Source organism: Alligator mississippiensis, chromosome 4 (assembly GCF_030867095.1).
Source record: "Alligator mississippiensis isolate rAllMis1 chromosome 4, rAllMis1, whole genome shotgun sequence".
NCBI classification, from domain to species: domain Eukaryota; kingdom Metazoa; phylum Chordata; order Crocodylia; family Alligatoridae; genus Alligator; species Alligator mississippiensis.
In genome coordinates, this window is record NC_081827.1 from 130,304,971 (window position 1) to 130,852,554 (window position 547,584).

General features: G+C 45.3%; 4 protein-coding genes and 1 long non-coding RNA gene across 14 annotated transcripts; 1 reads left to right on the forward strand and 4 right to left on the reverse strand.

Annotated features, from left to right (window-relative positions):
- Window positions 1-11,334: 11,334 nt before the first annotated feature.
- On the reverse strand, window positions 11,335-30,011 carry LOC109281713 (uncharacterized). Of its 2 annotated transcripts, XR_009461842.1 has the most exons (3): window positions 24,651-30,011; window positions 12,997-13,072; window positions 11,335-12,100 (listed from the first exon to the last, which is right to left on the reverse strand). XR_009461842.1 is itself a non-coding variant. In XM_059726631.1 (2 exons), exons 1-2 carry the CDS (start codon window positions 13,484-13,486, stop codon window positions 11,958-11,960), a joined length of 633 nt encoding a protein of 210 aa, XP_059582614.1. In that variant the 5' UTR covers window positions 13,487-13,747; the 3' UTR covers window positions 11,335-11,957. The 2 variants fall into 2 exon arrangements, 1 of the variants encoding a protein (XP_059582614.1); XM_059726631.1 differs by lacking the exon at window positions 24,651-30,011 and having other exon boundaries at window positions 12,997-13,747.
- On the forward strand, window positions 29,937-49,811 carry TSPO (translocator protein). 2 transcript variants are annotated; one of them, XM_014610290.2, is made up of 4 exons: window positions 29,937-30,211; window positions 41,313-41,513; window positions 47,101-47,239; window positions 49,559-49,811. In XM_014610290.2, the coding sequence occupies exons 1-4, from the start codon at window positions 29,952-29,954 to the stop codon at window positions 49,730-49,732; spliced, it is 774 nt and encodes a 257-aa protein (XP_014465776.2). In that variant the 5' UTR covers window positions 29,937-29,951; the 3' UTR covers window positions 49,733-49,811. The 2 variants fall into 2 exon arrangements, with proteins under 2 accessions (XP_014465776.2, XP_014465777.1); XM_014610291.3 differs by having other exon boundaries at window positions 30,126-30,211; window positions 41,293-41,513.
- On the reverse strand, window positions 30,459-35,944 carry LOC109281712 (uncharacterized). The gene is made up of 2 exons (XR_002088481.2): window positions 30,776-35,944; window positions 30,459-30,603 (listed from the first exon to the last, which is right to left on the reverse strand). It is a non-coding gene; the product is annotated as an uncharacterized LOC109281712 (long non-coding RNA).
- A 2,853-nt stretch (window positions 49,812-52,664) lies between the features above and the next one.
- TTLL12 (tubulin tyrosine ligase like 12) lies at window positions 52,665-84,209 on the reverse strand. Of its 2 annotated transcripts, none has more exons than XM_014610301.3 (14): window positions 84,123-84,209; window positions 73,486-73,661; window positions 70,255-70,453; window positions 69,205-69,364; window positions 68,426-68,559; window positions 65,976-66,052; window positions 63,244-63,360; window positions 62,954-63,148; window positions 61,346-61,457; window positions 59,241-59,392; window positions 59,066-59,147; window positions 58,477-58,545; window positions 56,967-57,105; window positions 52,665-53,858 (listed from the first exon to the last, which is right to left on the reverse strand). In XM_014610301.3, exons 2-14 carry the CDS (start codon window positions 73,629-73,631, stop codon window positions 53,707-53,709), a joined length of 1,734 nt encoding a protein of 577 aa, XP_014465787.1. In that variant the 5' UTR covers window positions 73,632-73,661; window positions 84,123-84,209; the 3' UTR covers window positions 52,665-53,706. The 2 variants fall into 2 exon arrangements, with proteins under 2 accessions (XP_014465787.1, XP_014465786.1); XM_014610300.3 differs by lacking the exon at window positions 84,123-84,209 and adding an exon at window positions 83,929-84,085.
- A 19,303-nt stretch (window positions 84,210-103,512) lies between these two features.
- SCUBE1 (signal peptide, CUB domain and EGF like domain containing 1) lies at window positions 103,513-487,173 on the reverse strand. Of its 7 annotated transcripts, none has more exons than XM_019481705.2 (23): window positions 486,993-487,172; window positions 483,935-484,057; window positions 433,794-433,922; window positions 386,824-386,958; window positions 302,416-302,541; window positions 292,500-292,616; window positions 289,690-289,779; window positions 265,764-265,880; window positions 222,688-222,810; window positions 170,458-170,574; window positions 165,381-165,503; window positions 156,308-156,427; window positions 154,772-154,864; window positions 153,862-153,978; window positions 152,011-152,148; window positions 151,126-151,329; window positions 150,077-150,238; window positions 141,358-141,525; window positions 138,181-138,342; window positions 133,617-133,814; window positions 130,100-130,252; window positions 116,385-116,464; window positions 103,513-109,910 (listed from the first exon to the last, which is right to left on the reverse strand). In XM_019481705.2, exons 1-23 carry the CDS (start codon window positions 487,087-487,089, stop codon window positions 109,758-109,760), a joined length of 3,045 nt encoding a protein of 1,014 aa, XP_019337250.1. In that variant the 5' UTR covers window positions 487,090-487,172; the 3' UTR covers window positions 103,513-109,757. The 7 variants fall into 7 exon arrangements, with proteins under 7 accessions (XP_019337250.1, XP_019337249.1, XP_019337253.1 ...); XM_019481704.2 differs by having other exon boundaries at window positions 152,011-152,169; XM_019481708.1 differs by lacking the exon at window positions 386,824-386,958 and having other exon boundaries at window positions 152,011-152,169; window positions 486,993-487,173.
- Window positions 487,174-547,584: the final 60,411 nt, after the last annotated feature.

Sequence of the window (547,584 nt, forward strand, 5' to 3'; positions counted from 1 at the left end):
TACGAGGCCCGGGGCGGTTCCTCCAATTCGCCCCCTCCTAAAGGATGGCTCTGCCTAGAAGAAACTGGATTTGGAGGACATAGTGTGCTAGCTCAGGGTCCAGATAATCCCTAGAAGAACAGCTGAGAGATGCAAGGTGCTGGAGGAAATCCTTTCCCAGAATCAACCATTTGGGGAATTCTCTGACACTATGAGGGAGGGGCAAAACCTCTCTCTTTATCACACTCTAGACCTGGGGTAAAAGGGTGAGAAAAGGGTGGTCTTGGTCTCTAATTGAAAAGAGCAAGAGGTGCTGAAGGCATTAAGGCAACCCTGGCCCAAAATGGGCAGGGAAATTCACTAATAGGGAGATAAAGGAGGGAGAAGATTCTAGCCTGCCAGTCTGTACTGCCTTGTAGAAGGGAGGGCAAAAGATGGGTGTGGAGAAGACAGGAGGTTATGATCCAGTGTGTGGGCAAGCTGCATGACACCTGCGTGACAATCTGCGGCTAGAGAACAACAATGAAGGAAATGCTGAAACCTGCCTCTCGGCAAGGGAGGCAGTGACCCAGAACTCAGTGGGCCTGTTTGGATGTGCCATTGTTGGAGTGGCCACTGCAGGGAGTGTGCTGCCTGGATGCTGCTGTCCTTTGCCCAAGGGGCAAAGAAAAAGAATCAGAGAGCGCGAGGACAGAGGGAAGGCACGCACAATGCCTCTGTATCTGTGACTACTACAGATTGCAACTGTGTCTCGGAGGAAGGAAAGACTTCCATAAATGAGGGGGCCGGGGGGAGGGTCTTCTGTAAGCAGCATCCAGGGATTCCAGTGGTTATTCACAAGTCTGAGTTTCCCCCGCACTGAAACAGTTTGGCCTGTGGGTGGTGGAGAAGAGCTTGTGAAGCAGGGAGCAGGCCTGACATCAAGAACCTGGGACAAGCATTTACACAAGGGTGGGGCATAAAAAGAGGCAGGATTTGGACAAGAACATGTTAAGCAGAACTGTTCAGACCTGCTGGATGGCTGTGAAGTGCGCAAGGGCTGGGACTCTTGTTCCCCTGGCAGCACTGAGGAAAGAGAAGAATCAGAAGAGCTTTTGTTTGAGTTCCTTTACACAGCACTCCTGGCTCTACATGCCCAAGGGAGGTGCCCAGAATGAGTACTTGCTCTTTCCGAAAGGGTGTTTGTAATGGAGAAATACAGCCAAGCGCACCATGAACACACAGTTCAAATACTTCACTGAACGCTTGAGTGACACATCAATGCAGAGGATCACCAGCAGCACTTCTTTTCTCCAGCACCTCCTTGTAGGCTAAACACTGGGTGTTCATGGGTGACTACAGCCCAGTTTAATCAAGGGAGATACCTTGATGGATTAGGATGTATTAATTCATAAATATTACTTGTAACTCATTATGCTGTGGAAAAACATATGAAGGATGTATTTTTGTCATGTGACCAAGGAATGCCAGAAGGACATGAGTTTGGGGAATACAGAAAGAACCTGAACAATTTTTGGAATCTGGGATTTATTTCCAATCAAATGGGCTTGCATTGGGAATGACAAGAGATTCATTGGGCCTGATTCAAAAACAGAAGAGGATCTTTTTGGTTGTGTTACAATCAGTACGTAACACCCTCTGTCTCAAGCAACATGTCTGTCTATATGCATGGCTATCTGTGTGTCTGTCTGTTTATGTATTAACTAGATATTTGTTTGTCTTTCTTCTCTCTATTTATGTCTCTCCAAATCTACATATGCCCATATACATTCAAATACACACATGTACTTTTGGAGTGATTTCCCCTCACATTACAAAAAAGTGGAAAAAGGAGGCATTCACTGTTCAGGGATCAAATTCAAGAAGAAAGTAGCCCCTGCCTATATTTGAGGGTTCCATGAGGGGCTGAAATCCAACTTTTCAAAGGATTTTAAAGTTGCGTTTGGTCAGTGCAGTGCGCCGGGCACGGCAGAATGTCATTGGTATCTTGATAGAACTCAGCTTGAAACAAACTTTTCTATCATTTTAACACTAATAATACCCACACAATTTTTTTGATTCTGTCAGGGAAAATAAAGAACCCTATGACAACTCTCCAGTCACGTGAATGGCAAGGTGGGAGGCGAATTCAAAAATAGAGGTTAGGAAATACCCTGGCTGAGTCACTGCTCACTAACCAGAAAGGAGACCATTTCCAGTCTAAGAAAAGTCAACGAGTTTTTGAGGCAGCTAATTGATGCAGTATATGCAAAACCCAAGTCACTGTCAGAGAGCCTTAACTGATGTTTGGGTTTGGTTTGGTTTTGTATTGTTTTGTTTTTGAAAATTTTTCGTGTTCCAAGTCAAACTAGCTAGATCAGTTCTGAATCCTTTTGATTGACCAAAACTCAATTATTCAAACACTGGCAAATATCCTCCACCCCAGACTTTTCAGCCTGGGGCTTCAGATACTTCCAAATCCATGAGCAGGCATCCTACATGCAGGCCCAAGCACAGAGGCTTGGGGTTCAGATGCCCCCCAGTCTTGCTTGCCCTCAGACAACAGCTGCAGGAGCAATCTAGGGAGGAGTCCCCCATTTCCATAAAGTTGGCATGTAGCTAAATTCCATAGTGACCCTTTTGAGTCTCAATTTTCTCACTGACTTTTATATTAATATTTTCTGTTTTTATGATTTCTATCATGCCTGTATAAGAAATTCTGTCCAAACGCTTGAAACCAGATTTTAGCCCAGATGAAAATCTTTTCACATTTGATTACGGACATAGTGTCCTCTGATATATTATACTTCAAGGTGTTGAAAATTAAAAAAAAAAAAAGAATACTTCTGCCTGAACTATGGCAGCTGGTCTTGCATTCACATGTAGGCCTCGTTTGCAACAGCATAATAAAAGGGGGCCTTTTATTGAATTGAGGCCCAGCTTTAGTTATTCATTTATTTGATTTCTACGCTGCTATGCCGAAAAAGACTCAGGGTAGCTTACAGGAAGAACAAGATGTGTCATTAAAACAGACAACATATTGAAGCAGAACAGTAAATGAGAAAAGAGTTCCCCAAACAGTATTCTCAAAATTAACCCTGCCTGCTAAACACTTGCCGAAATAAGAAGATTTTTGCACACACAGTGGGCATGGGGAAGCAGAAGCAACCTGAGGGGAGCTTTGGCAGAGACAATGCCTTGTTGGCAGGGCTGAGTTGCGGCCCAACACGTGACTGGCTGGTGGCAGGAGGATGGGAGGCCAGTGAGGCCCCCCACCCACAGTCTGTTACTCCTACCGCTGCTGGCAGCATGGCTAGTGTTGGGGCTCTGGCAGCAGTAAGGGCAGCAAAAAGTCTCACTACCTTGTTCTGTGGTAAAAATATAGCATAATCTATATTTTCCTGCTTTTATAATTGCTTCTGCATATTTTCACAATTGCTTTTGCTAAGGCATATATGCTAATGATAGATTTATGAGTAGCACAAAAGCTTCTGCAGACAGAGCCAGGAACAGATGCAATAAATAACCCCTTACGAGAGATAAGAGAAGAGAGGCAGGGAAGATGCTGAGGTGGAGAGACCAGACCCTGACCGAAGGATGACCGCGAGGGGCTTAAGAACTGCCCCTGGGAGGGGATTTAAGATGTAAATGAGACATGTATGTAAACCGTCATAGAACATGTAACTGCTAGACATACGATGCAAGACATAATGCTAAGTCTGCCAATAATTGCACGATACGTTGAAATCTATTGTTTACCTTGGCTATAAAAAGAAGTTTCAGACCCAGTTTGTCGTCAACCCTGATCTGAGTGGCTCAACTCCTGGGTCGGTCTGTTTGCAAACAATAAATCTGAAATTGGACCTAGCCTGTGTGTGACTCTCTCCTGGGGTGGATTGGACAAGCCTCCAGGGGCACGAAACTAGCTGTTTGTGCAACAATTTGGCGAGCCAGCCAGGAGAGGCCCTTGGCCTACCCTGGGGTCAACAACGGAAGCAGGAAAGGTGTCTGTGAAGTGTGCACCAGACTGATTTTGGAGTCTGTCACGGTCACTGGGAACGTGAGTCGGGACGCCCAGGAGGTTAAAAGGCTCTCCACTGAATGAGTCACCCAGGCTGAGCAGGGTCTGAAGAGACGGCGCCAGGGTGTTGGCAGGAGTGAGTATTCGCTTTCCTTGTGTCATTTGAATAGTCTCTCAGGGATTTTGGAATTTTGGAACGTTCAGTATATAAGTCTGAACATTAGCCCCGGGGACTTTGTTTAGAGTGATTTTGTTTTAGTGTTCAGCAAATAGGTCTGAATTTTGATTGACACAATGGGTTCGGGTAGCTCCTGGGAAGAAAACTCTGCAACCCCATTAGGATGCATGCTAAGGAACTTTAGTAAGTTCAAAGGAAATTACGGAGTAGAGATGTCAAAGGACAGATTGATTACTTTCTGTCAATTGGAATGGCCGTCGTTTGAAGTGGGGTGGCCAGATGTTGGTTCTTTTGATGTGAAGTTGGCTAATGCAGTGTTAGGTGTGATAACAAGGGACGGTCATTGGGATTAGTATCCGCATATAGATTGCTGGGTGAGTGCTGTGATGAATCCCATTCCCCCATGGATTCAGAAGTGTAAAGGAAAAATGTGTAAGATGTTATTGGCAAAAGACGCTGGGAGAAAGCCCTGAGTCCTCTCTGATTCTGATAGTGAGGGAGATCTGACTCAAGGGTTAAGGCGCAGGGATGAGGCTAAAACACCACCGGACACAGACCAAACGGATCGGGAAGAGATAGCTGACACAAGCCGTTCTAAAAACACCTCCCCACATGAGGAAAAAGCTGCAAAAGACTGAGGGGGGGACTAGGAAAACCGCTTTCAGAACTTATAGAGATTGCATATAAAGTTTATGGAAATCGTGATCAGGTGGCAGAGAGGAGAGAGGAAAAGCGTGGACAAAAACAGATGGCAATGCTAGCAGCTGCTTTGGACAAAAGCGCAGACATTGGCAGGCGATGGAAGGAGAAACCTGAGGGGGGACAGAAGAAGAAAAAAAAAAAAAGGCCGACTTAAGCCTGACGAATGTGCATATCGCCGAGAGAAGGTCAATGGAAGAGGAATTGCCCGAAACTGAAAGACAAACAGAGGAAAGCTCAGCAGGGGGGCCGCCAGAAGCGGGTGGACTCCTCGGGGAAGATTTAAGCTGAAGGGGACCGAAAAGCCCCCTTTAGCTAAAGAAAGCGGAAAGCATGTGACTGTAGAAGGTATAGAGGGAAAATGAATGAGATTGCCTATATGCAAGCCCCTCCTCACAAAAATTGGAAATAATATGTTAGAACATGCTTTTACAGTTTCCCCCGCCTGTCCCGTAGCTCTCTTGGGGCGAGATCTACTAACAAAACTCCAAGCTGAAATCTTCTTCCGTGAGGATCAAATTGTGATGCAGCTACCCGTGAAGCAGGGTTCAAATTACCAAATGGCCCTCAGGGCAGCTGAGACTGTGTCAGAAGCCAAAGGAACTGAGATTTTAGAGAATGTTGATTCATGTGTGTGGGCAGATGGAACTCCTGCCTGGGCAAAATACGTAAATCCAGTCAAGATTCCTCTAAAGGAGGGAGAGGGTCCTGTGTGTGTGAGACAGTATTCTCTGAAGAAATCCACCCACGCAGGTTTGAAGCCGCTGATTGAAAAATTCAAGCAGTATGGGTGGTTAATAGAGGGATCATCCCCCTTTAACACCCCGATCCTGGGTATGTCCAAAGCAGATGGTGCCTCCTTCAGGTTAGTGCAAGACTTGAGAGCTGTAAACAAAAAGGTTTTAGTGAATTATCCTATGGTCCCAAATATACACACCATTCTAACCCAAGTTCCAGCAGATGCCAAGGTGTTTTCTGTGTTAGATTTAAAAGATGCTTTCTTCTCTATCCCGCTACATAAAGATAGTCAGAAATTGTTTGCCTTTGAATGGGAAGACCCGGACACATATCATAAGACTCAATTGTTATGGACTGTGTTGCCCCAGGGATTTGTCTCATCTCCCCATATCTTCGGAACAGCATTGCAAAAAGACTTGGAGCACTGGAAAGAGAGACACCCTGAGGTGGCGCTTCTGCAGTATGTTGATGATTTATTGATAGCAAGCCCTGATGTGCAGACGGGAAAAAGAGCAACAGAATCCTTGCTGAATACCCTGGGAAAGAAAGGGTATAAAGTGTCACGGGAAAAGGCTCAAATTTGTCAGCCAAAAGTCACCTTTTTGTGTTATGAGATTGAGGAGGGGGCTCGGACTTTGAGTAGGGATCGAATTCAAGCAATACAGGATATGCCTGCCCCCAAAAATCCCAAAGAGCTGCGAGCTTTCCTGGGCCTAACCAGGTTTTGTAGACTGTGGATTCCTGATTATGGGGGAAAAGCCAAACCCCTATATGAGTCCCTCACAAAAGAGGGTCTCACAAATTGGAAATGGACTAAGGAAAACCAACATGCATTTGAGTTATTGAAAGCTGCCCTTTTGCAACCCCCAGCGCTGATGATTCCAAATGGGCACAAGCCCTATAGACTGTATGTGCATGAGAATAAAGGGGTGGCCTCAGGGGTCTTAACTCAACCAGTAGGCCCAACTTGGAAGCCCATGGGCTACTACTCCAAGGTCCTAGACCCAGTAGCAAAGGGATGGCCTGCATGTTTGAGGGCTGTCGCTGCCACAGCTACTCTTGTGGAAGAGGCCCAAAAGATTGTTATGGGAGCGGATATGGAAATACATACACCCTATGGGGTTCCCCAGATCCTCGGAGGAGAGGAAGGGAAATTTTTAAACCCCTCCAGACAATCCAGATATGAAATCTTTCTCCTATCTAATCCAGGCCTCACCTTCACGCACACCACTGCTTTGAACCCAGCCACCCTGATGCCAGAACCAGGACCTCCGTGCCATGATTGCTTAGAGGTATTGACTCAGACAGTACTAATTCATCCTGACTTGACAGACGACCCACTCGAGGACCCAGAGGAGGAATTCTTCGTAGATGGTTCAAGTAGTGTAATACATGGCGTGCGGCATATGGGGTGTGCTGTGGTAACCTTAACTGAGACTGTATGGAAAGAAAAACTCCCTGCAAACTGGTCAGCACAGGCAGCGGAGCTCACTGCCCTGACACGTGCATTGGTATTAGGAAAAGACAAAAGAGTGAACATTTTTACAGATTCGCGCTATGCCTTTGCCACTGTACATGCCCATGGGTTGTTGTGGAAAGAACGTGGGTTCATCACGGCCTCTGGACAAAAGATTGCAAATGGGCCACAGATTGTAATGCCATTGGAAGCCCTCCGGCTACCGAAAGAGGTGGCCGTGGTGCATGTTAAAGCCCATGGCAAGGCTGCAGACGAGCTCCAGAGAAGGGGAAATGCGAAGGCTGATGTAGCAGCCAAAGAGGCAGCACAGATGGGAGGAGAGGCAGTGTTTCAGGGCTCGGCCCATGAGGTGCCTTTTTACTTAGAAGATTGTAAAGCAAAGTATGGCCCAGGATCAGATAAGCTAGCCGCAGAGCTCAAGGCTATTAAGAACCCTCAGGGATGGTGGATTGTACCCGGAGGGAAAGTATTAATACCTCGATGCTTATTGGGAGAGATACTCCACTGGTTACATTATACCACTCACATGGGAGGCAATGCGATGGGAGACTTGTTAACTCGTCAAATGGTGGCTCCAGGACTTTATTTGGAAGCCCAGAGAGTGGTCTCTCAGTGCCAGACCTGTCAAAAGGTAAACCCAAAATCTACAAGACCACCAGCCCCTATGGGAGGAAGACCGTGGGCCCATTATCCCGGACAAGCTTGGCAGATTGACTTCGCTGAACTTCCAAAGTCTGGTCGTTACCGTTATCTGCTAGTATTGGTTGATCAACTAACTGGATGGGTGGAAGCGTACCCCACAAGAACGGCTACCACATCCACAGTGACACGAGTACTACTCCACAAGATAATACCCCGATTTCTGTTGCCTGAATCCATTGAGTCAGATCAAGGAAGTCATTTTGTGGGGAAAATAGTACAGGAAGTGTCCAAAGCTTTAGATATCACATGGAAACTCCATGCTCCATGGAGACCCCAGAGTTCAGGTCAGGTGGAGCGCATGAATAGAACACTGAAGGCTATGCTAATGAAAATCTGTATTGAGACTCATTTGAAATGGCCGCAGGCACTCCCACTGGCTTTAACTCGTATTCGTAGCACACCACGTAGAGGGATTAAATTGTCACCTTTTAAATTAATGTTTGGTATGCCTCCCAGAGTCTTGCCAGCGGGGTGGAGGGAACAGGTTACTGTGGATTTGGGGAAATCCGAAATTTGGGAACATGTTATCGCCTTGCAGTCTGTTTTGTCTTCCCTACACAGGTTTGCTGCACCCTTCCAGAGCCTCCTGCTTGATGCACCGATCTACAACTTTAAACCGGGTGACCAGGTCCTGGTACAGAAGTGGAGAAAGAATCCTCTTGCGGAAAGGTGGGAGAGACCCTACCAGGTGCTGCTGACTACACACACAGCCATTCACTTATCAAACAGCGATAAGTGGACCCATTGCTCGAGGGTGAAGCCTTTTCATCAGGAGGACACCAACTCCCAGGGTGTGGTCACTCCGGAAGCTGATAACACCCGGGAACAAGAAGCCAACAAATGGAAAAGTGAACCTGCTGGAGATTTAAAGTTACACTTGCAAAGATGTGGGCCCTAGTCTATTTGTTGAAGCTCTTGTCCCTTTTAGGTATATCAAACCCAGCTATTATGCCCACCTGTTGTAAGTGTCCCCAAAACGGGGGTGGAACCCTCACTGAGGCTAACTACAAACTTTCAAAGACTACAATACTTAGTGCCCTCCTGCACCCCATTTCCCGGTGCTGCCCGCGTCGAGAAATTATAATTCAATCCGGCGATACAAAGCCTCTGTGTGTAAAGCCAGACCCAGAAATCTGGTCTGCAATTCTCAAAGATTGGCCTTCAAGCCTTCAACCTATCAATAATATATGGGAACCTAAAGGCACACCTACAAATACATGGGTGGGAAATTCATGGGTGGCCCTTCTTAAAGACTCAGCTCGGGCTCTAACTAACCAAAGTTGTCTTTTGTGTGCGCTTACTCCTGTTTCTAGTGATGAGGGAGTCCCTTTCTTGCCTATCCCCCTCAATAGAACTGGTATAGTCTCAGATTGGGGTTTTAACCGGAATTTCTCTTTGCGATATAATGGTTCTGGGAGAATTATGGTGGCAAAAGTTACTGGATCTATTTGCATTTCCCAACACGGAAGTGGATTTAAAGTGGGACAGTCAAGGTGCAAGGAAACATGGATTTCTAAGGAAATCGCCCCTTGGGAGGGTGCATGGACATGCGCAAATGTTTCACATAACAATTTTGACAATTGTAGCTGCCTGTTGAGTAAGGAGTGGATTTCAGTTTGGGGCATTAATTGTACCCACTATCGAAATGGTATCAAGGTGAATGGGAGTTCAACAAAAAGAAGCTCACTAACTCTAACTTTAATGAGCTCTCGTTCCACCATCACAAATGAAGCCTGTGGGCTATGGTGGATTTGTGGGCGATGGGCATATAGGCAGCTTCCCACCAATTGGGCTGGGACTTGTTATTTGGGGGCTTTAATTCCGGGTGTTTGGATAACACTACCCAAAACTCATCGAGCCAAACAAAATACTGATGTTTCTTTTGAGGGCATTGCAGCAGGGAAAGGTGGAAAAATGATGAGTGGCCAGCAGAGAGAATCATTCAGGACTATGGTCCAGCAACTTGGGACCCAAACGTGGTTGGAAGAGAGCCCACATATTTGACAAATCGAATTATTAGACTCCAGGCCGTAGTAGAAATTGTTACCAATAAAACTGCCGCAGCCCTACGTCTGATTGGCAACCAGCTCACTCAACTACGTACTACAGTACTGCAAAACCGCTTAGCTCTTGACTTACTTGCAAGTGAGGGAGGGGTGTGCAGGAAGTTGAATTTATCAAATTGTTGTTTTGAAATTGATGATAATGGTGAATTGATAAAGGCCTTAGCGGATGAAATGGAGGAGATAGCACATGTCCCAGTCCAAACATGGAACGGGTGGAATTTTGATTGGTTTACATCCTGGCTCCCTAATTTTGGATGGTTAAGGGGAGCGTTCTTAATCTTTTGTCTGCTAATGTTGATACTTTGTTTGATCCCCTGTATTATACCCTGCATCATGGCTCTCGTGAGACGAACAGTACAGTCGGTCGTCAACCGAGAGATGTTTGTGCATTATCAGAAGTTAGCCATAGCTGAAAATTATTAAAATTAGAGTTAGAGAGCATCTTAAGGGGGGATAATTGTGGTAAAAATATAGCATAATCTATATTTTCCTGCTTTTATAATTGCTTCTGCATATTTTCACAATTGCTTTTGCTAAGGCATATATGCTAATGATAGATTTACGAGTAGCACAAAAGCTTCTGCAGACAGAGCCAGGAACAGATGCAATAAATAACTCCTTACGAGAGATAAGAGAAGAGAGGCAGGGAAGATGCTGAGGTGGAGAGACCAGACCCTGACCGAAGGATGACCGCGAGGGGCTTAAGAACTGCCCCTGGGAGGGGATTTAAGATGTAAATGAGACATGTATGTAAACCGTCATAGAACATGTAACTGCTAGACATACGATGCAAGACGTAATGCTAAGTCTGCCAATAATTGCACGATACATTGAAATCTATTGTTTACCTTGGCTATAAAAAGAAGTTTCAGACCCAGTTTGTCGTCAACCCTGATCTGAGTGGCTCAACTCCTGGGTCGGTCTGTTTGCAAACAATAAATCTGAAATTGGACCTAGCCTGTGTGTGACTCTCTCCTGGGGTGGATTGGACAAGCCTCCAGGGGCACAAAACTAGCCGTTTGTGCAACAGTTCCACCCTCCTGTGCCAGGTCTGCTGGGCCATGGAGGCCCCCGTGGGGAGGACAGCAGGGCAGGAAGCTCCGAGCACTGCAGTGGGCAGCCTGTACACTCTCCCCACCCCACCTCCTCACTGGCTCCTCTCTGCTCTGCTGCGCCACTGCAGGTGGGTGGAACGTGTGCCCCCCACACTCCACTTCACCTGTAACAGCTGCTGACTGCTGTGCATGGCAGCCGGGCTCCAGCAGGGCTGTGGGAGCAGGGAGTTGCAGGTCAGGAATGTGGGGCATCAGCATGGCTAGATGGGGTTGGGGAATATGGCCTGAAAGTGAGGGGCAATGGCACGGGCAGCGCCAGAGCAGTGGCTGCTCAGCACCACAAAGCAGTGGGGATTACATTCTCAGCTGGACCCACGTTCTGGTGTGGTTGTCGAGGGCAACAGGAACTCTGATTTTCTATGGTTAAAAAAACACATATATAGATATTTGGCATTTATTTTGTTATAATGATTGAGGTCTGGTAGGCTTCCAGTTTGTTTAAAATTATACATAAATCAATTAAATATTGTGTTTAACTGATACCTATATGTGTGTGTGTGTATATATAAAATATCAAACTATATATATATCAAGTCAAGTGCAGTGTTTGGGGTTTGTTCACTTAGTAAGGTTTGAAACAAAATTACTTAGCTATATATATTTACTATACAAACTATACATACTTAGCTGTCTATGGATAGCTAAGTACAATTACTTATATAATATGTAAATAGTACAAAGTTCAATTACTTAGCTATATACTAGTAATAGTGGGATTTGGACAAAGGCATGATAAGCAGAGCTGTTCAGACCAGCTGGATGGCTGCAAGGGGCGCAGGGGCTAGGATTCCTGCTCCCCTGGCACCAGGGAGGGAAGGGAAGAATCAGAAGAGCTTTTATTCAAGTTCTTTCACACTGCCCTACAATCCCAGGGAAGGTGCCCAGAACCAGTCCCTGCTCTTTCCCAATGGGTTTTTGTGTCGGAGAAGCACGGCCAAGCGGACTGTGAGCACATGGTTCAAATACTTTGCTGAATGCTTGAGTGACACGTCAATGCACAGGATCACCAAAAGCACTTCTTTTCTTTAACATCTCCTTGTAGGCTAAACATTGGGTCTTCATGGGTGACTACATCCCAGTTCAATTGAGGGAGATACTCTGATGGATTAGGACGTACATTTTCATAAACATTCCTTCTTACTTGTGCTGTGGTAAAAAATACAGAGGATCTATTTTTGTCATGTGACCATGGAAAGCCCAGGAGGACATGAGTTTGGGGAATACAGAAAGAACTTGAACAACTTTTGGAATCTGGGATTTGTTTCCCATCAAGTTGGCTTGCGCTGGGAGTGAAAAGAGTTCAGGTCTGGGAGCAGTGAGAGATGCACAGGTGTAAGCCCGTCACACCCCTGCACTCCTAAGACCCCCAGCAATCCCCAGCAGCCACAGCGAACACCACCTGACCCCCAGCAGAGCTGGAAGTGAGCGGGGCCCATGGTGGGAGGGACTAGCCAGCTGTGGGGAGGCAACTGAGAGGAGCCAAGGAGGGGGTAGCCCCACCCTGGCTCCTACTTTGTCCAGTCTCCCAGGGAGCTACGCGACCAGAGCTGCATGAACAGGATGCACACACAGGTGCGCTTGTCTGCCTGGCTCACGAGTTAGCATCGGAGTTTGTGCAGGAGGGCGAGCAGGAGGGCACAAGGTTCCAGGCACTGAGCCATAGCCAAGGGTCTGTACAGTAGTAGCCAGGGACCATGGTAGGTGGGACACATTGCACCACAAGGCTCCTCACTGCACCTGGACTCCCCTGCTCTGACACCACTGGGGTCTGCACCCAAATGGAACCTATAGTTCTGACCTATCAGTCCCTGTCCCTACCCGGGTGGGACCCTCGGCCCTGGCCTCCACTCAGATGAAGCCCCTGGCTCCATGTGGAGGCTGCCTAACAAGACTGCAGGCAGCTGGGTTTGGGGGCACTGATACCTCCCCTTGTGGGGTGTGCTCAATGGTGGAGGCTCTGGAGTGCCAGATTAGGGAACTCTATGCAATGGTTCAGCGGCTGCACTCCATTAGAGATGGAGAGCAGGAGCTGGGACTCTTACCTTCAGGCTCTCCACCTGATGGCTGATGATGGTGTGGTGGAACCAAGGAACCACCATAAAGTCCAGCCTGGGTTGCCTGTGTGGAATCAGAAAAAAATAAATGCCTTAAACTTTGATCATACGAGTTATAAGATGACATAACCTCTTTGTGGGGAATTGCTGGCTCTGTATAGTAGAACAGATAAGGGAAAGTGTTTGTTCTTTGTAACTCCTCTGCAATTGCTTCACTCACCGCGGCCTTGAAGATAGTAAAAAAAAAGTATGTACAACTCTGATTTCCAGGTGCAAGAAGGGGGTGTTCTCGCTTTGTCTCCTGCATAATTCCCATCCTGATAACAGCAAAGAAGTAATGAGGTAGTGTTTGTAGCTGCTTTTTTCTAGCAAACTCGACTATATGATCACGTGAGTTGTAAGCGACTGTTAAAAAGTATATAAGCCTCCTGATTTTGCTCTTGGGAGGGAACCCCTTCCAAGTGCTTGGGAAATCCATGTCACTTTGGAGTCCCCCCTACAGCTGTAGTTTCATTTGAATAAAAGCTTCTGCTGACCTGACCCAAAAGTATGCTGTGTGTGTTTCCATGACACCTGGATGATGGTTGTCTCCGACCCAAAGAGGTGCAGCATGCACCAGGGTTACCACTCCCCTGGAGCTGCACAACAGTTTTGCACCTCTCATATCAACTGAGCCAGCCATACCACCGGCTCCAGCATGTGAGGACGGAGGGCCACCAGGACCTGCGCCCAGAAGAAGGGGCAGAGTTATCGTGACTCCCTCCTTAGGGGGACAGAGGGAGCAATCTGTTGCCCTGACCCCTTAGCCCACGAGGTCTGCTGCCTGCCTGGAGCTCATGTCTGGGATATGACAGAGAGGATCCCCAAACTTGTCCTGCCCTCTGACCACCATCAGATATAGTTTCATAGTTTCGTAGTTGGTAGGGTCGGAAGGGACCTGTGCAGATCATCAAGTCCGACCCCCTGCCATGGCAGGAAAAAGTACTGGAGTCAAATGACCCCAGCAAGGTGTTCGTTTAGCCTCCTCTTAAAGACCCCCAGGGTAGAAGCCAGCACCACTTCTCTTGAAAGTTGGTTCCAGATCCTAGCCGCCCTGACAGTGAAGTAGCGCCTCCTGATGTCTAGTCTGAATCTACCCTCTGCCAGCTTGTGACCATATGATACAGTATGGAGCGGTCTGGGCAAATGATACAGTACAGAGCAAATGATACGGTATGGAGCAGTCTAGGCTGGGTCATGCATGACTACAGGGCTCTGAGCTCAGGGATTTGGGGCACAGATAGTTTTTTCATCGATCCTCCCAGTCACAGGACATGGGCTCTGGAGGGAAAAGTGCATTGGTGAGGTGAATAGAAGACTTCGACAATGGTGCCATCACAAGGGGTTTGGCTTCTTTGACCCCAGTCCACACTTCAGAGAGAGTGGACTGTTGGGAAGGGATGGCCTCCACCTCACCTGGAAGGGGAAGAAGCTCTTCTCAGCCTGAATGGCTGACCTTCTTGACAGGGCTTTAAACTAAGACCAATGGGGGATGGGCAGTCTATTAACAGTTCTAGCCCAGGTCATGTTAGCAGTGTTACCAGTAACTTGGGCAGCCCAAGGGAACCTGCTCTGATGACAGCCCAAGGAAAGGTCCCACCTCGCCCAATAGGGAAGCATGGGGCATCTCATAGCAGACTCAACTGCCTATACATAAATGCCAGAAGCTTGGGAAACAAGCAAGAGGAACTGGCCCTTCTCTTATATGAAAATGACTATGACCGTGTAGGGATAAAGGAGACCTGGTGGGACTCTACCTATGATTGGTCTGTTGCTTTGGAGGGTTATACCTTGTACAGAAGAGACCATCTTGGGAAGAGGAGTGGGGGCATTGCTCTCCACATCAAGGATCAGTTCACTTCCCTGCAAATTGAGTTTTCTAACCAGGAAGGGTGTCTCGAGGCCCCTTGGGTCAAAATACGGGGAGAACATGGGGAGAGTAACATACTTGTAGGAGTCTACTATAGACCTCCTCACCAAGAGGCAGAACTTGATCAGGAATTCAGTAGGGAACTGGTTGAGGCTGCATACTCTCAATGCATGATCGTCATGAGGGACTTCAAATTCCCTGACACCTCTTGGGATGATCACACAGCCAAATCAGACAGGTCACTCAGCTTTCTTGTTTGCACTGATGACCTCTACCTAACACAAGAAGTCTATGGGCCAACTAGGGGAGAGGCATTGAATGATCTGGTCCTGGCCAAAGGGGAGGACCTAGTGAGCAATCTGAGGATCAAGGAGAAACTTGGTGATAGTAACCATGATTTGGTCACCTCAGTTCACTGAAGACCAGGCAAATCCCTCAGTAAAACAAAAATCATTAACTTTCGGAAGGTTGACTTTCGCATACTCAGAGATTTGGTAGGTCAGGCAATTAGGGGCCATACCTCCCTAGCTAAGGGAGTACATGAGGAATGGTCATCTCTCAAGAACATAATCCTTGAGGCACAGGGGAAAGCCATTCCGTCTCACAAGAAATGTAATCAATGGGCAAGGAAGCCCCCTTGGCTGAACAAGGAACTGTTGGACCACATTAAACTCAAAAGAGAAGCCTACTCCAGTTGGAAAATGGGAAGCATCACCAAAGAGGACTCAGCACTCATCTGCACATGTAGGGAGCGGTCCAGAAAAATCAAGGCACAAGCCAAACTCAGGCTAGCTTCGGGGATCAAGGACAACTAAACGTCCATCTTCCTTCTATGTGGGAAGTTGAAAAAAGACCAAAGATAGCATTGGGCCCCTGTGGGATCAAACGGGGCAGCTGACCTCCAACACCCAAGAAAAGGCCAATCTCCTAAATGACTTTTTCGCACCGGTTTTTCACCCTCCCAAGGGGATCACACTGTCAGAAAGGACATAAACCATCCTGGGAGCAGCTGGCAGGCCCAAAACTGATGTGGATCAGGTGAAGGAACACCTTGAGAACCTGGATATTCACAAGTCCGCGGGCCCAGATGGAATGCACCTAAGAGTCTTAAAGGAGCTGGCAGACATCATTGCACCCCCCCTTAGCAAAGATATTTGAAAATTTGTGGTGCTTGGACGAGGTCCCGGAAGACTGGAAAAGGGCCAACATGGTCCCTAGCTTCAAGAAAGGGAGGAGGGATGACCCCAGGAATTACAGACCAGTCAGTCTGATATCCATCCCTGGAAAAATCCTAGAGAAAATTGTCAAGGGATCCATCAACACCAGACTAACAAAAGGCAAGCTCTTGAAGGCCAGCCAACACAGCTTTGTGACTGGCAGGTCTTGCCTGACCAACCTCATCTCCTTCTATGACCAGGTGACATGAGCCCTGGACAAGGGAGATGATGTGGATGTCATATATCTGGATTTCAAGAAAGCCTTTGACCTAGTTCCCCACAATGTCCTCATGGCTAAGCTGGGGAACTGTGGCCTTGATCATCTTAGGTTCCAATGGTTACGTAACTGGCTACGGGGTTGGACCCAAAGAGCACTATTTGATGGGAGCAAATCAATGTGGTGCAGGGTGACCAATGGAGTCCCTTAGGGCTCAGTACTTGGGCTGGTACTCTTTAACATCTTCATTAACGAGCTGGAGTCGGGAGTCAGATACAAACTGGCAAAGTTTGCAGATGACACCAAATTATGGGGGAGGGTGGTCACACCACAGGACAGGCTGAGGATACAGGCCGACATGGACATGCTCTCAAGGTGGGCTGACCAAAACCAGATGGCCTTCAACGTTGAGAAGTGTAAGGTGCTGCACCTCGGTAGGAAGAACCCTCAATGCACCTACAAGCTTGGCGGGGCTACGCTCACTAGCACTATGACTGAAAGAGACTTGAGGGTCCTGATTGACCACAAGATGAATATGAGTCACCAATGCGATACTGTGGAGTTATAGAGTTTGGTTTGCTTTGAGACAGAGGGTGTTACGTATAACTGATGTGAACCAAACCAAACCGATGCAAAGCAAGCCAAACTCTGGCATACATCTACCGATGCATCTCAAGCAAAACCAGGGATGTCATCCTCCCGCTTTACTCAGCCTTGGTAAGGCCGCAGCTGGAGTACTGCATCCAGTTTTGGGCCCCCCACTTCAGGAGGGATGTGAAAAAGCTTGAGAGAGTCCAGAGGAAAGCCACTTGTATGATTCAAGACCTGGAGGACAGGCCATACAAAGAGAGGCTGAGGGATTTGGGACTCATCAGTCTGGAAAAGAGAAGGCTCAGGGGGGACTTGGTAGCAGCTTACAAATAAATAAGAGGGGTACAACAGGACCTGGGAGAACAGCCGTTTACTAGAGCTCCCCAAGGGATAACAAGGTCTAACAGCCATAAACTCCAGGAAGACCGATTAGGCTAGACATAAGAAAAAAGTACTTTACGGTGCAAGTGTCCAGGGTCTGGAATAGACTCCCCCACAAAGGTGTTGCAAGCACCTACTCTGGACTCTTTCAAAAGACATCTGGATATATTTCTTGCTGGGATCACTTGATCCCAGCTGACTTTCTGCCTACGGTGGGGGGCTGGACGCGATGATTTCAAAAGGTCTCTTACAGCCCCTAATGTCTATGAATCTATGAATCATTGGGCCTGATTCAAAAACAAAAAAGGATCTTTTTGATTGTGTTACAATCAGTATGTAACACCCTCTGTCTCAAGCAACATGTCTGTCCACAGAGAGCTATGTATGTATAGCTCTCTGTGTGTCTGTCTCTTTATGTATTATCTAAGTATTTGTTTGTCTGTCTTCTCTCTATGTCTCCCCATATCTATAGGCCGAGACTATTCAGATTGACAAGGGGCACGGAAACCAGAGTTACACCCACATATTGGGACAGTTACCTCACCATGGACATCTCCCTTGTTTTCCTCGTAGAAAGAATCACAATGCTCATCCTGATTTCCTTATCATTGTATTCTAATAGGAAACTAAATAATTATCCTGAGTCTGCAACAAAGTGTGTACTTTTGGAGTGATTTCCCCTCACACTACAACAAGGTGGAAACCGGAGGGAGGCAGTCACTGTTCAGGGATCAAATTGAAGAAGAAAGTGGTCCCTGCTTATATTTGAGGTTTCTACGAGAAGCTGGAATCCAACTTTTCAAAGGATTTTAAAGTTGTGTTTGGCCAGTGCAGTGCACTGGGCATGGCAGAATGTCATTGGTATGCTGATAGAACTCAGCTTGAAACAAACTTTTCTATCATTTTAACACTAATAATACCCACACAATTTTTTTGATCCTGTCAGGGAAAATAAAGGATCCTATGACAACTCTCCAATTATGTGACTGGTAAGGTGGGTGGCCATTCAAAGACAGAGGTTAGGAAATACCCTGGTTGAGTCACTGCTTACAGGAAGAACAAGATGCATCATAAAAACAGACAACATACTGAAGAAAAACAGTAAAAGAGAAAAGAGTTCTCCAAACAGTATCCTCAAACTTAACCCTGCCTGTTAAACACTTGCCTAAATAAGAAGGCCTTACAATGCCCAACAATAGTGAAAGATGTCCATGCTTGGGCAGCGATAAGCTTCAGTGGGGAGGAAGTAATGCCCTCTGCCAGGGCTGTTAAACAGACAGCCCAGAAACCAGATCTGGCACATGGAATTGAGTCATCCAGCCCACAGGCCTTCTGCTGAATAGACCACCCACCTATATAGGCAGGATTCAGTCCCTGGGGCTCAGTACCATGGATACCAGACCCCTGCAGTCCATTCCTCCATTACACTCCACTGATATTGGGGTTTTCAGTCACCCCATGAGACTCAAACTGGTAAGAGGGGAAAACAGAAAGCAAGAAGCAGTGGCATTAACTCCCTAGGTTCCAGGGACGTGCTGAAACAGTAATCAGAAGTTAAAAACCAGCATGGCCCTTCACGGGTCTTCCAGCCCATGGGAAGCCCTGCAATCCAAATCTGGCCCATGGAAAGCTGTGTTGTTTGGGTTGAGCCTGCGGGGCCCAATGATTTTGACACCCCCTGTCAGCAATATTTTCTCAATATCAACCAAGTCCTTGATTTTAACACTTTCCATTTCCTTTGCCAAACTGATTTATTCGTAAAAGGCAAAAGCTACTTCTGCCCAAAGCCCCATACAATTCCAGTGAACCTTAGGTGAACATAGAATATACTGCTGTAGATATTTGTTCTGTCCAGCAAGAAAGAACAAGAAGCGGAAAAAACATTTGTTTAATTCCATGCTACAGGTGGGAGATGGTGAATGAAAGACAGTTATGGCGTCCACTGCAAGAGACAGACTTGGAAATCTTGGAGCAGATGTTCTACATGCTAGAGGTGTGGTGGTTCTTGTGTTTAGGAATGCAGCATCACCAGCTGCTTTTGTGCTCCTTGGGGATCATTGTAAGCTTAGGGGCAGGGGCAAGGGGGTCTCTGTCTGCTATGTCCACAGGAATATAGGGTTGATGGCTTCTTTTAGACCTCCAATATACGCAGGGGCAGGGAGGCAGAAAGAGGGCTCCTCTGTTGTGTGGCTACTGATCATGCACTGCCTGCCAAATTCCATTGCCACTCTCCACACGCAGAGTAACTGGATTTGGGGGACGTACTGTGCTCACTGAGGGCCCAGGGAATCCTAAGGAAAAATGAGAGGTGCAAGGAGTTGGAGGAAATCCTTTCCCAGAATCAACCTTTTGGGGAGTTCTCTGACACTATGAAGGAGGGGCAAATCCTCTCACTTTACTGCACTCCAGACCTGGGGTAAAAAAAAAGGTTGAAAAAGGGGTGGTACCAGTCTCCAAATGAAAAGAGCAAGCATTGCTGAAGGTGTTTAAGTAGCCCTGGCCCAAAATGGGAGGGAAATTCACTCACGGGAAGCAGGAGGGGAAAGGTTCTAGCCTGCCAGTCTGTACTGCTTTGCACAAGGGAGGGCAAAAGGCGGGTGGTTATGACAAGAGGTTATGAGCCAGCGTCCAGGCAAGCTGTGTAACTTTTGCGTGACACAAGCTGCTGCCATCTGAAGGCAAGATGCTGCTGCCTAGCGGAGAACAACACCAGAAGAAATGGTGAAACCCAAGTCTGGGCAAGTGATGAAGTGACCCAGAGCTTAGTGGGCCTGTTTGGAGGGACAGGGGTGTGACTCTGGTGGAGTGGGCACTGCAGGGAGCGTGGTGCCTAGATACTGCTACAGGAGGGGCAAGGAAAAATGCCGAGAGACAGCAGGGACTGTGGAAACAGAAAACATCTGCCAGGATCAAGTAGGAAAGCATGCGTGTGCCTGCATAACTGTGAGTGACTGCCACAGATTGCAACTGTGCCTCATATCAAAGACCTCTCACATCCTCCCCCCACACCTGCGGGCAGCACATCAGAACAGAGAAGAGCCTGTGAGAATGTGAGGGTAGGGGGAGCTGCCCACTGCAGGCCTGGGGGTTCCCTGCCCTGCTGCCCTCCCCACAGGGGCCTCTGCGGCCCAGCTAGTGTGGGAGGGTGGAGCAAGGCAGTGAGACTTTTTGCTGCCCTTACTGCTGCCGGAGCTGCCACACCAGCCACGCTGCCAGCAGTGGTAGGAGTAACAGACTGTGGGTGAGGGGCCTCACATCCTCCTGCCACCAGCCAGTCACATGTTGGGCAACGACTCAGCCCTGCAGACATGGCCTTGCCTCTGTCAAATCTTCCCTCAGGTTGCCTCTGCTTCCTCCCCCCACATCCCATTCGGGGTAGAGCCATGGCCTGGCATGTGAGCAGATGGTGGCAGAAGGATATCAAGGCAGCATGTGTCCTGCTCTGCCCAGTCCATTACTGTGCTCATTGATGGCAGCATGGCTGGTAAGGGGGTTTCAGCAGCAGCAGCAGCAGCAGCAGCAGCAGCAAAGATTTCGCCACCCTGATCTGCCCTCCCACACTAGGTGCTGACCGCTGGGCTGCAGAGGCAGCTGCTGCCCGTGGTGGTCTGGCCTGGCAGCAGCCCTGTACCCAGTGTGAGTGCAATAACCTGGGTGGACACATGCTTCCATAGACATACCTGTGGCAAGCTGTGGGAGCTACTCTCCACCATGTTGCCTGGCTGCCACATGCATGTATGCACATGTACATGCTGCCCTCTGTCTGTGGAACACTGCCAGCCTGCAAGGGGAAACCCACTGTTCTTCTCCTTTAAAGGAGAAAAAATCCACATTTTTCCATGGCAAATGGAAAACCCAGATTCCTAGCTAGAGATGACAAGGTGTGTCCATTTCCTCAACCCACAGGAGAACTTGAACAACAATATCCTGGGGAAATGGCAAGGAGAGTCATTTTTCTTGCCTGTATGCTGGCTCATAACCGCCTGTGCTCTCCATACATTTTTCCCCCTTCCTTTCTGTGAGAGTGGGCTCCAGCAGAACAGAGCCTGAGTACCCATCTTGGCTGGCTTGGAGCGTGGAGCTCTCCAGGTATGTAGCCGACTGGGCAAGACCCGCTCTCTTGGTCCCTCCCTAAACTAAGGAGAGGAGGAAGCGCTGCAGTCACCTATGCTGTTAAGGCCAACGCAGAGGCAGAAGGAAAAGTCAAGGGAAGATGGCTCCATCCAGCAAAGCAGGGCATGTACACTGCTGCGTAGGGGGCCAGGGCTAATTACACTGATCAGGAAAGGGTCCAGTCCTTGCCCTTCCCCCTAATCCAAATAATTTATGGAGGTCCTCCGTGCTCCTTCCTCTACTCCATCCATAGCAGTTGTTGACTTCTGTGCGTGGCTTGGGCTACTTTGGTTTCGAAACTCACTGACGTTCAAAATAAAGTTGAACTTTTCACCGTGTTCACTCAGTGAGCTTTGAACCAAAATAATTTAGCTATTATTACTACTAAGATTACTGCCTAGGGGAACCATTTCCCAAGCTGATTGGCTGGAGGGGACCAGAGTGGGCAGGGCTTCTAGGTCACCAGGGGGAAGAGAGGAAAATAAAAGGACTGGTTTGGTCAATCTCCTTTGCAGAAGACCCCAGGAGCTGGATGACCAATTAAAATGCTCATAAGTGGCACCTGGTCCTTACAACCCAGATTTTGTGGTGGAAAAGTGGCTATGCGGCTTAGCCCACAAGGAAGATGTGGTTCACTTGCACTTACAACATCATGTTTGACCAACCGCTTAAACATCAACTTATGAGAACAGCATTGCAATCTCTGTTTTGAGTCACAATATGGTACGCTAAGGGTGCATATTCACAGATGACTGGGACCCAGCTCAATTGTGGAGAAACCCTGGCCGATGTTATGAAAAAAATTTAAACATATATTGTAATATACCAGTGTGCTATGGTGAAAAATATTCAGGATGTCTTTTTGCCCTATTATTACTAAGCCAATACCAGCACCAAATGAGTTCTGGGCATTTATGAACCGTCTGAATCACATTTGAAAACATACACTTTTTTCTGATTATCTGAATTACCTTTGAAAACACACACTTGTTTCTGATTATCTGGATCACCTTTGAAAACATATACTTGTTTCTGATGGTCTCTGACTTGTGCAGTGATTCCTGCTGTTTGCTTTTCAATTGATACTAAAAAAGAGCATTTTTGCTTTACTGCAATCAGTGCACAACTTTCTTAACAATATCTATCTTTATTCCTATATTTAGAATATTAGAACCGTACATACAAAAGCACAGAAGTTCTGTGTTTCTGCACACAGCAGGAAACGGGGTTGTGAGGCTCCTGCCATTTGGGTTTGAGAAACCCGTGTCTGCCTCGGAGTGGGGATGGTTAGACTTAAAAAGGCGGCAGGGGATTTCCATGGTGGCAGGGTGTTGATGCGGGAAGTAGCAGCAAAGGGAAGGGAGAAAAACATCAATGGGGCCCTGGGAGGCAGGAGAAGGCGCTCTATATGGAGAAGCAGACAAGGAGTTTGAAGAGGGGGAAGGCCAGTTTAGGGGCTCACTTATTCGGGTTAGGGGGAAGGGCAAGGACTGGACTCTCTCCTGACCACTGTAATTAGCTGTAGCCTCCTTGGCACATGCCCTGCTTTGCTGGATCTAGACATCTTCCCTTGCTTTTCCTTCTGCCTCCAGGTTGACCTTGCTTTTCCTTCTGCCTCCAGGTTGACCTTCAGGGGATATGTGACTGCAGCACCGATCAAGGTCTTCCATGACCTTGGCTCCGATGTCATATGGGCAGAAGCTGAGATCCCCAGTTCCTGCAAGGAGCAGGGAGATGGGGGTTCTGGAGAAACATCCAGGTGAGATTCTCTTTAACAAATAAGCCCAGAAAATGGCTTGAGTGGGTCAGTTTGGCTTTATTCCAGTCTCCAGGGATACCAGAGGGCTGGGGATTTGGAGCCTTTATGAATGTGGCAAGTTTGGATTTCTTATTTGTATGGAGGGCTTAACAGTAAGTATGGGAGCCCAGAGGCAGGAAAGAGGAGCTTGGTCTGGGCAACCAGACAAGCAGGTGGCTTGAGGGAAAATTGTGTTTTGGAGCTTCCTCCTCCCTTTAGTTTAGAGGAAGGGACTGAGAGAGGGAGCCTTGCCCAGTCTACTGGGTGCCTGGGAAGCTCCATGCTCCAAGCCCGCCAAGATGGGTACTCGGGCTCTGTTCTTTGGACAATGGAGCCCACTCTTATGGAAAGGGTGTGGGAAAGATGAGTAGAGAGGTTATGAGACAGCCTGCAAGGCAAGAAAATTACTCCTTTTGCCATTTCCCCAGCCTATAATCACAACTGGAGTTAAGGTTCAAACTCTCTTGTGGATTGAGGAAAGGGCCACACCATTGTCATTGCTTGCTAGGAATAGATCACCTGGGATCTGGTTTTTCCATTTGCCATGGAAAAACATGGATTTTCTTCTTTTAAAGGAGAAGAATGCAGAAAACTGGGATTTGCCTTGCAGGCTGGCAACGTTCTAGACTGAGTTCCAGACACCGTTCACATGATGAAAGTGTGAAGTTATTCATTTGGAATTACTTCACACATTCATAGTGAAAAGACTTGACTGTTGCTTATCAAAAAATCCTCATAAGGCCTATATTTCTGTCTGAGAAGCCTGTTGCAGATTTAATATGAAAAAATAAGGAAAAATATAGTGTAATTCTTAACATGGTTTTAATCGGAATGAAGAAGTCAAATAATGCAATTCATTCAAGTAGGTTCCATGCTTATAGTGATATGTATTAAAAAAAATCATATTTCTATATATGTAGAGCCCTGATTAGGTTCTGCATGTTTAACTAAGTTTATGTTCCATAGTGAAAACTTTGTATATCCCTTATGTGCATACCCTCATTAGTATGCAGAGGGTATGAAGATCTGAAGGGCTGCTTGAGCAAAAGGGATTTCAGGGTGTGCCTCCCTACCCAGAACTTACTACTCAACTGGTGCAGGTAATAGAGCCCCTAGATGCCAGTCCTGGGTGAGACTACCTTCCCATGTGACTGGACTAGGTAGTAGTTCTCTGTGCAGGCCGGGCCCCGAGCCCGCCCTCGTCGCCATGCGCGGCGGTGATTCCGATCCCACTCTGGCCACCATGGGCAAGCTGGGGGTGAACCGGGGTCGTACCAGACCCGTCTCTGGTGCACGCGGGCTGTGGCCTGCAGCCCGGACACGCGGGGTGGGAGAGAGCCGCGAAGTGGTTTTGCGCACGTGAGTTAGAATTAGTCATGGAGGCGTAATGGTTGATTGAAAAGATTGTTTACTTACACCCAAAGATGGTATCGGTGTAGGCTGGTCAAGTTTTCAGGCACAGCTCCCGCTTGAACCCTTGTTGGAGAATTCTGACAAAACGATTGCTCCCACGGAGTTTGCTAGGCTCCACGGGTCCGGTTAAGTTGGGTTCGAAAATCTCCCCGGAGTTATTCAGGCTCCGTGAGTCCGATAAGTTTTCCCCGGAGTTTGCTAGGCTCCGCGGGGTCTGAAATTACAGGAAAGGGATACGTCCAGGGATTGCGCTCGGTGACGGGGAGAGGCGAGAAGCGAAAGCTCCGTAGGCTCGGTTCTATTGCTTCTCTTGCCTGCTTAGGGGAGGCGCATCGGGTCTGCGAGGGTCCACAGCGCTTGGAGATCTTCACACAGAATCTCTCTCTCTTCCTCCCTCCTCCGGCTTGGGCGGAAACTACCCAAGCCTTTTGTACGGCTAGCAAGCCAATCACTAGCCGCCACGTGTGCCTAAATTAGGAATCAGCCAATAACATGGCGCGGACCCTAATACAAATGGTGGGAACTTCTTTGCAACGTGTATCACTACAGTGCAAGAAAGAGATGCACACTGCAAAGAAGCTGCAATCCGGCGGGAAATCCCCCGCTGCACCAGAGTTCTCTAGCAACAGAGAACTCCACCATGCAAAGAAAGCGACAAATTTGGCGGGAAATAATTTAGCTGTGCCGAAGCACACACACAAACAAAAAATCACAACTTTGGGTTGTGACATTCTCCAGATTGGTTTGGCACTGACTATGACTCTGATCAATTCTGAGATACAGTTAAAAGTTAATAGTTAAGGTTTTGCCTGGATGCCTCCTTGCTCCCTTTTTTCCCTTGTAACAAACCTGTATTTGGGGTGATCCAAAGTGGGTTTTGCCCTGTAATCTCAGCATAAAACAGCTCTTTGTTCATAACAATGTAAGTAGCACACAGGTCCGGAGGCTGGCAGTTGACAGGTTGGCACATAAAAAGCAAGCTTTGGGTCAGGAAATGCGGTGTCCAGGCTTTTCCACAAAGTTTGCCAGAGGTGATGACATGTTTTGGAGTGACTCAGAAAGGATTTTGCCTGATAATCCGATCCAAGACACAGCTCCTTATTCAGGGCAATGCATTGATTACACAGGCCTGGGTGCTTTCAGTTGTCAGGTTGGCATGCAGAAACTGAGTTTTGGGTTGGAGAGGACTCTGCCCAGTCTTTTTAGGGAGAGTTCCCCAATGGCAGAGGTGTGTGGCTTGCGATGACCCAAAGAAGGTTTTGCCCCATAACTCTAACCCAAAATAAATTCCTTATATAAGGCAATGTACCTAGCATGCAGGTATTGATGGGTGAGTGGCAGGCTGGCACTCACGAAACAAACATCAGGTCAAGCAGGGACCTGCCCGGGCTTCTTCCAGAGAGTCTCTGGGTAGTGGAGAGGAATGTTTTGGGGTGCTCCAAAAAGGATTTTGCCCCATAATCCCAGCCCGAAATCAGCTCCTTATTCACAGGAACGTACATATCACAGAAATGCGAGGGCTGTCAGTTGGCAGGCTGGTATGCAAAAACCAAGATTTGGATTAGGTGGTGTCCTGCCTAGACTTCTTCAGGAAAGTCCCCCTGGTGATAGAGACATGTGGTTTGGGGTGCTCTGAAAAGAATTTCCACCCTATAACAAGAGGGCTGTCCCAGGGCTTGTCTAGACATTGGCCCACCGACTTGTCTAGGGCAATCTGCCCACCTGCCTCAACTGCTATGCCTTTGATATATCAGTCTGTTGTTTTCAGGTGGGAGGCTGCCTGTTTAATTGTCCTTATGCCAAGGGCGCATACACAGCTCTGAACCTCCCCTTAACCATGCCCCATGCCTCGCAGCTGGCATCCATGTGCAAAAACTCCCCCAGCCCCTTAACTGGGTCTCACTCAGCCTCACCCGGCCTAAACTTGGCCTCGCCCAGCCTAAACTTGGCCTCAGGCATCCTCAGACTCACCTGGGCCTCAATTCACATGCCCCCACACTGGGGCCTCAACTCCCACCAACTCTGGGCTCCTAGCCCTGCACTCAATCTCAGGCTCTCTGCCCCGCTCTGGACTCTCTTGACTCCCCCACGCCAGGGCCTCAATCCCACACCTCTGGAACCTCCACACCTGGCTCCTTCGTGAGCCTCAGGCCCCACTCAGTGGACTTGGGACCTGTGTTTTTTTCTCGGTATGTGCTCCCCTAGCCTTTCTCCTTCACGGGGGTTGAGGTTTTTTGGCGCCCCATACCTTCACTAGGGAAGCACCTGCACCTTCACTAGGGAGGCACAGGTATGGCATTTCTTGGAAGCTGCCCTGCCACAAGCAGGTCCACCATACCATCCTCCCCAGCAGGGTGTAGTTTTAGGTCATGCCCCAGGACCAGGAACCTCTTCCATCCCCAGAGTTCCTGCCCTTTACCTCCAAACTGTTCTCAGAGCACTAGCCAGCTAGGTAATGTTGCTCTTTTGGCCCCCTGTAGCAACTGCCCACTCTGCTCTGGGGTCTAACCTTATACCAGGCTCCCAGCCTCTCCACCTCCTGCCTAACATGTGACCATTTGATTGGGCCTGCTCCCACCTGCAGACTGCTTACTGTCTGCTCAGACCCCTTTGAGTGACAGGCACAACCTGTGCTTTGTGACACATCCATGACCCCAGCCCCAAATCATCTAATTCGGTGCTATGTGAATGGTACACAGCTCTGGGGGGCCATCGGTTGAGAGGCTGGCACACAAAAACTGAGCTTCGGCTTAGGCAGAGACCTTTCAGAATTCTTCAAGAGAGTCTCTAGGTGGTAGAGATGTGTGTTCTGGGGTGATTTGGAGAGGATTTTACTTGCTAATCCCAGCCCAATTTCAGTTCCATATTCAGGGCTAGGTACAGAGTACATAGGCCTGGGGCTTGTCAGTTGTCAGGATGGCACTCACAAACCAAGCATTGGGTTGGGCAGGACTCTGCCCAGACTTTATCAGGAGAGTGCCCTGATGCCAGTGACGTGTGGTCTGGCATGACCCAAAAAAGTTTTTCACTTGTAATCTGAGCCCAAATTCAACCTGTTATTCAGGCCTGGGGTCCTGGGAGTTGGCAGCCTGATACTCACAAACCAAGCTTGGGTCAGGCAGAACTCTGCCCAGGCTTCTTGGGAGAGTCCCCTGGTGCCAGAGACATGTTTTGGGGAGATCTGGAAAGGATTTCCATCTGTAATTTCAGCTCAAACCCAGCTCCTTGTCAGATATGGGGGCTTGTGAGCTGGCAGCCTGGCACTTACAAACTGAGCTTCAGGTTGGGCAGGACTCTTCAGAAGATTCTTTTGCTTTGGGGTGACCTGAAAAGAATTTTCACCTGTAATCCCAGTCTAAACACCATTCCTTATTCAGTGCTATATACATTGCACACAGGCCTGAGGGGCCATCAATGGGCAGACTGGCACACAAAACTGAGCTTTGTATCAGGCAGCGCCCAGCTCAGTCTTATTCAGAAGTGTCCCCTGGTGGTGTAGACATGTGTTTTGGGATGACCCAAAGGAGATTTTGCCCCATAATCCCAGCCTAATCGCAGGTCTTCTTTCAGGGCTATGTCCTTGATACAAGACATTATTTTACATTTTTATTAGTAAACTAGCCAACTGCCTGTCAAGAATGATGGGGGGGGCGAGGGGTGTGGAGAGGCGGAGGGGGCTAGGATGGAGTGCCGCCACCTAGCACCCTATGCTGCCGCTGTTCTGGGGCCAGCAGCTCCCTCACCCTCTGTCCCTGTGTCCCCACCATCATGGCAGTGGTTCACTGCTGCCAGCTCTTGTTGGAATGTTTGTTTACACTCTGATTGACTGTTTGTCAGCCAGTCAGAGTGTGAATAAAGCATTACAGATGGACAGACAGACAGACTTAGGCTTTTATATTAGAATATACATTTTTGATGAAATACTCTTCAGCCTGTGTAGTTCGCTACTAACAACATTTAATTGTGTGAGGATTATCTTTGAAAAAAAACCCAGGAACTAACTTCAGCCTCATGCCTAAGGGGTGTCCATGCTCTGTGCTCCTCAGAAGGGCCGCTGCATTGTTCATAGGGTAGCCCAATAGCCTTGCTACTTGGAGTCTTTATTAGTACTCACAGGGCGTATCTACATGTGCCACTATGGCGCCATTGTTACCGTGCCATCATTTAGTATTTCCTTTGGAAGAGCTGAAAAGGAAGTATTAAATGATGGTGCAATAACAGCTTGTACTGCTCTGTGCCAGTGGCACATGGTTATTTTTAGTCCCTACATTGCTGTAGCAATGCAGTATAATGAGGGAGTGTGTCTCTGTAGCATGGTTTTTTGCCTGTGGACACTATGTCATTGTAGCATGTTACTATGGCAGTGTAGCGTCACATGTAGATGTTCCCAGTGTCTGGCTTCAGGCTGAGACAGAGCACAGAGAGTAAGGGGGGACACCCTTTCTTTTGTGGACAGAAAGCAAAGCTGGAGTGAAGGCCAGAACTGACCCTTGTCTAGCTTCACTTCTTTCTTGGAGGGTGACAGAAAAGTCACTGGTCAATGGGGTTCCTAACTTGGCTTTAAAAGAATTGTGTAGGCAAGTGCTGTGCATGGGCTTTGCATCAAGGCCTTCACAGATTTAAGCACCACACATCTTCTGTACCCAAGAGTTTCTAGCACATAGAACAGCTAAAGGGCAAAGAGATTAGCCAGGCTATATTATTTCCATCATGCAATTACATCTAGTAGGTTTGATCCATTTTCTTCTTGGAAAGAAATGTCAGGAATTATAATAAACTTGCTGATAACCCTGACTGAAAATAATATCTGGAAGCAGCTGTTCTTTTGATTTTCCTTTCATTAGCTGACTATGTTTTCCTTCTATGTCACAATTTTCTTTTTAATATGAGAGTCTCTTTTTAATATGAGAGTCATCACTCTCTTTTCCCCTTAGTTAATAGGGAGGCCCAGGGAAACAACTGGGTGTGATGAATCAATACCAGTGCTAGTGTTGACTGGAGTTTTATTAGTCTTAAGGCTCCGATGAAGACAGATTACAAAATCTACCCAGGAGAGCACACTATTCACCAGCAGACTTTCTCTATGCCTGAAGAAGGGTGTTTGTGCCTGAAAACTTGCAAAGAACAATATTTCCAATTACTTAGTTGGTCTAATAAAAGATATGGCATCTACCCAAAGAACCTTGTCTGGTTACAAAATCAAGAATTTGGGCAGCTGGCAGAGGAGTGAGAGACTTAGTGCTCCTTATATACCTAACAGGTGGAAGAGGCAGCAGCCCACCAAGCTCCAACCCACCTCCAGTGATGATCAGGGCACCTTATCTCTCCAGCCCCCTGCAGACCCAGCAGCCACTGAGCATACAGTACAGGCTCCCCGCTTCCCTCCCTCCCTTCCCCTCCTCCTGGGGAGAACCTGTGCCTGTGGCTGTGTGTGTAGGAGTGGCTTTGGCAGCACCCTCCTGCCTTCCTGCTGTTTCCCGGTGTCGTAGTCGGCGGCGGCGGCGGCAGCAGCCTGGTGTGGCTGTGCGGGCAGTGGAAGCTTCACAGTGCCCCCAGCGGGAGAGGTGGGTTCCCGGGGTGATCAGGGCAGCGGAGTGTATGGGGGGAAGGGACGGTCTCCATGCACCCACCCGGGACAATGGGTCCATGCAGGGTTTTTGAATGACACTCTATCTTTGTATTGGGTTGCCAACTCTCTTTGTATCTATTCCGGGTGGTTTACATAATAGCTTACAGTACGTTGACTTTACATCAGGAAGGCAAATGCTTATTACTATTACATTTTAAAAACCCACTGAACTGCTGTATAGATCAGATTAAACTTTTAATACTTATTTTAATGAATGCCGTATCATTGATCCAGGTGACTCTCAGAAGTCTCTTGCAGATTTATGTCTAATTCCTGGAGACTCCAGGGCAATCCTGGAGGGTTGGCAACCCTAGTCTTGTGGGGGGTCTGCAAAAAAAATTAAACGGTTCATTGATTAACAAGTCCACCTAAGTGAAGGAGCAATCTGGTTGGCGACCCCCCGCCCCGTTATGATTTTCACATTTTACAGGGGGGCTCGTCTCGGGGGTGGGGGGAGCTTAGTCCCCCCCTGAACTTCCCCTTAATTTGTCCATGTCACCAGTGTTAGGCGCTTGTCCCCTTCCTGCTCCTGTTCGCCTCTAGTATCAGTGGTGGGAATCCTGCTGTATGAAGGCACTGTGTAGGTTAGGAGGCTTGTCACGATGGGGAGCCAGCAGCTGGAACGCGAGGGAACGATGGACCTGCTGAATCAGTAGTCCACAGGGCTTGGGTGGGGTCTGTCCTCACCGGTTTAAGCCTTCAAACAGCCAGAAATGTAGTTTCATTTTCTCTTTCCAGTATTGCCAGGAACATGCCTGCAGGCTGCCCAAGAGAATGCTGGCTATCCTAGAGAAGGGCTGGGAGGGAGTGCACCCCCCCTGCCTGACCAGGGGGTAAAAATCCTTCTCGACCCTAAATATAGTGCAGTTTGAGCTGTCACTTGGGAAGCTGTAGTTAGTGACCCTCCCTTGTCTGAGATGGGTCTGGAACTTGGACCCTAGTCAGGAGGGTGGAAAACCTGCCGCAAGAAAATGTATAGCAATTCAAGTGCTTGTTTCCATATCAAATGGAGTCAAGCAGTGACTGAGGAACGAGGGAGTGCTACCACAGGAAGCTCAATGCGCTTGGAGAATTTTGCAATACATTCCTGTCTGCAAACCAAGCACAGAGTTCTTCTACTAATGAGCTGACTTCTTGCAAGCCAAATGGAGTCCCTTTTTGTTGCACAGAGCTCTGTGCATGAGCAGAGGAGATAAGAATTTGCAAGAAGCACACCCAAGAAAGATACACTGATTAAGTTTCTGGGGATGGCACATGAACTCAATTAGAATTGTTCTATTAGGGAGGAATACCTGGAGGTGCGTCTCCCCCCATCTGTGGAGCCCTATTAACTCAATGGTGCCATTTATTTGCTTTGCCCCACTTCCTCTTTCATTCGACCTTGTGGTGACCTTAAATGTCTCCACTGTACATCTCAAATCTCTTATTGTAGATATTTGCTGTATGCAGGATTTAAAAAATTGAACTGTGATATTTCTTTGTTAATGGATCAATCTTACTTTTTAAAAATGGTATTTCTTCAGATTTTTTATGACCATTACTTATGGAGGATGCTCTTTTTTGCAACTGGATTTCCAAGCTAGCAGATTTCTTAACTGATTGGAGGCAATTAAATGGAATACATTTTTAAAAGGCTGGGGTGAAATACATTTCATTAAATCCAGCACAAAATGGAGAGATTACATTTGCAAGCTGCATTTGCACTTGTGTAATCAGTTTGCATTACTTCAGTCTAATGAAACAACGACCTAACAGTGAGTCATAGTTCACAAATAAGTTGAAAAGATTTAGGTTCCTTAACACAGTGGAATAACAATGAATCAGAAAGGCAAGTAATGATACTGGACCTGTTAGACCAATCAGAGAAGGTTATTTTTGTATAAATGTAATTCTCCCTCCAGAACCCTCTGTTGTGAAATCCTACAAGACTTTGTCTTCTCTGCATTTTATCCATGTAGTTTACATATGTATGTAAAGTAACTGGGAGAGGTAGCAAGATAATATGGATGAAATCAACAGCAGTATGGCATCCTGCTCCTAGTACTTTTCTCCATAAAATAGCATTATTTTTCCTAATGCTGAGTTAAGACAGGACAGTGGGTAAAGAGCACGTGCCAGACTGAGGTGAAAAAGGAAAACACACTGAATTATTTGCTTCTTTGAGAATATCTCTTACTATCAAGAGCATTTTTCTTCCCATTAAGCCACTTCACAGCTATGGACTCTTCCCTGCTATTGGACACCAAATAGTTGGCTTTTGCTAGCATAGCTATTTCTGTTTGGGGCCTGGCAGGAGATTGCACTTGAGTTTACCAGATAGAGGTCTTGCTATAGTGATTCATGCATTTATGACCTCCAGGTCTGGTTTAGTACAACTCTTATCTACGAAGGAAGACTGCTCTGAAAAGGTCTAGCTAGTACAAAATGTCATTGCATAAACATAAATATTGCACACTACTATAAATGCATTTCCCCAGAGTCAGAATCTTGCTAGTTCTCTACTGAATACAGAGAGCAGTTTAGTCTCTTTACTCTAATGTTTAATGAGATAAGGCTAACATCATGTTCAGAACTAAATTCAGAACTAATTTTAGCCTTCCACCCAAGCAGTAAGTACATCTCTAATGCATACCACCCTTTCAGTTAAATTACTTATCTTTGTTCAGTGGGTGAAGAGAGAAATATTACTCTTAGGTTGGGTTTTATATTACTATTATTAGCAGCGCCAATATAAACATTCTATCAAGTAGTGAGGGATGGGATTACCAGCCACTTGTTCCAGGTCCAGTAAGACTCAGTCACTTCAGATTTCTATTACAATCAAGTATAAAATTGATGATATGTATTAACATACCCCTTTTCAGGCACTCTTTGCTAATGAAGAGGCCCACAGCTGGTTGTTCATTAGGTCACTGATGCATATCTCCCACGTTTAGAAAGGCATGAGGCTGAGGACAAAGTCCTTTCAACCTGTTAGGAGAGTTGTGACAGTAACATACTAACCATGCATATCCTAGAGTGGTTTATTGCTAATGAAGCATGGCATTTGAGTGACCAGAAATGAGGATGTTATTATGGAAGTTAGGTTGACGCAGAAAAGAGCAGTATGAACTTAATGTGTTTTAATATATTCAATATATTATATACTATTATAATACTCTACTGTACTCCTTTTGTCCTTAAGAAATACGATCACGTCTTCTGAAAAATTTCCTTACTATTCCCAGGATTACTGTATGTGAAAGATCAGTGAAACAATTTTTTAATTGTTTGTTTTGAAAACTGTTTGCATACAGTCAGTGTCACCATTCCTCCTGAATTATGAACTGCAGTAGTCACCCCATATTGACTTCTCTGTACAAACCCTATTTTCAAACTTCTGCTCCTCTAAGACCATCAAAAAGAAGTCACCACCATTCTCCCTCAAATTTTGTATTATGCATCTGATTTCAGGTGGAACTTATTTGGGATGTTACTACTTTACTACATTATTGTGGGGGCCTGGGGAGTAGTAAACAGAAAAAAAGATTTGTTTAGAAATTTACCCTGGTATTGATGTTTGGAATTATATATAATTCTGGGTTGGATATATATTCCTAGAAAAGAGCAGTATGAATTTAGTGTCTTGGTGAGCCAATATGAAAATCCCAATAATGGTACAGCATCTCTGTTAACTCTATAAGGGCGTGTCTACACATCACACTACGGAATGTAGTGATGTGCTATGGCACTGTAGTGATCACGTGCATCTACACGACAGACAGCTACTTTGCCATACTGATGCACTCCCCCATTATAGTGTGCCGCTATGGCAAAGTAGTGGCTAAAAATAACCATGTGCTACAAATACAGCACAGTATGGGGTGGTTTCATAGATTTAATAAATTTCATAGACATTAGGGCTGGAAGGGACCTTGGAAGATCATCGAGTCCAGCCCTTTGCCCCAGGGGCAGGAAGTCAGCTAGGGTCAAAGGATCCCAGCAAGATAGCTGTCCAAATATTTTTAAAAGAGTCGAGAGTAGGTGCTTGCACCACCTCTAGAGGCAGTCTATTCCAGGAGGCACATGCCCCCCCTGACTCAAGAGGCACCAGTCACCCATGCCCATGGCTCTTAGCCTCTCATCTTAAGGCCTATTCTCTTGCCCTCTGATCATGCACGTGGCTCTCCTCTGGACTCTCTCAAGCTTTTCCTCATCCTTTTTAAATTGTGGAGTCCAGAATTGGATGCAGTACTCCAGCTGTGGCCTCACCAAGGCCGAGTACAGCAGGAGGATGACATCTTGAGATTTGCTTGAGAAGCATCTATGGATGCAAGCCAGAGTTTTGTTTGCTTTACCAGCTATGACATCGCATTGGTGGCTCATGTTCATTTTGGGGTCAATCATGACTCCCAAGTCCCTTTCTGCTGTGGAGCATGATGTGGGTTTTTTCTCCTGAGGTGGAGTACCTTGCATTTTTCTGTACTGAATGTAATCAGCTTTTATCCACCTATTTTCTAAGCCTGTCAAGGTTGGCTTGGATCACCAACCTATCCTATGGATACTTCACCCCAAAGTTTGGTGTCATCAGAGAACTTGGTCAATCCGCTTCTGACACCAAGGTCCACATTGTTAATAAAGATGTTAAAGAGTACAGGCCCAAGGATGGAGCTTTGAGGGACACTACTGGTCACAGAACACCATGATGATTCACTTCTGTTGATTACCACTTTCTGAGTCTGACCTCGGAGCCAATTCCCCAGCCATCAGACTGTGATGTAGCCAAGGTTGCAGTGTGCCAAATTTCCCATGAGGAGATCATGGGACACCAGATCAAAGGCTTTTTTAAAGTCCAGATATATGATGTCAATCTCTTCTCCTTTGTCCAGGTGATATGTCACCTGGTCATAGAAGGAGATGGGATTGATCAGGCAAGACCCACCTGCAACAAATCCATGCTGGCTGTCCCTCAGGATGCAACCAGTCACTGGTTACTGCACTGTGCTTTAGTACTTCCAAAAGTACTACTTCCAAAAGGCAGTGCTAAAGCACAGTATAATAACAACGTCGCCATAGGGCAATATGTAGAGGAGAATCAGACATGGACAGCACATGAAATAAGAGACATCTGAGACCACCTCAGACTCAGCAATTAACATTAGTCATTCAGTTACATTTTGGAATTGACTTTATGTTATAAATGTGCGCAAGAGTGTATGTGGGTTTGAGTGTGTACATCTACACTTGCATGCACACATACACACACATAGTATGGGGAGGGGAAGAGAAACAACTGAGTGGGCAGCCATAAAAAAACGCCCAAATTATTGTTTTGATATAAGACTTCTCATTATTCCTAAAATATCTGGGCCTACAAACACCAATATTGCTTGTTTCAATGGTTCAGCTGAAAAGTTTCATAGATTCATAGATGTTAGGGTCGGAAGGGACCTCAATAGATCATCGAGTCCGACCCCCTGCATAAGCAGGAAAGAGTGCTGGGTCTAGATGACCCCAGCTAGATACTCATCTAACCTCCTCTTGAAGATCCCCAGGGTAGGGGAGAGCACCACCTCCCTTGGGAGCCCGTTCCAGACCTTGGCCACTCGAACTGTGAAGAAGTTCTTCCTAATGTCCAGTCTAAATCTGCTCTCTGCTAGCTTGTGGCCATTGTTTCTTGTAACCCCCGGGGACGCCTTGGTGAAAAAATACTCACCAATTCCCTTCTGTGCCCCCGTGATGAACTTAAAGGCAGCCACAAGGTCGCCTCTCAACCTTCTCTTGCGGAGGCTGAAAAGGTCCAGTTTCTCTAGTCTCTCCTCGTAGGGCTTGGTCTGCAGGCCCTTGACCATACGAGCTGCCCTTCTCTGGACCCTCTCCAGGTTATCCGCATCCTTCTTGAAGTGTGGCGCCCAGAATTGCACGCAGTACTCCAACTGCGGTCTGACCAGCGCCCTATAGAGGGGAAGTATCACCTCCCTGGACCTATTCGTCATGCATCTGCTGATGCACGATAAAGTGCCATTGGCTTTTCTGATGGCTTCGTCACACTGTCGGCTCATGTTCATCTTGGAGTCCACTAGGACTCCAAGATCCCTTTCCACCTCTGTGCCACCCAGCAGGTCATTCCCTAGGCTGTAGGTGTGCTGGACATTTTTCCTCCCTAGGTGCAGCACTTTGCATTTCTCCTTGTTGAACTGCATCCTGTTGTTTTCTGCCCACTTGTCCAACCTATCCAGGTCTGCCTGCAGCTGTTCCCTGCCCTCCGGCGTGTCCACTTCTCCCCATAGCTTTGTGTCATATGCAAACTTGGACAGAGTACATTTGACTCCCTCGTCCAAGTCGCTGATGAAGACATTAAAAAGTATCGGTCCAAGGACCGAGCTCTGCGGGACCCCACTGCCCACACCCTTCCAGGTCGAGACCGACCCATCTACCACGACTCTTTGGGTGCGACCCTCTAGCCAATTCGCCACCCACCGGACTGTGCAGTCATCCACATCACAGCCTCTTAGCTTGTTCACCAGTATGGGGTGGGATACCGTATCGAAGGCCTTCCTGAAGTCTAAGTATACGACATCCACCCCTCCTCCTGTGTCCAGGCGTTTCGTAACCTGGTCATAGAAAAAGACTAGATTGGTCAGGCACGATCTGCCCGCCACAAACCCGTACTGGTTTCCTCTCAGCATAATTTGCCCTGCCGGGCTCTCACAAATGTGAGCCTTGATAATTTTTTCCAAGACTTTACCAAAGATGGAGGTGAGACTGACTGGCCTATAGTTGCCCGGGTCCTCCTTCCTCCCCTTTTTGAAAATGGGGACCACGTTAGCCCTTTTCCAGTCCTCCGGGACTTGGCCTGTGCGCCACGAGCGTTCGAATAATCCAGTGGCTCTGCAATTATGTCGGCCAGTGCCTTCAGCACCCTCGGATGGAGCCCATCCGGGCCTGCCAATTTAAAGGCATCCAGTTCTTCCAAATGACTCTGCACCACCTCAGGATCTACGTATGGAAGTCTGGCGCCTTGCTGCTGCCTCTCTACAACCCCAGTGAGAGACTTGTCATGCCCCTCACTTAGGAACACTGAGGCAAAGAACTCGTTGAGGAGTTCAGCCTTGTCCCCCCTATCTGTCACCAATTGTTTCTGCCCATTTAGCAGTGGTCCTATTCCTCCCTGGGCCTTCCTTTTACTCCCAATATATCTAAAAAACAATTTCTTGTTGTCTTTTACTTGGGTTGCCATCCTCAGCTCCATGGTAGCTTTGGCCCGCCTAACTGCCTCCCTACAAGCACGAGCAGAGGAGGTATATTCATCTTTGGTGATGTCACCCTGTTTCCACTTTTTAAGTGCTCCCCTTTTGGCCCTTAGGCTGCCCTGGATTTCTCTGGTCAGCCATGGAAGCCTCCTGGCCCCTTTCCCTTTTTTGCCTCGCTCGGGGATCGTCTTGCTTTGTGCCCGAAGGATCGTTTCCTTTAGGCACAGCCACCCTTCTTGGGCTCCCATCCCTTCAAAACTCCTACTCTGCAGTGCTTCCTTGACTAATCGCCTGAGTGCATTGAGATCAGCTTTCCTAAAGTCTAGCACTTTCATCCTACTAGTTACCTTACCCACTCGCCGTCTTATGTTGAATTCTATTATTAGGTGATCATTGTCTCCCAAATGGCTACCGATCTGGAGGTCCCCTATCATGTCATCTCCTGTTGCCAATACCAGATCCAGTATGGCATTCCCCCTAGTGGGACCATGCACCTCCTGTGTCAGGTGGAGGTCCTGTATACAGGTTAGAAACCTGCGTGAGCGATGGGACCTTGCTGTCTGCGTCTCCCAGCAGATGTCCGGGTAGTTTAGGTCCCCCATGACTACCGCCTCTTTAGCTTTTATGGTCTCTGAGAGTTGCCTCAGGAGCCCCACATCTATTTCTTCCCCTTGGTGTGGGGGTCTGTAGCAGACCCCTACCACCAAATCCCTTTCTCCTTGCCCCCCATGTAGCCTAACCCACAATCCTTGTACTTACTATAGTGTTTTTAAATCTGGAAGACTGGAGAGTTAGTGACACGATAGGAAAAATAAATAATCTAAATATTTTGGGACAGCAGTACAAACCCAATGAAGGAATACAAGATAAGGGTCAGCTAGTGCTTCCATTTGGGCAGAGATATAAAGACTAGGTATAGTAAGAAACAGTTCTCTCTTGACCTCCTTAAGCAAGGAAAGAGAACAGTCAAGAAACACTCCTGTTTGGCAGGAAAAGGAAGCTGACTGCTGTCCTTTAGCAGAGGCTGATAGCCTTCCTTTAGCTGCCTTCCTTTAGCAGAGGCTTTGCATTTTACAAGAGACTTTGAAGGAAATGTTGGTTACCATACATAGTTGTTACCATACTTTTGTTTTAAGAAAGAAGAGGACTAGAAGGAGGAAGAAAACTCTAGTTCTGGATTTCCATGCATTAGACCAAGATTGAGAAATACCCTGCAAAGACATATTGTTTTGTTTGCCTCATTTCTTTTGGTCCCTCTAGCTCCAGCTGGGAGTACACTATTAAACATTTATCCCCTGGGAGTATCCAAAACAAGTTTAAAGACACATTCAAATAATTTAATTTTAAACCAAATTGCAAATTGGCCTCAAGGCTGCGCTGCTTCAATTGCCAGAGATGAAGGGGCTGGTAATGAATGGGCAGGAAACTGTGGAGCAAGTACAGGAGGAGGAGGGAAATGGGTTGGACATACAGGCACATATGAAAAGAAGCATACTCTCAGAAGAGAGGTGCTTGGGAAGACCAAAGAGAATGGTAGGATATGGAAGAGAGGGGGAAATGGATATGAAAAGGAAGGTATAGAGTATCATGAGGCATTTTCCTCCAGTGTCTTCTGCCAAATCATCTAATATCTTTCATATACTTTAAGACTTCCTATAATCTAATTAAGGGGAGCCCCAACTCTGATGGCCTTTTGAGGATCTGTAAAACAGGTTTCTCTTTCTGTAAAACATTCCAAACTAAACTTTTGGCACTCTTTAAAAAATCTCAAAAAACTCTGGGCAAAACCCTGAATCAAAACAATCATTAAAGGACAATTGTTAAGATTCAAAACATGTCTGTGAAGCTCAGCACACACTGACAAACCACTAGACAGTTGCGAAGTCCTACAACTTCTGTATAATCCCGAAATAGTAAATCTAGAAAGTAAACAGTTAATGGACCCAGCTCTGCCACATAATCTTTCATTCCTTGCTATCGCCTTAGTTACAACCACTGCTGATCCTTAACTTTGTGCTGGAATATTTGCAAAAATAAATGTGAAGATCAAACTATCAAATTCAACAACAATAACACTAAAAAAAGATGACCTGACTCGGTTGCTATGTTAAACAGCAATTTTCAGGACACCAAATATCAGTCATTCAAATTATATTCAATAAAATATTTTAGTACTGTGACAAATCAGAGCTAACATTGTTTTATATGCTTTGCAACTTTGTTACTTTGGAAATATTTACTGGGTGTCCAATGAAAAGTACATAAAAAAACTATTATACATCTAAATACATACTTGTTTTTGATTTTACCCTATTTGAACAGACAATAGGGCAAAATCAAAATTAGGTGTCATAGAGAAGTAGGGCTGGAATGGAGCTCCAGGCTAGGAACAGAAGTTACACATAAACCGGCTTAAGTGATCAGAAACTGGTTTAAACCTATAACAGAACAGAAGCTGAGTGTGCATAAACCAGTTTCAAAATGGCTGAAACTGGTTTAAGATAAACCTAGTTGAATGTAGTATCAGACTTAACTGATTTGGGTCAAACCGGTTTATGAAACTTCTGTCCCCTCCTGGTTCAGGTTAAATCACAGTCCCCCAGTATCCCAGCATGCTTTTCAGCCCTGGGATGGACTGGGCTGTCTGCCCCAGAGAGCAGGGCTGGCCCTGTCCCTTTGTTCCCTAGCTGGAGCACTGAGGGCTGTCTGACAAGGGTGGGGTAAGCCCAGCTGGGAATGCAGCCCAATCTGCAGGGGAGGGACTGTCCCCCAAGGCAAACCCCAGCTGGGGTCTGGGGCCAGGGAGGGGGGTTCAACTCCCCTCCCCTTGCTCAAACTTACCGCTGGCTGCAACAGTGGACTACAAATCCCAGAAGCACCTGGAAGCAGGAAGGTGAAATGATAAGCCAGCTGTAGAGTCTTGATGCTGTGATTCTGGAAGTGCCAGAGATCTTGGGGTCAGCAGGAAGAGGAAGTGAACACACAGCCCATGCTGGCTACATGCCAGAGAGCTGTGCTCTAGTACCCGCCGGTTCTGGCATGAGGCTGCATTTTCTGAATCAAAGGTAAATGTCTGTTCACTTCTGTTTCAATTTAATCGCTGTTTAGACTAACCTGCAAAAAGACTGAATCAATGCAGCCTCAGACTTTTAGACTGTCTGTACTTAGCCCCAGAGGTCATCAACCTCCTCTCTGAGGCAGGATCATTCCTTTCCAGACCATCCCATGGTATGAGAGAGCAGGTGATAAAAAGTTCTATGGCAGTGAAGAACTGGATGGGTCCATTTACAGTTTACTTCCAGACTTCTATCTATTCTACTTTGCAAGAAATTGTGCAGTGGGAAAACTTAGGACTGGCCCTGAACTATTCCTGAGTAAGGTTTTTTCCTAGAATTTGGTCCTTTTTTGATCTTTCTCTTCTCTTTCTTTCCCTCCCCACTTTCCATGCCCATGTATGAAACTTAAGCATTACCATTATTTCAATTTGCATTTCTCATCTCCTTTACTTGATGTTATTATTTTTTTTTACCATTTCATTTTCTGCTGTATTCTCTCTCACATTTTTCTTTATCTGCAGAGAGATTTTTTTGGGGGAAATCTGAAACGCTTCCTTCTACTGATTTTTCTGAAGGCCCACAGGTCAACCATAGTGGGCTGGACATAGTTACCTCCTAACTAGGATTTTGGTCATGCCTATTAGAATTATAATTAAAATGTCAGTTTAAATGGAGTGTTTTTCTAGTTTTACCTGAAATAATTTTTTTTTTTTCAAATTGACATTCAGGTGTTTGGGGTTCATTTCAGATTCACAGTCACAATGGACACTGTATCAGCATGGGCTCCAGGTGTTGGTTTCACACTCCTGCCTCATGTAGGAGGGATGTTAGGAGGCTTGATAACAGATAGAGAAATCCATGGATGGTATGAGTACCTAGAGAAGCCATCCTGGTGTCCACCTAATTGGATGTTCGCTCCAGTCTGGGGAACTCTCTACACATCGATGGGGTACGTCTTTCATATTGGATATAAACACTTAACTACTCTGGTAGTTACTTAGTGTACATTAGGAATGCTAGTTTGGTATGTAGAATTATGTTGCATAAGTTAGAAAGCTGTGTTATTGTATACCTAAGGCACATTAAATTGTAAAAAGCAATTAATGTAGATAGATCTATTATTCCTACTGTGTTCAGCAGGTAGTTATTTGCTTTGGAAGGACTATAAGAAGTTTTTGATATGCATTTTTGTGCAACAACAGTTGCATGAAAAACAGGAATTTTAAAAGCTGCCATTAATATGCTTCCCCCACCCCACTCTATATGAGGTAGAACTGTGAAGTCACATGATGACTGAAGAGGGTAGGTTTTGGTTTGTTTTTTGGTGCTATATGCTATACAGTGTTCCTTTAGCTGCCTTCCTTTAGCAGAGGCTTTGCATTTTACAAGAGACTTTGAAGGAAATGTTGGTTACCATACATAGTTGCTCCCATACTTTTGTTTTAAGAAAGAAGAGGACCAGAAGGAGGAAGAAAACTCTAGTTCTGGATTTCCATGCATTAGACCAAGATTGAGAAATACCCTGCACAGACATATTGTTCTGTTTGCCTCACTTCTCTTGGTCCCTTGATCTCTTAGAACTTTTTAGTATTTTTTTAGTAAATCAGCGAAGCCTGGATTTGTTATTCCAGTACAGTTGTTGGTTTTTTTTTCTCTAACTGATCTAACTGGATTCTATAAACTCTGTCTTTCAAGACATCATGAAAACAACTTTTAAATTGTGTCAATATTGTATAAAATTGTGTCAGTATAACCTGCAAGCTCTTAACCACATGAGGCTAAAATACTTTTTGCAAGCATGGGCAATTACTGTCAAAGAGACGGGGAAGTCAAATGGGGGACACAATTTTAGACCATACATCAGATCCATAGGTATTTTAAAAGGGGATTTGAAGAGTAACACAAAAATATATTCTGGTTCCATCCAATTAAAAATAGCAGCTAAAATATTTATAAAGGTAGACTTTTCTAGAGATTGTTTTTCATATTTGAGAGTTTTGATCTTGCTCACATTAACTCTTCCAGCAGCAGCAGCTTATTTCTTTCAGCCTTTTTAAGAGATCACACAGATGAGGTTGAATCCTGTGTCTGATTTTTGCCTTACCATTTGCTTCCTGCTTTCATTCTTTCCTTTCATTTTCTGTACCTTTTGTAAAAACTGTAGTAATCTTTAAAATTCCATCAAAGCATTCTCTCCTCTTTCTTCTCTTGTGCAAATACAGTTTTAAATATTTTGTTCCATACCATTAGTGATATTAGCTAGTTAGCACTGAAACCAAAGCACAATCAGAAAACACTCTTTGATGAAAAGTAGAACAACAGAAAAAAAGACTGGATTGCCTTTCTGTGGAAAAGCTGTCATATGGCTTTCTTCAAATCAACTGTATAAGCAGCAAGGTGGTTCAGCTAACATTTTTAAAAGTACAAGGATTTTTTTTAGGGTGGTATCTTTCGTTGGAAAAGCAATAAAAATAATTATTGGTCCAATCAGAGATATCACCCAAAAAGCCCTTGCCTCTTGTATATTTCCTAGACTGTCATGGTAACAACATCATTCCAACCATACCATTTTAAAGATAAAGGTTTGAAAGTGGTTCATATTCTGGAAAACCTCACCAGAATAGGTGTGATTTGTGGCAGTTGGACTTGGTTAATGCCTCTTCTTGAGGATGGGTCATCTCCATGCACCAGAGGTAGCTCTGGACATTTCCTCTCCATGGACAAATCCTACTCAGAGTGTATCTACACGCCATTGTACAGCACTGTTGTTACTGTGCTGTTTTTAGTACTTCCTTTTGGAAGTACTAAAACACGGCACAGTAACTGCCCATACTGCATCATATGGATGGCGCATGCTTAGATTTCCCTGCTATGTTGCCATAGTGGTGCACTATAAGCAGGAAGTATGCAGCTACAGTAAGGTAGCTAGTGATCATATGTAGACCCATGTGATCACTATGTCACCCTAGGGCAACATGTAGATGCACCTATAAAGTTCTATTCTGCATGCTCAAGAAGCATGGCAGTTCCTCTCACAGCCCGGTAAACCCTGTTCCTTTACTGGCCTTTAACATGTACGCAAGATTCTTGGGAGTGTGCCATCCTACACACTTTTTAAAATATTATCTAGCAAAACACTAGCACTCTAGGAATTTCATATCTGAGGAGCTAGCTGTGAAGTATATTTTACAAGTTTGCTGAAAAACCTAATGTTACTTCTGTGTGGTGCACATATGATCTCTGTTCATCAGCTGTAGAACCAGAGCAGCATAACCAGATTTGCAGAGCCAGTGAACTCAGAAACAGTAAGGCACTAGCCATAAAAAGCAAGGAGCTAGAAGGCAAAGACCTGTAAACAGTTTCAAACACTTGCCCTAGTTTTTAAAACACTGAGGAGCAACAGTGCATTTAAGCACCTCCTAGTGAGAAAATGGTGAGGCTCTTTTTTAGTTACAACCAAAAATCATTCATATTTGACAGGGACCTGGGTTGAAGGAGGATTGAATTTTGTGAAGCAAGAAGAGACATAGTCAATATAGAAGATTAATTCACTTATGAATTAAAAAAACCCTCTCTCATAACCCATGTGAATAAAGTCACATCTGAGAGATATGCCTGCTGCTAAACAATTAAATTCAGAATGTTGGAAAACATGGTGAATTTGAAAGACATCAGTAACCAGATTAGTACTCATGCAGTCATCCTGAAATGCAGCTTTACTGACATCTACTGTCCAACTTGGTATACAGCTAGATTCACATTCTTACCTAGAACATGGATTTTTATATTGCTACAATGCCATGCTGAGACAGCCAGCTTTTTACTAACAGAGGGGAATGAATGCCCTTTTGGAAAACAGTCTTTTGACCCTGATGTCAAGCATCTGCTAACACTGAAAGAAGAACTAAAAAGGGGAAGTTCTAAAGCAGTTAAATGAATAGATTTATATGTTGAATGTGCTCAAATAGGGGGTCTTCCAGTACAAAGATAAACTATGAGTTCTTATCTCCCTACCAAATCCTTGAAAATTTGGTTCTGACTTTCTACTTTGAAGATTTCCCAGAATATATATGTTCTGGAAGATATTATTTTGACCTCTCTTTACTGCCTTCTCCCTTCTGAAATCAAAACATTAGGATGAAAATCACTGCCATCTATACAAATGCAATCTCAATCTATATTCACCACTGTTTTGGCATGCCCCTCACTTTTTTGCTCATCTCAGCCTCAGTTCCTGGTTATTCCATACCTTCCTTTAACTAATTAACGCCCCCCCCCCGATAACTCAAGAAACAGAAATTAATTAAACAACACTTCACCATCATCTACCAAAATCAAGTAGGTCCCTCTCTCGTTTGGCCCCACTAATTAAATTCAACCTTCAAATTAACACCCAGCTCAGGGTAGACAAGGCACTGTGACTCTTGGTTGCTTTTGTGGGGCCTGGTATCCCTAGCTCTCATTCTTATGTCTCTGGGCCCGAGAGCAGCAGCAGGAAGGGAAAAGGAGGAGGAGGCAGCAACCCCAGACTGACTTTATCACCTTATTTCCAGGTTTGATGCATGTAGGATGGAAGTGGGTGGGTGGTTGGGCCTAAGAGCAATACTCCTAAGACTGGCAGAGGTAGCTTAGATCAGTAGGGACCAAGCCTTTTGGCAGGAATGCCCCACATTAGCTCTACACCTTCTCTTAGTGCCACTCCAGTCCCCTTTGCCTGCTCGATCTGCTGCTTTGCTTTATGCTTCCTGCCCAATCTGCTGTTTTGCGTTCTGCTCTCTGCCCTACCCACCAGTGCATTGCCTGTCCCATCACTGATCTTCCAGGTGCCACACCGAGGCAGCCTGTGCCAGTTGGGACATGCATGCCACAGGATGGCCCCCATGATCTAGACCAGGGGTGGGCAAAATACGGCCTGTGGGCTGGATCTGGCCCGTGAGGCCATTCTATCCGGGCTGCGGGGTGCTTAAAATTTTTTTGAAAATTAAAATTGATCTGTCCTTGGTTCCTGTCAAAAACGACAGGAACCAGGGGCAGTAGGACCCAGGGGAAGCCTGGCGAGCTGTTGCAACAGCAGGGCCTGCCTGGTCCTGCTCCCCCAGCTGGGAGCCCCAGCAGGGGCTTCTGGCCTGGAACCATGTGGCTGCCCCAGCACGTGAAGCTCAGGTAAGGGGGATGGGGGGGAAGGGCAGGGAAGGAGCTGGTGCAGTGTGGGGAAAAGCGGCTCCTTGCCCGCCCCGTGGCTGGCGCTCTGTGCAGCAGCTGCTCGCAGCCCACACGGGGCTGTCCTGAGCAGGCACAGGCAGCCCCAGGAGGGCTGCGAGCGGCTGCAGTGTGGGGCGCTGGCCATGGGGTGGGCAAGGGGCCGCTTTTCCCTGCACTCCGTATCAGCTTGTAAGCTGGCCCCGCTGCCAGCCTGGGCCCTGAGCCAGCTCTGGGCTGCGCCATGGTGGCAGCAGCTACAGCCCCACCACTTGCCACACTGGGCAGCGTTTGCTGCTGCTGCCCGCCTGGAGCTTATGGCAGGCTGTGGTGAGGCTGCCACCGCCACCTCTGGGCTGCCCAGCATGGGAGCCCCGGGCGGGCAGCAGCAGCAAACACTGTCGGGCGCAGCAAGCGGGGGGCCGCAGCTGCTGTTGCCACGGCGCAGCCCCAACAGGTGAGCTCAGAGCTGGCATGGGGTGCAGGTTAGCAGCGGGGCCGAATTACAAGCTGGTGCTGAGAAAAACGGCCTCTTGCCTGCCCCGTGGCTGGTGCTCAGTGCTGCAGCTGCTTGCAGCCCATGTGGGGCTGCCTGTGCATGCTCAGGACAGCCCTGTGTGGGCTGTGAACGGCTGTAACGCAGGGGGCTGGCCATGGGGTGGGCTAGGGGTCGCTTTTCCCTGCACTCCGCACCAGCTCCTTCACTGCCATGGAGCAGGGGGTCAGGGCTGTGCACTGCCTCTGCCAGTACCGTGGGGCTGGGGGGGCAGTGGGAGTGAGTGGGTGCAGGAGCACAGGGCCTGCACCATGTGTTGGGGCCAGTGCTGGTGGGGCCCAGAGCAGGGCAGCAGGGGTACAGGGTCCTGGCCAACAGGGGCTCTATGGAGCTGGGCCAGTTCCCCATTCTCCCTGCTGATGCAGCCCAGCTCAGCTCCATAGGCCCCTGCTAACCTGCACCCCTCTCTGGGCCCCACCAGTTCTGGCCCTGGGTCACCATCTTGGGACCAATGTCCAAGGGGCAGGGCTACCTATGCTGCCCTTGACAGCTTGCCAAAACTGGGTAAGCAGCCCTCTGCCTGAAATAATTGCCCGCCCCTGATCTCGACTAACCCTATATGACTTCAGTTCCTTTATCCTATTTTCAAAAGTCCCTTAGCAGCCTCCTGAAAGTCTCCTTAAAGTGTCTATTTTTGAAAATAGAATTTATGCTTCTCACTCACTTGGATACTAGGAAATGTATCTGCCTTACTTATGTCACCTATTTTGTCAACACGTTTGTTTACGGCTATCTACTTGTATAGCTGTCAGAAACACATTCTCACATTCATTTTATTCAGGTATGGTTCTTATCTGGTGTGGAAAGAGTTGGGAGGATTCAACAAAAAGTCAATGGTTCCACTTGGACTATATGCAGGGCAGCTGGCATTAAACTGGTCATGGACTCCTATCTTTTTTGGAGCTCACAAAACAGGATGGGTAGGTACAATATAACATTGACATTAAACCCTTTTGTCACAGACTCCTCCTGTCACCTGCAAAATGTCAATAATAAAAGTTTGTAGTTTATTTATATCTTTTTATTCTGAAAGTATACTTAGTTTTGTATTCTCTATAAACAAATTGGCTCATATAAAATGAATTGTATAACATTCCCTTGTCATTTATGTTCAGTCTGCAGAGAATGATACACAATTTATCTCAGGTCATCCCACTTTTGGATTCCAATTTCTCCCACTGCTTGATAAGACTATTATTCACGTGATTAAAAAGTAAACAGCTATGCCGCTGTAAAATTCTACCTATTCTTTAAACTAACACTAATGTTACAGGATTTATCATGAGATTACTCGGGTAATAAGAGTTTCCATTTTAGATAGCTCTAATAATTCTCTGCAGTCTGGGGGATTAGAGGACGGGGTGAGAAGAGGGTTTGGTTTTGACATTAGTCCTATGCACTATTTAGCTGGTTATTTACCTAAACAAATTATGATAACCTGAGGAAGTATGCACTGCATTCAGAAGTTTATCTAAATCTAATCTCAACTATGCACTTGGGTCAGTAAAAGATAACACCCACAAAAAATCCTTACTTTACATACTTATGTGATCCTATTACCATAATGGAAATCCCAGAAATCCATAATGTGTTTAATCCATATATTAACCCTTTCAGGAAAGGAACCATTTAAAAAATAGGGATTAGAACAGGAATAGGCAATCCTCGGCACGTAGCACATAAAGGCATTTTTCTTGGTACGCACGCTTGGGGTGGATGGCAGGGAAGGGGCTGGGGCTGCGCTGCCACAGCAAGGATCAGGCCCTTTGTGGCATCCCCACCTTCTGCCCCTGGCATGCCAACATCTTACAAGTCAAGGTTGTGGGTGTTTTTGGCACTATCCAAAAAATGTTGCAAACCCCTGGAGAAGATTGGGAAGAAGGAAGCTAAAGCAGTTAAAATGATTTGCACAAGGTCACACTAAGGCCATAGCAGAGGGGGGACTGGAACCAGTTATACTCTATACAACTACAAGTTGCATCCTATACCAGTGGTTCTCAAACTTTTTGGACTTAAGGCATACCTCATTAGGCTCAACACACTAGTCAGAAAATGCCAACTCTTAGTTTTTCCTGACTCTGACTATGGAAAAACAGTAGAAGAGTTTCTTCATTTCAATGAGCTCTGAAAAACCATGATGGTTCAGAATGTTTTTAATGCTGTGAATTCCTATTTGAAATCTCTGGGTTTAACCTTGTGAATGAATCATGTTTGCACACCTAAGAGTGCTAACTCGGGGGGCACCTTTAAAAAGATCTAAAAGGCACCCTGGTTGAAAAACACTTCTTTATACTTTGCCAGTTATATTCTAGATTAATAAATGATTCCATGGAAAAATGATAATCAGTTAAGAAAATCCCAAATTATCTTTGCTCCTATGCAACCTTAAAAGTTGGTAAGTATTAAGAAATTCCAACCAAGTATTGAATTTATGCTTGCTTTTCTGCATTTGCTCTGTAATTGTATTAAAATGTTTCCGGTCTGCATCAGCACAATCTTGTTAAGAGCTAACAAGGTGTTTTCCAAATTGAGTGCGAGGACAGGAAGCCTCAGCCTCCACTCAGTACAAATCTTCAACTCTTCAATGAAATATGAACTTTCATTTCTACCCAGGAGAACTTTTACAATCTTTTCTCCCATGCCTGAAGGCACCGGCTTGTGCCTGAAAATTTTCTTCCCCCACCCCCGAAAAAAAGTCTAGTTGGTCTAATAAAAGATATTACCTCTACCATGAGTTTTGATTCCTGTGGACGAGTAGCTTTACAAGGCTTCATCTATACAAGGTTGCTTCTGTCACCAAAAATTCTAGGAGACAGCAGCTGCGCCAGACAAGCCATCACAGTACCAGTTAGATCTGCATGTCTCCCCTTCAGCACAGCTGCTGTCATGGAATACATTGGGAAAGCCGAGCCACTAAAGGGACCTCAGCAGAGGCGGGCATATCCATACATGCTTTCTGCCTGGCAGCAGCAGAAGCCTTTATGGTCACAGAGGTACCATTTTTCTGCTAACAAAAAGGAGGGAGTATGATGCTACTGGAGAGCTGTGAGTGTAGACAAAGACATAGTTGTGCTCTACCAGCAAGCCTAAGTAATGTAGACCAGGCCCACAGTTCTAGAATATACTTATCATTTGTGAGACATCTTCACAAAAATTCCCACTGTAAATTAAAGATTTCAGCCAGTCTCAAAGAAAAATGCAGTGAGTAAGCGAAGACTAACTAACTTCTTTTGTTCCAGGGTTTGGTGGCTCTGCTACTCACTACAGGTGCTGCAACAGCCACAACCAGCTCCTGGTACCATGTGAACAAAACATCAGCCTACTTAATGTTCCCTTACCTAGCTTGGTTAACTTTGGCATCTGTACTCAATTATCGCATCTGGAAAGACAATCCAAACAAGAAGAAACCTTAATACAAAACCTTTTGACAAAGTATGAGAACAAAGGAAGTTTTAAGCCTTTCTTAAATAAAATTTAATTTGTTTTACTGTTCATTGGAGTACTTACTGTGTTAGACAAAGTCACTTCTAAGTAGAAATGGGCAGAGGAAATGGACATTGTTTAAAAAAATGTTGACTTCTGAGAAAACTGCAAAGGAAGGTGTTTGAGTGAATCCTATAGCAAACAAAATGCAGTTTTAATCTGCACTGCCTTTTTGTTCCCCAATTCTTCCTGCTGCTGATTTCATATTAAAACATGGAACAGACAGCATTTTTATTAGTTGTTGGCAATAAATTAGAATTGGGAGTAGATTATAAAAGAAAATCCACCTATATTGCCATTGTAACTTTCTGAAGATTCTGCCTGACATATTTACTCACTGTGGATGTGTCCCCACATGCAGGGGTGTGCATTTGCTTTTGCACAAATAGCAGTGGCATACATGTGCCACTACTTTGTGCCCTGGGCACACTCCTGCATGTAAGCTCCAACATGTCAAATTGTCCCAGGTGGGGTAGGGGAAGGGGCCAGCACCTGCAGTCTTACCTGGGGTTTGGGGGCCTCTTGGGCTGATCTGGCCACACGGAGCCTGGCTGGCAGCCAGAGCATGGCTCTAGCTGGCCAGGCTCCATTTCTGACAGCATACTCTGTTGCTGCGTGTACCATGCTGCAGCAGTGTGCTGCACCGCTATTTGCAGTGGGTTTTTGTTTTTTTTGATACTGGGACATCCCAGTATCAAATTTTGGCACTGTGCTACACAATTTGCTGCAATTTACCCTAATTAAAAAGCCCCCACCCCTGGGGCATGTGTAAAGATGTCCTAGGTGGTCTAACTACTAATAGTATTCCCAGCTATTAGCAGAGATGACTGCCTACCTAGAAGGATGGCTAGTTCCAGGTACATTAGTTATGTTCAAATAAAGACTTACCTATTATCTATTCATCCACTCCTCCTTCAGCTTAGCTTCATGCAGACAGCAAAAATAAATGTTTCTGCTATTTTAGGGTTAGAGTACAGCACAAATCAGGGACATTTCTTAAAATATAAGGTTCTGTGTTGTAAAAAGGATGAGCAATAGACACTTTTTATCTAACGTTAAAGGGACAAGCAAATGCTACCTTTATAACCACAGTCTTGTTTGCATGTGTTGTTCGTCCTTTGCAAGTGAAGGTGACTGCATCCAGCAGGGGAGGGGAAGGAGAAGAGAGAAAGGAAGCAGGAAAGAAAGGGAAAAAAGAGAAAGGGAGAAAGAAGAGAGAGAAGGGGAGTGGAGGCTAGGTTGCATGGATATGCAGGTGACTTTGCGTATCCGCAAAACCCTGAAAAAATCTTTGTCCCGAACAATCTGCTGCAGCAGGGGCAGGACAGCGAGGGCTGGACATGAGAGGTTCTCATTTTCCTGCCCGCGCGCTTCCTCACTGCCTCTGCTGTGCACTGCTGCTCTAAGGGCAGTGCTCTGCTCTGGACCGATGACCTCCAGGATGGACAGTCACGAGCGATTTGCTCCTGTGACTCCGGGTCAATGCTGAAACTCTTTAGGGACACCTTTAGGGTGTCCTTGTACTGCTTCTTTGGTGTGCCATGAAAGCATGCTCCATTTAACAGTTTACCATAGACTTTCTTCGGCAGGCAAGTGTCAGGCATTCTTGAAAGGTGGCTGGCCTGTCTTAGCTGCGTCAGTTTCAGTAGGATGCGGATACTGGAGATATTGTTTGCATGTATTGTTGCTTTTATGGGTATTTTTCTAGTTTGTCAATTCAAATCTCATTCTCCCTTTTAACTATTACATTTTCTACTTGCTGTACAATAATTTTCATGTTACTCACTTTTAGGTAAGCATTTTATAGCCAGATACCCCTAAAGTGCTTCCTCTATCCTCATTGTTGCATCCTCTAGGTATATTAGGTAACTTTAAATTAAGTTTCTCAGAAATATTAACTTGTATGTGGTGCTGCTCAGTTTTGATACTGGACATATAGAACATCTTTAATCAACTTCTCTATGATAGGTGAGCTTTTCCTGCATCAAATGTAAAAATAACTGGTTGTATTTTATCAATATCAATGCAAGGCCAGAAGATATATATTTTCACTACCCTAGAGTTCAGATCGCATAAGACTTGCATTTTATTATTGTAGTCCAGTTTATCAAAAATAATTTCCACTAATGTCTTTTGAATATGCTAATGCCTCAAGAAATAATACACTTTAAGAAAATAGATTCTTAAAGAGGTTAACGCTAAAGGACCTTTTAGATTAATTTTGTAGTCTGACTTCCTGCAGCGCACAGTACAACAAATTTCATCCAGTTACCCCTGTAGTGGAGCTCAATAATTTGTCTGGCTGAAGTACAATATTAATACAAGCTTATGGTTAATCATAAGAGAATATATACTAAAGTTTTATGGCTCTTTGTTGACAGCCACAAAAATCAACTTCAACTCCACTAATGTGTTACATTTCTGTCATGCAGTTTCCTTTTAGCAAAAAAAGAGCAGATGGGTTAAAATTGCATATTAATAAACAATACAGCAATCAAGAGGTAGCTTTTCTCAGTGAAATTCAGAAATGAGGTGACATTGTACTGTTGATTTGTTACTGCCATAAAAAAATGAGACACTTTATACATAGAGACCATTGTATAAAAGCACATAAGAACTCTTGTTTTCCTATTATGTTGTCATCTTCATGTCTGGACTTTAGCCGAAGTCATGAGAATATGCCAAAGAGATGGTAGGAGAAGACATGGAGGGAAGGACCTGGAGAGCAGACTAATGGATTTTATCTTATCAAATGCTCTGGTCCTCTGCTCCATTTATCTCAGAACAGCTGAGGTTTGGAGCCATAACCTGTTTCCGAGGCAGAGCTGTGCCTTTTGAAAGGATGACGCAAAAGACATAAGGGAAGGTGAAACTTTATTAAGTTTATTCTGACTTTTTTCATACACCAGTTTACATACCATCCCTTAGTATTTAATTTGGCTAATGCTGTTATGCAATGGGGGACTTTTGGAGCCCTCAATTCTGAAGAAGCCAAAGGATTGAAATGCTTTTTTTCTAGTTGAAACAGAAACACAGTTCTTCAGAGGCATCTTCTCTTACTTTTTTTTTAATCAGTGGCACATTTTCCTGTCTGTTTCTGCTGTTTTTAGTAAGAAATAAACTAACATTTTAATGTTTTTACTTAAAGAAGTATAACTGAAAGAAAAAGAATCAGCTGCACGGTAGGTAGAAAAGATAGCTCTTCTGTTATGTAAGTTAGTATTCGCATGCATGCCAGAAGCCGAGAACCATCAGACCGTGAGAGACAGATGTTCATAGATCACCACTGATTTTACAGCTGAATTTCAGTAGCTGTGACTAGTTTTTGAGAAAGTACAATGACCTTTAATGGAAAAAACTTACTTTCTTGTGATCAAGCTTCCTAAATTAGTTTACTTGCTGAAATTGCCAGGTGCTGCCTTAAATGATCTTGCTTTCTGCAATGCTTTGTGATACAAAACATTAATGGCCTTGGAAAACATAGTATTATGCAGATGACAAAAGGATGCATGATGTTAAACAGAACTATTCAGTAAATAACGGTTTCAGCACCAATACAGCAAAACCATAAAACACTTTCCACTAAGCAATTAAGACATATTAGGCTACCTGAGAAATGGCAAGTTGATTGTTCCAGTTATTGTTGTATTTCTGTAGTTGTCACTAGTTTTTATTAAAAAAAAAAAAATAATTGGTCAACACAAGGTGGTAGTATATAAAACTATGCACAACAAAGAAAATGCAGGCAACTGATTACAAATGCAGTTTATAACATTTGTCTGATGCAACACATTTCTTGGTTACCAATATAGGAAAATATTTGTATAAGGTCACAGAACTCAAATATAAATATTGCTGTTAAGCATATCTGTAAAAGAAACAAAAAAATAAAAGCTGTATGGGGCTAGACAATGCATGTCACATGACAATTATCTGTTTCATCCAGAAACAGCGTGCTGAAGACATCATTAAAAAATGTTGGGTGGTATTTGCAGGCTCTGTCACAATCAGGGTTAAAGTTCACCTCCAGGATTTGAGGTAGCATAATACTTTTCCCTAAAAGAAAACAAACATGTGTCTCTCATTTTTAAAAGACAATAAGAACCTAGGCACTGCCTGGCTCTGTTGTAGCAGATTGTGGAAAATGGCCAATTCTCACTGCCTACTTGGTTTTTCTGAGGCTTCTGTTACATTAGATGGCTAGTATCTAAGGCATCTTCTATAACAAACTCCTACCTTCCTCTCTCCTAACACAAAGACATACTGAGGCACTGAATCTTCACCTTGTGTTCTCTATTGCTTCTTACCTTTTTCCAGTTCTGTCAAGTTCAGCATGTATACAGCACAGAAAAATTACTGGGCTCCTTCACTGCAGCAAGGATCTCCCACCTTCTGCTGAGCTGTCTATTTCCTTCCACCTAGAAGGGGAGCTTAACCTCCTGGCCTCCTCCTAAGGCCCCCAACACATGTAATCAGTTAAACACATCTTAAAAAGTAACTGGCTGCATGGGCAACTCAATTTAAAGCATAGTAATACAGTAAGTAATTCCATTTTGTGGCTTTTTGGTATCACGCCTTAAATTGAAGGTGTGGCTGAGACCTGTCAAAACCATGCATACTGCTCAGTTAGGCGGCACACAGGGTACATGCAGCTCCTAGTACACGGAGAGCCTGGCACCAGGTTGTCACCGCCCAATGCTGGACCCCCTGTGTGCCAAGCTGATTGTCAGTTGGGGCTAGGGACCAATTGGGATCCTGGACCCCAAATGACAACCGATTGGTTTCATCTTGCTGGTGCAGGGGGTGCGCATCAGCAAGAAAGTCCCAATTTGGATACAATCCCCAATCACAATATTGTGCATCCTGCCATGCACATGTGGCATGGTAGAACCTACGATTGTTAGGATTGAGGATTAAATCCTATCATGTCTTAAAAGCAAATCTCATGTCAGAAGCCTGAATTGCAACAACCAAGTTTTAAAAGGGACAAAATGTTGACTTCATTTTCTGCCTGATACTGAGTTCAGAGTTGAAAGCCCTAATCCTCCAGGGAACCAAGCTGGTCATTCCGCTCACTCTTGTGATACTTGTTCCTACGTGGTTTTCTGCCCCATGGAATCCTCAGGCCTGAGTTTGGTATCCAGGTTGCCCATACAGTGCACAGAGTGTGCCAGGTGACTAAGGGAGGGATCTTTAGAAGCTGGCTGAGTGAGAAGCTGCATAAAGCTAAACAGGAATGAAATGCACAGGAAAGGAACTTGGATTAGGCACCAAACAGAAACTGGTGCCTATTCCACTACAAGTCATCTCAAGGAGTTGGGCACCCAAAGCCAGGTCAGCTACTTGGGCAAACCCAAGCCTGGTTTTCCTTTTCCATTGGATTGGAAGCCCAGAATAGCCTATAGTCTTGCTTAGATCACTCCCCTAGGGATGTGGAAAACCCAGGTTCAAATCCCTGTTGCACATGATCTGATGCAGACTTGAACCCATCCTTTCTGGCTCCCAAGGGAGTACCCTGACCAGGAAGCTACTGGCCATTTTAGACAGGACCCCTCTAACTCTGAATTAATAAAGAAAAATGTATTAGGCCAGGGCTCTCTAAGACTTGAGTTGCTGTCCTTCCTTCAATGATACAACACTGAGGACTCTACCTAGGTGAGTATCCTAGTTATTACGATGTTGCATGCTGAGAATTTCCCAACCCAATTGTCTTAGCTGCCTTTTATGAATGTACAGGACTGCTCCACCTACTAGTGGCCTGCATGTGGCTAAGGTGCATACAAAGCAAGCTTGCTGAACTGACCACTGTAGGCAAGATAGGCAGGGAATAGCTAGTCAGAGACCCCTGTGGCTCTGGCTTGCACTGGGGCCCCATACAGCTTGTTGCCTATGTGGCAGAAACTTAAGAAAATAAATGCCATACTTGGTCAGACCAAGGGCCCATCAGTCCAGTATCCTGTCTCTGACAATGGCAGACATGGATGGGCCAGATCCACCCTGCAGGGCTCCCCATAGCTCTGGAAATCTGACATTGGGGGAGTGGTGCTACTGCTCCCCTGCTGCCAAATCTCCAGACCCATCAAGAACCCTGGACTTTGTGCACTGGATCAGCAACCCATCCCAGCACGCAGGGCTGGACAGAGGCACTGCCAGACACCAGGTCCCAATCTTTGTGTGGGGGACAGAGAGGGTGGTGCTAGTCCCCAGGACTCAATCCTGGCAGGCGGAAAAAGGGACACCAGTCCCCCAGACCCAATCCCAGTGCAGGGGGCAGAAGCAAGCAGTGCCATGCCCTAAGGTCTGATCTAGCCTGCAGAGGGGCCTAGCACCACTCATCTGGCCCACAGGACCAAAAAGTTGAGCACTCCTGCTAGAGGAAGACCATTGAACCAGATCTCTCTAGACTGATCTATCTTCTATTCAACACCTTCCCTGGTATCCACCATCTATTGGTTTAGAGATGCCAGAAGAAACATCTTCAACCAATAGCCACAGGCCTATCATCCATTAATTTATCCAGCCTCTTTTTGAATGTGGCTAGCCTATCTACCTTCATCTCCTGTGGCAATGAATTCCTCAAGTTAACAGTGCACTGTGCAAAAAAGTACTTCCTCTTGTTAGTTTTAAACCCATCACCTACTAATTTCAGTGGGTGCCCCCTCGTTCTAGTACACAGGGGATTAAGCCTTACATAGTGGATTAGACCACAGAAGTGTGGTGGATTTGAGAATTTCAGTGGTACCTTGATGGTGGAGCAGGTGCCTAACAAGGCAGACAGGTTCATCTTTGAGCATCTGGGCTAAAGTAACCCAACACTAAAGCTACTTTTAGTAACAGCTGCTTTTGTTGTCCAGAAGGACCACCACTGCAATAGGCAAGACGGCTTCTTCTAGAAGAGATAGCTGTGACGCTTCATACACATCTTTCTCTAACTGTTTACATTAAAAAGGAATCAACAATGGCTGAATAGAGATTAGACAGATGCAGGACCAGAACCTAACCTCAACTATTTGCAGCTCCAAAGACATTTATACTTTACTAAAACTACACTGACATCATGGTGCCCCCTCCACTTAAAACAGAAAAATCTTAAAGAGGCAAGAAAGCAAATTCTAGGAATAGATCTGGAAACAGAATCAATTCAAAACAGGGGAAACATCTTACCATCTCTGGTGGTATCCCACTTAAGCATCAAATCAATGGCATATACTGCTCGTGATGATGTATAGTCACAAATGCCAAATGGTGCAGGTTTAGCTGAAGCAGCTTGGAATAGTTCAGCAAACACCTTAAAGATATCCACCTAGTAACAGGAAAAGTAGTTAGTTGCTCAAAATGCAAATGCATGAAAGAACACTTTGAGAAACAAGAAGCATTGTTGCAACACCAACAGGCTCCATCTCCACTCCAGGGTGGGGCATGAAACATGGCCCCAGCCCAGCCAAATAGTAGCAGTGGCAACTCTGGCTGGGCCCCCACTCCAGCTCTTTTGGCCACAATGCTCCTGCCAGTGGCATGGTGGCCAGTGCTGCCCTGTGCACCACCACTGCCGTAGACATGGAACTGTTCTGTTGAACCTCTGTGGGTCCCTGCAACAAGTTCTACAGCAGCAGGGGGACACATGCAACAGGGTCCTGTTTCTAATGCCCATAAGCAGCAATTCTGTTTCAAAGTTCAATAAACCATGCAAACAATTAACTTTAAACCCTAAAATAATAGTAACACCGGTCGCTTGGCCTTTCCCATTAGTAGTTGCTAACATACTGGACTAACACTGACAAGTGCAAGGTGCCACACCTGGAAAGGAAGAACCTGAAGCATACCTACAGGCTGGGGAACTCCCTTCTTGTCAGTGCAGAAGCAGAAAAGGATCTTGGAATCATTATTGATGCCAAAATGAACATGGGCCGGCAGTGTGGGGACGCGGTTAGGAAGGCCAACCACACCTTGTCATGCATCCACAGATGCATCTCGAGCAGGTCTAAGGAGGTGATCCTCCCCCTCTACGCGGCACTGGTCAGGCCGCAGTTGGAGTACTGCATCCAGTTCTGGGTGCCACACTTCAGGAGTGATGTGGATAACTTGGAGTGGGTCCAGAGGAGGGCCACTCACATGATCAAGGGCCAGCAGGGCAGGCCCTACGAGGAGAGGCTAAGGGACCTGAACCTGTTCAGCCTCCACAAGAGAAGGCTGAGGGGGGGATCTAGTGGCCTGTTACAAACTAGTCAGAGGGGACTAACAGGCACTGGGGGAGTCCCTGTTCCCATGAGCACTACCAGGAGTGACTAGAAATAACAGCCACGAGCTGGCAGAGGGTAGATTCAGACTAGACATCAGGAGGTGCTAGTTCACAGTCACGGCGGCTAGGATCTGGAACCAACTTCCAAGCGAAGTGGTGCTGGCTCCTACCCTGGGGGGTCTTTAAGAGGAGGCTAAACGAACACCTTGCTGTGGTCGTTTGACCCCAGTACTTTTTTCTGCCATGGCAGGGGGTTGGACTTGATGATCTGCTCAGGTCCCTTCTGACCCTACCAACTATGAAGCTATGAGTGGGCTTTTGATATACTGCATGATGTGCATCACCAGAAGGTTTAGTATGGAAGGAAAAACCATAATTTTGGCAAAACACCTTTGCTGGGGGGAGCGGGGGAATAAGATGAACTTCTTGGCTTACTTGTACAGTTGTCCAGGGATATTCAGGATACTGATTCTCAAAGAGAAGAATAAATTCATCACAGTGTACCTAAAATAATTTAAATGATAATAAATAATTAAATGTTGGGAATCATTTTTCTCTGATTCCCAACAAAAACTGATGATTATTTTTTTTATGTAGAAAAAGGTTGGGTATGAGCTATGGGATTCTAAACATATTTGGCTTAAATTCTAAATAAATATAGAAACAGCAACTAGCAACTGCTCACTTCAGTCCTTCTTTGCATCTACTCAAGAGCAGAGAGGTGATAAAACTGCTGTATACCATAAATATGGCACTAGTAATGTTGTTTTAATACTTTTAACCATTTTTTCCCTACATGGTCATTTTTAATAAAGTTCCAAGATCTGTGCCATCTTCTATCACTAAGTTTCTTGATCTGCTTTCCAGGTAATAGCTGCATCAGGGCACTTACCACCTGTAGAATTAATGCATTGATGGAGGAAAAGGGGAGAAGTTGCATCTGGTAAGTCTAGAAAAAGGACCTGTTAGCACTCCATGTGATTGAAAAATGTACTTCCCTGTGTCCCTCAAATTGTTCACTTACCTGTTTTAGTGTTACATCAGGAGCATAGTTCATGACTGTAAAATGCTTCTCGTAGTCATCCAATTCATCAAGAGAAAATGCTCTAACCAACAGAAGGGAGAGATTCTGTTAATTACACATGGTCACAGAAAACCAAGACATCTTAAGTCCTTCAGTCCTAGGAAACAATTATTACCGATTTGAGAAGCGCAGCCAAAATACATCATAAACATACAGCTTGAGTGGGTTTACAGATCGCAGCAAAACAACATAACGAATGTCAAATTTAACCATCCCCACATCTTCCCGCTGAAACAAGACTGGATTTTCAATATACTTAGACACTACCTGAAAGAAGAAAGGAAGAGTAAATGCAACTAAACCTTAAGGAATGAAGAAAATGTTCAGCAGGCAAAGTCAGAAATGCTTATCAGTAGGTTTTGATGATCCAAGATTTTCTATTAATATGTTCTAGAGTCAGTTTTCTTTTCAACAAGTGAAATAGATAGCTGGTACCAATTCCTTTATTAATAAATAAATCGTTTGAGTGTGCTCCCTCCTATACTAAAGTCTGTCTGCAGAACTAAAATACTTCCTCGCTCAACACAGCACAAACAGTTGTCATCACACTTCTATTTTATTCATTATGGATACTACTAAAACTACTTTATATGGTCAAGTCCAACGTTTTGTTCTTCCTCAGTTGATCCTGGCATATATCTTCCCAGTACTCCTAGGAAGTTTTTACCACAAAAATAATTAAGACCCTCACTTAAAATGACACCAAGCTCAATGAAGCAGTAGATATGCTGGAGGGCAGGGGTAGGATTCAGAAAGATCTAGACAAATCGGAGGATTGGCCCAAAAGAAATCTCACAAGGTTCAACAAGGACAAGTGCAAGTCCAGCACTTACGACAGAAGAATCCCATTTACCAGTACAGGCCAGGGACCAACTGGCTAAGTAACAGCTGTGCAGAAAAGGACCTGGGGGTTACAGTGGACAGGAGGCTGAATAGGAGCATAATGGGCTGCATTAGTAGGAGTGTTGTCACCAGATCAAGGGAAGTAATTCTTCCCCTCTACTCTGCACTGGTGAGGCCACATCTGGAGTACTATATCCAGTTTTCAGCCCCCTGCTACAGAAAGGATGTGGACAAACTGGAGAGTCCAGCAGAGGACAACAAAAATGGTGAGGGGGTTGGAGCACATGACTTCATGAGGAGAGGCTGAGGGAACTGGGCTTATTTAGTTTGGAGGAGAGAAGACTGAGAGGGGATTTAATAGCAGCCTTCAGCTACCTGAAGGATGTTTCTAGAGGATGGAGCTAGACTGTTCTCAGTGGTAGCAGGTGACAGAAGAAGGAGCAATAGTCTCAAGTTGCAGCAAGGGAAGTCTAGGTTAGCTACTAGCAAAAATTCTTTCACTAGGTTAGTAAAATACTGGAACAGGTTACCCAGACAGGTTGTGGACTCTCCATCCTTGGAGGTTTCATAGACCCAGCTAGACAAAGCCTTGGCTGGGATGATTTAGGTGGGGACGGTCCTGCTTTGAGCAGCAGATTGGACTAGATGACCTCCTAAGGTCCCTTCCAACCCTAATGCTCTGTGATTACTGACACAGCTCTAAGATTGCTTTTGAAGTAAAGGCTAGGTCACAGGAAAGCCAGTTTTGAATTTTTTTCTTATAAGTTCTTAATAATATGTAAAGTATAGTTGGTTTTAATCAGCTTTATCCTGACCTAAAATGATGTTACAACTTTTAACATGTTTTTACACTGAGATTTGTATTCCAAAAAAATAACAAGGCAATAATGTGCTTATGTGACATTCTGATATAAGCACACACACAACTGGCTCCCATAAAAAAGCTGTTATACACCCATCCTTGCTGCAACAGGTGCTTTGTATGGTAAGGGAATGAACTAATGATAATAATGAGCCTGAGTGAAGCAGCATTAACCTTCATCAATTTACAGCTACCACCAGCTGTGTGTGATATAAGGCTTTCACTCTCCATTCTGAGATTTCTTGAGTTACATTAAAGCAGCCACACATTTGTCAGGGCATGTTTTATGCCTCAAAGAAACAAAAGGCGTGGCCTACCCTAAGCAAACTGGAAAATGCTCTAACTCTGCCACAGAGAGCTAAGAGATTTCTATTTTAATTCATCACATTCATCCTCTTAATGTACACAGGTGCTCAGTAATCTCCTTTTTCCTTCTATGGGTTTTTTTGTGTTCTTTGCGAGAATAAAGTTTTCAGATCTCTTTCACTCCCTATACAATGCTTGCGTTTGCCAACCTTTGGGCTGCTTTCTCTGTGCCTTATGATATTGTTGAGGTTGTTGGTAATATGGGTGTCTAAACTTCTGGCTAAGTTCCAGGGCTTGCATATCCAGTGATTGTCTTCTCCCCTGTAATAAAAAGGACAAAACAAAAACAAAATGTAATCAAGGGCACATAATCTCTGGAGAGAAATGCTACTAGCCATGTTTCAATCTTCAGGGGTCAGATCCTGCGTGCCTCCAGACTTCTGGAACACATTGGACACAGATTCAGGGATTCATACTTACCTTTTCAGTCACACTTCTACTGTTAAATCCCATGTTCTTACATACACACCACGACTACATCATACGTTTTTGATGCTGTAGGGACAGGGCTCTAAACTATTCTGACCTGGCTGGAAGTTGACTTGAGAAAATTGTAGGTGGGTGTTTAAAAAAAAAATTATAAAAATTAAACACCCACCTACAACTTTATCAAGTCCGCTGCTCAGAGCTTGTCAAGTTACAGGACAACACAGAGTTCATCTACTGTTCATGGATTCAGAGACCTATCTTTCTAATTCAGAAGAGCTCAGCTTTACCCTCTACTACATAGGGATTTGAAGAGGGGAGCACTCCTTGAAAAGCTCTGGCAAGATAAATGATACCGATCTGTGAAGGCATCCAAAAAAAGATGCTCTGAATAATCACAGGCAGTTGACAGCAGTTAACCATGTAATAATAGTTACAGCAGTAGTCCTAGTTAATGATCTGTTTTAGTTTACATGGGGATAGTTTATTTTGGAAGCTCTCTCTTCCACTCTTGCCACACTGGTTTCACGATCATCTTTTGCAAAATACATAGCATTAGAGGGGTGTGTTCCTAGCCTGTCCTACTTTATTTTTCCTCATAGCTAGGTCTTTCAGGAACAATATCTTTTGTGTGCTGCAGGGAAGCAGGTGAACAAGACAACTTTTAATAGATGGTAATTTAACTAATCAGGAGGCTGATTCTCAGGTGTGGGTACTTCATACCAGGCAGAGGTTATTTATTTTGGTGACAATATGAGATGTCTATTTTTTTCCCTTTGGTAAGAATCAAGAAGTTAGTTATTATCAAGCTCCCCAGACCTCAAAGAGGCTGCAGTAGTGGGAAGAGTTTACAAGTAAGGCAACACAGAATGCATAATGAAAGTCTGATTCAGATTCATTTTGGGATCCCTACAAGGGCTTAAGGTTAGTTCAAACTCTGATCTCTGTTTTCACCTCCATAGGGAAATGCAGCGTCTTAAGGATGAAAACTGAGGCACAACCACTGCTCTAGTTTTAACTGCTAAAATGAGTCATTGGCATACAGAGAAAAACCTAGCTCTGCTGAATAAAACAGAATATTGCTATTGATTTCAATGGGGACCAAGATTTTACCTCATGCATTTCAAGGTGAACCACTTACATATTTTACCATTTGATATATTAAAAATAAAACCCAGGCTTTCCAGATAAAATTTACCCAGAACATAACTTGAGGGCAGCAATACAATTTAATGGCAGCAGATTAGCTGCTTGCTTTTAATTGAAAAAAAGGCACTGACTGGTACCCAAAGAAAGCCGGTAGGAAAACCTAAGAAACAGGTCTGACCTACCTTCTTTCACGCTGCTGAAAGTAGCTGATAAACTGGGGAAATTCTGTATGAAGATTAAAAGTACGAGGAAGCCATCTTGGCCCATCTGGCCTTCCAACTCTTCTGGATATGGATGCTAGGCAATCCTTGACTGTCAAGAGGTTCTCACATGGAAACTGATTCAACATCACATGGGGCCTTTCTTCACTTAGGCTCCTACAAGAGATACAGTTCATTCAGAGGAAGTGCACCATGGAACAGGGCTTTTGTATGGCAATAAAAAATTGTACTTGCAGAATAACAGTTATAACCTGTAATCTTTGAAGTGGGAAAAATTGTAGAGGATGTCAGCATCTCTCTCGTCGTCAGTGAACACAAAACGGGGGTGTTTCAAATTGTTGAGGACTTGCTGAATGTCTGTATAAACCCTGGGAGAAAGCAAAAGAAATTTATATGAATGAAGCTTTCTATCTGAGAAGCATTTCCCCACTGGGATTCTATTATCTGAATAGTAAGCACCTATATTGCTACTAACAAGACTTTTAATTTGACTTGGTAATTTGGGAGGATGAGTTTTGCATTTGGCCAGTCACAGGCCTTTATACATTTTTCCCCCTACAAAATACAAAGAATCCTGAACACTGTCTGCATTTCCCCAGCTGTTGCTATGTGCATTTACGTAGACTCACTCTGCAGGGCACTGAGCATCCTTTATTTTCATAAACAGATCTTTATTTTCTCCCTTCAGAATCTGAGGCCATGTATAGATGTTCAGTTTCTACCATGAAAATTACTGTTCTCCCAGTAGAAACCAAAAATGAACAGATTTTTCAAACTTTTTTTTCTCTTGGAGCAAAAATCACTGTTCCAAGAGGAGAAAAAAATATCTCACAACAACCAGATAGAAATTACTTCTCAGAGGGTTTTTCCTGGGAGACTAAACATCTGTACACTTTCCCCCAGCTTAACGTTTCTTGGGAACCAGGAGTAGAGCTGGGGAAAAAGGCTTCTGTGCCTTCCAGAGACGGGTATCACCATAGTCTGGAGAAGGAATGGGTGGCAGCTGCTCCCACCCATCTTGTAGACCAGGAGTGGAGGGGATGAATAGTTACCACCAGCTCCTCATACTGGAGTTCCTTTGCCACACTGTTCCCTCTCCTCAGTTGCCAGGCACTGGGGACTGAGCGCAGGGAGTGATGCTGTTCCTCGTCTGCTTAGCTAAGTGGTAAGGGCAGTGATTTGAAAGCTGGAGGCCAGGAGCCAGGCTTGGAGAGTTTTTCCCTGAGCCTGGCTCCAATTTCACTGACTTCACCTGCCTGCCCCCTCACTGCTGCTCAGCTAAGTGACCAAATGTCAGAGGCAGTGATTTAATAGTTGGCAGAACTGGGAGCCAAGCTTGGGAAGCTCTCTACAGGGTTGCAAAGCCCCTGCCCACTCCTCACTCTGGAGTCCCAGGTTCCTGGAATGGGCAGGGGCTTTACTCTGTTCACTCCATACCTGGGTAACTGGGAGCTGAGCAAAGGGAGCAGTGCTGCAAGACCCCTGTCTGCGTCTCACACCAGAGTCATCAGGAATGGGAGGACTGGAGTAGCTCATGCCTTCTTCAGACTGGGATCACTCTGGTGTGGGGAAGGCACATGGAACAGGAGAGAGGGGGCAGTTGCAGACTGAACATCTGTACTACTCCTTCTCTTGAATTGTTTCTAGCACTGGAAAATTTCCACTGCTAGAAATAAATGTTTGTACATAGCTTCAACATTCAAAAAAATGTATATGCTGGAGTTTGATATATATGCCAAGTGAGAAAGAAGTGAATTTGACCTCACCAATTTAGAAGCAGAACTGCAATGTAGGATTGAGTAGGTTGTTGGAGAACAAACCCCTACTGAAAATGTTCACTTTTTGATCTAATTTAAAAAGTGTAACAAAATGAGACATGTCACGAGTTCCCCAGTACAAAACTCCCTTTGAAGTGTATTTGTTACTTCACACCAACTAACTTTGCAGTTTGTCAAGCTCAAATTACTGAGGAAGAAAAACAACATTAAAGACAAAGTGATTAAAAAAGGCAAGCAAACCATCAAGACAGAATCAGCCATAACTAATACTTCCTCAAGAAGGGCCACATCCCTACTCCTCTCCAACCCTGTACTGGTTGGTTATGCAGAGCCAGGCTATATACTTGATTTTGTGCCATCTCTTCTACCATCAGTCAAATCAGATGACACACCATCTTAAAGGGAGATGTAACAGAGCATCCTTTAGGATAATAGGGTCTCTTATACAGATCATTAATGCAAAGGCAAAAATACAGCCTCTGGCAATATAAAGGCATCAATCTTGGAGCAGGATCAGCCGTGCTGGGGTTTGTTGTAGCACAGCTGATCCATTTTACTGGGTGATGCAAACATTGCAGTGCAATATGCGTATCCAGGCAATCCCTCCTGGGGGATTCTTAGGGAGTGCGTCTGCCAGCAGAGAAACCTGGACAGGCACTCCAGGGGCTTCATATGCATTCCTGCAGAACTCCCAGGGTGTGCAGGATCAGCTCCAGGAAGACCTGGGAGCACCTGTCCCAGGCAGCTACAGAGTGCAGGTAGCTCAAGGCTGCCCATGCTTTCCTGCCATAAAGCAGACACTTGCTGCCAAAAAAGCAGAACAAGTGTTTGCCACCTATTGTCATGGCTCCAATTTTGGGTATTTGTGGCATGACAAAAGGCATAGGCATCTGTCTGCTTGAGCTTTGTGCCATCATAAATATTTTTATGGCACGAAGGAGAGCAGCTGGCCTCAGCCACAGCTCATACCTCAGAACAGTCTTCATTATATGTCACTCCCTAAATGTCATTTTATCAGGCTGGTGTTCCTTTGCTCAGCTCCCAGTTACCCAGGTACAGAGTGGACAGAGTAAAGCCCCCGCCCATTCCATGCATCTGGGACTCAAATCACACAGACAGGGGACAGCACCACTCCCTGCGCTCAGTCCTGGTGTCTGGCAACTGAGCACGAAGAATTTTAAGGCATTTCATTCGTAGATACTTACTTGAAAATTTTATTCTTGTCATAAACTGGTGGACTTATTGCCACAGGCAGTTTCTCCTTGTTTTCATTTAAAATAGCCTAAAAAAAGAAATAATATTATTAGGTAAAATAAATCAGTTTCAGACTTTATAGTCTTAGAAGGGAAATGAACAGTAATTTAATTGCCAAACTGAATAATATTTTTAAGTATATGAAGAAAGTATTGACAGAAATGAAGAGGAAACCATTAAAAGACAATTAAAAAAAAAAAAAAAGCAAAAAAAAGGTACTTCTAGCAAGCGAGAGGGAAAAAAAAGAGTTAAAACGACAATTATCCTTTAAATATTCATAAGAATGCTTTATTAATATTGGCATATGAAAGTTGACCTGGGGAATAAACATTCCTTTTTTCCTTCCTACCCAAAGATTAAAATAAAAGATTTGCATCAAGTTAAAAACAAGAGTTCCCCTCCATATTAGGTGAATCACATTGTTTAGAAGATCAATGTAGATTTCCCCAAGTGTGTTAATAATATAAATGTTATAACAGAAGTGTCTTTTGTGGAAAACAAAGGCATGATCTAGTTTAACAGCATCATGTATGCTTTGAAGTACACCAAACTGACTCAGCAGCTAAAGAATCAATAGCTTTGTTAGCTTAACTCTACTCCTATAGGAGGCACTTTTATTACGGACTTAGTTAAATTATGGGAGAATTAGGCCAAAACCAAGTGCTTTTGAAAATCCCATTCTCTCTGTCTTTGGTATTTTTAAATTGGAAAAAAAATTGTCACTTTTTGCTAGAGTAGCATAATCCAGCACAGACACAGATTCCTAATCCTTAAAATTGCTGTGGCTGGAGATTTAGTTATACATAACTGAAATGGGGGAATTTAAGGCAGACCCTTGCCACCTTTCTCCACAAGACACTGGACCACAGAAATACAGACTGATCCTTCTTTTCACTACAGAAAGAGAACATAGCCGTTACTTTTAAAAGCAGAGTATTATGTTTTAAAAATTATTCAGGCACTGTTACAGAAATCAAATAAATTATTTTTAATATATCCTATTTTAACTTGTAATTTTCAGAGACTTTTTCTAGGGAGAAGCTAAAATAGCAGAACATAAGTAGTGGTAGTTGCCTGGTGTTTCTGCGATAAGCAAGTTTGTGGTTCTGAAAAAATGTCAACGTTTTGACTAGAAGATCAAATTTAAAAAGGGAAGCTAGTCAAAGAAAGTATATTTCAGGAAAAAATATTTTTGCTGGTTTTTACATGCATCCAAAAATTGGAGGGAAGCATTGGTAAAAGAAGATGAAATATAAATTTCACTAACCACCCTCTCTTTCTGCTTTTCCTGTTATCCTTTTCTGTCTTTTGTATTTAAGGCAAAGGCAGGGTAGAGATGCATCCTAGAGACTAAATCACAGATGCATAGGCGTATGTGAGCCTGAGCTCACTTCGTCAGATGTATTTTGTATTTAAATCACTATTTTTATTTGAGAGCCTCTCTCTGCATGATCTTGCACAGTCTCTGATGAAGTGAGCTGTGGTTTATGAGAGTTTAGGCATCTCTGATTCAGTTAGTTTGTAAGGTGTACCTCTATCTTGCTTTCTACAAATGCTTATTAGTTGTATACAAATTATTTTATTTATTAACTTATAGAAAGTGTAGATTCAATGACTTATAAAACAACGTTAGAAAAAAAATACTGGGTCAAATGTTGTCTCTGCTCCACCAATTCCTTAAAGTTGTAAGATGAAATGAATAATTAAGTTGTAAATAAGATCTTGTTCCTTACAGAAAGATTAATCATTTTGTGTATTTCAGTCTTAACTAGAATGTTTGTAACAATCAACACACATGGAATGATCTGGCCTGATGCTGCCTCTAGCATCTAACTTGAAACCCAGCTATTAATATACCGAATTCCATACAAACTGGGTATGGAATTCAGACAAAACTCGGTTGAAAAGTAAAATATAGCTGAAAGGCTTCTCCAGAACACTCATTGCTTCTGTTGTAATAGAAAAAGGCATCCATCTTACATATTGGGTCTGTAATGGCGTAGCATGAAACCAGCATGTTCATTTCTTGACCACATCTCTGCTATTGAAAAATGTAATTATTACGTTAAAAAAAAAAATCATTAAACCCCATGTGACAGTCAAAAACTGAAAAGTAGAGATCTCTTACAGGGTTTTCCAGACATTCCCCCAGCAGGAGAGAGAGATCATCTAAACCAAAGCAGCACAGATATTTTGACAATATCTTTATTTGGATCAACTGCATAGTTGGGAAAAATGTGACAAGTGTATGGGCACAAGCTGTGCCCAAAAGCTTGTCTAACTTTTCTCAGTTGGTCCAATAAAAGATATCACAAAAAATATCCTTTCCTCCCATAAACTTCCTGGACCATCAAGCTACATCATCACTCGAATCCTACTAAAAGACTCATTAAGATTATACCTGGTAGTGATCTTCAGATGGCTCTGGGGTAGAATAGTTGACATCCAATACTTCAGCAGGTGCCCATGGCAACAACATGCATTTCCTGATCAAGCAATCTGTTTCCCCATAGGCATAGTCCCGTGTCACTTCATCTGCAACAGAATATAAAAGTGATTCTCGTCAGACATTTTCTATCAATAATCCTCTTTGCACCACACAAAACCTATGACCAAAATTATGTTATTTACATGACAAGTGCAATGATTTTAAGTTTATATACCCCCACCAACACTGCTCCCTGCATGTGTAGGCATTAAGATGGTCTTTAGTTAAAAGTTTTCCTCTCCAGAGGATCCATCCCCAACTCTTTCAATACATGGGCTGTACTGAAGATTTAAACACTCATGCAACCCTAGTGTAGCAATGATTTTACAGCATCAACACTTTCATTTTCCAACTCATTTCTCATTAGATGACAGGCTAAAATCAAAGAGAGCTTCTTAATCCTTGATTTCTACAATTGCAGTGAATTTATTTGGCTATATGAGGACCTTCATCTTACCTTCTCATATTTAGGAAGGCTCAGGACGCCACAAAAATAAATGATATTTGCATCTTATGCCATTTAAAAATATATCCAAATAACATTTTTAAACTACCTGAAATGTTCTGAAGTTTTCTTTTTAAGGAGAAAAACTCCACTTAATTTAACTGTGACAAAGGCTTATAAAAGTTTGGCTTCAGTTGATTTTTTCTATAAAAACAAGTGACTGACACACACGCATACACACACTCACCTCCAGTTTCAAGGTCTCTTAAAGGCCAGAGAACAGTGTAAGCAATTTGTTGAGACATATAAAATAAAGGTGCTGTTGCAAAGGTGGGCTCATCTGAATGCTGAATTCGAGATCCAAATTCATCCATAATATACCAGACAGGAACCTTCTCCTCTGCAGTCTACAAATTTAAAAAAATTATCACAAAATAACACTCAAAATATGCACATGACACTACAACAAGAATCCTGTAAGACAGGTGGCACTAACCATGCACACTAAAGCCATTCTCCTGTGCTCCAATTCAAATAAGAGTTAAAGTTTCTCGCTATGAAAGTTAGGATAAGTTTTACTGAGTAGAAAGGCTTATATACCACTTCAGTAGATTGTCAAGTGCTTTGCAAAGTACCCATTATTCCCATTTTACAGATGGGGAAACTGAAGCATGGAGGTAAAATGTCTCAACTGAACTTATGTGGGCAGATCAGGGCCAGAGTTGGTAAGCGAACTCAAGTCCCCATCTGAAGCATTACCCTGTAGACCACAGTAACTCCCAGAAGAGTAGCTTTAAAAATATGCTTGAAGAGAAGAGTTCTTCAATAATCCCTTCTACAGCTTTAGCTCCCAGCAGTTTCAGGATACACTTAATACAGTTAAGGAACAAAACATAAGTTACTGATAAAAAGTTCACTTAATGCATGGTTGTTTGCACAGCTGCCCTACCTTCTTCCTTTGTTAAGAGAGTGCTTATTCTCTTGTGTATTTAAAGCTATGGGAAAAAGTGTAAGAAAGGGAAACAAGATTCCTCACCCTCCTCATTCCTCTCCCTTGTAGCATGTTCTTTGGGTTAAGAGGGAAACTTTGTGGGCAACCCTGTTAAAAGACTCAGCTTGTCACTGCTCTTTTGCATTTCAAGGTACTCCCTCCTATGAAGAGCAGTGCATTTTAAATGCCTCTAAACGGAGTGTTTCCCACAAGAGAGACATGGAAAACTAATACCAGCTTATTGGAACCAGGACCCTGAAGTGCACCATAATATTCTTGATTAAAAGAGTCATTTTAAAGCCTTACCCCCTGAGATAGCTGGTAGGTTTGGTTGTATTTCCACATCTCCTGCAACACTTGCTCGATACTTCCTTCATCCGGGACTTCTCCATGAAAATCTACTCCCATAAGGTTTGCCATTCGGTGAAGCAGACCAGGAACTTGCAGCAGCTGCTGGTGTGCATGTTCCACATGGTAGGTCCAGGCATGGTCGATAAGAAAAATGCTGAGAGAGAGAAATTTCAGTAACATTACAACAATATGCCTCTTGCATGCATGTGTACAAAGTACAATGCTCCTGTAGAGAAAAGACTGCTTTTTTGTAGAAGGTATAACAGCCAAACCATTCTTTTCATTCAAAATGAGTTCTGTGATGATGGTACAGAAAGCCCAAGTAGGAAGTCCTGCTTTTAGCAAGTGGACTGCACAGTAGCTGCTATTTCTACAAAAGACATGGTGAATAGTTGAGATGCTGAAAGAATCATTTCCACTTGGCCATCCTGATTCTCCTTCGTGGCCTTGGACACACTGATGTGGTCCCCATCAATAAATAAGGTTAGCAGTGCTCACTTTCCACTAAACATGTGAAGAGGTGGTCATGTTTCAGGTACTGAGACTTGGTATCTTAAAAAAAAAAAAAAAGCTTATTACAATGCAACGGATAAAGCAGTATGACCATCCCCACTAGTTTCACAGATGACCTTAGAAACTAGAGAGGGAGAGGCAGCATCAATACAAGTCTCTCTCTTTTAATATACAGATTTAGACTGAGATTTTCTAAACTGCTCAGTTGTCATGCCCAAGTACCATTAGATTTAAAGCGAATAAGGCGCCTAAATCTCCCAGGCAGTTTCAGAAGTTCTGCTCTGATTTTATCTAAAAAATTCCAAAACTGGAAGCCCCCTTTCCTGACCAGTAATGTCCTATTTTCAGCTATAGGAAACTCATAGGAAAGTGAGAACAACTGGATTTAATCAGAAAATATTTCCCCCCCGCAAGATGGTTATAATCCTCTTACAGATGAGGTCTGATTTCTTTCACTGCCCTAACTTGCCTTTTCTTCCAAAAAAGAAAGAACACACCACTGAGCTTATCATATATTCACATTCCTGATTATTGCAACATCTCACTTGCCCAGAACAACAAATAACAGCCCTTTAGCTTCTTCTAAAGACAAACAGCATTTCACCTTCATGATATAATTAGGCTTTGAACCAGCTTTACAATTATATGGGTGTTCTAGCTCAACTATGTTCATGCACACTTGAACAAACTGGTAATTTAAACTTCAAATCACTCACATGATTTGGAAGTGAGAATTTAGCTTTATGGGGAGAAATAAGACTGATTTACAGTGCCTGCTTGAGAAATAGCTCCAAGTCCCTCTTGGCAATAAATAAGAACTTTAGCTACAAGACTGCTTTACTAAAAAGGGTGATTTTTTTTTAAAACAACTTTTCTCTGCTGAAGACTGAAGATTTGAGAACTGAACAGTCTCAGTTTTGAAATCATTTCTGGTGAGGGAAGGAACTCAATAATATTGCTGTGTTCCCTTTCATAACCTATAAAGGCCCTGTAAGGCAGCTCATTTATTAGAAGTCTAAACAGACAACTTTTATATAAACTGTAACTGTTTTAAAACATTTTCTGAAGTGGTTAGTAGGGAGCAATGTTTGAAAGTAAATCAATTATTCGTCAGATAAATTTCTTGCGTATGATAAGCCAGCTTCTTTTGAAGGACACTAGTAAAAGATTTTTGTTTAGGTTTATTTTCTTTTTTCGTTTCTTAAGACAGTCAAATCATATGAACAGACAGCCCTATTCACGAATTATTACTATATTTTCTTGCAGGTAACAGCTCCAGATATACTATGAACCTTGTTTTTGAAAAACATTAAGGAAAAAAAAATCTTTGTAGAGAAACTGAGTAGCAGCAGCTAGGAAGACAAGCCTGCTCCCAGCCCTGCATGCCAGGTCTGTCCTGGGGGCCAGGTCGGGGCCATGCTCCACGTCTCGGCCCATGCACCAGTTCCAAAGATACATGCCCCCCCATGTCCAGAAATATGTGAGCGGGGGAAAAAGAGCAACATTAATTACCATCACTCCCATAGTGCCAAATTTCTAGACCCATGGGGATTTCTGTATTTCTTGCATGTAATGTACATCCCCATTTCCACAAGCTGGTTTTGGAGGAAAGGGTGCATGTTATATGCAATAAAATACAAGTAGCATTCAAACAATATATCTGGACTGTCAACAAGCATCTTTCAATCGGTCAATTATCTCCATGCACCAAATGGCGTAAGTTTGTGGACTGCTGAAGAAGTGATTATCTGCAATCAAAGCAATCTAAGTTTCTGACAATAACAATAATGGGTAACATCTCTCTCCTTCCTCCCCTGACCCTTCCATCTGGAACACACTATTGAACCAATCTGCCTCAAAACAAGCACTATGAGAGTGTAGTTCAAATCTCCAAATCTAGGCATTCCTTGGGTTCTCTGGAAAGACTACTGAGTGATAAGGCTGCTGTACTTCTACTACTAGGGAACTAAACTGAACCAAGGACACCAACTAGCTATCCAACAACATGGCAGGATTTGAGCTAGCGTTCTAAAACTAATATTTCCATTTCCTATTCTTAAATCATTCGTTCTACCTTTTCCTTCAAGCCTCAGTTTGTCAGCACTGATTTCTTCATTTTGAAAAGATGGCACAGATAGTGTACAACCTCATTACAACAAACACTCATGGGACCTGGAGAAAAGTTTATTAGAAGAGGGTGTGTGCTATAACTGGCAGTCCATCTACTGAATCATAATGATGAAGAAAAAAAAAAAAAATCAGGTCCTGCTGCTGGGATTATTAAAACCAGGGGGCTGTTATAAACTGAGTTTGTTGTAAGGATTTCATAGACATTAGGGCTGGAAGGGACCTTGCAAGATCATACGGTTTAGCCCTCTGCCCAAGGGGCAGGAAGTCGGCAGGGGTCAAATGATCCCAGCAAGATAGGCATCCGACTATTTTTGAAAGTATCTAGAGTGGGTGCACCTCTGGGGGAGTCTATTCCAGGAGGTTGTGCCTTACTTGGAAACCAAACACCATCTGTAAAATGAGCCCAGTAACATATGGGCTTCATCTTTCTGAAATAGACAATTAATTTCCTTTCAGTAAAGTAGTTGAGGTTACTGAAGAGGAGTTAAGTACACAAGTTTCAGAACAAGTGAAATACAGGTAAACTCTGAAACCAGAACCTACCTATTGGGATCTGATGCTTGAAGCCCATTCTCATGTGTCACAATAACTTTGAAACAAGGTTCATTTCCAGGATTTGGTTTCTTTTTCAATTCTTCTTCCACTTCTTCATCACCCTCTTCTTCTTCTTCCACCTCTTCTACTTGCATAATCCCAAAAAACTCACCAGCATCAAACACCTAAGATTGGAAGCACCATATAATTAAGAGTGTCTGGTTGACATGGTAGCCAAAGGTTACCTGAAACACACAGCCCATTGTTTAAAGGTGCTGGCTAGTTAAGTCTGACCTGTGATCTGACAGGCTTCTGGCATTTGGCAAGGAACAGATGGATGGATTATAATACTGATTCTTACTTTTTTGTTGTTGCTGATTTATTTGGTTGAGAAATTTCACCTGTTAATGCAGGCAGAAAACTACTTATAGTCCTTCAATTTACCATCTCTCACACGCTTTTAAAACTGAAAAGCAGGGGGCCTTTATAGAACTGTACTTAAAAATCAATGCAATTTGTTTCCCAGTCTCTGGATTACAATGAAGCACTCTGGAGTTCAACCAAGAGAGTTCAGACATATAAAAAAAGCCTTCTGCAGGGTTTCTCTTTCCAAGAAAAATAATTTTGCATCACAGATTTACCCAATGAAAGACATATTCACTCATCCCTGGATGTTCAGAAAGATTTCATACACTGCAGAAAGTGAAAACCATCACTATCTACCACCATACTGAAAGATTTAAAGGGCTTGTTTTTAACCTTCCTAATCATAATTTATAGTTTAGATCAGAGGTGTCAAACTCTATACACTTCTCTCCCATCTACACCCCCTCTGCCAGATCTGGACCATGGAGTACATCCCTTGCTGCCAGCAAACATTCCCCATGGGGCTCCATTCCTGGGAATTTGGTGGCAAGCTCCACCCTTATTCATGCCACCCCAGAATTTTTGGCCCCTTCTGGGAAGCTAACAGGCAAGGAGAAATAGATCCACAGGCCAGAACTGGCCCACAAGCTGTGGTTGACACCCCTGGCCTAGATAAATTAAGTATGTTACTAGATCAACTGGAGCTGGATACTGTTAGATCTGAACCTCTAAAGCTATGGAACAGTCTAAATAAAGCAGCTTTTACAGTTTCAAGGCCAATGTATGTTAAAAAAAATAAAAAGAAAAAGCTCCCTCAGATTTCTGCTAATTTTCATAGTTTATTTCCTCAGCTCTGTAGCTAAGTACCTGTGAAGTAACACTAGCTAGCAATCACTATTCCATTTGGAATACTAGGTGATGTTAGAAAAATGGAAAGCTAAAATGGAGGCGGGGGGCGGGGAGGGAAGCCAAGGGCTGGAACTGTCTATTTTAGGTTTAGCTGCAACTCATCACCATAGTATCTGAACATCTTCCATGTAAAAATCAAGAGAAACTACCAAGACGTTGGACTCTAGTGAGTTGTGAACATGTCCATTCCTGGGGACAAAAGTCTGCTTGGGGTACAGATTTTTTTGTTTGGGCGTAGAAAGTTGTCAGTGATGGGTTCACTAAAAAGACATGAGAGTTGGGGCAAGAAGGACTCTATTGTTAGAAGCAGTATTACAGAAAAATATTCACTTTATTGGGAATCGATTTGCTATTATACAATTCAGTGAACATGGGCAGAGCATGCTTTTTTGATACAGAAAAAGCACCAATATCACTTTTTGTACACGTGTGGCCAACGTTAAAGTGTCCTTTATTGCATTATCTAGTAACGGAGACAGGGTTATATTTCACAAAAGCTTTCCTCCATCTGCTGTACTTTTGATTAGACCAAAAATGTCACCCATCAAGCTTATGAGGGAAAACCTCCTCAATAAAACTAAAATATTATCAAGCATTTTCCCTGACAATTTCTACAGTGTATTTATGTTGCTAAACTTAGCTTACCAAAAGCAAGAAGTGCAGCGCCACTCTTAAATAAAAGCAAACAAACAAATCCCCAAACTATGAATAATAGTGTCTGTACAGGTTTTTTTTCCCTTGCTTCATTAGAAGCCCCACTTACTAGCTGACATGCAACACATTTGTCTGCTGGAACTCAGGGCCACAAAAATCTATGGATCTTTCTGAAGACCTGAGGGTTCATCTTCCAACTGAACACACGGGGGGCTGCCCCATTGCATACTGGGAAGTGTTAGGTCTCAGCTCTGTGTTCTCAGGCAACCCTGGCACAGGATGCAGTCTGTCTGACTCACAAAGAATTCCCCCTCCCTCCCCTCCTCTACCTAAATGAAACTGATTAAGATGCAGTGAGAGACACACCTAAGACCCTCCAGATAAGGGTGACAAGAGTGAAACAACTGCCCTAGGTCTCATTTGCATCCGAGATGGAACCAGATGACCATTCATTTACATGAGAGATGGAGAACAGAAAGCCTGAAGCAGAGACTGTAGTGAATTCTGGGACCAGAGAAGCAGGGGAGCACTGCATGATGGGGAATCTGTGCTCCAAATGCCATGTTCACACACACCCAGCTCAGCATTTATCAGACGAGTTCTAATCTGGATTTACAAAGGACTCCCCCCCACCCCCCCCCAGACACACACACACACACCTCTAAGTTTAAGGCATCTCGGGCCGTACATTCCCCGGTCCCACTATGGGAGGCCTATTTAAACTTGATCGACTAAAACTCGGTTGCTGGGTTAGGGAATGCTGAGGCAAGAGACCGAGTCAGAGGGGGCATGGGCAACATTTGAACAATGGTTAAGGTTTCATCACAGCATCCAGCCCATTGGAGCCCTAACCACAGGTGTTGTCATGCTTTTCCCAGGACAACTGGTGGAAGTCCTCCTGCCCAAAGCTTATGAACACCCCAATAATTGCTTTACGTCTGGTAAAAGACTATAGTAAGATCTGGAAAAGTCATGCTAAGCTAAGGCTTGTTCACAACAAGTAAAAATCCAAAAACCTGATGCTGCAAGCTGTCTATTGTTTCTGAAGAAACCATGAGATATCCCATCAGTATATCTGCTATCCATAGGAATTTCAAGCTGGTTCCCAAGTATCTGGTTACCCCCTAACCTTATGTGTTTCCTGATTATCAATCAGTTTGTTGAGATGTTCCAAACCAGATAACCCCGTCAAGAAAAAAGACAACGATTTGCGCTATTGAGAATGCTTCAAAGCAGCTGAATTGAGGGTATAAAAATCTGTAAAAAAGCAGCAGTGTGGGTGCTTCAAGAAGCAAAATCATGTGCTGACACCATCCCATTGTTCTTGGGATGCTGGAAGAACAGATAGTCTCCCTTCAAGGATTATTCTAGGAACTTTACCTGTCAGCTTTGAGACTCAAGTACCTTGGACTGGTGAGATCTGAGCACTCACTCTCTCTTTTCTCTCTAGGCATAAATTTCTGAACCTGAACTGTACTAGTTAAGCTTGAGCTAAGTTTCCCCAAATAATTAATGAAACCAGGGTAGTATTGTAATTGCTTGTGTTTGTTTTTCATTTGCATGTTTATTACTATTAGTACCATTATATATTTCATATGCTTAGCAATAAATAACTTTTAAAGTCAAACTGGTAGTAACTGGGTATATTTTTCCTTTTCTGCTTCTCTTTTCTCCCGTGCTCTGCAGCAATGCTTCTTTTACCTAAGCTAAAGATCCCTGTGAAGCCCAAAAATACTGTGGGGTCTGCTCATCAAGAGGCCAAAGATTGGGATGTACTGAGTTTGAAACACATAAGGGGATCAGCTTGTACAGGCTGATTGCCCCAGTTTGACTCAGATGTGCCCTTACGAACTGAATGCTGGCCCATGAGGGTGTCAGCTGGACACCCCGCCAGATTCAGAGGGATTCTGTTTGCCTGTGTGCTTGTGTCTGACAGCAGTTTATTGTTGCTCTGATGAACTGATTCTTGGCATATAAGGGTGTCAGCCTGTCCATGTTGATCAACCTGGCCAGATTAGGCGTGTCACGTTAATATGTGTGTGTGTGTGTGTGTGTGTGTGTCTGATTTGGTGACTGGAAGAACCCAGCCCCCTTGAAACTGAGTCCTGCAAGATAGCTCCACTGGGGGTGAGGACTTGCAGAAGGGAGATATACAGCTCCGTACAGAAACACAAGTAACACAAGCAGCACACTGACAGAATTACCAAGACCCTAGAAACATATCCCTTAAATGAGCACACCCCAAAGTAATGGGCAAATCTGGTAACAGAAGATGGAAGGGAAAAATGACTATGAACAACCAAATCAATCCACTGGGTTTCACAGGTTCAAGTTACAAATTCACCACTTGTATTTTTTAACTTCTTCTTTCATATGTCATTTTAGGATTACAACATAGATTAAGTATCTAAATCTGATAACCATTCATAGATTTCATAGACATTAGGGCTGGAAGGGACCTCGGAAGATCATCGAGTCCAGCCCCCCGCCCAAAGGGCAGGACGTCAGCTGGGGTCACAGGATCCCAGCAAGATAAGCATCCAGTTTCATCTTGAAGGTGTTCAATGAAGGCGCTTGGACAACCTCCGGCGGCAGGCTGTTCCAGACCTTGGGGGCTCGGACAGTAAAGAAATTCTTCCTTATGTCCAGCCTGAAACAATCTTGTAGTAGTTTGTGACCATTCGTTCTCGTCATCCCTTGGGGCGCTCTGGTGAACAAACGTTCCCCTAGATACTGGTGGTCACCCCTGATAAACTTGTAGGTGGCCATCAGATCACCCCTGAGCCTGCGCTTTTCCAGGCTAAAGAGCCCCAGGGCTCTCAGCCTGTCATCGTAGGGTCTGCTTCCCTGACCCCTGATCATGCGCGTGGCTCTTCTCTGGACTCTCTCAAGCTTCTCCACATCCTTTTTGAATTGTGGAGCCCAAAACTGGACGCAGTACTCCAGCTGCGGCCTCACTAAGGCCGAGTACAGGGGGAGAATGACGTCCCGGGATTTGCTTGAGAAGCATCTATGGATGCAAGCCAGCGTTTTGGTCGCTTTACTAGCCGCAGCATCGCATTGCAGGCTCATGTTCATCTTGTGGTCAATGATGACCCCCAAGTCTCTTTCTTCCATAGTGCTAACCAACATAGCACTGCCGAGCCTATAAGGATGCTGCGGGTTTTTCTTCCCAAGGTGGAGAACCTTGCATTTATCAGAGTTGAACACCATCAGATTCTCATCCGCCCACTTGCTGAGCCTGTCCAGGTCAGCCTGGATCACCCGCCTGTCTTCTGGCGTGGATGCTTTGCCCCAAAGTTTGGTGTCATCGGCGAACTTGGCCAGTCCGCTTCTGACTCCAGTGTCCACATCGTTAATGAAGATGTTGAACAGTATGGGTCCAAGGACAGAGCCCTGGGGGACCCCACTGGTCACAGGACACCACGATGAGTGACTTCCATCAATTACTACCCTCTGGGTCCGACCCCGGAGCCAATTTTCCAGCCAGTGGATCGTGGGGGACCCAAGGCGATAATTGGCCAGTTTCTCCAAGAGACGATCATGGGACACCAGATCGAAGGCTTTTTTGAAGTCAAGATATATGACATCAATCTCATCTCCCTTGTCCAGGTGATAGGTCACCTGGTCGTAGAAGGAAATGAGATTGGTCAAGCAAGACCTACCCGCAACAAACCCGTGCTGGCTATCCCTTAAGATGTTGGCGTCGGCCAGTCCATTAAGGATGGCCTCCTTAATAAACTTTTCTAAGATCTTCCCCGGGATAGAAGTCAGGCTGATGGGCCTATAGTTAGCCGGATCCACTTTCCTCCCTTTCTTGAAGATAGGCACCACGTTGGCCTTCTTCCAGTCTTCGGGCACTACACCAGAGCGCCAAGAGTTTTCAAAGATCCGCGCTAGAGGCTGGGCTATGATGCTCGCCAGCTCCTTGAGTACCCTGGGGTGAAGATTGTCAGGGCCGGCTGACTTGAAGGTATCCAGCTTCTCAAGATGTTCCTTCACAAAGTCAGCATTAATGGAGGGCAGGGGATCACCCTCACCCGGACTTCCTGGCCCTGTAGCAGGCACGGGCGTCCCATGGGGCTGATGAAAGACCGACGCAAAGTACCTATTTAATAGGTTGGCTTTTTCCTGGGCGTCAGTTGTCAGTTGCCCCACCTGGTTCAGCAGGGGTCCAACGTTGCCCCTGCTTTTCCTCCGGCTCCCCACATATCTGAAAAAGGACTTTTTATTGTCCTTGATGCTCAAAGCTAGCTGGAGTTCAGTTGCAGCCTTGGCTTTCCTGGTCTGCTCCCTACAGGACCGGACCAGTGCAGAATAATCCTCCTTGGAGGTGACTCCCATCCTCCATCCTTTGTAGGCCTTTCTTTTTAGCCTCAGGAGGTCTGCTAGGTCCCTGGAGAGCCAGGGGGGCTGCTGTGCCCTCTTGCTGCCTTTCCTCCGAGATGGAATAGACTTAGTTTGTGCATTGAGGATCGCTCCCTTGAGGAGCAACCACTCTTCTTGAACTCCCCTCTCCCTGTGGTCACAGTCCCTTAGGGCCTCACTGACAAGCCTCCTGAGCTTGTCAAAGTCAGCTTTCCTGAAGTCAAGGACTCAAGAATTCAACTACTTCAGGGATAGCTGCATGGATTGATTTTAGATCACCATTACATTTTTTAACTTTTCTGTAGTAAAAAAAAAGATGCCATAAAATACAGTAAACTGAGAATTCATAAATCCCCAATTCCAATTTGTTATATGGGCACGCGCTTGTGTTTTCTTGAATACCATGTTCTCCACCTCCCACTCCTCCATAAGACATATACCTTGCTTGCCAAGTTGGCAATGGTTGCAACAGGATTAAGCCTCTAGATTTTGGTTTACCAGCACACTCTGCCCTTCCTCTATGCAGCTGGGAAGAAGCCAGGACCAGGCAGCCATCCCAGCACACGCAGGTCCTCCGTTTCAGTAAGGCAGTCAACTTCCGCTCTTAAAACATGCCCCCCTGCCCCCCATTTTAGACGGCTATTGGGGGGGGGAGGGGAGAGGGAAAAGGGGGAGGTGCACCTAATATGCCAGTAAAGATAGTATTTTGCAGATTTCAGAAAGCAGCATTAACAGCAAGTGACGATGGATTACAAAGCAGCACAGAACCACCAGAATCCTAGAAAGGTTCATTTCTCAAAGACAGGCAAACCACCAAAATGAGCTGGATGACAGGTGACAGCTTAGGTTGAGGGGGTGGGGGGTGTCAATGTAGCTCTACCAATCTATTTTAAGTAGTTTGCTTTATGTGGGAAGGTTTCCTTCTTTGAAATGAAGGAATCAGTAGTTTAAGTCAAAATGACATAAGAGTCCCAGGAAAGGAAGCCTCAAGATAATCTTGAGGCTCATATCTGAACAGAGCTACACTTCTTCAGTGGACATGTTAACATCTGCAGGAAAGAGCACATTGGGGGAAAAAAAGTTATACGTTAGAGCTGTGCACAGACATTCGGGGTGATTAAGGGGAGGTTAGATCACGTTAAAAATGGCCACCTGATATAACTTAGTTTGCCCAGGTGTTGACCTTACAGTAGTTAGGTAGATTCACGAGCAAACTGTACAGAAGCTATATCAATCTAAAAATGGCAGACCCAATCCAAGTTAAGTGTGCCTCTGAGGTAGTCTTAAGTTAGCTCAGGTCTGGCAAGACTGATCTAAATGAAAAGCTATACAGGACTGGGAAAGCCCAGCTGCTGGCCCCAGCCCCAGGGCTGCACTTATCCTACCTCCTCCCTGGCACCAGGTTATTTTTAGCTCCCCAGCCCCTCCTCCCCACTCCCAGATGGACAAGCCTTCCCACACACCAGCCAGCCCCCCCAGCCCACAAGCTCTGGGGTCTGTCACAGAAGATGAGGGAGGGGGGGGGGAAAACATATGGGGGGAGATTCTCCAAGAAAGACACTTTGTCGGGCGGTGGTAGGTAAACGGCCAAAAATAGCTCCTGTTCGGGGGGGGGGGGGGGGGGGAGAGAGACACCCCCCCTCCACCACAGACCCTGTAAGCGACAGGAGACCTCAGATGAGAGGCAGCTCTGTCCTGTACCCATCCAGCCCAGCTGCGCAGTATCTCTCCCTGCCCCAGCCCCACTTCCTCCCTCCCCACACCCCTTCCCTCACAACAGACTTACTAGCTGACGGCAGCTGCATCAGAAATTGGATTGGTATCAGCCAATATGCCTCTTTAAAAATCTGCTATGATATCCACCCCCAAAATCTACTGATGCACCCCTATCCTTATGCAATGAGTGGTTCCCCCCAGGCAACTGGTTTGAAGTCCCAATCCCCCTGTTCAACCAGTCAAAACCTGTTCCTGCTTAACCCACAACTCCCAAGCAGTTTCTTTCTTCCCCAGATCCTTATTGACATCTATTCCTCTCTCCCCTCTGGTTCAACCTTTGATCCCCCTGAATTCAAATGAAATGGCCTTCTCCATGCTGCTTTCATGGCAATAGAGAGGTCGTTGAAGCAGAGTAGACACAGACTCCCTCCTTCCTCTCAATGCTGGTGCCCAGAACCTTCTTGGCCTAGACACATCCTGCGGGGAAGACCTTTTCTCAGATCTTTTCAGCTTTGGTCTGGAATGTGCTCAATTATTCCAGATAGCTTTTCCTATTGGCAGAGGATAACTGCTTTTCTTCCAAGGGGTGGTACCTGGGTGGAGGTAATGCATAGTTAGTCTCTCACTTCCACTTCCAGTGGGAAGATCTTGTCTTTACACCCACTTTATGGAAGTTAGAGATTCCTTCTTAGCTTGCTCCCGCAGCCATACAGCTGAGGGCAAGCGAAACTTGGGGGCATCAGAACCCCAAGCTTCCAGGCTTGGGCCTGCACAGAGGATGCCTGCCCAAAGGATTAGAAGCATCTGAAGCCCCAGGCGGGAGTGGAGGAGGTTTGCTGGTAGTAGAGCCACATATGGTTCTTGAACGACTTGCAGATTTGGAATTGATTTGATTTGGAACACAATTTTTTTTAAATTTTTTTAAGGAAAAATTGTCTGGTCAGCATCAGGAGCTAAGAGAGGCTGAAGCATGCTTGGAAAGGCCAGAATCTTCTGAAGCTGGAACTTATTAAACCAGAAAGTCTGCTGCACACATGCAAAACAATGAATTTCAAAAGACACAGAACTTGGCCAAGTGAAAGCAGACAGCAAGAGGCATATTCCTTGCTACAACCCCCCTCCTCCCCCAAATACAGTAGATCAGAAATGGAAAAGTATAATTTCCCAGCACTTATTTTCTTGCAAACCCCCCCCCAAAATAAATCATGCTTTGCTTTAGAAAGGGAGAACAACAAACAGAGCAGGGTCTACAGAGTCTACTCAGCGTCACTTGCCGCCTCTTTGGTGCTCCAGATTTAAATGGGTCACAATCGCTGCCAAATTGGTTGACAAGCCAAAGTTGCTACTAATTCAGCAGCAGCAGCAGCCATGACAGGGTTGAGCCTCTAGTTCTGGGCTGCTATCCTGAACCCCTTACAAAAGTTTACATGCATGATTGCAAAGGGTTTCAAAAGAAAGGATGCTAGAGTTATTTAATGTAGGGAAAAAGCATGATATATTTTCCTAGTGTTTTCAAAACAGCAGAACAGTTTTGGTTGAACTGAAGCAAACAAGCAAGCAAAAATATAGACCAACAACCATCCTTGAATTAGATAACTAGAATGGGAAGTTTAACCCTAAGAAGTTAACATTTAGCAACCAAAACGGGCTGAACACAGCAGAGAAAAATGTTACACAAACTAGGATGCATTTTCAGCCATGCAATGCCAGCCTTTATGTACCACAAATACTTAATGCTCCTTTTGTCTCAAAGTACTGAAGGCTACATGACGCACCCGTGGCTTAGAGCTCTTTAAAATCCAAGATACTGTAACACCACTTGTCATCAGGTTTCATACAGCCCCCACAGCTTTGCAGGAAGGGCAACCTAACAGCAATCCTGATCCATTTGTAGAATTGTTTCTCCCATGCTGACAGCCTTTATTTTGGAGTCGGCAGCACCATACAAAAAAACCTGCTCTCAATTGTATGGCCTAATCCATGCCACCCAGTCATTTCTAAGGAGGGAAAGACACCCTGGCCATAAAAACTCATCCCCAGGTGTGGCATTAAGATGCCACGTGGGGGGCAGCACCTTCATTTTCATACTGCCAGGGCCTCTCTGCAACAAGAACTCAGGCACCACACAGTAGGACCCGTACACGACGGATGCCTTGATTTCCTCCCCAAACAGGCTCCTTGCCACCGGGCACACCTCCCCCTGCTCATGGCACCGAAGCCCAGGCAGCCCTGCCAGAGGCCCCACAAACTTGCTGCCCCCTCTCTGAATCCAAGACCAGCTTGCTGGGACGCAAAGGGACTGAGAGGCAGAGCCTGCAGGAGGGAAGTGTCACCCCAGCCAAGACACCACCCGGTTTGCACAAAGCAGACAGCCTCGTAGCTCTGCAAACCCCTAGGGAAGCTGCAGCGGGAGGCCGGGCCGCTGCCCGCGGGACGCACCTCGCCCTCCAACTTGCGGCGCAGGCTGTCCCAGTACCGCACGGGCACCCCAGAGGCGCGCAGCGCTGGGCCGTGCAGGGCAGCGAAGGCGCCGAGCTCCGCCGCGCGCTCCCCCGCCATCGCGGCACCGCGCGGCCAGCCCCAGCACAGCGAGGCATGCTGGGTGGGGACGAGCCTTAAAGGGAAAGGCTTACCTGCTTGCTGGCTCTGCCCCGAGCAGGGAGCTCTGCCCTTCAGGTTTCCTGCCAAATTGGCTCTCCTCCCCTCAGTGCGGGAGGCCGCGCCTTTCTGAACATGGAGCCTCCCCGGACGCGGGGCGCAGCCCTTCTCCTGAGGGTTGGTTCCTCGTTCCCACCTCCTTCTTCAAAGCGAGAGTCCCCCTCTGCCTGAAGGACGCTTGTTTCCGAAAGCTTGCAAAGAACTTTTTTCTAACTACTCAGTTGGTCTAAGAAGATAGATCACATCTGCCCCAAGAGATCACATCTGCCCCATACCCCAAGAGATAGCATCTGCCCAAAGAACCTTGCTTGCTTCTTCAAGAGTTAGAAGATGGGGTGACCCGAGAGGATTGTGCCCCATAATCCCAGCCTGATCTCAGCTCTGGAGTCAGGGCTATGTACTTGCTACATGCTATGTTTTTTACACTGGTATTAGTAAATCTACATCTTTGGATGAAATCCTAACTCTAGCATGTCTTTAAGAATGAATTAGACAAGCCAAAGAGTTAGAAGGTGGGGTGATCTGAAAAGGATTCTGCCCCATAATCCCAACCTAATCTCAGGTCCAGATTCAGGGCTAATAAGTACTTGCTACATGATGCTTTTTTTTTTCCCATTGGTATTAGTAAATATACATTTTTGGATGAGATCCAACTCTTTGGCATGTCAAATGCATTTATAACAACCTTTCGTTGTGTAAAGATTCACTTTGAAAAAGGAACCAGGAACCAATTTCAGTCTCATTGCTGGAAGTAGTTGGCCATCACTCCAGCTGCTTAGTTGACCCCCCAAGATGTCTCCCTCCTTGGCACAGGACTCAGAGCCAGAGCTCTCTGCCCGTGGGGGAAAAGAAAAAAAAAGCTGGGAGGCATCTGTGGAAAAGGCAGGGCTGGGTTCCCAGGACTCAAGAATGTTTGGCCATCTCAGAGCTGGGTTTGAGACAGGAGGCATGGGTGGCTCCAGGATTTGGAGAAGCGGGGATGCGCCTGCTGAGGTGCAGCATCACGCCTAACCCAACCTAACTCTCCACATAAAAAGGAAACTAGATACTTTATGGATAGATGAGAAGCACAGTCCAATAGTTTTAGTTCATAAAATCATAGCAAAGGAGGGACCTCAGGAGGTCATCTTGTTCAAACCCCTGCTCAAAGCAGGACCAGCCCCAACTAGATCATCCCAGCCAAGGCTTTGTCTATCAGGGTCTAAAAACCTCTAAGAATGGAGATTCTACTCCTGGATAGCAGAATCTCTACCCTTAGAGGTTTTTAAGACCTGGGTAACTGTACAGGGGGATGCTTAGTAAATATCTGTATTATGTCATCCAAGACTGAAGCAAAATCCAAATAGGATGTCATTGGAATGAGTTAAGAAACAGTCTGCAGGGCTGTGAAATTAGAAGCTTCAGGACCAGAAGCAGCTACCAGGCCCCAGTGTTACACAGCAAGGGGTAGCTGGATTGGTGGAATGTCAGGACCATTCAAAAGGAGAGGGAATGGTTACCACCTCTGGGATGAAGAATTTAGAAGGGATCAAATAGATTATGAGCTGTGAAGTCAATTGATTCCCTCAGCACTGCCTGATGAGAAATGCTGCTGCCACTGCCAGGTAGTTGGTTTTAAACTTTAGGTAAAGCAGGAATCAAAGTCAGGGTGTAGCAGAAAGCTGCCTTTTCCTCTTGGCTACAGTTGCTCTCCCCTCCTTGGATATGTTTTTCTTCTTCTACCTTTTCTTCCTTCCTCTTTCTTTCACTTTAAGATAAGGAATTGTGTTTTAAAATTCGTATGTGTGCATTTTGTATCTCCCCTTGTATTTTGGTATTTTTATCTATCTGTGTGCCATGGCATTACTTTTGTAGCTTATATTTTATACTACTTACCTTTCAACTTTCAATTGTAAATATGTTTAGTAACAATGTTAACAAGGGCAGGAGTCAAACTGCCACTTCCCTGTATCAGGCTGGCCCCTGAAAGAACAAGTGAATCAGTGATTGAATGTGTAACACAGTAGCAAATAGCATTTAACACCTAAGGAAACTGCAGATCAACCAAGGGAAGAAATCAATAGAAGACAATGTAGCAACTGGGACATCTCTAAACATTACTGATCAAGGGCTAGAAGCCCTGGTCTGAGTTAATCAGCACTGGGGACCGACTTTTGGGCTGAATATCTCCAGATTGACCGCTCCCAGAGCCCTATTCAAAATTAATCAACGGACTCCCAAACCTGCACGTACATGTGGACGACTCCTGGGGCTGACAGATGCCATCCAGTAGCCACTGAGGGGGGAAGTCCCATGAGGGTCAATGACCCCTGGATTGGGCAAACCTGAAAACTGGGGAGTCACAAAAGTCTGCCAAGGACAGATAAAAAGCAGTGAAAAGTGACCCTCAGTGGCATCTTCTTGATCTCCAAATTGACCAGCACCTGACCTGTCCAGTCAGAAGGACCAGCCGGCGACCCCCTTCTGGAGGATAACACCACACTGAAAGAAGCCTCAATTGGCTATCGACGGCAGACTCCAGCGCTTGTAGGATAGGTATACCCGACTCTTGTAGCTTGCTACTGTGTGTGTGCATGTGTGTGCATGTGTGAGTGGGGGGGGGGACGACGAGCCCCAAGGTTTATGATTTAACTTCATTACAGTGTTTTAATCCACCTAATAAACCAGAATTTTAAGGATCCCGAGTTGGACATTTGTAGCCAACAAGGGCAGGGGGAGGGGAAGAGGGTGCAAGTGCCCCACTGCACCCCTGGCCCCCTCCCTTGAATCCAGCCCTGTTTTATTAATCCTGTAGTCATAATAGTTAAATATGTGTTTCATTCAGATTTATAAAACAAAATCTAACCTTCCTGAGCAGCTTAACAGTGCCTCCAATACTTCACTGTCAGTCATTCCTGCGCTTGACAGGAATTAGTATATTACCTAGCTGAGATACAGGACCTCCACCTAACTCCAGAGGTACACAGTCCCACCAGGGGAAATGGCCTGCTGGACTTGATCCTTGCCACAGGCAATGGAGGGAATTGTGGGTTCTCGGCCACCTGGGCTATAGCGATCATCTCCTGCTGGAATTCACTATCCAGCACAGGGTGTCAAGGACTAACAGTAAGGCGGAAGTCCTTGACTTCAGGAGGGCCAACTTCAATGAGTTAAGAAGTCTAATATGAGAGGTTTTGGGATCCCGAAGTTTTGGGGAGATGGGAGTCCAGGATGGGTGGTTGTTCCTCAAGGAGATGATCCTTCAAGCTCAAAGGGAGTCAGTCCCAATGCATACCAAGTGAGGTAAGAGTGCTAAAAAGCCCCCATGGCTCAGCAAGAGCATTCAGGAATGCCTGAGGGCTAAAAAGGAGGCGTACATCTGATGAAAGCAAGGGGCTATTACCAAGAAGGGTCACACCTCTGTTGCTTGAGGCTATAGGGTGGCTGTTAGGAAGGCCAAGGCTGAGATGGAACTGGGGCTGGTGACCAGGATTCAGGATAACAAAAAGTCCTTTTTCAAATACATAGGGAGCAAGAAGAAGGCACTGGGTAACGTAGGGCCCCTGCAGGATGCACTTGGAAATCTGGTGATTGCTGCAAATGAAAAAGCAGACCTCTTTAACAAATTCTTTGCTTCCATTTTTCTGAGCAGGGACTGGGACATCTCCCCCACCGAGAGTATGGAAGGACTCAGGGGAGGCACCACCAGGCCCAAGGTTAGGGATGACGTAATTAGGGAACTTCTGGAGGGGCTGGATGTGTTCAAATCAGCAGGCCCGGATGCTCTTCATCCAAGGGTGCTGAGGGAATTGGCAGGGGTCATTGCAGGGCCCCTGGCATGGCTATACAAGCGCTCACGGAGCTCTGGTCAGGTGCTGGATGACTGGGAAAAAGCCAATGTGGTCCCCATTTACAAGAAAGGGAGAAAGGAGGACCCAGGTAACTATAGGGCCAACAGTCTTAACTTGGTCCTGGGGTACTGCATCTAGGGAGAAGGAACCAGCAGCATACCTATAGTCTGGGTGTAAAAAAGACTTACCGGACGAGGCATGCACCGGAAGATGAACATGACGAAAGTGAAACCACAGCAGGTGGAGCTGCTGCAGGTAAAGATCAAAGGAAAAAAACCCCGCCAAGCTTAAAGGAGCTGGGAACAGCTCCTGCGTCAGCATGGGCATGCTTTGTAAGAGTGTGCTGGGACCGATTGGTCAGCCAGATGCCCAGGGCCGGGATAAAAGACCTGGTGGAAAACAAGCCTGGGGGACCAGAAGTGGAATCCCCAACCAGCCTGGAGGGGCCAGAGCTCATGAGTGGTCCCAGCGAGGGGACCTGGTGAGTACCTCAGAAAGGGGTCCCTACAAGAATGCAGGGCCAGAGAAGGCCTGAGGATTTACTTACAGGATCAATCTGGGCAGAGGAGGTCTGCAGTGAAGACTGGAGCCTGGCAGGACCCAGCAGTACTAGGATCCAGATGCGGCTGATGGACGGCAGGTACCAAACCCAGGGAAGAGGCGGCACACCGGGGGATGGAACGGTGCCGAAACCAGATGCCATATAGATGGAGAGAAGAGGAGCTGTAGGAGATGCTCAGGATAGAAACACCACAACTAGCCTGCGGCCACACGATCCTGAGAGCCCAAGTGCCGAAGAGGTTCAGGACATCAACCTTGATGACACAGGTGACAACATCGCAGTTGGCATAAGGCGGAGTGTAGGGAAGGCGGAACCCCACAAAGAAGGAACAGCGGGAACGACCAAGGGAAGGTGCCAGGGGAGGTGGGACCAAACATTGTCCTCCCGATCAGAACATAATCATCATCAAAGACGTGTCAGGCGAGACCCCTGGGGAACCAACCCAAAGTCACCCCAATAACCAAACTGTTCATCCCAGAGAAACACGGCGAGGTTCAAGAGGAACCCACATACGCAACACCCAGAGGAGAGAAACGGAAGATTACAACTTGGTGCATTGATCAGGAACATGGAAGCAAGGGTGACCCTAGATGCTCATGCCACAATAGAAGTCAACCTAAACCCCCAGATTGACTTGTTAGGTGAAACATTACACGCTGTGACAAAGGTGCTATAACACGGGTGGGCAATTATTTTGGGCAGAGGGCCGCTTACTGAGTTTTGCCAAGCCATCATGGGCTGTATGACAGGCAGCCCAAGGCAGATAAGTATTAATTTTCTAATTTTTTTAAGGGCCCCATGAGCTGGTTAGAATGGCCTGGCAGGCTGCACCTGGCCCCTGGGCCACATTTTGCCCACCCCTGTGCTAGAAGTCCAACAACAGCAGGCAATGTAGCAACAGGAGTGGATGCGTCGGAATTGGACAACATTTTGGATGCATCATATGACACACGAGGATGATGCGGAGGTGTATATCAAATTGCTCGAGAAGATGGCGATTCAGATGGGGCTAGATAGGCTACAGTGGGCCAGCCAGCTTGAATCACTATTGGTGGGCCGGGCGCAAGCTGCATACTGGGCTCTACCAAGGGAAGACACCTACAACTACGACAAGGTGAAGGCAGCCATATTGCAGCACCTAGAGCTCACCCCCAATGTCACAGGCTGGCTAGGTGCAGTGAGTGTATCAGCTGTGAGGCTGCTGGGTTCAGAATCGAGGAGGTAAGTCGGGAGTGAAGTAATAGCAATTTTACTTCTAGCTTAGCATACAACAGTTAACAGAAAGGTTAATGCAACAAATGGATAGTACAGTAATAAGGAGCTAATAGTGAATGATAACAACAGATAGACAGAATGACAAAGAGTTCCCACATGGGGTTGGCAACTTATCAGCAGTCCCTCTATGCCAGGTGCGTGCCAAGTTGTTCCAGCGAAGTCAGGCATCCTTGATCAACGCTGTCTGAGGAGTCACCGGGAAGAGCCCTTGGTCAGGATCTGGTCCTCACTCACACTGGGAGTCCAGGGTCCAGGCTTGGTACAGTGATGGTCCTTCTGTCCCGTCCGTCTAACTGGTCACTTGACATGCACGTTCCTTTATGCCTTATTTTATGCTAATCTGTTGGCTTTAGAGCCACTCACAATCTTGCCCTATAGCTGTTACCGTATGGGATCAAAAGGTGTTAGAAATTATCATGAAAGGTTACCACCCAATAAGCAAAGTACACCACATTACTTTGAAGTTTGAAATTAGCATTACTCTGCCCAAGCTTAACTCCTGTTTTTTTTATTTCTTGGATTCCTAGGACTGTGCTAATTATATTAGGTGGTCAGATCTTGTTGTGGCTTGACCTTTAAAAAACCTGTTAGATCAGCTAATCTTATAATTCTGCTTGTTTTTGGGGCCCATGATCAGTGCAAACAGTTAGATTCAACACTTTGGTTAAATCGTGACAGACAAATTCCACTTGCAGGTTGCAAACTTACAAGCTTTGCATTAGCTAATCTTAACTGCTTAGACAATTGCCTGAATGTCTCCAACAGCATATATTTATTGCTCATAATAGTAACCCCTCTTGTTCTGGCCACCACACCCCAAGCACTACTGTAAGTTATTCTTGGCCCAAAAAGGCAAGAGGACTGTAAGCCCAGGACTCTGATGCAACTTTTAAAAGATCTCCTAGACAAATGGGTATCTCCAGGGAAGATAGACCTGGTGGCCCTGGCCGACCAGATCTTACTTGAACAATTTGTAAAAGATTTGGAAGACGGCACCCAACTATGGGTGCGACAGCACCTCCCTCAGATGGCCACGGAAGCATTAAGAATTGTGGAGGCTTTTGCAGCTTTGGAAGGAGAGCAGCTCAGAGAGAAAAATTATAGAAATGCAGGGAATACCGCTAAGAAAGAGGATGAGCCTCAACGGGGACCTTTGCGGTATACCAGACGAAGGATCATGTGTTATCAGTGCGGTAAGGCTGGCCATGTCTCCAGAGAACCTCCGGGTTTGAAGAATGACACGAAACCAATGAGCAGGTTGAGGAAATGGATTGTAGTTTTGGGCATAGTGAGGAAATAGAGGTATGGGATTGGCCCATGGTGACATCGTGGGTGGCGGGTAAGCTATTTCAGGCCACATTAGACACAGGCTGCTCCCAGACTCTAATATGGGCCGGGATAGTCCCCAGGAACGCTATTGACTGGTGTCACCCGTTTAAAATGCGATGCATACATGGGGAAGTGGAGCAGTACTAAAGGGGCTTCATGGAGGTAAGAATCGCTAATTGTAAGGGCAAGTTACATGTGGGATTTGCCCCACAATTAGGCAGGCAGATGATTGTGGGGCAGAATTGGCCACCCCTGTATGAAGTCTTAGAAGAAGTGTGAAGAGACAAGTTGAGACGCAAAGGGTGGCCTCGTGGTGAAGGATGGATTGCAGAAGAAGAGTCAGCTTCATCGGGAGAGATTGATTGGATAAGCCTCAGGATGGGCACCTAGGGATCACAATTCCGAACCGCACAAGAAGAGGTCGATGAGCTACAGAGGATTCGGGAGACGGAGGTCACCTGCATTGAGGAGGAAGTCATACGGCCTGATTCTTATTTTTGGATACACAAGGGTTTACTATACCGGGTTAGGAAATGTCCCATCTGAGGGGAACGGACCCAACAGTTAGCGGTACCCGAAAGTCTCCATAGTTGAGTATGGAGGTTAGCACATGCTAGCCCTATGGGAGGTCATCTCAGGGTGGACAAGACGCTGACCAGAATTGGGCAGTGGTTCTTTTGGCCAGGTATGAGGGATGAAGTCACACGGCGGTGTGAGGCCTGTCCAGAGTGTCAGAGGGTCCAAGAAAGGCGGCCACCACGGGCACCATTACAAGCAATGCCGCTCATTGAGGTACCATTTGACTGAATAGCCCTAGACAGTAGGACTCTTGGCAAAGAGCAGCGCCAGGCACCAATATATATTAGTTATAATCGACTATGCTATGTGTTACCCGGACAAAATACCCCTGAGATTGGCGACTGCTCCACGAATCACGGAGGAGTTATTAAAGTGGATGTCTTGGGTGGGAGTCCCAAGGGGAATAATCACAGACCAGGGGACAAATTTCATGTTTGGGGTTTGTGATAGCCAGAACCAAAAGGCTTAATAAGCAGTTATAACAAAAGAAAATGCTTTTTGAAGATATCTGAAATAGAACTTATGAAACTGTTTTTTGTCTGTCTGGAGTATAACCCACAAGTATTATATATAACTTTTATACTAATCTTGAAAAAGCATGACTATTAAAAAGCAGAACTAAAGGATATAACTGCAGACTTTGCTAATTTTATAATATTTTTCTGCTTAGAGACAGTAAAATAAACTTAGGCGGGGACATGTTAATCTCAGACCCCAAAGTAATGTGGTGTGATTTGTTTTTTGGGTAAACCCAAGCTTGGGCAGTAACTTATTGTAACGATTTCTAACACCTTTTAACCCCATAGGATAACAGCTATACAGTAACATTATGAATGGCTATATAACTAAAAAATTAGCATAAACAGGATATAAAAGAACACGCACACTAAGTAACCCTCAGGAAGGACGGAACAGAAGGGGCATTGCTGTTCCATTCCCCTGGATCTCTCTTATTCCCTGTGTGAACGAAGACCAGATCCTGACTGAGGGATCTCCTCCAGTTCTCCTTCTGACAGTGTAAATCAGGGACGCCTGACTTCACTGAATCAACTTGATGTGTTTCTAACTGAGGGACTATCGATAAGTTACTAACCAAGTGGGAACTCTTGGTTAATTTTTCTATCTGTTTTATTATTACTGTCAATTTTAATTTGTATTGTTATGTTGTCTGTTTATTAGCTTAACCTTTTACTAACTGTCATATGTGCAAGCTATATCTTTTGTTGTTATAAGTAAAATTTATTCTTTTTCATAAGTGAAACTTGTCATTGCTTTCCTTCCCAACATCACCCCCTCGATCCCGAACCAAAAAGCCCAGTGGCTAACAAAGTTTCAGTACGCAGTCAGCCTGCAACTAAATTGATATACTCATAGTGCCCAGCTGGCCTGTGACAGTGGTTATCCGGGCCATGTGTCAAGTATTAAAAATACAGCAACTGCGTACCTCAGTGTACCATCCACAGACCAATTGGCAGAGTGCCTGAACAGTACGATTAAACGCCTGTTGATCTGATTTTAATACCTCTCCTATTTGTGCTGAAGGATACCCCACAGACATCGATGAAACTGTCCCCTTTCAAGTTGATATATGGCCACAAGCCACGAGGTCTGTTACAGGAGATGAGAGAAGAGTGGGAGAGCTTGGGACAGTTGGAAGTTGGCATCCAGCTTCACAAATTAGGAGAAGGCCCAGAAAGACCAAATTAGTATGTGGATGGATGACAACCACACAGAGGAACCAATCAGCGATAGCCATGTTTAAAGAGTCATCAGGAGGGAAGGAGAATACAAAAGCAGAGTCTTGAGAGTAACAAAGGGTCTCTCCCCATTCAGTCCTTCCCATCCCTCCCTCATCCCCATCCCTCCTCATCCTTCCTCCCCATCCCTTCTCCTCCCCAAGAAGGATCCTCATTCCTGTCCCCTGGGACGTGTCCCCCCGGCCACCATGGACAAAGGACACACCACCAGCCCATCTCATCCACCCCAGTGGAGGGAGGGTGTGGGCCCTGACATCCCACCTCCAGGATGCTGACATGCTGACATCTTACACCTAAGAAAGAGCCTCAGAATGAAGACTGCATCCTGGCGAGATGTACTTTGACTCTGATGACAGCCCTAGGATTTGGTAGATATATAGATTTCCTTGATTGTTTGTATTGTTTCTTTTCTGTTATCACTGTGTAGCAATAAATTTGCCTATTATCGAATGGAAAGGTCGTGGTTGGGCTGAGGTTCTCAATCTTTTTTTGTACCAGTGTTGGCTCTGGATTTAGGATCTAGAGACCTTGTTCCAGGGGTCCCCCTGGAACAAGGTCTCTAGATCCTAAATCCAGAGCCAACACTGGTACAAAAAAAGATTGAGAACCACTGCTGTAGAATGATGCTGTGTGTTATTTGACTGCCCATTAATACAGTGGATTCTATATTATTATGCATGTTAAGAATTGCTGTTAAGTCTGGTATATTCCATGTTATATTTCAGTCTACAGGTACGTGTCTCCTCAGTCCCAAAATTGCTTAGCATGTTGCTAGGTCTGGAACTCAAGACGTAAGTCCTGTGGTTGTGTTAAAGCCCTAGTGAGTCAATCAATGATCTTCGAAAACTGGGTCATAGAAGAGTTGACTGGAAGTGTGGGGATAAATAGCGCATTATCTGTCTAAAATGTGCAGAATGTTGGTTCATTATATTCTGTTTATTATGGTCTGGTTAATCACAGAAACTTTTGCAGGAAAAAAGGTTGCATTTGTCTAGAGCACAAGCATGCCATATTGTTGTTTTTATTATTTTTGTTTTAATTTGCACTTGGAACTTTCAATATGTTTTAGAAGCAACCAGGGAATAAAAGCAGAAGGCTTCTGTAGATGAGATAATACAAACTTTGATTGTTTTTAGTTCTATTTCAGAACTACTCATGAGGGAAGATGAGTGAAATATTTTTTAGTTTTATTTCAGAACTACTCATGAGGGAAGATGAGTGAAATAATGTTTTTCTCCCTTTCCTTTTGCATTAAGAAATATTTATTTCAAAGCTTAGAAATACTGCTGCCATTGCAAGCTAGAACAGCTGGATACTCAGACGGTAAGGCTGGGAAGGCTTGTTCTAATATTGCTCACACCTCTAAATGTTTACAGATTCAATGAACATATAAGACATGGGCAGAGCTCTGTCATTATCTGTCTTTGCAAGGCAGTTCTGGGCAGTCTGAATATTTTGGATTGAATGCTGCTTCCATTCAGGTCAATAGGAGTTTTTGTTAGAGCCTAAGTGTGCTTTCACAGGTTACAACAGGCTCTTTTAAGGAGTGAGTGTATAAATCTGTTCAATTGCGGCTCTGCAAATACGTAGAAGATGATGAGACTTCCCTATATGTGGGCTCCCAGGGTTGGTGAGCCACAAACAAGGCACCAGACCAAACCAGGTAAGCACTAAGGGGAACACTAACCATTAAGGCAAAGGAGCACCAGGAGCACCCATCAGGGGGTTAAAGTGTCTTTCCACAAATGCCAGGAGTATGGGGAATAAGCAGGAGGAGCTCACACTCTTACTTGCTAGCACACAGTATGACCTAGTCAGCTTAACTGAAACATGGTGGGATCCTATGCATGACTGGGTGGTAGACGTTGAGGAGGACAGGTTGTATAGGTGAGACAGAGTGGAGAAAAAAGGTGGGTGTGTAGCTCTCTATGTTAGGGAGCAGTACATGTCTTCCATCATCAAGGTGGGGGTAGAGGAGGGGAATACCGAGGCATTGTGGGTCAGGATCTGGGGAGGGGGCAGGGAAAAAGGACTTGGTATTGGGGGTCTACTACAGACCTTCTGATCAGGATGAAGAGCTAGACAAAGTATTCTCCAGGAAGCTCTCAGAGGCCATTCAGGCAAGGGAGGCGGTGGTCATGGGGCATCTAAATTACCCGGACATCTGCTGGGAGGAGCAGATGGCCAAAATAAACAGCTCACGCAGGTTCTTATACTGAGTGCAGGACCTCCACCTAACCCAGGTGGTGTACAGTCCCACCAGGGGTAACGTCTTACTAGACCTGGCCTTAGCAACAGGGGATGATTTTGTGGGGAACCTGTGATACATGGTAACCTGGGAAATAGTGACCATCACTTGGTAGAGTTCACTTCCAGCGAAGGGTGGGAACACTATCCAGTGAGGCTAAAATGTTAGACTTTAGAAGGGCCAACTTTAGTAAACTTAGAAGGCCAGTTAGTGAGGTGGCAGAACTCAAGAGCATCGAGCAAATGGGGGTCCAGGTGGGTTGGAGGTTTCTCAGGGGAGTGATCTTTTGGGCACAAAAGGAGTCTATCCCCTTATGCAGGAAAGGGGGTAAGGGGACAGAAAAGCCCCCTTGGCTGAACAAGGAACTCCAGAAGAGACTGAGGGGCAAAGGAAGAGATTTATAGGCAGTGGAAGCAGGGGGCAGCTACCAAGGAGGAATACACCTCCCTGGCACGCTATTGCAGGGGATCAGTAAGGCAGGACTGGAGCTTAGGCTGGCTACAACAATCAAGGACAATAAAAAGTCCTTCTACAGATCCATAGTGAGCAAAAGGAAGAAGCAGAGTAACATAGGGCCCCTGCAGGACAAATCAGGACAGTTGGTGGTTGACTCAAGGAAAAAGGCGGAGCTCTTCAATGAGTTCTTCACTTCAGTATTCCTAAGTACTGACCAAGACAATTCCCCCACCTTGAACAGATAGATGTCCAAAAGGCACCAGACCACCAAAGGTTAGTACTGACTTAGTTAAGGAGCACTTGGAAGGGCTGGATGAGTACAAGTCAGCCGGCCCGGATGACTTCCATCCATGGGTGCTGAAGGAATTGGCCTGTGTCATAGCTGAGCTGCTGTCACGGCTGTTTGAGCGTGCATGGTGCTCCGACCAGGTCCCTGAGGATTGGAAAAGGGCCAATGTGGTGCCCATTTTTAAGAAGGGGAGAAGAGATGAGCCAGGTAACTTTAGGTCAATCAGTCTTACCTCTATCCTTGGGAAAATACTGGAAAAAATCATCAAAGAATGCATTTGTGAAGGCCCAGCAGGGGAAATGATGCTGGAAGGAAACCAGCATGGGTTTGTCTCAAGTAAATCCTGCCTGACAAACCTTATAGCCTTTTATGACCAGGTCACACACTGCCTTGACACAGGAGCTGAGGCTGATGTCATCTACCTGGACTTTAAAAAGGCCTTCGACACAGTTTTGCATCCTATTCTCATAGGGAAGCTAGCAGGCTGTGGAGTGGACACTTACACAATTAGGTGGGTGGCCAACTGGCTTAGGGACCGCACCCAGAGAGTGGTGATGGACGGGTAGTTCTCAGCCTGGAAGGAGGTGAGCAATGGGATCCTGCAGGGTTTGGTCCTTGGACTGGTGTTATTTTATATCTTCATCAGCGATTTGGACAAGGGTGCGGAGAGCACCCTATCCAAGTTCACAAATGGCCCCAAGTTATGGGGCAAAGTTAACACACCAGAGGGCAGGGAGCAGATACAGGCTGATCTGGACAGGTTGGATCAATGGGCAGAATGAAATAGGATGCAATTCAACAAAGATAAATGCAAGGTACTCAACCTAGGGAGGAGGAATCCCCAGCACACCTACAGGTTGGGGGATGACCTCCTCAGCAGTTCAGTGGCTGAGAGGGATCTTGGAGTCATAGCTGACTCCAAGATGAACATGAGCTGGCAGTGTAACGAAGCCATCAACAAGACATCGCACTTTGTCTTGCATTAGCAGAATGCATGACCAACAGATTGAAGGAGGTGATGCTCCCCTGCTATGTGGCATTGTTTAGGCCGCAGTTGTAGCACCACCTCTCTTGGTAGCCCATTCCAGATTCTGGCCACCCTTACTGTAAAAAATTTCTTCCTAATGTCTAACTTGAATCTACTCTCCACTAGTTTGCACCCATTATTCCTAGTTACTCCTAGGGGTGCTCTGGTAAATAGTGCATCTCCAATTCCCTGTTGTCCTCCCTTGATAAACTTATAGGCGGCTACAAGGTCTCCCCTCAGATGGTGGGGAACACAAGGGGCTTGGCTACACCTCTGGGAGCCCTGAGTCAGGAGCACAACTGGAGTGCCAAGCCACATTCTCGCCTGAGCCTCCAGGCCAGCTGAGGGGAGAGGAAGCCTCACAGTGGGGGCCAGGAGCTGGGAGAAGGGCTGGAGTCCCCCAGCCATGTCCCCTCCTCCGCCTCCAGGCTGGCTGAGTTGAGGGAGTGAAGCCCGCACCAGGGCTTGGCTCTGCCCTGCACAGAGCTGGGAGCCAGGAGGAGGGCTGGTGTGCCCCAGCTACAACCCTGCTCAATCTCTGGGCCAGGGGCGTGGCTGGAGGGACTCCAGATCCACTCTGGGCTCCCAGCTTTGGGGGTGGAGCCAAGAAGTGGTGAAGCCTTTCCCCACCGCCCCAGGGGGCCAAAGACTGAGGAGGTAGTGTGGCTGGGGGAATCCAGCCCTGCTCCCAGCTCTTGGTGGGCAGAGTAAAGCCCCCAGTTTGGGCTTCCCTCCCCCTGGTTTTGGGCTGCTCCCAGGTGGGGCTCTGGTGCAGGGCTGGAGGGTTGGGTTCCCCCCAACTCCTTCCTCAGCAGCCCTGAGGCTGAGGTGGGGATGTGGCTAGGGGAATCCCTTGCTCCAGGCTCTCTGCAGTGGCCAGCAGGCTGGGTGCTCTAGTGCCCACCACCCCTCCCCCCCTGCTACTGGTATGGCCACTGCAGTGATCTAGCTGCTTTTACTGTTTGACAAGTGAATGTCAGTTAACTTGCTTATCGTTTTAGTTTATGCAGTTTAGAGAAACCTGCAAAGATTGAATTGATTCAGCCTTGGATTTTTTGACTGTCTGTATTTAGCTTGAATGATTCAATCGACTTTAGTGGAACTGAAGTGTAAATCTATGTAGCATCTGGTCTTAGGTATCTGCTATGTCTTTTAGGTGTGCTGTTCATCAGGCGACTGTTTTAATCCTCAGGAATAATTTAAAGAATGCCACCTCTTTGAAAAATCAGTAGGTAATTTTGACATCCTATTAAGTATCTGTTTTTGGCTAAGTGTTCAAATCCCAGGTCTAGTAACAGTTGCTGTTCATATGCAGTTAGTGTTGTACTGGTATTTAACTTACTGGTTCATAAAGCCCTTTATAAAGGGCTGGTTTTGAGTTAAATTATACTGGTTTTTAGTTAAATTCCCCTTGGACTTTGACATGAAATTAAATCTGTGAAAGTACAGGTATCAAGATATTAGGGACATGAATGCCTGGAAAATAGCCCTGAGGAAAATCAGCATCTGCACAGAGGAACTATGCCAGGTTTATGCACTGCATAACTCTCTTTTCAAATCTTGTTTGGAGCTTCTAAGTAGTGAAGTGAGAGTCAGTCTGTGGATGGAGGTTGCACTGCGTGGCCTTCAGAATATTTTTCATTTTTCTCATTTTTTGTGAAAGTCCCAAACCTAATTCTAGTTGATACTGTCATCCTAGACTACCTGTCTAGGGGCTAGGATCAAATGTTCATGCCTACTGTAACAATTATACCTAAGAACACTTAGTCAGATTGCTAGGCAACTGACTATGGTCTAATAATAAAAATAGAAATAGATCCAATTTGAATCTTGATCCAAACATCCTTGAGCCTTATTAAAGTTCGGATACTGATCCAGTTCCAAATGACGAGTATCAGGTCCATCTAATTATGATGATTTGCCACCAGGAGACTAAGTAAAAATGTACAGATGCTTAAATATCTTTGCAGATCTAGTAAAAGGACAGCAGAACCAAGAACTAAATACAGATCTTTTGAGTATCACGACCTCAAGATCAATTTTCTGAGGGTTGATCTTCAGTTGACAGTGAGGTTGATGCTTATTTACCTCATATGAAATACCTCGTGAAATTTAACTCATGTGAAAGCAATAAATTGGTATAGACTGGCTTGGCTTCATTTTAGCTTGAGTTACCCAACTCAAGTGAAGGATGCATCCCTTTTTATAGCAAAGACCAGGAGTAAGGTACCAAAGCCCTATTCTCACAGAGTAAAGGACTTAACAGAAGGTGTGACATCTATTTTGAGGCCTGTGTACACCATTAAAATGGTATAATGGGCCCTTGGGGCAAATAAGAGGCAGGCCCATCATCAATAAGTAGACATTAAAAATCGGAACTCTTGTAAATCTTCCATTAAGAAAAAATGTTTTTTCAAAGATTAATTTTTTGGAGGACAAGTTCTGCTAACAAATGAAGTAACTTGCAACATGATTAAGCTAATTGCTCCTAAAAAATGAATTTATGTTGTCTAAGAAACAGAATAATTGAGCTACCATAGCCAATCAGAATATTGCTTATCTATAATGGTTCACTTTCATCTGTCATGCTTATAGTATTTATAACATTTACAATTTGGCACAATATATTTAAAGTCAATGGCACAGAATATTATCTATCACATGATAAATGTTTCGTGTTCTCAAGATAAACTGCTAGGATTGATCTACCAGCAGAAGACTATTCGCTGTTATTGTGTCTCAGCTTTCATGAATCTCTTGTATAAGAGGTGACTATTAAAATGACCCCCTCCCCAACCAAAGACTTTATTAGTCTCTCAGCAAGCACCTGCCCAGTGACAAAAATGATGCCTCAATAATAATCTTTAAATTGACTTAATAGCACCATTTTTTTCAGTGTAGACTAGCATATTATGTATATCTGATACAATTTGGCCCTTTGACAGCGTATTTAAATGAGCTATTGAGGTTCTGTTTTCCTATTTCTGTTCAGCATCTACTCACCATCTGGGCTGTCCACTAATGGGTAAGTCAAGTTCATTTACTAGACTGAAGGTGCATAGTGATTAATACATGTGACATATTAAAATCAACTATAAGAACATAAGAATATTGCATAAAAATTACACAAATAACAATTTCTCCTCTGAAATAAAGATGGAAGAGGCAGAGAAATTCTGTGCCTCAGTTTATAACATTTCCTTCAGATCATCATGTATGGTATAGGGACAAGCAGCAAAGGCTTGATACTTTCTGCAGAAAGTTACATCTCTTATCAGATCTTTCCAGTCTCTCCTGCAGTATGGGTCCTTCATGCTACCTCCTAGTCTCCTATTCCTAGTGGGGCTTTCTTCTATTCAGTTATGATCAACTCCTTCCATAGATTCCATAAATATTAGGGCTGGAAGGGACCTCGCAAGGTCATTGGGTCCAGCCCCCTACCCACAGGGCAGGCAGTCAGCAGGGGTCAAATGATCCCAGCAAGATAGGCATCCAAGTGTTTCTTAAAGGAACCCAGAGTAGGTGCCTGCACCACCTCTGCGGGGAGTCCTTACCTAAGGGGAAGGTCAAAATATGACTCAGGAATCCTCAAAAGAGAAATCTGACAACATCAGATTTACTCTATGCAAAGAAATTTCAGGGGAGGTGTGTGTGTGGACAAGGGTGGATCTGGGAAGGAGGTGCATTAGTGTACTTGCACCCTTCTTTGATTCCTGGTCCAACCAAAGTTTAAATCTGCCTGCCTGATAGTAGCAGCAGCATTTCTAGTTGGGCAGTGCTGGAGTCAGTTGATTTCATGGCACATTGTAATCTGTGATCCCTTCTAAACTCTTAATTCCACAGGTGTTAATGCCCCTCTCTTCTTTGGAATGGTTTTGACATTCCACTAATCAAATTGTCCTTTGTTCTGCAATACTACTGTCTGTTATCTGTTCCTGGTAATGAAATTCCTATTTCACAGCTGTGCAGTTTGATTTTAACTCATTCTAATTATGTTATATTTGTTTTTGCTTCAATTTGAAACTGAGTAACACAGCCCTAAGCTCCTAGCCTATTAGTAAAGCTTCTAGTTTATTTTTAGCTGGAGAAAAATATGTCTTGTTTCAGACATGGTGATACACCACACCATATGCACCCCACTTTCAAAATTCTAGATGTCCTTGTGTATGGGTGTTGCTCTTCCCTGGCCAGGACTGTTACCTATATCAACCAACACTGTGTATCTACATTCAAATAATCTGGAGGAATTGTTCTCCTGGTAAAAAACTTACCCAGACCCACATGTACAGACATTTGTATGTTGAGGCTGTGAAGAGTGGAAAGCTTGCAGTGCTGACACTATGCAGCCAGAGGCACACCTGTGCACACATCTCAGCCTGTGGCCTTAGTCTGCCTGGCAGCAGAGTCCAGAGAGCAACAAAATCCCAGGGGAAATGGTGTGCGTGCTTGGGGAGGGGGTGGCAGGGAAATTCTGGAGGACCATGTTCTTTTCTGAGAGAAGCAGCATAAGCAGATATTTGTTCTCATAGGAGAAACTCTCCCAAGAGTGATTTAATCCTGGTTGTTCCTAGGTTATTTTTCTCCTAGAGAGGCCTGTGGGGTGTTCACTGTAATCCCATATAATATATAAACCTCAGTTGCCTAGATTAGGTACCAAATAGCCTGATTATTCCCTGCTTCCTTCTTTCAGTGGTGACCCCGAGTCCCACCTGCTATGTCTTGTTGTTAAGAAAAATACTTTGTTCAGGAGGATGTAAACTAAACACCACCAAACAGTGAAATATTGATCTACACTATTGAGGTTTTGACCTTTTCTCATAGAAAGGATATATTTATTTAATTTTTAAATGTATTTTCCTTTAAACAAAACAAATGAAAACTCACAGGGTCTTCTAAAATTCCTTTATTAGGTATCTATCCAATTTTTACATCTTGATCATTTCTAGGTTGCAGCATCTACTGGGCTGGGTGGACTGACAGAAGCCTGTTTCCCAAGCATCAGCTTGATGTCTTCTATAGTAGAGGTCAGTATTGTGTCTCTTATACTTTTTAACTATCAAACATTAACACAAACCATATAAACACAATTAAAGTTTTGTCTTTTATTCTAAAATATTAGTGTCCCCACAAAAAAATAGGTTGACTTCACCTTTAAGTACTTTAAATTGGAGCCAGGCTTGTTGCATCTTTCACGTTTTTTTCTCTTTTACAAGGGAATTTTTGCCCGACCTAATTATTTTGTAAATCAAGGATTCAAGAAAAGTTTACTTGTTAGTATATGTCTTTGCTGCTTCTCTCCATCTGATCCTCGGCTCCTCAGTGTTGAACCGACTCTATTAGACCTTCCTTTTTTTTTTCCTTTTTTTCATTCTTCCTCTTCCAGATAGGCACTGTCTCTTGTCCTTTACAAAGAGCTCACAGCTGACTCCTCCCTGCAGCTGACAGCAGACTCCTCTCTGCTCCCTGTCATCCTATCCATCCCTTCCTTCTCTGCCATGACCCCCACTCCTCTTGTCATCTGGGTATCTCTTTCCTTCTCCCCACTTCTGATGATGTTCCAGTTGTATCGAGGAGCTGCTCTGGAAATGCGGCTTTCTCTTTTCCCCACCCAGCTCCTGCCGGCTTTCCAATTGCTCCACCACCAGCTCTCTATCATCATGGCATGGCCACTTTTAGTGGGGGAGAAACAGCCTAAACAGCCTAAACATCTGCACAGTTCTCTCCCAAGAGAAACTGAATGTTTCAACATGTCCCAAGATAACCAGAGATCAAATATTAAGAGAATAAATATAATGGGAATTGTTTGTATTCCTTTATGAGGAAAATATGGGGGACAGGAGGATAAGCTATCTTTCCTCTAGTAAATCATTAATTGCAGCCCACCTAGAAGGAATAATACTAGCTTGCCCAGCACTTTAAAGCATGACTGTTTTTTGGTAGTAAGATGCCATTGCCACTGCTTCTGTGCCTGTATATTTTGTCTGTGCACAAGAATGAAAGGCACTAGGAAGAATTAAATTTAATTTTATGTTTATTATGAAAGTGATTTTAACAAAAGTTTTATGACATGCTTCATTTTGAGTTTTGACATAGAAAACAAAGCTACTGCTATACAGAGGCAAAGGGAGATGTAGTTTATATAAGGTATATTCACAACAACATTTTCTACTACTGAATCCGGCAGTGTTGTTAAAAAGTGGGTACAGCTCCAACCACTGTTTTATGTTCTAAGTATCAAACTTTGTACAGTTATTTACTATCTTTGTTCTAACCTAAAATGGTACATTTCATATGGAAATAGTTGTTTGTACATAATTTACATAGGTAATAAAGCTTAGAAGCACCAGCAGCATCTACAAGGGTTTAGTTCAAATTTTTACTCATGCCCAGATATCTATAAGCAGCTAAACATACATAAATGAGTATTATACATCCACTTTTTTTTCTCTTCCCCAGATCTAGCCAACAGAAATTCCTGCTTAATGAAATAATTGACATGATTATAACAGATATTACTCAGGTGAAGCTCTCACTGATCTCAATGGCAGCTTTGCCTGGACAAGGATTTTGAAACAAGGCCCAATGGCTATATCCATGGCAACCGAATTACACAAATATACTGTAGTACCACTCCTGATCCTTATTTAAGTGAAAAAAGGGATAAAATACTGATTGGGCATGATATTAAGAATCCTTTTTTATTTCTGATCTTTGCTTTTTGCCCTTACTGTAATAGGGAAATAATTCTAGTCCTAATTTTAAAATACAGTTTCTTTATATGTTACAAAAATGGGAAACATTTAGAATGACAACTGATTGCTAGCCAGTTAGGTTCCCAGAAAACCTTTGATATGATCTGACTGGAACTGCACAAATAACAGGACAGGTTGTCTGTGAGACTGACTATATATAGTTGGTACCTTAAAGCAACTTTGTCATTTTCACATTTAAGTAACCATTACAAAGTAGGAATATTTCCAAAGAATTAAATGTAGAAAACAATATTTACAAAATAATTTTAATAAAAAATGAAGAAAGAAAAACAAACCCTAAAGATCATAAGACATTTTCACAATAACTAAAATAGAAGTTTAATTAAGCAATGCTGTTTGTTGTTCCCCTAAATATGGAAGATTATTTTGTGATCAGAAATTCAGTTGTGTTATTTGCAAGAACATATGTCAGGGTATACCCCCTAAAGTATACAAGTACAGTCACTGAATGAAAACAATACATGAGTTACATTAAAGTTACTACTTTTCTACAGTCGTGCCACTTGAAATACCAGGCATTGAATGGAGCTAAAATTCCACAGAATGATACTGCTGGTTATTGTCTTTAAAAGGAGAGTCAGTGTTATGCACAGGTAGAAATTCAGCTGAAACCAAAATGGCAATAGTTTGTATATATTTAAATGTGTTATCTTAGCTTTCTGAATATGAATGGTTTAAATTGTTACATCTAAAGGTATCTCTGTACATTTTTATTGTTGTATATTACACATTAATTTTATAGCTAAACACCTAATTGAAAACACCCCAGATTAAATAAATGAAGTATCTAACTGGAAATGTATATATTCAGATACTTAGATAACAACTCTGCTGTAAACAGTGAATTTTCCTGTACATTTCTATTCAAATGGAAAATGTGATGATAAAAAATGAGACATCTTTAGAATCCAAGTCTGACATTGAGGAATAGTCATATTACCTTACAATAATTTTATTTTTTTCAAAACCAACTCTGATGTGAGACAAAAGCTTTTATTTTGTTTCAAGTGCTTGCAAGGGCGCTCACCCTAGAAAATGATCTAAATAAATCTCAAAACTCTCAGTCTACTGAGATCCCATAAAACTTCCCTAATTACTAATATTTCCATCAAATGGTAAATAGTGAAAGAAGATGCAGTTAGAAAAACATATCACACTAATAGGAGTAACTCTACCCTTTGCTCAGGCACATAACATGCAAGAATGAAATCTTGATTCCACTGAAATAAATTGGTCCTTTGCTACTGACATCAAGGCTTTCACTACATACCTGTTTTTAAAGAGCACTAAAGGTAGAGAGAACCCATTCAAGAGTAAAATCCAAGACCAGTTTATTTAGTGGTTCTAAATCTACTCTGAGTCACTTTGCTGCTTTCACTCTTACGAATCATTTTAAAGGTTATTTTCCACAATACTTAATTCTAGTTTCTTTAAAAAGATGATTGAATATGATAAATTCTTATCATATAAATGTCACTGCTGGGCACAGTGACAAGGGAGATGTTCTACTTTTAAGTTTAATTTAGGATAACTCCTGTTTACATGGCAATCAAATATTTGCTTTTTAGTTCTGGTTTATATGGCTGGGGACTGAAAACATTAATTGTGCTCTTTAGAAATTATCTAAAAAAAAAAAATCACTCAAGCTTAAAAAACTCTGTATCCAATGATCTTCTCACTTATGTGAGTAAAAACCAGGAATAAATCCAATAACATCCATGAAGCTGCACAGATTTAAAACTTGTGAAAAAGAAGAATCAATGTAGAGGCTAAATGTAGCATTGCATTAAGCTGTATCATCTTTTCTTTTGTATTAATCTGTATAATAAATCTAAGACATATAATACCTTTGTGTACTTTTTAGCTCATATAAATAGTTTATATCTTGTATAAATTTCAAATTTTAGAATCCTCCACAAATATAATTGTTTTCTAATTAGCTTGTCCCATTCATGAGAGAGGATTATCATTCATTGCAAAAATTGGTATAAACAAACTAAATTACTGAATAATTAAAAATGTGTGGCATAACTCTCCCTATTTTGGAGATTCTGTAGAAGAACAGAATATTTACACACAAACTTCAGCAATTCTTCCTACTAACCCACTTCAGTAGTTAGGGACTCAGGAAAGGATGCATCATAGCCTTTTGGCTGTCCAATACACATTCTGTTTCCTTTTGGAGAACTGCTTGTCTGTCATGATTTTGCTTACTTGGAGGTGGTTTGACAGAAAACTAATAAATACAAAGCACATTATCTTCTGACGGTGTTAATACTCCCAGGAAACATAATTACTGGAGAGAGGTGCCACGCATGAAGTCCAGGTCTGAATTTATACTTCCTAGTGTTTGGAAGATTGAAAGATAGGTCTTAGGTTCAGATCTGTAGAGTTTGGGATGAGCTGTAATTACAGAACCAGGTTCAGATTTTAAAGTTCCACAGGCTTTGTGGAAGATGTACGGTTTGCTTCATTTTCAATATAATAATTGCCACAGAATGCTTCTACTTCACTACATGGAAAAATAAAAGGAAGAGACGTGATTTTAGAAGCGCAGATCTTGTATGTGTACTAACAACTCGTGTATAACAAAGGGAAGATAAAATAAAATAAGGGAAGAGTTCAAAAGCTTAAAATTTAGTTTTATTGAGCTAGATCCTTAGGTGATATAAACTGTTGTAATTCCATTGATGACAATATTGAACCTGAGGATCTAGACTAATGAACATAATGCCCTGCTACTGGATGTGCTCAAATACACATTCCTACCCCAAAAGATTAATAAACAGAGATGATCTGGGGCATTATTATCCACCAACTTCTAATTGTTGCAGTCTATTAGACCACAACAGGTAGTCAATTTGTCATTTTGTAGAACAACAACATTTAGGGATGATTCACTGCCATCTTTCTAAACCAAATAAATACAGAACATAAAGTAGGAGGACAAAATTAAAAAAAAAGGTGCTACAGCTGCAGCTTTTAACATATAAACATTTGCAAGTTGAAAAATAAAAAAGCTCGTTTATGGATCTAGGATTAGGCCACCACACACAAAGATCTCTTCATTTAACCTGTACTAACATTAGAAGCCATAAATGATCCTGGGAGAGAAAACTGGTTTAACCTCCACAAGAAATTTGCACTGATGTAGCCATAATGTTGCCTGGCTAATAATGGCTGTAGCCAGCTCAGATGCCTAACACAGACAAAAATTGATTCTGGATTCATGCCAGTGTAACTGAGAACTATAGCGGTATGTCTGTGCCAGCAAGTAGCTGCCAGTTTCTCACACTAAAGTTGTTGCGTTGCTTCAGGCTTGGGAGGTAGCATGCAGGACGTCAGTCACTCCAGTGCTCCCTGAGACAGTACTGAGGTAGTGTGGACATACTCTCAGAATGCTACTGCATGGCTAGGGCATTCCTAACCTGCAAGGAAAATTACCTTTTGCTCTGTTGCAAATGAGATAATTTTTCCTGTAGTGTTTTCCATTGATACTGGGCACAATTTTGTAAGTTACTGGGTGCATCTACACGTCTCTACGGTGCCGGTGTTACTGCACCATCATTAGCCATCAATGATGGTGCAGTAAGAGTTGTTACTGTGCCGTGCAGCAGCATACCGTTATTTTTAGCTACTATGTTGCTGTAATGACTTATTTTTAGCTACTATGTTGCTGTAGTGACGTCTTAGCATTTGCCTCTGCACAGAACACTGCAGTGATGCTTACTTTTATCAGGTAATAAAGAGGAGGGATTAAAGGGAAGATGGTGAAATAAGTAGGTAAATTACAAAGTCACCAGGCCCAAGTGACATGTTTCCAAGGAATCCTGAAGGACTTAAAGAATGAAATGGCTGTGGTGCTAACAAAAATAAATATGCAGTCTCTCACAGAAATCGACTACTATGGCACAAAACTAAATTACAAGGCCCTTCACCTTCTGCCTAAGCACTAGGTAACTGTCATTCTGTGAGACAGGATGAACCAGTGATCTAATCTTGTATGGCATTTCTTACGCTCCTACAAGACAAATGGGTATTGTAGGTGTAAAGCTGTCATGTCATTAACAGGAAGTTTTTGGTCTCCAAGCAATACAGGATCTGTCTCCTAGTGGATATTTAATTAATGAATTTGAAAATATTTCAAATGAATTTCAGAAAAATTTGCTCTATTTTTTTCTTTTAGAGAGTTGGCAGATATGATACAAACTTATTTAAAGATGGCAGATCTGATGTAAAAAATTAATCCTTCCTGGAGTTGTATCAGTGCCATTCTTTATGAGTAAATCCCACTGACTTTGATATAAAGACTGCCAGCAAAAGGAGCAATAGCAGGATCCCTTGCTGAATGAGATACAGGAAGTAGGAAGCAAAATAAGGAACTCCATGTTAACTAAAATATCTGAACCTTCCACTGAATAATTTAGACTTAAAAGATTGTCTAGGTGAAAATGATGCATCAGAAAATTCCAACATGCTTTAGTTTGGGATTCAGAGAATTTACAAGCAAGTGGAGAAGTCATCTAATCATCTAAGCGAAGATACAAATAGATACAAGTAAATACCGTGCATGGGAGTAAAGACTTAAGCATGAGTGATATTTACAGTAACTAACGATAATATTACTAAAGCATCCACAAATAGAAGTATATATTTATATATTGTACTTAATTAGATGCTCTATCAAGGGAAAGAAAAAGTGGACTACTAGTTTTGTTGTTCTTTGTTTCTCATCCATCCTATTGTAAAAGTCTTCAAAGAGACCAAATGGCATGTAAAGTTCCAAAACTGTATCTGCAGCAGCAGGTTCTGAACAGTGGTAGACCTTTAAAGAGGGTTAAAATAGGGCAGATAAAATAATAAGACATGGGATTCAATCTTGTGTAATCCATAGAACAAAATTATACATCCATTTCCTTTTTTTTTTCCTTTTTCTTTTTTGGTTTATACTAGAACATCATTTCCACAAAAACACAAATGGGAAATAACAAAATGTAGATTGTTTTGCTTTCTTCTAAAATTTCAAATATAAAGTTCAAGTGCAATTCAAAATCCAAACATAATTTATACTACATACTCCTTTCTATAACAATAATTATTTGCAGGTAGTTTCTTTGACCAGGTTGAATAGGTTTCTTTTTTGCTTAGAAGAAATCTATTTTGCTAGAAAATAAAAGCCTTAGAAAAAATATTTTCTAAAACAGATATTTTCACATGAAAGATGAAAACACACTAGTGCAGACACAAATTTAGATCTTCAATTGGATGCACTCAAGGATCCACAAGTATTCTTCTTTGAAGTAAAAATCCCATTCAGAATACTGGTTTTTAACAATTATAAACCATTATAGTCATTCTTCAACATACAACTGACAATAAAGACTGCAAAAAAGAGCCTTCAAATTAGCAAATGTTTCTACTGTGGAAGAAAATACAATATTTGACAGGAATGCAAAATAATCCAAAACTGAAAATCACTAGAAAACTATTTGTATGGTCGTAGAAATCTGGAAACTTTTGATCGCAGTAGCTTTATAAATGATCTTGGGAACATCTCCTTTGACTCTTGTGCTGTGTACTTGAAATAATTTTGAGGATGTGCCAATACATCAAAGAGGGCTTTGATCAATTTCTTGTCCTGTGGTAGACAAAATATATATTAGACATATTTGGTTGTATTAGTTTTTGCATAACATTTACAATTAATTTTTACTCATATTGATTCTTTTGCAAAAAGCAGCTGAGGATAAAGCAGTTCAAGCATGCTCAAATCCACCAAGGCTGTTTCATATTATACAAATAGCAGTTCACTTTGCTTTCTATATTAAACATATGGAATCAATGTTTGTGGAAGGTGTCATGATGGCATGTTAGAGTACCTGCTGACCTCAAAACATACAAAAATATGGGCAGCAGCACTGAAAACTGTCACACATTGCCACTCCTGTTTATCTCACCCCCATCTCACACTGTCCCAGCCCCAGTGAGGGAAAGGGTAGCTTGGTATTCATAACTTTTGCAAATTCTGAGCTCTCTCACGACTTGCTCCTGTAAGGTGCAAATGGCTTCATTCAGTAGTTACCTAAGCACAGTCAGGATCTGTGTGACCTCATAATTCCATTGAGCAGATCCTTCCAGAACTGAGCCAGTTGGAACTGGTTGATATTTGTAATGTCTTCTGTAGGACAAGGCACACCAACAGATCATTTCTACCAGGTGTCAAATAATGCCAAGTACTTCTCACTGCAGCTCAACATGATTTCTAGCAGTCCCCTGAACTGTTCACTTTGTTTTGCAGCAGCAAATTTCCCATGGGCCTCAACAGAGCCAGAATTCCACTCAGCGTTCTTCTCATCTTTTTCAATTTCCTTATTACGTACATTTGGCAGCCCCCACTTTACCTTGAATAGCCCATTGATCCATGTCCTCTGTTGCTTTTCTGGGTCTTCCATGCAACAGGGGAGTGAAAAAAACCACAGAATCCAAATTCAAAATCAAATCCAAAAATCCACAGAAATAGTCACCCTTAGAATTTCAAAGCTTAAGTGTGATGAGATTTTGAGAAGTGGTTAAGAGGCTTAGGTACCCATTTCCCATTGACAGGTTACTGCTCTTATTCCCTAGGTACCTTTGAAAAAATCTCACCCTGAACTATTAGTTTTGCATAGGTCCAGTATGCAAAGCCTTCACTAGACACTAGGCAATGTCTCAGCTTTTGCCAAGGTTTCTATAATATTTATTGCTTAAAGTAATTGTAACCATGCTGTAATATGAAAAGTACCTTTAAGAGAGACAGACTTGACAAGCAAAACACTTAAAATACTTGGAAACATAGAATTAGAGATTTTGGCAATTTGCTTCTGGCAATTTTTCTAATCCTGGAGAACACATGACTTAGTTCTGTTAACAGCATAACAAGGTTTTTTCATTTCAGCAGTCAACACTAGTGTTGGTTTAGCTCTCACATTCACTTGCCTTCCTTTGGCATAATAATACCTGTCACTCCAGACTGTACATTAACTCCAAGATGCAGAAACACTTGCTGTTGCCTTTTGTGGTGCTTTGTGCACTGTGGCTGGCTGCCCAGCTGTACTTTCTTCCAAACTTCCTGCTTCTACTCACTCTATTTTTGAAAAGCCAAGTTTGTTTTCCTGGCAGCATGCAACTGTGTAGCAGTTATGCCTTGTTGAGACAAGACAATTTTTGGATAGATACATTTATTTTCACGCATATAACTAGCTTGTAGGGCTGTGTGAAATGGCACTGTTCTGTTTTGCCTTGAGTTTCAATGGTTCGAGGGAACAGCGTTTCATCTTGAATTTAATTTCAAGTCAAAACAGCTGTTCCATACCATTCTGTTGAAACAGAAAGGCTGTTTTGATGCTGTTTCGAGTTACGCTGGGGATGGGAAGTCAGTCCAGCTGGGCTGACTTCCCATCCCCAGCACTACATCACTCCTGAACCAGCTAGGCTGCTTCCCGGCCCCAGTGCAATCTAGCACGGGGCACCGGGAAGCAGCCTTGCTGGGCTGCCTCCCACCCCCGCATGATCTAGTCTGGGGTACTGAGAAGCAGCCCAGCTGGGCTGCCTCCCGCCCCCTGCATGATCCAGTGCGGTGCACTGGAAAGCAGCCCAGGCAGGCTGCTTTCTGACCCCAGTGCGATCTAGTGGGGGGCACTGGGGAACAGCCCAGCTGGGCTGCCTCCCGCCCCCTGCTGGGTCTTGGACTGGGGATGGGAAGTTAGCCCAGCTGGACTGACTTCCCATCCCCAGCCTATGGTCAAAACGTTTCGATTTTCAAAATGTTTTGACCAGCCTCGTTTTGTTTTAAGGCTATTTTGACTGCCTTTCTTTTTTCCAATTTTGCTGTTTTGACCTCAAAATTGGTCAAAACAGCGTTGGAACAAAACAGCTGGCAAAATTTTGCACAGCCCTACTAACTTGGTGACTCTTTTTTAAAAGTGCCAATTTAAAATGAAGAATGTTGTTTAAACAATGAGTGTTTTTCTTAATTAAGTAACTTTTCTAACATAAAACCATGTAACTTAGCACCTCATTTAGGTCCTTATTCAACACAACATTTAAGCATATGCCAGAGTACGCAAATCGTCCCTTAAATTTAGGCCTTATATTACAAAGCAAGGACTCTGTTCTACTGAGTCTGCTCAGAATATTCTGGAAATACCTATTTGACACTCAACCTATTTGAAGTTTTAAGGAAAATCACCTTACTGATGAGACAGGGTCACTTTATAGCTACTGTTGTACTGGGATCTTGATACAACCGCCATTTCTAAACTTTCTGAAACTCTTACCATGTCATTTAAATGGACCATAGCAAATCCTGGGATCCAGATACCCCAACATTTTTTGGGTGCATATGTGCCCTCTTCTATAATGTACTTCTGAACAAAAACCTCAGAAATTAGTATTTATAATGTTTGGCTTTTTAACACATGAGTTGGATTTATACAAGTTAGTCCCATCACACTGCTCATTTATTATGTTCTTGAGCTAGGGACAGAAGTTATAAGCAAACTAGTTTAAGTGATCAGAAACCAGTTTAAACCTGTAACAGAACAGAAGTTCAGTGCACTTAAACCACTTTCAAAGTCGCTGAAACCACTTTAAAATAAACCTGGTTGGATGTAGTTTCTGACTGAACTGATTTAGGTCAAACTGGTTTATGCAACTTCAGTCCCAGACCTCTTCCCAGTTCAAATTAAATCACACTCCTTCAGCATCACAGGATGCTTTGCAGCCCTGGGCTGAGGCTGTCTGCTCGAGTGGAGGAGGGTTGGTCCCACCTCTCTGCTCCCTCACTGGAGCACTATCACTGCTCTAGATGGCTGAGAAGGGGATAGTGGGTGGGAAACCTGGCTCTGAACTCCAGCTGGGGTCTGCCTGGAAGGGGCAGAGCAGCCCCTCATAGTATTTTCCCTTCCTCCCCCCTTGAGCAGAGGGGTGGAGGGTGAGGCCAGATGCCAGCCAGTCCAACAGGTTGAGGCAGAGGGGAAGGTGAGGGGTTTAACCCCCCCGCCACTACAAGAGGGGAGGGTGGAGGGTTTTAAATCCCCTCACCTCCAAGGGATCCTTTCTGGGGTCTGTCTGGCAGGGGTGAAGCAGCCCCTGCCTGGCTTTTCCTTTGCTCCCCACTTGAGCAGAGGGGTGGGGGGCATAATCAATTGCCAGCCAGGTTGCCATGCTGAGGCAGAGGAGAGGGCGGGGATTTAAACTCTTCTCCCACTCCACCTGAGTAGGAGAGCCCTGGGCTGGGGTGTGGCCATGCCCCTCCCTCCACTAGAACAAGTAGCATGGGGGGGTGGTAAAAGCCTGACAGGGGCTGCCCCCCCACCAGGCAAACCCTGAATGGGGTCTGTGGCCAGAGCAGGGGCTTAAAACCTCCCTGCTGTAGCCTGCGTGCCCTGGGCTGGGATGTGGCCATACCCTGCCCTCATTCCCACTCTATGTTTGAACAGGGCATGGGGGCCTGGCAGGGACTGCCTCTCCCCCGGGGTAAACCCAGGTTGCAGTCCCATGCAGCCAGGGAGGGGGTTTAAACCCCTTCCCTACCTACCTCAGGCTGCGAGCCCCTAGCTGAGGTGTGGCCACACCCCCCACTCTCCATTTGACAGGGGTGCAAAACCCTGGCAGAGACTCTCTCCCCCATCCCCCATATGATTGATGTCATATATCTTGACTTCAAAAAAGCCTTCGATCTGGTGTCCCATGATCGTCTCTTGGAGAAACTGGCCAATTGTTGCCTTGGGTCCCCCACGATCCACTGGCTGGAAAATTGGCTCCGGGGTCGGACCCAGAGGGTAGTAATTGATGGAAGTCACTCATCGTGGTGTCCTGTGACCAGTGGGGTCCCCCAGGGCTCTGTCCTTGGACCCATACTGTTCAACATCTTCATTAACAATGTGGACACTGGAGTCAGAAGCGGACTGGCCAAGTTCGCCGATGACACCAAACTTTGGGGCAAAGCATCCACGCCAGAAGACAGGCGGGTGATCCAGGCTGACCTGGACAGGCTCAGCAAGTGGGCGGATGAGAATCTGATGGTGTTCAACTCTGATAAATGCAAGGTTCTCCACCTTGGGAAGAAAAACCCGCAGCATCCTTATAGGCTCGGCAGTGCTATGTTGGTTAGCACTATGGAAGAAAGAGACTTGGGGGTCATCATTGACCACAAGATGAACATGAGCCTGCAATGCGATGCTGCGGCTAGTAAAGCGACCAAAACGCTGGCTTGCATCCATAGATGCTTCTCAAGCAAATCCCGGGACGTCATTCTCCCCCTGTACTCGGCCTTAGTGAGGCCGCAGCTGGAGTACTGCGTCCAGTTTTGGGCTCCACAATTCAAAAAGGATGTGGAGAAGCTTGAGAGAGTCCAGAGAAGAGCCACGCGCATGATCAGGGGTCAGGGAAGCAGACCCTACGATGACAGGCTGAGAGCCCTGGGACTCTTTAGCCTGGAAAAGCGCAGGCTCAGGGGTGATCTGATGGCCACCTACAAGTTTATCAGGGGTGATCACCAGTATCTAGGGGAACGTTTGTTCACCAGAGCGCCCCAAGGGATGACGAGGACGAATGGTCACAAACTACTACAAGATTGTTTCAGGCTGGACATAAGGAAGAATTTCTTTACTGTCCGAGCCCCCAAGGTCTGGAACAGCCTGCCACCGGAGGTTGTTCAAGCGCCTTCATTGAACACCTTCAAGATGAAACTGGATGCTTATCTTGCTGGGATCCTATGACCCCAGCTGACGTCCTGCCCTTTGGGCGGGGGGCTGGACTCGATGATCTTCCGAGGTCCCTTCCAGCCCTAATGTCTATGAAATCTATGAAATCTCAAGTGGGGAGTGGCGGATAGAAGCCTGGCAGGGGCTGTCCCCACAGTCAGACCAGGCCTGGGGTCCCATGTGGGCCTAGGAGGGGGTCCTCTGTGGGCCCCTCTGCCCTGCCTGAGTGCCAGCCCCAGGCCAGGGCCTAGCCATGCACCCCCCTCTCTGCTCAAGCTGGAGGGCAAAAGCCTGCCAGGGGCTACCCTCCCATCAGACCCCAGCTGGGGTTCTGTGTGGGACTGGGAGGGGGTTTCCCGCTCCCCATCCCAGTGTGCAAACCCCAGGCTCGAGGTGTGGAGGGGAAAAGCCTGGCAGGGACTGCCCCACCTCCCACACCAGGCAGACCTTGGCTGGGGTCCCCTGCGGGCTAGTAATGGGGTTTATACCCCACCTCCCCCCTGTCAGGATGGTGGCCTGGGCCGGAAACAGGGGATAAGCCTGGCAGGGGCAGCTTCCCCCGAGACTGACGCAGGCTGGGGTCCCATGTGGGCCAGGGAAAAGGGTTTAAAGCCCTCCTTCCCCTGGCATCAGCAATCTGGCCCAGTCTGGGGCCTGGCCATCCACCTTCCATTTCAGCAGGGAGGGGGAGAAAGCCTTGAAGGGCTTCTCGCCTCCCTTCCCTTCAGCAGTGGCTGGGAGGCTTGCTCTAGCACCCCCCCACAGCTTCTGGCCTGAGCCACTGCAGGCATGTGGCTGGATTTCCAGAATTAGAAGTGAATGTCTGTTCACTTGCTTCTTGGTTCAATCTACACAGTTTAGACTAACCTGCAAAGACTGAATCGATTCAACCTCTGGCTTTTTGACTGTCCATACTTAGCTCTGGGATACAAGTAGTGACAGAAAGTGGCAGTGCAGACTGGCTAGTGTTACATCCACAATATGCATGTGGGGTAATGCTCCAGGGACTAGTAAATTATTTTCTTCTTAATGTTTTCATACTTTGTGTTAAAGAATTACCCAGAAATTCAAACAGGTGTTTATAAATGGTTCCTTATTGACCAGTCAGATCATTGTTGTGGACCTGTATTTTTCACACACATGCATGTAAGTGGAAAAAAAATACTGGAGCCAAGATTCATTGTACAGATCTCTAAGAAGAATGTTGTTCTTAAATGATCATGGATGGAATACCACAATGACATTATGATACTAATAGCTCTAGCTTCTCAAAATAATGACCAATTCTGATGTCAGGAATACTAGCTAGACTGGGATCTCTTACACAGGACTCTTGACCTTGCTCAGCTAAAGGAAGGTTGACATACTTTTAAAATTTCTTGATGATTTTCTGATGCATATAATCGTCCATCTCGAACAATGTCTTCTATCAGCTGTTGGTAATCCTCTGAAAAATAAAGGAAAAAGGGGCTGGTAAGTCATAATTTGTATCATTACAGTGGTTAATACATAAACAACTACCACTGGAATCTAAAAGAAATCCCTTAATACTGAGAATTCTGCAGTGTTCTACAGTTAAAGTTCCGAGTTTTCTTTACCAAGACTTGGGCTCGCAAAACTATTGTAAAGCAAATAGCCATTGTTATTTACATTTCAGAGATGAAGAAAGGCATAGAAACCTTAATTGACTTAGTGAACTTATATTCCCCTTGATCCTGATGTGTTCCTCCCTGTAACAATCTCAATTCCAGGTCAACTAACTATTCAGAAAATTACAGTAATCTTTAGCAGTGAAGTGAGCTAACAAAGACATTTCTTCAAATTTATGAAATGAAATTGCTTCACATATATTAAAGGAAATCTTTCAAACAGAGTCTACATAGGCATCTTTGGCATATTTCTGGGTAAAGACTTTTGTGTCTTTTTTTAGTTTTATCTATAGTGATGGGGATCTTTCTTTGGCATGTGGAGATGGCACTCGGGAACCAGCAGCGGGAAGGAGAGGAGTCAGCACACGTGTGTCCTGCACGCACGTGTGCCCCTTTTACCAACTGAATGACCGGAGGCGGTGGCGGCAGCAGCAGCAGAGGAATCGGCAGCGGGGGCAGCAGCAGCTGATCCCCCAAAGGTAAGTGGCGCGGAGGGACCCGGCGCAGCTGAGCCGGATCCGGAGGGGAAGCCCCCCGGGTCCCATATAGCTGAGCCGGTAGGGAGCCGCGCTCCCGAGCCGCGCAGCGCGAACAGAGCGCGCAAACAGGGAGGGCTAGGGAAGGGACTGTCCCCCCAGGCCAGGGAGAACCCCCGGGGCTAACCCTTGGGGGAGCAGGCTCCGGCGGCAGCGGATTCCCCCAGCGGGGGAGTGTAGGGGAGGAACTACCAGCAGGCACTTCCGGGTAGACCGGGGCGCCTGATTGGCCGTTGGAGCGGGGCGGGTAATTCAAACCACGGGCTTTAAAGCCGCGGGGTGACGTAGTGTAAGAGCACGCTGGCGTTTGCGCAGGCGTTCGCGCCGGCGGGCGGGCCGGGAGGGCCAGGAGTGGGACTCCTGTAGGGGTAGGGCGTAGACACCGCACAGGTCTACAAACAGCAGCTTATAGAATGATGTCTATGAGGAGTGCTGCTAGGGCCTCTGCCCAGGGGGACAAGGCTATCCGGGGCAGGTCTGAGGCCTCCACCCAGACCGAGCCCATGGGGGAGCTGATGTCCCCCTACCTCCTGGCCTGTGGGGGATCCCCAGCAGGGCCGGGGGGGCAGAGATTGGGGGCCCCCACACCTGTCCGGCAGGTGCCCGTCTTAGGGCTCTGTAGGCGCAGGTGAGGGAGCTCCGGGAGGAGGTTAGCAGGCTGAGGGGGATCAGGGAGGCGGAGGATGAATTTGACAGTTATTTCCTTTCCCTGCAGGCCCAGGCACCCAAGGAAGAAGCAGCCCGGGCAGTGCCCTCCGCAGCAGAGTGGCAGACGGTCACAGCCAGGACCGGAGCAGCTCGCAGCGAACCGGTACCAGCTTCTCCAGTCTGACTGGTAAACAGGTACGGGGCCCTGGCGACCCTGCAGGAGATGGAAGGGGAGGAGGAAACCCTTGGGCAAGAAGAAACACCACATTCTTCACACTCCGAACAGATCAAGAGATCCACGAGGACCCAGAGGAGGAGGCGACGAGTGCTTGTCATAGGCGACTCCATCCTGAGAGGTACGGAAGGACCCATCTGTCGCCAGGACCCCTCGGCATGAGAGGTATGCTGCCTCCCTGGAGCAAAGATTCGGGATGTGACGGAGGTAATCCAGGCCAGGATCAAGCCCACTGATTACTACCCCATGGTCCTAGTCCATGTGGGTACTAATGATGCGGCCAGGAGAACCCCCGATCACCTGATGGCGGACTACAGTGCTCTGGGTGGTGTGCTGAAGGAGTTTGGTGCACAGGTGGTTTTCTCTTCCATCCTACCAGTGACCAGACGAGGAAGACGGCAGGAGAACTGCATCCGAGAAACCAACTGGCGGCTTCGGCAGTGGTGTCTCGAGGCAGGCTTCGGCTTCCTGGACAATGGCCCGCACATCACGACGAGGGACGTGCTCAGCTGGGATGGGCTTCACCTGTCCCCCAAAGGTAAGCGTGTGTTTTCTACTAGGTTGGCAGATCTCCTCCGGCGGGCTTTAAACTAGGCTCGTCGGGGGGAAGGGAGTACGAGGGCAGGGGAAGCTGTGGACCACCAAACCATGTGGCACCCACAAGGACAGCCCAGCCTGGAGAAGGAGAACATTGGAAACCTGAAAGCCATGGGGAGACCAGCACTACAGAACAGGTAAGAAACAAGAAGGTAAGAAACAATGGGCCCCTTGGGACTCGGAGCGGGGGGGCAGCAAAGGCACCAGTCGCAGGGCTCAAGTGCCTATATACTAATGCTAGGAGCATGGGGAACAAGCAGGATGAACTAGCGCTCCTGCTTGCACTAAACACCTATGACTTAGTGGGGCTAACAGAGACCTGGTGGGATTCATCCCATGACTGGGCTGTACATACTGAGGGCTATAGATTGTACAGAAAGGACAGGTCGGGGAAGAAAGGTGGGGGGGGGTTGCACTTTATGTCAGCGAGCAATATACATCAACCCTCATCAAGACAGAATCCAAGGTTGAGGAAGTAGAAGGATTGTGGGTTAGGCTACATGGGGGGTAAGGAGAAAGGGATTTGGTGGTAGGGGTCTGCTACAGACCCCCACACCAAGGGGAAGAAATAGATGCGGGGCTCCTGAGGCAACTCTCGGAGACCATAAAAGCTAAAGAGGCAGTAGTCATGGGGGACCTAAACTACCCGGACATCTGCTGGGAGACGCAGACAGCAAGGTCCCATCGCTCATGCAGGTTTCTAACCTGTGTACAGGACCTCCACCTGACACAGGAGGTGCATGGTCCCACTAGGGGGAATGCCATACTGGATCTGGTATTGGCAACAGGGGATGACATGATAGGGGACCTCCAGATCGGTAGCCATTTGGGAGACAGTGATCACCTAATAACAGAATTCAACATAAGACGGCGAGTGGGTAAGGTAACTAGTAGGGTGAAAGTGCTAGACTTTAGGAAAGCTGATCTCAATGCACTCAGGCGATTAGTCAAGGACGCACTGCAGAGTAGGAGTTTTGAAGGGATGGGAGCCCAAGAAGGGTGGCTGTGCCTTAAGGAAACGATCCTTGCTTGCTTCGAAAGCAAGACGATCCCCGAGCGAGGCAAAAAAGGGAAAGGGGCCAGGAGGCTTCCATGGCTGACCAGAGAAATCCAGGGCAGCCTAAGGGCCAAAAGGGGAGCACTTAAAAAGTGGAAACAGGGTGAGATCACCAAAGATGAATATACCTCCTCTGCTCGTGCTTGTAGGGAGGCAGTTAGGCGGGCCAAAGCTACCATGGAGCTGAGGATGGCAACCCAAGTAAAAGACAACAAGAAACTGTTTTTTAGATATATTGGGAGTAAAAGGAAGGCCCAGGGAGGAATAGGACCACTGCTAAATGGGCAGAAACAATTGGTGACAGACAGGGGGGACAAGGCTGAACTCCTCAATGAGTTCTTTGCCTCAGTGTTCCTAAGTGAGGGGCACGACAAGTCTCTCACTGGGGTTGTAGAGAGGCAGCAGCAAGGTGCCAGACTTCCATACGTAGATCCTGAGGTGGTGCAGAGTCACTTGGAGGAACTGGATGCCTTTAAGTCGGCAGGCCCGGATGAGCTCTATCCGAGGGTGCTGAAGGCACTGGCCGACATCATTGCAGAGCCACTGGCGGGAATATTCAAACGCTCGTGGCACACGGGCCAAGTCCCAGAGGACTGGAAAAGGGCTAACGTGGTCCCCATTTTCAAAAAGGGGAGGAAGGAGGACCCGGGCAACTATAGGCCAGTCAGTCTCACCTCCATCCTTGGTAAAGTCTTTGAAAAAATTATCAAGGCTCACATTTGTGAGAGCCCGGCAGGGCAAATTATGCTGAGGGGAAACCAGCATGGGTTTGTGGCGGGCAGATCGTGCCTGACCAATCTAGTCTCTTTCTATGACCAGGTTACGAAATGCCTGGACACAGGAGGAGGGGTGGATGTCATATACTTAGACTTCAGGAAGGCCTTCGATACGGTATCCCACCCCATACTGGTGAACAAGTTAAGAGGCTGTGATGTGGATGACTGCACAGTCCGGTGGGTGGCGAATTGGCTAGAGGGTCGCACCCAAAGAGTCGTGGTGGATGGGTTGGTCTCGACCTGGAAGGGTGTGGGCAGTGGGGTCCCGCAGGGCTCGGTCCTTGGACCGACACTCTTTAATGTCTTCATCAGCGACTTGGACGAGGGAGTCAAATGTACTCTGTCCAAGTTTGCAGATGACACAAAGCTATGGGGAGAAGTGGACACGCCGGAGGGCAGGGAACAGCTGCAGGCAGACCTGGATAGGTTGGACAAGTGGGCAGAAAACAGCAGGATGCAGTTCAACAAGGAGAAATGCAAAGTGCTGCACCTAGGGAGGAAAAATGTTCAGCACACCTACAGCCTAGGGAATGACCTGCTAGGTGGCACAGAGGTGGAAAGGGATCTTGGAGTCCTAGTGGACTCCAAGATGAACATGAGCCGACAGTGTGACGAAGCCATCAGAAAAGCCAATGGCACTTTATCGTGCATCAGCAGATGCATGACAAATAGGTCCAGGGAGGTAATACTTCCCCTCTATAGGGCGCTGGTCAGACCGCAGTTGGAGTACTGCGTGAAATTCTGGGCGCCACACTTCAAGAAGGATGCGGATAACCTGGAGAGGGTCCGGAGAAGGGCCACTCATATGGTTAAGGGCCTGCAGACCAAGCCCTACGAGGAGAGACTAGAGAAACTGGATCTTTTCAGCCTCCGCAAGAGAAGGTTGAGAGGCGACCTTGTGGCTGCCTATAAGTTCATCACGGGGGCACAGAAGGGAATTGGTGAGTATTTATTCACCAAGGCGCCCCTGGGGGTTACAAGAAATAATGGCCACAAGCTATCAGAGAGCAGATTTAGATTGGACATTAGGAGGAACTTCTTCACAGTTTGAGTGGCCAAGGTCTGGAACGGGCTCCCAAGGGAGGTGGTGCTCTCCCCTACCCTGGGGGTCTTCAAGAGGAGGTTAGATGAGTATCTAGCTGGGGTCATCTAGACCCAGCACTCTTTCCTGCTTATGCAGGGGGTCGGACTCGATGATCTATTGAGGTCCCTTCCGACCCTAACATCTATGATTCTATGGCTGGTGAGAACAGATTGGTTATAAATTACTATTCTCATAGAAATTATTTGTCTTTTCTGTCTTCATTTTTTTTAATTGCTGTATTTTATTCATTTGTTGGGTACCATCTGACCTCCATGAATGGGTGTAACAGGCAATGCAAATTCTGTTACCTGCATGCAACAGAGGGAGAGGAGAAGGAAGCAGACCCCTTCTGGGAGGAGAATTTTTGGGACTTGCAGGGGAAACAGGATGCAGCAGGAAACTCCAAAAAGACTCAAGCCTGGGGGTTGGGAAAGGTTAAGGAGCTGCAAAAGGCTGCAAACAGGGGAAGCCAGGCAGCCCATTAAGCTAAGTAGGACAGCTTCCTCTCCAGACAGCTTCCTTTCCCTTGGGGTAGAGGCCAGGCACCAAATGAAGGCAGGGTTTAGGGATATAAGCCCAGGCCTATAAAATGGGTGAGGAGAAAGGTTCTAGTCTGTAGGTGGTGGGTGTGGGAGAGAAACCCTGAGAGGCTGGGGAAGGGAGCCGTGGCAGCTCCAGACAGTGGTTGACAGTGGTCAACCCTTACTGTAACCCTGGAGGGTTGGAAGCAGTTTGCAACAAGGTGATTAATCCATTTGTTCTGATTCTTTGTTTTGGAATTAAGTAAAAAGACTGGAAGACTGGGAGTGATTGTATATGTAGAGGCCCTGAGTGGGGTACCTGGAAGGCATCCTCCACTGCAGGGCTGAGACCCAGAGAACCAGGCCTTGAAACAGTGTACCTGAACTGAGCGGTCTTAGCTAGAGGAAAAGGGGCTGAAGCTGAAAAGGGTGAAGCTCAAACAAGGGTTGGGGCCTCCAGGGCCCAGTGCTGATTTTGCCCAGAGAGAGAGAGTGAGAGGAAGATGGGCAGATGGAGAATCATCTGTGAGGTGTGGGCATGGCTATGGGGGTGACAAGGAGGCCATTATAATAGCCTTAAGGCACACAGGAAAGGACCATCTTAGTCTCAAGGGTATAGAATTATAGAATAATAGAAAATTAGGGTTGGCAGGGACCCAAAGCAGGACCACCCCAACTAGATCATCCCAGCCAAGGCTTTGTCTAGCTGGATATGGAAAAACTCCAAGGATGGAGATTCCACAACCTTTCTGGGTAACCCATTCCAGTGCTTTACTACCTTCCTAGTGATCAAGTTTTTCCTAATATTTAACCTAAACTTCCCTTGCTGCAACTTGAGACCATTGCTCCTTGTTCTGTTATCTGCCATCATTGAGAACAGTCTAGCTCCATCCTCTTTGGAACCACCCTTCAGGTAGTTGAAGGCTGCTATTAAATCCCCCCATAGTCTTCTCTTTAGCCTTTCCAGACTAAATAAGCCCAGTTCCCTCAGCTTCTCTTCATCAGTCATGTGCCCCAGCACCCTAACCATTTTTGTTGACCTCTGCTGGACTGTCCAATTTGTCCACATCCTTTCTCTAGCTGGGGGCCAAAACTGGACACAGTACTCCAGATATGGCCTCACTCATGCAGAATAGAAGGAAAGAATTACTTCTCTTGATCTACTGGCAACACTCCTACTAATGCAGCCCAGTATGTTGTTAGCCTTCTTGGCAACAAGGGCGCAGTACTGGTTCATTCAGCTTAGTGTCCACTTTAACCCCCAGGTCCTTTTCTGCAGAGCTGCTGCTTAGCCAGTCAGTCCCCAACCTGTAGTGGCGCATGGAATTGTTCCATCCTAAATACAGGACTTTACACTTCTCCTTATTGAACCCAGGTCTCTCTGAATCCTAGCCCTATCCTCCAGCATATCTATTACCCCGCCAGCTTAGTGTCATCTGCAAATGTTTTGAGGGTACACTCTATTCCATCTTCCAGGTCATTGATGAAAATATTGAGCCAAACCAACCCCAAGATCAATCCTTTGGGTACTCCACTTGATACTGACTGCCAACTAGACATCAAACCATTGATTACTACGCTTTGAGCCCAATAATCTAGCCAGTTTTCTATCCACTTTACAGTCCATTCATCTGAATTGTACTTCCTTAGTATGTTTGTGAGAATGTTGTGGGAGACCATACCAAAAGCTTTGCTAAAGTCAAGGTATATCACATTCACTACTCTCCCTGCATCCACAGAGCCAGTCATCTCATTGTAGAAGGCAATCAGGTTGGTCAGGCATGATTTGCCCTTGGTGAATCCATGCTGACTGGTTCTAATCACCTTCTTCTCCTCAAAATGCTTAGAAAAGTGCTCCCAGTCAGGGGGCATGGCCATTGGAGGGAGGAGTGTATCAAGGAGGTCAACTGAAGGCTCAGAAGATGGTGTCACTGTGTGGGTTTTGGATACCTCAACATTGGTGTGCAGTTTAGCTACAGTAGCCTCCACGCAAGGGACAGCATTCATCTCATGGGCAGAGGGAAGAAGTTCTTCACCGACTTGTTGAGAACTTTAAACTAGGCATGTCTGGGGGCCAGGGAGAAGGTTCCACTGTGGAAGCAAAATCCACTAGCCACAATGATGCACAGGAGGGCATTCAAACCATGGATGTCCAGATGGGTTCTAGCATCTGGAGGCAGAGACATCATGATAGAAAAACTGAGGTGACTACGGGGAAGCTCAGATGCTTTATGGGAATGCCAGAAGCATGGGAAATAAACAGGAGGAACTGGCATGTCTTCTGGCCGATGAGAAATTCAACTTGATTGGGTTGATGGAGACCTGGTGGGACGATACACATGACTGGGCAGTTAATATTGAGGGTTACAGGCTTCATAGGAAGGATTGGATTGGGAAGAAGGGAGGAGGTGTGGCCCTCTATGTGAAAGCACAGTACCCATCCCTGCAGGTCACCTTTGACAGCAGGGAAGGCTACCTTGAGACCCTCTGGGTCAGGCTACAGGGGGGACCAGAAGAGGGAGACCTAATGGTGGGAGTCTATTACAGGCCTTCCTCCCAAGATGAGGGGAGCGATTAAGCATTTTCAGGAGAATTGACAGAGGCAGCTAGCACTAGACCTGTGATCATCATTGGTGACTTCAACTACCCAGGCATCTGTTGGGAAGACCATTTGGCTGCCTCCAGCAGGTCAGCTAACTTTCTGGGGACAATAGATGATCTGTTCTGACACAGGTTGTGGAAGGGCCTAGGGCAAGGTCACTCTGGCCCTAGTGCTGGCCAGAGGGGAGGACATCATAGGCGACATGAGGATTGGTGGTACTCTGGGCGACAGTGACCATGACCTGATAAGGTTTACCATCCACCATAAGACTGGGAAGTTAGTTACCAGAACAGAAGGCCTGAATTTCAAGAAGGCAAATCTTGGCAAACTCAAGAGGCTTGTTGGAGAGGCCCTCTGCAACTGGCATTTGGATGATCTGGGTGTGCAGGAATGATGGTGCTTCTTTACGGAGACAATTCTCATGGCTCAAAAACATGCCATCTCCACACAGGCAAAAAGTGGGAAGAGAGTCAGGAGACCTGCTTGGCTCACCAGTGATATTAGCAAGCTATTGAAAAAGAAAAAATAAGTGTATATGCAATGGAGGAACAGCTCAGCAACCAGGGAGGAAGACACTCGTATTGCCAGGGCCTGCAGATACGAGACATGGAAAGCTAAGTTAGGCCTGAAGATCAAACTGGCAACCGGTATAAAGGACAACAAAAAGTCCTTCTATAGATACATAGGGAGGAAGAAAAAAAATTGGGCTCCACTGTGGGACCTCTACTGAATACCCAGGGGCAGTCCACAGTTGACGCACGCAAAAAGGCAGAACTCCTGAAAGCATATTTTGTATTGGTATTCCTGAAATCCAAGGGGGGCTGCTCATCTGACCAGAGGCCCAGGGAACAAGGGGAAGGTAACAGCCTACATGAAGTCAGCCCAGAACAGGTGAAGGATCTTTTACAATGCTTGGACATCTTCAAGTCTGCTAGACCAGATGACCTGCACCCAAGAGTCCTGAAAAACCCGGCTGAACTCATAGCAGCACCATTGGCCAAGCTATTTGAAGAGTCGTGGAACTTGGGAGAGCTCCCCAGATGACTGGAAGAGGGACAATGCAGTTCCCATCTTTAAGAAGGGAGAGGGATGACCCCGCAAAACTACAGGCCAGTCAGTCTGACCTCAGTCCCAGGTAAAATCTTTGAAAAGTTGGTTAAGGAGGCTATCAACTACAAGCTGGTAATGGATGGGGTGTTAAACAGCAACCAGCACAGCTTTGTCAAGGGAAGATCATGCCTCATGAGCCCTGTGTCCTTCTACAACCAGGTCACTAACCATCTGGATGAGGGACAAAAGAGCAAAAATCCAGGAGAACTTTGACAGACTGGACTCAAGGGCGGAACAAAATCAGATGAAGTTTAACAGGGAGAAGTGCAAGGTCCTTCACCTGGGTAGAAAGAACCCTCATCACAACTATACAATGGGTGGTGGCCTACTGATTGGCACAACATCTGAATGAGACTTGGGGTCACAATCAACTGGAAGATGAATATGACACAACAGTGTGATGAGGCTGCCAAAAGGGCCAATAAAACTCTGGCATGCATCAGCCGCTGTGTGGCCAATAGATCCAGAGAGGTACTCCTCCCTCCCTATTCAGCATTGGTGAGGCCTCAGCTGGAGTACTATGCCCAGTTCTGAGCACCACACTTCAAGAAGGATATAGATAAAGCTCGAGAGGGTACAAAGTAGGGCCACCTGTTTGATTAAGGGCATGAAGTGCAGGCCCTATGAGGAGAGACTCTGGGAACTGGGCCTGTTCAGAAGAAGAGAAGGCTGAGAGGTGACTTGGTAGCTGCCTACAAGTACCTCATGGAGGAGCATCAAGAACTAGGCAAGCAACTCTTCAGGAAGGCACCTCAAGGGAGGACGAAGACCAATGGGCATAAATTAATAGAGGGAAAATTCAGGTTGGATATAAGGAAAAAAATCTTCTCTGTAAGGGTCACCAGAATCTGGAACACGTTCCCAGCAGAGGTGGTGCAGTCGCCCTCCTTGGATGTGTTCAAGACGAGGCTGGACAGGCACCTTGCTGAGCTCATCTGAGCCCAATACTTTCTGCCGATAGCAGGGGGCCAGACTTGATGATCATACAGGTCCCTTCCGGTTCTATGATTCTATTCTAAAAGGATTCTTTGAGGACCTGCTTCATGATTTTTCCAGGGACTGAGGTGTGGTTGACCAGTCTGTAGTTCTCTAGATCCTCCCTCTTACCTTTCTTAAAGATGGGCACTATATTTATCTTTTTCCAATTGTCCGGGACCTCTCCTGATCACCAGGAGTTTTAAAAAATGATGGCCAGCAGCTCTGCAATCACATCAGCCTACTCCCTTAGCACCACTGGGTGCATCCTGTCCAGCCCCATGTACTTGTATGCATCCAGTTGTTCTAAATAGTCCCTAACCTGTCCTTTTGCCACTGTTGGCTGCTCACGTCCTCTCCAAAATGTGCCGCCAGGTGCAGTAGTCTGGGAGCTGACCTTGCCTGTGAAGACTGAGGTGAAAAAGGCATTGAGTACTTCAGCCTTTCCTGCATCCTCTGTCACTAGGTTGCCTCCACCATTTGGTAAAGGACCCAAGCTATCCCTGATCCTCCTCCTGTTGCTGACATACTTGTAGAAACCCTTCTTGTTACCCTTCATGTTCCTTGCTAGTTGCAACTCGAATTGGTCTCTGGCCTCCATGCCTGAGCAATACTGTTTTACTCCTCCATAGTTGTTTGTCCAAGTTTCCACTTCTTATAAGCTTCCTTTTTGTGTTTTAGCTTACTAAAGAGTTCCCTGCTAAACCAAGCTGGTCTTCTGCCATGCTTGCTAGTCTTGTTGCACATCAAGAGGGTTTGTCTTGTGCCCCCAGTAAGGTTTCTTCGAAGTACAGTCTACTATCCTGGACTCCTCTCCCCCTTAGACTGGCCTCCCAGGAGATCCTGCCCATCAGTTCCCTAAGTGAGTCAAAGTCTGCTTTTCTGAAGCCCAGGGTCTGTACTCTGCTTCTCTCCTTCCTTTCCTCAGGATCCAGAACTCAATCATCTCATGGTAGCTGCTGTCCAAGCTGCCATCCACTAGTATGCGCCCCACCAATTCTTCCCTATTTGTGAGCAGGAGGTCAAGAAGAACATGGCCCCTAGGTGACTTCTGTAGGTCTTGAACCAGGAAGTTGTCCACAAAAAACTTCCTGGATTACCTCTGCACTGCTGTATTGCTCACCCAGCAGATGTCAGTGTCACATTGCAGAGGTTCCCAGGGATGGCTGTGATGACCCTTGGGGTCTGTGACCATGCCTGCTTCGCCCTGCAGGTGCCTTCTAATCTTTCCTGCCATGTCTTGTTGGTTGAAATAAAAGTTGGGAGGCTGCCCATGAGTTTGTGTGGTTACAGTCCTCTTGAACCCCACTAGATCCTGCTGATCTTGGATCCCTTGCCAGGTCTCACTCAAAGTCAGTGCCTCTCAAGACACCCTAAGCATTATGAGGCTAGATGTGCGGCTCCAAAACCACGCCTTTACTATGCTCCATGCCTCACAAATGGTATTCACACGTTGTCCCTCTGAGTCCTTGATTTAGCTTGGCCTCTTGTTGTCATTGGGCTGTTGGCCCCTGTCCCTGTACCCTCACTGGTGCTGGGCTCTCCGCCGCCCTGTCACTGCGCCCTCACTGGTACTGGGTTCTCCACACTGTAGTGTGCCCCAATGAGGTCTCCTCCTCCCCAACAGCCTCAGGCCGGTCCACTGGTATAAATAACAACAGAAAACACAAGTCCCTGGGCTACAACGCAACAGTAACCTGAGGTACACTATCCCTTTTAAGAAGGCAAGCTTCTCTCTCAGTATAATGTGCCTACCCACAAGCACTTATGAGCTCCTATAGCCCCTTAATCCTACCAGCAGCAGAACAGGCAGTCAAGCATTTCCAAGTAGCTTTCTCTACAAGAGCTTCTTTCCCCTTGGGTGCTGCCAGAGAACTAAGTTTCTAATCCCAGCCCTGGGGCTTATATGTGCCCAGGGCTCTGCCTTCTTCCAGTCAGCTGACCGGGTGCAGGTGCAGGCTAATTCCCTCATTTGCTTGCTGCCACAGCAACCTGCACCTGTGGGGGCTCTGCCTGGCTCCTAGGGCCTTCTCTCTAGGCAGTTTCTGCCTTTAAAGGAGCAGGCACACCTTAGTGTCCTGTGACAGTCAGGGTGACTGAAGTCCCCCATGAGAACCAGGCCCGATGATAAGGAAACTTTAGCTAGCTGTTGGAAGAAAGCCTAATCTACCACATCCTCCTGGTTTGGTGGTCTACAGCAGACCCCCTACCACCCTTGTTGCTCTCCCCTCTAACCCTCACCAAGAGACTTTCAACAGGCCTATCTCCAGTTTCTTACTGGAGCTCTGACTACTCATATGGTTCACTGACATAAAGTGCAACTCCTCCTCCTCTTCTCCCTGGCCTGTCTTTCCTGAACAATTTATACCCATCCATGACAACATTCCAGTCATGCAAGCTATCCCACCAAGTTTCTTATTCCAGTCATGTCATAGTACCATGACTGTGCAAGGTCTTCCAGTTCTTTCTGCCTGTTTCCCAGGCTCCATGCATTCCATGTACAGACACCTGAGGTAACTAGTTGATTGCCCTACTTTCTCAGGAAGAATGAGAATGCTTCTCTTTTTGCCCCCTCCCTCAGCCTCCTTCTGAATACATACCTATTACCATCAAGTCATGGCAGATGAGAAGCAGGAGGTGGAGCAGGCTGGGGAATACAGATAGGAAGAGGTGGGGACTGAAGCCCAGACCTGTCTATAAATATAGAACTACTAGTAATAGGAGCATTCTTATTGTGGTTAGGATTAGGAACAATTAACAAAGGATAGAGGCGTGTGGATATGTTATTACGGGCAACAAAAGGCATGGATTCTTTGTGCATCATTCTCCTGTGACTACACGTGTGTGTGCTCTTATCTCACAGTAGATGTACACTAACCTGTGGTAACTTAGTTGCTTCTGACTAAGGGACAACCTATCATGGTCTAGTTTGTATTTACCATGGTGTAAAGGACCATGTAAATAGGCAATTATGACAGAGCATCATTTGCATGGTAAAACCTGCCTTTGTTTTGCAGTAGCCTATCATTGTGCTCAAAGATCTCACTACCTTTTGGTAGCTGTATCAGGCCCAAAGGTCTTTGTGTAACCCATTGGAATAAGAAATAAAACGTTAATAAATCATCAGGAAAATCATGGGAATAATAGAATAATTAATTGAAAAAACAAAAATGAGTCGCATCAAGTTGTTGATTTCACACTTCTTTTCTCTCTAGTCAGAACATGACAGTGAATCACAACTTTCCAAATTCAAATAAGGTACATAGATGATACAAAATGGTTCCAGCCTTACCATCATAAGTCACATAGGGGACTTGAAATCCCTTGCCACTGTTTCCTTCATTAGATTTGAACTGAATCCAGAGTTTTCGTGATCTGGAGGTAAATGCTATTGGTCTCTCATATGTCTGACAGGTTTCATATGTAGTAATTGAAGAAGAAGAGGCTACAAAATTAAATACAGACAGGAGAAATATTTAGAATATAATTTTGTTCTTTCTTTGCTCTGGAAGAACAGAGATGTCAAACTTATAGTACATGCATTCATTTATATCTTTCCCTTAAAGAACTAGATATTCTCATAAGAGAGGCTAGGATTTTCTACAGATACAGGAGACATTTCTCCCCAGAAGACTATGGTCATTTCTCTCTTCCCCAAGGTAGTGTGGGAATGTAGCATCAAATTATTATTAATAGTACTTGTATTATTGTAGCTCCCTGGGGCACTGTTTTCACATATTAGAATGGGACAGTCTGCCCTAGAAAGCTTGTGCTATATGAGCACTTGTAAAAATTCCAAATGGATGAATTAGTTCAATAGCACAAGATTGACCGTCAGATTGCAATGTACTAGGACCTGAAAGGCACTCTCATGCTGCAAGATCAAAATACAGTTGACAGTCTGGGAGCCCTAGAAGGATCCCACAGACACCCCAGAAGCACTAACAGTGAGGTGATGAAGAATAATCTTCAATCCAGGAATAATGTGACAAGATGGAAACCTTAAAGTGGAGACAGGTTTAAAAAGATTTAAATGCTTTTTTTTTTTTAACCTAATTCAAAGACTACCTTTTGATAATTTAGGTAAACATCTTTCTGTGTTGAATTAAACAAATGTTAGATATTATGGAGCTGATCCAATTTTCAGTGAAGTTTTTGAAAAGCACCTTAGTGACATGAATACATTTTGGATCAGATCCTGTATGACCTTCAGGCAACATTTCAGAATTGCCCAATTTTTTCCCCCTGGTTTTCTTTTGAAACAAAATTTGCAGAAAAAAAAAATCAACCTTATTTAACTAAGGCTGCTTGTAGACAACTCCCCCCCCCCCCCCAAAAAAAAAAAAAAAATCAACCCCAAAACCCACCTGCCCTTTATCAGAAGCAGCAGCATGTTACTTTGACCTGTCTTCACAGTGTCTGTATAGATGGGGTGTTTCAGCTGGGTTTTTTGGTGCTTTTAGCTAAAGCTAATTCAATCAGCTATTAGATAAAAGTGCAAAAATGTTCCAGTAAAGTGCTTGATCTATGGAGATACTGGGTGGGCTGGGTCCAACTAACGCACTACCTCTTCTGGGCATGTGCTGGACTCAGTGTGGAAATGTGCCGAGTTTAAAATAAAATGTAGTTTTTTGGGGGGTTTTTTTGTTTTGTTTAACGCCTGCAAGCAGCCTAAGTGTTTTAAACTGAAACAGAGCTATATAATCTGATGGAATACCATTCTATAAAAATTATTCTGACCAGTTCCATTACAAACTTAAAAGACTCAAAATGAAACTGAAACGTATGAGAAACTTAAAGATCTTCCCAGAGCCACCCATCCTAGCTTTCAAACAAGCACCGAACCTCGCTAACCTCATCACCAGAAGCAAACTTCCTCAAGCCCAGAACACACCAAAAGGATCCAGATCGTGCCATGACAAGAAATGCAAAACATGCCAACACATCTCCACCACCCCCACTATTACTACACCCCACAACAGAGCCATCAGCATCCCAGGATCTTACAGCTGCACCTCCAGAAATGTAATATACCTCATCCAATGCACCAAATGCCCTGATGGAAAATATGTAGGAGAGACCAAGCAACAACTGCGCACCAGAATGAACACACACTGGAAATTCATCAAAGACAGAAATACCCAATTACCGGTGGGGGCACGTTTCTCACAGGAGGGCCACTCTCTCTCCAATCTCTCAGTCCTGATCCTCAAGGGAAATTTACACAACACTTCCCAGAGATGAGCCTACGAGCTCCATTTCATCAACCTCCTGGATACTAGATATCATGGACTAAACATAGACATTGGATTTTTGATACATTATAATCCGCCTGGCAACTGACTCCCCAGCCCAGCCCAGCCCAGCCCAGCCCAGCCCAGCCCAGCCCAGCCCCTGGCTTCTTTACTTTTCATTCCATCCAGGAAGAGCACACACCAACTGCTGAAGCTTCCTTGGCCTGACGAAGGGTTTTTGAACCCGAAAGCTTGCTTAATAAATATTCTCCAACTATTTGGCTTGGTCTAATAAAAGATATCAAATTCACCCAAGGAACCTTGTCTGCCTGAGAAACTCAAAACACACATTACAGGTATAGATATACATAGTTAAAACTCCCAAACAGATTTAACTCTGTCCTGCAATGCTGCCACTGTGTAACCACACATGATTATAATTAGTGCTTAATATGTCTATGGCCTCAGTTTGGGTTAAATTTTATTTTTAAATATATTAAGTTTGCTTGTTTTCCTTTCCTAATGGAGTCATTACTGGCATAGTCAGGGTTGCATTCAGAGACAAAGACTGCTTACAGATGTGAAAGCTCCCCCACCAGAACAGCCCTTGACTTTCAGCTCAGCCTGCACCCACACTGAGCACAGTGCATCCCCAGAAGAAGTATCATGTTAGTTGGACCTTGCTTGCCCAGTGTCTGTATAGATCAGGAGCTTCAGCAGTGCTTTTTGGCACTTTTATCTAATAGCTGATTGAACCAGCCATTAGACAAAACCCCCCAAAAGCACTGCTAAAGTGCCCAACCTATACAGATGCTGGAGAGCCAGGTCAGACTAACACAATGCCTCTTTTGGTAAAGCACTGTTTCGTTTTGTCTTTTTTTTTCCACGTCTGTCAGCACCCTAAGTGTTGTAAAGAATGCTGTGGGCCTCCATTCTTCATATGTAATAAAATGGCTGAATCTCTGCTTGCCATGCAAACTTGTATTTAACCTTAAATGTGGAACCATAGTCAGGGCCTCTGTAATAAGAACAGAAACTGAAGTTACATGAGCTAAGATAAACTTAGGTGACTGGTCATATTCTCAGTTGGTGGAAAGCAGCATAGCTCCAGTGACTTCCATGAAGATAGGCTTGTTTGCATCATTCAAGATGTGGTCAGACAAGAATACATTAGGGACTAGATCCTATTCCACCTGGTTTGAGTTCCTGGAAAATTGTTTAAGTAAAAGGTTATGAAACTTCCTATTCCTGGGTGTTGCTTTTTGTAGCTTAGTCTTGAGGTTAAGATGAGGGTGCATTACAGAAATAGAACAGGGTGGAATAAGGTGACAAAGTCCACTTAGGTACCTAAAAGGTGGAATAGGATCTGGCCCTGTGAGTTCCTCCAGGACATTTTACATATGATAATTACCACACTAACATAACTTTTTAACACTAGTTACAATTTTCTCTGTTAATTCATTCCCAAGCACTTGTCCAATTTGATTGAACTGATGGACCCTGTCCATTCCATATGGATATTCTGCTCAGACCCTTTGATGTAAACATTTGAATCACTCAAGACAGGCAACTTACCACTTTTTCTCATTACTAAAACATCACCACACTCATCTTCTATTGGAAGGAATATCTCTGGAACTACAATGAGTATTCGCCTTTTGGGAGGTGGGTTTATATTCCAAGTGCATTCAACATTAGCTGGGTAATCTCCAGGGTAGTTTGGAGATTCAATATAGCCTGTATAATCTCCAAGTTCCCCTCCACAGTGCTGGTCTGTGAAGAAACATAAATTAGCGTTTCTGCTTTGAAGTACCTTCAGTTCTTTAGGACTTGTCATGGACAGGTCAACCCTTCCCTGTAGCTTTAGATCTGTGTACATTCTGTAGCTGTCCCTTTCCTTACATGGAAGGGCTTTAAAAAAAGTACTTAATCTTGAGAGCCAGCTGCTAACTGATTTGCAAACCTAAAGCTCAGGTTTACCAGTGTGGAACTAACTTTTTTGATGTTGCCTCATGTAGTTAAATAGGTGCAATCTCCTTGTTAAGATGCACTCAGAATGGTTTAACTGCACCTGATATCAACTGAGAATGTTTGCATACAGAAATTGCTCTGGTTGAATTGAAACTGGATTAATTGAACTAGACTGAAATGTTAACCTAACTTAAATGAACTAGTACAAGCTACGTAGGCACACTTAGCTTAAACCTTTTCCCAGTCAATGTAGAGTAAAGTGATAGAACACATTTTTGTTTTAAGAGGGTGCACAGCCTCTTGACCATGATTTTTTTCACATAATTCTTTAGTTAAAAAGGTACAACTTTGAAGCAAAGAGGGGGTAGGGAGAGAAGGGGGCTACACCAATTCGGCCACATCATTTTCCAAATCTGTGTGTGTGTTCATCTGGCCCAGCTCTTTATGAGAACTCCTTATTAACGATAAACCAGCTTGCCCTACTCACTGAACAAAACACTGTCCAATACATTTAGATTTCCAGTGAGCATCCTATCATAGGCAGAAGTTGTTAGCACAAATTCTTAGGCTTTTATTAATCTGGCTACTCTGTAATCATGACAGTAAGAAGAATGCCATTTATTCAGCAGTGCAGTGATAATATTTTGGGGCAGTCCTGAGTAAGTTAAATACTGTAACTGAAACTCTCAGTTAAATTAGGGTTATTCACATGGCAGGGTTGTAGTGACTCAGTACACATAGTAACATTTTACCTCTTCAAAGTACAATGCAGACATTGTCTAAGCCTCACACAACTCCTAGAAAACAGGGGAATGCTTGGTGAAGCTGATAAAGAGAAGTGAAGTGATTCTCTCAAAATCACAGTTCTGTTAAGTAGCCAGCTGGGGTTAGACTTAAGACTGCCTGGCTCTCTCTCTTGTGCTTAACAGCTTTTTACAGTAGCTGAAGGCTTTTAATCTTCCTGTGGCAGTTACTTGACATAGCACATTCAGGACTTGAGGAACCTCAAGATCTAAAAGTTTCACTCACTAATCAAAAAATGTAAATACTTAATGGAAACTGATAGAACACTTGTGGATATGTAAAATTGGCTGTAAATCTGCATACAATTGCTCTGCACAACTGCCTCTTGTGCCAGGAGATTTAATATGTTAATATATCTCTGCTCTGTTCTGCCACTCACCCAGGATACTTCTCTCAGTCCCTAAAACAGTTTTATGGGCATTTCAGACTCAGCAGCAGGAACCCTAATTGCTCATCCCAGGCCTGCCAATGACTTCTCTCTATGGGGTTGATCAAATCCGTAAACTCTTTGTTTACCCTTATTTGTAAAGCTTGGAGTAATATGCTTGCTTTCTGGGCCTGACTAAAATGTCTGGAAGTTCTTAAACTATTTTCCACATGGAAAGGGCTATGTGTGCACTATTAATGCGAGGGCCAAGCTGTACCCTTGGCTGTATGTATAGGGTTGTATTGCAAGCAGCCAGAAATGTTCTATCAGTAATGGTCATTTTATCAGTAGCTGGGTTGCAAGTGGTGGTCTGTTGTTGTTAAAAGGTTACTGACTTCTGTTCTATATTTATTTAAAAAACCCAAGTAATGAAAAAAATGGGACGGTATCAATGACATGGTCTGAAAAATGGTGACTATCAAAGTTATACTGAGAAACACTCAGGGTTTAGCTACCCACACTTGCCCCTTTGCAGGAAAGGGGAGGAAAAAAATAAAGGAAGAAAATGTATTCTAAAAAATAATAGAATCAATCTGCTGCATATTAGTCAAAACACCAAAACTAAACATCAAAAGCATTGTACTATCTGACTTTTCTGTTCACTTTATAAAATCAGCCACATATTAACATCCAAATCTTTATGAATACGATCCTTTTCAGCTGGCTATTAGAATCTAGTCCACTTCTGTTCACACTATCGCTCTGTGTCTTTGTTCACTACATAGGTAGATTGTAAGCTTATTGTAAGCTACTGTAATAACTGAGTAAAACACAATGAAGTACCACATGTGTTCCTGAATGGGATATCATGAAAGCTTTTTACTTTGTTTCCTTCACTTGGCTGCTGCTTATTAAAATTGTTGGTTATTAGAATCAAAAGTGATCTGCCTAGCAGATGCTGCAACAGCTTGATCCTGAAAGTTCCCACTGAAGTCATGCCATCCAGCTCTGGTTCAGAAAGTTACTGGACACATATCACATTCACACTGGTGTAACTTTCCCTTAAGCACACAAAAAAATGAAAGAAAGAAGGAAACATGGCATCTAGGCCTGAATTAGTGTAACTTACTGGAATCCAATGCAGAATTATGTAGGTAAGTTATACCAGTGTAGGTGTTGGATGTTCACTTCTATCCTGGTGTCTGCAAACCAGCAGTAGCCTAACATTGCCTTTGGGAGTTAGGGGGCAAAAATAGTTACTGCTACAGCTGGCAGCTGGCTACTCCATGATTCCAGCAGCCAGCGCTGCCCTATACATTGCTGCTACCCAGGGTATGAAGCTGCCCTGTTATGACTCTGCAAATCAGCTCCTTCAACATATGACATATGATAATAGTGCCTACTACAGTGGCTACCCTAGCTAGGTACAGGTGGTTATCTGCCTACTCTGGATACTGTGGGCATTTTTACATGCTGTGGGATGAGGCGCTGGGCTCTTTATTTAGCGAGCTGCGCTAACTAAAAGCACATGCATATTATGTGTCAGTGTCCCAGAGCTGAAAAAATGGCAGCGGGATGCCTTGAACTAAAGCTCATCAGATGTGTTTTATTTCAAAGAGCTCCTGCTGCCATCTTTTCAGCGTGGAGATGCACGGGGATGCTGATACACATCATGCAGAAGGCTGCTGGAGCGCATCAATTTCTCCAGAAGACTTGATTAATGTGCTGCTCCGTGCATGTGTATAGGAGCTTTGTAACTTAAACTGGGGAACCAAACAGTGTGAATGCATTATTTGTCCAAGCAGTTATTCAGGTGCCTAGGGGGATTACTCAAAATGGTTAAAGTTAGATATATGTTTAAGCATTTTTCTTAATCGCTGCCTCAGTGAGTACACAAGGATAATAGAATTTGGCTGGGGGAAAGACATCAATACAGAGAGCAAAATTAATGGGATCACTTGATTTTACAGGACAATTACACTAGTCTTAGTTATCTGACAAATATCTCATTAATTCTCATTACAATTGAAGTGACCAGGGACTTCAGTGCTTAAATATCATATAATCAGATTGAAAATTTAGGATAGATCTTAAACAAATCTTTTTAGTTTTGAAGATCTAATTCAATATTTATAGTGAAACTGTCTTAAATTAATACGAAAGAGACCAGCAAAACCTCATTGCCTAGAGAAAGATTGGCATCTATTTAACAGTCAAATAAAATTGCAGTGTAATCCTTGGGGGATATTTTTAATGGTAATTTAAGATAGGGGGAGGATTACTACAGGAGACTCTTAATGCAGATTTCATTGTAATTAAATATTACCTGGTACTTGTATCATGTTTGACTATATCTCACAGTATTTTATAACTAGCTCTCATGCTAATTCCACTGGAAGTATTTTTATTTCTAGTGGGTGCATCTACATGTTCATTAATAAGCTGTAGTTACTGCACATTAACTTTAGTACTTGGCTAACCAAGGACTAAATCAATGTGCAGTAACTCGCGCTACTGCACAGTAGCACCAGTGCACAGGTTTGTAGTGACACTTAATGTTCAGTAGCCCAATACTACTACGCAGTAGTGTATTAGCACTTTTTTGCCTGGCACACTACTGTGCAGTGTTAGTAGGCTACTGTGCAGTTAGCGTCTGGTGTAGATGCGCCCACTGAGACTCACAGGAAAATTAATCTCCATGAAACTTGCATGGTCTGGAAAGTTTATAAAAGCTCTGTGGTATTTAATTATTTTGTGCATGATGCCAAATTAAACTAATGCCAAAATATTTTATATGTATCCAGTGCTTCTTTTCCAGGTTTTGATGTTGTTCACTAACATTATAATTTTTCACAGTTCTAGCAGTGAGTAGAATTATTTGTTTCTGCTAAACTGCAAAAAATTAGCTTCATCTTGAAATTCTGAATATCCCAAAGGTTGGATTATTTTGGGTCTAGAGTTTTGGTTCGGTCTCATAACTAACTTAATGTAACTTACTTTTACAGTGTGTAACATTAGTAGAGCCATCAAAATCTGTACTTGTATTCCCAGGGCAGGTTATGCAGTAGTTCTGACCAAAGTCAGGTTGGTAGGTTCCAACAGGACATCTGATACATCTGTGCGTCGTGGAGTTGTAATAATGGCCAGGAGAACAATGCACTGTACAGTATGAAGATATGTTATTTGTAGAAAGTAACCATCTTCGCTGCAGTGGCATCTTCCCCTTCCCTTTATGTGCTCAGTCATTTCCCCACTCCAAAGAGTTTTAATGCATTATTTACTTGCATTGAACCCTTAACTGGAGTCACATTCTAAAGACTAGTGCAAAAAATAAACTTATCAAGGAAAGTAATGTTGTATTTATCACTCTTAAACAGGGTGAATGCTTTGCTCCTGCAAATAGGAGCAGATGACTCTTTGCAACAATACAAATGCCTTCTGAAATGCCAGAAGAGAAGTTTTAATTACCAGGCACTTGACAATGCAATTTGTACCCATTCAAGCAAGCACATATGTATAGGGTTAAATAAGTTATTTCCTAACCATTTATGCTGCAGTGTGAAAACAGGCAGGGTGCATCCACACATGCAAGCACATGCACTTGCAGCAGCTCAAATAGAAGCGGTGCAAATTTGAGCTGGGATTTTGTGCCTCAATGCATGTGCCTGGACATGCACTTTGTTGTGGAGCAAATTGTTCCACTTGGAGCAAAATAACCCTGCCTGGCTTCTCCCAGATCTGCAGCCAGGGGGAGCTAGAGCCAGCAGTATAAAAACCTGCTTTGTGCTGGCTCCAGTAGTATAAAAACCTTCCCTGGCCAGCAGTTCAGGGCTACTTGCCCTCAGGAGCTTCTGGGGCCTGGGCAATTAGTATCTGGGGACACTAGCCCCTCGTGTCAGCTAGACTGCTGAAGCAGCATCCCAAATTCACTTTTTAAAATACCCCAAAACCGACATTCTTCCAAAATTAGAACAAAAGAGAGAAAGAGGGATTGATCAGATGGGCAATGTTTTATTGCTATATTTACAATGTTAAAGCAATTTGGAAGCCGACCAGTGTCTCTAGTATCATAATAAAATACATCCTAAATATTTATATGTTTCAATGTTTGTTTTTGTTTTCCTTATCACCTGGTGGGTGTGTGGGTATGGAGGGATGTGGGGGGATGCAGGTCAGTGTGTGGGTAGGTGTGGGGGCTTCTTAGGAGGGGTGAGTCCCCTGCCCCCACATGGCAGACCCCCCCCCCACATCACATAGACTACCCTGCCTGCAGGGTCCTAGCCCCCCATCCCCCCCGCCAAGGGGCTACAACTCTCTGCTGGTCTCCAGCCCCCTGCTTATTCTTCTACTCGTCTCCAGCCTCTGGAAGCTGGAAATGATTAGGAGAATAAGCAGGAGGCTGGAGACAGCAGGGGAAGTCTCCTGCTCATCTCCAGGGGTTTGTCTCCAGCCTCCTGCTTGTTCTCCTGCTCATCTCCATCCCCCTGCTCATTCCCAGCCTTGGGAGGCTAGAGATGAACAGGAGAATGAGCAGGAGGCTGGAGATGAGCCCCTGGAGATGAGCTGCAGACATTCCCCTACTGTCTCCAGCTTCCTACTCATTCCCCTGCTCATCTCTAGGGTCTCATCTCCAGGGGAACGTCTCCAGCTTGTCTCTAGGGTCTCGTCTGCAGCCCCTTGCTCATTCTTTTGCTCTATCTCCAGTCCTCTGGAGGCTGGAGACAAGCAGGAGAATAAGCAGGAGGCTGGAGATGAGCAGGGGAGCAATCAGGAGGCTGGAAATAATTCAGGGATTCCCCAGTGGACTCCAGGCTCCTGATGGCTCCCCTGCCTGGCTCCAGCCTCCTGCACTGCTCACAGCTTACCAGTAGCAGCAACAGTGGGGGCCACTCAGGGCCTTATGGCACAGTCCCCTCACGTGGTGTGGGGCAGCGGGCTCGACCCTGGCTGCCTGGCACCCACACTGCCACTGCTGTATTGTGAGGGTGCGGCTCAGCTTGGCAGTGCACTGCGTGCTGTCTGGAAGCTCAGGGGTGCAACAGCTGTCACCCAGGGCTCAGCGCTGCTCAGCCCAAGTGGCTGGAGCTCTGAGTCAGCACAAAGTGACCTGCTGAGCCAGGCCGCACCCATGCGATATGGCACTAGGGGTGCCAGGCAGCTGGGGCCAAGCCCCGCTGTCCCCCATGCAGAGGGCTGTGCCATGAAACCCCAAGCAGCCCTGAACACTGTTGCTACTGCCAGTGAGTGTGTGTGTGTGTGTGTGTGTGTGTGTGGGGAGGGGGGTGGGGGGGCATGCTGGGAGAGCTGGAGGAATGAATGGGGAGCGGGGGAGAACGAATGGGGCAGGGGGAATGAATAGGGGTGGGGGCTGGGCGGGTCCTCCACCATGGTCCCCTCCCCCCTCCTCCAGGCCCCCAAACCTCTACTTACCTGGCAAGCCAGTTTCAGGTCCCTGCAGCTTGCATGGGTAGGTAGCGTGCTTCAGCACCGGGGCTAGGTCCAGCTATAGGGACGCTCTGGCTGGCTACCAGAGCATCTCTGTAGAGGACTGAGTCTCTGGTTGCCTCAGGGCACAGTCCTGGACCATGCCCTGCCCCACTTTTTTCCCCTGGGGTATTTTTGACCCCTGGAGGGTCTAATTTTGCCCCGAGCTTCAACTTTGCAGTGCGGAGAACATTTTTTTTGTTCCCGCATGTGCCTCTTGCAGTGTCTCAAAGGGGTTTGAGATGCTGCAAGAGGCATGTGTGTGCTTGTCTGAATGCGCCTGCAGAGTATAACATGTTGCACATCTGCTCTTTCCCATGATCCTTTTTATGCTTGAAGTGCAATTTCATTTCAATTGTATAATGCTGTTCTTGTAATTCCTTAGTTCAGAGTGTCAAAGATACAGCCTGTGGACTAGATCTGGCCAGTGGAGCCCTATCATCTGTCCTGTAGTGCTGCCTGTGGGTTTTGGATTGGTCCTGTGCACTGCATGCAGCATGCCCCCTGAAGAAGACTCTACAATCTCAGCAGATCATTTCTAGTTTACAGATTTCTTGACTATTTACAGATCTGTGTTTTTCTGAAGATCTTTAAATCCTTCTGCAATTACAACTTCTCAGTGAAAGGGCAAATTGTGGATAAATTTCTATGCAACATATTTTACAAAGTGCAGACATTTTTTAAATTCACCTTTTGTTTCACAGTCCTGAAATGAAACACCACCTTCGTACTTTGTTGCTAGCCCACCACCACAGGGAAAACAGAGGGTCCTTCCTGATTCAGGCTGATATGTACCAAGAGGGCATACCCTGCACGGCTTAAAGCCATCTGAAGAGTAGTATCCAGGAGAACACTGTCCTAGAAATTGAAAATAATTATTAAACCTAGCTTCCAAGCAAAATATAAAACCACACTTTGATAGCCATGCTTCCTAAAACTTTAAACATCACAGCAGTAAACACCTATGTCAGTTATAGGACAAATCTTAGCTAACTGTATTATAATTCACGTAAATAATTGCTGAACAGAAATATTTTCTACATGGATTCTTTCTTACACCTGTTTGTTTGTTTAATCTCTGATTCCATTAAGGTCTCATTAAATAAGAGCAGTCTTCACTTTTATGCACCTTTCATATGAGAATGTCAAAGTGCTTTGTAAACCTTCATTAATTCTCACAGTACCTCCATGAGATTGAGCAATGTCTTTATCTCCATGTTACATATACGGAAAATAGAGGAACATAGGAACTGACAGATTACATCACATTTGGAAAAAATTTGGAGAGCTTCAGAGATTTGGGCAGTCCCCACTCGCTGCTGCAGGGAGCTGGACCTGGACTCCATGCTGGTAAGTAGGGGGCCGAGGAAGGGAGGCTGGAGGAGGGGGGAGGAGACCATGGGGGGGAGCCCTGCCAGGCCCCATCCCCTGCCTGCTTCCCTAGTCCCTCCCATGGCTGCCCTGCCTGGCCGCAGCTCCTGGCTCTAAAAATAAAAGAAGCCCCCACTCACCAGCTGCTGTCACAGCCCTGGGACTTCTGGGGCTTGTGGCAGAGCCCCCCCCCCCCCCCCCCACACACACAGCGCGGGGCAGTGGGAGGCAGCAGGGATTGCACCCCCCTCACCGCCTGGCAAGAACTGGTGAATTTGAGGCTTTTTTCTTTTTTTAAAGAGCTGGGGCTGGACAGGGAGAGTGGGCAGGGGATGGGGCCTGTCCAATTCGGCAATTTGACCAATTCGGCAGCGGCTGAACCTCTGAATCAGATTCAGTTGAATCGATTTGGCACAGTGATTCACATCACCTAATCAAATCACTGTCCCCTGAATTGGCTGAATCGGAATCCAAAGCAAATACTAGTCGCATTGCAGGGCAACACTAGATGCTTCAGAGGCAGATGTTAGAGCTGTAGCTCATTAGAAATCTTCTAACAGAAAATATCCATTTGGCAAAATACAAAGTGTTATTGGGCAATACACTGAATTCAACCAATTTTTCTGATAGAACACTGGGCATGTTTCTAATAGAAACCTAATTGGTTTTCTACTTAAGCACCTGGCTACTTGCCAGCATACCTGTAGGTCTGCCCAAGGGTCATGCCCCTCCAGACATCCAGAGGCCATGGATCCATGGTCCTAACATAGGGACAACTCTGAGGCTGAAGCCTCCGCACTGTTGTACCATTTCCAGATGCCTGGGCCATTTGTTTCCTTGGGCTACCCAATTCCTACAACCTGGAGAGACAGCATCCATGAAAGTCTGGTAGCCTTGATAGACCCTGGATTGAACCTGAGCTCTTAGGCTCCTTGCCACATGCCAGGAAATCTTAGGAGTTTGTATGGGCTGGGATTTCCAGCTCCCGTCCTCAGTTACGGGATCAGGACTCCTAAGCTTCCTCCCATGGCACAAGGTGCTCTGGATTTTCACAGCTTCCAGGCTATTTGTTGGGAAGCTGGGACCCTGGATGTTCTGACTCATGCCAGAACTCTTAAGGCTTGCTGTGGAGCTGGAAACCTGGGTCCAAAGGTCTTTAGTGCTGAAGCAACAATGTTATGCAATAGGGCTGTGTGAAGCTTTGGGTGCTGATTCGATTCAGAGGAGATTCAGCCCAGTTCCGTAGCCAAATCACTGAATCCGAATCAGGAGACCAATAAAAAGGTCTGAATTGATTAGCTCTCCGAATTGATTTGGAAAAGATTCGGAGAGCTTTGGTGATTTGGGCAGTCCCTGCTCTGCAGCAGGGAGCTGGACCTGCACTCCATGCTGGTAAGTAGGAGGTGGGGAAGCAGGGGCTGGAGGAGGAGGGAGGGGACCATAGGGAGGATCCCTGCCAGGCCTCATCCCCTGCCTGCTCCCTTAGTCCCCCCTGAGTGCCCCCCAACCTCTGCCCACTCTCTGAATCGAATCACTTTCCCCTGAATCGGCTGAATCTGAAGTGAATACTAGCCATTTGGCACACGCCTACTATGCAATCTACTTCAGAGTTAAAGCACTCAGTTATTCCAGTGTCCTGTGGCTTCCAGATCTGCCCCACCATAAAGGCTGCTTCAAAACTGAGGACTTCATGAGTTCCACTTCTTGATCCAATTGTCTCCTTAGACTACGTGACTCCTACAACCTGGGGAGACAGCTTCCAAGAAATTTTGACAGCTTGGGGAGAGAGCTGTCCTAGGATCCTGGAAACATACAGGTTCCTGACTTTTGGGACATTCAGATAATAGAGCTCTAAACCCTGGAAGCCCCGAGGCTTCTCACATCAAGACAATCAGCCACAGAACCAAGGAATACCTGTCAGTAGCTGACTAAGATTGAAATTTTTTTTTTCATAGTTACACTATTGTTCATCACTGAATTACAAGCAACTAAACTGATCACTTGAGGTTTGGGCTTTCTAATCCAATTCAGGAGAAAAAGATTTCCAATTTAGAAAATATTAAAAATGGGAAATGCTGTTTCTTAACTGGACAAAAGGCAGATCTGGGATATTTCCCCCCCTGCATTACGTCTCATCCTAATGTCTAAGAGTAAAGGTCAATCTTAAGCCTGGAAGGAGAAAGTGTATCTCTGCCATAAAGTTTGTCATAATTGATTATGAGAATTCTGGATATTTGTGATATCCATATACATATACATGTTCAGTTTAATCGTGACATGTGAAAAAAACCTTTGCTTCTATTGATTTTGACTTTCTTACCTTTGAATTTTTCAGATTGCCCTTCAATCAGTGGGCGGGGGCAGTAAGGCAGGAAGAACAGTAATTCTCAATCCAGCTTCCTGTATCATTCATTCTTTTATGTACTTTTTTATGTTCCCACACTTTAGTTGCTCTTCTCTGAACTTCATCTGCTTCACTAGTATCCTTTTTTTGTAAAGGGTTGACCAACACTTCACATGGCATTGTGGCTGATAGTGCAACAGTTGGCTTATGTGCAAGGCACTACAATATCTCAGCATTATTCACCAACCCATTCCTTTCGCAGTTTAACCTCCTGCTTGCTTTTTTGACTATGATGAAACAGACGGTCTTCAGTGAGCTGCCTTGTAGAGTGACCAATTCACTTTCTTAAGCTAATATGGTTAATTAGAACCCTGAAACATTCATGACTAGTTTACATTTTCTATCTGATGTACGCTGCTTGGCATTTGTCCATACTGAGTTTCATTTGCCATCATGTTGTCCATTAACCTACCTCGAGCTGGTCTCTTCTGTAGTTCCTTACAGTCCTTTCTGATTCATATTCTTCTAAATACTCCGTTTCACCCACAGACATTTCCACTTTACTAATCACCCCTTTCCCAGATCATTGATATATTATATAGCATGGGACCTAGAGTGGAACCTTGAGGCATCCCAGGGTTACTTCCATGATGAAAAATGCCCATATACTCCTGCTCTGTCTTTTCTGCCTCCTGTCCAGTTTTTGATCATGACAACACTTGGTCTCTAACCTCATGAAACCTGAGCTGTTTTAGTAGTCTTATGGACAATCTTGTTGAAGGCTTTTGAGAAGTTTAAATAAATTACATCATCTGCTTCTCCTTTAGTCACTTTTTTACTGAAACATTCAAAAAATTCTAAGATTATTATTTTCTCTTGCAAAACTCATCCTGGTTAGACCCAGAACATTGTCTTCCTGTAACGGTTGTCATTTGTAATGATCATTTCAATGAATTTGCTAGGTACAGCTATAAGTTTAACTGGGGTACAATTACTTGAGACACTCCTAAAGCATTTTTTTAAATGGATGTACAGTATTTGTTGTTTTCCAGTCCTCTAGGATCCATGGCCAACCTAAATGAGAAACTGCCTATTTAGCAGCTCAGCTGCTTGGTGCTTATTCCTTACAACTTTTGAATACATACAATCTGGCTGTGGTGACTTTTGATTACATTACGACTTTGTTCCAAAACCTCTTCATTTGACACTAGGTACACACTAAATTAGTGAAAAGACAATACTTGCTTATTTCATGTTGAAAGCAATATATATATATATATATATATATATATATATATATATATATATATATATAAATGAAGTATGTGTCTGTCTGTATGTATATTCTCTTATAACTCAAGAATGACTGGTCCTATCTACCCTCAACCTTCCAAGATCACTGAATACCATCAGAAGAAAATTAAACATAGGTTATTTTTCATTTGACCATTTTTGGGGCTTCCAGTGATTATTTAAGGGAACCATGCTTTTCTCATGGACAGTTATATGTGGCTTGCTCCAAAGTTAGCAGTCAAAGAGGGTTGTATATACTGGCGCCAACAGGAAACACCACAAACGTTGTTTACAAAAACGTTCTACAATAAAGATCATTCATTTGGATGTCATTTGAAATGTCGCTCCATGTTAAATATGAAATGTTAAATATGTTGTACTGTGCTCTTTAAAAATTATATAGTATGTATGTACACACACACACACACTAGCAGAAAGGACCCATTCCTCATCCAGTTGTTATTTTTGTAATTGAAGTGTTTGTTTATTTTCAAAGAACTTAGTACAACATATTTAGATAAAAAATATTGCTTTTCTCTCTCTATATATATCTGTTGAAATCTGCTTAATCAGAATCAGGCTTTCAAGGAAACACCAGTGTTTATGATGAAAAATGTCTCCTTGAAGGCCTTATTCTGATTAAGCAGATTTTTCAAGAAAGAATCAATTAATAAAAGGCAGTATATTGCAGCTGAAGTGGTCCCCATTTGTTTTCTTTCCATCCTGCTAACTCAGTTAAAGAATTAAAAATCTCTGGGTGAAATCCCAGCCCCACTGAAGTCAATGGCAAAACTCCCATTGGCTTCAGGATTTTAATCTTGGTTTCCCTCCTTGGCTGAAATGCAAGAGACTTACTGCACAAGAAGCACAAAATGATTAGCGTGCCACTGATTTCTGAGAAGTTCTGTGGTACTGCTAGCTTTTGTTTTTTTATGATTTTGGGTGCTGGTACTAATTGGTATAGGTCCACTGCAATTAATAAGCAAAGGATCTGGGTATAGGGTACACATCTTCTCATTACAATGCAAGATTTGCCTATGCTAGAAACAGACGTTGCCAAATGAAGTGGATCAGTTATGTCAGGACACGTACCAGCTCAATTGATCTGCTTCACTGGGCAAAGCAGACATTGCCCGTTGTCCCAAAGAGTCAGGCCCCTGCCACTCTCAGGAGCGGCAGGGGCCCAAGTGTGCAGGACAATTCTCAGGGCACATCTCTGCAAGTGGGGGAACCCCAGGTTTCCTCACTTGCAGAGATGTGTCCTGAGTTGGGTTCCCTGGGTGCACCTCTGCAAACAGGGAGCAGCTGTGCACCCAGGCATTATGACTCAGGCTCTGCCTCTGCAAATGGGGAAATGTGGACAACTGCTCCTAGGACTTCAGGGGCCCAATTCTGTATGCCTTGGGAGCACCTGCTTGGGGTGGCTGGAAAGCATGGGCCGCTCCAGGCTGTCCATGATCTCCCTCCTTAAAACAAACAGATGTCCACTGAAAAACAGTGGCACAAAGTTATACTACCTTTCATCATGGCCACAAATCTGTGCATTTGTGATGTAACAAAGGGTATGGATGTCTGTTTGCTTTTGCTTTGTTTTAAGGCAGCACACAGGCAATGTCTGTTTGCAGCCGTAGAGATACCCAAGCTAGCTCTGGATACATCAGCCTGAGAACTGGAAGCAGTACCCCAATTAGTTGACTGATTAGTTTTGCTGAGAACTGAAAGAAGAGTGAAGAGTTATTCTGTTTCCTTGCTATCAGCTTCTCTGCTGAAATTGCCAACAAATAGCCATTTAATGAAATCTATCACAAAAAATGGCCACCAGCACACTTTCAAATCAAATGGAATTACTGTACTAGTTAGACAACAAACAGTGCTTTTAAAATGGGGCTGAAATAAGTCCCCTGGGAAATGTTTCAAGTAATTGGTTTTCCTGATTAGAGGTAGTTACCTGTTTTAGTCATCTGACAAAGACGGCTGTTCCTTACAAAAGCTTAAACCTTTTTGAGTGAGTTAGTCTAAGGTGCCATCCTTTCCTACTATCTGACTTTCCTCATTAAATAGAGCAGACTGCATTCATTAAATAGATTATACTGTGATCTAAGTACTGGAGTCACTTGCTTTCTTGCAACTTGAATATTGCTTATGTTCTTCACAGTATTCGCTCAAAATTGCTGGCATACCTTTTGTATGTCTACTGGGAGCTGAGGGTTTTAGCACATGATTAATTACATGTGTGATGTTGCTTTGTGAGATAGGAAGTGCTATCTATAACATGGTTTTGTCCACACAGGCTATTTCAAAGCTGGAACATTTTACAGAGACATGCTGATTTCATCATTTTCAACAGGAAGGTTTATGAAATCCATGGTAACTTCTAGAATAGTGGTTCTCAAATCTTTTTAGACTCAAGGCACCCCCATCCATAACTTGTCTGAATTTAGTGGCACCCTGTTTCAGAAACAAATTTCACTTGTTTTTTGATTGCCAAAATATAACAGAGCAATTCTTCTGTTGAAAGAACTCATGAGGACCACAGCCACTCAGAACATTTTTAACACTATGGATTCCTATTAGAAATCTTTGGGTTTAGCTTGTGAACAGTGTCAGTATTTGCATACCTACCCATGCTGATATTGCATAGCACCCTGCAACAACAACCTGAAAAAGATCTTATGGCACCCCAGGATACTGTAGGACCCTGACTGAGAATCACTCCTCTAGAGAGAGAGAGGAGACCTGAACAGAAAAACTTAGTCGAGAACTTATATCTGAAAATGGCTATTGCAACACAATTCCATTTAGCAAAGATGGTAGCATAACTGAGGCGGGGCGGGGGGGGAGGAGGAGGCAACTGGTGCAGTAGTCCCAGGCTCTGCCTTTGTTGTGAGGGAGTATGCAAAAATATATCCGTGACTCTAGTGACAGCTGATTCCACAACTGTGACTGGCACCGCAGCAGCTACCACTGCCCTAGGCATGAAGCTTCCCAATTATGCCTCTGAGCAAAGACATTTGAAAAGATTCATTTTCATTCCAGTGCAAAATGAAAACTAATTTTGAATTATTTTAAGTAGTTGGGAAATGGAATTTCATCTTCCACACAGCTGTACTGTTTTTTTCAGCACAGGATATCAAAACACATGTGAATTTAAACTTTATTTGATCCATAAGTGATCTGCATTGCATTTTGGCTGAAATAAAAGTCAAAAGTGTTGAAAATGTATAAGTATTTCACTGTTTTCCAACTGTACAATTAAATTATTTGTTGATCACTGGAAAAAGTAAAAACTTACTCATAACAACCACCCTGAGACACCATCCCATTTCTTTATCCAATGATAGCAAAAAACAGCAATGTCTTGAAGCAAATTATATTAACGCAAATTGCATTAATGAGTATTCAAAGCTGGGCTTTCAAAAGTCCAACAAATTACACAGAGGTATGTATGTGTGTGTGTGTGTGTGTGTGTGTGTGTGTGTATGTATTTATTAGACTTTGGAAATCCCAGATTTTGACACTAATTAATGTAATTTACTTGAATATATTTTGCATCAAATTAAATGTTTTACAATTAAATCTCTTGCCTATCAAAACATCTACATTTTGCACATCTGTAACTAAACCAGGTATGGAAAACTGTTTACATTTGTATCTCTGCCCTGTTTAAAGTGTTTTAGGAACATTAACAAATTTAACGCCACAACACTTTTCTGAAATAGGTGAACATTATTATTGCTTATTTTAGAGACAGGTGATCCGCTTCAGAGATTTTTAAATAACTTGTGAGGGAAGATCAAATAGGATGAGATCTTAGTACATTTTGGCTCTGACGCCACACACCAATGCGGCATCCTTTCTTCTGAGGTTTGATTGTTGCTAACACAGATGAGCTAAGTCACAGTTTGATAGTGTAGTCCCCCAAAGATTTCCTTGGCAGTATTATCAAGCAGGTTAATTCATAGAGTCACAGAAGTTTAGGGCTGGAAGGGACCTTGTGAGATCATTGGGTCTAGTCTCCTGCTCTGGGCAGGAAAGACTGCTGGGGTCCAATAATCCCAGCAAGGTGTGCACCCAATTATATCATCCTATTTAAAATTTTCATTTGATTCAGACTGCAGTAGGTCCTAACAAGTCAAGAAATAACCAGAATTCCACATCACCTGGGGCAAAGGTTGCTCAGTTGTATACCAATGCCCAAAATGGTATTTTAATTCACATTTACTTGACCAACAAATGGTTAGAGCAAATTGAAACGTTTTTTGGTATTGTTTGTAAGTGCACAGAGCTCTTTTCTGTTAGTGTTACAAGACAGAATTGTGGAAGGCTTTCCCCACTTTTAGCCTCCATACCTTGCTTGTTATTTGGGTTCACCTACTCCTTTTAGAATCAAATTAGACTTGCCTCCACATTCTGATACATTCCGTGCGCCTGTTATGCCCTGTCCATCGTTACTTGGGCAAGGTTCACAGGTAAGTTGACCTTCTGTGTCTTGGTATGTTCCTGGTGAGCAAGGAATGCACTGATTATGCTCTCCGCTATAATAGGCGCCCGTGTTGCAGGTAACTGAGAAAAGAAAAGTGGAATCTACATAAGGACTTTCATTTTGGTAATATAGTTTGCCTTCATATAAAAACCTTACAGAAGATGGATCTCTTTGACCTGGTCTACTTTTAACAACAAAAAAAAAATCTCCAAAGTGTCATTGGTTTTTGGTAGATAAATATAAGTTGTGGTTTTATGGGAGATATAATACAAGATGTATGTGCTGATAGCATAGTAAGCTGACATATCAATTATAAAGATGTATTTGCAGGCAATACATCCCATCTCAATTGGTATTTTTCTTGACAGTGAAATAGTTTAATTGGAAAAACATTCTAAGCGTATAAATTAATCCCCCTGCTCTTCATCTTGCAAGAGGACACTTTATACTTTTGGCTTTAAGGGGTAAACCTTAAGGGTTTCTAAACACAATAGTTACAATGCTCAGTTCAACCTCTCAATTACAGAACTGTGCAGGTGCAAAGGATGTGCGTGGTAATCCTGGATAACCAGAGCTGCACATGCAAATTCAATGCTTTTTGCATAGAAATGGCCACTGATGTGTTAAAGTGCCTTAAAATAGTGTAGAAGCTGACTGAAAATTTGACTCCAAGTCAGTACAGTGTTATGGGCATCAGGAGAAAGTAAACTGCATTCTTGATAGATTAGAAACCTTGTGCTGAAAATTGCAGTTGAAGAGTTATCACAAGCACCTGATCCCAAACAATGCAGTTCAGTCAGTCTATCCTTGTTGTTCTACATAAAGCAAGACCCAGGATTCCCCACATTGTTTAGGTATCAGCTAGCTTTACTGTATGACTTACTATTGACTAGTTAACATTCAAGATCTATATTTTGAATAGGGTGCAGTTGATTCAAATATAACTTCAAGTTTTGCTGAGACTTACCACATTTTTCATCCTGCAGCACTTGACCTGTATTGCATGCTTCATGTCCTTCAGTAGCCTTAGCTGGCTTCTGAGCCACTTCATATTCTGTCCCAGAAAACTGAACGTAAAATTGCTGTTTGTTAATAGATTTCCTCAATGTTTTGATTGCAGTTTGCAGGTTCTGCTCCATTCGTTTCCGCACACAGTCAATGTTACAGGTGTCTAGATGGGAAAGGATCAGAAAGCAATTGAGATTCATGTTTGAAGTAGAGATGCTTAGTATACCATTCCTAAACAGTATGCCATGCTAACTATTGGAACACTTTTATCCCTCTGGCACTTCATTTGCTTCTCTTTATGTGCCAAGTGGAAAAAATATGTTTTTCCTAGTACCAGAACTGACTGATTAGTGGCAGTTTTGATTTTAGGCCATTTGAAATGGACAGACAATCAAACTATAGTGAATCAAAATTCCCAATCTGTAACTGCACACAGAGCACTGATCTTGTCTTAGCTTCAGCATAAGGAGCTCATTGCCTTGTTCTGTTCCAGGTACAGAATCAGAGATACAGCAGACATGGCACACTCTCCAGAGGTACTGAGCTGGGATCTATCAAACAAACATGCTGTATTGTCTCACAGGCTATAGAAGTGGCAGCTGCTCTGCATGTTGCCACCTATGTATTATGACATTTTCTCTTTCATATATTTCTATGAGTTCTAACCATTCCTAGACATTTTCAGAGCCAACTTTCCAATTACATCAACTTTGAGCTTGGAAAGCTTGTTGAATTTTGTAATGCATGTTGCATACAAGCCTGATGAAATGCAAGTTGACTGGCTGATCACACCATAGCACTGTAACATGACCTTCCCATAGACCAGACAAGATCTTTCACAAACCTGAGACTTCCTCTGATTTCATCTCCACTTCAAACTCAGCAGTGATATGAGACACTTCTTTGGAGGGTGACTTGCGGCCTCTGCGTTTTTTCTTGGAGGAATCACACTTCAGATTCACAAAGGTCACCTGACAGTTGTCTGTACAAGGGAATTGACCTCCTTTGCATAACAGAAGTGACATGGAAGAGAAATCAAGTAGCAAGGTAGCAAGTGACAGGCTTGCGTGTGATATTAGAGTTGGGTTAACATTAATGCTTTGGTAATGTTACATAACATTGCACATGCACTGTTAGATGAACTATTTCTGGTTAGATGAACCTCCCCCCTCCTCCAGTGCCCCCACCCGCTAGTTACTTGTCAGGAACCTGGGTCCAGGTCCCTCCAGCTTGCACCACTGCTTGCCCCACATGGGCAGGCAGTGTGCTTCAGCACTAGGGCTAGTGCCAGCTGTAGAGACACTCTGGCTGGCCACCAGAGCGTCTCTGTGGAGGACAGAGCCTCTGGTTGTCTCAGGGCATGGTCTGGGACCATGCCCTGCCCCGCTTTTTCCTCCTGGGGTATTTTTTGATACCGGGATGTCTGGCTATCAAAAAAATGTGTTCACAGTGTGCTTCTTGCAGCATCTCAAAGGAGTTTGAGACACTGCAAGAGGCACGTTCGCACTCATCTGGCTGTGCCCAATGAGGGTAAAAAAAGAAAATAAAAATTCAGGAGTGTTTTTACATAATATTTTGCCTCAGGTTGATAAGGGAAATAAAGAATCAAAATCAGAAATTTGCATGTGATGCTGTTAAATTACTGGGTGACCCAGCTGCAGTTCCATTTCTGAGTAATACTTTTGTTGTACAAGACAAATTTTAACTGTACTTGACTTCTCAAAGTTATACTATGTGAATCCTAAAGAAATGTGAAATGTGTCATTTAAAGCCTATATTCTGTTTACCTCTAAAAGTGACATTTGAGATGAAAAACACATTTAAAAATGACTTTGCATGTTAATAATACTCATCTAGACAGTTAAAACTAGTCTCCATTCTGATAATCTACTTTACATGTCCCTATTTCTACTGCTTGTTTATTTACTGTCCTTCCCTCTGTGTGGGGGATTAATCTGGACAGATCAATTTAGGTTACAACCTGACTGTGCTCAGATTGCAGAGGCTGCATGGAAATATCGAAAAGAAAAAGTGTTTAACTGAAAAGACAAAAAGTAATAAAAAATATGTATTCATAGCAAGTTTTGCCACTTTCAAATGCTAGACCAGCCTGACAAAGGATTTCCATTTCTGATTTTGCTAAAATTTGATATATCTGTTTTGTTTTCATCCTTTGTTTGCAATATCATATAACTAAATCATATAACTAAATATTCCAGTATAACTGAAGCCATCCATAACTACAGATTTAACTTTTCTGGGAAGAGGCTGCTTCTGCCTGCACCATAGGATGCCAATAGGAACATAATACAAATTAAAATAACATATCTTATTTTTATCTATCTAATTTTAATGAACAAAATTCAAACCTAGCCCACTTCCTTCCAAATTCTCTTTGGCCAGTAACTTTTGATCTCAGGGGAACTGTACCATTGCCAGAAGCCTTGCAGAATCAGCTAAATTCTGAATTTTTGAAGACTTCATAAGATCAACTGGTGGCACCTTATGATGAGCACTGCTAATCCAAACCCTAGTCCAACTTTAGCTTGAATCTGAATTGTGGACTAAGCCTAGGTTAAGGCCAAATCTGAAAGTCATAACTAAATTTCTTAGCAACTTGTGAGGAGAACAAGTTACCAAAACAAACTGAAACAACATTTAGGACTCTCTGATGATGTTATGAGAAACCACATACCAATATGAGTTTGCTTCCCAGAACCTTTATTTTTTTCTTTGCTGCGAGGCTGTAAATGGCACTTTGCATCTTTAATTTTGAAGCGAGCTTTTTGCTTGATTGGTGGGGCTAAGGAATCTGTTGAAATAAAATTAAACTTTATCATTCCTTGTACAGCCTAAATGAATGCAAGCACTTATTTGATTTGAATTAGTAATTTTCTTGCAACCTCTAAAGCAGGCTTGTCCAACATGCATCCCTCCAAGCTGTTTTCTGAGGCCCGAGGTGCTGCAACAGGAAACGAAAGTAAACACTGTACTTTCGTTTGGGGGTGGGGAGGGGTGTTGATGCTGCTTTCTGTGAGGTCTTTGAATATGGCTCGCTAGCCCACTGGGTGATAAAAAGTTCATGATCCGGCCCCACGTTCAGAAAGGTTGGATATACTTAAACCAACCAGGATCCTCTGAATCTGTAACCCTTTATTTCAGTGTACCTTTATGCATTATACAAAGTGTGTCATTCTTGCAAAGGGGCATAGGTTGTAGCCATGTTGGTCTAAGGACATAGGCAGACAAGGTTCTTTGGGTAAATCCAATATGTTTTATTAGACCAACTCAAATAGCTGGAAACATTCTTCTTTGCAAGCTTTTGGGTACAATTACCCTTTGTCAGGCAAAGGAAGCATCTGCAGATCATCTTTGTTGGCAGTGGGGGGTGGGTGGGAGCATGGTGAGTGTGCGCAGGGAGAGAGCGTGGGTTTGAATATTCACACTGCAAATATTTGAAACCACGAATGGCGAATCCACGAATGGCAAGGGTTTCCTGTAATAAAGAATCCAGAAACTAGTGTAGGCACAAAAGCACTCTCTCTCTCTCTCTCTCTCACACACACACACACACACACACACACACACACACGTGTAGTACCTACCTGCACAAGTAGGCAGTGTTGCATTGCGCTTTTGCTGGGCCTTGCCTTGTTGTACTGGAACTCCACAACTCAGTGTATAACTATTCTCTGAATCTGAACACAAAGGAGAAAGTGTGCATACTGAGATATACACACACACACACACACACACACACACACACACACACACACACACACACACACACAGAGAGAAAAATCATTCTGGTAGTATTATCCTCACTCTTCACTTATTAGCATTGTCACAACTTTTGAAAAATCTTACCTTAAAATGACAAACCATATTAACCAATCACATGATGTTTTAAGTGGCTGAAGTGGGCAAAGACTTAGGTTTGCCAGAGCCTATTGCTTCATATTCTTGATTATAAACTGAATCTTTTTTTCCAGGCTGTGAACTGTTAAATAAACCATATGATGGTAATGGGCAGAAAATGTTTTACTCTGTTTTTACATCACAAAATTTACCAGTGTGGAAAACAGCAGTTAATTCAAAACTAAACTCTCTTTCCTGAGTAACTTTAATTTAAACTACTTTGACAGAATTTTTGATAGAAAAAAATAACATGTAGGATGCATCCAGATGAGCGCGCACGTGCAATCTGCAGTGCCTCAAAGTTATTTGAGGCACCACAAACTGTGCGCGGCTCGTGTGTACCCATTCACCATGCTGCTAATTTTCAGTATACAAAGTGTGGCAAGTTTTTTTGACACTGGGAGATCCTTGTGTAAAAAAAAAACCGCTGCTAAAAAAAGCAGTGTGGTGCCCATGGTAGCAATGTGCACTGTCAGAAATAGACCCTGGTCGGCCAGAGCAAGCCATACTCTGGCTGCTGGCCAGGCTCCGAGAGGCCAGCTCAGTGCTGCTTCTGCCCCGGGAGATCCTCAGGACCCCAGGTAAGGTTGTTGGGGTCAGCACAGGTGCTGGCCCTAGTTTCCCTTCCCCACGCAGGTTATCCTGCCATACTGCTACAGGTGAGCTATCAATAAGTGTTTAGCATGGGGACTCTTGCACTTCCAACTTGCTCAGTTTTATCTAACCACCTACATATGTTGACTTTCAGGACAATGTAAAATCTGTATTTCTTAGCAGATGTGGAGTGTGCTAAGGGAGCTTTATTGCTATAGGAATATGGTACCAAGAGGTATTGCTGAAACTGACCTTTTCTTTTTTCCAATCTCTGGAATTTGTTGAATTAATAATTTATTATGCTCAAACTTCTCTTTAACATGGTATTCTTAATCATCCATTTATCTGGCACATCCCTTGTTTTATTCATTTTTCAACTGTCATCTCTAGTTAACTACTTTGGTCCAGTCTTCCCATAAGAGTTGATGGTCCTTAGGAGTTCACAGCATCAAGCCCTGCTGATGGGGTGTAACTGTGTTCAATTAGCATTTGCATACATGTTTTAATCTATAATTAATTTTTTCCTTATAACTGCTTGTAATAATCCATAATAATACATCTACAATGTGTTCAAAGAAGAAAATTAAGTCACCTTGTATCTAGAATCATTAATGCTGGATTGTACCAACCTGGAACAAAGAGTGTGTTGGATGGGCATGACAAGAAGCAGCTTTCTATTCCCCCTGATTTACTGCAGGCTAGCTGAGCCTGGGGAGCTGGCTTGGCATTTGTGAGGCATTTCACCATCTCTGAAGAAAAAATAATGAAAAATTAAGGACTATGCAGCCAGAAAACCTTACCCTCCCACTCAGAGGACAGTGTGAAAAGGGGTTATTAGTGAAAATGTTTATGAAGCTAATGCAATGGTAACAGACAGAAAACCCTTCATAAATATTTGCTAAAACAGCCCATGTCCAAACATCTGTGAACTTAAGGTGTTCATTAAGTTCACAGCAAGTGGGAGACTATCTGGGATCTGTACTAGGAACAGTACAGTGGAACTAAAATTGTGCATCTTTTTAGAGTTCTCAACTTTAACTATCAGAGCAAATACAGTGCAAAATCCAGTCACTGAAATGGGCAGGTAACAGTATGCACAGGAAATTGTTTGCCTTTCTTTTTGGTAATATTCTCTCAGGTACAGTGGGCCCCCCTGCCATGACACACACTGGAGTTACTCTCACTAAGATTGGTTTATTTAAATTCTTGAGAGTACAATATTTTCCACTACCCATTCCAACTCTCACTGACTTCGCCCAATATTTCTGTTTAATCCCAGCTCCACCCTCTAATTTTCCACCCCTGAATAGGAAACCTCAGAGGAAGACCATAGAACTGTCGGTGAGTCAGTGGGTGGTAATGTTCCCATAGAGACAACTCTCAGCCAAGGCCTGAGTACAATGTTAGGAAGAGTAATATTGTAGGATAAGATGAGGTTTGGCAGGTTGGATCAAAATAGAGGTTCTGACACTTCTTTTCATTGGTACATACAAGGGAGCAAGAACTCTTCCTTGCTAAACCCCCAAAAAGTTTAATTACAAAGGAAGGCAGTCTTCTCTAGCCCTTAAAACCCCGCCACTAATTTGGATAAAGTATCCACTTTCTACCTTGAGCTGATGTTATGTAAGATTACTGTAAGCTGTACAGTTTGAGCTTCACCCCAGAAATAACTGAAGTTTAAATTGAAATCCTCTGGGAAGCAAGTGCTATTTAATCATGTATACCATTAGGTACAGAGCTGCTAAGGCATCTGGTTCCAGAGCCATGAGTTCAAATCTGGACCTGTATCAAAGGCCATCTCCAAGTCAACTCAGCTGTAAACATCCACACTGTGCACTCAAAGGTGGTTGGAGATGATGACAGCCACATTGCTTCCCCATCTGCTGTTGGCTATAGAGAATTGTGTGCCTTAATCATGGTAGCCCAGTTCTCAACCATGGTGCTGCACAACGTTAGCACTGTTAGGTGTACACACATGATTCACAAGATATACCCAGAAATTTCAAATAAGAATCCATTTTCCAAGGGATGCCTTCAGTCTACTGAGGGAAGCCTTGAGTGTAAAAAAGGTTGAGAACTATAATCCAGTTAAGCAGGCTGCTAGACTCAGGAGGATCTTTGATAATTTCTACTAAGTGCATGTCTCAGCTATAACCACTAGGTGTCACCATGTTCAAGCAAAGGCTATGTTACTTCTCCTTTGCACGGCTTTATAATCTTGAATTTCAGTTTTTGTGTTTTGCCTGGATTAAGCAGGTGAAGAGTTATTAAACTCTTTTTACAGTAGCAGCTCCAAGTTAAATCAGACTTTAGAAGCTAAATTAAGTTTCTGTTGACTTCAGTTTTTTAAATCCTGTAGAAGGCAGGGAAGGGCAGGGCATTATCTTATTTAGAGACCAACTGGTTCCTAGTGGCATGAGCTTTCATAGGTAACAATTTATTTCATCAGGTGCTAGTAATGGACTCTCTGAACCAGTTGGTCTCTAAATAAGCTCTCTAAGGGCCTTGTTGCACATTACACTTAGGACACATTAACTACACTTTAAATGCTAGCATCTGAGTTTTCAACAGTAAAACACCAGTAAGTACCATTGTAGTGTAGCAAAGGTAGGACTTTCCCTGCAAGGAGTGTGTCCAGATCGTATTACCTAACATGTGTAGAGCTAATGCCTGACTGCTCCATGGAAGTAATACAGTCAGGAGGCTGATGCGGTGGGGAGGCTGGGAGTGGCAAATAGCTTCTTGATTACAAACTCTTTTTCTTCTAGTTGCTGTAAAATAAACCATGCAATGGTAATGGACAGAAAATGTTTTACTTTGTTTTTACATCACCAAATCTATGGGTGTGGAGATTACAAACTTCACAGACAGCTGTTTGTTGGTTCCAACCCCTTCCCTCCCTTCCCCTCCCCCCAGTTGCACTAGAGTCTTCACGCTCCAGCACTTATGTAGTGTTTTTTTTTAGACTGTGGTAAGCATTACTATGCAACTACTCAGAAAACTTTCTAATTCATAGTAATATTTACGTGATCTAAATAAAACATGTCCTAAGTGTAATGTGTGACAAAGCCCTAAGATGGCACCCTGCCCTGCCTTCTGCTTCCCTTTGGACAAGCATGGTTAACTGTCTCTTAAACCCTATTGAAAATCACTTTCGATGTGAGGACATTATCCCTCACAGTATCTCCTCTACCACATTAGATCAGGGGTGGGCAAGATATGGCCCACAGGCCAGATCTGGCCTGCGAGGCCATTCTATCCAGCCCATGGGGCCCCCCCAATTTAGAAAATTAATATTTCTCTGTCCTTGGTTCCTGTAAAAAATGACAGACTCCCCCCCTATCAAAAATGACAGGAAGCAAGGGCAGTAGGACCCAGGGGAAGCCCCAGCAGGCTCCCACAACAGCAGGGCCTGCCCGGTCCTGCCCCCCCAGCCGGAAGCCCCAGCCAGGGCTTCTGGCCTGGAACCATGCGGCTGCCCTGTGCTGGAACCTCAGGTAAGGGGGAGGGGGGCAGGGAAGGACAGGGGAGGACCCTGGGCAGGGAAGGAGCCTGGGGAAAAGTGGCCCAGGGAAAAGCTGAGCATGGCAGGGTGGGAAAGCAGCCCCTTGCCCGCACTGTGGCCGGCACCCAACACTGCAGCCACTCGCAGCCCTCATGGGGCTGCCTGCATCTGCTCTGGACAGCCCTGCATTGGCTGCGAGCGGCTGCAGCAGGGAGCGCTGGCCACGGGGGGGGGGGGGGGGGAAGGGCTACTCCCCTCCCTGGGCTCAGCTTTTCCCTGGGCTCCTTCCCTGCTCCTTCCCAGTGTGGAGGAAAGCAGCTCTTCCTCACCCTGTGGCTGGTGCACCCTGCTGCAGCTGTTCGCAGCCCATGCGGGGCTGTCCAGAGCAGGCACAGGCAGCCCCAGGTGAGCTGCGAGTGACTACACCATGGGGCGCCGGCCACGGGGCAGGTGAGGGGCCGCTTCCCCCCACCCCTTGCACTCAGCACCACCTTTTAACCCAGCCCCACTACCAGCCTGGGCCCCATGCAGCTCCATGCTAGCCTGTTGGGGCTGTGCATGGTGATAGCAGCTGCGGCCCCCCCACTTGCTGCCCCGGGCAGTGTTTGCCACTGCCACTTCTGGCCTGCCTAGCATGCAAACTCCAGGCAGGCAGCAGCAGCCAACACTGCCTGATGCAGCATGCAGGGAGGCTGCAGCTGCTGCCGCTGCATGCAGCCCTGATGGGTGAGCCCGGAGCCGGCACAGAGCCAAGGCTGGCAGCAGGGCCAGGTTACAAGCTGGTGCTAAGTGCAGGGAAAAGCGGCCCCTCATTTGCCCCGTGGCTGGCACCCCATGCTGCAGCCACTTGCAGCCCATGTGGGGCTGCCTGTGCCTGCTCAAGACAGCCTTGCGTGGGCTGTGAGTGCCTGCAGCAGGGAGCACTGGCCCCGGGGCGGGTGAAGGGCCACTTTTCCCTGTGCTCAGCACCAGCTTCTTTCCTGCCGAAGAGCAGTGGGTCGAGGCTGTGCACTGCCCCCAGCCTGTACCGCAGGGCTGGGGGGGCACTGGAAGTGAGTGGGCGGGGAGCCAGCAGGAGCATGAGGCCTGCACTGGTGTCCCAGGGCCAGTGCTGGTGGGGCCCAGAGCAGGGTGGCAGGAGCGCGGGGTCCCAGCCAGCAGGGGCTTTATGGAGCTGGGTCAGCTCCCCCCTCTCCCTGCTGGTGCAGCCCAGCCCGGCTCCACAGACCCCTGCCAGCCTGTGCCCCACTTTGGGCCCCACTGGTGCTGGCCCTGGAACATAGAACAAATGTCCCAATGTCTTGGGTCCCAAGACATTGGGACATTGATCCCAAGATGGTGACCAGGGGCAGGGCACCTGTCAAGGGGCAGGGCTACCCATGCGGCCCTCAACAGCCTGCCAAAACTGGGTAAGCGGCCTTCCACCTGAAATAATTGCCGGCCCCTGTATTAGACTATTTTTGGCTTAAGATCTTAAGACCAATTGGCTGACTTAGCTTCCTTCCTTGCTTGATTCCACCTTGCAGATGTCAGGGTGCCATAAACCAAGACATTCTTTGGATAACAGCAGCAATTGGGCACTTAAAGAAGCAGTATTAGAATCCAATGAAAAGCAGCCAGACAAGTTTGGGGTCAACCAGAAAAAAAAGTCTACAAGGATCAAATTTTGGAGGCATCTAAGCAGGGCCTGGATAAAACAGGCCAACCAAAATAGCTAGTTGGAATAAGTTTTGCTTGGGTTGGACCAATTCAATAGGGAAGTTAAGTTACAGAAATGGTTCTGTCAGTATGGATGCCTATATTATATGCCTGGCTTTACTAATTTATGTGCAAGTCTCTGTACTTCCTTTAATTCCCCATAGTCTATATGGGAATAATCATACTTACTTCCCTCAGAGGCCTGTTTTGATGCTTAATTAAATAGTGTCTGTAAAAAGCCTGACATGCCCAAACTGAGGAGACTAGGGAAGTACAAAATGAGAAAAAGAGCATTGTGTACCTTGAATGTTCATGAGTTATTTAGCATTCACAATCACTGTTATGGTCATTCTTCTTCTCTTTATGCTTTTCTAAACAGATTACAACAGTTTCCTCCAACTATGTTGATAAAAGATCAAGGATATCAGCAAAATGATCAGGTTCATTTTAAGACTCATCAAAATATCTATCCACTGAATAAAATGGAGAATATCAGTAGAAATTGATGCTTTATTTTCTGTCTTCCAACATAGTATTACAAAAAATAAAGAAAGTTTATGACTAGAAAATATTTTTAATAATACTTTTCATTTTGAGAACAACATTCTGACTAGATTGAAGGGGAATACAATACATCACATGGGTGATCTAACTATGTGCCAGATTCAAAACACTATAGTTTTTGTTGGTGATTTATGTCCCTGTCTCTGAGGACTTAGTCATATGCTAGTTGGGAAAAGAGCAGATGATCTTGTAACAGTTTTGTCACTCTAGTTCCTTCAGTACTTAGCTCTAATCATAGTATCATAGTACTTAGGGTTGGAAGGGACCTAAACAGATCATCAGGTCCAACCCCCTGCCTTGGGTAGGAATGGGTGCCAGGGTCATATCACCCCAGCCAAATATCTGTCCAGCCTCCTCTTGAAGACCCCCCAGGTAGGAGAGAGCACCACCTCACTTGGGAGCCCGTTCCAGAGCCTGGCAGCCCTAACTGTAAAGTAATGTCTCCTGATGTCCAGCCTGAACGTTCTCTCTAACAATTTGTGGCCATTATTCCTAGTAACCCCGGGTGGTGCCCAGGGGAACAGAGCCTCCCCCAATTCCCACTGGTGAGTTTGTAAAAGGCCACCAGATCCCATGTCATTTAATGCAGCATTATTCTTCACAGAACAGAAAGAAATTGGATAAAATTAAGTGACAATCAGATTACTGCCTCAGTGTCATGCCCAAACATATGCTTAGGTTACATGACTTCTAACGTGTTACATCTTCACCTTTCTTTACAATATGACACGTGAAGTTGACTGAAAGCCACAGATGATGTCCCTTTTGTGTGAGATACTGTGAAATATCAGCATGACTTCACTTGGTTGTTCTTCAATATTTTTATTAGCTATCAATTCCTGTGACTTCTCCTTAGGCATTTCCTGTGAATGTCTTACAAGGCATTTGGCTCACTGTAGATAAGACTATGATGGCATTTCAAAAGAGCCAGAAATGGTACAAACTTTTTGAGATCAGTGAATCCTTGGAAGTGGAAGGCCTACCTCTTAGGAAGGATGCTTAATATATTAAACCAGTGGTCCCCAACCTGCTGGCTAGGGACAGACATTCAAAAAGCCTGAGCCTGAATTAATTCAATCTTTGCAGGTTAGTCTAACCTGGCTAGGGTAAATCAGTTTTGTAACCAGACAGACATCCCAGAAATGTAGGCACATGCCTGCAGTGGCTCAGGCTAGAAGCTGGGGAGGTGCTAGAGCAGCCCTTTCTTCCCTTATTCAAAGAGCTGAGGGGGGCATTTATCAGTTCTGTTATCAGCATTTAGCACCCCATCAGAAAAGAAAGCCTGGCTTATTACAAGCTCTTCTTAAACAGCTTTTTGCAAAGGAAGGAATGCAGGGACATTATCATGTGAGCTGTTGATTACAGGTTTCCCTCACTTTATGCTTTACGTGCGTTCCTGGAAAACGGCGCTTAACTCAAATTTGCATAAAGGGAACCCACTTTACAATGTAACAAATAGGGATATGTTCCAAGACTTTGACTATACTGACCCCCTTAACTGTACTGATGTGCTGTTCCACTGCTCCTGGGGCAGCTGCAGCTCCAGAAGCACGGGTACCAGCTGCAGCAAAGCACAGGCATTGTTGCCGGAAGGCTCCATGGCTCACAGCTCCTGGAGTGCTGCACTGATGGGGCCGGACCAGGCCAGGCTGCAGGGGCTGATGCTGCAGCCTGGCCCAGCTACCACCACCCGGCTCAGTCCCCCCAAATAATTTTTTCTTTCTCTGCCTATGGCATCACTCCCACAATGCACCGCACAAAGCAGCTGACTGTGGGCTTCCACCACACTGATTGCACAAGAGTGAATTTACCTCGTGTATAACAAATTTTTGGTATAAAATGGGTCATCGCATAACAGTGAATTCACACATACAGAAACCGCATAAAGCGAGGGAAACCTGTACCTCCAAAAGGCCCTATATGCCTTACACAGCATTAGCTAGCAGACCACATGCTGCCTACAGTCTGTGCTGTGGGAGAAATGAGGAAGGGATCTATGCTTAAGCAGCGAGTTGGGGGAAGGGGGGGGGGCATGGGGAAGAGCAGAGGGGAGGGGCCAGCTCTGCTGTGGGGCAGAGAGCCCTGGCCAGCCCAGAGAGCATGCCAAGATGCTGGTGGAGTCTGATTTATCTTAAAACCAGCAAGGAGTTTGGGACAGACATTGCATAAACGAGTTTGACCCAAATCAGTTAAGTCTGATACATTCAACCAGGTTTATCTCAAGCCGGTTTCAGTCATTTTCAAGCAGGTTTATGTACACTGAACATCTGTTCTTGTTATAGTTTAAACCAGTTTATATGTAATGTCTTTCCCTAGCCTTTTAGTCTGTGGGTTGGATAAGCAGTGCCAATTCAATCTGCAGGCCTGATCCAGCATGCAGTGAGGCCTAATGCAGCTGTGCAGGGCTGGGGCCCAATCCTTCTTCATGGGGCCAGCCCAGGCAGGGCCAATCTACCCATGTGGGTCTTGGAAATTTGACAGTGAGGAATGGTGGCAATTAACACTGTCACCATTCCCCACCGACAAATTTCCTTGGACCCATGGGGAGCCTTGTGGGCCAGATGACATGGATCTGTGGGCTGATGATTTTTAATCATCAAAACAAAACTTCCCCAAAAGACTAAGCCAGCATCTTGTAGTTAGTGCTCCCAGACATTTGTGCTCAGCCCTTTTTCGGGAGACTTCCTGCAGGGACTCTTGTTTCTTTCCATTCCATCACTGATATTTGCCAATTAATACATTCTTTATTTTCATGATGTGATCACTTGTCTTCTAGATGCTGACATACACCACCAAGGCTGACTGACTGCTTTTAACCCAGCGGGTGTCAACATTTTTAGACTCAAGCACCCCTCATTCAGTTTGAGGCACTGCTTGGAACACGCCAGGTTTTACTTTTCACTTGTTTTTTCACTACAGAAAAATAATAGAGTAATTCTTCTGGTGCAAGGAACTCAGAAAGACCACCAAAGCTTAGAATGTTTTCAATGGTATGAATTCCTATTTGAAGTCTCTGGGTTTGTCTTGTGAATCATGTTTGCATGCCCATCAGTACTAATGTTGCGTGGCACTTTGCAGCAAGTTTGAAAGGATCTCAAGGAAGGCCAGAGTGCTGCAACACCTTGGGTAAGTATCACTGTTTTAAACAAAGACTGCCTCTATGATCAGCATATGCTGTTTTAAATATGAGTGTGATACCAGAGTTTTCAGTCAGAATCCTAATTGGACTAAGTGGTGTTTCAACTGCAAAAGGAGTGCAGGATCAGATGCTAAATGTGTCAGCCAGAAGTTATTTAGATAAAAAGGATTTTACCAGTTTCACGAACAATTAAACACCCCCTGCTCAGAAAAATATGTTAAATTAAAATACTTACAGCAGGTAGTTGTCACTCTTAGTGTGACTCTTTTTGTGTGTCAAAGTTTTCAATCTTTTTGTGACTACAGAAAAATAATAGCGCAGTTTTCCTGTCGCAAAGAACTCAGATGGACTTCTATTTGAAATCTCTTGGTTCATCTTGTGAATCACATTTGTAAACCTAACAGTGACAACATTATGTGGCACCTAATGGCACCATTGGAACGATCTCAAGGCACCCCAGAGTGCCATGGCACCCCAGATTGCCACAGCACCCTAGTTGAGAATCACTGACCTAGAGAGACAGTGGACATGGTCAAAACAGGAATGACTGAATTACCAAATTACCTTCCATAACACTGAAAAACTTTAGGAAAAAAGTGTGAATATGGCTAAACTGAAGATTTTCTTCAGTGGAGCCAGGATTTTACCCTACTATCTGAGGCTAGAAAATGTCCAAAATTGGGCACACTCCAATTTATTACACAACTAAATACAAACATTTTGGACATTTCTCAAGCATCCCTTTCCATATTACTATGCCCAAATGATACAACCCAAAAGGAAGATACTCACTTACCAACACAGTCCTTTTTATTCCAGTGTAGTTTCTTTCCAAGTGGACAGATGCACTCATAGCTTCCCATTGTGTTAATGCACCCATAGTCACAGCTACCATTGCTGATGCTGCATTCATCAACATCTGAAAGTATGTATTGAAACAAGTCAGGATATGTATCTATTGTATGTCATGTATAATGTTCACATTTTAATTATATATACAATGCAGACATATACACTCACAAAACAGTTTTAGTGCACAGAGTGTATAGATACACACACAGCTCCTAATTTTGCAAAGACTCAAGTGCATGATTACATTTTTGCACTACGAGCAGCCACATTGAAATCTGTAAAATCAACTCACATATATAAAGCGAGTGCGACTGTCAGTAGGATCAAGGCCATAATGTATACTAAACAATACCAACAACTTCAAAGGGGCAAATATACAAGAGATTTATCCATTCTTGCATATTAGAAACATAAGTTATTCATAATATCACCCAGAATATATATTTTTAGAAATGGATAATGGTTAACAGACAAAATACATACTTGATAGGAACGGAGTAGAGAGAACATACTTTGTTTAGTCTACCAGTCAGAGGAATACTAATGAGAAGGAATCTTGTTAGAGGCAAGCAAGGCAATTACCAAAAATAAGTTGCTGATACATCAGTTAAAGGCTTTAAACTTTGGTTGTATTAGATAGATATTTGGTCACAATTAAGCATAATTTGTTTAGTCTACTCGATCAGCATTTATATAAGACTTCATTAATATGCTGGCTGATATACCACTTAATTTATGAAGTGTTAAAAGAAGGATAACCAATTGACAGGGGGTTGTATAAAGTAGGCATTGTCAAACTAACTCAATATCATTTTTTTTTTATTAATTATTTGTATTTATGTTGCATCTAGGAGCCAGTCATAAACCTTTGTGCTAGGCACTATACAAAGGCAGAACAAGAAGACAACACTTGTCCTTTTGATGCAATGATCACTTTGATTGATAAAGGTAATAGGGTTGATGCAATATATTTAGACTTCTGCAGTAGTGCAACTAGGGTTGACAAATTGGACATTAGCCCCAGGAGCTCAATTAACAGGGGCAACAGGATGGAACTCTCCCCCGGATGTCTGTGCTGTGGTGGTAGCAGCAGCAGTATAGGCACGCTGTTGTGTTCCCTATTGCAGCTACTGCACATTGTTGCTGACAATGGCAATCAGTGGTAAGGGTAAGTTTCGACCAGTGGTTTGATGGAAGAGCGTTTCGTTTAGAATTTTGTTTCAATTTGAAACAGCTGTTCTGTTTTGTTCCGTTGAAACAGGGTTGAAATGGCAAAACTGTTTTGACGTTTTGCCCATAGGATATAATGGGGAAGGACAAAACAGCCTATAACTTTGTTATTTCTGGCTTGATTTGGATGAAACTTGTAGGAATGGTAGCCCCTTCTGAGGGCATGAAGTCTGCTAAGTTTCGAGGAGTTAGGTGCAGGGGTTTTGGGGAATCTACACCCCAAATTCTTGAAAGCAAAACTCATGTCACGTGTATGTGTTAAGCCACAGCAGGGTCAAAACTGCAGGCGTGCTAGCCCCTGTGGACATGAGTTCTGCTTTCAAGTATTTGGGGTGCAGTTTCCCCAACCCCCCTGATTTGAATCTGAATTGAATACAGCCCATTTTGCACACCCCTAGAGTCTATCCATTGATGCACACCACGCCTCTAAATGTTTCTTGATGTTACTTAGCTAATTGTGCATAAAAAATTGATATCTGCTTTATGCAGGTATCAAATTTAGTCTCAAATAGCCTAAAATCATCATTTTTAAGGTGCGTTAAGAGTACACATGTGTAGACATGCACCCTTAATGTGCCTTAAATTGGGCTAATGTGCATTAAATAAATAATGTCGTGTAGACATGCCTAATGTAAGTGTAAAAGAGAAATCATCATGTGGGTGTATCTCTAGGATTCTTTGGCCTTGAATTACTCAACATTTATATCAGTGATGCGAGGGACAAAACTAAAATCAATGCTAACACATGCCAATGGCAAATAAAAGAAAACGGCAGGTCATTAGCAGCTTGGGCCACTTAGTTAAACTGGGCACAAGAAAATAATGTGTGTTTCAATATAACCAAACACAAGGTCATACAAGGGAAGAACAAAGAATACTGGCCTTAGAAGCAATGACTGAGAAAGGACTTAGGGGTCATTGTGGATAATCAACTGAGCATGACCTCCCAGTTCGATGCTGTATCCAAAAGGGTGAATGTAATGCCCAGATGTATAGACAGGAGAACATCAAGTAGGACCATAGAGGTTATATTCACTCTGCACTATAGTGTGACCACTGCTAAAATGCCACATCCAGTTTTGGATCTTGTACTTCAAGTGGAAGAGGGTTCAGAGAAGAGCCATGATTTTGATAGGGCCCGAGTCATGATCTTTAAGTGTTTGGGACTGGTCATACTGTAATACTGCTTGGAATACAGCTTCACAAGAGACCTTTTGTGAAATGTTACATATTATGTAATAGAATTTAGCTGTGAGATCATAACCGTCCTCTGTCTCATATTAAAGCATGGCACTAAGAGTCAAACTTTATCTGGATCTTCTGAAGATTCTGAAATATCCTATTTTCCTTCAACTCTGATTTATCCTCTCTGCTACATGGGCAATACCCATTGCTCTCATAACATCCATCTCCTGATATAGATTATAACTAATGCTAGGCCTGGGATGAAAAAGCTCAGGATCTGAAGAAGTTAGATTCAGATCTGAGATTTGGTTCTACTCATTACAGAAGTAAGGGCCAAATGAGTTTTTAGGATCTGGATTCAGCCTTGCCCAAAAAACATGGAATTATTTGAATCTAGGATGTGATATCTGTCTCATTGTTTAAATTAAAGATCTGTTTAATGCAAAACTCTGGAGCCTCCAAAAATTAAAGGGTCAACCCCTCCCCACACACAAACTGGCTTAGATCCTTAATGCTCCCAAGCTCTGATTATGCTTCCATCATTGCCCCTTAAATGTAGACTTTTTCTTCAGGATCCTTTCTGGATGAACTCCTTGTAGGTCTCTTCTCAGCTGCAGGGAAAGCTCTGTTATCTATTTAATTCACAGCATGCATAAACCCCACTCCACACAAAGGATCCTGTCTCCATCCACCCCAGCTTCTCTTCTTAAAAGAAGGTAGGCACGGATGTCAAAAGTTAACTCCACAAAGCCAGGGGAACTCAGAGCTCAGATAGAAACAATTAACTAAACCCTGTTCTTGATTACATCTGGGCAAATACTTCAGAATCAGTTGCATGGTGTGTAACTAGAACCAGGACAGAACTAACTATGCTTGGCTGCCCTGTTTATTCTTTAGCACTAAGAGACCTCCCTGTTAACACATGAGAAACAAATCTTACATTCACTATTTACCATGATAAATGAGCACAAATAGGGCCAGAACTATTAGGGCCAGATTCTGTTCCCAGTAACTTCACTGAGCGAAAAAGATTTACTTTAGACTGACACGTATTAACATATAGTAGCAACATATAAAGTTTACTTTTGTTGGTTTAAAATTAGATACTTCATGTTATCAGCCTATTCTTCTGTTTACAGTTTTTCTTAGATTATGCTTTGCATAATTTTAAAGTACTATGGACAAAACCCAAATTCTATGCTTATCAAACAAAACCTATTTGTTTTATAGTTAAAAAAAGGAAAGATTCCTTTTGGACTTCAGTGTTTTCTAACAATAATTTACATGAAAAGCCTTAAGGTGGAAAAATGGACTACTTCCTATTACCTGATTTGTTTGCACAATATTTGTATAATGCTGATCTGATTGGCTAAAAACATAATTCAGACTAAAGACTCCTCATGTATCCCAACAAGCAAACCTTTGTTTTCCTTTGAACAATATTTGGGACATAATCAAAAGACTGTCTGCTTATTAAATGTTCTGACAGGAGACCACACTGCGTTAGCCAGCTGAGTGGCAAATGGACATGGAGTGTGAGCTACTACAGATGCAGAGTAGACTTACATTCAGGAATGAACATGAAAGTTTCCCTTCCTGTAGAGGCTGATAGAAAGCTGATCCTGTAGATGTTGTGGGGCAAACAAATAGTTTAGGATGCCCTTGGAACACACATTGTCAATCAGATGGCTAAAAGCCACTATGCTCTTACTTGATCCAAATTAAAAGGAGCTGTGTAGATCAGGGGTGAGGGATACGGGTAGCTTATTGACACTGGAATTGGAAATCAGCTACACCAGAGGCCTAATGGTGGCTGAATATAAGTAAATATTTATGGTTTAAATTAATTTAAATGAACAGTTGGTCTAATAAAATATATCACAGACAAAGATCTTCGCCTCTTGAATTTTTGGATCATCATAGCTACAACATCACTCCAACACTACCTTAAATTAATTAATTTATTAAGTAAGCAAGCAAATCATGGCAAATCCCATAAACTATGTGCCACTTCCTATTTAAAAAATAGGGATAAGCACTACTTATTTTTCCTAATTTAGAGAGTTGGCTACATATGTCTACAAAATACTTTGAAAGCAGACACTGCTATGTGAACATCTTAGACCCTGATCCTATAAACTCATATGTGAACAACTTTACTCAGCTGTGTTACATGTTTGTAAGATCATGGCCATTGGTCTTAAGCTCTTTGGGAAGAGACCACACTGTCCATTATATAGAAAGGAGTCTCAATCAGGGGCCCAAGGCCTGTCTTGTGAAGATGAAGAAGTCTGTGCAAAGCCTCCTTGACTTGAGTGGGGCTTCATGGAGACATGGCAACTGGCTTGCACAGATCAAAATTCAGGATCATGGTCCATCTTGGCACCTTTACATAATGCAGCAAGGATTATTCTTTTTCAGATACTCTTCTCCCAAGAATATCTAAGGCAGTTTTGAGATTCTGCAATTTTTTCATACCTGGCCATGTTTATTTAATCTTAATCTGGCATTTTCAGTGCTGGAGTCTCAGCAAAGGTAAACATCCATCACTTAGTACATGATTGTACAAAACAAAGAAATATAGAGGTAAAACTCAGTCTCCAAACCTCCACAATGTGTCATTCCATACAACGTGTAGCCTTTGTGACAGAGACATTCAAAACTTCCTGGGTAGTTGATGCAGGTATGATCACAGGTCCTTTCAAATGAGCACTCATCTATATCTGAATTCAGAGAAAAAGTTTGAAGAAGTCAGAACTCATTCAAACCTGATGAATGAAATCTAACTCTCTCATTCATTGCATTGACATTATTGATATACCTAAGCAACATTCCTAAGTAAGAGCAGAAGGAAAACAGTAGCTGCATTTCCTTATCGCCTGAGGAAGAGAGGGCTCAGGGGTCAGGGAGGAAAAAAAGGTAAGTGTGCTTTAGGAATGTGTTAGGGTTGCAATACATATTTTGACCACTAGGTGACATAAATTTAGTTTCAGATGGCGTCATACCACTAGGGCTGTGCAAAAAATTGATTTTGTTAGTGTGGCTACAAAACGGACAGAAAATCTGAAAAAATTAATTTTTTGATTTTTTTTCTGAAAAAATAACCTGAAAAATTCAGTTTCTTTCAACGTGAAATGGTTTGCATTGGTCACCTGCAAGAAAAGCGAAGGAAAACAACAATTATATGTAGAAACCTGCTGGTGTTCTCCCCCCAACCCGTCCACTGGCTTCATGGTTACAACATTAATTTGGAAGGTGGGTTCCTTCTCAAGGGAACTGGACCAACATTTCCTGTCCCTCCAGAGAATATCTTGATTTCCATGATATTGGGTATTCTGAGGTGGGAGGGCCCACAAACTTCTGTCTATGCTATTCCACTTTACTGGAACAAAGACTGAAATTTAGGCATCACATCCCAACTCCAAGCTGAGTGCTTAAACAATGTCCTTTTCATTCTCTCTCTCTCTCTCTCTCTCTAATACATATATGATATAAATCTAACAGATAAATTTTGCCTCAGAATACCTTAGAGCCTGCTGGTCAGAACACTCACCAGGCACATGGGTGCCCTTGTTTCAAGTCCACTCTCCCCATGATTCAAGGCAGGGATTTCAGCGCTAAAAAACTCCCTACCCATCTCTAATTGCCAGCATTCACAAATATGCTATGCATATTCAGATGGTAATTTTCATAATGAGTATAATTAACAGCATGACATTTCTGCTCCTTCCCAGGGCGTGCAACAATCATTAAACAGCACCAGGCCTGATTTTCAAACAACTGCTGAAACATAGGAGAATGGAGAATTTCAGCAGGGGGTTCTTGTGTAAAATGTCCTTTAAACAATCCTTCAAGAATGCTTTTTAATTTAAAAGGTCAGATTATTAAGAAAATGTAGCCATCTGACAGTTTTAATTTAAATGAAAAACAGCAGATAGTATCCCTTGAAATAACTTGGGAGCTTTCTAGTGGTGCTCACTTTATTCTTTATTTAAAAAAACAGAACAGCCATATAAGCCATTTCATCTAGTGATGGATACATGTGCGTCTGTGTAGTATGTAAAACAGCATGTAGAACAGTAGTTTTTATATATGGAACAGTAGATGCCTACATATATTAGTGGGCCCACAAACTGTTTAACAAGATACTACCGACTTCTTATTTACTATTTTTGAATTGTAAGGAACAATTCTTGGCCTAGCTACCACTCATGCAAGTGCTTAACTCTGGGCCATTGGTTCTCAAGCTTTCAGACTCCAAGCACCCCTCATTGGACTGCAGGCACCCCTCCATAATTTTTGTGAATTGAGTGGCATCGAATTAAAAAAATTAAAAAATATATTCCAGTGTTTACCACCTTACAGAGGGGCTAGGCATTGGGGTGGTGGATCAGTCAGGCAGGGACAAGCCTGAGTCTGTCTGCTTATTTCCTCACACTTGATAGTACCTTCAAAGGATCTGATGGCATCTCAGGGTGCTGCAGCACTCTGGTTGAGAACCACGGCTCCAGGTATATGAATAAGCCCACTGGAGTAAAGTTCCTGTACAAGTGTTTGGATGGTTGGGATCTCTGTGGTTTTTAGAAAATTTCTACAGTTATGACACAAACATATTTAATATTTATAAATACAAACGTGAAGATAATGCACAAAAATGAAAATAAATAATTAACAGGTAATCATCAAACATCTGATACAAAGTGAAATCCACATGAGAAATAAGAAAACCTGAAATCTCCAATGTATGTGCAAGTTACCTTTCCCCTGGAAAACAAAACAAAAACCAGGGATCTAAAGTTTTCCTTTTTTCACACCTGCTTCATTTTTATGAAATATTTCCTAATTTTCTTTTGACCCCCCAAATTAATTTCTTTTTAGAGTTATTTTTATAGCCTTAGATATATTTAATGATTGCAATAAAAAAATTTAAAATGGCAAACTTTGGGAAGGACAATGTGTGTGTGTGTGTGTGTGTGTAAGTAAAACTTGGGAACCAGCTCTACAGTTAAAGTTTAAAAAAATTTAAATTCAGAAACAGCCAAATAACGCATTGTAATTTAATTAATGTCACTGTAATTTAATTAATGTAAGACCTTATTCTGGCTTTTGACTTAATCTGAAAGTCTTTGTTTAAAACTTCATATGCCTCAAAAAAAGGCCTCAGCATAACACCATTTAAGTCAACTGGAATCATGCCATTGACTTCAGTGACTACAGGGTTAGGCCCTTTGCTTTCTGACAGTAACAAGGATTTATACCACTTTGTGGCTTCTTAAGTAAGAGTTTGTCTATTAACATGTTCTTATAGAATGGATATATGCAATGCTGTTGAATCTATTGTATAATATAAATTGTATAATTTATATTAGTTCAGGCTGACTAATGGAGATGTTACAACAAATATTTTTCTTATAATACAAATAGGGTTTAAAAGGCATTTTAGCCATTTAAATCCAGTACCCCACCTCTTGCTGCTATCATGAGAAATTCAGCCTTTGATTTTGATCTTGTTATAGCTGTATGAGATTGGACACCCTCTGCACACTTGAACAATAAGCCCTTTCGTTTGTGTTCCTTATTTCCTGACAAGATAGGACATCTCCATGATAGTCTATGCTCAAGGCAATAAGTTTCCTGCACCCCCAACAATGGCAAAATCACCAGTCTCCTGTGGAATTCAGCACTGGCCATAGAAAAGGGAAAAATATTCACCATTTACTCTGCGCTAAAGGAAGCTGGCTGCATGTTTAAGCTAGAATGCTAGAATTGTTTCTGGCCTCTCTGTCCGATATCAGTGTTCTGATTAGTGGCGGCTGCTGACTCCCAAAAGCTCTATGATTTTTCCTTTGGATCATGCTATTGCTGCATGAAGTCACGTCCATGTCATCTCTAGAAGGGTATTTTTAACTTAGTTCCATATTCCCAAAAAGAACTAAACATCTGGGCAGTGACTGAACAGTTGTTCATTACACCTGCCTTTCACCTCCAGAGAACTGGGTTTCAAATCCTGCTTAGTTTGCAGTTGAGAATGAATTTGAGTGTCCAGACTTCACCCTTTGTTTAGAAAGAAAATTATATAGTTTAACATTGTGTACTTAAGACAACTCCCAAGATTATAATGGCAGAGGTGCTGCAGGTCAGGAGTTGATCAATCGGAATAACTGATTTTTTTGGTGTGATCATGGGTGTCTGGTGTCTCTTGAGTCAGGGAGACCACATGCCCCCCCCCTTCACACCAGCCAGTGACTGGGGGGCAGGGTCCCCTGGGGGCCAATCCTGCTGGCCAGGGGGAGGTGAGGGGGGGTCCCCCGGCAGCCAATCACACGGCCGATTTCACTCACCGTAAAAGCGGCCGCACCGCTTTGGGAACTCCCACGGCCACCAGAAGCAGCACGGCCGCTTTTGCTGGTGACCCTGCTTCCCAGCTGCCATTCACTGGGGGGCACTGCTGCTCCTGACTGCCCCCCTACCCACCGGCTAAACAGGGAGCGCAGCCGGACAGGGGGTGCACCGGCACTCTTAGGGTGTGCACGTGCACCCCCTACACGTTGCCCCTGGGTATGATGGACAGAAAAAAAAGTTGAGTCAATCTGATAGTAATATTGTTTCAGCATAAAAATTAAATGCTGAAAAAATGTTTAGATCCCAAAATGAAATGTTATATTTTAGATGATTTTTACCCTTTTCTTAAAAAAAAAAGTTAAATATATTTTCAAACATTAATTTGAGATGAAAAATCAAAATGCTTGGTTTTGAAAATGACAGAGGGATAAATGACAGAGGAACATTTCAAATTTACAGAAAAAAATGTCCCCCTTGTTTCAGGTGAAACAATTTGTTAAATTTGGCACCAATACATTCAGATGACCCCAAACTACCACTTTCAGTAAATAAACTATTCATCTAAAATATTTCCTTGAATGCTAGTCAGGAGTAAATTATATTAGTATTTGATCATAGCTCTTGCCAGGCAGCATTAATAGTCTTTTATTTTTATGGCTAGAGACAGAAGTTACACATAAACTGGCTTCAGTGATTGGAAACTGGTTTAACTGTAACAGAATAAAAGTTCAGTGCAAATAAACCTCTTTCAAAATGGCCCAAACTACTTTAAGATAAACCTGGTTGGATGTAGTATCAGACTTAACTGATTTAGATTAAACTGGTTTAAGGAACTTCTGTCTTAGATACCCTCCTGACTCAAATTAATTATCAGTCCCCCAATTCCCAGAATGCTTTACAGCCCTGGGCTGTGCTGTCTCCTCCAGCGCAACAGGGCTGGCACTGCCCCCAGCTGTCACAGCTGAGTCACCAAAGCCTCTGCTCCCTAGCCTGCTTCCTGCCTGGGCCTGTCAGCCCAGCAGGATGGAGGGCAGGGGAACAGACCCATAGAACCCCCTAGTCCCAGGCTATACAGGAAGAAGAGGAAAAGCCCCTGTGGCAGAGGCTTTTTGCTCCCCTCATTGTAGTCAAGCCAGCCAGTCTGGGATCGGCTCAGCCCTACCCTCTCCCCAGCCTCCACCTCCTAGGTTGCCTGATACTTGCTCCTCCAGCCAGAGTCTACAAGGGGAGAAGCCCCCATCAGGAAGCTTTTGGGCCCCCCCACAGCAGTTTGGAGCCAGGCTGGGATTGGCTCAGCCCCACCTCCTCCTTAGCTGTCCACCTCTGAGAGGCGGGGTGGGAAGGGAGGGAAATGCATTCGCTCAACTGAGGTTTTTCTAGCATGGGAGGGGGGGGGTAAGTACCCACTGGGGGGCTTTTCACACTCCCTGGAGCTCAAGCTGGGCTGGGATCACCCCAGCTCTGCTCCTTCCCCAGCCATCTGCCTTTGAGCATGTAGCTGAGATGGTGGGGCTGGGGCAAGCCCAGCCTGGCTCCAAGCTGTGGGAAGCTGGAAAGCCCACTGGTGGGTGCTTTCCCCCTATGCCAGGTAGATCCCAGCTGTTGGGGACAGTGGAAGGCCCATGGTGGAGGTTGTGTTCCCCCCTCTCACCCTTCTCAGAGGCAGATGGCTGGGGAAGGAGTAGGGCTAGGGTGATCCCAACCTAGCTCAAGCTATAAGAGGGCAAACCCAGTAGGTACTTTCCCTGACCCCACACCAGACAGACCCTACCTAGGGGGCCTGTGCTGGGCGGCCTGGACCAGGCGGGGTGGGATGTGCATTCCCACCACTATGCCTTCCCCGGTCATCCATCTCCAAGAGACATGGGAAGGGACAGGGCTAGGGTCATCCCAGCCTGGCTTCAAGCTGGGTCAGGGCATGAAAAGACCCCCAGTGGGGGCTTGCCCCTGCACCCTGCAGAACCCAGCTGCCAATCAGGCCTGGGTTGTCCCTGAACTGGGTTCAGCAGTGTTAGGCAGCATAGCCATGAGGGGTGGTGCATGCAAGTACCCACAGGCTCCTGGCCTGAGCCAATACAGGCTTCTGCCTGTCTTGATCACCCAAACACTGAACATTGCTTTAGTTGGTAATCAATTTAACTGAGGCAGCTTAGAAAAAACTGAGAAGACTGAATCAATTTTGCCTTGGTTTTTTTTGAACCTCTGTACTTATCCTATGAACCTTAAATTTGCCCATATGAAGCAATGTATTCTGCTTAATATTTAGGGTGTTGCATTCATATAGGGAAGTAAGGATAGAATGGTCATTGTAGGGGATAATACGCTATAGTTGTCAAAGTCTGTTGATTTTGTTCTTTATATTGCCTCCTATTTCGTTTTCTAAACATAACAGAAGCATTCCATATTATACATAAACTAATCTTCTTTTTCAATAACTTCCTGTTTACTGACCTAGAGAGGCATTTTGATTGTGCCTTGGGCAGCTTTGCTACCCCCACATACTTAAATGGAACACCTTCCCATTGTCCATGCCTCTCATTGTCTGGGCACGAGTAAAAATCACCTTGTTTTTAGCACATGAGACATTTTCAGGACTGATTGGGAGGATGAGATCAAATTAACCCTGACTGTCACAAGGATGAGTTCCAACTGAAGGGAAGGGTTCAAATTATGGGGGAGCTCAGGGGGGGCTGAGCCCCCCTCCCCATAAGTGATGACAGCCCCTGTGTAAGATTTGAAAATCATAACCAGGGGGGTCTCTGATTTTATTAGGGCATTGTGATGGGCAGCCCAATTTTTTTTTGCAGGTCCTCCCAAGAGTCAAAGTGTAATTTCAACCCTGCTGAAGGGTAATAAAAATGGCTGTTTTCCTACCATCACACCACACAAAGGATAAATGCTAAATTAATTTGCAATCAGGGTTTCATGGAGCTCCACTGATAGAAGAAACCCAGATAACGTGCTGACTCAGTATACCCGATGGCCACGCTAGCTTTGGCTGAAACAACTACCTTTTGGGGCACTGACAGCTTGCATTCAGTCAAGAGGGAAGACAAGCAGTGCTGGGGCCTTCCATTACTCCATTACCCCCTCATGACAGAATTTCCATTGTCAGGTGCCTATACTGTGGTTGGCACGATCTCAGGTAATATCTTCCAGGATCTCTAGCATTTTACATGACAGCCCTGAAGGGGAAAGGAGAGTATCTGAACATAGAAACAGGCTCACCTACCTTTCCTTCTTCCAGAAGGGTTGTTTAGTGGGCTTATATAAAAACAGGATTTTCATGTGTTTTTGTGATAGCTAAGTGTTGCCAATAATGTGTTATTTCTTCTCTGGATTGGGACTATGCTCCTATTATTTCAGTTGAGGGTTGGGCTCTTTGGTTGTTGCTGCTATGTTTTTCATTATCCTAATTTTTTTACTCTTAAACACAGTCTTTTAAAGGACTTGATTTTCATTTTGGAAAATGAAGTGCTCTATTTATCTTCAGAAGAGGAGAGATTGCAGAAACAGAAATAATTTCTTGTAAGCTTCCTTGCACAGCTCAGCCTCAGTGCCAGTCTAGAGGAACCACTACCAAAAGGGACAAAGTAATTCATTTTTCTGTACTCATCCAGTCCCTGGGCTTCATGCAAAGGATTTCCAAGTGTAACCCAGGTACATCCAGGGATGTGCCCTATTTTCAATAGGATGGGATGGGTAGGCAGGAAGGGGTGCTGTGAGAGGGATGCCAGAATTTCGAGCAGATCCCTCTTTCCTCTATAGAGTTAGCCCAAGCCCAAAGTTCTTAACTGTATACAATTTATTGAGTTATAATATATGTAAACATAAAACTAAATATCATATACATATATTTACACAGTGAACATTAACCAATAACCGAGGTCAAACCCTAAATAACACTATTTACAACATCACAATACAACATTTCAATTGCAAAATATAAGGCGCAAACATGAACAATCTTAATAATATCTATTTCCTTAATATAGTTCCTTATCCATTGCAAGAGATAGTCCTCCTTCCAATGGGGTCCCCTGTGGAGGGTGTCCAGGAAGCACCAGGGGCCCCTCCCCTTAGGGCCTTGACTAGGCTGGGGGTGGGGGGACTGCTCACCCAGCCCCTTCTCTGGGTTTGCCCGCCCCAAATGTTTCTCTTGTGGGACCCAAGGGCCCAATGACTCATGCTCCCTCCGGTGGCGGTGGTCAGGGCACAGCTCAATGGGGTCTCCTCTGCTGGAGCACCTATGCAGGCCTCTGCTGCACCACTGGGCTCTGCTCCACTCTGTTCCCCGCTCTGGGCACCGAGGGCTCAGTTTCTCTCAGCTGCTGCCCTACTGCTGCAGGCTCCTGGGTGCTGAGCCTCACGCTGCAGCACTATCATTTCCCCGTGCCCTGGCTCGGCACTGAGGCCTCTCTCAGCACAGGCCGGGCCCTTCAGGCTCCAGCCAGCCATCCTAATGCCAGGTGGCTAACCCAAGCAGCCTCCGCTGCTCCCTGGCTCCCAAGGCTCGGGCCTGTGCGCCACCCTGAACACCATGGGACCTGGCTGCTTGCTGGGAGATGAGGTCCGAGCCACCTCACTGCGGGCCCCAAGGCCCTGCTGGGGTTGTAGGCTCAAGCCGCCCGCTTGCGGCTCCCAAAACTTGGGCTCTGTGCACCAAACTGTGCACCGTGATGAGCCCGAGCAGTCTCACATTGCTCCCAGGGCCGGGTCTCCGTGCACTGTCCCTGTGCGCCGTCAACAGCCGGAGCAATCTTGCACTGCTCCCAAGGCTGGTCCTCCAGTGGCAGCTTCAGGAGCCTTGGGCCTGTTGCCTGCTGAGGGAGAGCTCCCCAGCTTTTCTTGGCTCCACTCTTGAGTCCCTCACTGCATCTACCCCTTGTGCTAGGCACGCAGCTTTTTATACACTCCAGGGCTTCGCCCCTGAAGTCTTCCGGACCTGACAGTTTACAGTCTTCAATCAGGTCCGAGTGAGCTCTTCTCCCCCTCCCCTCAGGAAAGGGGCGTGACTTTATTTTTCCTGCTGCCTCCTGATTGGTGGATGGGCTCCACCAATCAAAACAGCAGGATCTCAAGCCTGGGACTCAACCCAAGCTCTGAAAGGTGAGCCTGCTACACAAGTAAAGAAGAACCAATTATGCCAGTGCTTTCTACGATGGTCATCTGTGAACTAAAAGCACAGGGCACTGAGAAGAGCCACCAGACAGATTTTTGGGCAGTCTGAAACTGAGTTGGATTCCTCAAGGTGAAAGACTCTTTTCTGTATTCCACCACCCTTCCCCGAGTGCAGTGCTCTGCATTTTGGAACATTATTGGCTTTCTTCTCTAAAACCATCTCCAAAGTAATTAATCAAAACAGATTCGGTTAAATACAAAAAGAAATAATTGTTTATAGAATTGGGATTGTAAGACAAACTGTTCAAACCTAAAGGTTCAAAAGTGAAGCTAACAAATGACATTGGATTTTGACATGGTTTTGTCATGCAAACTGGTGAGGAAACATCTATAGCAGCTTCTTAACAAAATTTACAAAATGAAAAAATGCCTTGGGACAGAGACATGGGATTTTGCCAAGTACAGCTGTGACTGCTGTAGAATGGAACTATGAGTTACTATACAAAATAGCCAAAATATGGATATGTAGTTAAAATATAGATATATAGCTAAAACCACAGCTGCCCAAAATAAAGGTCAGCTTCAGGACTGAGGTAGGAGGTCAGTTGTGCTGTCTGAGATGTTTTCTGTGTGATGCAATGAAGAGCCACGAGAGGATAGAGCTGTGTGAGAACAGTAGCACACAGAGATGGAAGCAAAGCAAAAGAGATCTAAAGCTAGCCAGAGGAGTACTTGTAGCACACCCCTGGAAAAAGCTGGGAGAGCACTTATGAGCAGAATGCTTGGAAATGTGAAGACAGAAAATGAATTTTGCTGCTTCCTTCCTGCTGTATTCAGGGTAACAGGACATCAAGAAATTACTTTGGGAATATCTGGTTTGCATATAAGAGATTCCATCATTAACTCCTTCCCTAATGGAAACAACTATTTGCATCAGAAAAATTTAACTATATTATAATAGCATTTTGAAACCCTAACTATAACCACACCCTCAGCATGCAAGGTGATGTACAAAGACAATTAATTGTTATTTTTGTATGTCACAACACAAGTATATATTTGTTGTCCAAGAAGCTATGAAGAACATGAGACAAAGAGCAATCAACTGGTTTCTGATTCATGGGTTAGTGGAGTTTGAATCCCGTATCCAGAGAGATGTCATTAACATCATAACTATCACAGTTTTGCACACACTGTTGGTTCATCCCTAGCTAATGGAGTCATACCCCAATACTGTGCTATGGCATGGCATCACAATGAGTTATCCATCCAATATAAGTCTATTATAATGGATTTATTTCCACTCTCTCAAACGCACCTAGTTTGTTTTTTTTTCCCCTAGAATTACCCACATAAGCACAGTACAGAGGCTGTCCTCCAGTTGTCCATGCGCTACAAAATGCATACATCAGATCAGCTACAGACAACATTTCTGTTTGAATCCTTCAGCTCCCATATCACTGCATCTTTGGAAGTACACCTTTTTCTTTCTCTCCCTGCACAAATACCCTCCGTAGCACGCATGCACACACACGCACACAATGAATTCCTTGAAAATGGTCCTGTCAGCACTTTTAAAGTGTAATCTGATACTTTCCTATATATGTTTGGCTTCATAATACTTATTTTCTGTTTTCCTTCTCTATGCCTTATTGTAACAGGTGCACGATCTGGGCCGACCTAAACGCAGCCCACACACCTGTTCTTGGGCCAACTGCCCGCCTTCTCGCCCGCCACGCCTTGATGTTAATTGATTCTCTAATTGATGTCACTCAAGCGGGAGGCTGCCCATTTTTGTGCCCTGATGCCAGGGGGCACTCTCTGCGGCTCTGTTTCCTCCCCTACACCGCAGTCCACACCTCACCGATGGAATCACCGTTGTCTCAATTCTATCACTATTTGGCCCCTTCTTGTTCTCCCTGGGCCTTCCTTCTCTGTGCCCACACTTGGGCTTCCTAATAAAGCTGCCCCCTATCTGGGGCTCACAGTGCCCACACTGGGGCTTCCCAAATGCCCCTCTCTGGGCTGGGGTCTATGTACCCTGTATGCTGCACCCCTATTGGCACTGGGGTCCCCACACTGCCGTGGGTCCCCTATGAGGCCTCCTCCAACCCCTAATAGCCTCACCCAAACCACCTGTCTGACAAACAACAAAACACAAGCCCCTGGGCTGTAACATAAATATAAGCCACCTGGCTATAACAACATTGCTCAAGCCTCAAGAGCTGCCATAAGCTGTACTTGCAGTCAGGCTTCTTCCCATATCCTAGCTTAGGGAGCTCCTGCCTCTCTGGCTGCTGGCAGGGAACTACCTCTAGCCTCCAGTCTGTGCTTTATATAGGAGTCAGGCCCTGCCCCTTTCCGTCAGCTGACCTCCGGGTTGCCCTGGCAACCCACAGCTGGGCTCCTTATTCCCTGCTAAGGCTCTTTCCCTGGCAGTTTCCCCACTCTAGGAGCAGGGCACCTCAGTGCTCTGTGACACTTATCTTCCACCTTTAGCTGATGAAATCCTCTTGCATTCAGAGAGTGCCTGAAATGACTGCCTGTAATACATGACAGACATTACACAGCCTCCAGGTCTCACTCAGAGTGGCTGCTGAACTAAAGGGAAGCCTTGGTTTAGGGTAAACTCTTCTTCAAAGGCTGCTTTGGATTCATTGGCCATGTCTATATGAGATCTTTACTGTTCAGTAGCTCATTACTACTGCACAGCAGCATTGCATGGCACGAACTGTGATGCAATGCTACTGAGCAATAGTAACAAGCTACTGTGCAGTCAGCATCACTAGGAAGCCATGCAGGGATGCTACTGTGCAATAATGCTGGTTATTGTGCAGTCATTTAGTATTTGGGTATGCAAGTACTAAATAACTGTACAGTAACAACTGTGCAGTCAGCATGCCATGTAGACATGCCTAGTGGGAGGAAATGTGTGACCTTGCAGCAGCAGATATACCTGAAATTTTCTGACCCAACTTCGTCTCTCCTCACCTTGCTCTGTCACTTGTGTGGGGCAAATATGGCCACCTCTGTTAGATAGCTTTTCAATACATGCATAACACAAATCAAGAGTAATAGCTTTTAATTAACTTCTTACATTTCAAAGTCTGCAATAGCAAAAAAAAAAAAAAAATAAAAATCTATCTATCTAGCTCAATGAAGGATTTGGAGAAGAAGAGGTCACACATGGTCCTGTCTGATATTAAAAAAATCTCATTTTTTTGCTTTCCTACTGAGTGCTTTTAGTAGGCAAAAAATGGAGCAGACTGCCAACCCTTCTCCCAAACCTTTATGAATCATTGAGTAATCACACATCTTTGGGCTTCCTATTGAATAACTGAAGTCCAGTCAAGTCCACCCACTTGCTGCTGAGACTTAGTTGCTAATAATGTACTAACAGTGTGCAGGAAAAAAAAATAGCTGCCATTATTTACTATATCTTTAACTTGAACTAAAATGTGTAAGAAGCATGGCTCCATTGGAACTTCAAACACTAAAGGGCGTCATTGTGACTAACTTTTGACTCAGGGTAATTATTTATTTGAAGTGAATTTATTAATTGCTCATTGTTAGCTGTGTGATTAGTGAAGACCAGATGCAACACAAGAATCCAAGAATGAAAGGCTTTTGAAGGATATTCATTCTGTGTGCAGAGAAATATTCTTTTACAAATAATTAACTCTATCACAGGGTGTCAAGCATAAGGCTCATAGGCCAAATCTAGCCTGCAGAGCCACTTATCTGGCTTATCTGAGAGACCACAAGAAGTTGCAGGTGGGGCATGGCCTGCCACAGAATTTGGGGCCCTCTGCCCCTTCTGGTAATAGCTTCTGGTGATGAGCTTGGGTCACTGCTGTCCCAGGACACTTTCCAAAACCCACTGCCTCCACTGGACCCCCGCCCCCAGATCCCTTGCTGCCTCTGGACCCATCACTGCTGCTGTGGTGGACATGGTGGCTCCCCTCATGCCCTGGACTGGACCTGGCCCAAGAGGAACCCTACAGTCCAGATCCAGCCTGGGGCCCCAAGTGAATTTGACATCCCTGCCCCATAAAAATTCAAAACCAGATGTAAAACAAATAATCCATATAGACTGCAGAACAAACCTGCAAGCTCTGCTGCATGGAAGCACAATATATAACTGGAAACTTAGAACTAGTTATACAAATGCCAGAAATTGACACGGTTATGAAGAAGGGAACATTTCCTCTGCAGTTTCTGTGACATGGCCAACAGGATACAATTACTATTTTTCAGCTTCAAGAAAAGAAAGATGGTGGTGGTTAGAGCTGAGTTACAGAAAGTACTTGGTTTCCATTAACTCTAGTAGTTTTAGATCTACTGCATTCAAATGGGTAGCTATGCAGTGAGAAAACTCTCACTAGAAAGTTCAGGCTAACTTCTTCATTGCCTTGATTCTGCAAGAATTAGGCCCACATTTGAATCCATCCTAGATTTGGACCTCCAGGCCAAGATGTGTAACTATGGGTGAGCAATTGGGGCATTAGCCCTGGGTGCTAAAGGAGATCCCACAATGGAACCATAGGCCAGGAGTCCTGCTTGGGGTGGGGGTGCGGTACTGGTGTACCAGTACCTGCTTGGGGTACTGGTGCGGTACCAGTAGCTAGGAAGTTAGCTTTCTCACCTGTCCCTATATCTGCTTTTTTACTGTCAAATTAAGCCTTCTGCATCATTGATCAGCATGTGAATCAGTGGCAGCTACCATGTTAACTTTGTAGATGCTGGAGATGCTGACAGACACCTTCCCTCAACCGCAGTCGCTAGTCCCTCCTGGCCCAGGGCACAGACACTGTCAGCTATGCCTCTGTTGAGGTGCAGTCCCATGGGAACTCATCAGAGCTCTGCACAGGCATATGGGTTTGCTGATGTAGCTCTGATTGCAGGATCACTTCTGTATTTCAATCCCTGCTGTGACAGGATGAAAAAAACAGCAGAAAGTGTCTTGGGAACATGAAGATTACCTTTAGCTTTGTACGTCTTTTGGGCTCTCTATTAAGAAATTCGAAATTTTGTAGGAAAAAAAAACAACCCCCAAAAAACACGCCAAAGACTGATGTTGAGGTAATTGCCTGCCATTTTATAGCAGGCTACCTGTTCTCTTTGCTAGTATTTCTAATTTTTTTCCCAGCTGAGAGTTCACAAGGCTCTTAGCACAAAATTCCAAAAAATGCAGTGCCCAAGAACATGTGCTAGGTCTCGACTTTGAGCTGTTTAGAGAATGATAGCACCAAGAAACGCTCTTCTTGCTATCCGTCTCATTATGCCCTACTGTATCCCACACTTTTATGGCTATTTTACTTACTCATCCAGCTCCTGCTGAAAACTTCACTTTTGTACCCCCGCTCCCCAACTAATTACCAGTGAGTAACTGAAATGCTGGAGTTAGCAGTGGGATCAGGAGTAACTAAGTAGACATGGGTGTTGTTTTTATGCAGTGGATATATCAATTTTGAGGACATCTTTGAGGAATTTAAACATTAAAATTTCTGGGGTTGTTGCTTCCAGGGTGTTTAAACCCACAATCACATCAATAATGGAACACTTAGGTTGCTTCCCAGGCTTGACACTCTGCTCACAACAGCATGTCTTTTCTCAGTACTTGTAGCATTAACTCCATACACCACCAAGCACATATTTAGCTCTCTACAACCTTGTAGGAGTCCAGTATTTGATTGGGGGTAACAGTGGTTCATTCAGCAAGACAAATGATTCTTTTACTGTTTATAAAATTGGAATGTGAGATGCTAATTGTACCTAATGAAAACAAGCAAATGGATAGTAGAGATTTCTTTCAGAGGAATCTGAAAGTTACTGGCCTGAACATAGCTTCTGTCCTTTCCTGTCCTGTCCTGTCTAATGAGTGCCCATGGCTGACAGATGTCAAGCAACTCCTAAGAGTGGCTGATACGGACATTTTCATAGAATGCACAGATTTTAAGGCCAGAGGAACCATTATGTGTCTTTGATCTGAATTCCTGCATCATGCAGAGCATAAAACTTCATTCAGTGATTTAGGCCTGACTTCAGGAAAACATCCCTAGTCAGTGGAGCACTTGAGAATACAGGTGTAAGGAGCTTTCCTGACATGGCACTTTAGCTTTTAGTTTTCTGACTCAGTTTATTGTTTTGAAGATGTACTTGGTTTAATCTCAATCCATATCAAAAGTTAAACTGTTAAATGTGGTCAAGGTTGCTATGTTGGACAATTCCACTCAGAAGCAAGTGTTGCAGCCCCTATCCATTAAAGAGCTGAGAGGTGTCACTTGATACATTTTGCATAATAATTTCGTTTGATCTGAGATTCTTTTCGAAGAGATACAAGGCGGCCTACAAGGAAACAGTTCCTGTTATCTGATATGTCTGCCTGTACTAACTCATATTCCCCATGTATTTAAGCTGAGAAGATGGTACACACAGGGGCTAAATATAAGGAAGAACTTCTTTACAGTCCAAGCCCCCAAGGTTTGGAATAGGCTGCTGCCGGAGGTGGTTCAAGCACCTACTTTGAACACCTTCAAGAGAAATTTGGATGTTTATCTTGCTGGGATCCTATGACCCCTGCTGACTTCCTGCTGCTGGGGCAGGGGGCTGGACTCAATGATCTTCCAAGGTCCCTTCCAGCCCTAATGTCTATGAAATATATAAATGAGACATTTATTTGATCTCTTTTTGATTTTACAGCTGAAGTCGACATGTCTTGTCCTTAGCAAACTTAAATAGGTTTTCTACTGTTTACCTAGGTCAGTGATTTTCAATCAGGGTGTTGGTGAACCCTGGAGTGCCACCAGATTCTTTGAAGGGTGATGAAGTGTGAGATGACACACAAGATATGAGGAGATACGCAGATAAACTAAGCAAATGATCATGGGCTCAGTCTTGCCCCTGCTTGGGCAATTCCCCATCCCCACTACTCAGCCTTTCTGCAAGGATGTAAGCACTGTAATATACAAATTAGTTTTTTAAATTGGATGCCACTCAACTCACAAAAGTTATGGAGGGTGCCTCTAGTCCACAAAGGGTAAAAACCACTGACCCAAGTGTTTCCCCAAGTGTTTCAGAAAAGAGAACAACAATGGGATGTAGAGGAAGTTTCCCTTTGAAGTGTCCTTGAAAGTCAAATGGCAGCTATTTTTTTTAATGTCTGTTATTAATCCTTATAAAAAGCAGTGTCTGCACTTTCCTGTGAGTGGTTGGGACCACTTCAACTTGAAAATCAAAGGGGAAACAGGTTAAAATCCAAGAATTTGGCAATAAAAACGTAGGCCCAAATTGCTTGTTCTTTTTTTCCACTATGTACAAGCCTTTCTTTGGAATCGATTTTAAGTGAGGCCTGTATAATCTCATCTAGTACTGAAAAATTTCCCTTTTCTTCAGCTTTTTAAAAAAATTGTCCACTTCACTTGTTCCACAGGGATCCCACAAGCTTTTCATCTCCCACACACTTCCCTGAGTATTTAATGCTCGCTGTAAAACATCAGCTTTGCTCTGTAAATATCTGCTCTCCGATGTATCTTCCTAAACACACTATTCTGTGTGTACTGACCAACACAGATTTCTCTTTCTGTCAGCTAGGAGTGTTTTGTTCTGCCACATGCATCCTCCATACCACTACCCACTCACTTCTGATTCAGAGAAAGGTTAGAGAGTCTGTGTTTCGGGGAGGGATTTATTGCTTTGGTTGGAAACTGGAATTCAGCAGTTTCAGTCAGGTAAAAGTTGGCAGCTGATTTTGGGGTCTTTGAGGGATATCAACGGGAGCTTTGCTTAAGTAAGACCTGTTGGATTTGAATCATCATTTAAAAAGCCTGCTGTAAATGAAAAAGATCATGCATTATGATGCTAATGATGACAATACTGTTATTTGGCAGAAAAAAGGTTTTAAATATTTTTCCTGCAGCATTACAAAGAACAATTCATTTAGTATAATATTTGAAATGTACAGTGAATCAAAGCCATGTGCTAACTCCCCTCTCATGCACCTAGCCTCCTAGCCTGGTAATGTCCCTTTTGAAGAGTGGGACATGGATGAGAAACCGTGATGGAACTTTGCAGAGAACCCTCTGAGAAGCTCCTGGTCAGAAAGGACAGACTGGGAAACAGCAGTGACAGGTGCTGGCAATACCTGAAGCAATGCCCCTGCTCCCTACAGAGACCTTTGTGTCTATTTTCGTAGCAGTCCTGAGGTTGTCACCACTTCTGGATTGCAGCCAAGGGGACACCTCACTCTTCTGCCCCCTCTCCTCTCCCCCACACCTTTCATTTTCCCTGCAAGCTGCTCTGGCTCCTGCTCCAGTAAGAAGGAAGACAGTACAGAAGTGATGGTGTTCATGGTGCCTGGGTGGCAGCGGTGCATACTGCAGGGGCAAAAGTTGCTAGAAATGGGGTGCTGTGGAGGGAAGTGTCTCTCACCCATTTTTTGTTATCAAAAATTGGTGTTTAAGTAGTTATTCAACACCTGTGTCAGTGGCAAAAGAAAGTGGTGACATGTTCCTCTTGCAGCAGCAAACCTCTAGCTCAGGGGTAGGCAACATTTTTTGGCTGGAGTGCCGAAAAACCCCACAACGCCTACTTTGGAAGGTGCTGGAATGCCAGAAAAACAAAACAAGGGCAGGGGGTACATGGCAGGATGCCCTACTAGGATGCCCTACTTGCCTTGCCGCCCACCCAAAGCCCCTGCCCCCCAGCCCTGCTCATGCCCCTTTCCCCATACCAAAAGCCCCTGCCCCCCAGCCCTGCTGCCCCATGCCCCCCACCCAAAGCCGCTGCCCCCCAGCCCAGACTCTGTGGCTATCGAGAGCTACCCAGAATCTGGGCCAGCTGCAAACAGCTGCTGCCTCCCAGCCCCAGCCCCAGCCCTGGGCCCGGGCTCTGGGAAGGCAGCAGATACTGGCGATGCTCCCCACTGTGCTGCCCTCACTGCTGCTTCTGCAGAGCAGCGTTGGAACCTGGCGCGGCAGGGCACAGCAGGGGGTGCAGAAAACTGCCTGCCACTTGGAGCTACCTGCTGCCCTGGCCACACTTCCCCTGCAGGCGGGGGCAGCAGTGAGGGGCACAACCCTACGTGCTGCCCACGCTCCTCCAGTGCAGACAGGGGAAGTGTGACCTGGCAGCACAGAGCCTGCAGCAGCAGGCAGCTTCCCAGTGTGGCCCCTCTTGCCGCTTTGGGTCGCACGCACTGTGCTCCCGGCTCTGTTGCCTCCCTGGAGCCCAGGGCTGGGTCTGGGTGGCAGCAGCTGTTTGCAGCTGTTCCAGGTTCTGAGTAGCTGCTGATAGCCATGGAGCTTGCAGCAGGAAATCCTCCCAGCCGCCTGCTGGAAGTAGCCCATGCTCCCAGCTGGCAGCAGCTACCCAGAACTGGGGCCGGCTGCAGCTGGGAGGCTGCCAACAGCTGCTGCCCTCCCACCCCGGCTCTAGCCCTGGTCCTGGGCTCCAGGAAGGTAGCAGGTGCTGGCACTGTGTCCATTGGGGCCGGGGCGGGGAGGCAGCAGATGTTTGTAGCCTGTCGGCTGCAGCTGGCCACGGCTCTGGGGTAGCTGCTGCCAGCCATGGTGCCTGGGCTGCTCCCAGCAGGGCTTGCCACTTCCCAGCCACCTGCTGGGAGCAGCCCAGGCTCCTGGCTGGCAGCAGCTATACAGAGCTGGGGCAGGCTGCAGTTGGGAGGCTGCCAACAGCTACTGCCTCCCCGCCCTGCCCCGGCCCCAATGCATGCCAAGGAAAATGGCGTTGTGTGCCATGTTCGGCACATGTGTCGGGGGTTGCCTACTCTTGCTTTAGCTACTGCTCCTACACTGTGCGCAGAACTGGCCAGTTATGCCTCTGCACTGTGGGGTGGCAAAGAGATAGCAATGGAAGCGACCAGCATAGGGTATGAAGTAACAGAGAAGCTTGGTGACAACTTTACAGCCCCCTACTATACTTCATCAGAGGGCTTTCTCCACTCTTGTAGCAGACATTTTCAGTGACATCACTACTCCCCCCCCCCCCCCAAACACACACCCCTCCTACTTCTAGACAGCAGCAGAGACAGTGGAAGAGCTATCAGGCCCATGGGGCTTACCAGGAAGTTTCCACAAAGAGCTAGGGCTGATCATCTGAGGGGATTCTAGAAATGGTTTCAGTTTATTTAAAGGAGAACATTCATATCGTAGGGCCCTAGAAGCTGCTGGGAATGGAAACAGAATCAATAGCTAGATAAAATAATGAAAGAGAGTAAGTGAATGCAGGGGAGATTATTTGACTAGGGATTTTTAACATGATGGTTCTAAATCTGGACCATCCAGCTCTGCAGTCTTATCACAGTTATCTGTATCCTATTTCTTCCCTTTCCTGCTTGTTATGCCTCTGAACTTAATTCCATTGTAAGTTTTTTACTTTTTTAAAGGGCAGGGATGACATTTTCCTGGTCTGGTACTTATCACAGCAGGATCCCGATACTGATTGAAATCTACTGGCACTTCTCTCATCTAGATGTAATAACAAATTACAGTGCACTGCTACCTCAGATCATGCCACTTCTTGTTATAGCCAAGTATAACTATCTGATGTTAGCAGGAGCTGATTTGAACTAAACACATGGAAGGACCCAAGTCTTTTGGTATGAACTTCATGATGAACTCCAGATGACAGAAGCCTCGTCTTGCGATTGTGCACTAGGAAGGCACTGAGCTCTAATAAAGAAAGTATGAATAACTTTGTAACTTCTCCATAATGGATAATCAGAGAAGAGCTGACATGGCTGAGAAACAGGTCCAGCTGAAAACACTACCTTCAAACAGACTGTTATTGCAGTACAGAATGAACTGCATGTGCTAGCATATCCAGGGGAGCTAGCCTGGGCAACAAATAGCAGTGGCCCAGGCCGGTGGCATGTACCAGCCACTACAGTACAAGGTCTCTAAGAACCCTGGGTATAAACTCTGGTTTCTAACCATGCTAAAGCCTGTGCCATTATCATTATTGTCATTGCTATTGTTCTTTGTGCTAGCTAGATAAATCTAACCCAGGTATGCTAGCAGATGCTGGATTCATGCATTCATTTTGCTGTGCAGACATAGCCACAGCCATTCCTTTGCTGGTGTTTTACTCTCATGCCTGAAATTCCCTTTATTTGTTTTATGGCCTCACATCATTATGCTTAGATTGTCTTTGACATGCACTTTTGAAATAAACATTATTTATGATACCAAAATAAAGATCAGCTTGAGCCAGTTGGCTTGCGCATGGTTATTTTTAAGTGTGATTGTTGGACACAGTAAGTTAGAGGCAACACAAAAGGCTCCACAGTATAAGAAGTTCCTGGAAGGGTAGGATCTGCAGGAATAGTAAGTAAAAGTGAGACAAAGAAAGAGAAAGAGACAAAGAGAGAGAGACAATTTCTGTAGGAAAGAATGCACAGAAATTGCACACTGGGTTTCTGTCAATGTTTAATGGGTGTCTTTACACATGCTCAGGGAGAGGGGCACTTTAATTAGAGTGACTTCCGAGAGCCACTCTTGGAAGCCACTCTACTTAAAGTGCCCAAAGTGTCTCTTGTATTCAGTGTCCTGCACTTCAAAATAGCAGTAGGGTGCTTTAACTACAGCTTGCTATTTTGAAGAGTGGGGATGTTGAATACATGTGATGATGAGGCAGCTGGAGCATGCTAATTAGCACACTCCAGCAGACTCGATCAATCAAGTCTGCTCCAACATGTTCTAAGTAGAACATGTTAGAGCAGACATCGGGCATGTGTATAGTGCACTGTCACATTGGGCACCTATTTCAGCACACTGTTTCTGCACTTGGGCTTTCCTACTCTCTGTTGCTCTAAGCTAACTCTGTCTCTCTCTCTCTTCTTAGCATCCATTAGATGAGGGCTGTGTTATGACCAGATTCCTCTATTTATTAATATGCAACACCCAGTAGGAGGCAGTTAGTTTTGACTGCCATTATGTCCATTTTCTTACCATTGTTTTGCTAGCACAATCTAACATGCAATTAGAGTCAAATACTTTCCCAATGTTCTTAAGAAAACAAAGTACTTCCATCAAAAACATCGCCAAGATTTTATGAGCAAACATGTATCCTTTCCCAAAAATCAATCATTTTCCAAAGTGAAGGCAAGTTGAATTATCATCTACTGCCTTTATGGCAATAAACTGCTACTACTTCAAGCGCTTAGACAGCAGCAGCTATACATCAAGAATGGAAGTGCATTAAAAGAAACTTAAGGCAGGTTTATTTGTTTCCCCATAAACATATGTGGTATAGCAGCCTGTGCTCTTCTCAAGCCAGTATTTACACAGCAATTCTGTAAGAGCAACTTAACAGCCTAATGATGCAAACATAAAAAGGCCTTTACCCTCTGGGTATTGAGCAAGGAATATTCCTTGTGTCCTGGGATACACTTGCTCTGAACAGATTTTGTAAAAGGAGGAAGGGATTATTTATTTATTTCCAAAAAAATCCCCAACTCCTCCACCCAAAAACCCTACATGAAAATCCACACTGCAATTATTAGGAGAAAGGGGGGGAGGGGGAAATTTGTATTTTGAGGCCAGCCTCCTGACAAAACAGCTTGCTGGCACAACTGGGTCTGACAGGGTTTGAAGTAGCTGGAATTGCTGCAACAGAGTGTAATTTGCGAAATGAAATCTAAAACATAAATCTTCCTTTTGTTTGCTATGTGCTGAATCCTTCATCCCTTGTTCATCCAAACTCAAGTTTTGTAGAGTGATGAGATAGAGTGAGGCTGTCCAGCTGGTGGCCTGTGCGCTGCATGTGGCCTGTAAGGGTTTAATCCATGACCTCTGGGCTCTTACCCAGGTGCTGCTCACTCTATTGCTCTGCCTGCAGCAGCTGCCAAGATCTCTGGGGTTTCCTTTTGGCTTTTGATTCCTGTGCCTATCTGAGGGAGTGGCGCAGGAGCCTGTTGCTGGCATACTGGAGCAGGGGGAAGGGAAGTTGCCTGTGTACATGTACAGTGGAATGGCTGCTCAGATGCATGCTGGAGCAGTGGGGGGCACTATCCCCTTGGGTACACAGTGTAAGGGGCACAGCTGCCTGCCCACCAATGCGTGCAGTGGTACGATGGATCAAGGGCTGCCTGCATGCACACTAAAGCAGGAAAGGGATGTCAATGGCTAGGGACAGAAGTTACAAATAAACCAATTTAAGTTATCAGAAACTGGTTTAAAGCTGTAACAGAACAGAAGTTTAGTGCACATAAACCAGTTTCAAAATGGCTAAACTGGTATGAGATAAGTCTGATATTACATTCAACCATGTTTAACTGATGTGGGTCAAGCTGGTTTATGGAACTTCTGTCCCAGACCACTTCTTGGTTTAAATTAAATCAGAGTCCCTCACATCCCAGCATACTTTTCAGCCCTGGGCTGGGCTATTTGCTCCACAGAGCAGGGCTGGCCCTGCCACTCTCCTCCCCAGCCAGAGTTCCAGCTGGCTGAGAAGGAGGTGGGGGGCTGCAGAGTCCCCCTGACCACCACCCCTCCCTTGCTGCTCAAGCAGGGATCCCCCCCTCCCATGGCAGGGGCCCCAGGGGCCTCTATTTATTAATATACAACACCCAGTTGACTGCCATTATGTCCATTTTCTTACCATTGTTTTGGTAAGTGTGTGGCACAGACCTCAGCCAGCATCTGGCCATACCCCTCGCCTCCCCAGATTAGCTAATGCTGAGAGAGGGGAGGGTGTGTATGTGTGTGTGCGCGCACGAGCGCGCACACATGTGTGTGTGTGTGTGTGTGTGTCCAATTGCAATGTAAACAAAGGCAGACAAAACAGTGTCTGCTTAGGGCTAGAAATTAGTGTTTTGCAAACAAATGCACCCTGCAGATAAGAAGAGCTTGAAACCAATGAGAGAGATGCATTTGTTTTCTTTTGTAGGGCTTGATGGGTTGATAAGCTTTGTATTCTGATAAGCTCCCTGCTGGCTGCAATCTGTCAGTGTTCAAGAGGGGACAGAGAGAGGTGTAAGAAATGACCTGGTCTGCAATGAATGCAGTGCCTGTCAGTATGAAAAAGCAGGGACAGGGAAATTGAAAAGCTCAGTATCATCAACAGATGCATGCAATCCACACAAACAATCCTCCCTCCCCCTCCTGTCCTTGCCTCAGAGTGCTAGCTGGGGGCTGGCAACACTCCCTGCCCCTTGAGTGGCAAGTGGAGGGGAAAAAGCCTGGTGAGGACTGCTTCCTCCTCCCCCTCCAGGCATACCCCAGTTGTGGACTATGCAGGCCAGGGTCGGGGTTTAAACCCCTCCATAATCATAGCAGCCTGCTGGCGCCTGGCCACCCCTCCCCCCACCCTCAGGTCAGCACTGTTGAAGGGAAGAGAGGGCTTGCTTTAGCACCCCGCCCCCCAAGCTTCTAGCCTGAGCCACTGCAGGCATGTGCCCACATTTCCAGATTCAAAAGTGAATGTCTATCCATTTTCAAATCAGTTCAATCTCTGCAGGTTAGACTAATCTGTAAAGACTGAATCAATTCAGGCTTGGGCTATTTGAATGTCTGTCTCTAGCCAATGTGTACAGCAGAGGGTAGTGGGGGTGTTGTCAGCATGCAAGTGGAATGATGGGGGAGGTTGCCTGAATGAGGTGGCGCAACACAGTAAGGGCGATACCCCAGGGAGCCCTTGGCTTACATTACTGTGGCTCATGTGATGTGCATGGGCTCCATGGCTGGCAGCAGCTATGGAGAGCCTGGGCTGGCTGCAGCTGGGAGGCTGCAAACAGCTGCACCGGGGTCCAGAGCCCTGGCATCAGGTCCATGATGGTGGCAACTGCATGAGCACCTCAGAGCGGATGGCAGAGGAGGGCCCGGGGTTGTGCTGCCTCAGGCCTCTCTCCTGCTGTCCGCTCTGAAGCATGCGTGCAGCTCCAGAGTCCAGTGCAGCTGTTTGCAGCCTCCCGGCTGCAGCTGGCTCAGGCTCTGGGTAGCTGCTGCCAGCCATGGAGCCCAGGCTGCTTGCAGCAGGGCTTGCAGCCTCCCAGCCACCTGCTGGAAGCAGCTGAGGCTCCAGGCTGGCAGCAGCTGCCCAGAGCCCGAGCCAGTGGCAGCATGCTAAACAAAATGGCCTTGCGTGCCATGCTCTGGCAAGCATGTTGGGGGTTGCTGACCCCTGCCCTATGATTTTCTGTATAAAAAGGAAAACTCCCCCATGTTTCTTGTGCCATTTCCTGGGGCTGCAAGGTTGGCATACCATCATACAGGTCTGGTCAGTCCTCTAGGCATTCCATATTGCATTACTCCTCACCCCCCACTGCTGCAACTGGCTATTTTGGTATGCAGCCAGAACTCTGAGGGCTTTGCTTTTCCTTTTTGTTGGCTCTTTTTATAAATGAGCTCCTAGGAGCACACAAATATGCTGCACTTTGGCCTGCCTTGAAAGTGACCAAAAAGTTGGTTTGAAAAGTGTTTTAAATTTTTTATCGAGATCTTAAATTAGCAAGAGTCAAATCTTCCCTCCCACCAAGCATACAGGTAGAGGTTTACACTGTACACTGAAGCAGGAATAGGGTGGAGAGATGAAGGAATCTTGTCTACACTGCCTCCAGGCTGTGTGCGCGCGTGTACGCGAGTCCTACTGGGAAGCACACCTCACTCACTTGCTCCTATTCTTCCCCTACCGGATCCTAGAACTGAAGCCATGTAAACAGTTTAGAGCAGCCCTCAGCAGGCACCAGAAAAACAGTCTGAGAGTGGTGCAAGGACATAGGGCTGCTTTAAGGCAACGACTGTGCTTCACTTCTGATAGTCAGAGCACACAGAATAGTAGCCATCAGGCAGTGCATCCCTGCTGGTAGTTCTCCCACGCTTGCCCTGGAGGAGGGGTGGACAAGATTTGAGAAGGGGTCAGGGAAACCCTGAAGGGGCAAATTCACTGATCTAGCACTGCCTGTTTTCCCTGTGTCCTGCCATGAAAACCCCTCCTTGCATCGGCTTGCTGGAAGTCCCCAGGCTCAGGGAAGCTGTCCCTGGCCTCCCTTCCATTGCTTGCATGGCTGCATTCACCTGTGTGTTGACATGATGAGTGCAAGGGCTTTGGCACCAGACAGGAGCGCAGTATTCATCTGTAGAGGGTACCAGATCCTGGGTTGATCTATGGATGGTAGGATCTGTAGCATGTTGTAACAGTTTATAATATTGATTTGAAAGATACAATGAGGGCAATTCTATGTGGGATCGTCAAAGCTTTTCTACTTTTAGTCAGAACCAAAAAACCAAATCCATGTACCTTTAAAAGGGGGGGCTCTGGGTGGATGGATTTGTGGGGAAATTAAAGCATGCTAGACAATTTGGGATTTTCTTTCTGCATGACTGTACAAGGCCAACTACAATGAACTGGAGTCCTGCATTACACACCCATAAGAATAACAGCAGTGCCATGCTAAGGTGTACTCACCCACAATAGAGAATGCATGCATACAATCTTTATTCTCTTTAAAAACACAGTTGCTATTGTAGCCCGGGTATACACAGGTTTGTACTTCCCTCTCCAATTGAGAGAATTAATGGCAGGCAGTGTGCTGTGGAGGGACACAACAGCCCAGCGGCCGCCTCTGTCCCCTATAGAGTCAGATCCTGTCAATCAATTACTTAATTATATACAGATTTATTATCACAACAAAACCATTAAAGAGTAAGGATATATATAAAATCTATGTACAAGTTTACAAAACAATAAACCCTATAATTAATATACATATACAAATACACACACACACACACACACACACACAGATATACCACATCCAGTTTGGAGGGTGGGGGCGGGCCTCCCCTGTGGGGACCCTCTCTCCAGGGTAACTTAATACTACTCTGCAGTCCTGGAGGGTTGCCTCTTGTTCTCCAGGTCAAGCTCTGTCCCTGCTGGGTTTTCCTGCTGCCTGACTTTGCTGCTGCCTGACTTTGCTGCTGCCATCCTGGCTTAGGGCCACAGGCACGGTTGTGTATAGTGGATGCTTCGCCTTGTGCTAGGGGTTGGAGGCCTGGACAGCCTTGTGCAGCACCGGGGTTTAGTCTGTTCCCAGGCTCTCTGGGCTGAGTCATCTGCACTAAGCTGCTGCCCTGTGTCAGCAGCTGTAGACCCGAGCCACCTTAAGCAGCTCCCAGGGTCTTTCACCCTCCATGCAGCACCTCCTGCACTGAGCTCCCAGGCTTGTTCCAGGGGTTGAGGACCTGAGCCACCCCAGGGCCTCCAAAGATCCTGCTCCATGCACCGGCCTGTGCACCGTGTCTTTGGTCGCATGCCAGAGGTTACAGACCTGAGCCACCTCATGCAGTTCCCAGGGTCTGGACGCCACGTGTCATGCTGCGCATCGAGAACCTACCTGCTGGAGCCGTCCCCTGTTCCCCACTGATAGAAGTCTTCAGGGGCTCTTCCTGAGCTACTGCTTCACCGTGTTCAGCAGCTCTCCTCAGCAATTTTAAGCCCCACTTTTCTCTCTTCTCAGTCCCTGATGCATCTGCCACTTGTGCTGGGCATGCAGCTCCTTTTATATTCTCCAGGGCTCCACCCCTGAAGTCTTCCAGACCTGACAGTTTGCAGTCTTCAAACAGGTCTGAGGGAGCTCTTCTCCCCCTCCCCTCAGGAAAGGGGCGTGATATTATTTCTCTTGCTGCCTGATTGGTGGATGGGTTCCACCAATCAAAACAACAGGATTCAAGCCTGGGGTTCAACCCAAGCTCTGAAAGGAACCTTCACTGTCCCCGGTGAAGGGTGAACATGAGCCCAATGATTAGTGGGTCCACAGAGCAGAGATGGGCACCACTCCGGGCACACCGGGGGCATCATACGTAAACCGCCTTACGGGCCATCTGTCACACCTGGGGTGAGGAGTGCTGTCTTGCTCGGGGCTCCATGAAGGCCCAGGGGATGTAAGCCTTATCTCACTCCTGGGTTCCCCTCTACTGGTGGAGGGAAGCGGTGAGGCTGTCTGTCCATTACAGCAGGCAGGTAAGTCGCCCTCTCTGGCAGCCCCTGCAGGTGAAGTTTCATGAACATCAGCTCCCTAATTCAGCTCACCTTCCCAGGTGGAGGTCCCCAAGATGGGGTGGAACTCTGAAGGATACTATCCGTCAAAATTCGAGTCTGAATCCGACTCTTCCGGGGATGCCATAGGTGTGGGGTTCCTCTCAGGTGGTCTCCCTCAGCTCAGGGGTCGATGCGCTGTTGTGGGGGCTCCCTCTCAGGAGGTCAAGGCCCCACCAGCTCCCCCACGGGCAATAGGAGGTTTCTGTGCACAAGCTGTCTGTGCCTGGGCCCAACCTCTGGGGCAATTTCATACACAGGGAAAGTCCTCATCTGCTGGACCACGGTGTAGGGTTCTGCTCTCCACCTGTCAGCAATTTTATGTTTCCCAGTTAACCCTAGGCTCCTCAGAAATACCCAATCTCCGGGGTGTAGTCCCTGCCCCTGGACGTGAGCATCATAGTTCCTTTTATGGCACTGCTGATTCCTCCCTGCGGTGTCAGCCGCCAAATGGTAGGCACGCCACAGGCAGTCCTTCACTTGCTGGGTGTACTGCCCATGGGTTAGGTGCTGCCCATAAGCTCTCTCCACTCCAAAGCACAAGTCAATGGGCAGCTGGGGCTGTCGGCCAAACATTAGGAGATACAGGCTGAAAACCCCATGGCGTCGTTTCGGGTAGAGTTATAGGCATGCACCAAATAAGATGTATGCTGGCTCTATGTGACTTTTTGTTCTTGCTGGAGTGTACCTAGCATATTTAGCAAGGTGCGGTTGAACTGCTCGGGCTGAGGATCCCCTTGAGGATAGTACGGGGTGGTTCGGGACTTTTGGATCCCTGCAACAGTCAGCACTTCCCGCAATAATTTGCTTTCAAAATCCCACCCCTGGTCAGAATGAATCTGCGCTGGCAACCCAAACACTGAAAAATATTTTTCCCAAAGTACTTTGGCTACCGTTTGTGTGGTTTGGTCCCAGGTGGGAAAAGTCTGTGCATACCAGGTGAAGTGATCAGTTACTACTAATACAGTTCCTTTCTGATTCCCCTCTCACTCAATAGAAAGAAAGTCCATACATACCAACTCCATAGGCTGGGAGCTCTGTATAGTATGCAAATAAGCAGTTTTTGTAGACATTTTACACACTGGTCGCATGCGAGGCACTTGGTTTTTATGTCCTCAGCCATTCTTGGCCAGAAAAAACCTCTCCTGAGCTAAAACCAATATATGTTCCATTCCCAGGTGCTCAAAGTCATCATGCAGGGCCTTAAGAGCCAAGGCCCAAAGCCTTTGAGAAAGAACCAGCTGCCAAACACCTTCTTCCCTTCGATGTCCTGCACCTTGCAATGTAGCACCCTATCGAGTAGCTGGAGCGTCTCCCACTCCCACAATAGGAGGCGGCCACTGAGCTGTTGTGTCCCTCCAGAGCACACAGCCCTGCCAATAACTCCCTCAATTGGAGAGGAAAGTATAAACCCGTGTACACCTGTGCTACATTTTGGGGGCTCACACAGGATTTTATTGGCAGGTTTTTAATTTTGTGAAGTGCTCTATACCCCTATAGAGTCAAGCAAGGAGAAAACATGTCCCAGGCACCAGGAAGAGATGATGTCAGGGAACTCCCAGGAACCAGTGGGGCAACAGCCTCAAGCAGTGTCACCCAGGAATGGGCTATGGCTATGCAGCAGGTCCTTAGGGAGCTGGCCAGCTCCTCTGATGACCAGGCTGCATATAAAAGACTAAGAAACTTTTCTGGGAACCTCCCAGTCCCCACCAGAGAAGAGGGCTTTGAATCCTGAGCTGCCCATGTACAAGAGACTCTCATGACATGGCAAATACTGGATGAAGAAAAACGTCGTCATCTTCTGGATGTGCTGTGAGAACGGGCATTTGGGGTAATCAGGACAGCCAAGTTCCAGAACGGCAGCATTACCACTCAACAGTGCCTCCAGACACTGCAAGATGTGTTCAGATGATCCACCCAGGGTGGAGGGGTCTATTATGAACTGCTCAGCACCTTCCAGCACAAGGGCGAGGCTGTTTCTTCATACCTTCTTCGACTGGAACAGGTGTTACAGCAGGTGGTGGCCCAAGGGGCCCTCAATGTGACTGAAGTTGACCGTACAAGGCTCTGACAAGTACAATCAGGGGCCCGCTGTAGTCTACCCCTCATTAGGGATCTCAAATTGGCTGGATGTAAAAATAGCCCTCTTGGTTTTGCAGCTGGGATAGAGAAAGAGGTATCCACTGTTGCACTGGTATGCCCTGATCTGGGGTGGATGAAAGGAGCCTCTCTTATCATTGGGACTAACTCCAGCATATTCCAGGTGTTAGCCCAGTACTGTAGGCAGCAGGTGGGCCCAAGCTATCAGAAACCGTTTAAAATGCATACCCTGTGCCTATGCCAGGTGGGAACAAAGGGGTATGGGAACTAGCTCCCAGGTCCTGGGGACCTTAGAATTCTCTGGGGTTACCCCTCAGAGGATCCTCAGGAAAGGTCAGTGGGCCCTGCCCACAGTTTGTAAGTGGGAACAGTGACCCCAGCAAGCAGGGTTGGTAGTGGTAGAGACCTACCCTGGGAAAGGGGGACCAGGGACTTTGAAGGTTCCAGAAGGGGTGTTTGAAACCCAAGGTCTGAACAAGAGTCCAGTTAATGTTATTGTGGTCAACCTCACCATGGGGGATGTTGAGGTGCACCCAGGGCAAAAGGTAGCTACTGTAAGGATAGCTGAAGTGCTGGATGCCATAAGGTGACTCCCCACTTGTCAACTCCAAAAGATTTTTTGCGGGGGGGAAACGCCCCTGTGCCTGAGGCATGGAAGGCCTGGCTCCGAGAGAAACTGCAGAGCAGATCTAATGTTTTTTCCCTGCATGAGTGGGACGTGGGGGATGCTAAGGGTGTCGAGCATCAGATCCACCTTAGCGACCCACGTCCTTTCCACGAGAGGTCTTGCCGCAATCCATTAGCCGAGATGGGGGAGGTCAGGTGCCACTTGCAATAGTTGCTGGATCACAAGATTATCACGGGATTGAAGAACCCTTATGCCTCTCCCATAGTCATTGTAGGACAAAGAAGGGTGGTCCGAGAATGTGCATTGACTACCGCCCCTTAAATGCATGCACTGTGATGGACTAGTACACAGTCCTGCGAGTACAGGAAGCCCTGGATTATCTGGTAGGCAGCAAGTGGTTTTCTGTACTTGACCTGCATAGTGGTTATTATCAGATTTCTCTGAGGGAAGCTGATAAGGAGAAAACAGCTTTCATTTATCCTCTGGGATTTTACCAATTTGAAAGCATGCCCTAAGGCATCTCAGGTGCCCCAGCCACCTTCCAGAGGCTCATGGAAAAAGTGGTTGGGGATATGCACCTGACCCAGGTATTAGTGTACTTGGATGATGTCATTGTGTTTGGCCAGACCCTGGAGGAGCACGAGGGCTGCCTTCTTTGTGTACTGGATCTCCCACCCCCAAGCCTTACTCCCGCCAGCCCTGCTCCCCCTGTCCCAACAGAGACCCCCCGATGAAGCCTACTTGCAATGCAGAAGTGCTATAGGCAACTGATGGGTCTCAGAAGCAGCAAAATCACATGGCTAGTGGGAAGGGGTCTACAAAGCCTTGGATAAGAGCTCCCTGCAGGGCGCTCCTCTCTTGCTCAGATACCAGGTGATGTTGCTGTGCTCTGTATGTGCTTCAACACTGTGTCTGGCTGTTTTCCCACTATGGAGCTTTAGTCAGCTCCAGCTGCATTTTTTTTTTTTTGGTAGATGGCTGAAATTTTTATGGACAAGTAAGAGCCTGGGGTAGCATAGGCACTAAGGCACATGGTTGACAGCCCAGAGTTTGCAAGTTTGAGACCATAGCAGACGGGCTTATGGCATGCCATGTCAGATTCCAACAAATCTGTGAATTCTACTAAATAACTTGGGAGCTGACAGACATGTAGCTCCCTGTTCTAATTCATGGTGCTTCACAGAAATTGAAGTGCTGGAGCTGGGGAGTTGGGGATTGAGCTCTATGGGTGTGGGATTGAGATCCCCTTTGGGCTAGAAAGAGAAGTTACACATAAATTGTTTTAAGTCATAAGTTTAAACCTGTATAACCTGGGCAGTACTCCAAAAAGGTACCCCCTCTCCAAATGAAGGGATCAAAGCAGGTGCACAAGTGCTGTGGGAGGTGTAGGGACTCTCCTCCCCCTATAGAGCACAGCCAGACCACCAATGGGGACTTAACCAGATACCTTTTAATGAGGGAACAATACTGGGAACATAACAGGCAAAATCAGGGGGTATAGTGGACACTACAATACCTCAAGGGGGCAGGATTCAACAAAAGACAGGGTTAACAAAATATAAAACACAAACAGCAGAGCAAACAATACTGGTTGGGGAAAATATAAAAAAAAAAGGCACAAAATACAAAATGTCAAAGGAAAAAGAAATATAGGGCCTAGGTACCTGGAAGGGGAGAAAACACAATGGCCCCTTTTTACTGCAAGAGGAATTTTTCCTTGTTAGCTCACTCACCCCAAGTCACCAAAGCTAGGACTTAAACTCAGATCTCCCATGTGGTAGGCAGAAACACTGCCACACAGCCACCAGTACTGGTACTATTCCAAGCTGCTAGGGGTCTTGACCTTCCTGGTGCCCTGGCCTCATGTCGAGCTGCCTGATCTCCGATTGGAGGAGCTGGAAGCCAGGCTGGGAACCTCTCAGGTCACTGCTCAGATCCTTGCTGGAGTGGGGAAGCCTCTCCTGCTGGCCACAGCCTCTCGTAGGGGATCCTGGAGCCCAGCAGGAAGCCTCTCCTGCCGGCCACACACTGTGCTGCTGAGGGTCCAACTGCTGCCTGCAGGTCCCGCTCCTTCAGGCTCTTCTGGGGCAACTGCTTCCACCCTGCTGGCTCAGCTCTTGCCAGCTCTTTGAAGCTCCTTCCTTGTGGTCCCTCGCTGGTCTCTTCCCCGAGTCAGCCACGCTGCCCCTTTTATCCCCCTCCAGGTGACCCAAGGGGCCAATCAGGGGACATGAGGGGTGAGTCTCTGGGGCCTGATTGGTGAGGAAAGGGAATCCCAAGTCCTCCAATCATCTTTTACCCCTTCAAAACCCCTGGGTCAAATCATTACCAGATTGGTGAGGAAAGGGAATCCCAAGTCCTCCAATCATCTTTTGCCCTTTCAAAACCCCTGGGCTAGGTCACTGCCAGCTAGCCCATCACACCTGTAACAACAGAAGTTCTGTGTACATAAACCAATTTCAAGATGGCTGAGAGTGGTTTAAGATAGACCTGGTTGAATGTAGCATCAGACTTAACTGATTTGGACCAAACTGGTGTATGAAACTTCTGTCCCAGGCTCTTTCCTAGTTTAAGTTAAATCACAGTCTCCAAGCATGCTCTCCAACCTTGGGCTGGGCTGGACTGTCTGCTCCAGCAGAGAAGGGGTGGGGGCAAACCCTGGTTTGGAGGCAGGGAGGGGCGTTAAACTTCCCTTTCCCAGGGCACAGAGCTGCCCTGCTAAACAACTTACTGCTGGCTGTGATTGTGGTCTACAGATCCCAGAGGCACCTGGAAGCAGGAAAAAGTGATGAGCAACCCTTGGGAGCTCTGCTGCTGCAGTTTTGGACTGAAAATCCCAGATGTCTAGCAGGCAGCAGCAAGAGGAAGTAAAGCTGGTAGGCTTTGTGGTCTCAGCAGGGGCTAGCAGGCCTGCAGTTTTGACCTCACTGTGGCTTACCACATACACGTGACATGAGTTTTGCTTTCAAGACTTTGGGGTGCAGTTTCCTTGAACCTCCTGCACCTACCTCCTTGAAACTTGGCAGGCTTCATGCCCTCAGAAGGGGCTACCACTTCTGCAAGTTTCATCCAAATCAGAACAGAATTGGGAAAGTTATAGGCTGTTTTGACCTTCCCCATTATATCCTATGAGCATAACAGTGAAACAGGGTCAAAACTGTTTCGACAGAACAGAACAACCATTTCAAATTGAAACAAAATTCAAAGCAGAATACTGTTTTGTCAAAATGTTGAAATGGAATGCTGCTATTTTGCACAGCCCTACTAATGTCCATTTATTTCCCCCCCCTCAGCTTAATCTCTGCAGTTTAGACTTACCTGCCTTGAACTGAATTGATTCAGCCTCAGGAATTTTGCCTGTTTGTACTTAGCCTTGGAGCAAATCCAGTGGAGGAGCTTCCCCCCCACAACCCTGCCCTCCCGCCTCAGCTCTGGTATTGTCTGCAGTAAGGGAGGGGGAATGTGCTGTGGGCTGGGGTTCACCCAGCCTGACGGGGAGGGAGGTCCAATCCATCCGCTCCCCTCCAGTTTAGGCTGGGCGAACCCTACTCCTTAGCACACTCCCCCTCCCTTCCTGCAGACAGCACTGGGATACATTAGCCCAGCCCCGATTCTGTGCAAGGATCAACAAAAGTTAGATGAAAGTGCTCCGCTTTGGAGCACCTTCATCTGATCCCTCATAATGAGGGTTAATTTGTTGCATGATCAGCCACTTTTAAAGTGCTCTGCAGCTGTGCATTTCTTCATGGCATAGCTGTAGAGCACTTTCAGGGGGGGCGATCACATGAAAAAAAAAGTGTCACTTCTGTCACTGCATCTTGACATACAAAGAAGAAGGAAAGGATGGACAGATGCTTTTAGCCTGATATTTTATTGACCGTCTGTAAATTTATAGATAGTAGCCCTACCTTCCTTGCAACAGAAGATCTTAATGTTGATCTCCAATAGGGACTGGCTTAAGTCCTAAATCATGAGCTCCAATGTCCCTTCCAAGCAAAGGGCTCCCATAGAAAATTCCACTCAAACTTATGATTAATTTTTTGAGCCAGTAGCACAAGTGCTGCAAAGAGGATTTAGGGACATGGAAGTCTATTTATTTGTCTTCATGATTAAGCAGAAAGGCTTTTTTTTTTTTTTTTTTTAAATAGCGTCAACCAACATGGCAGGTCCCATCTCCTGACAAACAAACCCTTAACAGGAAATATTTACACTCTATGTCCAAGGCATGCACTGTTTATAGGTCTGAACCAAATGAATGGGGAAGTGTACACAACACACTGCAGTACCATGCAGTTAGAATAGCTCATGTCCAGGAACAGTATAGCCGCATGGGCTATAGCTGTATGAGCATGGCACCCTGCCCTGATTAATATATCCTGTTTCTCATTAGCTTGAGTGAAGCATGGGCTCTATTGCTTCCAGTTCCAAAGTTAACTGGACCTAGCCTGATCATCTCCATCACTGAACTGCACAGATGCACCTTTAAAAGCATTTTTATGAGGCCTGGGGAAAAATGGTCTTGGAAAGAGAGCATTTGGATAGGAAGCCCACTTTGTCTAAGACAGGGAAATCACCTTAGCCTTTCTATTGAAAAGGTGGCAGAATTGACCAAAGGGTTCTGTAGAACCACCTTCCCCTCCATCCCCTGCCTATCGCTTATTCTGACTGCATCATTTAGTACATTTGCAGGTTGTGGTAAAAATACAGCATAATCTATACACCCTGCTTTTGTAATTGCTTATGCACTCCGCATGTTTTCACTCTCGCTTCCACGCTTATCACTAAGACAAGTAGACTAACAATTTATTTTCGAATAGAACTAAAATTCTGCAGACGGAGCCAGAAACGGATGCAATAAATAACTCCTTACAAGAGATAAGCAAAGAGGGACAGGGAAAAATGTTGAGGCAAAGAAATTTTACCCTGACTGAAGGATGACCAGAGGGGCTTAAGAACTGCCCCTGGGAGGGGATTTAAGATGTAAATGATACATGTATGTAAACCGTCATAAAACATGTAACTGCTAAGACATACGATGCAAGACATAATGCTAAGTCTGCCAATAATTGCACGACACGTTGAAATCTATTGTTTACGTTGGCTATAAAAAGAAGCTTCAGACACAGTTTGAAGTCAACTCAGCTTTGAACATTGAGTTCCCTTGTCGACCTGTTTGCAAACAATAAACTCGAGTTGGACCCGGCCTGGGTGTGTATGACTCTCTCCTTGAGGTGCATTGGAAAAGCCTCCAGGGGCACGAAACTAGCCGTTTGTGCAACAATTTGGCGAGCAGCCAGGAGTTGCCCTTGGACCACCTTGGGGTCGGACGACGAGATCGGGAAAGGTGTCTGTGAAGTGGCCACCAGACTGCTTTTGAAGCCTGTCACGGCACTGGAACTGTGAGTCGGGACACCCGGGAGGTTAAAGGTTCTCCCTTAAATGAGTCAACCAGGCTAAGTGGGTCCGAAGAGACGGCGCCAGGGTGTTGACGGAGTAAGTATTCATTTGCCTTGTGTCATTTGGGTAGTTTGTTTTGTTGAGTGGTCTCTCAGGGAATTTGGAATTTTGGAACGTTCAGTATATAAGTCTGAACATTAGCCCCGGGGACTTTGTTTTGAGCGATTTTGTTTTAGTGTTGAGCAAATAGGTCTGAATTTTGATTGACACAATGAGTTCGGGTAGCTCCCGAGAAGAAAAACTCCACAACCCCATTAGGATGCATGCTAAGAAACTTTGAATTTACTAAAGGGAATTACGGGGTAGAAATGTTAAAAGATAGATTAATTACTCTCTGTCAGTTGGAGTGGCCGGATGCCGGTTCTTTTGATGTGAATCTGGCTAAGGCAGTGTGGGAGAGGAGGTAGGTCTGACTGAATGAATGTGCGTCTGTGTATTTAGAAAAATGAGCCACTGACCAGGTCTGGGACTAAGGCTGAGTCTAGCCGCCCCAATTCTGCCTGATAAGGTAGTGTCGAACACAAGGGGGCTCAGCTGGAACCTCATGACCCAGTGGACAGGTGTCCACCGAGTGATTTTGTCTTTCCCAAATCCGTTGTCCCAGTATCTTCTGTCAAGGGCAGGAGTGAAAGAATCCCTTTTGTGTTTCCCTCCCTCCTTCCACTGTGTGAGCCGGTGTCGCGTCAGTAGCCTTAGGTCTGGGCAGTAAGGACTGCGGGGCAAGGCACTGAGCAGCCCGGACGTCCTAAATAAGCCTTTCCTGTGTCTTTCTGTGTGCTCAAAATCATGGTGACTGGATCCGAACCTTATTAAATACAGGTCAGTTTAAAATCTTACTGCTGGCTAGAATTTTGTCTGGTAAAGGGTCCTATTTTTGTGTCTGAGAACATACGTTGTATTCGGGGAAAAACTGCTCAAAGTGCCCTCATCCAACAACACATCGGGCTTGTTGTAAATTAACTAGGATGCTGGGAGAAAGCCCCGGGTCCTCTTTAATTCTGATAGTGAGGGAAGATCTGACTCAAGGGTTAAGGTGCAGGGATGAGGCTAAAACGCCACCGGACACAGACCAAACGGATCGGGAAGGGATAGCTGACACAAGCTGTTCTAAAACACCTCCCCCGTATGAGGAAGAGCTGCAAAAGACTGAGGGGGCAGCAGGTAAACTGCTTTCAGAACTCGTAGAGATTGCGTATGAAGTTTATGGGAATCGTGATCAGGTGGCAGAGAGGAGAGAGAAGAAGCCTGGGGCGGAGCACAAATACTGGTGGGGGAATGGAAGGAGAAACCTGAGGGGGGGGGGGGCAGAAGAAAGGAACACTGGAAGAGGGATTGCCCTAAGCTGAAGGACAAACAAAAGGAAAGTCAGCGGGGGGGGGGGGCCGCCAGTGAGGGGGAACTCCTCGGGGGAAAGTTCAAGCTGAAGGGGCGAGATTTACTAACAAAGCTACAAGCTTCCGTGAAAGCCAAAGGAATTGAGAAAACAGGGCTCAAATTACCAAACAGCCCTCTGGGCAGCTGAGACTGTCAGAAGCCAAAGGAACTGAGATTTTAGAGAATGTTGATTCATGTGTGTGGGCAGATGGGACTCCTGCCCGGGCAAAATACATAAATCCAGTCAAGATTCCCCTAAAGGAGGGAGAGGGTCCTGTGTGTGAGAGACAGTATTCTCTGAAGAAAACCACCTGCACAGGTTTGAAGCCACTGATTGAAAAATTCAAGCAGTATGGGTGGTTAATAGAGGGATCATCCCCCTTTAATACCCCGATCCTGGGTGTGCCCAAAGCAGATGGTGCCTCCTTCAGGTTAGTACAAGACTTGAGAGCTGTAAACAAAGAGGTTTTAGTGAATCATCCTATGGTCCCAAATCCACACACCATTCTGACCCAAGTTCCAGCAGATGCCAAGGTGTTTTCTGTGTTAGATTTAAAAGATGCTTTCTTCTCTATCCCGCTACATAAAGATAGTCAGAAATTGTTTGCCTTTCAATGGGAAGACCCGTATCACGTATCATGACTCAATTGTTATGGACAGTGTTGCCCCAGGGATTTGTCTCATCCCCCCATATCTTTGAAACAGCATTGCAAAAAGACCTGGAGCACTGAAAAGGGAGACACGCTGAGATGGCGTTGTTGCACTATGTTGATGATTTATTGGTAGCAAGTCCCGATGTGCAGATGGGAAAGAGAGCAACAAAATCCTTGCTGAATACCCTGGGAAAGAAAGGGTATAAAGTGTCACGGGAAAAGGCTCAAATTTGCCAGACAAAGGTTACCTTTTTGGGTTATTAGATTGAGGAGGGGGTTCGGACTCTGAGTAGAGATCGAATTCAAGCAATACAGGATATGCCTGCCCCCAGAAACCCCAAAGAGCTGCGAGCTTTCCTGGGACTAACCGGGTTTTGTAAACTGGGGATTCCCGATTATGGGGGAAAAGCCAAACCCCTATATGAATCCCTCACAAAGGAAGATCTCACAAAATTGGAAATGGACTAAGGAAAACCAACATGCATTTGAGTTGTTAAAAGCTGCCCTCTTGCAACCCCCAGCGTTGATGATTCCAAATGGGCACAAGCCCTATAGACTGTATGTGCATGAGAATAAAGGGGGGGCCTCAGGGGTCTTAATAACCCAACCCGTGGGCTACTACTCCAAGGTCCTAGACCCGATAGTGAAGGGATGGCCTGCATGTTTGAGGGCTGTCGCTGCCACAGCTACTCTTGTGGAGGAGGTTCAAAAGATTGTTATGGGAGCTGATATGGAAATACATACCACATGGAGTTCCCCAAATCCTTGGAGGAGAGGGAGGAAATTTTTTAAACCCCTCCAGACAATCCAGATATGAAATCTTTCTCCTATCTAATCCAGGCCTCACCTTCAAGCACACCACTGCTTTGAACCCAGCCACCCTGATGTCAGAACCGGGACCCCCGTGCCATGATTGTTTAGAGGTATTGACTCAGACAGTACTGATTTGTCCTGACTTGGCAGATGACCCACTTGAGAACCCGGAGGAGGAATTCTTCGTAGACGGTTCAAGTAGTGTAATACATGGCGTACAGCATACAGAGTGTGCTATGATAGCATTAACTGAAACTATGTGGAAAGAAAAGCTCCCGGCAAACTGGTCAGCACAGGCAGCGGAGCTCACTGCCCTGACCCGTGCACTAGAATTGGGAAAAGACAAAAGGGTGAACATTTTTACAGATTCGCGATATGCTTTTGCCATTGTTCATGCCCATGGGTTGTTGTGGAAAGAGTGTGGGTTCATCACGGCCCCTGGACAAAAGATTGCCAATGGGCCACAAATTGTAATGCTGCTAGAGGCCCTTCGACTACCAAAAGAGGTGGCCGTGGTACACGTAAAGGCCCATGGCAAGGCTGCGGACGAGCGCCAGAAGAGGGGAAATGCGAAGGCTGACGTAGCAGCCAAAGAGGCAGCACAGATGGGAGGAGAGGCAGTATTTCAGGGCTTGGCCCATGAGGTACCCTTTTTCTTAGAAGATTGTAAAGTGAAGTATGGCCCGGGGTCAGATAAGCTAGCCGCCAAGCTTAAGGCCAGTAAGAATTTGCAGGGATGGTGGATCGTACCCGGAGGAAAAGTATTACTACCTCGAGGCTTATTGGGAGAAATACTCTACCGGCTGCATTCCTCCACTGACATGGGAGGCACTGCGATGGGAGACTTGTTGACTCATCAAATGGTGGCTCCAGGACTTTATTTGGAAGCCCAGAGAGTGGTCTCTCAGTGCCTGACCTGCCAGAAGGTAAACCCAAGGTCTGCAAGACCACCAGCCCCCATGGGAGGAAGGCCGTGGGCCCAGTATCCTGGACAAGCTTGGCAAATTGACTTAGCTGAACTTCCTAAGTCCGGTCGTTACCGTTATTTGCTGGTATTGGTTGATCAACTGACTGGATGGGTGGAAGCATACCCCACAAGAAGGGCTACTGCATCCACAGTGACACAAGTACTACTCTACGAGATAATACTCCAATTTCTGTTGCATGAGTCTATTGAGTCAGATCAAGGAAGTCATTTTGTGGGGAAATAGTACAGGAAGTGTCCAAAGCTTTAGATATCACATGGAAACTCCATGCTCCATGGAGACCCCAGAGTTCAGGTCAGGTGGAGTGCATGAATAGAACGCTGAAAGCGGCAGGCACTCCCACTGGCTTTAACTCGTATTCGTAGCATACCACGTAGAGGGATTAAATTGTCACCTTTTGAATTGATGTTTGGTATGCCTCCCAGAGTCTTGCCAGCGGGGTGAAGGGAACAGATTACTGTAGATTTGGGAAAAATCTGAAATTTGGGAACATGTTATCGCCTTGCAGTCTGTTTTGTCTTCCCTACACAGGTTCACTGCACCTTTCCAGAGTCTCCCGCTTGATGCGCCGATCCACAACTTTAAACCGGGTGACCAGGTCCTGGTACAAAAGTGGAGAAAGGATACTCTTGCGGAAAGGTGGGAGGGACCCTACCAGGTGCTGCTAACTACACACACAGCTGTTCGCTTATCAAACAGCGATAAGTGGACCCATTGCTCGAGGGTAAAGCCTTTTCATCAGGAGAACACCAACTACCAGGGTGTGGTCACTCCGGAAGCTGATAACACCTGGGAACAAAAAGCCACCAAGTGGAAAAGTGAACCTGCTGGAGATTTGAAGTTACGCTTGCAAAGATGTGGACACTGATCTACCTATTGGGGCTCTTGTCCCTTTTAGGTATATCAAACCCAAAAGTTATGTCCACCTGTTATACTTGTTCTCAAAACGAGCTTACAACTTTCAGTAAGGCTCAGTACAACTGCAAAACCACTTAGCTCTTGATTATTTACTTGCAAGTGAAGGAGGGGTGTGTAGGAAGTTAAATTTGTCCAATTGTTGCGTTGAAATAGATGATAATGGTGAATTGATAAAGACCTTAGCGGATGACATGAAAAAGATAGCGCATGTCCCAACCCAAACATGGAACGGGTGCAATTTTGATTGGTTTACATCCTGGCTTCCCCAGCCTGGATGGTTAAGGGGTGTGTTAGTGGCCTTCTGTATACTGATGTCAACACTTTGTTTGCTTCCCTGTGTGATACCCTGCTTCATGGCTCTTCTGAGATGAACTGTTCAGTCAGTCATCAACCGAGAGATGTTTGTGCATTATCAGAAGGTAGCCATAGCTGACAGCTATTAAGATTAGAGTTAGAAAGCATCTTGAGGGGGGAATTGTGGTAAAAATACAGCATAATCTATACACCCTGCTTTTGTAATTGCTTATGCACTCCGCATGTTTTCACTCTCGCTTCCACGCTTATCACTAAGACAAGTAGACTAAGAATTGATTTACAAATAGAACTAAAATTCTGCAGACGGAGCCAGGAATGGATGCAATAAATAACTCCTTACAAGAGATAAGCGAAGAGGGACAGGGAAAAATGTTGAGGCAAAGAAATTTTACCCTGACTGAAGGATGACCAGAGGGGCTTAAGAACTGCCCCTGGGAGGGGATTTAAGATGTAAATGATACATGTATGTAAACTGTCATAAAACATGTAACTGCTAAGACATACGATGCAAGACGTAATGCTAAGTCTACCAATAATTGCACGCCACGTTGAAATCTATTGTTTACGTTGGCTATAAAAAGAAGCTTCAGACAGTTTGAAGTCAACTCGGCTTTGAACATTGAGTTCCCTTGTCGACCTGTTTGTAAACAATAAACTCGAGTTGGACCCAGCCTGAGTGTGTGTGACTCTCTCCTTGAGGTGCATTGGGAAAGCCTCCAGGGGCACGAAACTAGCCGTTTGTGCAACAAGGTGAACCAGTATAACCTAACTGTGCAGTGCGAGAGAAATTGTCTGATCAGGCTCCCAATCTGGTAAGGGAACACCTGCAGACTCTCTTAACCCAAACAGGGCTCGTTTCCCAGATGAGACTCGAATAAGCAGGAGACGAGGGTGTGGTCTTTTCAGTTTATTCGGCCGAAGGTCCCCTGTCCTCGTAAGGGCAGAGAGACCCCGACTGCAACTCAACACATATTTATAAACTTTAGTTACATAAGCTCCTTCATAACGCATGCGCAAAACTCAGAGGAAATCACCAAGATGGCTTGGCTTTGCTCACCCCACATGGTTGGACCCAATCACCTTGTTTGCCTGCCTATATTGACAGATCATGGCAATCTTACTGCAAGGTTGCATCAGCCAGCATTGACCAAAGGTCATACAAAGGTCACATTTTCCAACAATATTTTCTAATAGCAGCAATAGGTTTAGTGAAATGTGCCTATAATGCACTGGGCCAGCCTGTTGCCCAAGATCAACTTCCAGTCAGTACATTTTACATCCTCTAGTGATCTGATACACCCTGTCCAAGCTGAATAAGAGTAATTAGTGAAGAATTCCCTTAATTTATATCAGTGCAGCTCTTATTTCTGACTTAAGTGAGAAGCCAAAACAGCCCTGTACATTTTCAACTCTTGAAGACCTGAAGCTTGCAGAATTTCTTCATTAGTACAGCAAATACACAGAGACTAAGGGAATAGTCAGACAGCAGGTTTGTCAGTTTTCCAGCTGCTAGGCCCAGTCTCCAAAGCCTCTCTAAAATTTACAGCTATGCAGTGTTCTCTTCCCTCCCTTGGGGACAAAGTAAGCCTTGATGGCTTTATAATTCAGCCTGTGGAAAGGTGTAGTTCAAAGGCAACCACAAGGATCCCTGCTCAAACAGGAGGGATGTGTGGGCACAGGTAAAAAACCCCAAACAAAAACAAAAAAAAACCGGGGGGGGAAAGTGGCACTGAATTCAAAAAAGCTTGAACAAGAATAGTCCTCTCTGAAGTGAGCATGTATTAGACACAACAATTTGCAACCTCAAGCACACAAAAATAGCCAAAAGTTTTTGCCTAAGCTAAGATAAAGTCCAGTGGAACACAGTGGAAACACACAGAACTAAGTCTAACTTAAAATGGAAGGTAATAAACCAAAAAGACAAGAGAAAGCCTTGCACAAGTCTTATATAATCCTGAGGGCAGAGCATCTCCTTACAGCCAGGTATTCAGGAATACCTAAGCAAGGACTTTCTATCTCCCACCTTTTGCAGGTTCTGCTTTATAATGCAAGTGTAGTTCTCTGCTTTTTTGGGGTCACACAAGCTCAAGCTGTCTGTGACCCTCTCCTGTTCTTCCGTCTCCAGCACATGTGACGATTGTGCTAGGTCTTTGCCAACACCTCCCACCTCTCAGTCTGGTCCTGCTGAGCTTACAGGTGGCAAGGGACAAGCCCAGCATCTTCCCCCTCCCCCATGGCCTGGGGGAGTTGAGGGGAATTATATCCCCTCCTCCTCTCCTTATCAATTGCTTGTATTTCTCCCTTATGCCCTATCATGAGCCCCAAGGTGAACTAGGAACAACTTCCTGCAAGTACCATCAGTACACCAGGGCTGCTTGGTGAAAACATGGGAGTTTGTTCTTGGCAGTTGCTCCTCAGCTCTGGGACTCCCTCCCTCTTGCAGCCTACCGGAGAGTGAGCATCTTTCAGAAGTGATGCAAGATCTTTCTATTTGGGCAGGTCTTTAGCAGATGAAGTTAAGCTGAGATATTGTTCAGGAAGCTTGTTTAACATGGATAATCTAGTTGCCTTTTAAATTGTTTTGTTTTTTGTTGCACTCCTGTTTTATAAAGTTATTTTGTCCTCTTATTGCAAGCTGGCTAGAGCCTTTGTTGGGAAGGACAGCATAAAAATCAAACTGTAACTGCTGCTCCATTTGCAGCAGGGCTCAGGATCCCTGCAAAGTCAGAGCAGGAAAGTTTGCAGAAAGTTGTTACTTGCAGGGGAGGGAACTCAGCCAGGCTCAGAGAAGGAAAGGAGCCCGGGACCACAGAGCTTGGGGAGGAACCATCCTGCAGCGTGCCTGTGAAGTGAACCTTCCCTTAGTGACAGGGAGAAGATAACCTGGTATCCTTTTCCCCCCACCTTTGTGAGGCAGCGGGACACATGTAGAGGAAAAAGAGTGGTAAGATACCACAGACAGCTGGAGTAGAGGAGAGCTGCTCTTCCCCATGGAGGCTCTAGCAGAGAGCACGACTTTCGAAGCAGCAACACCAGCCATGGTTATTGTATTGTGTTGCCAGTGTGAAGGAGAGCTGATGTTTGTGCTAACCCTGTGTGCTCCTACTGAAATTCACTGGAGTCTCAAGGCTTAAGCTGGGGAATTGTACTGAGGGTGTCCTTGATTCAGTTTGTATAGTGTTTTAGTTCATTGATACCTGCCTTCAACAATTAGATTATTGATATCCTGTTCTGTTATTAATCTCATTCATATGTGGACTGTTTTGTAAATAAACAGTGTAGATAGTTAGACTGTATGTACTCCAGTGTGTGGGGAAACCACAAGAAAGTACTCCATAGAGAGGTGGCCCCAGCCTTAGGGGCTGGGAAGTTGACTGAGGCCATTTGACAGCACATGACCTTGAATCCGGATATGGCCACAGATAGTACTGCAGCTAGGGTTACAAGACAAACATATAAAAAAAAAAAAAAAAATCATGGTCCCGTTCAAGTTAGTCTGGCAAAACTCCTGTCATCACCTTATGATTTTTTTTCTGGGCTAAATATTGGGCTGAAAAAAAAAAAAAGAAAAAGAATTTACCCTGAATCATGTTGGTGCAATAATAAGCCTCTTCAAATTAGCTGAAACGGTTCAGTTAATCCACTCACCATTGTCCCAGGGCACTCCAGTAGTTTTTCAGAAGCTCTCACAAATATATTGTTTCTGGGTGCTGACCAGATAGTGCAAGATACTGTTTACTACACAGGTATCAAACTCAACTCTTGCCCCAGGCTAGATCCAGCCCGTGGGGCTCCTTGTGTGCTGGGTCTACACCAGAGCACAGGGTAATTCTGGTGATGGCGGCAGCAGCAGCGACTCCACCTCCTGCTGTGTGCGTCACACTGGAGCTCAGGATGGTCCTGCCAATGGGGCAGCAGCTCTAGCATGAAGTACTCAGTGGTGAGTTCAGCACAGGTCATGGGGCATAAGGTGATGGCAGCAGCAGGGTTGGCAGCCAAGGAGCTGTGGGCTGAGGGCCAAGCCACCCTCTTGCTTGCCCTCCTGCCATTGATTGTAATGTCTACCAGGGGCCAAGGACCCTTGAGGGGGAGGCACTCCCCTGCCCCCCCACCCTAGCCACACCCATCAGCTTTTGGTGGCCTGTTGGCAGTACAAAGGGCTGGATACGTCAGTTCTGCAGGCAGGATCAGGCATATGGGCATGTATGTTTGACACCCCTACTTTAGTACTTGGATGAAGGGAGCAAATTGTTAATGGAACTTAAATGGATTTATCATGTCTAATGTGGATACAATGAGTGACTGGGGCTTAAAACTGGTCCAGTACGCAGGTACTTATTACAAATATTTTCCTAGTATTGACAAGTCTGTGTACTGAACTTGCCATCCATGACCCCAGTCTCATATCCTTACATGTTTGGGGTAACTTGGGATGTGTAAGGAGCACAGGGATACTCATTACATTTGTGACCCTTGACTGTGGAATTGTTCTTCCCTGGAAGTTAGGCTGAACCCAGTTCTTGCCAGCTTAAAGTTATACTGCATAACTTTTGGCTCTGTATAAAACTTCTGCTAAGAATCAAATCAGAAACACAAAATGAGCAACTGGTTGCTCTAGATTAGAAAATAAGCCACTGCAGTTTGCTTTGTCTCTGGTTAGCTTGACTCCTTTTCTCCAGCAGTTTAAATCTACGGCTATGTTCATAAAAAGCTATACTGAACCCCACGGCAATGGTTTTGGTGTTACCACAAATAATAAAAATACAGACTTGAAATGAATGCAGTCCATGAAATTATTCCAAAAATAGTTATTTCCACAAACATTCACAACCTGCGCCTCATTACAGAAGTAAAAACAAAAAAAAACCATCATCAAGTAAAAGCCACATGGTCCACTGTGCTAACATGGGTAAGTCACACTAGTTCCTGTAAACAGTGACCTGGTTAACATAACATTCACTTGCCTTAGGCTTGCCATCCTGAGCAGTCAGGGACCCACTTACAGGAATGCCAGCTGGCACAAGTCAGAACCTGAGTTTGAATTCATGCCACTGAGGATACAGCAAGAGACTTTAGCTACTATGATAGCATACCCCAAGTCAGTGCAGCAGATCACCCCTTACTTTATCTTGGGAACCTATTTGTGAAGGGCACCTGGAAGCCAAGATCAGTGCTTAGCCAAAGAATTACCTGTTTTATGGAAACAAAACTAAAATATGTACATCCTTATTGGGGATTTAGATGTCCATTTAAAACGAGGTTTATTTAACTCACTTACCATGTGTGTAGAACAGAAGTGCTAATGCGTCACTCCCTTGGAGAGGGATTCTGACTGTAATTTTACACATGGTTTGGAGTTACTAGACCTAATAAATCATGCTTTCAAGGACAGGAGGAGAGAACTAGGGTTATTTAGTCTGGAAAAATAAAAGAAAGATGATTGGAGGATTTAATAATAGTTTTCAAATACATGAAGGGCAATCATACAGAGGATGGAGATGTGGCTGTAGGGGATGGGACTAGGAGCAATGGACTCAAGCTGCAGCAGAGGAAATTTAGGTTGGAGATGAGAAGGAACTTTCTGACACTGAGGGCAGTCAGGTACTGGAACAGGCTACCTAGAGAAATTGTGGAATTTCCATCATTGAAATTTTTCGTGGAGGTAGGCCAGACACTTGGCCGGGATGCTTTAGTTAGGGATGATCCTACCCCGAGCAGAGGGCTGGACTAGATGGCTTTGCGAGGTCCCTTCACTTTGCTATGAAGCTAATCAGTACATGAAAGGAGCCATAGGAAATGACAGAAATAGGTAGATTTTAGACTAACTGCATTAGGTTTCCCCTAAAATTTTAAAAGTGGCTCTGGATCCTACCATAGAGAGGGTGAAGATACAGGTTAAAATGAGGGAATCGTACATTTCCACAAGGAAGATGAAGGAGCCTTGATGGAAGGATATTTCCATCACCAGGAAATTCACAGCCTTGCTTAGAGGAAAAAAAAAAAAAAAAAAAGAGTAGCTTCAGCAGCAATAGTTAGTTTAAACTGGTCACCTCTCACTAAAAGCTATTTCTGGGGAGACCTCCATTTCCCTGGGTTTGCACCCCTCCAGTGGGCAAGTTAAGTTGTTTCTAGTCACTTCTGTAACCAAGAGGCATATGCTTATGGACATGTTTAGGGCTTGATACCACATAGGACATTTTGCCTACAGATTGCAGAAGCAGTCTCTTAATCTGCAGGTGAGGCCTCCAACATTGAAGAGCCCCCTCTGAACCAGGTGCATTTACAACAAGACTGAGAACAAACACAATATTCAGGCTTCCAAGTCAAGAATAATGAAACATCCAGGTTCTTTTCATGACCTATTCCTAACATGAAGTATAATATCTCATAATGAATGCAAATCTTTATTTTTAAAAGGGAGACATATGGGTGAAAGACAACATTGAAGGTAAAAAAAAAAAAAAAAAAAAGGAGATGAATAAAAATTATAAACATGAACAATATTATCTTCCATAAATAAAAGCTAAATCTTAGTGATTCACACTGTGGTAGGCTAATACACCCAAAATAAAAACTGCACAAGTCTTATAATAACAGTTTTAAGGCTACTCTTGTCCAATAATTACCAGAAAAGCCCCTGGAGGATTTATAATCCACCACAGCCACTAACCTCAAGCCACTATCTCCAGTGCCTGCCATTTAGAACCAGAGCCACTTCCACTGACTACATTCTCTCTGCAGAGTAGGAAACAAAACGCAACTAATTCAGACTTAAGCAATTCCTCTTTCTTAGCTTTACTTCAGTCTTCGTTAGCAGATCTACTGATTAAATGAATTCACCAATCATCACATTAAACACCATACAGAAGTGAAGTAATTACAATTCACCCTCTTCTGCAAGCTAGAGGTCATATTATATCATTATAATCTAACTTAAAGTCTCAAATCCTTCAGGCAGCAAGGGAGAAACAAGTGTTTTCCTGTTATTTCATATGATGAAGCAACAAAAAACTTTGGTGACTCTAAGAATTCATATAGCTTAGGCATCCTTTGAACTTATAAGAAGTTATTGCTAGAGTCACCATTCCCACTTAGGCTAGGAACAGAAGTTACATATAAACCGGCTTAAGTGAGCAGAAACATGTTTAAACCTGTAACAGAAGTTCAGTGCATATAAACCAGTTTCAAAATGGCTGAAACTGGTTAAAGATAAGCCTGGCTGAAAATAGTATCAGACTTAACTGATTTAGGTCAAACTGGTTTATGAACCGCCTGTCCCAGACCCCTTCCTGGTTCAAGTTAAATAAGAAAACTTCAGCATCCCAGGATGCTTTGCAGCCCTAGGCTTGATTGTGCCATTTGCTCCAGAGAGCAGGGTTAGCCTCACCCCTCTGCTCCCTAACTGAAGCAGTAAGGGCTGGTTAAGGTGGGTGTGGAAAACTCAGTTGGGGACACAGCCAGGTCAGCCTGGGGGCTGGTGGGGCAGCTCTTGCCAGACTTTTCCCCACTGGAACAGAGGGGGTGAGGGCATAGGCTGGCAGGTTCAGGTGAAGGAGGGGGGAAACGGGGTTTAAACTCCCTCTCCCACTGGCACAGTATCCAAGCTGGGGTCTGCTTGGCAGGGGTGTGGCAGCTCCTGCCAGGTTATTCCCTATTCACCACTGGAGTGGAAGGGGAAGGGCAGGAAGCCTGAGAGGGACTTCCCCTCCCCCTTCCCCAAGCAAGCCCCAGCTTGGGATCCAGGGCCAGGGAAGGAGTTTAAACCCTTTCCCTGGCCCTAGACCCCGGCTGGAGTTAGCTGGTCAGGGGGCAGTCCCTCCCAGGCTGCTGCCCCCCCCCCCCCCCACTTAGGTGGTGAGCATGGGGCATGGCCATACCCTGGCCAGGTATAGAGTTTCCCTAGGACGGCAGCTCAAGTGGAGAGCAGGGGGTGTGGCTATGCTTTGTCCTGGGGCCAGTGCACTGAGCCAGGGAAGGGGGTTTAAACCCCCTCCCTGGCCTGCACAGGACACCAGCCCAGGTCTGTCTTGGGGGAAGGAAGCTCCGAGACCACCTGCTGATTTCCAAGAAGGAATTTCTAAATACCTGGTTGTAAGGAGACACTCTGCCTTTAGGATTATGTAAGACTTATGCAAGGCTTGCTCTTGTCTTTTTTGGTTTATTACCTTCCATTTTAAGTTAGACCAAATTGTGTGCTCTCACTGTATTTTACTGGGCTGTAACTTAGGCAAAGATTTTTGGTTGTTCTTTGTTGTCTGCTTGAGGTTTGAAATTGCTATGTTCAATACATGCTCGCTTCAGAGAAAGGACTATCTCTGTTTAAGCTTTTATTAATTCAGTGCCACTATCTTTTTCTCCACTCCCTCCCTCCTCAGCCTGGAAGGGGCTACCCTTCTCCCACTCAGTCAGGGAGCTGGGTGGGGGCTGGTATTGGCACAAGCCTGGCAGGTGCTGCCCCCCTGCCTGGGCAGACCTGGACTGGGGTCTCATGTGGGCCATGGTGGGGGGTTTAAAGCACCCCTCCCCCTGGTCTCAGGGTGCTAGCCCCAGGCTGGAGCCTGGCCAGGCCTCCTCTACTCGAGCAGAAAGGGGGGAAAAAAAAAAAGCTTTACAGCTTCAGTCCCTTTCCTTTGGCAGTGGCTGGCAAGCATGTTCTAGTCTCCCCTGGCTTCTGGCCTGAGCCAATGCAGGCATATAGCTGCACTCCTGAATAAAAAGTGAATGTCTGTTCACTTGCTTCTCAGTTTAATCTTTAGACGAACCTCCAAAAACTGAATTCATTCAGCCTCGGGCTTTTTGACTGTCTGTACTTAGCTTTAATGTTGGCCAGAAGGACACAAAATGGCCTTTGCTGGCTCTTCAGCAATGAAAAAGCAGGATGGTCCAATAACATTTACATTTTTAGGCAAGGATGTCACCTTTGATCACATAAGAGGAAGAAGAACAGTTTAGTTTAACCAAATTTGAGCATTTCCCCTTTTCTGTTTCTAGATTAAAAAAAAAAAAAAAATTGCTAATGCTCTGGCACATTCCAAACCAATTGCTTGTCATTTCCCAGACTAATAAGCAAATGGAAAGGAAAGTAATACAAATCACTTAAAATATTTATTAATTAAATTTGTTTTTAAGCAAGCACTTTAAACGGGCTATATCAGACCCAAGGAGATTCAGTTTTAAAATCTTCCTATTTTTTGCTCATAACATTTTTCAAGGGACAATGTCTATTTTCTTATTAAATATAACTCTGTCAAAGGAATAACACAGATAAACTGTTACCGCCTACTCCTACTTTGAGGCCAGACACATGAATAAAGCAAACTTAGATTAACAAGTTCTGACAGTCAGAGAGATTTCATTAATTTCCTGTCAGCATCCTAAACTTGCCATCAGTATGTAGGTGCATGTAAAAGTTTTATTGATAAACATCTTTTAACAATGAACAACAGCTTTAGAAAAACTGGATTTATTTTTGTATGCCTTGTGTTGAGCTTGCGTGACAAAAAACAACAGGTCTAATTCCTGTCTCAAGTTTCACACTCGTGAAATTACACCGACTTCACTGGCAGCCCTTCCGATTTGCACCATTACCATGAATTGTTGTTTTCTACCTTTGGTGTTGAATCTTATTCTGCCTTGCTTAGCTGTACAATGAAGAGAGTCTTGCTTTCTAAAATTTTTGCCCCTATTTTTAGTGGTTAAACCCCCACCTGCCAGATCATCCGTGTCTCCTTCAGTGTTATATATTTGCCTAGTCATGTGACACTAACTCTTGTCATCCTGTGCTTTAACCATCCTGTTACTGCAAGAGACAGTCTTGATGAGTCACCTGTGTCAAACTATACAGTTAGGGTCTGGTAGGCTTCCTGGATAGTGGCAATGCCAATGAGATGCAATGGAAAGTCTTAGAAATTCTTTGCATATCCTCAGAAGGTGCTTTCTTTTGTTGAAGACTAAAGGGAGCCACAAAAACCAATTACACTATTTACTGCGTTATACAGTTCTTAGCACACTTAAGAAGTCATGTAAACATTTCCTTAGCAATAAAGATGGGAAACTTCTACAAAAAACAATCTCCATCCATATTCTGCCACACTTTAAAATTACCTTCTTCTACCAATTTACATTTATCTTTTCTATTCTGACTTGAGAAGATTTTAGTTATAGTAGCACAAATGTTTGAAGAAACTACATTTTAAAAAAGGTACATGCACAAGTATTTATGTTTCAAATAATTAACTACTCAATCCAATCAGTGAACAGAAACAGTATCATGTTATTTACCTGACTAGTTGTAACATGCATCAGAAACAGCCAACAGAAAGAAAGCAAGAGCTGTAGAATAAATACATTTTATTTTCCACATTTTACAATTAGGGAAGTGCGACAAGGGGCCAGCTTAAGGCTGGATCTCAACACTGGCCCGCCCACCTGTCTGTGTGAGGTAGTCCACCCAATCTCACATGCCATGACTTGCTGTTCCATAAGGCGACAAAATGTGGGAGGCTGCCCATTTTACTGTCCCAATGCCAGGGGGCATTGTCCATGGATCCATACCATCTCTACACCATGTCCCATGCCTCACAGATGGCATCATAAGTCGATCACAACTCCAGCCCGAGGCCAGAGCAACTCTGCCCCTTGCTGGGCCTCTCACATACTACTGACACACTCCGCCCTCTCACAGGCCTCTTACATACTTCCTCTTACTGGGCCACTCTCAACCCACTGAGCAACCCCCTTTGGCCATCAGGCTTGCCTACTCTCATACTGGCCAGTGCACAGGCAGTACCTTTGGGTCACTTGAGCTTCCCTACTCTACAAAGGCACCAATCTTATGCCTCAACACTGGGCTGAACTCTGCCCGTATCCCCTTCTGAGGAACTCAAACAAGTCCTTGCTCTTGTGGGGGTTGGGCTCTGTACAGCCCTTCAGATTGCTTGAGCAACCCTACTCTACACACCAGCCGTGTAGCCCTTCAGGCCTATTCTACAGACCCTATTCTACACCCCAATACACAGTCCTTCAGGCACCACTGTGCACCCTACTCTGTGCAGGCCTCCAACACAATTTCACCCTCTGACCAGGGCTCCCTTTCTGCTCCCACACTGGGGTCAACTCTATGCCCCATCACTGGGACTCAGGATCTTACACCACAGATGTACCTGGCCCCCAATGCCTGTTCCAATATAAAATTACCCACTGGGTAGTGGGAGCTGGGGTTATAAGGTGTGCCTACCCACTTTTCACTGGGGAGGCAGCTGACCTGACATTTCTGAGGAGTTGCCCCACCAGGTCATCCTTCCCCAGCAGGATGCAGTTTCAAGTCATAACCAGGACCAGGAGCCGCCTGCCATCCCCATAGCTCCTGTTCTTACCTCCGTAGATGTTCCAAGCAGCAGCTCATCCAGGTATTGTCCTTTGACTGCCAGCAGCCAAATACTACCTCATTCCTGAGAGCCTGGATCTAAAATGGAGGCAGCTCATCCCTCTCCTCCTATCCCAGGACTCTCCTGCAGTCATGTGACTGCCTCATTAGAGCTATCCCATGCCTGCAGGCTGCCTTGCTGCCTGCTCACAAGCCTTAAAGTGGCAGGCACCAAAGGTGCCCCGCCACAGGGAGTGATGACAGAAGCCATCTTATTTTCTGAATTCCACTGTTTTAAACCTATTCACTTAAATGGGCTACCCTGTATTTATCCCAATGTACATGAGATAAGCATTTGGCCCACAAAGGTCATACAAGTTGCCCAAAGCACACAAGGTAGTAGAAAAAATTAGATTAGAACTCAGGAACCCATAGCCTGTACTTATTCCACTACACCACTTGGACTCTCATACTGCAATGAGACCATACTATTCATATTACTAGACAAATTAAAACCAGACTGGGAAAAGCATAACACTTTAAAACAACCTTCTATACCATCCCCAAAGAACTCTGGCTTTAGCAGTTTCTTTCTACCTTCGATTTCTACTGTGGATTCCTAGAAATTCCTAGAAATAATTTAAAAACACAACTAAAATTCATTCCAATTAAAATTCACTTCATAAAAGCAGAGTAGAGAAGATGACTATTACCTTGGCAGGTTCGTTCATCTGTTAGTAGTTTGTAGCCTTTCTGACAGCTGCATTCAAAGCTGCCAACAGTATTTCGGCAGAAGTGATCACAGCCACCATTGTTTACCAAGCACTCATCAATGTCTGAAAGGAAAGGATAGGAAAAGATTAGTTTACTTTCAGGAATACTGATGGGAATATGAGAGTTTGTCCAGTTCACAAACCAAGTAGACTGCTGGCAACATCAGGAATTATAAGAGGAAAATAACATTCCCTCTTCCCACCCCTTCTTGGTAATCTGAATAAAGGCAAAGGATTGAACAGACCTGGAGACTGAAGTACTTCCTTTAGAAATGGTGCCCAGGGGTACTGCAGGCTGAGGTAATTTGGTAGAAAATGCTAGGAAGCCAGCACTGCTGTGCCTCAAATATACCAGTTCCTAAGGATAAATGCAAGACTTCAGTCTCTAGGGATGTTAATCTACTACCTTTAAGAAGAACTAATTCACATTAAAAATTTAGAAAATGGCTTTTATTAAAGCACTATATGGATTTGTCCCTAGTATAAATACAGGCTCTACTGAATATCATCTACCCTGTGTATGCATACCTGAGGTGGAGCACCTTTGGGATGCTCACCACGTGGAAGGGGCTGCAGCAGGCCGGGACAAAGCCAGAAGGGAAGGCAGCCAAGTGAATCCCCCAAATGTCATTCTAAGGGGGGAGGTGTGTGGTGAAGCACCTTTGGGGGGCGCTCAGCACTGGAGGGCTTTCACAGGCTCTCAGGGGAGCCTGATTTGGAAGAGCAGTAGTGGAAACCTCCCTCAGAAACTATTTTAAGGGGGGAGACGTGTGGCAGGGCACTGTTGGTGCCCGCCACTTTAAGAGCGGAACCAAGCAGCCGGCAGGTGCTTGATTGCGGCAGCCATTTTAGATCTCTGATCGCTTGCAGGGCAGCTTGCTGATGGCAGGCCTGGCAGTAAGGCTCCATGCAACATCCTGGAGGTAAGGGCAGGAACTGTAGGGGATGGTTTGGAGGCTCCTGGTCCTGGGTATGATCTAAACCTGCACCCTGCCAGCAGTGGGTGGTCTGGTGGGGCTGTCAGTGGTACAGAAGCCCCCAGGAAATGCCAGGCCAGTTACCACCCCCGTGAAAAGTGGTAGGGGCACCTTAACCCTAGCTCTCACCTTTGGGTGGGTTACATAATATTGGAGGTAGTGGGGCCAGGCATGGCTGTGGCCACCTGAGCCCTGTGGGGTGTAGGACCCCAAGGAAAGGTAGTTGGGGCCAGGCATAGCTACAGCTATCTGAGCCCACTGGGGAGGGAAGCCCTGTAGCCCCAGTGTGGGTGTGGTGGGAAGCCCCCGTGAGGGGGCTGACCCATGTGAGGGGAGTAGACCAAGGTATGTCTTTGGGCACCTGGGGCTGTAGTTTGGGCCAGAGGCCGAGTAAGGGGGGCTCAGCCTGAGTGTGGGTTGAAAGTGAGACCTATAGTTGAGCACAATGACCTGTTGCTCTGGGGGGAGAGGGGGGAATGAGTCCCTGTGAGACCCCGGAACACCAGTTGTGGTGTGAGTTAAGAACGCCCTGGTGAGGGGTGATCCCAGACAGGGGGCTGAGGTGAGGAACCCCAGTGTGGGGGGGAAGAAAAACCAGAGGGCTGGGGGCCCAGTATGTATAAGTGTATAGAGTTGCCCTGGAAGATGCCAGGGTAAGCTTAGACCTGGTTGGATAATTGGTTGGCCATTACCCCGGTGAGGGTCATGGAGAGGCCCAAAAGACTGTACATCTGCCACCCAAGGTATGAGCTAGCTAAAGCCTATGGCCTAAGAGGCCTGCTCCAAGAGGGAGCAAGGCAGTATAAGTAATCGATGTGTGAAAGAGACCCTGTGAGAGAGGGTGGAGTATGAGAGGCCCTAGTGACAGGAGGGTGGTATGAATGTGCATGTGTCTGAGGCCTGACAATGAGGCTTAAGCTTGCTCTGGCTGCAGGCCGGGAGCACATTGTCATCTGGATGCCATTTGCGAGGCTTGGGCTGCAGTGTAGGGGGGGAATGGAGTCACAGATAGCGCCCCCTGGAATCAGGGCAAGAATGGGCAGCCTCCTGCCTTAATTAATATCCTAATTAATTAACAACAAGGCATGGCAGGTGAGACAGGTGGGTGGCATGCCTAAAGGCAAGTGGGGAAACTAGCAGAGTGGCTAGTTGGAGAGTCCTGCTTTTTGCCACAATACCCATCCAGTTTGCTGCACTATTCATGTCGGGCCCATTCAGAATTACTTGGAGGTGTTGTTTTCAATCCAGATGCATGTGGCACTTCCACTGAATTTATTTGGGAGTCACATGCATAGATGGAGGTCAGAATGAAGTGTTTGTCACAGTAGTGTAAGTGGAGGGGGGGTGGGTTTGTGGGGCAAAAATAGTAGCAGGTGCCACCACCATTAGCAGTACAGGTAGTGATGGTCTGTGCACTGCTGCTGCCTAGTGCACTTGAGCATTCAGTTATGCATCTGATCTGTCACATGAAGCAATTCTTAAGGTACTGGGAAGGTTCCTGAAGGACAAGATACATTCCATCTTACATTCCTCAAGATGGGGAACCCCAGCACTTCCTACTGGGGTTAGGAATTGCTGGGATGTTTAACTCCCTTCTCCACCTCACATGACCTTGCAGAACTAAACTTCCATTTGAAATATTGACCATCTTAACTGTACTCTCCCAGGCTGAGGATTCAACTTAAGTTACAGATTCAAAACTCATTTGAAAACAGGTTATTTTTAAGGGAACAATGGGTCTTTCTTTTGGGAATTTGTATAGTAGGAGAGGTAACATGCCACAGACAGATAGTAGCATATTCTTCTGGATAGGAAGCAAGACCTAACATGACATAATGGTCTTAGAAAGTGATTTTTCCCAATGACCCAGAAAGGCTCTTACCAGCAAAACTTGGAAATTTTCAGGAATATCATTTGGCCATTTAAAAAGCAAATCGTGCTAAGAGTAAGTCTAGGTGTTAAAAGACTTATCATATAGAGATGGAAATCTGCCAAAGATATCAGTGTTGCTATTGATTGACATGGCAGTAAGAAAGCGATACTGTAATTTATAGGAGAGTTTGGGAGATTGAAAGAGATGTTTTGTTTTATATTTTTGGAAATGCCACTATGTTATTATTAATACCTATAAAGAATAGACATTTAAATGCCACCCCTCCCCCCTTATTGGGAAAAGCAGAGGTGACCCAGGCACCAGCGCTACGACCCAGCGTCAGCCTCCCGGATCCAGAAGCTATATCGGGCCAACCGTCCCAAGGCGGTGAGAGAGATCCTGGAGGGACCCTCGGCTTTCTGCCAGGTCCCCCAGGAAACTCTGTTCAATTATTTCAGCAGGGTCTTCAACCCCCCAGCAGAAGCCGCCGCCCCATGCCCTGTGACCGTCAAAGTGCTGACCCCCGTTCCCCCAGTGGAGGGGCTCAAGGATGTCTTCACACTGCAGGAAGTGGAAGCCCACCTGAAGAGGACTAGGGACACCGCCCCTGGCAGGGACTGTATCAGGTACAGTCTCCTTAAAAAACGTGACCCGGGCTGCCTTGTCCTTTCTGTTCTTTTCAACAGGTGCAGAGAGTTCTGGTGCACGCCTGCCATCTGGAACAGGGCCATGATGATCCTCATCCACAAGAAGGGAGACCCGACCGACCCCGGGCAACTGGAGACCCATCGCCCTGTGCTCCACTGTTGCCAAGCTGTAGGCCAGCTGCCTGGTGGCCCGCATCGCCAACTGGACAGTGACTGGCGGGGCCACCAGCCGGAGCCAGAAGGGCTTCATGTCTATGGAGGGGTGCTATGAGCATAACTTCACCCTCCAGATGGCCCTGGACAATGCCCGGAGGACTAGGAAGCAGTGTGCGGTGGAGTGGCTGGACATCTCCAATGCCTTCAGCTCCATGCCCCACCACCACATCTTCGGCACCCTCCGTGAGCTGGGCCTACCGGATGGTGTCATCGACCTGGTGTGAGAGCTCTACCACGGATACACCACGACCGTCTGCACCACCGATGGAGAGACCGCGGAGATCCCCATCTGGTCAGAGGTGAGTCAGGGCTGCCCCCTCAGCCTTATCTTCAACCTAGCCATGGAACCACTCCTTCGAGCCATGGCAGGCGGCCCCGGTGGGCTCGACCTGTACGGCCAGAAGTTGAGCATCCTGGCCTACGCCGACAGCCTCGCTCTCCTTGCCCCCAATGCCACCCAGCTGCAGCAGATGCTGGACGTGACGTCCGAGGCGGCCAGGTGGATGGGCCTGCACTTCAACGTCTGCCAAGTGCGCCCCCCTGCACATCGACAGGAGGCAGAAGAGCCGCATCCTGGACTCCACCCTCACAATCCAGGGCCAGGCGATGAGGCACCTGTGCGACAGCGAGGCCTACTGCCACCCGGGGCTGCCCACCGGCCACTGGGCCAAGCAGACGCCAGAGGAGACCATCAACAGGATCACGCCGCCCACAAGCTGGACTCATCCCTGCTGGCCCTTTGGCAGAAGATATATCCTGTGAACACCTTCCTCATCCCCCGCGTCGCATTCGTCCTGAGAGGCTTGGCAGTCCCCAAGACCCCCCTCAAGAAGGCGGACGCCAAGATCCAGTGGCTGCTCAAGAAGTGGCTGCACCTGCCGCTAAGGGCCAGCAATGAGGTCCTGCACATCCCCTACTGGCAGGGAGGTGCCAACGTCCCCTGAATGGGAGACCTCTGCGACATTGCGGTGGTCACCCACGCCTTGCGCCTCCTGACCTGCCTGGATGCAATGGTAAGTACCATTGCCACCAGTGCCCTCGAGGAGACCACCCGCAAGAGGATCGTGAGGCAGCCAACCGGACATGACTTGGCCACCTTCCTCAGCGGCTCGCTGGAGGGCAAGTTTGGCAGAGATGGCAGGGACTTTGCCTCGCTGTGGAGCCAAGCCCGCAACGCCACGCGCCACCTTGGGAAATGCATTGGCTGCGCCTGGACCTGGACCAAGGAGTGCTGGGAGCTGGGAGTCTCCCTGCAACCAGGCCCGCACGCTGACCGCGTCACTGTGACACCCTGCATGAAGACCTTCCTGGAGAGGTTCTTGAAGGACGCTGTCCGAAACAAGTACGCCGGTGACCTGAGGGCCAAACCCAACCAGGGCAAGGTCTTCATCACCTCAAAGTGGGACTCCAGCAACCAATTCATGCCCAGTGGGAGCTTCATGCACTTCGTGGACTGGCGCTTCCTCCACCACGCCCGCCTCAACTGCCTGCCTCTGAATGGGGCCGTCTGCTTTGGCCACTGGGACAAGAGGTGCTGTCAGTGCAACTACGCAGCGGAGACCCTCCCCCATGTGCTGTGCAGCTGCAAGCCGCACGCCAGAGCCTGGCAGCTCTGTCACAACTCCGTCCAGGACCGCCTGGCAAGGGCCATTCCGGCCGTAGCTGGGGAGATCTCCATGAACTGCACCGTCCTGGGCTGTGAGAGCCAGATGTGACCCAACATAGTCATCACTAACGAAGAGGCCAAGAAGGTTGTGATTGTGGATGTAACCATTCCCTTCGAGAACCGGCGCCAATCCTTCACCGACACCTGGGCTGGCAAGCGGGAGAAGTACGCCCCACTGGCCGACATCCTGAGGGGCCGTGGCTATGACATGACGGTCAACGCGCTCATTGTGGGAATGCTTGGAGCCTGGGACCCCAGCAACAAGAGCGTCCTGCGTGCCTGCCACATCTCCCACTGCTACACCAAGCTGATGTGCTGCCTCATGGTGTCCAACACCATCCGTTGGTCCCGCAACATCTACATGGAACACATCACGGGCCACCACCAGTACTCCAACCCCACCAGACGAACTGCCACAGGACCGGACCCAGAGGGGACTGCCTGAACCTCCCCCTCTGCACCAGATGGACCTTCACTTCGAGAGTATTCTTCAACAACGGATGACCCTGCTCCACCCTAAGAGGACCCCCACGATGAGACTCTATCTGGACTGAGACACTTTTCTTCGAACCACTTCTTCCACTGTTGCAGACCATTGTAACAGGTTTGTGTGTATCTATCTTCTTTCCCTCTCAGCGTCACAAATCCCCTCCCTCCCCTTCCCCCCACCCCTGGACTTAGTTGGATAACATTGTATCTCCTGTAACCTAGTTGTGTTCCCCTCCTCACCCCCATCCCTCTAATGTTAGTCCCTCGCTCGGGCGATCTGTATTTCCCTACCGGCTTTGTCATCTTTTCTGGATTCACAATCCTAAACATCTACTAATAAAAGTCAATCTGTAACCATTGCTGTGTAATACCTTACAAAAAATGCATACAACAAAATATGACAGCAGAAGAGTATCCAAGTTAGAATGTAAATGTAGGTTTAGAACATTCAGCTTTAATTACTGCCTCCCTTTCTCTTAGCAGAAATAGTTCCTTTAGAAGTAGTTCCACTGAAGATGATAGACATATTCCCAGAGTGAGGTATTATTTAGTATGACAGATTCAGCACTACAGAGGTAATCAAGCAGACTCTTTTCAGAAGATGCATATACAGCAAGCAGAGTGGGTGGAGATTGTGGCTGAGGAATTAATACTCAGGACTTTATTGTAGGTCTGCTTCTACAGCTCCTTTGTGGGGTAGTACCTTTCATTACAGGCAATTCGAGTAACTTTGCAAACACTCAAGGAGAAGGTTAGCAGGATCAGGCCACATGCGTTTCTGTAAAGGTGAGTTGAATTCTGTGCATCTCAGAGAACGCAGCTGTGAAACTGAGATAATAGTAGGAGCTTTATTTAGTATCAATTGTTAGGAGCTAAGCATTCAGGGTAAATCAATTTAATTAACAACTGCATTGAGTTCTTTGGCTGTAATCTAAGCTGATGCCGGAAGTCGGGAAGCTACAATCAGTAAAATCCAGCTTCCACATTTCAAAAAGTTGGCCTTCCGCAAAGAGAAACACTGGACTGCAGTTCAGAATATTGTGGGCCTAAAGACTAGACACAGCCATATTTGGTGTCAACACGTACCCAACACGGCAATAATAGCTCAATAAAAGCAAATCAAATTACATCACAAGGCCTCACTTTTCTCCCTCCAAGGTTTCTATTCTTTTTAGGCATCCTGCACAACTGGGTCTCTAACCAGTTTTATAAATTATGATTATCCATTGGGAGATTAAAAACCCCAACCACTCTCAACCAACTAAAAACCTTGAATAAGAAAAATTCCTGACTTTGTTTTACTGCAGTGTGGTATGTACTATACAAAAGTAGTCAACCTTCATAAAGACTCTCTCTCAATCATGATGGGCACAGTGTCATGCCTGAGTTTTAGTTATGTCTACAGTGTCTCAGGTTGCTGCTACACATTACATATATTACACAATTTACTGGCTAATAATGCAATACATTTAAACTGGCCACACAAGCAAAGATGGGTCACAAGTATAAAGTAATTGTCACTTGAAAAAAATGACTATCCAGCTATAAAAAAGTCCACCAGCTACGAAGTTAATGCTTGCAAATGTGTAACAACTCTATAGCTGGTTTCCAGGTTTCCATTCAGCTTTATCTGAACATGTAGCAGGGCCCTCAGACATCATGGGGACAAGGACTGACTATTTAATTATGACCACTGTTTTACATGTTTGAAACCAAATTGTATTCATGATATCTTCATAGTCCCTGAAAAGAGAGCCTTTACAGGACCTAAATGAAACGTTCTTGAACTCAGAGGGACGCATCTTATGTAAATTACTATAGCTCCCCTGAAAATGTAGTTTCAGCAAATTTACACCAGCATAAAATCTGGCCCACAGTTTGGATGATCTGAAAGGAGAAGGAAAAAAGTATGATTGGTATGCTCTATACCCTTTTGGTTGAAGAAAATGGATGTGGTGTGAGCTTTTGAGCAGCCTTTAGAAACCAGGACCCTCAAAACAGAAAGGAGGTCAACGCTGTTAACTGAAAAAACATTCTAAATAACAAATAGGACCATGTCTCCACTTTCACTGTATTTCTTTCCATGGCCATAACAAGACTGATAAGGCATGTAAAAATTATTTTACCTTATGGAGAGCAGAGCATTGCTGCATTTCACTTGAAAGTGAACAGTATCTAACCACATCATGTCTACCCAGTTCATATAAATTGCACCAAGACTATATCTCACCTATTTTTCTTTCCATAGCTATAAATAATTCTTGCTATGAGCCATATGAAGACATGATTCCACTGTATGAAGGGGGTGAGAGCTCCATTTACCTTTAAGTTGATTGGTACCCAACTTTATGATGTCCAAGTGCCTGATATGAATTGTGTGGAGGCTGTTTCCACGAAATTTCTATCCATAACCTAGACATATGTTCAGTATAGAAATATAATAGGCTAGAAGCTTAGCACTGCAATACCTAACAGTTAAAATTCTTGCACTTATTACTGTGTCAAAACTCCCAAGGAAGTTAATGGGAGTTTTCTTGGACTCTTCGTTTTAAAGTGGGTCATTTTCAGTTGGCTGCATGTGGGGAAAGTCACCTTAATTCCTTTCCCCAGCTCTCTGTTCTCCCATATCTCAAGGAATGCGAAAATGCACAAAAAGCTACAACTTCTCAACAAGGAAGGGTATTTGGAGTACCTTGAAAAGTGAAGTGTCTGGAAAATACTTTGCTCACACAACTTGCCAATCATTTCAAATATGTAGACTAAAGGTGTGTAATGAAACCCTAAAGGCTCTTTTTTTCCCCCAAATGAAATAAGTTGGTATCGTTAAGTGATCCTTTATGCATCCCTGTGACTGACACATTACAAGTGCTGAATTATGAACACCAAGGCACAGGCAAAAATGTAGCTATGAAAAACATGTTCCAGATCTCAGTCAGTCTCACCTCCATCCTTGGGTCAGTCTCACCTCCATCCTGGGTCAGTCTCACCTCCATCCTTGGTAAAGTCTTTGAAAAAATTATCAAGGCTCACATTTGTGAGAGCCCAGCAGGGCAAATTATGCTGAGGGGAAACCAGCACGGGTTTGTGGCAGGCAGATCGTGCCTGACCAATCTAGTCTCCTTCTACGACCAGGTTACGAAATGCCTGGACACAGGAGGAGGGGTGGATGTCGTATACTTAGACTTCAGGAAGGCCTTCGATACGGTATCCCACCCCATACTGGTGAACAAGTTAAGAGGCTGTGATGTGGATGACTACACAGTCTGGTGGGTGGCGAATTGGCTGGAGGGTCACACCCGAGGAGTCATGGTGGATGGGTTGGTCTCGACCTGGAAGGGCGTGGGCAGTGGGGTCCCGCAGGGCTCGGTCCTTGGACCGATACTCTTTAATGTCTTCATCAGTGACTTGGACAAGGGAGTCAAATGTACTCTGTCCAAGTTTGCAGATGACACAAAGCTATGGGGAGAAGTGGACATGCCGGAGGGCAGGGAACAGCTGCAGGCAGACCTGGACAGGTTGGACAAGTGGGCAGAAAACAACAGGATGCAGTTCAACAAGGAGAAATGCAAAGTGCTGCACCTAGGGAGGAAAAATGTCCAGCACACCTACAGCCTAGGGAATGACCTGCTGGGTGGCACACAGGTGGAAAGGGATCTTGGAGTCCTAGTGGACTCCAAGATGAACATGAGCCGGCAGTGTGACGAAGCCATCAGAAAAGCCAATGGCACTTTATCGTGCATCAGCAGATGCATGACGAATAGGTCCAAGGAGGTGATACTTCCCCTCTATAGGGCGCTGGTCAGACCGCAGTTGGAGTACTGCGTGCAATTCTGGGCGCCACACTTCAAGAGGGATGCGGATAACCTGGAGAGGGTCCAGAGAAGGGCAACTCGTATGGTCAAGGGCCTGCAGACCAAGCCCTATGAGGAGATACTAGAGAAACTGGACCTTTTCAGCCTCCGCAAGAGAAGGTTGAGAGGCGACCTTGTGGCTGCCTTTAAGTTCGTCACAGGGGCACAGAAGGGAATTGGTGAGTATTTATTCACCAAGGCGCCCCCGGGGGTCACAAGAAACAATGGCCACAAGCTAGCAGAGAGCAGATTTAGATTGGACATTAGGAAGAACTTCTTCACAGTTCGAGTGGCCAAGGTCTGGAACGGGCTCCCAAGGGAGGTGGTGCTCTCCCCTACCCTGGGGGTCTTCAAGAGGAGGTTAGATGAGTATCTAGCTGGGATCATCTAGACCCAGCACTCTTTCCTGCTTATGCAGGGGGTCGGACTCGATGATCTATTGAGGTCCCTTCCGACCCTAACATCTATGAATCTATGAATCTATTCTAATGCCTCAGTGGTTTTTACTTGTCAAAGGTGTACCAGGTTGTATTATGTTTTTGTAAGTGAAGTGTCATAAGCAACTACTGTGTTCCAGCTCCTAAATCACGTTCAAATACCTCCCAAACTCTTTCTCTTATTAATATTTTATAAAAGACTAAAGTAAAAAAAATATGGTTATTACAAAGGTAGCAACACCATCTGGAAAGCCATTATTACACTTGAGAGAACTAAATGAAAGCATTAGAGGTGGCTTTGGATCATCCAAATCATTATGGAATTTTGGACCTGGAATCAAGTTTTCTCTTCCAGTAAGGGACTTCTGAACACACTGATGTGCAGGGAAAATTAGGATCCAGACTTTGTGACTCGGGCTTACACTGCATTTTTAAACTCCTTGACATGTGTTAATTTTAGAAGACTATGGGATGGCAGTACAGAGAGGAAGGATCTGAAGTAGCTTTCTGCACATGACTGTCCCCAGCTGTCTAAGATCTGAAGCTGTGAGTCAGGGCAGAGGTGGTAGATTTAATTTAAAGGAACAGATGTGTTCTGATAAATTTCATGGCTGCAAATTGACTCAAGGGAGCTAACAGTTATTGCTTATTTTCTTTTTCTTCAGCAATGAATGGAGATGGTTGATGCTGTTCCACCAAGATCTGCTCAGTGTAGTTCATGTTTGGTAGCACCTGGTTTTGATCAGACCATTTGTCTATGCAAACTAAGGTTTTGCCTCACCATTGGCAAGCAGGAAAATAAATTTAGAAAAGGAGAGATTTTAGCCAAAACAGAATTCAGAATTTCACACCCATGGCTTAAGGGCAACTAGAAGCATAACTAATGGGCAATCCTACTTGTCTCCCAAACAATGATGGACATGGAGATTGACAAAGCCATCTCTAGGCCAGAAGTGAGGCTCTTCCTTGCAATGGCTAGACAAATATTTGAACAGCGTGTGTCTGTCTAGCCGTCTGCAGTTTTAAAATGCTACTCATGACTAGAAAACATTGTATATCAAGACTGGCCTCAAGTGGTTATATACACTTTACAGCCCTCTTACCTTTATTGGAATTAATTAATTAATTACTAGGTTATTATTTAGCATTAATTTATTATCCTAGTATTATTAATACTAGTTATTCATGATTAGGTTTTTGGAATTAATATGGCCATATCAGGCGGTGACATCTAACTTTTCTGGGAAATGGACTAGTTTAAGTGATTATCCTATCACTTTTTGATCATTTTTTGTGTCACTTTCTTTCTATGGCTCTCTCTCTCACCTTCTTCTGCACCAGCAATTTGAAAATCTTGTTACTAATGTTGCTATTGCAACCAGTATTAGATCTTTTACTGCACACAAACCTTACATCCAGTGGGATGGAATGACTATTTCCCATTTCACACATAGGGAAACTGGGGTACAGAGAGGAGAAGTGACTTGTTCAGTCAACAAAAGGAACAGATCCTATATCTTCTGAGTTCTAGTGCAGTGCAAAATCCTACAGGCCACATGGCTTAAGCTTCTTTCACTGAGGCAAAACAGCATAGTTGGACCCTGCACACTGAGGTAGACTCTGCATGGGAATATATTGTGCTGCATTTAAAATATTGCCAAAGTCACTGATATTTGTAATATTACAATTATACAATATATAATAAATAGATTTCATATTTGCAAATCATTTAAAAAAGGTAGCTGAAACTGAAGTAACCTTGAATGAATGTAGATGGGAACTGATGTAAACACACTGACAGTAGCACATTCATATTTCATGTAAGATTCAAAATATCAGCCAAACTATCTATGCCATATTTTAAATAATATATGTCCAGTAGGGCTGTGTAAAGCTTTGGGTGGTGCTTTGATTCGGAGGAGATTCTGCCTGATTCAGTGGCTGAATCTGCAAATCCAAATCCAATCAGGGGACCAATTAAAAGGTCCAAATTGATTTAAAGCTCTCTGAACCTTTTCCAAAACAGTGGCAGGGCAGCCACTGTTGGGCTGGGCTGGAGGATGGGCCTGGCTGATTCAGAGATTCAGCAGCAGCCAAATCTCTGAATCAGATTCAGCTAAATTGATTCAGGACACTGATTTGAATCACCAGATCAAATCATTGCCCCCTGAATTGGCCAAATCCAAATCTAAAGCTAATACTAGCCCCTTTGCACAGGCCTAATGTCCAGTATATATTATTTGTTGTACAGGGCCTGTTATATTACAGTGTCTCATCTGGACCTAAGGCAGGGTAGAATTCAGGCTATACTCTTGCTGAAAAACATCAGAACAGCTGTAGTCTAGTAGACTGCACTCCGTGAGAAGTAGGGCTGTATGAAGCTTCAGGTGCTGATTTGATCTGGAAGAGATTTGGCCTGATTCAGCAGCCAAATCTCTGACTCAAATCAGGAGACTAATAAAAAGTCTGAACCAATTTAAAGCTCTCTGAATGAATTCAGAAAAGATTCACAGAGCTTTGGAGATTCGGGCAGTCTCCGCTCACCGCTGCAGGGAGCTGCAACGGGACTCCATGCTGGTAAGTAGGGGGCGGGGCGGGGGGGGCACTGGAGGAGGGGGAAGGGGGACCCCTGCTAGGCTCCATCCCCTGACTGCTCCCCCAGCCCCTCTGAGCAGCCCCCGACCCCCACCTGCTCTCTCAGCCCTGTCAATGGCTGCCACAAATTGAATCACTGTTCCCCGAATTGGCCAAATCTGAATCCCAATTGAATACTAGCCACTTTGCACATGCCTAGTGAGAAGTTCTAATCCTAGTTTTGCTACTGAACACTACTTAGAAATTGTGTGAATCACTCAACACATCTATCTGAATTGTGCATTCTGTAACATTGGGATGATAATAACAGTCATTTGAGACTGGAGGAAGAAACAGGTAGAAAATATCTTCTTATTTCCATATGGGTGTGATATGAATCACATTGCTATAGTAAGCAATGTTTTCTTCTCTGTCTCACCTCAGGCTTTACATTCCTTGCTTCCAGAAATGATCCTTTAACAAACCTCACTATTTTCCTTATTCAATAATGGATATTATCTTTGAGTCTAACTAATTTTAGAGTTCATGTTATACAGATTAATTTGAGTAACTTTCTGGTCTAAATTCCTGAGCTATTTAGGACTATTTTGTGCTGTTTAGGAAACGTAGCTGAGTTTTGGGAATGCATGAAGATCAGTGTAGGTGGTTCACATTGGCTAAGTACAGGCGGTCAAAAAGCCCAAGGCTGAATTGATTCTGTCTTTGCGGGTTACTCTAAACTACAGAGATTGAAACAATAAGCAAATGAACACACATTCAGGAAATGCAGCCACATGCCCACAGTGGCTCAAGCCAGAAGCTGCGTGGTGCTAGAGCACGCCTGCCAGCCACTGCCAAAGGGGAGAAAATAGAGAAAGCCCTCCAAAGACTTTTCCCCCTTCCTGCTGAAGCAAAGGGGGCATGGCCAGGCCCCAGCCTGTGGTCTGCCTAGGGGGTGGGGGAGGAGTAGTGGTACTGAATTCATAAAAGTTTGAACAAGAATAGTTCTTTCTCTGAAAAACTATAAACTGAAGAACAAGAAACACAGCATGGGCTATGTGTTTGCTTACTCTTCCTGATGCCCCTGAGGTCTCTAAGATATGTAGTCCAGACTCACAGCAGCAGGACTTTGTAGGATGCTCATCACTTCCTCTTCCTGCTTCCAGGTGCCTCTGGGATTTGTAGTCCACAGTTGCAGGCAGCACTAAGTATGCTAGTAGGGGGTGCACTGAACTTCTGGTCTGTTACAGGTTTAAACCAATTTCTGATCACTTAAACTGGGTTATGTGTAACTTCTGTCCTTGTCATGACTATAAATTTGGAATATAGCTCATGATTTGTGAAACGTTTTATTTTTAGCTCTCAGGAGGATTACGGAGCTCATGGAGTGCTTCCTAGTTGAGAAGGCCAGGCTTATATCAAGGTAAATTCAGCAAAACTATATAATGCTTCTTGGGAATTATCGTCTACATTTTTTATATATGGGGAAACTGTGGCAGGAAGCCATGGATGAATGACTTGCCTAGCTTCAAACATGAAGTGAAAAATAACCTGAAAAAGAACAAATGTAATGCAGTTTCCCTACTTTCTAATTTCATGCTTTAGCCACATCACATTTCCCCCACCCCAACTGTGATAATTAAATGTAATATATGAAAATCATTATTGAACTTAAGTTCCCTTAAGTAGTAAATGAAGGCTCGTTGTTTAAATAGTTGTGTGGGTACGACATTGCAAACAATTCCTTAATTAACTAAATTAAAACTTGCTTGGAAAGATAGGAATGGACATAATTAAACTGTAATGCTTGCCCCTTTTGAAAAATATGATGTCCAGAAAGCCCAAGAAACAACAAATTTCCCTCATATCACTTTCTTCCTTTTCATCTGTTATCTTTGCACTTTCCTGAAGAAGCGTGTCTTCAAATACCGATGGTAATCTGTTACACTGGGATTTAAGTATCAGCTGTTTTCCTTCAGGACATGTTTTTTTCTGACATTATCCACCAACCAATCAATGAAAAAGCCTGCCACACTGCCGAGAGATCAATCACCTTGCAAAACAAACATTACATCCTCTTATTTTCTTAGTACAGTTAATTAGATTTATAGAAAACTAAAGGCCTCAGAAGTGGAAAATGAAGAGATGCTGTCAATATAGTTTAGAACCTGAATTCTAATTTTGGGAAGGAAGGGAATTTTTTGATACTACTCTGAAAAGAAAGGATTTTCATTTTAAAATTTCATTTTTTAACTAAAAAAACACATCAGCACATTCTTGTGGACCCAAGCATAAAGGTGCTATTTTCTTGCACAGCAAACTGAAAGTGAAATAGACTGGAAGAGGAATAAAACTGACCTACAGAGCTTTCCCAGCCAAGCTCAGTGAAAGGCAAGAAATAAAACCAGTATAAACTGTTAGAAAATAAATAAATTTTTTAATACTGCAAATACAAATTCCTAAAGCCAAGTCTACAAAGCAAATTTATCATGTGGTACTCTGAAACACCTTGCATTGCTCCAGGCAAGCTGTTTGAATCAGAAGGGTAGATGGAGTTAATGGGTAGACCAATTAATGTAAAGAGGTGAAGCAACTGACTTGGTTACTCAGCAGTGCTAATTAGCCTGACAGCCTTGTTTTGCTTTAGGAGGTAGCTGGCATAGAACAGCATAGTGTGATTGAGAGCATTGCTAACTCTGGGCATAAATTGAGACTTGTAAGCCCACGTAGCAGGGGGCCAGACCTGTTCCTGTCACCAGTCACATGGCTCTGCACTTTGGGCACTCTTGTGCATCAGCCAGACTGACACTGCCACCTGGAGCCCAGGGCTAAACCCCCCCCTAAACTCTGTTGCCATCCTGGGACTGCTCAGCCCCATCTCAAAGTGCTGCTGTTCTGGGTGCACATGTAGCCACTGCACCCAAGAGCAGCCAACTCTGGCACAAACTGCACTGGAGTTTATTCTGTCACCTTAACAGCATGTGTAGATGCACCAGCTGACAAGGTAATTTTTCTGAGTACACATGGCTTTAATGATATTATTAACAGTGGTGACACATAGAGGGTGCATGGGGGTTCACATGCACCCCCTGAGAGTGCTGGTGCACCCCCTGTCAGGCCGCACTCCCTGTTTAGCTGGCAGGCACAGGCGCAGGCAGGAGCACCAGTGCCCCCCCCCCCACCCGTGAGTGCTGGCTGGGGAGCAGGGCCACCGGCAAAAGCAGCCGTGCTGCTTCCAGAAGTGGCTGCGGGACTTGTGGAAGTGGCGTGGCTTGTTCTTGGTGAGTGAGATCAACTGCAGGGGGACCCCCCGGTCAGAAGCATCAGCCCCTGGGGGATTGGCTGCTGGGGACCCCCCTGGCCAGTGAGATCGGCTGCCGGGAGACCCCCTGCTTGCCAGTGGCATTGGTCACAAGGGGTCCACCCCTCCGGTTGCTGATGAGTCGGGGGGGGGGCACATGCCTCCCCTGACACCAAAGAGGCACCAGTCACCCATGATTATTAACGTTGAAAAGGAAGGATGCTTACATGGTTAGAAAGCAAACTTCTGACCTGTATAATGAGCTAGTAATTCTTTGCTGTTTTTGCCCTAGGGTTGTCAGGATAAATTAATTAAAGAAGTGATTCATAACCAGGGTGTAATGAGATTCTTTCAAGAGTGCTGTAGAGTACCATACAATGTTAGCACTGTTAGGTTTACAAACATGATTCACAAGATAAGTTCAGAGATTTCAAATTGAAATCCATAGTTGTGGTCTTTCTGAGTTGTTTTCAACAGAAAACATACTCTATTATATTTGTAGGCAAAAAAAAGGAGTGAAAACTAAGGGCTGGCATTTTCCAAGGGTGCCTCAAGTCTACCCAGGGGTGCCTAGAGTCTAAAAAGGCTGAGAACAAATGCATTAAATACTGTGAGGCACTGAGATACGATGGTTACAGGGACAATCTAAGTACCAACAGCAGAGGTGTAACAGGGTAGTTTAATGCCCTTCATGCATGGTGTAGTGGCTGGGGTAGTTGGTTAGCTGCTGTGTCAGCTTATTTTTTGTACCCTCCTTAAGTACACTACTGCCATACAGACTAATTGAGCTTTGTGGAAAAAGCTGGGGTTAACTCTTGCAAATACTACTTAGCTAACTATTTACAGGCACTCCTTGGACTTACGACACAATTGGTTCCTGAAAACCGTGTCTTAAGTTGAAATGTTGTAACTCGGAATCAATCTTCTCATAAGAAACAATGTTTTAAATGGGGGATTGGTACCTGAACCAAGGCCTGATACCCTATTTTCACCAAAAATACCCCAGAATTTTGTACTTGATCAATTATAGATGAGTAATATAGCTACATTAATGTATTTGTATCATAAATAGCAATCATATTGATTTGGAAAGACTTATTTGAGGTGACATTGCTAGACTTTTCGAAGGGCTCTTGGTTTGACTTTTTGAAGAGTTCTTGGCTGGAGTCTTCTCAGGAGTCCTGGCTGCAGGTTTTTCTGGAGTCTTGTCTGCTTTCTTAAAGAAAGTGTCCAAGCAAATTTGGACAGATGTTCTCCAGGGAGATGAGCAACACAGTGAACTTGTTCGCTGGCGTGGCATCGCATCAGATCAAGTGTAAATCGAAACTGATGTCATAAAGTTGAAACAGAGTGCCAATTTATAAATGTTGTAAGTGTGAAACATTGTAACTCGAAACGTTGTAAGTCAAGGACTGCCTGTACCTATCTCAGTTACTTACATGGCCCCATTAATCAACAACTCTGTGCCTCAGAGTTGCACTAAATAGGTGGCCTGCAACCACAAAATATGTAGCTATTTTCAAATCCTTCCAGTTCCTCAAAAGTAGAGACTTCTTCAGATCTGGGGTTTTGATTCAGCCACAAAATACTGTTACAATTTTAAGTCTGTCTCTTTATCATTCCTCTTTCTCCAGGGTGGACTGAGCCAAGGTCTTTTGGGTTTTAGATGTCATTTGGTTCTCTTGTTGGTTTTATGGTGGATGTTTTATAACCTTGTGCTTATAAATATTCCCTTTGATATTTTTTGCTTTTCTGTTTTTAAAACTCATAAATGCAGTAAAGCTGAAGAAAACTCAAGTACTGTTTAAATTTGATACCTCTTATTAAAATACTCAGGGCTACATTGTTCAGTTTACCCAGTCATGAGCAGAGGGTCTGTCAGAAATGGTGCTGCTATTTAATAACTTATACATTCTAGATATACCTTGATATAGGAGGGGCAAAGACTTTTGTGGGTGATATCTTTTTTTGTGGGTGATATCTTTTTTTTGTGGGTGATATCTTTTTTTTGTGGGTGATATCTTTTATTGGACCAAATACATGTTTGGGACAGAATTAGACAACCCTTTGAAAGCAGTGCATTCTTCTTCAAGTGTAAGGCTATCCCAGCCATGCAGTTGGTCCAATAAAAGGTATCGCCTAAAAATCCTTGCCTCATGTATTTTCTGGACGATCATGGCTTCAACATCACTCCAACACTGTCAAAACATGGATGTTGCTGTTGGGATATCTGGCTAAAGGGAATGTGTGGGGAAAACAAATAGGAATCAGAACAATAGCTCAAGATGAGCTACCTCTCTGTAAACACTTAGGCATTCTTAATAGACAATAACCTCATGATTAACTTGGAAAATTCTATTTCCTAACTCCAACTATCCAATAGATCTGGTTTTGAAAATTAGAGGGACCAACATGAACAAAGACTATGTAAAAAAGTTTTCCCTTCATTTAGGGGGAACCAGATAAGCAGACTCCTGCTGAGGGAGTCTGAATAAGTTTGACCAGTAGAACAACTTAGAGAGCAGGGCACCAGACCCAGGTCCCAACTTAAGAGGGGCACCAGAATGGTGCTCCTAGCTGTGCTGCTGTTGCATCAGCAGCCAGGTGCCCAGACAGGAGCAACACCAGGGGTGGGCAGATTATTCTGTGGCAGCAGCAGCAGCAGCAGCAACAGTTTAGTATTGGGGGCCCCCCATTTGCCAAAAATGATGATTTTTTTGTTGCAAAAGTCTTTAACACATCTGTGGTATTGACGTCTTTAAATAGTTCATTCTTGATTGATAACTTTGTCAGTCCCATATATACACAATATTAAAATTTTGGTTTGCAGTTGTAATTTTTTTTTCATTTTCTGTTCTCCTTTATGTCTGGATGCCAGGCAGCCATCCAGTTCACCCATGCCTGTGTCTGGGTCTGGGAGTAGGTAAGATTCCTGTCCCCTGCCTCTCCCCTTCCCATTCTCAAAACCCTTTTCCCCTTAGGCTAGGGACTGACATTACACATAAATCAGTTTAAGTGATCAGAAACTGGTTTAAACCTGTAACAGAACAGATGTTCAGTGCACATAAACCAGGTTGAAAATGGCTGAAACTGATTTGAGATAAACCTGGTTGAAAATGGCTGAAACTGATTTGAGATAAACCTGGTTGAATGTAGTATCAGACTTAACTGATTTGGGTCAAACCAGTTTATACAATGTCTGTTCCAGACCCCTTGCTGGTTTAACATAAACCAGACTCCCCCAGCACCCTGGCATGCTCTCTGGGATGGGTGGGGAACTGTGCTCCACAGCAGAGCTGGCACCTCTCCTCTGTTCCACCCACCCCTCTCTCTCCCATCTCCCACAGCAGGGACCCCAGCCCCATTGACCCTAGGCATGTGATATGCTAGATAATGCTGAGGGGGGTGTGTGTGTGTATGTGTGTGTCTCCAGTTTCACAGGGACAGGCAGACAGAACAGTGACTGCTTAGGGCTTTTTGGAGCTAATTGACAGGTCAGCTGGTAAACTGTTTAAGAAGCGTTTGACCTAATAGAGAGAGGCTTTTGTCTTGCTGATGGGGTGCTAAACACTGTTATCAGCCCCCTGCTGGCTTGCTTGCCTGTCAGTTTGCTGCAGACAGTATAAAGAAGCAGATTGAAAAAGCTCCATATTATCAACAGATGCATGCACTACACATCCCCCCTTGCCTCAGAGTGCTAGCAGGGGTCTGGGGTCTGGCAACACTCCCGCCCCTTGAGCAGCCAGTGGGGAAAAGCCTGGGACTGTGCAGGCAGACCTGCCTAATAAAAGCATCCTGCTGGGACCTGGCCATGCCCCCTTCACCTCAGCACTTTAAAAGGGAAGGGAGGGCTGCTTTACTGCCATTCTGCCATTCCCCCTCCTCCCCCCTGGTTTCTGGCCTGAGCCACTGCAGGCATGTGCCTGAATTTCCTCACTTGAGAGAATGTCTGTCCAGTTACAAACCAGTTCAACCTAGCCAGGTTAGACTAGCCTGCAAAGATTGAATCAATTCAGGTTCAGGCTTTTTGAATGTCTGTCCCTAGCCTAAGTGGCCCCTCCCCCTGTTCTCCCTCAGAGTTTAACCAAGGAATGAAATCCTTCTTGTTACATCTCTGAGTTTCACTTAGAGTCTACCAATGAGGGGTGGTAAGCTAAAATAGCTATGTGTAGACAGTTTGTTTAAATCCTTCTTTTCTCTTAGGCTTTGTTCCTACTGTTAAGACTTAAAAATGCTTTGGTTCAGCAAGGCTGCCTGGTTCATCTGTTCACTCCTGGTCCTCACTTTCAAACAGAAGCAGTACACGTGCCTGAACCCAGATGGATCCACATCAGATGATGAGCACAGTTGATACACTTGTTACTCTAGCCCAGCGTTGGTTTCAGAATGGGATAACTGTAGGACTCCACCCAAGGAAAGGGAGAGGCACAAGGCCTGACACCTCAGAGAACAGAATGGGGACCAAGATACTGCTAGTCCTATAATAAGGACTGGGGATATTGCAGCCCTTGGGGATCATTAGGGGAGTATGAACCTTGGAAGGTGTACAGTCTCTTCTGTGACTGTTCTGTGTGTAGAGGGGTGGGGAGGGAAGGATGGACACTTTGCTTCATCTATTATACAGGCATAGAGAGCACTCACTAGACTGCTTTGGAGGACTGGCTCGGGGGGAGACAAGAGGGTCATAATTTTTCTCCTTCCTAAAACATTTTATCTGATTCATTCATAGTGATGGTTGTTATGCGGTTTTTAAGGATAACGATAATACTAACCCTTACCACTTGGCTCTATATTTCATGTGTTCTATTACATTCCCCTTTTAAACTGTTCTATATGTCTTATATATTTTGTGTCCTTTTTCTCAGTTGTCTCCTGTTTACATCACATTTCTTTAATTTACCGTCTGTTATGTTCCTTGCCTTCTCTGTGCTATTTTGCCCTTTTCTCACTACAGAAACCACTCTCTGAAAGTCTAAGATGTTACAAACTGGGCACCCAAAATTGAGGCCCTAAATCCTCACCTGTGCCTGTTAAATACTCCATATAGCATCAAGCCAATTTATTATTTCAAAGTCTGAACACTCTTGGACATCCCATTGTTCCCCAAACGAGCAACATACTTCACATGCACACTATATTTCACATTCTACTCCATAGACAAGTACTGATAATAGATGAACGTTGTTGTTTACTATATTTCACAGCATCTAATCTGAAACACAGCATTTTATTTTAATTGAAAGGGATGTAGCAATAGAGCAATGGCATGGAGCAGTGCGAAAAGGATTGCTTTATTGCCTATATGAATAATTTTTATTACAAAATATGCCAAGCCAGTAACTGACCATCTCATATAATTTAATTATCAAGGGAAACCAGATCAAATGAAATGAATATATGTTGGCCAAAGCTAGCAATGTGCATCTGTGTAGTGTTTGTAGCTATGTATATTATCTCTCTATGTGGTCCTAATATTTAGGAAGGTATTTGTCAGGCTCTTCCATGAATTTGAGGCCCAAAAGTTCTGCTAGCATTTTCCTTATTCATTGTGCATTGGCTAGCAAAGTAACCAGGGCTCCACTTCTTTTAGCTCTCTACTTTCACTGCACTGGAGGTCCCTTTTAATAAACCTATGCCCACCACTGCTTGAAGTCTTCTGACTGACATTTACTGGTGCAATGGCATTCCAAGCGCTGTGGAAAAAGTGGTCACCAGCTGTTTATTTCATTTGTGTTTACTGTTTCAAGCTATTTGCTTGTATATTACTTCCTTTTGGAGAGAGCACGCTGTGAGAGTGTTGGTGGCTGCAGTTGCTTTTGTTCTCTGTGTACAGTATATGCACAGCACAGAGAATGCGAGGCTGGTCTCTTACTGTGTGTGAAGGAGTTTTGATCCAATTTGATATTTTTATTAAAAGATCAATGAAAAAGAGCTCTTTTTATCCATGCTAAGACCTGAATTCAGGTCTATTCAGGTCTATAATTCTTGTTCTATTGCTAACTCCTTGAATTTAGGTATATCTGTCCCATGCAATAATGGGCACATCTACACATACATTAATGTGCCACAGTTACTGCACATTAAATTTAGTATCTGTAATAACAGGTATTAACTGAATACGCAGTAACTGGCATTATTGCACAGTAGCGCTGGCACATGCTTTTTTAGTGACGCTAATGCTCAGTAGGCTAATTCTACTGTACATTAGCACAATAGCACAACTTTTTCAATGATGTACTAATGTGCAGTAGAATTAGTCTACTGAGCATTTAGTGTCTTGTGCAGATGTGCCCAGTGAGACCTGAAGCCAAACTTGAAGCAGCTTTGCTTACACTTGCTTACATGCATCACTAACTGTTATAGGAGGTGCACAGAAAAAAACACTCAGAACACATGTTTTATTTCGCAGAAAAAGACATATGTTAGCATAGGAAAAAGACTGTGAGGTAAGGTTCCTGAAGGACAGATTACGTCATTTGTAGGGTTGTGCAAACTTTCGACAGCAGTTTCGTTTCAATGCTGTTTTGACTGATTTCAAGCTCAAAAGAGCAAAATCGAAACGAAACAGAGAGGTTTGAAACAGCCTCGAAACAAAACGAGGCAAGTCGCAATGTTTCCAATTTTTTTAAACGTTTCGAGTTTCGAAGCTCAAGCTGGGCTTGCCTGAAGGGAAACAGAAACAGAAGTAAGGAGAGGGAGGTGGAAGGAGTGCTCTCATTATTGACTGTGTAGCTGACCAGTGACTATAATCCTTTCCTGAGGTCCCTTCCAATCCCAGTGCTCTGGGGGAGGGATGGAAAAACTGCATAAAAGGCAGCATTGTTTGAACTACCCTGCTTTGTGCCTTGGTGCCAGTTGAGTGAGGGCGCACCTTAACACACACACAGTGTCACCCACCCATGTCATGAGTCTTGCCTGTCAGCAGCTAGAGGTGCAGGGCCCCAGAACCCAGACTCCCCCTGCACCTATCTCCTTTACAGTTGGCAGGCTCCATGGCCACAGCAGGGCCTAGCAGGCCTGCAGTTTTCACCTCCCTGTGCCCCAAGACAGACATAGTCCCACAAGCACCCAGGACATGAGTTTTGCCTGTCAGCAGCCAAAGGTGCAGGGCCCCAGAACCCAGAAGCCCCTGCACCTATCTCCTTGAAAGTTGGCAGGCTTCATGGTCTCAGCAGGGGCTAGCATGCCTGCAGTTTTCACCCTGCTGTGCCTTAGCACACACACAGTGTCACCCATGCCATGAGTTTTGCTTGTCAGCTGCTTGAGGCGCAGTTTCCCCCAAACCCCTGCACCTATCTCCTTGAAACTTGCTAGGCTTTGTGGCCTCATCAGGGGCTAGAATGCCTGCAGTTTTGACCCTGGCGTCGCTTAACACATACACGTGACATTAGTTTTTTGCTTTCAAGACTTTGAGGTACAGTTTCCCTGAACCCCTGAACCTATCTCCTTGAAACTTGGCAGGCTTCATTCCTGCAAGTTTAATCCAAATCAGGCCAGAAATGACAAAGTGATAGGCTGTTTTGAGCTTCCCCATTATAGCCTATGGGTGAAATGTTGAAACAGCATTGGAACAAAACAAAACGGAACAGTGGTTTTGAATCGAAACAAAATTCGAAACAAAATGCTGTTCCGTCAAAACATTGAAATGCAAGTTGAAACGGAACAGTGCCGTTTCGCACAGCCCTATTCATTTGTGCTAAATTGAAAAAGGAATTAGGCTTAGCATTTCAGTACCTGACTCTGAGGTGTCTCTAAATGACACCTCAGTAGACACTAAATGCTCAGTAGACTAATTCTACTGCACATTAGTACATCATTGAAAAAGTTGTGCTATTGTGCTAATGTACAGTAGAATTAGCCTACTGAGCATTAGCTACTTATTGGAATTCTCAGTGCTGAAGAAGGAGCTATAATTTAACTTGCAGTTGAGCACCTCAAACTGGGATTAACAGAAGTCAGCACACTGAGCAGGGAGCCACCTAAACTAGATAGTAGGAAATATTGAAGAGAGGTGTGGGTTTAAGCCCCACCCCTCTAAGATGCCTAACTTGAGCTGGAAGAACGTAGGAAGGGTGGCACTTTAGAGACTAAGCACAGTCTGGATTCACGGCCATGAAGCCTCTGAATTTAGGCACCTAAGATGGATCCATCCTTTCTTACAAAAAAGAGAAGGAAGAGGCAGCTCCCTTTTACTCAATTGTATATTGATTAGGGCCCACCAGTGTGAAACACAGGTCGAAAACCCACTGCTCTCTGATTTGAAACACATATTTTCTTCCTTCAAAGAGAGGTCTCTAACCATGGAACTACTCTGGATAAGTGGATGATGAAAAGACTGATCCAATAGGAATGTACTGAGAATGCCTATGAGATCAGGTGTTGTAGGCAGGGAATGTCTACCTTATGAATCACACTGAAACTTAGGTGCTGAATTGCTTGGTGCCACAGGAATGAGGGTGGTTATGTACAGTACCAAAGTCAGAAATGTAGGCACCCTGGCTAAATACAGACAGTCAAAAAGCCTGAGGCTGAATTGGTTTAATCTTTGCGGGTTTGTTTAAGCTGCACAGAATAAACTGATAAACAAGTGCAGAGACATTTACTTTTGATTCCAGAAATGAAGCCACATGCCTTCAGTGGCCCAGGCCAGAAGCCAGGCCATTAGCACTAGAGCACACCCTTCGGCTCAGCTGGAGCAGACAGCTTGGGTCAGGGTTATCCCACCCACCCTGCAAAGCATCCTGGGATGCTGGGGGACTGTGAGTTAACTTGCATCTGGAGGGGATCTGGGACAGAAGTTAGGTCTGATACTACACCCATCCAGGTTTATCTTACACCTTTTTCAGCCATTTTGAAAGTGGTTGATGTGCACTGAACTTCGGTTGTGCTACAGATTGGAACTGGTTTCTAATCCACTTATACCAGTTTATGTGTAATTTCTGCCCTAGCCCCAGGGAATTTTACTGGGGAAAATGTAGGTGCTCAGGAAATTCAGGATCCCTACCTTCAAAGTTACAAGGCAGCAGAACAGAAATTCTGGAGTTTTAATGGACTAAATTCTGGACTCAGTCATGAAAAGTAGCAGTTATGTGCCTGAGTCTCTCATAGATCTAACCCCTGATGACTCTGTGCACCTCCATATTTGGTGCCACATGTTGATATTCTATGTGTCATGCTAACTTAAATATCTTTAAAAATTTGGTCCTATGTAATGCTAAATCCTAACCACCTTGTATCCAACTTGACCATTGGACAAGTCAAGCTGTGCACAAGTCAAGTTCACCCCTGTGAAACTTTGACTGACATGCATAGCCTTAAAATCTCATTTCAAAGTTGTGTGGAGGGGTATTCATAGAACAGGAACCTTATTTCAGCCTGGGTATTCCTTCTGGAAAAACTGGGCTGTTCATTCAATCAGGAAATGGACACAATACCATATAATTAATTGAGCTGTTCTCATCCCAACAAAATAACTTGTACAAACAATATCAGGACTTCAGTAATCCAATATTAGAAATGGCAAATTCATAACTGCATGTCAATAAAGATAACTGGCCAACAGCATCTGTAGCTATTTCTGATGTTCTATTCCAAGCAGAGGAAAATAATTCTCATTGCCTCATGATTTGATCCGGGTCTGCAAAATGCAAACTGTTTCAAGCAGTTTGCTCCAAATTAACAAAAAAAAAAAATTTTTTTTAATGTATTTTGTGATTCTGAGCAATGAATCCATTTGGAGAAAATCACAGCTGCTCTCAGAAATAGAGAAAATAAGCCATATTGGACAGACAAACTAATCATTGTGAATTATTCACTTAGCTCTAAGGCATCTATACACATGCTCTGGGGGTAAGGGGACACTTTAATTACAGCAGCTCTGAAAGCTGATCTAATTAAAGCTCCCACAGCATCACATATATTCAGTGCCCCCCATGCTTCAAAATGGCAGTGGGGGCACTTCAGTTAAAGCTTGTTGAATGAGCTTGTTGACTTGAGCCTGCTGCAGCATGCTAAGTAGCATGCTCCAGCAGCCTCCGCGTAACATGTGTTCAGTGGTGCCACGTTTCAAAATGGCAGCAGAGGCACGTTAACTAAAGCTCATTCAACATTGAACGAGCTTTAGTTAAAGTGCCCCTGCAGCCACTTTGAAATGTGGGGATGCTAAATACATGTGACATGGAGGCTGTTAGAGTACACTACTTAGCATGCTCCAGCAGACTCGATTAATCGAGTCTACTCCAACACATGCTAATTAGCACGCATCTGATCAGACATCCATCACATATATAGGTGCCCAGAAAGTTCTGACTGAAACAGAGGAAGTCCTTCAACCTTTTGACTGAATTGCTGTCAAGCATTACTTCTGATGTATATATATATTTTTATATTTAAGCAAAGTTCACTTTTAAGCAAAATAACAATTTTTCCTTCACTGAATTTTACTAAATTCTCTAACAAAAAACTTCCCTTCATAAATAATTCAATCCTAAAACAAAAGAATTAATTTTCAACTATTTACCCCAAAATGGTTTCAAATGCATTCTTTTAGGTATGGGGCTGCAATGAAATTCCAGTCACAAAAGGCAATTACAAAACCAGTCCTTGAGCATCATCCATAGTCCAATGAAGTAAATGCAAAGACTCACATTTATTTCAGTGGGCTTTGGATCAGGCCTATACAAACTAGCTTAAAATACGTAATCATTTTGTGCAACTTTTCCTGTTTCTGCCCAGCTTTGTTAGTGAGTAGGAAAGTTACAGAGTAGATGAGTGCACACATTTGTTCAAAGTTAAGGCAAAAATATCCCTTTCTGATACCCACACTGCAGCACATTCAGGTATTTAAACATGTAAGTGCCACATTTCTCTGCTGCATCTGAATGCAAGGAGATGGGGGCTGGTTTCAAGGAAGTAGAGAGCATATTAGTTTTCTGGGTAACCATGCCAATGAGACAGCAGAAAGAAGAAATGTTTGCTTAAACAGCATCCAGTCACATAACCCCAGCATAACACCGTTCTAGTTAAACACTATGCCAGAAGGTTAAGAAGGGCTTTTACTTAGTGTAGCACAGTAAATAAAACACCTCATTTTTAGGTGTGAGATTTGTGTGGGTATTTTACATCTCTTAAATAAGAATCCATGAGATCACCTGGACTTGACATTCTGCAAAGACCTATTTGTGCACATGGTTTAATAGTGCTGCTTAACAGTCACTCAGGAAATACCAACAGAGCAGAACCTAAGCTGGTGGAAAAATGTCACTGCCGTTTCCACCATCTGAGAATCTGTCTTCTGATGCTCAACTCATGATCCCTGTACATAAATCAAAGGAAACACGAAATCCCTTACATGGGCTAGTGCATTTAGCAATGTTATGAAGCCCTCTGGTCTGTTGACAAGTTCAGTGGCACTTTACAGAACATACATGAGACCCAGTCCCTGTTGCAAACCCCTTACAATCTATTTTTCCCATCTCTGTTTAGTACAGCTCAGAAAGCTGCAGTCTATGGTTTAGATGCTGTCCGTAGGGTACTGGTTTATAGGTAGGGACATACTTAATTTGCAGCCAGACAGAGGAATTTCTGCAGTTGGTCATGACACAAACAGCAAATTTCACAGGCATTTCCCAGTGGCCCCATCCCTTGCTGCTGATAGGTGGAGACCTGGGAGGACAAAAAGGACCTGGGGATGACTGCCATCTTGGCTGCTGGCTACCCTTTGTGTCACCCTGCCAGCTGTCAGGCTGTGAGGCAGCAAGGACTGCTGGCTCCCACTGGGGAGTCTGCATTTTATTTTTATTACATTTTTTTAAGTTGATGTTGCAGACAATTGTGGATTTCATGGTTTCTGCAAAATCCATGAAATCACAAATTAAATAGGTCCCTATTTATAGGTGGTGGAAGGCAGTGTGAGGTTGCAATACCTAAGGGAAGGCATCAGGGGACAAAATTCCTTTGTTAAATGCCTGGTATGCAGATAGAGCATATGAACTGTTCCATTCTGCAACATCCAACCTCCCTCTGTACAGGCAATGCATAGTTGGCTTTGGCTCTTCCTCTTGTTCTTTGGGGCCCACAAGGAAAAAGATTCCATGTTCCCTCAGCTGCAGGGTCTGCAGGCATTCCAGGTCCTTTCTCAGTGTATTGAAAGGAAAAGCTCCTCTTTTTCTCCCTTGCTTTTGTATCTGCTCAAAGACTATCTAGCTCTACATTTTTCATACTAGTTGGGCTGCTGCTGGGTCTGAGAAAAAAAAATGACACAGGTTTGACTTCCCTCTTTCTGCTCCCCACCAACTTTTGTTGAACAAGTCTCCTTTTTTGCAGCTCTCTGTGTTCTGCCTAATGTGATTAAAATGCTAAACTGATTAATCTCCATATTTTTCACTCAGGACAGATTAAGGCGGCACACAGAGAACAGGCACAGAAGCCACCAAACTGTGAAGCCATGGACCAGTTAGCTTTCAATTCCTACAACATGTGGGAGCAGCTGCCAAAGTGTAGAGGGGGAAAGTTAAGGAGTACAAAGATCTTGATTCATTACATCAAATGATTCTCTGATCCCATTTGCTACCAGATTTTGGTTTTTGATTTGGTGTGTAACCTTGCTGAGCATTGTGGGACAAAATCTGGGATGTTGCCTAACACACAGCATAATGACCAGTGGGATCAGACACATTTAGCGCTGTCCCAGCACAGCAGAAGGGGAACCGTATAACACCAAAGACTTGCTGAAACTTGTAAAGATAGATGAAACGTGACTGCTGGGGAAGGTGAGGGCTGTGAGGTTTCCCTGGTCTCCTTTAAACTGAGGGAGATATGTGAGAATAGGTGGGGGGAGAAAAAAAATTGGGTGGGGGTGGGCTGAGCATGTGCACACCCCCCCAGCAGGTAAGTCTGGGGGGAAAGGGCGGTGGGGAGGGGAAGGGACTGTGGGGGGCAGAGTGGGGTAGGGCAGGGGCAAGCGCAGGGCAGGGACTGGGGCAGGCCCTGCACAGCCAGGGCAGGTCACAGGACAGAGTTGCGGCTGATCCGGGGGGCGCAGGGAGGGGATGGCGGTTCTCACCACTGCACATACCCTTGGAGGGCATAGGGGCCATGTGCCCCCAGAACTGCATGGGGCAGGGCAGACTGCTGCTGCAGGCTGGGGCCGGGGCTCGGGCTGGGCTCTTCCTGGTGGGGGCTCAGACATGCTGTGCTCAGGGTGAGCAGCAGCAGTGCTGGGAGCGGGGTTGGAGGGGATATGGCAAATTTTGGGGTGGCTGCAGCCCCCCTGTAGCCCCCCTCCCAGTGCCACTGCCTGCCCTGAGAGTAGCCTGGCCCAGCCCCTGGCCCCAGCCCACAGCTGCAGTCTGCCCTGCCCCGCACAAACCTGGGGGCACATGGCCACCATGCCCTCCTGGGGAGTGTGTAGCAGCAGGAGCCATGCCCCTGGAAAAGCCACCTGTGGCTCAGTCCCATGCTCCACCTCACCCTGCCCCAGCTGTGAAGCGCCTGCCCCTCTCCTAGCCCCTGCCCCAGTCACACTCCCTCTGTCACCGCTGCACCTGCTCTCCTCCCCACCTGTGCTGCAGCTGCCAAAAGCCTGCAGCCGGGCTGCCTTGCAGCACTACCGCCACCCCACATTTCGGGGGGGGTGGGCCTTTTGCTGCCTATGTATGTGAGGTATTGATTTACCAGGTGGGGTACTCCAATGTGAACAGGAAAAGACAAAGAAAACTGGAATGAGGTTCCTGTAAGAGTGTAGACTTTACTGTTAGGTCACATAGGGTGGCAACTGACATTTAAAGTGCAGGAACAGAATTTGGGTGAATCTCTGCCTTGGCTAGCTTTAAAATGGCCACAGACACACTCAGAGTACCACAAATAGCACTTTTATTTTTATTTCACAATGGGATTGCACACTATTAATAGCAGAAAATATTTTACATGCCAGTCTCTGGGAGCCACAACACACTTTTTCTAATCTCATTCTTGTCTACTGTTCTCTCAAGTGCAATTTACCACTTCTTTTGGGAGACAACATCATCTAACTAACATCTCTTACACTTAGGCTATGTCTTTGCTTACCTGCCTCTGCCAGCAGAAGGGTCTGGCTGTAGCTGCTGCTGCCAAGATGCCAGAGGTTGTACACGGTGGGTGTGTCTACACAAGAGGCTTTACTACACATTAGACTAATGCGCAGTAAAGTGTCACTGTCTACATGTGCACTGGATGTACTGTACATTAAATTAGTCTAAAGTGCCGTTTGCTAGTGCCAACTTGTACAGGTGCTAGATAAATGACACATTAGGAACATGTGTAGATGCTGACTGGAAACAATTTTGCTCCAGGCAGAAGGGGGCCAGGTGCATGTTTGTGGGTGCAGTTTACTGTGCCTTATTTTACTGGACAGTAATGTTACTGCGCATTAATGCATGTGTAGACATAGCTAGTAGGGTTGTGCAAAGCGGGCCCTATTCGATTTGGATTTGGATTCATCCTGAATCAGGGACGGTGATTCAATTAGTTGATTCAAATCTTTGTCCCTGATTTGATTCAGCCGAGTCCGAATCTGAAGATTCAATGCTTATTCAGAGAATCAGTGATTTGGACATAGACACAGCTTTAAATGTTTTTTCTACATACCTCAAGGTACCAGAGTGGCTTGTGAATACTGCAATGCTGGGGTGGATGGAGTGTCCCACAGGAGCGCGGTGTGGGGGGGCCCTCCACCTGCTCAGTGGTGAACCCAGAAGTGGACCAGAAATACTTCCAGTCCACTTCCAGGTCTGCTGGGGAGTGCACTGGGGGGCCTCCCCACACCTCCCCAGTTGGGCAATCAGCCTCATGGGGACCCTGGGTCCCCTCCCCAGATCCAGGATGCACCAGTCATGGAGCTGTGGGGTGCAGGGGGAGGGGTGGGGGCAGCCCCAGCACGCTCCCCGGCAGACCCGGAAGTGGACCAAAAGTGCTTCTGGTCCACTTCTGGGTCTGCTGCTGAGTGCACTGGGGAACCCCCACACTCCTGTGGGACATTCCATGCACCCCAGCATCACAGCATTCACGAGCCCCTGCTACCTAGAAGTATGTAGAAAAAACATTTAAAGCTGTCTCTGTCTGAACTGCTGAATCTTTCTGAATCTCTCTGAATCAATTCAGAGGGTTCTGATTTGATTCAGAGAGATAAAGGGTCCTCTGATTTGATTTGGATTCAGAGATTAGGCCACCGACTCGGGCCAAATTGCCACTGAATCAAGTCAGGGACTGAAGCTTTGCACAGCCCTACTGCACAGTAGACTAATTTACTGTGCAGTAAATGTGCAAATATGTAGATGGTGACACTTTACTGCACACTTTACTGTCTATTATACAGTAAAGCGTCTCATGTAGACACACTGACAGTCGGTCATTGTGGAGCTTTTTGTCTGAAGCTCTACAAACTCCCAATTAAACTGGCTCCCCTAGCTTGTGTGCCCCCCTGCATCCCCTAGCTCAGCAATTGGCCATGGGGGGACCCTGGGTGTGCCCCCCAGATCCAGGAGGTACCAGCTGCTGAGCCGGGGTGGGGCATGGGGGGGACCCGGAAGTGAACCAGAATTGCATCTGGTCCACTTCTGGGTCTGCTGCCGAGCACATTGGGGAGCCCCCCGTGCTCCTGTGGGACACTCCATGCAGGAGTGGTATATATGGTATATAGAAAAAACATTTAAAGCTGTGTCTATGTCTGAATTGCCGAATCTTTCTGAATCTCTCCAAATTGATTCGGAGGGTTCCGATTTGATTTGGAGAGACTAAAGGGTCCTCTGATTTGATTCAGACTCAGAGATTTTGCCACTGAATCAGGCTGAATCTCTGTCTAATTGAATTGGAGACTGAAGCTTTGCACAGCCCTAATACCTAGTGAATCACTTCCAGCAGGTCTACATAGCTCCATTTAGTAGATGTGCAGCCCAAACACAAATGGCAGGCACTAACTGCTGAAGCTGCAGTGGTCAGCGGATGAAAGGGTGTCTGTGTATGTCTGGCTCCATTTTGCCATCAGAATAACTCCACTGAAGCTGGTGGAGTATTACTGCAGTGTAAGGGTGTGTGTGGTAGGGGGCGAAGGGTTGTGCATACGCATGTCATCTGAGAAGATTTTTCTGAATTTTCTGTTGTTAATTTTATCTAATTATTTCTGGATTTAATTTGTTAAATCACTCAAAATATTTCCTGTTCCTTCCAAGCTTGTATACCTTCCCACATGATGATCCAGGTACACATTGAGGTGGTTACTTATCCTAGGAATACATATTTAACTCTTGCAGTCTTTCCTTATATCAATCCTTCCAAGTCCCTGGTTATTCTTCTTGTTTTTTTTCTGATCTTATTTTTGAACAATGATATCTGGAGTGTACCAGCCAAAAATAAATAACCAAAATAACCAGTATTTCCTACATTTATCTCACAGGTTCTCCTGCCCCCCCCCCCAACAAGTTTTTATGGTGAGTGAGGATCCAAAGCCTTTAATTCAGTAGTCACTACAGGGCCAGGAAAGGGTTAACTTGGCTCCTGTAAGTAACACCTGACATTTACCCTGGGTTAGCATAATCTCCCATGGGGAGCCAGAAGGTTGAGGGGGAGGGCTGAGGAACGGACTCTGGAACCTGCTCCAGTCAATGGTCAAAAAAGATTAACTGTAGCAGAAAAAAACAGTTTATTTCCTATTTTGTTCCAGAAATTTGATTGTAAATAGCAGGTTGCACACTGCACCAATGAAGGAACGTACACATACAGAAAAGATCTCTTTTTTCAGAGGTACCAAGAAACCACAATTCCAACTGCAGTCAGTGGAAAGTGTGGATGTGCAAGACTTCTGAAAATCAGTCTTTAGTTTGCTGGTGTCTTACTTCTCTTTAGGCCAGGTACAGACAATATGCTTTAAGTGATCAGAAACCAGTCAACCCATAACTAAACAAAATTTTGGCACACTTAAACTGGTCTAAAAAAGGATGGAACCTGGTCTACAAATAGACCTGGACTAAAGTGCACTCGAAATTAATTGATTTAGTTGAGACCAGTGCATCCAATTTTGGTACCAGTTCCTCTATTGATTCAAGTTAGGTCGCTGTCCACTGGCATGCCAGGCTCCTTTGTGGGTCCTCACTAGTCATCCCTCTCAGGACAGTGTACTAGCACTCAATCTGCTTTTGGCTACTCTGGCCAAATGCCCAGCTGGCCCTGCTCCCAGGATGTTACAGAACCAAGTCAGCACAGACCCTTTCCACAGTCCCATTTTCTGCCTCTGACCAGTTGTCAGCATTCCGCCCTCCCCCTGCCATATCATCTGTCAGCCACAGGCATCTTTCAGATGCAGGTAGGCAGCATTGGGGGGGGGGGGGGGGGGGAAGGGGCGGGGGGGCAGGGAGAGTGCTTGCTCATGCCCAACAGTCCAGTTCAGCTCTGTGGTGCTGTGCCCACTCATGGGGGCTCTCCTGTACTCAGTGTCACATCTGCGTGTACACCATGGGGTGCTCTGTGGCAGGGTTTGTGCAGGGACATGGATGCCCCCCTTTCCCCCCACATCCCATGCTGTTTACCTGCAGCTGACAATGCAGCAGAGGGAGGGGGGGGGGGAATACTTGCCCATGACGGCAACCATCAGGGTGGCCCAACCACTCAGCTGCACTAGGCAGTATCCAGCAGGCCGGGGAGCCTGTGGGGACTCTGGGAGATGTGCAGGAGCACCCCCAACCTGCTGCCCTTGGCCAATGCAGGCAGCCTGCATGCCTTCTCCCCACCAAAGGGCAAATGTGTATTCTGTTCACTACCAATCTAACTTATAGTGCTTATAGAAACCCATGCGACTTTAATCGATTCCACCTCAGGCTTTTTGAATGTCTGTACCTAGCCTTAGAGTAGCATTCTTGTCTCCAACCCTTGACATTTTAGGGAAGGAACAGAATAGGCTTCAGAATTCAAGGCCCAATCCAGATCTGCATTCTGTGACTCTGGTTTTTTGATCAAGTTACGAAACAGGAGGAGATATTTTGCATTTGTGACTGCAGTATGCACAACTGGTGAACACGCTTTCAACTAGTATTTGCTCAAGTTTTTTACATACACACACACCTACACACACATATCCTCCTTAGAAAATACCCTTTCCTTTATATGTGTACTTTATTGTTCATATTAAACACCTAATGAACATACAAATTACTAAACAAGTAAGACTATTATCAGTTTGGGACTTCTTTTTCATTATGTGAACATACAGTGCCTAGCACACTGGACTAGACTAGGCTTCCCTAAACATTTCCAGAATACAAATAATCCATTGGTTCATCAAATTAATTGATTTTAAGTCAGGAAAGATTAGCTCACTTGTTCTAACTTCACTAACAAACAATAGTAAAGAAAAATAATTGAACTGGACTAATTTCTGTAAAACACCAGTGTAAGTGCTATAGCAAGGAATCTGTCCACTTGAACAGGTGAACTAAAGTTGGCTACTGCCAAGCTAATAATGAAAGAGTGTCATAGGTTTAGGTTGGGGGAGTATCCAGCATTGCAGATGTTTCTCTAAATCCCACTCAAATTTATCCAATGCTCTTGAATCTCAATGACTACACATACTAGATGTGTTGCAGCACAAGAAAGGGCAAAAAAATGACATATACAAACACCCCAGACTGTAGCTTTACTGTACAAAATACCAGAGAGGGACATGAAAAACTGACAGGAAATCTCAAGAGAAAATGCTTTCTCAGAAAATTCTGACAATGCTATTTCTGGTTCTGACTGAAAATAACCCATGAGAAATAGTGTTTTTGAGACCTTAGCAACTTATCCTCCAGTCCTGGGAGTGTGCTCTCTCTCATACAATTTGTATGCATTTCAGAACCTTAAAGATAAATTCACATTTAACTCTAGAAATATGAAATAATTGGCATGGTATCCTGAAGTTGCTTGCTCAGTCCTACTTAGAACAGTTAGAAAGCTTCTTGAGAAAACTACATTGTACATAGAGCTGTGTGAATAAATGATTTTCTGGTTTGCTGGAAAAAAAGGAAAAATCAGGGAGGAAAAAGTGGCTTAGAATTGAGCACTGTTTCTTTCCATGAAATGAAAACAAAATTATTCAGAGTTGGCCAAAAATGCTTTGTTTAATTATAGATAAAATGTTTCATTTTCAGGCTTTTCAACCCTTTCCCCAAACTCTTTAAAAATTAGTTAGGTAAATTCCAGAATGAAAATATTGTTTTGAAAAGAAAATTTGAAACACTTCATTTTGAAACACCTATCTTTCTCTCTCTGTATTCTTTTCAGTAGCTACCATAGTATATTTCCTAATATGGAAGGGAAAAATAGCCTTTCTAAATGTTGCTTCTGTGGAAGAATGTCATCCCAGTTTCTTCCCAGACTCTTCTATTAGGTTTTTCCTTGACATTGTCTTCTCACCTGTCTGTCAATTTGGTTGCCCCGGGTTACTGTAGTTGTGAGGGACTTCAGGTAAGAGGGTAGGAACTCCACCTCTATATTGTGTTAGCACTGACCTCATGGCCTGGGGGCAGGGGCTTGAGCCCGTGTCACTGTCTTAGGTGACCAGTGATGTTTTTAAACTTGGTTGGTCAGCATCAAACAACACCTGGCCTTGACTAGGTATTGAAGGTGATGTCAAAAGGGCTATATAAAGCTAAGACTCCCCAGGAGGAGGGGCAGCAGCCATGTTAAATTACATACAACAGCTGGAACATCTGTAACTCTTTTTCTCTCTCTATCAGGATGCTGAAGTAAGTAAACCATTTGGAATTTATCTAGATATATAGCTTACTGTAATGTAGAAGCATATCAAAAAGCTACTAAGATGACACAGTTTGCTCTTGGTTATTCTGTAATACTACTCTCACCTGTACCCTTCCCCATGCCTACCTTCTTTAACCAATAAAGCTTTCCACTATAACAAGTGTGGTAGACTTGCTGGGAGAGGGATTGGGGCATGCCTTTAAGCTCCCTATGCTCAGCTGACTAAGGGAGGCTACTCTTTGTGCTTCAGACTAAAGGAAGCACCCTAAGTTCTCACAGTGGGTCTAGCACCCTCAAGGTCTACAAGGCCTGTGTACCCAGGGGGCACAGGGCCCGGATACAGATCAGACGCCTGGGTGGTGGCAGCAGTTACCCCAAGCTTGTGGGTGTGCTCCAGGAAGGGGGTTGGCCAGATGGGAGGTGACCCAGGGGACAGCATTCGGAGCTTGGTAGGTGGATGGGCACAGTGAGGTGGGTGGCCCAGTGCAGGAGTGCCCCCTACTGGTTCACCACAGCTTCCCTAAAAACCTCATTTGCTAATGCTGCGATATTTGATATACAGAGCCATCCCTAGGGGTGTGTGAGGCCCAGGGCATATCAGCCTGTGCAGGGCCCAGGGTGGGGATGGAGAATGGGATGGCGAGCAGCCAGAGCCAGTGGTGCTCCACAGCAGCAGTGACTGCGGTGCAGCCTATGTGGCATTGACTGTGGGGTCTCCCAAAGCGTGGAGCCTGGGGCAGTCACCCCGATATGCCCCCCAGGGATGGCCCTGTTGATATACTTAGAAATTTTGTCTTGCCAAAGACAAATATGACCTAAGACCTGTGGCTCTGATCTGGCCCATGGAACCATTGATGCAGCCCATTGATTCAATGGGCTAGATCAGAGGTGGGCAAAATCCAGCCCATGGGCTGAATCTGGCCTGCCAGGCCATTCAATTTGGCTTGCGTGGCACCTAAAAAATTTAGAAAATTTATATTTACCCGCTTCTGGCTGCCTGTCCAAGGTGACAGGAGACAGAGGCAGTAGGACCCAGGGGAAGCTGGCAGGACCCAGCAGAAACGCCAACCTGGCCCCGCCCCACTCCTATCCCCTCCCACCCCTGCCAACTGGAAGCCTCTGCCTGCTGGAGCTTTTACTGCTTCCCTGCATACCAGCTGGGTGTTTGAGCACCACGTGGCCCCCAACTGCATTCCTGGGCCTTAGGAGCACAGGGCCCATGCCAGTACCCCAGGGCCAGGAGCAGGAGTGTGTGCATGTGTGTGTGTGTGCAATGACAGAGGGAGTGTGTGTATGTTTGTGTGTGTATTCATAGGGTGAATCCCATATGCACACCCCACCATACACATGAACCCATACCCCTTCACACTGCCATACATGCAGGCCCTCCTCCCCCCACGCACACCTCCCCACAAACCCCATACCCACCCACACCCCACATATCCATACATACATCCACATGCTCCCTCACCCCACACACACACCTACACCCCCCACACCTATCCACCCCGCAACAAAACCCCCACACCCTCCCCCAAACCCCACATATCCACAACCCCCCACAAACCTATACCCACCCCACCATGCCCCCCAACAATATACAAGAGTCAGACTTCATTTTAAGCTATTGTGCAATCACCTCTATGTACTTCATACAAACATATAAATTAGGACAAAAATATTTTTTAAAATCAAATTAATCTGACCACAGGGAGAGGGGAGTTCAAGAAGAGTGGTTGATCCTCAAGGAAGCGATCCTCAATACACAAACTAAGTCTATTCCATCTCGGAGGAAAGGCAGCAAGAGGGCACAGCAGCCCTCCCTGGCTCTCCAGGGACCTAGCAGACCTCCTGAGGCTAAAAAGAAAGGCCTACAAAAGATGGAAGATGGGAGTCACCTCCAAGGAGGATCATTCTGCACTGGTCTGGTCCTGTAGGGAGCAGACCAGGAAAGCCAAGGCTGCAACTGAACTCCAACTAGCTTTGAGCATCAAGGACAATAAAAAGTCCTTTTTCAGATATGTGGGGAGCCGGAGGAAAAGCAGAGGCAACATTGGACCCCTCCTGAACCAGATGGGGCAACTGACAACTGATGCCCAGGAAAAAGCCAACCTATTAAATAGGCACTTTGCATCGGTCTTTCATCAGTCCCATGGGATGCCCATGCCCACTACGGGACAGGGAAGTCCGGGTGAGGGTGATCCCCTGCCCTTCATTAATGCTGACTTCGTGAAGGAACATCTTGAGAAGCTGGATACCTTCAAGTCAGCCGGCCCTGACAATCTTCACCCCAGGGTACTCAAGGAGCTGGCGAGCATCATAGCCCAGCCTCTAGCACGGATCTTTGAAAACTCTTGGCGCTCTGGTGTAGTGCCTGAAGACTGGAAGATGGCCAACGTGGTGCCTATCTTCAAGAAAGGGAGGAAAGTGGATCCGGCTAACTATAGGCCCGTTAGCCTGACTTCTATCCCGAGGAAGATCTTAGAAAAGTTTATTAAAGAGGCCATCCTTAATGGACTGGCTGACGCCAACATCTTAAGGGATAGCCAGCACGGGTTTGTTGCAGGTAGGTCTTGCTTGACCAATCTCATTTCCTTCTACGACCAGGTGACCTATCACCTGGACAAGGGAGAAGAGATTGATGTCATATATCTTGACTTCAAAAAAGCCTTTGATCTGGTATCCCATGATCACCTCTTGGTGAAACTGGCCAATTGTCGCCTTGGGTCCACCACGATCCACTGGCTGGAAAATTGGCTCCGTGGTCAGACCCAGAGGGTAGTAATTGATGGAAGTCACTCATCGTGGTGTCCTGTGACCAGTGGGGTCAACCAAGGCTCTGTCCTTGGACCCATACTGTTCAACATCTTCATTAATGATGTGGACACTGGAGTCAGAAGTGGACTGGCCAAGTTCGCCGATGACACCAAACTTAGGGGCAAAGCATCCACACCAGAAGACAGGCAGGTGATCCAGGCTGACCTGGACAGGCTCAGCAAGTGGGCGGACGAGAATCTGATGGTGTTCAACGCCGATAAATGCAAGGTTCTCCACCTTGGGAAGAAAAACCCACAGCATCCTTATAGGCTCGGCAGTGCTATGTTGGCTAGCGCTATGGAAGAAAGAGACTTGGGGGTCATCATTGACAACAGGATGAACATGAGCCTGCAATGCGATGCTGCGGCTAGTAAAGCGACCAAAACGCTGGCTTGCATCCATAGATGCTTCTTAAGCAAATCCGGGGACGTCATTTTCCCCTTGTACTCGGCCTTAGTGAGGCCGCAGCTGGAGTACTGCATCCAGTTTTGGGCTCCACAATTCAAAAAGGATGTGGAGAAGCTTGAGAGAGTCCAGAGAAGAGCCACGTGCATGATCAGAGGTCAGGGAAGCAGACCCTACGATGACAGGCTGAGAGCCCTGGGGCTCTTTAGCCTGGAAAAGCACAGGCTCAGGGGTGATCTGATGGCCACCTATAAGTTTATCAGGGGTGACCACCAGTATCTGGGGGAATGTTTGTTCACCAGAGCACCCCTACGGATGACGACTAGGTCAAACGGTCATAAACTACTACAAGACTGTTTCAGGCTGGACATAAGGAAGAATTTCATTACTGTTCGAGCCCCCAAGGTCTGGAACAGCCTGCCACCGGAGGTGGTTCAAGCGCCTACATTGAACACCTTCAAGAGCAAACTGGATGCTTATCTTGCTGGGATCCTATGACCCCAGCTGACTTCCTGCCCTTTGGGCAGGGGGCTGGACTCCATCTTCCGAGGTCCCTTCCAGCCCTAATGTCTATGAAATCTATAATAAATGTTGTAGATGTTTGATTTTTAGAATACAATTTAGTATTTTTCTGTTTCTGAGATGGCAAAACCCCTTGCTGAAAGAAGTATTATGGGGGCAAAGGGAGGAACTTCTGGTGGCAAAAGCTGGGGGTTAGGGAACAGGACTTCTGGTTACAAGATGGTGACCAGGAGGCAAGGCACCTGTCAAGGGGCAGGGCTACCTATGCAGCCCTCAACAGCTTGCCAAAACTCAGTAAGCAGCCCTCTGCCTGAAATAATTGTGCACCCCTGGGCTTGATCCATGGGGCTTGGATGCTTCTCCCATACTATGGTGGAGAGAAGTGGCAGTGGATGATGCTCAAGGATGATTAATCTGCATGTAGAAGTTCAATGGCCAATCAACCCTCCTGGAAAGAACAGTGTACTCTAAGACAGTTTAAAAAAAACACTGAAGAAGAAAACTTGAAGACTGCCTCATTCCCATGCCTTGGTCATTATAAACCTCTATAAAAACAATATGCAAATACTGAAGATACCAGAATAACCCACACTTTTTCAAGCTTCCCTCTAGTAGCAAGAGAATCACAGTGTGCAGCAGTGGGGGGGGGGGGGGGGGAAGGCAGTTGGGACCAGTGTGCAGCAGCTCTGATGGAGGCAGTTGGGACCAGGGTTTGAATTACAGGGGAGCTCAGCGGGGGGGGGGGGGGGGGGCTGAGCCCCTCCCCCTTAAGAGATGACAGCCCCCCTGTAAGATTTGAAAATCATAACTGTCAGGGGTCAGAACTCTAGGGATTTTATTAGGGCATTTTGATGGGCAGCACAATTTTTTTTGCAGACCCCCCCACAAAGAGTCACAATGTAATTCAAACCCTGGTTGGAAATGAGAGAAGTGTTCTCCCTTGCATGCAAGGATTATAAATATTAGAGCAAAGCAGCCTCATTGATCAGTTTAAAGTGCCTAACACATGTCCACTTAAATACCAAAGCTCCCAGTGTTTTCAGTGATGCAGGATTAAACCAAAAATGGCTACAATATAGTAAGTTATACATACATTCATCCAGCTTATATCAAAGGCAAAATATTTACTTTATTGGTTTTAGATAAAGATTTTTCTAAAGCTTCAATATAGGTTAAAAATGACCTGATGGATTTTTTAAACCATGAAAGTGATTTCCCAGTTTCTGCTTATTTTAAGAAATTTAAAAAATCATCACAAATAGAACAGCTTCTCTGTTTTATATCTTCTCACCCCTTCTCAACCAAGAACTCCTCCAATTATACCTGTGAAACAGCAATGATCAGAGGTTGGGAACCTACACCTCATGGGCTAGATCAGGCCTGCCAGGTAAGTGCATCCAGGTAGAAAGGCAGCAGTATGAGCAGGGATGGGCAATGAGGGCACCAGTGCTGGCCTAGAGGGGGTACCCCCAGATCCCTCACATGTGTCCATCCCTCTTCACCACCCACTCCGGTTTTTCACCAGTACTGTGCTGCTACCACAGTTCTCCCTGCTCACTCCCTTACTGCAGCCATCACTTCTCATGCCCTGAACTTTTAGTTTCTGACAGTGTGTGGCAAGGGAAGTCAGTAGTGAGGAGTAAGGCATGGCAGCAGCCATGGCTGCAGTAGTGAGGCATGAAAGCAGCCCTGGACATTTGATAGGGAAGGCTTGGGGGCAGCAGCAGGCAGCTTGGCGCTTCAGCCAGCTAGGTTGCAAGCAGCAGCCTGTTTCTGGATCCAGCTGCCTTATTTTGGCTTTCTGCTCCTTAAGGATTGCCAATTCTTTTGTTTAGATCTCTGATATTCTGTTTGAGAATCAATTTGATATTTCATTTAGTCTGCAAAGCTAATTATAGAATTCATTTTTATATAAAATTATTTCATCTTAGACCAGTGGGATGACCTCAGAGTGGAAGCCATCTAAGTTTAGATAATTTTTATTTTTCATGATGTAGGTTCAAGGAATAAACATTATGAGGTGAGAGACAGGCTGGGTATGGGAGAGAAGGGGTATTCTTGAAAAGACAAGAATTCACCCAAAGAACCTTTTCTGCCTATGCCCTTAGACCAACACGGCTACAACCTACACCCCTGTAACATTTGATTTTACATGGTTTGAACTAAAATGACTGATTTTTGATTTGTGCTTGCTCTTAACTATTAACATTCTGTGCAATGGCAGTTTAAATGTTTTTTTTTTTTTCAAATAAACAAGCAAATGGAGTGTTATTTCTGTAAATACTAACAGGATCATGCCCAAGCTGTGGGAGTTTTCAAGCTACAGCATGGGGATACCACACATTCTCTATTTGTTTTTGTGGGTTTTGCTATTTTAAATAACATTTAGGTTTGGATTAGAGATCTTTTGACATTTCTGGCTGTTTCTAAGAAAACAAATAATTCAAACAGCTATGCAGTAAGATAGGTTGATTTATGCTAAATCACCACGTGACAACAAAGTATTCTTTGTGACACTTAGATGCAATGCACTACTGTATATCTGTCAACTGGTGTCCTGCCACTGAGTTCATAAGAAATAAATACCAAAGCGGAAAAATTTTTACGGTCCTGATCCTGAAAGAATATAGATAAATCTACTCATGGAAGTAGCCACTCTTTGTGGAACATGTGCTTCTGCAGGCTTAGGCATTTATTGTTTTAAATGCTATCTCCTTAACTAAGAACAATGTGAAGAAAAATGCTAGATGTTATTTTCAGACTTCCCTTCTCAATATTTTCTGATTTTTAATTTTACTTATTAAGGGCCAAATCCTGAAATCTTTGCTTTGGTGAAACTCCCAATAGAGCAATTAAAGCTGCATAATACTTACAGAATGTAGCTCAGTAAGTTAGTACAATGCAATTTTTTATTGTAATTGGCCACTCTACCTTTTTTGAAGGGGAGGGGTGCAACAAACTGGTCTGTTCATGAATTTTTTATTGTACTGTTACATACTGAAGCTGTCAGTATGTTTTATTTATTTGTTCTAAATCCTTCTCCCTCATTTATTGTTTTGGAAGTGATAATGTGTGTGTGTGTGTGTGTGTGTGTGTAAGTAAATGTTCTGGTCAAGATTTCTAGGACTAGCAGATTTGAGAGCCTCACTAACTGGGCAGAAAATTTCAGCTATCTTAAAGAAGCCTAATTTTCTGAAAGTACTCAGTGAAAACCAAGGCTCTTCATGGTGCCCTTAGTTGGGTTCCTGAAATTGCTGGACATTTTGAAGAATCTACTTTCTTAACAATAAAAATTATTTAAATGGATGATGACCCATTACTGCTCGTGAAATAGAAAGCTAACAATTTCAATTTTAATATCTATGCCCCAGTAAGTTGCTCTAGCTCTATTTATGGATTATGTATTGAATATTTACATCTAACACTGAAACTGCTGAAGGCAAATGATACATTGCAAAGCAAACAGAAGCTGACCTTTGCATGTTTTTCCATCAGGCTGCAAGGTAAATCCAACTGGACAACTGCAACGTACCCCTGTCGCTGTATCCTTGCAAGTACGGTCACAACCTCCATTATTGACAGCACATGTTTCTGGAGAATGAAAGAGAAAGGCAGAGAGAGGGAGAAAGATAGCATAACAAAACTTTTGGGGTGGGGCACATCAACTGTTTGGTGCAACAATACAAAATTACATAAGCAATCCAGATGTCAACAAACCAACATAAGCAAAGCTCTTATGCTCATCAGGGGCTATATCCTTCTTTAACTGGTGAGCTTTCATAATCTATCCTCTTACACTCTGTGCAAAGAGGAAGTCTATATCAATTATATTTGGTCAGTGCTTCTTGATATTTGGTCAGTGCTTCTTGAAGACAAAAGGATGAATTATTAAATATGAAAAGACCAGGTTTAAAAACAAAACTAAGCAGTTGTCTTTTAAAACAGAACCAAGGTCTCTGTCTGTTTTAGATCAGGTAACTTCTAGCCATGTTTTAAGGTTTGTTAAAAAATTGGTTCTGATGTTCTAATGAACTTTATAAAGCAATGGAAAATTAAGTATAATACTCAACCTGGAAATGAGCATTTGAAATACTTAGTTATGAAAGAGTTAATGGAAAACGAACTACATACATCACTTTGACAAGAATCTACATGCCCAATCTGTTCTTACTGAACTACAAGCATCTGGGTTTTGTCCACTTAAAGCTTTTTGCACATTGAAAGGAGTTTGGAGTGGGTGGAAGGGCATAGTTGAGGTCACTGAACCCATTGCAAGCTGTGTCATTGAAATTTCCCAGTGCTTGTATCATGTAGAGTGATGACTGGGCAAACAGAGGCAATACAAAGCTGCAATACTTTTTTTGCTTTTACAATAGTAGGCAATGACTTAGGTACCAGTCCTTAAAACAAAACAGAACAACGCTAAACAAAACAAAAAGATCATAACCAACCAAAAGAAAAAAAACCCCCAAAAACTCCTTCCAACTTCATTGAAAAAGTAATAAATTGCTATTATATTTTCATATACATACAAAAAAACCTACACACATTCTTGAAACAGATAAAAGGCAAGAAAAATTATTAACTTTCCTTTGATCCACAGAATAAAGTGGATCTACAGATGCCAATTTTAAACACATTGTTCAGACCAACATATATCTGAAATTGCAGACAGAGGTAACCACCAACCATATGGAACATAGATAACTGGTTATTCTGTTTACAGCTACTTTAAAATCCCTAGGAAATATTCCACAGACCTCTTAATAATCTCTTTCTCAGTTTCTCCAGCAAGGTTCATATGAAACATAAAATAGTAAAATTTGCATTGTTCTTCCCATTTCACTTCCTCATGGCTTTTCCCAAAGAAGAATTGTTAGTGCTTGTTTCAATTTACAGGCTCCTATTGCTGCATATTCAGTGTGCATTACAACTGGACTTTGCAGTTAGGGCCTGGCAATAACAAACAGGACTGACTAGTGCTCAATATTCTTAGCCCAGTATGTTTATCAAAATATTACATGGAATATAACACATTTTATCTCTAAATTGATAAGCATTCAGGGCTCTTTTTTTTTTTTTTTTTGCTTTGGAGGCAGTCAGTCACTTCTTTCCTTCATTGGCTCTCAGAGGGACACCATGGCTTAAAGACCTGAAGAATTTCTTTTAGACTTTTTTTTATTGGCACAAAACTATATATAGTTTTAGAATGTACTTCTGGCATTTATGTGCATAGAGAAAGCCAGGGGATGGAGAATAGGGGAAAACAGAATAGAACAGAATAGAATTTATAAAATCACAAACAATTGTGAATTTATTAAATCACAATACATACAAATGTTACATTATATATACGTGCATACTTATATTTATGCACATACACTTAAATATTTGCATATTTATACACACACACATATATATATATATATATATATATATATATATATATATATATATATATATATATACACACACACACACACACACATGATGTATGTGTAATTCATCGATATGAATACTGCCAGAAGTAGACACATGTAATAGCTAGAAAGAGCACATTTGATGAACAGACTTATCTCTAAGCAAAAACTTGGATGCTACCATTTCTTATCAGTCAGCTACTGATTCTCACCTACAGGTAGTTAAAAACCAAGGGGACTTTTTGCATGAGTAAAGATTAGGTACATGAACAAATATCTGAAGGTTACGTTCCTAATGGTTTAGGTAATACAGGTTCTGATGATCATTTTTCTATTTGACTGGAAGATTTTCTTATGGGTGTAACTGCTCACCTTATGTATCCTTTCAGAGGACCAACTATCAAATAACTTTAATTGTGAGTGGGGGGTGGCTGTGGGGCGGGGGGAAGAATTGGGTAATTGAAATTTTTTACCTCATTTTAGCCAGTTTATTGCATTAACTAGCAATTTAAAGGCAGAATGATTTGTCAGGGGCAAATAGTTAATGTTAGAAAACATGAAAACGTGCTAAAGATACATTTGGCATGGCAATGAATTGTAAATCTTATGTTAACAGATTAACTATGATGCTTGAAGAGCCCTTTATTGCAGTTCTTCAGCAACAGATGAACATTATTTAAGCAGTAATATTTCTGCTTTCTGGATGACAGCCAATGAAAATGAATAGGCACAACAAAGATTTTTTTCCTCCATGGCATGGATGACTGGATCTATAGGGTAAGGGTCAGTCAGTGAACAAGAGTTATTTCAATGTATAAATAGAACAAATCAAGCAAGCTTTTCTTATTGTCAGAGATGGAGTAAAATAAAGCAAGAAGACAATACCCTTCAGCTTCTATGGTGAGCCTGGTTTTCATAAATGGCAAACTTTAACAGGATGAAAACTCAGGATAAGAATGGAGGGGGTGACAATACCTATGACAACATACATAACAGGAGATTCTTCCAAATACACAGCACGAGAAAAAATTAGGTACCATAAGGCCAGTGTGCAAAGTCAGGAGGGACTAGGTGGGGACATTAAAAGTTGTATGGAATAGAACTATTTAAGATCATAACCAAACTTTTAAACTCGCCACAAGCAGATCAGATAATTCCTGATACCTGACCCCAACACTTTCAAAGCTGAGGATGCTAGATCAGTTTGAACCAATGTGAAATCCAGGCTCAAATCTGGGTCCAGATAAAGGGTAGAGTTAAATCCTTGGTCCCAAACCTGCATTTTATGGTCTGTAGGAAGGTGCAGTGAACAGTTTAGAATCTGGGATAGAACCTTACATCTTGGCCATAGGTAGAGCTTTGCAGGTTGGGTGTGGCTGAGCATATCAGCATTTACAGCTGCTGTTGTCCCTACTTTTGATTACCTCACCATAGCCACTGCCATCAACTTTTTCAAAGTGTATTTGCTTATGTTTTGCTGTTGTGCCTTTTATGCTGCCAAGAAGGGAGGGCATGAACCTTGCACCCATTTAAGTGAGGACTTCTAGGGAACACCCAAATTAGGAAGCATTTGTGTAATCTACTGGAAAAATTATGATGCAAATCATAAGGACCTCTTTCTTCTAAGGTGAAGACAGAACTTCTACATAAATCATTTATTGCCTGCCCCCAGAAAAACTCAGAACTAGTCCCCCATGGAGAACAACATATATGGGTGTTATGACAGTATATTATGAGGGTAAATATTTATTTATGGCACTTTGGGGAAATAATATAGTCTTTTCTTAAGCAAAACTCAGGGAAGATATTGGTTTATAAGAATCTTTAGAAGGCAGACAATAGAAAAATGCAATTCAATACACATTGTGTGTCTACCCTATGTAAAAATATTGAAATGATTGTTATAAGACCCACACCTCCAATTACTTTAAGAAATAATACATGGGGCCAAAATATTAAAAATTTCCTCTAGAAAAGACAAAGCTGGTCCATGTTCCTTACCAGTCCACAAACAGTCTGCAAGATGTTATTTGGGGAGTTATAAACATATTAAGTTAATGCAGGGGTAGCTGAGAGGCCCAACATAATAAAAAATGGCCAATTTAAGCTAGAATCAGAGGAGATTGTGACCTTTACATACATAGTTTCAGGTGAAATCTCAGGATATGCTAGTGCCAACTAGCCTTGGACTTGAATAACCATTGACTTCTTAATCCTTCAAGAGGGGCAGACCTATGGTTCAGGACTGTAACTAGCAGTTTTTATGCCCTGGGCAGTGGCAGCAGCTGGGCTGGCAATGGCAGCAGTAGCAGCTGCCAAATTTATGTTTCCTCCAAGTCAGCACCTGGGGCTGGTGCCTTGCTTGTTTTCTAGCTATGCTTGCTGCTGTGGGTGTTCATTGAAAAATTCTCCCATGTAAAGAGAAAGAAATAGGAAAACTTCTGCATAGCTAAGAACAGGCATCTCCTTTAACTGAGAGGGACTGATAACAACTAAGTATACCAAGGTTCTTCCTTGAAGTGAACTAAATTGCAGAGGGATCAAAGCCATAGGTTGTGGGCTACTCAGATTCTAGAACATCAGGTTTATCCTCATCAGAAACCAGATCACAAGCTAGGGGAGCCAGTTTAATTGGAAGTTTGTAGAGCTTCAGACAAAAAGCTCCACAATGACTGACTGTCAGCGTGTCTACATGAGACGCTTTACTGTACAATAGAGTATGTGGAGAAGCTTGAGAGAGTCCAGAGAAGAGCCACGTGCATGATCAGAGGTCAGGGAAGCAGACCCTACGATGACAGGCTGAGAGCCCTGGGGCTCTTTAGCCTGGAAAAGCGCAGGCTCAGGGGTGATCTGATGGCCACCTGTAAGTTGATCAGGGGTGACCACCAGTATCTGGGGGAACGTTTGTTCACCAGAGCGCCCCAAGGGATGACGACTAGGTCGAATGGTCACAAACTACTACAAGACCGTTTCAGGCTGGACATAAGGAAGAATTTCTTTACTGTCCGAGCCCCCAAGGTCTGGAACAGCCTGCCACCGGAGGTGGTTCAAGCGCCTACATTGAACACCTTCAAGAGCAAACTGGATGCTCATCTTGCTGGGATCCTGTGACCGCAGCTGACTTCCTGCCCTTTGGGCAGGGGGCTGGACTCGATGATCTTCCGAGGTCCCTTCCAGCCCTAATGTCTATGAAATCTATGAAATCTACTGTGCAGTAAAGCGTCACCATCTACATATGCACACATTTACTGCAAAGTAAATTAGTCTACTGTGCAGTAGGGCTGTGCGAAGCTTCGGTCCCTGATTTGATTCGTCAAAGATTCGGCCCAAGTTGGTGGCTGAATCTTTGAATCCGAATCAAATCAGAGGACCCTTTAATCTCTTCACATCAAATTGGAACCCTTTGAATTGATTCGGAGAGATTCGGAAGATTCGGAGATTCAGACAGAGACAGCTTTAAATGTTTTTTCTACAGAGTTCTAGGTAGCACCACACATTTGTGAATGCTGCGATGCTGGGGCACATGGAATATGCCACAGTAGTGGGGGGGGTGGGGGGTGGAGGGGGGCCTCCCCAGCACGCTTGGCAGCAGACCTGGAAGTGGAACAGAAGCAATTCCAGTCCACTTCTGGGTCCACTGGGGAGCATGCTGGGGGCCCCCCCTGCATCCCCAAGGCTCAGTGACTGGTGCCTCCAGGGTCTGGGGGGGGCACCTGGGGTCTCCATGTGGCTGATTGCCAAGCCAGGAAGGCACAGGAGGTCCCCCCAGCACGCTCTCCAGCAGACCTGAAAGTGGACTGGAAGTACTTCTGGTCTATTTCTGGGTTCGCCGCTGAGCACATGAAGGGCCCCCATCCCTCCTGCTGTGGAATGCTCCATGTGCCCCAGCATTGCAGCATTTACAAGCTGAACATGCTACTTCAAGGTATGTAGAAAAAACTTTTAATGCTGCGTCTATGTCTGAATCACTGATTCTCTGACTCAGCATCAAATCTTCAGATTTGGATTCGGCCAAATCGAATCAGGAACAGTGATCTGAATCAATGAATCGAATCACTGCTCCTGATTTGGGCCACTCCTACTGTGCAGTTAGTTACTACCAGTAAATACAGGTAGCAAAGTAACTGCACAGTAGATACTGCACAGTACTGCATGTCTAGATGCTGGCCAGGGGGCAAATTTCCTCCTGGTCAGCTCCTACACTAGGGGGCCACAGATGATGGGGAACTCCCCTAGTTCTGGCACTACTCAGCTGCCCCTAGGAGCTGGGAGCTGAGAAGTGCCAGGACTTGGGAACTCCCTGCTTCCCTGCCTAGCCCAGAAGTGGGACAGTTCTGGGCCAGCTCCAGGCTGGGTGAGAAAATCTCCACTCAGCCCAAAACTGGCTGGGACCTGCTCAGAAGTGGGACAGTTCGTGGTCACCTCTGGGCTGTGCAGGGAAGCCCTGCTGGGCACAGGACTTGTTCCCATGTGCATGGGGCAGGAGAGCTCTGCAGCAGCAGCTGTACCTCCTGTTCCCCCATGTATGCAGGTAGCAGAGCTCTCCTAGCCCTATCTGCGTGGGGACCAGCCTCATGCTCCTGGCCCTATGCACATGGGGACCAGCTGGAGCTCCACCTGGTTGCTGCAGGAAGGCAGAGCAAGGTGGGTGCAAATCTGCTCCCAAGTGGGAGCACATGTAGACATCTCCTGGGTAGGCTTACTGTACAGTATTTTTACTGCACAGTAAGCCTAGTTCAAATTAACAGCATGTGGACAAACACTCTCTTACTGAGGAACTGCAACTATATAGTTGCTCTGTGATTAAGTAGGAAGGTAGCTTCCTTTTAGAAGCCTAATTTGCAAAATAGAAAAGCCCACAGAGTGGGAATTTCAAAGGTGCCTTAGACAATTAGATGCACAATTAATATTAAAATCAATGAGAGCTGGATTTATAACTCCCTGAAAACCCATGCCAGAAAGAATAAGCCCAAAGTCAAATAGTAAAACTAGAGCTATGAATAGAACCAGAAGACCTTCTCCCTTGTTCCTTTTTTAAACACATTTATTATTTAAATACATTTATTTTCTATCTACATAAACATCACACATGATTTGATGGCTAATTTCTGTAGAATTTGAGATTTAACAGATTGGGCCAAATTCATCCCTAGTTTACATTTCCAATGATTTCAGCATTTTGCATCAAAATAGTATTTACATACTTCATGATGTTTGATTTACAGGTAGAGACATAGGTAAATCATAGCAGAAATGTGCAGAGCAGCAGCTTCTTTAATTTTTCTGTTTTTGCCACCTGCCTGGCCAATCAGTGGCATGTAGCGGTGTTGTGGGGGCCCCTTGGCCAATCACCAGTAGGAGGCAAAAACCACAGCATATTTAAAATGGCCTTTTTTGCCTCCCAGATGATCAGCAGCAAGTGGCAATGCCACTAGGGCCCCTTGGCCAATCAGCAGCAGGAGGGTCACACAGCAAAAAGAGCAAAATTAAAGGAGCCATTGTGCAGCGTACTTCTGCAACGATTTAGTAAGGTCCGAATTTATAGGGATATTCTTCATTTTTTAAATGAAGAAGTAATGAGATCCCATGGGCAATCCTTGACAAATTGTCCTAACTGAATTCTCTGGATAAAATTAATTCTTTCTATGCCTGTGTACACACATTCAAATGATCTGGGAGAATTCTCCTGGGTTCATTTACTTGGTAGAAAAACTTATCCAGAGACTCTTGGACAAATGTTTCATTGCTGAGCCACTGTGCAGCCAGTGGACTCCTGCGCACACATCTGTGCCTGCTCTGCAGGGTCCCAATCTGCCTGGCAACAGATGACAGGCCTGCACAGGGTACCCCTGATTGGCAGACTCAGACTGTCTTGCAGGCTATGTCTCCCTGCAGCACAATGAGGAGATTGTGAAGGGTCTGCCTGCCTGGGTGTAGCAGTAGAGTCCAGGTAGAGTGACACACAGGGCATGTCTACATGATATGCTTTACTACACAGTAGAGCTAATAACGGTGCAGTAAGCATCTGCATCTACATGTGCAGATGCTTACTGCACAGTAATCGGCTCTAATTGCAAGTAAATTTGCTACCTGCAAATGCAAGTAGCAAATTTACTCAAGACTAGTAACTGCACAGTAGCACACGCATAGACCCCTGACTAGGAGTAAGTGTACTCCCACTCAGCTGGGCAGCAGGGAGCGGCGGATTCCTCCTTGCCCCTGGGAGTTGCCTACTGCTGGGACACAGGGACAATGTCCTCCTGCCCTGGCAGCAGGGAGCTCCCAGACTCCACACCACAATCATGGGGTTAGAGCTGGGAGATCCTTATCTCCCAGCCTGAGTCCCATGGTGGTGGGACCCAGGCTGGGAGATCCTTATCTTTGGTTGTGGGACCTAAGCTGGGAGATCTTTATCTCCCAGTGCCAGCTCCATGGTTGCAGGCCTGGGGCTGTGAGATCCTTCTCTTCCAGTGCCAGATTTGTGGTCATGGAGCTGGCACTGGGAGAGAAGGATCTCCAAGCTTATGTCCTGCAACCACAGAGCTGGTGCTGGGAGATGAAGATCTCCCAGCCCCTGCTCCCCAACCATGGACCTGGGGCTGGGAGCTCCCTGCTGGTGGGGTCTGGAGAGCCTTTTCCCTGTCCAGCTCTGCCATTGTAGAGCTGGGAAGTGAGCAGGCTCTCCACCCCCTGCCCCACAATTGCAGAGCAGGGTTTGGGAACTGTCATGGTCAGAAGCAGGTCCTGGCTCTGTGCCCTGATTGGATGATTGAGGTGCGGAACTTGGAAAGAGCTCCAGGGGTGGACCTGCCCCCCCACCCCGCAGCTCTTTCTGAGTCCCCTGCCCCTGACTGGGGAGCTGGGGCCAGGAGCTCCCTCCTGCTGGAGCAGGGGGACATTGTTCCTCCCACGGGTCCAGTGGTGGAGCCCGCCCTAGTAGCAAGCAGCCTCCCAGGGCAGGGAGAAATGTCCCAGCCCCCTCCAGAAGAAAGCTGTCTTCTGGCCCCATGCTTCCTGCCAGCCCCTGGGCTAGCACCCAGGGGGAGCCTAGAGCTCCCCATAGCTGCTGCAGGGGGCTGGTGCCATGAGCAGCAAATCTGCTTCTGGGACCCTTTATGTCTAGACCCCTGCCTGGATCAGTTTAGAGAAATTTACTCTACAGTAAACTGATCTCACATTATTTGCACGTGTAGGACGTGAACACTGGGAGGGGGCTGGGAGCAAAACACACAGATTTTGAAAGACTGTGCCGCAGCTTCTCTCAGAAGATACATGTATATAAGTTCTCATTTCTAGGAGAAACTCTCTTAGAAGCCATTTAACTGTGGTTTTTCCTGGGTTATTATTCTCTTGGAGCAGCCAACTGAGAGAACTCATGGTTTCTAGTGGAAGAACAGCAACTCTCCCAGGAGAAACTGAATGTCTGCACATGGCCTGTAACTGAAGTTAACGTAATGTAATGTTTCAGTAACTTCATTATTGAAGTTAATGAAATTAATTTAGGGATGAGTTTAGCTCTTGCCTTTAACAATGGACCCTGACTCGGTGGACCCTGAAGAATTGTCTATAAAGGGCTGTGTTCCAAAGCATGTCATCACAGATGAAGCCAATTTGTGCTGTCACTTTTCAGGGTATAATCATGTATTAAAAATGGGTTGTGACAGTGCAATGAAGAGCAGTTAAAAGAAGCTAGAACAAAGAAATGGAATACTTCAGCACCAAGTTCAGCTGAGAACAGCATTTGCCGTCAGACTGGGGGTTTTTTCATTGCTTCAGCTGAACAGGAGTTCAGGTATACGGGCAGTTATATGGCAGGACTAAGAGAAGAAAATTCTCCTTCCACTGAAAGGTCTTTTGTGCTGGAAACCTGCCGCTGAATTCATGTGTCTTGTTTTTTTTAAATGTACCCCAACTGCTTTCAAATAAGTAGCCTCATAATATACCTGAAGTGCTCCCTATCTAGATAAAAAAAATATCTAATGCTTGTTACACAGCAGAAATACCAATAATGATTCTGCAAGAGTGACTTTCAAGCATGTGTATGCCTCAAAGTCATTCTTAACCAGTGGGAATACTTTGAAGAGCTGTTCTGTATTATGCCTTAATTTACCTATATATATATATATATATATATATATATATATATATATATATATATATATATATATATATATAGACATTTCCATCATGTAAATATTAAATGGAAGAAAAAGGAAAGCTAGCTAGTAAAAGTAAACCTCTAATAGTACAATCTCATCATTTTTTTTCATCACCCCCAAAGTCCTTATTACAAACTTTGTCAATGGTTTTATTGTGTTTCAAGACTTTGTGCAGTGGACAAAGTGTTTATAGTAATTTATGTGTGTTTATAGTGAAATAAGGGATATCTGTAGTAATGTATGGACATGACAAGAGTAGTCCTGGGTATATGCACAGTTTTGCAAAGTGATACTTGAGGAGTCTTGAGTGTGATGTGATTGATCAGGTTTCTAAAGGCTGGCAGCTGCTTCTGTGCTATAAAGACATCACCTGAAACAAACAATATTGAATTCATGTGAGAGATCTTTGTAATGCAAAGGATATAGTCAATGCTATATTTTCTCACTTTGGCTATAATTAGTGTCTGGTTTTGAGGGAAGGATCTGTAATATGAAGCTCAAGGGAATGCAAACCAACTCTAAAGTTCTAAAGAATTTAATGAGGATTAAAGGAATAGAAATTAGGTAAAAAGGATGGAGGGTATGATAGAAATTATTCTTAAAATCCTATAGAATTTCAAAGGCTATGTAATTTCAGAGGACTCTTAAACAAATATGTGGAATTCCACAGCCGTTTTATATTTCTCTGTTACCTTCTATGAGACAGCTGGAAAGTTCTAGAACAAGAGTAAACATCACATTCTGCAACATTTTAGAGGGTACGTTCTATAGTTGATCCTCCCTGCTTTAATGGTGCAAACCATACCCTTAGATTTTAGAGAGTCCAGAGGGAATAACTCTGTTGGAATTTTTGCTTATGGGAAGTGGCCAGATAGAGGTTGGTGAATTGGTCAACAAAGGAGACAGCTTGCCTACCCACATCCTGAAGAGGGCTGTCCACAGAAACTGCCTTGTATGAGTTTGGTGAGAAATATAGGCCATTTGTCCACGCCACAAAGAGGAGGCACCTCTACAAGTAAGAAATGTTGATTGCTTTAATATTTTTTGAGCTTAAGGAAAGCTTATCTTTTAGGCATAACTGATATCTGTAGCTTTTCTCTACAAAGACAATTTATATATAAATGTTTATTAAAGACAGCTATAGGAAAGTCCAAAATTGAATAGACTACTCTCATGTTTGCTAACACAGATGAATAGGACTCCCTTAGAAAAAATGTTTTTTTCCCTAAATTCTCAAAACCAGTTAGGAGCAAAACTACTTAGGCTTGTGTGTGTGTGTGTGTACATGTGTGAAAATGTACAGGGCTATATACACACCTGTATCAAAGGACAACTCACTGCGAGTGAGAAAAGTAAGCAAAGGTGGATCTTGGCCAGTTTCCATACTTGACTGGTTTACCTGACAGGGACTTCAGTGCAAGTTGGAGCAAGCTGATACTTTAGGGGACCCTCTACCAGGAGATAGCCATTGCCCAAGTGTCGTCATGCTAACAGTGCACTCCAGCTTTGCCCGCAAAACATGTCCCAGACTGGGAGAGCCAAGAAGGCCTGAAATAAAGCCAGCTGAAGACTTTCTTAGGTTGGAGGAAATCCTTAACTGTTTATTTAGGACACCCATAAATAGCATTGTTCCAGCACTACAAAAGAGCTGTTGCAAAGTCCAAAACTTGGCTAATAGTATTCTGAGTCGAATCCTGTGTCATGCTCTACTTGGCCTCAATTTTGTACAAGATTTCTGAAATACTCCTTTTGAAACACAGAACTTTGCAGTGAAAAGGATTGTCTTCTTATGCTTAATAAATTAAAGGTTCAGAAGTATAGCCTGCATGATAGATCTAGTCACATTAAAATAAGCATTTGCTCTTAAATGAAATGTCTGTACCTTATCCTGTGTAAAATGGAGATCATAATGATGGTGTGTTTGTGAGAAAAATTATTCCCAAGTGAAAGAAAATTAAAGCTGTCTGAAATGAGCCAAATGCATGGGCAGTTTAAACAAAAGTAGGCAGAGAAATGCAATGGTAATATACGTACATGGCACTTGATGGCTGTCACAGTACTGCCTCCTCCTTCCTCGTTATATTCTTTACTCCCTGCCTTGATTCTCAGTAGATTTATATCAGGCAAAAGTACCTTGCCATGGGCCAATAAGCAGAACTGCAGTTGTGGTCTGGGAATGGTGTATGTGAGTGGGTAACATTTGAAATTAAGAATGCTTTTTTTTTTTTTTGTAGAAAAGAGGCATTATTTAAATATATTTAAATTTAAAAAGAGCTATGTGAGGTGGGGTTTCGCGACAAGAAAAATGGACTTTTTAACATAAAGAATTCCTAAAAGTTTCCTTATCTGTACTATTGTAGCACCTAAACCCCATTTTGTTGGCACTGGTAATTTGGATTACGAAAGTGATTTTGGAATTAAGCCATATGTAACTTAAAAAACGAAAACAGGTTTCCAAGACAAAAATTTAAAATGGAAGTTATTTGCTATAGAAGGCTAAAGTGTGAAATCAAAGCATGGCTAGGTTACAAGTGACAGTGGGTTTTCTTTGTTTATTTTAATCCTTCTCCTCCTAAATATTCATCCTAATGGGTAGTCTTTCAAAGGAAAGAATGACAGTTACATAGCTGATAATGCAGTGTTGGGGTACTGGAACAATTATGCAGGGGACACAGGCAGTGTACCAGCCAGCAGCATGCCTTGCTCAGTTCAGTGCTATTGGTCCCTGTTTTCAGTGGCCAAAAATGAATTTATGAAACTTAAGGGAGTAGAGAAAAAAGGCTGTCTCAAACATTGTTATTGCTAACAGAGGCAGAGATGTAAGGTGGGGTCAAATTGGATACACCTTTTAAAGTCAACAAAAACATCTTTCTTGATCCTAAACCAAAGCCAAAAGTCAAATAAGAGTCATACTGGCATGTCACTAGGTCCACTGAGTCCGCTGTGGCGCTGCTGCTACCTATGCTTAGTGCCAAACAAACCCTGCCTCCCTCACTGTTAGCAATTAGGGGTGTGCAAAGCGGGCCCTATTTGATTCAGATTTGGCCTGAATCAGGGGCAGTGATTCGATCTGTTGATTCGGATCACTGTCCTTGATTTGATTCCGCTGAATCTGAAGATTTGATGCTGATTCAGAGAATCAGCGATTTGGACATAGACACAGCTTTAAAAGTTTTTTCTACATACCTTGAGGTAGCAGGCATGGCTCATGATTGCTGTGATGCTGGGGCACATGGAGCATCCCACAGGAGTGCTGGGGGGCCCTCCAAGTGCTCGGCGGCGAACCCAGAAGTGGACTGGAAGTGGTTCAAGTTCACTTCTGGGTTGGCTGGGGAGAGCACTGGGCCCCCCCCACCACGCCGGGGGGTGCAGTGGGGCCCCCCAGTGTGCTCCCAGGAGGACCCAGAAGTGGACTGGGTCTGGGTCTGCTGTTAAGTGCGCTGGGGAGCCGCCCATACTTCTGTAGGACACTCCATGTGCCCCAGCATCACAGCATTCACAAGTCCCTGCTACCTATGTAGAAAAAACATTTAAAGCGGTCTCTATGTCTGAATCTCCTAACCTTTTTGAATCTCTCCAGATTGATTCGGAGGGTTCTGATTTGATTCAGAGAGATTAAAGGGTCCTCTGAGTTGATTCGGATTCAGAGATTCAGCCACTGAATCAGGCTGAATCTCCACTGAATTGAATCAGGGACCAAAGCTTTGCACAGCCCTACTAGCAATGACACAGTACACAGGGCCTTTGAGTAGATGCACTCTTGCATTTATATAGGTCTCTCTCTTACTCTGGGATGTTTTACCCTGGGTAAGAGTTTTTGTCCACCCCCCCAATCACAATGCATATAGGTCAGTACTCTGACCACATTTAGCTAACAAAGACTACTTAAGCTGGGTGTCAAACATTCAAACTGTAGCAATAATATACACGTCATACTAGGGGAGGTCTCCAAGAAGCCTGAAATTCAGCTGACATAAGAACTTGACTTAAAATTAGGTGGAACCTCCCTCCCACCCCCAAAATAAGTATTTCCTGACATCCAAAATGTATTTGTATTTAGATAGGGGGAGACATGCAGAATGGGACAGAGAGACAGGGCCTTCACTTATGACCGTTGCTTCTTATGTCAGCTGAATTTCAGGCTTCTTGGAGACCCCCCTAGTATGACGTGTATATTATTGCTACAGATTGCTGAAAAAAAATACATGGCAGGGAAGGAAAGAAGGAAAAACAAGGGTTTCCCTAGGTGAAAAGGAAAGGAAAAGACATAGTACATCTCAACGAGCTAGTACATCTCAAAGAGCTTGATTCATGAGCTGCATGCCAATTTAGAATCTGTGATCCCTGGCTTGGGCAGAACTGTTAGAATGCAATGAGAAAATCATCATGGCTGCACATGTGCAGTATACACGGCATATCACTACTATCCTGCTACTCCAGAATAGACAGAATATGCCATGGCCTGAAGAGATATTAGGCAAGGGAGTTCTGGTAATCTGTTATTCTGCTACTTGCATGCAATGGGTAGTATTTATCTGTTTTGCTAGGAATAAGAAGTTCTGCCATCCTTACTATTATTACCACTGAATTGATCTTCTCTAACATCCCCCTCCCTCAATTTACAAATCAGTAGCTATTGACCAGGCCCTATGAAGAATCATAATCACATTTCTCTTCACTATGGAGAGACTGCTTAGACTAGCTGTTTTTGTCAAACTGAATTGTGAAAGATTATACATTTTCAGTTATGATAGAACTATTCCATTTTCATGGAAATTCTGAAACTACAAGGAAGCAGCAATCAGAAGAACAGCATGGTGAAGGAAAAATACTAACACATAGCTATATGAATGAACAGGAACAAGAAGAAACTAAATGAACTTCATACACAGGAAACATAATAATGTCATATAGGAAGGAAAACTTGTAGAACAAGGACAACAATGATTAAATGCTAATAATCTTTGCTCTCTTAGCCTTGCTTTTCAGTTGGTACTTTGCTGCAATTTCAGGATGGCAAGAAAATTATTCATCTGACAGTGATGTGAGGTTCCTGTAGCCATTTTATGTTACCGTGTGAAAATGTGAATGCTTTAGCCTTGCATGTTTCATCGTACAAAGTCCCATTTATGTGCGCAGGGAGTGCTAAAGATATGATAAAGTGTATCACAGGGGTTTTGTGAATATTTAATTGAATCCTAATCCACCTGAATAAGGGGCATAAAAACTTTTTGAACTTCTTTATTACAATTTAAAAGAATTTCAAACTTTCTAAAGGGAGAACTTATATAAATTTACTAGATAATGTAGAACATAGGTAATGATTGGGGAGGTTGGCACTGGGTCACCTGATTTCATATGGAAAAGTGAATTGATGCTAGTAACTGGGAGGGATTCTAGAGGAGTTCAGAGACTTGCTTGTCAACCAAGGCTTGAGGAAAAGAAAACTTGTTTATAGGAAGTAACACACAATTAATTCACTATATCAACTGAAGTGATGATAATGAGGAAAGAAATGAAGTATAAGGTAGTAAAGGAAAATTGACCTGAAGAGTTCAAGAGTCTTGGTTACATAGCTAAGAACAGAAGTTGAGGTTACTTTTGGCAACTGGTCCCTGAACGATGTGAACAAGTATCTTGTTGATTGAAAGAAATAAGAAATATTAAAGCTGATGCTCAGTCTTTTGAGATTGGGTACTCCTTGACCTTAAATTTGTCATTTGATAGTAGTAATTCAAGCCTTATTTTTTAAACTGCTCAATAATAGCTCTAGGAGCATAACAAATCCTGGAGTTGAAGTATGTATTCAAAAAGGTGATACTGACGTAAAATAAACCAGAAATGTTGATAAGCCTTTATTGCAACAGAAAATTAACTAGCTTGGAAGAGTAGTTGAACACTTAAAAATATAACCTGTCAACCTCCATGCTGCTAGGGACAGGAAAGTCAGGAATATAGGAAGAAAAAAAAAATTCTGATTTAGAGAGAAAAACAAAGAAGATGTTCTAAAATAGACCAAAGCCAAGAGCTTTCGATTTTTTTTTTTTTTTGTAAAAAGCCAAAGGGAGTGACCACCCAACACTCAGTCACTTGATTTTTACAGCATTCCCTTGGTCTGTGGGATACTCAGGTTCAAGTCCCTCTGAAATTTGAACCTGAATTTTCTAATCCTAGATGAATGCCCCAACAACAAGGCTGGAAACGTAGTCCTCTTCTTTGGGCCAATACATATTTAATTATTTTTACAAAGTAGAATAGCTTTAATTGGAGAGTGATTCTAAAACCAAGTGATTAGAGTATTCACCTGGTGAGCAGGAACTAACTCATTAGAAAAGGAGTCTTGAACTTGGGTCTTCCACTACCTAGATGAATGTCTTAGCCATTAGCCTACTCACTGTTCTTTGATGGCAGTCTCTCTCTGGATGATTCCAATTAACAATTTAGCAGGTTTCCACAGTATTTTCAACAGAAAATTCCTAAATAGCTCTAGTCAGAATTAGGGACATCGTGGCCAAAGACTGCTAGGCTGGGACAGGGTTTACAGTTCTGCAGCACAAAGGAGACAACTTTACCTTGAACCCTTCAAACTTTCTGGAAGATGCACATGATATGGGGGGAGGTGAACATATAAAAAAGACTTCATTTTTCAAGACTGCATATCACTGAGTTTGGAGCAAAAGAGTCAGTGAAATGTAAGGTAAGCAGTTGACAGATAGTAGGATGAAGTCTTTAGATGTATAGGTGTGACAGGGGGCCTTCCTGGGGCCGAACTCTGTGGCCCGCCCGCCTGTCACCGTGACAGGAGGCCTACTCAGGGCCGAGCTCTTCGTGGCCCGCCCACCTGTCTCCGGGCAGCCGCCCGCTTCTCGCCCGCCACGCCTTTGATGATAATTGATTCATATGTCGATGTTAATTAAGCGGGACGCTGCCCATTGTAGTGCCCCGATGCCAGGGGCGTTCTGCGGCTCCGACCTCCCCTAATACCACAGCCCAAGCCTCGCAGATGGCATCATGGTGTTACTATAATCACCGGCCCCATACTGGGCCCCAGAACCGTCCTAACAGGACCCCTCTACGATCCTTCCGATCAGGCGGCCACTCCGCCATCATCCGGGCTATTTAGCCCCCCCGAAGCTATCTTCCCCTCTTGGGTGTGGTTCCCCCGGAACCTTCGGCTACCTGCCCTGGCCCACCTCCAGGCCAGTCGGGACCCCAGGCCCCCGGCTCTTGGGCGTCCCTCGCGGTGGGCCCCCGGCCCTTTTGACTACCGTAGTCCTGGCCCCAGCTTGGGCCAGTCGAGGGTACTCTCCCCTTCGGGCTGGGTCTCTCTAGCCGCTCACTCTGTCACTGGGCCTCACCTTGCCACTACTCCCCGTCCTCTCGGGGGCAACCGCAGCACCACCCCCACATCACTCCCACTCTCAGGGTCCACCCTCTCTGGGCCCCTCACAACACTGGCCCATCTGGCCCCACCCAACAAACACATGGGTAACCCACCCAGTGGTGGTGGAAGCTAGGGGTTAAGGTGCCCCGACCTGCCTTTCACCAGGGTAGTAACTGGCCTGGCATTTCCTGGGGGCTCCCGCACCACTGAGAGCCCCACCAGACCACCCACTCCCGGCAGGGTGCAGTTTCAGGTCATGCCCAGGACCAGGACCAGGACCAGGACCAGGACCAGGACCAGGACCAGGACCAGGACCAGGACCAGGACCAGGACCAGGACCAGGACCAGGACCAGGACCAGGACCTCCTGCCAACCCCTTGCAGCTCCCCCTTACCTCCGGATCGTTCACAGCAGCCCTACAGCCAGGCAATGTTGCTGCCTGACCTCCTGCAGCCACACTGCCTTGTTTATATAAGCAGCCTAAGCCTCAAAATGGCTGCCCTAATCAGGCATCTGGAGGCTGCCAGCTCCAGGCCCTTAAAGTGGCAGAGACACCCTGTGCTCTGCCACAATAGGATTCATATTCTTTACAGTCAAAGAAAGAGTAGTACCACTCTATGGGTGTGTCTACACAAGACATGTTAAAATGGATTAGCCTAATTTAATGCGCATTATGGAAGCATGTCTACATGTGCATGCCCTTCATGTGCATTAAAAATGGTGAAATTAGGCTAATCACACCTAAATTTGATACTTACAGATGCAGGTATCAAATTTAGGCATGATTAGTTAAAGCGCATTAATGTATGTATAGATGTAACCTGGCACTAACTTTAGTGCCAAGTCCCCGCAGATGTAGACACCTGCCAAAAATTGCTTAATGCGCATTAGCTTAATGTGCATTAAATTTAGTCACACTTAAATGCATGTGTAGATGTGCCAATAGAGTTATATATAGTGCCTATCTACCCCTTTATAATGTGGCTATAGAGGGGTTGTTGCTATCTGAAAACTAAAACTTTATCAGGATCTCTTAGAAGAATATCTGAGACAGGAAGTGTTGAAAACCCAACGACATAATCATAAACTCTAGAAAGCTTTAGGCTTTCTTGTGAATTTTGTCTCTTCATTATGGTCATGCCTTGCACTAAAGATTAGCATTTACCATAAATCTTTTTAAGTAGGATACAACAGGTTTGACTTTGGATAGGTTCTTCATAGACCAAGGAGAAATATTTGGCGATCTAGAAACTAAAAACCATGACATTTTGAACCCTAGTGATTAAAGGACCATGGTCATCCAGAGGCTCCTTGGGAGCACTGGTCGGATTCTGTTATAGAAGGGTGCTGAGTGAACTTCATTGAGATGAAGGGCTATTGTAAGTGGAAAGTCCTAATTTAGTAGACAATCCCAGATAATATTGTGAAGCATCTTCTCCCTGGAATCAAGCAATAGGTCCATGCGCCTAATAATAAGAAATCTGTGACCCAAGGAGATGAGATCTCGAGTGGGGACCAAAGAGGTCTCTTTCTAGAGTAATGAAAAGGTTGCAAATAACAAGAAGCTTTCCTGAAGATGAAGATGGGCCAAGAGGCCATCTAGATAAATAAATATGTGTATCCCCTTTTCTTGAGGGTGGTGATGGATTATGTGGGAGTAAAGAAATGGTTAATGAACTGAGTGAACAGAAATATACAGATTGCTTCTGAATTCACAGAGCAGAGAAAGCCATTCAGTGAAATTTCCTGGTTGAGGATGGGGGGAATTTCTATTCCAAATCTGGTAGTCCTCACTGGAGTGATACACGGGGAGGCATAAAGGTCAAAAGCACTTGGCTTAGATATTATGAAAGACTGTGTGAAAACTCCTTGTTACAGGCAAAATGGCCATGATGATGAGTTACCCTGGAGGTAATTTTAGAAGATATTAGTTTTTTGCCTACCCACAGGGTGCATCTCCATATGTGCTTTACTGCAGAGCCGACTAATTAGCTCAGCAGTAAAGCACCATAGTCTACATGTGTACTGGTATTAAGATGCAGTAAATTCACTCTGCCATACGATAGTACTGCCCTCTGCCAGCCCAGGGCTGCTCCCCACTGGCTCAGACTGCAGTGGTTCCAGGCACACATGTAAATGCTGTGCCCAGGAGCAGCTGACTCAGGTACAAACTGCACCAGAGTTTATGTCTGCACTCTAATAGCACATGTAGATGCACCCACACTGTATTAATCTAGGCCAGGGCTGTCTAACTGGTGGGCTGCTGCCTGCATGGGGCCTTTGAGGGGTTAACATGAAGCTTGTGAGCTCCTGCCTGGTTCTAACTGCTCACTGCCTCCGTGACTATGGCAGCTGGGGTCTCCAGGCTCCCTCCATCTTCTGGCTTCTGGCCTTTGTCTCTACTTCTGGAGGAAGGGCAGCACAGCAGAAGGGGGGCAGTCTGCCCATGCTGTGAACAAAGTGGGGGAAGGTGTTGGGCTACAAGTAGTGCATGCATAACAAAGGATGCAGCCAGGCTGCCCATGATGCAGGTGGGCTGCTTGTGTAATATGCATGGCTGGGAGGGGCCTGAGGGTGGCTACTTGTGTGGCAGGGGTGGGAGAGGGGGGAGCTGGGCTGCACATACAGTGGGGGTAGACTTGGATGGTGACCTGAAGGTGGATAGCACTGGTCTAGGTTACAGACATACCTAAGTTGGGATGGTTTTGCTGAAAGATAGTCCGGCAAAGGGATGAACATTAGCTGTTAGATTAGAGACTGGGGTTCTGTCCCTATTAGGCCTGTGTGAAGTGGCAAGTATTCGATTTGTTTTCGGATTTGGCTGATTTGGGGGGACAGTGATTCAATTCAGTGATTTGATTAACTGTCCTGATTTGATCTGGCCAATTCGGATCCGAAGATTTGGTGCTGATTTAGAGATTTGGCCATAGCTTAAACAGGCAGCAGTCCTCACCACGCTGGACATAGCTGCCTCCAGCTGGAAAGTCTGTTGTGGTGGGCAGAGGGGGGAGGGAAGGGGCATGGGGGGGCATATCAGCACCCCCCCAGTGAGGGAGGGATTGGGGCTGGGATAAGCTGCCCAGCTGGGGCGGCGGGGCGTGGGACTCGGGGAGGGGAGCTCCCACCACTGCACATCACTATGCATCACTGGTCCGGGAGGGCATGGGAGTGGGTGTGTGCCCCTGGATCTGCACAAGGCAGGCTGGGCTGGGCTCTGGAAGGGTGGCAAAAGGCACTGGGAGTGGGGGCTATGCCCTCCCACCACTCGCCCAGCCTCCCTGCACCTCCCAGACAAGCCACGGCTTCGCCCTGGTTGGGTGAGCAGCGGCAGGGCATAGTAGCAGGCGCTTGCACCCAGATCAGGGAGAGGCTATGGGATGGGCTGGTGGCAGGGGCTATGTGGGATTTTAGGGCAGCTGCAGCCCCCCCATAGCCCTTGCTCCACTGTGCTCTGCAGGGCGGGTGGAGCCAGGGCTATGCTCCAGGCTGCGGCTGGGGCTCAGCCCTGGCTCTACCTGCCCTGTGGAGTGCAGCCTGGTGGCGGGCGGCTGGGGTTAGCTTCCCGGAGCACAGCCCTGGCTTTGCCCAGCCCACAGGGTGCAGCCTGGCAGCGGGGGCTTGCCACCTGGAGCACAGCCTTGGCTTGGCCCATCCCATGGAGTGCAGCCTGCCAGCAGGCAGCTAGGGCTAGCCTCCCAGAGTGCAGCCCTGGCTTTGCCTGCCCCACGGAGTGCATTCTGGCAATGGGTACTTGCTGCCCAGAGTGCAACCCTGGCTCTGCCCTACCCATAGAGTGCAGCCCAGCAGTGGGCAACTGGGGCTAGCCTCCCAGAGTGCAGCCCAGCCCAGACCACACCACGTAGATCCGGAGACACATGCCCGTTCCCATGCCCTCCCAGATTGGTGGTGCATGATGGTGTGCAGTGGCGGGAGTCCCCCTCTCCAAGTCCTGTGCCCACCAGCCCCCTGTGGGGGCATTCATTTGCCCTCTCCACACCTCTTCTCTCCCCCCTCTGCTCACCACAACAGACTTACCAGCTGGAGGCAGCTGCGTCCAGTGTAGTGAGGACTGCTGCCTGTTTAGTCTATGGCCAAATCTCTGAATCGATTCAGAGGTTTCTGATTTGATTCAGACCTGTATCAGGGGGGCTGTCCTTGCGCTGGTTAGAACTTGACCCGCCCACCTGTTTCTGAGTTAACTGCCCGCCTTTCTTTCCTGCCACACCTTGATGATACATAATTATGGTGTTAATTAGGCGGGAGGCTGCCCATTTCCTGCCCCAATGCCAGGGGTGCTATTTGCAGCTCAGAACCTCCCTTAGGTCACAGTCCATGCCTCGAAGATGACATCTAAATTCTTGACATCTCCAGCTCCACACCGGGCTCCACACCACTGTGGTCTGGACCCCAATTAGATCCCTCCTAATCAGGCGGCCTACTCTGCCCTCATTCTAGGCTACCTAGCTCCCTGCACTCTTCCCCCTCTTGGGTGTGCCCCCTTCCCCCCCAGGCCTTTGGCCACACAGGACCTAGCCTCACCTCCAAGGCCAGTTGGAACTGCAGACTCTCAGCTCTGGGCATCCCTCACTGTGGGTCCCTGGTCCTTTTGACCCCTCTGGTCCTGGCCTCAGCACTGACCAGTCGAGGGTGCCTCAAGTCAAGCTTCTGAGCAACTAGCCCACACCCTCTTACATGCGTCTGCTTTCTTGGGCCCTACTACGGGGTTAACCACCTGGTTGTGGGAGCTGGGGTTATTAAGGCACCTTGACCCACGTTTTACCAGGGTGATAACTGGGCTGGCATTTCCTGGGGGCTCCCGCACCACCAGGAGCCCTACCAGGCCACCCATCCCTGGCAGGGTGCAGTTTTAGGTGATGCCCAGAACTAAGAGCCTCCTCCATCCCCATAGCCCCAGCCCATAAACCCCCAAGCTGTTCCTGAGCCTCAGCTCTGCCAGCTGATGTCTCTCTCATGGCTGCCAGCAGCAAACTGCTGCTTCACCCTATAGATAATCTGGGTCTCAAAATGACCACCGTACCCAAGCATCTGGCTGCTGCCTGCTCCAGCCCTTAAAGTGGCAGGCGCCAACAGTACCCTGCCACAGGACCTTTTAATGGGTCTCCCAATTCAATTCAGATTTGGTGATTCGGCTGCCGAATCGGGCCGAATCACCTCTAAATTGAATCAGCTACTGAAGCTTCACGCAGCCCTAGTCCCTATTCTACCTGAAATGTCTTCATGTAATTGGCAGAGGAGCTAGACACACTATCTTCTAAGTGTAGTCTCTCCTGATCAAAGCTAAGAGTCATAGATAGGGCTGACCACCCATTAGTACTGGGATCATATCTGACAGGGAACTGGCTTTTCAAATGCTTTCTCTCTCCTATGGATATAGAATTCCAGTCTCAAAGGATGTCAATTTAGTATTTTTTTCAGAATACTAATAACACTTACAATCTTGTATAGCCCTTCTGCTTGAAGCTTAATGCATCATAACTAACTGGCAAATTGACTAGATGTTTCTAAAATACTAGTACAGTTTAGGAATCCAGACTGTTCAATAGCATTTGTCATATGAATAAAAACATGATAGAGATCCAGCTGTTCAACTCATTTAGTAAAGCAAAGGGACTGCTTATCCACATATCACAATTTATTATAACCATCAAAAATAGAAGCTTCCATCTTACTTGCAAGAAGATAATCAGTAATGGCCATATGTGTATTAGGAACAAGACAATGCATTTGGAAGTTGAACAGTGGGTGAGCAATAGAAGCTAAAGAAGTATCTTAATTTTTCACTGTATTTCTTCATCCTATCAGTTCTTCTTCCACAATTTAATGTATAACGATGAGAAACAAACCATGCTTTAGGCTTGAGAGATGATCATACTGAAGCTCGCTAATCCCTAGAGAAAAATCTTTTAGTGGTTACCACATATTAATGTTAGGAACATAAATTAATTCCCAGTAATAACATTTATATTTCAAACAAGTGTACTGAAAAAACTTGACTAAATAAATACAGCAATTCATATAACAAGTAAAAGAGCATTGTACTATAACATTGTCATCTACTTTTAAACCAAAAGGCAGGTCTGACACATGAGATTTTATGTGAACCCTAGAGCAACACATACACACAATCACACACAAACCTCATGTAAGTAGTAGTTTGCAAAATGTAAGTGAGATTAATGGTAAAAGTATCTTTCTATGCAGAAGAAATTGAACATTAAAGCTGCAGTGTTAGGAAAAAAAAGTTTTAAAAACAAGACATGAAGTTGTGTGATAGAAGATGAAAACTTAAAAAAATGGTGACCTCATACCATAGATGAAATAAATTAAGCAATTGAAGAAAAACTAAAAAAAGAACCCCCCACACACATACAGACAAAAGTGAGAGCACAACAAAGGAAGTGGAAGAAAAGTGTTACCCATAAGTAGCCGCCGTTTCACCCGCTTGTCCACATCAGCTACTGACGTGGCATTGTACTCAGAACTCTCAATTGCAGCCTCATCCTTCTCTAAAACACAAGTAAGGGACAAACATGGAGCAGTTGGTTAATCACAAGCCCAATTTTCCAGTGCCTAAGACAGTTTCTTGGCATGGCACAGCCAAAGCCAAGAAGCAAGCCATGAAAGCACTAAATCCCCATTAGAGAGTTAATTCCATTTGAAATCCCAGAAAAAAATTAAAGGGCATTTTGGGGGAGGAGGAAAAGGAAGAGGAATGATCAACATTGAAGTAATTGATGAGAAAACATACATAAAGCAGGTGTCTGACTACAGTACAAGACAATGAACATGAGTGTCCCAGACCAGTGTTAATGACGGGAATTAAAATACAAAGGTAATAGTTAAACAAACTATTTAAGACATACTGTAAAGTGATTCAGGCTGACACTGGCACCAGGATCTGAAGGAGGCAGTCACAGAATAGAAACAGATAGACAGAGCTAAAAGAATCTGGTGATGGATGGGCATGGGTGTGCCATAGTCTTCTACACATAGACACAGTGTATAAAAACCAAACAAAAGGCATGCAAATTAAATAAACAAGAAACAAAAACAAAAAAACCATACAACAAACCAAACAAACACAAAAAGATCAATTTGGGCAGTGCTGGTTGCCTGCTTGTCTATGAAACACTACTAGCTAAACATTCAATGCTAAAAGAGATGTTGCAAGAATAGGATTAGGTCATTTTATAAGCATGCAGTAAGCAAGATGTCAGCAAAGTCACTTGTACAGGTAGTTTCTGATATCCTATATGTACATGTGTCAATCCAGTAAAACAAGGACTTTAGTGGAGTTATGCTTCATTAGAAATACATAGAAACAGTCACAAAGGTGGGAAGAGGTGATCAGTAAATGAAATAAAAACGAAAGTTTCCTTTACAGAAAAGAATGGAGAAGCAGCAGTGGGGTAAATCAAATGATACATACAGGAAAGGAGGTGCTTTATTTAAAAAAATAAATCAGGCAAACAAAGACAAAATATGTTAGACAAAGGGTCAAAAAAGATTTATTTGGCATTGCAGAAGTTTGCGTTCTTGCAGTGATGCCCAGAACATACACACCACTGAAGACAGCAAACAGTGGAATCACTGAAATGAAGAGGAGGAGATGGCTGGTAAGTTTTATTGGTGGCAACACTACATGGTTGAGTTGTAACAAGAAGTTTTTTAACAAGTTCTAGATGGGATCAGGCTGCAATAGAGGCTTTTGTTTGAGGTGTTTTATTGTTCTGTAAATAATTAATGAACTTCAGTTATCAGACAAGACAGGCAATCAGGAACCATCACCAGAAAGCAGGAATAAAAATATAAAAATAAATAAAAACAAATGAAAAAAGTATTCTAAAAGAGAACTAATCAGAGGGAAGAAAATCAACAGAAGCAGTAATATGTGACATATCATAGGACTAAAGAATGTAATATGGTGTTGTATTTATTATGTTACAAAAATGGGGAAAAAAAAGTAAAAAACAAAACAGAACCCCAAAGGGCAGTATATACACCCTTCTGAAGAATATCTATGTGCTGGCCAATAGAAATCATCCACCTAAGAATATATGTGAACAGTGGGGCTTCTCAGTCCTATAAATCCTTCACGTACACAACTCATGTCACTAGGAAGAGCTCCTTCCATGAAAGAGCTGCAAGACACTGAGATCACTATGTTTAATTAAAAAGTACTGATAGATCCTGCAAGTCCATGAAAAGGTAGTATCTACAACAAAGCACAGGAAGCACTGTATCCTGATTAGCTTTGCTGTTAGGAACACCACAGCCTCATTCCTATCAGATGATTTGTCTGGTTAGACGCATCTGAAATCAGTGGAGTCTATGTCAGCAAAGGGGCAGAGTCTGCTGGCACAGATCCCTAGGCTGGATCAAGGCCCATGTGCTTGATCCAAAGCTAAGTAAAGTTAACTGAAAATTTCCCATTGTGCTAAGTAGATTTTTTTGTATGGAGAAAGGAAAGAGAAAATTAGGAACTTGAGTCTAATTTTAAGCTTTTTTGTTTCTTTTAATCCACTGGATTGGAGTGACACCACTTTGTATCATAAACCATTGAAACACACATAATCATTACCATGATGAAAATCATGTAATTTTAGAATGTGATTTTGAGAGCAGAAATGAGTTCACTTGTGCCGATGGCAAAAAGCTTCTTTTTGTTAAACAGAACTGGGGGTCGGATGAGGAAGGGTCTGCAGACAAATACTGAAATATTTGCGTGACATCATCCATGGTGCTTCATTTCCTGTAAGACCTTTCTTCCAACTCACTCTCTTACCAGAAGCTTATTCACAATCATTATTATTTTCACTCCTATTTAAAAACTGGGAAGAAAACTTATAGCTAAAAAGTTATCTCTGATGCTAAGAAAATCATGATCGAATCCTGTCCACCATACTTATACAAGTAGTTCCAGGGCACTACTCACATGAGTAAAGAGAAAAAGAGTTCATCCATTGTGTTTTCAATATGAAAAAGTTACAAGATTTATAAAAAGAGAATAACAAAGGGATAGTTAATTGACAAACACTGAAATAAAACATGCATAAGTGCTTCCATCAGTGGTCTTTGTAAAGTCTGACCTTTGCTGCTGTGTCAAAAACAACTATTGAACACTCTTCTCAACAATAGTTCTGCTCTCCTGGGAGATGCACACGCAGACACACACACTCACTCTATTAGGAATATAGAATGAAGCATGCTTTTGAGCACTACTTACCAATGCATGTTCGACCGTCTGAGTGCAGGGCATACTTCTGATGACAACCACACACAGGACCAGTATCTGTGTCATCACAGGTGTGTTGGCAGCCTCCATTCCCATAGTTACAGGTTACTAGTTATGCCCCAAATAAATGTGTATATATGTATATATAAATAAAATGATAATGAAACCAATTAGTTTTAGGGCATTTTTAGAAAACATTTAGATCAGTTACAAACCAAGACATAAGCAGCATAACATTTTTTGCAGGTATTTGCATTCTCTGTTCTTTATTTGGACATTATGGTCCTAAGGTCCTCAGCTCATCCAAGGACCCTTTTTCTCTGATCAATTTTCATTAGTCATTTTAGCACAAACAATCACTTAACTTCCTCTCCCTCTAAAAGGATGTGCTTCGTATTTCTCGTGGATGACAGAGATATTAAGTCTGCTAATACAGACATATAATTTCCAATCTATAGACAGCATTTTCCTCTGCCTAATTGCCTTCATTCTGTAATTAGAGGAAGCAGAGAACCAGACTGCCAGAGCAAAACATACACATCTTCAAATCTAGTATTTCAAACACCCATGTCCTCCTAGAATAGAAGAATATTTAAACTCCCTTCCTGCCCCAAAATATGAGTCACTTTTTTTCTTTTCTTCTCTTAAAGAAAAACCCTTACCATCACTTTGTCTGGCCTTCAGTTAGGAAGGAACTCATGAAAATGTCACATCCACTTATATCTGTATTTTGTTAAATTATTTGTAAACATTAACTTTTCTGAAAAGAAAATTACATTTCTCCAGCCAAACAGAATTAACACAATATAAAAAAATTAATGTCATATCTTGGTTCTCATTTCTAACTCTTAGGAAATGGAATTTCTCAAATATTAAATAGGCATACATTGGTTTTTATTTACCACTCTTTTTATGCAGTGTGCACATTTACAGCTGTGCAAATACATGCAAGAGGAAAAAGTCTTGATATGACAGGCCTTTATACTCATTTTGCTGTCAACCCCATATGTACAAATGTCTACATAACATAAGTGTCAACTCAGGAGATAATCAGGATCTTTGTGCATGAATATAGACTCTCCTCTTATTCTTTTATATCAATAAGGAGGTTTTGAGGTTTTAAATATGATTTAAATATTGGATCCTGTTCATCAGAGGAAGCTTGCTGATCTTCGTTAGATCTTCGTTCACTTTGATCCCTGGTTAGTTAGAGAATTTGTAAAATATCCAATTATACAAGTTTCAAGATTTGGTATGGCTGAGATTTTCAAAAGAACAATTTAAAGGCAGGCTGAGCACTCTGCAGGTCCCATTGATGTCAATGACTACTCTTTAACTATTGCCTCTAAAAATGAAGTATACCAGAATTTTTCTGGAGAAGGGACTTGAGATAAAGAGCATTTCTCTCTCTCTCTCAGTCTCTTTTGACCAGTTAAGTTGAATAAGATCTACCCAGGATACCCTATAGCTTGGTGATTGGAGTGGTTAGGACACTTACCAGACTGGCAGGAGATGCAAGGTCAAATCCATTCTCCATGATGGAGGGCAGGAATTTGAATCAGGGTTTCTTATCTCCCAGGTGAGTATCTTAACCACACAGCTACTGGGTATTCTAGGTGGAAGCTCTTTTAATCCACTGGATTGGAGTGACACCACTTTGTATCATATATCTATATGATATTCAGAGAAAGAGAGAATGACTCTCTAACCACGTGGAGAACAGCTGGTTTCCAGTTCCTGATCCTGTGATTGTTAATTATTTACTAAAATGGAATGGCATCAACATGAGGAACTGAAATAATGCCACTCCAGAATACCCATACAGAATTGTTGTTCTGGAATGCTCCTGGATGGTGGGTGATATGGATTCAAATTCCCTGAGACCTGGAACCTGAGTCTCTTATGTCTTGGCAGAATAGTTTAATCGTTGAATTGCTGTATCATTGAGTTGCTGTTTTGTGAATTTTGCCCTTTGTTTCCCTTCCGAAAAGTGCCCCAAATAAAGCATTCTGTTTTATAACAGATGGAATGTTCCCTCAGGACAAAACTCTCTTTCATTTTGTTTTGATGAAACAAAATTTTAAACTCACTTCAACTGAAAAATTAATTATGCACACAGCCTGTCCCCATTTGTTTCTGTTCTCACTGCTCCTTTTTCATTTGTAATTGCTTTTCATTGTCTTCTGGGTTTGTGCCTCTCCCTCTTTGAGTCATGTTGTAATTGGAGTAGGCTCCATGGGCTACAGCACAGACTCTCTTGCAAATGATCTGAGAACTATTGGAACAGAGAAGAAAGTCTTGGCCCAGCATACTGCTTTCTGGGCCTGCTGCACAGTAAATTCAAACTGCTTCTATAGTCAGCTGCATTTAGGGTTGTCATCATGGGATAGGCCATGGTACTAAGGCCGTGTCTACACTGCAGGCTCTTCTAGAGTGGTGACTTTTATAATAAATCATCAAGGATTAGATGCCAATTTTCCCATTCCTCTGCACAGCAAAGTGCTCACATGCCATACAGTCTAATATCCATAAAACAATGACAAAAGAATTGTTTTGCAATGCATAGCATTGCTTTAACTGAGCTTGAATTGTGGTGAACAAGAGTTTTATCACTGACTTCAATGGGAACAATGTTAGGTCAATATTTAGCGCTTTTGAACATCCAACCCTAATATTTTTAAACAAATATTATTAAAATCAAGTTTAGGGAAAAGGGAACAAGCAATGATGCTGTGTATAGCCATGGATTTTGAGTCAAATGCTGCTTATGGTTACCCCAATGTAAATCCAGAGTCACATATTTGAGGATGAAGGAGTTCAAATTTAGAAGTACAGCCTGTTGGAGCCAGAGCTTTCAGTTTGACCTTGGAAAGTCATTTAAGCTATCCTGTGCTTCAGTTTCCCAATTTCTTTCAGAGGGCTATTGGTAGGATAAGAATCAACTATTTAAGCAGAGGTTCTCAGCTACTTTAGTTTATATAATAATATAGACAGAATTGTCTGTTGCCTTCACAGAGTGAATACTGTACTAAGCTTTTAGTTTCTCTTTTTCTCTGCAAAACAGTTTATGTTATACAGTGAAATGTAAATTCTGATGGTAGACTTATTACCCAACAATTTCAGTCTTTAAAAGGAAGACTCATTAGAGTTTGCTAACAAACATTTTGACCTTTAATACATGAAATCAGAATCACAACTTATGTATCTTTTTTTTTTTTTTTTTGCTGAAAACTGTACACTGGTGGTAAGGGAGGAACCAACAGCAAATGAAAATTATACTCTAGCTTTAATGAGAGATGGAATCAAATCAAATCAAATCCTGGATCTGAACGCACAACATTTTAAGGCCTCTGGTCTAGATTACATTTTTTTTTAACTTTTCCATTACTGTTTAGTAGCTTGGAGTGAAAGTACACAGCCAGACATCTCTGAATGTTGTGGGTGTGAGATCCAGTCAAAAGCTATAAAATTTAGATTCATCTTTCCTTTCAGCTCTATAATAATAAAACAGTGAAGGTTTTTTCTTTTGCACTAACGAAGCAAAATCTGTATGTCAATGGTAAAACTTATCATTCCGGGGGATTACAGGTCTACTCCATTCTTACAGCAAAGTATTAAAGTGAGATGCATAAACAATCAAAATCTGCTCTCTCTTTAAAGAGATTTCCTGCAAATGCTATTGTACCCCAAATAATAAGTTTAGAGTACACAAGACTGAAACCACAAAGAGCAAAGTCTAACATTTTGACCTGCCAACCTTGCCAGTTGCTGGGTTTTTGGATGTAGCCATGTTGGTCTAAGGACATAGGTAAACAAGGTTCTTTGAGTAGATGTGATATCTTTTATTAGACCAACTGAGTAGTTTTTTCAACTGAGAATTTTTTTCCAGCTACTCAGTTGGTCTAATAAAAGATATCACTTCTGCGCAAAGAACCATGCCAACTTTGGCATTAGCACAGAGTACGCCTGAGCTCTCACTGCTTTAAGTAACATCTGGCTGGAATGATACATATCCTCCATTGCAGTGCGGCAGCTTGGTGCTGTAGCTTCTGCAATGTGACATTCTCCTAATGAGGAGACCCTTGAATGGCACAGTTACCATATCTCATGCTGTACCCTCTCTCTTTCTGACACTTAATTCAAGGCAGGTGCCTGGGATATAAAGGAGCAGAGCCTCATGATTGCTGGTTGCCATGACTACTCTGGAAGCCAGTGACACCTGGTGGAGTTATACAGCTGTTCTAAGTTGTGCTGGGAGGGACCAAAGACCACAGAAGTGGCTGAGTGCAAAAGCCCAACTTTGCTTCTCTGCCCTGAGCTACACTTGCTCTTTTGGGCTGGCTGTTATAGCTAATATGAAGAACAATGCGCAGTGTTAGAAGTAACATTACCATCGTGAAAGTAAAGGAAGAGTAATTCAGGATTGGCAGATACATGCTGCTATATAAATCAAATATAATAGAGATTTTTAATGTACACAAACAGATACATACATATATACATACACATGTATCTGTATATGTATATATTCCAGAGAAAAAGGCCATGTTAAAACAATAGTGTTAAGGTTGCAGAATGAAACACCCAGGAAATAAACAAATCCAGCTTGCCTTTACAGCCTAAATACTTCCCTCTGTGCGTCTGCCCGAATTTTAGTGTCCTTGCTAGGGTGTCCTGCCTTACCTTTGGAAGTGACAAAGAACTGCAGGAAGAGAAAGGGTAAATGTGTGGAGGAAATATACATAAAGATTCTATATAAAGATTGCATCCTGAGGCATACCACAAGGGGCTGGATTAAGGTTACACAGACATCCTTAACTGTGGTTACCTAACTTTTGAGTGTTTGATTTGGCAATTTTCATAAATATTCTTTTAAAGTTTATGTGCACATATGTGATAAAAATCCAAATATGATCCAATTTGTACCTCATTTCTATTTTTCTCAAGATATCGAGCATTAATGTAATGGTGATGCAAATATATATATGTAATATGGATAACATAAGGGAGTTTAACATGAGACTAACTTTTGAAAATAAGGCATTTTTAAGGAGTTCAGTCTTTTTAAACTTTTAAAGTATCTTAACATCTCAAAGTGGCTTATTATCCAGATTTGTATTTAGTATCTAACCAGATTTTGAATGTAGTATTTAGTAACCATTAATTTTAAAAGTAATATGATTATTACATCTCTATCTTGGCTCATATGTGGCTAAAATGGATATTATGGCCAAGACACCATATCATTTGTAAGAAGCTGGACCTATGTTTTGTTGTATGGCTCCAGCGTTTCTTTAAGTCTGGTACAGCACACTGTAAACTACTTTGTGGCTTCAGATAAACAAAAAATATTTTTTAATTTAAATCCATATATGGCTTTTTATTTAGATCCATATGATCTTGTGGCCGCCTACAAATTCATTAGAGGGATGCAGCAAGGGATCGGAGATGCTCTGTTCACCAGGGCGTCTCTTGGGGTAACAAGGAACAATGGTCACAGACTGTCAGAGAGCAGATTTAGGCTAGATATCAGGAAAAACTTCTTCATGGTAAGCATGGCCAAAATTTGGAATGGGCTTCCAAGGGAGGTGGAAGACCCTATCTTGGGCATCTTTAAGAGAAGGCTGGATAGGCATCTCACCCCAGCACTCTTTCCTGCCTAGGCAGGGGTCAGACTCGATGATCTGTTGAGGTCCCTTCTGACCCTAACATCTATGAATCTATGAAATATATGTTATATATTATATAATAAAGAATTCACTTATGGTATTATCTAAAAAACCCCTCTGAATACAATATTGCTTGTTTTGCTGATGTTATTTTAAATTTGTTCTATTCTGGCACTATACTTCCAAAGGTCTGCAGATTTTTATCTTTATGGGGAATAACTGCATCACAGCACTTTCAGCAGAAGCTGGAAGGGTTGGCACTTGGAATAAGTAGAAAAATATATTATTCTATAGGATAAACAAACTGAGCAAGATTTTTTAAAGCACTTTGTGCTGGCTGAAGCAACCTCTCAAGGAAGTCATTATAGGTGCTGAAGGGAGAGACACCAATAGTCAAGGCTGCCTAATGCTTAGCTTTATAAGAAACGGTTTTTACTTGCTTGTGACTTTGCCAAGCACAAACCATTTGCACTGAAATCTTTTAAATTGGCTGTCTGCCTCAGGCTGTTTTTTTTTTTTTTTTTGTAAGTTTCAGCCAAAATGGTTCAGGTTCAAACCATTTAAAAGAAGTGAGATTAGAGAAAAATACATTGTTTTTCCATGTTAGAAAACAAACAAACACATTTTATTGAGGAGCTTTAACACCACCATAAGCTTCAGACCTTGGACTTCATTTGCTAATCATGAATATGCTGTTTCTGCACAAATCCATTAAAAATGGCCAAATTTTACTCAAAATTTAGGCACAGGTAGAATTAAGGTGACCTGTGCAACTTTGACCTGGGCTCCTTTGTATACACTACTGTGACAGCCATCTTTAATTACACAATCACAGCATACCTGTCTCATTCAGTGCACAGAATGAACCTTATGGGGACAGATTCACATTATATGCTGGAGGAAGCTGTTGCCCGCAGAAACAGTCTCTTTTGTTGCAGAAGGTATGTAGCAAATGAGGAGGGGATAACAGGAAGAGAAAGGATGGTTGTGTGGTTAAAGCAGTTGAATGCTGCCCAGGAGAAATGGATTCTATTCTGCTTCTGTCACAGAACTCATATCTACTTCTTGGCAAGCCTCTGAAACAATATGTTTTACAGTAATTATATGTTTCTTACTTTGTTGGTGTTCAGCGTTAGCCTCTTAGCCTCTGGGGCTGAGCAGTAGCAGTCGCAGTTGCAACTGAAGTCATAGCAATTGTGTTTTGAGGGAGATAAATATCTTTATATAGAGAGTCCAAATCTCAAGGGGCGCTAAAAATCAGGCCGTAGTTATCTCAGCATCCAGCATTAGTGGACACTTTTGACATTAGTCTCTGTCTGAATTTTCCAGCTGTAAGCTGGTTGTAATAGTAACTCTTTATTTTATGGGGTGTTGGAAAGACAAACATGGTAATGTTTGCAAAACACACCTATATTATAGAAGAGCCCACCAGGAAAATATTTTTGTACTCAAAGGAAGATTTGAATAATGTGTTAATAAGGGCATATGTTGAAGATGGAGGGAAAATAAAACACTGGATAACTGCTTATTCAGTGACTGCTGTTTATCCTGTACAATGAATGGAACAGGAGGCCTGCAGAACAAAATATGATTGTATAATTATGTGGTTGTGTAATTAAGATTATCCTAATGCATATGCACAAGGGAGATGAATATAGGCTATGTAGTATGGATACTTTCTAACATTTGAGTGTTTGACTTTGCAACCTTGATGTTCTTTTAACATTTTCTTTTGCTTTGCCTGATACATGCATACATGTATTAGGAACAGAATGAGGCCAATATTGAGTTCTACCAAATGTCTGACTCAGTATGCTCAGTCAGTTCTATTATGATGTTGGGGATTCACATCCCTGGTTATAGTGGCTCTGGCAGACATTCCCACTAGAACTAACATTAGGGATATGTCAACAACAGAAGGAGAACTGGAACACAACAATGTAAATGTTCTGTAGAGAGACCACTACAAGCCTGAGCCATGAGGCAGTTCTAAATTAAGTTGGAGTCAGAGCTAATATAGACACAATCCCAGAAGTGGCAAAGTGCAAAATCAGTTTTGCGGTTCCCAGATCCCACTGTAATCATTGCTTATATGGTACAGTTCAGAAATTAGTCAACTGGTATTTTAATTAAAATGATCAGCAGTGCAAAAGTTTAAAATGTTAACACTGAAAGCATTGTTACATTTCAGAACTGGACCGTCACAAAGATGAATGAACACATTAGATGAGTTATTCTTGCAGAGTGGCTACAGCAGAACACCAGTGCATTTGGTTTATCCTCACTGACATTTGGAAGGACAGGAAGTATGATTTGAAAAATAAGATTATGGAGCACAATTCTGCAGTAGTGGAACTTCTACAGCAAATTCCATGGCTAAGGAAAACCAGGGCCCCTGGTTAGGGATCTGTCAGCAAAAGTTCAGTACAACTCAAATGATAAATTTGAACTTTGAAGGGCACAGAACAAAGTTTTTCATTCTACTGAACTGTGATGCATTTAGTAATATGAAATTAAAAGAGGCCTTATTTCTCTTATCCCCACCTTCCTAAGGAAGACTAAACTGTTCCCTAAGGAATGTGCAGATTTGTGCTAATTAATAATAAGCAGCATAAGTAGCTATTCTCTACTCTTATAAGTTTTGGTTGATGGAAACTGCACTGTACTCAGTGGCACCTATTTAAGCTAATGAAGTGTTCACTTTAAAAAAATATCATTTTAAATGGAAATTGCCAGGAACTTTAGTTTATGTTTCTCTGTGCTTTCCCATCCACCTGCTACCCACCAGCCTAAAATACTGGTGAGCAATCAAGCTGTTTGACAACCTGTGGCATTTCTTGGTGATATTCAAAGCCAATTTTTCCTTTTCATTTACCCTCAAAAATATCACTTAGCACCTTTAACCATAGGGTTTCAGGAAGAAAAAGGATGGCGGAGGGAAAGGTCATGAAAGATCCTAAAAGAGAATTCTAAAAGAGAAACTAAAGGTGTTTTTTTAAGATCTTTTATTACATAAAACATTAAAGCAATATAATAATTACTCAGACATCCATCCTTGCTTTCTATATATGACGGAGGAAGCTGTTATCTTTACAATTCTTTACCTCAATTTTTATAGGTATCTAGTTTTGGCTACTAGCTAGAAAGGCAAGCTGGTATATTAGGTTCTAATCCAGGGACCAATTAAATCAATTGAAAGGACTTTAAGGGGTGCCTATACATGTGCTCTGATGCATTCTAATTAGAGTGCATTGGAGCAGACTCAATTACTCTGTCAGCTGATTAATTAATCGAGCATGCAGGAACAATCTAATTAGAATGCTTCAGTGTGCCAGTTTCACATGTATTCAGTATCCTACTTTTCAAAATGGTGGTGGAGGCACTTTAACTAAAACTCAGCAAAGAAGCTTTAGTTAAAGTGCCCCTGCTGCCATTTTGAAATGTAGGATGCTGTCTCTAATTAAAACGCTTCCCCCATCATTCTGGAATATATGTATAGACACCCTAGTGACTTCACTTGGCTTTGCACCAGAGTCTTAGTAAAGGGCCAACTAAAACTGTACAGAAATAGCCTTATTTTTTCAACTGTGTTGGCTGTCAAGTACCCTACATTTCAGTGGATTCCATAAACTAAAATATGGTAGTTCATTCTTTAACAATACCATATATGATACGATCATGGTGTTTCTAGCATTCACAAGGACAGTAGCTTCTGTGCATGCAGTCAGTACTACTGCAAATCTTCCTGTCTTTTCAATATACCAAGTTAGCAAGCTGCATTTTATAGCTCTAATGCCTCAGCATTACTTCAGTATATTGTGAGACAGAGCCTTAAGATATGTGCATCAGTTTTTAAAAATCTGTTTGCTCTCCACAAGCCATTTAGATGAAAGGAATCCTTTCTGCTCAGCCCCCTATCCCCATCTCCCACCTTCCTATTCCTTTTGTTACAGATCAGGAATGGGGGCTGAGTTGTAAATTTTGTATTTGGAGCAGACTTTCCCTAGAATTCATTCTGCAGTGCTCAAAGCTGAGAGTTTCATATTAGACCCATGTCTTCTGAGAATGCCCTACTAAACTCCTGCTGCCTACCCCCTCCAAGTATAGTACATGTCTTCAGAGTGTCAAGACTAAATCACTATTTCTAGCAAAAACTAATGGATCTCTGGAAAAAAAACAACAGTCAAGTGGAAAGCAATATACAGTGGGCATTTGAGATTTAGTCTCCAGCTACCTACATTTGCAGTCCTTCTGGTTTTTGGCAAGTTCAAAGCCAGGCCTACATTCACAGGCAACCCCACCTTTGGGCGTCTCCCGGCAGATATGTGCACACCCGTGATCTTTGTTCATACAGTTCATACCCTCTGTAAGAAAGAGAAAGAGAGAGAGAGAGAAAAAAAGTACTGAAATAAGATCCCATTGCAAATTAACTCTATTTAATTACACAAGTCCAATTTTTATTGTCAATGTAATTCTTATCTTGCATCTGGACAGTATCCTGTTAGGCTGCAGAATGCTGTAGAAATGGAGGAGTACAGTCAACAGAGAAGTACCATGAACCCTGAAATATATAGCCAATGAGTTCTATTATGCAGGTACAACATATTAATGTGGCTATTTCTCTGACTATATAATTTAAAGTTTTTAGACTGTATAATCAGGTGACGAAAGTATATAACAATAAAAATTGTATCAGAAAGTTTAGATCCTAGAAATTATAGGTTTGTGACCAGGTGTGTTTTCATTATTTAAAAGAATGTAATGCATATCCAACCAATTAATCATGCTCATCCCTTCCAAGCTCATAATGTTAAAGGATGTCTTTCCAAGTCCAAACAAAAGGATTAGAGTTTTGCAATGACAAAGATGCTGCACATTTATGTCAGAGACTGAAATCTTTGGGCCAGATTCACTAGGCATCTAAGTGGATTTAAGCAGCTAAGTGCAAATATATTTCACCCTGTTCAAGTAATGCATTTATTTTCTAATATACTACCTGCTGACTTTGAAATGGAGTCACAAAAAATCAGCTAGGGGGATGAGGACCTGACCACATTTTGCATGAACTGGTTTTCATGGACTTGATCAGGGTGAAACAGAATTGCACTTAGACCTCTATCTAAGTCCACTTACATGTCTGATAGGTGGAGCTGAATCTGACCCATTTGTGTTTATACTTATATGAATGTACACGCTGTCAAGGGATAGATCTAGGCAGCTGAGAATTTGCCTAGCATGGGGAAGACATACTAGTATAGCTCAACTGGGTTGGAGTTAGGGTGCAAGGGAATCAGGCTAATGGGGTGATATAGGACCACTGAGCGGCATGATGTGAACCAACAAGTGAGAACACAGGAAGGTAATCTGACCCATGGATGTTATCTGAACTGAAAAACAGAACCCCCAGGGCTATTTTTATAAAAAAAGAAAATTTTTTAACATCTAAAACACTGTTTTGGGATGTCTTTTAATGTGCCTGATATTTTACTAGGCAGATAAGGTTCTTTGGATGAATCTGATACCTTTTATTAGACCAACTTAAATAGTTGGAAAAAAATTTTCTTAGTAAGCTTTTGGGTTTAAAAACCCTTTGTCAGGCTGAGGAAACCTCTGCAGTTGGTACATGCTCTTCTATGTCTTTAGACCAATATGGCTACAACCTACACTCCTGATATTTTACTATACACAAATGGATATATTTATTAGGGCTGTGTGAAGCTTCAGGTGGTGGTTCAACTTGGAGGAGATTCGGCCTGATTCGGTGGCTGAATCTCCAAATCCGAATCGAATCATGGGACCAATTAAAAGGTCCAAATAGATTCAAAGCTCTCTGAATCTTTGGGAAAGATTCAGAGAGCTTTGATGATTCGGAAAGTCCCCAGTGGCTGCAGCAGGGAGCTGCAGCCAGACTCGAAGCTGCTAAGTGGTTGGGGGGGGGGGGGGGCTGAAGTAGGGGGAAGGGGACCATGGTGGGACCCCTGCTTGATCCCCCAGCCCCCTTGACCCCCGCCCCCTCCACAGCTGCCCTGCCTGCCCCAGCTCCCGGTGCTTTAAAAAAAAGTCCCATTCACTGGGTGCTGCTGGGCGGGGGTGATCCCTGTTGCCCCCCCCACCCCATGCTGCGTGGGGAGCTCCGCCATGAGCCCCCCGACTCCCCTCTCACTCCCCCAGCCCCCCCCCAAAGGGTGCTCCACCCAGGCCAACTCCAGACCTTTAAGAAAAAAAAAACCCAAGAAAAGCCCCAGGACTCACTGCTCCTGCAGTGGCCTCAGGGCTTTGGGGGGCTTGTGCAGAGCAATCCTCCTCTTCCCCCAAAAAGAAAAAAACCAAAAAAACAAAACAAATTCCAGAACCTAGCTTTGGTTTGGGTTGAACTGAAATGTAAAAGTTGCAGGTGTTTTGGTGAAAGGAATCAAAACAAAACTTTACAGGTTGAACAGATTTTTGGTCAACCTAAACTGAAACACCTTTATTTTTAATTACATTTCTAAACCATCATGATGAAATGAAAAATCTAAACACATCATTTAAGAAGGTCAAAATGAAGTAGATTCTTTCAATTTTTTTTAAAATTCACACCATTATAAATGATTTTGCAAATACTTTTAGCCACTTCATTTTTCAGAAAAAGAGAATATTTCAGCAAAAGAGAATATTCCACCAAAAAGCTTTGCTCAGATCCCCTGGGAACAGTGGGTTTACAATCCAAATGTATCACATTGAATATTTGGGTGGTTCTTGCTGAGTTGACAGTTCCTGTAATGCTAGCTCCTCCTGATTACAGTAGCCAAAACTTGTTAAAAGAAACTAACAGACATTACTTGCCTAATATTAGTTTACCACTTAAGGCACTGTTTCCAAGTAGGTGCTATGTAAATGTGACTGAGAGGGAAGGTGATCCATGCAATTATTGCATGAGCTGTTCCTTTACTAAGATAAACTACCCGGACATCTGCTGGGAGTCACAGACAGCAAAGTCCCACCGCTCATGCAGGTTTCTAACCTGTGTACAGGACCTCCACCTGAAACAGGAGGTACACGGTCCCACTAGGGGGAATGCCATACTGGATCTGGTATTGGCAATGGGGGATGACATGGTAGGGGACCTACAGATCGGTAGCCATCTGGGGGACAGTGATCACCTAATAATACAATTCACCATAAGGCGCCGAGTGGGTAAGGTAACTAGTAGGGTGAAAGTGCTAGACTTTAGGAAAGCTGATCTCAATGAAGTCAGGCGATTAGTCAAGGACGCACTGCAGAGTAGGAGTTTTGAAGTGATGGGAGCCCAAGAAGGGTGGCTGTGCCTTAAGGAAACGATCCTTCGGGCACAAAGCAAGACAATCCCTGTGCGAGGTAAAAGAGGGAAAGGGGCCAGGAGGCTTCCCTGGCTGACCAGAGAAATCCAGGGCAGCCTAAGGGCCAAAAGGGGAGCACATAAAAAGTGGAAACAGGGAGAGATCACCAAAGACAAATATACCTCCTCTGCTCGTGCTTGTAGGGAGGCAGATAGACGGGCCAAAGCTACCATGGAGCTGAGGATGGCAACCCAAGTAAAAGACAACAAGAAATTGTTTTTTAGATATATAGGGAGTAAAAGGAAGGCCCAGGGAGGAATAGGACCCCTGCTAAATGGGCAGAAACAACTGGTGACGGACAGAGGGGACAAGGCTGAACTCCTCGAGTTCTTTGCCTCAGTGTTCCTAAGTGAGGGGCATGACAAGTCTCTCACTGGGGTTGTAGAGAGGCAGCAGCAAGGTGCCAGACTTCCATGCGTAGACCCTGAGATGGTGCAGAGTTACCTGGAGGAACTGGATGCCTTTAAGTCGGCAGGCCCGGATGAGCTCCATCCAAGGGTGTTGAAGGCACTGGCCGACATCATTGCAGAGCCACTGGCGGGAGTATTTGAACGCTCGTGGTGCACGAGCCAAGTCCTGGAGGACTGGAAAAGGGCCAATGTGGTCCCTATTTTCAAGAAGGGGAGGAAGGAGGACCCGGGCAACTATAGGCCAGTCAGTCTCACCTCCATCCTTGGTAAAGTCTTTGAAAAAATGATCAAGGCTCACATTTGTGAGAGCCCAGCAGGACAAATTATGCTGAGGGGAAACCAGCATGGGTTCGTGGCAGGCAGATCGTGCCTGACCAATCTAGTCTCTTTTTATGACCAGGTTATGAAACGCCTGGACACAGGAGGAGAGGTGGATGTCGTATACTTGGACTTCAGGAAGGCCTTCGATACGGTATCCCACCCCATACTGGTGAACAAGTTAAGAGGCTGTGACTTGGATGACTACACAGTCTGGTGGGTGGCGAATTGGCTGGAGGGTTGTACCCAGAGAGTCGTGGTAGATGGGTCGGTTTTGACCTGGAAGGGTGTGGGCAATGGGGTCCTGCAGGGCTCGGTCCTTGGACCGATACTCTTTAATGTCTTCATCAGTGACTTGGACGAGGGAGTGAAATGTACTCTGTCCAAGTTTGCAGATGACACAAAGCTATGGGGAGAAGTGGACACGCCGGAGGGCAGGGAACAGCTGCAAGCAGACCTGGACAGGTTGGACAAATGGGCAGAAAACAACAGAATGCAGTTCAACAAGAAGAAATGCAAAGTGCTGCACCTAGGGAGGAAAAATGTCCAGCACACCTACAGCCTAGGAAATGACCTGCTGGGTGGCACGGAAGTGGAAAGGGATCTTGGAGTCCTAGTGGACTCCAAGATGAACGTGAGTCGGCAGTGTGACGAAACCATCAGAAAAGCCAATGGCACTTTATCGTGCATCAGCAGATGCATGACAAATAGATCCAAAGAGGTGATACTTCCCCTCTATCGGGCGCTGGTCAGACCGCAGTTGGAGTACTGCGTGCAATTCTGGGCACCACACTTCAAGAAGGATGCGGATAACCTGGAGAGGGTCCAGAGAAGGGCCACTTGTATGGTTAAGGGCCTGAAGCCCAAGCCCTACGAGGAGAGACTAGAGAAACTGGACCTTTTCAGCTTCTGCAAGAGAAGGTTGAGAGGCGACCTTGTGGCTGCCTATAAGTTCATCACAGGGGCACAGAAGGGAATAGGTGAGTATTTATTCATCAAGGCGCCCCCGGGGGTTACAAGAAATAATGGCCACAAGCTAGCAGAGAGCAGGTTTAGATTGGACATTAGGAAGAACTTCTTCACAGTTCGAGTGGCCAAGGTCTGGAACGGGCTCCCAAGGGAGGTGGTGCTCTCCCCTACCCTGGGGGTCTTCAAGAGGAGGTTAGATGAGTATCTAGCTGGGGTCATCTAGACCCAGCACTCTTTCCTGCTTATGCAGGGGGCCAGACTCAATGATCTATTGAGGTCCCTTCTGACCCTAGCATCTATGAATCTATAAGATGTGGTCCAAGTTATGGAATCAGTGGGTGTGTCTACATGAGATGCTACATGGCCGTAGCGACGAACTACGGCAACATAGCTCATTGCTATGGAGACGTAGCATCAATAAGCATGAACTGGACACTGACGCTACTGTGCAGTAGGGTTGGAAATGACCCATGTGCCACCAGGACTGAGTAGTAACAGCGGTAACTGTGTAGTCATTTAGTACTTGGTAGAGGAAGTAACAACTGCACAGTTGGGTGCACATGTAGATGCACCCAATATGAACTAAAAATAATTATTTTCCAGTTATCACTCTATATCAGAAGCAAGTGGAATGAGTTGCCAAGGGGAGGTGAACTGGTTCACCCCACAATCTCTGCAATAAACTGTGTGGGACACTACAAATATGTCTGAGAGCCTTGTCACAGGAATGATGAGCATGCTTCCTTGGTTGATTTCTAGTCTGGCAACCACATCAATTTGCAGATTCTGGTAAAGTACAGGCATTCAAAAAGCCCCTGGCAGAAGTTTTCTATCAAGCTTTACTTAAAGTGCTATAAGTTAAAGCACAAGTGAACTGAATAGTTATTTGCTGTTTGGTGAGGGGGCTCAGTGCCTGCCCCCACTGCCCACTGGTGGCACACCCACACACCTCCCAAGATGCTGCCATAGTGATCCCTCTCCCCAGCCCTTCCCCACCACTAGCTGGTGACTGTCACCAAACCTCCTTATGTGGGATAGGGCCATATGCAGGCGAGTAGCGAGCTGGCATGGGTGTGGGTGGGCTGGTATAGGCATGGGTGGCAAGGAAGCCCCAACATGGGTTCCAGCTCCTGCTTTTTTCCACCACTGCCACTCATTGTGGCAAGGGTGGGTGGGTCCAGAGAAGCTGCTGCAGAGACTCTGACCTTCATGGGGTAGGCTGGGGCTGGGGGCTCTGCCTGCTTGGGCCCCAAGGAGGGGTTGGGGCTGCTTCCTGGCTTCGGCAGCACCTGCTCTGGACCTGCCCACCCCAGCCACAGTAGCAGCAGCAGGAAAAAGCAGGACCTGGAGCCTGTGCTGGGGCTGCCTTGCAGCTCTTCCCTGCCACCACTGCCACAACCAGTGCCACCTCTGGGCTACACCAGGCCCATGTGCCCAGTGGAGTGGCAGGGAGGAGCCGCAGGAGAGCCCCAGCATGGGCTCTGGGTTCTGCTTTTTCCCGCTGCTGCAGCTGGGTAGGCAGATCTGGAGTTGGCATTACAGGGACCCTGAACCCCCATGTGGAGTGGGCCAGGTCCAGGGCCTGGGCTGGGGCCAGGGCTGGGGCAATGAACTCAGTCTGGGGCTTGGGCCATCTCCATGGGAGCTGCCACTGCCTGGACTGCAGGTATATGGAGTCCAGCTGTTGAGCTGCCCCAGCTCCATTGTGTGCCTAGGGGTGGCAGGATTTGCCATGGGCTGGATGGCTCCTGGGCCAGGTGGGACTGAGGGACCCACTGTGGGCCAGACAAAGTCTCTGTGTGGACTGGATCTGGGTGGCGGGTCAGTATTTTGCCCACCACTGACCCAAAACCAGAGTGCACTACATTTCTGTGCCAGTTGCTTAAGCACTACTTTAAATAATGACATTTCCTAGAAAAAGAGATGCTGATTGTGAAACAGTGGCTTCATTGCAAGCCCCACAGTTGCCTGCCAATCACACTGATTTTTAGCTCAGTACAGAATATCAATGTATTAGAAGTGTTAGGGTGATGTTGTAGCTGCAATGATCCGGGAAATATGTGAGAAGCAACTTTGTGCATTACAGGAGAAATAGTGACCATGTAATATTTTTTAGCCAGACTATGCAGTTATTTAACATCTGTGTTAATGCATAATACAAAAACATGATGTTTCTTTATTTTACAGGTGACAGGGAAAAGATAGGATCTTTCAATCCTGTGACATTTTAGTATGAGGATAATAAAGCAAGGACTTGACTTTTTCAAACTGTTCTCTTTTATCTGCATTTAGTCTTTCACTTGACTTGTAAACTGTGATCTTTAACTTGTGAGCTCATAAATTCTGGGAGCAGGTACACACAAATCACGGAAAAAAATCAATTAACACTGCTCAAAGCAGCACTGAGGTCAGGTCAGACAAGCCACAGCTAATGATTCTGATGGAGGGTTTCTACCTTTTGCATAACTAATTTGTGGTTAGAACAGAAGTTGGCAGCCTATGTCCCATAGGCCATATCCAGCCCATGGAGCTATTTGATCTGGCCCAAGGAGTGGGGGCTTCAGTAGTGTTTGGTGGGAGGGAGCTTCACTTATGCTTCAGTGACTGGGTGGCAAAGAGGAGCAGTAGTGGCAGCTGGGTCCTACCAGCAGCCCAGTTTCAGCCTGGACTGGGCCATTCTGACCCACTACCAGAAAAGGTCACTGACCCCTGGGTTACAGCATTCACCAAGCTAGTTGGTAGACACTTCCTACCAAAAAATCATTTACTTAATACTCCAATTTTTTTTCATAAAAAATGTGTCAAAGGAAAATTCTTGACTTTTATCAGACTTTTACTTCATTATGGTATGAATGTATCTAAATAAGTGGGAAATCTGGGTTACAAACCAAACAATCTGGAGGGATTCATATTCCACCTCCCAGCTTACCATGTAACAATTTGAATTGGGGCACACAGGTAAATCTGAATCGGCTGAGATCGGGCTATGGAGCCTTCAACAAAATCAAACATAAATGCCTGACAAACTCACCATCATCCCTGTGTGGCAAAGGAGATCAGACTGCCCAGTATATACTGACTGAATGCCCTCTATATGGTCCACCAGAGGGAGTGAACAGTCTGAAAGATTGCAGTAATATTGATGGAGATCTACTCTTAAATGGTTGCAGGAGTTGACTTTCTGAAGTCATGTGCAAGAAAAGAGGCACACCATCCACCCTTCCCACCACTGATTTTGGTCCACTGTGCAGCCTGGACTGCAGCCTAGAATTACATGCCAGTGGGGCAGAATGAAAGAGTGAGATTGGTACTGTAAGCTTAGCGTTTAGGGCACAGCCCATGGAGGGAGAAGTTCTAAGTGTGACTACAAGCAGAGGAATTCTGGGGTAGTCTCAGGTCCAAACCAGGATAAGTGCATTCATTTATCGAAAGGATCAACTGGCCTATGTGATAAACCTTGCATCAGACATGCTAAAAAATGAGCTATTTCATGCTCTGATATATTCCTGCATTGTTAATTCAATAAAAATGATAAAAGCTAGTCTTATTTTAGAGCCTCTGGAGCAGTGGACTGGTTCTGTCTAAAGCTTTTGTAAAAATATAGCTGGTTCAGTGACTATAACCAATAGGAAGGTTAAAAAAAAAGGGGGGGGGGAGGGGGCAAACTGACCAAAGGAAACAGAATCCCACATTACAAAGTAGGCTGGATGTGTAATTTTTTGACATCATACAGGGAAAAAAGCTGTGTTTATGTATACTACAAAATAAACAAGCACACGTTTGCTTAGCAATTACATGCATTTTTAGTTTAGAAATAAAACATGCTTGGGGTCATCTTCTTCAGCTGGCAAGATTGAACTGTGATGCCTGACAGGAGGTTCCTGCTCTAAGTGGCAGACAGAAAAAACTGCATCTGTCACCAAGCCCTGAAGAAGGGTTTTGTTTCAAGATTTAAAAATAGGCACATGTCAAAAATATACAACTTCATCTTGTCAGCACTAAAGGCAAAGATTTGCCATTCTGCAAAAGTGCTGTAGCTTGAGTGGAGGGGAGTGGAGATATAAAATTGTTTTAACTATTTAAAGATTATTATAGGGACTGAGCAAATCTCCTTCAGCAAAAAATACACAGTTAGGGAAAGGAAACAGGTTCATAATCTTCCATAGAACTGATGGTGACCCTCTTGGGCATCTAGGCCACAGGATAACTGAGGGATACATGAGCATTTAACTCTAGGATTTACTAATTCCAAAGGAAGCAGTTTGGGTTGATGGCTGGTGAAAGTTTAAGAGATATTTTGTTCCTTGTTTCTTTTTATGTAAATAGCAACAAAACACATGCCATAAGAAATACTCTAATTAACTGTATTATATAGAATGAGTCAGCTTCTATCCCATCTGTTATATGTGGCACTGGTGCAAATGTGAGCTGGTCCTCACTGCTTTTTGTGATATGGTCTTAAGGCTAACATGAAGGTACATAATGGAACAGACATGCCAATTTTTCTTTCAAGGATTCAAGCATGGTGGAATAATGTACTTAGGCCCTTGGTATATGTTCAATTAAAGGTAAGGTGCAGTGGAGTCTGATCAGTAGTCCCAACAATCATGCCTCCTGCCACACTACATGTGCATAGTAGGAGGTGTGACTGTAGGATCAAGGGTCAGATCCCAAGCTTACCATACTGCTGGTGCAGGGGGAACCTGGGATCATGAGTCCTAATCAGCTGAATGGCCTGGCCACACGTTCAATTTAAGGCATGATGGGAGCTAGCCACAAAGTTATTAAACAAAATATGTGCAAAAACTTTGTGATTTACTCCCGGTTTTATTGTGCCATTAATTGCATGAATGTGTGGCTGGGCTAATACTTTAGGCATCATTAACTGTTTAATCACATCCTAAGCGTAATGTCTTCAGGGCCCTCAGATACTGAGATGTCCAAGTGTGACTTTTAGACACTGAAGCTAGCGACAGACATTCAAAAAGTCGGAGCCTGAATTGACTCAACATTTGCAGGTTAGTCTAACCTCCAGAGAGTGAACCAGTTTGTAACAGAACAGACATGCAGGCACATGCCTGCAGCTGCTCAGGCAAGGAGCTGGGAGCGCTAGAGCACACTCTCAGCTGCAGAGCAGCTGTGGGGGGATGTGGCCAGTCGGGGCTGAATTGGCCAGGGAGAGGTTTAATTGGCCGCACCAGGGCCCAGAGGGGGCCAGGGCCCCACCCCGTGCCACCACCATGGCTACTTTTCTTGCCCTATGTTCCCCACCATTGGGAAGGGGCTTCTGTCACAGTTGCTCCCCCTCGCTGCTCCAGTGGCCGTCTGACCATGGGCATGGCCAGATGCCGCCTGAGTGTATCTGGCCTACAGACAGGCTTTGTCTGGCCCCCGGCAGGACTCCCTGGGCATGCAGCGGGGCTGGGGCTGCTCTGTGGTGGGACTGACTTTCTTGGCAGCCTGGCTGCAGCAGCTCCTTTGCTGCTGCTGCTGGCCCCAGCCCCATGGTACAGGTGGGGACCAGCATAAGCAGCCCTGACCCCGTGTGCCCTGCACTGGCTCCAGGCTGTCCTGTCCAGGCTGAGCAGCAGTGGTGGGGGAGAAATGGCTACTCAGCATGGGGGGAAAAGCCCCACCCCGTCCTGCTGCCGTGCTTCCAAGTGCAGCCACCTAGAGCTGACACCTGGCTTCCCTGTGTCTCTGCTGTGTCACTGCCACCTCTAGGTTGCCCTGCAGGGTAGTGGTCCCACCAGATCAGACACAGGGCAACCAAATGCTGGCTCTGGGCAGCTGCAGCAGGAAGCACTGGCAGTGGGAGGGGCTGCTTTCCCCTGTGCTGAACAGCCATTTCTCCCATGCCACTGCTGCTCAGCCTGGATGGGGGAGCCTGGAGCCAGTGTGAGACAGAAGTGGTTCCTCCCCCTTCCACTGCTGGTACTTCCTGCTTCAGCTATCCAGAGCCAGCACCGGGCTACCTTGTGTCTTCTCAGCTGCCACTGCTGCCCTGTGGGGCAGCCCAGAGGTGACAGTGACACAGCAGAGAGACAGGGGATCCCAGTGCCGGCTCTGGGCAGCTGCACCTGGAAGCACTGGCAGTGGGATGGGGAGGGGTTTTTCCCCCATGCTGAGCAGCCATTTCTCCCCCGCTGCCACTGCTCAGCCTGGACAGGAAAGCCTGAAGCTGGCATGGAGTCAGGGCTGTACACACTGGTCCCTGCCTGTACCGCAGGGCTGGGGCCAGTGGCACCAGCAAAGGAGCTGCTGCAGCTGGGCTTGTGAGAAAGGCAGGCCCACTGCAGAGCAGCCCCAGCCCTGCTGCATGCTCAGGGAGTGGTGCTTCAGCCCAGCAGGACTGAGAGACCTACCGGTAGCCAGATTAAGCCCCTCTGTAGGCCAGATCTGCTCAGTCCATGGCGTCTGGCTGTGCCCCTGGCTGGCTGACCACTGGAGTGGTAAGGGAGGAGCGACTGTGACAGGGCAGGAGATCCTTCCTGGTGTGGGGGGCATGCTGCAGGGTGAGGAAAGCGGCTGTGGTGGTGGTGCAGGGTGGGGCGGGGGCAGGGCTCTGGCCCCATCTGGACCCTGGTGCTGCTGTGCGCAGCCTGCCACAGGTATGCCTGCCCCACAATGCCCCCCCCCAGGAAGGGGCTCGTGTTGCTGGACATTATGACAGGCTGCTGCCCCCACCAGGAGCCCTGGCCCCTTTCACTGCCTCTGTTGTCCCACAGAGGGAACAGCAGGGGCCTATTCTGCTGCAAAGAGTGAGTGTGGTGGCAACAGGGGGAGGGCAGACCCAGCTGCCAGTAGGGGTAGAGGGGAGACTAACCCCTCCCCTGCCCCCTCTGCCTCAGGGGCTGTGGTGCCTGGTGCTGCAGCAGGAGTGGGGAGCAACCGGTAGACCCAGCTCAGGTCCCTGCCAGTGGCACAGAGAGGGGGGAATTAAACCCCTCCCTGGCCAGACCCCTGCCCCTGCCTGTGCCTGCTCTGGCTGGGGAGCAGAGGGATGGGGTCATCCCAGCTGGGCAGGAGTAGTCAGCCCAGCCCAGAGAGCATGCTGGGATGCTGGGGGAGTATGTTTTATCATAAACCAGCAAGGGGTCTGGGACAGAGAATGCATAAACCAGTTTGAGCCAAATCAGTTAAGTGTGATACTGCATTCAACCATGTGTAACCCAGGTGGCGGCCCAATAGTTGCCACCCCTGCCCAAATATCAAGGATGGTGTGGTGAGAGTGGGGCAGGGCTTCCGCCCAGCACCAATTTGCTTTCCAGCCAGCCCCTGCTCCCCACGGAGCAGCCTATGGTCCCAAGAAGGTCTAACACTTAACTGATTTAACTATTTACACTTTATTTACAAAACAAGAATAATAGAAAAGGTTATTTACAAGTGAACCTAAATGGCATAACCAGAATCACACAACAAACCAGAATGCGTTAGTCAACCCTTAACTCAAGAACCGCAGGTAGGGTAACTGGCAGCTTTCAGCCACCGCTGAGATGCTACAGCAAGTAAGCACGGTGCTCGCTTCCAGCAGCTCCAACAGGCTTCCCAATAAGCAACAGACTGTAACAGTGTAAGCTCTTCTGGTCTGCAGCAATCAAATTGTATCAAACCCCCACCCCCGAAAGAGGCTGAAGGTTGACCCTCTGTGGCAACCAAAAAATCAAACAACAAGCAACAGAGTAGGTTCCTGCAGCAATCGGCATGATCCAAGCACAAAGCTCATCTGATGACAATCAGCTGCAGAATAAGGGACAGGATGGAGTCCCCTCTGGAGCAGTCAGTGGCAGAAGGTCAGCAGCACAGGCAGCTCCCAGGGGTCACTACTCTAAACCCCTGCTCCAGATGACTGGCTGAGTGCCCCACATGCCTCACAGCTCACCAATCCTGCTCCGAGCACCGACCTGTGCCCCAAGCTCCCGGGGACCCTCATCCTGGTGCTCTGCCACTCCTCAGGATCCCAATGCCTTGCCTGCTGCTGTCCTGCTTCCCCGGGGGAGGTAAGGGATTTCCTCAACTCACCGGCCCAGCTCCCTGCTCTGGATAAGGATGTCGCCTGTGCTCCTGGCCGCTGCTTCTTCTCCGCAGTGGAGTGGGGGGCCGACTGCCACCCCTAGCCTCCGGGACACCCAGCACATCCAGCACACTGTGATGGGGCCTTAGGGCACCAGTTCTCTGCCCCAAGCCCTGGCCACGGATCCCTCTCTGCTGTAGGGTTGAAGGCACGGCCAACTGCCACTGCCTTCTTCTCCCAGGGCCTTTGAGGCTCTTCAAAGGGGTCTCTCTGCTCCCTCTGCTGGGTCAGCTCACCCCAGCTCTTCTTAGGCCTCCTGTGTCATTCCCTGGAGTCACTGTCATCAGCCCCCCACGCCAGTTCAGCTGCTGCTTTTATCCCCTCCGGCAGTCCCTCCCAGGCTTGCAAACCGGCCAACCAGTGCTCAAAGTGGCTGGCTCACCACTCCAGCCATCCCCCTTCCATGCAAATGAGGGGATTGAAAACCCCTTCTTTTGATTGGCTTCTCCTTTTCCACAGGACAGGGCTCCACCCTTGGGGTCGCTCAGAGTTCACGGGCACTGTTTCTAGCCCAGGGTAAGTATCTCAAGCCAATCTGGTGAGCCCACATTGGCAGTCTGTTACACGTTTATTTTAAACCAGTTTCGGCCATTTTGAAACTGGTTTATGCGCAGTGAATGTTTGTTCCGTTACAGGTTTAAACCAGTTTCTGATCACTTAAACTGGTTTATGCGTAATGTCTGGCCCTAGCCTGATGGTGCATCTACATGAGACGTTTATTGTGTGGTAGACTAATAAGCTCTGCAGTAAACATCTCATGTCTAAACATGAGGTGCTATTAGGCTGCAGGAAACTAATGAACTCTGCAGCAGGGTAGTACTTATAAATACGTAGAATGCATGTGTAGACACTGATGTGGCTGACTGGGGCATGAGAGTGCTTCAATGTCGGGGCTACCTTCTGGCTATCCCCACACTAGAGCACCCTTGTACCCTAGCCAGCCCCTCTGGGCTAGAAACAGTGCCGGTGAACTCTGAGTGAGTTCACTTTCCAGCACACTGAGCCGGGCAGGAGCAGCCCCATGCTGCTGACCCCCTGGGTCCCCTGCCAGACGGTTCTGCTCTGACTTGGCTCAGTGTGTTGTTGTCCTGGGTGCACATTCAAATGGTGCAGTAGGAGCAATAAACTCTGGTGCAATAAGCACTGGGTTTTATTGCTTTGCCTTAATTGCACGTGTAGTTGCGCCCTGAGATGCCTAAGTGTCACTTAGACTTCTGTAGGTGGAATAGGACCTAACCCAGTGCATATAAGTAATTTCTAAATATACTTTTGGAATTCAGTATCAGACAATTTAGCAGCAAGAAAAAAGGGAGATGACTCCTATTAAGAAATGTTGCCAGTTTGTATGTTATCTATCCCAATCAACACCAATATAACTTTATTTTTCCAATCCCTCAGCTACCAAAAAGAGGGAAAGCATCTAGTCTCCCCAGAATCATGTTTGTCTTTGCTTAGCTCTCCATTTTCCATCTATTCTGGAAGCAATGTCATTAATGCCATTCAATTTTTCTTGGCTTTTGTAATAGCATTATTCTCTGTGATGGGGAGGGAGCATCAAGAAATAAACAGACTGAATCCCACTGTTTTCATAGCATGGGAGAAATGCATTCCTGGTTTGTACAAAGCTTAGAGCCGCCCCTCTGGTGAGGAATACATTTCACCTACCGTGCGGGAATTATAGCAAACCTAGAAGAACCATATGCTCAGTGGTGTTTATTTCAACAATTTGGAGGCAGAATGACTCTATCAAGTGTCAGTTCAACAGACACCTTTAAACCCCACACTTTAATTCAGCCACAAGAAGGGCCCTAACAATATTATGTGCCACCAAGATGAAGCCATGGACCAAATTTATTTTTCCTTTCAAGGTTAGACCCTTGATTACAATCAACGGTGAAAGTGGGTGTACATGGACAATAGTGGTACGAGGTTCAATTTTGTGCACCCCAAATCTTGGTCCAATATGCTGTGAGGCTGACCCCTCATCACATACTGCTCTAATTTATTACTGTTGCTAATATAATCAATGGCTAAAAGACCAGTTAGAAATTGGCACCCTTCTGCTGGGTGCATTCTCTGCTTCAGGGGTCAATAGCCTACAGCCCATGGACCTGATCTGGCCTGGCAAGCAATTTTATTTAGGCTGTGAAGCTGTGATATCAGCAGCAATTTAGTGGTAGGGGAATCAGTGGTACTTTGTGATGGGAGAAGCAGAGGCCAAGTCAGAAGCCTGCTTTCCGATTGATCATCTTTATTTTGGCCTGCTGCTCCTAAAAGTCAATGATCACTGCTCTACACCAATGACAGATGATAGAGCAGAAGCCTCTACTCCAGCTTGAAAGACCACAGATGCTGACTAGGGTTGCCAACCCTCCAGGATTGCCCCAGAGCCACCAGGAATTAAATACAAATTTCCAAGAATGCTGAGAGTCACCCAGGAGAGAAATGACAGAGCATTCATTCAACTAAATATTAAATGTTGAATCTGATTCAAATAGTAGTCCCGGGGGGGGGGGGGGGCAGTTTAAATTGTAATAGTTATGTGCATTTGCCTTCCTGACAAAGTCTACACACCATAATCCGTAACTGATATACGTGAGCATGTTTGCACTGTGTATCACGGGCACACAGGGGTTCCAGAAATCTCCCAGAATAGATTCAAACAGTTGGCAACCCTAATTCTGACTGAAAGGGTTTGTCTACATCAGTGGTACCCAAACTTCCAGCCTGTTAGCCTGAGTGGCATTGGGTTCACCCACATGTGCAATCCAGTGCACCAGCCTGTAACCCCTTTCCCCAGTTACTTGAAGCAAGTGCAGCTTGCAGGGAAGAAGCTGTGTTACCTGCATCCACTGCCATGTGGCTGCTGAATAAGGGGTGAGCAGCACCTGGGTCCTATTAACAACAAGTGAAACAAGATGACCGGGAGGGGAAGAAGCAAGGGCCATATAAGCCTGAGCCTGGAGCCCAAGGCTCAGACGCTCACTATGGAAGAATTTCTACAAGTGAGCTATGTAGGGACAATCTTGGGGATAGCTCTATCAAGCCTTCAGTCAGTGCAGACGTAGTTAGGGATCTTCTGGAAGGGCTAGACATTTTTAAATCTGCAGGTCCAGATGCCTTCCACCCAAGGGTGTTGAGGGAACTGGCAGGGGTCATCGCGGAGCCTTTGGCCCGGCTGTATGAGCATTCGTGGTGATCTGGCCAGGTGCCGGGGGATTGGAAACTGGCTAACGTGGTCCCTATTTTTAAGAAGGAGAGGAAGGAGGACCCAAGTAAATATAGGCCTGTAAGCCTCACCTCGGTGCTCGGGAAGCTCTTGGAGAGGATCATCAAGGAGCACATCTGTGGGGGGCCTGCAGGGGAGACCATGCTCAGGGGCAATCAGCATGGGTTTACCAAAGGCAGGTCCTGCCAGACCAACCTGATTGCCTTTTATGACCAAGTAACTTAATCTTTGGATGATGGTGTTGCTGTGGACATAGTCTTTCTAGACTTTAAGAAGGCCTTTGACACTGTCTCTCACCCCATCCTCATCAATAAATTAAGTGACTGAGGCATTGATGCCTGCAAAGTTGGATGGGTAAAAAATTGGTTGATGGGGCGCACCCAGAGAGTAGTGGTGGATGGGTTGTACTCAACCTGGCGAGATGTGAACAATGGGGTACCCCAGGGCTCGGTCCTCGGGCCAGCACTGTTTAACATCTTCATCAGCGACTTGGACAAAGGGGTGGAAAGCACACTGTCTAAGTTTGCTGATGACACTAAGATGTGGGGCGAGGTGGACACACTTGAAGGGAGAGAGAGGCTGCAATTAGATTTAGACAGACTACAAAAATGGGCAGACAAGAATAGGATGGGGTTCAACGTAGACATGCAGGGTGCTGCACCTTGGGAGAAGGAATTCACAGCATACATACAGGCTGGGGAGTTCCCTTCTTGAAAGCACAGAGGCGGAAAGGGATCTCGGAGTCATCATTGACTCCAAGATGAACATGAGCCGCCAATGTCAGACCGCAGCCAGCAAGGCCAGCCATACCTTGTCATGCATCCAAAGGTGCATCTCAAGCCGGTCCAGAGGGGTGATACTCCCCCTCTATGTGACTTTGGTCAGGCCGCAGTTGGAGTACTGCGTCCAGTACTGGGCACCGCACTTCAAAAGGGATGTGGCCAGCCTGGAGAGGGTTCAGAGGAGGGCCACCGGCTTGGTGAGAGGGCAGCAGGACAGGCCCTACAAGGACAGACTGAAGGACCTGAACCTGTTCAGCCTCAGCAAGAGGAGGCCGAGGGGAGACCTAGTGGCTGCCTACAAGCTCATCAGGGGAGATCAACAGCAAATAGGCAGAGCCCTTTTCTCCCCAGCATCACCTGGGGTGACGAGGAACAATGGGCATAAGCTGATGGAGAACAGGTTTAGGTTGGAGATCAGAAGGCAATATTTTACAGTTAGGGTGGCCAAAATCTGGAACCAACTTCCCAGGGAGGTGGTCCTCGTCCCTACCTTGGGCAAACTCAAGAGGAGGTTGGACAATCACCTGTCTGGGGTCTTGTGAACCCAGCATTCATTCCTGCCTGTGGCAGGGGGTCAGGCTAGATGATCTGTTCAGGTCCCTCCTGACCCTAACTACTATGAAACTATGACCATGAAACTACTATGAGGAGATGTTTGGCAATTAACGTTGCCACTGCTCCCCTGCGAACAAATTTCTGGACCTGTGGGAAGCCTATTATGGGGCTGTTGCCACCACAGCTTTTCTGACAGAGCAATCAATGGCAGTAGAGCCTCCCAGTGGAGATGCAGGGCATAGATGCATAGACACACATGGAAGAGAGGCTTTGTCCTGGAATAACAAAAGCTCATTTTGGTCAGCGTTGCTGTGTCCAGATGGGAGATTGTGCTGGCAGAGCTGAGTTGACTGGTACAGGGTAGACTGGGCCTAAGGTCAAATGGTCTGCACAATGACTGCATCTTCCTAGTGGAATCTCAGATTTCTTGGTGGCTCATGATCCATGGGCAAGGGTGCCAAGACCTTACACAATTTAGATTTACATCAACATTTTGACTGTAGAAAAATCTCTTGAGGCCACATATTTTCACAAGACTTTCATCATCTAGGGCTGCTTCCAGAGGAGGGGGGAATGGGGAACACAAAACCTCTTTCTATTTTGGGTACATCCTGGAACCAAAACTACTGTAGAATTTTTTGATCTACTAAGTTAATTTCAAATTTCCCCTGGGACAGAGACATACTGGATAATGGATTTTAGGCCCTTCTCTAGTTGCAATGGTATACTTTGTTCTTTTATAGAAATAGATCAGTGATGAGTACTGGAGAAATAAAATATCAGCATTATAAAATCACAACAGAGCCAACAATGAATACAGTGCTATTGTTCATAGGAAGCATATGACAACCTTTTTATAGTTGGATGTCAACATAGTAAGGGGAATGGAATGATAAATGTGAAAGGCAAAAGTACTTTTGCAAACTGCACTGTAAATGGGGTTATTAGATTTGCTATCTAAATGTATTAAGATGTAAGGGGGCAGTTTTAAGAATACTAGATTATCCAGAGAATAGTCACAACTAACTATTTCAATAAATTCAAAGCATTTGTCCTCCTCCTTTCTTCTCTGTCCCTTGATTGATTTGTTTAGTCGGTTCTGGTGGTAGAGATCATAAATTTTCAAAATTCTTTCAAGTTGTTTTTGTCTTTCTAATCAAAGAAATGTTTATGTACCCTTCCCCCATACTGTGTGTTTTTACATCATTGGCTTTTTCAAAGTGGTTTTTCTTTAACACCATAATGTGATGTACACAGAGAGGTAAATGATGTAGAAATCCTTTCTGCCCCAAACCAGTCTGTAAATCTTCAGAAAAGCAAAGTTCATGGGTGCATTTAAAAGGAACACAATCTGTTTGTGCTTAAAAGAAAGTTCCTCTTTTTTGTGTGCCCAGAATAACAATGTCAGAATGTGTTATTCCAAAGAGCTGTTGCTATGGTGATGCCATTAATAACATCATTTTCTGTATCCTTGTCCTTTAAACACATAGGGAATGCAACAAATATTGGTAAATGTGAAATTAAGAACAATTACCTTTTCTCTCTCAACAGCAAAGGAAGGCTTTTTTTCACCTTATCAATAGAAAATTATGTAGAAAGGAATAATAATGACCGTTACAAGAAGCACCAAGAAAGCCTATTAGTAACAAAGGTTTTTTTCTTTTCCATGAATAATTACAGCTCTTCAGGAAGAAATCAGCCCAGGCTAAGGACCCTTTGCAAGCTTTAGATGGTAAAACAAACATTTTACTATATGATTTTCCTTTCATGTACCTTTCCAAGGAAAAAAACAAGTAAAACTCCAGAGTACCAATCAGAGACAAACCCAGAGAAACATCTGCTGCAATTAGATTAAAAAAGCCTGAATTTTCAAGTAAAAGACTCATATCAAAGCAGTAATGCTAGTGACAGGATCAATAAAAATTCCACACTAGAAAATCCAGCTTGTTTATGGTGAGGATTTTCTCCTCTTTAAATAATATAATACTAGAAAAGAAGTCTTATTTTGGACCATGGAAGTAATAAAAATGGGGTTCTAACTGAAGATGATGTGGGGACTATGGCTTTTGTGTGGGGTGGGTGGGAGACCCTGTTTAGTTGAGTCAGCAGACACAAAGTGGGAAGTTGAATAAGGAGTAATGACATAAAAGAATTCTCATACCACTTGGGCATTGCTTGGATTAACAAGGACTGTGTTCACGTCTATATAAGCAGGCTCGTCCAACAAACACGTGACAAGAATATGCAGTAAATTTTCCTCAGACCATCAAATGAGTGGGTATGGCTCTGCCCCCTGTATGGCAAACACAATTTATAACTCTCAGAACTCATCTAAATGAGAAATCCCAGGTGTGAGGTGGGTTCTCTAAGTGCGGGTCACACACACACACCCGGACCAAAAATGCTCTGACATGTCTGAGACCAGAGAATTAAATATGGACATCATGCAGGCCTATGTTATTGCCCTTGAGAGAATAAAATCAAATTGGGTACCTGCAGAAAGTGACCAAAGAATGGAAGGGCTTGCAGTTAAGTGTATCCATGACTCACCAATGTCTGAGACCATCTCTGTATCCTTTGGAACAGGAATTTTCTGGCTGATGTTGAATCAGAAAATTTCTAAAGCCCACAAGAGCCAAGTTGTCTAAATGAAGGGAAACCCTCAAGTGAGTCACTACAGCTTGATAACATCGGTCTAGTACTTGAAGCACAAGGCATTTGCCAATGGACTACTACTAATTCAAAATACACAGGACATGACATAGCAGAAGAATTGTTCATATCTTTCTTACTGCAATACAAAGGAATCAATCCTAGGGACTGCATCTCCCATGTGGAAGAGGGAAATCTCACTGACTGCAACATAACTGATTGTGAGAATCTGCAACTCTCACACTCCCATTTTCTGGGCTGCAATGACAGTAGGATGAGCAACAGTAGGTTACAGAAGATGGTTGGCTTGCTCAGTAGGGCTGTGTGATATTTCTACAGGTGTTTCGTTTCAAAGCTGCTTCGACACATTTCGAGCTTGAAACAGTGAAATCAAAATGGAACGAAAGGCTTCGAAACAGCTTCGAAACAAAATGAGGGCACTCGAAACGTTTAGAAAGTTTCAAAACATTTCAAGTTTTGAAGCTGGGCTTGCTTAAACAGAAAGTAAGGAGAGGGAGGGGGAAGAGGTGGGAAGGACTGCTCTCATTGACATGTGTAGCTGGCCAGTGACTGTGATCCTTCCCTGAGGTCTCTTCCAATCCCAGTGCTCTGGGGGAGGGATGAAAAAACAGCATAAATAGCATTGTTTGAACTGAACTTCATCAGCTGTGCCTTTGTCAGCTTACAGAGCAGCTCAGCAGCATCAGAAAGGCTCACTTCCTACTTGCTAGCCTGTTCTTAGCAGGTGGGATCCAATACCTTTTGCTTTCCTAATACCCTTTATTATTATAGTCATTCCTTTCAATTTATTCCTCCCCCAAAATCCGCTTTTTGTTGTATTAGTCTATTTTTATTCTTTTTTCCCAGAAATCTGTGCTTTCTCTCACAGTGTATATATTACATAAATAGATATTACATTACAGAAGAACACACAGATTTTCCAACACACCAAACACACTATGAAACACACTATGAAGCATGCTGGAAAGGCAGCTGGCAAGCCTTCAGGGAGGGTGGAAGAGGGGGTAGAAGGAGAGCTGTAAGTTCCACCCCCCCCACAAACTGAGATGCAGCCTCTTTGCTACAACAAGCAGGTATGAGGCTTCCACTAGTTCTACAGGCAGGAAGGAGGGGGGAGCAGTGCCACTGCCTGAGTCTGCATCCCCTCCAATAGCACCAGCCATGACCCTGGCCCTTACCATGACAACAAGCAGCACCAACATAACAGTTTTCTCTACCCCCATTTCACTTCTCATCCTGAGCCTTCCAGTGCCAGAGGAAGAGCTGGATTTGGATCTGAGTGCCATAGCAAGGGAAATGCTGGGGAAGGAGGGGGAATCCTCTGAGTTTGTGCTCCACAGCCCTCAATTTTCCCTAGAGCCAGGTCTCCTTCCCCAGAAGGTGCTTCAGAGGAGGTTGAGGTAGAGGTTGTGGAGGCAAATGGCTCAGCTAAGTCTGCTCCTCCTGTTGGTATGCCTCTGCCTGCTGAGGAGGGGGGAAAGGCAGCATCCACATACACACCCGCACCCCAAAAGTGAGGGGGTAGTGTAGTCTGGGATCATTTTGAGTTGGCAGATGATCCCACATATGCTATCTGCCTGCACTGCCAAGCCAAAACCAGTCAGGGCAAGGGAACGAAACACATGAGCACCACCTCCTTGCCCTTGCTCCTTAGCCTGGCACCAGTAGGCACATACCCAAAAAGAAGTCCCCCTCTCACTCGAAAACCCCTGTCCCCCTGAAGAAGAGGCAGGCCACCCTGGAAAAGTGGGGGAAAGGCAGGCACACAGGGGGGCACATTCCCAAGATGAGTGAGGTCACCCAGAGCACTGGGGAAATGCTTGTTCTGGATGGCCAGCTATTCCCCTTTGTTGAGATGGCTCATGGCGCTTGTGGCCCCATTGTACAAAGAGCCTGCATGAACCACCTTCAGCAGGACGGTGGTATCCTCGCTGTCTGAGGCATGCAGGGAGTACTTGAGGGAGAAGCTGCACGAGTCAGGTCCGCAGGTAGCCTTACACTTCACATCGGACATCTGGACCATCCGGGGTGGTGTTCATGTTTACCTCTCCCTCACAGGGCACTGGTGCAACCAGTCAGGCCATTGGTGGGCTCTCCTTCAAGCCGAGGAGATGGATGAGTCCCACACAGCAACCGAGATCATGGGGGTCATGAACCGCTTGGTGCAGGGGTGGCTTATTGGGCAGGGTGAGCTCATCCGCAGGTTCTTGGTAACCGACAATGGGGCCAAGATGGTCTAGGTGTTCTGTGATGCCAACTTTGTTGGCATCCGCTGTGTGACACACAAGTTCCACCTCATTGTCAGGGATGCCTTAGAGGGAGACAGGGTTGCTGGAGACTGTGCCAGCACCGCCAGCAAGCTCATTTCCAAATGCAGGAAGGTGGCAGGCTACTTCCACCAGAGCATCAAGGAGGTCAAGATGCTGCAGGACAAACAGGCAGAGCTGAACATCCCACAACACAAAATCATTCAGGATGTGGAGACTCAGTGGAACTCCACATACCTGATGCTTGAGAGATTGGTGGAGCAACAGAAGGCCATCCATGAGATGGTCTTGCTTGGGGAGATTGGGATCAGTGGACCCCTTAACAGAGCTGAGTGAGATACCATCTTTCAGATCTTGGTGCTCCTCAAGTCCTTCCTCCAGGCCACTGAGAGCCTCAGCACTGGCGATGACCTCCTTAGCCAGGTGATCCCTGTAGTAAGGGAACTAAAGAACCAAATGGAGAAGTTTCAGGGGATCAGTATTCCTGGCTAGGGCAAGCTGCCATCACCAGACATGCAGGCACTGGTGAGGCGGCTGAAGGAGGGCATCAAGAAACAGCTTGATCCCTTGTGGTCCAGTACAGTCCACGTGCTGCCTGCCATGTGTGACCCAAAGGTAAAGGGTAGCATATGCAGCAGCAAAACCCTGGATCATTGGATGGAGGTGCTGGTGAAGAGTCAGGGAGGCAGAAAGGCAGAGGCAGGGGGATGTGGAAGAGGGGGATCCACTGTCCCATGCCAGCACACCATCCACCAGTCAGTCTTCTCCTCCACCACAGGTACTGCCAATGTGGGCCAAGGGGATGGCTTCCATGGTGGGGTCCAGAGGCAACAGACCCCACCATCAGGCATGTAGTGCTTAGGCCTCGGTGGCTGCCTATCTTGCTGAGGAAATGGAGCTGCTGCTGTGTAACCTCTTGGCCTACTCGGCAAGCTGAAGCCAGATGTGGCTGGATCCGGCCACGGTTGCCCAGGAACACCTGTCCTGTCCACCAACCAGTGTTCCAAATCAGAGGGTATTCAGTATTGCTGATGATGTAGTGACATCTCACCACACCTCCTTGGATCCTGTAAATTTGTAAATTCCCTTTGAGGATCAGGCCTGAGATATTGGAGACAGGTAGCTGGGTATTCTTGTCTTTGATAGATTTTTGGTGTGCGCTCATTCTGGTTTACAGATGTTGCTTGGTGCTATGTATTTTCCATCAGGGCATTTGGTGCCCTGATGGAGATACGTATTGTGAAGATATCTTCATACTGGAGATATTGTTGGCACGTTTTGCATGTCTTGTTAAGGCATGGTCTGGATTCATTTGGTGTGTTTTGAGCTGTAGGAAGTTGGCTTCTGGTGATGAGGTTAGCAAGGTTCAGTGCTTGTTTGAATTTACAAACCACTTTTCACAGATGAGCCTATGAACTGCACTTCATCAACTTTCTAGATACAGAAACTCATGGACTCAATATAGACATTGGAATTCTGACACACTACAACCTGCCAGACATCTGACTCCCCAGGTACCTCTCCACTTTTACCTGCTACATCCCCCTTTCCCCCCACCCCAGCCTGTCCCTCATCCCCCGATGCCTCCATTTCCATTTTTACTGACTGGCTTTCTTGCCTGGATTACATGCCAGCCTCTGGCTTCTTTACTATTCCTTCCATCCAGGAAGAGCACACACACCAACTGCAGGTGCTTCCTCAGCCTAATGAAGGGTTTTTAACCCAAAAGCTTGCTAAGATATATTTCTCCAACTATTCAGTTGGTCTACTAAAAGATATCACATTAACCCAAAGAACCTTGCCTGCCAGTGCCATGTCCTTAGACCAACACAGCTACAACCTACACCCCTAGCACCTGTCCCCGGTCATCTGACTGCAAGGAGGCAGGGCCCTGGGCACATCTATGCCTCAGGGCTGGGGCTGGCAGGGAGCCTTCTCTGGCAGCTGCTGAAGAAGAAGATCCTGCAGGAAAGGAAAAAAAGGCTCTGTGACACTTGGGCTGCCTGACATGCTATTGCTACTGTGCTGCTTACATACCTGTTATTTAAAGTGGTGGACTTGACTGAGGCAATAGGGGAGTAGGAGACCACATTGGGGCACACTACCATGTCATGTAGAGGCCCCAGCACCAGTGAGGGTGCAGCGACAGGGACATAGAGAGCCCAGTGACAGTATAAGGTAGACTGAGACCTCATTACAGGAATGATATTGATATACTATCTGTGAGGCATGGGGTGTGGTATAAGGCTTAGGGTGTCCCCTTGAGGCACTTACTTAGACTGGGTCCCAGTAAGGGGTGCAGGAACCTCCAGGGTTTAGTGGGATCCATTAGGACTGTGACTGACCTGAAGCTCAAGGGCAGCCTCCCTATCTTTTCCAACAAGATGTAGTGGCAGGTGAGAAGAGAAGGTGCCCGCAGGGTGGAGCTGGCACGGTCACAGAGCCCTAGGGATATCACAGCCATCTCTAGGGACCCTACTCTGTGACAAAGTGCAGTTTCCCAGAAACCTCTGCACCTATCTCCTTGAAACTTGGCAGGCTTCAAGGCCTCAGCAGGGGCTACCATGCCTGGTGTTTTCACCCTGCTCCATCTTGACACACACACGTGACATGAGTTTTGCTTGCCAGCACCTTGAAGTACAGTTTCCCAGAAGCCCCTCCACCTATCTCCTTGAAATTTGGCAGTTTTTGTTGTCTCAGCAGGCACTACCATGACTGTTGTTTTCACCCCCCCTGTGCCTTCACACTTATAAGTGACACAAGTTTTGCTCTGAACAGTTGGAGGTACAGTTTCCCAGAAACCCCTAAACCTATCTCCTTGAAACTTTACAGGCTTTGTGGCCTCAGCAGTGGCTACTGTCCCTCCTGTTCTCATCTGAATCAGAGAAGAAATGACAAAGTTATAGGCATTTTTGTGATTCCCCATTATAGCCTATTGGCAAAATGTTGAAACGTGTTGAAACAGCTAAACGGTTTTGACGAAACAGAATGGAACAGTGCTTCGAAACAGTGAAATGAAACACTGACCCTTCAAAATGATGAAACAGATGTCAATATGAAATGGTGCTGTTTTGCACAGCCCTACTGCTTAGTCAATGGACCTTGGTTGGAAAGCAAGACTCAGAAAGAAAATCCAAGGTGAGACAAAAAAAATAGGCATCCTATCTTCATATTTCAAAAAACACTAAGACAGCCAGCAGAGGAGCCAGAGGACAAGTCAGGGTGAGAGTGAGAAAAATGAAGATTTGACTTACTGACAATGATAATCACCAATGTTTATGACAGAATAGCAGGACCAGCTCAAATAGCAAGTTGTGGGCTACAGTTGCTGCATTGGCTGTTATCTCCAAATGATCAAAAGATGCAAAATTGCTAACTTAATGCCAAACAAAGATGATATTTCTGCCAAGTGCTGTCAGTTCTCCTGAAAGTGGAGTGTGCAAAGGAACATCCACAGTGCCCCAGGGCCTCCATGCTTTCTGGACTGGCAACTGGTTATAGGTGGTGCAGCATAATGAGACTGCCTACTGGACTATGAACTAAAAATCCAAATAAATTAACTTTGTTGCCATGAAGAAGCCATTTATTACTACAAAAGATGTCCCTGTATCAAAGCTGCAAAATTTGTAAGCCTTGAACCCAGTAGAAGCTCATAACTACTGATGGAAGTAACTGAAGTGCATGCAGTATGCTGGCACAAAATACTAAGAAGATCAGGAAGGAAAACAAGGGAGTATCAAAATTTATGATATAAATGATCACACTGAAGTAAAAAACATCAGAAATAAGCAGCCCAAAGGATATCAGACCTCTAACATACTTACATACTTCCAGCAAATCTTCATCACCGTTTTAGCTAAAAAGATGAATCATCATTTGACCACTAAAGTCTGCTCACAAGTACAATACTGATGCAAACAGAGCTCAAGCTGATGCAAGAAGTTGCTGTCGACTGACACCATAAACTCAAATCAGAGAGACTAAAGGTGAAGAAACCTCTATGCTGCCTGGGTAGACTCAAATGCATTTGGTTCAGTCCTTCACTTCTGAGTAGTCCAGGTGCTCAAGCATATGAGAGTTTAGTAACCACCTTTTTGTGCATGATGACTTGGTTGTATGTGAACATTAAGAGCCAGAAGTAGGTTGTAGAGCCAAGCTCAGAGAGATCTTCAAAGGGAGAAGATAATTTGAGCTTGATGCTGCAGGACTATGGCTCTAGGTTTGCATTTGACAAACAATCCAAACTGCATGTGTGATATATTGATGACCTTAACTGTACACCATCTAGGGATGTGAATGGTTAAATGATTAAGTGTTTATCTGATTAGCCCAGTGATAGTTGGTTATAGCTAGGAAACTACCAGACTTGCAATTTTGTGAAATTCAGCAATGCCCATAAAATCTATGAAATCTGAGAAAAAAAAAACTTACTAAAAAATGCTGGCTCCCCAAAGGCAGTCCTCACTGCTCTGTGGCCCAGCTGTGCAACCTCCCTCAGGGGAAGAGAGGAGGGAAAGCTGCTCATATGACAGGCAGCCCAACATGGCTGCTGCCCCCGCCCCTCACCGTTGATTGGCTGTCCACCATATGGCCCCACCTCCTCCACCAATCAGTGGTGAGGGATGGGCCCATATGATGGACAGCACTCAGAGCAAATCAGGGGTGAGGGGTGGGGTCACTGGGGCCCCTCAGTAGGTCAGAGGCATGGGGGCTCCATTGCACTCCACCCACAAAAATTGCTGCTGGACCTGCATTTTCCCTGTGAAATCAGCTGGCAGCCTCCTTGAATTCATTAGGTCCCTAGTTATAGCTTAGCAGTTATTGTTTAGTGTGGGGCAGGGAGCAGTCTAGAAGGGAAGAAGGGGAAGGAAAACTGTGCAGCCCTAGCAGGACCAGGAAGATAGCAGGGCAGGTTAGAGGGAGGAAGGGAGAAGTGAAGAGAAAGCAGGGACTAGTAGAAGTATGAGCAAAATGCAACCCGGGGGCTGGATGTGGCCAGCCAGGCCATTCTATCTGGCCCACAGGGCCCCTAAAGAATTTAGAAAATATTTATCTGCCCTGGGCTGCCTGCCATGTGGCCCTCGATGGCTTGCCAAAACTCAGTAAGCGGCCCAAAATAATTGCCCATCCCTGGACTAGTACCTATAGCTAAGCTCTGTGGACCCTGGTGCAGCACCTTGCAGCCTCTTTGCCACCTACAACCTGCAGCCTGGGCTCCAGACAGACCCCTGCCACCTGCCATAGAACCTGGGCTGGTTGTGGCAGGTAGCAGAAAGGCTACAAGTGGCTACCCTGGGATCCATGGAGCCTAGAAATAGGTACTAGAGACCCCGCTTCCCTCTCTCTTCCTTCCTGCTTCACCCTCCCTCCCTTCCATTTGCTTTGCTGCCTTCTGGATGTGGTGTCTTCTGTTGCTGCAGCTGCTGCTGCTGGTGGTACTACGTATGCCCCCCAGCTGGACCCATGGCAGCTACAGGGCCTGGCAGGGGCAAGATGGAGGTAAAGGGGTACAGGGCAGCTCCTCCAGGCCTATGGCTCAGCCCCACGGTGTTCCTTGCCTGCCTGCCCTGTCTGCTCCTAGGCCCAGAGCAGACCCATCAGCCTACCTGGCTCACTGTGAGACAGGGCCCTGGGGAGCTGCTGAGTTCCCGCTGCCTCTGGCAAGGCTGAAAGCACCCCAGTGATGCTAGGCCAGGCAGGCTGCCCTGCCAGAGCAGCCCCACATGGGCCAGGCTGAGAGTTGCCATATTAATTGTTTAACTGTTGTAAACCCCACCCCCAGCATTCTCACAAGTTGGTGGGGGAGGGGTGGTATGCTAGGGAGGCAGCACTGCCTGCCTTCCTGCCTGCCTGTCTGCAGCACACTCCAACTCCCAGCTGAACTGCACACCACGCCCCTGCATTTCTGAGATGCCCATTATAATTCTCAACAACTGGCTGGGACTGGCCTCTGAAATCTGGGACTGTCCCAGCTAAACCAGGACATTTGGTCACCCAAGGCATAGGTTGTGAACCCCTGCATTAGATGACCATGAACTGGGCATTTCTGAGCTAAGAAAGCACCAACACCTGGTCATAGATATGTGGGTAATTTATTCTCCAAAGAAAGTGAGTGTGGTACCAATAGTGTTGTCCATGAATGGATTTATATTGAAGGCAACTGTGAAGTCCTTAAGGAAACTGGGAATGAAGTGAACCATCCCATTCATTCAAAAAGTTGAAAGTTTTAAAAACTCCACTGGGTGGAGAGAATAACTGTGACGTTCCACCTGATTGCCTTGACTATGGCTTCCTGCGGTCTATCTCGACTTTCGTCTGCCACGTCTTTACTAATTCTGATGTTATTAGTTGGGAATACCACAGTAGGACCCTGGCAATCTATCAATGTTCCTTTCAGTGGTACAACCTAGTCAATGTCTCTCACAACCGACGCCCCAGATTTTACGTCATCAATCGAATCTCAGTCTTACTGGAGTTGAACAATTCTCTTTATTGTCCTTTTTTCTTATACATTCACAACTATTTTACCTGAACATAGGTATCAGGGCTATTTCCAACTGTGGGGTTTTTTTCTTCTAATTGCCTTTTGTAAACAACTCCTATGAAATTTCTCCTTTGTTAATACACAACAGTATGGATAAACTATGTAAGTTTCTTTAACAATGTAGAAAATTTTACTTCTAGTTTCTTCCTTTCTTCCTTTTTATGTAATTTCTTTTCTTGTTAATCTCTTCAGGCAACTCCCACATTCTTCTGTTAAGGTGGGGAAGCAGCCTCAACTCTGGCTCTCTCCTTGTCTTCCCCTCAAACACCCTTTTATAACCAGTTGTCCCTGTCAAAGTACAATAAATCCAAAACAAATCAAAGTACCTCAACTTGGTGTGTTTTTTTTCTGAGAAGCCTCCATGGCTCCCTCTTTTTCACAGTTTCTCCCTGCTCCTGTGCCTCTCTCTGGTTTACATGTGGTCGGGGAGCCACTTTACAGACTCCCAGCCTCCTTCCCTTGCTGTGCCTTCTCTGTCATGCTGGGCCAATCCGCAAGATTTCTCCAACCCAGCCGTCTTCTTCCAGTTTTCATTCTCCGAGTCCTTTATCGCTCCTGTCTCCGCCTCTGCACTGTGTTGCTCCGCCCCGGGCTTTTTTATCTGCAGGGAACAGCTGCTGCTGAAGCACTGTTTTCCCCGCTCGATCTCCTTTCCTTCAGTTTCAATTTGGTTTTTTGTTAGTATTTCTTCACAATAACCAAAAAAGTTCTGCCTCTGTGACCAAATCATTTTTGACTCACCATGTTGTATACACGCACTGGCACATGTGGCACATGGTGGTGACAATGTGGGTGTTGTGGTTATATATTTGATTTTATTCATATTAAAAATATGAAGTCCAATATAACATGGTAAGTTGTAAAACATTAACACATCATTATTAAAGAAGGTCGATGAGTAAGGGAATGCCTCTTTATTAAGGATAGATTTGACTGCAGAGGCAGTCGTGTTTTTAGGATCCATGGTATTTGCAGATGAAGGCATTTCATGAAATATTTAGGAGTCCTCATTTGTGGAATAGCTAAAGACTTACTGTAGGATGAGTGTAGGATATAGGATACAGGAAAGTTTCAATGGTGTATACTCTTTGGTGCTCTACAAGTAAAATGAAGGTTAATATGCTCATTACAAATTTGTTTACATGATGCAGTGGGCAGCTCTTCTTTCATAACTCTGATATAGAAAGGTGTTGAACATGTAGAAAGAAAGATCCATTGCTTCCTCCCTCTTATTGTGGGCATGGATAAAGGAGATGAAGAAAAGCAGGAAAGGAATAGCTGGATTTGTGGTAAGAAGCTTGGGAAACACTGAGGTCCAGAACAGTGGCTCCCGAGATTAAATGGTCCCTCCTGACCCTAGCTACTATGAAACTATGACTACTTAGGAGCTCCTGGCATGCATAAGACTGCTGCACCCCCTGGTCCCCACCCCACCTCTGAATTATGTCCCCCGTGTTTCCCTGCTCTTGGAACCTGCATGCTTCCCTGCTCCCATGCTGTCCTGCCAACTCTGCTTGTTACACCTCTGGCAGGGACAACCTACATGAAATGCAATGCATATGAGATGTTGTATTTTCAGACCTTCTAACTTAATGAGGAGGCCTTAGAGACAGCTACAAGGCTAGTCTTGCTTCTAGATCCATTATGGCAAATCCAGCCCAGTCAAGATTCTGGGTTCTGTTCTTGACTGTTGCACTGACTTTCTGGGCCTCTTGAGCTCTCAGTTTCCTCCTCTCCAAAGTGGGGCAAATAATTCTGGCTTACTTGGAAGAGTTCCTTGAGACCTCCTTGACTTCAAGCTGTAAGCAAGCAGTGTACTGAAGATATACATAAGCTGTTGAGGGGAATGTATTCTCTCCTTGTTGTATAAGTTGCACAGAGTTGGCCTCATGGGTGGGTGAAATGGGTAACCATCCAGGGTCAGAGAGGTGCCACACACACATGCACACCACACACCTGTACGCAGCAGTGTTCTACCCCTGCCTTGGCTGATCCTTGCCCCCATCTCCAGCCATTGCTCAAAAGGAGCCCAATCAGGCAATGCAGGTGTCTGTGTGAGCATATACCCTGCCCCCCATGATGGGGCCAGGGAAATGCCCACAGCTCTAGGGACTGAGCCAAGGACAGCGCTACCTGCCCAGGCAGCTGCACTCCCCCTCTCCTGCAACTACCTCTGTCTGAAACAGAGCCGCTGATATGGGGGGGCGGGGGGTGTGTGCAAAATACAGGTTTGCCCAGGGCACCATTTTCCCCAAGTTGCACTCCTGTACTAATGCACTCCTGTACTTCTGTATTAATAAAGTTGCACTCCTGTACTAATGGCTAGAGTACTGGTAGCACCCTAGTTGCATCCCATTTGAAGTCTTCAGTACTAACCTCCCTACCCACTTCTGTTTGGGGAAAAGGTGACTGTGGCAGTACAACTGCTTCTAAAGCTGGAGCACTTGTGGTGGGAGCCCTTTGCCTTTTGTCTCTTCACAGCACCCCTGGTGCAGCCATTATCATATGGACCATAATATGTAAGTTAGGTGAATGCCTAGGCCAACACGGATATTCATATTTTTAATTTTAGTCAGCTAGTACCTGATCTGACTGTTACTGAAGTTATGGAAAAACTCTTACTGAAATTAGAATTGGAGTAGGCTCATTAAATGCACCCATCAGGCTGCAGTTGAAAAAGAATCTGAAAGTTCAAATGAGTCTTTACAGCTGGCAAAAACAGAAAGGCAAGGTGGCACCTGACATCTTCCACTGCTCCCTTGGTGAGTGATGAGGAGAACCATAATGCTTCCAAATGACTGTAGGATGGAGCAGGCAGGAAGCCAAGAGTGTGCAATTAGAAACAAAACAAAGGGATGCAATTTTTAATTTTCCAAAGTTGATCTCTACATCTATGCACTCTATCTCAAACTGGCATCAGTACACTGGCACCCAAATTTAATCAGGTTTGGAGCTAGGTTAAATTTAGCAATTTCATGGGAGGTGATCATGACTTTCACCTATTTAAAATTTTCCTCCTAAAATTCATATGGCATATAACATCCATTGTAGGAATGCCAATAGATAGGATTAACCCCCAAAAGAGTATGCCATTTTGACTATCTAGACCTGGTCAGACCTCCATACTAGCACAAGTTAGAATCTCTCATTAAGAGAATCTCTGTATTTCTCCAGCGGCTCAGTTTGTTACAATATTGGATGCTAAATACACAGGCATCTTCTTTTATGTCTTCTGTGGGTTTGCCTTCATCACTACCACATTAATGAACACCCTTGAATGCGTACATTCCCTTATGTTTGCATCACAAAAGTGATATGAACATTCTCACAGATATCATTAAAATATGAAAGGTTTATTGCTTTCCACAATCTGTACCTAAAATAATAAGCATATGGTACAACTGTTATCACAATTCTCGAGAAGGCTGGAATAACTTTTAGTGATATATCTCTCAAAAAACTGGCTAGATCCTGGGTAGAGGGAAAAAATGTAAAAGTGAATCAAGTCCAGACTAGGGACTGCTTGGGGAAAGGGCAAAGAGAGAGATGGGTATAGGAATAAACTCTAGCAAAAAAGGGCAAAGTTGGAAGTGGAAAGCATGGAATTACTGTGGCAAGGAGGGAGGGTAGTGAAGCTTGAGGGTAAGAAATGTTGGACTGCGGCTCATAGCTATAATGAATAATAACACAGGAGCAATGACAAATGAACAAGAGATAGAAAAGCAAGTCCCGGATTAAAAAGTCAAGTGAGTAACTGAAGTGATAGCGTGTGGAAGGCAGAACCCAAATGAAGGACAACTGAGAAAGTGAAGTTTTGATGGAGTAAAGCTCTAAAACCCAAGATGACAATTAGGGATTGGGAAAAGAGGAAGAATTGAACAAATAAGCAGTAAGTGTGAAGGAAAGGGAGGAACCAAGTCGGGTACAGATTACAAAGGGAAGAGGGAAGAGAAGAAATGGATAGAACAGCCTTCAAGAGGCAGCAATTATGTTGGGAGGGGCAGGAGTAGAACTAGAATAATGCAATCTTCCTGCTTAATTTAAAAAAAAAACAGTCTCTCTCTGGTTTTGCATGCCCACATTCTAAATCCCCCTATTATGTTAAGATTACTTGCATGTCCCTGAAGATCCTGATTTAGGAACAAATATATAGTTCAACAGCTTTAAAAGTATTCTGTGGGAAGTTTCAATTAATTCACAGTATTTTTTCTTGTCGCATAATTTTATAACCAAGCAGCTTATACTGTGACATCAGACCAAGGACATGACATATGAATATTGCTTTCTGCCACTGGCATAATGTCTATAATTATTGATATCCAACAATACAATAAGACTGGAAACTATGGGTAGGGACAGAAATTACACACAAACTGGTATAAGTGATGATAATTGGTTCAAATCTGTAACACAACAGAAGTTCAGTACATGAACTGCTTTCAAAATGGCTGAAACTGGTTTAAGATGAACCTGGATGGATGTAGCATCAGCCTTAACTGATTTAGGTTAAATCTATTTATTGAACTTCTGTCCCAGATCTCCTCCAGATTTGAGTTAACTAAATCCCCCAGCATCCCAGGATGCTTTGCACCTCCCCCAACACCACCCTTGCAGGGTGGATGGACTGGCCTTGGCCCAGGGAGACATGCTCTAGTGCCCCCCCTCCAGATTTTGGACTGAGCCACTGCAGGCATATGGTTTCATTTCCAGAATCAAAAGTCTGTTTACTTGCTTTTTGGTTCAATCTATGCAGTTTAGACTAACCTGCAAAGATTGACTTGATTCAGTCTTGAGCTTTTGACTGTCTGTACTTTGCCCAAATCTCTGAGAATAAAAGATATACCAGACAATAACTTAATCTGTGGCACCAACAATCATTTCAGCTTCCAGTTGATATACTGGCTGGGCCTCCTAGCACTTTTAGGGCACCTATAAAATGCAAAAAAAAATACTGCACAAGAAAAATCAATTTCTTGCTTTTACCAAACGGTATGATTAGTTGGGTTATTAAAGCCTTTAAAAGAATTGTGGATTTGGAATTCTACCATAAAGTTTCAGATTATACAATTCTTAATAACTGCCTCATGTTTCAAAGTATCACTGATGCATTTAGTTCTCCACAATCATCAAAGAATTAAGGGAGACAAAAATCTTGCACTTAACATTAACTTTACATTTTAAATCCAATTTGATCATAATCCACATCGTTCAAAATTATAGGTTGCCGTAATCTGAATTATTTTCAACATATGCACAAAATCCAGCTAGTGTACTTGGCCAGATGAAAAATAATGCTTATTTTAGGATGAGCATATTTACAGAATTGGAAGCATGACCATCACTTTGTGTGCTGAACTTGTTCTGCCAAGGTAAGGAGGACCATAGGTTAAACATTAGGTACCAGAAAACAAAACTTAAACAGTACTACTTCACTCCTGCCTGCCCCTAAAACACTCTATAGGAAGCTTTTTCCTTTTTCTGTATGCTTGAAATCCATTTATGAAGCTACTTTTTATAACCTCTTCATCTGCACAATTTATAGGTCTGGAGCATAATTTAATTCAGGTTTGTATTACTAGAGCCTACATGACATTTAACCTCATACCACTGATGAACCATTTTTGACTATTTGTAATGCTGCTGCTCTGCTCAAATGCCAATAAGCTTCTATCTTCAACTTCTGGGTATGAGCAAAAGGAGAAAGATCCCCATCTATTTTTGTGAAAGCCTGTTGGCAGTCACTTGATGTTTTTTCCCATGACACTAATTGCTGGATTTCATAAATGGTGAACAAGTTGCTATGTTACTTATGACCCTAATACTTCTCTTCTGGTTATTTTATGCTGTATATCATTCTTAGAGTGGGTGGGGGAATGGTTTCTTGATAACAAATGTCAAAAAATTTAACTAATAAAGAATGAACCTGATGAAGTAAAACTTTAGTTGTTGCTAAACAAATGGTACTTTGTAAATGTCTTTGCATTTATTTTGTTTTGTTTTGTTCAGATGACATCTGCCAAACTATCAGCTACACATATTTAACTGTAGCATTGGGTCATAAGAATTGAAAGAAGTATAGAAATTTCAGCCTCCTTTAGACACAATTCATCACGGTGCAGAATAGATTTCAGATTCAAAATGGTATGACTGGAATAGTTATTGGCAATTTTTGGTCAAATAGACAGGATCAGACATATATTCTGATTAATTTCTCCTACTGAAGTTATGCCTAGATAGGGCCTCCTTCCTATCCTAGGCAATGTATAAATCAATTGAGGTGCATCAGTTAAAATTTATAACAAATGATAAAACGAGTCAGTCAGCAGTTAGATAATGCATGAATTCAATTGTCAGTCATGCAACTAATGGAAGACTAAAGCAGAATCCTTACTGGGAGAAAATCTGGTGACTGAGATAGAAAAGTCAGGTTCACTGACTTCGGGAGCCAAATCCATAAAGACAGAAATCAGTGGAAAGGCTTCTGTTTAATTGGACAGATGTTGAAGTTGGCCCTAATTTACAAAGAATCAGACTTCCTTTCCGCAAAGCTAGAGGTAGGAGATAAGCATTTAACATTAAAAGTATATATCAACACATATACTTAAAAATAAATCATCCGATATAGAGAACGTAGCTAAGGAGGAATCAAAAACTAGGCCTGTGTGAACAGGGAAGTATTCGATTCAGATTCAGCCAATTCAGAGGACAGTGAATTGATTCGGAGATTCTGATCACTGTCCTAAATCGATTTGGCCAAATCGGCTTCGGAAGATTGGGTGCTGATTCGGAGAGATTTGGTGATTTGGATTGGCAGGGGAGAGGGGCAGGCACAGTCAGGAAGCTGCAGGTCTTCCTGCAGCTCCTCTGGCTGTGCCTGCCTCTCCCCAGGTGAAGGGAGCCATGGGAGAAGCCCCCATGGCTGCCCTGCCCAGCCTCATCCCCCACCCAGCCCTAGCCTAGTCCCAGCACTTAAAAAAAAAAAAAAAAAGAAAAAAAAGCCCCACACTCCCCAGCTGCAGCAGCAGTGATTGGGGCCTCTGGGCGCACCTGGCAGCGCCTCCCCCCAACTGAGGCAGTGGGAGGCAGCATGGATGCAGTGTGGCTTGGCAGGGTGCCATGCACTGTCTGGGAACTGGGACCACTGGAGCTGAGTAGTGCCAGTCTCCAGCTGACAGGTGGAGCCGCCCCAGCTCCCAGACAGTGTGCAGTGCCCTCCTGAGCTATGCTGCACCCGCGTGATGTGAAAGCTGCTGCACAGACACCAGGTGTGGGGGGGTGATCCCCGCTTGCCCCCCACTGCCCCAGGGGGCTCTGTCACAAGCCCTCAGAGGCCCTGATCACTGCTGCCAGAGCTGGTGAGTGTGGGACTATTTTTTTTAGTAAGTGCTGGGAAGAGAGGGCTGGGGAAGACATCAGAAGCAGGGGTGGGGGGGGAGATCGGGGAGTGACAGCTGTGCAGAAGGGATCTGCTGTGTGGCCTCAGAGTCCCCACAGCCCCTGCTATAGCTGGTGATTGCTAGGCTTTTTTTTTTAAAGTCCCACACTCACCAGCTCTGGCAGCAGCAACTGGTGCCTCTGGGCACTCGGAGCAGAGCCCCCCCACACAGTGCGGGGCAGTAGGGGGCAGCAGGAATCACCCCTGTCTCCCACTTGGCACCCACGCAGCAGCTGTCACATCACATGGGTGCAATGCAATGAAGCTCAGCAGGGTGCTGTGTGCTTTCTGGGAGCTGGGTAGGCTGGGGCTGAGTGGTGCCAGGCACCTGCTGACAGGTGGAGCTGCCCCATCGCCCAGACAGGACGCGGCACCCTGCTGAGCTGTGCTGCACCCACACCATGGGGTAGCTGCCATGAGGGTGCCAGGTGGGGGGGTGATCCCTGCTACCCCACTGCACGGGTGGAAAGAGGGGCAGAGGCCCCAATCAACACTGCCAGAGCCAGTGAGTGTGGAGCTTTTTAAGTGCTGGGAGGATGGGCCAGGCAGGGCAGCCATGGGGGCTTCTTCTGTGGCTACTCCAGTTGTGCCTGCCTCTGGCCCAGTAGGGTGAGCCACGGGGGCTCTGCCTTGCTGCCGCTTGCCCAGCTGTAGCGGGGTGGGGGGGCAATGCAGGTGTAGCTTGCTCTGGGTGGCAGAAAGGCATAGCCCACCTCCCAGTACTGCCACCCCCGCATCAGTGCTGGGAGTGGGGGCTATGCCTTGCTGCCTCTTGCCTCCTTCCACCTGGAGTGAACTGCACCCACATCCCTCCCACCCCCTGCCCCATCTGGGCAAACGGCAGCAGGGCAGAGTTCCCACTCCCAGTGCTGCTGCACCTGCATCCTGCACCCCCCACCCCCCTCCCCAAGTAACAGCCCCCCACCTCGACTGGTCAGCTTGTCCCAGCCCCAATCCCTCCCTCCCCCATGCCCCTTTCCTTTCCCCTCCCTCAACCCCAACAGACTTACCAGCTGAAGGCAGCTGTCAGCTGCCTGTTTAGTCTATGGCTGACTCTCCAAAGTGGCCGAAGCTTTTCCAAATCGATTCAGATGCTTCAAATTAATTCAGAGCTTTTAACTGGTCTCCCAATTCAATTCAGATTTGGAGATTCAGTCCCTGAATCAGGCTGAATCTCCTCCAAATTGAATCAGCTACTGAAGATTCGCACAACCCTATCAAATACCTTATTGCCCTTACTTCTCCAGTCAAAGTTATAGTTTAATCCAGTGAGTCTCAACCAGGATGACACAGCATCTTTGGATGCCATGAGATCCTTTGAGGGGTACTTTGGGGAGTGAGGATGTACACATACACCCACCCCAGACCGTCCACTCCTCCTCCCTTCCCCTACTCACTGCCCAGCCTTGAGGAGGCTTGTGCATGCCTAGCTGCTCTTCCTTCTTTTTCCACTCTTCCCACAGTACTGCCTAACCCCTGTGCAAGGAGGAAAGCACATGCTCATCCCTGCCCAGTTGCTCCCTGTCCCTCAAAGCCACAGCTGTTCTTGATGGCACTCCATAAATGGAGCAGTCATTGTATAAATTGCTTGTGAAACTGGTTATGTTGGAAGCTACTCTTGGAAAGCTGTCTTTAAGAAAACCTTGTGATGAGCAAAACTTCTTCAAACTGAATCAGAGGGTCAGAAATTAAAGGAGAAATTTTACAGTATTAAAGCATGAAGCTCTCTATCCATGCAGGGCTGTTCCTTCTGCAGAATCACTGTTAGTCTGTTATTCAGTCCATTTTTTAATGTCAAAGAGTGGGGGCTCACAATTACACAGGCTCAGTTGAGACAGGTTTAGTTGAGATAAAAATGCAGTGTTTGTATCCAAAAGAGCCACTGCACAAAAAAAGTTCTAGACTTTTTGTGTCAATGTCATCATGACATTAGGAATGATCCTGTGTCTGAGAGAAAGAGGAAAATCTAGATAAAAATGTGCTTGAGTTAACCAGGGTTTATGGACATTATTCAGATTGCCTCTTGAGAACTGTGTCTGTTCACAGCATTTTCAAAACATTCTGGAAGCAGTTTGAAGAAGTTCAGAGAGCAATGCCAGCATGATGAGACTGATTTAGTGAGCACCCTTTCAATGCTGCTTCTCACAGTAAAAAGATAAGTTTCCTGAAGTCTTTAACCAAATGGCAACCAATGTCTATGACTAAAATGTAATATCATTGAGATAAACTTCTGGACTTTTGTACTGTAATTTCTCTCTCTTCATACTATGCTTTCTGCATGTCCTTTCACAACATCTGATGAAATGAACTTGGGTTCATGAAATCTTGTGCCATATATATATATATATATAGCCATGTTAGTCTGAAGTCAGTCAGAAGGTAGGGTAGAAATGCACTTTTGTAGATTAACAAAATAAGATCTCTCTCTCTCTTATTTAGTTAGCCTACAAAGGTACACTTCTACCTTACCTTCTGACTGACTTCAGACTAACATGGCTATCTACTCTCTAGTCATTCTGAAGACATTAAGGACCAAATCCAACTCCCTATCTCAGCAGCTGAATACTACTGACGTGCTTAAGGGCAGGCATGTAGGCAGCAATCAGGACCCTCTTATGTAGATTTTAGATCCATCTTCCCACTGTACAATTCAAACTGTTCTTCAGCAGAATGACACTAAGAGCTTAGTGAGAAAAGGAGCATGACTGAGAAGAAGAGGACCTTCCACTGTTCAGTCTAGAAACCCCTCATGAAATGCCCTAACTACCCGACTGGGGCCAGGAGTGCTCTGCACTCCCCTGTTATAGTTATTCCCTTGGAAATCCAAGAGAAGAAGATATTTGGGGCCAGAAGGAGACCAAGCTCAGACAAGCCTAGTTCTTTGTGCCTCAGCAAAATGGTAACTGAAGGAAGGAAAGAATAGTGGGTGCGTGTCCCTACTCTCAATGGTGTTTCTGAATATTGTATTGCATAGTCATTAGATAATACATGGAAACAGAACTGGGGCCAAGAACTCAGGGCATCCTCATTTCTCTACATGTTTGTAAAGACTTAGGGCAGACATTTTAACAGTCATGGAAGCAAATGGTGTCAATGAGGTTTGTTGTGACAGCTACAAGCATTTATGGAGATAATATGTGGAGAAGATACAGCAAAAGCAAGAAATTGTGAGGCCAAAAAGCATATGGAACAGAATAACTGATGATTCATAAGTCTCTGTCCAAAACCATATTGCGGTGTTGACAATCAATTGATGAAGAGTACCTGACCTACGCAAAGGGAAAGTCCCTCTTTCTTTCCCTGAAGAACAAGTCTTGTATGGGAAGATTGTGGGGCAAAGGATGTAAGACTAAGTCATTGGTTTGAGAATAGGGGCTGGGGGATTCAGTAAGGACCATACATAGAAAACTCACTGAATGGAATAACTCCTAGGGGAAAGCCCTGAACAAGAACAACCAGTAACAGTTTACATTACAGGGAACAACTATGTAATTGCTAAGTGCATTTTATTTATGTGGTAAGTACACCAGTTTTACTTGATAAATATTATAGGGCTACATAATAATTACATGTTCCTGCAGCTTGTTTGGTAATTACTTTTAGCTGGTCCAAAAGTATTTACCATGTATCTGCACTGTGGTTTAAAAGATGAAAAAGTCATGTGTTTTCATGATATTCATCATGGCTAATCCTTGCTGTTACATTTTGCTATACTTACCATGGATTATTATCAATATGGTCAACACAGATGTTGTTTTTGAATAATAAAATCTTACATGATTTGAGACGTGACTTAGAACTGGGTGGATATTGTAGAAAGAAGCAAGAACAACAACAACAACAAAAACTTAGTATATGTCTGCATTTTAAAATTCCTACTTTCTTTTTCTGGTTTTCTTTCAGTGAATATTCTAGCAAACAATTTACTATTAAGCGTATTACCTACAACATTATATTTTAGAAAAATTTTAAAAATGATTCCCAAAGGTCACATTTTTAATTTGTAGTAGTGACTATTCATACTTAAGCCTTGATTTTTATAGAGTTATGGTCATACAATCTGGGAACAGAAACTTCCCATGTAACCTACATGTCCAATCAAACTTAATTTTTAATAAAAATAAATGATGGGGAAAAAAGCTAATAGGCATTCTATGTACTAAGAACCATTCAGAAAAGGTACTCACTGGGCGTGTCTAAACGAGATGCTATGTTACTGTAGCAATGAGCTGCTGTGCCTCATAATGAGCTCATTGCTATGGTGACATAGCATCACCAGGCATGAACTGTGATGGTGACGCTACCGTGCAGCAGCTTGTTGCTACTGCACAGTAGCAGCTAAAATTAACTGTGTGGCAACGGGACTGCCCAGTAACACCGGTTACTGCACAGTCATTTAGTACTTGTTTAAACAAAGTACTAAATGACTGTGCAGTAACAACTGCACAGTCCACCACTTCTGCAGTTGCAGCCCCTGGGTGCATCTATACGAGATGCTATACTGCAAAGTAGTGTAGTTTATTGTACAGTAAGCATGTGTGTCTACATGTGCACATGCTTACTGCTCAGTAACCATGCTCACTAACCATGAGTATATTTGCTACCTGCATGTGCAAGTAGCAAATTTACTTATGAGTAGTTAAAGTGCAGTAGTGCTCATGCAGACACTTGACTGGGAGCAAATCTGTTCTCAGTCAGCCAGCCACCAGGGGGCCGGAGATTGTTCCCTGCCTGCCAGGAGCTGCAGCTGTCTGGGCAGGCTCTGCCACTGCAACCCAGATGGGGACTATGTCCCCCTGCCCCAGCAGCAAAGAGCTCCAAGTCCTCCACTCCAAGATGGTGATTGAGGAGCAGGGACTGGGAGATTCTTAAAATGTCATTTGACCTTAAACAGTTTGTTTTTGTTTTTCATTTCAGCAAGAAAAACAAAACAAAACAAAACAAATCCTTTCTAGTCAGTCTGAACTGAATATTTTTCAGCTACTAAATAATAACAATAAAAAAAAATCATTTGCATAGCCCTCTTCAAAAGCCAGTCCTTCAGGATGCCTCTCAATAGAGTACAAAAATCTGACCAGTCTATTTCAGTATCAGTTGAAATCATCAATTAAGGAAATAACCTGGAAATGGTCCCCATATAGTTCTGAATACAGCCCAAAACTAAGGCTTGGATTTTAAAGAGGTCTAAGAAAGTTAGAATACAAAACTTTGAAAATCCCAGCCCAAGCTTTAAAAGTGAATTTGAACCTGGTTAGTCAAATTTAGAACCATTCTCATCTTTCCCATCCTCTTCAAAGGGAACCAAATACATCCACCTACAAGTGTCACACACAGAGCATGTAATCCATTTTCCTTTACCACTGAATGATTTTAGTACTTCTACCAAGGTACAAAACAAATCAGCCAGTTTTCCATGAGACTGTTATAATAATAATAGTAAGGCAATGCCATACTCTGTGGGGGATTACGATCTGTTAATGTTCAATTTACAAAAATGTGTTCATCTGACATAATTTAAGTGCTAAAAAATACATAAAACAACCCTCAAATGATATCAAGGCCAATTGGACACAACCCCATAATAATTTGATATCAACCCTGGGCTCTGTTTGCTGCCTACCAGGTTGATAGAACAGCTCAGGTATATACAATGCACTGAAAGTAAAACGGCATGTGCTCTGATTGAACATGCCTGGAAATCATCCCAGAGTCAGGGAATCTTCACTCCAAGCACCAGCTCTCAGGCACTCTACCCTAACAATAGCTATCAAAGGCAAATTATAAATTCTAGGGCTGGTCAAAAAACTTTAAGTATGGTTTATGGAAAAACATTGCTTATTTCACTTTTGTGTGAAAAAAATTTTAATTTTCTATTTTTTATGAAAACCACAACTCCAGATTTCTTCTTAGTTTTTAAAATATTTTTCCTCCCCTTTTCTCCTTTTTTTTCATTTTGTTTTCTGAGAAGGGGAAAAATATTTCTTTAATTTTTTTTCTGTTTCCTAGTAGAAAAAAAGAAAAATCCTTAAATGAAAATTTTGCATGAAAATTTATTTTACAAAAGGTGCCTTGTTACTTTGAAAGAAGTTTTGAATATGCAAATGTTCATGATCTCTACTAAACTGTTCAGGGTGAGATACGGGGGCCATATCTTAGTGGGAGCTTGTAGGTACTACTGTAATATAAAAAATGAAATAACTAGCAAAAATCACTGTCCTGCAGTGTGGCACAGATGAAGATATCTCTCTCGAAGAGTTGAAGCTTAGAGTATGATATGGAAGGAATATGACTGAACTTGTCTATTAGAAAAATAAATTGGAAATACATGGAACTATAAATTATCTGTGAGCAGATCACAATTTTATTGGTTTGTTTCATTTAAATATATTTAAATAACTAAAATTAAAAGGTGTATTATGAATTATTAAATTATGATAGTGCCTGGAGACCTCATCTGAAACTTCAAACTTCTTGTGCCATGCATTGTACATACATACTGTGAGAAACAAATCTTCCCTAAAGTTCTTTCAGTGTAAAAAGACAAGACAGATAAGAGAGAAGGAAAGAGGCATAAATAGATTAAGTGACTTGCCCTTGGACTTCAAGCAGCTCAGGGCCAGAGCCAGTCTCCTCATTCCCACTCTAGTACATTTTTACAAGGTCAGCATCTCAGTAGGTGAATCTACAAATGCATCTACAATTGTTCTGAGATCAATTTACTTGCAAATAAACTACTTGTGAGTAAACACTCCCAGGCAGGCATCTACACATGCAGGGACATGGGAGCAGATTTGCTGCTCCTACCAGCAAACTGCTGCCACTTCCTGTAGCCCTGCAGTGGGCCCCTGTCACTAGCAGGGGGAGCTTAGGCTCCCCTTGGGTGCTAGCCCAGGAGCTGGAATGGAGCACTGAGCCAGGAGACCGATGTCTGCTGCCCAGGACTGGGACATTGTTTCCAGCCCCTGAGGGGCTGCCTACTCCTCTGTCAGCAGGGAGTTCCCAGGCCTGGCTCCCTGATTGGGGCAGGCAACTTGGAAAAAACTGCAGGAGAGGGACAGGTCCCAGCACCATGCCCCAATCCACTGGTAGAGCAGGTAGCAGTGAGCCCCCAGCTGGACAGGGACCTACCCATTGCCACTGTCCCTAGCTGAGCCCAGCTCCCTGCACAGCCCAGCGGGAGCAGGATAGAGGTAGCTTTCTGGAGTTATCTTTGCCTCCAGGTCAGCTGGGGACAGTAACAGTAGTGGGCAGGGGAGGGAAGAATGGGGAGGGAGGGTGTACCACTGAGCACAGAGGAGAATTGATGGGGGTACTGACAGGGGAGGCCCAAATTCCTACCTGGTTCAGGGACTTAAAAAGTCCCTAGCTGATGCTTCTGCAGCTTGGTCTGCCCTCATGGTGATGATGGGGAGGCTAGGTGTGGGGACATAGCCACCCCTGCTGTGCTGGTCGTTGCTTCTACACCCCACTTTACAAAACTTGGATTTGCCCACGAGCATTAACACTGGCTCCAGGCTGGCTGTGCTAGCCACTGGCTAGTTGCTAAGATAGATGCACCGCTACCTGAAAGAAATGTTTCTAGATGAAATTATTCAGAAAATTTGATCCAAATAAATTATTTGATACAAATAAATTGTTCAGTTTTACTTTTATGGCCAAACTCACCCTGTACTGTAGTCTCAAACTAAAATGGACAAGACCATTACCAACTTGGCTTAGCCCCATTTATAAGTTAGTAACCTGAGACTGACATACCAAAGTCAGCAGTACTAAAGGCTGATTCCCTGCTATATGCAGCTTTTTGGTGTTATAATGCCCATGGGTAGATCTAGGATTTTGAAAAGGGAGGTGCAGATCATGTGGTGCATCATTAAATATAACATAACACATATTTTTCTCCACTTCAAGAGAAATTAGAAGCTTTATTCACATCCTGGAGGTCCAGCACTATATTATTTAATTCAAGATCAAATGAAAAACAAATATAACTACTAGAATGTATACACATTTGCTAATTTATATATTAAGTTTAAAAAACACAACAAACTAGGCAAAATAGTCCAAAGATATGGCATTATTAGTCCTGTAGTCATTGTAACTAAATATACGTCTCTTACTCAGATTTGTAAAGCAAAATCTAGCCTTCCTGAGTATCTTGATAATGCCTACCACACTTCATTGTCAATCATTTCTGCAGGGAGCAAAGATCCGGGGCTGCACAGGGTAGGCAGCAGTGGCAAGGAGACTCGTGGCATGGATCTCTGCTCCCTGAGGAGCCAGGTCTCATGGCAGGGAAGTGCTGTGTGATCTGGCTCTGCAGGGATCAGAGATCTGAGTGGGTGTCTCCTTACCGCTGCAAGGAGACCCCCTGGATTAATGTTCCCCTAAGTTTATGTTACCACATCTGAGTTAAGGTAATGCACTAGAACTAAAAACAGTCTACAGGGCTGTGAAATAAAGAGAGACATTCCCAAAAATGGGTAACAGACAGAAACACAGCAGAAAAAATGGTAGATTGAATAATGGAACATCAGGATCATTACAAAAGAGAGATGGTCATTAGCACCTGTGGATTGAAGAGAGACTATCATGAATCAGGGAGATGAAGATGAGCCATGAAGTCAATTAACTCCCTCACTGTTGCCTGAATAGAAATGTCACTACTCCTCTCAGGTAGTTGGTTTTGAAGTTTGGGTGCTGCATGAATCAAAGGGAGGTATGACTACGCAAATGCAACCTCCCCAGATATCCCTCTGGTGATGCCTGTTTCCTCCCCAATCTTCTATGTGACACACACAGGCTGCTTGTGCCACGGATTGGACATTCCTGGAGAAGATCAAATGAATAATCTATACTTCTCCCACAGCCAGCCATGAACACCAACAAAAAGACAAGGAAGGTACTCATTAAAACAAACTCGGGCTGTGTTCCTGTCAGCCTCTATTCCTCCTGTTTCTTCCATGTTCTCCTAAACCAATACAGTAACAATAGAATAATTTGTGATGCAGTGTTGGGTTGTATCATTTTTAAATTATAGCAGGGTTTCCTATAACTATCCTTGTCCTTACCACTAAAGCCTGGTTCACAGATTAGAAGCTTCCTACAAGTGATGCTCCAATTTAAACCTTCAGACAGTGGGACTGGCAGGGGTCAGGTCAGGGAGGGGCAATATACTGCAGGGTGCAGTCAGGGATGTCAGAGTGTGGGATGAATAGGGGGATCCCTGAAGTGGGGCTATCATGTTGGAAAACTATTGCTGCAGTCAAGCAGGGTTGCCAATGCAAGATTTTTTTTTTTTAACTGATACTCTACAAACTTTTTCCTGACAACCAAGCTGTTTTATTATTATGGGTGTGAAACCCCTACATTTGGACTCAGGCCTAACTGCCATCCAGGGTCATGTATAAAGTTTACATTTAGACTATGTAAAACACATATCAGTAAACATACATGTCAGTAAAAATGTTTAGTTATCAGTAAAAAAGTTTGCAGATTGTCCGTAATTTTTTTTCTTGAATTGGCAACCCTGCCTGCGGTTTTTATGAACCACGGTTCTGAGCACAAGGTAGCAATGACTGCCATTGTCTCCAGTTTTGGGCATGTTAGGGCAGGGATCTCAGACTACTGCCAATACAGCTGTCCAGGGGATAGAACTCAAGAGTCCCTTCTCTACAGTAAAATTCTCCTTGTAGGCGATGAAAGTTGGTTCAAAAGAGATCCAAAAATGTGAAAACCCAAGTTAGCTGAGAATGATTGCTATAACTTAAAATTATATTGACACTCTCTACTACCTTGCTCCAGAGAATGTACTGAAGTCTGGAGTTAACAATCAAGAAATGGAAAGGGTGATTATCCAGGATGGGAATGCTATTTTATTTTAATTCTTTCCTGTGTAAATTTCTAGGTCATCCATGCTTTATTTATTTATTTGCAGGTTTCTTCCCCCTTCTACTCTTTTCCACTGTTAATGAATTAGCTGCAAATAATGTGTCAAAAAGCAATTGAAAGCTGGTGTGCTTTTGATGGTTAACTTTTGGAAGGTAAATGCAGAATGTGGAAAAGGCTTCATCCAAAATCATCTCTATTGTTTATGTGGTGGGATAATAAAAATAATCTACACTATTTCATTGGGCAGATGTGGCTTGATATTTAAAAATGGACAGAATTGGCTCAGTGGGAAACATTTTCTTTATGACCACATAAATCTTTTTTTTTTTATTAATTAAAAACAGAGTTATTTATGCCTAGGACTACCTGAGCTTGCCCCAGACCTGGTGGGCCATTAGAAAATTCTGCCAAGACCACAGACTAACCAAGACCTCCAGGGATTCCTAACTAACCATAAGGAGTGGCTTAAGAAAGCAGTTTTTTGAAGTTGGGTTTTGAGTCCCTAAGGGCCTCCCAACTTATTTTTAAAAGGAAAAATCCATGTTACCTCCTACCATCTATACTAATGTTCATATGACAAGAGGAAATACTTTGAGAAATGTTCATAAACTTATAAACTTTGGAAATCCCACTTTATCCATATTTTTGCACACCTTGTTCACACCACTGTGCATCCATCCATAAAGAAAGCAATCTCTGGATTCTATTATCAAAAGAGAATTGTTTTAGCCATATTATATAATAGAGTACATTGAAAATGTAACATTTATAAAATTCTGAGCAAATGTTTGTGCTAATGAAGGTTAAGGAGTTGACAGCTCTGGAAACTGCAGCCCTATGTTTATCCACAGTCTAATTTCAATGCAGGCAGCTGGAGAGGAAGCTTCCCTATACTGGCCTGCCAACACTTTCAACCCTGACCTAAAGAGACCCTCGCTAGGAGCAAGAAATAATTCATTTTTTATGCTAGCTTGGCCCTGGATCTCTTTCAAGCAAAGACTGCCAATTCCACTGAATTTGTACAGAGCAGTTTTATAATATAGTCTATGCTCAACTGTGATCTGATCTGAGACCACCTAAGTCATTCCATTAAAACAACATGTTGTAGTTGAAATAGAGTATGAGACTGAAAGGCCAGGACAAATATCCACTTCAATCTATTTTTGTAATAGAAAGGTAGTTGCAAAGGAAGGGAAAATGTTTTCAAGCAAGCTGAGTCATACTTAATAACTTCACAAACTGCACAATAAAAATTAAGAAGAAGGTCAGAGAGATCTAGAAAATACTTTGGTCTTTAGGCCATGTGAACAACCCATTCAATCTGAATATGAGTAATAACTGTTTTTTTGGTTAACTGAATTGTCTCCTGTTTCATATCAGGCTTCTCTTACCCTTGGCATAGAGGGTCAGACCCAACTCCCATGTAAATATAAACCACCCCACTAAATTAAATGGGAATTGAATTAGGCCCATGTTGATCTCCTCCTTTGCATTTAAAAATGACTAATGATATTAGATACTTCAGTTTTAGGGGTCCTATTGCAAGCTTTTTTTCCCCAGAGGGGTAATTTTCAATAACTTTTATATATCTGTCATTGAATATCAGGATCCATTAAAGTGCTGGGATTGGTCTCCTGAAATTAGGCTGACTCAAAATCTACAGTTGTAGATCCTAGCTATCATGAGTACTAGTATTTGAGGCCTGATTTTGCCCTTGTTGAAATAAATGGCAACATTCCCTTTTAATAAGAGCAACTTCCCCAGATATTCACTTCAGATTGTCAGAGCTAATTTGAATTAGTGCCTTGACACAGTGGAACTTTCCAGCATAAGGCATGGTAAGGAAGGGGAAGTCTCGGCATGGTGAAGAGTTCCGGCGTGGACAGAGTTCCCACCGAGGAAATGCAGATTTGCATAATACGATTGGCCGATGTTAAATTATTCCCACGTGGCCGCTGGCAATTGGCTCGCTAGCCATATAAAAGGTTAGGGGTGTTGCCGCTGTAGTTGGAGAACTCCGCGATTCCTCCTGGAGTGGAACTCCGGCAGCTTGATCACCTGCCAACGACTCCCACTCGGCGAAGCCTTGAGACGTATCCTCCGTGTTGCATGCCCGAGTTAGACCCGAGCTACCCAGTCTACAAGAGCTCCTTGATTACCGATTAGAAAGTAGAATTGTTGCAACTACGATTGCCTGCACTGTATATGACTCTACAGTGTAAGTAAAGCTACCTCTGTTTTTCCAATTGATACGTGTCTCGTCTGTGCCTAATTCCGTTCCGGTGACAGAGAGTACCCATCTTCCCATCACGGGATCGCAGCCGCAACCCCAGCTAGCGTTCCTGAGGACTCCTGATCCTCGATTCCCCCTCGGCCCCCACATGGCGTCACGAACAGGATCAGCGGGATCGGGATTAGGATCGACAGGATCGGAGTCAGGATTTGGGGAAGATTTAATGGAGCAGGAGCTAGTGAGAAGTTGCCCCTGGCGTAGCGGGAGACGCCATGTGGCCAGCTCCGAGGAACTAGGCTCCCACATCGGGTATCACCAGGCGGACGGAGTGGGTGAAAGGTTTATCGATGGCTACCTTTCACTGAAGGAAAAAGGAGAAGAGGTATCGGAAGTATGGGAGGCACATCTGCACCCCGAGGCGTTCGGGTGTGTGATGGGTAGTGAGAGAGACCAGTTCAGGCCACGGGAGAGAGGGAACACCGCACCCCTTGCCAGATGGGAATCAGGCGACGTGAACCCGGCTCTCAGCCAGGAGTTCGCCCGCTGTGTGCAGCTCGCACGGGAGGGTGAGGAGCTGACAACGGCTGATCGGTTTAGCCCCCCAATGGCGCTCGGGTTCAGAGGCCATATGAGTGTAGCCCCGAGGGATAAGAGAGAGAGAGTATTGGATGTGTTGCTTCGCGCTGTGACAACTTTGCTGCAGAGGAATGCAGACCTGGAAGCCCGACTGCTCGCAGCCATTCCGGCGGCATGAGAAGCGGCAGAGGAGAGAAGCCCCAAGTCGACGCCACTCCAAGATGGCGCCGAGGAAGGAGCGAGCTACCTGGAACCGGAAGAGAAGGGAGGAGCTTCGGGAGAATCGGTGGGAACCTGTCCGGCGACCCCACCCAGCGACGCAACGTCACTTCTGGCAGTCCTGCCTCCTTTTCACAGGGAGGGGGCAGTGAGAGGAGAACATCCGCCCCTCTCCGTGAATGCAGCAGCGGCAGCTTCAACAGTGGCTACGTGTTCTGTAGCAGCAAGCAGCCGAGTGTGGGAGACAATCCACACCACCCATCACACTAGGACCTGGACTGAGCTACAGGAACTGTGCAAGGAGTCGAAGATTAAGCCTGATGAGACCTTGGCTGTATGGTTAGGACATCTGGTCATGGAGTTTGGATCCGACCTGCTTAATCTAGAAGAGGCTAGTTTCTTCACTCAACAAGCCTTGTGGAGTGGAGGACACGCCACTGATATAGAGTGGCTGACATTTAACACTCACTGGCCTGTTCCACTCCCAGCACTCGTTGCAGGTCAAGTGGATCACAAGCCCCATGTCTGGCACGAGGGTCGTCGGGCGAGGATCAGTGCAGAGCAGATCCTACTGGCGGTGATAGGAAGTTCGTACGGTTCCTGGAACCCCAGGGAGCACGTGCTGGGACTGACACCGACCCAGCAGCGGAGACTGTGGCCGCATCGCCACCTACGAAACCCTGGAACTGTTCCAGTAACATTTGACAGCATAGAGGCTTGTGTTGAAGTGTATAGAGGGAGAAACGATGTGTGTTGGTCCACCGTCCTTCAAGCCCTCCTCAACCCGTTAGCCGGCCAACCGGCCTGCAGCCTTTTGCGACAGCTTCCGCGAGTCCAAGCGCTCATGAGGTCAGACACAGGGACTTTGAATGACCCAGAGCGAGTGTGGCAACCGCCGCAGAGGACGAAAGAGGAGAGGATTATGTTTGGTTTCCTGTTGCACCACTCGAGACTCACGAAGTGACAGCTGCGGATCCTGGGAGACGAGGGTCAATGGCAGTTGGCCCATGAGTTGGGTTTCCAGTATCTGAAGGATCTAGATGGCGACTCCGGAGCGTCCTCATCATGTTAGGTGTCATTTGTGACGGTGCATTTGGGGGCATGCAAGAGCCATCCGGAGCTGAGTCGAGTTCAAGCACCTGTGTCACGTGCTTGAAGGAGAGTGGGGAACCAAGAGAAGAGATCTGATTACCTCTCCAAAGGGATAGTGTTATATAAGTTGATTAACAGTGTCTAAGAATTCTTTTTTCTACAGGTTTACCTGAGGTTCAAGATACGTGTCAGAAGCGGATCCAGAGAGAGAAAGAGAGATGCAGAAGTCGTCTGACGTGTGACTCCGCCATGACACCTATTGAACTCCTCGTCATTGAACTCTTTGTAACCAATATATTGATGTGTGTGTGTATGTGTGTTGGTTATTATTTGGTTTGGTCCGTAGAGGACAAACTACTGTCATTGTATACTTTTGTACATAGTCAGTTATCTTTAAAAAGGAGCGATAACTTGAATGGTGTGCATGTGCTTCAAGTCCCAACTGTGTCTTCAGCAAGGGGGCATGTCAGAGCTGATTTGAATTAGTGCCTCGACACAGTGGAACTTTCCAGCACAAGGCACGGTAAGGCAGGGGAAGTCTCGGCATGGCGAAGAGTTCTGGCGTGGACAGAGTTCTCACTGAGGAAATGCAGATTTGCATAATATGATTGGCCGATGTTAAATTATTCCCACGTGGCAGCTGGCAATTAGCTCGCTAGCCGTATAAAAGGTTAGGGGCATTTCCGCCCTAGTTGGAGAACTCCGCGATTCCCCCTGGAGTGGAACTCCGGCAGCTTGATCACCTGCCAACGACTCCCGGTCGGCGAAGCCTTGCGACGTATCCTCTGTGTTGCATGCTCGAGTTAGACCCGAGCTACCCGGTCTACAAGAGCTCCTCGATTACTGATTAGAAAGTAGAATTGTTGCAACTACGATTGCCTGCGCTGTATACGACTCTACAGTGTAAGTAAAGCTACCTCTGTTTTTCCAATTGATACGTGTCTCGTCTGTGCCTAATTCCGCTCCGGTGACAGAGAGTACCCATCTTCCCGTCACGGGATTGCAGCCGCAACCCCAGCTAGCGTTCCCGAGGACTCCTGATCCTCGATTCCCCCTCGGCCCCCACACAGATAAACTGTATTTTCACCAGTCCTCAGAAACAGCTACTATTTCTCCCAAAAGTGAGGACTGAAGGAGAAATTTCCCATTTCTTCAGAGGCCTAGGGACTTCTGTCTTCATCTGCAGGAATCTTGACTTTAGCAGGGAAAGCAGGCTCCAGTTCCAGTTAAATGCCACTACTAGTGTTGCCACTGATTCCTAGAAAGCAGGAACTGGGCTAATAGTATAAGTGATGTGACAAGGAGTTAGAAAGCACTAGAAAAAGTAGCCACATGTAGGAAAATGTTTTCACTTGGTTTTCAGAAAATGTGCATTTTCCTTATTGAAGTATGCATTTTAGTCAAAATATATACTGACCTCTAATCATTTGAGTCACTCTTGCCTAACAAAATCTCATCACCAGCAGATACAAATCATTGGCGATGAGATAGATCTCATCACCAACATATAAAATCATTTATATGAGGCAACAGAAAACCTCACCTTAGAAACCTCAACAAGAAAAAAATCCAGAGATGATGGGCCTAATAATATTATACTACCTAAGTACAGATGGTCAAAAAGACTGAGGCTGAATTGACTCAATCTTTGAAGGTTAGTCTAAACTGCATAGACTGAACCAAAAAGCAACTGAACCAATATTCCCTTTTGATTCTGGGAATACAGCCATATGCCTACAGTGGCTCAGGCCAGAAGCCAGGGGGAGCTAGATCATGCCTCCCTGCTCAGCTAGAGCAGAAAGCTTGGGCCAAGGCTAGCCTGTCCATTCTGTGAGGGGGGGCTGCAGGGGAGGTACAAACCATCTGGGGATGCTGGGGGACTGTGAGTTAACTTGAATCTAGAGGGGAACTGGAATACAAGTTCAATAAACCAATTTAGCCTAAATCTGATACTAAGTCTTGTAGCAAAACCCCCAGCTTTTTTTTTTTGTATTCATTTTAAAATGCATTCCCTCCCCTTCCCCAACCATTTCTGACCTTTTCTCTCCTTCTCTATTCCCCATAGATAAGTATAAGTGAGCTCAGACTTAGGATAAGCTTTAAACATTTTTATTTTGGTAGCAAGTTTTTGGTTTTGGATATCCACTGTTTTATATTGTATTATTTTTAGGTTTTTATTGATTCTTACTGTTGTATATTGTATTATTATCATTTTTGTATTGATTTTTATTGTTTCATATGGATATTGTATGGTTTAGGCCTGTGTTTTTAACTGAACCAAAGTCATGTCAAGTTTCCATTTTATATGTCAACTCTCCATCTTCTGCCCTTTGCCTGGGCATCCCATGTTGCAACTGTATGAGTCACATACCCCTCCCATGTAAGTTGGTTCCCGGATGAATGAGAGTGATTAGGAATGACTGAAATACAATGGTAGCAGGCCTCTACTGAATGGCATGTAATGACTGGGCCATCACCTCGCATTGATTCATCCAGGAACCACGGACCTCACCCAGGAACAGAGACAAGACCAGCATTTGAAAGACAAAAGACCCTGCAAAACCAGCAACTCTCACCATTACAGACACACAAAACTGCACGTCCCTGCATGGAGCACACATGCTCAGTATGCCAGGGGCTGACTCTTGCCTGGGCATGCCTCCTGTCACTAGGGTCACACAAGGTCTGCCCCTTTAAAAAGGGGCAGTGAAGACAGACCCAGTGGGACGCCCTCTCCATCTGGACCAGCACCACGCCACACCACCTATCCACCCAGGGTCCTGCAGGAGACCCCACTCTGGACAATACTTACTTGACAAGGACCCCTTCCCAGCCTGGATAGGTAAATATTACTTGCACACCTCCTCCTACAATTTGGACTCTCTCTCTCGCTCTCTCTCCTCCTGGACTTCAGTGAACTTCAGCCCCTGCACCAAGCCTCTCTAACCCCTGCTGCCAGTGTGTGTGTGGGGGGGGGGGCAGGGGGGCGGGGTGCAAGGGAACCAATAAGACATTGTGTCACCATCTCCCCTGTTCAATAAAACCACTGTCATTTGCAACCCCAAGTTGGGTCATGTTTTACTGAATCCCAGTCCCTTCCCTATCTTAAATTCCAGCCTCATTCTCTCTGTCTCTCTCAGCTCTAGCCCCCACCCCTCTCCACTAGTTTCCCGATCTCCTCTCAATTCCTACTGCCTTTTCCCTGTGACTTTCTGCTGCCTCTCTCTGCTTTCCTGCTGCCCTGCCACCTGCTGCTTTTCCTGTGATTTTCTGGTGTCCCTCTCTCTGTTTTCAGGCTTCCCCCACACCTTCTGTAATCCCCCCCCAAGCTCCCCTGCTCCTCTTAGCTGTCCTGCAGTTTTCTCCAGCTTCCAGCACCTACTGCCACTCCCTGCAACTTCTCTAGCTGCTCCGGAGCCATCCTCTGGCTCCCCACAACCACAGCCCCTCTTTAACACCCACACTTCCCCTTAGTCCCATTTCCCCCTCTCCACACCTACCTTTCAGCTCCCCCATAGCTCTGGCTCCAGTCCCAGACTCTGTTGTGTTGGCATGCTTCCCTGTTCTGCAGGCTTTGGGCATTGTCTTTTAATCAATTAAGATCAATTAATCTAAAGTTACCCCCTGAGTCTCAACAATGACTCCAAGATCCCTTTCTGCCACCTTGTTGACAAGAACGGTGTTCTCCAGCCTATAGGTGTGTTGCTGGTTCCTTCTCCCTACATGCAATACCTTGCACTTGTCTGCACTGAATTCCATCCTATTCCCATCTGCCCACCTCTGTTATTTGTCTAGATCTAGCTGGATTCTGTCCCTCTCCTACAGCATGCCCACCTCACCCCACAACTTGGTGTCATCAGTGAATTTGGACAGCATGCATTCCACACCCACATCAAGATTGCTGATAAAGATGTTGAACAGTACTGAGCCCTGGGGGACTCCACTGCCCACATCCCTCCAGGTCGAAAATGACCCATCCACCATCACTCCCTGGGTGTGACTATCTAGCCAATTTGCCACCCATCTGACTCTGTAGGCATCAATGCCACAATCACCCAGTTTTTTTTTTATGAGAATGTGGTGGGAAACCATGTCAAAGGCCTTCTTAAAGTCCAGGAAGACAACATCCACCCCGACTCCCCTTGTCCAGGGACTTTGTGACCTGATCATAAAAAGAAACCAGGTCAGGCAGGACCTGCCCTCAATGAACCCATGTTGGTTGCCCCTGAGCATTACCTCCCCTGCTGGGCCCTTGGAGATCTGCTCCTTGATAATTTTCTCAAAGGTCTTCCCAAGGACTGAAGTAAGGCTGACTAGCCTATAATTGCCAGGGTCCTCCTGTCTCCCCTTCTTATAAATGGTGACCACATTGGCCCTTTTCCAATCCTCTGGTACCTGGCCAGTGCTCATAGAGCCATGCCAGGGGCCCCAGTATGACCCCCAACAATTCCCTCAGCACCCTCAGGTGAAGAGCATCTGGACCTACTGATTTAAACATGTCCAGCCCCTCCAAAAATTTCCTAACTAGGTCATCCCCGACCATAGGCATGGCAGTGCCTCCTCTAGGTCCATCCAGAATTCTAGTGGAGGAGATGTCCCAGTCCCTGTTCAGGAATATGGAGGCAAAGAATTTGTTAAAGAGGTCAGCTTTTTCATTTGCTGCAATCACCAGATTGCCAATCCTATCCTGTAGGGGGCCCCATGTTACCCGGTGTTACCTTTTTACTTCCTATGTATTTGGAAAAGGACTTTTTATTATCCTTAATTCTGGTCGCTAGCCCGAGCTCCATCTCTGCCTTTGTCTTCCTACCAACCTCCCTGCAGTCCTGAGCAATGGAGGCGTAATCCTTCATGGTGATAGCCCCTTGCTTCCACTGTTTTTACGCCTCCTTTTTTGCCCTCAGGCATCCCTGGATGCCTTTGCTGAGCCATGGGGGCTTCTTAGCTCTCCTGCCCCCCTTGGTGTGCATTGGGACTGACTCCCTTTGAGCTTGGAGGATTGTCTCCTTGACGAACAACCATCTGTTGAGGAACAACCACCCATTGAGGAACCACTCTTGCGGAACAACCAACCCTCACTACAGGGCTGGCAATTTGATCATCTAATTGCTTCCTTTTGTCCCACACTGTACCAGAATCCTTTTGATATTTGGAGAAAACAACAGGTCATAAGGGTATAAAATATGAAGAATGACTTTTTAAGCATTATATTCTTAGGGAAAAAGAAATACCTAAATATCAGATAGAGAATAATCTCATATGTATATAATAGAAGAGTTGCAAAGAAGAATTATCAGCAAGAAAGTAACTAAAAAATCTCAGATGAATACCAATATGGCTAGTTGCAATGTGGCAGAAACCATTGCTATACTTTTAAGAAATGAAAGGGGAACAATTGACCTTTCTGCACTACTGCAAAAATGCACTCCAAAAATAATCCCTTTAAAAAGTAAGTACCTTGAAAAAGCAAACTCCAAAATGTTAACTGGTTTATTTGAAGAGAGTGTTCGGAGGCTTGTCCAATTATACTCAATATTTACTTAGAGACAAATCTGATGCTTTCTCTAAAGACAGTCTGAGTTTTTTTGCCTATAAGAAACAGCACACCTGCCCTAGGTATGGTTATGTCATGTAAATTACTTTTCATTTCAGTTTCTGATACATCATTAGCACAGAGCTGAGATAAAACAGGAAAACAGTGATAATGTAATAAACCTGATTTTCACTACTGGATGTTTTCTAGAGCATCTGAAATGGACATGTGGCTTGGGACAGTTTGATCAGGGAAGATCTTGCCTTGAGCAGGGGACTGGATGACATAACCTCATGCAGTCTCTTTCAATCCTACTTTCCTATTATTCTATGATTCTAAAATAGTGGCTAGTGGTTTAGTTTAATAGCACAGACATTTAATTATTTTACAATCAAGCAGGCCATTCTTTAGTTTAATAGCGTGGAATTTGGTCTACTGGAGTTGATTTTAGATTTCAAGGTCCAAGATCTGCTCTCAGACATTGGCTCAACTTCCACTGAAGTGATCAGGCCTTACATATGCCTTTTACATATGCCTTATATATTGGGCCTGATTTAAATTGCGATTTTGCCTTTTTCCTAAAAATCACAAAATTAAATGATTTTCATGAAAAATGCAATTTGCAATGAAGTACCATGATATGGCAACTTGCTGGGGAGTTTCTCAGCAAGTGCCCATACCATGGCATTTTGCTGCAACAGGATGGCTGTTCCAAGTTGGGAAAATCATTTTCAAGCCAACAGCAAAAGCCTAGCAGTCCAGGGGAAGGGGAAAGGGAAAGGAGTCACCAAAGGGGACAGGGGAAAGAGAGAGTTTTAGGATGGGTAGGGGAGGGGCAGGTTGGAAAACTGGGGTGCTGTGAGTTGGGGGTACCTGGTATATGTTTGCTCCTCTGGGTGGGAAAACTAGGGTGGTAGAGGAGCAGAGAACACATGCATGGAGGAGCAAACAGCTTCTCCCCTACCTAGTGTCAGGACCATCTGCCAAGGCAGCCCACAGTTGCCCCCAACTCCCCATACCTAAATTTTCCCACCTGGAGGAGCAAACAGCCCTTTCTCTCTCCTCCCCCTCCTTGCAGGTGGTGGTGGCGGCACAGGATGCTGGTGGAGGGGATGGGGAGGGGTTGGTGGGGCATGCTTTCTCCCCCCCACCACACCTCAGAGGTGGCAATGGCATGGGGGGAGGAGGGGTTAGAGTTATGGTTAGCAAGCTCCCCCCCCCGTCCATCCCTGTCTGCCCCTTCCCCCTCATCATTCTTGACAGACAGTTGGCTAGTAGGCATGTGCAAAGCTTCGGTCATTGATTCGATTCGGCAGAGATTCAGCCCAATTCAGTTTTTTCTACATACCTCAAGGTACCAGGCAGCTTGTGAACACTGAGATGCTGGGGCAGATGGATCCCATGGGAGTGTGTGGGGGTCCCCAGCATGCTCAGCAGCAGACCTGGAAGTGGACCAGAAGCACTTCCGGTTCACTTCTGAGTCCACCAGGGAGCGTGTGGGTGGCCTCCCCCCTGTGCTCCTGTGGGATGCACCATCTGCCCCACCATCACAGTGTTCGCGAGCCATGCCTGGTACGTTGAGGTACATAGAAAAAACATGTAAAGCTGCGTCTATGACTGAATAGCTGATTTTTTGAATCAGCATTGAATCTTCAGATTCGGATTCAGGCAAATCAAATTGGGACAGTGATTCGAATCAATGAATTGAATCACTGTCCCCGATTCGGGTCAAATCCGAATCCAAATTGAATATGGCCCCTTTCACACACCCCTGTTTGCTAGTATATTTATATATATTATGACATGCCAATGCTTTCTCCTAATACAATAATAGCCACTGGGTTACAAACTTATCCTTTGCTGCCTACGTGCATGGGATGGAAAAGGACAAAGAGAGATTCGTGTATCCCCTTTTATGCATTACAATAGGATGCATCCACAACTCTGAAGAGCACACAAAAGAAGGAGGACAGCTAGGGTCTAATTTATAAGAATTTCCTGTGTGTTCCTAGCTGACCAACACATGTTCTACAGTTAGAAGCAAATGCATATATGCTGCTCCTGTTTGGAGTAGCAGAGAGAATGTCACCATGATTTCCACGATTTCTATTGCAGAATACTGACAGTCATGGTTAACATTGTTAGTCTGGAGTCATGCAGAAGGTATGCCAGAGACTTCTTATGTGCCTCAGTTCCCTAACTCTAAGGGATGCACTACCTTTGTCTTTTCTATCTACTTAGATTGGAAGCTCCTCACAACTGGAACAGCCTTTTTCTGTGTACAGTCTCTCACTATATGCCCAGTGGGGTCCAATAAGACCCCTAGGGGCTACTATAATACAAATTAATGATAATTCTGCACCAGCACTATCATTAAAGCAACTGATGTATATTTGCTTGGCTATGGTGCCAGCTGCAAAGTCAGTATATTGCAAGAGATTTCAGGTCCTTGTATTGCAGTTACCACAGCAAACTCTTTTAAGCAGTCTTAGGGTATAAAAGGAAAGTAGCATCATCTTGTCCAGTGTGAGCTCCTTTTCTGAAATATTCATCACCTAAGTGATAGTTATGTGCCTTTCCAAGGTGCAAAATACAGACTTTGTGAAATGGAGACTCTATGACTCACTGTGTAAAGCTTTGCTTAGATGGCCAACATCTGCAATCAATCTAAAGCAATTGAGTATTTTTAATATAGTTCTTTATTTCTGCATAAGTGCAGTTATTTATAGAACTATAAAAATAATATCAAGTAAGCATTAGATACAAACACCTACAAATATTGGCAGTACTAAAATGCAAATCCAGAGCTGGAGCTTTTTATAATTGTATAATTCCATAGGCTTTTAATGGCTTAAACCAAAAAGAAAAATCCAATGCATTGTGAAAAATCATAAATAATCAAGATTCACCTCTAATTAACAAAACACAGGAATAGATATTTGCTATTTTAGCTTGTGTTATTTGCTTGCTCACAACTGATCCTCCCTGACAATAGTGTTATTGGCAAGGGTTTTTTTTTTTTTTCTAGATACAGCTCAAATAGCTCTACATATAAAATCCAGAGATGCCTCAGTTGTATTTGAACATCTCCTCTTGAAAATGAACAGCCAGGAAACAAACATTTGAGTGGAAGCTTACAGAAAATGACCCACAGTTAACAGACAACTATGTCTTTCTTTGCCATAGTGTACCCATAAGGTGAGCTTTTTGCTTGAATCAGTGTGCATCTGCCATTTGCCTTGCTTATCAATTCTGCTAACTGTTCTGTTGCTGCTGCATCTCCAGTTTAGCAATGAGATTGGTGCAGAACAGGGATGGTTCAATCAGATGGGGCACTATTAAGGGGACAAAATTTCAAATACAGGAAAGCAGATGGTGGAAAGGCATGAGCTTTCAGGTAGTTTCCCTTTTAAGAGTGCCAGAACTCCAGAAAAATATGGCGATATGATATTTAAAAAATGTGCTAGGCATTTCACAAAACAAAAAGAGGACACTGCCTGCCAGAAAGGTTTATGATCCAAGTGCAAAATCTGGGTCCCACTGTTGTAATCTGTGTCTCTCCATTATAATTTTGCTGTTCATTTAATGGAGCCAGGATTCACTAAAACTTAGACAGCAGTCTACAAGGAAGTCAGTGGCAGTAAAAACGGTCAGGATAGATATAGGATATGAAGACAACAGGAAAATATTCAGTAACTTTGGCTTTGTTTATTCAGCTTTCAAGAGATTTATCAGATGTTTCAAATAAAGTAACAAAACACATACTGAAAGATACCCAGTGCCAATAGATTTCTAGAGCTTCAGACGGTGCTTTCTTAAGATTTGTTCAGATGAATGATATTTGTATTTCAGAAAAGCTGTTTGTATAATGTAATGTAAAATTTACTAAGAAATTCCTTTTCTCCCTGTAGTTAATGCAAAAAAGTCTTGTAGACTTGTTTAGATGCAGGATGTGGTCCTCTGGCTGAACAGGGAAAGAAAATGCAGTTTAAAAGTCTATTTTATATTCCATGTGTGAAGAAGCAGTTGTGAACATGCCTTCTCTTAGTACCAGAAACGGATTTATAGCACAAAAATCAGATTTAAAATAGGCTGAGACAAAAACTTCTCAGTGTTGACAGTTGATCAGAAAATGTGATGTTCTGGTTCGTAAGGAGATAAACCCAAGTTGTGAATTTCAGGCCAAGATGAAAAACTCCACCAAAGTTCAGAGCTCAGTGTCTTGGGTCTGGTTTTTAATTTTGGGTGCATATTTGTTCTATGTGATAAAAGAAGCTGTGTTTATAAAGACCTGAGATTAGAGGGCAACTCCTCCTTCTCCCAAACCTATAAAACACTTTGAAAAAAATTAGAACATTGTTTATTTTAGAAAATATTCTATTTACTTACTAATTTGGTTTTCTTTGTGCCCTTCCTCAGTGCTGAATAATCCTGTGATATTCTACAGAAAAGCATCTTCTTAAGCAAAAAAAGAGTTGTATAAACTTAAATTGGCAAGGAATTAATTTGCACATATTTATTTTTACTCCACAGTAGATGAAAGATAAAAAATAGACAGCAAGACCAATTTATAGCTATGCAATTCAGTATCATTGATCTTCCATTGGTGATGTCTGAACAGTGGATGGATCTGGCTGCACCTAGACAGAATATATGGAGGGAGAAATCACTCATCAATTGAAGGTGTTTACTTGTCTTTTCTCATTCTGGTTTGCAGTTTGGAGCCTGAGTAGACTCCCAGCTGATGTTAGATGATCAGTTACCAGAAGTTGATATGGCTGCTTTTTTCCTATCTGTATCTGACCAGGAGATAGCAACCTTTTCTTTTACATGCATAACTTATACTGTTCTCTTTGCTTTTGTCTCCAAGAAATTAGATATGTATCTAAGTGCATAGAAAGTGCACTTTAAATGCATTTAAAATCTGAAACCAGCATAAGGTGCTGCCACGTGTGTTCAGGGCAAGACGCTTGATTCATCACATCTACAATTTGTGATCTGCAATGGTTGTGGAATTTTGGTTCCTGGATGGAGTTTGCAGTCCCACCCTGCCATCTGCCATGCCTTCTGCTTGCCTTCAGACTAACATGGCTAAATACCTCTCTCTATGGGTGGAGTTTAAAATGTTGCTTTTGACCTGTAAAGACCTAAATGATTTGGGATTTTCTTATCTGAGAAATGACCTCTCTATGAGAAACTGCCACCACTGCTGTCAACACAAGCAATTAACCTTGGACCCAAAATGTGAATCAGTTTGAATCTGCTGACTTCCAGGGCATGCTACAAAGTTGATCTCTTTGCTCAGGCATAAAAGGGAGGGAGGAATGGTATATTTGGGAGAAAACTAAAATCTCCTTTTTATTGATTATTTCTCAGTATGAGGTAATTTGTTAGTTGATCAGGTCTGATTCTGCTCTCATATGCATTTCAGCTGAGAAGCCACAACACTATAGCCACTGGGATTAAACAAAGGTAAAGGTAGCATGAGGAGAAGCAGGATATATGGTTTTTAAAGACTCATGGCACACCTAGAAGAATGGATGAAAACTCTTTATCGTACATTAGATTAATTGCTACAGAATTGCATTTTTTCTTTCAACTAGATTTTTTTCCCCTTTCAAATTCTTAGTTCAACAATGTAAATGTTCCCTTAAAACTACATTTTGTGCTATATAAAGCAACATTCAGAATGAATTTTCAAACAAAAATCTTAAATGATTTCCAGGGTGTTTATTTTTACAGCATTCTGCTCTATTGCTTACCCCCCCCCAAAAAAAAACCCCAAAAAAACAAAACAACCACCAAAAACCCAAAAACTAAAAACACATGTTCTCAGTCCTCTTAGCTTTTGCTGGATGTATTGATCAGCAGACGCAGCTTCTCCAACTAATCTCACAAAATATCACTAAATCTCAGATCTGAATATGTTAAAAAGGTAATGACTGGCTTCACAAAGACCCATACAAATACCATTTTAATTGAAATCTCTCCATCTCCCCTACTTTCAAGACCAGAAAAGTACCAAGCTACGAATTTCAACGAAGGTTTTGCAGAACAGTGTTTGGTTAGTGTTACATCTCAGCTGTGTGTTCTTGGGAACCCTGGCACAGGATGCAGTCTGTCTGACTCATTCTCCCTCCCTCCCTCCCTCCCTCCCTCCCTCCCCTTCTCTACCTAAATGAAACTGATTAAGAGGCAGTGAGAGACACACCTAAGACCCTCCAGATAAGGGTGACAAGAGTGAAACAACTGCCCTAGGTCTCATTTGCATCCGGGATAGAACCCAATGACCATTCATTTACATGAGAGATGGAGAACAGAAAGCCTGAAGCAGAGACTGCAGTGAATTCTGGGATCAGAGAAGCAGGGGAGTACTGCATGATGGGGAATCTGTGCTCCAAATGTTAATCAACCCATTTCACACACACCCAGCTCAGCATTTATCACACCAGTTCTAATCTGGATTTACTAAGGACTTTCCCCTCCCAGACACACACACACCTCTAAGTTTAATAGGCATCTCGGGCCGTACATTCCCCGGTCCCACTACGGGAGGCCTATTTAAACTTGACTGACTAAAGCTCGGTTGCTGGGTTAGGGAATGCTGAGGCAAGAGACCGAGTCAGAGGGGGTATGGGCAACATTTGAACAATGGTTAAGGGTTCATCACAGCATCCAGCCCGTTGGAGCCCTAAAATCACAGGTGTTGTCATACTTTTCCTGAGACGACTGGTGGGAGTCCTCTCCACAAAAGGTTATGAGCACCCCAATAATTATCTTAAGTCTGTTAAAAGACTATAGTAAGATCTGGAAAAGTCATGCTAAGCTGAGGCTTGAGCACAACAAGTAAAAATCCAAAATCCTGATGCTGCAAGCTATCTATTGTTTCTGAAGAGACCATGAGATCTCTGTATATCTGCTATCCATAGGAATTTCATGCTGGTTCCCAAGTATCTGGTAACTCCCTAACATTATGTGTTTCCTGATTATCAATCAGTTTGAGATGTTCCAAACCAGATAACCCCTTTGCAAGAGAAAAGACAATGATTTGCACAATTGAGGATGCTTTGAAGCAGCTGAACTGAGGGTATAAAAATCTGTAAAAAGTGTGGGTGCTTCAGAAAGAAAGAAAGAAAGAAAGAAAGAATTATTTTAACCATCAATCAAAAAGGGGCCCTATACCATTCTTAATTTGGTATTTAGAGGATGACTAATGTATCCAAAGAAATGCCCTCCTGGATACATTAGTTCCATATAATTACCATCCCAGGTCACATCTCCCATTTCTCAGTAACCTTAACATGAAGCTTGTCAAAGGCTTAGTGTAAAGTCTTCTAAGTAAAGATGAATTTATTTTAGACATAGTACAATCTGGGTTCAGGCAAAAAGATGGCTCTGAAACTGCTTTAGTGGCATGAATGGCTACTCTTTTCTTGTTAATGGATAAGGCACAGACTGATTTTCATCCTTGTGAAGCTGTCTGCCATATCTGACATGGTGGTCTCACCTCAGAAGTGACAAGGGTCTAGGTCATGATTGAAATCCTTCCTGGAGAGTGGTACCCCTTTATCAGAGATGAGAAATTGCACCTCCAGTTGTGATCAGTTCTCTCTCTGGTCCTTTTCAACATTCAGCCACTAGGGGCACTGACAGAAGTGACATTTGTTGCACAATCAGCCCTCTGAAAGTGCTTTACAGCCATGCCATGATACATGTGCATGGATGCAGAACATGTGCATGGATGCTGATTGTGAGACAAATTAACCCTTATCTAGTGAAGGATCAGATGAAGGTGCTCCAAAGTGCAGCCCACAGCTCCCTCTTCCTGCCTTCTCCCCCCTCCCTTCCTACAGGTAGCATCAGAGCTGGGGGAGGGAGGTGGACCAGGGAAGAAAGGCTGCAGGAAGGCTTTTCCACTGGATCAGGTCCAAAGTGGAGCTCTATCCCTACCCCTTTGACCCAACAGATGAGCATCTGTTGGGTCGGGGGTAACTAACTCTTGCAACTTTATATGAAGTGCCATAAGTTAGAGCGGGGACCTGTGTGTCTGCCAGTGTCCTAAGTGAACTGGTCAGATGATACAGATAATCCTAAACTTTAGCATGTGTCCATCCTGTTCCCATAAAGATGATCTAGTGCTTAGATGATCATCAGGTAACGGATGAAGTTTGCCTCAGGCAAGACAGGGTGATGCTGGTGAGCAAAGAACAACATTTTGGAGAGCTTGCACTTACAGCACAATATTGTTTAGATGAAGATACACACAGTAATAAGTCATTTTGTTCCATAGGAATTTAGGAGTACTTTTATAGTTCTTGCAGAATTACACTCATATAGCAAAATCTATGAGTAAGATATTGTCATTTTTTGATTGGTTAGGTGTTTCATCCCCATCCAAACGAATGGTTCAGGTCGTAATATGCTATGCCTTCATCATCTGGACTACACCATTCTGATGTACCTGGGTATATTCAGTGTATACAATACTTCAACCTGACAGAGTGATGGAGTGCAGCTCCTCAGGAACACTGGCCCCTATGAAAATGCCAAACCTTCCCTCTACTCTCTGCCTTAGCTTCCAGTAGAATTTCAAATCAAATGCAAGGCCTTTATCCTCATCTCTAAGATGTTCCATGGCCTGGGCTCAGCATAGTCAAAAAGACTTCCTAAAATTTTGTAGTGAAGACTGGGACTGACAACTATACTCCTCTGGCACAGTGGAAGTCTCAACAAAATGGTTAAAGCTGGTCTATGTGGAGGAGACAGCTTTCTTGGGGGCAGTCCTCAAGCTGTAAAGTAAACTTGCTGAGGAATGACCATACCAAAAATACACTCCACCATACAGTCTTGTCCTCCAGGGGGAAGAACATGTGATAGATATTAGTACTGTTACTTAATACACCACTGGAAGGTGCTCAAACCCTAGGGTGTTGAATGTAGTATGGGAACATGTGCAGGATGGAATAGTAGGGAAGAGGTACCACTGGGGACTGATGCACTTGGCTTCCACTTATGGAAACATGGGTTCAATTCCTGAACAGAATCCTGCCCTGAAAATCCTAAAATAAGGCTCTTTATTTTAGGGCAGGGTTTTTCAACCTTTTAAAACAAGTCTACCCCTTCTGGATGCATGGGAGGCATGTGCCCCTGAGTCTGCAAAGGGGGCTCAAAGGGGTGGGGCCAGGGCTGCACTGGGGGTGGACGGTAGTGGCACTGGGATGGGGGTTATGGGGGGGGGCTGAAGCCACCCCAAAATTCTGTAGCCCCCCCAACCCTCCTTCTAGTATTGCCACTGCCTGCCCCGAGCGCAGCCCAGCCCAGCCCCTGCCAAGAAGAGCCCCAGCCCACCCACTCCGCACACAAATCCAGGGGCACGTGCCCCCCATACCCTCCTAGGGTACACATAGCACCAGGAGCTGCCCTGCCATGCAGCTCAGTCCCACACCCCACCCTGGCTGGGCAGCCCCTCCCCCCTCCCCTGCCCCTGCCCTACTCCTTCCCCCCCACAAGAAAAACTTACCAGCCAGACCCAGCTGCTCTCCATGTGTCCAGGCTGTGCTCCTGGCTGTCTGCGTGCTGCGCTGAGGCTGTGTGCATGCATGTGGAGTTCCATGTACCTGCTACGACCCTTTTACGTACCCCTAGGGGTATGCGTACCTCTGGTTGACAATCGTGGTTTTAGGGGATGAATGTCCATGTAAACAAAACACCACACGTTTTAGTACAATGAGCCTTTTCAGACAAAAGAGTCTCAAAGCACTGGAGTAAGATCAGTGTTGTCACATCCCAGGACTGATAGTTCTGGAAGACTGTGGTCAGGGAAAACTTACTTACACCAGATCTACTTCTTCCTATTATTTTTCTTTCATTTAAATACAAATTCCACCCCACACTCACTAAGTACAGGATTCAGAAGATCAAAGTTCATCAATATGCTATACCATCTAATGGTGCATTGACTACAGGACAGGAATTTAGAGGGATGAGGCCTAGAGAAAAGAAAAAGAACCCTAAGGAAAGCTAACATCATCGGATAGTTCACACATAACTGGATAACATTAGACCTTTACCCATGGCTTCTACTTACGAGTCAGTAGCAGGACTCTGGTTTTGGAAAAAAGAGAAGAAAATGAAATTAAGCAAAGAAACACCACCGAAGGGTGCTAAACACAATAACTAGATGCCCCTTCTCAGGAACAACTGAAGGCAAATCTAAGCCTTCTACAGAGCTTGGGAGCAGAAAAAGGCCATTCTCCTTTGCAGCATCAAAGAACAAATCAAGTACGGGTAAGCTGATGTCTAAATCAATGCAGAGAGAGCTTCAACAGCTATGCTATCTTGAGGACACTCAGTGTGGGTAGTGATGCGATTGGAAATGGCACCCTCATATGAAGGTGATAATTTGGTAATGCAGCAAGGATTCAAAACCAGCTCAGCAGATGACTACTTATGTAAAGATGAGCGAATAAATTGTTCATTATGTTTACAATGTGGCAGAAAGTTAATTTCCTCTATCCCAGAATTCACGGGTTTGTACTTCAGGTACTGCTTGCATCAGTCTGTGTGCATAGAGGACTCTGAAAAGCTTTGGAATCAAGTGGCATTGTGACTAGATATTTTTATGCCTCTGTATATAAAATGAAACATTCATACTAGTCAAACGCACACACATTCCTTACTTGCCTATGGCACTACATACAAACCTCGGTTCCATCTCCCACTCTACTGCCCTGCCCGTTTTTAAGCTTGACCGGTTTTGAATTACTTTTAAAAACTGATTTTTCAGCTACTGTACTCCCTAACCTTTCAATAACACAATGACAGAATGCCGGATTGTGTTCCTATGCAAAAATTTACATGGTGGTCATTTGTGTATATGCAGAATATGCCTATATTATTATAGCCTATGTATTCAATTCAGTGAGTGCATGCTTTTTGTATGTATGGCATCATGATAATGTATAGCCATTCATACAGCTACTACATTTCAAAGAAACCAGGGCTCAGCCTACAGATCAGTTGATTTTGCAGGTTCTGGGTCCCTGGTTGAACGGCTCTCCAGCCACACATTCTTTTGAGCCTTTCAGAAAGATCCCCCTGAACACTGGAAACCCTGCACACAACTTCTGCTACTGAATATTTCCCCTTGGTGCAACACCTCCTCCACAGCACATTCTCCACATCTCATATCCATAGATTCCTCTGGGTGTGGGAGAAAGGGAGGCAAGAGCACAGCTGCAAAGGCAGTTGAATAGTTTGGCCTCTTCTATGTAGGGAAGGAGGAGATCTGTGCAACAAGGATCCTCAGGAAACAATTAGAAATGATCAAAAGGTCAACGTAAGTGTTTAGAGGGGTTTCTTTTCATCACAATGCACAGCATAACAGGAATATTATGATATTGCATGTTGTCCACAGAATGGAATTTCACCTATGAATAATTACAGTTCTCACCATAAAAGGGCTTACTGGCCTGAATGAATCTCCCAGGGTTTAGCTTGAATTCACGGAGGGAACAGCTGGCATAGATTGAAAGCACCACCAAACTCACGAGAAGTGTGTGTGCATGGAAAGGAGTGTGGTTAGGGGCAATACACAAATAAAAGTCCAAATTAACAGTGCAGGGAAGATGTAATACACTGTCATCACTGAAACAATGCCCTGTCAGTGGGATAGGTCAAAGGGGAGATGGATGTTACCTTCCAGATGAGATAAAAACTAAAGGGCCTGTCTACTTTTTAATGGCAACCTCCTGGCTTCAAGCCCCCGTGTAGGCAGGTAATTACTTTCTACTTGCATGTATATCCAGTTGCAGTTCCAGTCGGATACTGCATACTTCCCCTTCTCATGCAAAACCAATGCCCCGGCTAATATGCACAGCTGAACTGTTGCTGTATTTCATCTTAAGGCCGGGCTGTATTTCAGTGATGTAGGAAACGATTCCCACATATAGTTTATGTAGGAGAGTTGCCTGAGCCTGAGAGTCATTGAGCATCTGCAAAGTCCAAAGTCCACTTTGAAGCCAAAATGACTTGAAGCTGCTTGGCACCTCTTAGTATCATGTTTATTGGAGCAGTCTGGGATCCTTCAGAATAAAAAAATGCTACATATAAATGTAAGATAATTACATCAGAAGCATCACAAAGACATACCATTGATTATTAAAATACTTGCTGCTCGACCAGTCTGCAGAGGAATTCTAAGATAATGTGCTTATATGTGGGAGACAGCACCAAGATGCAAGATGAGAAAAGCCCATCTTGGCAGCCCAAGAAAAACTGTCAACAAATAATGTGGGATGGACCCTGCAGCATGTAAGATGCTAACCTCCATGGCTGGGCAGGCCTCTGTTTGAGAAAGGCACCACCTTTAGTCACCACATGTTTATCAAAATTAGAAGAGGAAACTTTCCGCAAAGAAGACTGAAAATAGTTTAGTAAAGTGGATCTTAGATACTATGGATGTACTCCCAATCCAAAGAGGAAATCTTGCCCAAAAGGTGCATAACTTACCCTTTGCCATCCTTTGCTAATGATGTAGAATTATGTGACACATAATCATGATTTCTTTAAGAGAAGGTCCTGGTGTTTTCAATGAGAAGTCCAATTATACAGTATGGCTTTACCTCCTACTCTGGTAATCCAGCAATTTATTGTCTATCATGTACCGTGCCCATAACCTGCCACCTTGATGCAGTAAAAATGTAGGGAGATACTGAATACTGGAAATGTTTCTTCACTGGGGGGAAGCTTGTTAAAATCCTATTTTAAGAAAGTAAAAAAGGAATAGCCATCAGTTTAAAAAAAAAAAGAAGAAAAAGAAAGGTATTTATCTATACAATTCCATCAGTAAAGAAAGCATGCCATTGGTCAGTCTGGCCACCCATGCTAGACAAGTGCTGGAAATATAAAACTCTTGGAAAGACTAAGTAAAATGCTCTACCCTGGTATGTATGCTAATTCATTATTGCATTTTGGCTCCAATCCAGCAAAACACTTAAGCACATGAATAGCCTCAATGACAAAGGCCTGCAAGTCTGACAATACATTGCCACAAGTCTCTTCTAGCTTCAAAGAAACCTACAAAACTCAGAAAATAAAATATGTCTGATTCCCTCTGTATGCCACCAGATGAGGAACAGGATCACCAACATTCTTTTTCACTATGTGGGGCAAGTATATCAGATCAGTAAGATGGGAACAGATAAAGGGCTTATTGCAATTGTATGTGTGTATATACGTCATGGATACTTTTTAGGCATGTTGGTATATGTACACATTAGTGATAGAGCAAAAGTAAACAGTTTTACAAAAGACTTTGACCTATGTATGGTATGCAAATGGAATCTCTTTAGTTTGCAAACTTTATGAAAGACTTAAAGTACATTTTTCTTTTTTTTCCAGGAAAGCAGGCTGCTGCCCTTTGGAGATAGAATATGTTGCTCTGTCTTCCTTGAGCCTTTCCCGAGAAGGAATTTGAACAAAATGCCAGCTTGAGATGCGTAGGAATTTTAACACACACCAATCAAATTACAGGGGCTCAAGCCAGAGTGATGATAACATTTAGGCAGGAGCATGAGAGACGATGAGTGAATTACAGTTGTCTAAAAGGTATTATAAAGGCAGGGTTGGGGGAGCAGCAAAAGGTGCTGGAGAAAGATAAGCACAGAGAGGAAAAGCCAAATAGGTTGTTATGTGCTATAAGTGATCTGTTATCAAGAACTACCTAGATAGTACCAACTAAGCAAAAGAATTCAGGTGACCTCAGCCTTCCAAAATCCTTTTTACATGGGAAAGAAAAGGACTGAGAACAACATTTTTATGACTCTTAGTTATATTTTTCCTTTACAAATATGGATGCTTAGCTTGGAATGTCATGCCTATCCTGCTACCCCACACATGCAACCCCCACCATGTGAATACAAAATACATGGAGAAATATCGACATACAGTTGTGTGGAAGGATTTCTATGAGATAGCAAATTCTACAAGCACTCCAACACAGTCCAATTTTCCAGGGGTACCATTGTGCCATATATCAGGCACAGAAACCTGAAGCAGGAGATCCTGAATTGTTTAGGGCCATTTTCTATCAGGGTTATTATATAGTACTACTAATCAGTGTGAATGATACTCAGAGTAAGAAATGTCCTTATACAATCTTCACTCAGTTACTGTAGTACCTATATGTCATTGGTCTTTTTCTATATATGTAAACAGAAATGATCTGGTCATTCAGCCCATCCTTCTTGTGCCAATATTTTTTTAAAGATTGTCTCAGCATTTGCTTATTCCTCTGGTGCAGTTATATCCCACTAGACTAACTATCTTTAGTAGCCTTTTGATCATCCAGTTGCACTGCAAGTGACATACACTTGCAGTAAAGTGTTGCTTAGAACCTAGTTATCATGCATCAGTTCCTTGGTACCCATTACACTTTTTCTTGTACTCTATTACAGGGCACCAAAAGACATTGTTGTCCTGTAGATTACCAGAATGATCACAAGGCCTCAGCCTTGACAAAAATTGAAAAGATTTGATAGTGTGGTAGATATTCCCAGCTTTCTGTACCCATATTTTTTTCTGACTGTGCCTGAAGTCTGATATTGTCCTTAAAATACAGTTTTTTTATCACAGAATTATCAGGGACCCTATTCTCCATGTCATCAGAAACTTAACTGATAGTAGTCTCCTGGCAATTACAGTGGCAAACATTTTAGCTTTTGTAGACACATTTTCCTAACAGTTTTATAGTCTTGAATTTTTACATCCATGTTTGCTCCCCTCTTCTGAACTCCCACTGTTCTTAAACCTTAAGTTGGGCTTCAGTCCATTTAATCTTCAACTATGACTTTTCTACAAAGAAGAAAGATGCCTTCCTGAAGGCACTTGACTAACATTCAGAAGACGTGACTTCACATTTTAGGTCTACCACAAAGTTCTTGGGAGACTCAGGGTGATTAGTCTTTCTTTGATTCAGGTCCCCATCTCTAAAATGGAGACATTATTTATTTTCTTTCCCTCAGTTTTTTATTACTCTTGCTATTTAGAATGGAAGTTCTTCAGGTCTGAAACTGTTTATTCTAATGTGTTTGTTAAATATCCTAGGATAAATGGAACCCTGACTTGAGCTGAGGCCCCTGTGCAGTACTATAATATGCATAAAACTACAAAGATATTTAGTTCTCTGTCATTGTATTGGCTTTGACAGATGCTTCTTGTCTCTTAAGGGGCTAACTAAATTCCATTGAACTCAGTGGGAATCTACACTCTAGTGGAAGTTTGAGCAGGCTTTAAAACTTGTCTCTACACTATAGTGGAGTGCTCAAACACTACAGTGTGGAGAAGTAGATGAAGCGAAGACCTGTGTTCAAGTTACTATCAAGTTTTCCTCTAGGAAAATTGTAGTGTTTAGCCCTAGTCTTAATTTATTTACCTAAACAATGGCATTCCTTGCTTAAAAGGAGAAGAATGTTATGCATCGATGAAGATGCATTGGAGAAGCCTGTGCAGAGCTCATCTGCAGTATGACTTCTCCATAAAGAAATGAAGAAAAGAAGTCTGCAACATACTACAATCTTAAAGTGCAGTAATCACCGGGAAAGTCAAAGGATGCAAAAGAACAAACTGGTTGTTGCAAATACAATGTCTACAATGCCTACTACTTGCCTTTCTTCCCTCCAGGGACTTGATTTCCAGAAGTGATAGGCCAAACACAGTTTTTCACTGAAATCAACTTGGAGGTGCAGGTGCTCAGCACCCCTGAAAAAGAAGTCCATGGGCTTTAATGACTGTCAAGAATATGTAGACAATACAGCTGTGGAAGGATGAGCCTGGAAGATGAGAGAAAAAATTCCCCTTGCTATGCAGATCTCTGATTCAAGTACCATCAATAAAGTGAGCAGCTAAACTCCTAATCTAGATATTGGTAGTCATGGTAGCCAAGGATGTATAAAGTAAAGGGCGAAAACACTCTGCATGATTTTTTCTGACTGTTATAGTAGCAAGTAGGCAAATCTTGTTACTGCCTTGTAAATATGAGCTGTAAATCACTGGGGGAGAATTAATTTGGAAAAGGTTAAATAGGATGTCATTTCAACACAGCCACATTTCTGACCATTCAAAAGATTTGGGTTCTATTTTCTGTAGGACTGGCGGGAAAGCAGAAATTTTCTTTGCAGAAAATTCTGTATTTCAGGAATGTTTGCTCTGATTAGAAATGAGCCCCTCAATGTTCAAAGTCTTCCACGAAGTAAAACCTGAAGAAATCTTCAGTCAATTATGACAAAAATCATGATTTTGATCTCTGAAATTTTATAACAAAAAATTTAAAGAGACATGAAAAGCCTTAATGTTCCACTCTGATAATATTGAATGGGATGTTTTGTCATTATTCGAGTTTACTTTTTTCTTTAGAAATGAAAGTTTGGTAAAATCAATACACTGTTGACGGAACTTTACTTTCTGACATTTCTTAATTTTTTTAATCAACTTTCATTCTTAGCTGTTTCTTAGACTTCCTTTGTGAATTTTGGCAAGGCAGTGTTTGTCTCTTTTTATTATGATCTGCAAAATGGGGCATAATACCTCCTACCTCACAGGTATATGTTTAGAAAGTATTTGCCAAATACTTTCATACTGTTCAATGAAAACTAAATAATTAGCACTCCACTTTTGAAGAACACTTTGAAAGACAGAACCCACATGGCCCTTTGTAAGGAATGCATGTAATTGTCCCATTGTTGTCTTTCCCAGCTTTATACTGCTCACATTCCAAATAAATATCAGTTTAAATAACTGATTCTTATTCAACAAAATACTAATATGCCAACACTGATGATGTGAACTTTTGGCAGTACTTAGGAAAGAAAGAGAAATTTGTTTTCTTAGTCACAGTTTAGTACTTCACAGTTTGATGTGGATGGAAGATAGCAGCTAGTATTTTATTGTCAGCCCATATTACCTGTAGGGGAAAAATCTGCCAAGTGTGGCAAATGGTCAATGTAACATGATGCTTATAGCACATTGTACTAGATTATATTGGGTTACACTGCATATGCTGATTTAATCAGATATAAATGCAATGGAAAATGTGTAAAGAGATGCTGCATGAAGAGGGGAAAGGGTGTTTTTTCAAAAGGTGCATTCTACTGGAGCTGTAGAAGAAGAAAGTTTTCCACGATTACCTATGGGTAAATTAAGCTGAGTCTTTTCTTCAAAATCATACTATTGCATGCAAACAGCAAGGGGACATACAGCTTACTGAATCAACTCATTCTTGTTAGTATGTGGAAATTAGTTTAGAAAAGAATTAATCTAGATCTTAGCCCAGAACTCAAGTATTATATGAAGCCTCCTCAGTTCATGTATGCACTTCTGTATTATCAGGTTTCCATCCAGCAGCTGAAGAGCCAAAATACCTTGAGAGGCGCTACTGTCCGTCTTTTGCCTGAATAGAAGATGAATGCTGAAATCTCCTAACAGAGCCATTCCTGAAAGACTGAGTCCAATTCTAAAGGCTAAGAGGTTAGGATAGTTTTATCATGTTATAAGTCAGGGATCCTGATTTTCTATGATAAAAAAAAATAAAAATCCCTAAATTTTGGATGAAAAAAGTAACCCAAGAACCACATTTTTCCATGATTACAATGAAATGCCACTAATATCTCTATATATTTTAGTGGTGTTTCATTTTAATCATAGAAAATTGTGGATTTGGGGTTACTTTTTTTCATCCAAAAATTGGGGGTTTTATTTTATCAGAGAAAACCAGGATCCCTGGATATAATCTAGTTATGAGGGCATGTGCTAAATGGAAAGAAATGAAAGGTGGGGGGAGGAGGAGGAAGGGAGACAGATTAGGTGAGAGAAGGATATTCTCTGTTGACTGCTGACTGGCTGTTTACTCCAATCGTTCTGTCTTGTTTGCATTCTTTTCACCTGAATTCACCTCAACTCACCTGAATTTCTTGCCCCCTCTCTCTCCTGTCCTGTTCTCCCCACTCCCATTTTCTCTTCTATTTGTAACCCCCTGAAAAACTTTTAAAAAAAATTGTGGCACTGCCATGATATTTGCTGCTCTTTTATTTGTCCCTCTAGTTCTATGTTATTCCCCTTCTCTCAGGCTGCATATGTTTTGTTATTTTGGGTCATATTATACTGCTCCCACTAGGAAGCACCATTCCAAGATCTTGAGCTGGCCTCATGCTCACTACCTCCCCAAAATGGAAACAGCGTAGCTAACTGAACTCTCAGCTTGTGCCAATACACTCTGCCTTTCAGGAAGCTAACTAGTGCGTATATAGTGCAGTACTAAGCCATCAGCACTACTTCTGGTTCAGGAGGGAATGCATGTGAGGTGGGCATGATATGTTCAGGTAGGACATTCCCTGGAGCAGTATAACTGAGCCCCTAGATTTTAGTCTCTCCCTGGTAGAGCTTATCTGCTATGCTAGCACAATTGGGCCAATTGGACAACTGGCTAGTCCTCAAGCACTACCATAGCAAATGTGGTTAAGAACAATAACAGCAACAGTAATTTGGTGGCCAAAGTAGCTTTAAGACGAATAAGTTAGTGGACTGTACATTCATCCAGACCAATTTTCATGGATGATAGCTCGAAAAGAGATACTGGTATTATATTTACACCATCCCTCTCAATTCTACAGACTCCTAAATTAAACCAGGTTATCCATGATTTCACATAAAAATAATAACGTAATAATCTAATGTGCAATATCCAGAAGGTGTGCACACAGATGAACACACACAGTATGAAATAATACATATTTAGGATTTTTTTTTAATTCACCTTGATTAACATTTAGCCTCATATTATTACCCTCAGAAACAGCCGGTATTCCCCAACCAGATGTGCCATGGCCAGAGGAAAATATGAAAGGAGCCTGTGCATTTGCTGGTGCCTTACTCAGCATGGCAGAGGTAAATTTAGGTAAGTCTCACAGTGACTGCAGTAGACTTCAGAAAGCATTGACAAGCTAATGTCTTGCTGGTGGTGCTCAGCAAGTCATAGGATTGGACCTAAACAGGATTTGTCATCTGACACTGCATCCCTCTGTACATTTGAGACACACACCAAGATGTCTAATTTATGCCATCTACTTATTCTGGGTTTTATTCTGGTATTGTATAAGTATGAATGCGAAATTCTTCCAATACATTTGGGCTTAGTTATGTCCAGAAAATCTCTCTCACCTGAGGCCTCTGTCTGCTGAATAGTAGAGGCCTTTTAAAAACATGTTGGTTCTTTAATTTAGCATAATTTGGCTGAATCCTGAGCAGGCAGTATGAATAGAATATTGGTTTTCTTCCAATATTATTGAATAATTGAGTGTGAAAGCCCCGTTTGCATATTTTCTTTTCTTTTTTTTTTTTAAATATACTGCTTTCCAGTGTGTTTTACCATTCACGCATGCAGCTTTCCAATCTCATCAGTGTTGCCAGTCAGTCAAGAGCAGAGCTACAGACTGTTCGCTGCACTTTGTCATACAGGTGTGGAAAAATTTTTGATTTGACTTACAAATTCCCTTCTCTTCCTGGCAAGCAGTCTGCCTGTCATACTGCTGCTGGGTGTTTTAAACAGCTGCTCTTTCCACAACATACTTCTTGATATCTTCAGCTTTGTGATTTCTGACACACTCATCCCTTTCACTTCTATCCCTTTCCTTGCCAAAGGCACTTGCTGTTGCAACCATGCAGAGATAACCACTGCAGTGCTAAACTAATTCAGCGTTTTGTTCATTGAGACAAAGAAAAAAAAAAGTTCTCCTCCTTTTTTTCTTTTATTTGTATTCAGTCTTATTCCAGTTATGCATCTGCTTTTATTACTTGATTAACTGCAACAGTAATATATAGAAGCTAGCTTCCTGCCATTTGAGAGTTATAGACAGATAGTATGTTTATATTCCAAAACTCCTTTAAATTTGTTTATTTTTTAAAGTTTTATAGTCTCATTATAGAATTTTGGGGCACTCTGAAGAATGTCCCTGAATTCAACCAAAGATTTTGGCAAACGTGGCCATTTTCCTTCTGTTTTTTTAGTTGCAGTGAACTCACAACCAGTGCATTTAGCTAATTGTTCACTATGCCAGGAAAGAATTTATAGACAGAGACAGAACAAGCAAATTATGCTGGTCATTCAGTAGATATTGTTCTTCTTTTGGAGTCAGTGTTGACCCAAGGCTTCAGCATATTTTAAGGGGCACTATTTTGTCTTTCAGAAGACAAGTGAAATATGAAAATAAAGCATCAGACTTAAGAGAACTCATAACTGTTTCTATAAATTCTGGATGAGGGAGGACCAAACTGGAAAATAGAAGCTCACACCCAACTTTACCCCCAACTTCCTCTGAGGCTTTCCTATTAGGGCTGTGTGAAACTTCGGTCCCTGATTCAATTTGGCAGAGATTCAGCCCGATTCGGTGGCTGAATCGTCAAATCCAAATCGAATCAGAGGACCCTTTAATCTCTCTGAACTGAATTGGAACCCTCCAAATAGATTTGGAGATATTCGGCGATTCAGGCATAGACACAGCTTTAAATGTTTTTTGTACGTACATCTAGGTACCAGGTGGCTCGTGAATGCTGCGATGCATGGAGTGTCTCACAGGAGCACGGGGGACTCCCCAGTGTGCTTGGCAGCAGACCCAGAAGTGGACAAGAAGCACTTCTGATCCAGTTCTGGGTCTGCCAGGGAGCATGCTGGGCCCCCCCCATCCCCCAGCTTGGCAACTGGTGCTTGGGTCTGGGGGGACACCCAGGGTCTCCCCGTAACCAATCACTGAGCCATGGGAATGCAGGGGGGGGCCCTAGCATGCTCCCCAGGGGACCACTTCCAGTCCACTTCTGGGTTCACCCCCAAGACTGGGGAGGGTCCCCCCACACTCCTGTGGGACACTCCACCCGCCCCAGCATCACAGCGTTCACAAGCCGCTGGTACCCTGAGGTATGTAAAAAAACATTTAAAGCTGTGACTAGGTCCAAATTGCTGATTCTCTGAATCACTACAGCCTCAGGCATCTGGAGACATACCTTGGCTTACTCCCCTCACTTGGGGCACCACACTGCCCCCTCACTTGGGGCCAAAGGCTTCCCTCCCTGGTGGGCTCAGGTGACCATAGCCATGCCTGGCCCCAAATACCTGAGCCCTGTGGGGTGTAGGACCCTGAGGAAAGGTGTCTGCAGCTGTGCCTGGCCTCCCCACTACCTCCAATGTTACCAGGCCCACCCAAAGGTGAGGGCTAGGGTTAAGGTGCCCCTACCCACCTTTCAACACGGTGATAACAGGCCTGGCATTTCCTGGGGGCTCCCACACCACTAAGAGCCCCACAAGGCCACCCACTCCCAGCAGGGTGCAGTTTTAGGTCATGCCCAGGACCAGGAACCTTCAAACCATCCCCTACACCTCCTGCCCTTACCTCCAGAGTGATACAGGAAGCCTTGTAGCCAGGCAATGTTGCTGCCTAGCTTGCCAGCAGGAAACTGAGCTGTTTATATAGGCAGCCAGGGATCTAAAATGGCTGCCACAATCAAGCACCTGCTGGCTGCTTGGCTTAGGTCTTAAAGTGGCAGGCACCAACAGTGCCCTGCGACACACCTTCCCCCTAAAAATGGTAGCTAGGGGAGGCTTCCCCTGCTGCTCTTCCAAAGCAGGCTCCTCTCAGAGTCTATGTGAGCCTCAAGTGGCGAGTACCCCTCAAAGGTGCTCCACCACACACCTCCCCCCTTGGAATGACATTCGGGGAGCTTCAGTTGGCTGCTTTCGTCCCAGCCTGCTGCAGCCCCTGCCATGTGACAAGCACCCCATAGGTGCTCCGCCACAGTGATGCTGGAGTCTACTGGAGCACAGTAATTATCACACTCCAGCAGACTCAATTAATTGCTTGTCTGCTCCAATGCACTATAATGTTCAGTTAATTGAGTCTGCTCCAATGCACTATAATTACAGTGTGGCGGAGCAGCCTTGACACACATGTACAGGCGCCTTTGGTATCTACCTCCACATGGCTTTGTAAAAAAGCAGTAATCGAGCATACTTTAATGGCTTAGAAACCAGAAAACAAATAAAAAGAACCTGCCTCGCCTTTTGAATCTAATAAATTATAAGAGAGTATCCTTATTTTTTGGGTCCTAATTCATGATTTTGGAAAATGTGAGATTGATCATATGGTAAAAAGCATTATATGAATTTAACAACAACTTCTCATTTTGGACCCTGCATTTACATGCTCCTCGCCTCAGAGATCACAATATAGGAGATCTTCAGTGCCCCCAAAACAAGCCTCCAAACAGAATTTCGAGAAAGAAAATGTGTAATTTTAATACAAAGGTTCAGCTTTTTCACATATATGAGCAACATCTATTTGGTTTTCACTTCTACTTCGTGAAGGCCCAAAATCAATGTGTAAAAAACAACCCTAACCATGCAAGTAATCACTGCTCACCATTTAATTATGCCTATGAATGTGCACAGACTGCTGAGTGTTCTGTCTTCCCGTAATTGACAGAATTCGCAAAGATCAAAAATATTATATCTATAGGGAGCTCTTTTCAATATGTAATGTATTTGTTGGATGAGAGCAAAGCATAGAGAAATCAAGTGTGGAACCTATGAACCACAACACCATACAGCAGATAAGATACAGAATTCCAAAGAATTGTGAGTTTGTAGGGTACACACATTTCTAACAAAGCACAATGGATATTTTTATGCGTGGAAGCACAGCAGTGCTGGGTGCTTTGAAAAGCGCCTGGCACTGCAACGCTTGCAGTTGTATAAGTAACGAAATGCCCATCAGCGCTGAGAAAATGGCAGCAGTGTGCTCTTGAACTAAAACGTATAGAAAATGCTTTAGTTCAAAAGCGCAGCACCACCATTTTCTGCATGTTGATGCGCATTTCACCACTTACACAACTGCATGAGAGACAGTCCGCGTCAGCTCGTGTGCAAATAATTGAGTCTGCTACGAAGCGGCGGATCTCTAGTGCATTGAGAGACAAAAAAGCATGTGTATAAATGCCCAATAAGATTTAATTAGAGTGTTATTAAATGTAGTCTTTGTCCCTGTACCCTCCAAACTGGAGGTATAGGTAAGCAGCCATTTTAATTATGTTAAGGTCTTAATCCTCTAACTTAAAATGTGAATAGAGAAACAGCTGGGTTATTACTGTTATTATCATGCTTATGTAACACTAGGTAACAATTTAGGAATTGGTTTTCAAGATAATGTTATGTTTGGCAGAACTGAATAACTACAATCTGGAAATTTTAGTGTACAGGTATTAATTTCCTTAATATTTATCTCATCTATACTTCTCCCTTAGCATAATCATGTCCTAGGATTTTGGTGTAAAAATTGCAAAGAGAAGGTCTAGTGTTACAGAACAGTTTTGTTGTACAAGATATCCATTCTTAGGTATATTAAAATAAATGAGTAATTTAACTGGCTGCATATTTCTAAAACCTTTTGAAAACTAAAGTTAGAACCTCTCTTCTCCCTACTTTCTGAAATCTTGTGCTAAATAATATTTTTTGCTTTGCCTGTGACTTTCAAAATGCTTTGCAAGAACTAATTGGCTTATAATGATCTTTTCAAACATCAGTTTATTTATGGTTAAACTGTGCTAAAGAGAGATCAGGTGACTTGCTCAGAGTCAGGATGTATATGGGTAACAGAACCTGGAACTGAATCCAGGCACCCCATTTGCAAGCCCTACCTGCTCTGAAACACTGGAACACACTTCTGACTAAGGGCCCCTGGCTGTCTACTCTTTTGCTACACCAGAATCAATCAATTAGATATTAATCCAGCACTTGCTGTCAAATCGTTCCTTGTCTAGTGATGGAAAATTAATAAGGCTGTGCTGGAAATTATAAGCCTAATGGGACAAAGGAAAGTGGACAGGCAACTCCCCATTAAATGGCATGAGTGCTTTGTTACAGGGTAATTTTGGGCAGCTGCTGCAACTCTTAACACCAAGACTGTTTCTACATTAACACCCGAAACTAGTTTTCAGCACTCATCAGTTGGCTCAAAATTACTCCACTCCAGGGCAGGATTATCTCTAATCTGTGTTACCCAGCTCATATTACACTAAGAACCTTGTTACATGGTAAATTTAGTCGGCTTCTGGAGCTCTTAACCCCTGGACTGGCTGCACGTTAACACCTTTTAAGTGACTTAAAGCACACTTGTTATTAGTTTTAAAGTTACTCCAGGGCAGTATTATCTCCAATCTGCCTAATTTTGTTCTTGTTCCATTGCCATGTGGACACTTCCCACGGCTATTCTGCCCAAGTTGAAGTCCTTCAGTATCCTAGAATGTAGTCTCCCACCTGGACTCAGAGTGAGTGGGGATGTCAGGGTGCAGTGGGGCCAGAGCTGAACAGTCCATAAGGATACCAGTTTCTGTAGCCAACATCACAAAATGTGGGTAGCATCACATTTGGCCATGTTTGACTACCCAACCTGAGTTATCCATTTGCAGCCTCCCTGAGTGGTGGGCACAAGCCCAGAGCAAGGCTTTGAACTTCTACCTTCTAGAGCCATAGTGTTAGGGTGACTGTATTTGGATCTTGGGGAGCATTGGATTTGCAGCTGAATAAAGGCATGACCGGTGATTTAGCAAGCTGCTAACCACAAGGCAGAATAATATATTAAAAGTAACATTGCAAAACACTTAGGCAAGCAGTATCTTAACAATATAGTAGTGTTGCAAAATATGCATTGTTAGAAGGTAAAGCAGATTTTGCTTATGAGTGCTTATGCTAAGCCAGTCATTTGCTTATGCTAAGTAACCATCTTAACTGTGTCAACCATTTTCAAGTGAGTCTGCGCAAGTCTGCGTGCTGTGAATGAGGTGAAGACTTAGGAATGTGGAAGATGATACAACATGGGACTGAAAAACAGACTGGAATGTAGAAGAGAACACGTAATTGGTAACAGAATCCAAAATAAATATATGCAAGAAGGTGAATGGTGATTGGTGAAGAAATCTCCAGAAGCTTCCAGGCTTTGGTCGAAGTCCAAGTAACCAAGAGAAGCAGGAGTCAAGGTCTTAGACATGCGCTCATAGCAAAAAGACATGTAAATAAGTGAAATGCATAGGTAATTCCATGCTAATGAAGTGAACAGTAAACAGAGGCAGAGCTTGAGATAGGAGGAGATATAGGTGGAACAAAGGAGAGGCAAAGGTGGAGTAAATGGTAATGAGCATGAACCAAAGTGGAGTAAATGGTAATGAGCATGAACCAAAGTGTATAAATGTGAAAAGAACTATTTTTCAAGGCTGCTCCCCAGTTTCACAGGCTGTGCATCTGTGAGGGAGCTAGTCCGAAGCCGTCTCCATTTTGAATGGCCAGCAGTGTGCTCTGGTGTTTACTCCCTGCTTGCTGTGGCTAATGAGTAACAGAATGCATGAGCAATTGGATCATTGTCTCCCTAGTCATTGGGCATGGAGTCAGGGCCTAACACATAGGATATCTCAACATTATTCTCCAGCATTAGGTCAGGAAATCTCTGATTCTGGTTTCTATTCAAGCCACTAGGAAACAAAGATTTCTCTTTTATTATTAATACTTATCACAACCTATTGTTGAAGCTAAAATGAAGTAATATAAACAACTGAACACTTCTCTTCTGTTCTGTTTTGTCCCTGACACTTCTTCTCTTTTCATTTTTTGTAATGAAGTGTTCAAACTTAACTTGGAAAATGGGAAATTAAATTTTAGGCATAAATAAATTAATCACATTTTACTAGGTATAATCTTTGCCTGAAAGATGCCGAGACTAAACACAAGAAGAGAATCAGTTGGTCAGTAACAAAGAAAGAAAATGAAGTAAACATTGAGAAAGGATGGTTTGTCCTGACTGTGTCAGCCTAACCCATTTAGTACAAAGTTTGAACTTCTCTTTGGATAATTAAGTTGATCCCATCCACCCATGGGAAATAATAAGAACACTTCTGAACAGCACAAAGGACATGTCATCTGGGACACAGGGAAGAGGTTATTAAAGTGCCATGCTAAGGCTGTGTTGTGGCTTTTAACTACAATCTCTGAGCTGGGAATTATGTGAGGAAATTTCTAGTAAATTACCTCAAATTGTTCCATTGAGCATGTATTTTTAAAAGGGCATAGAGCAACAGCCATTTTAGCACATATTAAGTATAGTAAAACCTCATTGTAATAAACCCCCACAGGACCAGGAGTATAGTTCATAAAAGGGGGTGCTCGCTATAATAGGGCTAATAAAGTTGCTGCATCAGTTCCTGCTGGTGGGATTGTTAAAAACCAGGGTTTATTATAATGAGTGTGTCTTGTATTTGAACAAACAAGTTTGTTGGGTTTATTTTCAGTTAAGGTTAATATGCACGCTTCGGTGAACTAGGTCCATTGTTTTTTGGATTGCGATGGGTGCCTTGTGAGTGGATGTGGGAGGCAGGGAGGGTTTGAAGGCTCCTTGTGCCCTCTCCCATACACCCTGGGGGACCCAGGCAGGTGCTGACAATCTGACACTAACAAGGCCTCCAGTCAATTATTTTGATGAAAAAAAAATTATGTTTTCTTCAAATGCTTTTTGTAGAGATCCTCCAGTGATGCAGACAGAAATTAAGAGAGGGCATGTTTTTAACCATAATTTACTTTTGCACCAAGCATGCTTGCTCTTTTGCACTCTAGTCATCTTAGACAACAAAAATAGATCCCTCTATTTTATTTCCTGGTTCCAATACATTAGCTCAATATGTTATGTGTGGGTTTTTAACACTAGTGTTTACTTTTTCCAAACAGACACCTTGTATTTGAAAAAGCCACAACAGTTGTGTTCATCACACATTTTGGAACTGCCACTGCGGGGGTTTTTCAGTCCCTGAACAATGTGACTGTGTTGCTTAAAATAAATGACTCTTACTTCATATATTCTTATAAACAAGTTAACACAAACACACTCACCCCACAGATTTCTCATTAAGTACATACATTAGTCAACTTTTAAATCCACACCTCCTGTCTTCTCTGCCAACTAGGAATCTTCCTCGCCATAAAAACTCACAATTTCCCTCAATAAATCTCCTCCATATAAAAATCTGTTGCCTTTTAGAGTTTCATTTTTTATTTATTTCATTAGTTTCCATCTCGGATAGCTAAATTCTCTTTTATTATAGCTGGGAATTTTTATAATGTACAAATTGAAATAATGATTGTATCACAGTGCTTTGCAAGTGGTTTTCATTAAGGCTCCAGCTACTATTCCTTGCTCTGTTGGATATCTTTGTGTCAGGGTTAGTTTATGCTGGACGGAAATCTGACAATTTACATTGAAAAGAATGACTAAAAACCTATTGGATAACGACCTTTAAAATACATTGGCTGATGGAGCTTAATTTCATGTTCTGATCAAAACCAGAGTGCCTAAGCAGTTTTAACATGGCAATCATTGTAAAATGAAGAAAAGCTGTGAATAGATTCTGGATCCTCCATGTTTTTGCAATCAAAATTATTATTTCTCTCTATGATTCTGAGTAAACAAACACACTGTGCCTGAAATATATTTGGCTTTCAGAAGGCTCTACCAGGTAGACCACAAGGTTTTGTTTTTCTGTCAATATAGTGACTAAATTCATATCCTGTACTTAGTAGTATCTGCTGGTTAATACCAGTGACTTAAAATAATTCAAACTCTGTTTGAATGACTTGTGGAAATATATAGTGTGTGCATATTTGATCGTCAGATTGTCTTTCCACTTTGTTATTGATCAATGACAAATAAGTTTGCTAGACTATATTCCCACTACTTGCAGGGTCATCACCTGCTTGAACGATCATAGAGAATCCACTTGCTAAGATTTATAACTGTGTTGTTCTCTTTTTCCTAGTTATATGCAAACTTCTCTTCCACCCCGATGCCCTTACCAAGGGCACTAGGTTCACAACCACTTAGGAAATCTTTGATTTTACAGTTGTTGCATGAATGAGAGAGACAGCTGTCTGCTAGTCCATCCCAAATACGGCATTGAATAAAAAAATAATGGTTTGTTGATACAATATTGGCAAGCAGCAACCAACTCTTAGAGGAAATTCACTGTACTCTGGGCAAAATATGAAAATGTTTATACTTTCCAAAAGAAACCAGCTGTTGATTTTAATTTAAACTTTGGAACCATGCTGTCTAGAGTGGAGGTAGGAGACAGGGAGAATTGCTTTTGTGCAGTACCAGAGGTTTCTTCAGTCATATAAGATGACATCTCTGTATGTTCTATTAGACAATGCTTCAAACTAGGTATATTTCTCTTTGTATCAATATCTTTTTTCCCCTGCCCAGCTCTTCTACTAGTGGACCTGCTTGTGCAATAAATTTAATTACCTCTTCCAAAACCAAGCTGTGATTTTTGGTGCTCTGAGGAAAGAAATTTAAAGAACAATTTCTGATCAACACAGTTATTCCTGCGAGTGTATTGCCAACCCTGAACACTTACCAATGGAGCGGTGGATGCAGGTGTGTTGATTATCACTCAGGAAAAACCCCTCTTTGCATTGACATTCATAGCTGCCCATTGTATTCACACAAATCTGTTGACACCCTCCATTGTTACTGAGACATTCATCAACATCTAGGAAAAATAAAGATAATATAATATATACACACATAGGCCATATATTTAAAATAGTGAGGCATCCACCAAAAAGCGCTCTGTAAATTAAGCTAATGAAAACTACATGGATGCTGTTAGAGGTAATCCAGATTAATCCATTTAACTCTCTCTCACACACTGCCATACATTCTGAGCTATTAACTGATTTCCAGAGTACAATGAATGTTAACATTGTAAAAGGGCTGTGACCCTATCTGCCAAGTGCTGTGTTGTGCTCTGTCATTCCCACTCTGCTTGGAGAGAGATACTTCAGGGCTACAGTAATTTCGAGCAGGGGTAGCAGGCAAACACAAAGGGCATTACTGGGTGAAAATAGTCTTTATAGAGTTCTGGTCTTGAACAGAACAGCATGTTTCAATTACTGAAGTCATAACCCCCTACTTTGTCAGTTTGTTTAATGTTGTTTAATGAAAGGAAGGCTTCTTAAATCTAAATGTTCCATGTCTGTATTGTCATTTTAATAGGCAAATATATAAAACCACAAAGGCAGCATTAGCTACTGGCAGTTTTGAGGGTCCCTCCCCATCCCCATCACCTCCTTTTGACATTAAAAAGTTTATACCATTCCGGGATAATAGAGACATGTTTTCACACAGGGAGGTCATGGGTATTAGAGATATGCTCAGTGTATGTGACCTGTACTCAACCTTGCATGCACTCTTCTTATTTGTTCATAATAGGCAGCAAGGTACCCTGATTCCAGTTAACTTGTTGGACAATAGCATCTCTGCTATCCAGGTAACCCACAACTTGTTGCATATACAAGACAATCAAACAGTCAAACAATCAATACTAGCCGTGCAAAGCGGCTAGTATTCGCTTAAGATTCGGATTCAGCCGATTCGGGGGACAGTGATTCGATCTGGTGATTTGAATCATTGTCCTGAATTGATTCTGCCAAATCTGATTTGGAGATGCAGCTGCTGCCAAATCGTCGAATCACACAGGTCCATCCCCCGCCCACTCTCTCAGCCCTGGCAATGGCTGCCCTGCCCACCGCAGCTCCCTGTGCTTTGAAAAGAAAAGCCCTGACTCACCAGGTGCTGCCGGGCAGGGGGTGATCTCTGCTGCCTTTCATCATGTGGGGGGCTCTTCCATGAGCCCCCAAGTCCTGAGGCCACTGTAGGAGCTGGTGAATTTGGGGGGGGGGGGGGGTTAGGTTTTTTTCTCTTAAAGGGCTGGAGCTGGGGTGGGCTGGGCAGCAGTGGGGGGGGGGGGCTTGTGGTAGAGCTGCCCCATGCAGCATAGGGCAGTGGGGGCAACAGGGATCACCCCCCCCCGCCCGGCAGCACCCGGTGAGTGGGGGCTTTTTTTTTAAAAGAGCTGAGAGCTGGGGCAAACAGGGTAGCCATGAGGGGGCTGGGGGAGCAGGTGGGGCTCTCGGGGTGTTTGGGGTCGGCTGAGAGAGCAGGCAGGGGATGGGGCCTGGTGAGGGTCCCCCCATGGTCCCCTCCCCGCTTCTCCAACCTCCCCTCTCCACCCCCCCCACCACTTACCAGCTTCGAGCCCGGGTCCAGCTCCCTGCTACAGCGGGCAGGGATTGCCTGAATCATCAAAGCTCTCTGAATTTTTTCCAAATTGATTTGGAGAGCTTCAAATCAATTCAGACCTTTTTATTGATCCTGATTCAATTCAGATTTGGAGATTTGGCCACTGAATTGGACCGAATCCCCTCCAAATCGAATCATCACCCGAAGCTTCACATAGCCCTACCATACAGTCACTTAAGTAAATGGCAACATTTCAGCAAGTGAGGGTTTCTTTTTTCAGTGGGGGTGTTGTTTTTAGGGAGAGGAAAAATCTCAACACCAAAAATCTCAATCAAGTTGGCACATTTTCTGCAGTAATTAATTTTTTCAGGAATGCCCATGGTATATGAAATTATAGGGCAAGTTGCTCAGGCAGATACCTGTGGGCAGGAGATCTGAGATACTGGAGAAACCTGATCAGCAGTTAAAATGGTATGGCAGAGCTGGTTCAGCCAACTTTTCCAAGTCAGGTGACCTCAGATCATGAGCTTAATCTGTTAGCAGGACGTTCACTGCTCAAGCTCCAACAAAAGACAGGATGGAAAATGCAATTCTTTGTGCTTTGTATAAAACAAGAGTTTTGGGTTGAGAATAACTGGAACCTCAGAAAAATCAGGATGCCCCTGTTTTCATCTTGAACCAACATGGGAGAAAATAATGTTTTATTTTCCTTCTCTTTTTTTTTTTTTTTGAGTAAGGTAACCTTCAGAAAACCTGGTGCTCTACATTCACTCCATGAACACCATTCATCCACCTCTCCCTTACCAGGTGTTGGCAGATTACTATTTCCTCTTCATCCTTTAGGGGACTGACTCCCCTTAGCTGCTACATCAGAATAGTTTGGGGCATACATGAGAAGGAGAAATACAGCAACCAATGCACCAGGCCATGGTGAGAGCAATCAAATGACTCTGCAAGAGCCTCAAGGTGAGCCTTATATTATTATTGGTATAAAATGTTTTAATTCACTCTACAGAGTTTGGACTATCAAAATAATGCAGTGGATTACCGACTCATTTTTTAGCAGATTAGTTAATGCTAAATAACTGGAAAGGAAAAAAAATCTCAGTTGATATATACCCAAAACCAAAAACTTGCTAAAAAATGAACAGCCTTCTGAACATTCTGTTTACATTACCACAAAGTAACTTGAATAATTGCCTTCCCAGTCTGATGAATAATTTGAAACAATTGAAGTGATTTATTAACTTTTGTGTACTTTTGATAGTATAAGCTGATACTTTTGATAGTATAAGCTGATGCTAGTATAAGCATTACAGTATAAGTTAGTATCAGTTTATACTGTAATGAGATAGACCAATTTACTGCCAATCCCCCCCATCCATACTCATATGTTGAAATAAATGTTATTACAGTACAACTCTGACAAATTTTTGATAGAAATTTCTTCCAATTGTTTTCAGTTATTTGCACTTAAATCATTAAAAAATATGGACAAAGCAAAAAGGAGTTGAAGAAAAGAAGAAGCTGGGATGGGCATCCAGAGCTGACCCGAGAAGGGTGCAGGGCCCGGGGCAAATCAGCCAATGTGAGGCCCCGCCCCAGCTCTGATCCCATGAGCCCTGGACCTGAAGAAGCAATGGCAGCGTAGTGAGGGGCTGGATGCAGAGCCACTGCTCTGCCCAGCTCCGTGCCACCGCTGCTCCACCCTACTCCACAGGACCCCCCAAAGTGCAGGGCCTGGGGTGATCATCCTGATTTGCACCCCCCCCAGGGATGGCTGTGCAGGCATCTATGCAATATATGCCCCACCAGTAAACCCTGGCCCAACTGCAGCATTGTTTATTTATTTTCTTAAGTCCTGGCCCTGCAAAAGGGTCAGCCTGCCTGCAGTTTATTGTATTACTGGTACCTTAGAGCAAGCCTGTGCCATAGTGACTGCACATGGTCACCACAATGGCTTTGAGCACACTCCACAGACCAGCAGCATATTGGATACTGAAGTCTCTAAAGTGGCTCTGGAGATAACTACAGAGCAGCTTGTCTGGCATATTTCTGGGTTTGGAGTGCATGTATGGGAGCAAGAGGCTGGGCCTGGTTGAAACCTAAGTTCAAGCCCAATGAAGTCAACGTGTGGATACCTTTAAGAGTGTTATGTATAAGTTGTAGGGGTTTAGGTTGTATAAGTTGTTACATTTGCCTGGGGATTGCAGGAGGGAACAACAGAATGTAGGTAGGTGAGGTACTGCTCTCAAATAACCATGCTTTATCATTCTATAAGATTAACTCCTTGGTCTTTTGAAAACAACACAATTGTACCAGGAGTGGGGAATGAAAAAAGACAAAAAAATAAAAAATAAAAATAGAGCATCTCAGAATTCCAGAAGAGTTAAAGCTGTGCAACAATGCAGCAGAAACCTGGAAGAAATTTAAGCAGAGGTTCACTATGTATATGACAGGCAGAGCTACAGAGAAGGAAGATTCACTCAAGGTAGGTATTTTTTTTAAATATAGCAGGCCAAAAGTTCTGTCTATTTATAATAGCCTGCAACTGTTAGAAAGGAGTCCCCTGTGCTTCAGTGGTAGAAGCCTTGCCTACCACACAGGTGACCTGGGTTCAATTCCCAGACACTTATATACAATTACAGCCAAGGAGGCCCCAAACATCTGGACTTAGTCTGGTCTTTGGATTCTATCTCAGTGGCCTAAAGGGAGGATGGAAGGTCTGGGCAGCCTCCACTCTTCCAAAAATTCCTGCCCAGGCATATGCACTGAAGGTCTGGGGGGCCCTCATGCATACACCATGATTTAGGAGGATTGACTGTTGCCACAATTGTCAGAAGCAGAACAGAAAAGCTATGGCACAGTAATACTGTATACCAAAATAAAATGAAAACTTAATTTCCAAGTGAGACAGCAGGAAAGAATGTGAGACAATACAGGAGTTTGTCAAAGACCTCAGACTGCTGAGCCAGACAAGCAACTTTAGAGACCTAAAAGAGTCTTTGATCAGAGACCAAATAGCATTGGATATAAGGGACACAAGACTCAGGAAAAGACTGCTAGAGGATCCTGAACTTAATTTTGAAAAGACAGTTAGAATGTGCCAAGTGGCTGATATAACAAATGCCAGGCTGCAGAAGCTGGAGGAAAAAACAGAACAAGCTGAACTAGACAGGATTACAAGACTGCAAAAACCTAAGGCAACACACAAACAATACAGAAAGAAGGACCTCACTATGGCAAGTGGAAGCCAAAGAGAATCAGCTGCAGATTACCACAAACCCATGCAGTGCCCAGCATTTGGTAAGTGCTGCAATAAATGCAAAACATTTAATCAGTCTGCAAGAGTTTGCAGAAAGGAGCAGGATGCAACACATGACACAGCAGATGCATGCTCTGTGCAATGAGGAAAAGGAAGAATTCCTCATTGGCACAATGCAAGAAGTTTGTTCTTCTAAGAATTGGACAATCACCCTGGATATCAATGGACTGATGGTAACTTTTAAATTAGATTCAGGGGCACAGGTCAATGTAATACCAGAATACATTATTCAAAAAATGAAAATTAATTTTGTGTACTATGAGAATAAGAAAGTGAGACTTAGAGCACATAATGGTGTTTGTGTACAACATGTTAGATACAAGGGTAATATAGTAACAATTCAATTTGTAACAATCCCAGGAAAGCTAGTGCCAATTATTGGGTTGTGAATGTGTAAAACTCTAGGTTTTATTAAGAGAATGGAAGCCATTGAGGGACTAGAAAGCATGAACATAGAAGAAGAGTTTTCTGATACATTTTGAGGCATAGGAAAACTGTCAACTGAATAAAAGATAGAATTAAGAGAACCAATTACTCCCACCGTACATGCTTCAAGAAATATTCCCCTTGTAGTACGGGAGAAACTGAAAAAGTAATTAGATAGATTAGTTAACACAGACATCATAGAAAAAGTAGAGCAACCAATTGCTTGGGTTCAATTCATTGGTTATAATAGGAAAAAAAAAAAAAAAAAAAGGATCCTTGAGATTGTGTCTGGATCCTAACCAAATGAACAGGTACATCAAAAGGGAGAATTTTCTCATTTCTATCAGGGAAGAGGTTTTTGGCAGTGTGGCAGAAGCTAAATATTTCTCCACGTTGGATGCCTCTTCTGGGTTTTGGCAAGTTCCCCTAGAAAAGAAAAGCACTAGACTATGTACCTTCAATACACCCTTCTGAAGGTATTGCTTTCATAGGCTTCCTTTTGGACAGTGTTCTACATCTGAAGCATGAGCAGAGTTTAAAAAGGCCTGCCAATGGCACAAGCTGTACCTAGCCCCTGGCTCTGGGGTGAGATGCACAGGTGAAAGCTTGTTGAGCCCCCATGAGCCCTGGGACCCCCCAGGAGCCCCAACAGGACCCCAGGACCCCCAACAACCCCCAGACTAGGTAAGCAGGGGCCCATGGTGGAACTTAGCTCTGCCGTGGGCAGGCAGCTGAGAGGAGCCAAGGAGGGTCACACACACTCCTGGCTCCTACTTGGCCCAGCCACCCAGGGAGCCACGTGACTGGTGCTGCCTGACGCATGAGGCAAGGAAAGTGGGGGGGCTGTTACCTGTCCTTTTCTCTGGTGGGGGAGGGACAGCCCCAACTCCCTGAGAGTGCCATGGCACCAGCAGACCCTACTATGCATGTGCAGAGTTTAAAAGGGCCTGCCAATGGCAGAAGCTGCACTTGGGCCCCCAGCTCTGGAGCAAGATGCCCGGGCAGAAGCCTGTTGCACCCCCATGAGCCCTGGGACCCCCAGGCTAGCCAGAGATAATCAGGGGCCCATGGTGGGAGGGACTTAGCCCAGCTGCAGGGAGGCAGGTGAGAGGAGCCGAGGAGGGTCATGTCCCCCCCCCCAGCTCCTCCTTGGCCCAGCCCCCCAGGGAGCCACGCGACCAGAGCCTCGCAAACACAACATGCAAACAGGTGCACTTCTAGGCTTGGCACATGAGTTAGCATGGGAGTTTGTGCAGGAGGATATTCAGGAGGGGCCCAAGGCCCTAGGCAGAGTACCTCAAGGGAGTGGTAGGCACAGTAGCAGCCCAACTACTACTGGAGCAATGGTGGGTGGGACATGTCACACCCTGAGGTTCCCCCATGCAGCTGGATCCCTCTCCCCTGGGACTTCTGAGGCCTCCACCCATACAGAACCCATGGTTCCGGCCTCCATTCAGATGGAGTCCCTGGCTGCCTGGCACGACTCCAGGCACATGGGATCAGGAGAATTGCAACCTCCTCTTGTGAAGTTTGCTCTGTATTGGAGTCTCTGGAATCCCAGATAGTGGAGCTCCAGACCACGTGCAGAGGCTGCATGTCATCAGGGATGTTGAACAGGAGATTAACTCTTACTGCCAGACCCTTCACCCCAGGATAGAAGAGAGACCTTGGTCACCTGCCAGGGCCAGGGAGGCCAAGAGGCACTCCCATACTGTCCAGCCAGGGGGCTGGACAAAGGTTGTCTCTGGTCCCAAGGCTCACTGTGCCAGGGTCACCATCCCCCTAGATCTCTGCAACAGGTACAAACCTCTTGCAGCACCAGTAGAGCCTGTGCAGCACCATTAGAGCAAGTGACAAAGAAACACGACCATTTATCATCCCTAAGATGAAACGCAAGAGTGGTTGTTGTGGGTGATTACCTCCTGTGGGGGACAGGGGAAGGGGGGGCAGTCACCTGTCCCCTTCTGTGATGGGGGAGGGAGTCCCCCAGCTCCCCCCCTCCCCATGAGAGTGGCATGGCACTGAGCGATTTGTCACCTCAACTCCTTAGCCCATGAGGTCTGCTGCCTCCTGGGAGCCTGCATCCAGGATGTGGCTGAGAGGATCCCAAAACTTATCCAGCCCTCCAACCACTACCCTATGCTCCTTATCCATGTGGGCACAAACGGCATGGCTCAGAGCAATCCCAGTTGGGTCATAAGTGGCTACAGGGCTCTGGGAATGGGGCTCAGCGGGTGGGGAGCACAGGTGTTTTCTTCCTCAAGCCTTCCAGTTACAGGTCACAGGCAGAGGAGGGAGACACAAATTGAGGCAGTAAACAGAAAACTGCAGTACTGGTGCCACCGTGAAGGCTTCGGCTTCTACGACCACAGTCCACTCTTTGGAGAGAGGTGCAGTGGACTGTTGGGAAGAGATGGCTTCCACCTCACTCCACTGGGGAAGAAGCTCTTCTCAGCCAGAATGGCTGACTTGCTCAACTGGGCTTTAAACTAAGTTCGCCAGAGGATGGGCAGACAACCACCAGGGCAAGCTCACCAAGCATCAACTGCAAAACCAGCAGGTTAGGATGCTCAAGGGAACCCACTCTTACCCCAGCCCAGGAACAGAGCTTCTGCATGAATATGAGGAAGCCTAGGGCCTCTAATGCAAACTTAAGTGCCTGTACACTAATGGTAGGAGTTTGGGGAATAAACAGGAGGAACTGGTCCTTCTGCTAAACAGAAATGATTATGATCTCATAGGGATCATGGAGACCTAGTGGGACTTCTACTATGACTGGATTACCAGTATAAATGACTATACCCTGTACAGGAGAGATTGTGCCAAAAATGGGCGGGGGTGTAGCTCTTTATGTGAAGGAGAGATACATGTCTCTACAAGCTGAGTTTGGCACCCAAAGAAGATGGATAGAGACCCTTTGGGTTAGAATATCAGGGGAACATAGTGAAGGGGATACAATGGCACAAGTCTATTACAGGTCTTCAAACCAGGAACAAGTGCTTGACCAAGAATTCACCAAGGAACTGGCTGAAGCTGCACGCTCTGGGTGCATGGTCATCATGGGAGACTTCAACTACCCAGACATCTCATGGGATGAGCACTTGGACAAATCTGATCAGTCACAAAACATGTGTGGATGAGCGCTATCTGTCCCAAAAAGTTTATGGGCTGACAAGAGGAAAGGCACTGTTGGACCTGGTACTGGCCAAAGGGGATGATCTAATCAGTGACCTAAGAATCAAAAGGAAGCTGTGTGACAGTGACCATGAGTTGATCACTTTCAGTATCCATCACAAAGCTGGCAAGTCAGGCAGCAATGCAGTAGTCCTTGACTTGAGGAAAACTGACTTCCATAAGCTCAGGAGGCTTGTTCTTGAGGCCCTGAGAGGCCATGATTTCACAGGGAAGGGAGTTCATGATGAGTTCATGCTCCTTAAGGAAGTGATGCTAGAAGCACAAGGGGAGTCCATCTCCACCCATAGGAAAGGTAGTAAAAGGGCTCAACAACCACTTTGACTCAACAGGGAACTCATGGAACTCCTATATCTAAAAAGAGAAGCATATAATGGATGGAGGACAGGAAACACCACTAAGGAGAAGTATACTGGTCCACACCTGCAAGTAGACCACTCTGCTGAACATGATGCAGGATGACCAGAGTGAAGATGCCCACCATTAGCGTGGATCTTGTGAGGGAGCATCTTGAGAGGCTGGACCCTCATAAATCAGCTGGTCCAGACAGATTGCCCCCAAGAGTGCTAAAGGAACTAGCAGACATCATAGTGCAGCCACTGGCAAGGATATTTGAGAACTTGTGGTGTTCGGGTGAAGTACCTGAAGATTGGAAGACAGCTAATGTGGTGCCCATCTTCAAGAAAGGAGGAAAGACGACCTGGGAAACTACAGGCCAGTCAGTTTGACCTCAATCCCTAGGAAGATTTTGGAAAAAAATTATCAAAGAAACCAATCTTGACAGGCTAACAGAAGACAGCATTCTGAGGGACAGCCAGCAGAGGTTTGTTGCAGGTAGGTCTTGCTTGACCAATCTCATTTCCTTCTATGACCAGGTGATGTAGCACCTGGACAAGAGGGAAGAGGTTGATGTCATATATTTGGACTTTATTCCTGAGGTGGAGCACCTTGCATTTCTCCATATTGAATGCCATCAGGTTTTCATCTGCCCACCTTGTAAGCCTATTGAGGTCAGCCTGGATCACCAGCCTATCCTCAACTGTGGAGACTCTTCCCCAAAGTTTGGTGTCCTCAGCAAACTTGGCCAGTCTGCTTTTGACACCAGTGTCCAGACTGTTTATGAAGACATTAAAAAATACATGTCCTCATGGAAAAATTGGGCAAGTGCGGCCTTGACTACTCCACAGTTCGATGGCTGGGTAACTGACTCTGAGGTCAGACCCAGAGAGTGGCAGTTGACGGAACTGAATCAACATGGCACTTGGTGACTAATGGTGTCTCCGAAAGCTCCATTCTCAGACGTATTTTTTAATGTCTTCATAAACTGACCGTCCATTAAAGGTTTATAGGAACCTACAAACCCAGATACACACAGGCATTGACCGTTTGTAACATACAAACGGTCAGTTTTTCCAGTGTCATCAATAGGGCTGTGAAGGGTGAATGATTCCACATGCAGTGGAAAGAAGCCTGAAGAAAAAAATCCACTAGCATGCAGTGAGACAAACTAGGCTATGGCCAGACAATGACCCCTAGTTACAATAAAAAATCATCTTGAGACTCTCTTTCACTAGAAAAGAAAAGGGCCTGTACCCTCTGAAATAATGCTTCAGGGGTTACAGGGAGTTACCACAACTGCACGAAGATATAGTGCTTATTTCAGATGGACAAACATGGAAACGAAAAGCATTAGTTTCCCATCAAGTAGCTCCCAGATCCTATACACTAGGACAGGTATTAAGAAAGAACAGACAATATTTGCAGCTCATGAAGGGGAGAAAAGCAGCAGCATGATGAGATTCACCAAAGGCAAAAAAGTTAATATCAAAGCAACAAGAAATGACAGAGGAGATTGAAAATAACACAGAATTAGCAACATCTGAACAATAAAACCAAACAAGAACTGAACCAATAAGGATTGAGAACACAGAGAAACTGAGAAGATCACTCAGAACTAAAACCAACACAAAGACTAGTAGAGACCTGTTAAAATGTGCTTTAACTATGGGTTGAGCTAAACTGCCAATGTTAGTATTATATGGGGATATGTTACATGTAAAGAGGGAAGATGTGTAGATACCTTTAAGAGTGTAATGTATAACCTTGTCTGCCTATGTCCTTAGACCAAAATGGCTACAACCTACACCCCTGCATGTATAAATTGTTACATTTGCCCAGGGATTGCAGGAGGGAACAACAGAACTGTAGGCAAGGTACTGCTCTCTGAAGAAACAAGCTTTATTGTTCTATAAGCTTAACTCCTTGGGCTTTTGAGAACAACATAGTCAACACTTCAGCTTGCATTGCTTTTAGTGAGGTTTGGGTGAAGCCCTGCAGGATGTGGAAGAACACTTCATTGGTATTTCAGAATGTTTTGAAAATTCACAAATGAAATAGCTGCTCTCAATTTGGGCCCAACATGTAGAGAACAGTAATATAAACTATTATCTGGTGAATTGGGTTTACATTTAACACCAAAGTAAGTGGCCAGATTCTCAAAAGAGCTTCAATTTTGGATATCCAGACGAAATTCCAATTTATCCACTGCTTTTACAATCTGGAGGCATAACCCCAGTTGTTGTAAATTCCCTTATAAAAAGGATATCAGCTGAGACTCCAGGTCCTAAATCTAGGTATCACAAGAAAGGATTACCTTGGATGAAGTAAGAACTCTCCTTCTCTTGAACCTTTGTCCTAAACTTAAAGCAGACAAGGTTCTTTGGGTGAATCTAATATCTTTTATTACACCAACTTAAATAGTTGGAAAAAAATTTTTAGCAAGCTTTCAGGTTTAAAAACCCTTCATCAGGCTGAGGAAGTCTCTACAGTTGGTGTGTGCTCCTCCTGGGTGGAATGAATAGTAAAGAAGCCAGAGGCTAGGCTGGTATGCATGCAAGACAGGCTGTCAGTGAAGATGTGCAATTGTTTGAGGATTTTCCATATGGGTTCGAGAGAGGGGTGATATATCATAACCAGCAGTGTGCAATTCGTGGGGGGGTTTCTTCTGTACTGCAGCAATTCTTCATGTGGTATCTGGGTGGCTCTTTCAAACGTACGATCTCTCTCTCTGGAGAAGTGTCCTTGCTGGGCGAAAGCCTTGCATGCATACCAGCCTAGCCTCTGGTTTCTGTACTATTCATTCCATCCAGGAAGAGCACACACCAACTGCAGAGAATTCCTCAGCCTGATGAAGGGTTGTTAAACCCGAAAGCTTGCTAAAAAAAAATTCCTAACTATTTAAATTGGTCTAATAAAAGATATCAGATTCACCCAAAGAACCTTGTCTGCCTATGTCCTTAGACCAACACGGCTATCACCTATACTCCTAAACTTAAACACATATTTTAAGGTTGGAAAAGGTTTTGTGCACACACGTGCATTTACACAATAGGTTTTATATACATATATGACTATTTTGTTCTAGGGCATGAGTTTTAAAACCTGGGAACTGAAACATTATTTCAGAGGGTACAGGCCCTTTTCTTTTTTAGTGAAACAGAGTCTCAAGATGATTTTTTATTGTAACTAGGGGTCATTGTCTGGCCATAGCCTAGTTTGTCTCACTGCATGCTAGTGGATTTTTTTCTTCAGGCTTCTTTCCACTGCATGTGGAATCATTCACCCTTCACAGCCCTATTGATGACATTGGAAAAACTGACCGTCCATTAAAGGTTTATAGGAACCTACAAACCCAGATACACACGGGCATTAAGTTTTATATCTTAATAAATCTCAGGTTCCCATCTAAGGCACTTGCTCCAATACACACTTCTCCACTGCAAGGAATCTGTTTGGTAGTGGGTAGCTTTGGGCCCTGTCTCCTGGTTTCAGTCCTGAAGGAATGCCCCAGGATTTTCTACCATGGGGCCCTCTGTTGAAAGCCTTGACAACCACCATTCCACACTCTTCCAGGTCATAATCCCACCCATAGTCAGATAATTTCCTGCCACCCCATACATATATATATATAGTTACTGTTGTTTGTATGTTTGCATTATCATAGAATTAACATGGTTCAAGGGAAAAGTCACAAACCAAATCTATGGTGTAAAGTTCCAGCGACACCAAAGTCAAGCCAGGAAAAAAATGGAATCAAACTGCACAGACCAAGAAAAGGATGCCTACTGCCCACAATCTCTTCCTACATTTTTTGCTGGAGAAGCTCTTCTTTTCCATGGCACAAATGTTTCATAAGCAGTTAAGTCTTTAGAATTCTAAGTCTCAAAGCAGCTCTGGAGCTCAAGTCCCATTGACTTCTAATATAACCTTCAAAAGTGTAAGAGTGCACAAAATAACAGGTAAACATGTAGATATGTACCAGACCCACATTAAATCAAATATGCAAATAAAGAATAAAAGAGGTTCAGGCCCGCTATTTTATCTGAACTAAGGTGCCCATTTCGAGAAATAGTTCTAATTATATTTAGAGGTAGAACTACTTAAACTTAGCAGTATTTTACTCATCCAACCTTCTTGTTTTGCTCTCCAAGAATATTTCAGTGCTATTGTAGGGTGGGCATCCTGGAATATCTCAGATTAAATTAGACTGTAGCATGTGGGAGTTGAACAAATGGTGTCCAATCAGATATCTTAGAAACAACAGTTACTGCTTTAGCATTCATACAACTGGTGATGTGTGTATCAAGGTAGGAGGGTAATGAATTTCACCAGGTGAAGTGATTATGAAACAACAAGAACGAAATCATGATTAAGCCAATTTTTATACCACCTTGAGATAATGAAAAGGAACATATTAGAAGAGATTTACAATACTGATTGCAGATGAATAACAAACCTATCTTAAGAAGGGCTAGGAATAGATTTCACATGAAGTTTAAATGCATGGCTAAAAATTTCCACCTACAGACGCACAAAATTATATATATATATTTCCGGCATATAAGTTTACATATCAAGCTAAAAAGCTTAATATTGTATACCCTATTTTGAAAAAGAAAATGATAAAGATGGAAAAGAAATACTGAATGAGAAGGAAGAAAAAACAAGAATCCTTGCTCCACCCCTACCCTACCCCCATGGTGATAAAAACCCCCGGGGAAAGACCCTGTTCCCCCAAGCACTACTTCACAGTCAGAGCAGCTAGGATCTGGAACCAACTTCCAAGTGGTGCTTGCTCCTACCCTGGGGGTCTTCAAAAGGAGTCTAGATAATCACCTTGCCAGGGTCATTTGACCCCCAGTATTCTTTCCTGCTCATGGCCAGGGGTGGACTTGATGATTTGCTCAGGTCCCTTCTGACCCTACCAACTATGAAACTAGGAGCAGTGATGGCTCCTACCATCACTGCTGCTGCTGGTGCTGCTGCTGCTGCCCCCTCTCAGGAGAGAGGGAGATTCCCTGCTGTACCACCTGACCCCCTGCCTGCACTGGATTGACTGACTGCTCCTGCCCTCCCCCATGGCTACCTCACTGCATCTGATCCTGATTTGTCTTCCTGCCTTCTGCTCTGCTGCTGAGTGCCTGGCTGGAGGCCTGAGGGGCTTGTGGACAGATCTTCAACAAAAAAAGTCCCTCCACCGCTCCAGCCATCTTTTACATCTGCCTCAGGAGCCTTCCATGTGTGTTCTTGCCCTTGTGTGGAAAGTCCTGTGGTCCATTCCCCCTGCCCTGGTGTTTATTGTGTGGCTGAGTAAGCCAGTTAGAGTTTCCCCAGCCCTCGTGTGTGTCCCCCCTCCCCCACATTCTCAAAGCATATGCCTCCTGTCTGTTTCCTGTGGGGCTGTAGCTCAGTGAGCTTCAGCTCCCTTCCTCCCTACCCCGCACAACCTCAGCCTGCCCCTACTAGATTCACCAGCCCCACGGGATATTTTGTTCTTCTTTATTGTCTTCCCTGCCTTCATGTGAAACAATGACAGAGCAGGAAACTTCTGTGGGGGCAGATGCCCCCACAGGGCTTCCTACAGCCCCCACTATGGGGGTGGATCCCACCCAAGCCCCGAAGGGAATGCATGCCCCTGCATCCTCCACCCCAGAGGCAGTTGGACCAACCTCCTCCAGGGGTGGAGAAGCCTTGCAACCTCTGCTGCAGGAGCAGGTGGGATTCCAGTAGGGATCCAACAGGGCCAAGGGGTCTCCCCTGGCCAGGCCCCACCCCTGCAGGAGTTCCCAAACCCCCTCTCCTTTCGTCAGGAACCAAGGGCAAGGGCAGTGGGAAGGGCTTCTCTTCAGCCTCCTCAATAGGTGGGGGTGGGAAGGGCAAGGGACCTGCCTCCAAGCCTAGACCACCAGCACCTGAGGGGACTAGGTGCACTACACCAGCCAGCACACCCACTCAGCCTGTCCCTGGCCTTAGGCATGGCCCCACCAACGTGGCCCCTGGGGGGGGGAGGGAGAACCGCAGCTATGTACAGGCAGCTGTGGGGATACCTGAACCCAGGTGGCCTGGACCGTCCACCTCCGGCCCTTCCAGCTCGGGTAGTGGGGCCCCCTTTCTGGCACTCACTCACAGGCATGGAGTGAAGTGCTGACTGCCCAAGTGGCAGAATCTGCACTTTGAGACCTGGGTGCAGGCCCTGGCTTGGGTAGTGGGGGCCCCCAAGATCATGGCAGCCTCCCGCTTTCATGGCAAGGGGTTCTTTTTCCTTGCTTCGGAGGCTGCCACACAAAAGGTGGTGAAGAGGGGCTTGTGGTGGAGGGCAAATACATCTCCCTCAAGCCTCTAGAAGAGCTGGGGACCAGGGTGGTCCTCAGCTCTGTCCTTCCCTATATCCCCAACTGGGTCCTGCTGCCCCAGCTCCAAACCCTGGGGAGAGTTATCTTCCTGGTGGTGGCTCTCTCACTGGGGTGCCGAGACCCCGGACTCCATCACGTGCGCTCTTTCCATCACGAGGTTATTATCCAGCTGGTGGCAGAAGCATGGCTGGAGGCTGAAGGGTGCCTGGCAATTCCTTATCCGGGGGCCCTGGTGAGGATTTTCTATACACTGGGGGACCTGCAGTGCTTCTGGTGCTGTAACCTGGGGCACTTGCATCATGAGTGCCCCTTGGGACAGGTGGGAATTACATCTATGGGTGCCCCTACCACTGGCACCCCTCCCCCCCTCAGGCCCCCCAGCCACAACTACGAGCCCCCTCCCCCCCCCATGAGCTCAAGTTTGGTGGAGTCCCAGAGAGGGCAGCAGCAACCAGGGGGAGAAAGGGAGCAGGGCCCCCCTGCCCCAGTCATGCCCACATCATAGCTGCCTCACCCCCCCCAACCCTCACCTTCTCCTACTGGAGCCTGTCCACCTAAGGATCACCCCATGCCTAAGTAGGTACAGGTCCCCTCTGAGCATAAAGGCAAGAGAAAAATGGAGCCCTCTGACATGGAGGACTCCTTTCCCCCTCCCAAGACAACTGCACGGGCGGGGGGGGGGGGGGGGGACAGCCCAGTCTCTCTGCGGTCCTCCCCAGTTGTTCCTACCTCACCCCTGGGAAAGATCAAATGGGTGATCCCCATGGAGGAGGTTTCAGGGCTGCTAGATAGTCCTGAACAGAAGCCTATGGAGGAAGCCCCTCATTCTGTGGACCAGAGCCTATGCCCTGAAACTATGGGCACCAAGGCTGAGGCCTTGGCCTACCCAAAGGAAGGCCCAGCAGTGGAGTCTCCTCCCTTTGATCTGGGGGATACAGAGGCCCTGGGACTCACCCTGGTGCCTGCTGAGGGAGGAAGTCCCCTGTCCCAGGACCCCGAGGCAGATGCCGAAGCCACCCCAGTGCCTGGCAGGTCTCTTCCCTCCCCCTTCCAGAAAAACCTCACCTCCAGCCTGCCCCATAGTCCTGCACCAGAGGGGGTCAAGGTGGGGTCCCCTAATTAACAGGCCAATCTTGTCAGGGACCCTGCACAGACCCCCTGGGGCTCCAGCTCTACCCCACCATCTTGTGAAGGAGCACTACCCCCACCCTTACACTGATGCCTGTCCCAAGGGGTTGCAGAGCTCTCCCAATCCCAACCAGAGTCTGGGGTCTTAGTGGACCAGAGGGTTCAGATGATGCCTAAGGAGCCCACTGAGCCCCAGGACCAGGAAGAGGACACCTGAGAACCAGCAGGCTCCATGGAGCCTGCAGACCTCTCAGTCCCAGCAGTCCCCAGGGATGAGCTACTTGCATTTCTTGACCATGACTACACCTGTCAGTCTACCAGCAAGGTACAGCTAACCTTGGATTGCTGGGGAGATTTTCACAGTGTCCTCACCACTGCAAGGGTGCTGGTGGGGGAAGGCAAGGGGCTCAAAAACTGCAACACCTGGATCTATAGGTGGGCCCGCAGTTTCATAGGTTTCCTCTATATGTATCAGAGGGTGCTACATGAACCGGTGGACCCCACACCGGGTGTTGAGATGCGCAAGGCCCCTGCTGAACCATCTGCTCCACCCCACAAGTCATGAGGTCATTTATGATCATGACCCTCAATGTCCACAGCTGCAGGAAGAGTCTCCGGAGGTGTTGGGTGCTGTCCTTCCTTCAGGAGGGAGGGTACCCTATGATATTCTTGCAGGAGACCCTGACGACTCCAGCTGATGAACCTAACTGGTGGCTGGAGTTGGGGGTCTTTTTTTTTTTTTTTTGGCCAACTGAGCCACCTCTTGTGGGGTGGCCACCCTGTTCTCCCCAGGCCTGCAGCTGGAGTTTCTCCAGGACGCTGAGGTGGTGCCAGGCCACCTGCTGCACCTCTGGGTCCCGGTGCAGGAGCTGGTCCTGAACCTTCTAAACATGTACACCCCAGAGAGGTACCTGGAGTTGGCAGATTTTTTTCCACCAGGTGGCCACATATATTGGCATCCTCAACCCTTGCAAGTGCCTGGTCCTTGGCAGGGACTTTAACATCACCCTAAGTGTGCGAGACTGGTCAGGCAGGGAGCGGAACCAGGCCGCAGTTGGCGTCCTCAGGAAGATCCTGATGGACTATTCCCTGGTGGATGTATGGTGTGGCTGTCACCCCACTGAACCCCTACCCCCCTGCCTTCACTTATGTGAGAGCAGGAGAGGAGCAGGCATGCTGCTTCTGGTTAGACTGGGTTTATATCTCTTTGCTGCACTCTGTCCAGGTCCACTCTGGCATCTGACCTTCCACCAATCACCACCTTGTCTGGGCCCAGGCTACGCTAGGGCCTGGGCATCCGGGGTGAGCCTACTGGCATTTCAGTGCCAGTCTGCTGAAGGACGTGGGCTTCAGGGAGGCCTTCTGGGAGTAACGGGCAGCTTTCCCCTAAGCTCAGAGATGGTGGGATGTGGGGAAGGTGCGCATCTGGCTTTTTTTGCCAAGGCTACAGCCGGGGGGGCACACCTGGCAGCGGAAGGTGGCCTGGGAGCAGCTCGAGCAGGAAGTGCTAGAGCTGGAGAGGTGACTGGCCACTGACCCAACCAACCTGTCCCTCTGCAGAGATTGTCAGGATAGTCGGGAAGAGCTTTGCTCTGGACAACCACCGTGGCCATGGTGCATTTGTCCACTTGTGCATCCAGCTTTTTTGGGAGATGGACCATGGCTCCCACTTTTTCTATGCCCTTAAGAGGAGGTGGGGCACCAAGAAATACATCACTTGCCTTCTGGTAGGTGACCACACCCCCCTCACAAATCCAGATGAGATGAGCCAGCGTGTATGGGCCTTCTATGAAAAGATCTTCTCCCTGGATCCTACTGACACCAAACCCTGTCAGACCCTGTGGGAGGGACTCCCGCAAGTCACCATAGGCGACAGGGACCTGCTGGAAGCTCCTCTCACTCTGGCTGAGTTTTTGGCCACCCTCTGCCTGATCCCTGGCAACAAGGCACCAGGTATCGACGGGCTGACCATGGAGTTCTACCAGGTCTTCTAGGATGTCCTCAGCCCAGACTTTGCTGCGGCCTGGGCCAAATCCAAGGGGAAGTGGGGAACTCCCCCTGTCATGCCGGAAAGCTGTGCTTACCCTCCTGCTGAAGAAGGGGGATCCCCATGACCTGAGGAACTGGCATCCCATGTCCCTCCTCTGCACTGACTACAAGATGGCAATGAATGCCATCTTGCTGCACCTGCAGTCTGCGCTGACGGACGTCACACATCCTGACCAGACGTACATGGTGTCTGGATGTTCCAACTTGGACAACCTGTACCTGGTTTGGGGCCTCCTGGAGCTAATGTCTTTTGCCCTCCTGTCCCTGGACCAGGAGAAGATGTTTGACAGAATGGATCATGGGTACCTCACAGGCATGCTGCAGGCCACTGGCTTTAGGCCTCGCTTTGTGTGGGCTCTCCAGGTGCTCTGCAAAGTGTTTGGTCAAGATCAACTGGACCCTGATGAAGCCCATCCCGTTCAGGAGAGGGGTGCATCAAGGCTGCCAGCTGTGCTTTGGCCCTGGAACCCTTCCTCGTTCTCCTGTGGAAGTGGTTGGTGGGGTTGATGCTCCTGGAGTCAGTGGTATGGCTGGTCCTATCAGCATATGCTGATGACATACTCCTCATGGTTCAGGACTCAGGTGACCTGGTTGCAGATGGAGGCCTGCCAGGCATTGTACTTAATGGCCTCCTCTGCCCGGGTCAACTGGTTCAAGAGCTTTGGCCTGGCAGTGGCTGACGGGTGGCAGGTGGGCTCACTCCCACCTGCGCTCCATGGGATCTGCTGGAGTGTGGGCTTGCTGCTCTACTTGGGGGTCTACCTGTCCCCTAAAAACCCCTCCCCGCCAGAGAACTTGCAACAGCTGGAGGCAAGGATGATGGAGCGGCTCTGGGCATGGGCAGGGCTCCTGAGATGTCTCTCCCTGTGTGGGAGTGCTGGTGCTGAACCAGCTGGTCCTGTCCATACTCTGGCACTGCTTACATACTCTGCCTGTGCCCCCCTGAGGTCCTGGCAGGACTCCAGGGATGGGCACTGGAGCTTTTCTGGCTGGGACGGCACTGGGTCGCTGCAGAGGTCCTGAGCCTCCCCTTGCAGGAGGGCGGCCAGGGTCTGGTTTGCCTGCACAGCCACATCCTGGCTTTCCACCTTCAGGCCCTGCAGTGACTGCTATATGGTGTTGGTAGTCACATGGCACGGGGCCACCTGGGGCCTGCTTTCCTTTGCCACTTCCAGGGGCTCTGATACGACTGGCAGCTCCTCAGCCTGTGGGGCTTCTCCCTGCAGGACCTGTGAGGGCTGCCAAATTTCTGCACCAGGCTGCAGCCTCTCCAGCTCCAGAACCTTTTCCTCAGTTTCTAGTTGAATTTCCACCCCCAGAGTTTTGTTTTTGGTCATCCCATCCATGGCTCCACCAAGTCCTGGGACCTTCTGGTCAACCTCCTCCTGGCCCTGGCCAAGTGGGCCCTGTACTTGACCAGGAAAGACACTCTGGCCAGGAAGCTGCCCAGGGACTGTGGGGATGCTTTCCTCTCCCTTGTCCATGCATGTTTTTGGGCAGAGGACCAGTGGGCTGTATCCACCAGCTCCTTGGATGCCTTTGAGGACCGGTGGTTGTGGCCCGGGGGGCTCTGCTCAGTGTCCCCCTCTGGAGAACTTCTTTTCACATTTTGAACCTTTGACCCCCTCCCCCCCATCACTCCTATCCTTTTCTTCCTTAGTTGTCCCACCCCCAAAAAATAAAAAAAATCAATTGTATCTTTCAAACTTTGGCCCCACACAGTGGGGGCTATTAGCTAACTAGGTGGGCCTTAAGGCTTATAATCTCTAGAAGATACAAATAGACAGGAGCTTCTGAGGCCCAGCCACTTGCTTTCTAGGGATGCTAGTACCATGTGTCAGCTAGACTGCTGAAACAGGATCCCAAATTCACTTTTTAAAGTACCCCAAAATCCACATTCTTCCACCGTTAGAATAAAAGGGAGAGAGAGATAGAGGGATTAATCAGATGGGCAATGTTTTATTGCAATATTTACACTGTTAAAAAAATTTGGAAGCCTATCAGTGTCTTTAGCATCATAATAAAATAAATCTTACATATCTATGTTTTAATATTTGCTTTTGGTTTCCTTATCGTATGGTGGGTGTATGATGGGGGGATGCAGGGTTTGCAGGAGGGGGTGGTAAGCAGGGTAGGGGGGATTTGGAGGGATGCAAGTCAGTGTGTGGCTGGGTGTGGGGCTGCTTAGGAGGGGTAGGTCCCCTGCATGAACGCCGTGTGCCCCGATGGCTGGGGGTGCACAGCGGCACTGGCAGCAACGGGAGTGTGGTGGTGGTGATAAGTGAGGAGCTCCTGCAGGTGCCACTGGTACTGTCAGTGTGGGGGGAGGGTGGTAAGTGCCAACCGGGGATCAGCATCCACCTGCATACACCACCAGTAGTGTCACCAGTGACCAGCAGTGATTGCTGACTGCCCACAGATGTCACTGCTGGCTGGGCTGGGGGTGGCAAGCAGCAACCACCCGCAAGTACCCTGACAGTCTCAGTGATGCTTTTTCTGAGGGCGTGCACTGCCACTCTTGGGGGGGGGTGTGCACCCCCTACACATTGCCGAGAGTCCCCTGCCCCCACAGGGCATAGCCCCCCCCCCCACTGCACATGGACTACCCTGCCTGCGGGGTCCAACTCCACCCCCCCCGGGGGCTACAGTGCACCCCCAGCCCGCACGCTGGTCTCCAGCCTCCTGCTTGTTCCCCAGCTCCTCCCCTGCCTCCAGAGGCTGGAGATTGAGCAGGAGATTGGAGAGAATAGGAGAATGAACAGGAGGTTCATTCTCCCTGCCCCGTTTATTCCCCCCACATTCACCAGCAGTAGCAGAGAAGGAGCAGGAGGCTGGAGAGGGCAGGGGAAGTCTCCAGCTTATCTCCAGGGGCTCATCTCCAGCCCCCTGCTCCTTCTCCTGCTTGTCTCCAGCCTTGGAAGGCTGAAGACAAGCAGGAGAACAAGCAGAAGACTCGAGACAGAAGGGGAATGTCTCCAGATTCCTGCTCATCTCCAGCTTTCTGAGGCTGGAGAGAAGCAGGAGAACAATCAGGGAGCTGGAGATGAGCAGGAGGCTGGAGACAAGCCCCTGGAATGAGCTGGATACTTCCCTTGCTCTCTTCAGCCTCCTGCTCCTTCTTTGCTACTGCTGGTGAGTGGGGGCTGGGGGGTGGCTGGGGGAATGAAGGAGGGGTGGGGGGAATGAATAAGAAGTTGGGGAAAGGAATGGGGGCTGGGGCCAGGCAGGCCCCCCCCCCCCTACTTACTTGGTACAAAGCTGATCCAGGTCCCTAAAGCTTGCACTGCTGCCTGTCCCAGATGGAGAGGCAGCATGCTTCAGCACCAGGGAAAGGGCCAACCACAGAGGCACTCTGGCAGGCTACCAGAGTGTCTCTGTGGAGGACCAAGTCTCTGGTTGCCTCAGGGCATGGGCCAGGACCATGCCCTGACCTGGTTTTTTCTCCCAGAGTACTGTTTGATCCCTGGATATCCAGGGGCTCATTTTTGCCCTGGTGATGCAAATCTGCAGCACGGGGAACATTTTGTTCCCACATGTGCCTCTTGCAGCATCTCAAAGGGGTTTGAGATGGTGCAAGAGGCATGTATGCAATCATGTGGACATGTCCTGAGAGAATAAATTCATTTAAAGGAATGGCTTGCTTTCAGCTTGTGAGACATCTACCCATTTGCTTAGGAGAAATAAACTGAGATGTTGTGCCAACAGTTCATGTAGGTCAGGTCTCTTGATGTCACTTGCTTATTTCTTCCTCATATAACTGGGCACCACAGTTTGTACTTTTAGGACACCAAGACACTTTTTCATGGCTTTTAGCATTTCTAAAATAAATACCAGAGCTCGCACAAGTGACATTTTAATTGAAGCATCTATACTCTTATTTGGTAATCATCTCTCTTTCAGACAGACACACATGGAAACTTCCTGACAACACTAACTGGACACAACAGAATTTCCCATCTGCTTTTCGAATCTAGTTACCTGTTATTTTGGCAAAACATTACAAATATACTGACATGAATGGGTATATTTGATCCTGCTCCATTTTATCCACAATGGCTTTCACCTTGGTTTGCTAAAAGTGAAACAGCCTCAGACCTGGATGACTTTATATTTAGGTTTCTATGGCCATCTAAATAAAGGTACCTTGTGCCTGCCATTCCCATTGATTTCAGTGGGATTTTGTTAGTGCCTACTAGGCCTGTCTAAATAGGGAAGTATTCAATTTGGATTCAGATTCAGTCAATTCAGAGGACAGTGATTCAATCTGGTGATTTGAATCACTGTCCCCATTCAAATCAGAAATGGGGAAATCACTGTCCCCAAATTAGAATTGGAGATTTGGCACTGATTCAGATAGGCGGGGGAGAGGCAGGCACAGCCAGGTGACTGCAGGTTCTTCCGTGGCTCCTCTGGCTGTGCATGCCTCTCCCCAGGCGGGGGGAGCCATGGGAGAAGCACCCATGGTTGCCCTGCCTGGTCCCTTCCCCTGCCCAGCCCCAGGCTCCTGGCACATTAAAAAAAGAAAAAAGAAAAAAAAAAGAAAAAGCCCTGCACTCACTAGATACAGCAGCAGGGATCATGGCTTCTGAGGGCTCATGGCAGAGCCACCCCCCCCCCCCCACAGCATAGGGCAGTGGGGGGCAGCGGGGATCACTCCCCCCACCTGGCACCTGTGCAGCAGCTGCCTCATGGTGTGGGTGCAGCTCAGTTCAGCAGGGTGCTGCACACTGTCTGGGAGCTGGGTCTGCTGGGGCCGAGGTCTGTCCTGCTGTTGCTTGCCCCCTTCTGCCTGGAGTGAACTGCATCCGCATCCTGCCCCCCTCCACCCTGGCTGGGCAAGCAGCAGCAGGGCAGAGCCCCTGTTCCCAGAGCTGCTGTGTCCCCCTGCCCTGGCTGAGCAGCTTGTCCCAGTCCCAGCTCCAGCCCCTTCCTTCTCTCCTCCCCCACCCCCAGAGACATACCAGCTTGAGGCAGCTGTCAGCTGCCTGTTTAGTTTATGGCTGAATCTCCAAAGTGGCCGAAACTTTTCTGAATCAATTCGGATGCTTCAAATCAATTCAGAGCTTTTAATTGGTCTCCTGATTCAATCTGGAGATTCAGTACCTGAATTGGGCCGAATCTCATGCGAATTGAATCGGCTACTGAATTTTTGCATGACCCTAGTGCTTACTACTGTTGAAACCAAGGTGACATGGTGATACGTGTTAGTAGGCTGTTAGTAGGTTAGTAGGCTGTTAGTAGGTTAGTAGGCTGAGGGGTATCTTTGCATGACCCTAGTGCTTACTACTGTTGAAACCAAGGTGACATGGTGACACGTGTTAGTAGGCTGTTAGTAGGTTAGTAGGCTGAGGGGCATCAGGGAGGCGGAGGATGAAATTGACAGTTATTTCCTTTCCCTGCAGGACCAGACACCTAAGGAAGAAGCACCCCGGGGAGTGCCCTCTACAGCAGAGTGGCAGACAGTCACATCCAGGACCGGAGCTGCTCGCAGTAAACCGATACCAGTTCCTCCAGTCCGACTGGTGAACAGGTACGAGGCCCTGGTGACCCTGCAGGAGATGGAAGGAGAGGAGGAAACCTCCGAGCAGGAACCAATGCCACATTCTCCACACTCCGAACAGGTCAAGAGATCCAAGAAGACCCGGAGTAGGCGTCGTCGAGTGATCGTCATAGGCAACTCCATCCTGAGAGGTACGGAAGGACCCATCTGTCGCCAGGACTCCTCAACACGAGAGGTCTACTGCTTGCCCAGAGCAAAGATTCGGGATCTGATGGGAATAATCCAGGCCAGGATTAAGCCCACCTATTACTACCCCATGGTCCTTGTCCATGTGGGTACTAATGATGTGACCAGGAGAAGCCCTGATCACCTGATGATGGACTACTATGCTCTGGGTGGCGTGCTGAGGTAGATCGGTGCACAGGTGGTATTCTCTTCTGTCCTACCAGTGAGCGGACGCAGAAGACGGCACGAGAACTGCATCAGAGAGACCAATTGGTGGCTTCAGCAATAGCGTCTTGAAGCAGTCTTCGGCTTCCTGGACAACGACCCACACATCACGACGAGGGACGTGCTCAGTTGGGATGGGCTTCACCTGTCCCCCAAAGGTAAGCGTGTGTTCTCTTCTAGGTTGGCGGATCTCCTCCGGCGGGCTTTAAACTAGGCTCGTCGGGGGGAGGGGAAGATGAGGGCGGGGGAAGCCGTGGACCACCAAACCATGTGGCACCACAAGGACAACCAAGCCTGAAGTAGGAGAACATCGGGAACCTGCAATCCATGGGGCGGCCAGCAATACAGTGCAGGTAAGCAATAAGGGGCCCTTTGGGAATTGGAGCTGGGGGGCAAAAAAGGGACCAATCACAGGGCTCAAGTGCCTATATACTAATGCTAGGAGCATGGGGAACAAGCAGGATGAACTAGCACTCCTGCTTGCAGAAAACAATTACGACTTAGTAGAGCTATCTGAAACCTGGTGGGATTCTTCCCACGACTGGGCAGTACATATTGAGGGTTATAGGCTGTACAGAAAGGACAGGGTGGGGAAGAAAGGGGGAGGGGTTGCGCTCTATGTCAATGAGCAATATACTTCGACCCTCATCAAGACGGAATCGAAGGAGGAGAAAGTAGAAGAATTGTGGGTTAAGTTACATGGGGGGCAAGGAGAAAGGGATTTGGTGGTAGGGGTCTGCTACACACCCCCACACCAAGGGGAAGAACTAGATTCGAGGCTCCTGAGGCAGCTCTCAGAGACCATAAAAACTAAGGCGGTAGTCATGGGGGACCTAAACTACCCAGACATCTGCTGGGAGACGCAGACAGCAAAGTCCCACCATTCACGCATGTTCCTATCCTGCGTACAGGACCACCACCTGACGCAGGAGGTACACAGTCCTACTAGGGGGAATGCCTTACTGGACCTGGTATTGGCAATGTGGGATGATATGGCAGGGGACCTACAGATTGGTAGTCACCTGGGGGACAGTGATCACCAAATAACAGAATTCACCATAAGATGTCGAGTGGGTAAGGTAACTAGTAGGGTGAAAGTGCTAGACTTTAGGAAATCTGATTTCAATGAACTCAGGTGATTAGTCAAGGACGCACTACAGAGTAGGAGTTTTGAAGAGATGGGAGCCCAGGAAGGATGGCTGTGCCTTAAGGAAATGATCTTTTGGGCACAGAGGGAGACGATCCCGACGAGAGGAAAGAGGGAAAGAGGCCAGGAGGCTTCCTTGGCTGACCAGAGAAATCCAGGGCAGCCTGCGGACTAAAAGGGGAGCATATAAAAAGTGGAAACGGGGAGAGATTACCAAAGGGGAGTATACCTCCTCTGCTTGCACTTGTAGGGAGGCAGTTAGACAGGCCAAAGCTACCATGGAGCTGAGGATGGCATCCCAAGTAAAGGATAACAAAAAATTGTTTTTTAGATATATAGGGAGTAAAAGGAAGGCCCAGGGAGGAATAGGACCCCTACTAAATGGGCAGAAGCAATTGGTGACGGACAGGGGGGACAAGGCTGAACTTCTGAATGAGTTCTTTGCCTCAGTGTTCCTAAGTTAGGGGCAGGACAAGGCTATCACTGGGATTGTAGAGAGGCAGCAGCAAGGCACCAGACTGCCATGCGTAGACCCCGAGATGGTGCAGAGTCACTTGGAGGAACTGGATGCCTTTAAGTCAGCAGGCCCGGATGAGCTCCATCCGAGGGTACTGAAGGCACTGGCTGACGTCATTGCACAGCCACTGGCGGGAATATTTGAACACTCGTGGCGCATAGGCCAGGTCCCGGAGGACTGGAAAAGGGCCAATGTGGTCCCCATTTTCAAGAAGGGGAGGAAGGAGGACCCAGGCAACTATAGGCCAGTCAGTCTCACCTCCATCCTAGGCAAAGTCTTTGAAAAAATTATCAAGGCTCACATTTGCTAGAGCCCGGTAGGGCAAATTATGCTGAGAGGAAACCAGCATGGGTTCGTAGCAGGTAGATCCTTGACTAATCTAATCTCTTTTTATGACCAGGTTACAAAACGCCTGGACGCAGGAGTAGGGGTTGATATCGTAGACTTAGACTTCAGGAAGGCCTTCGATACGGTATCCCACACCATATTGGTAAACAAGTTAAGAGGCTGTGACTTGGATGACTACACAGTCTGGTGGGTGGGAAATTGGCTAGAGGGTCGCACCCAGAGAGTCGTAGTGGATGGGTCGGTATCGACCTGGAAGGGCGTGGGCAGTGGGGTCCTGTAGGGCTCGGTCCTTGGACTGATACTCTTCAATGTCTTCATCAGCGACTTGGACGAGGGAGTGAAATGTACTCTGTCCAAGTTTGCAGATGACACAAAACTGTGGGGAGAAGTGGACATGCCGGAGGGCAGGGAACAACTACAAGCAGACCTGGACAGGTTGGACATATGGGCAGAAAACAACAGAATGCAATTCAACAAGGAGAAATGCAAAGTGCTGCACCTAGGAAGGAAAAATGTCCAGCACACCTACAGCCTAGGGAATGACCTGCTGGGTGGAACGGAAGCGGAAAGGGATTTTGGAGTCCTAGCGGACTCCAAGATGAACATGAGTCGGCAGCGTGACAAAGCCATCAGAAAAGCTAATGGCACTTTATCGTGCATCAGCAAATGCATGATGAACAGATCCAAGGAGGTGATACTTCCCCTCTATCAGGTGCTGGTCAGACCGCAGTTGGAATACGGCATGCAATTTTGGGTGCCACACTTCAAGAGGGATGTGGATAACCTGGAGAGGGTCCAGAGAAGGGCCACTCGTATGGTTAAAGGCTTGCAGGCCAAGCCCTATGAGGAGAGACTAGGGCACCTGGACCTCTTCAGCCTCCACAAGAGAAGGTTGAGAGGCGACCTTGTGGCTGCCTATAAGTTCATCACGGGGGCACAGAAGGGAATAAGTGAGGTTTTATTCACCAAGGTGCCCCTGGGGGCTACAAGAAATAATGGCCAGAAGCCAGCAGAGAGCAGATTTAGACTGGACATTAGGAAGAACTTCTTCACAGTCAGAGTGACCAAGGTCTGGAATGGGCTCCCAAGGGAGGTGGTGCTCTCCCCTACCCTGGGGGTCTTCAAGAGGAGGTTAGATAAGCATCTAGCTGGGGTCATCTGAACCCAGCACTCTTTCCTGCCTATGCAGGGGGTCGGACTTGATGATTTATTGAGGTCCCTTCCGACCCTAGCATCTATGAATCTATGAATCTACATCTAACTGACATACAACAAATTGTATAAGATGTCTGGCTTATATATGCCATCATCCTCTGTGATGGACTTGCTTCCTTTGGAGCAATTTTCACCTCTAGGCACACACAGTTCCTATATATAAGAAGCTGATTGCTTATACAACTTCTTTGTATCCTCCTCTAGAGCTCACCTCTGGCAGAATCCTGAACAATTTGTCTGCTGATGCACGCATACTTTCACTATTGCTATGATTACTATAGTTTATCTGTTCTTATCTATCCCATCAGACTTAGATTTGTCAGTGCTAACTATATGTTTTAAATACAATTCAACACAAAGCCTCTGAAAGCCAGTCTCTCTGTCATGGATTCCCCAGATGTAAAATATAGCTAAAACAACACTTTTGCATAATCTTTTCATTTCATTAACACACTATAAGTAAAACCAGTCCAAACTAGAAATATAACCTTCCCAAAACAAAAAGTTGTAATTTACCATTATAGGATGAACCTTTTCTGAAATGCATAATGCTATTAGGTGCTCAGTTCTCAGTTTCAGTGGTACTCGTGCTCCTGGCTCTCTTTGGCTCCTTTGATTTCCCAGCCATAACAAAAGCCAGACAAGTCTTAATATAGCACATGCAACAAAACCTATTTAAATATTTATAACTCAGCCATGATTTCTGAGTTACATACATTTCTATCTGAAATTAAGCAGAATGGGTTATCATGAAAGCTCCTAAGGAATAGTCTGTCCAATTCATTAACGATGTACAAAATCAACATTTTTAATGGGAAAATTTGGAACATTTTTTTTGTTTTATTTTAAAGCAACCTATATTGAGTTGTTTTTACACATTATCAGACTGTCCATCTGAGAATCTGAAAGCTTTTTTATAAATATGAATTCAGTCAGAACACCAGTAAAGCATCACTTCCATGTAACAGGAAAAAATTGAGAGAGAGAAGAAAATGCCACGAATATACAAAGGGCTGTGCATTACTTTGATTCCAACTTGATGGATGAGAGTGTTTCCACAATGGGTTAACATGAGACATTTTAATGTGCATTAGCCTAATTTAATCTGCGTTTTGCACACATGTCTACATGAGTGTGCCCTTAATGTGCATTAAAATGGTGGAATTAGGTTAATCGCACCTAAATTTGAAATCCTCATTTATTTGTCAGTATCTAATTTAGGCATGATTAGTTTAAGTGCATTAACACACATGTAGGCACAACTTGGCACTAACTTTAGTGCTGGGTCTGCCCAGACACTAGGAACTTGTGGCCCTAGTGGGACGTGGCACTAACTTTAGTGCCAAGTCCCTGCACATGTAGACACCTGCCAAAAAAATTGCTTAATGTGCGTTAGCTTAATGCTCAATAAATTTAGTTAAGCTTAAATGCACATGTATCAAGCTCTTAACAATCTGTATTCTTGGTTACAATGCAAGTGTCTGGAATGAAGTACTCAGAAACATTTGAATTCCTGTGCTATGCAGGAAGCAATGGAAAAATGTTTGCTTCTATAAATCACTAATGAGATGTAGAACCCATTCCTGCTTGTCATATTAACACTTTTTATTGCTTCCCTGCCTAGCTTCAGAAGCAGTTTCTCAGCCATGGCTTCAACATAAACAAGAGAGAAGAATGAAACAAATCATGTTTCTCGATGCCTCTAAAGATCTTTCAAAGAAAGCTGAGCTTCCCAAATGAATCTCAATGCTTCAATACATAGATTTTATTATGCGAAACAAAGAGATCATCTTGTCTTTAATATAAAGCTGAAATTCATGTATAATTTCACTGTTTTTTAAATATTCTTCTGGAAAATGTGTCTGAGATATTTTTATATTACATTCTAACTAGATAATAGAGAACCTTTCAATCTAGTTTTTACCCCAGAAATATTACACAAAAACTCTTACATTTGCTCTTGGTAAATATTGATGCTCATGATGACAACCAATTGGGAATACATACAAAAATATATATAGACAACATTTTTCATAATAGATTAATAGAATCAGAGAACAATAGGGCTTTAAAGTACCTCAGGAGTTTATCTAGTTCAACCTGCTGCTCAATTCAGGATCCTGTCTAAACTATCCCTGCCAAATGCTTATCTAACCTGATATAAAATGTCATATGATAGAAATTCCACAACATCTCTAGGTGATCTGTTCCAATGCTTCACTACCCACATAGTTGGTTCTTCCTCATATATCATTTGAATTTCCCTTGTGGCAATTTAAGACTGTTCATTCTTGTCCTGTCCACTCTGGACACAGAGCATTGCTATAAAAAGGACTGAGATGAAATAAATTCTTTGTATATGAAGACTGCTATCAAATCTCCTCTCAGGCTCCACTTCTGCAGGGTAAAGAGTCCCAGTTTCCTTCTAGACTACTTATATAATTGTTGTTGTTCTTGTCTGAATTAATTTTAATTTGTCTAATGTCTTTCTTGAAAAGCAGTGCTCTGACACGGACACAATATTTCAAGGGGAACCTTCACTAATACTGGAGAAGTGAAAAAGGAATCACTTTCCATGAGTGATTGGAGAATACTTCTAGAACCATTATCTATTGGAGTATGTGGTTGTTTCACTTAAAATGCTTTGCAATTCAAGTCAAATTTACTTTTATATTTTACTTTTAAATTTACATTTAATTTTTTCTAATGTTTGTGTTACATAGATCATGATATGATGGAATCCAGATCCTGAGACAGGGAAAGCATGTGGTCAGTAAAATTAGGATGCTAGATTTAAAAAAGGTGGGTTTCATCTGACTCAAGGAGTTAATACATATGGTGTCATGGGAGAATAGACTGAAGGATAAAGATGCCCAGGAGGGCTGGGAGTTTCTAAGGGGAAGACCAACAAGAAACTGGAAGCCCAACAAGAAACAGTCCCAACATGATGGAAGCACAAGAAGAATGGCAAAAGATCAGTGTGGCTGCAACAAGGAGCTTCTAAAATGGCTCAAATGCAAAAGGAAAACATACAAGCAATGGAAGAATGGGCAGATCACCAAGGACAAGTACCAGGAAATAGCGAAAACCTGCAGGGACAAAAGAAGGCAAAGATAAAAAATGAGCTGTACCTGGCAAAGGAGGTAAAAGACAAGAAAAGAGGTTCTGTAAGTATGTTAGCCAGAAAAAAAGCCAGGGGGAATTCCCAACTCCCAACCAAAAAGATACAAAGAAGGTAAACAGATACTCAACAGCTACTCTGCCTCAGTCTTCAAAAAAAAAGTAAGCTGCAGCCAGATACCTAATATGGTTTGTCTGGATAAGGAAGGGGAGGGAGAAGGAAGGAACCTGAGGGAGGAGATAACAAAAGAGACGGTCAGAGCTTTTGTTAGGTCTGAATGAATTCATGCCATGGCAGAGGAGTGGGAAGTGACAGATGAGATCTCAGAGCCCTTGGCAATGATCTTCATGAAGTCATGGGAGACTGGTCAGGTACCAGAGGACAGGAAGATGGCCAACATAGTGCCCCTCTTTAAAAAGGAGGACCCAGGGAACTAGACTGGTTAGCCTGACCTCAAAACCTGGGAAGTTACTGGAGCATATCCTAAGGAAAGCCATTTGCAAGCATCTGCAGGAGGAAAGGCTGATCACAAGCATTTAGAATGGCCTCAAACTTGATCTCCTTCTTTGACAAAGTAGCTATTTGGGTGGATGAAGGAAATTCTGTAGATATCATGTATCTGGACTTCAGCAAGGCTTTTGACAAGGTCCTGCACAACCTTCTCATAAACAAGTTGGAGAAATGTACGCTTGATAAAAGTACTATAAAGATGGACAGATAACTGGTTCAATAGCCACAAGCAAAAGGTAATTATTAATGGGTCTGTGTCAGAATGGCAGAAGGTTTTGAGTGGAATCCCACAGTGATCTGTCTTGGGCCCAGTGCTGTTCAACATATTTATTAATGCTTTGAATGCTGGCATAGAAAGCTTCCCGAGTAAATTTGAAGATGACACAAAAATAAGAAGGTTTGCAAACACCTTGGAAGATGTGAGCACAATTCAGAAGGATTTGATAAATTGGGAAGTTGGGTTAGAGCTAAGCAGATTAAGTTCAATGCAGAAAAAAAACAAGATGCTACACCTTGGGAGGAACACAAATATCCAGTCAGGTGTCACTTATTTTATAGCATCATTATGGAAAATGACTAGGGATTCTTGGTAGACCACAGACGTGGTAGATCATAGATCTCAGACTTGGCACTGGTTAGGCCTCATCTGGAATACTGTGTATAGTTCAAGGCTCCACATTATGAAAAGGACATGGGGAAGTTAGAGAGGGTCCAGAGGCAGGCAACAAAGGTGATCAAGGGCTTGGAAGGCAAGTCACATAGGCAAGTCACATGAGGAGAAGCTGAAGGAGATAAGCATGTTCAGCTTGTAGAAAAGGCATTGAAGAGGGGGCATGATAGCAATCTTCAAATACTTGAAGGGCTGCCATAAAGGAGAGAGAAACTACCTTTTTTCTCTTGCTGCAGAGAGGAGGATGCAGATCAATGGCTTGAAGTTGCAGCAAAATGGGGTATTTCTAAGCATCTGGAGGAGAACATGATGATTAGGAATGGTCAGCCTGGATTCACCAGGGGCAAGTCATGCCTGACCAACCTGACTACCTTCTATGATGAGGTGACTGACTCTGTGGATGCAGGGAGACCAGTGCACATCTCTACAAGCAAGCTAAGCAAGTATGATTGGGATGAATGGACTGTAGGGTGGATAGAAAACTGGCAGGAGCATCAGGCTCAGAGAGTAGTAATCAATGGCTTGATGTCTAGTTGGCAGTGGTACCAAGTGGAGTGCCCCAGGGGTTGGTCCTGGGGCTGGTTTTGTTCAATGTCTTCATCAACAACCTGGAAGATGGCATAGAGTACACCCTCAGCAAGTCTGCAGATGACACCAAGCTGGGGGGAGTAGTAGATACGCTGGAGAGTAGGGTTAGTATTCAGAGTGACTTAGACAAAATGGAGGATTGGGCCAAAAGGAATCTCATGAGGTTCAACAAGGACAAGTGCAAAGTCCTGCATTTAGGACAGAGCAATCCCATGTACCAGTACAGGCTGGGGCTGACTGGCTATGTAGCAGCTCCGCAGAAAAGGACTTGGGGGTTACAGTGGACAATAAGCTTAGCATGAGCCAGCAGTGTGCCCTTATTGCCAAGAAGGCTAATTGCATACTGGGCTGCATTGGTAGGTGTGTTGCCAGTAGGTCAAGGAAAGTGATTATTCCCCTCTATTCAGCACTGGTGAGACCACATCACACCACAGGAGTACTGTGTTCAGTTTTGTTGTCCTCCCCCCCCACCCCACCCCCAACTACAGAAAGGATGTGGACAAATTGTTGCCTTCCACTGGACTCTCTCCAAAATGGTGAGAATGCTGGGGGACATGACTTATTAGAAGAAGCTGAGGGAACTGGGGTTATTTAATCTGGAGAAGGGAAGACAGAGAGGATTTAATAGCAGCCTTCAACTACCTGAAGTGGGGGGGGGGGGGTTCAAAAGAGGATGGAGCTAGATTACTTTCAGTGGTGGCAGATGGCAGACGGCAGACAAGGAGCAATGGTTTCAAGTTGCAGCAAGGGAAGTTTAGATATAAAAAGAATTTTCTCACTAGGAGAGTAATAAAACACTGGAGAAGGTTACCCAGAGAGGTGATGGAATCTCCACCCTTGGAGGTTTTCAAGACCCGGCTAGACAAAGCTTTGGCTTGGATGATCTAGTTGGGGATGGTCCTGCTTTGAACAGGGGGGTGGACAAGACCCCCCTGAGGTCTTTTCCATCCTAAATTTTCTATGACACTATGAAAATTAGTTTAGATTGGATATCTGGAAAAAAAGCTTCTTCATTGTTAAAACAGTGAGGCAGTAGAATAGACTGCCTAAGGAAGTTGTGGACTTCCCATCACTGAAAGTGTTCAGGAAGAGGTTTGTATGCTCTCTTGGGTGGAACAGAAGCAGAAGCTTAAGCCAATAAATCAGGAATGGCCAGAGTTGCTCACCTTGGGAGCCACATCTGATCCTCCACCAAAGTCGGAGAGTGTGGGGGGTGCTGAGCGATCCAGCGTGGATGTGACCACACCCCTCCCCCCTGCACCACTGAGCTGCTCTGGCTTTCCCCCATGCCCTGGTGTAAGTGGGACAGCTGCAGAGCACAGGGGCGGGGCTTCAGCAGAGGAGAAGCAGCATGGGGCAGGGCTTTGGCAGAGCATGGTGTGGTAGGGCGCAGGGGCGGGGCTTTGGCGGAGAAGCCCCGGAAAACTGCAACAACCGTGCTGGCCAGCCGCATGCAGCTTGCAAGCCACAGTTTGGCCACTGTTTCAATAAATGTTTTGCATATTGGCTTAAGCTTCTATTCCATCCAGGAGAATATGCAAACACCAGCAGACTCTCCCTATACCTGAGGAAGGGTGTTTGCGCCCAAAAGCTTGTAAAGAACATTTTTTCTAACTATTTAGTTGGTGTAATAAAAGATATCACATTTATCCTAAGAACCTTGTTTACCTATGTTCTTAGACCAACATGGCTATAACCAACACCCCAAAAACAGTGTTGATTTAAATCAGGAATGGCCAGAGTTGCTCACCTTGGGAGCCACATCTGATCCTCCACCAAAGTCGGAGAGTGTGGGGGGTGCTGAGCGATCCAGCGTGGATGTGACCACACCCCTCCCCCCTGCACCACTGAGCTGCTCTGGCTTTCCCCCATGCCCTGGTGTAAGTGGGACAGCTGCAGAGCACAGGGGCAGGGCTTCAGCAGAGGAGAAGCAGCATGGGGCAGGGCTTTGGCAGAGCATGGTGTGGTAGGGCGCAGGGGCGGGGCTTTGGCGGAGAAGCCCCAGAAAACTGCAACAACCGTGCTGGCCAGCTGCATGCAGCTTGCAAGCCACAGTTTGGCCACTGTTTCAATAAATGTTTTGCATATTGGCTTAAGCTTCTACCTAGGGACACTGGGGAAAGTTAAGACCAGTCAACTAAAGGAATGAAGTTATTATGCATTATTTAAGCATTAAGTTAGTACACTAAAATAAGCTACAATGGTCAAAAACCACTTTCAGTAAAAAAAAAAAAAAAAAAAAAAAAAAAAAAAAATCAGTAAAAGAATTTATGTCTGATAATATAATTAAAGGCATTTATAATGGATTAGATGGGGACAGTACCAGATAGACTGATTAACCATCAGCCTCCTGGATTTAACCAAGCAGAGGGAGGAAATTTGGAGGAGGGCCAAGAAAATGGCCAATTTTTCAGTTTTCTTTTTAAAAAAATTGTGTTTGTGAAATATATGAAGCTTGCCAAAAGTTCTTTAGTTTTGTATTTAAAATGTTCATGTGAAAAAAAAATCTATGTGAACTGTTGGGTGGTATAAAGAAAAATAAACATCAGTGATAGAAGCATTCATTTGGAGTTCATGCAAGCAACACATTGCATGCAGCTGTCTGGAGAGAGAAGAAAAGTAAATCTAAATCAAAAGAAAGGCATTGTTCTCTTTAATCATGCCAGTGATTATGCAGTCTTAAATCAATTAGTGTTACCACTTGTTGACATTTTGTATGTGGGAGCATACAAAATTATTTCTTATACACTTGCAACTCTCCTCCCACTTTCTGCTGAGAAGATTATCACCAAACCCACATCTCATCTTACACATTCAGACCAATGAGGAGGGAGGGAAATCAGGTAGATTCTGGTTTCCAGTTGAATTTTTGTAAAAGCAAATTATCTTTAACAGGAAACTCAATACCAGAGCTCTGCCTATGAAAAATACTGAACTGCAAATATTTTATATATTATCCAGTTGAAACTGTAGATTGATATTACTTGGGTAGGAATCAAGCCAGGACATTGGAGCTAACATCTCTGCTCCTATGAAATGAGCCATGAGATTCTACATGAGCAGAGGAAGGCAGGGTCTTGGTTTCATGCCCCACCCCAAAGGTACAGGGTTATACAGAAAAGAAACCAAATTGTTGTACTCATGTAGGATAACCTGGCCCATTTCAGAGCTGGGATGCTAACCCTAATTTCCTGGCTTGATCCCAACCAAGGCAATAACATTTCCACAATGTCAATAGGATAATATGTTTTACACTTCCTGTCCTAAACCAATGTGCAGTACTGCAGTGCCTTAATGTTTAAGTATGGTCGTAGTGCAATAGAGATTGAAGTAAGCCTCAGTTATGCAAATCCATTATTTGTCTTAGAGAACAATTTTAAGACTTAAAGTTTATAAAACACTTGGAAGAAAGATGTTTCAGGAGCACAAAAGTAGTGCTTTAATAATAACAACAACAGGGTTAATTCTGGCTTGTAAAGATATGCCATAAGTATGCACAGCAAGTACATCAGATCCCTATTTTTCATAACTTTCCAGAAAGCCAAAACCTTTAGAGGATTCCTGTTTGATTATGAAAAAATGGTCCCTTCATGCATGGCACATTCATATTTGAAGACATAACCAGCACTTTTAGTTAGCTGGAGTTTTAGTTTAGCACTGTATTGTATGTTTGCTAAGAACACAGAGGCTAACATTTCTTCTCTTACAAAAAGTTCCGTAAGATCTTTAATGCACACTTGTAGGTGCATTCTTGGTTTCACATCTCATCAGATAGACAGAATCTCTAGAATCACAATGCCTCCCAGAACGCTGCTGGGTCTTTTTGGAACTGTAATAACTCTGCATGAAAAATTATTGATTGCACTGAACCACCATAACAGTAGGGCTGTGTGAAGCTTCAGGTGGCGATTCGATTCAGAGGAGATTCGGTCTGATTCAGTGGCTGAATCTCCAAATCTGAATCAAATTAGGGGACCAATAAAAAGGTCCCAATTGAGCCAAAGCTCTTCAAATTGATTCAGAAAAGATTCAGAGAGCTTCGATGATTTGAGCAGTCCCTGGTCACTGCAGCAGGAAGCTGGAGCCAGACTTGGAGCTGGTAAGTAGGGGGTGGGGGAGGGAGGAGGGTGGCGGGGACCATGGAGGCCCTGCCAGGCCCCCTCCCCTGCCTGCTCCCCCAGTCCCCCTGACCCCTATCCACTCTCCCAGCCCCCCCATGGCTGCCCCATCTACCCTAGCTCCAGCCCTTTAAGACAAAAAAACCCACCCCGCCCGGCCTCACCAGTTCCTGCAGCAGCCTTGGGGCTTTGGGGGCTTGTGCAGAGCCCCCTATGCAGCATGGTGCAGTGGGGGGCAGTAGAGATTGCCTCCCACCAGGCAGGAACTGGTGAGTTGGAGAGGGTTCTTTTTTTTTCTTAAAGGGCCAGAGCAGGGGTGGTGGGGCTGCCATGGGGACGGGGACGGGGGGCTTGTGGCAGAGCCCCCCCATGCAGCATGGGGCAGTGGGATCACCCCCCTGCCGGGCAGCACCTGGTGAGTGGGGGCTTTTTCCCCCCAAACTGACGGGAGCTGGAGCGGGCGGGGCAGCCATTGCTGGGGCTGGGGGAGCGGGTGGGGGATGGGCCTGTATGAGTCGAACGTTCAGCAGCAGCCAAATCTCTGAATCAGATTTGGCTGAATTGATTTGGGACAATGAATCAAATCACCGAATCAAATCACTGTCCCCCAAACTGGCTGAATCCAAAGCAAATACCAGCTGCTTTGTACAGGCCTAATAACCAGTTCCTGGGAGGTCTCAGATTCAAGTGTGGAGGCATTCCCACCGTCAAGGTATTGTACTGTAGTGTTACTGTTAACTCTTATGGATTCAGTTACTAGCTGTAAAAGAAGAAAACTATAGTACCAGATGATTGCAATACAGTGTGTAAGTGTGCATTTCAAAAGATCCAGTGTTCTTTTCCTGGATCTGCCACAGACATCCTGTGTGGAGATCAAGAGACCATTTAATCTTTTTGGTGTCTCATCTAGAGAACCATGGAAAATAATACTTCCTTCCCCCAGAGGGATGTTCCATGGATAAATCCATGAAGTGTTTGTGAGGTGCTCAGATATTATAGTGGGTAGTATCAAAAAGGCTCTATAAATAAGGTTATAAGTAGATGAATATAAAATAATTATCAATATTCTCTTGCATCTTGTTTGGTAGTTGCTAATAACATTTTAACACCTACTTCAGGCTTATTGCCTAGAGATATTATAACAAGCAGAGGATTCCATGAAACACACACTAATCTCAAAACATAAAGATTAATGCAATCTGGAAAACAAGAAGTGTCTCTATAATAAAGCAATACTAGCTCCTGTTAACAAGAGAATGTTACAGGTGATTACTGGGGAAAACAGAGGGCTATCAGTAACACCTTTATTTGCTATAAAAAGGACAAAATCAATCCCCAGTGCAATTCAATTTTTACATTACGAAAAAGCTTGAACCACAATATTTTAAATTTTCCTTTAACGTGTATTCTGTTTAGTAAGCGTAAAAGAGAATAATGTGAATTTAAAGAAAAACCTCTCTATATTATTACATATATAACTTTGTGCCTCTAGGAAGAGAGCACAATGCCCCTGGGAGGTTTTTATATGCAGGGCTTCATGCAAATTATATTTTATTTATGTATTGCCTGAATAGTGTGTTTTGTTTCCCTATTTTTTCATATTCACATTAGTGACTGGTAAATTTCAAAAGTCCTGACAGAGAGAAACTGATCTGTAAATTAATCTAGCCAGGAAACCTTCCAAAAATAAAATTTAAAAAAAAAGGTCTCCTTTCAGTTCCCCATTTCAAGCACAGCAATCTCCTCCACTTTCTATTGTCAGCTGTTCAGCAGTGCTGGAATGCTCAGTCAGAATTCAGAAGTCAGAACTGCTTTTACCAGACAAATGTGCTAATCTTTTTTTGGATAACTCTCAAAGTGCAATTCTTCTGAAAATCTTTATTTTAATAAAATAGGTCATGACTTCCTTCTTGGCTTTTGTGACTGTCTCCCCTGGTTCTCCTCCTCCTCCTGATCATTCCTCTAGCTTCTGCAAGTGTGGATCTACATTTTCCTCCTTGCCATCCTTGAAGGTGGGAGCTCAGGGGGTAGGTTTGTGAGCTTCTCCCCCTCTCTATATTATGTACAACTATTCACATAGTTTTAAGTCATTATGTCATGTTAGGTCATTAGAAATTTGCTTTTTTATTCCTGACCTGTCTTTCTCCATCCAGTTGCATATCTCAGGCTGTCTATTCATCTGTTCATTTAAGTCTTAATGTCAACTTAACTTGGGCAAAACCAAACCCTGAACTTTCCTCCAAAACCCTTCCTACTTGTCCCCTGGTGCCAGTTAAATATTGGCATGGTCCTCTTTGTGACCCACATTCAGTGTCTCACAATAATCTATGATTCAGTAAGAAAGCAGGATCCATGCTCAATAAAGAACAGACACATGGACCTGAGTGCCATCTATCAATGGTGGTGATGCTTTAATCCACTACAGTCTCTCCCGGTTGCCATAAATTGTCAGATTAAAAATGCATTACTCTACCTTTGAGAGCCCTTCAGGAGGATGGGAAAATGGTACAAGACCACTTTCTGTATTTTCTCAGAGGTAGGAGCTGAACACTCTATCTCACTTATCTCCAGGATTGAGAGTGCCTCATTTGTCAGTTACCAGCTGAGTGACTTCATTGCGAATGGTAAAGGCTCCTCAGAGATCTAATAAATCAACAGAGATACCTTTCCAGAAATCGACTACCATTCTTTCTTGTCATACATACATGCTGTGTGAGGTAGGTGGAATTTTTCAGATAGGAAACCACAAATCAAGACATCTGCAGTGTCAGAATGAGAACTCAAGACCTATTGACTCTTATCTTGTACTTAGTTCTGATTGTATCTGGAACCCATAACCTGCTTTAAACCTTATCCTAGTGTGATTGGTAGGACTATCTCATGATGACTGTTGACTTCTGTGTGACCTTCCCCAAATAGGAAGGTCTGTATTTGTAGGGTAGTTAACAAGTCACATAAAGGGGGGTTGTTGTCATTTTAGTTAATAGTGGTCCCAGGAGCTACCAGCAGGTTTTTAAGCTGCTTATAAAAGGTATTGATATCACTTAGAGAAAGGCTAAAAGTTTTCCATAGCACTGTTGGACATTAGATGAAATACTTCTAAAAATAAGTGAGGAGGAAGCAGTGAATCATAACATGCTGCCTACTTGGTGTCAGACCAATGTATGATGGCCCTCCTCCTTCCCACCTCCAAAGTTGGCTGAAAAAAAAAAAAAAAAGCCAACAGGAGTCTCTCCATCTTCCCTTCTAGAGTGAAGTAATATTGGATTTATTATTCTGGCTGCTACTCAAACTAACAGACAGGCTTACTTGGGTTGAATAACTGATGCTGTCACGCCCCAACCCTCTGAGCAAGGGCTAGGGCCCAGCCCAAACACCTTGGCCACCTGACAGGAGGGAGAAAAACCTGGCAAGCCTGCAGGGCCTACCAAGCTGTCAGGCCTCCTGGGCTGGTGCTGCCATGAGGCACCACAGAAAGGCATGCACAAGGGCACACTTTGGCATTGCCCTTTGGCAGTGATGGAGGGTCTTCTTTTTCTTTTTTGTTAGAGTTCTTTTGAATGTATTGGTGTGTTTGTTGGGAGGAGAGGGCAGAGTTAGATGTATTTTTTGGGGCTGGGGAACAGCCACACCCCAACTGTTGGAGAAGGCGTGTGGGCAGTGCAACAGTAAGCAGGGCAAGTGGGGCGACCGTCCCAGGAGCTGAAGCAAACGGGCGATAACAGGTGCTGCCCAGCCAGGGCAGGGCATGGGACAGAGCTGCAAGCAGCTGATTTGTGGGGAGTGTGGGGACAAGAAGAGGGCAGTTCCTGCCACTACATGCACTCCCAGGCAAGCATGGGAAAGAGCGTGTGCCCCCTGGATCTGTGCATGGGGCGAGGGCGGGCTGCCACTGCAGGCTTTGCCCTGGGTGCTAAACTTCCTTGCCAAGGCACTGGGTATGGGTTTGGAAAGGGCACTGGGAGAGGGTGGGGCTGAAGCAGGGGAGTGGGAGTGATTGGGCAGGGTGTTGGGGGGGAATTAGGAAGAGGTTTCTTTTAACTGGATGGAAATGGTGGTTGGGAAGCACAGTTGGGATTGACTCAAGGGTTTGCTTGTATGGGGGTTAGGCAGGGAAGCAGCAGTTAGGTCTGTTCAGGGGAGTTGGAGTTCTCAAATTATGGGGTGTTGTTTGGGGAACCTGGAGTTTTATCTGTTTACTGTAGGTCCTTCTGAGCCTTTTGGTGGGATATAAATCTAAAAAATAAATAATAAATTACAGACAGGGAGGATGAATTCTCAAAGTCTCCTCTAAAGTAGCAGTAAAGGAATATAAACTTCCTCACATCCACGTGGCATCTTGATCTACACTGGATCAATTCTTAAAACATTGGTGCTATACCCACTTCCCTCAACAATTAAGTCATAAATCAACTAGAGCATTCAGGCTACACTACATGGAGGATGCAAAGAAACAGGATAGGAATATGTTGCTCCATCAACTCCAGTATTAAATAAATGTTTCAACCAAAGAGTTACCAGTAGATGAACCACTGATTGAACAAACAAATCCTTCCAGGAAAAACACACCTTAACTGAATACATGAGCAATCAAAGAAGAGTATTAATACATATACAAAATGAAAAACACAGGAAACCCTCATTATTTGTGGGTTCGGCATTCACGATATCAAATATTTGCAAATGCTGAACCCGCATTTTAAATACACTTTATACACTTCCAGGAGCTCCACACTTGCTGCTGCTGGGCTCCTGCCACCACAGCCATGCCCCCACCCCAGTTGCCCGGGGGCACTGGAGTCATGAATGCAGACTGCCTTATTCGCAAACGTAGTGCCTTATTCACGGATTTCACCATTCGCAGGGGATACAAGAATATATCCCCTGCAAATGGCGAGGGTCACCTGCATTGTGAAATTCCATCCAATAGCCATCAAAATACAATTCTAGGTCCTCATTTCACCAAAGCATATGCCAACACCCAACCATACCTGTCAGGTCAGGTTCTCCTACTACCATAATTTACAGTAGACAATACTACCTGTGACTTTTAACACCAAGTGCTGGGTGGTAGTTAAATAATCTGGCAACCTCTAGCATGCCAAAGGCTTCAGACAGAAGAGCACCTCAGAGGGGAGTACTGGTCTTGCTCCTGACAAAGGAAATGCTGCTAAAAGGTGTGGAACTGAGGTCCACTCCATGATAGGGTAGACTGGGCTCTTTAACCCTGGTCAGCAGCCTGTCGAGAACTGGAGTTTTGAAAGACAGACAAATGGATGATCTCCTTTACTCCAGTAGCTCCTGCAGCCAAGCTGGTTGCAAGCCTTTCTTTTAGACTAATCCAGCAAGGCCAAGAAGGGGACATGGTATATGGACAACCCAGTGCCTCCATGTACCTGCCCAGGCTTTTGTGCCCTGGAGAGGTCACTCCAGCTTCCCAAGTGCTTTGCTGAAATAAGACCTGAGCATGTACTTTCAGTGACTGCAGTAGTTTGAATAACTACACTGTATCCCAGTAGTTCTCATGGGTATATCTCGCTGTTGGTGGCCCTGCTGATATTTCCTAAAGATTTTTACAGTACCACTCTGCATATCAAAGAAAATAATGTACATTAGCAAAATATGGAATGTACTGCGCAGTGTTGGAAAGAATGATCAGTTCCTCTACCACCTCTCCCAAAGGAAAAGAGGGTGATGGAAAATGATGGTATGCCTCAAAGTGTGAAAGATATGAAAAAAAGATACATTTATCAATATGTCAATGGGGAAAAATGATCAAATGGGAAAAAACATCTAGACAAGTGAGCTAATTATTCATAAGAAAACAGAACTGTACTTCATGTATAGGAATGGAAAGCATATTTCATGACTGGTTTCAAATGAAGGGGAAAGAAATCTTATTGTATGAGACTAAATATTAGTCTCGTATCCACCAAACAAAATTTAGAATAATTTTCAAAAAGAATTACTACTATTTCTAGTGATTACAATGCTAAAAGCAGTTATATTTAGCCAGACAAGGATCTCATCATAATTTGAATTCCCTGTGGTGTCATTTAGTGTTATATTTGAGAAATTCCTCAATAAAAATGTCAAATAGAGAGTGAGCTGAATTCCCCAGAGAACAGTTTTGGACATTTTCCAGTACAAAAATTGTAGCTAAGTAATCTCGAGGAGAGAAGAAAGAGAAAGAGAGGAAATATGCTTAAATATCAACATGAAGGGAAAAAAACACTTAACCCATCAACCTCATGTCATCTAATTAATATCATCTAACTCCAACATTGGCTATTTATGAAGACTGCAATTGTTTTGCTATGCTGACATTGCTGGAAAGACATTCAATGGATGCTTACAAAGGAATGCAAAGCATGACAATTAGAAATGGTTCAATGTCATGTGAGGACCTTTATTAAACAAGAGATTTTGGAATCCCCATCCAGTTTTCCCTTCAACTGCGACTGGGCCAGATCCTCTGGCCAACAGATTCCAAAACATTCAGGTATAAATAGGGCAATGCCATATAGTCACTGTATAGTTTCTCTCAGCAGTGTCCGTTGGTCATTACAGGATTGTGAATGCAAATAAATTATCATCAGGTGACCTGTTACCTTCTGTTCAAGAATGCAACTTATGGTGATGTCAGTGAATCCCTTATAAAAAAAATCCTATTGAATTAAATACAGAAAGAAGAATACATACAGAATTTTAAAATCAATGTACGTTGGGTTTTTTTATGGGGGGTGAAGGTTGGGAGGAAGGGAGGGAAGGGGCCACTGGAATATAATTGCATTAGCCCTCTTCTGGGGTTAGAATTTGGAGGTGGACATACTGCCCTGGAAGCATATTATTTAGTTCTGTATGGCATATATATTTTTCAGTTTCAGGGATAATTTACACATTCTATGAAACTGAAATAATTCTATATTAACTTATTTGGGATATTAGAGCCCTATTTATTTTCTATAGAGCCTTATTTATACCATTCCAATCATATGACTTTTCCTGGAGGGAAATGGACATTTAAATAAAAGAAATATCGTAATTGCAAACCTATAATTCCAGACTTATTAAAAATATTATTGGCCTATAAAGCAGAAAAATGTCAACAAAATAACAGGGACAAGTATTTTTCACCATCTGTATGGAATATTTGTTTACTCAACCATGAAAACAAGACCTGGATTTGAAAGGGAGAGATATGTATATATATAGAGGGAAGGGGATACACACAATCTTTAATCCATTCCAGTGATGGTTTATTCAATGAATAAATAAATAAAAACTCTTTTTTGGTACAAAATAACCATAATGGCCCTGACCAAAATTTCCAAATCCCAGTTTCACATCTGCAAATACAGCGTTTTAGAAATCTTTGATCTACATATTCACTAATGCATCTTAAAAAAGTTGAACACTGTATTAAAGAACTTATGGAAAGTTATATGTACATGGAAAAACAAGAATGTTGTCCTTTTTATGACAGATGTCCAGGTTTCAGTGAAAACATCACAAAAAATGTCATCTCAGTTTTAAACATAAATGCTAATCTCAGCAGTTATGAATTGAATGCGTTTGGAAAATGAATTATTCTCTCCTTTCCAGACATAAGATCTCTATGACTAGATTAAAATATGATAACAGGGTATCATGGACAGGTCCAGGATTTTGAAAAGGGAGGTGCAGATGGTGTGGTGAATCATTGCATATAACAACCCATATTTTTGTCTGGTTAAAAAGAAACTAGAAGCTTTACTAATACTCTAGGGGCCTAGGACTATATTATTCAGATTAAGATTGAAGCAAAAATAAATATAACTTTATGGGCACGTGTACTGATTTGCTATATCATATACTATGCATTAAACACACAACTAACCAAGCAAAAATAATAAAAGATGTCGTTTCTTTAATCTTGTAGTCATTAGAATTAAATTTACATCTTTTTCAGATTCATAAAACAAAATCAGGTATTTGTGAGTATCTTGACAGTGCATCCAATGCTTCACTGATAGTTATTTCCCCTGAGCTAACATTTTTAGCCAGTCTTAAAAACAGTCTGCAGGGCTGTGAAACATGAGGTACATTACCAGGAGCTGATAAACGGGAGCAGAATTACGTAAGAGTAGCTTGATTAGGTTAAGAGTATTAAAGGTGTCATTAACATTTGTGGAATGAAGAGTTGGGAAGAAATCAGATAGATTACCATGAGCCATGAAGCCAAGCAACTCCATCACTGCCGCCTGACTAGAAATGCTGCTGCCACTACTGGAGCACATGTAAAGATGCCCACTAGGTCAGCATGTTTTTGACACTACAGACTCCTATTTGAAACTCTGGGTTTATCTTGTGAATTACTTGTAGGTGTTTGAACACCTAAATGTGCTAATATCACATGATATCCTGCTGTACCCTTGAAAAATCTCATGGCACCCTGGTTGAGAATCACTGCTCTTGTGGTTTACTCCCCTGGTGCCCCATATTCGTTAATGGGGCATATATGCTACACCCTTTCCTCACCAGTGATAGAGTCACTTAAAAAATGAGCCAAAAATAAAACTGAATGGCTATTCTTTTTTTTTTAATGAAAAAAATAGCCATACTTTGGTACCAATGATAATTTGACCTGCTCTAGCTGAAACATATAAACACCACCCTGTAACAGGGCACAATCAAGCCCAGAAAAGTATTAACTCAGACTGACTAAATGAATGCTTTTAGACTGGTGTCAGGGGAGGGAGGAAAAGTCTAGCTCCTTATTTATACATTAGTCTGTTCAGAGCCTTTTGAATAACTGCTGTTTGTTTTTATGACTAATGATGTTTGGAAACTCAGGTCAGAAAGCTGTCAATGAACAGGATGTACAATCCATCTGAACAAATATTACTCTGGGATGAAAATGAACAAAGTAGGAAATACAGCAGCTGAAAGACTATGTGAAACCTTGCCCAGAAATTCTAGTAAGAATATGGACCAACTATATGCAGATTAACAGTACTGGGGGTAATGTTACTTGCAGTTCATTACCTGGTTTCCCAGTTTTCACAATATAATAACATACTACCCAGCATAGAGTTTTTAATCTATGACCCCACAATGAAGTTTGGGCTGTATCAAAAACTGGTCACTGACTTTTGTACGTGGGATTTTGAAGCTGCTCATTCCATTGTGGCTTATATGTGTACATGAGAAACTGAATGGAAAGCAAACACCCTGGACACACAGACTCTGGCACTGGGAATCTGCAGCAGCAGTCATAAAAGCCCCAGTCCCTAGTAACTAATGCTAATTACTACTTACTTTAGTAATAGAAACTGAAGAGAAAAGATGGGAATTCCCAAACGCATTAAAAATTACAAATAGATTTTAATCAGGATCTTGGATCCAAATATAGCTGAACCAGGAGGTATCTGAATTCTACATGTGGAATGAATCCAGTTTAAACAGTGATGCCCTGTTAACGATTACTGTCCTACTGTAGTTCTGCTCCTCAACACCTGCACAACCTCATCACTCTTGCTCCTTCAACAATCAAGAATGCATTATTTTCTGATAGAGATACACCAACAATTGTACTGATGAATTGTTATTTATCCTTCAATTTCCATGGGACTTAATTTTTTAATCAGATGATGGACCCCTCATCTATTCCTATTAACACTGACCACATACTAGTATGCTGTTACTTAAGTGAAAAAAAGAGGTCTGCCGTTAAAAATAGATGAAAATGGATTGCAAAGTACTACACTTTTAAGTCATGGAAGAAAGAAAAACTTTATTTGGGCAGGTGATGCAGATGACCTTTTAAAAGAAACAATCAGCATAAGTATGCAGGAGTAGCTTTCTAAAGAATTAGAGCCAGATGCATGGTTTTGAGAGAATTTAGGACTACAAGAATAAATGCTCATAATTTCCAAGCTGAAAGGGCAGCCTGGCACCTTATAGGTCAACTCATTCAGTGAAGCATGAGCTTCGTAGGATACTCATGATGTAGACTGTAGCCTATGAAAACTCATGCCTCTCTGAATCAGACTAATCAGATGCCACATTGCTGTGTCTTCTGCCTAACTTGGTACTAACATGGCTATCTCTCTCATTCCCTTGCTAAATTTGCATTTCAAAGACCTGATCTAACACTCACTGAAGCCAATGTGAAGACTCATTTCAAAAAGGTTCTGGATCATACTTGTACTGATAATTATATGCATGACAATAGATTTGAGAGGGAATACAGGTATTGTTGACCACAATTTAACAAATAAATTAGACAAAACTAATTACTCGTCTTCACCAAATTCCTTACTTACCAAGACAGTTGTGGCCATCATGAGCCAACATGAATCCATCGTAGCACATACATCTGTAGTTTCCTGGGATGTTGATACACTCATGGACACAACCCCCATTGTAGAAGTCATTTTCACACTCATCAATGTCTAAAACAGAAGACGGAAATTTTCATTAAAAAAAAAAATTCTTACCAAAATGCTGATATCAACTGACAGAAAGATTCTCCCAATTAAGTATAATGCATGTTACATGGAACAGGCACATATGAAAAAGCATGTTACAAATTTATATGGCATTGTTTGTTCATAAAGATACCTCAGTGTATTATTGACAGGATATAAATGATCACATAGGACTGACATGAAGCCATCTCATGGATGCAACACAGCAGATATTCTCTTTCCTATAGTAACATTATTTCCATTTTACACTGAGATCTTTTAAGATGTCTTGTCATTAAGGTACTGGAATGAAGTGCCCAGAGGCTGCGGGGCGGGGGGGGGGAGGGGGGGGCAACCATTGGAGGACTGAGGGTGCAAGCAGGGGATAGGGCTGGGCGGGGCATCAATCTGGGGGGCTGGGGGAGCAAGCAGGGGTGGGGCATGTGGGCCCTGCAGAGGGGGGTGGTAGCCCTGTGTGGGCCATTTTGCTCCTGTTGGGGAGGCTGTAACCCCTGGCAGGGTGGGGTGGGGGGGCGGGCAGCAAAACATATAGGTATTTAGAATTCACTTTATCATGATGATAGAAATACTGGTGGGCTTCCAAATTGCTTTAACACTGTAGATATAGCAATAACACATTGCCCAACTGATTGCTGTCTGTTTCTCACTCTCTCTCTATATATAGTGGTCTTTTTTTTTTTTTAATTGTGGAAGAACATGGATTTCAGGGTATTTTGCAGAATGACTTAGGAATTTTTTTTATCAGGGATTTTTCAGTTTTCAAATAGTGAACACTATAATTCCTACTAGGAAGGCCAGTGGCAGTACCCTGCCTGCTCAGAGCTGGCACCTTGGACCCAGCTGGACGTGGCTGACCTCCTGGGCAATTGCGGCCAGGAGGACATGTTTTGACAGTTCAAACCAGACCACCACACCAGGAACATCTTCCAGGAGATAACTGCCCAGATGGCCAGCTAGGGGCACACATGGTAGTAGTGCTGCACAAAGGCTAACTTCGTAGCCACGGCCCCCTGGCAGCTGGCCCAGAGGGGCAGATGCCTTTACTGGCTGTGCAGTTCCCATCCAGGTCTGGCAGGTGTGCAGCAGGTCACAGCTAGGCAGCAGCCTCCACTGCCAGACTGCTACAGTGGGTAAAGGGAACTCTCAGGGCTGCTTCAGCTGTCCTGCTGGCACAAGGGGTAGTGTCCCCAGGTACCAATTGGCTGGGCCCCAGAAGCTCCTGAGAGTGAGTAGCCCTGAGCTACTTGACAGGGAAGCTTTTTGTACTGATGGGGCCAGGACAGGGCAGCTTTTCATACTGCTGAGGACAGCACAGGTGCTGCCCCTGGGCTTTAGCTCCCTCTGGCTGCAGATCCAGGAGGAGCCAGGCAGGGTTATTTTGCCCCAAGTGGCACAATTTGCCCCACACTAAAGTGCATGTCCAGGCACATTTGCTGAGGTAAAAAGCCCCAGCTCAAATTTTCACCGCTTTATTTGAGCTGCTGCAAGCACACATGCCTGCATGTGTGGACGTGCCCAAGGAGTTCAGGTTACATGATGCAATTCTGCCATGTGTTAGAGAATTATTCTGTCTCCTTGCCAGATGAGACCAATGCAAAACTAGGACTGAAGCCACACATTCTACCTGTTCTGCAAGTAGAAATCTTTTCCATCCAAGGAATGTATTGTTACTTGATAGAATTCACTTGCCAGATGACTGAAATGTATAACCTCCAGAAATGTAGTTAAAACATCAAGAAAGTAAGACTAGTAAATTGAAAATATTTTCTGAGAAGTTGTATGAAGCTAGCAAAGTACAGAGGATGGTTTTGCTTCTGTCCTCCTGATATGCTTTGACACATGCAGACAGGTCACCAATCACTGTTTTACCCATGTCCTCAAATAGTTGGCTGATGCACTTGGAATAAAAAGTGTATAAACAGTGTATACACAATAAATGAAAATCCTGGGCAACTAGAACTCCAAGGTAGATCATTAAATAAGACTAGAAGGGATCAGGGTTTTTTACTCAGTGGAATACACTAATAAGGCCAGAAAGCAGCCTTCTCCCTCTGCCACCTTGTATTCAGTCCCAGGATGAGAGGCTTTCCCCCTTCATGTCATATGGGAAAAAAAAACTTTATCTTGGAATTGAATAAATACAGTATATGCTAGCTATAAAGCCAATCCATTCTAGAACTTTAATGTCTTTTAGTTTTTCAGCCTTTGACAAAGTAACATTGTAATTCCTTTCAGTGAATCCCACAGGGATATCCTGTCATCCCTCCATAAATTGTTAAGCTATATCAAGGCTGTCCCAATGGTGACCCACAGGCTAAAGGCAGCCCACAAGTAGTTAAATCCTGGTCCTTAGCACCAGAAATCCTGCAGTGGGATGAGCAGCAGCAATGTTAACTCCCATGGCTATGACAACCACTGTGCCAGTGAGGCCTTGCCACGGAATGTCTGGATTTAGCTCACTGTTGGAGACACCTTTTGGTGATGGGGCAAACGGTACTGGTGCAATCTGAATATTGGGGGTTAACACTGCTGCTGCCCACCCCACTGCTGGAGTGGATTGCTGGGATCACAAGAAGCCCCATAGTCCAGATCCAGCCAGCCAGCCAGCCTAAAGAGGTAGGACAGCCCTGAGATAGATGACAGAAGGTATAGTTTTTAATTAGCAAGGCTTATAGAATCATAGAAAATTAGGGTTGGAAGGGACCTCAGGATGTCATCTAGTCCCCTTGCTCAAAGCAGAACCATCCTCAGCTAGATCATCCCAGTCAAAGCTTTGTCTAGCCAGGTCTTAAAAACCACCAAAGATGGAGATTCCACAATTTATCTGGGTAACCTGTTCCGGTGCTTTCTTAACTTTGTGATGAGAAAGTTTTTTCCTAATAACTAACCTGAACTTCCCTTGCTGGAACTTGAGACCGATGCTCCTTGTTCTGTTATCTGCCACCACTGAGAGCAGTTTAGCTCCATCCTCTTTGGAACCACCCGTCAGTTAGTTGAAGGCTGCTGTTAAATCTCTGCCTGTCCTCCCCCCAGTCTTCTTTTCTCCAGACTAAATAAACCCAGTTCTCTTAGCCTCTCCTTAGAAGTCATGTGCCCCAGCCCACTAACCATTTTTGTTGGTCTCTGCTGGACTCTCTCCAATTTGTCTACATCCTTTCCATAGTAGGAACATAAAACTCAACCCAGAAAGGACATTTCTACACTGAAGAAATATCTAGAATTTTTTCCTATTGTTGTTAACACCAGTTTCTAATGCATGGAGGCTCAACTTCTGGGAGTATTGGCATAGACAAGACCATAGCATTTTGTTTTAATAAATTCAGTGTTAGTTGGATTTACTCTATTAGGAAACCTAACTTTACCTGGAACTAAAAATGCGAGTAGCTATTGGAAGCACAGGTTAATTTTTTTAAGAGACTAAGTGACTTAGGAGCCAAAGTTACATTTTCAGTTGTTGCTTAGGCTTCTGAGTACCAAGTAATGTTTGAAATTGGATTTATATTTCTAAGTCACTTAGGTGCTTGAAGAAAATATCACCCACAGCCTTGTTTGGGCTGGGAACACAGGCTACTCGTCTATGACAAAGGCTGCCACCAATTGATCCAGCTGTAAATGGCTATCTGCTCATACAGGGTAGGGAGTCAAATATATACCAGACATGATGCTTCCAATATCACTCCCTTTCATGCTGTTTAGGTGCCTTGGTCCCACTAGCTCTACAGGCTGCCAGGTTCAGTACCTGTATTTGGGGTCCCTGTCCTAGATGAGTCTTAGCAATAACTTTCAACAGATTTGTTTATTAGGGCTGCGCAAAGCTTCAGTTCCTGATTCGATTCGGCAGAGATTCAGCCCAATTCAGTGGCTGAATCGTTGACTCCAAATCGAATCAGAGGACCCTTTCATCTCTCCAAATCAAATCAAATTTTTACATCTTAATTTGACTTTAGATTTTATTTTAGAAAAAAATATTTTTATATCCTTGATTTTGTATTGAACACAAAATATACAGGAAAAACAATTTTTACAATAGCCTCTATAATAATAATTTCCCTAAACCAAATTCATATATGACTTCATAATCACTAACAGCCATCATTATAAAAAGGAAGAAGACAGAGAAGGGATTGTACTCTACAAATAAAAAGTCTGTCTATCCAGATCTCCATTCATTATGTGAATAGCCAGATTTATTTGGTAATATCATTTAATGGATTAACTCAGAGGCATAGCAAGCTATTTCAACACCTGGGCAGAGGTAGAGGCTGTGGGAATTAAGATAATCATTAGAGAATAGGAAGTGGCAGAGGGAGATGGAGCTTGGCTGCTGTAGCTGAGGGATGGGCTTGCTGCATAGTGGTGGAGCAGCCCAGCTGACCCAGACTCCCCAGAGCTGCTCCTGGTGCCCTGTTCACTCCCCCTCCTCTCTCAGCTGAAGGTGTTGTTTCATGTGCCACAACCAGTTTGCAGAACTGCCCAGATTTTTCTTTCCTGCATTTGCAGTAAGGCTGCTTCTAGCACCAGCAGAAACTAGAAGGCACTGCACCTCCAAAATGTGAAGTAAGCTGAACTTTAGTAATATCAATTTCTATTTTATCTAATCATTTCACTCTGTTGTATTGTAAAATTCACTGCACACTTCTGGTATTTCTAATACTCTTGGACGGAAGATGACATAGATTTTACTCAAGACTTTGCACAAGCTAATACAAAGTGAGAGCATCCCTATTCTTTAACATACTGGCTAATGTAAATCAGGTACCTGAATGTCCAAAAATTCCTAGGATGCATCTAATTCAAGTTACTCCAGCGGACCTGAACCTACTATAGATCATGTAGGGACTGAGCCAAAGCTCATTGACTTCAACGGGTTTTAGGTCAGGGCCATAGCTGGATTGCAACATTAGTAGGATAATTAACAGACAACATAAAGAATGGCTGGCGTTTGAAAGCCTATGGTGCACATTTCTGCAGAGTGCTGAACATTTGGCATCACTTATCCCAGCAGTGCTCAAAAGTTATCTTTCACAATATTCACATTCTCTCTGGACCTGCAAATGTAGATTTTTGAATAGAGGCATGTCATAGTTAAAATGATGTTTTTTCCTTAAAAGTTGTAATCTCTTTCTATACTACCAATTATAAAAAGGAGATCTGGAATTAATTTAGTAAACATAAATTGCAGTTGGCTTTGAAAGGAATAATTTATGCTCTTGAACTTTCCTAAATATATAGCAAACAGGATGCTGCTGTCTCCCCACATTAAGTTTATACATCTTTCATCTAAATTAGAGCGCTAAATACAAAATCTAGCACTTGGGTTACAAATGTAGCATACCTTCTAGAAGAGACGAGTCCAGATTTCTTTTTTAACTATATCAGCAAGGAAGCATTATGGACAATAAACAAATTTGTCTTATTTGGCAGTTTGTAATAGTTAACAAAAAAATTACATTGGTTTATAAATTATGTTTCATTTTTCTTTGTAGACTCCAAGCCTAAGGTTTGAAACAGACATTGCCAAATGAAGCAGATTAGCTGTGCCCATTGTCCCACGTGTTGATGCTGTAGGACAATAGTTGACATGCTCGGCCAGAGCTTGAGGGCCCTAGTCCTGAGCTGCCCAGGAATTCCCAGGCAGGATTGGGTCCCTCAAGCCCTGGGATCTCCAGGGCATGTCTCCATAAGTGGTGAATGATGTGGAGGTGCTGCCAGGGCTTGAGGTACACAATCTTGCCTGGAAATTCCTGGGCTGTGCAGAACTGGGCCCCTCAAGTCACTGGAGCACCTGCTTGAGGAGACGGGGTGTGGGGAGGGAGAGGCTAGAGAGCATAGGCTGTTCTGGGCTGCTTGCACTCTTGCGCCATAAAGTAAATAGGCATCCACTGCCAAATAGTGGCACAAATGGTTACCGCCTTCAACACAGCCACACATTTTGGGCATTTAGGGTATTGACATCTGTTTGTTTGGCCTTTGTACTGCCATAAACATTTTTATGGTGGCACAAAGGCAACAAAAGTCAATGTCTGTTTCCACCATCTACTAGGCCCTTTGTTTATACGGCCACCTAGAGTGGATTAATTAACACTAAGGAAGAGCTCAGTTTTCCTGAAACAGATATACAGAGTGATCTTCGGTTTCAAAGAGCAGGTATACATAAAGCACACTGGGGCTGGGATTAGCACTCAAATTCCTGATTCCTAGTTCCAAATTCAAAAATATATGAAATTGGGAAGATGATGCATTGCTTTATAAGTAGATAGAGGGTCTAAAATCACAGATAGCAAAACCAAAAAACAGAATCCATGTCTAAGTTCTAGTTTTGGATCATAATCACAAGGACAGCTTTCCTGGAAACATATTGTGGACATAAGGGCATGTCTACACTTTGCCCGACAGTGAAATAGTGACTCACTGTGTCACTGTGTGGCACCCTCTGGCAATGTAGTGACCACGTGGGTCTACACGTGTGATTGCCAGGTACGTCGCCATAGCAGTGCACTCCCCTGGTATAGTGAGCTGCTATGGCAATGTAGTAGTGAAGTCTAACCATTCACTGCATGCACGGTGCAGTAACTGCCCATACTGCACCATGCTTTAGTACTTCCAGAAGCCATCTGGACCATTTCAGAAAAGGATACTCACTCTTCACATAAAGCCACACCTTTTTACAACTAGGAAGCCAATTAGGAATTTAACATCCAAAACAAAAGCCAATGGCAAATAATAACCACATGGGTAGAAGAGTGTTCCTGCCAAACATTGTCCAGATATTCCAGAAGTGCAGATCTAGCTGGAAACAGCACCACTAAGATGACATTCCTGAAAGGAAATAAATCTAAGGTGGGATTCTAGCTTCAGTGAATTTCCAGATATGTTCACATTATATGGACTCATTGGTTGTTTTATCTGCTACAAATTCCACTGACCTTGAAGATCAACAGTCAGCTCAGTTTGAAAGACCAGAGTACTGGACATCATTTATTAAGTATGTATTGATGTAATGCAAGATTGGAGATTAATTCCATTTTTCTCCTTGCAAGCAAAGCTCCATTTCAAAGTGCAGTCAACTTCCAAGACCCTTCTATGAATATATTCATATATGACCTTGTTTGACTATAAAAAGAATATATATTAATTTATTCTTATTAAATCTGTTTTTTTCTTACTCTAAAGAAATAAGATTTTCCATTTTTGACCCATAAATGCCAATGTCTTTTTTTCTTTAAATGCTGTGGCTTTGGAAACATGATCTAATGAATCGATGAAAAACATGCAGTAGCTTTTTACTGCTTTTTAACTGTCATGATGTTTTCAAGATGTTTGTGCCCAAGAAAAACTGTAAAATTTGATAGCCATTAGGACTGCTCTGACAGCCAAGGTCCAAGGTGAGCAGGATGGGAGTAGGGAGAGCTATAGATGCTTTTCTCTAATAAAAGGGGACTTCTTTAAGAATGGGATTCCAGTAGGTGTGTCTTAGCTCTCTTAAAATTAATGGGTTATGAGATGAGTCATTGTGTCTTTAAGACACAAATATATTATATAGCTCTTCCCCAAGTAGAAAATTGATATTGCTCTGCTATTTCTTGTGAGCAAGAGAAAGCCTGATGTTTCTCAGCTGAGCAAGTATATATAGCAGGTATAAGACCTTCTCTAGCACCAGAGTGCTTTCATAGCACCTCATAAGAACCCTTCTGCAAAAGATACTCTCTCTCCCCTCTATTTTCCCTATTAGTGTACCCAGGGACAAAGGAAAATAAACACGTTTTTACGATTTTCTCTAAGGTCACAAAGTGAAAACTCCAAACATAAACCAAATTATGAAAAGGCATGTCTGGGAGTTAAAGAATAATAAAACATTATCAGTACATTTCTATCTTTACAAATGAAGCTCTAAACTTACAGTTGTTAGTGTTTCTTTGCTAAAAGTATTTATGATCCATTTGGAAGGCATGTGAAATAGCTGCAGATTTATTTTTGGCTGCAAGTGTTTTGTTTTGTTTTTTTACTTAAGAAAGAACTTTAGAATATACTTTTCTCTTAAAGATGACGACTCAGCTCACGACTTGCAAATTTTAAGATTGCTAAAAGACACCTATTGCAATCCCCATTATTAAGGAGCTCCCTTTTTATTGGAAGAATAACATTATTAAACACTCAAGACTTTATCCTATTAACTTGTGATGAGAACCAGTGAGGAGCAAGTTAGTTAAGAACACATAAGGTAAGGATGCTTTTGTTAGATTCACCAGATGAACAAATTCAGAAAACTTATGGCTCTGGCATAGTTTTAGCCAATGTTAATGTGCATGTTTCAATTAATGTGTTTTAAACAACACTAATCTCTGAAAGCAGACAAAATGTCATATTTAAAATACACTAACCCTTAGGTATGGTATGCCTGGCTACTTTGTGGTAAAGTGAAATCAAATGTGAGAATCTGTGATTGGCCTCTTCAGTCACCGACCCACTAATGATTTCCCTGTTTACAGAAATACTGTCATATTTGTATCAAGGGACTGCTAATCAAGGGATGATGAACTTTACCGACAACCGTAAAGTTCATCGTTACCAGTGAATGTGTTGCTAAATGAAAGATTTGCACAGAGATCCAATATGAAAACAGTTTTCATGTAGCAACAAAAATGTAGGCATTACTAAATAACTAATTTCTATATTCATCAATCAGCAATCCCTAGTGTATGTCTGTCTCAAATCCATCTTCCCTCTCTCTTTTTGTGTTTCCTTTGCATTTCTTTTGTTACAGAATATCCCAGTTTCCATGCCTCAAAACAGTCATTTCTGTGCCTTTCCTTCTTCTTAAAATGAACAGTGTTTAACAAGTTAATGTTAGTCCTCAAATATCCCTATAGAGAACTGATGCTCCCATCAGCTTTACAGAGGACAGGAGAGTTCATCCCCCTTAAGTCTTTGTTTCAAGCTTTCTGCAGTTCAAAGTAGACATTGTTGCCTCCATCCACACTAGGTTCATTTTGGGTGGTTATCTCTGGAGCCATGAGACCAGAAATGTATCTGCAAAATAAGTAAAGTTGAGCTTCTGCAAACCTTGATGTGACCTGCAGGTCACAGAAAGGCATAGGTGAGCTGCATATTTGACATTCCTGGAATATGAAGCAAGGTGAAGTAAATAAAATGAACATCCCTAAATATGGAATTTTCTGAGTTTATCCCATGCTGAGCCCTAACATTTTATTAATAATAAGGTCTATTTGGTGTTCTTTGTCTATAACACCCATTTGCCTCCTAAAAAACAGACTAACAACTGTACTCGTTAATGAATGGGTTGGCAGGGGGAGAGAAGAGAAGGGGGGGAATGTACATGTTTTTTTCCTGGATGGGTGCATAATTGCCAGTAACTCTTGAGTATTATGTATGTGTGACAGCTGCCATTTAGCCAATACAGTGAGGACTGAACTGGGGACTCTTAGTGCTGAATGCAAGAGCCTCTGAAGAGGTAAGATCTCAGGAAGGGAATGGATACACACTTACATTCTCTGGGCATAGAGGAAAGTAAATATGCATATGCTCATGGAGGGGGAAGTATAACCCAAAATTGAACACAAAAAATGAATGTGTCTAGTGTCATCCAAAACATCCAATGCATTCTAGGTCTATTCATTATTTGTACCGAATCCTACTAGGTCAAACTAAAAGTCTGCGTGAGACATCTTGAACTTCTAATTAGGTCTTGTTGTGGTTTGACATTTTTCCTAATTGATATTTAAACAGATTGGTTACACATTCTTTGAACTGCAAGTGAAATGTCAAAATAAAGATGGATACCTGCAGAGCACATAACAGTTTTAGAGTCTGTCTTTATTAGCTGCAGTGCCCGACAAGCTCAAGCAGAGAGACTTCCTGTTCACAAGCTGTTATAAATGTGAAACTTGACATCTGATAGCATTTCTTCCATTACTTTTAAATTACAGCTACTTCCACTACAATTCCCTCTTTAAATTTAGGGGACATATTTGATTCTACATCTAATCCTGCAAGTTACTGGGAGTTAATAATCCTGCAAGTTGCTGGGGCATAATTTGGTGCTTTTCAGTTCCACAAGTAATGTGTATGCTTTCTGGTTATGGGGATGACTTTCAGAAATAGATGTGAGATTGTTTTTCAACTTCATGATGTCAAAATTCAACGTTTTGGAGAATATGCCTAAAATTCTGGGAAAGTTTGGGGAAAGATGCCAACTAATGTGTGTTTAATTCATTGACTAATGTTACTGAGAACCATTTAGAATTCTTCACCATGTAATTCTAACATACAGAGCCTATCACTCTTAAATCTTTATCTGCTTTGGAAAGAATCAAAGTGATAGTTATTTCTTCCCCTCTAAAAATAGATTCATAGATGTTAGGGTCAGAAGGGACCTCAATAGATCATCGAGTCCGACCCCCTGCATAAGCAGGAAAGAGTGCTGGGTCTAGATGACCCCAGCTAGATGCTCATCTAACCTCCTCTTGAAGACCCCCAGGGTAGGGGAGAGCACCACCTCCCTTGGGAGCCCGTTCCAGACCCTGGCCACTCGGACTGTGAAGAAGTTCTTCCTAATGTCCAATCTAAATCTGCTCTCTGCTAGCTTGTGGCCATTATTTCTTGTAACCCCCGGGGGCGCCTTCATGAATAAATACTCACCAATACCCTTCTGTGCCCCCGTGATGAACTTATAGGCGGCCACAAGGTCGCCTCTCAACCTTCTCTTGCAGAGGCTGAAAAGATCCAGTTTCTCTAGTCTCTCCTCATAGGGCTTGGTCTGCAGGCCCTTAACCATATGAGTGGCCCTTCTCTGGACCCTCTCTAGGTTATCCGCATCCCTCTTGAATTGCGGTGCCCAGAATTGCACGCAGTACTCCAACTGCGGTCTGACCAGCGCCCAATAGAGGGGAAGTATCACCTCCTTGGACCTATTCGTCATGCATCTGCTGATGCATGATAAAGTGCCATTGGCTTTTTTGATGGCTTCATCACACTGCCGACTCATGTTCATCTTGGAGTCCACCAGGACTCCAAGATCCCTTTCCACCTCTGTGCCACCCAGCAGGTCATTTCCTAGGCTGTAGGTGTGCTGGACATTTTTCTTCCTTAGGTGCAGCACTTTGCATTTCTCCTTGTTGAACTGCATTCTGTTGTTTTCTGCCCACTTGTCCAACCTGTCCAGATCTGCTTGCAGCTGTTCCCTGCCCTCCGGCATGTCTACATCCCCCTATAGCTTTGTGTCATCTGCAAACTTGGACAGAGTACATTTGACTCCCTCGTCCAAGTCACTGATGAAGACATTAAAGAGTATCGGTCCAAGGACCGAACCCTGCGGGACCCCACTGCCCACACCCTTCCAGGTCGAAACCGACCCATCCACCACGACTCTCTGGGTGCTACCCTCCAGCCAATTCACCACCCACTGGACTGTGTAGTCATCCAAGTCACAGCCTCTTAACTTGTTCACCAGTATGGGGTGGGATACCGTATCGAAGGCCTTCCTGAAGTCTAAGTATACGACAACCACCCCTCCTCCTGTGTCCAGGTGTTTCGTAACCTGGTCATAAAAAGAAACTAGATTGGTCAGGCACGATCTGCCTGCCACGAACCCGTGCTGATTTCCCCTCAGCATAATTTGTCCTGCCGGGCTCTCACAAATGTGAGCCTTGATAATTTTTTCAAAGACTTTGCCAAGGATGGAGGTGAGACTGACTGGCCTATAGTTGCCCAGGTCCTCCTTCCTCCCCTTTTTGAAAATGGGGACCACGTTGGCCCTTTTCCAGTCCTCCGGGACTTGGCCCGTGCGCCACGAGCGTTCAAATATTCCCGCCAGTGGCTCTGCAATGATGTCGGCCAGTGCCTTCAGCACCCTCGGATGGAGCTCATCCAGGCCTGCCAACTTAAAGGCATCCAGTTCTTCCAAGTGACTCTGTACCATCTCAGGGTCTACGCATGGAAGTCTGGCACCTTGCTGCTGCCTCTCTACAACCCCAGTGAGAGACTTGTCGTGCCCCTCACTTAGGAACACTGAGGCAAAGAACTCGTTGAGGAGTTCAGCCTTGTCCCCCCCAATGAATGCTAGTATCTAGCATTGTTGGATAAACTTCTCTTTTCTGGCCATTGTGTTGGATCATTTAACAGAAGGTGACAATTTCTTATGCATCAGGTTAATAGAGTCAGGGACTGATCGCATACTGTGAAAGAGGTCATTCTTGTGTACAGAAAGTCACACCAGTCTAAAGTGAAAACTAAAGCTTCACGTCAGATGCTGAATTACTCCCCGAATCCTGGAAAATGATCGATTCATATGGCTTCTCATCACTGTCCACCACATGCTTAGTAAATACACATCCATATTTTTTGGACTTAGTTTCCAAAAAGTCACTGAGCAGGTTTGTGTCAAAATCCAAGTGAAAAAAGATCCAAAATTGCTGAATTCTATTTCAATGAGTATTTGCAATGACAAGCCATCATCTCATGTGTCTGAGACCAGATGGATAGGAATGAGAATAGGAGAGATATAATAAACTAACATTGCCATCAATTTAGGAGCTCTTATCACAAAGTTCAGGAATGTCCTGTGTACCATGAAGCACACAGTGTCCCAGGAATATGATTCTATTATTTTCCTATCTAGGGCTGAATATATGGAATTAAAAGAAGAGAAGGATTCCTTCATCCAGCATAATCTTTCTTTCTATCTAGATGAGCTTGAGATATAGATCTTCATCTCTATATATCTATACATCTTTTAATTCCATATATTCCATAATTATAGATATAGAGATCTATCAATCAATATGTATTCAGGGAACACATGCTAACATTTGCACCTGTGTTTCCAATCTGGCCGAATTTATATGAGCATTATGATTTAGTCATTCATGCAGATGTACATGCCTGTAGTTTTCTTGTTGAGATAAATAGACTTGTGACACTTTTTACTACTTATATTTTTGTGCACTGATTGTTTTTTGTCTAAAAACTTAATCTAGTTTAGTTAAAACTTAACGCATTTAAAATACTGGCGAGTTGCATGCTTGACTTCCTATTTGCACAAGTAATTATTCTCTCTACAGGCACAAGTCAATATGAGTATTCAGAGCTGAGATGCCATGATTATCAATGGATGTTTTTATCTCAGTTTTGCACAGTTTCATAATAAAGGTGTTAAACTCCCTGGTTTAAATGAATGCATCAGGAAGGAACCATGGCGCACGCTGTTTTTCCCCTATTCTTTGTTGCTCAAAAGCCAGTGGAGTCAAGCCATGGCTCTAAATAGATGACAGAAATTTCACAGTCTCAAATAAGACTACCAGACTACCAGGCTTAGACCCTGAGATGGTGCAGAGTCACTTGGAGGAACTGGATGCCTTTAAGTCAGCAGGCCCGGATGATCTCTATCTGAGGGTACTGAAGGCACTGGCTGACGTCATTACACAGCCACTGGCGGGAATATTTGAACGCTTGTGGCGCACAGGCCAGGTCCCGGAGGACTGGAAAAGGGCCAATGTGGTCCCCATTTTCAAGAAGGGGAGGAAGGAGGACCCAGGCAACTATAGGCCTGTCAGTCTCACCTCCATCCTTGGCAAAGTCTTTGAAAAAATTATCAAGGCTCACATTTGTGAGAGCCCAGCAGGAAAAATTATGCTGAGGGGAAACCAGCGCGGGTTTGTAGCAGGTAGATCATGCTTGACTAATCTAGTCTCTTTTTATGACCAGGTTACAAAACACCTGGACGCAGGAGTAGGGGTTGGTGTCGTTTACTTAGACTTCAGGAAGGCCTTCGATACTGTATCCCACCCCATACTGGTGAACAAGTTAAGAGGCTGTGACTTGGATGACTACACAGTCTGGTGGGTGGCAAATTGGCTAGAGGGTCGCAGCCAGAGAGTCATAGTGGATGGGTCGGTATCGACCTGGAAGGGTGGGGGCAGTGGGGTCCCGGTGGGCTCGGTCCTTGGACCGATACTCTTCAATGTCTTCATCAACGACTTGGACGAGGGAGTGAAGTGTACTCTGTCCAAGTTTGCGGATGACACAAATCTGTGGGGAGAAGTGGACACACCGGAGGGCAGGGAACAACTACAAGCAGACCTGGACAGGTTGGACAAGTGGGCAGAAAACAACAGAATGCAATTCAACAAGGAGAAATGCAAAGTGCTGCACCTAGGGAGGAAAAGTGTCCAGCATACCTACTGCCTAGGAAATGTCCTGCTTGGTGGCATGGAAGCGGAAAGGGATCTTGGAGTCCTAGTGGACTCCAAGATGAACATGAGTCGTCACTGTGATAAAGTTATCAGAAAAGCTAATGGCACTTTATCGTGCATCAGCAGATGCATGACGAACAGAACCAAGGAGGTGATACTTCCCCTGGGCACTGGTCAGACTGCAGTTGGAATACTGCACGCAATTTTGGGCGCCGCACTTCAAGAGGGATGTGGATAACCTGGAGAGGGTCCAGAGAAGGGCCACTCGTATGGTTAAGGGCTTGCAGGCCAAGCCCTAGGAGGAGAGACTAGAGCACCTGGACCTCTTCAGCCTCCGCAAGAGAAGGTTGAGAGGTGACCTTGTGGCTGCCTATAAGTTCATCATGGGGGCATAGAAGGGAATTGGTGAGGTTTTACTCACCAAGGTGCCCCTGGGGGTTACAAGAAATAATGGCCATAAGCTAGCAGAGAGCAGATTTAGACTAGACATTAGGAAGAACTTCTTCACAGTTAGAGTGGCCAAGGTCTGGAACAGGCTCCCAAGGGAGGTGGTGCTCTCCCCTACCCTGGGGGTCTTCAAGAGGAGGTTGGATAGGCATCTAGCTGGGGCCATCTAAACCCAGCACTCTTTCCTGCCTATGCAAGGGGTCGGACTCGGTGATTTTGAGGTCCCTTCCGACCCTAACATCTATGAAAGACAGGATTTACTCATGACATTCAGACTTGGCAGATATCTAGGGTTGGATGTGGCATGATCAGAAATAGTTGGTGTGTGTTAGTACATCAGGACCCTGCTCTTGCTGCCCACAGTTCAGTGAGCAAAGATGCAGGCTCAAAATATTACTAATTTTGCAGTGTTAATAGTGCACTAATTTTTTCAGAGTTCCTGGCTATTTTATTACATAATCACCGTAGTTTCTCAGTAGGGGAATAAAAGTGAGCATAGCACTTGCTTTAGTACAGGGTATCAATTAAAAATGTTAGAGAGACCAGGAGTAACATTTTCAAGAATGTCTAAATGTTTTAGAAAACCATGTCCAATTTAACAAATGATTTATATACTTAGAAGACTTAATCCAGTAGAAAGTCAATAACATTTGAACAGGGACTTGGCACTTTTCAAAAATGTCTTTCTGTGGTCTCTGGTTCAAGGATTTATAGCCTTAATGTTATATTAAACAGCAGGATGAAGGTTTTCAAAGTACCCAGTGGTTTTTTGTTCTTGATTTAAGATTCCTTAAAGGCAGAGGCATAATGATGGGGCCAGGTACTTGGGGCAACTGCCATACACAGGCGGCAGTAGTGTCTTCTAGTTGCTGCCACTGCCAACAGAATAGTTGATTAATGGAGGCCATTTTTTCTGTGCCCCCACAAGTTGGTACCTGAGGTGGCTGCCCCAGTAATCTCACCTAACATGCCACTGCTTAAAGGGGGCTTATTTTCATAAAATGCCCAGCATCTTCCCTATCGAGGTCAACCTAAGCATTAAAAAAAAAAAAAAAATCCCTACCCTGCAAGAGCTCATCTCTTCCTTTTACAAAATTTTGAGTACTTTGCTTTCACATTCTGAGCATCCCTATTAGGTTGCTAACTGCTTCTCAGCCTTTTGGCTAAGATCAAGCATTTTATCTTATTGTATAATAATCTTCAAAGGAGTGTGAGTAATGAGCTACTCGGCATATCTACACATGCATCCACTCTGGCCCAAATTTACTCTGGTATAAGCTACTCTGGAGCAAGGGTTTTTGGGCAGGCATCTACACATGCGGGATTAGGAAGCAAATTTGTATCAAGTTCTCTGCAGTCCTGTAGTGGGCCTCTGCTTTCACTAGCTCAGGAGCTGCCAGGAAGCACTGGGCCTGGCCCCAGCAGACTGCCTGCTGCTGAGGTGGGGACAATGTCTTCCTGCCCCAGTAGCAGTGAGTTCCTGGCCCTGGCTCCCCAATCAGGAGCGCAGGGCTTGGAAAGAGCTGCAGGGAAGAAGCAGGACCCAGCCCTTGCCCTGATCTGCTGTTGGGGCAGCTGGCTTGAGGTAGTGAGTCCCAGCCCCCTGCAGCTTTTTCCAAGCCCTGTGCCTTGATCACATGTTAGCATATGGGGCTGGGACCTGCCTCTGACTGGGACAGTTCCCAGCAAGCCCCGGGCTGCATGGGGAAAATCTGCATGTGCAGCCCAGAGCTGACTGGGCACTGCCTGAAATAGAACAGATCCCAGCCACCTCCAGGCTGCACATGCTTCTCTGCACAGCCTGGGGATGGCTGGGCACTGTCCTGATCAAGGGCAGGTCCCAGGCAGCTCCAGGCTGGGCGAGGAACTATCCTCATGCAGGGAGCTCCCAGCCCCTGCTCCATGATCACAGTTGTGATCTCAGAGTGGGGGTTGGGGGGCTTATTCCCAGCTCCCACTCCACAATCACAGAACTGGGGCTGGAAACAAGCTCCTAGCCCAGGGGCAGGAAAAATATGGCTCATGGGCTGGATCCAGCCTGCCAGGCCATTCTACCTGCCTGTGGGGCCCCTAAAAATTTTAGAAAATTAATATTTATCTGCCCCTGGCTGCCTGTCAAAGATGACAGGAGACAGGGGCAGTAGGACCCAGGGGAAGCCACCAGCAGGACCAAGCAGCTGCATAAGCAAGGCATGCCTGGTCGCCACCCCCTTCCCCGTTGTCCCCGTCCCCTCCCCCTAATCAGAAGCCCCATGCTGAGCAGAGGGTTCTGGCCTGGGACTGTGAGGCTATTCCTACCTCCCTGTACTGGAGGGAAATTCAGATAAGAAGCTGGAGGGGGGAAGGATGGGGGGGAAAAAGAGGCAGCTGCTGTGGTCTCAGCACTGCAGCCAGGAACCACGTGGTGCTGGAGTGGCCGGCAGCAGGGTGGAGAGGAGCGGCAGTAGCCATGGGCAGGGAAGTGGTGAAAATGGCAGTAGTGGCAAGAGAAGGGACAGTGAGAGGGAGCTCTGGAGCCAGGCTGGCTGCCTGGGACCTGCTACCACAGCCTGGCTTGGGTCCACAGAGCCCGTGCCGGCCCCCACCCTGCACTCTTACCACCCCACTCTGGACCCCACTGGTGCTGCTCCTGGAGCACCAGGGTGGGCCCCATACTCCCACCCAGCTGTTGCTGCACTCCACATGCTTGCTGCAACCATTTGCCCACCACTGCCACTCCTCCCCTCCACCCCGCATCAGTTGCTCTGGCACTGGGCCTCAGGACACAGCAGGAGTCAGCTTGGCCCCTGAGATTCTCAGCTGGCTCTGTGCAGTGCTGGCCAGGCCTGTTCAGCTACTGCTGCATCCTGCAGTCTTGGCTGTGCAGCTGGGATGTGGTGCTGGAGCAGCAAGCTGTGGGGGAGGGGGAGGGAAATGGGGAAGTGGCAGGAGGGCAGTGGTGGCAGACAGGGAGAAGTGGCTGTGAGTGGGAGCATGGGGCTGTACTGGTGCTCTGGGGCCAGCAGCAGCAGAAGCACAAAGCCCAGGGTGGCAGGAACTCTAGTAGGGACTCTGCCTGCTGCAGGGAAGCTGTGGGCAAACCCTCCTACTCCACACATGCCACCACCCTCCCCCCACATGCTCACAGCTCCCCACAAACCCCACACCCACCAACACCACATATCCATACACACACACACCCACACCCTCCTAAATCTATATGCACCCACCCATACCCCCCAACAATATAAAAGAGTAAGACTCCATTTTAAGCTGTTGTGCAATCAACCTATATGTACACTACACAAACACATGTAAATCAGGACAAAAATATATTTTTTAAATCTAATTCATGAATGTTGTAGTAAATGTTTGATTTTTAGAACATAATTTGGTATTTTTCTGGTTCCGATATGGCAAACCCTTGCTAAAAGGAATACTTCAGGGGCGGGGGGGGGCAAGGGGAGGGACTTCTGGTGGCAAAGAACAGGGGCTAGGGGTGGGACTTTCAGTCCCAAGATGGCAACCAGGGGACAGGGCTCCTGTCAAGGGGTGGGGCTACCCTTACAGCCCTTGATGGCTTACCAAAACTCAGTAAGAAGCCCTCCGCCTGAAATAATTGTCCACCCCTGTCCTAGCCTGTTCCCAGCCCCAGCTCTATGATTGCAGAATGGGGGATGGGAACAAGCTCCCAGTCCCTGCTCCACAATCACGATTGGGGAGCAGGGGTTGGAAGCTCCCTGCTGCCAGGGCAGGGGGACATTGTCCCTACCTGGACATGCAGGGTGGGAGCTGGGGAACTTGTTCCCCACCCAGCTCTGTGAGTGCAGAGTTGGGTGGGGAACAAGCTCCCCAGCCTGTTCTGCCCCCAGCTCCACACTCACAGAGCTAGGCAGGGAACAGGCTCCCCTGACCCTACCAGCAAGGATCTTCCAGCCTGAGCCCCACAGTCAGAGAGGTCAGGCTGGGAGACACTTATCTCATGACTGTAGGGCTCAGGCTGAGAAATAAGGGTCTCTCAGCTTCCCATTCTCCAATCATGATCTGGGAGCAGGTAGCTTGGAGCTCCCTGTTGCTGGGGCAGGGGACATAGTCCCTGCCTGGGTCCTTGTGGTGAAGCCCATCCCAGCAGCAGGCAGCTCCCGGGGACAGGGAGCTATCTCCTGCCCCCTGGTGGATGGGTGACCGGAGCCGATTTTGCTCCAGATCAGGTATCTACACAAGCATTACATCGCCATTACTAATTCTGAGTAAATTTGTTACTAGCATTTGCAGGTAGCAAATTTACTTGGGATTAGGGAGGTTTACTGCAAGGTAAGCATGTGCACATGTAGATGCACATACTTACTTTGCAGGAAAGTATGCTAATGTAAATTTAAGTGTCTCATGTAGACACACCCACTGGGAAACAATGGTTAAAAGGGTACTTGTATATGGACGGGTGTCCTATGCCACTCCTACAGGCAACAATATTCACTGTCAGCTTCAAACTTTAAAGATGCTTTGATATTAAAAGAATTTGCTTGGGTATAATATATTGGTGCAAATCAGAATCCGTTATCTGGACAGTGATTTGGAATACTTTTGCTTCATTCATCTTCAATAGATACTAGTTGGCAATTATTATCTATCCTCCGACCAGGTACTGCAATAGAGGCCCAGCTTTTTGGCAGATATACCACAAACTAGCCCTGCATGCTCCCTTTCCTCTCTTTGATCTGCAGTTGTACTTTCTGCTCCTTGCCTGTGCTTCTTGACCAAGCTGCTGTTCTGCTTTCTCCTTTCTGCCCTGTGTTCTCTGCCTGGTCTCATGAGTTGCTTTCAGCTCCCTTCCCTTATCTGCCACTGTGCTGCCTGTCCCCTCTCCAATTTGCCCATGCCACAGGTTGGCCACCCCTGAGGTACTATATCAAATCAATAAGACAACAAAATAGAAATAAGGAAGCCGAAAGCATGTTCTTCAGATTTGACAACTAAATCAGTGGAGTTCCCATTCAAGAAGTTCTGCTCATCTGCATTATTAGTAAATACGATTTTCAGAAGTTACATGAAAGCTCATGGAAGTCTATCAGACTAAATGAAAAAGGCAGTGGGTGTACACCTAGCAGATGAAAGCAGGCAACTCACAGCTCGTGGAACTGGAAGCAATGCTAATTAAAACCAAGACACTATTATTTGTGTAGTAACACAGTATGCATCAGGAAAAAAAGTTTCAAAATGACTAATTTATAATAAAAGGTGGTACATTTTGGAGCCACCAAGCAATTTCCCATTATGTGCATGTACAGTGCCTTCTACAAGGGGAACCTCTTCCATGACTGTGCCCCAACATGCTACCCCAATTTAAATAGATGTATAATCAAAGCAAAACTGCAATCAGAAGCAAAAATAATAATCAAATTATGGTACTGCAAATTAATGACCCCTTCACATGGGCTTGACCTAAAGCACAACTGAAGTATAAGGGAAGTCTTCAGTTAATTTCAATTGACTTTGTTGATCTGGCTCTTAAAGTATGTACAAATTTAGTCCCTGATCTTGGAACTGACAGACCCCCGTGTCTACATGGACACCACAAACTAGTAGGAGTCCAGCCACAGGGAGTCAATTTACAGACCAAGGGCCTTAGTTCCAAAGACGTAGTCCTTGCTTTTTGTTGGAGTTTTGCCAGAGTAAGGAGTGCAAGATGAGGCCCATAATCAATTGCCCATATACAATTTTGATGTTAAACTAAATGGATTACTGGGTATATTATTAGAGCTTGTAATTAAACACCCTGTAATCCATTTAAGTGACTGACAAGCATTCACTTGAGGGTAAAAAATGCAGGAAGCTAATATTTATTTTAATTCACATGCTAATATTGTGATTTGTGACCCTGGAAGATTTTAAAAACAAACATAGAGGAGCAATATGCTTATAAATGACTGCAGAAAAAGTATCCTTTCCTCATCCTCCCAAACAAACAGTTTTACAGCCAAGAAAGGGAACAAAACCACACGGAGAAGTATTTTTAAATTAAGTGCAATATATTGAGTTATGGTTAATCATGTTCAGTCTAAACAACTATTATCAAGAGGACTGCAGGCTAACTGTTTTAAGAATAGGCTGTTTCTGATTATAAGGGAGAGCTTTTAATTAAGATTACTGAAGCCTAATTCAAGCTATAATTTGGTTCCTTTAGTTAGTAGATTTCTATTAAAACTATGCAATTAAGGTTAAATGGGTTGAAGCACTTAAAGTGCCCCCACCCCAATAATAGAAAAAAAAAGAACATGTGAGTGACTAATTCATACCAGAAGACAAACATTTCCCTTAAGTTTTATACCTCCTTGTTGATAATAAACTCAAAGTTTACTATGAAAACTATTGGCCAATTTGATCTTCAATGGAATATAATGTTATCCTGTATTTGAGTGCTCTAATCTAATGTGCATGATTGTAAGAGGAAAATATAAGACATTTAATCAGGTTATAAATATAGTGTAAAATTTGCCTCCATTATAGATTTTCCCCCTTAATGTTATATTGTCCTGTAAGAAAATTCTTCATTGAATTTTCCGGTAGACCTTTTTCCTTTAATTATTGTTATTACCATTTTATACCTTATAGTTGTCTTGTACTCCATTCTAAATTGTATAGACAAAACTATCAACCTTATATGGAGTCCTGATAACATAAACCTCTGGTAGTGCATATCAGACAAGACATAGGTTGCTTTTTATGTTAATGAGTTATGAGGAATAAGCTATGTATAAATAAATTCAGTATTGCTGAAATGACATTTTCCTTGCATGCACAGACATGTTATAGAGATATAACATATTTTTGCATACAACATGCTGTTTCCCCTTAAAAGAAACACAAACCAGTTGCTGGAAATTACAGTGTACATTATATGCAAGAAATATGCTAAGAATAGTTTCCATTGGTTACCAGGCAAAAGTAAAAATAAAATCTGTGCCCAATTCACAATGAGCAAAACAATGAGAAGGGTTGGCTGCCTAGCTGCTGCTACTCAGTTACTACAAGGAAAGTTTTTTCCCCCCCTACATTCTGCCTTTCAAAAATAAGGCTTATATTTTATTCGGGGGGGGAGGGGGGTGTTGCATGTGAGAAAATATGGTACTACTTTCTGTAGATAGGGACATATGACTGGAAGAGATCTTTTTAGTTCTATTCATCTGCTACCTCAGGCAATCACATAATATAATTCCATTCAGATTCTATCATAACATTATTTATATATTCTATATGCCCTCACCTACCAATTTCAGGAATGCTCATGGCACAGCTGCCAAAAAGTGCTTCAAATAGTCATGTCACAACCTGATTTTTAAAGATAGGAAAAAGTAGCTTTCACTTCTTGTTCCTTATTTTTTTTTTCTCTTGGGATTTAGAATTCCAACATGGCTTCAACAGGAAACTCAAATTTTATTTTCTCCAATGGGTCTTCAGAAGAACTGCTGCCTCTGACTAATTTTCAGGGTTGTGGACATTTTTGTGATAGAGTAAATCCTCCTGGACACACAGGTTAAATACAGGCATTCAAAAAGCCTGAGGCAGAATCAATTCAACCAATGTGGGTTTCTGTAAGTGGTATAAATTAGACTGGAAATTAACAGAACATACATTCGCCCTTGGATCAGGGGGCGCACAGACTGGCTGCACTGGCTGAGGCCACCAGGTTGGGGGTAATACAGCATGCCTCCTGCCATGCACCTGGGCTGCCTGGGCTGTCAGAGAATGCTGAGCAGAGCCAAGCAGTCAGGCCACCTCCGACTGGCTGGCAAGCATGCCCACAACCCCTGTCCCTGAAGACCCTCCCCCAGGCCCAGCCCTAGGCTTCCAGGAGGGCCCAGGAGGAGGTAACAATGGCATGCCCAGAGGCAGTGGTGTGGGGAGGGTGGTCTGGGAAGGGTGGTGCTCTGCAAAAGGAAGGATCTGGTCCCTTGTTGTTCTGGCAAATGACAGGCAGCAACAGCAGGTGCAATTCCTGCAATTTTGATTCCTGCTGCTGCCAACCACCTGCCATTCACCAGAGCTCTGAAGGATCCAATTCTTCCTTCTGCAGAGCACTCCTCCACCTAGGAACATTATATAAAGATAGAAAAATATTGATCAACAAATGCTCCCTTCCCCATCACCAATTCCATCTGCAGCTGACAACTGGCTGCAGGCAGAAGGTGGGGCTGGGCAGAGGGGCTGTGCTGCCTCAGCTCTGTGAGAGCCTGTGGGCAGGGTCTCCTAGGCACTCAGCCAGAACAGCCGAGCATGGGCTGGAAGCTAGCATGCTTTCCTGCAAGGTGGGGTTAGCAGGGGACCACAAAGCAGCCTGGGATGCTGATAGACAGTGACCTAACTTGAGCCGGTAGGGGATCTGGTACAGAAGTTTGATATACCAGTCTAACCTAAATTGATTAAGTATGAGACCACATCTATCCAGGTCTATTTTAGACTGGGTTCTGCCATTTTTAAACCAGTCTGTGTGCATAGAACTTCTGCTCATTTATGGGTGTAAGCTGGTTTTCGATCACTTTATACTGGTTTACGTCTGTACCTGACCATAGAGTGTTCAGGAAGTGTGACCTCCCAGGAAACAGTCTGGTCAGGCCAGCAGGCACTTTTGGGTGGCAAAACAGGAGCAGGGTAGCTATTATTACCTCTTACTGTAAATAGCTGTATAAAAGTTTCACATGACAAGAGACTCCCAATATTACAGTTATACGATTATTTATATCAGTTTGTATACAACATAACAACCTCATGGTATTTCTACCATAAAGAGAAGGCTACATATCAGTTTTCTGATTGAGTTTAGCAAATCAAAAGAGCTAGAAGCAGGCTTCCTAAATTGTAACATAGACAAATGCAGGGTGCTGCACCTTGGGAGAAGGAATCCACAGCATACATACAGGCTGGGGAGTTCCCTTCTTGAAAGCACAGAGGCAGAAAGGGATCTTGGAGTCATTAGCGACTCCTCAATAAACATGAGCCGCCAACGCCAAGACCGCAGCCAGGAAGGCCAGCCATACCTTGTCATGCATCCAAAGGTGCATCTCAAGCTAGTCCAGAGAGGTGATACTCCTCCTCTGTGACACTTTGGTCAGGCCGCTGTTGGAGTACTGCGTCCAGTACTGGGTGCCGCACTTCAAAAGGGATGTGGCCAGCCTAGAGAGGGTTCAGAGAAGGGCTACCTGCTTGGTGGGAGGGCAGCAGGACAGGCCCTACAAGGACAGACTGAAGGACCTGAACCTGTTCAACCTCAGCAAGAGGAGGCTGAGGGGAGACCTGGTGGCTGCCTACAAGCTCATCAGGGGAGATCAACAGCAAATAGGCAGAGGCCTTTTCTCCCCAGCACCACCTGGGGTGACAAGGAACAATGGCCATAAGCTGATGGAGAACAGGTTTAGGTTAGAGATCAGAAGGCAATATTTTACAGAAAGGGTGGCCAAAATCTGGAACCAACTTCCCAGGGAAGTGGTCCTCGCCCCTACCTTGGGCAAATTCAAGACGAGGTTGGATGATCACCTGTCTGGGGTCTTGTGAACCCAGCATTCATTCCTGCCTGTGGCAGGGGGTCAGGCTAGATGACCTGTTCAGGTCCCTCCTGACCCTAGCTACTATGTAACTATGTAAACTTGCATTAGGAACATAGTATAGTAACAACTCTGAAATAAGTTAATATGCAATGGGCACATCTACACAAGATGTTTGTTGTGGAGTTGACTAATTAAGCTCTACAGTAAATGTCTCAACATTTACACATGCAGGGCTAGTAGAATGGAGTAAACTAATTAACCCAGCAGCAGGGTAGTACTTGTAAACACAAATACTATCCTGCGACTGAGTTTTTATTCTGCAGCAACGAATGTGTAGATGCTGACATGGCTGGCTGGGGCACTAGGGTGCTTCAGTGCAGGGTCTGCCTGCTGGCTTGCCCTGCATTGAAGCACCCTCGTGCCCCAGCCAGCCCTCCTGCAGCATGTTGCGCCCAGTCAGAGCAGTTCTGGGCTGGCAGGCTGACTACCAGGATCCTCTGCCAACTGGGGCTGCTCTGAACTGGCTCAATGTGTTGTGGTCCCAGGCAGAAGTTCAAACACAGAGGCCAGGAGCAATACTCTACTGCAATATGCATCAGAGTTTATTGCTGAGCATTATTTGCAAATGTAGATGCACCCAGTGATACCTATTAAAATTTTGATCTGTATCAGTGAATAAACATGAACAGAGACATGGAGATCATATTTGGAGAGACGCATGAAAAAGGGAACTGAATTAAAAATGCGCCATTTCATCCTTCACTTTTCATTGTCTCACTTTCACAAGTCTTATAACTCATTAATATTACAACAGTATAATGCATATGCAGTAAAATCTTCTGGAGATTTGGATGACAAAGCTTTCATATCAACTAAAAATAAAGCTGGTCACAGATTCACAGAAGTTTAGTGCTGGAAGGGACTTTGTGAGATTGTCGTGTTCAACCCCTCTGCTCTAGGCAGGAAAGACTGCTGGGGTCAAATACACCAGCAAGGTGTGCATCCAGTCTCCTTTTGAAGATCTCCAGCCTGCATTCACTTGCTGGGAGTCTATTCCACAGTCTGGTCACACTAACCATGAAGAATGTTTTCCTTATATCCAGTCTGAAACATTCTTCTAGGAATTTGTGACCATTGCTCTTGGTTTTCCCCTGGGGCACTTTGGTGAATAGTTGTTCACTTACTCCCTGATGCTCACCCCTGATATATTTGTAAGCTGCCACCAAGTCCCCCCAAAGTCTTCTCTTTTCTAAGTTGTCAGCCTTTCCTCGTATGGCTTGCTCTTCAGGCCTCTAATCATATGAGTTGCTCTTCTCTAACCTGGTCAAAAAAATCATTTTGCAATTGCAGCTACTTATTCCTCCCCGCATTGAGTTCTGGGTCTCCTCTTGAATATTTTTACTGTACTGAATCTGCTTAGTAATTACTGAGCTGCACAAAACTTCAGTGAACCGTCCAATCTGTGGTGGGCTCTCCTGGCTCTCAAGGACAGGAAAGGAATGAGAGGGAAGTTAAGAAGGCAATAATGGAGAAGAAGCAGCTGCTTGAGAACTAGTAGCAAAAGGAAGGTCAGGCAGCTTTGGACCTGGGACCTAGGAAAAAAGCTATAGCTAAGGTGGGGGCAAGCATCAGCTGTGACAAGGAATAGGTTATATAAAGGAAGTCAATGTGAATATGGTCCACAGAAAGGAGTGAACTCTGTTTGGGGCACCTCCAGGCCATTGAGCTATTGCCTTCTGGAGTGGGATGGCCAGGAGGGAGTTTCCTGACACCAGGCCAGAGGAGCCCCACCTTCATATTCTTACACTAGAAAGCCCTTAGGGGTTGAGCTAGGAACCCTTGGCTCATCTTTTGCTGTAGTTAAAGCAGTTGTGGGCTGGGTAATTGCACTCTGTTTCCAGAAGCCCTAGTACAGTAGTCCTTCATTATTCACCTCATTCCTCAAACACGTTTAGAGAAACCCACAGAAGACTAGAAGCTGAAGGGCCCAGTGCTGGGAACAGCAACTGTATTTGCCTCAAAGCATATGGTCCAGTCTAAGCCTGCTATTAGACATCAAGGAATTTGACCACAGCATACATAACAACTCCCAGCCGTGGGGCCAGTGACAATAAATAAATAAATAAATAAATAAATAAATAAATAAGGCCATTCTGACCATTTCCATAATTGGTCAAGGAACCTGGTTTATGCCAGAGAACTGGTAATTATAAGTCACGTGTTATGGTTAAAGATATGGTTAAAAATTGGCCCTTAGCAAATTGTACTGCTTAGATATCAAGACAAGTACATGTGTGTTTTCAAATCAAGTTTTTTTATGGGACAAGGTTAAAATTATTTAATGCACAAAGAAGGAATGTAGCTGAATAAGATACAATTATACTTAATTGTAACAGGGGCCTTGGGCGGAACCCCTGTTACTGGGGGTAAAGCCTAGGTACAGGTGAATAGGGAAGCTGGGACACAGTGAGGGGGAGATTACCACACTGGGAGAAGATGAGGGAATAATAGCTACCGCAATAATAATTAACCTAGGTGAGGCTAGGTATCAGACAGTGCCCTTGGGGCACTGGAGAGAAGCAGCAGCTGTTACGGCGGAGCCACTCAGAGTGTAAGGGACGCTACAAATGGGAATGTGAGGAACCGACCCTAGACTGGTGAGATGGTGGGGGGAACACTTACCAAAGAGACAGTGGCTGGAGACCAGCCAGCAAGACCTCGGGGAGGTAGGGAACACGATTCCTCGAAGGACAATCCCCTGGGATATTTGGCTTATGTCCAAAGTGGTGGGGAGACAGCCATGACCAGGGAAAGAGTGGTGAAGAAGCTCCACCCAGAGCACAGGCGCCAGCAGCCAGTGGGCCAGACCCGGTGGGGAATACTGAGGAGCATGACCCCTGAGAACAGGCTCCAGAGACAACCAGCTTGGCTAGAGCCAAGGAGAGCCCTCCACAACCAGTATCGGAGCAGCAGAGAGGCTGCAATCAACCAAGCGGCGATCCAGTCACCCCCACGCTAATGAGACAATTAGCACAGTCTGACACATTGTAACCACTTAAATAAAATAGGCACTTGGTGAAACAATCCACTGGGTGGTCTGATGTTTCTCACCCCTCCCGTCCCCTCCCCTCAGGGATTAACATAAAATCTTTTTCCATCTCCTTAGTTTTTGGCAGGTGAGTCCTGAGGCAAGAGGGGTCAGACAGCAGACGCACACCTACAAAGTGGTGTACTGGCCAGAAAAGCTGAAGCTGCACAGAACACCTGAGAACCATGGAGTCCATGGCCATCCAGACCCCAACGGACTGGCAATGGGCCTATAACATTACCCTCCAGCTGCTGCAGGGCTAACAGGCACAGTTGGAAGAAACAGTCTAGGTACGGACACAGGAAGCTGAGGCCAGGATCAGACTGTTCTCTCAGTAACAGAACCCAAGTGAGAAGATTGAAGCCCAACAAGCGTCCCTGAGGAGGAGGGTGAAGGATCTTGGTTCCCCAAGATGACCCCCCATGATGACATGGAGGCTGATCTAGAGGCCTTCAAGAGAACAGCTGCAGCTTGTAAATGGGACTCGAGCAGTTGGGTAGTCCCACTGGCCCCTGCTCATTGGCCCCGCGCAAGCAGCCTACTGGGCCCTCGCTCTATCAGGGGCCCGAGACTATGGGAAAGTAAAGGAGGCCATACTATACTGCCTTGAGATATCACCAGAGACACACTGACAGAAGTTCCAGACCTGTAAAGGGGCAGAGGGATTACGACCATACCTGCTTGCTCAGGCCCTGAGGGACCTGGTGGAGTGATGGCTCCAACCAGGGACCAGGTCCATAGGGGAGGTGGTGTACCGCATTGTACTGGTACAGTTCCTGACTGATCTTGGGGCAGCACTCGATGCTGGGTAAGGTGACATCAGCCAAAGATGATGGAAGAAGCTTTATGCTTGGCTGAAGACTACGTTGTCGCAGAAGCAGAAGGAGAGGGCCCCAAGAAAGAGCAGTCAGGAGGGGCTGGAATGGGACAGCACGTGGAGGGCCCTAGCAAAGGAAGAAAATGGGAGGTGGCCAGACTCCCAGGCTAAGAGACCAGGGGCTGGGATGCCAGAGACATAATTTGCTACAGGTGCGGCGAAGAGGGGTACGCGTCTCAATTCTGTCCACACAGACCCCAAACTGAGACAACAATGGAGAGCCCCCATGAGGAAAAAATGGACTGTAAGTTCAGGCAACACAAAGGTCCCAGGCAACAAAATAAGCCAGTAGTAGAGGTTCGAGTGGGAGACACCATCATCCCTGCGGTCGTCAACACCGGTTGTTCTCAGTCCATGATAAGGGCAGACCTGGTACCCGCACAACTAGTATCATAGTGCTTAGGGTCGGAAGGGACCTAAACAGATCATCAGGTCTGACCCCCTGCCCCGGGCAAGAACGGGTACTGGGGTCATATCACCCCAGCCAAATATCTGTCCAGCCTCCTCTTAAAGACCCCCAAGGTAGGAGAGCATACCACCTCACTTGGGAGCTCATTCCAGAGCCTGGCAGCCCTAACTGTAAAGTAATGTCTCCTGATGTCCAGCCTGAACCTTCTCTCTAACAATTTGTGGCCATTATTTCTAGAAACCCTGGGTGGTGCCTGGGGGAACAGATCCTACCCCAATTCCCACTGGTCCCCCCTGGTGAGTTTGTAAACAGCCACCAGATCCCCTCTCAGCCTTCTCTTGTGGAGGCTGAATAGGTTCAAGCCCTTTAGCCTCTCTTCGTAGGGCCGGCCCCGCTGCCCCCTGACCATGCGAGTGGCTCTCCCCTGGACCCTCTCAATGCTAGCCACATCCCTCTTGAAGTGTGGCACCCAGAACTGGACACAGTACTCCAACTGTGGCCTGATCAATGCCACATAGAGGGGCCACATCAAGATTGCTGATAAAGATGTTGAACAGTACAGGCCCCAAGACTGAGCCCTGGGGGACTCCACTGCCCTCCAGGCCAAAAACACCCATCCACCAAACAACCCTTGCACCACTCTCTGGGTGCAAACATCTAGCCAATTTGTCACCCATCTGACTGTGTAGGCATCAATCACCTAGTTTTTTTAAGAGAATGTGGTGGGAAACCATATCAAGGCCTTCTTAAAGTCCAGGAAGACGACATCCACCCCAACACCCTTATCCAGGGACTTTGTGACCTGATCATAAAAAGAAACCAGGTTAGTCAGGCAGGACCTGCCCTCAATGAACCCATGCTGGTTGCCCTTGAGCATTACCTCCCCTGCTGGGCCCTTGCAGATGTGCTCCTTGATAATTTTCTCAAAGTTCTTCCCAAGGCCTGAGGTAAGACTGACTGGCTTATAATTGCCAGGGTCCTCCTTTCTTCCTTTCTTGTAAATGGTGACCACATTGGCCCTTTTCCAATCCTGTGGTACCTGGCCAGTGCCCCATGAGTGCTCACAGAGCTGTGCCAGGGACCCCACTATGACCCCTGCCAATTCCCTCAGCACCCTCAGATGAAGAGCATCTGGACCTACTGATTTAAAACATGTCCAGCCCCTCCAAAAGTTCCCTAACTAGGTCATCCCTGACCCTAGGCATGGGAATGCCTCCCCTGGGTCCATCCACAATTCTAGTGGGGGAGATGTCCCGGTCCCTGTTCAAGAATATGGAGGCAAAGAACTTGTTAAAGAGGTCAGCTTTTTCATTTGCTGCAATCACCAGATTGCCAATCCTATCCTGTAGGGGCCCCACGTTACCCGGTTCTGCCTTCTTACTTCCTATGTATTTGGAAAAGGACTTTTTATTATCTTTAATTCTGGTCACTAGCCCTAGCTCCATGTCTACCTTGGCCTTCCTAACAGTCTCCCTGCAGTCCTGAGCAATGGAGGTGTAATCCTCCTTGGAGATAGCCCCTTGCTTCCACTGCTTGTACACCTCCTTTTTTGCCCTCCGGCATCCCTGGATGCCTTTGCTGAGGCAATGGAGCTTCTTAACACTCCTGCCCCCACAGTGCACATTGGGACTGACTCTCCTTGAGCTCAGAGGATTGTCTCCTTGAGAAACAACCATCCATCTTGGACTCCCATCTCATTGATGCTCCAAGACCCCTACTAACCTTCTTAGCTTACAGAATTAGGCCCTCCTGAAGTTGAGGACCTCTGCCTTGCTGCTTGCTTTCACCACCCTGTGCTGGATAGTAAATTCCAGCAGGTGATGATCACTGTCATCCAGGTGGTCAAGTACCTGCAGATCCCTCACCAGGTCATCACCTGTGGGAAGGACCAAGTCCAGCAAGGCATTTCCCCTGGTGGGACTATGCACCTCCTGGGTTAGGTGGAGGCCCTGTATCATAGCTAGGAAACTATGTAAACAGTCAGACCTGGCTGACTGCTCCTCCCAGCAGATGTCTGGGTAGTTTAGGTTACCCATGACAACCACATCCCTTGACTTTAAAGTCTCCGTGAGAATTCCAGGTCCAGCTTGTCCCCCTGGTGAGGCAGTCTGTAGTAGACACCCACTATCAAGCCCCTTTACCCACACCCCCCTTGCATTCTTACCCAGAGTGCCTCATTTTGCCCCTCCTCTGACCCCATTCTGATCATTGAGGATGTGTATTGTTCTTTGACATAGAGCAGGGAAAAGAGTGGGGGGCATTGTGCTCTATCTCACCTGTACAGCCTGTATCCCTTGATGTCCACTGCCCAGTCATGGGTAGAATTCCTACCAGGTTTCTGTGAGTACCACTAGGTCTGGGTTTTTGCTAGCTAGTAGGAGGGCTAGTTCCTCCTGCTTTTTCCTCATGCTTTGAACATTTGTGTAGAGGCATTTGAGGCCTCCTGTAGGTGCCCATGCCACCCCTTGTTCCTAAGCCTGCCCTGGCCCCTGTCATTTACCTGGGTACTACCTGTGCACATCACCTGGCTTGCCGGTGAAGTGTCCTCATGTTCCTGTGTGTCCTCATCCCCCGGCAAACCTAGTTTAAAGCTCATCATACAAGATCAGCCAGCCTAGGAACTAGGAAGCCTGGAGTCACCCATAAGCATGGTCTGTATACATAGGGCCTCCTACACTTATGAGAGAAAATGGCTCCAGCTGTCAGTGATGGGCCAAACTGAAGAGATTGCAGTGGGGTTAGCAGAGACCCTTCCCTGACTTATGTTTTTGGGAGTTGATTGGCCACATCTGAAGTCTCACAAGTTCTGAGAAGAACTGGGGGAGAATGGCAGAGCGATTAAGAGGCTTTGGGACCCCAGAAGAAGATGGGAAGGATCTGGACCTGGAACAGATTATTGATGATGGGTACACCTGGGAATAACAAAGCAGAAGCCACTGTTCCGGAATATATGGCAGACCCAGCTGGCCAGACAAGAGGGAGAGGTGGTAAACCCGGAGAAGGAGAAACTGAGCCCCCACTTTGAGGTAAGGATGGGCATCCTATACTGGGTGGAGAACCAGAAAGAGGGGTGTAAGAAACAGCAGGTCTTAGTCCCATGGAAATACTGGGGAGATGTGCTACGGGTAGCCCATATGGGAGGACACCTGGGGAGGGACAAGACAGAAACTAGGTTGGAATGACGGGTCTTCTGGCCTGGTCTCTGTGAAATAGTGGAGAGGTTTTGTGCAGAATGTCCTGAGTGTCAGAAAACAGAGGGGCTAAGGCCACCCAAGGCCCCATTGAGACACTGCCATTGATGGGGCATCCATTTGATAGGAATGCCCTGGACGTGGCGGGACCTTTTCCCCATAGCTGGACAGGCTGCCAATTCATCCTAGTAAATCATCAATTATGCCACCCGGTTCCCCAAAGCTATCCCCCTGCATTCAGTGACTGCCCCCATGATAGGCAGTGTCCTCATGAGATGGATTGAATGGGTCAGGATTCCCTGGGAGATCCTCACAGACCAGGGCAAAAACTTCATGTCCAAGATTCTGCAGGGGGTATGTAACCCACTGAAAATTAAACAACTCCGGACTTCCATCTACCACCCCGAGATGGATGGACTAGTGAAGCGCTTTAATCGGACACTAAAAGGGATGACACGGGCATGCATATGGGGCAACCCTCGGGGGTGGGGTGCGATGATCCTGCCCCTTCTGTTTGCAATCAGGGAAGTTCCCCAAGCATCCACCAGGTATGCCCTGTTCGAGCTGGTCTTTGGCCATGATCTGAGGGGACTCCTAGATGTGATCTGCGAAGGATGGGGAACCATGCCGGAGGGGGCGACACTACCGCAGGCCAAGACTGATTTGAGACAGGTTAAAAGAGAGCACTGGTGATAGCTCAAGAGAATCTAGGACAGAGACAAGAAAAACAGAAACAACACTCACAGAAAGAGAACTGAAGCCAGGAGACTGAGTGCTAGTGCTACTAACCGATAGTCCACACAAGTTAAATAGCTCAATAGCAGGGTCCATTCCAAGTAACCAGGTGTATGGGGCCAGTAAACTATGAGGTGCTTTGGACTGAGCCCACTTAGAGAAAACAAATCTATCACATTAACTTATTGAAGAAGTGGTGCCAAAGGGAGGGATACAAGACCCAGTTGAGTGCAAGGAACTAGGAGGAGACAGGGAACCTCAGAGGTTGGGGGAGGACTTGCCGAGACCTGGGGTAGATAACCGACTTAACCCCAAACAGCAAAGGACCTTGAAGGCCTTAGTATCTGAGTATCATGATGTATTCTGCAAGACCCTGGGGGAAGCTCAAGGGGTAGTACATTGCATCCAGACCCCACCCAGACAGATTGTATGTAATCACTGGAGGAGGCTACCCCAGCACCTATGGCCCATGATCAAGCAGGAAATCAACATGATGAAAAAGTTGGGCATCATCGAGGAGTCCCTGAGCCCTTGGAGAAGCCTGGTGGTGGTGGTCCCAAAGACTGATGGGACCGTAAGATTACGTATCGATTATCGGAAGGTAAATGAACTAGCAATATTTGATGCTTTTCCGATGCCCCAGGTAGAAGACATGCTGGAGAAGGCCAGCCAAGCTAAATGCATCTTGACCTTGGACCTCACTAAGGGCTGTTGGCAGATCTCGATGGCTCCAGCTGACAAAGAGAAAACGGCCTTTGGAACCCCATGGGACTTATTCCAATTTAGGAGGATGCCCTTCAGGCTCCATGGGGTGGCAGCCTCGTTCCAGTGCCTGATGGACTGATTGTTGGCCCCCCATAAAGAATACGCAGCCGTGTATATTGATGGCATCATTGTCTTCTCCGACGACTGGGAAACACACTGCCAACACCTTTGAGAGATCCACAATGAACTCCTGACAGGCCAGGTTGACCGCGAACCCCTGCAAGTGTACACTGGGAAAAAAGGAGACCCAGTATCTTGGACTTATGGTCAGACAGGGGAAAATAAAGCCCATAGCTGATAAGGTGGCAGCCATCTGACTACACCTATTACCACAAACACTCAGACAGCTACGATCCTTCCTGGGCTTCACTAATTATTACAGGCACTTTATTAAGGATTTCTCGGAAAAGGAGGCACTCCTGATGGAGATGACCAAAGGCCAGAGGAACAGGCTTCAGTGGAACCCCCAGGCCATCCTAGTCTGCAAACAGGTTAAGACAGCCCTGTGCCAACATCCAGTGCTTTATACCCTGGACTTGGAGAAGGTATTTTTCTTATGAACAGATGCCTTCAGCACAGCATTAGGAGCTATCATCTTCCAGGAGGAGTGGGGGGAAGACAGACTGATAGTCTTTGCTAGCAAAAAGCTGACACCCATGGAGACATGATACTCTACACTTGTGAAGGAGTGTTTGGCTATCAGGTGGGGGGTGGAACTATTTTGTTATTACTTACTAGGTTGAAAATTTGTATTCATCACAGACCATGCACCCCTATGCTGGCTACAAACCATCAAGCTAGATAATGCTAGACTAATGAGATTGTCTCTTGCTTTACAATCCTTTTATTTTACAGTGAAGTACCAGGCGGGGAAGAAGAGCAGGAATGTTGACTTCCTGTCATGCACTGAAGATACAACAGACATGGGTGTGAGGGTGACGAGCTCAGCTGGCCAGGTCAAGGATGGTGAAGACTCAGCAACTCTTAGGGTTTTTTGGGACAAAGGGGTGGGGGGAGGTGTTTAACAGCGGGCTTGGGCGGAACCCCTGTTACTAGGGGTAAAGCCTAGGCACGGGTGAACAGGGAAGCTGGGACACAGCGAGGGGCAGATTGGCCCACCGGGAGAAGATGAGGGGATAATGGCTACCACCATACATAAAAGGCAGGGCTAGGTATCAGACTGGAGAGAAGAAGCAGGTGTTACAGCAGAGCCACTCAGAGTGTAAGGGATGCTACAAATGGGAATGTGAGGAACCGATCCTAGACTGGTGAGATCGGGGGGGAAACACTTACTGAGAGACAGCGGCTGAAGACTGGCTGGCAAGACCATAGGGAGGCGGGGAACACAATCCTTCGAAGGACAATCCCCTGGGATGTTTAGCTTGCTTCCAAAGTGGCGGGGAAACAGCTGTGACCGGGGAAGGAGTGGCAAAGAAGCTCCACCCAGAACACAGGGACCAGCAGCCGGCTGGCCAGACCCCGGGGGGGAAAGACTGAGGAGCACAACCCCGGAGAACAGGCTCCAGAGACAACCAACTCAGCCAGAGCCGTGGAGAGCCCTCCACAACTGGCATCAGAGCAGCAGAGAGGCTGCAATCAACCAAGCGGTGATCCAGCTGCCCCTGTGCTAATGAGGCAATTAGCACAGTCTTACACACTGTAACCACTTAAATAAAATAAGCACTTGATGAAACAATCCACTGGGTGGTCTCGTGTTTCCCACCCCTCCCCTCAGGAAGATCAAATCTTTTTCCATCTCCTTAGTCATGGCAGGCGAATCCTGAGGAAAGAGGGGGTGGATAGCAGATGCACGCCTACACTAATATTGGGAAATTTTTGCCAACATCCACCTATCACTGCTCTGCAGTCCCAGCTCCCACCAGCCCATCACATTCCCAGATGCCACTCCGTGCCTGCCCATGGCCCCATCCCATCCACCCAGCCGAGCGTGCCCTACTCATGGGGGTCTTGACCAGTCTCCATGGAGACCCTGCCTGCTTGCCACTCCCAGCAGTGGGTGAAAGGTGGTCGGGTTGGGTCCAGCCATGGCAGAGACACTAGTAACGGCAGCTGGATGGCGCCACTCCTACGGGGCTGCTTGGAAGTGGAGTCCAGCTGCCGTGGTATACCCACCCTGCTGTATGCCATGGGGCAGCAGAACAGTTTCACACACCACAGCCAAGGCTGCCTCCCATGCCTGGGCCAGGTGGGGCCAAGAGACCTGCTGTGGGCCGTATAGATCCCTTGATGGGCTGGATCTGGCCCGTGAGCCATATTTTGCCCACCCGTGGTCTAAATCTACCCACACAAAACAAATGAAGAGCAGCAACCCATCCACCACTTCAACAAAGCACTTGTTCCAGTGATGTCAATGCGATTACTCGCAAGATCAAGACTGTATCAGATCTGTAAGTACCAGAAAATCAAATTAGAACAACCGTTCTATTATAGTATGCTTCCGGCAGAAGCGAGAAGTAGAATAGAAGAATAGGAACAAGGAGGGCTGTACTGACACATATATACCGCACACTTTGCCTCCCAAAATTAGCCTATCAGGAAAGCCGATTTTTAAATTTCCTAGAATAGAAATAGGGAAGAACTGATATTAAAACTTAAATAGTAGATGCGGCATCTTGGCCAAAAGGTGGAGTAGAGAGACACTGTGCTCTCATAGCTGCCAAGATAGCTGCTGTTTATCTCTGGCCACAGCAGGGCAAAGTGTCAGAGTCCTGTGTTAACCTTCTCAAAGCTGCAGTAGCTATTACTTGAGCACTATAGCTTGTGCATGAAGCTGACTCAGGGTAAGTTTACTGCTGCATTCAGTCTGTAGAATTTTGATAAGGCTTGTTATGTGGAAATACAGCTTTATTATTTACAGGAATTTCCATAAAGACCTACTTACAGGGGAAATGACAGTCCTGCTATTGCCCTTGCAAGGGTTTGGGGCCTAGTCTTGTTGCTGTCCTGCCACACCAGGAATTCCCACTACCTCACTCAGATTGTCTCCTAGGACACCACACTTCCTGGGCACAATGTGTTTCCAGAAGCACTTACTGTGTCCCACAGTTAGTGATGACTGCAAAAATCTTTTGTTTCTACAGTCTCCATTCCAAAAACAAGGTGCTGTCTTATGGGGGGACAGCATGTGGTATACAAGAAAATATGCTTTTCAGTACAGTATTTACAGTTACTAGGCAATCCCAAATTCAAATGGCATTGGCTGAAAATAATACAGTTGTGTACTTTGTTTGGCACTCGTTGAATAGAGGGTGTTTTTGTTTTGTTTTGTTTTTTAAAGTGTCAAAAAAACAAAGAGCTCATTTGTGCCAACCTTTAATAATATGGGCTGAAATTGTCTATGCCTATTGTCTGCTTTAGGTTGCTCTTAAAAAAAAGAAAAATCAGATGTTTCCCAGAACAAACCCAGAGAAAAATATATTGCTGTAAACAAAAATAGATTACAATTTCTCTGGTCAACTCCAGCATACTCTTGCTCTTGGGCAGTTTTTTGCCATTTGGCAAAAGATAGCTTGTGTGTCAGGAACTGGCTGTTACCCTCCCTGTGAAAAACATGAGGCCTAGCTATAAATCTTTGGGAGAGGCAGAGGAAATCACAGATTTCATGTACTTAGTAGAGACTTGTGGGGAACGGGATAAGTGACCCAACCACCTATGTAGCCTCAAGCAGCCTTCAGTACAAGAAGGAATCATGCAGTCAGATAAAAGGACACACTCTTTTTATTTATAGGTCCTCTTCTAATATGGGGGAAAAAGGAAAGGAAGTATCTTGGGAAACCAGGAAGATGAGGGCAGAGGGAACCACAATGGGGATTCTGAATAAGGGAAACAGATCTGGAAGAGATGATGTGATTGGGACCTTATGAAAGAGAGAACACGGTGCAAAGGGTATATAAAAATGTAGAGAGAGAGAGAGAAAACCAGAAGCAGCAGAAATAAGACTGTAACAAGAAATTGCATAGTAAGGGTTAGGAGGTCACTCAACATTTGAGTATTAGAAGCAACATAAAAGAGAAAGAATGCAAGGAAAGGAGTTGTATCTCAGGAAAGAATGAGAGTGAGGACAAGGTGAGGAAGCTAACCAGACAGAAGAGATACAGAAAAACAGGGGAAAGCTGGTTAGAATGCGTCAAATATATAAGGAGTAGGGGAAAAGGCATGAGAAGCATATAGTATTAACATTACAACTTGCTTTTTTAGTCTATTCCTCTTAATATAATTATATATTAAATTATATATATTTCTCTGGTAGACAGCTTATACTGCATCTCTACATATTTGGGTAAAGGGAATGCTTTTCCTTCATACTAGTTTTTATCATCATCATATCTGGCTGCTCTTGGCTCTGTAGTTGAACAGTTGGATATAGTGATCAAAATATCTATATCTATATCCAAATCACTATATCCAACTGTTCAACTAGAGCACTAAGGAAAGCTAGATATGATGAACATATAAGAAACACACACACACATATTATATGGGGAAAAATACTTATTCCATGTTCTAAACTATGTTTAAGGCTCCTGAAGTATGAGGCCATAGCTCTTGTCCTGGTATTTGCTTATGCAGTATATAGCAATATTTGTATTTAAGAAGCATGTTAAGAAGCATGTTTGAATAGAACATTCACTGTGAGATTTCCAAAGTAGACCATGGGGGGAGCTGTTCATTATAGGCAGTAAAGCAGTAGCATTGGCTTGAGATGTAGCTCTGGGGGCCAGGGACAAAAAGAGGACAAGGAGGGACCTGAAACACTGAGACATGAGGGCCAATGATGGTTTAGGGAGATAAATGAATCCAATTATCAAGGCTAGGGGGCTTGCTACATCTATTGAGTCAACTGTTGAACAGTTGGAAAAGCCCACAACAAAAATGGAGATCTGGGTTCCAAAGAAGAAACCTGTATAGAAGACAGGGCTCTGCCCATGGAATAAAAGGAGCAAAAAAGAAAAAGTCACCATTTCATTTGTGTCATGACAGAGTTCTGCTAAGCTTCTCTAGAGTGTGTCTATGATTCATTCCTTCCTTCAAAGTGGAGACTCCAAAGATGGAATTGTCTCACTGGCAATGTCAGAAGCATCCACTTCTAGAATTTAACGCAAGACAATGAAAAAAATGAGACAGGAAAATCTGTTAGAAATCAAGGGACAATCTTTATCAGCTTGTAGGAAAAGATGTACATGAAATGATCAGAGCAACTGGGAGTAGCAGAATAAAGGAAATATTTATGGCACTTGCATCTGATGGACAGCTGATTACTCAGGATTAGTTATCATATCCTTACTAAGAGTGAGTAAAATTTAATTCAGCAAGTAGCTCTTGTTGAAATCAACGGAGCTGCTCTCAGAGTAAGAGACTACTCAATAAGAATAAGAATAGAAGTCTGACCTTGAGATAAAATGCACCACAAAGTTGGTAGATAGTAGACTAGCTCTTCTGTGCATAAAGGACTGGCTGCTAAAACCTTTCTGACAAAATAGTACACAGCTGGCTCTGATGTAGCACTGACTTCAGACATGTCATTAATACCTTCTTGTACAGTTGTAAAGGATTGAGGCATAACAAGGCTGTGCAGTGATAACAATCCCTGAGGCAACATTTGGAAGGTCCCAGAGGATGAACTTTGCTTGAGGGTCTGAACCTTACCTAGTGTAACAAGTTGGCTCTTCAATGAAAGAGGAGTTATTCAGGCAGATCTTGTTCAGTGAAATGAATGTTTTTCAGCAGACTGAAGAAGTCAGTCAAAATAGCCTCAAGACCGCTAGGTCACACAAAGAATCACCAGGCAAAAAAGGAACCCCCAGGGATTCAGAAACTAGAGGATAACCAGCACTGTTCCTAACTCAGGTGGCTTTATTGATAAAGATGGGTGAAGCACAAAGATCCACAGTAATGGCACAATCTTGGGCATCATGGTTCTATTCATTGGGATTCCAAAAGTCACTGTAGCAAGTCATTTTTCCATGGCAAAAAAACAAAACAAAAAACATGCTACACTGAAATTGTTACTACTCTTATTGTTATTACCATAGCTGTTGCTATTATCAGAGATCCTAGTTTTCTGTTTAAAAAACCCAAATTCTCTGATAAAAAATCCTCTATTCTCTGATTTAAAAACCCCAAATCAGCATTTTTCTGCGATTAAAATGAAACACCACTATACATAGGTATCAGACGAGCACAATGTTTTATTGATATAGTTACAATTTTAAAGCGATTTAGAAGCTTAAAATCATTATAATAAAATAAATTCTAAATACCTATACATTTTGGCATTTGATTTTGTTTTTTTTTTTTGTTTGTTTTTTTTTATCATGGAAATTCAGAGCTCCCCCTGCCCTCTTTGTTCACCAAGAAGCGGGTCCAGCTGTGGCTGTCCCTCCACTGCTTTGTGGCTCTAAGCAGCCCTGATATGCTGGTGCCCTACCCCTGCCCATGCCATTACCCCTCACTCCCAAGCCACAGCCTCCCCAGACCTGCTGGTGTCCCTCATTCCCAACCCACAATCCCCCAAATCCCCCAGCCATACTAGATCCCCACACTCCTGACCCACAGCATCCCATCCCTGTTAGTGCCCCATAATCCCGAGTCACAGTCCCCTGGCCCTGCCAGTGCCCCTCACTCCTGACCCACAGCCCCCCACCCCCAGCCACCCAGTGTGTGGGGAACAGAGTGGGTGTATGGGGAAGGGGGGTGTGGGCACAGGCAGTGCACGGCAGGGGCAAACCAGCTCTAGGAACAAGCCGTCTCTGATCTAGAGAGCAGGACCTAGCGTGGGAGGGAGCAACACACCACCATGATGAGGCATGGCAGTCGTGGCACAGAATTATGCCCTCTGCTGCTGCTGGGCAGGCAGGGGGCACCCCATCTTGGTTGTCATGGTGGCATGGTGCTACCTCCCCTATGAGATCCTGCCCGCTGAGCCATGGAGCCAGCTCCTCCAGAACTGATCTAGCCTGACTACAGACCTGTGCCTCATACATGACTGTGGGCACAGAAATCTCAGGAGGCATTTGCCCCCCCTGCTGCATCACCTTGGCCCCCTCAATACATGGCCTGTGACCCCCCCGAAACCCGCCAATATGTTGTGCGCCCCCGCCTTCCCCCAAATGCATCACCTGTGCCCCCTCCCCCTCTGCCCCCAAAGACCTACCTGAAGGGAGCTGCGGGAGATGCTCTCCACCAGTGCCTGGCTGCCACATGTGCATGTGCACATGCACGTCACCCCCCCCCCCCCACCCCACCCCCAGTCCTGCTACCCCCAGCCCCAGGCAGCCCCTTTCAGGCTGGAACTCTGTCAGCCTGTGAGGGGAAACCCATTGTTTCCTGCATTTTTCTGTTAAAGGAGAAAATCCACATTGTTCCACAAAATGAAAACCAAACCCACATCCCTGGTTATTATTGATGGAACTCACTGGCACAGGATGTTGTGTAGGACAGTGCTATAACTGGGTTTAAATGGGAGGTCAAGTCCTCAGGGACTACTGAACACAATAGACAGGGAGGGAACCTCAGGTTTGGTACAACCCTAAATCTGGGACAGCTGGTAACTGGCAGAGTTAGACAGAGGACTCTACACATGCTCTGTTCCTTATGCTCTTCCTCTAAAGCAGCATTTCTCAACCTGTGGGTTATGACCCAAAAGTGGGTCGCAGTATATGAAAGGGTCGCAAACAAACTTTTAAAATGGATCAACAAACTTAAAAAATGGATTCGACTTTAATGAAGAAAAATGTGGGAAACTGGATTTTCCCTTGCAGGCTGGTAGAGTTCCAGCCTGCAAGGGGGTATTTGGGGCCCCTTCTGCCCCATACACCTACCCCCACCCCACATATTGGTGCTGGGCCTGGGGTCAGGGTGCAGCAGGTAAGGAGTAAGGGGTGCTAGGTCAGGACTGGCCACTGAAGTTTAAAAATGGGTCCTGGTACAAAAAAGTTTCAGAACCACTGCTCTAAAGCATCTGCTACTTGCCACTGGATAGTGGGCTAGATGGACCTTTGATCTAATCCAGTATAGCAGCTGTTCTCCAGTGAAATACAAAACAGGATTTGGGACCTGAGATGTCAGAGTGGTCTGAATTGGCCAATGCACTAGGAGGTTTCTAGTAATGTACAGATAATGCACGGATATATTTTTAGAGGACGCCTTGATATACAGCAAGCATTTCAAACAGCACACTGAAGACTTAAGCAAGACATACAAGAGCTTGTAGAACTACGGGGAAAGATTATAAGGTAGTCATATTGCCCACCTCTAAAGTCAGAGAGACGTTATAGCTGGTAAGATGAATATAAAAAGAAGAGTATGCTTGAGATGTGGCTGTTATTCAAAATCTGAGCAAAAAGGTAACTATCAGGTACAAACTCTACTAGATTTCTTGGGCTACTATTATTACCTACTTTATTACTATATATTCATTAAGGATTTCACTTACTGATAAAGACTTTTGGAACCTCTTTTTTTTTTTTTTTTTAAATAAAAGGATCCAATGAACAGAGATAAAAGAATTCCTGCCTAGGAATTCTGCTGAAAAGAAAGCCACCAAGAGATGCTGCAAATACTAGTGAACAGTTGGTCTACCCCACTTAGGAATCATTTGCAGTTCAGCCAGTTTTCATTTGGTCTAAAAGTGAGGGGCATTTAATTAAAACAGCAACATAAGAATAAATGCCGTATGGTCCCAACCATTTACTTAAGCAGAAAATGTACCATACAACCATATACATTCCAGAAAATTAAGATTCCTAGCACTGAAACAGGTTCATATTTAACAGTTTAGGGATTACCTGTACCACACTCTACACTTTTATGTCTAGAGTGACAGATCATTACAGCAATGCAGAAGACCATAGCCTACAGATAGGTACCAGAACTAAAAGATTTAAATTTCATTACAAACCTAGCAGGGAAAGGGGGGTAGGAAGAAATACATAAATTCAGATTCTTTCCCAGATACCCTTGTATGGGAGAAATGTGTTACAGGGTATTGCACTAACTGTGGTAGGTGGTATAGAAGCCAGCATGAGGACAAACTGTGCCAGATCCTTGTTCGGGGGATGTCTAGATGGTAATGGGAGAAGATCCTGCCTCCCACAAAACCTTCCTTAAGCCAAGAAGTGCTTAAAAGGATCACAGAATAAAAGACCCCTAACGCCTCCCTGAAATGAATAACTGAATAGAACAGCAGAAGTTACCACTGAATAGGATGCCACAAAATGGCAACAAACTTCCCAACTGGAAGACTCAGACATCAAAATGGGGCTGATTTAAGATTAGTTAGAACGGTTCAAGTAGGATCCAAAAAGGGTGGAGGAAGAACCATAACTCATGTTTGTAAACAAGGCTACCAGAATTTGTATGGTCTACTTAGGGACTGAAAGTATAAGTTCTCTGAGGCAGGGAATGTCCGTTACTCTGTTTGCATAATGTCTTCAGCCATAAGATCCCAGTGTTTCTATTGGAATACGATGAATACTAGTCCATTAGCCATAGGAGGAAGACAAACAGCAGTTAGCTGTATATCATTAAATGGAAGGGAAGGAGGTCCAAAGAAAGGCCCCTCACTGCAAAAGAGTAGGTGGCAGAGAGTGGTAGGGCTAGTTTGCATCAATTAGCTAGATTTACAATGTATTTATAAATCGTGTGTTTAATATATTTGCATAGATCAATCCAACAACCACACACAAAAGTCACTAATTGACCAGGGGTGGATCCAGAGCAGGTGCAGTTGCACAGTCACCACCAACCCCCTCCCCCACATTCTTTCAGACTACGCCACAGGAGCAGCAGCCAGGCCTTTATTATTTGAAGCCCCCTCTCAGCACCCCTTTTCTTCTACTCTGTGCTCAGCAGCACCTTCCCCCCCCCCCCAACACTGCTCCCTGCTTTGTCCGGCCCCCCTCTGCTGTCGAGGGGGGTCAGAGCCACGGGGGGGACACAGCCATGCTGTGTGGGGAGCCAGGCTCAGCAGCCGCAGGTAGGTTCCCCCTACCTGCCCAGTTGGCCTGGGCATTCCTTACCCAGCCTGAACAGGCTTAGGAAAGGGGAACCCACATGTTGCCAGTGTTGTCTTTGATTGACCCTGTCTCCCCATGCAGTTACTTCCCACAGCCCCAGACAGGACGCTGCAAAACAGCTGGGACAATAGCAGGTGGCATAAGAAGTTACACTACCTTTCCTATGCTCAGAGGCATAAGCAGAGATAGCATTGTGGGGAGGTGCTGCTGAGCATAAAGGGGAAGGGAAGGAGTGCTAGGGTGGGGAGGCTTCTTACCTCATTTGGTGATTTTATGAAATCCTCCAGCTACTGTTCCTGTGGCATAGTCTGCCAGCCCTGGGAGGGGAGAGGAGAGGAGCTAGAAGAAGGGGTGCAGCCACCCCTGCAACACCAGTCAGTTTCTGTCTTTTCAGAATCCTGGATTTGCCTATGTAACTGACTGTTCAGAAACTTTGTCCTTCAGTTTCAATTTCCACCATGACTGACAACTTGGGTATCAACATCTATAAAGATAATTTTTCCTCACTACTATCAGCAAGCCCTTTGTGTAGGCTAATGGTAAAAACAGCCAGAGAACCCATGAAAATGCTATGGGAAACAGCAGAAGCTCAGCAGTCAGAGGAAAAGCATATTACGTCAGGAAGCTGAAGACTAGATCTGTGTAGCCCATAAGGTTACACAGTACTCATAAGGGACAGTCCTTGTGAGCAGTCTCAGAGGGAAATCCATCATCACAAAATTACCTAATGTATGTCATAGAAAATAGGGTCCTATAGGCAATGCGAAACTGAGAAGGACTGGCTCAACCAAAGTACTTCACTAGACAGTGGGCATGTCTACATGTGTGTATTCATGCAATGCAATAAACTTTGGTGCTCATCGGGGGGTGGGGGGGTGGAATAACTAAACATCAGGGAGGAGCAATAAGGGGCAATACTAGCTAAAGAACAAACAGCTATCAACTGGCTGTGAATAAATGTAGGTTGACAATTTCTAGCCATCTTGGGAGCAATCATCATGGAGGTAAAGGCCCAAACTGATTCATAGCATCAACTGGCTCCATGCTGGAAAGATGACAGCAGAGGATTGTATTGTATTAACAAGGAGGTCATTTTCAGTACTATTTCTTATGAATTGACCAGTTTCCTGCCATAACTGTTCAACTACAAGTTTCAGTGGAATAATGGGATATCATATCAAGTCACTTGGTAGCTTGATATGGAAATAGCTTTTAGAAAATATTGTTGGAAAGTTGATTATAGCTACCAGACAGAACAACCCAGGCACTACCACAGCCTACAAAGATATAATAAATCCTGTGCCAGTGAGGAATCAGAGATTGTAGATGGACAGAAGAAACAGACATTCAGATCCAAATGCCTTTTTGGCTAGGGACAGAAGTTACATATAAACTGGTTTAAGTGATCAAAAACTGGTTTAAACCTGTAACAGAACATAAGTTCACTGTACATAAACCAGTTTCAAAATGGCTAAAACTGGTTTGCGATAAACCTGGTTGAATCAGATTGAACTGATTTGAGTCCAAACCAGTTTATGAAACTTTCGTCACAGACCCCTTCCTGGTTTAAGTTAAAGTTAAACTAGAGTCCCTCAGCATCCCAGTATGCTCTGAAGTCGTGGGTTGAGCTGTCTGCTCCAGCAGAGTGGGGCTGGCCCTGCCCCTCTTCTCCCTAGCCAGAGCGCCGGGGGAGGTGGAGGCAGGGACAGGGGCGTGGCCAGGCACCAGCTCCCCTAAGGGGAAACAGGCGTGGAAGAGGTTTATTCCCCCCTCCCTTCCCTGTCCCAAGAGCATGGACCTGTCAGGCATTGCTCACTGCTCCAATGGTGGAGTTGGGGCCCTAGCAGCAGGCCTGAAATGAACTGGCCAGGGAGGGGTGTTATTCCCATGGACCCGAGCTAGGGCCCACCTGGTGCTCCCCCTTCACTGCTGAGGCAGCAGAGGTGGGGGCACAGGTAGACAGCAGCTGGCATGGCCCCAAGGCAGAGGGGGCAGGGAGGGAGTTTATTCCCCTCTCTACCCCCTGGGGACCGCAGCCAGGGTCTGCCCACCCTGACCACCACTGCTGATCATTCCCTGTGCAGTGTAAGTGGCAGAATAAGCCCCCTCCCTGCCCCCTCCACCAGATGCCAGAGGGAAGAGGGACATAACCCCATCCCTGCCCCCTCGCCTAAGGGGGCCATGCCGGCTGGCCTCTGGCAGTGCCCCTGCACCTGCTGCTGGAACAGTGAAGGGGAAGCAACTGTGATGGGGGTAGCACCCCCACTCACGGTTTCCCTGAGCATGAGCCTCTTCCTGTTGGGGGGGGGGGGGGAAGGGCTTTGCTGTGGGGAGGTCAGAGCTGCTGCAGACTGTGCTGGGCAAGTGGTGGCAGCCATGCCCCCCCCCAAAACACAGCTTCCTTGCAGCTGAGGGTGCACTGTAGTATGCCTGCAGTGGCTCCTGGTCTGAGCCACTGCAGGCATGTGCCTGCATTTCCTCAGTGCAGAGGGAATATCTCTTCCTTTCAAATTGGTTCAATCTAGCCAGGTTAGACTAACCTGCAAAGATTGAATCAATTCAGGCTTGGGCTTTTTGAATGTCTGTGCCTAGACTTCATGACTACTTGAGAGAGCAGCATTTTCAGTTTCAAATGCAGATGCTAACTAGAGGACCCTTGTGATCAATGCTGTTGCTGTATTGCATATTGCCTGTCAGTGTCAAATGGATACTAGAAATGGAACTTTATAGTCGCTCTACACATTTAAGAACAACACACTGGCGCACACAAAGAATATATTTATAAAGGAGGAGAGTAACTACGCAAGAATGAGGCCACATTTTCAATACTACTAGTGGTTAAGCTATAGTAAGACTTTCTTATCCTAAAAGCATGTTTGAAACAACATGAAAGTGGATAGTTGTTTAAAGGGAAAGTTAAAATGGGGTAGAGAGGTGCTGACTGAACTAGGAAAAGAGAAGCAGCTTATTCAAGCTTCTCTCTGGCAGAGCACCAGTGCTCTATAGAATGCCTGAGAATGGGCTCGGGAGAAAATGTTGACATGGAGAAAAGAAAAGAAGGTCTGAGACGCAGGGTCTTAGGAGACTGCAAAGACTTTTCTGCACAGAGTCCAATACAAACAATTGGACTCCACTTTTGCTACCACTTATTAGCTTAAAAAGCCCACACCCCCCTTTTTTTTTTTTTTTAAATCTGTTCAGTCACTTGGAAACAAACAAGACTCAACAATACTTCCAGATTATAAATTTTCATTTATATAATCCTTACTCATGTAAGTATGTACCTTTATAACCATTTTTACATTAAAAAAATATATATATATTATACACACACACACACACACACAAATCAAATTTCAAGTGCAAATGCTAGCTAGACAATCCCTACGATCAATAGTATAGACATTTAACGTGCTGCCTGCCAGCAGGAGATATCATTCTTTGTCCCCTTTCCCCCAAATATAATTTTCATTAATTTAACGCCCCCCCCCCGAAATCTAAGGCATAGCCTGGTACACTGAAAGTTTTCTGTATATTTTTAATTTTAGTGAACCGTTTAATGGCTAAATATTATAAAAACTTGTTTTATTTCAGTTTGTTGCAGCATGTAAATTGCAGTGCTGATTACAGTGAACTAATGTTTATTTTGTAAGAGCTGGTTTGATGAAGAGAGTAAGAGGGTTGAACTGTACTGTTTGTTCTTTAAAAATGAAGCAACACATGATAGTTCTTACTGTCATTTGGACATTTACGTAGGACATTAACTGACAATGCCATGCTGCTTTCATAGGTATCAACTTCCAGTTGATCAAAAAACCGTTTGGAAAAAGGCAGCAATAGAATAAGAATAATGCATTATTCCAATTCTGGCTTTGACACTGTAGCTATTATTTGGCATATTTTATTCAGAAGAGAATTATCTTTGTTACCCCTGGCATAACTGACTGCCTCATAACATAGCTTTCAAGAGGTTAACTACTAACTGTATTTGTCTTGTAATAAAGTATTAATGGCAAACAATACTGCTGCTCTGTTTATCTCTGTGGTTTTTGTAAGCTTGACCTCAAGATACAAAATTAATCAACTCTTGCTGAATGGCAGACTGGGAGATAGATGACCATCGTTATGTTGTTTTTATAGATGGATAAACTTGGGTACAGGGATATTAAGCTAAAAGGTCATATAGCAGCTCAGTGGCAGAGCTAAAATCTATCTCATTGCAATGTCACCAAATGAATGGCTGTAGAGTACTTTAAGATCATTAAATTAAGAAGTGCTATAGGAGTACTATAAAATTAGCATCTAGGCATAAAGTTGGTAAATTCAGCACAGTTCAAGGTAGGGAACATCTACATTATTTCAGATTCTTTCTTTTCCTCAAATAAGTTTGCTATTATGAACTTAAGATAAAAAACTGATGCTACACTCCTAGAACTGTCAATGCAATGCGAGTAGAAAGATTATACTTTATATACAGCACATAATCCCTGGTATTACATTTTGGAGAACCTATGTTCATTTCCATTAATTAACCAGCAATTTAGGATCCATGCAGAACCTGTCTAAATCTGTCCTGTTTTACTTATCAAACTTGTCGGATACTAAATACCAAACATGAGTTCAAAATTAGCTGCAAAAATTCCATTTTGTACATAATTCTGCAAGGAAGCCTGTACTTTACTACTCACAGAGCACTCTTTTTTTACTGAGCCAAGCTGAGCCAGGCAAAGAGAAATATATGTATTAAATAAGCATGGATACCAGCCAGGGCTACCATTAAACAGGGATCAACATCTAAAATATGAGTAGTTAAGGCTTTGGGAAACTTTTGATGTGGAAAGCCAGTACAACAGGAAGGATCAGTGCTGACAAGATTACACCTTCTACAGCCATGGCTGCAAGTACATCTTCTCAACCCATTCCTTGGAAGGAATAAAATGGGGAACAGAAGAAGTGCTGGATGAATATTTTCTCTCTTTGCAAGAAAGAAAATCTGGCTTCCAGCAAATAGCTGTTCAGAGACACTAGAACACCAAGAGGTGGACAGTAGGAATTTATTTCTGTCAATATAAGCTCAAGATAGAAAAATATGACACTTGAACAAACACTTTGGAAGCCCGTGGAGAATAAATATGTGGTTTCAAATTTTTGTGGACTTCAGCAAAGTCATTTCTAGGTGTTTAATCTTTTTAATGGACTTACCGTATACATTTTGAAAAAGCTTCAGACTGTAAAAGGGGTATGAAAGGAACCCAGATTTGGAGGTGAATTTACGTAACTACAAGCAGGGGAAAAAAATTCTTCGTCCTTTATTTACAAGGCATGTTGCAGTGCTTACAATACCCATTTTTGTAATCAGAATCTGAACTTTTTGCTGAAGTTAATAAAAACTGAAGTTCCTTTCAAAAAATGTACCAGACCTTTTACAGCAGAATGGATGGACTTGAAGACACTTGAAAGTAAAGCCAATGTTTAACGTCAGCATAAGTACAATCATCTCAGTGGTATATCAGGGGTCTTCCAAAATAAGGAGACAGTTTTAAAAAGACCAATTTAATTTTATTTGTTGTCTACAGTTCAAGGAGGGGGGTGTTCCACAGACCCAGAGGCAAAGATCTACATATCACTTTAAAAGTTCCCCTCCCCACACATGCACACAAACCCAAATGTCTTTTGCTCAGGCATGGTTTTTCTCCTATGTAAGTAAATAGTAGAGCTCCCACAGATCCCAGGGAGCCCAGAAACTCAAGTTATTTATATTCTTGACCATATCAGGATGGCAAATCAATCATAGGGGCAGAACTGGATAAAGTCCTAGCAGAACTCTTTAATCACAATTCAGAGAGGGAGAGTGTTAATTGCTTAACACTGCCGCAAGAACAAGGAACTTTGAAAGAAAAAAAAAAAAAAAAAGGTGGTAAATTCAATGCATGATGCACAATTACTGTGGAGAACTCATTGCCATAAGGTACCAATGATTTCAGAAGCTCAAGGTGATTAAATAAAAGGGCTGAACATCTATACAGAGAACAGGACTAGGCAGAGTTATGACAGCTTTGGAAGTTAGAGAAGCCTTCATCTCTACCTCTAGGTAGTAGGAAACATTAGCTGGAGGGATGGGACAGGTTGTGCCTTCACTGCCTACAGTTCTTTGCACCTTCCTTTCTCATTTTGCACTGGCTTTTGGTGGCAATGAGGTAGGGAAGGACATGGACCACTGGCTCCATGCAGCCTGGCAGTTCTTCTGTTAAGACTTGCCCTAATGTGTGGGGAATGTTAATGCATTGGCAACTGATGTGAGAACTGAGGAGGATCTTTTCCAGGATCTCTTTTCCCCAAGTAACCCTCTCTGCAGTTCAAGGTCACTGCCTCTTACCCAGCAGAACTGCAAGGACCCTCCAGCCTCACTCAGCTCTCTCTCCACCAAGGTTATGATCAAGTAACTCAGTGCCTTCAGAAGTGTGTGCGTGCGCGTGACTCCCCCCCAATTTCAGTTTTAAAGCAAACTGCAGGACACTATGTTTTTGATGCAGAACAATTAGCAAAAGCAGCAGGGGATGCTTGCCAATAAACACCAAGACTTGAGGTTAAGCAGCTGTAACTGCATTCATCGTTTTAGGAATCCAGTTATTTGCAGAAGCTTTGAGAGAGCAAACACACCCAGGGAAGGCAGGAGCAGCAGGGGGTTCTCCTTACCTTCACATTGTTTCCCCTCGCCTTTGTAACCCGGTTTACAGATACATTTGTAGGCTTTCAGTGTGTTCTGACAAATGGCATCAATGTGGCAGTCGTCTGTCCCCTCTGCACATTCATCCACATCTGGAATGACAGAATGAATCCAAGAGGAGAGCTATAGGAACGCATTTCAACAGAGATCCTAGCCCAGAGAGCTCTGGCTACTAACATCCCAGCTGCAGAAGCAGTTTGGTTCTCTCTTTAACGTGGGGCAAAGTGTTGGGTGGGTTGCACGATATAAAAACAGATTGCAACTGTCATTCTCTCCCCAATTTGCAAATGAGGCCATTTCTATTCCTGTAAAAGGCTGAGAGAGTAAACCCCTTCAGCAGCGTGTGCATCCAAATCGTATTGTTCACACAGGCAAGGAACTAGAAGTTTTATATCTACCGTCTGGGTCATAGGTATACCCTCGGGAGGGGGAAAGAGGGGGAACGACGTACAAACTAGTGTTACTCAAATCTATTAGACTAATCAAAACCCATGTCAATGACCTCTGAAAGGCGAAGCAAAGCTCCTGTGCACATTGCTAGAAAACACATCACTATCCTGGCAGGGCAGAGAGGGGGAAAAACGTATTTGAAGAATCAAGACACATGAAGCTTCTTTACTGAGGGGTATAAAATGAATGGAAGAGCATGTGACAGGGGTATGGGTTGTAGCTGTGTTGGTCTAAGGACACAGGCAGACAAGGATATTTGGGTAAATCTGGTATCTTTTATTAGACCAACTCAAATATCAAATTTACCCAAAGAACTTTGTCTGGAAGAGTACGTGACACTGGAAAAGTTAGAAAGGACACACAACAACACTGCACCCCCTCCTCCAAACTCAGGAGAGCCTTTCAGGGGTGTTGGTCACATAGGTAGATGTGATCTCTTTTATTAGGCCGTTTAAATAGTTGGAAATATTGTTCTTTGCAAGCTTTCGGCACAAACACCCTTCTTCAGGCAGAGGGAGAGTCTCTGAGGGCATTCTTCATCCAGAGGTTTCAGCGCAGAACTGAAGGACTCAAGGAGCCAAGGTTAGCTTTCTTGCAGGAGGAATCCCCCCTCTCCAAAAAAGTTCATTGAGGAGCTCTGGTTTTCTCCTTGGATATTTAGATGAGGGAGGGGGGGGGAGGCAAGCTGGGAGGAGCCGAGGGAATTTTAATGAAGAGCACAGAGAGAAGCTGAACCCTTTTCTCTGGGTGCACATGGGAAACTAGCACAAGCCAAGGCAATCTGCACCCATTCCTCAGGGCTCCCTCCTCCTGGCTGGAGAAGAGCTAAGGGAGAGGGAAAATGACTGACCCTTTGGGGGGGGAAAATGTCTACATCTATAGGAGACAAGCCCTTCAGAGCTAGTGGAAGAGTGGTTTTATTTTGTTTTTTTAACAGTGGAAGAGAATGGCCCAGGGCTATTGATTGCTGCCTTCATGTCAATAAGAAAAGTCCTCCTTGCTGGGAATGCACTTTAAATGGCTTTCCGCACAATTGAATGCAATAGGCACATCTGGGGCTCCTTAGCTACACACAAGCAGAGAGGGAGCCCTTCTGATTAGGAGGGATATTTTATCATCAATTAACCAAGCCTGGATCCAACCAGGCTGGGCTTGCTGTTTATAAAGTCGGGGGGGGGGGGGAGATGAGAGCGAGCCCAGTGACATCCATGTGCAGTTTGTTTCATGCCAATTAGATGAACAGATCCTCCCAAAAGGTGCAGTAAAGTGAAAACAGTTTGATTGTTAGCCTGAAATCCTAACGCTAATTGTTTCAGAAATGCTCACTCAGCCATCTCCAGGGATTAAACAAGGATCCTTGAAAGTCACCGTGGGGAGGGGAGGAATAATCATATATTGTGGCAATGCAGAAGACTTTGCAAAGAAGGGGTGCTCCCCTTCAAGGATCTTCCCAAGAATGTTTTTTTTTCTTTAAAGGGATGGGGTGGGGAGAGAGAGACGTCCCCCCTCAAGTTCTGCCTCCCCTAGAAAACGTGGAGCTGCTGAGATTCCTTCTCTGCCCCCCACCCCCAGTTTATTTTAGCTGCTGGGCCAGTGCAGATCTAGATATGATTTATATGAATTGGCTTAGGAGGGCTGAGAGTGTTGTTCAGAGTCAGTCAAGCACAAAAAGGAAGGAAAGAAAAAAAAGGGGGGGGAGTTTTTTGTTTTTTTTTTTAAATGCCTGAAGTTCATACTTTTGACTCATTAAACCGGCACCCATTTCCCATCAAGATCAGCAAAAATGACAGCTGGGCTCCTTTATAAGGCGGTCAGAAATTCAAACTGCAATGAGCCAAGGAGGACATCTCACAGCAACCAGAGGATGCCTGGGAGTCAGGCGTGAATGCCAATGAGTCAAATGAAAGGAGCAAAACCAAATATGAGCCTTTCCCCCGCTACAAAATCTCCCGCTGCCTGGGCCCCCAGTGCTTATGCTTGCTCCCTTTTATTTAATGTAAAAGCTTTTCCGATGGGGAGAAACAGGCACCCCCCACCCTCCCCATCTCACCTGCCAAGGTTGTTTTTGTTTAAGTAAATCTGCAAGGGCTCTCTGCATCCTGAAAAGCTGACCCAATAAGACCCCGCTGTCACAACGCATTTCTATGAAAAGTTGTTATCTATCTATATGGTCGCAGCAGAGCCCAGGCTCAGCAGTCTGCTGGCTAGGAAAAGTGCAAAGCAAGTGGAGGACAATGTCAGCTGGATCAAGGGAGAACTTTAAATAAAGGACGGGATACTCAGGCTCAAAAAAAAAAAAATCTAGCTTTTTACACAGAGCCATTCAGGGCAGCGATTTTAGGGGCACTTATGAAAAAGTAACATCCCCCCGTACGGAAAACAAAAAACAAAAAAAAAAAACCCATTCATTTCCTTCCAAAAATTGCTGCAAAAGCATTTGACCCCCAGGAAAACTCCCTTGGCAGCCCCATATTAGCACCCCGCCCGCTGCAAGAAAGAAAGGGTGGGCAAAGAGCACCCCAGCCCCAGCAGCAATTGCATCCCAGCCCAAGCGAGAAGGTGGGCAATCTGTCTTACCTGGGACCCCGCTGCCCCCCGCAAGCCTGCCCGTGGAGAATAGGGCGACCAGCAAACAAAAGTCCCACCGCGGCAAGCAAACAGTCCCCATGTTCATGATAGGATGCAATGCAGCTGGTGCGCGGCTTTGATAAGAGACGCGCCCGGGACTAGCAGAAGGGAGCCGGAGACACTGACGCGCTGACAGCATCCCGCTGATTCGCAGAGGGACCCGCGGGGTGGGCGGGACAGACAGGGACTAGTGCCAATCCAGCATCAGGCTCGGGAGTGGGGGGAGGGGTTGCTGGGAGAGGGCTTTGAACTCTCCCCTTCTCCCTCTGAGAGAGCGCCCCGGCCCCTCTTGCCCCCGCCCCCAGGCTCTCACCCCGAGCATGAGTGCTCCCAGGTGAGCAGCACCGAGTCCTTGCTTTTCTTCCTTTTCTTCCCGTGCCTGAAGAAGCGTGTTTGTGCCCCAAAGCTTTCAAAGAATAACTCTCCCCAACTATTGAGTTGGCCTAATAGAAGATTTCACCCACAGAACCTTCCCTGTCCCTGCCAGCAGTGCTTTTTTAAAAGTAATTTATTTGCCTCAGATCCTCCAAGCTGTCACTTGATCCCTTGAATCTCGCTGCCTCTCCCTGTCTGCACCAGTAGCTCCCTCCTCCTCCTGCTCCAGGTACCTCCTGAGCCTCCCAGCCCCTGTGTGCCCCCTGCCCCCCGGGATTCAGTGAGCGCTCGCCTAGCTCCTTTCACACGAAAAGGCAAGAGGCTTTGAAGTCCAGCAAACCCAACAGTAGATCTCCTTGACAACCAATAAGAGGGATTTTTTGCCCCCCCCCCCCTTTGAGTTCAGACTAAAAGAAAACTTTTTTTGTCAGCCTTGCCTTTCCCCAGACTCATCTCTCTCTTAGGACTGCCTTTTTCACATGCATCAGGTCATTACCATGAAGCCCAGCCATTACATTTCCATAAGGTTTTAGCGGCAATCTGGGGCTTTTCCAGAAAGTGAGAACAGCCAAGGTCTCCGTGTGTTTCACTGACCATCCTCCCACAATGGCTAGTGGTGCCCACTTGCTCCTCGTTCACTATGTAACTCCAGCCTTCAGAAACTTAAAAACTGACTAGACTGAGGGACAAATGACAGAAAATAACTGTCCCTTGTCCCCGGGTACAGGCCCACCCATTACAGCTTGTACTGTCATGTAGTGGGGGAAGAAAAAAAATCCCCCCCGAACAGACATAACTGGGTACATTTTTGTTTAAAGAATGAATTTCATGCCCACCCCTTTTGAGAAATCTTTTGATGGCAAGGTGAAACTTGAGAAGCTTTCTTTTGAAAAGAGTAAAACTGGAAACCTGCAAGCGTTGAACCCCAGTCAGGGTTTAAAGGGTTGTGAAATATTTTGTAGGTCCACCTTGTTCAATCTGATTTTATACCCTTGGGGGGGGGGGTATATATATGTGTATGTATGTATGTATGTATGTATGCACAGATCTCACCCCACTGGAAGTGCAGCAGGCAAATCTCTGAAATCTCCCATGCCTCTTGTAAATAACATACACTTTGCAGAGCCATCTATCAAAAAAAGTGGCACCTCAGGTTACCAAATTGCCTGTTTCCAGCACTCTGCATTTCTTTTTATTTATGAGTGTCTTAAAGCCTCCTGCAGTTTGAAGGAAGGGAAGGAAAACTTTTTCACTCCTCGGTGCAAATTTGGACTAATGAAGAATGTTTTACTTAAATTGTCTCTCTCTCCCTCCTGTACAATGATCTACTGTCAAACTGGTATTGATTAGTTCAAGGGTCCATGGCATAAAAGTCATTTGATTTGCAACTATTTAAACTTCTGCTTTGAGCATTAATCCTTTGGTCTACGTCTCTTGTGACTACAATCCCTTATTTTGGGGTTAGTACGTTAATGTGCAGTTGTGAGCTCTTTGCTGAAGTCTTCCATGAATATATTAGAAAGTTGCTTCTCTAGGGGTCCCCTGAGGCTACCTGGTACCTTAGAGCTCCACCTAGTGAATTTTATTGCATGCTGAAGCAGAAGTCTCCTTAATAAAGAGCTGTGGCAGTTGAACAGCCATTCTCTAATAACCTCTGTGAACCAGTTAGTCTCTAAGGTGCCAACCTGCTTTACCTTCTGCCACACCCTAATAATTAAGTACCACCAGCACCTGAGCCTGGTGGAAAATACTCAGACAACACCCTTATTTTCAGTGAGGTTGTAACAGGAATTTTACCCTGGACTGTAAGAGGCAGGGCTCCAGAAGGCTATCATGGAGGATAACCTAACTTTTCTATTTTGTTGTTCTCTGAAGTTATCATTTCAAACTGCTTTTTTCTTTTTCATTCATTTTCATGAAACCACCTTGAAATGGCAGGCAACCTTTGCTTGTCAGTCAATCAGAAATATCTGATTAGACCTCTAAGAATCAGAAAAGATCAGAACCATCTAACAACGGGATTGCATTGACTTCTGAAGAATTGAGAAAATATGTTTTATAAAATCAGTAAAATAATTCTTGTCAACTGCTTTGGTAATTTGCTCTTTCAGGTACAGGAAAAGGTATTATGTTAAATGCTTTGAAAGTCAAATTTAAATAACTTTGTAAGTCAAATGCTTTTTTTCCCCCACATCCACCCATGCCTCGGATCGCTTTCCGGGTAATATTTTATGTAATGTAAAACTGCTTTGCACTCAGAATTGCTCATAAGGGATTAATAAAGCTGGATCACAACTTTTTCCTTCATAATACTGGATAAAATGTTTCCCAGTGCATCCTCCCTCATGGAGCATAACCTATCTGCCAGACCTCCCTTTCAAATTGAATAGCTGATTGCAATAATGGCAGAATTGCATGAGGAATGTTTGGACTGTGCCTACCACAGAATGGCCCTGAACCTTATTATGAGTTCCTGGGTATTGAGTATACACTGAAGGGCTCTCAAACTGCTTTCACTCTTAGGGGTCAGATTTGAATATAGTAACTGAATTTTCTTGGATGAACATCCTTTCCATTTGTAGCCCACCTCGCTGCCTGTCTGTAATCACACATCAACTCTGTGGTGATTATATAAATTACTTGTGTGGAAAAACAATATTAGGAGTAATGTATCTTAATCTGGTTCCTGAGGAGACGCCCCAGAGAGAGGGGCAATGTTGTGAAGGCCCAGAGAGAGGGCAGCCTTAATGCAAAGCCCCAGAGAGAGGGCAGCATTATTGTGAAGGCCCAGAAAGAGGGCAGTATTATTGTGAAGGCCCAGAGAGAGGGCTGCAGTGTTGTGAAGGCCCAGAGAGAGGGCAGTATCACTGAGGAGCCCCATAGAAGGGGAGCAGCACTATTGTGAAAGCCCAGAGAGAGGGCGACGAGACTGTGAAGGCCCAGAGAGAGGACAATGATACTGAAGGCCCGGAGAGAGGGCCATGACACCAAAAGGCCCAGAGAGAGGCCGATGACATTGTAAAGGCCCAGAGAGAGGGCAACAATAGCCAGGTCCATAGGAACCAAGCCGCGGGGCTAGGTGAACAAAAAAAGCACCCTAGCAGTCAAATAGGAGCACGGGGTGTATCTTGGGCGCACGCAGAGTGCATGGTGTCGGTGGTGGTTTTCTTGTGTTTTTCTTTTGCTTTAGAGCATTTTGTGTTTCCCCGTGCCGGAAGGGGTTGAGGCGGAGGGAAGCGAGGAAAACAGAATAAGGGGCTGTACGTTTATTGATTGAAAGACACTCGTGGTGCACAAGAACGGCCGCAGGATCGACAGTGACCTGCCAGGCTGGGTATAGGGCGAGGTAGAGGGGAGGTGGAGCCTCGCAGAAGACCGCCAAAGGAACAAGTGGCCAGAGAAGGAAACCACGCAGTACTGAGCCCCACCACTGAAGAAGATTCAAAGTCGTGGCAGGCGAGAAAGGGGTGATCTGCATCGCGTGTAAAGACCTCCTCGAAAGACCACCTGCGACAGCAGGGCGGATCCCAGTGAGCTCCCAAACCAAAGAGGCATGGAGCAAGATGTTTGAGGCTAGGCAGGCACACATATTTTTCCATTAAAGAAGGTAAGATGTTCATTATGACTTATCCTTTTCAGAAATACTAACTGGGCTCCATGAAAATTTGCTCTTGAAACAGGTTCTTCACAGAAAGCTAAAGACATAAAGCATGGTTTACTAATTCTAGACTTCCTTGCTTTTGAAGATATGATTTACTGATCATGGAACATTTAGGTTTAGGCAGACCACTTGTGTTACCAACTCTTTCATTTCAGTGTTCCAGGACAATCATATTCCTCCAAGATAGTGGCCTGTTATGGCTGACATTTACTTCAGAAATTAAGAAACAGTCTCAGGTAGCATACAGGATGGCATTTTTGTCTAGTGGACTGAGAACCCAGAGCCCTACACTGTCTTCCCAGATCTGCTGCTAACCCACTGTGTGCACCAGAGTGGTTCACTTTACTGTTCTGTGCTTGCTTCCCCTTTGTCTATGAAGAGAGCAAATGCTTTGTGGCAGGGACTCTTTCACAGTGTGAATGTGCAGTGCCTAGCACAATGTGGCCACAATCTCAGTGAAATTCTTTAGACTGTCCTGCAAGGCGAAAAATATTTTGATAATTTTTGACCAGTAAGACCACAACAGAAAATTCCTTTACTTTGGAGCAAATTCATGGTTATACTACACAGTGGTGGAGAGAATTCTAAATGAAATCTTAAGGCCCTCACCAGGCAGAGGAGGGGAAAGCAGAGTCCAGGGATTTGCCAAGGAATTGTCTTTTTAACTGTATGTCCCTGTCAGTTTGTGGCATGTTGGGCTTTTTGTGGATGGTGAGAAGGAAGGTGGCAATTATGATTCTTTCCATTAAAAAAAAGTCAGCCTTGATAATATGATAGAGTATTGTTCATTTCTGTAGTCCTCAGGTTTGGGAGCATACACTGAACTGGACCTGACAGAGAGAGGCAGAGCCACAAACTGTAGGCCAGGTAATTTCTTCCCCCCAAAAATCACATTATTGAGCATTGCCTAGCAGTTACCAGATATTGGAATCCGTTATGTGTTGGTATGGCCCTGTATTTAGAATCCAAAATAAACAGATTGGATCCAGGAATGTGCTATATTAGAGCTCAGACTAAATAACTGAATGGTCCCATCTAACCTTAAAATCTACAAATAAATGCATCTGTATTTTTTTTTTTTTTTTTTTGGTAGCAGCCACAACCACCTTAGAAATGAAAAACATCCTTGTGTCAAAATCACTGAGAGGTTATAATTAATTTTGTGTCATTGTCCCACTGACAGGATAGTGATTGGAACCTGAGGGAAGCTTGGACCACTTTGGCCAAGGATGTGTGCAAATCTGTGCTAAAGCTAGCAGACAAATAACTGCCCTCTTTGCACTGCTGCTACCTTGGTATCCTACTGCAACACAGACTGCCATTGAATCATGCTGCCTACAGCAGCAAGACACTCCATTTCCTTCCACGGGGAACTCATGCTGTTGTGTTAATGGTGGTCATACTAGAATCAAACTCTGAAGAGAAGAGGCTTTTCTTAAACCCTTTTACATTATGGACCATATCTCAATATATAGATAGTTATCTACAAACTTGCAGGTCACCTCTCCTCCCAGACCTCCTATGAACTATTTCTCAAAATGCTTTGCAAAGTTAAACAGAAGAGAGAAAAACAGAAGAAGCAAAAGAGAAAAATCAGATAGGGAACTGACTGAGAAAATGGAGACTAATGTGTTGATTAGATATTGGAATGAATTATCTAGAGAGGTCGTAAATTTCTCATCACTTGTGTTCTTTAAATAAAGGTCTGACATCTTACCAAAACATATGGTGTAGCTCAGTGGTTCCCAAACCTTTTGAACCAACAGACAACAGTCAACCCTCAGAAGTTCTTATGAGCAACCATGTACCCTTTTCATTGAACTCCCAAGTGAAAAAAAACTTCCGGTGTTTGGGACCTGGTGCACTCCCTGGACCCAATGCAGACCACTTATATGATGATGCCTTGTGAAAAAAGGTATGTCTTACTTTGAAGAAAACTATCTCAACCTGGAGGCAGAAAAACTACAGAAATAGAAGGAAAGGAAACAAGACTGAGAAATCCATGGTCAGACTCGCCTCCCCCACCTTTAACTACCACCTGTGTCATTTGCCAGAGAGTCTATGACTCTAGGATTGGCCTTTTTAGCCATTGATGGGCTCATCTACAACCTTTTACTTGACCTGTGGGAATGATCATCCTTGACTGTGAGTGATTGCTGATGATGTTGACTTATCATGGGCTCAGGGATCATTGGTGATCCCTGGACCACAATTTGGGGACCTCTGCTGCAGCTCAAATGGAAATTATAGGCTTTATATACAAATTACTGGGTGAGATTCTATGGCCTGTGCTATTCAGGAGGTCAGACTAAGCAACTAACAGACCATTCTGGCCTTAAAATATAATGAAGACGACAAGAACTGCAAGCTCCAAAGCTTATGCACCACCAATGAGTAGATTACATTGTGGGACCGCACAGAGGTCAGAATTAGATGAGATACAGGAGGGAGGGGCAGCTGAGAAAGAAACAATCACATATAAAGGACAGCTCACAGAAGCCATTTTGAACAGGAGGCCAAAATATTGTGTGACAGACTTACCTGATTGAGCTCCAATGTGTCCAGCAGCTTGAGAATTCCAGTTGGTGGAACAAATCCACCGATCAGAAACAAATTGGGGGAAAGCAGGCACTACCCCTTTCCCAAAGGGAGAGGGAGAGGAGCTCCCTGACCAGACTGTGGACTGCAGTATGGCAGGTCCACCGGACTTCAGGGGTGGAACATATAAAAGGAGAACATGCTTGGCATGCTGTAGAAGAGATGCTGCAAGGCATGGCAAGGAGAGAGGAGCTCTGGAGACAATCGTTCTTGGGATCCCGCCTGAGCCTTGACGGTGCATGGATCAGCTCTAGGAGCAGCTTGAGGCAGCTTGAGCCTGAGAACCTGGCAAGCAGCTGGGTGGGCGGTGCGTGGATTGGTACACAGAGAGCCGGCCCTGGGAGCAGCTCGAGGCTGCTCGTGCCCCACATGGTGTGCAGGTTGGCACATGGAGAGCCGGCCCTGGGAGCAGCTTGAGGTTGCTCAAGTTAGCCCTGTCTCTAGGCTAAGTAACTGGAGCCCCGCAGTGTGGGTCTGCATTAAACTAAAAGAGTCCCAGTGCCCAGAGCAGGACCCTGTAAAGGGAAGGAGCCCAAGTGTGAGGCTGGGGAACTGGAACCAGTAAGGGCTTAGCTCCCATAAGAGCACCCTGAGTGCCCAGTGCTGGATACCAGCCCATCAAGAGGAGCTGGAGGCGCTGCCGGACAGCTGCCCTTGTAGGACTGGCCACCAGGAGATGAGCTTTGGCTGCTTCAGAGTGGGAGCGTGAGTTGCTGGGGAAGCAGGTCCCACAGGGGAGGCGGTCTTGGGAGAGGAGCCTCTGCAGCCTCCACCCTTCTCCATTGTGGGAGGGGGTATGTCCAAATCCCAGGGCCCTAAAGGGGAGGGGCTCTAGGTAACACCCTGTGGGGTGCTAAGTGCACCCCATATTCTGTGATTAATGTTGCTTCGTACTGTAGAGGTTAACATAGTTATGGGTACTCCTTAAGGGGTTTTGTACGGGTTTACCTGTCTTCATTACCTATATATGTTTACTGCCTATTCTTGGAATATTGCATTGCTACCTCAATTTACCTGGGTTTATCTAAGTCGATGCTTATATGTGTTTATTGTGCGGATGCCTTGACTTACCTGTTCCAGAGTATTAATGTTCATTCTGTGCAGGGGGGTTAATTATTGCCTATGCTGTGAATCACCCAGTTTATCTTTTGCAGTCCCTCAAAGTGGTGCAATGTGTTTATTGCAGGTTATTGTATACAGTGTCACATACTAATTCTACTGTAAATATTTAAAGTCTCTTATTCATGTTTATTTTTGTGTAGCAATAAATTTGTATATAATTAAGCACTTTGTCTCAGCCTGGCTCTATAGAGAAGAGAAAGGAACTGCTCCCAGGTGGCAGGCCCCTCTTACAGCTCTCTTGCCTGACCACCCCATCCCTTCCACTTGCAGACAGGGCACACCCGGGGGGTACCTGGGCTACAACTGCAAGAGACACTGGGGATGGGTGAGGGTGTGAATAAGACAATTTCTGATTTACAGGGGTTGCCAAAATGTGAGCTGTATCATTCTGTAAGATTCTGTTTCTGGGATATGAGGGCATTAGGAGGCTAAAAAGCTTTACTCAAAACTAATGACACCTTCAGGTGAGATGGAGGCACAGCACTGGAGGCAAGGTGGTGACAGAATGAACACTTTTCTAATGCAGTGGAAGCCAAACTCCAACAAGAGTGGATATTTAGGGATGCTTCTTTGGTTAAGAGAAGCACTTAATTTTTAAAACATTTTATCTGATTCTGTTGATTTTTACAACCAGGCTACATTTGCCTGGTCCAAACTGTCCAAACATTTGCTTGGTCCAAACTGTCCAAAGTAACAGGGAGGAGTATGATATATAAAAATAAATGGGATCAAATCCTGTCCTTCAGTTACAAAGTGATAAATTCAGCTGGGCTTCATTAAAGTCAATATGCTAACGTTCAACTACTGTGGGAACAGGATTTGAACCTGTCTGTTTGTACCTTTAATGGATCCTCCCTGCCAATGTGACCATGGTAATTCTGAATTGTGGCACGGTGCAGATGCATTTTGCATTGTGTTTCTATAATGAGACTCTGGTACACTGTAATGAAGATAAGTTATTATGCATATTGTGTTTATGTAAAAATGTGCCATGTTTTTGCTGTTCTTAAGTATAATTAGTATAATTCTTGTTTTCCAGCATCCTCTGTGTTTATATATACCCACAGTTTTTCTGCCCCAACATAGTTCAAAATATTGATGGTATTTTAAACCTTTGTAGCTACTAAGATTACTGTATATGAAGTCTGAGAGAGACTCTTTTTAGTGGGTATAGTTTTACATTTGAAAGCACATAGCGACTATACATATACTGTGTCATTCAGAAAAAATGGTGACTGTCTCCTGTCTTTTGGAACAGCAGCAAGGCTGAGAAAGTGCTTAAAAATTAGGAAAATATGACTGTAAAAAACCCACAAAGATTGGCAGGACAATCTCAGAGTAGATGTAGGACCTAAAACCACTTTTAACTCTTTATAATGGACTTGGCTTTCTTTGACCTCCATTCAAAAGTGCATCCCCAGTCAAAGCACTTAAGCATTTGCTTAAATGCTTTGTTATATAGGAATACATGTAAGCACATACTGAAATGCTTGACTGAAAGGAGATCTCTGTGAAAACTTCTAAATATAAATTACCTCAAATGGTCTCTCTTCCACAAAGGTAACTTCTTTCTCTCAACAGCAGTCCTCTCCTAATATTTAGAAAGATATCTTCTGCTTCTCTTTTCAAAGGTCTGCTATCACTTTTATGCTGGCATTCTTGATATAATTTAGAGTCTGATCTTGCAAACATTTAGCGTGTACACTGAAATCAGTGGGACTATTTGCGTGAATTGAATTATGCATATATTTGTGTTTGCAGAATCAGGTCCCAATGTTGTAAGCTAAGGAGAAGGAATCATGGCCTCTGTTCTCAATCCCTTTATTTCTGTGCTTAGTGCAGAAACAGATGTGGGGAAAAATGTGGATCTCATCCACCTTGACATTCCTTCTATTCTGTGTAACTGCAGCTACATGAAGAAAGTGGAGGATTTTGCTAATGATTTTGATATTAACAAAATTTGGTTGTGTTCTAATTGAGGGGTGGGGAAGTCCCTAAAATTTTGAAATTATCACAAAAAATTCTAGGATAGTCCACAATGTGGGTTGCACTGGAGTGGTAGACCCTGAAAGCCCTGGAGTGTCCAGCTCTGAGGCTGTCTGCATGGCAGGCTACTCCAGAAAAACAGATCCTCAGAATCCCAAGGTCCTCAACTCCAATGCAGTCTGACAGATGAGCTGCCCAGGAGGTGTGTGGGTGAAATCAGACAGAGTGGTGATAGACTTCTGGCAATATAGGCCCTTGCCTAGATTCCATTGAAGCATCCCTGAAATCAACTTGTCTCCACAAAATATTAAAACAAACAAAAATACTTAGAAGAAATGTGACACACTTTTTTTTCTACTAAAATATTTGTAAGTAGCCTTACACACAAGGCTAGCCTTATCACTTCAAGGCTACTTTTCCTATTGACCAGTGATTCTCAACAGGATGATCTGAGGCACTACACAATGTTAAGCACCTCTAGGTGTGCATAAACCTACATATGATAAACCCAACTAGTCAAAAACATTTTGACCTGTTGTGGTCTTTCTGAATTCTTTGCAACAGAAGAATTGCCCTATTATTTTTCTTTAGTCAATAAATGAGTGAAAGCTAAGAGCTGGCATTTTCTGAAGGGTGTCTTGAGTCTAATGAGGGGTGCCTTGAATGCCTGCTGTGTTCACCTAAGTATCTGATCCATGTAGCATACAAATCTACTAGTAAACAGCCTTGTCTGATAGCTCAGACTGTAGAAGATCATACTTTTATCCCTGGGAGTTCCCACTTCAGACTATAATGTGTTAAGCAAGATGGGTGCTGCCATATACATACTAGTTTTGGAATAAAAATGGTTTCCCCCAAAGGACTAGGGGTGCCTACAGACATGTGCCTGTTGGGTTGGGGGGCGGGGGGAGGGGGATTCAAGCCTGCCCACACTGGCCCTAGCCAACAGGTGGAGGTGCTGCCGAACTGCCCTCTCTGCAGTCCCACCTGCCCCAGTTCTGGGGCTGTCAGTGGGGGAGGGGAAGGGAGCTGGGCTTGGCCCGGCTGGAGCTAGAGGTCAGGGAGCAGGATGGAACAGAGCCTTCTGACCTCCCCACACCGGCTACCCCAGCTTGGATATTAGGGAAAGCCAGGCTGGGCCTCTGAGGCAAGGGGGACTCCCTTCCCCCACCTCTGCCCAGGGCAGCTGCACCTGGCCAGAGCTGGAGGAGGTGCAGGGTAGAACAGCTTCCAGTCCCAAGATGGCAACCAGGGGGTAGAGCAACTGTCAAATGGTGGGGCTACCCAACTGGCCCTCAACAGCTTACCAAAACTCATAAAGCAGCCCTCCAGCCAAAATAATTGCCCACCCCTGTGTTAAAGGATGTGGGTAGTTTTTTTTGGGATTTTTTCTCTGTTTTAGGACATTAAATAGAAATTCAGAGGGACAAGAATCTAGACTTCCACATGGAAGCAATCTCAGCACTTATATAGACACTGTTCTACCCTAAGCTTTGCTTCAAACTGTAGACTGTATCAGCCAATTTTTGAAGTGTCATCTCAGGTTTCCACAGCCCAACTCACTCATCAAAAAGATCAGTGCAGAGGTTTGGGTGGAACTACACCCCAAGCTGCGGACAAGCAAAACTCATGACACGGGAGACACTGCATGTGTTAAGGTGCAGCGGGGTGACAGCTGCAGGGATGGTGGCCCCTGCTGAGGCCACAAAGCCTGCCAGCTGTTGAGGAGATGCGTATAGGGGGGGTTCTAGGGCCCTGCACCCCTAGCTGCTGACAGGCCAAACTTGTGACATGAGTGCTTGTGGGACTGACTGTGTCTGTCTTGGGGCAGTTGATTGTCTGTATTGATTATTTCCTCTCCTTAGTTTGGTTTTGTAGGTGCTAATTAATGGTAATTAACTGGGTATATTAGCTAGGTCCTGTGTATTGAGCTGGTCCCTGATTGAATCATGATTGATTCCTAACTGGTAACACAGTAGCTTAGTAGCCTGGCCTGCAGTAGTGTCTCCCATGCCCCAAGACAGAGACAGATACAGTTGCACAAGCACCCATAGCACGAGTTTTGCCTGTCAGCAGCTAGGGGTGCAGGGCCCCAGAACCCAGAAACCCTACACCTATCTCCTCTACAGGTGGCAGGCTTCATGGCTGCAGCAGGGGCCACCATCGCTGCAGCTGTCACCCTGCTGCGCCTTAACACACGCAGTGTCACCCATGTCATGAGTTTTGCTTGTCCATAGCTTGAGGTGCAGTTCCCCCCAAACCCCTGCACCGATCTCCTTGAAACTTGGCAGCCTTTGTGGCCTCAGTAAGACCTACCACCCCTGCAGTTTTGACTGACCCCCCCCCCCCCCCCCGGGTGTTGTAACACATACACTTGACAGGAGTTTTGCTCTCAAGAATTTGGGGTACAGTTCCCCCCAAACCCCTGAACCGATCCTCTTGAAACTTGTCAGATTTTGTGGCCTCAGCAGAGGCTACCATCTCAGCAGTTTTCAACCCCCTGTGTTGTAAAGCCTAGACATGACATGAGTTTTTCTTTCAAGAACTTCGGGTGCAGTTCCCCCAAAAACCCTTCACCGATCCTCTTGAAACATAGTAGACTTCATGCTCTCTGCAGAGACTACCACTCCTGAAAATTTCATCCAAATCAGACATAAACCAACAAAGTTATAGATATTTTATTGTTTCCCCATTATACCCTATGGCCAGATCTCCGAGGCAGCTCTGAGGCGGCTCTGAAGCTCTTTGGAAACTCTGAACCGCTTCGGGGAGCCTAACAAGGCCAGAGCTTCGACCCGGACATGCTGCTTCAGACCCCGAAGCACCTGAAGTTTTTCCAGATCCGAAGCTCTGTCCAAAGCCTCGCACAGCCCTAATAGAAAGCTTATAGTAGTGATAATTCTAGATCACCTTGGAGAACTGGGAGAATGGTTATTATTTTCTATTAAATGAAGAGTTCTCCAGAAGGCCAACCACTGGTACTTGACAAACCACACAACAAGATGCATACTACTTAGCTGAAGCTCAGATAAACTCCATTACTGACAGGCAGCCTCTGGTTCAGAGGATATGATATGGACTGAGTAGGAACACTTTAGAGCCTTGTGTAGTGAGGTTTGAAATAGGAAAAATCTTGTTCACTTCAGTCATGTCCCTTATACAGTTCTAATTAGTGGGACTGTCTGCTTGAATAAATTCGGCAAAGTTTGGTCTAGTATGGTCAATATCTTCCATTTAATATAATACTGAGTATACTGAGAATGTTTACACCACTTCCTTGTTGTTCCCAATGGGCATAGCTCTCAAGTACAACCTACCCACTCAGTTCTACTTGTGCATGCCAACCTTAGAACAGAGGCAGTGAAGCTCTGCTGGGGACATGTCCCATGGCTGCTCTCAAGCATGCCAGAGACATTGGCCCTGAGAGTAGTGGTGGGCTTCACTGCCTTATTTCCAGGTTTGGCACCTGTGTGCAGGAGTGGGTAGGTAAAAAGTGCTTGAAAGTGATGCTTCCTTTGAACCCTGAAGCAGTGGTATAGACATATTCATCTCATCCTACTAGCAGCATTATGAGCTATTAGCACAGTGTTTGCATGGTGTTGGTGTTTGATTTGTATATGCACACTATATTTCACTGATGGTTGCTCAACGATGGAAGTCAGTAGGCAAAATCAGCTCACAAAGTTATGCTGAGACATAGTTCAGGGAATCAAGAAAAGAACACTCATTTGGGTTAAAACATGGGAAGCAAATCCAGACCCACCTGTCTGAAAGAGTCCTCTCTACAAAATTCTGAGTATTCTTGAGTTACTTATCTAAAATCAATTGAAAATAAAGTTTAATAACAAGTTGATAGCATCCTTATAGTTTAGACATGTGAAAGCAATATGGGACTTATCCAACTTGAAGTCTATGGAAGAAGTCCATCAAATTAAAAATAGTTGGGTCAGATTTATGTAACAGACATTCATACCTGGGTCAGAGCCAAAACTGCAGATGAGAAAGCATATTTTGTGGAAGTTCAGATCCTTCCCTGGACTTTGTCCCTTGGGTTTATCTGTAATAGACATCTATCAGTCTGCATCAGGTAGAAATTTTCCAATTGCTCCCTTCATCTCCATAATTGTTAATGTTACACAACAAGCAGTGCTCCCTCATCCTTTCTGCATTTTCCTGGAGGTTTAGTTTGAAGCTACCATAGTAATTAAATGTTCATAGAAGAACGCCATATTCACTGCTTTGTATCTTGTTTATTGTCTATAGGTCCAATTCAAAGCCAATTCAAGTTATTGTAAATATTTCCATCAACTTTATTGGGCTTTGAATCATGTCCTCATTTATGTACAATGTGAATATAAAATACTGTCAGATTTGAAAAGCAACATTTAAAATCCACTTCGCCTATGACTATGTAGGGTCCAAGGCAGTAGAAAGCCACATCATACTATTGGCTTGGAAATCTTGCTCCTCCCTATTCTTGTTAATCTTTATCACAGTTTAGGTCTAGGAGAACACGAAAGCACATTAAGAAAATTAAAATATTGACAATGGCTAGGATGCAGGTGTCTTGCAAGTTCTGCATAGCAGGCAGACCACAACTGTCTAACAATTACCTTGGCTCCTGCTATTACATCCACTTCTTGACCCCAGCCTTAAACTTCAATTTCATATGCTCTTTTTGGGCAGAGAGCATCTTTTTGCAAAATGTTCATATAGCACCCAGCACTAATCTATTCAGTTGAGTTGTTTCCCAGGTGCCAGCATGCCAGGCAAGATCCTAAACAGCATCAGTGTGAGTTTAGGTGCACAGAGGAGTTATGCATCTAAATACAGTTTCTGGAACTGGCCCAAGGTAAATAACATTTCATGCTAGCAATGGACATGTTGTTGCTGGACGTTGATTCCTGCAGCAGATGATGACTGCATGATATGTTAATGTGCTGAATGTGCACGTGTGATTCTTAAGTTACTTTCTGTTGAATCTACTAATACCAATGCATGTATAGTTTATAGCTACAATATATTCTGTGCCTTGCAGCCTGGTAGCACTCTTTCTCACACACTTATGGCTGGAGTCATTTATTTGTGAATGCCTTGGAAAAACAACAATGACAACTGAACACAGTCCATCATTTGCAACTTTGAAAATGCTTTGTGGGGAGGCAGAGAAAAAGGGAGGAACAGGTGTAAAAACAAAATAAAACACAATTTAAAAGATGATAATTGTATGCATGTGACCTTAAGACTAATTTAATTAAACGGGGGGGGGGGGGGGGGGGAAGATTGAATCTTCACTTTTAACTTGGCACAGCTCAGCTTGTAACTTACAGGTACTACGGCTACTGCTACTGCTACTATTGTCTTGCACTCGTAATTTGTCTAATTTTCACATGTTCTGGGTAATCATTTAACATTAGTGAGATTTAAGAGTGCTCACTATTTGTATAAACTAGACTAGCACTGTACAATACTATCTCCCACCTAATGTCTCAAAAAGCTAAATAAACATTACTGAATTAGACTCCATAACATATAATAGGGAAATATTATTGTCTTTATATGAAGGAAAGGAAAATGACATTCAGAGAGATTAAGTGATGTGTCTGAGTTCACACAGGAATGCTTTAGTTAAGGTAGTAGCACAGTTAGGAATCAAAATTTTAAAGTGATTTCAGCTATTGCCATGAAGCAACTTAAAAGGGGCCTAACTCAATGAGTGCATGCTCAGTGCATGATTGAAAATCTGGCCTCTTCAAGATGTCTCAAATTGGACACCTAAAAGCACTGGTCATCTTGAAAATGTTAGTCCTGATTCTTGCTTTCCACTCCTCTGAGTCTGATGTTACAAAGCCTATGTGCTGTCCTACCACAGCACAATAGGAACTAATTAATGGCAGTCCTTCATTCCTAACCTTCAGAAGGCTAAAAATGCGATCTTAAAATGTTCATTAAACACTATTTTGTTTTTAATCTATTCAGTTGAGATTAATAATTAATTTTAATCATTATTTTTTTAGGCAAGAAGTTTGGATACATCCTGGGTTTTGTAGAATAGCTTTGCTCCGAGAAATCCCTTTGTTCAAAATATGGTTACAACAGTTTCTGTAAATATAAACTGTTTTACAAAGACAGACATTACAGTTTGTTCTAATTTTCACTGAAATTAAGCCAAACAGTTTCTTATGCCAGCACAACAATAATCATGATGATAGCATTATTTCAGCTTGCCAAAACCAAGCTCCAATATGCTACAAATTAGAATCAAGCACCAAATAAAATTAAACTAAAGATAAGCAATGTTAAATGAAATGAATACTAATAAAAAATGAAATGTTTATGTTTCTTTGCTGGGTTCAGATACAAGTCGGACATACATAAGCCACCATATGTTTAAATATGTTTAAACATTTTTTTTTAATTTCACAATATGGGATTTTGCAGACAAAGATATTGTGGGAAAGAACATTTCTGATGCAAGGATACAGATTGCAGGCTGGGAGAAGGAAAATGGGGCTCCAACCAATTAAAAGCTTTAGGGAAGAAAGGAGAATCAATTAAAAATGCCAGAGGGCAGAGTCTGCTTGTAGAGGAAAGGAGCCTTTGACAAATTTGAAATACAGGGAGCAGCCATGTTCTACAAGGCCCAGAGTAGAGGATGAATTTAAGCTATATTAATATCAACGTACATTCATGGGAAAATTGTGAAACTGATGCAGTGCGGATAAGACTAAGCTCTGCTTTCAGAGGGCTAAATAAACAAGCAAGATGACTGAGTCAGTGTTTGTAGAGTACTTTGAAGATGAAAAGCACTGTATAATGTGCTAGGTAGGTATTATTATTATTAAAAACCGAAGGCAGCGACCCTTAAATTCAGCTGCTGGATTATTAGTATTTTTGACCTAGCATTTGTATTATTAAAAAAAAAAAATCCCAATAGTAGCTCAATAAACTGCAGGCTCTAAAAAATGTAATATTCTTTAAACAATAATAATTTGAAACATTTTTATTAGAATCTCTGCTTTCAGCAACTTTCTAGAATGAGATAATAACCAAAAGGGCAAAATCGACATTGTCAAATTTACCCTTTGACTGTAATTACAATTTAAAGGTGTCCTTCTATGCAATTCTCCCCCTTTTCACACAGTGATTCCAAGCCAGTTATTTATTTCCTGCTCCCCCCACCCCCCACCTTTCCTATAAGAATAGTTTTTTGAAGTCAGCCAATGAAACATGTTTTATTTAAGGACTATATTCCTAAAGCAATGGATTCTTTGGAGACCTAAGGGTTGCAGAGCACTTCATTAGTTCCACATAATGAAAGAATGGTGCAATTGAAGGAGGTCTCCAAGGGAGAATGGCGTGAAAATTAGAGACCCGTCTGCTCACTTACAAAAAAAAAAAAAAAAAAAAAAGAGGGGCGGGGGAGAGAAAAAAAAATTGTGGATTTGCTAAATAAAGCACACCGTCTCCATTCAGTGCACTGAGAAAGAGTCCCTACTCAATCCTCTTACCGTTGACAATATAATAAAACCAGAGGGACTTTTTTGAAGTAGATCTGCACATTCCACGTTTGGATTGAGGGGCAATGGACTGTTTAAATTGCTATTTACATTTCCAGCTGTTTTACCAGTGATTTGCCCAACTTAATAGCTCTTTAAGCTTTTAAACAAGAAAATAGCTATTCTCACGATTCAAAGAAGAAACCATGGTTATTTCAGACTGCCTCTATTGTAAAAGACTTAGACCTCTCTGTCTTTATACATACCCTTCTCTTTATAGTACTTCCCCTTCTCCATTCCTTCCTAGATTATAATTCTTCATCCATTTTAGGTTATTTTTTACATTATATATTTTTAGTAACATAATGAGTCCTAACTGATACTGCTGATTCAAGGAAAATGCTTGCCGGCAGCCACCAAGGTTCCCACGAGAGGCCCCAGTTAGCCAGAAAATTAGATTTGAGAGTAGAATCTTCTGCTAGTTATTGGAGAGTTTAGTCAGTGCTAAACAAATGCTCCACAACTGTTGTAAAATATTTGTTTATTTACCTACTTTTCTCTGGAGATGTATAAAACTTAGTAGTCTGTACAGGTACTAAAGGGATAGTTGGTAGATGAGAACAAGACCAAGATAAAAAGTTAAAAAAGTGGGGAGTTTATTTTATAATGGATCTATAAAACACTGCAATTACTCAGTTATAATTTGAATCCATTGCTGGTTTAACTTAATGCCAATAAACTGTTAACTAGTGGAAGAAAACACCCCCACACTTTGTACTGATCAAAGCTGCAGATTTTTTCTTTTATTAACTCTAAATGTCTCCTGTGTTTACAGATCTTTTCAACACTTTATTTAGATAGCAAGGCAAACAATCAAATTTAAACCTTGAAGAAAGTGTTTAGCAGGAGCTCTTATTAAAACGTTCAAAGCAGACACTATTCACTAAAACTTTTAAGGTGCAATGACTGAAAAATGTCAATGGGCTTCTTTCCAGTTCCAAATTTTGATGTAACTTCAACATTTTAATGAAAAGAATTGCAAATAGACATGATGCTAAATATCCTTTTCACTTCCTTTATGTCAATTAACATGACTTGCCCATAAAATTTATATATTCCCTTTTGTACAAGTTGTAAAACACATGCTATGTTCTCTGCACTAGGATGACTGCTGACAACCACTTTCCCTCATATCTTGCACCAGACCATCGCATATGATGATGATAAACAAAGATACATGATGCATGCCTAGACTATGTGCATTAAAACTTCTGCAATTAAAGAAAAAAACCTATTGGCATTGGAACACGAGCCCCATTTAGAACAGAAGAATGATTTGCTATGGATATTAAAACCAGATTTCCTATGGATATTAAAATAAAAGTTGGTTTTAGCTATATCACAATGAAAACAATTAATTGAAAGGCATTTAATGTAGTTACTGGTCAAAATATATGGCCGCCTAAATAAGTTTCTGGAAGTAACATCAAGTGGCTTGAAAGAAAGTTCAAGGTTGTATCGGGAGCAGCTTTCAGTTATCAATCTCAAAAGGAATGACACGTGTTTCACCCCATGTATAACTGCAAAGTCATTCCTGGGTAGTTGGACTGGAACATTGAGGGTCAGGTCCTGCTTGCATCTCTGCCAGCAAGTTGCTCTGTGCATTTATGCATGTTAGTTAGCATCTCCATGTTTTGTTTTCACCACCTATGAAATAGAGAATAGGATTCACTTTTATAAAGTGCTTAATGATTCTTGGCTACCATGAGAAAGGCAGAAGGACAGCCAGCAAGAAAAGGGGCTAATATATGTACATTAAAAAATACAAGTTTAAACCTTACTAATAACCAGATGTTGTGCAGAGACAGCTGCAAATACCCAGTTATGCTGTGAGGCATGTCTGGTTTAAATAAAATCCTTCTGGCATAGGGTGGGATTCCACACATAAAGGCCTGGATCCAGCAAACACTTATGTGCATGTTTAACTTTATTGCCATGAGTAGCTCTATTCAAAAGGAGTATTCATATTAGTAGCATTAGGAATATGCATGCCTTTATGTTCAGGCTCTGCTCCTGTCCTTCTGCTAGCAGGTTCCTTCTGTTAGAGAAACATGATTATAATAAATCTTGGCTAACATGTAATATGGAAAGCTGCCTTTGTGCTAGCTGGACTGCAAACCAGGCATGACTCAACTCTTGAAAACCACATCTACTTAATAACTGCATGCTTTCTGTGGCATTGCACTGCTGTAGCTCCCTGTGGTGCATCCTGGCAAGATGCTTTCTGGCAACCTTCAGCTTAGGCTTGATCTTGCTGTGTTAAGATAAATGGAAGTCAGGATAGGAGCAAGATCACTGCTGCGCATCATTTCATTTCATTCCTGGATTATACTCCCCTTCTGTACTGCAGCTTCCATAAGAATCTAGTGCCATTTGAAGCCTTTATTCTTTCTGTGCCATGTTCACATAATATTTAGCCCATAAATCATTGTTTTCAAAGAACCCCTGCATCACAGATGTGCTTCTCTGCACCGTTTGTTGTGGATAAAAGCCTCCACAGTTTGAGAACGAAGACTGAGAAGAGCATGTCCAAAGTCCAGATACAGAGCTGGGGTTCAATCAGGATACAGTACAACACAGAATCTCTGAAAAGGGCCTCACTGAAGGACTCTTCAGGACCATACCTTCCTACTTTTTAAGGTGCAATAGGATCACTTGTTCATCTGTTCTCACCTTCTTCCATAGGCGACACGTAGGGAGGGTCTGGGGGGGCAAGTGCCCCCCCCCCCCCCAATTGGCCCTCACTGGCTAAGGAGTGGGGAGCCCTGGCTGGTGCCTCCCCTGAGAAGTGCCAGCGGCAATCCTGGGGTTGGCAATTGGCTGCTGGGGGACCCCCCGCCCCAGTTGGAGATCAGCTGGTGACTCCCTCCCAGAGTCAGGAGGCACCAGTCACCCATGTTTTCTGCAACACCTGGGCCAGATGTAGACATTACACTTTTTCCAGTTTAGGAGGTTGGAAACTGGTCTATACCCATAATGGAACAGAAGTTTGGAGCACATAGACTGATTTAAAAATGGCAGATCCTAGTCTAAGATAGACCTGGATCTATGTGATATAAAACTTAATTGATCTAGGTTAGACCAGTGAAGCAAATTTCAGTACCATGTATAATAGCGAATTAAGGTAGGTCACTGTCCGCCGGCATCCCAATGCCTGTGAGGGTCCCTGTTAGCCTCCCCTCACAGGTAGCCATACGAGCTGATGATACCTCCCACTGATGCTGCCTGCTGATGGGAAGTGGGGCTCAGCCATGCCTGGCTCCATGGCACTGTGCTGGCTTGTAGAAAAGGGGAGCTTCTGCATGCCTCTTGTGAGCCAGCACAGTGCTAGGGAGCTGGGCCCACCTTCTTCCTCCTCCCCCATCAGAAATCAGCATAAGTAACAGGCATCTGCAGTCCACACAGCTCCCTGGCACTGCAGTGGCTCATGAGGTTGGGAATCCCTGGGTGCATGTGCAGGAGCCCACCAAGAGACCCCCCTCCCCAGACCCCTCATGAGCAGGTCCAGTATCAGGGAGCTGTGCAGGCTGCAGATACCTGTCACTGATGCTGACTGCTGATGGAGGGGTAGGGGAAGGGAAGCTTGGCCAAGCCCAGCTCCCTGGCACTGTGGTAGCTCATGGGGGTATGGGGATCCTTGGATGGGTGTGTGGGAGCCCACTGAGGGATCTCCATGCCCCCTGCTAACCAGCTGAGCAAACCATGCTGGAGATGCCTGTTACTGACCTGACAGCTCTTGGCAATGTCTGGGAGCCCAGGGAGGCTGCAGGTCACACTGGGAGGTGTGCTCAAGTGCACTCAACCTGCTGGTCTCAGCCAGTGCAGGCAGCCTGTGTGCCCCGCCACACCAAAGGGTGAACTGCTGTTCTGTTTGCTCCTGACCTAAACTAGGACAGTTACAGAAACCTGCGCAGGTTTGAGTGATAACTGTACCATGGGGAAAAGAACAAGAAAGATTGAGGTCCCTGTAGTGGCAGAGAACTAGTTAAGTGAAATGTGGCCATCTCACAGAGGAAGGCTTAGAACCTCGAAGTCCCTGCCTGTTTGAGTGAAAAATTCCTTTACAAACTCAAACTTGGATGTCGCATGAGCAAGGCATGTCAGACAGATCTAAAAAACAGGATTCAAGGTCTACCCTGTCCTATGTTGGGTCTCAAGTATGGCCAACTTCTGATGTTTCAGAGGAAAAGGAAAACAACAAAATACATGTGGCCAGATGTACACTACATGAATAGGAACCATGAGTTTTTTCTACACTTGTTGCCTTAGAACTGCAAGTGTTAAGTGCCTGGCAACAGAACTGAAAACAATCTTGTTCTCCTCAACGTCCATAAAATAAGGGGCCAACTGGAGGGTATTTATGAATTCACAAATTCTAAGATGAGACTGTTCAGACCAAAACTGGATTAAAGCATGTCTTTTTGAAAGTTTTCTAATCTCATTTTAAAGACTTGAAGCAATGCAAGTCCTTGATTAATACTTGATTAAACATGCATTTTAGTAGTTTGGGGACTTCTTGAGTACGAAGTAATAGCACAGTAACGAGCCAAAGTTTTAATTAAGTTTTCATTTGAACTGGAATCAATAACTCAATAAATAGCCTTGCTTGATTCAGAGGTGAAATATGCACAGCTGAGGCCATACCCATTCTATTTCTCCACGATGTTCAGCCTCTCCTTTCTCCTCCTCATGTCAAAATTTAATGAAAGAGCTTTGGTGCGTGATTCCACTCTATTATAGTTACACATGGTGAAAATACTGCTGGGGCTGCCAAATTTCTATGATGAACCCTGTTTTCAAGGTTTTACATCATGTGTTTCAAACTACATCTAGATTTGTTTTTACACAGGATTGTCAGCCTCAGTGTGAATTTTTGTCAAAATAAAATTAAAAATTGATTTGATTGATTCAACCTGTCCATTTTCAGGGTTTCTGAAGCTGGTTTTATTAACCTCTGGCATAAAAAAATGACTCAGTATTGAAGCCTGCAATTTTATAGCAAGTTTTTAAAAGATTAATTTCTGATTTGGGTTGAGAGGAAGGGCAGATGGGGTTTGTGTGGCAGATATTTCACACAATTTAAGACTAAACAAGGTCTTTGTAATCATCTTGTCTGACCTACAAACCACACTGAATTTCACCCACTAATTCATGCCTTTAGTATAATAATTTTTAGACTGAATCACTGTGCACCTTTTAGAAAGATATCTGATTTCACTGGTTGCAATGGTCTGAAAATGTCACTCGGAAGCAATCTTATCTGGTGGTTGGAACAACAGACTGGAAGTTTGGATGCAACAGTTTTATTTCTGACTCTGACCCTGATTCACTGTGCTGTCTTGGGAAAATCACTTCACTTCCTTATTTCCCCCCATCTCCTACATTGAGGAAAATATTTAAATACTTCTGAGAAAAACAGTGGGATGTAATATATTAAGCATTTGCAGAATGCTTTGAGCCTCCAGATAAAAGAGATTATACTGTAGAAGTATTGGATACTATTATTACATGTTCAAGTTTGAAAGCTAATTACTTTTCAATGCATTTTCTTCCTTGCATCAGTGCCACTCAAACACCTAGGAACTAGGCAATACATCTTGCTACAAACAGAACCATTTTTCATGCTATCTTATCTTGACTGTTTTTGAAAGCGGTAGTGGACAGCTTGGTTTGCATGTTTTAAGCTGGCTGTAATATTTTTCTCCCACACAAGAAGTGTGCTCAGATAGGGCCAGATGCTGCATTTCCTTCAGTTAGACTGTTCACACGGTATAATACTCCATCCAGGAAGTGTGTCAGGATGACAGAATACAGCCTTTCATTTTTTTGCTACCATTGCCTAGCTGTATGGCAGTATGACATATTTATGTAGGGCATTTGCTTCCTATTTTAAAAACTTAAGAAAAGTTAAGTGGCTTTGAAATGAATGGCATGATTTGTACCTTACATTCACCTTAGAACCAGGTCTAGACATTTATGGTAATGGTGCTAGGTACCAACATAAAGGTGCTTTGCATAAGAAAAGTAAGAGCCAAAAGACAGAAAAAGCTTAGAGGTGCACCTGAGCCTAGGAGCCCTTTTGAATCAGCATAGTTAAGACACACTAGTTTTTGTAGCAAATAGTACATGTGAGTGATATAGCTGGCATCATTATCCAGCCACCTTTGATTCCTGAATGTAAATGACCATCTAGGTTAGCAGTGGGATTTACACTGGTGCAAATCCAGCTGCATCCACAAAGAGCTCCTCATCTTGACCTAACTGGTGAAATGCTCTGGATATTTTATCTTCCTGGGATTAGAAATAATTTCACATGGTAGTAAGTTATAACAGGGTAACACTTTTGGGATCACGGCTGTACTTTAAAAGCACTCTGATCTGAGCAATGTTCCAAATGAATGCTCTATTTATCAGAAACTTTTGCCTTTCTGCTAGATATCCTGTTGTGCACCTCAGGAGCAATCCCACAACATAAAGCCCAGGAGCTACACAAAGGCATGTAAGATACCCACCCATAGTTTTGAATTTATATTTTGGAGGAAATCTCCATTTATAGAAACAACAACTCTTACGGAATGTTGGTGCTGCATCTCCAGTGTAGGATTTAGAAGGATTCTGTTAAGCAGGCCCCAACTACCTGCTTCCATTCTCATGCCCCAAACCTGGAAATGGGTCAGTGAAGCTGCTTTCAGGGTTTTTCCTGCAGGCACTGATAAGCATGGCAGACAAAAGAACTGTCAAGAGTGAACACAGGGTGCCGCCTAGAATGGCCTTACTGCCACATTTTCAGGTTTGACATGTGTGAGCAAGATGGGGGGTGGGGGGGAGAGGTTGAGAGCTTCTGTCCCTCAAAGCACTGGGGGCCCAGTGTATTCCTATATTTAATGAAGTAAAAGCTGGCTGTTTATTTGAACATGGGCCCTGAATGCCCGTTAGTACATAGCAGTGACATTGAAAAATCTCACTTTGTTGTAAAGACAAGCCTAACTGTCTAATTTGCCCAATTCTATTTACATTTAATGGCAAGGCCATTTTACAAGTAACCCATTGATTTCAATAGGAAGTAAAATACTGTTCTGAATTCATGTGCCTGAATGTGACCCTAAATCTGTACCGCAGTGATAGGCAGAAATCAGTCATGCAGACTCTACACTACTTGTTCATCAGCTTTTTCATTCATTCTTAGATCTATCCCTATGCCCCAATCTTTATCACTAGGTTCCCAAAATGTCTAATTCCAAAAACCATGAGAAAAAAAGAATTTAGGTTAGATGGTGGTCCACAAGTGTTAAATAATGTTGTTTTTAAGAAGATAATTCCTGGGTTTAGATCATTTATAAAAACAGAAAGTGTAATCTCAGAGAGATGGCATTCGATAAAATTATCCTACACACTCAAAATTAATCTTAAAGTCTTAGTTTGCACAATTGCCAATGTTTATATGCATCTTTTGGAAACTTATTGCAAAACCCTCCTTGTTCATTTCCAGGAATGACTTTTCATTCTCTCTCCTCATATTTTTATTTCTACATTTTTTGGCTTTCAACAAGGCTCCAAAGAGGCTTGCATTACTACTGACGCCTGAGAATAAAGAAAGAAAATTGAGAATTAAAATTACAATTGCTCTATTGGTACTTACTTGATCATCTGCAAGTTCCCCACAGAATAGAGCCAGTAGACCAAATTAATTTCTGGTATAACTCCACTGAAGTCCTAAAATCAGGGATGAACTAAAACTAGAAAATCTCACTGGTTGCTGAGAATCCCAAAGGGTAGCAGTTAGTAAAATGTATTTAATGTATTCCTGCTGCTTTCAAATCTACTCTTAAACTTTTTTGTATCACTATGACAATTTTTTTCCCTAGATGGGCTTGCTACTAACATAGCCCAGCCAGAATAGAAGATTGCTGGTACAAATACCACAAACTGCTTTAGCAAGGAACCAAACCAAATAGTTATCAGATATATGCAACCATAGTTTCTAGAGAATGCCCCTAATTCAGTGCTGGGCCATAAGATACTGCTGAGTTCCCATAGCAAATGTCCTGATTTTTGATTTTTCTTATATGTATAAGGAAATCTGAGATTTTTATTGACCAGGCATATAGCCTCTGATGGGATAAAATGGGTGTATTATATGGCTGTGCAAAGCTTCAGTCACTGATTTGATTCGGCAGAGATTCAACCTGATTCAGTGGCCAAATCTCTAAATCCAGATTGAACCAGGAGACCCTTTAATTTTTCTGAATCCAATCAGAACCTTCCAAATTGATTTGGAGGGATTCGGAAAGATTCGACAATTCGGACATAGCCACAGCTTGAAATGTTTTTTCTACATACCTCAAGGTACCAGGCAGTTTGTGAATGCTGAGATTGTGGGGCGGAGGGAGTGTCCCATGGGAGCGCAGAGGCTCCCCAGTGTGCTCGGCAACAGACCTGGAAGTAGACCAGGAGCTGTGGGATGCTCCATCTGCCCCACCATCACAGCATTTACGAGCTGTGATTCTCCAAATAAGCATCAAATCTTCAGATTCGGATTAGGCCAAATCAAATTGGGGACAGTGATCAGAATCAATTAATCAAATCACTGTCCCCGATTTGGGCTGAATCTGAATCAAATATGGCCCATTTTGCACACCCCAGTATATTAACCCAGGTCTTACTCTAAAACAATGATTCTCAACCAAGGTGTAAACACTTGCACATAATTCACGAGCTGAGTCCAGAGATTTGAAACTAGGGTCCCTAGTGTAAAAACATCCTGATCTGCTGTAGTCTTTCTGAGTTTTATGAACAGAAGAATTTCTCTATTATCTTTCTGTAGCCAGTAAAATATGCGAAAACTAAGAGCTGGCATTTTTCAAGGGGCTGACGTGAGCCCATAAAAGGAGAGCCACTATTCTAAAGTGTTTGGAAAGAAGGAAGAAAAGCTAAAGAAAAAAAAGATGTGTTGACATTAGTTTGCATAGCTAGTTAGCAGCCCCAATGTAAAAAAATATATCTTTAATATTTCATATATATCTATATCTAGATATATGAAATATATATATATATATATATATATATATATATATATATATATATATATATAGTCCCAGGGACGCTGGGGTTAGAAGGGTACCCCGGGGCCGGACCAGGGGGGAAGTAACCACTTACTTACCCCACGCAGAGGCCGGAACAAGCAGGGACATGCGCGCGACAAGACCGCCAGCGCGGTTTGTAAGCCGCGCTTATATCCAGCTGGGGCCGGGTGACGCCGGCGGGAGAGATAAAAGGCGGCCCTGGAAGCGGGGCCAGGAGAGAGGCGGGGGAAGCCCGCAGGGAACCCCGAGAGTGGGACCCGTGCCAGCAGGGCACATGTATCCGACCCAACGGGGTCAGCCGAGGCAGCGGCACTACCTGCAGCTGCTGCCGGGAGAGCTGCGGTGATAGCAGCACCAGTGCGCGGCGAGAGGGCGTGGAGCCCGGGAGGAAGCCCGGGAGTGGAACCGGGCCCCCGCAAGGGGCCTTTGCCATGGGCCGAATAGGCTGCAGCCATGCCAGGAGCGACGGAGGTGGGGAGAGCCGCGGCGCCGCAGAAGAGTGGCGAAATTGACGAGGGAGCCGGCAGAAGCTCCGAGGAGGAGCCCAGAGAGAGGGCCAGCTGGAACCACCGGTGAGGTAACTGGGGACGAGCTGGCAGAGGCTCCGGGGAGGAGCCCAAAGCGGGAGCCGGCGGAAACTCTGGTGAGGGAACCGGACTGGAGCCGGTGGAGACTCTGGTGAGGGAGCCGGGATAGAGTTGGTGGGAATCCCGGCGAGGGAACCAGGGAAGACCAGGCAGAGACGCTGGCAGGGCGTCGGGGAAGAGGGCCGCAAGAGGCAGAGAGGGCCCTCGACGCCCAGTCCTCGTTCGGGGACAAGGAACAGAAGGTCCACGACCAAAGGTGGCATTGGCCGGGGTGTAGGGGAGGTCAGAGCCCCGTGGGAGCCCGCCCAGGGGCGCTTCGGTGCTGGAGGCCGCAGTGAGGGGGCCCCCCCTGCTGCGGGCCCAGCCGCGACTGCTGTCAGCGAGTGCCGGGGACTCCCCAGCGAGAGCGGGGCAGGCCTGGTTAGCCACCCACGCAAGTGTTGCCCGAAAGCACCTTCTGGAGCAGAGGCGGGCACATATATAAAGGTGTTTCTATATACACATATATAGGAACACCTTTTCCCAACTGCTTAATGCATTGGAAACTCAAGTGTCTGTTGCTCTGGATATAACTAACAGAAGGCTTGTTCTTGGGCTGACAGTCCAATAAAGAGAATATCAGGTACAATACTGAACAATGACCACACAAAATCACTTCCCAGGATTTTCCCCTTATGCCGCTGTAGATTACAATACCTTCATTTAATTCAATTCATTCAATTACAATTAGCTTTTCACTTAAACAGGGAAATTGAAAATGAAATCAGTGGTACTACAGAGATTAATGAAGTCACTGATGATGAAACCTTGTCTGTTTTGTATCTGCTGCAAAGACAGTGCAAAAAAGAGCACGAGTAGAAATATGGAAAAGCAAGATAATGGGGTATCATACCAACTTCTGTTTGTCTTTTATTGTGGCCCATTATATTGCCTACATGTGGAGCACCCATCATGCTGTACTGTTCCAACTATAAGTCAACCTTTCGAGTTGACTATTTTTTTTCAAAAAAAGCCATAAAAAAACTCAGCTATCTTATCCAGGGGGTTAATCTTTAGTTTGAACAATTAAATACTGCTATATGAAGTAAATGAACTGTCTGGTAGGCCTGTGTGAAGCTGCTAGTATTCGCTTCAGATTCAGCCAATTTGGGGAACAGTGATTTGATTCGGTGATTCAAATCGCTGTCCCAAATTGATTTAGCTGAGTCTTATTCAGAGATTTGGCCACTGTGAAATCAGACAAATCTCTGAATCGAAAAGGCCTCATCTCCTGCCCGCTCTCCCAGTCCCATCAATGTCTGCCCCACCTGGCCCCAGCATCCCGGCACTTTAAAAAAAAAAATGCCCTGCATTCACTGGCTCCTGCAATTTGGGGGGGGAGCAATCCCCGCTGCCCCCACTGCCCCATGCTGCATGGGAGGGCTCTGCCATGAGCCCCCAGAGGCCCTGACAGCTGGTAAGTGCGGGCTTTTTTTTTTTTTTTTTAAAGTGCTGGGATACTGGGGCCAGGAGAGGCAGCCATTGATGGGGCTGGGAGAGCAGGTGGGGGTCGGAGGGTGCTCAGGAGGCTGGGGGAGCAGGCAGGGGATGAGGCCTGGTAAGGGGTCCCCCCATGGTCCCCTCCCCCCTCCTCCAGCTCCCACCCCACATCCCCTACAGAGCCCAGGTCCAGCCCAGCTCCCAGCAAGTGGGGACTACTTGCATCACCAAATCTTCTCCGAATCATATCTGAATTGAGTCGGAGGCTTCAAATTGATCCAGGCCTTTTTATTGGTCTCCTGATTTGATTTGGATTCAGAGATTCAGTCACTGAATCAGCCGAATCTCCTTCAAATTGAATCAGCAACTGAAGCTTTGCACAGCCCTACCGCCTGGCACCCTTAAGTGCCACACAGATAGGCCTTAATGGTGTTGCATAGCATAGTGTCACCTACTTTGCTGCTTTAGAGGTTCTTATGCAGGGTCAACTGCTCTATCATGGTGTTGAGTTCAGCTTACATGGGCATTTATTTATTTAGCTACACTAAAGGAAAAAAATCTGAGGTTAAATGTAAAATATTTAAAAGACCATCAAATATTTCATTCTTCCAAGACAGATTATCTGCATGTGTTTTGTTCACACTTGCAGGAGAGATCAAATCTGAGGTGACATCTTTCTCCTTCTCCTCCCATTCCCTCCATAAAATTAGGAAAGTTTGGATTTTGAATCCCTAAAACCACGATTGTTTAGATCTTGGAATTTTCTTTTGCTTGTCATATGAAATTTGATTGCAGAACTGCAATTCCAATCTAGCTTTTAAATCTTTGTTTGAACATGTAAACAGTTTATATTTAACTAAAAATGTTTGTCTTGGTAAGTATAGACATGGAATTTTAGGTTGAAGACAATATGAGAAGCCTTGGGCAAATTTATCTTGGTACAGAGGATGTTTTATTATTATTTAGTATTTAAGCCATTTAACTCTCTGGGTCCTTTCCTTGGTTATTTGATTCTGCTGAGGGATTTTATAGTCAAGAACTGCCAAGAGCAGTTCAAGGACTCACTAAGGGAACTCTTGGGCACGATCCCCTGGGAAGCCAGTCTGAGTGGGAAAGGAGTCCAGGAAAGCTGGCTGTACTTTAAAGAAGCCTTACTGAGAGTGCAGGAACAAACCATCCTGATGTTCAGGAAGACTAACAAATATGGCAGAAAACAGACTTAGCAGGGAACTCTTCAATAAACTAAATCACAAAAAGGAAGCTTATAAGAAGTGGAAATTTGGACAAATAACTAAGGAAGAATATAAGAGCATTGCTCAGGCATGCAGGGATGAAGTCAGAAAAGTCAAAGTGCAATAGGAGTTGCAGCTAGCAAGGGATGTGAAGGGTAACAAGAAGGGTTTCTACAAGTATGTCAGTAGCAAGAGGAGGATCAGGAAAAGTGTGTGTCCTTTACTGAATGGGGGAGGCAACCTTGTGACAGAGGATGCAGAAAAGGCTGAAGTGCTCAATGCCTATTTTGCCTCAGTCTTCACAAGCAAGTTCTTCTCCCAGACAACTGCACTGGGCAGCACAGTTTGGGGAGGAGGTGAGCAGCCAACAGTGGTAAAAGAACAGGTTAGGGACTATTTAGAAAAGCTGGACATATACAAGTCCATGGGGCTTGTATACATATACAAGTCCATGGATGGGATGCACCCAAGGGTGCTGAGGGAGCTGGCTGATGTGATTACAGAGCCACTGGCCATCTTCTTTGAAAACTCATGGTAATCAGGAGAAGTCCTGAATGATTAGAAAAGGGAAAACATAGTGTTCATATTTCAGAAAGGGGAAAAGGAGGATCCAGGGAACTATAGACCAGTCAGCCTCACCTCAGTCCCTGGAATAATCATGGAGCAGATCTTCAAGGAATCCATTTCTAAGCACTTGGAGGAGAAAACGGTGATTAGGAAGTCAGCATGGATTCACCAGGGGCAAGTCATGCCTGACCAACCTGATTGCCTTCTATGATAAAGTGATTGGCTCTGTGGATGCAGGGAGACTGGTGGATGTGGTGTACCTTGATTTTAGCAAGGCTTTTAATATGGTCTCCCACAACATTCTCCTAGGAAAGCTAAGGAAGTATGGGCTGGATGAGTGGACCGTAAGGTGGACAGAAAACTGGCTGGAGCATCAGGCTCAGAGAGTAGTAATCAATAGTTTGATATCTAGTTCAATGGTTCTCAAACTTTTTTTGTATCAGGACCCATTTGTAAACATCAATGGTCAGTCCCAACCCAGTGCCCTTCATTCCTGACCTGCTGCCCCCCACTCCCAGGCCCCAGCCTCCCCAGTGTGTGGGGCAGAGGGGGTGTGTGTGGGGGCTGGGGGGACCCCCAAGAAGCCTCTTGCAAGATGGAACTCTGCCAGCCTGAAAGGGAAGAGCCACGGTTTCCCACATTTTTCTTCTTTAAAGAAGAATCCATTTTTAAAGTTTGTTGATCCATTTTTAAAATGTTTGTTCATGATCCTTTCATATATTCTTGTGATCCACTTTTGGTTTGTGACCTACAGGTTGAGAAGTGCTGGTCTAGGTGGCAGCTAGTATCAAGTGGAGTGCCCCAGGAGTTGGTCCTGGGAACAGTTTTGTTCAATTACTTCATCAATGGCCTGGAAGATAGCTCAAGTTCACAGATGACACCAAGCTAGGAGGAGTAGTAGATTTGGTGGCGGGTAGGGCTAGGATTCAGAGCAACCTAGACAAAGTGGAGGATCGGGCCAAAAGGAATCTCATGAGGTTTAACAAGGACAAGTGTAAAGTCCTGCACTTAGGATGGAACAATCCCATGTACCAGTACAGGCTGGGCAGCAGCTCTGCAGAAAAGGACCTAGGGGTTACAGTGGACAATAAGCTGAATACGAGCCAGTAGTGTGCTGTTGTTGCTAAGAATGTTAATGGCATACTGGGCTGTATTGGTTGGTGTGTTGCCAGTAGGTCAAGGGAAGTGATTATTCCCCTCTATTCAGCATTGGTGAGACCACATCTGGAGTACTGTGTTCAGTTTTGCCCTCCCCCCCCCACTACAGAAAGAATGTGTACAAATTGGAAAGAGTCCAGTGAAGGGCAACAAAAGTGATGAGGGGGATGGCTGGAACACATGACTTATGAGGAGAGGATGAGCAGTGTTCCCTCTAAGCTGCATGGCAGGCATGGCCATGCAGGCACGCTCATGCCGTGTTGCCAGGTGTGCCTGCACAGTTGCACATGCCATGCAGCTTAGAGGGAATGCTGAGGCTGTGGCTGGGGGAACTGGGCTTATATAAGGCTGCTGCAGGAGGAAGGCAGGCATGTGCTCAAGCAGTCCTAGAGAGCTGAGAAGAAGGAGCCAAGGGGAAATATATCCTAAAGGGAAGTATTAATGGAAGGTTATGAGGATTTAGTTTCATAACCATTGTGTTGGCATTTATGTTGTGTTTAAGACCAGAGGACCAAGCTATGACTATAGGGGAGGAGTCAGCTTATGGACAGGGGTGTTTTAGAGTGCTCCCCTTACTGGAAACACCAAGAGGCTTGGCCCTAGGGCAGAGGCAACCAAGGTGCAGGTGAACCCCTCACAAAAATGGGGCTCATCATCAAGGCAAGGCTGAATCCTGGAGACTGAGCTCTTAAACAGCAGACCCAGAGATGAAAAGGGGCTGAGGCTGGAATAGCCAAGACCCTGACAAGTGTCTCAGAAACCTTTGGGTGTATCTCCTTAAAGGGGATTGTGAGAAAAGGCCCCAGGTGTGGCCACAGGTAGGCTGGTCAGGTTGGACAGAGCAGCCTACCCCACAAAGTGACTACTGCCCCCCAAGACCCGCCACACCATCATCAACAAGTAACACCAAAAGTGTGGCAGGAGAGTGACTGGAGGTAAAGGGGGACTGGGAAGGAACTGGGAAGCTGGTGGATCAGGGGTGGGTAATTATTTTGGGCAGAGGGCCGCTTACCAAGTTTTGACAAGCTGTTAAGGGCCGCATTGGTAGGCCCGCCCTGGTCGCCATTTTGTAACAGGAAGTTCCACCCCCTAACACCTGACCTATGCCACCAGATGTCCTTCCACTTGGCCCCAGAAATACTCCTTTCAGCAAGAGGTTTTGCCATCTCAGAGCTAGAAAAATACCAACTTATATTCTAAAAAGCAAACATCTACAGCATTCATTAATTTGGTTTCAAAAAAATGTTTTGTCCTGATTTACATGTGCTTGTGTAGTGTACATAGAGGTGATTGTGCAATAGCTTAAAATGAAATCTTACTCTTGTATATTGGGGCAGGTGGGTGTAGGTTTGTGGGGTGAGAGAGCATGTGGGTGTGTGTGTGGACATGTTGGGTATGGGTGGGTATGGGATTTGTGGGGGGTCTGCATGTATGGCAGTGCAAGGGGGGTGTGGGTGCATGTGTATGGTGGGGTGTGCATGTGGGACTCAGCCTATGAGCGCACACACACACTGTCTCTGCCTACATGCACACACACACACACCCCCTCCCTGCCTGCACCCCCCCCCAATAGAATAGCATGGCAGGCTGGATGCAGCCCATGGGACATATTTTGCCCACCCCTGTGGTGGAGCCATGTGGGTACTACATTTTGGTACCTTGGGCAGGAAAGGATGTTGACAGGTGACTCAGCTTACCGATCTGAAAACAAGATCTTATGGGACAAAAAGAGGACAGACAGTTGGGTAAGGAGACTGACAGAGTAGACTGAAAAGCCCATTGGTGATGAGTAGGGGGTGCACCCAAGTGCACATGCACCCCCTGAGATTGGTGGTGCATCCCCTACGAACAGTGCTGCTGACACTGCTGGGAGCACCTGCAGATGGTTGTTGCTCGCCAACACCCCCCGCCCACACACCCCCAGCCACACCATCGACACTGCCAGTGGCATTTGTGGTTGGTCCCTGATCACTGCTGGCCGCCACTGCCAGCAGCATCTGCGGGTGGTCGCTGACCACTGGTCAGCATTCACCGCCCTCCCCCCCCCCATCACTACCATGGTTGCCTGTGGGAACTCCCCGTTCTCTGCCACCACACCCCCACCACTGCTGCCTGTGGGCAGTCACCATGCCCCCCCCAGACTACAGGGGCACGTGCCATTCATGGAGAAGCCTGTTGAGAATAAGAGCTGCAACTTGGAGATGGGGCACCTAATGTGGTTGTTGGCCCAACAGCTGGCTGCTGCCAATGAACAATATAAGCAGCAGTATAAGCAGGCTCAGAAAAGTGAAGCTAGGATGGAAGAGATCATGCACAGACAGTTGCAGCTGACAGAAACATTACAGACTATCATAGGAGAAAATCAGAAGACCGTTGCAGAGGTACTCATTCCAAAGGATGGAGAACCTCAGGGGATGGAGATTCTATGTATGTGCCAGAATGCATGACTAAGGAGGACAATCCCGAGGCCTTCATAGGAGCCTTTGAGAGCAGCAGCACTTGCCATATAGTGGGATAAGCAGATATGGGCTTCCCATCTGGGATTGCTGCTGGTAAGTGAGGCACAAGCAGCATATTTAACTTTGCCTCAAGATGAGGTGGGAGATTATGATAGAGTAAAAAAAGTAATTTTGAGATGACTGGAGGTTTCTGAAGAAACTCGTAGACAGCAGTTCCGAGCCCAGAAAGGACAAGATACTGTTATCCCCTGCAGGTTGAGCCAATGCCTCTTGGATGAGGCTGCTAAGTGGCTATGAGGAGATTCTCAGCTAAATTGTCTTAGAACAGTTTACCTGGGTTCTAGCTAGGGGAGGTCTGGGACTGGGTGCAACACAACCACCCCCAGACCATAAACAAGGTAGTTAGGCTGGCTGAGCATTTTGTGGAGGTGTAGAAACAGGCTCATTGGGAGCACAGGGGCAAAGGAAAATCATGGCAGAGCCCGCACTTGTCAAGAAGGTACCAGGAGAAAAGTTACCCTTGCCAAGCAACAATGGAAGGGCCTGTTTTTGGTGTACAGGGCACTTTGTCTGAAGCTGCTCATAGGAGGAAAAGGCAAGACTAGGCCCTGAGAATCCAGGGGTGCCTCCAGACAGTAAAAGAGAATTCCAGGGTCAAAGACATGGAATGCAGCTATTCATAGATTCATAGATTCATAGATGTTAGGGTCGGAAGGGACCTCAATAGATCATCAAGTCCGACCCCCTGCATAAGCAGGAAAGAGTGCTGGGTCTAAATGACCCCAGCTAGATACTCGTCTAACCTCCTCTTGAAGACCCCCAGGGTAGGGGAGAGCACCACCTCCCTTGGGAGCCCGTTCCAGACCTTGGCCACTCGAACTGTGAAGAAGTTCTTCCTAATGTCCAGTCTAAATCTGCTCTCTGCTAGCTTGTGGCCATTGTTTCTTGTAACCCCCGGGGGCGCCTTGGTGAATAAATCCTCACCAATTCCCTTCTGTGCCCCCGTGATGAACTTATAGGCAGCCACAAGGTCGCCTCTCAACCTTCTCTTGCGGAGGCTGAAAAGGTCCAGTTTCTCTAGTCTCTCCTCGTAGGGCTTGGTCTGCAGGCCCTTGACCATACGAGTTGCCCTTCGCTGGACCCTCTCCAGGTTATCCGCATCCTTCTTGAAGTGTGGCGCCCAGAATTGCACGCAGTACTCCAACTGCGGTCTGACCAACGCCCTACAGAGGGGAAGTATCACCTCCCTGGACCTATTTGTCATGCATCTGCTGATGCACGATAAAGTGCCATTGGCTTTTATGATGGCTTCGTCACACTGCCGGCTCATGTTCAACTTGGAGTCCACTAGGACTCCAAGATCCCTTTCCACCTCCGTGCCACCCAGCAGGTCATTCCCTAGGCTGTAGGTGTGCTGGACATTTTTCCTCCCTAGGTGCAGCACTTTGCATTTCTCCTTGTTGAACTGCATCCTGTTGTTTTCTGCCCACTTGTCCAGCCTATCCAGGTCTGCCTGCAGCTGTTCCCTGCCCTCCGGCGTGTCCACTTCTCCCCATAGCTTTGTGTCATCTGCAAACTTGGACAGAGTACATTTCACTCCCACGTCCAAGTCGCTGATGAAGACATTAAAGAGTATCGGTCCAAGGACCGAACCCTGCGGGACCCCACTGCCCACACCCTTCCAGGTCGAGACCGACCCATCTACCACGACTCTTTGGGTGCGACCCTCTAGCCAATCCACGACTCTTTGGGTGCGACCCTCTAGCCAATCCACGACTCTTTGGGTGCGACCCTCTAGCCAATGGTGCGACCCTCTAGCCAATCAGCTATGGGCTGATATATGAACAGAAAGAGGGGAGATATGCCCCCCCCCCAAGGCAGTAGTGAAGATGGAGGTAGAAGAGCAGGTCGTGCTGACTCTGATGGACACAGGCTGCAAGCATACACTTGTTAGACAAAGTCTGGTGCCTGACACCAGGAGAAAGAAGGCTGAGCCTTGCACTCTCGTTTATTTTCATGGGAAGGCAAATATAAAAGCATTTCCATGCAATTAAGGATAGCAGGGTGCACACGTATGCTGAGAGCCCATGTGGCATGGAGGTTTCCCTACACAATGTTGCTAGGGTGCAGTTGGCCCTGGTTTCTTGAACTACTGACAATGATGCTATGGGAAAAGGTGCCTGAATCCATGCACAAAGGAGGGACATCTTACATGCTCATTGAAGGGTTAGTGGGGCAGCATACAGCAGCTGCTGAGGAAAAGAAGAAATCAACCATCAACATTAGTGACATCATAGAATGTAGCTACCACATATGAGAGTAATATCACAAAGGGTGAAGAAAAGATCCTGTGCCTCAAACTCGTGGACACTTACCCTCACTTTGAGGTAAGGTGAAGGGTACTGTATCAGGTAGGCAGAGGGCCAGGGGAAGGTGACAAGATCAGTCAGTTGCTCATCCTGAAGATATACCAAGGGGTACTAATGCAGGCTTCCTACTGGGGTTTATCTAGGGACAGATAAGATACAGGAACAATTACTGCATCATTACTTTTAGATGGGGATATGTTGTGAGGTACAGGATTTTTGTGACTTATACCCAGACTTCCAGATGGTAGGCCCAGAAAGGCCCCAGAAAATGCCCCTAGTACTGATGCCCCTTCTTAGGGTGACACTTTTTGGATCTTGGGGAGCACTGGGTTTGCAGCTGAATAAAGGCTTTTTTCTGTGTCCACAGCTGCTAACCACAAGGCAGAATGATGTATTAAAATAAACTTGCAAATGCTTAGGCAAGCAGTTTCCTAACAATAGGACAGTGTGTAGGATACATGATTCCTTGTGTAAGATGAACAAGATGCAGTCCACCAGCTATCATCAGGAGATAAAGTAGAAGCAAGACCTTGAAGATGAAGGAGTCAGCAAGAAACCAGTAATAACCAGCAAGTGACTGAAGGAAGCCGGGGTCAAAGTCTTACGCATGCGCTCTTAGCAGAGAGGCATATAAATGAATGAAATGCATAGACAATTCCATGCTAATGAAGTAAACAGTAAACAGAGGTGGAGCTTGAGATGGAAGGAGAAATGGGTGGAACAGAGGGAGGGATGAAGGTGGAACAATTGTTAATGAGTATGAATCAAGGTGTATAAAATGTGAAAAGAACTAATATTCAGTGCAGCTCCCTGGTTTGTTGTTTTTTTGGGAGCTGGCCCGAAGCTGTGTCCATTCTGAATAAAGCTGTTGTGAGCAATGTGTGTTGGTGTTTGCTCTCTGCTTGCTCTGGCTAACGAGTAAAAGGATCCATGAGAAATTGGATCATCGTCTCCCTAGTTGTTGGGCATTGCATGGAGTCGGGGTCTAACACCCCTCATGGAGGAGTCCTTTGAACAGGTAGCCATAGACATAGTAAGCCCATTAGAAAGGAGTCTGGCTGGTCATCAGTACATATTAGTACAAGCAGACTACACTGCTCAATACTAAGAGGTGATTCCCCTAAGGAAAGTAACCTCTCGGAAGATTGCTGATGAGCTTAGAAAGATATTATCTTGGGTGGGGCTGCCTCAAGAGATACTATCAGACCAAGGCAGTAACTTTATGTCAAGAGGTGTGATATACAGGTTTCCCTTACTTTATGCATTCCTGGAAAATGGTGCATAACTCAAATTCGCATAAAGGGAACCCACTTTACAATGTAACAAATAGGGATACTTTCCAAAACCTTGACTGTACTCACCCATGGACCCTTTTCTACAAGACACTTTTGGTACTCACCAACAGCAGACAGTACACACAAGCACAGGGCACTATCATAATGATGATAAGATGACCTGGTGGGGGACCTGCAGATACAAGGTAACCTAGGGGATAGTGAGCATCAGTTGATTTAATTTATTATCTGGTGAGGGGTGGGAAAGATAAGTAGGGGAGAAGTACTAGACTTCAGAAAGGCCAACTTCAATATGCGCAGGAGATTAGTTAATGAGACATTGGTGAGATGGGAGTCCAGGAATGGTGGTCGTTCCTAAAGGGAGCAATCCTTTGGGCGCAGAAGGAGACAATCCCATTGTGCATGAAAGGGGGCAAATGGGCCAAGAAACCTTCTTGGCTGAACAAGTAAATCCAAGAAAGCCTAGCAGCAAAAAAAGAGGCATATAGACTGTGGAAGCAGGTGTAGCTACCAAGGAGGAGTATACCTACTTGGCTTGCATTTGCAGGGAATCAGTTAGAAAGGCCAAAGCTGCAATGCAACTTAGGCTGGCAACAAAAATTAAAGACAACAAAAAGTCCTTCTTTAGGTATAGGGAGCAAAAAGAAGGTGCAGGGTAACATAGGACCCCTATAGGGCAGACTAGGGCAATTGGTGACAGATAGGAGGAACAAAGCTGATCTCTTTGATGAGTTTTTTTGCTTCTGTATTCCTGAACACAGATCAGGATACATCTCCCATTTGGATTATAGATGAACACAGGAGGGAAACCAGCCCACTAACTGTTAGCACTGACTTAGTGAAGGGACATTAGAGGGGCTGGATGTGTTTAAGTCAGAAGGCCCAAATGATCTTCATTCAAGGGTGCTGAAGGAATTGGCCAATGTCATAGCAGAACCACTGGCATGGTTGTGAGTACTCATGGTGCTCAGGTTAGGTCCCAGAGGATTGGAAAAGGGCCAACATGGTCCCTATTTTAAAGAAAGGGAGGAAGGAAGATCCGGGTAACTATAGGCCAGTTAACCTCACTTCTATCCTTGGCAAAAGCTTTGAAAAAATTATTAAGGATCACATTTGTGGGAGTCCAGCAGGAAAAATAATGCCAAAGGGCAACCAGCACGGGTTCATAGCAGGTAGATCCTGCATGACTAACATTGTTTCTCTTTATGACCGGGTCACAAAATGCTTAGATGCAGGGGTCAAGGTAGATGTCACCTACCTGGATTTTAAGAAAGCCTTCAATATGGCATCTCATCCTATTCTCATAAATAAACTGAGTGGCTGTGACATAGATGATTACATGGTCAGGTGGGTGGCAAATTGGCTAATGGGACGCACCCAAAGAATGGTGGTGGACAGGTTGGCATTGACCTGGAAAGATGTGGGCAGTGAAGTTCCCCAAGGTTCAGTCCTTGGACCAGTGCTGTTCAATGTCTTCATCAGTGACTTGGATGAGGGTGTGGAGAGCACTCTGTCCAAATTTGTGGATGACACCAAATTATGGGGTACAGTAAACACACTAGTGGGCAGGGAACAAATCCAGGCAGATCTGGACAGGTTGGAGAAGTGGGCAGAACAGAATAGGGTGCAGTTCAAGAAGGACAAATGCAAAGTGCTGCACCTAGGGAGAAGGAATCACCAACACATTTACAGGCTGGGAGATGACCCTCTCAGCAGCACTGTAGCAGAAAGGGAACTCTGAGTCATAATTGACACCAAGATGAACATGAGTCATCAATGTGATGAAGTGTTCAGTAAAGTTAACCTCAGTTTATCATGCATTAGCAGGTGCATCACAAACAGGTCCAAGGAGGTGATACTTCCCTTCTATGCGACACTGGTGAGGTCACAGCTGGAGTACTGCATCCAGTTTTGGGCACCGTACTTCAAAAGGGATGTGGATAACTCTGAGAGGGTCACTTGGGAGAGCCACTCATATGGTTAGGGGCCTGCTGGTAAAACCCTACGAGGAGAGATTGAGGGACCTGAATCTCTTCAGCCTCCTCAAGAGAAGGCCAAGAGGTGATTTTGTGGCCATCTACAAATTCATCGGGGGGGGAGGGGAGCGGGGAACAGCAAGGGATAGGAGATGCTTTGTTTACCACGGCACCCCTTGGTGTAACTAGAAATAATGGCCACAAACTGACAGAAAGCAGATTCAGGTTAGACATCAGGAAGAACTTATTTACAGTAAGGGTTGCCAGAACCTGGAATGGGATTCCAAGGGAGGTGGTGATCTCCCCTACCTTGGGGGTCTTCAAGAGGAGACTGGACAAGCACCTGGCTGGGGCATCTGACCTCAGCACTCTTTCCTGCCCAGGGCAGGGGGTCAGACTTGATGATCTGCTGAGGTCCCTTCCAACCCTAATATCTAATACCTATGAATCTATAATGGGGATGGCAACTACAGAAATATGTGTCACAGACAATGAGCGAACAGCACAGATCCACACAGGAGACTATATTTTGGTGTGTGTCACTCCTACAATGCACCACACAAAGCAGCTGACTGCAGGCTTCCACCACACCAATCACATAAGAGTGAATTTACCTTGCATATATCATATTTTTGGTATAAAAAGGGTCATCACATAAGAGTCAATTCACACATACAGAACCTGCATAAAGCGAGGAAAACCTGTATTATGCATAACAAAATTATGAATGTCCATGTGCCATCAACAAATGGATGAATTGGGGGAATGTTTCAATCATACCCTTAAGGGTATGTTAAGAAAAATTATAAGCAGGGACTCCAGACTCTAAGACCAGCTGCAGTCATCTACAGGCTTCTTGCCATTTGAGTTGTTATATGGTTGTCAACCCCTGGGCAGGCTAGACCTAACTAAGGAAGGCTGGAAGGAACAGAAAGGGTCAGTATGGAACCCAATATGACTTGTATTACAGCTCTGGGAACAGCTAGGGATGGTGGGGGCCCTGGCACAAGAAAAAGTAGTACCACTCTATTTGTCAAGTCTGCCTTTCATTGTCTACCTTAAAATATCTAGGGTGATACAAATATAACAAAGGCCATCATGACATCACTGGTCACAATTCTTAGTCCCTATGATACTGGTGAAGCACTGGAACAGGTTATCTAGAGAGGTGGTAGAAGCTCCATCCTTGGAGGTTTTTAAGGCCCAGCTTGAAAAACTCTGGTTGGAATGATCTAGTTGGGGGGTGGTCCTGGTTTGCACAGGGTGTGGGACTAAATGACCTCCTGAGGTCCCTTCCAACCCTAATTTTCTATGGTTCTATAATGCTCCACCAGCATAGAGTAGAGATGTAGCACTTTTCTGTATTTCTCGAGTCCTTTTCATTCTTGTGTACCACCATGAACTGGTTGCAATTTCTTTTCAGACCATAGTCCACAGAATTCCACAGCCGCATAATTGTGCTTTTGGTTGTACTAGCTGAACTTATCAGCACTGACTTAGCAACTTTCCTGATATTATGGGCAGAGAGTTCTATATGCCACTCAGTTTTAGTGAACAGCTTGCTTATATTTTTCAAATGAGACTTAAAATGTCATTTCCCAAGCAGAAAAATTGAATGATACTGGTTTCAGGCTGTTGCTGACCTTGGGTGCTTGTTTTATTAGATTTTACTGAAATTTCAAAATTTGAGAGTAATTTTGAAAATGAAATTTATGTTAGATGCAGTCTAGCTGAGTATTTATTTGTTTACTGGTACACTAGGGCAAAGTACAGGCAGCCGAAAAGCCCAGACTGAGTTGATTCAATCATCACAGGTAAGTCTAAGCTGTGTACATTGAACTGATAAACAAGTGAACAGACATTCACTTTTAATTCCAGAAATGAAGCCACATGCCTGCAGTGGCCCAGGCCAGAAGCTGGGGGGTGCTAGGGCATGCCTCTCTGCTCAGGTGGAACAGACAGCTTCGGCTAAGGGTAGGTCACTTACCCTGTGAGGGGGTGGGTTTGTGGGGGAGGTGCAAAGCATTCTGGGGGACTGAGAGCTAACTTGAACCAGGAAGGAATCTGGGACATAAGTTTAATAAACCAATTCAACCTAAATCAGTTAAGTCTGATACTACAACCATTCAGGTTTATCTTAAACCAGTTTCAACCATTTTGAAACTGGTTTATGTACACTGAACTTCTGTTGTGTTACAGATTTGAACTGGTTTCTGATCACTTACATCAGTTTATGTGTAATTTCTGTCCCCAGCCTTAAAGTTGCATCTTCACTGCCCCTCCAACAAACATGTTTTTACATATTGACTTTTTAGCTGTCTCGCTTTCAAATCTTACTGGAGACAAAGCACAGCAGTTTTACTGTGATATATCCAGATGAAGGGATGTTCCATCTTTTTCATGCCTATTATCTTAGAAACCTAAGTATGATCCTGTTTTACCCTGATCAAGGCCCTGAAAAAACATATTAATGCATCTACTTTTGTAAGTATGAGATTACAGTGCATTACAGCTAGGTCACAGAAAAGAGTAAGGAAGAGTAGAACCCATCTGTTTATTGTGTTAATATCTTTTCAAACATCTGACTTTACTAGAATAGGATCACACTTAGGTATCTACACTGTCTCATTTCAAGGTAGAACTGCACTTGAAATTAGTGGTATAAAAATGATCGTGTATTGCCTCAAACTGTTAATTAAGGACTCTTGTTTTTCTAAACATGAACTCAGAACTTCTCTCAATATCTGATCATTAATATCAATCTTAGCCAAAAAGCAAACTAAAGGAAAGCAACAGAACTTAGCTATGAAACCCTATTGCAGGGGTGGGCAAAATCCGGCCCATGGGCCAGATCTGGCTGGCAGTGGACTCCATTTCCCAGCAGCCCCTGCCTGCATGGCTGGGACCCCAGCTGTACCTGCACTGTGACAGTGCAAGGCTGGGGTTGCCATTGAGATCGGCCCCAGCTGCACCGGCAGGGTGCGTGGTAGGGCAGGGCAGGGGGCTGCTCTGGAGCTGCTGGAATCCTGCAGCGGGGACAGGGCAGAGCCATGATCTGTCACCTGAACACTCTGGGTAGGGGTGCACAGACAGTGGATTGTGGCTCTGCCCTGGCTCAGAACCCGTCTATCACTGCTGCAAGGAGCCAGGGCAAAGCTGTGATGCCTGCACACCCCTGCCAGGAGCATGTAGGTGACAGATTGTGACTCTGCCATGGACCCAACCAAGCTGTCCCCCCCGCAATATCCCAGCAGCTCCGGAGTAGCCCCCTGCCCACCTTGCCAGTGCGGCTGGGGCCAATCTCCATGGCAACCCCAGGCTTGCACTATAACAGCACATGTGCAGCTGTGGTCTCCACAGAGACTGGCCCCAGCCATGCGGGAGGGGCTGCTGGGAAATGGAATTCAGCTGTTGGACAGATCCATGATTTTGCCCACCCCTGCCCTACTGCCATATTTCTAGATGGTATTTCAAATATAATAGACTGGTTAACTTGTTGTTGAATGCTTTTTCTCTCACTACACCTTTAAAAAAAAATCATACCTTTTACTCAAAGAAACTAAGGTATTCGTTACACCTCTGTGTTAGTAAAGTGGTAATAACACCAGTTTTGCAGGTGGGTAATCTATTGTCTTTTTTCATCCAACTTAAAAGCTTGGGTACCTGATCATGTCTGAGGAACCTGAACTGCAACATTTATTGTATCTGTTGATGTTACATCTCAGCTGTGTGTTCTTGGGCAACCCTGGCACAGGATGCAGTCTGTCTGACTCACAAAGGACTCACCCCCCCCCTCCCCTCCTCTACCTAAACGAAACTGATTAAGATGCAGTGAGAGACGTACCTAAGACCCTCCAGATAAGGGTGACAAGAGTGAAACAACTGCCCTAGGTCTGATTTACATCCGAGATAGAACCAGATGACCATTCATTTACATGAGAGATGGAGAACAGAAAGCCTGAAGCAGAAACTGCAGTGAATTCTGGGACCACAGAAGCAGGGGAGCACTGCATGATGGGGAATCTGTGCTCCAAATGTTAATCAACCCATGTTCACACACACCCAGTTCAGCATTTATGAGACCAGTTCTAATCTGGATTTACTAAGGACTTTCCCCCCGCAGACACACACACCCCTCTAAGTTTAATAGGCATCTCGGGCCGTACATTCCCTGGTCCCAGTATGGGAGGCTTATTTAAACTTGATTGACTAAAACTTGGTTGCTGGGTTAGGGAATGCTGAGGCAAGAGACCGAGTCAGAGGGGGTATGGGCAACATTTGAACAATGGTTAAGGGTTCATCACAGTGTCCAGCCCGTTGGAACCCTAATCACAGGTGTTGTCATACCTTTCCCGAGACGACTGGTGGGAGTCCTCTCCACAAAAGGTTATGAGCACCCCAATAATTGTCTTAAGTCTGTTAAAAGACTATAGTAAGATCTGGAAAAGTCATGCTAAGCTGAGGCTTGTGCACAACAAGTAAAAATCCAAAATCCTGATGCTGCAAGCTATCTATTGTTTCTGAAGAAACCATGAGATATCCCATCAGTATATCTGCCATTCATAGGAATTTCAAGCTGGCTCCCAAGTATTTGGTTACTCCCTAATCTTAAGTGTTTCCTGATTATCAGTTTCCTGATATGTTCCAAACCAGATAACCCCTTGTCAATAGAAAAGACAATGATTAACACAATTAAGGATGCTTAAAAGCAGCTGAACTGAGGGTATAAAAACCTGTAAAAAGTGTGTGCGCTAGAAGAAGAAGAAGAAGGAAGGAAGGAAGGAAGGACTTTTAACTACTTTATTTCAAAAAAGATCAGGTACAGAAAGCAAAAAACCATCAAACCACACCAAACAGAAACTATTCCAGGACATTCAGAACATCACACCATGACAAACACCTCCGCAGTAGTACACATCATGTCTAACATGCCATATATATATCCCTCGAGAGACGAACAGTTCCACCCTTCCCTGTCCCATAGTACATGTGCAAAAACTTTCAGCATCTCACCCTGAGAAAAACAAAAGAAGCCTGGGGAGGGCCCAGGGCACGGCACAAGCCGGAAGCCACAGTACGCCACCGCGCCCGCCCGGTCGCCCAGACCGGTCATGACATCAGAGCGCGTATTTGAGACGGCCGTCCTCCACGTGGCACAGCGCTCCCTAAAGGGCCCAGACTGCCTCAAAGGCGGGCACCCCCCGCCGGAGCACAGTGTGCTCAAACTCCAGCGAGAGGCGTGCCCGCACTAGGAGGCTGAAGAGCCACGGGGCATCGTCTGACCTGGTGCCGGCAAGTCGGTTGTGGCAGCTCTTGAGGACGGCCATCTTGGCCTGGCCCAGCAAGAAGTTGGCCAGGCAGATGGCGTCCCGCTCGGCCGCCCAGTATGGGTAGGAGCACATGTAGGTGGTCTCCGAGAAGCTCCTGCCCAGCGCCCGCAGCGGCGGCTTGAGGGTGGCAAACAGGGGCAGCAGGCAGAGACAGTCCAGGAAGGCGTGAAAGAGATCCTCCTCCACGCCCCCAGGGCAGAAGGGGCAGGCCGTCGAGGCGGCTGGGTCAAAGTGGGACGCAAACGTGCCAGTGGCTAGGATGCCGTGCAGCAACCGCCACTGCAGGTCGCCAGTCTTCTTGGTGGTCAGCGGCTTATACAATGCGCCACGCTGGGTGGGCCAGTGGGGAAGCCGGTGGCCCCAGGCACCGTCGCCACGGTGTATTGGGGCATCCTGTCAACACCTGAGCATGGCGGACGCAAACCACCCAGGCATACAAGCTTCTACGCGATAGGGAAGCAAAAGGACAACCCGTGTCACTATCGGGAGGCATAGAGAGCCGCAACAGAGTGCCCAGCCCACCGGCCAACTCCGCGGCCACAGCCGGGGTGACCGGCAGCAGAGGGAAAGCCTCGCTCGCGGCATCCGTGGCTCGGGGGATCTGGCATGCCCAGAGATGTTCCTCCAAGGCAGCTGCTGCTGCCAGCGGGAGGGCGGCGCGGATGTCATGCAGGAGATGACCCATGGTGCGGACGAAGCGCACGCCCAGCCGTGCGGCCAGCGCCTCAGGCAAGAGCCAGGCTGACCGAACGGGGTAAAGGAGATGGTGCAGGCGGAGGACACGCGCCTGGCTGAGGGTGGCTGAGAGGCTGGCAGAGGCCAGGCTCGGCACAGAGCACGACAGGGCTGAGTTGTGCACCAGAGGCTCCCTCAGTAACTGCAGGAAACACAGGGTCCGGGCTCGAGGCTGGAGGCGGAAGGCGGCGTGCCAGGCTCGTACCATCCTGCGGTAAAAGGTCGGAAGCACCGCCCAGTTCAGGAGCGTGGGTGTCAACAAAAAGAGCTCCCGGTCAAAGCCAAGGGCGCCGACCCTCTGCAGGAACCGGCAAGCCAGTTGTTGCCAGGGCAGGTGCTCCTCGCTGTAAAGCAGTCGCTGAAGGGCCTGCAGGCGGAAGGCCGCCACCCTGCTGGCCAGGTCAACCAGACCCTGGCCCCCCCCGACGACAGGCAGGTGAAGGACGGCTCGCGGGAGCCACACCACTAAGGCGGCGTCACAGCGTGTGCAGCAGCGGATCGATGGCCAGGGAGTAGAGCATGCCCGGCAGCGGACACCCCTGATGAATACCCCTGCGTGCGGGGAACGGAGCACAAAGCACACTGTTCACCTCGAGCAGGCTGGAAATGTCTTGGTACAAGACCCAGAGGGCCCTGGTGAAAAGAGGCCCAAAACCAAGGGCCTCCAGAGTCCGCAAGAGATAGGCATGGCCCACCCAGTCAAAGGCCTTCTCCTGGTCTAGAGAGATGAGGCCGATGTCGAGGCCAAAGAGCTCGCTAGCCGTGAGAAGGTCACGCAGCAGGAACAGGTTGTCTTGAATGGTCGTGCCTGGCACGCAGTAGCTCTGCTCGGGCCCGGTGAGAGAGGCCATGACTGCACGGAGGAGGGTGGCCAGCGCTTTGGCCAGAATCTTATAGTCTGCGCACAGCAGGGAGACCGGCCTCCAGTTCTTCATGTAGCCAAGGTCTCCCTTCTTGGGCAGCAGGGTCAGCACCGCTCGGCGGCAGCTGATCGGCAAGACCTTGTTGGCGAGGCTCTCCTGGAAAATGCGTAGGAGGCTGGGGCTGAGGAGAGGCCAGAAGGTCTTTTAAAACTCGGCAGGGAACCCATCGAGGCCCGGGGCTTTGCCGGAGGCGAGGCCAGCCATGGTGGCTGCCAGCTTTTCCAGGGACAAGTCCCACTCAAGCTCTCTGGCCTCCAGGGCATTGACATGTAGTAGGCCCTAGTGGAGATCCCGCGTGGTCTCAGGGCACAGTGGCTCAGCCGCGAACAGGTCACGATAGAAGGCGACGGCATGTTCGCGTATTTCGCCCGGCTCTGTAATTACTCAGCCCTCAGGAGTCTTGAGATGATCCAAGACTTTGCTTGTTGCCCTCCGCCACTCCAGATTGAAAAAGAAGTGGCTTGGGTCATCAGTTTCCACCAGCTCCTGGCAGTGGGCGCGGATCCTCGCACCGCAGGCCACGCTCTCCGCCAAGTCACGCAGACATTTCCTGCGGAACCGGAGGCTCTCGCTGAGTGCCGCGTCGCTGCCAGCGGCCAGCAGAGCAGCCTCGAGCTCCGCCACATCCTCCTCCAACTCCCGGATACGTCGGCATGTCTCATTTGTGGCCAGCTGGGTGTACTGCTGGCAAAAGGCTCGGATCTGTACCTTGCCCACGTCCCACCACAGCTTCCAGGAGGAGTGGCTCGGTCTCGCAGCCTCCCACCTCCGCCAAAAGAGGGCAAAGCAGTCCTGGAAATAGGAGTCCTGAAGCAGGCTGACATTGAAACACCAATAAGGTGCCCATGCGCAGGCTCTCCCCGGCAGGCTCAGTTCACTGAAGGCTAGGCCATGATCTGACAGACCCGAGGGAGTGATGCGGCTGCTGCGCAGGAGTGGCAGGTGGTGTCTGGTGACATAAAGGCGGTTGAGGCGAGCCATGGTGACACCACCGGCACCCATCCTGGCCCAGGTGTACTGGCGCACATCAGGATGCAGGGCTTGCCAGACGTCCACGAGGTCTGCCCCCTCCAGGGCAGATTGCAGCTTGCGAGCGGAGGGCAGGTGGGGCTCAGGCCCTGTGCAGTCGAGGCGCGGGGCAGTGGTGCAGTTGAAATCCCCACCGAGGAGGAGCAGGTCATCATCCTCACTAGCATGGCGCAGGAGGGCAGCCAAGGTCTCAAAGAAAACGACCCTCTCCTGGCCATCGGAAGGCGCGTAGACATTGACGAGCAGCAGTCGGTCTTGTGCGAAGGTGACACGGACGGTCAGCAGGCGGCCGGGGATGACCTCCCGCGGCACCGCCGCATCAAGCTGCAGCTGTGGTGATAAGAGAGTCGTGACCCCAGCGCTGAGGTTGGTGCCATGGCTCAAGAACACCTGTCCTCGCCAGGCAGCCCGCCAGGCCGCCTGGTTGAATCTGTCAGAGTGTGTCTCTTGAAGGAAGCCGAGGGCCAGCCTCTTCTGTCGCAGGAGCTCCAGGACAGCCTCGCGCTTCACCAAGTCTCAACAGCTGTTGATGTTGAAGGTGCCAATGGTTGTGGCTGCCATGGATGTGGGTGTGGGAGAGGAAGAGCAAAGCAAGGTATGGGTGGAAGAACGAGCACCCAAGAGCAGAGCAAGGCAGTACAGACAGGTCAAGGAAGGCCTACTGTGCCCTACTCTAGTCGAGGGACCCGCCCAAGTCCCACTCAACTCTCACCCTCTGGGCAAGCTTCTCCAAACGGTAAGCCATCTGGCGTGTGCCCAGAATCTGCTGCATGAGCTTGGCAGCTGCCCTGGCACCCTTAACAAACACCTTGGGGTCTACGCACCACTGAGTGATGCGTCCCGCTACGTTCTTCTGCCCCTTAGTTAACCTCAACAAGGACAGGAGTCCCCCATAGTCAGGAGGGACCCAGGGGGGCTCCGCCAGCTTGGGGTGGATGTTGTCACAACCAAATTAAGTAGTGCCCATGTCACAAACAAGTAAAACCATTCAAAACAGTTTTTTTCTGCACTAGGTTAACTAAGGGTTAACAATAATGATAGTAACCGCTTTTTTGCTGCGCATGTCATAAAGAAATTTATAACTGCGACACTAACATGAAATGAAACTTAGCTTTCTGTGCTGTACATAAATCATTATAACTGGTCAGAGAAAACAGGGAGTAACCCTGTGAGATAACACCCTAGCGAAGACCGCTAGATAATTGGCGATTCTAATTAAATTTATGACGAGGCGAAAAGCAATTGGCTATTACACAAATAAAACCCGTCTTCACTTTTGTGAAGAACGGGAGACCTCCGCGCACACACCTGAAAAACCTCTGAACGTATGCGTGAGAATAACTGACAAATTGATCGCTTGTCAGTCTCCCCCGTCTCGACCTTATCAGACGTAAATCAACGACCTGCCGGCCCGACTTTTTTCTCCGTTTATCTGCCCGACCAAAGAACTTTTATGCAGACCGACCTTCGAACCTTAAGCTGTAACTAACTATCTCTGACCTCCGCTATTCACCACCTTGACGGCGTGAGTAAAAAATCTTGCTTTGCAACCGATAAGCGTCCACCTAATTAATTGCACTCCAAGCGTCACAAGTACCTGCCTGATGGCCTTCTAAGGCCCCAGACCCTTATCTGCCTGGGTGGGAGTCAGGGAGAGCTGCTGGCCGGCTGCCCTGGGTCCCGACAGATGTTGCCTAAGGAACAGTGGGGAGTCCACACCCCCGGCGGGAGCTCGCCAGCAACTGCAGCGTCGACACCCTCGATGTCTAGGCACATCAGCCGCCTCTCGTCGTCCGAGTCAAGGACCGGCTCCACAAGGGCATTCCCTGTCTTCTTGGGGGGGGAGAGGCCATCCCGCTCACGACGCCTCTTGCGAGACTCAGTGAGCTGGACCTCCATCTCGCCAAATTCTCCATCTGATCCGCCAGGCTGGGGCATGACCAAAGGGGTAGCAGACTCTCCTGCCACCCCCAAGGCTAAGACACTAGAAGAGAGGCATTCGCCACCATCCCCGATGCCGCCCGACTCCGGAGGCTGGGGGACAGGCGAGGGGAGAGGGACCCCTGAAACCCCCTCTCCCCTGGCCAAGTCTGCCCCGCCAATGGCTACATCCAACAGGGTGGGTGGTATGGCAGCCAGAGTGGGGTCAGGCTCTCTAGTGGGGGGTTCCTCGGCACTGGCCGAGGAGGGTCCTGACAGGGATGGGGCATCCTGAGAGGCCCCCTTCATCTTCCTCTCTTTGTCCTCCTTCTTCTTCTTCTTGGTGGTAGTGGGCAGCTGCCCCTGTGCTGGGGATGGGCCAGACTGCCCCGCCCCCCAGCCGGCAGGGCCCCCGCACTGAGGGCAGGGGGCGCCACAGATGGTGGAGGCGGCGGCGGGGCCTGGGTAGTAGCACCAGCCTCTCCACTGGACGATGGCTTCACACCAGAGCCCCCAGTCCCCTGAGATGGAGTAGGGGTGGAAGGAGGCTGGGAGGAAGAGCTCCCTGCCTCCCTGGGGCTGCCACGTGCCTCAGAAGTCGACACACCGTCTCTCGGCGCTGCCGCAGGTGGCGATGGTCCGGCCGCCTTGCCCTGAGGGCACTGAGCAGCCAGGTGGGAGGAGCCGCCGCACTTAAAACACGTAGTCTCTCCCACAGACAAATAGATAATATACCTCCGACCCTCGAGCGTGAGGCTCAGGGAGCGAGGTAGAGACTGGGGGCCCTCCTTGAGGAGCATAAAGACCTGCCTCTGAAAAGACAGGACGTGCTTCCGCTGAGGGTCCTTGCTTCCCATCGGCAGCCAGCGAAAAGGACTCGTAGGAACTCCATAGGCCTTGAGTCCCCTGGCCAGCTCCCGATCAGAAACATGTGGTGGGATGTTAGAGATCACCACCCTCACTGCCTGAGTCTCTAGGGGCGTGACAGGGTAGTGGATGCCCGCAACGTCTAGGCCCTCAGCACACACCCTGTCAACCAAGGCAGGCGTGCTCAAATAAATCATCGGGACCGTGTTCACACGACCCGCATAGCGGATGGTATGCCATCCCAGGAGTGCAGCCAGAGCCTCCATGCAAACCTCGAGCCCCACATGGAGAGGGGCATGAACTCTCAGGCCATGCGTCAGCAGGAGGTCCCGAGAGACATCCTCATGCCAACTGCCAGGTGTAGGAGCAGCCATCCTCACTAGGACAGGGTTAAACTGCAAAGCAAAAAAAAACAACTAAGGGAACGAAAAGAAAACTTAAACACAGGAGCTCAAGGCCAAGCTCCCGGGAATGCGGCCAAAACAGAAAGTGAAGATAAGCCACTGAAAGGGAGAGAGGGATTTGGGGGGTGAGAAAAAAAAAAAGCGTGGATAGAACAAAAAAAGAGGGGGGGAAAAAGAAAAAAAGCACCCCTCAAGCGGCAAATGATAATAGAGAGCTCCCCACAAAGGGGGAGGAGGGTGGGGGGGGGGAAAAAAGCGGCAGGGGAAGGAGGGGGGGGGTTAAAACAGCGAAAAAAAGAAAAAAGAAAAGGAAAACTAAAGGGTGAGGGGGGGATGGAGGGTTAATTAAGAGCACCTCTGGAAGGCAGGCTAATGGAAAAGGTAACTCCCCGTAACGAGCAGACAGAAAAAAGAGAAAGAGAGGGAAAGAGACAGTAAAAGAGAAGGCTGCGAGAAGCGTCTCACAGACAAAGAAACCGGAAGCAGAGGGGGAGGGAAGAGAGAGGAGAGAAAAGTGGGGGTAAAAGCTGCAAAAAAGCAAGAAAAGAGTCAGAAAGCGAAATAAACAGAGGCTAGAGACCTTTAGAGAGGTGGGAGTGAAGCAAGAAAAGAGATAGGAAGCCGGGGAGTCTTACGCTCGGGATCGCCCCACGCAGCTCCAAGCGAGCCTGGTCCGAAGCGTCCAAAGCGGAAGGAAGGAAGGAAGGAAGGAAGGAAGGACTTTGACTTTTAACAACTTTATTTCACAAAAGATCAGGTACAGAAAGCAAAAAAACCATCAAACCACACCAAAGAGAAACCATTCCAGGACATTCAGAACATCACACCGTGACAAACACCTTCGCAGTAATACACATCGTGTCTAACATGCTATTTATGTATATAGCCCTCGAGAAACGAACAATTCCACCCTTCCCTGTCCCATAGTACACGTACAAAACCCTTCTTCTTCTCACCCCGAGAAAATGAACAAAAGCAGCTTGGTGAGGGCCCAGGGCACGGCACAAGCCGGAAGCCACAGTCCGCCACCGCGCCCGCCCGGTCGCCCAGACCGGTCACGACATCAGAGCGCGTATTTGAGACGGCCGTCCTCCACGTGGCACAGCGCTCCCTCAAGGGCCCAGAGTGCCTCGAAGGCGGGCACCCCCCGCCGGAGCACAGCGTGCTCAAACTCCAGCGAGAGGCGCGCCCGCACTAGGAGGCCAAAGAGCCGCGGGGCATCGTCTGAGCCGGTGCCGGCAAGCCGGTTACGGCGGCTCTTGAGGATGGCCATCTTGGCCTGGCCCAGCAAAAAGTTGGCCAGGCAGATGGCGCCCCGCTCGGCCGCCCGGTACGGGTAGGAGCATATGTAGGTGGTCTCTGAGAGGCTCCTGCCCAGCGCCCGCAGCGGCAGCTCGAGGGTGGCAAAGAGCGGCCGCAGGCGGGGACAGTCCAGGAAGGCGTGAAAGAGATCCTCCTCCACGCCCCCAGGGCAGAAGGGGCAGGCCGTCGAAGCGGCTGGGTCAAAGTGGGACGCAAACGTGCCAGTGGCTAGGATGCCGTGCAGCAACCGCCACTGCAGGTCGCCAGTCTTCTTGGCGGTCGGCGGCTTATACAATGTGCGCCACGCCGGGTGGGCCGGTGGGGAAGCCGGTGGCCCCAGGCGCCGTCGCCACGGTGTATCGGGGCGTCCCGCCAGCACCTGAGCATGGCGGACACAGACCACCCAGGCATACAAGCTTCTACGCGATAGAGAAGCAAAGGGACAACCCGTGTCACTATCAGGAGGCATGGGGAGCCGCAACAGAGTGCCCGGCCCACCGGCCAACTCCGCGGCCACAGCCGGGGTGACCGGCAGCGAAGGGAAAGCCTCGCTCGCGGCATCCGCGGCCCGCGGGATCTGGCGCACATGGAGATGTTCGTCCAAGGCGGCCGCCGCCACCGGCGGGAGGGCGGCGCGGATGTCACGCAGGAGATGACCCATGGTGCAGATGGAGCGCACGCCCAGCCGTGTGGCCAGCGCCTCGGGCGAGAGCCAGGCTGACCGAGCGGGGTCCAGGAGATGGTGCAGGCGGAGGACACGCGCCTGGATGAGGGTGGCCGTGAGGCTGGCAGAGGCCAGGCTCGGCACGGAGCCCCACAGGGCTGAGTTGTGCACCAGAGGCTCCCTCAGCAGCTGCGGGAAACACAGTGTCCGGGCTCGAGGCTGGAGGCGGAAGGCGACCTGCCAGGCTCGTACCACGCTGCGATAAAAGGCCGGAAGCACCGCCCAGTTCAGGAGCGTGGGTGTCAACAAAAAGAGCTCCCGGTCAAAGCCAAGGGCGCCGACCCTCTGTAGGAACCGGCACGCCAGTTGTTGCCATGGCAGCTGCTCCTCGCTGTAAAGCAGTCGCTGAAGGGCCTGCAGGCGGAAGGCCGCCACCCTGCTGGCCAGGTCAACCAGACCCTGGCCCCCCTTGGCAACAGGCAGGTGAAGGACGGCTCGTGGGAGCCAGTGGCACCCATCCCAGAAGAAGTCCACCAGGTTGCGCTGGAGTCTCTCCAGGAGATCCGGTGGGGGGTCGAGCACGGCGCACCGGTGCCACAAGGTCGCTGCCGCCAGGTTGTTGATGACAAGGACGCGCCCCCGGTAGGAAAGGCTGGGCAGGCGCCAGCGCCACCGCTGCAGGCGGGCCTCCACCCCCTCCTCGAGGTCGTCCCAGTTACGCGCCATGAAGGCCGGTGGCCCCAGGAACACGCCCAAGATCTTGAGGCCCTCGCGGCGCCATGTGAGCCCCCCCGGCAAGTCCGGGGGGAGCGTGCCAGTCCATGCGCCAAGCAACAAAGTATCGCTCTTGGCCCAGTTGATGCGGGCGGAGGAGGCGCGCTCATAGGCACGCTGGCAATCCGCCAGGGCCCGCACGTCTTCCTGAGTGTTGAGGAAGACGGTGACATCATCCGCATATGCCGACAGCCGGAGACGAGGCCCAGCGGACGGGCCGGTGGCCACTGGCAGGGCCACACCACTCAGGCGGCGTCGCAGCGTGTGCAGCAGCGGCTCGATGGCCAGGGAGTAGAGCATGCCCGACAGCGGACACCCCTGACGAATGCCCCTGCGTGCGAGGAACGGAGCACACAGCACACCGTTCACCTTGAGCAGGCTGGAAATGTCTCGGTACAAGACCCGGAGGGCCCCGGTGAAGAGGGGCCCAAAACCAAAGGCCTCCAGAGTCCGGAAGAGATAGGCGTGGCCCACCCGGTCAAAGGCCTTCTCCTGGTCTAGAGAGATGAGGCCGATGTCGAGGCCAAAGAGCTCGCTAGCCGTGAGTAGGTCCCGCAGCAGGAACAGGTTGTCTTGAATGGTCCTGCCCGGCACGCAGTAGCTCTGCTCGGGCCCAGTGAGAGAGGCCATGACCGTGCGGAGGCGGGTGGCCAACGCTTTGGCCAGGATCTTATAGTCCGCGCACAGCAGGGAGACCGGCCGCCAGTTCTTCATGTAGCCCAGGTCTCCCTTCTTGGGCAGCAGGGTCAGCGCCGCTCGGCGGCAGCTGATCGGCAAGACCTTGTCGGCGAGGCTCTCCTGGAAAACGCGCAGGAGGCTGGGGCCGAGGAGAGGCCAGAAGGTCTTGTAAAACTCAGCAGGCAACCCATCGAGGCCCGGGGCTTTGCCGGAGGCGAGGCCGGCCGTGGCGGCCGCCAGCTCTTCCAGGGACAAGTCCCGCTCAAGCTCTCCGGCCTCCAGGGCATCAAGACGTGGTAGGCCCTCGTGGAGTTCCCGCGTGGCCTCGGGGCACGACGGCTCGGCCGCAAACAGGTCACGATAGAAGGCGACGGCATGTTCGCGTATTTCGCCGGGCTCTGTAATTACCCGGCCCTCAGGAGTCTTGAGATGGTCCAAGACTTTGCTCGCTGCCCTCCGCCGCTCCAGGTTGAAAAAGAAGCGGGTCGGGGCGTCAGTTTCCGCCAGTTCCTGGCAACGGGCGCGGATCCTCGCGCCACGGGCCGCGCTCTCCGCCAGGTCGCGCAGACATCTCCTGCGGAACCGGAGGCTCTCGCTCAGTGCCGCGTCGCTGCCAGCAGCCAGCAGAGCAGCCTCGAGCTCCGCCACATCCTTCTCCAACTCCCGGATACGTCGGCGCGTCTCGTTCGCGGCCAGCTGGGTGTACTGCTGGCAAAAGGCTCGGATCTGTACCTTGCCCACGTCCCACCACAGCTTCCAGGAGGAGTGGCTCGATCTCGCAGCCTCCCAGCTCCTCCAGAAGTGGGCAAAGCAGTCCCGGAAATAGGAGTCCTGAAGCAGGCTGACGTTGAAACACCAATAAGGTGCCCGCGCACAGGCTCTCCCCGGCAGGCTCAGTTCACTGAAGGCTAGGTCATGATCTGACAGACCCGAGGGAGCGATGCAGCTGCTGCGCAGGAGTGGCAGGTGGTGCCTGGTGACATAAAGGCGGTCGAGGCGAGCCATGGTGACACCACCGGCACCCATCCTGGCCCAGGTGTACTGGCGCGCATCAGGATGCAGGGCTCGCCAGATGTCCACGAGGTCTGCCCCCTCCAAGGCAGATTGCAGCTTGCGAGCGGAGGGCAGGTGGGGTTCAGGCCCTGTGCGGTCGAGGCGCGGGGCAGTGGTGCAGTTGAAATCCCCACCGAGGAGGAGCAGGTCATCATCCTCGCTAGCATCGCGCAGGAGGGCAGCCAAGGTCTCGAAGAAAACGACCCTCTCCTGACCATCGGAAGGCGCGTAGACGTTGATGAGCAGCAGGCGGTGTTGTGCGAGGGTGACGCGGACGGTCAGCAGGCGGCCGGGGATGACCTCCCGCGGCACCGCCGCGTCAAGCTGCAACTGTGGTGATAAGAGAGTCGCGACCCCAGCGCTAAGGTTGGTGCCATGGCTCAGGAACACCTGTCCTCGCCAGGCAGCCCACCAGGCCGCCTGGTTGAATCTGTCAGAGTGCATCTCTTGAAGGAAGGCGACGGCCAGCCTCTTCTGTCGCAGGAGCTCCAGGACGGCTTCGCGCTTCACCGAGTCTCGACAGCCGTTGATGTTGAAGGTGCCAATGATTGTGGCTGCCATGGATGTGGGTGTGGGAGAGGAAGAGCAAAGCAAGGTACGGGTGGAAGAACGAGCACCCAAGAGCAGAGCAAGGCAGTACAGACAGGTCAAGGAAGGCCTACTGTGCCCTACTCTAGTCGAGGGACCCGCCCAAGTCCCACTCAACTCTCACCCTCTGGGCAAGCTTCTCCAAACGGTAAGCCATCTGGCGTGTGCCCAGATCCCGCTGCATGAGCTTGGCAGCTGCCCTGGCACCCTTAACAAACACTTTGGGGTCTGTGCACCACTGAGTGATGCGTCCTGCTACGTTCCTCTGCCCCTTAGTTAACTTCAAGAAGGACAGGAGTCCCCCATAGTCTGGAGGGACCCAGGGGGCTCCGCCAGCTTGGGGTGGATGTTGCCTAAGGAAGAGCGTCGAGTCCGCACCCCCGGCGGGAGCTCGTCTGCAACCGCAGCATCGACACCCTCGATGTCTAGACACATCAGCCGCCTCTCATCGTCCGAGTCAAGGACCGGCTCCACGAGGGCATTCCCTGTCTTCCTGGGGGGGGAGAGGCCATCCCGCTCACGACGCCTCTTGCGAGACTCAGTGAGCTGGACCTCCATCTCGTCAACTTCTCCATCTAATCCACCAGGCTGGGGCATGACCAAGGGGGTAGCAGACTCTCCCGCCACCCCCGAGGCCAGGCCACCAGAAGAGAGGCGTTCGCCACCATCCCCGCCGCCGCCCGACTCCGGAGGCTGGGGGACAGGCGAGGGGAGAGGGACCCTGAAGCCCCCTCCCCCTCCGCTAAGTCTGCCCCGCCGACAGCTACATCCAACGGGGTGGGTGGTATGGCAGCCAGAGCGGGGCCAGGCTCTCTAGTGGGGGGTCCCTCGGCACTGGCCGAGGAGGGCAGGGCATCCTGAGAGGCCCCCCTCATCTTCCTCTCTTTGTCCTCCTTCTTCTTCTTCTTGGTGGTAGTGGGCAGCTGCCCCTGTGCTGGGGACGGGCCAGACTGCCCTGCCCCCCCAGCCGGCGGGGCCCCCGCACTGAGGGCAGGGGGTGCCACAGACGGGGGAGGCGGCGGCGGGGCCTGGGTAGTAGCACCAGCCTCTCCACTGGACGATGGTTTCACACCAGAGCCCCCCGTCCCCTGAGATGGAGTAGGGGTGGAAGGACGCTGGGAGGAAGAGCTCCCTGCTTCCCTGGGCCTGCGCGTGTCCCAGAAGTCGACACGCCGTCTCTCGGCTCTGCCGCAGGTGGCGATGGTCCGGCCGCCTTGCCCTGAGGGCACTGAGCAGCCAGGTGGGAGGAGCCGCCGCCACTTAAAACACGTAGTCTCTCCCACAGACAAATAGATAATATACCTCCGACCCTCGAGCGTGAAGCTCAGGGAGCGAGGTAGAGACTGGGGGCCCTCCTTGAGGAGCATAAAGACCTGCCTCCGAAAAGACAGGACGTGCTTCCGCTGAGGGTCCTTGCTTCCCATCGGCAGCCGGCGAAAAGGACTCGTAAGAACTCCATAGGCCTCGAGTCCCCTGGCCAGCTCCCGATCAGAAACATGTGGTGGGATGTTAGAGATCACCACCCTCACTGCCTGAGTCTCTAGGGGCGTGACAGGGTAGTGGATGCCCGCCAATGTCTAGGCCCTCCGCACACACCCTGTCAACCAAGGCAGGCGTGCTCAAATAAATCATCGGGACCGTGTTCACACGACCCGCATAGCGGATCGTACGCCATCCCAGGAGCGCAGCCAGAGCCTCCATGCAAACCTCAAGCCCCACATGGAGAGGGGCATGAACCCTCAGGCCATGCGTCAGCGGGAGGTCCCGAGAGACATCCTCATGCCAACTGCCAGGTGTAGGAGCAGCCATCCTCACTAGGACAGGGTTAAACTGCAAAGCAAAAAAAACTAAGGGAATGAAAAGAAAACTTAAACACAGGAGCTCAAGGCCAAGCTCCCGGGAATGCGGCCAAACAGAAAGTGAAGATAAGCCACTGAAAGGGAGGGAGGGATTTGGGGGGTGAAAAAAAAAAAAAAAAAAAAGCGTGGATAGAACAAAAAAGAGGGGGGGAAGAAGAAAAAAGCACCCCTCAAGCGGCAAATGATAATAGAGAGTTCCCCACAAAGGGGGAGGAGGGTGGGGGGGAAAAAAGCGGCAGGGGAAGGAGGGGGGGGGTTAAAACAGCGAAAAAAAGAAAAAAAGAAAAGGAAAACTAAAGGGTGAGGGGGGGATGGAGGGTTAATTAAGAGCACCTCTGGAAGGCAGGCTAATGGAAAAGGTAACTCCCCGTAACAAGCAGACAGAAAAAAGAGAAAGAGAGGGAAAGAGACAGTAAAAGAGAAGGCTGCGAGAAGCGTCTCACAGACAAAGAAACCGGAAGCAGAGGGGGAGGGAAGAGGAGGAGAGAAAAGTGGGGGTAAAAGCTGCAAAAAAGCAAGAAAAGAGTCAGAAAGCGAAATAAACAGAGGCTAGAGACCTTTAGAGAGGTGGGAGTGAAGGAAGAAAAGAGATAGGAAGCCGGGGAGTCTTACGCTCGGGATCGCCCCACGCAGCTCCAAGCGAGCCTGGTCCGAAGCGTCCAAAGCGGAAGGAAGGAAGGAAGAAAGGAAGGAAGGACTTTTGACTTTGACAACTTTATTTCACAAAAGATCAGGTACAGAAAGCAAAAAAACCATCAAACCACACCAAAGAGAAACCATTCCCGGACGTTCAGAACATCACACCGTGACAAACACCTTCGCAGTAATACACATCGTGTCTAACATGCTATTTATGTATATAGCCCTCGAGAAACGAACAATTCCACCCTTCCCTGTCCCATAGTACACGTACAAAACCCTTCGACTTCTCACCCCGAGAAAATGAACAAAAGCAGCTTGGTGAGGGCCCAGGGCACGCACAAGCCGGAAGCCACAGTCCGCCACCGCACCCGCCCGGTCGCCCAGACCGGTCACGACATCAGAGCGCGTATTTGAGACGGCCGTCCTCCACGTGGCACAGCGCTCCCTCAAGGGCCCAGAGTGCCTCGAAGGCGGGCACCCCCCGCCGGAGCACAGCGTGCTCAAACTCCAGCGAGAGGCGCGCCCGCACTAGGAGGCCAAAGAGCCGCGGGGCATCGTCTGAGCCGGTGCCGGCAAGCCGGTTACGGCGGATCTTGAGGACGGCCACCTTGGCCTGGCCCAGCAAAAAGTTGGCCAGGCAGATGGCGCCCCGCTCGGCCGCCCGGTACGGGTAGGAGCATATGTAGGTGGTCTCTGAGAGGCTCCTGCCCAGCGCCCGCAGCGGCCGCTCGAGGGTGGCAAAGAGCGGCCGCAGGCGGGGACAGTCCAGGAAGGCGTGAAAGAGATCCTCCTCCACGCCCCAGGGCAGAAGGGGCAGGCCGTCAAAGCGGCTGGGTCAAAGTGGGACGCAAACGTGCCAGTGGCTAGGATGCCGTGCAGCAACCGCCACTGCAGGTCGCCAGTCTTCTTGGCGGTCGGCGGCTTATACAATGTGCGCCACGCCGGGTGGGCCGGTGGGGAAGCCGGTGGCCCCAGGCGCCGTCGCCACGGTGTATCGGGGCGTCCCGCCAGCACCTGAGCATGGCGGACACAGACCACCCAGGCATACAAGCTTCTACGCGATAGAGAAGCAAAGGGGCAACCCGTGTCACTATCGGGAGGCATGGGGAGCCGCAACAGAGTGCCCGGCCCACCGGCCAACTCCGCGGCCACAGCCGGGGTGACCGGCAGCGAAGGGAAAGCCTCGGTCGCGGCATCCGCGGCCCGCGGGATCTGGCGCGCACGGAGATGTTCGTCCAAGGCGGCCGCCGCCACCGGCGGGAGGGCGGCGCGGATGTCACGCAGGAGATGACCCATGGTGCGGATGGAGCGCACGCCCAGCCGTGTGGCCAGCACCTCGGGCGAGAGCCAGGCTGACCGTGCGGGGTCCAGGAGATGGTGCAGGCGGAGGACACGCGCCTGGATGAGGGTGGCCGTGAGGCTGGCAGAGGCCAGGCTCGGCACGGAGCCCCACAGGGCTGAGTTGTGCACCAGAGGCTCCCTCAGCAGCTGCGGGAAACACAGTGTCCGGGCTCGAGGCTGGAGGCGGAAGGCGACCTGCCAGGCTCGTACCACGCTGCGATAAAAGGCCGGAAGCACCGCCCAGTTCAGGAGCGTGGGTGTCAACAAAAGAGCTCCCGGTCAAAGCCAAGGGCGCCGACCCTCTGTAGGAACCGGCACGCCAGTTGTTGCCATGGCAGCTGCTCCTCGCTGTAAAGCAGTCGCTGAAGGCCTGCAGGCGGAAGGCCGCCACCCTGCTGGCCAGGTCAACCAGACCCTGGCCCCCCTCGGCAACAGGCAGGTGAAGGACGGCTCGTGGGAGCCAGTGGCGCCCATCCCAGAAGAAGTCCACCAGGTTGCGCTGGAGTCTCTCCAGGACATCCGGTGGGGGGTCGAGCACGGCGCACCGGTGCCACAAGGTCGCTGCCGCCAGGTTGTTGATGACAAGGACGCGCCCCCGGTAGGAAAGGCTGGGCAGGCGCCAGCGCCACCGCTGCAGGCGGGCCTCCACCCCCTCCTCGAGGTCGTCCCAGTTACGCGCCATGAAGGCCGGTGGCCCCAGGAACACGCCCAAGATCTTGAGGCCCTCGCGGCGCCATGTGAGCCCCCCCGGCAAGTCCGGGGGGAGCGTGCCAGTCCATGCGCCAAGCAACAAAGTATCGCTCTTGGCCCAGTTGATGCGGGCGGAGGAGGCGCGCTCATAGGCACGCTGGCAATCCGCCAGGGCCCGCACGTCTTCCTGAGTGTTGAGGAAGACGGTGACATCATCCGCATATGCCGACAGCCGA

What these genes read in the sequence shown, in the direction of transcription:
- TTLL12 (XM_014610300.3), bottom strand. Translation starts at nt 84,048, where the DNA reads ATGGCGGGGGAGCGCGCGGCGGAGCTCGGCGCCTTCGCTGCCCTGCAC. An exon ending in TTTCAGCAGCGTGAAAGAAG is followed by an intron (nt 61,458 to 62,953) that starts GTAGGTCAGACC and finishes TTTTTATTACAG; the next exon opens with GGGAGAAGACAATCACTGGA. An exon ending in TGGCTGCGCTTCTCAAATCG is followed by an intron (nt 59,148 to 59,240) that starts GTAATAATTGTT and finishes TCTGTTGGTTAG; the next exon opens with AGCATTTTCTCTTGATGAAT.
- SCUBE1 (XM_019481704.2), bottom strand. Translation starts at nt 487,089, where the DNA reads ATGAACATGGGGACTGTTTGCTTGCCGCGGTGGGACTTTTGTTTGCTG. An exon ending in TGGAATGACACATTGTGGAG is followed by an intron (nt 165,504 to 170,457) that starts GTTTGGAGACTG and finishes ACATACTTTCAG; the next exon opens with ATGTTGATGAATGCAGCATC. An exon ending in CCCCTATGTGACTTATGATG is followed by an intron (nt 116,465 to 130,099) that starts GTAAGGCTGGAA and finishes TTTATTTTTCAG; the next exon opens with AGGATTACCAACAGCTGATA.
- LOC109281713 (XM_059726631.1), bottom strand. Translation starts at nt 13,486, where the DNA reads ATGGATTTCCCAAGCACTTGGAAGGGGTTCCCTCCCAAGAGCAAAATC. An exon ending in ATCAGGTGGAGAGCCTGAAG is followed by an intron (nt 12,101 to 12,996) that starts GTAAGAGTCCCA and finishes TTTTTACCACAG; the next exon opens with CACAAGTAAGAAGGAATGTT.
- TSPO (XM_014610290.2), top strand. Translation starts at nt 29,952, where the DNA reads ATGATCAGGGCACCTTATCTCTCCAGCCCCCTGCAGACCCAGCAGCCA. An exon ending in CAGTGCCCCCAGCGGGAGAG is followed by an intron (nt 30,212 to 41,312) that starts GTGGGTTCCCGG and finishes GGTTCATTTCAG; the next exon opens with ATTCACAGTCACAATGGACA. An exon ending in GAGCTCACAAAACAGGATGG is followed by an intron (nt 47,240 to 49,558) that starts GTAGGTACAATA and finishes CTTTTGTTCCAG; the next exon opens with GGTTTGGTGGCTCTGCTACT.